Source organism: Neoarius graeffei, chromosome 19, assembly GCF_027579695.1.
Source record: "Neoarius graeffei isolate fNeoGra1 chromosome 19, fNeoGra1.pri, whole genome shotgun sequence".
Classification (NCBI taxonomy): Eukaryota; Metazoa; Chordata; class Actinopteri; order Siluriformes; family Ariidae; genus Neoarius; species Neoarius graeffei.
The window spans coordinates 62,491,620-63,068,335 of record NC_083587.1 but is presented as its reverse complement, the minus strand read 5'-3'; the positions used below and the strand labels follow the sequence as shown (position 1 = coordinate 63,068,335).

General features: G+C 42.0%; 4 protein-coding genes across 5 annotated transcripts; 2 read left to right on the top strand and 2 right to left on the bottom strand.

Moving 5' to 3' along the window:
* Window positions 1-4,968: 4,968 nt before the first annotated feature.
* mex3a (mex-3 RNA binding family member A) lies at window positions 4,969-9,794 on the bottom strand. The gene is made up of 2 exons (XM_060900983.1): window positions 9,285-9,794; window positions 4,969-6,170 (listed from the first exon to the last, which is right to left on the bottom strand). Exons 1-2 carry the CDS (start codon window positions 9,742-9,744, stop codon window positions 5,098-5,100), a joined length of 1,533 nt encoding a protein of 510 aa, XP_060756966.1. The 5' UTR covers window positions 9,745-9,794; the 3' UTR covers window positions 4,969-5,097.
* A 98,220-nt stretch (window positions 9,795-108,014) lies between these two features.
* zmp:0000000881 (uncharacterized) lies at window positions 108,015-114,271 on the bottom strand. 2 transcript variants are annotated; one of them, XM_060900391.1, is made up of 5 exons: window positions 114,191-114,271; window positions 112,679-112,824; window positions 112,348-112,486; window positions 112,145-112,252; window positions 108,015-109,838 (listed from the first exon to the last, which is right to left on the bottom strand). In XM_060900391.1, the coding sequence occupies exons 2-5, from the start codon at window positions 112,822-112,824 to the stop codon at window positions 109,077-109,079; spliced, it is 1,155 nt and encodes a 384-aa protein (XP_060756374.1). In that variant the 5' UTR covers window positions 114,191-114,271; the 3' UTR covers window positions 108,015-109,076. The 2 variants fall into 2 exon arrangements, with proteins under 2 accessions (XP_060756374.1, XP_060756375.1); XM_060900392.1 differs by having other exon boundaries at window positions 114,186-114,267.
* Window positions 114,272-141,831: 27,560 nt separating this feature from the next.
* thsd7ab (thrombospondin, type I, domain containing 7Ab) lies at window positions 141,832-529,880 on the top strand. Its single transcript, XM_060900617.1, has 29 exons — window positions 141,832-142,000; window positions 316,035-316,881; window positions 333,635-333,883; window positions 335,125-335,306; window positions 344,565-344,633; window positions 356,689-356,844; window positions 375,584-375,787; window positions 391,754-391,948; window positions 399,856-400,099; window positions 422,707-422,822; window positions 422,916-423,060; window positions 423,557-423,660; window positions 424,072-424,266; window positions 426,880-427,140; window positions 437,078-437,256; window positions 444,873-444,878; window positions 445,047-445,180; window positions 449,380-449,533; window positions 455,839-455,980; window positions 473,124-473,239; window positions 482,339-482,456; window positions 491,974-492,119; window positions 494,085-494,259; window positions 494,723-494,896; window positions 514,117-514,197; window positions 517,554-517,636; window positions 521,051-521,264; window positions 527,728-527,815; window positions 529,697-529,880. The coding sequence occupies exons 1-29, from the start codon at window positions 141,832-141,834 to the stop codon at window positions 529,782-529,784; spliced, it is 5,034 nt and encodes a 1,677-aa protein (XP_060756600.1). The 3' UTR covers window positions 529,785-529,880.
* A 22,337-nt stretch (window positions 529,881-552,217) lies between these two features.
* Window positions 552,218-567,445, top strand: LOC132867641 (neurexophilin-1). The gene is made up of 2 exons (XM_060900616.1): window positions 552,218-552,268; window positions 566,810-567,445. Exons 1-2 carry the CDS (start codon window positions 552,218-552,220, stop codon window positions 567,443-567,445), a joined length of 687 nt encoding a protein of 228 aa, XP_060756599.1.
* The last annotated feature ends 9,271 nt before the right edge of the window (window positions 567,446-576,716 follow it).

Here is a 576,716-nt window from a genome sequence, read left to right as displayed (position 1 = left end):
ATTAATTAAAAAACAAAATGTCTCGAAGTTACTTATAAATATGTTTGCTTCATTTTAAGATATTCATAAATAACATCCAGATACTGACCTCTCCCTCTTTGTATGAAATAATAACCCATGTTAGCAAAATAGAATCTTAAGAAAAAATGTTATAAGATAAGACTTTTCCCCCTTACTTGCTTTGTTTCGGGAGAATTTGAACAGATACGGCGGAGCGACGACTTTCCCAAACCATGGCATCAAAAACGTAAAGCTTTTGTCTTTGACGGTCCGAAAGGCAAATTATACACAGATGGAGTGATCTGGTTGGTTGGTTTGTTTATTTATTTATACATTCAAATGCACTGTCCTGTCTATAAAGGCATTAGAATTGCTTTAGTGCATTTAGTGTCTTCGCTGCTGTTTTCTAGATAAATGCCTGCAGTCCTGCTAACTGGATTTATGTCAGTGATTTTTTTTTTCTTCTAGTTCTATTATTAAAATTCCATAGATGTCAATATGAACGCTATGCAAAGTTTAAAAAAAAATAATGGAAATATTGTGACTGCCATGTAATTGTGCATTAGATACTATAATAGATAGATAGATAGATTGATAGATAGATAGATAAAAGTTCAGGGGGGGAAAAAAATCTTAATACATCATTATTTCAAACACTAGATGAAGTCATTACTAAAGCTCTCTGTATAACACGTAGCTCTATTATATCCACAGATCTGAACTGATAATAAAAAGGTAAATGCTCTGTAATAAATCAGCATGCATAACCAATATGGATCTAAAAAGGATTATTATTATTAAACCACGTTACCACTATGTACTTACTCCAAAACTAAAGTTTCTTAAACGTTACCTTCACAAAATACAACGCATTGGCACTGAAACAAAAAATCCTTCCTTCCTTCCTCTCTTCAGTTCCAAATAAACAGATCGACTCCGTAGCCCTGTCGCCTTTTCACATATTTAATACAATGATTCTGATTCGCTGTGGCAAGATACATCTCAATCTTATCAACATCACTTGGATTGTAATTATTATTATTATTATTATTATTAATCACTAAATCTTGTTTTTTGAACTGCCACTGTTTTCCACAGGCTTTCTCCTCTCCTTTATTTTTTAGTGCTATATTAACTTTCACTTTTTAAAATTATTATTCTTTTTTTTTTTCCTTTTCAATCTTATTTCAATTCTTTGGCTACCATAAACACTCAACTTAATCTTCATCCTTCTATCGGGATTAGAACTCGTCCCACTCTTAATAATATAAACAAACTGTCCAACAAAAAAGTTTAGAACTTTTTTTAAAATAGTTTCATAATTGGCTTAAATACTGAAATATATTCTCACGATATGCCTATGGTAGTCACATTTTTTTTTTAATTATTTTAATGATATAGCTATCTCCGAATATATTTGAGTAAATACAAATTTTTTAATAGCAAATAAATGCTACTCTGTTTAAAAATGTACCTGGCTCTTTGCAGTGATTTGCTGGGAAAAAACCGTACGGGATTGCTGAAATTCGTCCCGTTCCGAAACTTACTCTGTGAACACGCGTTTCATTCGTAAGCACTAAAATCAGCTAATGATGAGTTATTGTGGGTCAGAGAAACGACGCAGGATCAATGCTCATGTCTGGAATGGTGTGTTTCTGAATATCGGACAATGTGCAAGCTTTTAAGAAAGTGTTGTATTTGTAGTTTTTTTTTTTTTTCTTCGTACACCTAATAAGCAATGCCTATATGAAGTTCTGTACAACTTTGAAAGCTACGCATTGTTGTATTTGTCATTAAAACAAACAGTTATTGCTAGGATGTATTCCCTCACCTGAAGAATGTGAGGAGTCAGGAATACACTTTTCTCTCCCTCTCTCTCTCTCTTTTTAAAAATTTAAATATCAACACGGGTACAGTTTTCTTAAAAAAACAAAAACAAACCCAAGCCACTGAATGTGATTTGCATAATTTTATCAGTTTTGGCTTTGACAAGAAAAAGACATGTCCTGCATATATACTTTCCTCCACATAGGCCATTGTTTATCCTGTATAAGTACGATTCATTCTGATCACGAAAGAGTTAACTTTCATGCTTAGCGCTTTGTTTTAAGAGAAGCGTAGGTACTGTTTGAGGTGAAAAAAAAAAACTGCGTCAACCAGATTGCGTTCAGAGATTTGTTTAGTCCTTCATTTTCTCCCAGTGCAAAGTAAAAGAATAGTTGAAACGACAACAAAACAGAATAAAGTTGTTAGAAGTTGTGTACGATGCTTTCCAGCTGTTTGGTTTCAGAGATACACTGCTCGCTTTTGATATAAGGTGCTTCTCTCTTATCCAGACATGAGTGTGTACAGTAAAACTTCTCCCTTGTGAATCAGAATGCCCGTGCAGCACTGTAAATCAGATTAAAAACGTTCATCCTTTGCAGTTAGAGTCTAAATGCTTTAAACAAACTCAAATTTATTTGGTGAAATGATCAGACTGTACCAAGTTCCCTCTCATTTCAATAAAATATCTTTTTCAGGGATGTCTAATGGACGACTAACGCTATTGTTTAGCGGTCGTGAGCTTACCCCGACACCCAACCAGCAGTGGTGCATGAAGTCTCCAAAGGGACAAAACTGACCCATTTCAGATGGACTACATTTCTCAGTGCTTCTTTTTCTTTCTTTCTTTCTTTCTTATGCAGAAGCCCTCTTGAAGGGGGAAAAATCCAAAAAAATGGAGACTTTCCCTATCCTGCAAAACACTCTAATCCCCTCAGCCAAAATCCGCGAGGTTGATATGCAGGACTCGGGTGGGTGTGTAATTTGATTCAGCTCTAGCAGCCACTAAATGGGGCGTCTCCACCCAGCTCTCCTGTCAATTTCAATTGTCTGATTTCATTTTGGACTTGGACGTCTTGCTCCCATTGGCTGCCTGTGGCCGTTGGCTTGGGGTTTAGGGGGTGAGGAGTGGGGATGGTGGGGGTTTGGTGAATCGGGGCAGTTGGACCAGGATGGTCATGCACATGGTGAAGCACAAAAAAAAAAACCTCCATGGCAACTTCGATCGACTTGCACTCCCTCTCGGACACGTCAGATCTGCCGATTTCTTTCGGGGAGGGACTGAACTTTTGAGTCCGAGCAAAAGCACTAGCAAGAACAATTACCATCTGCCTGTAATTTTACTTTCGGGGCCAATAAAATGAGCACGTCCACGTTTTATTGTAAACAAAAACAAGTTTTGGGTTGAGTGCAACCTTCAGAAATGGAACAAATAACTGTTTGCTATATAGAAAGCCTGCCATCATGTGCACTCTTTCTCTCTCTCTCTCTCTCTCTCTGAAATAAAATCTGCACTTGGGATTTTTTTCCCTCTTCGTCAGGACAAAGGAGGCCCCATTTCCTCGGTGGGAATACTAAAGCTCCGAGGAGCAGGAGAGCAGAAGGAGGAGGAGGGAGGGAGGGAGGGAGGGAGAGTGAGTGAGTGTTGGAGGGATGAAGGGAGGGGCCCCAGCTGCACCTAGTCAAGCTTTTCTGCGAGGTTGGTAGGGGGGAGTAAGGGCAGCGTGGGGTTTTGGAGCGTCCATGGCAAAACGGACTTTCCCCAAGTTGCTTGCACCTGGTCTGTGTCACATGACTAATTCCCAGCTCCTCATTGGGTGAGAATGCGCTCTGGGGGAACATCCCACCACTGCGTTAAAACAATACGCCTGCTTTAGCTGAGCAGTTGTGGTCGTTATAGCCTAGGAAGGGGACGGTTAAGCAGCGAGTGGGATCAGGACACTCCACTCCCTTAAAAAAAAAAAAAAACTCTGGTCACAATATGAAACACCTGCTCACAAACGGCTTCGATAAAAGGACGGAGAGGCAGCAGGCACTTCGCAAACGTGGGGACCGGGGGAGCCGCATAATTTTTCTACTATAGCTCCAAGACTCTCTCTCTTCCTTTTGTGGAGGGTCTATTCAAGCTCAGATTAGCGAGCACCTTCTCTTCGTGTTTCGTTTAGCCATGATCGAAAACTGCTCGCTGAGAAGTTAAACGTGGTGGTGATGTGAGGAGGCCAATATGCTGAAGAGAAAAATGTGAATGAAATTAAAATGGAGAACACCTCCTTTTGGAAGTTCAAGAACGTTTGAGCTGATTAGTCAGTTAATAGCTCAATACTAGGACATCCTTTTCAGTTTTAAAATACGAGAGGTATAAAGCAAGAACACATTTTTCTCCTCTTATCACAAAACCTCAAATCCCTCAATCACCATCAAAACCAGTAAAGACAAAATCAAAACCATCCTTCAGTTAGTTACTGTCGAGTTGTTTAGTTTGCTATCGAAGTAAGTGTTTGAATGCACAATATCCTGTGTGTGTGTGTGTGTTCCAAATCCGCATCTTCACAAAGCAGGATTAAACAAATACATAAAACGTTGTTGGTTGTTGTTTTCAGTGACAATCAAGCGATCAGTTTTAAGGTGCAATGATGGACTTTAGATTCAGTCATTATCTGCTTTGCCTTTAAAAAGCATATTTGTCTATTTACAGACAAATGCTGGGATGTAAAACTATATTCTTTCCAATCATTATTAATCAAAATTAACATTTTTAATAATAATTATATCTATATTATAATAATCATAATAATGGTTATAACGTCCAAAATAAAACAAAATGTGTAAAACATTCACATTTCTGTTTCGACCCACATTGCAATTCATGTGGAAAAACAGCAGCAGTAAAAAAATTAAAAATAAATTAACAGCAAAAAAAAGAACATTAAGAGTTAAAATTTTCCCCATTTTAACAAAACTTTTATAAAATATATATATGCATATATGTGTGGGTATATTTATATATAGATATATATATATAAAAGAAAAAATCTGAAAATACCTCTTACTCTTTTTTTAGTAAAGCAAGCAGTGTCTTCTAAAATATCTGCTCGTTTTGATTTTTTTTCATTTTCTGAAAAAAAGCAAGACGTACATGGGGCATACTGACCAATACTGACCAAACAAATGCTAAACTAATTAAAAAAAAAAAAAAAGTAGGTCAAAATGTCTAGTTGAAACCAATGCACCAAGAAAAGGAAAAAAAAAACCCAAACAAACAAAAAAACCTTTTTAAGAGAAGATCCGGATGGCCTGGGTGACGAGCGTGTGGCAGACGGGGCATTCGGGATGGCTGAGCTCACAGATGCGGATGGCGCATTCCATGCAGAAGAGGTTGTGGCCGCAGGGCACCAGAGCGGCTGTCACTTTGCTCTCGAAGCAGGTCATGCAGTCCCGGGTCGAGGTGGGCTCGCTGTGGGCACGCCGAGCCTGGGCATGGGCTGACCCTATGCCAGCGGATCCGGCACTGCTGGTTCCAGAAGGTTCCGGAAGACCCGGAGACAGTCTGGTCAAGGGCAAGGGCAGGCCTCCGAAGCTCTTGGAGCGCTGTTGGACATAGTAGGCTACCTGTTTGGGATAATCAGGGTCACCCCAGCTCTGGGAACCTTCAGAACCGAAGTAGGAGCACGGCTTGTCTCCGTTGGTCGGGGTCGAGAAGTCGGATTTGCCGTAAATGCCCATACCAACTCCAACGCTTCCACTTCCGGTACCTCCCAGCACGGTGTCAGAGAAATTCTGGCGGTAACTGCTAGCAAGTGGCTTACGTTGACCACCTTGGAGCCCCCAGGCGTGCTGGAGGCGACTCTCCGGTCCACCGTTGGTGCTGTTCTCAGTGGCCAGGCAGTCGTTCTCGTTGTTATGGTCGTGCAGGGTGCCAGTGCGTGAAGCGATATGCGCCTCGATCTCCTCCCGCGCTCGTTCTGCATTGCCTGGCGAACCGGTGATCTCGAAGACAGGGTCACGATCGCGGCTCGGAGTCACGATATACGTGCACGTCTGCTGTTGGATGCGCTTGATAGTGGAGCCTTTAGGGCCCACCACCAGACCTACCACACGGTAAGGCACGCGCACCTGGATCGTGGTCTGGCCTGGCAAGAGGGCGGGCGGAGAACCATTAAATGACACACCCAGCTTGTTCCGGGATGCACGCAACATGGAGAAGTGCTCAGCTGCCGAGATGATCTCACGTCTAGCTAAAGCCACGTCTTCTTTACGACCAGTAATGAGAAAGACGGGCTCTTCGCCTCGCACCGGGGTCTTGATGTAGGTGTTAGTTTTGGCCCTCAAGGCTTTGATTTTACAACCTGCGAAGTGAACGGAGTAGCATGAGTGACGATCAGTGAAATGGTTAACAATAGGTCTCCATGTTGTTAATATATTTATTAAGGACTCAGTATCTCTTCATTAGCATAAATTAGGTATGTAACTACACTTATGATTGATCAAGATATTTTAAATGTTTAAGTAAGTTAAAACACAGATTTACTAATATAAGGCACAAAAATAAGTCATATTTCTTTAACATTAAAATCTTTTTTAAAAATCTCGTTTTGTTGCAATTACAGTACACAAAGCACCCGATACTAACAAACTGCCCTACGAGAAAGTGTCCTGTATCGCAATAATGTGATGACGAGGAATTGTTCAATGTCTTAAGTAAAATTCAGATACTTGAATGTTATATTAATGTTGCGTTTAAAAAAAACTACCACATTTTCACAACATAATCTGTTAATTCGAGGTTTTAAAAGGTCACCTTGAAACCAATCCACATCTGAGGAACCTTTGAGGAAACCCTCAAAGTCCTCAATGATGTCAAGCTGAACATTGAGGAAATTCATACATCAGCATGTTGTCCAATACATCCTGTAGATCTGCAATTTGGTGACCCCCCCCACCCCGCAACTGTTTCTTTCCTGGGTGTTAGTAAGATTTTATTTTGCAAAATTGTCAATAGAAATATTACTATGTCTGTAATAATTATGAGAAAATCATTTGTATAATTCTCCTGCTGTGACGAACCAAACAGGGCCTTGAAGCTACTCGATACTGTCTGAAAAATACTCAGTGTGTTTAACTATCTAATTAAACACAAAAATATGTAAATTTTAGATGATGTTTTTGCAGGAATAATAAGCAACGCTGTGGGGGGGGGACGTGATTTCAGTAATGACAGTCATACAAACACTCCAGATTTACATCAGACTAAAATACTCACCTGTCTTCTCCATGAGGGTCTACTTTATCTGTTTATGATATGCTGATTATGGCAATCATGAGAAGGTCAATTCAAGTGAGAGCACAAAACAAGGGATATGCACCGTGCATGTCAAGTAACATCTACTGAAACACGTGAGCTCAAATAGAAATTCATCATTCAATTTGTCTACAAATATACGAATATTGTGGAAGAGAATTTTATTTTATTCCAGGATAGACATAGTTTCTGATCTACCACAGCAAAGGCCGCTGTTGTTTTGCTGGCCGAGAGGCCTGGTGTGGATCTGGCTCGGTGTGTACAGCAGTCACTAAAAAAAAAAAACCCCACAACCTGGCTGGAGTGTGTATTCAGCGACAGCATGGTGCGTGAGTACAGCCCTCCTGAGCAGACTTGGCAGGCGCTGCAGGTGAATGGAGCGCGCTTACTACGACCATTCAGACTCCAAGTGCTCTGCTCAGCCTGAACAATGAATGATGGCAGAAAGGCAATCGGTGACCACGTTCCTCATCTATCCATCAATCAAGCTCAAGTCATGATATTCCACGGGTGTTCGTACTGATAATCAACGTGTATGTAAACGTGCATAGAAAAAGACGAAGAAGAAGAAGCAGCACATTCATACTGCTTGTGGTTTCTGGATTTTACACCCGCCCCCTTTCCAGTTGAAGCAGACAAGTCAGTGGTATAAATACAATAAACCATTGTTACCATTTCCTCCACTGTGGAAAAAAACAGCACAGACAAATCCCATCTCTAGCTGTGCTCTGACTGAAACGTTTTACTATTAAAGCACCGACTCAAAAGAAGCTGTTCCTAAAAAAAAAAACCCTAATCAGCACTTTAGAGTGCAGACGATACCCGGCCTGGTGCTGCACTTGGACTGGCATGGAATGGCATGGCATGGCATGGCAAGGCAAGGCCCTGCCCCATGCCACTCCTCCTGCTCTCCGTTCCAAATTCAAGGGCACACTTCATATCAAGCGTCAAAAGCAGCATGTAGGAGACGGGATGAAATCGGAGTCCACATGCACAACAGACTTCATTTCGCATTCAGCCTGAGCACCATTCATGACCCCTGGAAGCTTGGATGGATGGATGGATGGATGGATGGAATGGGATGTTGTATCGGCTGCCTGGGCGTGACCCTCCTCTTGTGAGCGATGACTCTGAGCTCACTCGTCTTCTTCATCTCTTTAGCTCCAAAGAAACACTAAGTAAACACCGAACAAAGCTGCGATACCTCACCCCAAGGAGCAAGTGTGTGTGTGTGTGTGTGTGTGTGTGTGTGTGTGTGTTTTTTTCTTCTTCTTCTTCTCCAAACCCCTGAATGATGTGAAGACACCAGACACAATAAAATAAAGCCCCACCACTCCAACAGGGCTCAGTCTCCCAGCTTCAACTTGCATGTTGTTGGCCCAACAATAGCATAACGTCATAGAGCAGGATCTCCTTTCACTTTTAACCGCCATTCAGACAGGTTTCCCTGCGTCCTGAGGTTCATGAATAGCCCGATTTCAGTTCCACACCACCACCTTGCGTTGTCGCACTGTCACTTTCGCGCCTTTTGTCTTGACAGCCGCGTCCTCCCTCTCTCTCTCCCTCTCTCTCTCTCGAGCAAGTTTGAAATCAACGACACTAAAGACGCAACTACAGACTGCATTCATATTCATTCTCAAGGTAACCCAAAAAGGACAAAAAACACTCATTGACCCGAGATGCAAATCAACCCCCAGGATCATGAAGATTTTTTTTTTTTTACCCGCCGTTTTGTAGCTATGAATTGTTTTTTTTTTCCCTTCTCGTCCCTGGCGCTCAGACGACAAAGGAAGCGCGTCTGCACACGAGCACTGATGGCGCGGAGCTGGAAACAACGCGACCACGAGGTTTAACGCCCCTTGCTGGTTATTTTTTTATTTCCCTTGCAACAAATTGTCGGAAATGTATCATTCTGCACATGATTTGTTTCCCATGCACTGTAAATTGTTGCTGAATGGCCACAATGTGAGCTGAATAACCAAACAGGAGCACCACTCCCACTCCTTCCCAAGGACTACAAAAACAAGCTCAGGATGTATAGCTTGGGATATTTTCAAAACATCAATAATAAAATAAAATAAAATAAAATAAATCACCCTGAGAGACAAGGTGTGAGTTTGTCTCAACAAGTTGAAACAGTGGTAAACAGTCTTTACCGTACCTTGCCTGCCCACTATTTCCGCCACATGTTCCGAGCTGGGCACGGGCACACACTCGGTGATGTTGCAGCCGCGCGCTTTGGTCTCGGACCCGGAGCCCTCGTACAGCGCGCACAACTTGCTCTTGCCTTGTAAGATCCCGGCTTCTCCAGCATTACCTCCACCACCTCCACCACCTCCTCCTCCGACGCTGTTGGCGTGGCCGTGGCCGTGGTGGTGGTGGTGGTTGTTGTTGTTGTTGCTGCAGCTGCTGCTGCGCTCCTGAACTCCGGCGCCCTCCTCGCTTTCCCCGAGCCCGAGCAAGGAGAGCTGGCCCAGCGCAACCCGCAGCGCCCGCGACTCCTCTTCCTCCTCATCCGGCGGCGCCAGGAGGCTCTCGGTTCCAAAGCCGGAGGCGGCTAGTTCCGAGCCGTAGCCCCCATTTTTCTCCATGATCCCTGACAGCACCAGCAGGCTAGGCATGGCTAACAAAGAGTGTGAGACAAAGACCCGGAGAGCGAGACTGGAGAAAGCAGAGCATCCGCCGCCCTCCTCCTCCTCTTCCTCCTCCTCCTCCTCCTTGCTCCCTCCTTTTGGCTGTTGGTCCCTCCCATAGACCCTCCCTCTTGCTCACACTGCTGTATCTCCTAACGCTTTGCATTGTGCACAAGGAAAACAAGGAGACGAGCAGGGTTGCCAGATCACACGTTTCCATCCAGACCAAGGACTGTACTACTGCCACGGTACACTTTATGCAGGATGAAAAGTATAAAAAGCTGCAGAATCCCAAAATCTAAGCCGTCAAACTGGTGTAAGAGTTAACAGGGAAAAGGCAAAACTAAAACCCACCCACCAACCACTGGTCATCCGTGCAGTTATCCAATCAGCCATGTGGTAGCGGAAAAATTCATAAAATGCAGGTACGGGTCAACATCTTCAGTTAATGTTCTCATCAAACATCAGAATGGTCCTCGGGCTGCTTTGAGTATTTCAGAAACTGCTGATCTCTTGGAATTTTCACACATAACAGTCTTTCGAGTCTCTGGAGATCAGATGAGAATGATCAGACCGGTTGAAACGGACTTGAAGTCCTAACGAGACTGTCAGTAATGGCGTAGCTCACTCCGGCCAGTCTAATCCAGAAGGAACGATCCAAAGTGGGTCACCTTGCGCAATACAGTGAATATAAAAAGTGTACACACCCCGTCAAAATGATGATAGGTTTTTCTGATGTAAATATATATCAGACAACGATAAATAATTTAAAAACTTTTCCCACCTTTAATGTGACCTATAACCTGTACAATTCAATTGAAAAACAAACAAATCCATTGGGGGGGGGGACATACAATAATCTGGTTGCACAAGTGTGCACACCCTTAAACTAATACTTTGCTGAATCACCTTTTGATTTAATTACAGCATTCAGTCTTTTTGGGTTCACACCTGCCATCAATTAAAATGACTCTGATTAACCCCAAATACAGTTCAGACATTTACTCAGTTGCAAAAGCCAGGGTTCACAGAGAGCTTACAAAGCATCAAAGGGATCTCATTGTTGAAAAGTATCAGTCAGGAGAAGGGTACAAAAACATTTCCACGGCATTAGATATACCATGGAGCACAGTGAAGACCGTCATCAAGAAGTGGAGAAAATATGGGCCAAGAGTGATATTACCGAGAACTGGACGTCCCTCCGAAATTGATGAAAAGACCAGACGAAAACTGGTCAGGGAGGCTGCCGAGAGGCCTACAGCAACACTGAAGGAGCTGCAGGAATTTCTGGCAAGTACTGGTTGTGTACTACATGTGACAACAATCTCCTGTATTCTCCATATGTCTGGACTATGAGGTAGGGTCAAAGAAAAACATCCAGGCCAGGCTAAATTTTGAAAAAAAAAATACATCAGCTCTCCCAAAAGCATGTGGGAAAATGTGTCTGATGAAACCAAGGTTGAACTTTTTGGCCACAATTTCAAAAGGTATGTTTGGCACAAAAACAACACTGCACATCACCAAAAGAACATCATACCCACCGTGAAGCATGGTGGTGGCAGCATCATGTTCTGGGGCTGTTTTTCTTCAGCTGGAACAGGGGCTTTAGTCAAGGTGGAGGGAATTATGAACAGTTCTAAATACCAGTCAATTTTGGCCCAAAACCTTCAGGTGTCTGCTAGAAAGCTGAAGATGAAGAGGAATTTCATCTTTCAGCATGACAATGACCCCCAAAAAGTTTTGGAACGGCCCAGCCAGAGCCCAGACATAAATCCAATTGAAAATCTGTGGGGTGACCTGAAGAGGGCTGTGCACAAGACATGCCCTCACAATCTGACAGATTTGGAGCGCTTTTGCAAGGAAGAGTGGGCAAATATTGCCAAGTCTAGATGTGGCAGGCTGATAGACTCCGACCCCAAAAAGACTGAACGCTGTAATTAAATCAAAAGGTGCTTCAACAAAGTATTAGTTTAAGGGTGTGCACACTTATGCAACCAGCTTATTGTCTGTTTTTTTTTCTCCCTACCAGATTTGTTTGTTTTTCAATTGAATTGTACAGGTTATAGGTCACATTAATGATGGGAAAAGTTTTGAAATTATTTATTGTGGTCTCATTTTTCTACATCAGAAAAACCGATCATTTTAACGGGGTGTGTACACTTTATATACAAGCTATATATAGAAGCTATATCCACCCTAGGAATACCGACCTATTTGCCAGAAAGAATCCAAAATGGCGAGGAATTGACTGAGAAGAAGCGATTTTTGTTGAACTGATCATTAAGGCTTAATTTGTCCATAACTTCATTAATAATTGTAATTAAGCACATCTGGATAGAAGTTATATGCACCCTAAGTACCCCTACCTTCATGACAGAAAGAATCACAATCAGTGAAGAATTGAGGGAGAAGAAGCGATTTGTGTGGAAAGTGCTCGTTAGGGCTTAATTACTCCATATCTTCATTATTAATTGCAATTTTGTAAATTTGGGTAGAAGTTATGCTGTATGCATCCCAGGGAGACCTATCTTCCTGCCAAAAAGAATAAAAATCAGTGACGAATTGAGAGAGAAGAAGCGATTTTCGTGAAACGTTGATGACGCTGGATGGACGACGGACAACACATGATGGCATAAACTCATCACCTGTTGGCCGGATGAACTAATAATCTCCAAGTGTCCCTCAAAACCAGGGGTGGGCAATTATTTTTTCCATGGGGCCACATGAGAAACAGAAAATTTTGTGGAGGGCTGGACCAAAAGGCTGAACTAAATTCTGCATAATATTAATTGTATTTCTTTATATAAAGCAGTAAATATCATTGTTTTTACAAGCTGCTAAGACTGGTAAGAGTATGGAAAAAACGAGGTTGCCTTACAAAAAAATGTCATTTATTCAATCAAATTTCCCAAAACAATGGTTAACAAAATACGAACGTTTGTACCATTTTTTTCAGTCACATTCACCCCAAAACACAATAAAGACATCACAATATTGTCTTTCTACTCCAAATATCAAGCAAGATACATCATATTATAATAATGATGCCCACATTTGTAGTCTAATCAGCTCATTTGGTGTTTTTCAGATCTGCTCTCCGCAAACTAAACACACGGCTTCATCTCTGACTTCAGTAAATAAATACTTAGCAGTCCATGTTTTGTTGAAAGCCCTGCATTCGGCATCTACCTTTCTTCTTTTTGTGGACATTTTGGGCGCTAAAGTCTTCTTGTGACCTGCTCGCAACAACGTCGATTCGGTGTAGGTATCAGATCTACAGATGGGCTCGGGCTCCGGCGCCTGCTGGTGACGTCACACTATGTGATTGGCTGGACCGTTTGAAGGATGACGTACAAATTTGTGGTTGGTCTGGACAAATTACAGAAGTAGTTATCGCGGGATTAGGTTTTGTGGGATTTCATGTCATGTTCATGTCGCATGCGTTGTGTTTTTGTTGAACACAACTTCAAAATAAAAGCAATGCACATTCAGTCCATGCATGAGGTAAAATTAGAAAATACGTTTATTTTATAATTTCTAATTAACCTTACGCGGGCCGGTCAGAATGAACCAAAGGGCCGGATGCGGCCCGCGGGCCGTAAAATGCCCAGGTCTGCTCAAAACCCAAGAAATCAATCTCAACTCCTGGGAGTTGCTTGCTCAGGATTGTCCAGCATGACAAGCAAAGCTCACCAGTGGCACAAGTGCAGCAGAGATGAGACGCACCACCGAGGCCCAGAAGAAACAAGCTGTGTGGAAGGCTCGAACTATCACTACCCCCACTACAGCACCTACCTCGCATGCCTGACATGTGGGCGTACCTTCAAAGCCTGGATTGACCTCATCTGTCACCTCCTGACCCACAACCACCACCCGCCAAATTGAAGTCATGGTCATCTTCGACCCTGAAGGACGAACATCATCAAGTCAAATAACCACTCTTTACAGCCGTGGTGAGCAGGAAAGCATCTCAGAACACATGACACATCAAACGGTGAGGTGACTGTGAATGGTGTACAGCAGCAGAAGACCACATCAGGTTTCACTCCTGTCAGCCATTTGATCTGGCTACTGTCCAGTTGTGGTATCTTTATGAATTTATGATTTTGTGTTTCTGCCATATGACTGGCTTCTAGGGTAATTGCATTAATGAGCAGGTCTGCAAGTGTTTCGACCGAAAATACGAGAAGGATGTATGGACTGGTGTAGTAGGATAGGTGGTGAGTTCTGTCATATACAGAAGACTACAGTAATATACTGTTTGTTCATTGTAGTACTGTATATGCAAACAGCTGAATGGTAAGTAAAGTGTGCAGTCTATAGTCTACACTACAGTATCAAGCTGCAAATAATGTGCAAGGTGCAATTCGTGTCCGGTTCATGCGGCATGTGGTTATTTAGTCATAGGGCCTGTGGGAAGCAACTATGAACACAAGAAAATTTTATATAACAAATAATGTAAGCTTCTGACCATTAGATTTATAATGCAATTAAAATACAGGGTTAATCAAAATTATGCTAACACTTAAATGGTAGAAACCAATCGGATCTGTAGTGGAAGTTCATCAGTGGCGTACTGCTGCACCATCTGTAAGTAGACTTCTGACGTCACTGTTGGGGCATCAAAAAAATAGGGCCCAATTACGCCAGCAGCAGTCATGGCGCACCACACATTCAGGAGAAAAATAATCCACTAGTATGAACATAATTTTGACTAACCCTGTAATGCAAAATGCATGCTTTAATCACGCTCCCAAAATGTCAAAATGTATAATCCCAAAGATTCCCAGAATACCCAGAACATCAGTCTGCTTGTCTATGAATCTTGGTTGAGGTGTTTTGTTTTTTATACAAATATTACAGCTGACCACCTATTAGCTTTGTATTATTTTTAAAGAGGAATAATTTCCACAATGTTCTACTTTCTTCTTCTTCTTCTTCTTCTTCTATTATTATTATTATTATTATTATTATACATAATCTAATATTGGGGCAGCATGAAGGAAGAAGGTCCTAGGTTTGAACCCAGTGGCCAATGGGGGCCTTTCTGTGTGGAGTTTGCATGTTCTCCCCGTGTCTGCGTGGGTTTCCTCCTGGTGCTCTGGTTTCCCCCACAGTCCAAAGACATGCAGGTTAGGCTAATTGGTGGCTTTAAATTGACTGTAGGTGTGTGTGTGTGTGTGTGTGTGTGTGTGTGTGTGTGAATGGTTGTTTGTCTCCATGTGTCAGCCCTGTGATAACCTGGCAACTTGTCCAGGGTGTACCCCGCCTCCCACCCATAGTCAGCTGAAATAGGCTCCAGCTTGCCCGTGACCTTGCACAGGATAAGCGGTTATGGATAATGGATGGATGGATGGATGGATGGATGGATGGATAGGTGGATATTCTAATATTGGCCTGCACTGTTGGATCAATTTGAAATAATTTCCACTGATGTATTTTATGCCATGAATGTGTGATACGGGACAGACAGACACAACTGCTTTATTCTTGTTAGGGTCATAGTTGATCCGGAGCCTTTCCCAGGAATACTGGGGATGATGTGGGACACACCCTGGATGGGGCACCAGTCTGTAGCAAGGTAAAACACAGATTTATACACTCATTTGCATACATTAAAGGGGAAATTTTAAAGTGATTAACCAGGAAATTTTGAAATTACGGGGTTATGAAATGTCATCATTATACATTAATACAAGATGTTCTAGATGAAAAAAATGAAGCGGACTTTAGCTTAAAAGACACGTTAAAGTTGTAACATCAGTCTGTTGGGCCATTTCCCTGAGTGCGGCCGTACTGGATTAGCCAGATAAATGGGTGTATTAGGAGACGAAAACAAAGGTGGTGCTGCATGACGTAGGATTCCGCACGTCTTCTTCATTCCGTCCTGGATCCAAGACGTTTGGCCAAGTGGCTTCATCAAGTAAAGCGAGAAAACTTTACTCCTGGAAAAAGCAGCAAACTGTGCAGTGAGCATTTTACAGAAGATTTTGGATTTGTGGACGACTTGGATGAAAAAATCACTGGGAAGAAGCGAGACATGAGGCAGAAACAACGACTGAAGTCAGACGCGATCCCGACTTTGTTTCACCACAAAACACCGACAGCACACCGTGTCACGCATCAAACGGATGGAAGATAAGCAGGTAAATATTTAAAAAAAAAAATAAACAGGCAATAAACTCCCCATTACTTTATTCTGATTCCTTTTCTAATCCTGCATTGCCATAGTTTTTGTGCAGAAATGCAAACAAATTGACTGAGAAGTCACGCTAGACCATAATATTATACTGTACTCTAGTTCAGCATGCACTTGTACACCTCCGCTGTGCTCACGGAAAATGACATCACGCATGATGGAGTTATGGCGGTCTCGCTGGCAAAAAATAGTCCCGCCTATTTTCATCACTTCAGTGGTTATATCGTTAAAATTCAACATGCAGCTTTTTTATAAAGGATGGACGTAAAGACTGACTTTTAGCTCAATTTGTTTATTTGTGAGATATTTTCTTTAATGTAGCCAGTCCACCTACCAGCAGGTTTTTGGGATGTGAGAAGAAAACTGGGGCGGCACGGTGGTGTAGTGGTTAGCGCTGTCGCCTCACAGCAAGAAGGTCCTGGGTTCGAGCCCCGGGGCCGGCGAGGGCCTTTCTGTGTGGAGTTTGCATGTTCTCCCCGTGTCCGCGTGGGTTTCCTCCGGGTGCTCCGGTTTCCCCCACAGTCCAAAGACATGCAGGTTAGGTTAACTGGTGACTCTAAATTGACCGTAGGTGTGAATGTGAGTGTGAATGGTTGTCTGTGTCTATGTGTCAGCCCTGTGATGACCTGGCGACTTGTCCAGGGTGTACCCCGCCTTTCGCCCATAGTCAGCTGGGATAGGCTCCAGCTTGCCTGCGACCCTGTAGAAGGATAAAGCGGCTACAGATAATGAGATGAGATGAGAAGAAAACTGGAGAAGCAGGAGAGACAAAATGTGTGAAACAGTAACACAAGCTGAGGAATGACCACCATTATTATTATTATTATTATTATTATTATTATTATTATTGGGCGGCACGGTGGTGTAGTGGTTAGCGCTGTCGCCTCACAGCAAGAAGGTCCGGGTTCGAGTCCCGTGGCCGGCGAGGGCCTTTCTGTGCGGAGTTTGCATGTTCTCCCCGTGTCCGCGTGGGTTTCCTCCGGGTGCTCCGGTTTCCCCCACAGTCCAAAGACATGCAGGTTAGGTTAACTGGTGACTCTAAATTGACCGTAGGTGTGAATGTGAGTGTGAATGGTTGTCTGTGTCTATGTGTCAGCCCTGTGATGACCTGGCGACTTGTCCAGGGTGTACCCCGCCTTTCGCCCGTAGTCAGCTGGGATAGGCTCCAGCTTGCCTGCGACCCTGTAGAAGGATAAAGCGGCTAGAGATGATGAGATGAGATGAGATTTCTGTATGATCATTTTGGCTTGTAGTCCAGGATGTTCTTGAAAGCTTTAATACAAGCACCAAACATATCTTGGTTGATTGATGGCAGTTCAGAGTACAAAACAGGAATGCACAACTTTATCCTGGTGAGCTGGAGTTCTGAGCAGTGCACACCTGCTCAAACTGGAAATCCAAACAACAAGTTTATTTAATCAGGAAAATCACAGAACTCTGTGTACTGGACTCTGACCCAACAGGACTGGAGTTTAGCCTGACACCCAGGCTGCCAAATTACCTCCTACCTGCCTGCCTGCCTGCGTGTGTGAGTGCTTGCTACATACTGAAAACCAAAATACTTTTTTTTTTTTTTTTTTTTTTACCACCAACAGAGTGAGAACATTTTGGCTGGTCTTCACTCCTTCAAAGGGCTGTTTGAGGGTAAAGATTTAGTTTTAGGGTTCAGGTTGGAATGAGGTGAAGGTTAGGGTTGTTAGGGTTAAGAAGTTAGCTGTGATGATTAGGGTTGTTAGGGTTAAGAAGTTAGCTGTGATGATTAAGGTTAGGGTTGTTAGGGTTAAGAAGTTAGCTGTGATGATTAAGGTTAGGGTTGTTAGGGTTAAGAAGTTAGCTGTGATGATTAAGGTTAGGGTAAGGGGCTAGGGGACGCATTATGTCAGTGAGTGTCCACACAAAGACACACAAGTACTCTGTGTGAGTGTGTTGTCCAGCTCAGAACAATCTGGCAACACTCGATCCTGGACCGTCTGCGCCGAGTTGGGCGTGGCTCGGTGTGGCTCCGCCCCGTCTGGTTCACAGCGTCCGCTCCCTGCGGAGCTCGAGTGAGCCGCCTTCTGCGCAGACCGCCGCGTCTGTTTCTCTTCCTAACGGCATTCCGTTACCGAGCTGCGAGCCTGAGCAGCCTGAGACACTCCACTCCACTCCACTCCACCACCAACCAAACACGTGCTTTGTTAAACACACGAGTACTCTGTCTTGCTCCTTTCTTTTCGAGCGCTTTGTAGTGAGTCTAAGTGTGAATGGTGCTATAGATAATAATAATAATAATAATAATAATAATAATAATGATGATGATGATGATGATGAAGCTATTGTTATGGTTCTCCACGGAGCACTTTGCACTCATTCATGCACTTCCAGGCGCGTGCACAGACTACACGGAGACGGAAGGAGACGCGCGTCTCGCGCACCGCGTCTCTCAGCCATTTTTATGAACCTGCGGCTTTGGATTTGAAGCGGCCACGCCTCACGCGCACCCGACACTGGAACAAATAAAGGAGCCGATATGATTTTTTTTTTTTTTTTGAGTGGGGGCTCCGCCCACCCATGGCCGTGTTGGAGGGTGACCATGACTGCGTCCCGAACCACATACAAAATACAGTAGTACAGCAAACCAGCACCGTCTCCATGGATACCTGGAGAAGTGCAGAATGATGCTGCTGCTGCTGCTGTGCCAAACCTTACGCCAAATCCTGTGTTTGTGCACCAATTCATCATGCTGGTGGATAAAGGAGGACTCATTTTGGGACGTGGACACCGTGGCGGGTTTGATTTTAGCGCTACACATCGGGGAGATGGTCTTCAGTGAAGAAGGAGGGAGGGAGGGAAGGAGGGAGGGAGGGAAAGAGGGAGGGAGGGAGGGAGGGAGTTTGTCAGACAGACGTTGCGGAACCTGCGCCGCAGAACCGACTTGTTTGTTTATTTATTTATTTATCCATCTATCTATCCATTTATTTATTTATTTATTTATTTTGAAGCGCAAACGGAGCGCACTTCATCTAAGCTCGAACAAAGACCTAGTCCATCGTCATGACCACGCCTAATAATAATAATAATAATAATAATAATAATAATAATAATGATGATGATGCTCATTACTGCTAACTTATACCTGTTTGTTTTTGCAGTACCTTTGACATGTTTTGTCAGCTTTTCTGCCTTAATATTTTCTGATTCTTTCCAGCAGACACGTGAGACAGTAATGACACAGTAATAACACTTTATAACACTGACCTTAGCAGTTCACATCTCCCCGGACTTCTGGAACAGAACAGCTACAAGTTACATGAAAGCATTTCTTTATAAAGCTGTGTGAAACTACATTGGCAGCACGGTGGTGCAGTGCAGTGGTTCTCACTGTCGCCTCATGGCAAGAAGGTTCCAGGTTCGAACCTCACGGCCTTTCTGTGTGGAGTTTGCATGTTGTCTTCATGTCTGCATGGGTTTCTTCCAGGTGCCCCGGTTCCCCCCCACAGTCTTAGGTTAAATGGCGACTCTAAATTGTCCGTTGATCAAGCTTGGAGAGGGATGATCTCCGCTGAGCTGATCTCTGCTGAGGCACACCAGTGATGGTGTTAAAATGTCATCAGTGGTGTTCTTACAGCGCTTGCTGGCTATAGGGAGAAGAAAGAAAGAAACTACATGAAATCAACCTTGTTGTTGTTATTATTCTTATTATTATCACCATAATTTGAAGCCATGGCCTTATGGTTAGAGAAGCAGCTTTGGGGACCAAAAGGTTGCTGGTTCGACTCCCTGGACCAGCAGTAATGGCTAAAGTGCCCTTGAGCAAGACACCTAACCCCCAGGCTGCTCCGAGTATGTTGTATGCTGCTTTGGATAAGAGCATCTGCTAAATGCCATTAATGTAACATAATGTAATATAACACTGAAAAATCATCACCACATTTATACACTATATGGATAAAAGTCTGTGCACCCTTGACCATCACACCAAAACTGTTGTAGTAAAGTTTTTAGAAAGCAATCATACAGAATGTCTTTCTACGCTGGAGCATTTCAGTTTCCCTTCACGAGAAATAAGACGCTCAGACCTTTTCCAGCATGGCCCAACATCAGCGCCTGACCTCACTCATGGTCTTGTGGCTGAATGAACAGAAATGTCCACAGCCACACTCCAAAATCTAGTGGAAAACCAACCTTCCCAGAAGAGTGGAGAATCTTATAACAGCAAACTCAGTATTAATGCCCATGGCTTTGGATTGGCTTGTTCACTAGTTAGGTGTCTACATACTTTTGACCATATAGTGTACCATGCTATGATTCCATCACATTATAGTACCAAAGGTTTGGGAGCATTGCACCAAATTACACCCTTTCTAAAGGGTTCTTTAACTCACTACTGATCCTGGAGTCTCACCGTCCTGGACGTCCTGGTGTTCGGTGATTAGCTGATGAGTCAAATCAGGTGATTAGGAGAAGGAAGAACACCAAAATGCAGAAGGTAGGAGAACTCCAGGACCAGGACTGAGGAAAAAGTGCTCTCAGGGAACGCTTAAATGTTCTGTTTAGAACCCTATAACCCTAAAGCTTAAAAAAACAACACAACACACACTGAGGAATCGAATAAAACTTTTTAGTGTGTGGGTAAAGTAATATGTAGGTGATATGTAACATGACGTGGCATGATGTTATTGAAAAATAATCTAATCAGCACATCCTGAAGTGCTTTTGCCACTTATCTATTGACAATTTATGTTAATTAAAGAACAGCACATCATACTATTGTATTTTTTTTATCCATTTATAGTTACACTTAATGTTGTGGAATGTCTGTGAAACAAGATGGCTCCTGTTATCACTTACATTATAGCAACGGTAAACATTAGTTACCTCACCAGCCTGTTTTTTTTCTTCTTCCTCATGAATCAAATGAGACAAAAACATGGCGAAAACCAGCAACATTTTTTTTATTTCCGTAAAGAATTTGCTGTACAAGTCCCTGTGATTGAACTGTTGCTCTCGAAAGAATAGCGTATCAGAACGAGTGCTTTAAAGCGAGATGGCCTTTCGAATTTAGTTCCCTTTGAAATGTGGTCATTGTGATAGATGTTTATTTCTGTAATATCTCACAAAATATCAGGCCATTCTGTGGCTGGGAAGTTATTTAATTTGAAGGAATTAAAGCAAATAATGTGCATGAAATCACTCGCTTCGCGCAGTCAAGCAGACAGAGGAAGTCCGTGTACACATGTGCAGGTTTACCTTCTTTTTTTGGGTTTTACGGCAGCTGGCATCCACAGTGTTGCATTACTGCCATCTACAGGTTTAACTTTGTGCACTGACAGTTCCATCATTCTGTCGCTAAATGAACAGCTGATCACACCGAGGTGCTCGCTGAGCGCCCATATTTATTATGGCCCTTTTCCACTACCCTTTTTCAGCTCACTTCAGCTCGCTTCAGCTCACTTCAGCCCGACACGGCTCGCGTTTCGACTACCAAAAACCAGCACGACTCAGCTCGTTTCAGCCCTGCTTAGCCCCTAAAACTCGCACCGTTTTGGAGTAGGGCTGAAGCGAGCCAAGCCGTGCCGAGTGAGGCTGGGGGTGTGAGCAGACACTCCCCTGTGCACTGATTGGTGAGGAGGAGTGTCCTCACATGCCCACACACGCCCCGTGAGCGCGCTGGGATCTGTAAACACCGCAAACCCGGAAGGAGAATAATTACGAATTACGAGAATTTCTGAAGCCTTATGCGCCTCGCCTCATCTATACGCTCTTGCCAGTATCTGTCCGCGTTGTCGGTGACAACAAGCCACAGCACCAAGACCAGCAACACTAACGACTCCATGTCCTCCATGTTTATTGTTTACTATTCGGGTCGTGAGACTACCGCTTAAAAGCTCACTGATGTCACTGTTTGCGCTGCTTAACGACATCACCTGACGTCCACCCACTTTCGCTAACTCCACCCAATGTGTCCACCCACTTCCAGCCAGCACAGTTCAGCGCGGTTGTAGTCGAAATGCAACTCCAACAGCCCCGCTCAGCTCGACTCAGCACGGCACGGCTCAGCCCGACTCAGCCGCGTTTGTAGTGGAAAAGCGGCATTAGTTTGGTCCTGCGTTTCCTTTCCTTCGTATATAACATAACATCTTTTCTTCTCGCTTTCCGTTACTGTAGTCGGTCTTTCACATTTCATTTGCACACTCACGTCCTCCATTTTTCTCTCCTGTTTTAAATTTGTATCCCACAATGCTTCGTGCAAACGGGGAAAGCCCACCACGTGATGCATGATGTAGTATCTTGAATTGGATCATGGTGAAGCAGGAAAAAATAGAGGAGAATTTAGGGCCATGTGGCTCTAAATGCATTAATTGATCTATAAAAAAAACTAATAAAATTAGAAGTCTGTGATTCGAATTCAGTAGCCTTTGGTCCACTAAACGAAAATAATTGGGTGTCAGGGAAAATTCTTTTTATGACCTACACTTGAAAAATCTGAAAGGCAGTATACATTTAATGTAAATCTGTGATTTGGAGCTGCACAACTGTCAGAGCTGCTATTACAGAGAATTAATCAACACCTTCTGACCAATCAGAATGCAGAACTCAGCAGCGCTGTGGAATACGGTAGTTTGATCTAACTTGATGTATTCATTTATGAACAAACAAGCAAATAAATAAATAAATAAGGAGTGGGGCGACTTTAGGTTGAAGGAATAGAAAGGATTGGGCTATTGTCTTACACTGACATACACATTTAGCTGAAGAAAAAGCCTATTTAGCATATTAATTAACTCCTTTTCCCCAAATGTCATAAAATTAATTTTGGAGATGCCCTAAAACCCATTTTGAAAACCCAAGGAGATGAAAGCTAAAATTAATCTTATCTTGACAGGCATCAAAAATCTGGCTACACCCCGAAAAAAAAAAAGAAAGAAAGAAGCGGTTAACTAGCCAGCCAGCCAGATTTATCCAGCATTCCTTTCCCCATCTCTAAATGTTATCTATAATGGATTTAATTAGTATTACAGAATGATGTCACCCTATAGAGGCCGGGAAAGAGCGATGATTTCAGTCATTTCTGTAACCTGTAGGCTTTGCATCATCTCTTCAATCGAGTCTTAGATGTAAAAATCCTGTCAGTGATCAGTCACCGAACAGCTACACTGCTCAAACACCACATCTGGAATGGGTTTTAAACTCCACGACCTGGAAGACTGCAGTAATGCATAAAAAATTACAATCATGAAGATAGCAAGTTGCATAATGTACTTCACTGTAACCTTTGCAGCTGTAGACACGCCCACTCTGCCACCTCCACGGCAAGTTCCGATCTGCAGAGCTGACACACGTATAAAATGGTTCACTCAGTAAATATTCACAGACTGGAGTGGACATTCTGCACCTTAACTTCATCATTTCATTTTAATTCCAGGATACAACCTCAACATCAAAACATGATTTCAGTGATTTCTGTGCTGTAAAACTTAAATTAAGTCCTGGATATAAAATATATGTTATATTATATAGACGCGAGTGTTTTACTGGGAAATACGCCACTCGAATTTTTCATATGAGCTCCATCCGGGACATGGAGAACCAAAACCGGGACATAAATCTCTACCTGTCACTCATGAGGAAATTGATGATAAATTTTGTTTTGATAAATTTGGGTCATTTTTGTTTGCGAATGTGTCGATATAATAAAAAGAAAATCACACGTTGGCTTGAAGATATGAAATTTATCTTCTCGTGTTGAAAAACTCGCATTTTTCATACGAAATACATCATGGCTCTGAGTGACAGAATTAAATAATATTGGCTGGCTTTGAGTGGTATATCAGATATATTCCATTCAGCTACAGTGGTGCTTGAAAGTTTGTGAACCCTTTAGACTTTTCTACAGTGCCCTCCACAATTATTGGCCCCTCTTGTAAAGTTTAGTAAAAAGGGTGAGAAAAAATCCACCTTTTGGTGAAGTCGCTTCATCTCACACTGACAAAAATGAGAAAATCCAACTTTTAATTGAAATAAATTGATTCAGAAAAAAACAAATCCCTCATCAAGAAATAATTATTTTCAACAAAAACACGTGCCACTATTATTGGCACCCTTGTAGTTAATACTTTGTGCAACTTCCCTTTGCCAGTAAAACAGCACTGAGTCTCTCCTGTAACATTTTATAAGGTTGGAGATACAGAGCAGGGCATCTGAGACCGTTCCTCTTTACACAATCCTTCCAGATCATCCAGGGTCCTCGGCCCTCTCTTGTCCACTCTCCTCTTCAGCTCATCCCACAGGTTTTCAACAGGGTTCAGGTCAGGGGACTGAGTTGGCCAGGGCAGAACCTTGATTCTGTGGTCAGCTAAGCATTTTTGTGTTGATTTGGACATATGCTTCAGATCATTGTCCTGCTGAAAGATCCAATGACGGCCCAGTTTTAGTTTCCTGGCAGACGAGCCAGATTTGATTTAAAATGTTCTGGTATTTCATGGAGTCCATGATGCCATGCACCCTAACAAGGTTTCCAGGGGCTTTGGAGGAAAAACTGCCCCAAAACATCACAGAACTTCCGCCATATTTTACAGTCGGGATTAGGTTCTTTTCATTATAGCCATCTTTCTTTTTATGCCAAACCAACTGCAAGTGTTTATTGCCAAAAAGCTCCATTTTTGTTTCATTAGACCACAGAACACAGTTCCAGCAAAAGCTGTAGTAGCATTTCACAAACGTCAGGTGCTTACATTTGTGGTTAACTGAACAAAATGGCTTTTTTTTTCTGGCAAACCTTTCAAATAATCTGTTGGCACTGGGGTTGGTATCTGATGGTGGTTTTGGAGACTTGGAAACCACAAGATTTTACTTTTTCTTGTAATTCGCCAACAGTTATCTTTGGGGATTTTTTTTTTTTTGCCTCTCTTACCCTCCTCACTGTACATGGGGGCAAAATAAACTTCAGTCCTCTTCCAGACAGGTTTCTAACAGTTCCAGTTGGTGTTCAATTTTTTATTATTGCTCTAACAGTAGAAATGGATATTTTCAGGCCAGTCATTTAAAAAAAAATCACCATTCCCTGACTTATGAAGGTTAACACACTTCTCCCTCATTTGGTTTGGTATTCTCTTATCTTTCCCATGTTGATGGATGACAAAGGGAATTTGGCCTCTGTGCCACCTCATATTTGTTCCCCAGTTTATCAGGAAGTCATGGATTGCAGCCTGAAAGTTCCGACACACTCCAATCAACTCAGAAATACTGTACAATTTAAATGGGAAACATTCTTCAGTTACATTGTGTTCACTATCATTTCCGGGGTGCCAATAATAGTGGCACATGTATTTTTGTTGAAAATTATTATTTCTTGATGAGGAATTTGTTTTTCTCGAAATAAATTTGTTTCAATTAAAGCTTGGATTTTTCTCATTTTTTTTCAGTGTGAGATGAAGCGACTTCACCAAAAGGTGGATTTTTTTCTGACCCTTTTTAGTCATCGTCAAGGGGTGCCAATAATTGTGGAGATTACTGTATATTTCTGCATAAATATGACCTAAAACATCATCAGATTTTCACACAAGTCCTAAAAGTAGATAAAGAGAACCCAGTTAAACAAATGAGACAAAAATATTATACTTGGTCATTTATTTATTGAGGAAAATGATCCAATATTACATATCTGTGAGTGGCAAAAGTATGTGAACCTCTAGGATTAGCAGTTAATTTGAAGGTGAAATTAGAGTCAGGTGTTTTCAATCAATGGGATGACAATCAGGTGTGAGTGGGCACCCTGTTTTATTTAAAGAACAGGGATCTATCAAAGTCTGATCTTCACAACACGTGTTTGTGGAAGTGTATCATGGCACGAACAAAGGAGATTTCTGAGGACCTCAGAAAAAGCATTGTTGATGTTCATCAGGCTGGAAAAGGTTACAAAACCATCTCTAAAGAGTTTGGACTCCACCAATCCTCAGTCAGACAGATTGTGTACAAATGGAGGAAATTCAAGACCATTGTTACCCTCCCCAGGAGTGGTCGACCAACAAAGATCACTCCAAGAGCAAGGTGTGTAATAGTCAGCGAGGTCACAAAGGACCCCAAGGTAACTTCTAAGCAACTGAAGGCCTCTCTCACATTGGCTAATGTTAATGTTCATGAGTCCACCATCAGGAGAACACTGAACAAGAACAGTGCGCATGGCAGGGTTGCAAGAAGAAAGCCACTGCTCTCCAAAAAGAACATTTCTGCTCATCTGCAGTTTGCTAAACATCATGTGGACAAGCCAGAAGGCTATTGGAAAAATTTTTGTGGATGGATGAGACCAAACTAGAACTTTTAGATTTAAATGAGAAGTGTTATGTTTGGAGAAAGGAAAACACTGCATTCCAGCATAAGATCCTTATCCCATCTGTGAAACATGGTGGTGGTAGTATTATGGTTTGGACCTGTTTTGCAGCATCTGGGCCAGGACAGCTTGCCATCATTGATGGAACAATGAATTCTGAATTATACCAGCAAATTCTAAAGGAAAATGTGAGGACATCTGTCAGTGAGCTGAATCTCAAGAGAAGGTGGGTCATGCAGCAAGACAATGACCCTAAGCACACAAGTCGTTCTACCAAAGAATGGTTAAAGAAGAATAAAGTGAATGTTTTGGAATGGCCAAGTCAAAGTCCTGACCTTAATCCAATGGAAATGTTGTGGAAGGACCTGAAGCGAGCAGTTCATGTGAGGAAACCCACCAACATCCCAGAGTTGAAGCTGTTCTGTACGGAGGAATGGGCTAAAATTCCTCCAAGCCGGTGTGCAGGACTGATCAACAGTTACCGGAAACGTTTAGTTGCAGTTATTGCTGCACAAGGGGGTCACACCAGATACTGAAAGCAAAGGTTCACATACTTTTGCCACTGACAGATATGTAATAGTGGATCTTTTTCCTCAGTAAATAAATGACAAAGTATAATATTTTTTGTCTCATTTATTTAACTGGGTTCTCTTTATCTACTTTTAGGAAAATTTGTTTTACTGTAGGTCATATTTATGCAGAAATATAGAAAATTCTAAAGGGTTCACAAAATTTCAAGCACCACTGTAGTATGATACTGAGTGAGTCGAAGACGAGTAGCTGAATGGAATCTATCTGATATACCACTCAACACCAGCCATTATTATTATTATTATTATTATTATTATTATTATTATCTCATCTCATCTCATCTCATCTCATCTCATCTCATCTCATCTCATCTCATCTCATCTCATTATCTGTAGCCGCTTTATCCTGTTCTACAGGGTCGCAGGCAAGCTGGAGCCTATCCCAGCTGACTACGGGCGAAAGGCGGGGTACACCCTGGACAAGTCGCCAGGTCATCACAGGGCTGACACATAGACACAGACAACCATTCACACTCACATTCACACCTACGGTCAATTTAGAGTCACCAGTTAACCTAACCTGCATGTCTTTGGACTGTGGGGGAAACCGGAGCACCCGGAGGAAACCCACGCGGACACGGGGAGAACATGCAAACTCCACACAGAAAGGCCCTCGCCGGCCACGGGGCTCGAACCCGGACCTTCTTGCTGTGAGGCGACAGCGCTAACCACTACACCACCATGCCACCCATTATTATTATTATTATTATCATTATTATTATTATTATTATTATTATTACATACACATTCCTTCCAGGTGTTCAATGCATCTTTGTCTTTCAAAATTCTCTCAAAATCTTCTGTATTTAACGAAGCAAACCTGGTGGCCATGCTTGTTTACAAATTGTCACAGTTGCTTGCTAGTGCATTAGTTTTATGTCTTTGACATGTGATGTCATGTTGTCTTGACAACCTTGCAATATCGTAAACCAACACTCATTCTCCATTGGGTAGAGTGATGTAATACACGTACAGTGGTGCTTGAAAGTTTGTGAACCCTTTAGAATTTTCTATATTTCTGCATAAATATGACCCAAAACATCATCAGATTTTCACACAAGTCCTAAAAGTAGATAAAGAGAACCCAGTTAAACAAATTAGACAAAAACATGATACTTGGTCATTTATTTATTGAGGAAAATGATCCAATATTACATATCTGTGAGTGGCAAAAGTATGTGAACCTCTAGGATTAGCAGTTAATTTGAAGGTGAAATTAGAGTCCGGTGTTTTCAATCAATTGGATGACAAATCAGGTGTGAGTGGGCACCCTGTTTTATTTAAAGAACAGGGATCTATCAAAGTCTGATCTTCACAACACATGTTTGTGCAAGTGTATCATGGCACGAACAAAGGAGATTTCTGAGGACCTCAGAAAAAGCGTTGTTGATGCTCATCAGGCTGGAAAAGGAGTTTGGACTCCACCAATCCACAGTCAGACAGATTGTGTACAAATGGAGGAAATTCAAGACCATTGTTACCCTCCCCAGGAGTGGTCAACCAACAAAGATCACTCTAAGAGCAAGGTGTGTAATAGTTGGCGAGGTCACAAAGGACCCCAGGGTAACTTCTAAGCAACTGAAGGCCACTCTCACATTGGCTAATGTTAATGTTCATGAGTCCACCATCAGGAGAACACTGAACAACAATGGTGTGCATGACAGGGTTGCAAGGAGAAAGCCACTGCTCTCCAAAAAACTTGCTGCTTGTCTGCAGTTTGCTAAAGATCACATGGACAAGCCAGAAGGCTATTGGAAAAATGTTTTGTGGACGGCTGAGGCCAAAATAGAACAATTTGGTTTAAATGAGAAGCGTTAAGTTTGGAGAAAGGAAAACACTGCATTCCAGCATAACAACCTTATCCCATCTGTGATACATGGTGGTGGTAGTATCGTGTTTTGGGCCTGTTTTGCTGCATCTGGGCCAGGACAGCTTGCCATCATTGATGGAGCAATGAATTCTGAATTATACCAGGGAATTCTAAAGGAAAATGTCAGGACATCTGTCCACGAACTGAATTTCAAGAGAAGGTGGGTCATGCAGCAAGACAATGACCCTAAGCACACAAGTTGTTCTTCCAAAGAATGGTTAAAGAAGAATAAAGTTCATGTTTTGGAATGGCCAAGTCAAAGTCCTGACCTTAATCCAATCAAAATGTTGTGGAAGGACCTGAAGCGAGCAGTTCATGTGAGGAAACCCACCAACATCCCAGAGTTAAAGCTGTTCTGTATGGAGGAACGGGCTAAAATTCCTCCAAGCCGGTGTGCAGGACTGATCAACAGATACCGGAAACATTTACTTGCAGTTATTGCTGCACAAGGGGGTCACACCAGATACTGAAAGCAAAGGTTCACATACTTTTGCCACTCACAGATATGTAATATTGGATCATTGTCCTCAATAAATAAATGACCAAGTATAATATTTTTGTCTCATTTGTTTAACTGGGTTCTGTTTATCTACTTTTAGGACTTGTGTGAAAATCTGATGATGTTTTGGGTCATATTTTTGCAGAAATATAGAAAATTCTAAAGGGTTCACAAACTTTTAAGCACCACTGTAGGATAAGTGATATGCTAACAATATTGCATGCTATCGAACCAAATGAATGAAAGCCGCTAGAAGGGAATAGAACACACTTTTTCCATGGAATAAAAACATGTCCTGTATGTATAATAATTCCTGATATTTCACTCCGATGACGTCACTCCTAGTGTTTTCCCGCTGACTAGACGCCTGTTGTCAAAATGGCGAATCGGTTCAAAATTAAAGTTAGACTGCCTTTCAGATTTTTCAAGTGTAGGTCATAAAAAGAATTTTCCCCGACACCCAATTATTTTTGTTTAGTGGACCAAAAGCTACTGAATTCGAATCACAGACTTCCAATTTTATTCAGTCTTTTTTTTTCCTAATAGAGCAATTAATGAATTTCGGGCCACGTGGCCCTAAATTCTCTGCTATTTTTTCCTGCTTCACCATCACCCAATTCAAGATACTATGTATGTCATGCATCACATCACGTGGTAGGATTTCCCCTTTCATGCAAGGCATTGTGGGATGCAAATTTGAAACAGGAGAGAAAAATGGAGGACGTGAGTGTGCGAATGAAACGTGAAAGACTGACTACAGTAACGGAAAGCAAGAAGAAAAGACATTATGCTATATACAAAGGAAAGGAAACGCAGGACCAAACTAATAAATATGGCCGCTTAGCGAGCACCTCGGTGTGATCAGCTGTTCGTTAAGCGACAGAATGATGGAACTGTCAGTGCACGCTCAAAGGAAAACCTGCGCATGCGCACACACGGACTTCCTCTGTCTGCTTGACTGCGTGAAGCGAGCGATTTCATGCACATTATTTGCTTTAATCCCCTCAAATTAAATAACTTCCCAGCCACAGAATGGCCTGATATTTTGTGAGATATTAATGAAATAAACATATATCACAATGACCACATTTCAGAGCGAACTAAATTTCACCAATTTTATGAAATCAAAAGGCTGTCTAAAATTCTTTTTATTAACTTGCATTTTTTTTGTGTCTATGTGTCCATATAATATAAAGAACATAGTGGGGCAAAGATATGAAGTTTATCTTCTGGCGTTGAAAAATATATATCCCTCATTCTTTCCACTCACTCGTGATATTTATGTTCACCACTCAAAGATAAACTTCTTCATATCTTCATGAAACTGTATAATATCTTCAATATATTATTTTATTTAAGATCTAATAAATGAAATCAGTGTTGGATGCCAGTGGTCAGATGCAAGAAAAATAATGATATTAAATAAGTGCTGTCTAACACCAGCTATCTAACACCTGCAGTCCATATTCTGTAAGACAGACTAACAGATTAGCAATCCTTCAATGCGTTACAGAAGGGAGTATGGTCATGCTGGATCAGGTGCAGCGTCTAAGTGACAGTCCAACTGTCCAAAAGGTCATCTGCCTTCACTAATGGTGTCCACTGGGAACTCAAGGCCCAAATCAATATCAGCTATATGGGTCACGGATAGTGTTTCGCCCTCTGCCCAGCCTGTGTGTGTCTGTGTGTTACGTTCTTTTGTCCAAATCCCTCTCTCTTTCTGTTTGTATTTATGTCTCTTGGTGAGACGAATCATGTTTCCTAACAGGTTAGCGGTAGGTTAGTGGGTTTCATGCAATATTGACTACCATCCGCAAGATGATTCCGTCACAGGTGATTAATCCTTGAAGCTTAGCCAGCGCTCAGTGTGCATATGCAGCGATGACCTAATATGACATCATCCATTAGACAGTGTGTATGAATACAACAGCCTCGGGATGGGAAGTCATGTGACGAGGACATCCAGTCATCTGGTGGTGCACTGCTTATTATGGTAGAAGTATTACCAATATTATTATAGCATATGGGACACATTAATTAATAAATAAATGGGACGGTTTGGTGTTTCATAATGCTTCTTGAAAGGTTGAACCAAAAATTCATTAATTGATTGCTTTGTAATTTCAGAGTCATTCACTGGAGAAGATTTCCTTCATCCATCAGCACAATCATTAAACACCGAAAACTATTGTGTTGCATCATTTAGTGCATTTTGGTCTCCGTCAAAAACATCCTCATGTGAGATCAGGATCTGAGAATACAGGATCTGTTCGAGAGCACAGGAATTTTTCTTCTTTTCAGTTCAGAACATGTGATTAATTGCAGATCTCATCTCATCTCATTATCTCTAGCCGCTTTATCCTTCTACAGGGTCGCAGGCAAGCTGGAGCCTATCCCAGCTGACTACGGGCGAAAGGCGGGGTACACCCTGGACAAGTAGCCAGGTCATCACAGGGCTGACACATAGACACAGACAACCATTCACACTCGCATTCACACCTACGCTCAATTTAGAGCCACCAGTTAACCTAACCTGCATGTCTTTGGACTGTGGGGGAAACCGGAGCACCCGGAGGAAACCCACGCGGACACGGGGAGAACATGCAAACTCCACACAGAAAGGCCCTCGCCGGCCCCGGGGCTCGAACCCAGGACCTTCTTGCTGTGAGGCGACAGCGCTAACCACTACACCACCGTGCCGCCTTTAATTGCAGATGTGTATTGAAATTTCAGCATCTCAGACTGATTTCATTCATTCATTCATTCTTTTTTTGGGGGGAGGGGGATTGTCTTTCGTAAGCTTCACATTGGCTTCTGTTCACGGCACATCCTTTATACCCTGACATAATCTCAGTAACAAGACTAAATTCACCCAGAATGCATCCGGACTGGCTCCTGACAATAAAGTATTAATGATGCAACACATTTTTATGACCCCTAGAGACTGCTGTAGTGCTTGTAAACGTGAAAACGCACAAGACTGTAAATACATGCAGCGTCGTCGGTAAATAAGTGCTGCTATTATCTTTCATTGCCTCGTATTCCAGCACACTGAATTTGATAAACGGAGCAGCGACTATAAAATTAAAGCAAAGGCTTTCCTTAGAAACAATATGTCTGTTATTTGATCTGAGACATTAGAGGTCAGTGCTGAAATCAGTGCAGCTTTAAAGACTTTACTCAAAAGTACAGCGTGGTAAATTTTACTTAAAGTTTGGAGCGAAAATTCAAGAAAGAGTCACTAAAAGAGGGGAAAAAAACCCATCACACATTTCGTTTGGTTCCTGATGATGAATTGGTCACATTTTCCCAAGGAATATGAGCAAACAGGAAATAAAGCAACGGTTAAACTAACGCCAGTTAAATCTTCCTGATAACACAAGAGCAGGCCCGTTATGCTAATTAGTCCTGATTTTAATTTGCTGGATACATTTAAAATCGAAGTACGTAGTGATTTTTATTAGATATTTAAGCTTCAGAGAGGATTCTTGAGCTCTTTTTTGTTTTGACCTATACACACAGTACCCTCCATAATTATTGGCACCCCTTGTAAAGACTAGTTAAAAGGGTTTTAAAAAATCCACCTCTTGGTGAAGTTGCTTCATCTCACACTGAAAACATGAGAGAAATCCAGTCTTTAATTGAAATTAATTTATTCACCGAAGAACAAATCCCTCATCAAGAAATAAATATTTTCAACGAAAAACACACATGCCACTATTATTGGCACCCCTGCCTTTGTCAGCAAAACAGCACGGAGTCTCTCCTGTAACATTTTATAAGGTTGGAGATACAGAGCAGGGTATCTGAGACCATTCCTCTTTACACAATCTCTCCAGATCATCCAGGGTCCTCGACCATCTCTTGTGCTCTCTTCTCTTCAGGTTTTCACTGGGGTTCAGGTCAGGGGACTTGGATAGCTTGATTCTGTGCTCAGTGAACCACTTCATTACCTCGCCTGGGACAGAGTCCACCAGGGGGCGAGGTTTTGTTTTCGGTGGGGTTTGTTTGTTTCTTTTTTTTGTTAGCAACATTACGGGGAAACAGCTGGACCAACTTTCAGGATAGATGGGCAGTGATCGCAAATAAAACCTCCAACATTTTGAGGGTCATTTGGTCAAGGTCACCAAAAAGGTCAAAATTGTATTTTTTTCGTGATATCTTCCTTCATATTCATCATATTTACTTCAAACCAATTCCAAAATGTTCATCTTTCAGTTCTGCTTCCATTGATATGCTGCATGATGGGGTATCTCTCATAGTTTTCTTAGCAGTTGGGGTCAAATGTCAGGGGGGTCAAGGTCATTGCTAAAATTTGCACATTTTCCATTATAACTCGAAAACGGTTAGAGATAGAGAGATGTTTATCATTATCAACATATAGGAAGTCATATATGGGCTTTCATTTGGCACCATGACCTTTGTTTGTTTGTTTGTTTGTTTGTTTGTTTGTTTGTGTGTCTGCCTGTTAACAATCTAGCATCTAGACGGTTGCACCAATTGCCTTAAAATCTTCAAGGTAGGTGAACAATGGTCTGTAGATTACCTGACCAAATTTGGGGGTAATCGGGTCAAGGTCATTGGAAAGGTCAACCTTTCGGTCAAAATAACATATTTTCCATTACAACTCAAAAATGGTTGCCGATAGACAGATGTTTACTATTATGAGCATATAGGAACTCCCATGTGACCTTTCATTTGGCACCATGATCTTTGACCTTGAGTGACCTTGAAAGATCAAACTCAAGGTCACGGATTTTCAGAGGACTGTAACTTGAAAACGGTTGACGGCAGACAGATATTTACCATTATCAACTTATAGGAAGTGCCATATGGGTTTTCATTTGGCACCATGATCTTTGACCTTCAGTGACCTTGAAAGGTCAAACTGAAGGTCATGGGTTTTCAAAGGGCTATAACTTTAAAATGGTTCATGATAGCCAGATGTTTACCATTATCAACATATAAGAAGTCCCATATAGGCTTTCAGTTGCTGTCATGACCTTTGACCTTGAATGACTTTGAAATATCAAACTCAAGGTCATGGATTTTCATAGGACTATAACCTGACAGCTGATGATTGAGAAATGTTACCATTATTAACATATAGGTATAAAATAAGTGCTGCCAGGCGAGTTTTGTTTTGCCTGGCAACACTTGTTTTGTGTTGATTTGGACATGTGCTTCAGCATTGCCCTGCTGGAAGATCCAATGACGAGCCAGTTTTAGTTTCCTGGCAGAGGAGCCAGAATCTGATTTAAAATGTCCTGGTGTTTCATGGAGTCCATGATGTCATGGACCCTAGCAATGTTTCCAGGGCCTTTGGAGGAAAAACAGCCCCAAAACATCACAGAACTTCCACCATATTTTACAGTTGGGATTGGGTTCTTTTCATTATAGCCATCCTTCTTTTTACACCAAACCCACCTGAGTGTTTTTTGCCAAAAAGCTCCATTTCTGTTCCATCAGACCAGAGAACACAGTTCCAGTCAAAGTTATCGTAGCGTTTCACAAACTTCAGGTGTTTATTTTTATAGTTAACTGACAGAAAAGGCTTTTTTTTCTGGAACCTTCTAAATAATCTGTTGGCATGGAGGTGGAGTCTGATGGTGGTTTTGGAGACTCGGGAACCCCAAGATTTTGCTTTTTCTTGTCATTCACCAACCAACAGTGATTCTTAAGGATTTTTTTTGCCTCTCTTACCCTCTTCCTCACTGTACGTGGAGGCAAAATAAATTGGGTCCACTTCCAGGAGAGTTTGTAACAGTTCCAGTTGGTGTCCACTTTTTTTTTTATTATTGCCCGAACACGGCATTGGAAATGGACATTTTCAGGCGAGGAGCTGACTTATGAAGGTCAACACACTTCTTCTCACTCATTTGGTTTGTGTGTTCTCTTATCTTTCCCATGTTGATGGATGTCTAAAGGAATTTGGTCTCTGTGTCACCTCATATTTGTTCCCCAGTTAATCAGGAAGTCATGGATTACAGCTTGAAAGTTCCTACACACGCCAATCAACTCAAATGTACAATTAAAATGGGAAACATGCTTCAGTTACATTGTGCTCACTATTGTTATCATTTCCAGGAGTGCCAGTAATAGTGAAAGATTTTTTTCGTTGAAAATAATTATTTCTAACAAGGGATTTGTTTTTCGCTGAATAAATTCATTTCAATTAAAGGTTGGATTTTTCTCATTTTTTCAGTGTGAGATGAAGCGACTTCACCAAAAGATGGATTTTTTCTAACCCTTTTTACTAAACTTTACCAGGGGGCAATAATCGTAGAGGTCCTTGCACATAAACAGCTAATCTCAGATAAAATACATCAAGATATTAATCACCCCATGAATAATTCGTTTCTTTGCCTGAATTTTTTTTAAACTACTTGTCTAAAAAAATTTATATTCAAAAATTATAATTTTATAAATGTAATAATTATTACTAAATGTTTGACTTGCTTTATAATTATGCTCAGGTTATTATTTGTTATGAAAGTTGTTGTACTGCACTTGGCATAATAATACTGACAGTGTGATCATGAGTTATCAACAAATTTGTTGCACATTGTGAGCATTATGAGGTCATTTTCTAGGAAAATAAAAATGCTGACCTAAGCAAAACAATTACAAGAGTTATAATGATTTTTGAATGTGGGCTGACATGACTAGAATAGTACTATTCCTCTTACTCTTGCAGTATAATTTAATCAGGATGCTTTCTATGAGTAGGCGGGTCCTATATTTCAGGGTGCCAATAATAATAATCATCTTGGTTAATGTGCATCTTGTCAATTCACGGATCAAAATAGTGTCAAACTCAGGGAGTCATCTTAAGGGAGATTACAGCAGTAGATAAAAATAGGGCCTTCCCAATACTCCAAACCCCTCCCACTCATGAATCATTACTATAGCCACGCCCATTCTGCAGGTGCCTTCCAGCCTTCCACCTTCATAACTCATTCCAGTTTTGATACAGCTGGTTCGCTCAGTTCAAAGATCACTCCTACAGTAAATACACTAATTATTATTTCATTTCATTTTAATTCCAACGCAGAACCTTAACATTAAAACACACACACACACACACACACACACACACACACACACACACACACACACACACACACACACACAAAACAGTGTTCATTAATGAGGACTGTGTTTTATATGGTTATCGGTGCAATTCTAAATTAAGTGCAGCTTTTTTTTCCACACAGACTGAGATAGGTTCATGAGCAGAGTGGAAACACAGCTCTTTTGGGAGTATGAGTCAGGTGGGTATGACCTCATTGTTTTCTCTCAGCTATTAGATCATCCTTTCTCTTTCTTCCTACTCATCAGAGATGCTTAGCAGCCTAGTGATTTGTCGTTCGTAAATGAGTAGGTTCTTTGAGTTGATTCCTTATATATAGGTCGTTTATGTGTGTGTGTATACACACACATATACACACACACAGAGTTGTGGTCAGAAGTTTACATACAGTGACATGAATGTCATCTTGGATATGAATATCATGGCAATATTTGTGCTTTCAGTAATTTCTTTGAACTGTTCTTTTTCTGTGGCAGAATGATTGTACAGCATACATCTTTAATAATAATTAAAAAAAACCCCACTAGAATTTGGTGCACAAGTTTTAATTTTCTTTGGGTTTTCTGAAATCAACACAGGGTCAAAATTATACATACAAAGTCAAAAATTTACATACGCTCACTTAGATTATTAATTCAGACGTGCTGAAACTTCCAAAATGTCTCTTATCTTGCCAAGGTCGAGGTCTCTTAACTTCCTGTTAGTGATCATGATTGACTACAGCTGGTAGCTTCTCTGTGCCTTCATAAAAAGGGTTTGCTTACAGCACTCATTGGATTGACCAACACACAGTAAAATGGGAAAGTCCAAGGAGCTCAGTGCAGATCTGAGAAAGAGGATTGCAGATATACACAACTCCAGGATGTCTCTTGGAGCAATTTCTGAACAAATGCAAATTCCAAGATCAGTTCAAACAATTGTATGCAAGTTATTATGTGTAGTAACTTTGCCAAGCCGCTTTGCTTCAAGAAAACCCAAACTGTCATCCTCAGCTGAAAGGAAATTGGTTTGGATGGTCAGGAACAACCTGGGAACCACCATGGCACAGCCCTGCCATGAACTGCAAGCTGGTGGATCACTGTCTGCAGTTCAGATCACCATGGACTAAGAGGCTGCTATCCAAGAAATAATCCCCTGTTCCAAAACTGACACCTTCAAGCTTATCTAAAGTTTGAAGCTGACCACAAGGACAAAGAAAAAGCCTTCTGGAGGAAAGCTGTATGGCCAGATGAGACAAAGATTGAGTTGTTTGGCCACAATGACCACCATGTACAGAGGGACACTGTAACAGCTGGTGGTGGTAGGATCATCATGTTCTGGGGCTGTTTTACTGCTAGTGGAACTGATTCATTGCACAAAGTGGATGGAATAATGAAGAAGGAGGACTACCTCAGAATTCTTCAGCATAAACCATCAGAAACTTGAACATGACTTGGGACTTGGGAGTTACAACAGGACAATGAACCCAAACATGCATCAGAGCTGGTTGTGGAGGATAAAGTAGGCTAACATTAAGCTTAAAACAAGTCCTGACATCAACCCAATTGAAAATATTTGGACTGTGCTTATAAGTCAAGTCCATGCCAAGAAAAAAAAAATTGAACTCTACCAATTCCACCATGAAGAGTCATGAAATATTCAACTGGAATTCTGCCAGAAGCTTGTTCATGATAAACAAAAATGTTTGCTCAAGGTGAATCTTGCGAAGAGACATTTTACCCAAATATTAGGTGTGCTGTATGTATAATTTTGACCCAATGTTGATTTCAGAAAACCCAAAGAAAATTAAAACTTGTGCACAAAATTCTAGTGTTTTTTTATTATTATTAAAGCTGTATGCTGTACAATCATTCTGCAACAGAAAAAGAACAGTTCAAAGAAATTACTGAAAGCCCAAATATTGACATGACATTCATATCCAAGATGACATTCATGTCACTGTATGTAAACTTCTGACCACAACTCTGTGTGTGTGTGCGTGTGTGTGTGTATATATATATATATATATATATATATATATATATATATATATATATATCCTTCTCACCCCCGGCGGGGGGGGGTGGGGGGTGGGGGGGGTGGTATCCATGTCATCCTCAAGCTCGGGTCCTCTACCAGAGGCCTGGGAGTTTGAGGGTTCTGCGCAGTATCTTCGATGTTCCTAGGACTGCACTCTTCTGGACTGAGGCTTCAGATGTTGTTCCTGGGATTTGCTGGAGCCACTCTCCCAGTTTGGGGGTTACTGCCCCAAGTGCCCCCACTACCACGGGGACCACGCAGCCCTTGACCTTCCACATCCGTTCCAGCTGCTCTTTCAACCCTTGATACTTCTCAAGTTTCTCATGTTCCTTCTTCCTGATGTTGGCGTCAGCTGGGATCGCTACATCTATCACCACCACCCTCTTCTGCTCTTTGTCCACCACCACTATGTCCGGTTGGTTAGCCAGGATCTGTTTGTCAGTCTGGAAGCTGAAGTCCCACAGAACCTTGGCCCTGTTGTTCTCAGCCACCTTCTGTGGTATGGCCCATTGGGACTTGGGTACTTCTATTCCATACTGGTTGCAGATGTTCCTGTATACTATCCCAGCCACTTGGTTGTGCCTCTCCATGTACGCTGATCCAGCTAGCATCTTACACCCTGCTACTATGTGCTGGACAGTTTCAGGGGCTTCTTTGCACAGTCTGCATCTTGGATCTGATCTACTCTGGTAGATCCTGGCCTCTATGGCTCTTGTGCTTATGGCCTGTTCTTGTGCTGCCATGATTAGTGCCTCTGTGCTGTCTGTCAGTCCTGCATTATCCAGCCACTGGTAGGATTTCTTGATATCAGCCACTTCCTCTATCTGACGGTGGTACATGCCATGTATATAGAGTAAGTGGCTGATATCAAGAAATCCTACCAGTGGCTGGATAATGCAGGACTGACAGACAGCACAGAGGCACTAATCATGGCAGCACAAGAACAGACTATAAGCACATTATATATATATATATATATATATATATATATATATATATATATATACATACCGGTATACACACATACGTACACACACAATATGGGTCATTCTAGATCTAGAATTTGGGGTATATTTCGCGTCTCCAAGATAAACCTTTTGTTATTTTCCACAAAATAAATCTTTATTGAATCAGTTTTGAACAATAATGCAAATTATGACAAACTTTCACCAATAGCAGTGCCTGATGTACATTTTAGACCCAATTTATCCATAAAACATTAACTAAATCACTCCCACCCCTCCCCCCACATTACTGGCCATCTTCGACTCCTGATTCATCCATTCAACTTGAATACACAGGAAGTAATTCAGTCTAACAATATGTTTTTGGGGGCTTATTCTATTCACAGTTTTAAAATTGATTGCATAGATTCATAGAAAGTCTATTTTCTGTATTATATGAAATTTCAGTGATAAAAATTTTTTTTATCCGTCCCAATATTCTTGTCAACTCTGTTAACTCTGTTATAAAACTGCATAAAATCCAGAAAGACTTTTAATAATACGCATGACATCTGCACCAAGAGACGTCACTTCCTCTGGCAGGAAACTTCAGAAAGGCAGCGAGGGATGTTATGTTTCTCCTCCTATTAATTTGAACAAAATGTTAAGGATTTTACACCAACAGTAAATTAATTATTCAGCAAAACTGTTATTGTGATATTGGAATGAATCTCACTCATTTTTAAAAAACAATAATATGATTAAAATCCATAAAATTCTGTTTTTATACATGCCATGTGGTAGCTAGTTTGAATGTGGAGTTAAGACACAAAATGGTGGAAAAATGTCAACTCTGTTATCATCAATTCTATTAATGGATTGCCTGGTTTCATGATAACAGAGTTGAGGATGATGAACAGAGTCAACACTTGAAATGTACCCACAATTACAGAATGGGCCAAATATATACATACACACTCTGGCAGTGTAATTTAATCAAAATATTTCCATAGAAATGTCTTTTCATCATCATCTGAGCTGTTCATTTTCTGAACGAGGTGTGTATTTGACTCTCAGATGTTCAGACAGGAAAGATGTGTTTGCATATTGTATAAAATATTATTTTATTAATTAATTAGAAGATAAAATTAGATTTCATGAAATGATGTCAGCCACAGTTAGGCAAAGAAGAATAATCACCAGTGATAATATCGCAATCTTTGTATGTATAGAAAAAAAGTTTCAAATGGATAGAGTCGACTTGTATCAGTGAGCTGAGTCAAATGACCTGACTCACTGAAAAGAGCTTTAATTCCCATCACTAATGCTTGGCGAGTGAAACACCATGATGTTCTCAGTTTCCTGATGGGGATGAGGATACAGCATACGTCATGGTCTCCGCCATCCAGAGATTCAACCTTCTGTACCGCACAGAATAACGTTACATTCCGAATCACTGACACAGCACTGAGGATGTATCTCTGTGTCAGGAGATGAATTAATTGACTAAGATCAGGATACAGACAGAGTGCAAAAGTTTGTATACCCATCAGAGCCATCAAAATGAAGTGAAATTGAACTGAATGTGTCCAGTTTCACATTTAGTGCTTTATTATTCAATTTAATGGTCTATGATTTAAATTTTATGGTGAAAAACATGTAAATGATATCACTTCAATGGTTTGCACCTCCATTTTGGAAGCTGATATAAATATAATTTGTACATCCAAACTTTGGCTTTAGAATTGCATCAGATTTTATTGATATCCTTCAAACAATTTTTTTCAATTGTTTCAGTTGTAATATTTATTCTATGATTCTATGATTTATTCTCTGATGTGTCTTCTTCAAATCAGGTCTGAAACAAACTCTGACTTTAATTAGTGAAGAACAATATTTTAAATTGCCATCTTGTCACAACACACATCAAGATTTCATTTTGAAAGTCTTAAAGGTACAGTGTCTTGCAAAAGTATTAATTCCCCTTGGTATTTGTCCTGTTTTGTTGCATTACAAGCTGGAATTAAAATGGATTTTTTGGAGGGTTAGCACCATTTGATTTACATAACATGCCTACCACTCTAAAGGTGAATTTTTAATTTTTATTTTTTATTGTGGCAAACAATAATTAAGATGAAACCCCCCTCCCCCCCAAACAAACAGAAATCTGGACTGTGCATAGGTATTCACGCCCCAAAGTCAATAGATCCACCTTTTGCTGCAATTACAGCTGCAAGTCTCTTGGGGTATGTCTCCATTAGCTTAGCACATCTAGCCACTGGGATTTTTGCCCATTCCTCAAGGCAAAACTGCTCCAACTCCTTCAAGTTAGATGGGTTGCGTTGGTGTACAGCAATCTTCAAGTTATGCTACACATTCTCAATTGGATTGAGGTCTGGGTTTTGATTAGTCCATTCCAAGACATTTAAATGTTTCCCTTTAAACCACTCCAGTGTAGCTTTAACAGTACGTTTAGGGTCATTGTCCTGCTGGAACATGAACCTTTCTCCCAGTCTCAAACCTCTGGCTGACTCGAACAGGTTTTCCTCCAGAATTGCCCTGTATTTAGTGCCATCCATTTTTCCTTTAGCCCTAACTAGCTTTCCTGTCGCTGCAGATGAAAAACATCCCCACAACATGATGCTGCCACCACCATGCTTCACTATAGGAATGGTGCTCTCAGGGTGTTGGGTTTGCGCCACACATGGCATTTCCTATGATGGCCAAAAAGATACATTTTAGTCTCATATGACCAGAGAATCTTCTTCCATGCGTTTGGGGAGTCTGCCACATGCTGTTGGGCAAACTCCAAATGTGTTTTCTTAATCAATGGCTTTTTTCTGGCCACTCTTCCATAAAGCCCCACTCTGTGGAGTGTACCGCTTAAAGTGGTCCTATGGACAGATACTCCCATCTCCACTGTGGATCTTTGCAGCTCCCTCAATGTTATCTTTGGTGTCTTTGTTGCATCTCTGATTAATGCCTTCCTTGCCCGGTCTGTGAGTTTTGGTGGGCAGCCTTCTCTTGTCAGGTTTGTAGTGGTGCCATATTCTTTTCATTCTGCTATAATAGATTTAATGGTGCTCTGTGGGATATTTAAAGTTTGGGATATTTTTTATTACCCAACCCTGATCTATACTTCTCCACAACTTTGTCTCTGACCTGTTTGGAGGCTCCTTGGTTCTCATGTTGCTTGTTTAGTAGTGTTGCAGAGTCAGGGTCCTTCTAGAACAGGTTGATTTATACAGACATCATGTGTCAGATCATGTGACACTTTGATTGCACACAGGTGGCTCTTAATCAACTAATTATGTGACTTATGAAGTGAATTGGTTGGACCAGCTCTTATTTAGGGGTTTCATAAGAAAGGGGGTGAATACTTACGTATGCACACTCCAGATTTCTGTTTTTTCATCTTAATTATTGTTTGTGTCACAATAAAGCAACGATTTTCATCTTTAGAGTGGTAGGCATGTTGTGTAAATCAAATGGTGCTACCCCCCCAAAAAAAAATCCATTTTAATTCCAGCTTGTAATGCAGCAAAACAGGACAAACACCAAGGGGGATGAATACTTTTGCAAGACATTGTACAGGTAAACTGCCTTTCAGATTTTTCAAGTGTCAGTCATAAAAAGAATTTTCCCCGACACCCAATTATTTTTGTTTAGTGGACTGAAAACTACTGAATTTGAATCACAGACTTCTAATTTTATTCATTTTTTTTTAAAGAACAATTAATGAATTTCGGGCCACATGGCCCTAAATTCTCTGCTATTTTTTCCTGCTTCACCGTGACCCAATTCAAGATACCCCGCTGGTCTCGCTATCTCGTCCGGAATGTTGTGCATGCGATGGAAATCGCTACAAACCGTCATTTTCTGCTGGAAACCAATGTCCAGTAAGTCCATACGGTTGTAGTGGATATTGAAGTCCGGTACAGACGAACAACACGCAAAGATACACACAAAAAACATAAACGTGCACAGGTAGGGAGAGCTTGTAGCCGCAGCCGTTGTAGTAGAATTGTATATAGTATTATATAGTACACTTTATTGTGACACAAACAATAATTAAGATGAAAAAACAGAAATCTGGAGTGTGCATACGTAAGTATTCACCCCTTTCATATGAAACCCCTAAATAAGAGCTGGTCCAACCAATTCACTTCATAAGTCACATAATTAGTTGATTAAGAGCCACCTGTGTGCAATCAAAGTGTCACATGATCTTCCAGATGATCTCAAAAATGCTCCTACTGTTGTTAGTTTTAAATCCAGGCTCAAGACAAAGCTGTTTTCAGATGCTTTCACTTGATTAATTTTTACCTAAGTAATTAATTTCCTTTAACATAATTTCTTTTAATTTTGATTTTAATGATTTTTACTTTCTTTATTTTAATTTCTTTTTAATCTTGGATTTTAATGATTTTACTTTTACTTTAATTCTTTGTTACTGTGATCCTTGTAGATTTTGTCTGCGGGATGATTTTTGGTGATCCTCGTAGATTTTGTCTGCGGGACGATTTTATTTGGTGATCCTCGTAGATTGTGTCTGCGGGACGATTTTTGGTGATCCTCGTGGAAGAGCCACGGGAAGAGCGCGCTTTATGAGTTAAACCTATAATAATAATTAATCTCGAGGCTGATTAACTTTATTTCATTTTATTAATTTAATTTCTACTATTGTTTAATTCTTATTATTTTTCTTCCCCAATTATTTTATGTGATTTTATTTTCTATTGTTTACTGTTCTGCTTTTACTTCTGTAAAGCACATTGAACTGCCACTGTGTATGAAATGTGCTATATAAATAAACTTGCCTTGCCTTGCCTTGCCTATAGTAGGGTTTTCCAGAAGAAAAGGTAGAAGTAGAACCAGAAGTAGAAGTAGAAGGCGGAAATATGGCGTTTGACCGACAAGATGGCGTCTGTCACAATCTGGATCGGCTGTGACGTCACATGCAAGTGCTCCATATACAGTCTATTACCAATACTGAATTTGTCACTGAAATAAAAATGTATTGTCCTGCCACTGAGGGGCACCGTTACCTTAAATATGAGCTGTCAGGAAGTTCCAGCATGCATCACTGTGCTATCAAATATAGAAAATACAGCAATGTTTTTAATTCAGTTTTGCACAATTACAGGATTAATGCATTGACATTCATGTCATAAAATTACAAGAGGCTCCAAAACTGGGAGTCCATGATGACCACTTAGTTACCAAAAATTAATATAATTTTTGTCATATTTCTTCAGATTACGCTCTTTACCTATCAACTTCAAACTTTGGTTTAATTCATCGAAAGTGAAGTCATTAAGGACCATCATGGCTCATCACCATTTGAGGTGTGAGTAATTAAAATTTTTCCAAAATATTAATTTAAATGAATATACAGTCAAAGAGAAAAAGAAAGTACACCCTCCTTCAATTCTCTGTCGTTATTTATCAGTGCCTAAATAACAATTGTGTGGTCCTCACCAACTTCTATAAACAAACAAATAACCTCATGTGGCAGCAACAACAACAACAACGTCCTATCAATGACGAAAGCCGGAGTTCGGAGTGGCATCCAAACATGACCGCTGTGGACTATGCTTCCCAAGTGCCACCCCGGAATTCTGAAGTCGCACCTGTTCCCCATTTACTCAGTAATTAACCACGCTACTTAAACACAGCAAATACACATGCTCACTGCGAAGTATTGTTCTGTATCTCTGTACCCAATCATACCAAGCTGCTTACTAACTTTCTGACTGCCCATGACTCTGACCTAGTTTCGTGTTTACTTCCAACTTTGAATTCTCGTCTTATCTCTGATAATCTGCTTGCACATTGACCGACCCGTGCTTGACCCTGACTATATATTTTGGCTCACACTTTGGATTTGGTTTCCAGTCTGCGATGCACCCGCTCTCCCCTGCGCCTGCATCCGTAAGTGCCTGCACCCTGACAAACAAAAACAACAGATTTCAATATGTCGTTATTTCTCCCCCCAAAATTAAACCAACATTCAGAAACCAGGTTGGAAAAAATAAGCACATCCTTCCTACTTCCACAGTCATTAAGAGAGTAATTAACAGCCAGGTGTTCTAATGAATGCACAAGATTAATCAATCATCAAGAAATCTGACTGCTTCGATAAAAGCAGAACTTATGGCAGTTTGGTGTTGTGGAGCACTCAGGTATGTGTCTATATCATGCCAAGAAGAAAGGACATCAGCCATTACCTCACAGAAGCAACTGTTGCTGCTTATCAATCTGAGAAGGGTGATAAGGTCATCTCATCTCATCTCATCTCATCTCATCTCATCTCATCTCATCTCATCTCATCTCATCTCATTATCTGTAGCCGCTTTATCCTGTCCTACAGGGTCGCAGGCAAGCTGGAGCCTATCCCAGCTGACTACGAGCGAAAGGCGGGGTACACCCTGGACAAGTCGCCAGGTCATCACAGGGCTGACACATAGACACAGACAACCATTCACACTCACATTCACACCTACGCTCAATTTAGAGTCACCAGTTAACCTAACCTGCATGTCTTTGGACTGTGGGGGAAACCGGAGCACCCGGAGGAAACCCACGCGGACACGGGGAGAACATGCAAACTCCGCACAGAAAGGCCCTCGCCGGCCACGGGGCTCGAACCCGGACCTTCTTGCTGTGAGGCGACAGCGCTAACCACTACACCACCATGCCGCCCGTGAGAAGGTCATCTCCAAACAAATTGCAATTCACTATTCTATAGTAAGAAGAATTGTTTACAAATGGAGAACCTTCAGGATAGTTGCCAATCTTCCCAGGAGTCTGTGTTCCAGCAAATTCAGTCTAAGGCTGGCTCAGAGATATAAAGAAAACCCAAGAGCTACATCATGTAACTTATACAGTAAGTGTCTTTATACAAATTGTTTGTTCATGAGAGAACAATCAGAAAAAGGCTGAACCAGTAAGGCTTCATGGACGGTTGGGGAGGAAAAAGTTCATTTTCTCTAAAAAAAGAATTTGGAGCATGATTTCGGTTCAGAAAATTGCATCTGAACAAACCACACACGTTCTTGAACAATATCCATTGAATTGATGAGACCAAGGTGGACATGCTTTGTCCTCATGAACAGTGCCATGCTTGGATAAATCTAAGCACAAGGTTTCACAACAAACACCTCATACTAAGGGTCAAGCATGGTAGTAGAGGGGGTGATGATTTGGTCCTGTTTTGCAGAATATTCCTGAAATAAATGTGACGCCATCTGTCCAGCAGCTTAAGCTGGGCCGAAATTGGGTCATGCAACAGGATAATGATCCCAAGCACATCTGCAAACTGACATCTGAATGGCTAAAGAAGACAAAAGGTGTTGAAGGTGTTGGAATGGCCAAGTCAAAGTCCACACCTCAACCTCATTGAGATGCTGTGGCAGGATCTGACTTCCTGTAGATGATTAATACAAAGAAACAACAAAACGTAAACTCCTCTGTCCTGATCAGGTTGAAATGATAAATAAATGTTTCCCAGGTTGACTCTGGGCCTGCTGAAAAATTGTATAAACCTTTTGAGGTAAGCGAAGCTAACTAGTTACCTGGTTAATGCCATCGCTATGCTGCGCCTCCGGGAAGATACCGTACATAGAGTCAATGTTATTTATTCTCGCGGAGTGTAATTTGAGTCATACATAGTATTTTCTTAATAATTTACCAACATGTCAGGAACAATATTAGTCTCCGATTCTTGATAGCTTTATCTTGTTTCTGCCATCACTGTGCCTTTACATTATTTGTTTGAAATAATTAGCTGCTTGTTAGCTACATTGCCTCAGTCATTAGCTAATTAATTTGTGCTAGCAGTGTTGGTGCAAATTGTTACTCTCACTCAGGATCTTTCTACTTTCTTCCTCTTCTTCTTCTTCTTCTTCTCATTTTTTTAGGATGCTATTTCTCCCTCAATTTTCAACCAATCATGACCAAATTTCACATGAAGAATACCTCTGGGGGGCGGCACGGTGGTGTAGTGGTTAGCGCTGTCGCCTCACAGTGAGAAGGTCTGGGTTCGAGCCCCGTGGCCGGCGAGGGCCTTTCTGTGCGGAGTTTGCATGTTCTCCCCGTGTCCGCGTGGGTTTCCTCCGGGTGCTCCGGTTTCCCCCACAGTCCAAAGACATGCAGGTTAGGTTAACTGGTGACTCTAAATTGAGCGTAGGTGTGAATGTGAGTGTGAATGGTTGTCTGTGTCTATGTGTCAGCCCTGTGATGACCTGGCGACTTGTCCAGGGTGTACCCCGCCTTTCGCCCGTAGTCAGCTGGGATAGGCTCCAGCTTGCCTGCAACCCTGTAGAACAGGATAAAGCGGCTAGAGATAATGAGATGAGATGAGAATACCTCTGGGCTGAATTACATTGCTATGACTTTTGGTGCTGATCTGGATCAATGAACCAGAATGATCCATGAAAAATGGGCTTTTTTCCTCACGAAGCGTCATTCTCGATCTCTTACCATTCCGGATCTATAGGGTATGGTGATCAGATGTCCTGGTTTGTAAGAGCTAGCGCAAATCACTGTGACTTTAGTCACAGTATCTATTTAGTTCTTCTTCTTCTTTTTCCTCCTCCTCTTCTTCTTCTCCTCCTAATGTATTTAGGATGCTATTTCTCTCTCAGTTTTTAACCAATCATCACCAAATTTCACATGAAGAATACCTCTGGGCTGAATTATGTTGCTATGACTTTTGGTGCTGATCTGGATCACTGATCCGGAATGATCCATGAAAAGCGAAATTTTTTTCAATCACTTATAACTCTCGATTTTCATGATTTTTTCGATCTTTTTATTTTTATTTTGTTCATAGAGGCAGGGCCACAACTTCTCCTCACTCAGCATCATTCTCTATCTCTTACCATTCCGGATCTATAGGGTACAGTGACCAGACATCCCGGTTTGTAGCAGCTAGTGTAAATTACTGTGACTTTAGTCACAGTCTCTGTCTAGTTTCTGCTTGCTATTTGTATTTTCCACTGATTTGGTCCTCATCAAATTTGATTCTTTGCCCTATTATTAATAGTATTATGGCTGTTCTTATTTGACTTTTTGGAGAAGGTATAATTTGTGGCAAATCTACCCAAACATCACTTGTTAGAAAATGAGAGTTGTTCCTGTAAGTCTGACCCCCCCACCCCCCCTGCAAGTTAGCCTCATAAGAAAGATGTTCTACTGTCCAAATATTAGTCATTATGGTAGTCTTCCAGTTTTCATTTTTAATCTTAATGATATTTGTGTTACTGTTAACTTTGCTTTTTATTTTTTTTTAAAAAACCAGGTTTGTGATTACAGAAATACAGTCAAACACACAAGAGAGCTCAGGCACCTCCTGGTGGAAGAAATGTGTATTGCAAGCTCTAGAAGTTAGTCAGGTAAAACTGAACTCGGTCACATTGAGGAAGCGTTTTATCCTGAACAGGGTCACAGTGGATGGAACACTGGGTGTGGAGCAGGAATACACCCTGGATGGGACACATCAGTATCAGTCCAACACACACACACACACACACACACCTAGGCGCAATATCTCTTCCATCTACTGGCATGTTTTGGGGATGTGGGAGGAAACTGGTGGGTTTTCTCGGGTCTCTGATCTACTTTGTTCATTTTTATTTAACAAAAATAACTGTAAGTGGTATAATTTCATAATTAATGTTTGTGAGGTTTACTCCCCATCAATTAAAAAAAAGACCATAAATGAAGAAGAATTTAACCCATCTGAAGCAGTGAACACACACAAGTGAGCAATGAACACACACACACATACCCAGAGCAGTGGGTGGCTATGCTACAGCACCCGGGCAGCAGCTGGGGGTTAGGTGCCTTGCAGAGGAAGGGGAAAGTTCTGCTCATTCAATCAAATCCCCTCATATTTTTCTTCCTGGTTCCAGGAATCAAACCAGCAACCCTTTGGGCCCAAGACTCCTTCTCTAACCTTCCTGTCATGACTACAGTGGTTCATGAAAGTTTGTGAACCCTTTAGAATTTTCTATATTTCTGCATAAATATGATCTAAAACATCATCAGATTTTCACACAAGTCCTAAAAGTAGATAAAGAGGCCTCTTTCACATTGGCTAATGTTAATGTTCATGAGTCCACCATCAGGAGAACACTGAGCAACAATGGTGTGCATAGCAGGGTTGAAAGCCACTGCTCTCCAAAAAGAACATTGCTGCTTGTCTGCAGTTTGCTAAAGATCATGTGGACAAGCCAGAAGGCTATTGGAAAAATGTTTTGTGGATGGATGAGACCAAAATATAACTTTTTGGTTTAAATGAGAAGCGTTATGTTTGGAGAAAGGAAAACACTGCATTCCAGCATAAGAACCTTATCCATCTGTGAAACATGGTGGTGGTAGTATCATGGTTTGGGCCTGTTTTGCTGCATCTGGGCCAGGACGGCTTGCCATCATTGATGGAACAATGAATTCTGAATTATACCAGCGAATTCTAAAGGAAAATGTCAGGACATCTGTCCATGAACTGAATCTCAAGAGAAGGTGGGTCATGCAGCAAGACAACAACCTTAAGCACACAAGTCGTTCTACCAAAGAATGGTTAAAGAAGAATAAAGTTAATGTTTTGGAATGGCCAAGTCAAAGTCCTGACCTTAATCCAGTGGAAATGTTGTGGAAGCGAGCAGTTCATGTGAGGAAACCCACCAACATCCCAGAGCTGAAGCTGTTCTGTACGGAGGAATGGGCTAAAGTTCCTCCAAGCCGGTGTGCAGGACTGATCAACAGTTACCAGAAACATTTGCAGTTATTGCTGCACAAGGGGGTCACACCAGATACTGAAAGCAAAGGTTCACATACTTTAGCCACTCACAGATATGTAATATTGGATCATTTTCCTCAATAAATAAATATCCATGTATAATATTTTCATCTCATTTGTTTAACTGGGTTCTCTTTACCTACTTTTAGGACTTGTGTGAAAATCTGATGATGTTTTAGGTCATATTTATGCAGAAATATAGAAAATTTCAAGGTTTCACAAACTTTCAAGCACAACTGTATGTCATTATTAGCTTGATAATAATAGGTGATAATGATTAGAAATGGGGTTGCTTAAAATGTTAAATGCAACAACAGGTGATTTAAAAAAGTTTAAAACCAGCTTTAAAGGACCATGGATGCCAAATATGTAAACCTTACAATGATGAGAACAAGAACAACAACAACAACAACAACAATTGTGCTGGGATCAAATTCAAATGCACACTTTATTTCCTTAAATCAGTATTTTTCTCACAATATAAACTTAACAAAAACCCTTTTTATACATTTATTTTGGACACTAATCCTAAAATAATTCTTTTAGCTCAAAAAGTAAAGAGGAAAGGAAATAAAATCATTTTTTTAAATTAATGTTTCTACCGGGTGGCACGGTGGCGAAGTGGTTTGCGCCATCGCCTCACAGCAAGAAGGTCCAGGTTCGAGCCCCGTGGCCGGCGAGGGCCTTTCTGTGCGGAGTTTGCATGTTCTCCCCGTGTCCGCGTGGGTTTCCTCCGGGTGCTCCGGTTTCCCCCACAGTCCAAAGACATGCAGGTTAGGTTAACTGGTGGCTCTAAATTGACCGTAGGTGTGAATGTGAGTGTGAATGGTTGTCTGTGTCTATGTGTCAGCCCTGTGATGACCTGGCGACTTGTCCAGGGTGTACCCCGCCTTTCGCCCGTAGTCAGCTGGGATAGGATCCAGCTTGCCTGCGACCCTGTAGAAGGATAAAGCGGCTAGAGATAATGAGATGAGATGTTTTTACCTTATGTGTATTTAAATTAAATACTGATGTCATCTATAGATACAACAACAACAATCCAAGAGCACATTTACAGGTAAAAATCATTCCAAAGCATCTGTCATCAGTGATATCATCATGACCAACATTCCACAAGACTGGTTAGTTGGAATTCAAATGGCTCCCAAGAAGCATTTTTATCAGCAGTGACTCTTTCATTAAACACTACATAAATGTGACCAGGTTGACTCTGGTCCTGCTGAAAAATCTCATTTGCCTTTCACTATAAGCTAAGCTAACTAGTTACCTGGTTATAATGAGCACTATACTGCATCTCTTGGAAGTTACATTCAGTCAGTAGTCCTATTTAGCTTTTTTTTTAAGAGTGTGATTTTATTCATGCACAGCGTTTTCTTTTTAACTGATCAGAGACAGATGCTAATATTGCTTATAAGTTTGTCGATGAAATAATTAGCTGCTAGTTTATGTTCCAGTGAATTGGTCCTAATCATCAATTACTTGTCAGAGAATGGAGAAGAAAAAACTCTTGAATTTTAGCATTGTAAGATGTTTGTATAAACATGATGATTATTATTTTTTTATCTAAATTATATTTCAGTTTATTTTTAACTTAATTTTACTGTTTTCACACTTGCTATGTTCCGGGTAAAAACAAAGAAAGAAAGAAGCAAACAAACAAAAGTGAGAATAGCACCCCTTGGTGGAAGAAATGTGCACTGCAAATTCTTGGTGTCATGACTTTGAGAAAATGATGCATGCTCCCCCCCCCACACACACTTCATTTTTCTTTTAATTTCAATTTCACTTTGATCTATTGCCTGTTCGTTTATATTCTTTACTAGAAAAAAAAAACATGGGTTGGTTTTCGCAGCAGCACTGTATTTTAATGTTACGATCACCTTTTTGTCACTTTATTCGCATCTCATCACCATCATCTACTTATGCTGTGCAACAATATTACTATTTGGTACAATATCCTTTTCCTTTGGAAGTATTTTCTTATTGGTCATCCTTCTGTTTTTACTTCTTCCTACTCCTTTTTGAACATATTTTTCATTTAAATTATTATTATTAGTTAATTAGTAGTAAAATTAGTCATTATATATATATATATATATATATATATATATATATATCATCTCATCTCATTATCTCTAGCCGCTTTATCCTTCTACAGGGTCGCAGGCAAGCTGGAGCCTATCCCAGCTGACTACGGGCGAAAGGCGGGGTACACCCTGGACAAGTCGCCAGGTCATCACAGGGCTGACACATAGACACAGACAACCATTCACACTCACATTCACACCTACGCTCAATTTAGAGTCACCAGTTAACCTAACCTGCATGTCTTTGGACTGTGGGGGAAACCGGAGCACCCGGAGGAAACCCACGCGGACACGGGGAGAACATGCAAACTCCACACAGAAAGGCCCTCGCCGGCCCCAGGGCTCGAACCCAGGACCTTCTTGCTGTGAGGCGACAGCGCTAACCACTACACCACCGTGCCGCCCATATATATATATATATATATATATAAAAGGGGCGGCACGGTGGTGTAGTGGTTAGCGCTGTCGCCTCACAGCAAGAAGGTCCTGGGTTCGAGCCCTGGGGCCGGCGAGGGCCTTTCTGTGTGGAGTTTGCATGTTCTCCCCGTGTCCGCGTGGGTTTCCTCCGGGTGCTCCGGTTTCCCCCACAGTCCAAAGACATGCAGGTTAGGTTAACTGGTGACTCTAAATTGAGCGTAGGTGTGAATGTGAGTGTGAATGGTTGTCTGTGTCTATGTGTCAGCCCTGTGATGACCTGGCGACTTGTCCAGGGTGTACCCCGCCTTTCGCCCGTAGTCAGCTGGGATAGGCTCCAGCTTGCCTGCGACCCTGTAGAAGGATAAAGCGGCTAGAGATAATGAGATGAGATGAGATGTACAATTATGTTCATAGCCTGTGTTGTTGGTTTTTTTGGTCATTTTTTGGTTACTTTACACAGATATTCCATCCTTGTTATTTATGTTATGCTGTGCAATAATATTCACTACCTGGTGCAATATTTCTATTTCAGTTGGCAGTATTTTATTCATGCAATATCGCTACTTCAGGTGAAGTACTACTCTTATTTAAAGGGGAACTGAAGTCATTTTTAAACCTGCTTTATTTCTTAATTGACATATTATTCAATTACGTTTTCGGTTTTAGTAACCTTATATCGTGACTCGTATTGGCAACTAATTGCAATTAAATATTATACTTACCGGTCTATTTAGTTTTTAGCCATGTTGAATTTAGTTCGTTTGGTCCACGGCAGGCGTCGCTTATCCGCGTGAGCTTCGTGAGACTTCGAAACATGAAGTGTCAGCCAGGTGTCAGTGCCGCCATTTTGAAAATTGTTTTCCAAACGAAATATTGCACAAAAACGAGTTTAAAAGACGATTACTGCCGACTTTTTTAAAACTTTCCTGATTTCTATCAAAACAAACAAAACTTCTGGCCTGATTACATCAGCATTCGAAAGAGGGCACGCGCATCTTTTGACAACGTTGGCAGATGTCGGTCACTTTGATTTGCGCTGTACGTTTTACTTCCGTCCTACGATGTCTCGCACAGGTGTCAGCGAATCTTGTTTACGGCCATTGCTTTGACATATGGACTGATATATTACAGAGCATATTTCAAATACTTATAACTTGCTATAGCAGCGACAAAATAGCAATCAAAAATGCATTCCGATATTTAATAAAATGAGATAAATAGAATTTTGATCATAAAAAATTGCCTTCAGTTCCCCTTTAAGTTCCATTCTTATTTTGTTATGTATATTACATATATTCCTGACTCTTTTTCTATTTGTGAGCTGCTGAAACATGTACATTTCCCCACCGATGGATGAATAAAGCTTATCTTATCTTATCTTATCTTATCTTATCTTATCTTATCTTATCTTATCTTATCTTATCTTATCTTATCTTATCAGAACATCTTTAAACACAAAGTACTTCGTTATCTTGCTTGTTGGAATGTAAGGTGTTATTCACATTTCTTATTCAGAAGTCGTTATTCAGAAGTTGTTTGTGATTTGGAGTTTGTGTGGAGTTCTACCTGAAAATCCTGAGTGTGATCCAATGCCTTCGTGTCCACCTGATTAATCAGATGGTTCATGTTATGGTGGTGCAGTGCATCACTTGGCTGCTTTAGAACATGAGCACGTTCGGTTTGAGCCTCAGTGTGAGCCACTGTCTGTAGAGTTACTCCTTGTTTTTATTATTAATTCACATGGAACCAAGCAGTTCATAAGTTGCGTGCAAGAGATAAGTTTGTGTTGAAGTAAAAATATTTCATTTGTGTGGAAGCTGATGTACACTTATGAATTAAGAAAACTGAATCAAAAATTTTTCAGTAGCTTTTGCACTCTGATTGTTTTGGGACATCTCATCTCATCTCATCTCATCTCATCTCATCTCATCTCATCTCATCTCATCTCATCTCATTATCTGTAGCCGCTTTATCCTGTTCTACAGGGTCGCAGGCAAGCTGGAGCCTATCCCAGCTGACTACGGGCGAAAGGCGGGGTACACCCTGGACAAGTCGCCAGGTCATCACAGGGCTGACACATAGACACAGACAACCATTCACACTCACATTCACACCTACGGTCAATTTAGAGCCACCAGTTAACCTTACCTGCATGTCTTTGGACTGTGGGGGAAACCGGAGCACCCGGAGGAAACCCACGCGGACACGGGGAGAACATGCAAACTCCACACAGAAAGGCCCTCGCCGGCCATGGGGCTCGAACACAGACCTTCTTGCTGTGAGGCGACAGCGCTAACCACTACACCACCATGCCGCCTGTTTTGGGACATGTTTATTAAATTTACTTTGATCATACTGCATATATTCAAAGCCCAGGAAACAAATTGAACTCCACATAGCCATCTGATCTCAGGATCAAACCCAAGATCATGAAGGTATACAGCAATAATGCTAACCAGCGCACTACCATACCATACCATCCATACCACACAAACCACAATGTATCAAATCACGCAGATACAAATCAAGAGCTTCAGTTAATGTTCACAATGTTTAAACATCAGAATGGGAAAAACTGTGATCTCACAGTGAAGTATGACTTTCTTTCACTGTGGCGTGGGTGTTGGTTTGGGCCAGATGAGTATTTTTGGTTTCAGTATTTCAGAAACTGCTGATCTCCTCCTGGGGTTTTCACACACAACAGTCTCTAGAGTTTACACAGATAGAATGGTGCGAAAAACAAAAAAACAAACATCGAGTGAGCGAGCGACAGTTCTGTGGGTGGAAACAAATGCCTTGTTCATAAGAAAGGGTCAGAGGAAAATGGACAGCTTGAGCAGTTCGAGCTTTTTGGCCAGGAAGGATATAGTAGCTCATATAATCACTCTTTACAACCGTGGTGAGCAGAAAAGCATCTCAGCATGCAACAGAAAACAGAAAAGCACATTGGGTTTCACTCCTGCAGCCAAGAACAGGGATTTAGAATCAAGAACAAGAAGTTCCTATTAAAGTGACAAATCGTATTATTCAGATATTCATCTTAATACAGTTATTCTGAAACTATGAATAGGAAAGGAGTGCAATCTGGACATCTGTCTGAATTTACCAGCACATCAAGATCACCTCTGGATTTTTTTTACTGTACAGTTTTCTCTGTATATTTGTTCTATAGTTTATTTTACTGCAGGTTACACTCTTGAAAATAAAAGTTCCAGCAAAGATTATTTTGCTGCCAAAGAAGCGATTTTTAGTTGCTTAAACACTACAGAATCAAGGTTTGATAGTTAGGCTGAGAAAAGGTTTCCATCGGTGTATATTTTAAAGCTGTAAGGACTCATACTCGAGTTGTTCATCAGGATTGTTTAATTAGAAGTTCTTAGCTTCATTAAAGAGTTTACTTGCAATCCTCTCTGAAAGGAAAACTTTGTTGTATGTTTTAAAATCGTACCTTTAAGGTTCTACTTTTTTGAAATTCTCAAATAAAAAAAGTTTTATACTGATAGATCTTTAATCTTGAACTATTTTTGTTGGCGCCACAGACAACACGAGGGGAAAAATCCTACATGTAATGGAATGACTAATACACATTAAATAGTTAGTTATGAGTTCTACTGACCATTTACTTTAGATTAGATAAGATTAGATTAGATAAAACTTTATTGATCCCTTTGGGTGGGTTCCCTCAGGGAAATTAAGATTCCAGCAGCATCATTACAGATAAACAGAGAAAAGAAATAGAGAAAAACTTCTAGATAAATTAAAATAAATTAAGTGTTTACATACAGTATACAAATATAAAAAGAATAAGATATGGGGAAGAGAGGAAGGGGAGAGGGGGGAAGGAGGGGGGTAGGGGGGAGAAGGGGGGACTGACGGCAGGAGAGATATTGCACTTTATATTGCACATTGTCCAGTATTGCTTATTGTCAGGCTAGGCTACTGCTCCTTCCTGTCCTCTGTCCTCCTGTTACCCCCCCCCCCCCCCCCCCCCCCCCCAGAGAGGAGTTGTACAGTCTGATGGTGTGAGGGACAAAGGAGTTTTTGAGTCTGTTCATCCTGCACTTGGGAAGGAGCATTCTGTCACTGAACAGGCTCCTCTGGTTGCTGATGACGGTGTGCAGAGGGCGACTGGCATCGTCCATGATCTTCAATAGTTTGTCCATAGTCCTCTTCTCTGCCACCATCACCAGAGAGTCCAGCTTCATGCCGACCACAGAGCCGGCCCGCCTGATCAGTTTGTCCAGCCTGGATGTGTCCTTCTTGGATGTGCTGCCCCCCCCCAGCACACCACGGTGTAAAACAGGACACTGGCAACCACAGACTCATAGAACATCCACAGGAGTTTCCTGCAGATGTTACAGGACCGCAGCCTCCTAAGGAAGTATAGCCTGCTCTGTCCCTTCCTGTATAAGTGATTGGTGTTGCAAGTCCAGTCCAGCTTGCTGTCCAGCCACAGCCCGAGGTACTTGTAGGAATCCACAGCCTCCACCTCGACTCCCTCGATCAGAACTGGTCGTGACCTTGGTCTGGACCTCTCAAAGTGTTAGGACTTGGACTGTTTTGGCCTCTAGAGGCCGCTGTTATTTCCTTTTCATGTCGTGTTTATTTTGGCCTCTAGAGGCCGCCACTGTTCCTGTGTTTTGTGTTTGTGTTAATTGCCTAATTATCTTCACCTGTGTCCTTAATTAGTTTGTCTATTTATACCCCTGAGTTCAGTCCTCTTGTCACGGAGTCTTTGTGCTGTTATGTTTATCTCCAGTTTCCTTTGTACTGTGTTTTTTGATCTTCTTAGCTTTTGTATTTTTGCACTTTGCTTTTCTTTTGGATTATACTCTTTGGTTTTTTTTTGTCTTTTGTTTTGCCCTGTATATAGTGTATATAGTTTAAATAAACCTTTTGATTCTTTTTCTACTTCCGCCTCACGCCTCTGCATTTGAGTCATCCCCCTGGTGGCCTAGTGGGGGTTTGCTGGATTATCACACCAACGAACCAGGTTCGAATCCCAGCAAAACCCTAACAGAAAGACTCCGTCATGACCGACTCAGCAGAGGCTGCTTCAACTGTCTACCCGGCCAACCTTCAGGGAATTATGGCAGCTTTGACACGCTTCGGAGCGACCATGGACGCTCATGGACGTACGCTCACCAGCCAACGTGAGGCCCTCGCTCGCCACGAGGAACTGCTTCAGCAAATTGGGAAAACCCTGGCACAGCTGACATCTCTGCCTGCATCTCCTGCTCCTGATCCAGTTCCTGCTCCTGATCCAGCTCCCACTCCTGCTCCAGTGCCTCCTGCAATGCTGCCTTCTTCACCTCGCGAACCCAGCCTTCCTGCACCACAGAGGTATGACGGCAAGCACAGTGAGTGCCGAGAGTTCCTTACCCAGTGTCAACTCACCTTTGAGCTTCAGCCTACCACCTACACTACGGATCGCCGCAAGATTGCCTTTGTGATCACCTTATTAGCTGGTAAGGCGCGAGCCTGGGCTACTGCTATCTGGCAAAGACAGGGACCTGAGTGCTTTGATTTCCAGCTGTTTTCTGAAGAGATGCTTCGGGTCTTCGATCAGGCAGACATCAGTACCGACGCAGCCCGAAAGCTCATGTCCATCCGGCAAGGAGGAAGCGTCGCAGATTACGCCATCTCGTTCCGAACACTCGCAGCAGTAAGTGGATGGAACGAGACTGCCCTGGTGTCAGCCTTCCACCATGGTCTGTCTGACCCCATCAAGGACGGTCTGGCCTCTATTGGATGCCCAAGTGACCTCGAAACCCTCATCTCACATGCTATTCGTCTGGACAACAGGATGAGAGAACGCCACCAAGCCTTGAGCCCCCCCAGCCTCCCTACCTCTACCTGGAGACCGTCTACCTCCTTCAGTGACTGTCCAGAACCCATGCAAGTGGGTCGTACTCGCCTCTCCGCATCTGAGAGGGAGCGCAGAAGGAGGGACAAGTGCTGCATCTACTGTGGCAAGCCTGGTCACTTCCGAGCATCATGTCCCGAACTCTTGGGAAAAGGACCGCCCCGTCCAGCCGAGGGAGGGTTGTGACGGGGCCTACCCTCTCTCCCGGACTCCCTGGCCAAGGAATCTACATCCCGGTCTCCATCTCCTGGGGTGAGTCTGTCCACTCTTGTCAAGCTTTGATAGACTCAGGGGCGGCTGGGAACTTTATGGATATTCACTTCGCCCAAAGCATCAATATACCTACTGCACCTCTTGAAGTCCCTCTGTCTGTGTCTGCCCTCGATGGCCAAGCGTTAGGTGATGGAAGAGTCACTCAAGTTACTTCTCCAGTCTTCCTCCAGTCTCAAGGTCACAAGGAAGAAATATCCCTGCACCTGATTCCTTCACCTGAGTTCCCAGTTATTCTAGGCCTTCCTTGGCTTACTCGCCACAACCCTCGCATAGACTGGGTAACAAGCCAGGTTGTGGAATGGGGCCCTGCATGCCATGCCTCTTGTCTGCTCTCTAGCTCTCCTGTGTCTCCTGCCGAGCCCCCTGATCTCACCGAGTTATCTCAAGTTCCCACCGAGTACTGGGATCTCAAGGAGGTATTCAGCAAGAGCAGGGCCGCCGTTCTTCCTCCGCACCGGGCCTACGACTGTGCCATCGACTTGCTCCCTGGGACTACCCCTCCTCGTGGCAGACTGTTTTCACTCTCTCAGCCAGAACGCAAGGCCATGGAGGAATACCTCAAAGATGCCCTGGTCTCTGGGTTTATTCGACCCTCCACTTCACCTGCTGGAGCCGGCTTCTTCTTTGTCGGCAAGAAGGATGGGGGGCTCCGACCATGTATTGATTACAGGGGCCTGAATAAGATCACTGTGCGCAACCGATATCCCCTTCCGCTGATGTCCACAGCTTTCGACCTGCTCCAAGGCGCCACCGTCTTCACCAAGTTGGACCTACGGAACGCATACCACCTCATCCGTATCCGACAGGGAGACGAGTGGAAGACTGCCTTTAACACCCCGTCTGGGCACTACGAATACCAGGTGATGCCCTTCGGACTCACCAACGCACCAGCTGTTTTTCAGGCCCTAATCAACGACGTCTTAAGGGACATGATTAACCTATACGTTTTTGTCTACCTCGACGACATCCTTATCTTTTCCAAGACCGTGCAGGAGCACCGCCACCATGTCCGCCAGGTTCTCCAGAGGCTGCTACAGAACAATCTGTTCGCCAAGGCCCAGAAATGCGAATTTCATGTTCCCGAGGTCTCCTTTCTGGGATTTATTGTACGGACAGGCCAACTCCAAATGGACCCTGCCAAGACCCTGGCCGTCCGGGATTGGCCTACTCCCAAGTCCGTTAAGGAGGTTCAGCGGTTCTTAGGATTCGCTAACTTCTACCGCAAGTTCATCAGGAACTTCAGTTCTGTGGCAGCACCCATGTCTGACCTCACCAAAGGGACAGGTGGATCTTATGGCTGGTCTCCTCAGGCAGAAAAGCCGTTCAAAGACCTCAAGGACCGCTTCTGCACGGCACCCATTCTGGTTCTCCCGGACACCTCCCAACCATTCATCGTGGAGGTGGACGCCTCGGACAGTGGTGTCGGCGCGGTGCTCTCTCAACGTTCGGAAGGAAAGCTGCACCCCTGCGCTTACTTCTCCCACCGCCTGAGTCCTGCTGAGTCCCGGTACGATGTGGGGGATCGAGAACTGCTAGCGGTCAAACTGGCCCTTGAGGAGTGGAGGCACTGGCTGGAGGGAGCACAACATCCATTCCTGGTTTGGACTGACCACAAGAACCTGGAGTACCTCCAGCAAGCCAAGAGACTGAACCCTCGACAGGCTAGGTGGGCCCTGTTTTTCAGTCGGTTTGACTTCACCCTCTCATACCGCCCCGGCTCCAAGAACACCAAACCTGACGCACTGTCCAGACTGTTCTCTGCCACTAACAGGGAGAATGAAGTCGGGCCTATTATCCCTGTGTCCCGGATTGTGGCCCCTGTCCGCTGGGGTATTGAGGAGGCTGTCCGACGAGCCCAACGCCAGGACCCCGGTCCTGGGACGGGGCCACCAGGCCTCTTGTACGTCCCACATCAAGCCCGGGCCAAGGTTCTCCAGTGGGGTCACTCTTCCCCTCTCACCGCCCACCCGGGAGCTCGGAGGACCCTGGACTTCCTGAAAAGACGCTTCTGGTGGCCTAACATGGAGAAGGAAGTAAGGTCATTTGTCCTGTCCTGTGAGGTTTGCACCAGAACCAAGAACCCACGACAGCGTCCCCAGGGTCTCCTGCATCCTCTGACCATTCCCCGGCGTCCCTGGTCCCACGTGGCAGTCGACTTTATCACGGGTCTCCCTGAGTCACAAGGTAACACGGTCATTTTGGTCTTAGTTGACAGATTCTCCAAGGCCTGCCGCTTCATACCACTGTGCAAACTCCCCTCTGCTCTTGAAACTGCGAAACTTTTGTTTAATCATGTCTTCCGAGTCTTTGGTCTTCCACAGGACATCGTCTCAGACCGAGGGCCCCAGTTCTCCTCCCGAGTGTGGCATGGGTTCTGCAAGGTCATCGGAGCCACTGCCAGCCTCTCCTCTGGGTTTCATCCACAGTCCAATGGTCAGACGGAGAGGCTCAACCAGGACCTGGAAACCACCCTGCGAGGCCTGGCTATGGATAACCCGACATCGTGGAGCACCTGGCTGCCATGGGCGGAGTACGCCCACAACACCCTGCAGTCATCGGCCACCAAGCTGTCGCCATTCCAGTGCCAATTCGGGTTCCAGCCACCTCTGTTCCCGGACCAGGAGGAGGACGCGGGGGTGCCCTCGGTCAACCAATATGTGAGACGGTGTCGCAAGACCTGGAGCAAGGTCAGGAAGACCCTCATACAGACCTCCAGAACCAACCAGACTCAGGCCAACCGCCATAGAAGACCTGCACACGCTTTCCGCCCTGGGCAGCGTGTTTGGCTGTCCACTAAGGACCTTCCACTGCGGGTGGAGAACCGCAAGCTTGCTCCTCGCTACATTGGCCCCTTCAAGGTGGTGCGCAGGGTGAACCCTGTCTCCTACCGGCTCCAGTTGCCCCGGACTCTGAGGATCAACCCCACTTTCCATGTTTCCCTGTTACAGCCCGTACTGACATCTACGTATGCCCCTGCCCCTAGGAACCCCCCACCCCCCCGCATCTTCCAGGGGCAGACTGTGTTCACTGTGAATCGCCTGCTTGACTCCCGCCGGGTCCGTGGCGGCTTGCAATATCTGGTGGACTGGGAGGGCTATGGTCCTGAGGAGCGCTGCTGGGTTCCTGCTCGGGATGTCCTAGATAAAGAACTGTGTCGGGACTTCCATTCGGCCCATCCGGATCGCCCTGGGAACGTCAGGAGACGCTCCTAGAGGAGGGGGTCCTGTTAGGACTTGGACTGTTTTGGCCTCTAGAGGCCGCTGTTATTTCCTTTTCATGTCGTGTTTATTTTGGCCTCTAGAGGCCGCCACTGTTCCTGTGTTTTGTGTTTGTGTTAATTGCCTAATTATCTTCACCTGTGTCCTTAATTAGTTTGTCTATTTATACCCCTGAGTTCAGTCCTCTTGTCACGGAGTCTTTGTGCTGTTATGTTTATCTCCAGTTTCCTTTGTACTGTGTTTTTTGATCTTCTTAGCTTTTGTATTTTTGCACTTTGCTTTTCTTTTGGATTATACTCTTTGGTTTTTTTTTGTCTTTTGTTTTGCCCTGTATATAGTGTATATAGTTTAAATAAACCTTTTGATTCTTTTTCTACTTCCGCCTCACGCCTCTGCATTTGAGTCATCCCCCTGGTGGCCTAGTGGGGGTTTGCTGGATTATCACACCAACGAACCAGGTTCGAATCCCAGCAAAACCCTAACACAAAGTCAATGACCAGCTCCTTGGTCTTCGAGGTGTTGAGCTGCAGATGGTTCCTGTTGCACCACACAGCAAAGTCCCTCACCAGGCTCCTATACTCCTCCTCTCTGTCGTCACTGATGCACCCAACGATGGCTGTGTCATCGGCAAACTTCTGAATGTGACACAGCTCCGAGTTGTAGCAGAAGTCCGTGGTGTACGGTGTACTTGTGACACCAACGAAAATGGTTAAAGATTCATCAATCAAAAGGTTCTTTAGGAAAATGAATTTTGTAAAGTTGTCATTTTAAAGTTTTATTTTTATGGCTGCTCAAATAAAAGAACACTAAATGATGCAATTATCCCTCCCCCAGGTTTGTAATTTGTAAATCCTATTATATTTATAGTTGCATACAAAATTTCATTACATAAAACCTTAAATGATTTTTCATTTCATTGGATCTGTATCATATCTCCCAGAACGACAGCCCATTAATATCCCTGTACTTACTGTTGAATTTAAAGTTTCTCGTTTCTGAAAAATCTGCTATAAAAATGAATAAATGAATACTAACAGATTACCCCCAATATAATTCGCAGTAAATAATTGTTCATGTGGGTTTGCGACTCTACAATGTCACCTTAAACACAACATGAACAGAAAAGAACGGTGGAACTGGAAAATAATAAACTGGAAAAAAGAAAGAAACATTACATATTAGCACATTTTAATTGTGATGCCTGGTTCATTAATAACGATGATGCTAATGCTTCACACAACACTTTTACAGTGACGCCATCAAAACAGCCAATCAGAGGTGAGTTGTACTAACCAGTGCCAACATATTCCATTCTCTTTCCCACGTAGCCCTTCCAAACATGATTTTTTGAAGCAAATTGTTAATGATTACTTCGTGTTATTAGCTCATCCGGCCAACAGGTGATGAGTTTATGCTATGTGTTGTCTGTCTTCCGTCCATCATTGTCCACATTTCATGAAAATCGCTTCTTCTCCCTCAATTCTTCACTGATTTTGATTCTTTCTATCATGAAGGTAGGGGTAGCTAGGGTGCATATAACTTCTACCCAGATTTGCTTAATTACAATTATTCATGAAGTTATGGACTAATTAAGCCTTAATGAGCAGTTCAACAAAAATCACTTCTTCTCAGTCAATTCCTCGCCATTTTGGATTCTTTCTGGTAAATAGGTCGGTATTCCTAGGGTGGATATCGCTTAGCTTGCAACATTTATTATGCAAAGTGGCTCACTTTAGATCATTCCTTCTGGACTAGGCGGGGCCGGAGTGAGCTACGCCGACATTGGCAGTCTCGTTTATAAATCCTGTCTATCTGCATCTGTTTCTGCTGTCTAATTTGCTGACTCACTGATTAAATTAACCCCAGACTCAGACTGTGATTGTTTGACAGGTGACTCATCTAGCTTTTCTCCAGACTTGAGGAGGCTCCAGTTCCATTTCATCCTAAAGGTGTTCACTGGGGTTGAGTTCAGTCAGGGCTCTGTGCAGGACACTTGAGTTCTTCCAGTCCAACCTGAACACACCGTGTCCTCATGGTGCTCGCTTTGTGAACAGGTGCATTCTTATTGTCATGCTGGAACAGGTTTGGGCTCCTTAGTTCCAGTGAAGGGAAATATAGACATTCTGTATGATTGTTAGCTTCAGACTTGGAAAGGAGCCACATACAGTCAGGGTGTGACAGTCAGGGGTGCACATACTTTTGACCATATAGTCTGTCATTCAGATATTAAATAGTTTCCATAAGGATTTGGTTCAGGTATCATGAACTGTATAACTGATTAAAAAAAATCTAAACACTAGAACTTCAGTATTTAATTTAAACTCATATCCTGTGAAGTAAAACTCTATAATAGAAAACGGATTTGATAAAATGGATTTTTCTATTACCTTTTCAGCTAAAAGCACTCAGTGCTCCATTTATAGCAATGACCTCATATGACATCATCTCCTGGAGAACGTGTGTGCATATAGCCGGTTATACACTCACCGGCCACTTTAATAGGAACTTGTTCTTGATTCTAAGATCCCTGTTCTTGGCTGCAGGAGTGGAACCCAATGTGTTCTTCTGTTTTCTGTTGCATGCTGATGCTTTTCTGCTCACCACGGTTGTAAGGAGTGATTATATGAGTTACTATATCCTTCCTGGCAAAAAAGCTCGAACCAATCTGTCCATTTTCTGATCTCTGACCCTCTCTTATCAACAAGGCGTTTGTTTCCACTCACAGAACTGTCGCTCCCTCACTCGATTTTTGTTTTTCGCACCAGTCTGTGTAAACTCTACAGACTGTTGCGTGTGAAATTAAAACCCCAGGAGGAGAGCAGCAGTTTCTGAAATACTGAAACCAAAAATACTCATCTGGCTCAAACCAACACCCACGCCACAGTGAAAGAAAGTCACACTTCACTGTGAGATCACAATTTTTCCCACTCTGATGTTTGAACAGGCGGCACGGTGGTGTAGTGGTTAGTGCTGTCGCCTCTCAGCAAGAAGGTCCTGGGTTCGAGCCCCGGGGCCGGCGAGGGCCTTTCTGTGTGGAGTTTGCATGTTCTCCCCGTGTCCGCGTGGGTTTCCTCCGGGTGCTCCGGTTTCCCCCACAGTCCAAAGATATGCAGGTTAGGTTAACTGGTGACTCTAAATTGAGCGTAGGTGTGAGTGTGAATGGTTGTCTGTGTCTATGTGTCAGCCCTGTGATGACCTGGCGACTTGTCCAGGGTGTACCCCGCCTTTCGCCCGTAGTCAGCTGGGATAGGCTCCAGCTTGCCTGCGACCCTGTAGAAGGATAAAGCGGCTAGAGATAATGAGATGAGATGAGATGTTTGAACATTGTGAACATTAACTGAAGCTCTTGATTTGTATCTGTGTGATTTGATGCATTGTGCTGCTGTTGAGGGATCGGCTGATTAAGGAACTGCATCAAACAGCTGCAGGTGGATGTTGGGGTGTTCCTAACCAGAGGTGGACAAAGTACCCAACTTCATTACTTAAGTCAAAGTACAGATCCCACTGGTCAAATGTGACTCCGATACAAGTGAAAGTTGTCCAGTCAAATTTTTACTTAAGTTAAACTAGTGAAGTACTTGCTTTTAAAAATACTTAAGTATTAAAAGTACATTTTCTGTCAACGCATCGTTGTATTATTGCCACAATGCTTACAAAACCTAATACCGTTACCAAAGACAGAAATGCGAATTCACAAAATGAACCCATGCTGTGCCATCATGGTGGTTTAACGTTAAAGGACATGGGACATGGATTTTTTTCTGGGTATAATTATGTATAAAGGACATAAGAAATGCCATCTAAATCACTGCAGGGCATCAAAAATGTGAAAATCATCACATTATTCAACTTTTTTATACATCAGCGTAAAACAATGATTCGTTAATTAGCTAAGCGGTCACGTGACCCGTGACGTCACAAAAACTTTTCAAGGAGCCAGCGCTTGGGTATCTAATGTAAACAGGTTACCGAAATGGACACCATCGACAGTGACATTCCTGATGTTTCACAGAGATGTGAAGTTAGACCCTATCAATTCGAACCGATAGCTGGAAATTCACATGAACATGGATCTTGTCTTTACTCTGACGGGTCAGATGATTCTGACAGTGAGAGTTCATTCAATCCCCATGAAACTGAAAGCGGTTGGCTCGATAACACTTCCTGGTAAGTTAAAAACAATTCTGCTCAAAGGCTAATGATCTGTTGAAAGAAGTATTATTTTTGTATCATACATTGAAAGTTCATTATAGATCTAGCTAAAGTCCGTTGCAAGCTAGTTTTTTTTTTGCTGATATTTTTCGAGATTGATTGAGATACAATGCTTCCAGAGTCCGAGATGAAAACATTCAAAATGGCGAAATGAGTCAGAATTATGATAATCAATAATTGATACACCCAAAATTATAATACTAATCCTTACCGCATGAGGCCCATGGTAAAACCACACTTCCAGGAGGGGCTGCCGTCTGCCTCCCAAGCCGGCCAAGAGTGCTCCTCGTCGGGCACGGCCAGGCGGGCGAATGCCCTGGTCCGTCCGCCCTGTCTAAAAAATAATGGTACAACTCTGAGTGAAGGTATCAATGCGCTGTCGAAGCACGCAGAAGGTGTTAGTACGCCTGTCATTATAGTGCGGACTTTCCATAGCATAGAAAATCACCACGTTTCAATTTGTGTAACTGAACTTTGTTTCATATCACTGGTCATATAAACCTATGTAAACAGGAAAAACGCGGAAGAGTTTGGTCGCATCTAACTACAGCCCCAAAAAATACCATTGGCCATGCTGAGCCTAGCTACATTGCTTACAGGAGTAACAGCGCATCTGACTGACTGGGAGGTCGCAATACACCATGATGTTCAATGTACGTTAAACACTCTAAAAACGAAACAATTTTCTTGTCATCCAAGACACAAAAACTATTTTGTCGCATTCGTCATCATCACGATTCACACTTCTCCATATTCATCTACCCGCTTGTGCTGTATCCGAAAGTTTTGGTGACGTATGATCGCGTGACAGCGGCTCTTCCGGTTGTAAAATATGCATATCGGAGCTCGAGCAGAAATGCCATATAATCATCACGAATATAACGATTTTGCTGAATTTAATAGATAATTTTGTATTTGTTGATGCAATTATTTCATATTTTTAATGGAAAGAAACTGATATAGTGTGCATTTATGTTTCATGTCCCATGTCCTTTAAGCTAGCTCGTCAGTGAAGCTCTACCTGACATGCTCGCAAACGCTTTTCAAACTTGAAATCATATTGGGTAGCTAATGATACTAGAAAAGAAAGATTTCTACATTGTTTATTTGGCAAGATTATGCTAAAACGTATTTCTGAAAGCACTTCAGATAAGTTAACGTTATTCATGTTAGCGTAACTCCATTTTTACATGCTAACTAACAGTGTCCAAGTTAACTAGCTACAGTGCTCAGTGTAAATGAGTACAAACCCTTTGAAAAGTAACATTTTAAACAATATCTCAATGAACACAAACAATTTCCAAAATGTTGACAAGACAAAGTTGAATATAACATCTGTTTAACTTATAACATGAAAGTAAGGTTAATAATATAACTTAGATTACACATTTTTCAGTTTTACTTCAAATTAGGGTGGTCCAAAAATGAGTACACCCCACAACAAAAACTACTACATCTAGCACTTTGTATGGCCTCCATGATTTTTAATGACAGCACCAAGTCTTCTAGGCATGGAATGAACAAGTTGGCGACATTTTGCAACATCAATCTTTTTCCATTCTTCAACAACGACCTCTTTTAGTGACTGGATGTTATTAAAATGTCATGTTGGAACACGTTCGGGCTCCTTAGTTCTAGTGAAGGGAAATATAAAGACATTCCGTATGATTGTTAGCTTCAGACTTGGAAAGGAGCCACATATGGCTGTGATGGTCAGGGGTGCATATACTTTTGACCATATAGTTGAGCATCACTCTCCATCCAGCATCCAGTCACTAAAAGAGGTCATTGTTGAAGAATGGAAAAAGATTGATGTTGCAAAATGTCGCCAACTTGTTCATTCCATGCCTAGAAGACTTGGTGCTGTCATTAAAAATCATGGAGGCCATACAAAGTACTAGATGTAGTAGTTTTTGTTGTGGGGTGTACTCATTTTTGCACCACCCTAATTTGAGTAAAACTGAAAAATGTGTAATCTAAGTTATATTATTAACCTTACTTTCACGCTATAAGTTAAACAGATGTTATATTAAACTTTGTCTTTTCAACATTTTGGAAATTGTGTTCATTGAGATATTGTTTAAAATGTTACTTTTCAAAGGGGGTGTACTCATTTACACTGAGCACTGTATGTGTTAACGTTAGCTGTGGACAAGGCAATGACAACTTGGTGGGCAAATCCATAGAAAGTCATTTGACTAACCAGACTGCATAGCTATTGCAATGTTATCGCTAGCTCTAAAAGCACAGACAACTTCATTGTAAGCTTTCTCTTGGAATAAAACGCTTACAGACTTCAATATGCTTCTGCAGGTTGGACGGCAAGATTTTGAAGGCCGTGACGTGGTTTGTTTTAGGCAAACAAAGGCAAGGCAAGGCAAGGCAAGTTTATTTATATAGCACATTTCATACACAATGGCAGTTCAATGTGCTTTACAGGAGTAAAAACAAAAACAGTAAACAATAGAGAAATAAAATTACATAAAATAATTTTATTTTTATTCTAAAACAATTAATTAAAAGAATTAAAAGAATTAAAAGAAAATAATAAGAATTAAACAATAGTAGAAATAAAATAAGAAAATAAAGTAGAAATAGGAGGAGAAAAAAAAGGAAACCAGCAGAATAGAATAAAGAATAAAATAGAATAAAGTTAAAATTAAAGTAAATTTAAAACATGCAGAGAAAGTAAAAATTATAAAAAAAAGAAGACAATATTAATTATTTAACAGAAAGCATCTGAAAACAGCTTGGTCTTTAACCTAGATTAGTAAACAAAGCAAACATTTAAAAATAAATGAATCTTTAATCCTTTCAGAAAACTGAAACATGGGTTCTAGGTAAAGCCATGAGTGCGTGCATTCCTCAGAAGAACCGTCTCCTTCCATTCTGCCATCAGCTGATCGTGTTAAATAATGCTGCGGAGAAATCATTGATCTTGATTTTATCCAGATGTAACTTGACCCTACTGATAGTCTGTCTCAATGTCACCTACGAAAAAAACAATCATGCTTTAGAAGAGAAAAAAAAATCCACTTTCAAAGCTGCTTCATAGTAACGAGTAACGAGGACCTTGACAGAAATGGAGTGGAGTGAAAAGTACGATATTTGTCTTTCAAATGGAGTGAAGTTAAAGTTCTAAGTTTAAAAAAAAAATACTCAAGTAAAGTACAGATACTCAAAAAGTGTACTTAAGCACAGTACTCAAATAAATGTACTTCATTACTGTCCACCTCTGTTCCTAATAAAGTGACCAGTGAGTGTATAATCTCATCTCATCTCATTATCTCTAGCCGCTTTATCCTTCTACAGGGTTGCAGGCAAGCTGGAGCCTATCCCAGCTGACTACGGGCGAAAGGCGGGGTACACCCTGGACACGTCGCCAGGTCATCACAGGGCTGATACATAGACACAGACAACCATTCACACTCACATTCACACCTACGCTCAATTTAGAGTCACCAGTTAACCTAACCTGCATGTCTTTGGACTGTGGGGGAAAGCACCCGGAGGAAACCCACGCGGACACGGGGAGAACATGCAAACTCCGCACAGAAAGGCCCTCGCCGGCCCCGGGGCTCGAACCCAGGACCTTCTTGCTGTGAGGTGACAGCGCTAACCACTACACCACCGTGCCGCCCTGAGTGTATAATTTGCAGTTTAAATTAAATTTTCTTGGTTGAATCTTTGAGATTTGCTTTTGAATGTTTTAAGTGCTCTTTGTCATCTGCTTGAGAAACAACAACATTCCAGTGAGGATTTGGGAATTCGTGCATTTCAGCTTCATTGCTTCTAATTTAAAGGAACCTGTGTGATGGAATGTGGTTGGTTGACATTGCAGCATGATGGTGTAAATTCTCTGGATAACTGATCATCTCAAAGCTTTTGTTGATAAGTCGCAACAGGAAATTTTTGACACGTCTCAAGGTCATCAGTCATCGTCACGAGGTCGTTTGTTGAAGTGAAAGTGTAGATCTTGTGTGTTGCCATGTCATGTCTGTTTGGATCATATCCCTTTTGTCGAACTCAGATTCTACTAAGGAAGCAATCGAACACGCTGTGCCACGCTGTTATAGGAAAATAATCAGTGACGGAGTGGTGTGATGAAGCAAAGTAACTGTTGATTATTTTTCTCTCACAGCTCATCCTGAAGAGTTTTATTCCTCTGACACTACAGCATAGCAATTTTCAATAATCCTATTTTTTTGGCTATTAAAGAATGACACATCATACTTTTTATCCTTTTATACAGTTTGTGAACCCTTTAGAATTTTCTATATTTCTGCATAAATATGACCTAAAACATCCTCATATTTTCACACAAGTCCTAAAAGTAGATAAAGAGAACCCAGTTAAACAAATGAGACGAACATATTATACTTGGTCATTTATTTATTGAGGAAAATGATCCAATATTACGTACCTGTGAGTGGCAAAAGTATGTGAACCTCTAGGATTAGCAGTTAATTTGAAGGTGAAATTAGAGTCAGGTGTTTTCAATCAATGGGATGACAATCAGGTGTGAGTGGGCACCCTGTTTTATTTAAAGAACAGGGATCTATCAAAGTCTGATCTTCACAACACATGTTTGTGGAAGTGTATCATGGCATGAACAAAGGAGATTTCTGAGGACCTCAGAAAAAGCATTGTTGATGCTCATCAAGCTGGAAAAGGTTACAAAACCATCTCTAAAGAGTTTGGACTCCACCAATCCTCAGTCAGACAGATTGTGTAGAAATGGAGGAAATTCAAGACCATTGTTACCCTCCCCAGGAGTGGTCGACCAACAAAGATCACTCCAAGAGCAAGGTGTGTAATAGTCAGCGAGGTCACAAAGGACCCCAAGGTAACTTCTAAGCAACTGAAGGCCTCTCTCACATTGGCTAATGTTAATGTTCATGAGTCCACCATCAGGAGAACACTGAACAAGAACGGTGTGCATGGCAGGGTTGCAAGAAGAAAGCCACTGCTCTCCAAAAAGAACATTTCTGCTCATCTGCAGTTTGCTAAACATCATGTGGACAAGCCAGAAGGCTATTGGAAAAATTTTTGTGGATGGATGAGACCAAACTAGAACTTTTAGATTTAAATGAGAAGCGTTATGTTTGGAGAAAGGAAAACACTGCATTCCAGCATAAGATCCTTATCCCATCTGTGAAACATGGTGGTGGTAGTATCATGGTTTGGGCCGGTTTTGCTGCATCTGAGCCAGGACGGCTTGCCATCATTGATGGAACAATGAATTCTGAATTATACCAGCAAATTCTAAAGGAAAATGTCAGGACATCTGTCAGTGAGCTGAATCTCAAGAGACAGTGGGTCATGCAGCAAGACAACGACCCTAAGCACACAAGTTGTTCTACCAAAGAATGGTTAAAGGAGAATAAAGTGAATGTTTTGGAATGGCCAAGTCAAAGTCCTGACCTTAATCCAATCGAAATGTTGTGGAAGCGAGCAGTTCAAGTGAGGAAACCCACCAACATCCCTGAGTTGAAGCTGTTCTGTACGGAGGAACGGGCTAAAATTCCTCCAAGCCGGTGTGCAGGACTGATCAACAGTTACCGGAAACGTTTAGTTGCAGTTATTGCTGCACAAGGGGGTCACACCAGATACTGAAAGCAAAGGTTCATATACTTTTGCCACTCACAGATATGTAATATTGTATCTTTTTCCACAATAAATAAATGACTAAGTATAATATTTTTGTCTCATTTGTTTAACTGGGTTCTCTTTGTCTACTTTTAGGACTTGTGTGAAAATCTGATGATGTTTTAGGTCATATTTATGCAGAAACAGAAAATTCTAAAGGGTTCACAAACTTTCAAGCACCACTGTAGTTATATTTAATGTTGTGGAATGCAAATGAAACAATTTCATCCTTGTTCTTATATCACGTTATAACAGCTATCAAGTTGTTTCCAGACTAGTCTCTCTGTTTTTTCTCTCTCTTTTGAAGTTAATAAGAAAAATGAGACCGTCAATGACGTCGTAGCTCACTCCGGCCCCGTCTAGTCCAGAAGGAACGATCTAAAGTGGGCCACCTTGCACAATAAATGTTGCAAGCAATATACACTATATACAAGCTATATATAGAAGTGATATCCACCCTAGGAATACCGACCTATTTGCCAGAAAGAATCCAAAACAGCGAGGAATTAACTGAGAAGAAGCGATTTTTGTTGAACTGCTCATTAAGGCTTAATTATTCCATAACTTTGTTAATAATTGTAATGAAGCAAATCTGGGTAGAAGTTATATGCACCCTAGGTACCCCTACCTTCATGATAGCAAGAATCAAAATCGGTGAAGAACTGAGGGAGAAGAAGCGATTTGTGTGGAAACTATTCATTAGGGATTGATTAATTACTCCATATCTTCATTATTAATTAAAATTATGCAAATTTGGGTAGAAGCTATATGCACCGCAGGCAGACCTACCTTCCTGCCAAAAAGAATAAAATCAGTGAAGACTTGAGAGAGAAGAAGTGATTTTTGTGAAATGTGGACAACGCCAGATGGATGACAGACAACACATGACGGCCGGGTGAGCTAATACTGTAAGTGCACGTTGTCGTGTCATGTTGCAGAGAAACCGCAGAGTGTAAACTGTCCTGAAGAGAGAACTGCTGAGACTGGAGACTGCAGACTCCTTCCTTAAACGTCAAATAAACATCTCCATAATCAATAATTATCTTGTTTTTAATCCACTGATGTGGAGCATCTGCTATTCAAGTCCCTATGCATGAAATGTTACTGTAGAAACAAAACCATATCAGGACAAGTGCATTAATATAAACCTGTGATTTTCAGCTCCACTACAGTCTAGAAAATTAATCAACACCTTCAATCAGAATGGAGAATTCGAGAGCGCTGTGATATAAAGGATGTTTTAAATGCTTCTTCCTGGATTTATTTTCACTGTGGACTCTTAATGGTCTGAAGTGAGCTTTAAAATGCTCTTGAATCAAAACTGCTATTGTTTGTACTGAGAGCAGAACCAGCTCATAAATTATTCAGCAGCTAAAGCAGGCAGTCATTAAACCCTTTGTTGTAAAACCAGCAGGGTTAAAGCTGCTTTCACAGATTCAGTGTGGTCTGAAATAGAGGGAAAGTTTTGTGATGGAGCGTCAGGGATATTTTTTTGCATTTATTCCTATCCTTCTTCTTCTTCTTCTTCTTTGGGTTGTTCTTGTTTGGGGTTGCTACAGCGGGTAATGTCCCTCCATCTCCTCCTGTCCAAGCTGTATCTTTTTCTGTCCCACCAACCGTCCTCGTGTCCTCCTTCACCATATCCATAAATCTCATCTTTGGTCTTCCTCTTTTCCTTCTACCTGGCAATGCTATCTTCAGTGTTCTTTTCCCAATATACCCTGGATCTCTCCTCTGTATGTGTCAGTCTTGTCGTACTTGAGTCTGACTTGTGCCCTAATTTTAAGCACTCATGACTTGGGCCCTGTCCACACGGCAACGGATTCAGGTGAATCTGATAAAATTGTTTATCGTTTCGGCCTGGCGTCCACACGGCACCGGCGTTTTGGGTGCCCCACAACGATATTTTTTGAGAACGGGTTCCAGAGTGGAAAAATCTGGCAACGGCGCCGTTGCGAAGTCATCTGGATGAGTAGAACGGATTTGTTTACGATGACGTCACAACCACATGACTAGAACAAGCAGCACTCTCGCTGTTTTGTATGAGCCACTGCATTGCATTCACTTTTGTATACAGCTTTTCTTTTAAATAAACAAGTAACTGAACCATTTCTTGAATTTCTTTTTTTTATTGGATAAGACTGCTTTTCAAAATGTTCACACACAATATAAAAAGTTATATCTCATCTCATTATCTCTAGCCGCTTTATCCTTCTACAGGGTCGCAGGCAAGCTGGAGCCTATCCCAGCTGACTACGGGTGAAAGGCGGGGTACACCCTGGACAAGTCGCCAGGTCATCACAGGGCTGACACATAGACACAGACAACCATTCACACTCACATTCACACCTACAGTCAATTTAGAGTCACCAGTTAACCTAACCTGCATGTCTTTGGACTGTGGGGGAAACCGGAGCACCCGGAGGAAACCCACGTGGACACAGGGAGAACATGCAAACTCCGCACAGAAAGGCCCTCGCCGGCCCCGGGGCTCGAACCCAGGACCTTCTTGCTGTGAGGCGACAGTGCTAACCACTACACCACCGTGCCACCCCAAAAAGTTATATAAATTATATAAAAATACTTTTCAAAATGTTCACATAAGAAAATTAAGTTATATAAAACTATGCACACTAATAAAACTAATTTGTACACACAGAAGGCACGATTTCCTCGCGTAGTCGCAGCCATCTTCTTCTTGTTGTTGTGTGTTTGTTCCTGTGAGTGCTTCACACCGGGTAGAAGAAGGGGTTTATGCGCATGCGTCCTACTTCTTCTATTGTTCTGGTGTCTCCGATGGGACCGTCAATACAGCGCACGTAGAGGTGTGGCATGTGTATTGCATCATTTTCAGCAAGCGTTACGTTGCCATATGTACCTGATATTTTACTGATCCGTTGCCCATGTGGACGCGATATTTTTTTAAATAAAATCTCATTGCCGTTGTCGTGTGGATGTAGCCTTGACTTGGACTTGAGCACTGATGACTCGTACTTGGTCTTGGACTTGTGCATTAACTGCATTCAGACTCGTAAATTGGAGACAAGGACTTGGGTTATTTCTTAATTTTTTTGTAACTTGCCATAATAATTTGGCATAAGATATTTATATCTACATTAATTTTTATACTAATTTTGTGCAAGAGAATGCACATTCACCTGTTCATACATCACGTTCAAGACAGGGGCACAGATAGGATTTTTGAACTGGAGGGGACTGAGCTGTCAGCAAATGATTCCATTTTGTGTGAATATATATATATATTGTTAGGGTTTTGCTGGGATTCGAACCTGGTTCGTTGGTGTGATGATCCAGCAAACCCCCACTAGGCCACCAGGGGAATGACTCAAATGCAGAGGCGTGAGGCGGAAGTAGAAAAAGTAACAAAAGGTTTATTTATACTATGTACACTATATACAATCCAGGGCAAAACAAAAAAACAAAAACAAAGAGTATAATTCAAAAAGAAAAAGGCAAAAATGCAAAAGCTCAGAAGATCCACAAAACACAGTACAAAGGAAACTGGAGATAAACATAACAGCACAAAGACTCCGTGACAAGAGGACTGAACTCAGGGGTATAAATACACAAACTAATTAAGGACACAGGTGAAGATAATTAGGACTAACAGGCAATTAACAAAAAAAAACACAAAACACAGGAACAGTGGCGGCCTCTAGAGGCCAAAATAAATATGACACGAAAAGGAAATAACAGCGGCCTCTAGAGGCCAAAACAGTCCAAGTCCTAACAGGACCCCCCCCTCTAGGAGCGTCTCCTGACGTTCCCAGGGCGATCCGGATGGGCCGAATGGAAGTCCCGACACAGTTCTTTATCCAGGACATCCCGAGCAGGAACCCAGCAGCGCTCCTCAGGACCATAGCCCTCCCAGTCCACCAGATATTGCAACCCGCCGCGGACCCGGCGGGAGTCAAGCAGGCGATGCACAGTGAACACAGTCTGCCCCTGGAAGATGCGGGGGGGTGGGGGGTTCCTAGGGGCAGGGGCATACGTAGACGTCAGTACAGGCCGCAACAGGGAAACATGGAAAGTGGGGTTGATCCTCAGAGTCCGGGGCAACTGGAGCCGGTAGGAGACAGGGTTCACCCTGCGCACCACCTTGAAGGGGCCAATGTAGCGAGGAGCAAGCTTGCGGTTCTCCACCCGCAGCGGAAGGTCCTTAGTGGACAGCCAAACCCGCTGCCCAGGGCGGAAAGTGTGTGCAGGTCTTCTGTGGCGGTTGGCCTGAGTCTGGTTGGTTCTGGAGGTCTGTATGAGGGTCTTCCTGACCTTGCTCCAGGTCTTGCGACACCGTCTCACATATTGGTTGACCGAGGGCACCCCCGCGTCCTCCTCCTGGTCCGGGAACAGAGGTGGCTGGAACCCGAATTGGCACTGGAATGGCGACAGCTTGGTGGCCGATGACTGCAGGGTGTTGTGGGCGTACTCTGCCCATGGCAGCCAGGTGCTCCACGATGTCGGGTTATCCATAGCCAGGCCACGCAGGGTGGTTTCCAGGTCCTGGTTGAGCCTCTCCGTCTGACCATTGGACTGTGGGTGAAACCCAGAGGAGAGGCTGGCAGTGGCTCCGATGACCTTGCAGAACCCGTGCCACACTCGGGAGGAGAACTGGGGCCCTCGGTCTGAGACGATGTCCTGTGGAAGACCAAAGACTCGGAAGACATGATTAAATATAAGTTTCGCTGTTTCAAGAGCAGAGGGGAGTTTGCACAGAGGTATGAAGCGGCAGGCCTTGGAGAATCTGTCAACAATGACCAAAATGACCATGTTACCTTGTGACTCAGGGAGACCCATGATGAAGTCGACTGCCACGTGGGACCAGGGACGCCGGGGAATGGTCAGAGGATGCAGGAGACCCTGGGGACGCTGTCGTGGGTTCTTGGTTCTGGTGCAAACCTCACAGGACAGGACAAATGACCTTACTTCCTGCTCCATGTTAGGCCACCAGAAGCGTGTTTTCAGGAAGTCCAGGGTCCTCCGAGCTCCCGGGTGGGCGGTGAGAGGGGAAGAGTGACCCCACTGGAGAACCTTGGCCCGGGCTTGATGTGGGACGTACAAGAGGCCCGGTGGCCCCGTCCCAGGACTGGGGTCCTGGCGTTGGGCTCGTCGAACAGCCTCCTCAATACCCCAGCGGACAGGGGCCACAATCCGAGACACCGGGATAATAGGCCCGACTTCATTCTCCCTGTTAGTGGCAGAGAACAGCCTGGACAGTGCGTCAGGTTTGGTGTTCTTGGAACCGGGACGGTACGAGAGGGTGAAGTCAAACCGACTGAAAAACAGGGCCCACCTAGCCTGTCGAGGGTTCAGTCTCTTGGCTTGCTGGAGGTACTCCAGGTTCTTGTGGTCAGTCCAAACCAGGAATGGATGTTGCGCTCCCTCCAGCCAGTGCCTCCACTCCTCAAGGGCCAGTTTGACCGCTAGCAGTTCTCGATCCCCCACATCGTACCGGGACTCCGCAGGACTTAGGCGGTGGGAGAAGTAAGCGCAGGGGTGCAGCTTTCCTTCCGAACGTTGAGAGAGTACCGCGCCGACACCACTGTCCGAGGCGTCCACCTCCACGATGAATGGTTGGGAGGTGTCCGGGAGGACCAGAATGGGTGCCGTGCAGAAGCGGGCCTTGAGGTCTTTGAACGCCTTTTCTGCCTGAGGAGACCAGCCATAAGATCCACCTGTCCCTTTGGTGAGGTCTGACATGGGTGCTGCCACAGAACTGAAGTTCCTGATGAACTTGCGGTAGAAGTTAGCGAATCCTAAGAACCGCTGAACCTCCTTAACGGACTTGGGAGTAGGCCAGTCCCGGACGGCCAGGGTCTTGGCAGGGTCCATTTGGAGTTGGCCTGTCCGTACAATAAATCCCAGAAAGGAGACCTCGGGAACATGAAATTCGCATTTCTGGGCCTTGGCGAACAGATTGTTCTGCAGCAGCCTCTGGAGAACCTGGCGGACATGGTGGCAGTGCTCCTGCACGGTCTTGGAAAAGATAAGGATGTCATCGAGGTAGACAAAGACGTAGAGGTTAATCATGTCCCTTAAGACGTCATTGATTAGGGCCTGAAAAACAGCTGGTGCGTTGGTGAGTCCGAAGGGCATCACCTGGTATTCGTAGTGCCCAGACGGGGTGTTAAAGGCAGTCTTCCACTCGTCTCCCTGTCGGATACGGATGAGGTGGTATGCGTTCCGTAGGTCCAACTTGGTGAAGACGGTGGCGCCTTGGAGCAGATCGAAAGCAGTGGACATCAGCGGAAGGGGATATCGGTTGCGCACAGTGATCTTGTTCAGGCCCCTGTAGTCAATACATGGTCGAAGCCCCCCATCCTTCTTGCCGACAAAGAAGAAGCCGGCACCAGCAGGTGAGGTGGAGGGTCGAATGAACCCAGAGACCAGGGCGTCTTTGAGGTATTCCTCCATGGCCTTGTGTTCTGGCTGAGAGAGGGAAAACAGTCTGCCACGAGGAGGGGTAGTCCCAGGTAGCAAGTCGATGGCACAATCGTAGGCCCGGTGCGGAGGAAGAACGGCGGCCCTGCTCTTGCTGAATACCTCCTTGAGATCCCAGTACTCTGTGGGAACTTGAGATAACTCGGTGAGATCAGGGGGCTCGGCAGGAGACACAGGAGAGCTAGAGAGCAGACAAGAGGCATGGCATGCAGGGCCCCATTCCACAACCTGGCTTGTTACCCAGTCTATGCGAGGGTTGTGGCGAGTAAGCCAAGGAAGGCCTAGAATAACTGGGAACTCAGGTGAAGGAATTAGGTGCAGGGATATTTCTTCCTTGTGACCTTGAGACTGGAGGAAGACTGGAGAAGTAACTTGAGTGACTCTACCATCACCTAACGCTTGGCCATCGAGGGCAGACACAGACAGAGGGACTTCAAGAGGTGCAGTAGGTATATTGATGCTTTGGGAGAAGTGAATATCCATAAAGTTCCCAGCCGCCCCTGAGTCTATCAAAGCTTGACAAGAGTGGACAGACTCACCCCAGGAGATGGAGACCGGGATGTAGATTCCTTGGCCAGGGAGTCCGGGAGAGAGGGTAGGCCCCGTCACAACCCTCCCTCGGCTGGACGGGGCGGTCCTTTTCCCAAGAGTTCGGGACATGATGCTCGGAAGTGACCGGGCTTGCCACAGTAGATGCAGCACTTGTCCCTCCTTCTGCGCTCCCTCTCAGATGCGGAGAGGCGAGTACGACCCACTTGCATGGGTTCTGGACAGTCACTGAAGGAGGTAGACGGTCTCCAGGTAGAGGTAGGGAGGCTGGAGGGGCTCAAGGCTTGGTGGCGTTCTCTCATCCTGTTGTCCAGACGAATAGCATGTGAGATGAGGGTTTCGAGGTCACTTGGGCATCCAATAGAGGCCAGACCGTCCTTGATGGGGTCAGACAGACCATGGTGGAAGGCTGACACCAGGGCAGTCTCGTTCCATCCACTTACTGCTGCGAGTGTTCGGAACGAGATGGCGTAATCTGTGACGCTTCCTCCTTGCCGGATGGACATGAGCTTTCGGGCTGCGTCGGTACTGATGTCTGCCTGATCGAAGACCCGAAGCATCTCTTCAGAAAACAGCTGGAAATCAAAGCACTCAGGTCCCTGTCTTTGCCAGATAGCAGTAGCCCAGGCTCACGCCTTACCAGCTAATAAGGTGATCACAAAGGCAATCTTGCGGCGATCCGTAGTGTAGGTGGTAGGCTGAAGCTCAAAGGTGAGTTGACACTGGGTAAGGAACTCTCGGCACTCACTGTGCTTGCCGTCATACCTCTGTGGTGCAGGAAGGCTGGGTTCGCGAGGTGAAGAAGGCAGCATGGCAGGAGGCACTGGAGCAGGAGTGGGAGCTGGATCAGGAGCAGGATCAGGAGATGCAGGCAGAGATGTCAGCTGTGCCAGGGTTTTCCCAATTTGCTGAAGCAGTTCCTCGTGGCGAGCAAGGGCCTCACGTTGGCTGGTGAGCGTACGTCCATGAGCGTCCATGGTCGCTCCGAAGCGTGTCAAAGCTGCCATAATTCCCTGAAGGTTGGCCGGGTAGACAGTTGAAGCAGCCTCTGCTGAGTCGGTCATGACGGAGTCTTTCTGTTAGGGTTTTGCTGGGATTCGAACCTGGTTCGTTGGTGTGATGATCCAGCAAACCCCCACTAGGCCACCAGGGGAATGACTCAAATGCAGAGGCGTGAGGCGGAAGTAGAAAAAGTAACAAAAGGTTTATTTATACTATGTACACTATATATAATCCAGGGCAAAACAAAAAAACAAAAACAAAGAGTATAATTCAAAAAGAAAAAGGCAAAAATGCAAAAGCTCAGAAGATCCACAAAACACAGTGTAGCGCGGACAATGCGTGGGTGGAGCACAGAGGACGGCAGGACAACGTTTGGAGGAAGTAACAGTGTATTTTATTAATAAACTTTTCAGTTTAAAAGAACTCGCAGCACACAGACACACTCTCAGCCTCCACTCCCGGGTCGCGCTCCCTCTGCTCTCTCTCAGCCTCTTAAAATAGGGAGTGGTTTACTGGGAAAACACACACAAAACACAGGTTAATTACCGTCAGGTGTAGCGAATCTGCCACTCACCTTCCCCGGCTCCACCCTCCCGTCACAGACCGATGCTTGACCACGCCCCCGCTGCCACATACCCCCACCGCCCGACTCAGGCCGGGCGCCCGTCCGGCCCGCAGCCGACTCCCCCCCCCCCTTGACGGGAGAGGAAGTCCGCCACGACCATCTGCGCCCCCGGCCTGTGGACCACCTTGAAGTTGAAGGGTTGGAGTGCCAGATACCAACGGGTGATCCGCGCGTTGGCATCCTTCATGCGGTGGAGCCACTGGAGGGGCGCGTGGTCCGAACAGAGGGTGAAAGAGCGCCCCAGCAGGTAGTAACGGAGGGCGAGGACCGCCCACTTGATCGCCAGGCACTCCTTCTCAATGGTGCTGTAGCGCCCCTCACGCACTGACAGCTTGCGGCTGATGTATAGGACTGGGCGGTCCTCCCCCTCCACCTGCTGGGACAAAACGGCCCCCAGCCCTCTGTCCGACGCATCCGTCTGCAACAAAAAAGGGAGAGAGAAGTCAGGGGAGTGTAAGAGTGGCCCCCCACACAGTGCAGCCTTTACCTCAGAGAAAGCCCGCTGGCACTGCTCCGTCCACTGGACCGGATCTGGTGCCCCCTTTTTAGTGAGGTCAGTCAGCGGGCTGGTGACGTCCGAATAATTAGGTATAAACCTACGATAGTAGCCAGCCAGCCCCAGGAACTGTCTCACCCCCTTTTTGGTCTTGGGCCTCGGGCAGGCCGCAATCGCTGCAGTCTTATTAATTTGGGGACGCACCTGCCTGTTGCCCAAGTGGAAGCCCAGATACCGTACTTCCACCCGCCCAATCGCACACTTCTTCGGGTTGGCAGTGAGTCCCGCCCGCCTCAGCGACCTAAGGACGGCCCTCAGGTGTTGCAGGTGCCGCTGCCAGTCATTGCTATAAATGATGATGTCGTCTAGGTACGCGGCCGCATAGGTGGCGTGCGGCCGGAGGACTCGGTCCATCAGCCGCTGAAACGTAGCGGGCGCCCCAAACAGCCCAAACGGAAGTGTGACGAACTGGTGTAAGCCGAACGGTGTGGAAAAGGCCGTTTTCTCTCGGGATAATGGAGTCAAGGGGATCTGCCAATATCCCTTCGTCAAATCCAGTGTCGAGTAAAAGCGAGCCGTGCCTAGTCGATCGAGCAGCTCATCAATACGAGGCATTGGGTATGCGTCGAATTTAGACACCGCGTTGACTTTTCTATAGTCCACACAGAACCGGACCGACCCGTCGGCCTTGGGAACCAAGACCACTGGGCTGCTCCAGTCACTGTGGGACTCCTCGACGATGCCCATTTCGAGCATGGCCTGAAGTTCTTCCCGAACCACCTTTTTTTTGTGTTCGGGTAGTCTATAAGGGTGGCTACGCACTACCACCCCCGGGGGCGTCTCTATGTGGTGTTCTATGAGGTTCGTGCGACCAGGCAGGGGCGAGAACACATCCGAAAACTCGGCCTGCAACTGGGCGACCTCCGCGAGTTGGGTCGGGGAGAGGTGGTCTCCACAAGGGACCGGAGAGGTACGTGATGCCAGTGACCCTTTGGGGACCTCCGGCCCCAGCTCCGCCTTCTCCGGAACTACCGACACCAACGCCACGGGGACCTCCTCATTCCAGAGTTTCAGCAGATTGAGGTGGTAGATCTGTAGCGCCCCCTCCCTGTCCGTTCGCCTAACCTCGTAGTCGACGTCCCCGACTCGCCGTGTGACCTCAAAGGGTCCTTGCCACTTGGCGATTAATTTGGAGCTCGACGTGGGCAACAGGACGAGTACCTTCTCTCCCGGAGTGAACTCTCTAAGGCGCGTGCCCTTGTTGTACAGGCGGACTTGCCGTTCCTGGGCCTGCCGCAAATTCTCCTGAGTTAGGTGGGTGAGCGTGTGGAGTTTTGCGCGCAGATCCATAACGTACTGAATTTCGTTTTTGCTCTGTGAAGGTCCCTCCTCCCAATTTTCCCGCAGTACATCTAAGATGCCGCGCGGCTTACGCCCGTATAATAATTCAAACGGGGAAAACCCCGTGGAGGCTTGGGGGACCTCTCGCACTGCAAACAACAAGGGTTCGAGCCACTTATCCCAGTTACGTGCGTCCTCACTTACGAATTTTTTAATAATATTCTTGAGGGTGCGATTGAACCGTTCAACTAAACCGTCCGTCTGTGGGTGATAAACGCTGGTGCGGATCGGCTTAATACCTAGTAGCCCATACAGTTCGCTCAGTGTCCGTGACATAAACGAGGTGCCTTGGTCAGTCAGAATCTCTTTCGGGATTCCAACCCGGGAGATGACGTGGAAGAGGGCCTCTGCAATACTGCGTGCTGAGATATTGCGAAGAGGCACCGCTTCCGGGTATCGCGTTGCATAGTCCACCAGGACTAATATAAAGCGGTACCCTCGTGTTGACCGATCTAATGGCCCAACGAGATCCATCCCAATTCTTTCGAACGGGGTCTCGATTAATGGTAGGGGGCGCAAGGGCGCTTTTGGAATGGCCGCTGGATTTACTAACTGGCATTCGCGGCACGCCGTACACCACTTACGGACGTCGCCGCGAATCCCTGGCCAATAGAATCGGGCCATTATCCGGGCGAGTGTCTTATCCTGCCCGAGGTGTCCAGCCATGGGATTAAAGTGGGCCGCCTGGAATACCAATTCCCCTCTAAAATATATGTGGACTGACACCAACGGGTAGCTGTGAATATCCCCGTGCACACACAACACCTTCACCCCTTGTGCTCCCCCCAATGCCTCGTCTTGCACCAGGCTTTGGCGGATCGAGGTCTGATTGCAGCCTGAATCCACCAACGCCTGATATGTAGCCCCTTGTACACTTACCGGTATGCGATACGCTCCGGCCCGATCGAGGGCAGCCTCTGGCGCGTTGGGGATCCGCACCACCGCCCCCACCTCCATCGCTGCACATTGTTGCTGCAGGTGGCCCGGTTCCCCGCAGCGCCAGCAAACCGGCCCGGGCCTCCCCTCTGCAACTGTGTTCTGGGGCTCACTCACCTGAGGGGGGGGAGAGACAGACACAGAAGGGAGAAACGGGAGGGCACCACGGGTGCGGCGGGCCGGCTGGGGTGGGGCCGGCCCCCGCCTCCGTGGTGGGGGAATGGGGCGAGGACGGGACACGGGAGGAGGGGGGGAAGACAGAGAGAGAGGGGGGGAAGACAGAGAGAGAGAAAAGGAGACAGAAGACGATGTCATCCGTTGTCCTGCCGCCGGTACAGCCGCCAGATGATCCTCCGCCAGTCCTACGGCCTGATCCAGCGACGCCGGGCGGTGGCACTGGACCCACTCCGCGGTTCCGGCTGGTAAGCGGGCAACGAACTGTTCCAGCGCCACCTGGTCGATGATTCCCTCGGCGTCGCGATCTTCGGCCCTCAGCCACCGCCAGCAGGCATCCCGGAGCTGCTGGCCAAACGCGAACGGGCTGCCGGCTTCCTCCATCCGCAGCGCGCGGAAGCGCTGGCGCTGCTGCTCCGGCGTGCGCCCCACGCGCTGGAGGACGGCCCGGCGAAGGTCAGCGTAGGCCAGCCGGCGGTCGGCGGGGAGCTGTAACGCGGCCAGCTGCGCCTCTCCAGTCAGGAGGGGGAGGAGGCGCGCCGCGCGCTGCTCCATCGGCCACCCCGAGGCTTCGGCGACCTGCTCGAACAAGGTGATGAAAGCCTCGGGGTCGTCCTGCGGGCCCATCTTGGTCACAGTGAGGGGAGACGGGCCCGCGGCCGGGGCGCTGGTGGACCCCGCCGACGCGAGGAGCCGCCGGAACGCCTCTCGATCTTCCTGTTGAGCCAGCACCAGGGCTTCGAAGCGGCGCTCCTGCTCCGTTCGGAGCGTGACGAGTGCCTGGTGCTGGCTCTGCTGAGCCGTGGCGAGGGCGTGGACCAAGTCCGCGAACGGGGAGGATTCCATGGAGCTGTAGCACTGGTGCTCCACCTTTTCCCGGGTTTCGGCACCACTGTAGCGCGGACAATGCGTGGGTGGAGCACAGAGGACGGCAGGACAACGTTTGGAGGAAGTAACAGTGTATTTTATTAATAAACTTTTCAGTTTAAAAGAACTCGCAGCACACAGACACACTCTCAGCCTCCACTCCCGGGTCGCGCTCCCTCTGCTCTCTCTCAGCCTCTTAAAATAGGGAGTGGTTTACTGGGAAAACACACACAAAACACAGGTTAATTACCGTCAGGTGTAGCGAATCTGCCACTCACCTTCCCCGGCTCCACCCTCCCGTCACAGACCGATGCTTGACCACGCCCCCGCTGCCACACACAGTACAAAGGAAACTGGAGATAAACATAACAGCACAAAGACTCCGTGACAAGAGGACTGAACTCAGGGGTATAAATACACAAACTAATTAAGGACACAGGTGAAGATAATTAGGACTAACAGGCAATTAACAAAAAAAAACACAAAACACAGGAACAGTGGCGGCCTCTAGAGGCCAAAATAAATATGACACGAAAAGGAAATAACAGCGGCCTCTAGAGGCCAAAACAGTCCAAGTCCTAACATATATATATATATATGTGTGTGTGTGTGTGTGTGTGTGTGTCTGTGTATGTGTATACACACACTACCGTTCAAAAGTTTGGGGTCACTTTGAAATGTCCTTATTTTTGAAAGAAAAGCACTGTTCTTTTCAATGAAGATCACTTTAAACTAATCAGAAATCCACTCTATACATTGCTAATGTGGTAAATGACTATTCTAGCTGCAAATGTCTGGTTTTTGGTGCAATATCTCCATAGGTGTATAGAGGCCCATTTCCAGCAACTCTCACTCCAGTGTTCTAATGGTACAATGTGTTTGCTCATTGCCTCAGAAGGCTAATGGATGATTAGAAAACCCTTGTACAATCATGTTAGCACAGCTGAAAACAGTTGAGCTCTTTAGAGAAGCTATAAAACTGACCTTCCTTTGAGCAGATTGAGTTTCTGGAGCATCACATTTGTGGGGTCGATTAAATGCTCAAAATGGCCAGAAAAATGTCTTGACTATATTTTCTATTCATTTTACAACTTATGGTGGGAAATAAAAGTGTGACTTTTCATGGAAAACACAAAATTGTCTGGGTGACCCCAAACTTTTGAACGGTAGTGTGTATACATGTTATTTCACCTCCCTCACTGCCATCACCAGGAACTACCTGCAGGCCAGGACAATGGTAACATTTTAACATAGCCTATGGAAATCCAAAGTTTACACATTATCATCACGCACAGAAATTGCAAAACTGCAAAACTAGTTTTAAAACCGCTAAGTTCCAACTGTTAAACATAGCGAGAGGCTGGGCTACGTGTGTGTGTGTAAAGTGTAAACCAGTGCATCCTGACTTTCTAACTATGCCTGTGTGTTGCGTGAGCGGCAGTCAGTCAACAACTCTTCGCAAAGTTTCCTTATGAAACACTATGCTCGCTGAAATTATGGCAGGGAACGCCAGATTAAACATTAAAACTGCCTTCTGAGCACTGTATCTACAGGCTACCACCGAAAGAAGGAGGCTACCAGAAAGGCATCTCTACTCCGTACAATTTTACTTTCACTACGACATTACTTTGAACAGACTATCAAAAAATTGCAAGGTGATATGATAAAGTAAGGCACAGTTTACTTACAGTCGTTTTTTTTTTTTGAAAAAACGATGCAATCGTTTTCTGCCTTTTGGCACCCTTCATCATGCCCTGTTGGGGTCCTGAACTAGGAGGCGCTGTCCCCGATATGCCTGTCAAACTTGTTGTGGGTAACCATAGCAACCAAGCTCGAGCTCGCAACCTGCGCAGTTGCAACTATGTATGTACTGCTGTGCACCTCAATAAACCGAATGGTAATTAGTCTTTTGATTTTTCCGTGAGGTTTGCCTTATGCAAAGAAAGACAGCATAGATGTTTTTTCCTCCCTATAAGTGGGGGGGACTGAACGAGGTGAATTTAAATCTGGGTGGGACGAATCCCCCCTCTATCTGCGCCCGTGGTTCAGGAACACATTAACATTAATGGCACTAAAATGCCTGGAAAGACGCCCCTAGGATTGTCCGCTTTGCTTATACAGACTTCTCGTGCAGTGGGAAAAAATACACTGCTATGTGTTCCATATGTAGAAGAACTATTGAGGAGACGACAGGGACAACCTCGAACTTCAATCGTCATTTGGCAAGACTCCATCCAGAGAAGGAAGTGACACGCTATGGTCATTGCTCTGTTGATAGTGGGCGGGGCTTACTGAGCGATGAACTAGCTCGTGTTAACCCTCTGTCATGTTATTTGCCCTGTTGATAGTGGGCGGGGCTTGCTGAGCAATGAACAAGCTTTTTATCTGTAGCCTATTAACTAAAATGGCGCAGTCGAGCAGGAACGTTAGTCCAACGAGTAGCAGAGACGCTTTCACATAAAGGCAGCAACAGCCACCGTCAAATGGTGCCATTGGAGTCTTGTTCTCAGCCCATGTTTACATTAGACCGTATCAGCGGATCATCAGATTAACGTTTTTAAAACGATTAGTGTGCACACAGCAACACCAATACACGATTTGCGTGCACATAGCAACGCCAATACACGGATACGCTCGGCTCCGCAGGCATCCTGCGCTCCAAATCACTCCGCCCTGAACAGCGAGTGCCCTCTGGAGGGTGCGCACTCCGGCCCTGCGCAGCTCACACAGCGCGCGAGTGAAGTGCACAAGCCACGATTCGGGACTGAGCCGCTGTGTGTGTGATCCCAGCGCATATCACTTACTACTTGCAAGTGGAAGGATGGCAAGCCTAAAGACAATCATAACTACACAATGGGCAGTATTTGCATCAGTATTTGCAGTATTTTCATACTTTTATACTCTTTAATGAAAGGTGATACAAGGCGGAAGTCCGCGCCGTTTTTCAGCAGTCGCGTCACATGACCAACGCCAGCGAATCAGGAAGGTGGATGTCACAGTGACGTTGTCCAATGAGATGCCAGCTAGAGCTCAGCACAGCGTATCCGCGTATTCTGAATGTTTACACAGCACCGGAGCTGACACGATCTGGATTGAATACATGGACGCTGGCGGATTCCCGTTTCCCGGCGTTTCCAGGCGGTTTAATGTAAACGGACAGTGCATCCGCGAAGAAAACGAGACAGATACGGTCTAATGTAAACGTAGCCTCAGACTCGACTCGAAATTTTCTTCAATAACTTGGACTTGACTCGGACTTGAACACTGGGGACTCGAGACTGGACTTGGACTTGAGGTTTAGTGACTCAGCTACAGCACTGGTACGTGTCCAAACCATCTCGATCTCAGCTCTCTCACTTTGTCTCCAAGACTTCCTATATGTCCCTCTGTCCCTGTAATATACCTACTCATTTCTAATCCTGTCCAATTTTGTAACTCCCAATGAGAATCTCAGCATCTTCAGCTTTGCTCTGTCCAGTTCAGCCTCCTGTCTTTTTGTCTCCAAACCATACAACATCGTTGCTTTTACTCCTATCTTGTACACTTTCCCTCCTGACCCTCTCCTCCATCCATTCCAACCTGCTTGCACTCTCTTCTTCACTTCTCTTCTGCACTCACCATTACTTTGTCCACTTGACCTGAGATATTTGAACTCATCTGCTTTGACCGCCTCTATTGAGGTATTTCACCTGATGTCACAGGGTCACGTGACGCCCCGGTGTCCGCCATCTTGAACGGCAAGCTACATACTAACGCTGCAGACAGAGAGGGAGAACCAGCTTGAAAAAAAACGTGTTACAGACACCTAGAATCGATTAATTTGTCAGTAAGCGCTCTATAAATAACTATGGTATTTGCTTGTTGTGCTGTGGGCTGCCACAACAGACAGGGACAGCGTGCAGGACGCTCCTTTTACCGGTTTCCTACTGACCCAGACAAGAGGGCCAAATGGATTGCAGCTGTGAAGAGATGAATGAGCCCCCTAAAATAAATCATTTAAATTTTCCTGTTTTCTCTGTTTACCCTGTTCGAACTATGCTGATATTTTTTGGGGTTCCCTTTTTTTCCCTTGGGGGGGGGTGCTTGCGCTTGTCTCAGAGCGCGGATCTTTTTTTTTTTATATTGAAAGTATCAAGTCATTACAAAACAAGTAGAAAAAGTGACATCAGACATAAAACGCAATAACAGAGGCTAGAAAGAAACGGGACAGAAATAAACAGGGAAATTACATAAAAAGAAAGAAAGAGAAAAAAAAGAAAAAAGAAAAAAAAAAGAGCGCGGATCTCCAAACACATGAGAAGCCTCTCTTACGCACATATCACGCGGACTCCACACCTCCACACACACATCGCATCTGAAGTCATAACTCATCAGGGGAAATCGTGTCCGCATTGGCATGTTAAAAAAACAACCTCACGTCAACAATGATACCACACGCAAGAAAAAAAAACAGTCAGGCTACTCAACAACCAACCTGGCAGCAGCAGTCGTTGTCAAGTAAACACAACACTTTGGATATGCAAATGCTTCCCGTTACGCACGATTGCTATGTCAATAAACATCATTTTGCCAATATTTTAGAGACCCCCCAACATTTCCCAAATCATGTTTTCAAGGGATCTCATGTCTGTTTCAGGGGATCTCGGATCCCCCGAGTAACAAGAAAGTGTTGTGAACATAGCCTACCTTGTACCACTTCAAACTGCTGGGGTCATCCTTCATCAAACTGTTGACTTCTGTCGACAACCTTGGCTCCATACCAAGGCTGGGTACAGTGTTTGTGATAAAAGACAGATCCAATTTAACACGAATCACAGCTTACTTTCTTGTTAAAATGCGTAAAGGTCTCCACCATCTCATACCGCCTTGCACTGAAGGACTTAAGCGCGCCGTCCAAAATGGTGGCATCACGTGACTTGGTCATGTGGGTGAAATACCTCAATTCCTTGTAGCTGTACCATTCCACTGTCCTCACCCTCATTCACGCACATGTCCTCCATCTCACTCCTACTGACTTTCATTCCCCTTTTCTCTAGTGCACACCTACATGTCTCTAAGTTTTCCTATCATAATAATAAAATGCGGGCGGCACGGTGGTGTAGTGGTTAGCGCTGTCGCCTCACAGCAAGAAGGTCCTGGGTTCGAGCCCCGGGGCCGGCGAGGGCCTTTCTGTGCGGAGTTTGCATGTTCTCCCCGTGTCCGCGTGGGTTTCCTCCGGGTGCTCCGGTTTCCCCCACAGTCCAAAGACATGCAGGTTAGGTTAACTGGTGATTCTAAATTGACCGTAGGTGTGAATGTGAGTGTGAATGGTTGTCTGTGTCTATGTGTCAGCCCTGTGATGACCTGGCGACTTGTCCAGGGTGTACCCCGCCTTTCGCCCGTAGTCAGCTGGGATAGGCTCCAGCTTGCCTGCGACCCTGTAGAAGGATAAAGCGGCTAGAGATAATGAGATGAGATGGGAATAATAAAATGCTCCCCATGATGTTCTCCAGCTTGAGATCCACTATGACAAATAAATGTGTGAATTAAAACAGCTGATTGGCTGCAGTTTCCAAGATATTTAAGATTTTCCATTTTATACATATAGACATTGTGTGGATAGTAGCGTTTTAATGATTAATTGTAAACCTAGGTCTTGTCATGTGTTTATGGTTGCTTTATATGATAATGCAGGTGTTTCACCTGTTTTTAAAATCTAACATTTTAGAAAATCAGCAAAAAGGTTATAGAAATACAATTTATGATGAAAAAAATGTCAAAAAACCAATTATGTATAAATATATGGCCCATTCTATAATTGCAGGCACTTTTCAAGTGTTGACTCCGTTTGTCATCGTCAACTCTGTTATCGCTAAACTGGGCAGTCCACGACCAGAACCGATGATAACAGAGTTGACATTTTCCCCACCATTTTGTGTCTTAACGCCACACGCTAACCTCAAACTAGCTACCGCATGACATGTATAAAAACAGAATCTTATGGATTTTAATCATATTATTATTTTAAAAAAATGAGTGAGAGATTCACTTGAACATCATAATAACAGTTGATGAATAATTCATCTACTGTTGGTGTATCCTCAATATTTTGTTCAAATTAATGAGAGAAGAAACATAACACACCTCACTGCCTTTCTGAAATTTCCCGCCAGAGGAAGTGACATCACTCGGTGCGGGTGTCGTGTATTATTAAAAGTCTTTGTGGATTTTATGTGGTTTTATAACAGAGTTAACAGAGTTGATAAGAACATTGGGATGGATAAAAAATATATTTTTTATGACTGAAATTTCATATAATACAGAAAATAGACTTTTGATGCAACTGATTTTATAACAGTGAATAGAATAAGCCCCCAAAACCAGATTGTTAGACTGAATCATTTCATGTTTATTCAAGTTGAATCAGGAGTCGAATACAGCCAATAATGTGAGGGGAGGGGTGGGAGTCATTTAGTTAATGTTTTATGGATAAATTGGGTCTAAAATGGACATCAAGCATCGCTATTGGTGAAAGTTTGTCATAATTTGCATTATTGTTCAAAACTGATTCAGTAAAATTTATTTTGTGGAAAATAACAAAAGGTTTATCTTGGAGATGCGAAGTGTACCCTGAATTCTAGAATAACCCACTTCTATATTTTTTTTATGTAGAGGGTTTCGACTGATCATGCAAGGTTCAGTCCAAAAGGAGAAATCTGTTAGAATATCCAATCCAATATTTAACATTTGACTTTTTTGGGGGGGAAATGTTGAATGTTTTACTTACGGTTTGCAGACCGGTCGTTGAGTCCAACAGAGTCAGCACGGCTTTATCTTCTTGATTCAGATTGCTGTGGGTGGTCATATGTTAATGAGGGGGTGGTAACATAAAAATGAGATGTGCTTCTTCTTAAGAAGCGCATCTCATAATGGGCCTGTTCTCTCAGCCTATTTTCTTTCTATGACTACGTTGCAGGTTATTTGCTTCTAAACACTACTTGCACTGGGCTGTGAAGGTTCTCAGTCATCCAGGTCATCATAAACTGTAGGTGCTAACAAATCTTGAAATCCTTGAAGATGTTTCACCTCTCATCCGAAAGGCTTCTTCAGTTCTGTCTGGCTAGTGTTCCAGGTATTTATCCTTTAGTGGACCAAAAGCAACCCTAAGGAGAGTCGTAGATGTCACATGGGTCGTTGACACTTTCAGTCATTCTATAGTTTGTTAGGGTCACTGGAGGCCGGGTGTGAATGGTGTTAGCAGCCTAGAGGGTCGTTAGGGTGATCTATGTGTCGGTGACTCTCTCTCTCTCTCTGCCATCATGTGAGTTGTTGAAGTCAGCTGAGTCTTGGTGTGGCTATGTATTCAGTTTTCTGGGAAGTGTGCCAAGGACTGCATTGTCGGTGGCTGATAAGCGGTATCTCAGGCTACATCCACACAACAACGGCAACGAGATGTTATTTAAAAATATATCACGTCCAAATGGGCAACGATCAGTAAAATATCAGGTCCATATGGCAACGCAACGCTTGCTGAAAACAATGCAATACACATGCCACACCTCTAGGGGCGCTGTAAGACAGTCCCTTTGGAGACACCAGAACAATAGAAGAAGTAAGGATGCATGCGCATAAACTATTATGCGCGAGACTTCATATTAGCCACAAAGTCAGGAAAATCTGTTCGTAAAATTACATTATAATGACCAAATACAATGAAAAGTATTTTTCCAGTCTCACCTGTGAAAGGTAATCCCATGTGATCTCGTTTGGACGGCAAACCTGTTGGTACAGTTAAACGCAGCTAATCTTTATTCTCCGCTTTGACCTATCCAATATGGCGGCGAGGATGGCGTATGATTCTACGCGGAAGGCGGCGTCTTTAATGGTCCGGAATAAATTGAATACTACACGTTGATGGATTAATTTGTTGTTTCTCACCTGTGAAAGGTAATCCCATGTGATCTCATTTGGACGGTAAACCTGTTGGTACAGTTAAAGGCAGCGCATGAATCTTTATTCTCCGCTTTGACCTATCCAATATGGCGGCGAGGATGACGTATGATTCTACGCGGAAGGCGGCGTCTTTAATGGTCCGGAATAAATTGAATGCTACACATTGATGGATTAATTTGCTCCTCTACGCCCTTTTTGAGGAATGTATTGTAGGACTAAAACCAACATCTGAAGAGGTGAGATCGCTCCTTTTTTTTCCCTATTTTTGCTGGCGGGATTGACTCTGCCCTAAGGGCAGAGTCTCTCTTTCTCTCTCTCTCTCTCTCTCTCTCTCTCTCTCACTTTGCACCATTTCACAATAAATATTCACAGTGAAAATATTTTGTAAGTGCGTTTCATGAACCAAGTTATAGGATTTGTTGACAACTCGCATCGCATCGCAATGAGAAGATCATTGGCACTACTGGTGTTAGGAATCAGACCATTTCATAAATGAATATTTTGCTGTAGAGCTGCAGTGTTTGTACAATTGCATGTTTTTGCTTCACTATTACTGTCACTATTCTGCTTCTTGCATTACTACTGTGAACTAACACTGAACATAATAATAATAATAATAATAATAATAATAATAATAATAATATCCAAGCTCGTGTTTCACTCTCACTAGTGCTCTGTAAGGCTTTTTCCTGGTGATATCCTGGTGATATTCGTTACACTTCTACCCGGCGTGAAGCTCTCACAGTTATGTGGTTGTGACGTCATCGTAAACAAATCCGTTCTACTCATCCAGACGACTTCACAATGGCAACGTTGCCAGATCTTTCCACTCTGGAACCTGTTCTCAAAAAGATTGCGTTTTGGGCACCCAAAACGCTGGTGCTGTGTGGACGCCAGGCCTAAACGATAAGCAATTGTATCGGAGTCACCTGAATCCGTTGCCGTGTGGACAGGGCCTCAGACTACCTCCTCTGTTCAGTGATGGTCATTCCGGATTCATGAACATGGCTTGCTTTACTCCTCCTTTTACAACCTACAGGACGACTGAATGGCTCAACAACCCATGTGACCTTGACGACTCTCCTTAGGGTTGCTTTTGATCCACTAGAGGATAAATACCTGGAATGCCGCACTAGTCAGACAGAACTGAAGAAGCCTTTTGGATGGGAGGTTAAACAACTTCAAGAATTTCAAGCAAGACCAGTTGCCTTCTTTAGCACCTATGGACTACTTGCACTGATAGTTCATTGATTCCATAACAGTTTTTTTTTCTGGAGCACATCTCAGAAGAGTTTGGACTCCACCAATCCACAGTCAGACAGATTGTGTACAAATGGAGGAAATTCAAGACCATTGTTACCCTCCCCAGGAGTGGTCGACCAACAAAGATCACTCCAAGAGCAAGGCGTGTAATAGTCAGCGAGGTCACAAAGGACCCCAGGGTAACTTCTAAGCAACTGAAGGCCTCTCTCACATTGGCTAATGTTAATGTTCATGAGTCCACCATCAGGAGAACACTGAGAAACAATGGTGTGCATGGCAGGGTTGCAAGGAGAAAGCCACTGATCTTCAAAAATAACCTTGCTGCTCATCTGCAGTTTGCTAAAGATCACGTGGACAAGCCAGAAGGCTATTGGAAAAATGTTTTGTGGAGGGATGAGACCAAAAAAGAACTTTTAGGTTTAAATGAGAAGCATTATGTTTGGAGAAAGGAAAACACTGCATTCCAGCATAAGAATCTTATCCCATCTGTGAAACATGGTGGTGGTAGTATCATGGTTTGGGCCTGTTTTGCTGCATCTGGGCCAGGACGGCTTGCCATCATTGATGGAACAATGAATTCTGAATTATACCAGCGAATTCTAAAGGAAAATGTCAGGACATCTGTCCATGAACTGAATCTCAAGAGAAGGTGGGTCATGCAGCAAGACAACGACCCTAAGCACACAAGTCGTTCTAGTAAAGAATGGTTAAAGAAGAATAAAGTTAATGTTTTGGAATGGTCAAGTCAAAGTCCTGACCTTAATTCAATGGAAATGCTGTGGAAGGACCTGAAGTGAGCAGTTCATGTGAGGAAACCCACCAACATCCCAGAGTTGAAGCTGTTCTGTATGGAGGAATGGGCTAAAATTCCTCCAAGCCAGTGTGCAGGACTGATCAACAGTTACCGGAAACGTTTAGTTGCAGTTATTGCTGCACAAGGGGGTCACACCAGATACTGAAAGCAAAGGTTCACATACTTTTGCCACTCACAGATATGTAATATTGCATCATTGTCCTCAATAAATAAATGACCAAGTATAATATTTTTGTCTCATTTGTTTCACTGGGTTCTCTTTATCTACTTTTAGGACTTGTGTGAAAATCTGATGATGTTTTAGATCATATTTATGCAGAAATATAGAAAATTCTAAAGGGTTCACAAACTTTCAAGCACAACTGTAGTGAATGTGTTATGCTAAATGTTTAATTTAATGTTAATATTCTTCTTATCCTATATAATAGAGTATATAGTATATAGTTTTAAACCACTGTATATGTGCACTACAAATTATGTGCTATTTCTGTACGTATTCAAGAGCATTATGTACATATACATCATCGGTGATCATGATGTAACCAAAATCATGGTTTACCTTCATTGGGTATTATGATCACTTTATTTCCATCTCCTGTAAGCTATTCTTCTTCATCTCAGTCCACTTTCCCACATCCATCCATTCATCTGTAGCCACTTATCCTGTTCTACAGGGTTGCAGGCAAGCTGGAGCCTATCCCAGCTGACTATGGGCAAGATGCGGGGTACACCCTGGACAAGTCGCCAGGTCATCACAGGACTTTCCCACACTTTAATGTATTTATGATGGCTCCAGTTATGCACAGGGGTTTCAGGAAATGTTTATTGTTCACTGAATTTTTCAAAAGCAACATTTCCTCCTACATTTACAGGTATATACAGTATTATTCTATCCACATTCACTGGATATGAGCAATCACATGCTCTGATTGGCTACTCTACTACTATCAGCTTATATACCGTGAGTAGAGAAAAACAAAATGGTGGAGCGTGTTGCTGAACCAACCGAGGATGAAATAAAAACTCTACTCGAAAACAAAACCCAAAAATTATCAAGTATTTAAAAGAAACAAATAGCTCAAAGAATAGTTTTTTTTCCTTTTAACCAATTTCTCCTGTTCCACACTCCAGCCCAGTCGGTGGCGTTAATGTACCTTTAAATTTGCCAACCACCAAAAAAAACCTAAAGAAGAAGGAACCCCCACCCCCCCAAATTACAAAGAAGGAACAAAATATGGAATGAAAGTATTTGATGGAAAGAACGTTTCTTTATTTATTTTTCAAGATTATCATTATTATTAGCCTGGCAAGCCAGACTAAATGTGAATATTTAGTCTGGCCTCGCTCGTAGACATTTCCGATGGGGGTGGGTAGGGACAACCCGCTGTCTTTCAAACTGTCTCTGTGCGTATAGGCCAACGCTCTGACCAATCAGCGCAACAGTGACTGTGACGTAGTCAGAGCGACAGAAAGCAGTGGGGGAGGCCTTGAAATAAAAAATTTTTCAAAATGCGTATTAATTAATAAACAGGTTCTAGATATTAAGAAGTTTGGAGATAATGACCACAAGTTTGGAGTCTGTAACACATACACTCGTTTTTTTTCCAAGTGTTTTTCAAGGGTTTGCTTAAACTGTTTTTGAGAGTTTTTATTTAGTGGTGTTTGGTGAAATAATTTCCCTTAAATTTAGAATAACGGGAAAATAAGAAACAATCAAAAAGTAATGTTTCAAAGCTGTTTATTAATTCTTCGTACTGCACAAACTAGCCCCATCCTTTTGGCTACGAGCGGAGCCAGCTGGTAGATCAGACTTTTGCCATAGCCGGTCGGCAAAACAGCGAAAACGTCCTTCTTGAAAAGGAATGAGCGGAGAGCCTCTTCCTGCTCATGTTTCAACGAAAACTCCAAGTCTAATTCTTCTAAAACTGATTCCAAAGCGGAGTCAAACGCGCGCTGTTCACTAGCCCGTAGGCATCTTTCCTGTTGCGCTTTCTCCAGCGTCGCGCAGCTTTGTCGTCACTCCTGCAAAAGCCCGCCCAAAGAATCCAAACAAAAACCTTGCGTTGTGATTGGCAGGCACGATTTGATGCCCGGGGTGTTTTTGTTTATATGGTGCGAGGCTAGACCCATTCGCTAGGCAAAAATATTTTTGGCCGCTAGGCGGGTGGGTCTAGTTTACTAGGCTACATTATTATAGCATTTTAAACAAATTGCTCCTGTCATTTTGCCGGTTTGTTTACATTCTAAGCGGGAATGATTTGGTTGGATGTTTTGTATACAGTTTTTATTTATTGAATTTGCAAACAATGAAAATGATCTGTTTCTCAAAATCCAGTGAATGTGGATCGAATAAAACAGTTATTCCACTCAATCTTGTCGTACATGGATTATAGACAACTCTGTGCTACGCGCCTCATCGGCTATCAGCTCATGTACAACTCGATTTCGTGGAATAACTGTTAATTATTTTCTTGCAGGAAACTAGCAAAAAATATAAAAGCACTTAAAAACTCAAACATCACAAAGCATACTGAAAAAATTATTAAATAATTTCGATATGACTTCTTCACTACGCTTGGTAATTTTCACGCATTCATTCTAAACAACTTTGCTGTTCCTTGTGACTCTGTGTTTAACCTCAAGTTCATGATGATTGACTACCATTCCATCTTATTTTATTTATTTATTTATTTATTTATTTATCTCAGACATGCAGACAATGTACAGTCCATAATATTATAAAATGTATAAAATTGCATAAAAAATATATACAATCTGTAAAATAAAAATAAAAACAGAACACATGAATTGCACCATGATAGGCCATTGACTAGCATCTGTAATAAAAAAAACCGTATAAAAATCACAGCAGAATAGTTAAGACATATGATGACCAGCATACAACAGGTTTTTCCGTTTTGTGACTAGTTTTGACTCGCGACAAATATCAGAATGAATGATGCTATAAATAAAAAAGTTCTCAGAATATTCAAGCCATTTTTAAGACTATAAATAACAGTTCTTAGTAATTCCTGATAAGACTTAATGCCATTACTAACAAACATCTGACTAGCATTGCTTCTGCGGTTATAATTCAGTAGGCCCCTAAGGACATTATTGAAGGCAACACGTGCAATATTTCTGTAATTAACACGATAATTTACCCATAGAGTACATAAGTAAATGTTGTTACAATATGATGAGAATAACTTGACCTTAACAGCATTTGAACAAAAGTAAAATTTTCTGGCAAGTAAATTACCTCGACCGTATAAAGCTCTCTGTTTACTTTTCATATCCTCTTCATCATTAAGATGACTATCAATAATATGACCAAGATATTTATATCGATTAACATAATCTAGGACTGAATTAGCTAAAGTTATGTTAGGTTTGACTTCAAGATGTTTCTGATCAAACAACATCAGCTGAGACTTGGTACAATTATATATCACATCGTGGTACTGACCATATTCAGTACAAACATTCATCAATCTCTGCAGACCTTTGGCAGAGGGTGCAAATACAACTAAATCATCAGCGTACATTAAATGGTTGATTGTGATACCAGCACAACAACAACCAACAGAAATCTTATTCAAGGCATTACTTAGATCATTCATATAAACATTAAAGAGAAGAGGGGACAAAACACCGCCTTGTCTTACACCAAAGCAAAGGGGGGTTCCATATACGATTCGTACATTGGGGGAGTGCCTGTTAGAGAGCGCACTTGTCCTGGGCCATCGGCATAGTGAGGTAGGGTGGCCAGTTCCTTTCCTCGCCGCCTTTAACTTCCCCAGTGTTTCCACCAGGTCCCCATTCACTGCTGGGTGGACAGAGAGCGAGCCCCAGATCCCCGTCGAGCCGAGGCTCGAACCAGGGACCGCTCGCTTAGCGGTCAAGCGCTCTAACCACTTGGCCACCTGCGCTCCTTGTCTTACACCATTACTTGTGTAAAAACCATCACTGATACCTGTCCCCATCTAATATGATACATTTGATGACAATACCAATAAGCAATAAGCCTGATGATATACATAGGTACACCAATCACCTTTAGTTGAGATAACAAAGTGGTGTGGTTCAAACGATCAAATGCACGAGAGGCATCCAAAAAGGACACAAACATCAGAGAGCCATGATTAGTATAGTATCTGATGAGTTCTTTGAGAACAAACACACACATTTCTGTTCCACGTTTAGATTTAAAACCGAACTGATTGTTTGTTGTAACTAAATAAGTATCCATTCGTTTCATTATTACTGATTCAATTATTTTAGTACAAATATTAGACAAACCAATAGGTCTGTAGTTATTTTTATCAGAGATCCTTTTATTTTTATTCTTTATAATTGGAACTATAACTGACTGAATCAACATTTCAGGAAGATACCCATGTACAAAAACTGATGACAACAATAGAGCCAGTACAACTGGTAGCTGGATACCTGCATACTTCAAATGCTCTGCAGTGAGCCCATCAGGGCCAGGAGCCTTACCAACTGCTAATGATTTAATAATAACAATAATTTCATTAGCTGTAACATCATTAGGAAATTGTTCTGATTCACACAAGTTAATCAAGAACTCTTTACAGTTACTGTTAGGGACACAATTAAAAATAGACTCATAGTGTTGCTTCCACATAACAGGTACTTCATCACCAGAACAGTTGTCAATGGAATTAGGCAGTTTAATTTTGGAGTTCAACTCTGATTTTATGGACCTCCAAAACTCTTTGTGATTTTTGAGCTGATATCTGTTTGCCAGCTTGTCAGCTAGAACAGTATTAGTATTATGTTTACATCTTCGTAAAGCATACTTAAATTTTGCATGAGAGCTCTTCATCAGACCATGAATAGCACCAGACCTTGGTTTGCCAGCAGAAGACCATAACTTGTATGCATCTCTGGCTGCATTATGATAAGGTGCAACAAGGTCATTCCAACCAGGAACAGAAGACTCATTTTTTGACTTATGTTTGGCTGTGGTCAATTTACTGCCACGTGTAGACAGAGCATGGACTATGCACATATAGTATTGATCAATGTCATTTTTGTCAGATGGTTCGGTACAATTAGTATTGGAACACTTCAGACCTTCAAGTACATTGATATTATTAAACATCAGACTGGTGTCACAGTGATAGTTCTCAATTAACCCAGTAGACAACTTCATCTCATCTCTCATCTCATTATCTCTAGCCGCTTTATCCTGTTCTACAGGGTCGCAGGCAAGCTGGAGCCTATCCCAGCTGACTACGGGCGAAAGGCGGGGTACACCCTGGACAAGTCGCCAGGTCATCACAGGGCTGACACATAGACACAGACAACCATTCACACTCACATTCACACCTACGGTCAATTTAGAGTCACCAGTTAACCTAACCTGCATGTCTTTGGACTGTGGGGGAAACTGGAGCACCCGGAGGAAACCCACGCGGACACGGGGAGAACATGCAAACTCCGCACAGAAGGGCCCTCGCCGGCCACGGGGCTCGAACCCAGGACCTTCTTGCTGTGAGGAAACAGCGCTAACCACTACACCACCGTGCCGCCCCAGTAGACAACTTATCCCATAATATTTTAGGATTGAAGTCATTCACAGGAGATTTTGAACATGAGGCAGGCAACACATCGATATCGATATTACATGCAAGAGGGTGATAGTCTGAGATAATACAACTATAATCAATAGCTGTATTAGTGACACAATCAGTGGCATCCTTAGTACAAACAATATGAGCAAGCCATGAGATAGTGGACCAAGCATGACTAACATAAGTATATGAGTTGGCAGGGAGTTGATCACGATCTAACATGGTTAAGCTATTATCATCACAAAAATTGAGTAAAATATCACCAAACAAGGACTTTTTTGCAATATCAGCATTGAAATCACCAGTAACCATTACACAAGAGCTGGGTGTTTCCTGAATGACAACATACAACTTTGATAGACAATCATGGTATAAATCAAGATTTGAATCAGATTCATAAGGAAGATAAACATTGATCAAATATAATTCATGGGAGGAAGCTGATATTTTAATACCACATATCCAATCAAGGTCATACTTTAACTCTGTAATAGAGAGATCAATAGTTTTCCACCATAAGATGCCAACACCACCATACGGGCGACCAGTAAGAATACCTTGGGTTGGATCTACTGGAGAGACACCAAATCCAAAATAGTCATCATGTACATTATTAAGAATGTTACATTCAGGTTTGGTTATCATAAGTTCTTGTAAACATAGAATATCACAGTCACCTAGCAAGTCTTGCAACAGAGACACTTTGCTTTTAAAGCCATTACAGTTGACGGATATAACATTTAAACCCATAGTGACATTAGACAATACTGAGTTTTTGTTTCACAAAGAATTTTCTCACAAGAACGCCAGAGGGCCAAGATTCTGGATTATATAAAATTGAAAGATTATCACAGACTACATCAATTTTGAAGGATGCATAACTGTCAAATTTTGATTTCAATTTTTCACATTTAACAGACAATTTCAGTGAATCTTTAGCATATTTAATAATGTCTTCACAGGAGGTATCAGGTGAAAGTCGTGACATGAACACTGACGAGAAACGTCCACTGGATGCCTTCAATTGTGAGTTTGCGTCACCAGACCCGATGATAGACTTTGTCTTGGTTTTCTTTCGTATGACGAGTTGAAAACCACTGGGGGAGGCCTCAATTTCTTTGCACTGGTTCAACTGTACGGCATCAGCATAGGTTTGAGATACTGTCTCAGTCGTGGAACATCCTGTGTTATCACTGGAATCAGACTGATCCTGCCTCTGAACAGGTACTGAGCAAGGTTTCACCTGAGAGCCACAGACAGGGTCAGAAGATGATTTGTCATCTTTGATATCAACATGAGGTGTAGGGTGCCACTGAGTCTAATGGCCAAAATTTTTTTTCAATGTTTTCCAGGTCCCACCCTCTCATTTTGTTCCTTTTATGAAGCATAGTAATTACTCCAAGTTTCATACAAATATATGCATATTTTTTGGTAGCTCAATGGGCTGAAATGTTTTCACAGAGTATCTATTCAGTAGCTGTTGCATGCGTGTATTAACACTCTTATTCAACACGTTTGTGATAAAGGTCTACCTAAAAGCCTGGTTCACATGCGCATGTGCATCATCTGCTCCGCAGAATGATTTGCAGCTGCTGTGTGAGCTGGAGAGCTACAAGAAACAACATGAAGCTGTTGCTAAAGCTGCAATAAAATCATTCTCTGGACACTTGTGGTACTTAAGTGAAATCCTGGTTGGTTCTTTGACTCTTCAGTGTCAGCTGAGGTGAAGTCAGCCATGGTGAAAGCCCTTGACAAGAAAACAACATATCATCCTCGATGCATTGCCTTCAACCCCACAGTACCTCAGAAGCAGTTGTTTGACTTTGTATCACAACACACCAAGCAGCTTTTCACAGCCTTTAACATACCACAGAAATACCTCATGAACAGTCCAGATACATGGAGCAGTGACAATGATTACATTGTTGGCCAACAGAAAGTGAGAAGTCTGAAAGTCGTCAACGATGCAGCTGAGCAAGGGGTGGCCTTGATTCAGGCGTTCAATGGAGTCCTGACCAATCAAGAAGAACAAAAACAGTTCTTGTTGCAAGTCGTGGAGAAACACCGCCATGACCTTCCGGACAGTAACAAATCCACCTTGACTGCAGTCACTGCAGCTGCTGTTGACAACTAAATTGCGGACAACTAATTTACATTGTGACATTTTGGTCACTGTTTGTGTTAATCTGTTTGTGTTCAAAAATCATTTGTTGACTTTTGAAGTAACTGCTAGTAACTGTTTGATTTTCATGATTTCTGCAGTATTCTGGTTTTTTATGTTAAATTTAACATTATATGATTATATCAAAATTTTTCGGAAAATTACACATATTGTATAACTTTGGAACTGTTGAGCTACCAGTAAATATTATTATAATACATCCACACTTTGTCACATTTTTTCTTTTCACATTATGAACACATTTAGGGGGTGGGACAATGAAAATTAGAAACTTCATTTTTGAGTGGCACCCTAATGAGGTGTCACCCAGTGGCGGCTGGTAGTCTTTCAAACAGGGGAGGCTGGTCGGTTACGATATTTCCAGATTTTAAAAGAAAAAAGAAAAAACATAAATTTTGCCCATACTCTTGCCTCTGATCTGGCTGATTGTTGGCAGCGTCACAAACTGTGAAATAACAGGTTCTTTTGGCCCATTAGCCTACTGTCCAATATACATGATGGTGGTGTTGGGGGGGGGGGGGTATATTTTAACATTTTATATTTTAAAATTGTGGCATGTTGTTTAAAAATTGATCATTACTGAAAGCAGCTCTTTGTCAGGAACCTCAGCAGTAACAGCAGAGTGTTCTGGAATAGGCACAAGCACTGACCTTGGGGAGCCAAACATAGAGCTGGGTGCCACACATTTCATTCAATGACACTTTCCCTGTATTTTACTTATTTTGACTGAGAAATGTTTTATTGACAATTTTGATAACCTTTCACTTTTAATCCAGGTCTGTAGTGTGAAATGTTCTCGGCTGTGTTTTTGTTTAAAAATGTTTTCCAAATTGTAGCTGTGTTTAATTCATATCCAGAAAAATATATATTCCAATATAATATACTCAGCATAAACATTTTAAATAGATTCTATATTTTTGGTCCATCCATGACATATTACTAAAGTAGCCTATTTACTGTTGTTGATGTAGATCACTTGCTGTTAGCCAATTCACTTTCTCGTACCAGGAGAGCTGAAAGGAACGAGTATTATTCCCTACCTTTTTCACCAAGTCAATTTGAGGCGTTGCTCTACCCTGCTCTTTAATTTTAATTTTTTCCTCGAAAGGAAGACTGACAAATGGCTTCGCCAAAATTAAATCAACAATGCTTGGCATCCGTGCACAGCTTTCTTGCTAGCTGACTAGCCCTCTCAAGTTCAAGTTCAGTCACTTAAATAAACGAAATTTCTGGAACTAAGATAGCAAACTTGACAACACTATATTTACACTTTATTTACAATGAAAATATATACAAACTAAAAAAGCTGGTAGAAACCGTATGTAATGAATGAAATTGAAATGTAAGCTGATCTCTTACAATACACCACAGCACTTGCGAATCTGCATGGGACTGAACTGAAATTCACCGCTGCCTGTCTATATTTGAAACGAGCTGTCAATCAAAGAAAATATCCGGCCGCTTTCACCAATCACCAGTCTCCTCGCGGAAAGCTTTGCCATGTCCCTCCCACTGTGAGGCTGGGAGTCCGTAGGCGGGCATTTTCGCAGTATTTGTCCAATAACCGTCTTGCATTTTGATATTGAAAAGCGCATAGCTCCCAAATGCCATTGAAGTCCACTGAGGCTGGGAGTCCGTGGGACTCCGTGGGCGGGCGTTTTCGCAGTATTTGTCCAATAATCGTCTTGCATTTTGAGATTGAAAGCGCATAGCTCCCAAATGCCATTGAAGTCCACTGAGGCTGGGCTGCATCGCGTCGTCACGAGGGGGAAAAACTCACGCACACATTAGGCGAACTGGGGAAAGTTATAACGGAATGATTTCGCACTGTAGTTGGGTTGAGCACATATATTTCTATGATTCTGGATCTGAAATAGCAATGTTATAAGGTCGGCTATAATATAAGCCTAGCGCAATTCATCCTACACGATGTTCGTCATTTTTAGAGGAGGCTGAGCCTCCCTTGTTGTCTTAGAGCAATCGCCCGTGGTGTCACCTGAGTTTTCGCCTGGGAACCAGAGACATGGTCAGATGAAGACTCCTGAGTGACAGCTTGAAGTCTCATATGGGAAACATTAACTTGTTGTTTCACACTAGATCTATCAGCTTGTGTATTATCAGAGGGCATTTCAGTTTGATACAATAATTTCAATTCCTTCATTTCGTCTTTCATTGAGGCAAATTCTTTGCGCATTGCTGAAAATTCTCAAAACATGGAAGACGTATCAAAGCTGTTGAGGTCCACAGGTGGTCCAGTACATTGGATAAATCATTGGCACAGAACATAGGCAGTTCATTAGGGTCACATTTGTGAAATGCTGTCACAATATCATTAACATTATTGACATCCTTTGAAGGACCTTGGCTCTTGATGAGATGGGTACCTCTCTTTTTGACAGTGCTAAAGCCAAACAACAGTTTCTTTGCATCCTCTATTTCAGATGATTTATAGAAATTGGTGGGCGGTACAGTGGTGTAGTGGGTAGCGCTGTCGCCTCACAGCAAGAAGGTCCTGGGTTCGAGCCCCGTGGCTGGCGAAGGCCTTTCTGTGCGGAGTTTGCATGTTCTCCCCGTGTCTGCGTGGGTTTCCTCCGGGTGCTCCGGTTTCCCCCACAGTCCAAAGACATGCAGGTTAGGTTAACTGGTGACTCTAAATTGACCGTAGGTGTGAATGTGAGTGTGAATGGTTGTCTGTGTCTATGTGTCAGCCCTGTGATGATGTGGCGACTTGTCCAGGGTGTACCCCGCCTTTCACCCATAGTCAGCTGGGATAGGCTCCAGCTTTCCTGCGACCCTGTAGAAGGATAAAGCGGCTAGAGATAATGAGATGAGATGAGATAGAAATTGGCAGCAGTTTTCACAAGAACATCATGAACCAGAATGTCCATTTTGTTTGAAATGAAGCAGAGAAGCTCATTGACGATAACAGACTTGGATGTGTCACAGCTATCTGTAACAGCAAACATATTCATGGACTTATCTGACATTTCTGAAGTATTCTCAGGAGACTCCCAGGGGCCACCATTGCTGCACCCGTTTCTTCTTATCCGAGAGAAATTCCCAGTAAAAGGGCTCAACCGTCTTCTCTTTTTCGGCGGAATGTTTACAAAATAGAGGGAACAATACAGATAAAATGATGACTTTTGCTGGCCATACACGTATATAAGCACTGAACCGCGGATATCACCGTTCAGGGTGGAGGAGCTGAAACCCGCTGATGGTAAAGGACAAGGAAACGATGTTGGTGTGAATATATTGGCCAATGCATTTCAAGAAACAGGATCTAAATGTGGAGGACGTGGAAATGGGCTTTAGTGGAGGTGTATAATTTCATGGTGTTTTGTTTCTGCTGGGCACCATTTTCTCCTCACCCCAAGATCAACAGGTCCCCTGGCACCTACTTGTTCACCCAAACCTGTGTTTGGTCTTCCTGCTCCTGCCTCGATTTGGCGGATCTTGGTGATCACTCCAGCCATAGTGGCTCTCTGTACTGCACTGGTCACCACCATCCTGGACACAACACTACAATAAGGATTGTCTTTCAGAGACACTTTAATGTTGGTGGGAGTCAAACCCTGGGTTGGAAGCCTGACCCATTGACAGGGTTCGGCAGTGATTTTGCCCAAATGTCTGAACGCTTGTCTCGTACTTTTCCCTGCCAGATCTCAGGAGCAGTGTAGGCCTCGTTGCTCATGTTTACAGCACAGCTTAAGTCATTTTCCAAGAATTTTGCCAGACCCATATCAATGATCACAGCGTGATGAGATCTGTGGGCCACCGTAGATTTTGATTAATTAACAGAAAATCAAATATTCACATTGTTAAAACAGTCATCTCAAATTTATACACATTCTGACCAGATTATTTAGATGTACCAAAGATGAAACTGATGAATAAGGAAAATGTCAGTGGAATTTCCGCATCAGATTTGACCATAGACCACTTTGATGGATAAGGGCCATCGTGCTTTTATTTGCGACCAATATACAAAGAACGAGACCGTCAATGATGGCGGAGCTCACTCCAGCCCTGCCTAGTCCAGAAGGAACAATCTAAAGTGAGCCACCTTGCGCAATAAATGTTGCAAGCTATATACACTATATACAATATATAGAATATATAGAAGTTATATACACCCTAGAAATACCGACCTATTTGGCAGAAAGAATCCAAAATGGCGAGGAATTGGCTGAGAAGAAGCAATTTTTGTTGAACTGCTCGTTAAGGCTTAAGTCCATAACTTCATGAAGAATTGCAATTAAGCAAATCTGGGTAGAAGTTATATGCACCCTAAGTACCCCTACCTTCATGCCAGAAAGAATCAAAATTGGTGAAGAATTGAGGGAGAAGAAGCGATTTGTGTGGAAACTGCTCATTAGGGATTGATTAATTACTCCATATCTTCATTATTAATTGCAATTACGCAAATTTCGGTAGAAGCCATATGCACCACAGGCAGACCTACTTTCCTGCCAAAAAGAATAAAAATCAGTGAAGAACTGAGAGAAAAGAAGCAATTTTTGTGAAATGTGGACGATGCCGGGTGGACGACGAATGACGCATGATGGGATAAACTCATCACCTGTTGGTTGGATGAGATAATAATGATGAAAAATCAAACTGCTAAGAATCTTAATACACCACTTGGTTCTCAAGAGTAGAGTCCATGACAACAAAACAGAAATATTACATAAACAACATGTTTATTTCATACAATCTTTGTTTATGCTTCCGCATACATACTTTTCCCTTCGTATTTAGAAGAACAAAGTTAAAAGACATTGTACATGTCAATTTAAACTGGATATCTACACTGCAAGTTTGTTAAATAACAAAACCAAAAGTGTCCAAATATTTATTTTCATCTCATCTCATTATCTCTAGCTGCTTTATCCTGTTCTACAGGGTCGCAGGCAAGCTGGAGCCTATCCCAGCTGACTACGGGTGAAAGGCGGGGTACACCCTGGACAAGTCAGCAGGTCATCGCAGGGCTGACATAGAGACAAACAACTATTCACACACCGCATGAATTACAGTATGAATTACAGTCATACACACCGACTACGGGTGAAAGGCGGGGTACACCCTGGACAAGTCGCCACATCATCACAGGGCTGACACATAGACACAGACAACCATTCACACTCACATTCACACCTACGGTCAATTTAGAGTCACCAGTTAACCTAACCTGCATGTCTTTGGACTGTGGGGGAAACCGGAGCACCCGGAGGAAGCCCACGCGGACACGGGGAGAACATGCAAACTCCGCACAGAAAGGCCCTCACCGGCCACGGGGCTCGAACCCGGACCTTCTTGCTGTGAGGTGACAGCGCTAACCACTACACCACCGTGCCGCCCGTCTAGTGATCATCTCATCTCATCTCATCTCATTATCTCTAGCCGCTTTATCCTTCTACAGGGTCGCAGGCAAGCTGGAGCCTATCCCAGCTGACTACGGGCGAAAGGCGGGGTACACCCTGGACAAGTCGCCAGGTCATCACAGGGCTGACACACAGACACAGACAACCATTCACACTCACATTCACACCTACGCTCAATTTAGAGTCACCAGTTAACCTAACCTGCATGTCTTTGGACTGTGGAGGAAACCGGAGCACCCGGAGGAAGCCCACGCGGACACGGGGAGAACATGCAAACTCCGCACAGAAAGGTCCTCGCCGGCCACGGGGCTCGAACCCAGGACCTTCTTGCTGTGAGGTGACAGCGCTAACCACTACACCACCGTGCCGCCCGTCTAGTGATCATCATTTTTGTAAATACCATGTATACCAGGTAATGATGAAAGTTTTGATATCATGATGATCTCGGTGCTATACTTTAAATAAAATAATAACTAAAAGTGTTTTTCGGTAATATTTAACAAATATTGACACAGTATGCCATTGTACAAAAGTATGTAATTTATAGAACATGAAACATTCCATATTTACAAAGTCCATATTTAGCAAAACACACTCACCATATACTGTACATTCACCACATTATAAGTTATTCCTGTAAAAATATAATTGTGAATATGGAAAACATCCACTCACTGGCCACTATATTAGGAAGACCCTAATAGAACACCTGTTGTTTTTTGCAGTTCTCCAATCAGCCAATCCCTTGACAGCATCACAATGCATCAAATCACGCAGATACAAATCAAGAGCTTCAGTTAATGTTCACAAAGTTCAAACATTTGAATGGGAAAAAGTGTGATCTCACAGTGAAGTGTGACTTTCTTTCACTGTGGCATGGGCGTTGGTTTGAGCCAGATGAGTATTTTTGGTTTCAGCATTTCAGAAACTGCTGATCTCTTGGGGTTTTCACACACAACAGAATGGTGTGGAAAACAAAAAACACTGAGTGACTGAGCCACAGTTCTGTGGGTGGAAACAAACGCCTTGTTGATAAGAGAGGTCAGAGGAAAATGGCCAGATTGTTTTGAACTTTTTTGCCAGGAAAGAGACTCTAACTCATAGCAACTCTTTACAACTGTGTTGAGCAGAAATGCATCTCAGCATGCAACAGCAGAAGAACCCATTGGGTTCCACTCCTGTAGCCAAGAACAGGAATCTTAGAATCAAGAACAAGTTCCTATTAAAGTGGCCGGTGAGTGTATACGGTACAAGACAGATGGTGCATGATGTATTTTGTGACATCATACTGTGTCGTGTGACGATAATCACACTTTTATCTCTTCTCATTACTCTCTAATGAAACCTTTCTACTCGTTCCAGTGATTTTAGTGTCACCCTTTTGTCAGGGTTTCTGTTCTGCACAGTGTTTTCAAGGGATGTTTATATTATTCACTTTACTTTACAAAAGCACCGTCTTTTCCCCCCAGATGTACCAAGTGTTCACAGGTTCAAAGTACTGTATATAGTACTTAAGAACTCAAGATCACAACCCAGTAATCTGGAGAGTGGATTAAATCATTTATATCCCACTTCCTGTATACTTCATTTGGTAAATTTCACGTCCTCGTACTTAACAATCTTGCCATTCTTCACGACTATATGTTTCATCTCCATTTGGCCAGTCTTGTCATCATAACGACGATGAACCACCGTTCCATCTGGTGGCAAAGTACAAGGAATGGATAGCTGCAAGAACTGATTGGCCAGTGCCTTTGGGTTCTGAGGAAGTAAAGCTTCAAGTTGTGGAGATGGACTCTGGTGTTTATGTTCAATAGGTACTTCGGGGTGTTTCGCTTCTGGCGGGAAAGGTGTCGGGGGACGCCATTTTTGCTTTGCCGTGAAATCAACAGCCCCTTTTCCCAAGGCACCCAATTGGGCACCCAAGCCTAGATGTGGTCTTCCTGCTCCTGCTCCTGCTCCTGCCCCATCATTGGCCCCCTGATTTGCCTCGTGACTTGCCCCAATTTGCCGGATCTCTCCAATAACTCTAAGTATGGAAGCTCTTTCTGTTGCATTGGTCACCACCATCTTGGACACCACGCTACAATAAGGACTGTCTTTCAGAGTGTCTTTAATCTTAATGGGAGTCACACTAAAGGTTGGAAGCCTGACCCTTGCGCAAAGTTCTGCAATCATTTTGCCCATGGCCCACACATCTGAACGCTTGTCTCGAATATTCCCTTGCAGGATCTCAGGAGCAGCGTAGGCCTCGTTGCCCAAGTTTACAGCAGAGCTTAAGCCATTTTTGAAGAATTTTGCCAGGCCCATGTCAATGATCACAGCGCGATGAGATCCATGCTCAATCTATTGGGATCAAAAGAACAAGATGAGCTAAAAGTGGTCGATATCAAGTTTTTCAAACGTATCAGCACTTTTTAACAATAGGTGGAATAGCTTTAACGTTAGGTTTTTCACCATGTGAAAGTCTTCGGGTCAAGAGTTGATGTTGGAATTGTTTTTGTCTTAGCATCTTTCAGAGAAAGTCAGTGAACAACTGTTTCTAGCTGTGATAATGTAAGTGATAACAATAACGAACTTATCGAGCAGAAATTCCAACATTCCAACATTCCATGTGACTATTAATGGATAAAATGTATGATGTGTTGTTCTTAAATAAAGAACCCATATAACCATCAGCAGATTGCTTCAGGACTGTGATCTTATCGGAAAATTATTCACTTTGGACTGGTAGCAGTAATTCTGCTTCATCAAACCAACCTGTGATTGATTATTTTCCTACAGTGTTTTGCAAAAGTATTCATCCCCTTTGGTGTTTGTCCTGTTTTGTTGCATTACAAGCTGGAATTAAAATGGATTTTTTGGAGGGTTAGCACCATTTCATTTACACAACATGCCTACCACTGTAAAGGTGAAAATTGTTGTTTTATTGTGACACAAACAATAATTAAGATGACCCCCCCCCCCCCCCCCCCCCCCAGAAAGCTGGAGTGTGCATAAGTATTCACCCCCTTTCTTATGAAACCCCTAAATAAGAGCTGGTCCAACCAATTCACTTCATAAGTCATAAAATTAGTTGATTAAGATTCACCTGTGTGCAATCAAAGTATTACATGATCTGTCACATGATGTCTGTATAAGTCAACCAGTTCTGGAAGGACCCTGACTCTGCAGCATGACTAAGCAAGCAACATGAGAACCAAGGAGCCTCCAAAGAGGTCAGAGACAAAGTTGTGGAGAAGTATAGATCAGGATTGGGTTATAAAAAATATCCTAAACTTTGAATATCCCATGGAGCACTATTAAATCCATTACAGCAAAATGGAAAGAATGGCACCACTACAAACCTGACAAGAAAAAGCTGCCCACCAAAACTCACAGACCAGGCAAGGAGGGCATTAATCAGAGATGCAACAAAGACACCAATGATAATGCTGAGGGATCTGCAAAGATCCACAGCGGAGATGGGAGTATCCGTCCATAGGACCACTTTAAGCCATACACTCCACAGAGAGGGGCTTTATGGAAGAGTGGCCAGAAAAAAGCCATTGCTTAAAAAAAATCATGTTTGGAGTTTGCCCAACAGCATGTGGCAGACTCCCCAAACACATGGAAGAAGATTCTCTGGTCAAATGAGATTAAAATGGATCTTTTTGGGCCATCATGGGAAATGTCTCGTGTGGCGCAAACCCAACACCCTGAGAGCACCATTCTTACAATGAAGTATGGTGGTGGCAGCATCATGCTGTGGGGATGTTTTTCATCTGCAGCGACAGGAAAGCTGGTCAGGGCTGAAGGAAAGATAGATGGCACTAAATACAGGGCAGTTCTGGAGGACAACCTGTTTGAGTCAGCCAGAGGTGTGAGACTGGGACAAAGGTTAATGTTCCAGCAGGACAATGACCCTAAACATACTGCTAAAGCTCCACTGGAGTGGTTTAAAGGGAAACATTTAAATGTCTTGGAATGGCCTAGTCAAAGCCCAGACCTCAATCCAATTGAGAATCTGTGGCATAACTTGAAGATTGCTGTACACCAACGCAACCCATCTAACTTGAAGTTAAACTGTGGGTGGTAAAAGAGAGCAACTGGACTTGCTCCAAAAATCAGCAAGTCCAGTTGCTCTGTTTTACCACCCACAGTTTACTATGACCTGGATGACTGAGAATCTTCACAGACATCTAACTTGAAGGACTTGGAGCAGTTTTGCCTTGAGGAATGGGCAAAAATCCCAGTGGCTAGATGTGCTAAGCTAATAGAGACATACCCCAAGAGACTTGCAGCTGTAATTGCAGCAAAAGGTGACTCTATAAAGTATTGACTTGAGGGGGTGAATACCTATGCACTCTCCAGATTTCTGTTTTTTCAATCTTAATTATTGTTTGTATCACATTAAAAAACAACAACAACAACAAAAACAATTTGCACCTTTAAAGTGGTTGGCATGTTGCGTAAATCAAATGGTGCTAACCCTCCAAAAATCCATTTTAATTCCAGCTTGTAATGCGACAAAACAGGACAAACACCAAGGGGGATGAATACTTTTGCAGGACACTGTATAACTGAGCAAAACAGAATGATTTCTTCCTTTCACATCATTTATTCCAATTTCCTAAATTATTGAATTTCTTGAAGCCTATGTTCACACTCACCATGATGTTGTCTGGTTTGAGGTCCTGGTGCACAATGTCTTTGGTGTGCAGGAAGTTCAGGCCTTCACACATCCCAGTGATGATGGTGGTCTTCACTGATGGAGTCAGCTGTGAAGAAGATTTCAGGAGAATTTTAACAGTAGGTATGATGAGTTTTAATCTTAAATTGATTGATGATTTGTAAATTTGTTCCCGACACGTACGTGTAGTTTAGATTTCTGGACATTAAATATGGCTGTCTCGAGATCCTCTCCAAAGACGAACTCTAGAGGAATGTGCCACTTTCCGTCTTCCAGCCATGGATTCCCAAGGAGCTTCACCACATTTTTGTGTTTTGCTTTCCTGCAGTGTCAAAATGAGAATGAGGTTTGCAATGAAAGAAGCTTTGTTTTAATGTGCAGTTGTTTTTCAGTTAATTATCCTTACATTTAAACAACATGCAACCACAAGGCAAATCATCACCCCTCATTTATCATCTGACGTCATGAACAAAATGAACAAAATATCTGTGTTAGGAATCATAACTTTACGCACTCATAAACACGGCACTCTCTGGACAGTTGGTCCCGAGTGATGATGCTCACAGGCACTTTCTTCAGCGCTGCCCAGGCGTCTCCATACTTTTGTTTATACACTTTGCCAAAGCAACCCTTTGCCAGGGTTTTTGTAGAGAAGTCCATCTAATATTCAGACAAATACGAGGGAAAAAAGTGAGCATTAATGTCTTTTGTTATTTCCGTGTTTGGCAAGTAAAAAGGATCTTATTTTTTTTTCTTTTTAGGTGTGTCAAAGAACAAGGTGTTTTCCCTTGAATAAGGGAAGTCACCAAACATGTATTTCAACAAAAGTTTCGCAAGTGGTTTCTGTGTTTTGTTTCAACTTGATACAGGACTCAGAAAAATATTTCAATCATTTTGGAGCCAGAAAAGTCTTTCATCTCAAAATCTCTGGAACAAAATTCTATTTTCCAACACTCAACAGCATGTGAGGAGTTTGGATGTGTCCAGGCTCATGCTGAGTAAGCAGTTCAGACTGATGATGATGAGTACCGATCATGAGTACCAGCCTTTGCCTCAGGCAACTACTGCCAAATCACTAGAACAAGCTGAGTCACTTTTCCAGAAACTTTAGTTTGACAGGAAAATTGGACTCGGTTACATAATGAAACGGTGAACAGGAAAATCGTTATCACATTCAGAAAGGGGGCGCAAACTTTGAAACCAGTCTGTATTTTGCTTTTATTGTTGAGAGATATTGTTGTGGTGGCACGGTGGTGTAGTGGTTAACTCTGTAGCCTCACAGCAAGAAGGTCCGGCTTCGAGCCCCGTGGCTGGCGAGGGCCTTTCTGTGCGGAGTTTGCATGTTCTCCCCGTGTCCGCGTGGGTTTCCTCCGGGTGCTCCGGTTTCCCCCACAGTCCAAAGACATGCAGGTTAGGTTAACTGGTGACTCTAAATTGACCGTGAGTGTGAATGTGAGTGTGAATGGTTGTCTGTGTCTATGTGTCAGCCCTGTGATGACCTGGCGACTTGTCCAGGGTGTACCCCGTAGTCAGCTGGGATAGGCTCCAGCTTGCCTGTGACCCTGTAGAACAGGATAAAGCGGCTAGAGATAATGAGACGAGAGATGAGATGATAACGCAAAGTTTTTTTTGTTTTTTCCCTCAAAAGAAAACCTGAATTCGTTCTGGTCATCTTCACTAGATATAGTTTGTTCCCTAAAGTGTTCACAGAAGAACGACTCAGTTAAGGAGTTCGATAATCTGTATATAATCTGTCTCAGGACAATGTCCAAATTATTCACGAAGACAAACTGCTTATGATCGTATTTACACAGTTTAAGTACAGTCTTGGGACGTTTATATCAGTGATATGAGTGAATGACAAAAACTGTACTAATAGTATTACAAGTAAATATGATTAAAACAGTTCAAACTCAAACTTACACACAGCGAAGGAAATCTTAAACACGGTTAAGAAGTGAATCAGTATCTGATCTTTAAGACACATGAAATGGGAATGTAGAGAAAAGACAGTACGGTACCTCACCTTCTGGAGCTTTGATCAGTCGGTGTCTCTGTATGAAGACGTCTCCTCACACTGAAAGCTTCTACCTGACAAACATCTATCTGTGTCATCGTTTACCACACCCTCATTCAGGAAACTCCAAAAATATCAGCACTTACTGTACATGTTAGTCATGCATTTCTCATGTGACATGACATACTACTGTGGTTTTATTTAAGGAAAAAAAACGTGTGTGATGTCATCACACACTACAACGATCATCTCTACTTGAATGAGAAAATAAAGACAGAAAACTCTATGTTGAGGACTGATGTATATTTTAGATGTCAAACATTTCAAACTTGGGGGAATCCATGGTCTAATGGTAAGTGAAGTAGCTTTGGGACCAAAAGGTCAGTGGTTCAATTCAGTTATGTCACTCTGGATAAGAGCGTCTGCTAAATGCCTGTAATGTAATAATACCGTAATCAGCAGTTAAAAAAAGAATTGATTCTTAAATAAAATGATTCATAAAGACTGGTGAGGATGGAGAGGTTCATGGAGCTGAATGAATGAATGACAAAACGCAAATTAATACTTTTTTTCTTCTTCTTGTCTTTTTTTTTTAATCAAGCTCTGAATGTTAAAAGAATAACCAGTTCATTCTTGGAAAATGAATCTGAATTGTTCAGTGGCATATAAAGAAATCAGTTTCTTTACACAATTTATTTCATCTCATCTGATTATCTGTAGCCGCTTTATCCTTCTACAGGGTCGCAGGCGAGCTGGAGCCTATTCCAGCTGACTACGGGTGAAAGGCGGGGTACACCCTGGACAAGTCGCCAGGTCATCACAGGGCTGACACATAGACACAGACAACCATTCACACTCACATTCACACCTACGGTCAATTTAGAGTCACCAGTTAACCTAACCTGCATGTCTTTGGACTGTGGGGGAAACCGGAGCACCCGGAGGAAACCCACGCGGACACGGGGAGAACATGCAAACTCCACACAGAAAGGCCCTCGCCGGCCACGGGGCACGAACCCGGACCTTCTTGCTGTGAGGCGACAGCGCTAACCACTACACCACCGTGACGCCCACAATTTATTTCATTTCATTTATTTATTTATGTATGTATGTATTTATAGAGCTCTGATTGTTCAGACAAAAGCACATCAATCCTAATTGTTCATGGCAATTTATTCTTTGCACACAAAAATGTCTATTTTAGAGATGAAAATGTTTTTTTTTTTTTTTTTGGCTGTTTGTCCAATTGGCAGCATAAAATCATAAATATATAACCTCATGAGCTCCAAACTGTAATGAACACCAACTTCCTTGCTGAATCAAATGAGACAAAACCTGGACTGATTCAGTGTTAAGATTCTTGAAATTGGTGAACGAGACCGTCAATAACGGCGTAGCTCACTTGGGCCCCGTCTAGTCCAGAAGGAATGATCTAAAGTGGGCCACCTTGTGCAATAAATATTGCAAGCTATATACACTATATACAAGCTACTGTATACTGTATATAGAAGTGATAGCCACCCTAGGAATACCAACCTATTTACCAGAAAGAATCCAAAATAGCGAGGAATTGACAGAGAAGAAACAATTTTTGTTGAACTGCTCATTAAGGCTTAATTGTATCAATAATTGTTATGAAGCAAATCTGGGTAGAAGTTCTATGCACCCTAGCTACCCTTCATGCCAGAAAGAATTAAAATCGGTGAAGAATTGAAGGAGAAGAAGTGATGTGTGGAAACTGCTCATTAGGGATCGATTAATTACTCCATATCTTCATTATTAATTGCAATTATGCAAATTTGTGTAGAAGCTACAGTGCCTTGCAAAAGTATTTATCCCTCTTGGTGTTTGTCCTGTTTTGTCGCATTACAAGCTGGAATTAAAATGGATTTTTGGAGGGTTGGCACCATTTGATTTACACAACATGCCTACCACTTTAAAGGTGCACATTGTTTTTTTTATTGTGACACAAACAATAATTAAGATGAAAAAACAGAAATCTGGAGAGTGCATAGGTATTCACCCCCTGCAAAAGTCAATATTTTATAGAGTCACCTTTTGCTGCAATTACAGCTGCAAGTCTCTTGGGGTATGTCTCTATTAGCTTAGCACATCTAGCCACTGGGATTTTTGCCCATTCCTCAACGCAAAACTGCTCCAAGTCCTTCAAGTTAGATGGGTTGCGTTGGTGTACAGCAATCTTCAAGTTATGCCACAGATTCTCAGTTGGTTTGAGGTCTGGGCTTTGATTAGTCCGTTCCAAGACATTTAAATGCTTCCCTTTAAACCACTCCAGTTTAGCTTTAGCAGTATGTTTAGGGTCATTGTCCTGCTGGAACGTGAACCTTCATTTAATTTTAATTTTTTTAAATTTATTTAGCTTTTGCCATAGGAAGATCTCTCTCTCTCTCTCTCTCTCTCTCTCTCTCTCTATATATATATATATATATATATATATATATATATATATATATATATATATATATATATAATGTATGTATGTACATACATCATGGCATGGGAAACCACAACAGCTTGCGCCAATTACAGTGGCCCCATTGTACCGAATTTGCATGTCTTTAAACCTTCATCCCAGTCTCAAACCTCTGGCTTACTCAAACAGGTTTTCTGCAAGAATTGCCCTGTATTTAGTGTCATCCATCTTTCCTTCAGTCCTGACCAGCTTTCCTGTCCCTGCAGATGAAAAACATCTCCACAGATGCTGCTGCCGCCACCATGCTTCATTGTAGGAATGGTGTTCTCAGAGTGTTGGGTTTGCGCCACACATGGCATTTCGCATGATGGCCAAAAAGATCAATTTTTGTCTCATTTGACCAGAGAATCTTCTTCCATGTGTTTGTGGAGTCTGCCACATGCTGTTGGGCAAACTCCAAACATGATTTTTTTCAGCAATGGCTTTTTTCTGGCCACTCTTCCATAAAGCCCCGCTCTGTGGAGTGTATGGCTTAAAGTGGTCCTATGGATGGATACTCCCATCTCCACTGTGGATCTTTGCAGCTCCTTCAGTGTTATCTTTGGTGTCTTTGTTGCATCTCTGATTAATGCCCTCCTTGCCCAGTCTGTGAGTTTTGGTGGGCAGCCTTTTCTTGTCAGGTTTGTAGTGGTGCCATATTCTTTCCATTTTGCTGTAATAGATTTAATGGTGCTCCCTGGGATATTTTTTATAACCCAACCCTGATCTACACTTCTCCACAACTTTGTCTCTGACCAGTTTGGAGGTTCCTTGGTTCTCATGTTGCTTGTTTAGTAGTGTTGCAGAGTCAGGGTCCTTCTAGAACAGGTTGATTTACAACCCCGATTCCAAAAAAGTTGGGACAAAGTACAAATTGTAAATAAAAACAGAATGCAATGATGTGGAAGTTTCAAAATTCCATATTTTATTCAGAATAGAACATAGATGACATATCAAATGTTTAAACTGAGAAAGTGTATCATTTAAAGAGAAAAATTAGGTGATTTTAAATTTCATGACAACAACACATCTCAAAAAAGTTGGGACAAGGCCATGTTTACCACTGTGAGACATCCCCTTTTCTCTTTACAACAGTCTGTAAACGTCTGGGGACTGAGGAGACAAGTTGCTCAAGTTTAGGGATAGGAATGTTAACCCATTCTTGTCTAATGTAGGATTCTAGTTGCTCAACTGTCTTAGGTCTTTTTTGTCATATCTTCCGTTTTATGATGCGCCAAATGTTTTCTATGGGTGAAAGATCTGGACTGCAGGCTGGCCAGTTCAGTACCTGGACCCTTCTTCTACGCAGCCATGATGCTGTAATTGATGCAGTATGTGGTTTGGCATTGTCATGTTGGAAAATGCAAGGTTTTCCCTGAAAGAGACGTCGTCTGGATGGGAGCATATGTTGCTCTAGAACCTGGATGTACCTTTCAGCATTGATGGTGTCTTTCCAGATGTGTAAGCTGCCCATGCCACACATACTAATGCAACTCCATACCATCAGAGATGCAGGCTTCTGAACTGAGCGCTGATAACAACTTGGGTCGTTCTTCTCCTCTTTAGTCCGAATGACACGGCGTCCCTGATTTCCATAAAGAACTTCAAATTTTGATTCATCTGACCACAGAACAGTTTTCCACTTTGCCACAGTCCATTTTAAATGAGCCTTGGCCCAGAGAAGACGTCTGCGCTTCTGGATCATGTTTAGATACGGCTTCTTCTTTGAACTATCGAGTTTTAGCTGGCAACGGCGGATGGCACAGTGAATTGTGTTCACAGATAATGTGCTCTGGAAATATTCCTGAGCCCATTTTGTGATTTCCAATACAGAAGCATGCCTGTATGTGATGCAGTGCCGTCTAAGGGCCCGAAGATCATAGGCACCCAGTATGGTTTTCCGGCCTTGACCCTTACGCACAGAGATTCTTCCAGATTCTCTGAATCTTTTGATGATATTATGCACTGTAGATGATGATGTGTTCAAACTCTTTGCAATGTTACACTGTCGAACTCCTTTCTGATATTGCTCCACTATTTGTCGGCGCAGAATTAGGGGGATTGGTGATACTCTTCCCATCTTTACTTCTGAGAGCCGCTGCCACTCCAAGATGCTGTTTTTATACCCAGTCATGTTAACGACCTATTGCCAATTGACCTAATGAGTTGCAATTTGGTCCTCCAGCTGTTCCTTTTTTGTACCTTTAACTTTTCCAGCCTCTTATTGCCCCTGTTCCAACTTTTTTGAGATGTGTTGCTGTCATGAAATTTCAAATGAGCCAGTATTTGGCATGAAATTTCAAAATGTCTCACTTTCGACATTTGATATGTTGTCTATGTTCTATTGTGAATACAATATCAATTTTTGAGATTTGTAAATTATTGCATTCCGTTTTTATTTACAATTTGTACTTTGTCCCAACTTTTTTGGAATCGGGGTTGTATACAGACATCATGTGACAGATCATGTGACACTTTGATTGCACACAGGTGGATCTTAATCAAGTAATTATGTGACTTATGAAGTGAATTGGTTGGACCAGCTCTTATTTAGGGGTTTCATACAAAAGGGGGTGAATACTTATGCATACTCCAGATTTCTGTTTTTTCATCTTAATTATTGTTTGTGTCACAATAAAGCAACAATTTTCACCTTTACAGTGATAGGCGTGTTGTGTAAATGAAATGGTGCTAACCCTCCAAAAATCCATTTTAATTCCAGCTTGTAATGCGACAAAACAGGACAAACACCAAGGGGGATGAATACTTTTGCCAGACACTGTACTGTATCTGCACCCCAGGCAGACCTACCTTCCTGCCAAAAAGAATAAAAATCAGTGAAGAGTTGAGAGAGAAGAAGCGTTTTTTGTAAAATGTGGATGACGCTGAATGGATGACAGACAACACATGATGGATTCAACTCATCACCTGTCGGCCAGATGAGATAATAATCAATAATCAGATTAATACAGTGATTTGTAATGGTAGTGGATTCACTGGTGCTGCAATGTGGGTGTATAATTAATTAGCTTTTAAAATTGTTTTTGGCTTACAGACTTATTGGGAAAAAAATTATTTTTTTCCACTGGGGAAAAAAAGAATCTTGTTCCACTTCCAAATCTTGGCACTATTATGGAGGGCCTGATGTTCCAGTTAATGGATAAAAATTCATGTCATCATTTATCAAGCCCTCATAAAGCGAGGTAAATGAACAGTAATAAAAATGATCCTTATTTACTTTCACCTGTGTACATTGTGTATATAATATAAGAACAAAACAGTGCATGGAAAGTGTACTTCTCCTTTCAGCCACTGGATGGCAGGATTGTCTTATTGACACCAGGCCAAACCACAAATGGCCCAAAATGAGGATCAGAGTCATAAATTCACCATGAAAACTTTACCACCTGCCAAAAAATTAGATTTGTTAAAATGACATCCATCTGATGCGTCTCAGGACCTGGCACGAGGCATGACTTGACGGGGCGGGGCGGGGACGGGAGGGGCCATGTCACAGTGCTGCCTTTTTCTGGAGATGAATCAGTGTAATTATTCTCAGTGTTTCATCTGTTCTCTTGTTTTCTACTTCCTCCAGAGGACTGGTTTGACGTACCACTTCTGAGCCGTGCTGAGCTTCCTGTAACACCTGATTCACACTGTCTTCCTGTCATTGTTTCAACGGAGTAGAATGTGAAGGATTAGTCAGGCATTTGTTAACACAGGTGAGAATTTCTCTAGTTCTGTGCAGCAGAACATCTAATTAGTCACTCGTTAGTTTGTTAGAATATGTTTGGCATGAAATGGTGAAAGACATTAGTTTCAGCAAAATACAGTGCACTACATATGTAGGGGTTAGGGAACCAGATTCAGATTCATATTAATAAAATCTGGAATAATATAACATGCGGCGGCACGGTGGTGTAGTGGTTAGCGCTGTCGGCTCACAGCAAGAAGGACCGGGTTCGAGCCCCGTGGCCGGCGAGGGCCTTTCTGTGCGGAGTTTGCATGTTCTCCCCGTGTCCGCGTGGGTTTTCCGGGTGCTCCGGTTTCCCCCACAGTCCAAAGACATGCAGGTTAGGTTAACTGGTGACTCTAAATTGAGCGTAGGTGTGAATGTGAGTGTGAATGGTTGTCTGTGTCTATGTGTCAGCCCTGTGATGACCTGGCGACTTGTCCAGGGTGTACCCCGCCTTTCGCCCGTAGTCAGCTGGGATAGGCTCCAGCTTGCCTGCGACCCTGTAGAACAGGATAAAGCGGCGAGAGATAATGAGATGAGATAATGAATATAACATGCACACACACCCATTACAATGATATACATTCATCCTCCACTTTATTTGGAACACGATGCAATTATCCAATCAGCCCCTCATGCAGCAGTCGTCATCTTCTTCTTATTCTTTTGGCTGCTCCTGTATGCTCCGGGTCGCCACAGCGGATCTGTTCCACATATTTGATTTGGCAGAGGTTTTACACTGGATGCCCTTCCTGACGCAACCTTCCCCAGTCTATCCAGGCTTGGGACCAGCACCAAGTATGCACTGTCTTGTACAAACTCCACACAGAAAGGCCCCTGTTGGCCGTGAGGTTTGAACCCAGAACCTTCTCGGTGTGCGGCGACAGTGCTAACCACCATGCAATGCAATGTTCACATCAAACATCAGAATGGTGAACAAAATCAGTGACTTTGACCTTGACACTGTTGTAGGTTGCTTTAATGATTTCAGAAATTCTCCTCAGATTTTCAGCAGTTGACAGATAGCTCAGATAACCACTCTTTACAAACACGGTGTACAGAAAAGCATCTCGCAGCACTTCAGAACTTGACAACAGCAGAAGATCACATGGGGATCCAGTCCTGTCAGCCAAGAACAGGAATCTGAGTCCATAGTGGACACCAAAACTCAACAAAACTCAGCAAAACTGGACAATTTAATGATTATCTCAAAAAGTTTCATCCAGTTGGTTGATTACTCATCTTAAAAAAAAAAGGTTCTTATTAAAGGTTCTTAAAAGGTTCTTAAAAAAAATTTCTTATACACAACTGAAGAAATTTTCACTTACTTATGGATCCGAAAGACTCTGTACGAATCCAGAAGCTGTCTTCCGGATCTATACAGCCTCATTTATCCAAATTGCTGATTTCTAGGTCACGTGCACCATCCGGCAGCGGCCAGAGACGCCAGGCGTTAGATGTGATCAAGATGTCAGCTAAGAAAGACATTGAAATGTCATAAGTAAGTGAAAATTCCTTCAGTTGTGTATAATAAGAACCATTTTAAAGAATTTAAAGATTAGAAAAACACCAGATGATTTTTGTCCTGTTTCACTGAACCTCCACAGTCCTCTTTTTTTTAAAGCAGGAATCTGATCTCTTCTTCAACACCTCCTTTATACGCCGAAGAGTAGGATGTTTCCATGTTTCCAGTTCATAAGATGATTAAAAAAAATCATTATTAGACCTCGCTTAAATTCAAAGAAAGGTGCGAAACTCAATCTTCAGAAGAAAACGATTTGCGTTGTATTGTATTGTCCGAGATGGAGGGATTTACATCTGTATTTTGAATTTTCATCTGTTTTCGATTGTCGTTTTACACTGAAGGAAGTTTCCAAATAAAGTGTCACATTAACACGGAACATGTATTTAATCCTGTCGTGTCAAATTCTAGTTTTCTAGAACACATTCTCACTCTCATTTAATACCATTTCCTCCACCTTTTTTGTATATGGCGTTTTGTCCATTTACGCAATTAGTTGCTATAAATCAAGATGAGATACAAGACGAGCGCTAAGCACATGTGTGACCTATCAGCCTCCATAAGCTAATTAGCGCTTTGTAAATCTGGGCCTGACTGTATTTCTGTAATATTCTGTCTTTCACATTTTCATTTGCGAAACACTGGATCTCATTAAAATCAATCCTTATGCACTCAGTCCCTGCGCTCGTGTCTGACGAAGGACACAATGTCCTCAAGTCTGTTTTGTTTGTCGTAAATTGTTTTTTTACTCACTGTGTTCATTTATTTTCTTCGACATGAGGCCCGAGTTTTCGAAGGCGCTGCTTCGGTGCCTTGATGTCAAAGCGAGCACACACAGGGAATAAAGGATTTAATTACACCCACCTCTTACTAATCTACAAAATAACATTTTAATTTATCAAAACTGCTTGGGCGGCATGGTGGTGTAGTGGTTAGCGCTGTCACCTCACAGCAAGAAGGTCCTGGGTTCGAGCCCCGGGGCCGGCGAGGGCCTTTCTGTGTGGAGTTTGCATGTTCTCCCCGTGTCCGCGTGGGTTTCCTCCGGGTGCTCCGGTTTCCCCCACAGTCCAAAGACATGCAGGTTAAGTTAACTGGTGACTCTAAATTGAGCGTAGGTGTGAATGTGAGTGTGAATGGTTGTCTGTGTCTATGTGTCAGCCCTGTGATGACCTGGCGACTTGTCCAGGGTGTACCCCGCCTTTCGCCCGTAGTCAGCTGGGATAGGCTCCAGCTTGCCTGCGACCCTGTAGAACAGGATAAAGCGGCTAGAGATAATGAGATGAGATGAGATGAGAAAACTGCGGCATGATTCAAGGCCAGAAAGGGATTTTTGAGAAACGAGAGATTCACCTCAGTGTTACAGGTCAGACTGCAGGAAGTGCGCTGATTTCATTTTATATATATACTTAGTCATTGCCTAAAAGTGGAGCTCCTGATGAGCAAACTAATTTGCAAGGGCACAAAATCAACCTGAATAGAATAATAATATTAAAGCACATTGAATGAACCATCGAATCGTGTCGTGTCGTGTTTTTCACCTGAATAAATCACTGCATTGTCTTGTGACATTATTGTGATACTAATAATGAGATACGCATCACAGTTATGATACAGATTTATTCCTTTCTTTGATACGCCAGAAACAACCCCATGACATTTATTATGGTGTGACTCTGCTGGGTGCCTGGTGGACAGCAGTGAACCAGCGCTTTCACTTTATATCACTACTGTAGAGTTACCATCCGATATTATCACACATAAGAACTAATCGATATCGATATTGATCTGCCATAGGTTTAGATTATCGACAAGTAAAGAAAGGTGCTCATAATTGCTATTGAACTGGACCATATTACAATTATGTTTAGACGAGCGTCCAGAGTCAGAAATCATTCAGGTAAAAACCAGACAATAGAAAGATACATTGCTCACTATGAACCCCCCCCCCCCCCCCCCCCCCCCAAAAAAAAAAAGACAGTACCATAAAATCCTCCAGGGAAAAAAAAGCCTACTGGAGGACATCCTCCTTGATCGAATGCAGTGTATGAGCTCTGAGGGTTCAAGCTGTGATCTTGATATTTCAAATTTGACGCATCAAATAGTCGTCTGGTTACAATTGCCCAACAAGTGAGTGGAATAATAAAGCTGTTTTACCCTGTTTTATATGAAACTGTCGTGAATATTTTCTGTAAAATGTCTTAGTAAATAATCCCATCTATCTTCTGTAAATAAAGACACAAATTTCGTTGTAAAGTGTTTATGAGATACGTTGCCTTACACTTACAATCAGGTTCCCTGTGGTGGTGTTGGATGTTGTTCGTATGTACGGTCGTTGTACGGTCGCAAAATCCATCAAAAATCAGGTTGACGCATTACCATATTCTCTTACATATGGAGCTCTGGTCTGCTAATAAGCAGGGAAGCTGATCATTATGGTCTCTTTTTTGACACCACCACCACCACCAGCATACAAAACATACAAGGTTTTGATTAAAGGCCCAGATTTTTAAAACATTTGATTTTGAACCCACAAGCTTCAAGTCTTTGGGACAACAGCCACGAACACAAAGTCCATAAAGATTTAAAACTTCAAAAATATTATGCTTTTGTAGAAAATTTCTGATTTAAAATACCAGGAATCCTGAGTTTTAAACTCATAACCTTCTGGTGTTGCAGTGTTCATTTTCAAAAAAGCCAAAAAAACCCCAAAAAACTCATAGCTATTTCAGTGATATATTAATTACAGTATTTTGGTTAGAATTAGTTTTATTTAATGAAAATCTCCAAGCAGTTTAGTCAGCTGTAACTGACCTCAGGACTCTGATGATGATGATGATGATGATAATAATAATAATAATAATGGGTGGCACGGTGGTGTAGTGGTTAGCGCTGTCGCCTCACAGCAAGAAGGTCCGGGTTCGAGCCCCGTGGCCGGCGAGGGCCTTTCTGTGTGGAGTTTGCATGTTCTCCCCGTGTCCGTGTGGGTTTCCTCCGGGTGCTCCGGTTTCCCCCACAGTCCAAAGACATGCAGGTTAGGTTAACTGGTGACTCTAAATTGAGCGTAGGTGTGAATGTGAGTGTGAATGGTTGTCTGTGTCTATGTGTCAGCCCTGTGATGACCTGGCGACTTGTCCAGGGTGTACCCCGCCTTTCGCCCGTAGTCAGCTGGGATAGGATCCAGCTTGCCTGCGACCCTGTAGAACAGGATAAAGCGGCTAGAGATAATGAGATGAGATGAGATAATAATAATTTTACCAGGCTTTAATAGGGTGTGTTCAAGTTTCTGAAGAGCAAATGTTTGAATTATAAAAGTATGAGCAAACTCAGGGGCGGCACGGTGGTGTAGTGGTTAGCGCTGTCGCCTCACAGCAAGAAGGTCCGGGTTCGAGCCCCGTGGCCGGCGAGGGCCTTTCTGTGCGGAGTTTGCATGTTCTCCCCGTGTCCGCGTGGGTTTCCTCCGGGTGCTCCGGTTTCCCCCACAGTCCAAAGACATGCAGGTTAGGTTAACTGGTGACTCTAAATTGAGCGTAGGTGTGAATGTGAGTGTGAATGGTTGTCTGTGTCTATGTGTCAGCCCTGTGATGACCTGGCGACTTGTCCAGGGTGTACCCCGCCTTTCGCCCGTAGTCAGCTGGGATAGGCTCCAGCTTGCCTGCGACCCTGTAGAACAGGATAAAGCGGCTAGAGATAATGAGATGAGATGAGATGAGATGAGCAAACTCAGCAGAGTTTTTTTTTTTATAAGTTTTTCTTTCTTTGCTAAAACTGACCCAGGACACTCTGAAGGAAAAAAAAAACCTTTCACACAAAACAGAAATAAAGTAGGAGCCAGAGTTTATTTAAAAAAAAAAAAAGACAGTGAGAATTTCTCCTGGTTACGTGAGCCTTGAGCATCAGAGGAACTAATTAGTAAATGTGTAATTAGTCATAAAATGACAGGACTTTCTCTGCCAACATGTTTGGGATTAAAATCATCGCATCTTTTTTTCTCATTCTCAGTATGAAATGCGATAAAACAGAGTTTTTTTTTCAAATCAGGATGGATGTGTAACCCATGTTTCAATCCGTATAATAACCCCTGACTGTGCTCGCATGCAAACACACCTTCACAGTATTTACTCCACATTTCATTGTGCTCCTTAACGCAGCAGTTTATCTGCTGAGATCTCAGACATCTGTTCTTTTTTTATCACTAATTAGCAGTCACAGCCCTGTTTTGTTATCCTGGTTTAACTCAGGAATCTTTTGAGCTCCTTGGCTGCCTGCTGTAACGGTGCTTATTATAGACTCTTTTCAAAAAGAAGGGCAGATTTCAAAAAAACCAAAACTCTGAAGTCTTCTTGGGCCGTGATTTGTGTAAAGTGAATTATAGCTTTTCTGCCAGAGTTATGTGTCGAGTTCCAGAAGACGCTCAGGCAGGATCTGGAGTGTCGCAGCGTGGGCTGATCTGTGAGGAATCAGTGAATATTCTGAATATTAGGGATAGAGATGTGCAACGTTTCTAAATGTAGAGATGTAAGCATGCTTAATATATTGCTCAATATGTACAAATTAACCTGTCATGCTGTTATAGGGAAATAATCAACAACAGGACGGTGTTACTGTTTCCACACTTCCTTATGCTTGTGTTTTATTCCTTTAACAAAAGAAAATCTTTTATTTGCATCATTTTTATCCATTAAGAGCTACAATTAATATCGTGGAATGCCCATGGAAGAAGTTCTCGCTTACGTTAAAGCTGTTTTAAAGTGACACATGTCGATGAATTAAAGCTAGGCGGCCTTTTGATTTCATAAAATCAGTGAAATTTAATTTGCTCTGAAATGTGGTCATTGTGATATGTATTTATTTCTGTAATATCTCACAAAATATCAGGCCATTCTGTGGCTGGGAAGTTATTTAATTTGAGGGGATTAAAGCAAATAATGTGCATGAAATCGCTCGCTTCGTGCAGTCGAGCAGACAGAGGAAGTCCGTGTGTGTGCGCATGCGCAGGTTTCCCTTTGAGCGTGCACTGACAGTTCCATCATTCTGTCGCTAAACGAACAGCTGATCACACCGAGGTGCTCGCTGAGCGCCGATATTTATTAGTTTGGTTTTGCGTTTCCTTTCCTTTGTATATAACATAACGTCTTTTCTTCTTGCTTTCTTTCCGTTACTGCAGTCGCTCTTTCACGTTTCATTCGCACACTCACGTCCTCCATTTTTCTCTCCTGTTTCAAATTTGTATCCCACAATGCCTTGCGCGAATGGGGAAAGCCCACCACATGATTTGATGCATGACGTAGTATCTTGTATTGGGTCATGGTGAAGCAGGAAAAAAAATAGTGGAGAATTTAGGGCCATGTGGAGATAAATTCATTAATTGTTCTATTTAAAAACAAACTCATAAAATTGGAAGTCTGTGATTCATTAGCTTTCAGTCCACTAAACAAAAATAATTAGGTGTCAGGAAAATTATTTTTATGACCTACACTTGAAAAATCTGAAAGGCAGTCTAGCTTTAAAAAGATTAATCGTACGCTGTGGAGCTAGGTTCTTGAATCACATGCTGTATTGCCCACTGCTTCATGCTTGTGAAGGAGAATGGGTATGGAAACGACTGAAGTTTATCCTCATTGTGATATTATAATGAGTGTGGTCGCAACAAATATGGCAGACACAGAAACAAGCGCTCAAGAGCCTTCACGCTCGAATATTTCAATGCTAGCTTGGAAAATAGTTGATGTAATAAGTAAATATAACAATTAGCGTTATTTTGTAAGCTGTCATTACCTGGAAGCAGTAAAAAGTGACATGTTTGAGTGGGCACCTGGTGGCGTGCGCAGTCTAGAAATGCCTGATTGTCTGTCGTGTTTTTCCGTCTCTTTTCTGGCGCGTTTTGCCTCTGACATTGTCAGATACTTCCTTAAAATCATCGTTTTTTTGTCTCGATTTAGGAGTCTTTGTTCGATCTGGGCAGTCCACCATGTTTGCTGTGTTTCCGTGGTTGTGACCTCTGACCTGCACATGACCTCATGTGACTTTTCCGAACTGGCTGCTGAGTGAGCAGTTTGTAAACAGACTAACACGTGGTTAGGACGCCTTGCATTAGGAAATAAAATGTACCGAAACAAGATGATGCGTACCAGCTATGGGGATGGGTATCAGCTCAGACCATTCAGAAAGGGGAGTGGATTAATCGATTCCTGAACAAGCACATCGACCTGTGTCACTTTAAACAGTCGTTCCTTCACCAGTCTGTCTTTTTCTCTATCCATAAAGCGTAAACTCCACTTTCCTTAAGATGTTGGAAAACTTAGTTACAGAAGCGCTGACGCTGGAGATGGACATCATCCTCCCACGGATGATAAATAAACAGCTCCTTTTAGAAAACTTCACCATATCAACCATTACACACAGGTTTTCTGCATCGAAATGAGTTCAGTGGACAAGTCCCAAAGCTGAGCCGTTACCATAGAAACGATAACATAATAACTTAATGAATGCATTAAGAAAAACAAAACTATGATTTGTCTTCCAGCTGGAACTATCAAGAGCTGCGATTTGTTATCGGAAATAACAATAATGTGGATTATTTTTTCCGCGGTCCAGTTTCCATCAAATCCTGTGCTTTGACTGGCTGGCGAGCGGGTCCGTATCCTACGGTATGGACCCCAGTTACGGACCCCGGTTATGGACCTCTGGCAACTCGCTCGTTCACAACAACAACAAACATAGGAGCAATTTTTATCAACATTTATCTTGTTTTATAAGATTTATTTATAAGATTTTTATCAACAATCTTATACATTTTTGCCAGCATTTCTCAGCATAATAGCATTACTTTTACAGCATGGATAGCGATAACGACAGTGTTCACAGTGAAAGCGAGTTTTACTACCCTGAGGAAGAAGAAATCAAATAAAACATTTCAGGAGAAAGCTAAAAACCTGTAATCGTTGCTAAAGCTGAGCAAAAACATGGCTGAATCCGGAATGACTTAATTTTGTATAAATAGGGGACTACATAGGCGGCAAAATATAGTTTTTTTCCTGCCATGGAAGTGCACTTGTATACCGAGGAGGAAGCAATTTGCATTACAGCTGTGAATGAGGATTCAAAATGGCGGCTCGCCTCGGTTTTCCCTTTCGGGCGCTCTCGTTTTCTGTTAGAATTTGGTAAAGAAAAAAATAAATATATTATTTACCAGCTTAAGGTCGGTCCGTATGGTGAAATACTGTGACCTCGACCTTGAATACTGACCTCGGCCCAGAGGACCTCGCTCAGTACTTTCAAGACCTCGGTCACGGTATTTCACGATACGGCCCTCCCAGCTGGTAAATAACATATATTTATTTTCCACCAAGTCACCACAAGTACAAATCCTAAACATAGTAAATGTCTATTTATTAAACTATTTATTACCACTGAGATTTATAACAAGAAAAAAGCAGCATTTAAAGCCCTCTCTCATTTTAACATCAACATATAAAAGTGATATAAAAGTGCATACGCTTGAAGCTGTGCCACCTGGCGACTTTTCTGAGAAGCGTGGACTTGTGCCCATAAATAATCCAGGCCCGATCGAAGGAGCCATGACCTCTATTAACCCCGTAATAGGCTACAGGCACGGCGGACTCTCTTTTATTCTCTCCCCAAGCCTGATGTGAGAGGTTACACAATTTGGTTTGATACAATTAACAGCAGAATGTTGAAAAGCTCACGAACTTCTGTAGTTTCTTCTGCACCAAAGATAGCACGATGGAGTACAACCTTACTGTAATTGCTTTGGCACAGCTGTGATTTTTCTAACACGATGGCAGTTGCATCATGAGCAGGGGCTACTGAGAGTGTTCTGAGCATGCCCAGTCATGTTTGACTTTGACTTTTCCACTGTTGGATCTTCTCTCTGAGTCACACACACAGCCGGGCAGCCTGGAGACCCGAGCTCATGCCTGAAAATAAATACGCTTATATTCTAATTTTGAGTCAAATACATCAAGGATATTATTCGATGGTGCAAAGATATGAAGTTCATCTTCGAGTGGTGAATGAATGCATATTTTTCAAACTGAGAAGACAAACTTCATATCTTCACACCACCGTTTAATGTTCTTTATATGATATGGACACATCCACAAAAAAAAAAAAGTACACAAGTTAATCAAAAGAATTTTAATTTTGAACCGGTTCGCCATTTTAAAGGAACAGTCCACCGTACTTCCATAATGAAATATGCTCTTATCTGAATTGAGACGAGCTGCTCCATACGTCTCCGAGCTTTGCGCGACCTCCCAGTCAGTCAGACGCAGTCAGATGCGCTGTCACTCCTGTTAGCAATGTAGCTAGGCTCAGTATGGCCAATGGTATTTTTTGGGGCTGTAGTTAGATGCGACCAAACTCTTCCACGTTTTTCCTGTTTACATAGGTTTATATGACCAGTGATATGAAACAAGTTCAGTTACACAAATTGAAACGTAGCGATTTTCTATGCTATGGAAAGTCCGCACTATAATGACAGGCGTACTAACACCTTCTGCACGCTTCAGCAGCGCATTGATACGGAGCTCAGATATCAATGCGCTGCCGAAGCGCGCAGAAGGTGTTAGTACACCTGTCATTATAGTGAGGACTTTCCATAGCATAGAAAATCGCTACGTTTCAATTTGTGTAACTGAACTTGTTTCATATCACTGGTCATATAAACCTATGTAAACAGGAAAAACGCGGAAGAGTTTGGTCGCATCTAACTACAGCCCCAAAAAATACCATTGGCCATACTGAGCCTAGCTACATTGCTAACAGGAGTGACAGCGCGTCTGACTGCGTCTGACTGACTGGGAGGTCGCGCAAAGCTCGGAGAGGTACGGAGCAGCTCGTCTCAATTCAGATAAGAGCATATTTCATTATGGAAGTACGGTGGACTGTTCCTTTAACAACGTGCATCTAGTCAGTGGGAAAATATCGGGAGTGATGTCATCGGAGTGAAATATCAAGAATTATTATACACACAGGACACTTTTTCGATGGAATAAAAACATGTGTTCTGTTCCCTTCTAGCAGGTTTCATTCATTTGGTTTGATAGCATGCAATATTGTGAGCATATCGCTTATCCTATGTGTATTGCGTCACTCTACCCAATGGAGAATGAGCGCTGAATATGGTTTACGATATTGCATGGTTGTCAAGACAACATGACGTCACATGTCGGAGATGTAAAACTTCTGCACTAACGAGTGACTGACAATTTGTAAATAAACAAACATGGCCACCAGGTTTGCTTCGTTAAATACGAAAGATTTTGAGAGAATTTTGGCTGCCAGGTCGCTTCGTTGTGTGTAGCTGTCGATGTTGATTTTAAAAGTAACTCAGTAAATGATACAGGGAAATGAATACTTAAGTCTGAGTGAAAAATACTGTGGCAAGCGTGCAGCGTGGAAGAAAAGTCTGGAGACAGAAATCTTAGTTTCTCGGTCATTAGCCTGTGCTCAGAGCTCTCGGTAGCACTGGCTTGACTGTGCTAGTGTTGGCCTTCACTAACACCACTGATGAACACTACACTGGCTGGAAGGTAACTGGACTGCCGCGCTAACAGCACTGAGTCTCGGGTAAGTGCGCGTTGGCCCTCAAGAATGCTGATATGAAGAGAGTGTGTATGTATAATAATAATAATAATAATAAAAATAATAATAATAATAATAATATTGGCTGGCTTTTTTTTCATGGTATATCAGATATATTCCATTCAGCTACTCATCTTCGACTCATTCAGTATTATGCTAGCTGAATGGAATACATCTGATAGACCATGAAAAAAAAGCCAATATTATTTAATTATGTCACTCAGATCCGTGATGTATTTTGTATGAAAAATGTGAGTTTTTCAACACGAAAAGATAAACTTCATATCTTCAAGCCAACACGTGATTTTCTTTTTATTATATCGACACATTCACAAACAAAAAGTCCCCAAATTTATCAAAACAAATTTATCATCAATTTCCTCATGAGTGACATATAGAGATTTATGTCCCGGTTTTGGTTCTCCATGTCCCGGATGGAGCTCGAATGAAAAATACGGGTGGTGTATTTCCCAGTAAAACACTCGTGTCTATGTAATATAAGACCTTAAAAGCATTTGATGTTGTAATATTTTAGCAAGAGATTGTTAAAGTCAGAATCTGTTCCAAAAAGGATCATTTTAGTGTGAAACATCATCAGAGGAATGATTTGGAAAAAAGCCAAATTTGTTTGCCAACTGACATTTGTGACTTTATTGTCTTTGTGACCCACAGGGTTCCCGTTTAGGCCCTGTGTTGTTCTTTAAATACCTAAAAAACTGAAATAACTCGAACAGGGGCTTTGGCAAACCAAATTCAGTCCCTTATGATTTTTTCTGTAACCTAAAGCCTTGGCATTTTGGTTTCTCCTGGTTCTTTCCGATCACTCTTGTATTTAATATTCAGTTTGTCTTCAGGATATTTCTGTGTTTGTTCCACTGAGTCTGATGCACTTGATGGATATAGTTGAGGAACTACTGGTGGCAGCTGGATGGAGAAAATGTGTCCATTGTTACAGGTGCTACTCTGGTACACTAGTCATTTAAACGTAGCTTGTTCCAGCGTGACTCCCTATCACGTTTCAAAAAATGATCACACACAATCCATCCTCATAGTTAGAACAATATCCATATTATTAATTCATAAATATTTTTTTGCATCCTCTTTGCAGCCGAGTGTGAAGCGGCTGGGATGAGGATCAGCACCTCCAAGTCCGTGGCCATGGTGCTCAGCCAGAAATGGGTGGAGTGCCTACTTTGGGTCAGGGGGAAGTTGCTACCTCAAGTGGAGGAGTTTAAGTATCTCGGGGTTTTGTTCATGAGTGAGGGTAAGGGGGAGCTGGAGTTGGACAGACGGATTGGGGCAGCATCATCAATGATGTGGACGCTAAAACAGTCTGTTGTGGTAAAGAGAAAGGTAAGCCAAAAGGCAAAGCTCTCAATTTACTGGTTCATCTACATTCACACTCTCACCTATGGTCACGAGCTGTGGGTAGTGACCAAAAGAATGAGATCGCGGATACAAGCGGTTGAAATGAGTTTCCTCTGCTGGGTGGCTGGGCTCTCCCTTAGAGGCAGAGTGAGAAGCTTGGTCATTCAGGAGAGACTCAGAGTAGAACCGCTGCTCCTCCACATCGAAAGGAGTCAGTTGAGGTGGTTCGGGCACCTTGTCAGGATGCCCCCGGACTCCTCCTAGGGGAGGTTCTCTGGGCATGCCCCACCGGGAGGAGACCCCGGAGCAGACCCAGGACACACTGGAGAGATTACATTTCTCGGCTGGCCTGGGAATGCCTTGGTATTCCCCTGGAAGAGCTGGTGGAGGTGGCCGGGGAGAGGGAAGTCTGGGCTGCTCTGCTTAGGCTGCTACCCCCTTGACCCGGACCTGGATCAGTGGCAGAAAATGGATAGATGGATGGATTAATTCATAAATAAATGAATAAAATGGAAGAAATTCAGCCTGTGTTTGAAACAGAAGGTCGCTGCCATAATGGACAGGTATCTCATCAGGCAGGACTTTCACCTGAAGGCATCTTCTCAGTTGCAACGCTTGTTTCAAATGACCTTTTAGGATAGCATTTACAGTAACATATGACGTCAGCACGCCTTAGCAAGAATTAGCTAGCTGGATAAAAATAGATGCCTCACTAATGATATCAAACAAATTTATTTGTTTGAATACAAAATCACTTTTCTGTGAAGTTCTGCTTGATGGAGCTATCGCACAGATTTATGGGTAATAGGTAGCTTTGAGGATCAAAAGGGGGAAGCCATGGCCTAATAGTTAGAGAAGCAGCATTGGGACTAAAAGGTTGCTGGTTCAATTCCCTGGACCAACAGGAATGGCTGAAGTGCCCTTGAGCAAGGCCCTTCAGCCCCAACTGCTCCCCACCCAGGCTGCTCTGGGTAAGTTATATGTCACTCTGGATAAAAGTATATGCTAAATGTCTGTAATGTAATGAGGATACATCGATGTTGCCTTCAACTGGGGCAGTTTGAAGGCATGTTCAAAAGCAGGAAATTAAAGTTTGATCAGTTTCAAATCATCCATGATACCTTGCATTTTTCACCATTTCAGACGCAGCCTCTGAGTTCAAAATCAAGCAACCCCACATAGGGTCACGACCCCGGGCTTGGGGAACCCTAAACTCGAACCCTTTTTTTAAATTGTATTTCTCCAGAGTTTGAAAGTAACAGACAGTGCTAGTTCTCTTCCTGTGACCTTTATTGTACAGTGCTCATGTAAGAATTCATAGGTCCTATGTTTTCCATGTTCCCCAAAATGTAGTGGAACCTTAAACATGTTTGTTGTTGAGTTGCATAACCAGTTTGTTAGCATTTATAGAGATTTTTCAAAAACATAAAGGTTTCAAGGTTTCAAAGTGTTTATTGTCATATGCACAGTAAGGAACATGTCCTCTTGCACAATGGAATTCTTAGTTTGCCATCCACCATGAAAGCCAAATTACAACAATAAATAGGTGGAAGAAATAATACAAAGTAAAGGCAATATAGTGCAAAATAAAAGCAAAAAACAAAACAAAAACCATAGTATAGTACAAAATAAAGGTAATGTAGTGCAAAATAGGCAGTATAATACAAAAATAAGGCAATGACAGAGCGCAGAAAAACTGCTAGTCTTACGAAAATGACATCACCCCTGGAAATTATACCTTATAAAACTAGACATGTTAAATAGTTTACTGTCTAAATTGTATTTTAATATGAGATTGGGAACATGTTCTATTTATCCGGTAAAGTTTGGCTCTTTGAGTCCACCATTACATGAATGCGTTCCTGGTAAGTTATTGTTAATTCAAAGGAAGTGACATCATATGTAAAATGCTTGAAAGTTCGCAGCATTTCTGTCTTCGTCTGCTTTGCAAAATGTAGCACATTTTCTAACAATTTTTTTATTCCAAAACAAAATTAAAACCATGTCATTCAAGGCTGTTCAAGTGTAGCCGATTAAAAAAAAGTGGAATTTTGATCCATTATAGCCCAAAGTTGGCAGGACACTTACGGAATGAATGGGTCCAATTTGTACGGACAAAGAGAGGCAACTTCAAGCCGACAGGAGGGTTTGGTGTCTGCTCCATACATTTTGGAAAAGGTAAATTTGTGAGGCAGATTCACATAGAAGGATTTGAGCAACGTCTGCTATGCGGAGACGTTCCTACCATCTGGAAACAGAAGTCAGAAGCGCCGTCCCGAAGAGCTCACCACCGCACAGGAAGTGTCCAGCTTGTGTTTAGCCTGTTGCTTGAATTGATTACTTGTCCTTAGTCAGATCAATAATGTTCTAAGGTAGTTTCTATGTGGCCAAATATAATACTTAGCTAGACGACAGACCATTACTGATCTAAAAGCAAACCGAAACATGCTGACTCTGTCACTTCTTCATCCTTGTTGTCATAAAGTTGTGTCGAGAGCTTGAGAAAAGAAGGCAGTGGCATACATGTCATCATACGTGCAGCGCTGCTGACCAATAAATCGCTGCGATCTAATGGCGGACAAGCTTTTAGTGACTTTTGGAAGAGAATTCAGATGCAAAAAATTTCTTTTTTGAACCAATTTTTTTATTTATTGGTGAACTTTACAACCTATTTGAGGAGATTACACACAGCAAACCTGGGATTTTATGATGTTGTTTTCGTAAGATGAGCACTTTAAACAAAGCAATGTGGTGACCCTCAAGGCTCCATTTTAGGCCCTGTATTGTCCTCACTATTTATTCTTTAATGATAACACAGAACATTCTGGAAAATGTCTTGGAATTGAAGAGTGCTAGTCTGATCATGTGACCTTTTATTGCTACAGTTTAATCGTGTAATGGTATGAATCAAAAGTTCGGACATCGACTGCCTTGTGTGGAACGATACCGAATTCTGCAAAGGTGCTGAAAAACACCTGTAAAGTGTTAGTGTGTTTAAACTGCAGTAAGTCACACTGTATCCAAAACCACAGTAGGAAGAACATGATGTGGTTCGAGGCACGTGTTACGGCATGCTAGTGTTTGAATTCTTTTCTTTGTTTACCAAATGTGTGCACCTGTCCTGTGTTCCTCCCTGATTAGATTGTCTGATTATCCCTTGGTGTATCTTATGGTGCTTTAGTTAACACCTTTGCCTGTTTTGTCTTTGCTGAATGAAATCCACTCTGAGTTGACACATTTCCTTCCTACTTCATCAGTGTTAGAGTGGATGTGTGAAGAGTTCGAGAAGACATTTTAGACAAGAGAGTGGAGATAAGGCTCGTAGCTGTCACATTAAAAAAAATATCGGAATTTTTAATAGAAATCTGAGCCAAATAACAGGACTGTTAGCAAATAGTAAGATAAGCAGTATGAGCTTCCACCTACAATAACAGCTCGTTAGGCTGTACGATGATAACGATGTAATAGAAACCCACACAGAGAGCTGAACAGTTTCCCTAACCCATGGTTAAAAAGGTAAACTTGATGGATTTATGTGTTTGGTGGTGTGTTAGCCTCCGTTTGCTCGATTATGTAGTGACGCTGAGATGCTGATGAGATTATTCCAGAGTCTTTGTGAACAGTACCTTTTATAAAGCTCTAATTGATGAAGCAGAAGACATCAGAAAGCTGAGCGGCAGATTAGAGGTGGATTAGAGCTGACAGGCTCGGTCTCCGTGAATGAGTGTGTTTTGATGTGTGAGAGAGTAGAGCATGGAGTTTTTGCTTTTTTAAGTGGGTGGCTGTTGTGTGACGAGCATGAAACTCTGTGTGTGTGTGTGTGTGTGCTGGCTTTCTTAATTTGACAATGTAATCGTGGAAAACGCAATCGTGTGTGACATGTTGGAGATAGACTGTGACAGACTGGAGGCTACAGAATGGAGCGCTAGCTGGGAATTTGTTCATTTTAAAGGGTTATTTTTAAAGGGTCCATTTGGAAAATATTGCAGTTCTACAAAAGAACTCTTACTAAGGGCCCTGTCACACTACGACGTTCTCACCAGCGTTCGAGTAACGTGTTGCGAAACGCAGAGGAACGTCGAGAACGTTAGAAAAAAGTTACAAGAAAGTTAGACGAGCGTCGGCAAACGTTGGGGAACGTCGAGGGACGTAGGCGAACGCTGAGGGTGAAAAATAGTTTTGGGTGTGCACAAAAATTCAGGACGTTCTATCAAAACGCTACTTACACGTTAGAGGAACGTTACACGAAAGTTTGCGGGCGTTACTCGAACGTTACTCGAAAGTCAGGACGTTCCCTGGACGCTAGGCGGACGCCGGCCCATCAGGGTCGAGTGTCCAGCGCGTGCCTAGCGCTTGGGTAACGCTTGCCTAACGCCTGTGTAACGTCCATCGAACGTCTGTCCAGCGTGTCGCCAACGTTTTTCAGCGTTCGTCAGCGTTCGCCGAGCGTTCTTAACGCTCATGTAACGCTCTTTCAACATCTTTCTAACGTCTGTCAGCGTTCTGAATTTTTCCAGCGTCTGTGTAACGTCCAGAACATTACCTGGAATCAAGGCAGACGCTACCCAAATGCTATGATAACGCTATCAAAGCGCTGTGGACGCTATGAGAACGCTAGGTTTTGCTGCTATTTTGGACCACAAACGTCGCCTGACACTGAGGGAACGTTGGCTGAGCGTTACCCAAGCGTTACAAGAACGTTACAACATCGTTGACCTAGAAACTTAATTTGAAGAACGTCGACGTTCCCCGGCGTTTCTCAAATTTTTAAAAACGCAACCAAACGTCGAACAAAACGCTATAGTGTGACAGGGCCCTAAAGCAGTTAAATGGAAACACTTAAAAAGATACTCTGACAATTTTACTTTTTTTCTGTTTTTGTCGTGGTGATGTTTTGTTTCGTAGTTACCGTTACCGTGTTAATTAGCGCCATCGCCTCTGAAGAGACGAGATGTGTTTTGAATTTGATATGTAGAAAATAAACATATGGCCCTTTTCCACTACCCTTTTTCAGCTCACTTCAGCTCGCTTCAGCTCACTTCAGCCCGACACGGCTCGCGTTTCGACTACCAAAAACCAGCACGACTCAGCTCGTTTCAGCCCTGCTTAGCCCCTAAAACTCGCACGGTTTTGGAGTGGGGCTGAAGCGAGCCAAACCGTGCCGAGTGAGGCTGGGGGCGTGAGCAGACACTCCCCTGTGCACTGATTGGTGAGGAGGAGTGTCCTCACATGCCCACACACGCCCCGCGAGCGCGCTGGGATCTGTAAACACCGCAAACCCGGAAGAAGAAGAATTACGAATTACGAGAATTTCTGAAGCCTTATGCGCCTCGCCTCATCTATACGCTCTTGCCAGTATCTGTTGGCGTTGTCGGTGACAGCAAGCCACAGCACCAAGACCAGCAACACTAACGACTCCATGTCCTCCATGTTTATTGTTTACTATTCGGGTCGTGAGACTACCGCTTAAATGATCACTGAATCAGTGACATACAGAGCATCGTGGACGAGTTCGCGGAGCGCAAGGCTCGTCGTATGCCCTTCAAATAATGCGCGCAGTAGGCTACTGATGTTTTATTATGAGCCATGTACAGTATGTCGCCTAATGTTTTTTTGTTTCTGAGTTACATGTTCGTTTGAAGGACTTAATGTACAAAATAACATAGTTGCACCCCGTAGTGTTGAAATTGGTAAACACAGTGCATTCAGTGAGGTTTGCACCGCCCTCCTTTTATTTCTGACTCTTCCTGTCACCGTTGCAACCTCTGAGCGCTCATTCGTATGCCCTTCAAATAATGTGCGCAGTATAGGCTATTGATGTTTTATTATGAGCCATGTACAGTATCCTAATGTTTTTTGTTTCTGAGTTACATGTTCGTTTGAAGGACTTGATGTACTAAATAACACAGTTGCACCCGGTAGTGTTGAAATTGGTAAACACCGCAGTTGCGGACATTTTGTAGCCTAAAATGATGTTATGATAAGCTTTAATAAAGGGCCCGGTCATTTGCCCCGCCCCCGGCCCGGCTCTGACTTGTTCCGCCACTGTCACTGATGTCACTGTTTGCGCTGCTTAACGACATCATGTGACGTCCACCCACTTTCGCTAACTTCACCCAATGTGTCCACCCACTTCCAGCCAGCACGGTTCAGCACGGTTGTAGTCGAAATGCAACTCCAACAGCCCCGCTCAGCCCGACTCAGCACGGCACGGCTCAGCCGCGTTTGTAGTGGAAAAGCGGCAATAGAATTCTCTGTCCTATCGGCTTTAAACATCCTTTATTCATTCTACATCAGTCTGTGAAAAACTTTTTTGAGTTAATGCTAGTCTTATGTTAGCTTTATGTCAATGCACACGATTGGTTGCAGCAGAGGATCTGCTCCAGAAAACATATTGGTTCATGTTTAGAAATTAGGAGTCGCCAGTTTTTTTTCATATATTTCTCAGTTCTACAACAATATTTTCTCATTATTAGTTCATCTGGCTGACAGGTGATGAGCTTGTCGTCATGTGTCATCCATCATCCGTCTGTCATCCATCCAGTGTCATCCACATTTCACAAAAATGGCTTTTTCTCTCTCAATTCTTCACCAATTTTTATTCTTTTTGGCAGGAACATGGGTCTGCCTGGGGTGCATATAGCTTCTACTCAAATTTGCATAATTACAAGTATTAATGAAGTTATAGACTAATTAATCCTTAAAGGTAGACTGCCTTTCAGATTTTTCAAGTGTAGGTCATAAAAAGAATTTTCCCCGACACCCAATTATTTTTGTTTAGTGGACCGAAAGCTACTGAATTCGAATCACAGACTTCCAATTTTATTAGATTTTTTTCTAATAGAACAATTAATGAATTTATCTCCACATCGCCCTAAATTCTCCACAATTTTTTCCTGCTTCACCATGACCCGATACAAGATACTACATCATGCATCACGTGGTGGGCTTTCCCCGTTTGCTCAAGGCATTGTGGGATACAAATTTGAAACAGGAGAGAAAAATGGAGGACGTGAGTATGTGAATGAAACATGAAAGAGCGACTACAGTAACGGAAAGAAAGTGAGAAGAAAAGACGTTATGTTATATACAAAGGAAAGGAAACACAAGACCAAACTAATAAATATCGGCGCTCAGCGAGCGCCTCGGTGTGATCAGCTGTTCGTTTAGCGACAGAATGATGGAACTGTCAGTGCACGCTCAAAGGGAAACCTGTAGATGGCAGTAATGCAACACTGTGGATGCCAGCTGCCGTAAAACCCAACAGAAGAAGAAGGTAAACCTGCGCATGCGCACACGGACTTCCTCTGTCTGCTTGACTGCACGAAGCGAGCGATTTCATGCACATGATTTGCTTTAATCCCCTCAAATTAAATAACTTCCCAGCTACAGAATGACCTGATATTTTGTGAGATATTACAGAAATAAACATATATCACAATGACTACATTTCAGACGGAACTACATTTCACCGATTTTATGAAATCGAAAGGCCGTCTAGCTTTAATGTTTTCAGGACAGTAACCCTTTCATTTCTGAAGCAAATTTGATAGAAAATGATGCCAAATTAGAATCAGAAGAGAATAATTATAATGAAATTATGAAAGAATGAAAGAAATTAAATATAACATTTGAAATGCTGATATGTTTGGGCCTTCTCTGAACGCATAGAAGGCCCTGACGGTTCCCTTCTGCTTTATTCATTCTACACAAGTCTGTGAAAACTTTTTCCTTTCTGATCTAATGCTAGTCTCAAGTCAGCTTTGTGTTAATGCGCACGATTGTTTGCAGCAGAGGATCTGCTCCAGAAAACGTCCTGGTTCAGGTTTAGAAATTAGGAGTCACCAGTTTTTTTTTTCATATATTTCTCTATGACATTTTTGTTATTATTCTCTTAATTCAGTTCAGTCTGCTGAAATACATACTTGCATCCAGACTGTCGTCTGCCAGTTGACAACTATAGCATTTACACACACACACACACACACACACACACACACACACACACACACAATTCATAATCCTCTTTTATGGCCTCTTTTGTTCCCTCATCACTACTTAAATCCACCTGTCACAGATTTACCTACTGCTTATCAAAGCCATAAAACCCGCAATCCCACGAACCTGCCAACACCGTAGCATCCGCTGACACACTGACATTTAACACACTCCTACACCACATCTTATTGTGAGTTTCTGACCTTAGGAAAGTGGATTGAATCATCAGGGTTTGGTGAGAAGATATTGCGGTGTCTGGCTTGACTGACTGTTGAGATATTGGATGAATTAATGTATGGCGTGTTTGCTTTCTGTTGTCTTTGGTGAGATTTGAATTTATGCTAAAACCCACGGATTAAGGTGCAAATTACGGATTAAAAAAAAAAAAACAGTGGGAGATTCATGGCTGTGGCACTCACAGAAAGCTTTGCTCGATTTGCTGTATGATTTATACTCCGTCTATTTTATGCATTTTATTCCGGTCCGTCTCTCACCTAGCGACAGGACGAGCTTTGCTCTGATCTTGCTTCCATTAGCGTCACCGGAGCATGGAGCGAGGGTACGTCCTCCTGCTTAGAGCTCAGAGAGAAGAGGAGGAAAAAGGGGTGGGTGAGAGAGGACGGGAGAAGCTGAGAGAAAGGGAGGGAGGCTGAGAGAGAGAGAGAGAGAGAGAGAGTGTCGCGTCAGTTAGCTGCAGTAGTCAGAGGATAGACGAGGCAGTAGCATCACTGCTCACATTCTCTAATCAATCATCTCCAGAGCACTCGTTTGGGACTACTGAGAAACGAGTGGAGAGGACGAGACAAAACTGGTGGGCAAGTGGAGCTCCGATACCCTCCATCTGTCATTCAAGGTACCAAGGATAGATCGTCTCTGTCTTCTCTCAGGACCTCCTTCCTCGTTCTCTCTCACTTGGACCGGCTGGATTTTCTGGGTCAAGAAGAGCGATGGGGTCGGGGGTCAGGGGGGCACGGGCAACCCGTAGGTCCTGCACGTGGACAGGGTGGAGTGGAGTGTACGTGTGCGTATGGAGACTTGTATTAGTGTGCTGCGGAATCCGGACCGTTCCTGCTCAAACCTCAAGAGACAGCAAGTCCGTGTACTTCTGGGAAACAGGTATGGCTGCTTCCACACTGATAATTAGGGCAGTGGGGGATGTTCTGGGGAAAAGTGTGTGTGTGTGTGTGTGAAGGATCGCAATTCAGAACTGGGTTTATTTCTTTGCAACGGTGCTATAATTATATTATAACACGGGTACTGAGTCAAATTGTGGAATTGTGAACATGTTAAACGTGCAGTGTTTCTCTCTGTTAGATTAGAGCAGATGACTAAAAGTTGCATGTTGGAACCCATTATCCAAAGCTACACTCTTAAAGGTTCTTTCCACCTTTTTGAGTCTTTTGGTTCAGCTGCTGCTTTTAATGCAGCTACAAAACTGAATAATCATTTTCCAGCATGAAGATCCATCCACATAAGGATGGGAATTTTTCACCAGAATGCCATACTGGTGCAGCCGGTAACATTCCCGTCTCACAGCTCCACGCTCCCTGGTTTGATCCCCAGCTCGGGTTTCTCTCTGTCCGGACTCGTGCATGTTCCCAGTGTTGGTTCTCCAGATTTTATGAGTTTCCTCCCACCTCGCAGAAACATGTCCGTAGGTGGATTAAATTGCTCTCTATGTGTGATTGAGTGTGTGAATGTGTGTGGTGCCTTGAGAAGAACTGGCATCCCATGGAGGCTGGATTCCCACCTTGCACACAACATTCCTGGGATAGACTCCAGATCCTCCACGACTCAGAGCAGGATAAATTAGTTACTCAAGTTTATTTTATTTTTTTTTAGCTCTCTGTGGCACCATGAAAAATAGAACAAATATGGCAACTTTATCTTGAAGAAATCAAAAATATCCAAAGACGCCTTGTTTAGAAACAGTATGTAGAGCTTTTACTGTATGTTACAGTTATAATAATCTCAGCTCAGCTCGTCAGCGACCTCAGTCGGACATCCATCACACATTTTCTCCATAATAAGGGCGGCATGGTGGTGTAGTGGTTAGCTCTGTCGCCTCACAGCAAGAAGGTCCTGGGTTCGAGCCCAGCAGCCGACGGGGGCCTTTCTGTATGGAGTTTGCACGTTCTCCCCGTGTCTGCGTGGGTTTCCTCTGGGTGCTCCGGTTTCCCCCACAGTCCAGAGACATGCAGGTTAGGTTAACTGGTGGCTCTAAATTGACCGTGGGTGTGAATGGTTGTTTGTCTCTATGTGTCAGCCCTGCGATGACTTGTCCAGGGTGTACCCCGCCTCTCGCCCACAGTCAGCTGGGATAGGCTCCAGCTTGCCTGCGACCCTGTACAGGATAAGTGGTTATGGATAACGGATGGATGGATGGATGGATGTAGAGCTTTTATTATATGTTACAGTTATAATAATCTCAACTTTTCCCACTAAGCATCATTCTCTATCTCTTACCATTCCAGATCTACAGGGTACAGTGACCAGACGTCCTGGTTTGTAGCAGCTAGCACAACTCACTGCGACTTTAGTCACACAATCTAGTTTCTGTTTGTATTCAGACCGACAGTAGGAACGCTGAAGTGATGTAAGCCAGTCAACGGTTGCTATAGTTGCTATAGCGACATCACTAGTTTGTTGTTTTGTTTTCATATGACTGTCCGTCTTGTCCACCAGTGATCTTGTGTTTTTGTGAAAACAGAAACTAGCAACATTAGGATTTAAACTTGTCCACATTCATGTTGTGTTTTGGTCGCACGGTTCTATACAAACGGATCGCTGTAGAATGGGGGAGGTGTTACCAGGAAGAGTTACGTGCTGACAGTAAATTTTTTATTGTACATTGTGATCGTGGTGATTGCTGAAAATATGTTTGGATTATTATTAGCTCATCTGGCCGACAGGTGATGAGTTCACACCATCATGTGTTGTCTGTCGTCTGTCCGGCGGCGTCCACATTTCACGAAAGTCGCTTCTTCTCTCTCAATTCTTCACCGATTTTTATTCTTTTTGGCAGGAAGGTATGTCTGCCTGGGGTGCATATAACTTCTACCCAAATTTGCATAATTGCAATTAATAATGAAGATATGGAGTAATTAATCAATCCCTAATGAACAGTTTCCACACAAATCACTTCTTCTCCCTCAATTCTTCACTGATTTTGATTCTTTCTATCATGAAGGTAGGGGTAGCTAGGGTGCATAGAACTTCTACCCAGATTTGCTTCATGACAATTATTAATGAAGTTATGGACTAATTAAGCCTTAATGAGCAGTTCAACAAAAATCGCTTCTTCTCGGTCAATTCCTCACTGTTTTGGATTCTTTCTGGTAAATTGGTCGGTATTCCTAGGGTGGATATCGCTTCTATATATAGCTTGTATATAGTGTATATAGCTTGCAACATTTATTGTGCAAGGTGGCCCACTTTAGATCGTTCCTTCTGGACTAGACGGGGCCGGAGTGAGCTACGCCGTCATTGACGGTCTCGTTTTTTTGCTTAGATGCATCATTATCACGCTGTATTTCCTCTGTCACACTCACACTCAATAAAGCCTGGACTTCCTTGTTGGTCCATTTGTCTGTTTTTTTCCTGTTTTTTTGTTTAGAACTGTTGTTTAGGGCGGCACGGTGGTGTAGTGGTTAGCGCTGTCGCCTCACAGCAAGAAGGTCCTGGGTTCGAGCCCCGGGGCCGGCGAGGGCCTTTCTGTGCGGAGTTTGCATGTTCTCCCCGTGTCCGCGTGGGTTTCCTCTGGGTGCTCCGGTTTCCCCCACAGTCCAAAGACATGCAGGTTAGGTTAACTGGTGACTCTAAATTGAGCGTAGGTGTGAATGTGAGTGTGAATGTTTGTCTGTGTCTATGTGTCAGCCCTGTGATGACCTGGCAACTTGTCCAGGGTGTACCCCGCCTTTCGCCCGTAGTCAGCTGGGATAGGCTCCAGCTTGCCTGCGACCCTGTAGAAGGATAAAGCGGCTAGAGATAATGAGATGAGATGAGATGAGCTGTTGTTTACACGGCCAACATTTTACACGGAATTTTAAAAATGGTGGTTGCTGTCGCTGCTGCATTGGCTCGTGTTCAACCAATCAGTGTACATTTCCATCACTCATGGTTCCTCCTGTGCTGGGAGAAAACCTGCCCTGAAGTAGAAAATAAAAAAGTCCCTCAAAATGGCATTCTAAAAGCTACGATCATCTTCAGTTCGTGCAGTGTGACACACAAATAGGGGGAAACTTCCTCCAACAGTTTTAAATGAAATATCTCACAAATAAACAAATTGAGCCAAAAGTCGTTTTTATGTCTGTCCTTTATAAAAAAGCTGCATGTTGAATTTTAACGATATAACTAGTAAAGTGATGAAAATAGAAGGGACTATTTTTTGTCAGCGAGGCCGCCATAACTCCATCGTGCGTGATGTCATTTTCCGCGAGCACAGCGGAGGTGTACAAGTGCACGCTGTACTAGAGTACAGTATAATATTATGGTCTAGCGTGACTTCTCAGTCAATTTGTTTGCATTTCTGCACAAAAATTATGGCAGTGCAGGATTAGAAAACAAATCAAAATAAAGTAGTGGCTAGTTTATTGCCTGTTTATTTAAAAATATATATTTGCCTGCTTATCTTCCATCTGTTTGATGCGTGACCCAGTATGCTGCTTGTGTTTTGTGGTGAAACAAAGTCGGGATCGCGTCTGGCTTCAGTTGTTATTTCTGCCTCATGTCTCGCTTCTTCCCAGTGATTTTTTCATCCAAGTCATCCACAAATCCACAATCTTCTGTAAAAGCTCACTGCACAATTTGCTGCTTTTTCCAGGAGTAAAGTTTTCTCACTTTACTTGATGAAGCCACTTGGCCAAATGTCTTGGATCCAGGACAGAATGAGGAAGACATGCGGAATCCTACGTCACGCAGCGCCGCCCTCGTTTTCGTCTCCTAATACACCCATGTATCTGGCTAATCCAGTATGTCCACGCCCAGGGAAATGGCCCAACAGACTAATGTTAGAACTTTAACATGTTTTTTAAGCTAAAGTCCGCTTAATTTTTTTCCGTCTAGAACACCTTGTATTAATGTATCATGATGACGTTTCATAATCCCGCAATTTCAAAATTTCCTGGTTAATCACTTTAAGAACTATGGAAACGTTCCTCCAATCTGAAAGCACCTTAGTTAGCTTCTACTTTCCTGTTTTTAGCAGCTATAAACAATCGTTTCCTCACCAGCTTCTTGTTTTTCTCTCTTGATGTTAACCCTTTGGGTCAAGAGCTTCTCCGGCGAAGCTCGACAGGTTTAGAATGAGTCGGTCATGCATTTAGATACATATCTTCGCACGTTTTTCATCATACAAGCATGATAAACATATTGACAGAAACTTTATACTTTACACTTTCTTATGTGCACACTGCCAAATAATATTATAGTTTTTAAATTACCTAAATTAGATGAAACATAAAACTTGTCACCTTCCTCAGTCACACCGGAGTCAGTGCGTTACATATTCATAAAAGACTGTTCACATGGTAATGGCAGGATAATCACTTTCACTCTTTTGGTTTCAATTGGTTTCTCTTTCGCGGTGGGAACGCCCACCGTAAACAGGACAAAATCTGTCGGACAAAGTTCAGGCTATTTGGAGGTAAAACTTGTTGCGAGATGGCATGCAGATTTTATGCACTTTGGATGATTCAGGACAGCGATTCAATTCAATCTTGAGAACTGTGACACTGATGATGAATGGTGCCTTTTTTTAACTTCGACTCGATTCAGCCAAAGATCAACTCGTAAGTGTAAATATTTCTTCTATTTCTGGTGAGCAGATCAGTAGTGCATACACAGGAAAAATAACTGAACAGTTTTTCCAGAGTTATTAAGTATTTTCCTTAAAAATAGTTAATTTTGCTCTATTTTGAACTTAAGGGGTGTTCACATGGCACATATTTGCATCGATGCTGCACCGATGTATTTTGTTGCGATATATCTTACACCGGTGTAAATTTTGTGGAGCGTTCACACGTCACAAACCTGCTTACTAGAGAGAAGCGTGTTAGCACCGGTGCAGCCCCACTTGTGTTCATACGGCAGTTTTTGCGACCGCGCTATACAATAGTAATAATGTGTAAATGAAATATGCGCATGCGTGAAAATGTACTTCCTTTTCCCGGTTGTCATGGCATCACCAAGCGCCGGGAAAACAACGTGGATGAAGACACCAGTGTTGCCAGTTACTGCTGACATTTTCCAGCTCAAAATATATTCAAATCCGCCAAAATGCACTTAAAACCGCCCAATCTGGCAACACTGGAAGACACACAGTTCTGTTGTTGTTGATATTCGCCATTTTGGAAGCGCAAAATACCAGGATGCAAATTATGCAATGCCCGTATGTAATCAATTCTCCTCACGCGTAGCGAGTCTACCCCTGTAGCGTTCAGACGTCCCATTTTATATCGGTGCTGCCCCGCAAACTAGCACTTACTCCGGAGAAAATTTCTTAAACCACCTCCCGAGCAGGGTTAGATTTGCACTGGTTTAAGCAGCTTTCAGGGGCTACACCGGTATAACTTTGTACCGTGTGAACGCTCTACCGGGGCAGCCCCGGTGCTACACTGGAGTAAAAGTTGCCATGTGAACACCCCTTTAGAGAGTAAAATTTGGAGTTGGAGTGGGAGCAAAATTACAGATTAATTGTGCAAGAGAGTTGGTTGTGGCCCTGAACTGAGTAAAATAGTAAAAGAGTTAATTTCAAGACACACTGAATAGAGTCAAATACCAAAATAAAGTCAAATACTAGATAAACAAAGCTGTTGTAAAAAGCAGTTTTAGAGCTGTGTTGAAACGTGTGAAAAAACATGACCTGACCCATTGGGACTTGACCTGATGGGATTAAGAGTTGGCAGTGGGAGGGTTTTTCACTCTTCTCATTGAATGGAATGGAAATTTTTACCCTTCTCATTGAATACCCCTCCCACTGCCAACCCTTTATCCCAAAACAATAGGACATAATTTTTTTTGATGGCCAGTTAATTGTCCAAATCAGTGGAACAGATTTAAGTTTTTGTGCTCGATCCATTCCTCAGACTGAACAGAATCACTTCAAGTGACCAAAATGGTTTGACACAATGGGTAAAGTCATGTTTTTTCACACATTCCAACACAGTTCTAAAACTGCTTTTTACATCATCATCATCATCTAACTGTTATTTTTTTAAAAGTACAATCATGACATATGTACTACAATATGTACATGGATATTATTGTAGCTGACCTTGTGCTGAATGCAAAAAAGTCATATGACATTGAAAATATTGCTTAGATTTGTTGAAATTGACAACAAAATCAGAGCATACCAAAATAATTAGAGTGCCAGAAAATACCTTCAGGGTTAATAATATAAAAAAAACCAAACAACAACAAAAAAAAAACATGCAGCTTGTCATCTTACTATGAAAATGTAAACTCCTCCATCCTGAAAACACTGAGCATCTTGAAGGAGAACTGAAGTCATTTTTAAACTTGCTTTATTTCTTAATTAATGTGTTATTCAATTACGTTTTCGGTTTTAGTAACCTTATATCGTGACTTGTATCGGCAACTAATTGCAATTAAATATTATACTTATCGGCCTATTCGGTTTTTAGCCATGTTGAATTGAGTTCGTTTGGTCCACGGCAGGCGTTGCTTATCTGCGCGATCTTCACGAGACTTGTGCGAGACTTTGAAATGTGAAGTGTCAGCCAGGTGTCAGTGCCGCCATTTTGAAAACTGTTTTCCAAATGAAATATTGCACAAAAACAAGTTTAAATGACAATTACGGCCTACTTTTTTCAAACTTTCCTGATTGCTATCAAAACAAACAAAACTTCCGGCTTGATTACATCAGCATTCAAAAAAAGGCACGCGTGTCTTTTGACAACATTGGCAGATATTGCCCTGTGTCCAAAATCGCTCCCTGTTGTTGTTCGTCCATCGTAGTCGATGATGACCATAATCCCTATTTGTGTGTCCTCATGTGGCTAATCAGCCCAATTTTTGCTCGAAAAGATCTGCCACATAAACTACAAGTGCAGGGATCAACTGCTAGGTTTTCCGCAGCTCTCTGCTTGCGGAGGCGCCTTCTTTCCACTGCATGTAGCTTGCAATTTGCCTCTGCAATTTGTGCTCCTTTGTGGATGGCTTCTTTCCATGATGACCTGTCTGAGGCTGCTACTTCGCATGAACTTGAATTGATGTTAAAAGCTTTAAGAGAGCATTTCAGTGTGTCTTTTTATCTCTTTCTCTGTCCTCCGCGAGAGCGTTTCCCAATGGTGAGTTCTCCATACATTAGTTGCTTAGGAATGCATTCATCAGACATTCTTGTAACATGTCCCACCCATCTAATTTGGTTCTTCTGGATGATAGTATGAACGGATGGCTGATTTGCTCGAGCTAGGACTTCTGCGTCGGGGATCTTGTCTTGCCATTTAATCTTTAGGGTCTTACGTAGGCAATTGAGATGAAAGTGATTGAGCTGTCGAGCATGTCTGGCATAAACCATCCATGACTCAGAGGCATAGAGCAGAGTGGTTAAAACTACTGCCTGATACACTTTCACCTTAGTAGAAGATTTAACACCTCTACGATCCCAACCATTAGAAAGAAGCCTTCCAAAGCATGCACAAGCTTTCGCATTACGACAGTTCACTTCTTGATCAATAACTGCATCACTAGAGAGTGTACTTCCTAGATAGGTGAACTTGGAGACAGCTGCAAGTTGATTTCCTTTGAGAAATATGGATGGCTGCTGTTGAGATTGACCAGGAGCTGGCTGATGCATTACTTCTGTCTTCTTTGTGCTTATGGTGAGACCAAAGTTGTCACAAGCAGTGGAAAATTTATCCGCCATGGTCTGCATTCCTGCTTCTGTATGATCATTTAGGGAACAGTCATCAGCAAACAGAAAGTCGTGCAGTACAGTGTCCTTAACCTTGCTAATTGCCTTAAGGCACTGAATATGCTTCCATCTGTTCTGTATCTGATCTTGATACCAGGATCATCCGCTGAGAAAGCATCTACTAACATTGCTGTACCACTATGCTGAACAAAATGGGGGCTAGAACGCATCCTTGCTTAACACCATTGGTTACAGGAAATGGATTTGAGCATTCACCATCTTCAATGACTATTGCTGTCATGCCATCATGAAATTGTCGAACCATACCAATGAATGTATCTGGACAACCAAATTTTGACATGATCTTCCCTAGGTCATCCCGGCTAATGGAATCAAACGCTTTTGTCAGATCAACAAATGTTGCGAAGAGCTGCTGGTTCTGCTCTCTGCATTTTTCTTGTAGTTGCCGTGCAGCAAATATCATATCGATGGTGCCCCTTCCTTTGTGAAATCCGCACTGACTCTCAGGGTGGTGACCTTGCTCTAAATGATTGTTGAACCAATTAAGCATCACGTGCCAGAATTTTACCAGCTATCACAAGGAGGGAGATGCCTCTGTGATTGTCACATAACCTGTGATTTCCTTTCCTTTTGAACAAGTGGATGATTAATGCATTCTTCAACTCTTGAGGAATCTGTTTCTTTTCCCAGAAGGAGCACAGCAATGCTGTAAGTTTCTTAATTAGGGTCTTGCCCCCTGCTTTATAAATTTCTATTGGGATATTATCACTGCCTGGAGCTTTTCCAGATGAAAGCTGTTCCATTGCCTTTTGGACTTCATGTTTGTTGGGTGGAAGATCTAAAGACATGTTGATTTTAACTTGATCATTGATGTCAGATGGTCTGTTTAGAACTTTCTCGAAGTGTTCCACCTATCTGTCTAATATTTCCGCCTTTTCTGTAAGGAGTTTGGTTCCATCAGCACTAAGTATAGGAGTTGTACCCAATGGCTGTGGTCTATAAACAGCCTTTAGAGCATCGTAGAACCCTTTCATATCATGTTTATCTGCATAGTGTTGTATCTCTTCAGCCTTTTGGTAGCACGGTGGTGTAGTGGTTAGCACAGTCGCCTCGCAGCAAGAATGTTCCAGGTTCAAACCCCGTGGCTGGCGAGGGCCTTTCTGTGTGGAGTTTGCATGTTCTCCCCGTGTCTGCGTGGGTTTCCTCCGGGTGCTCCGTTTTCCCCCACAATCCAAAGACATGCAGTTAGGTTGATGTGGGGCGGCCTTGGGTTGAGGTGCCCTTGAGCGAGGTACCGAACCCCTGACTGCTCCCCGGGCGCTCTGGTGTGGCTGCCCACTGCTCTGAGTGTGTGTGTGTGTGTTCACTGCTTCAGCTGGGTTAAATGCAGAGGATGAATTTCACTGTGTTTGAAGTGTGCATGTGACGAATAAAGGTTTCTTCTTCTAAAATTTTTTTCTTCTTCTTCTTTTCTGCTAGCCAAGAATCCTGCATTTGCCTAAGCTTTGTTTGAATAGTACGACATATGCAGTGGCGGCTGGTAGTCTTTCAAACAGGGGAAGCTGGTCGGTTATGATATTTCCAGATTTTCAAAGAAAAAAGAAAAAACACATCAATTTTGCCCATACTCTTGCCTCTGATCTGGCTGATTGTTGGCAGGGTCACAAACTGTGAAATAACAGGTTCTTTTGGCCCATTAGCCTACTGTCCAATATACATGATGGTGGTGTTGGGGAGGTATATTTTAACATTTCATATTTTAAAATTGTGGCATGTTGTTTAAAAATTGATCATTATTGAAAGCAGCTCTTTGTCAGGAACCTCAGCAGTAACAGCAGAGTGTTCTGGAATAGGCACAAGCACTGACCTTGGGGAGCCAAACATAGAGCTGAGTGCCACACATTTCATTCAATGACACTTTCCCTGTATTTTACTTATTTTGACTGAGAAATGTTTTATTGACAATTTTGATAACCCTTCACTTTTAATCCAGGTCTGTAGTGTGAAATGTTCTCGGCTGTGTTTTTGTTTAAAAATGTTTTCCAAATTGTAGCTGTGTTTAATTCATATCCAGAGAAATATATATTCCAATATAATATACTCAGCATAAACATTTTAAATAGATTCTATATTTTTGGTCCATCCATGACATATTACTAAAGTAGCCTATTTACTGTTGTTGATGTGGGTCACTTGCTGTTAGCCAATTCACTTTCTCGTACCAGGAGAGCTGAAAGGAACGAGTATTATTCCCTACCTTTTTCACCAAGTCAATTTGAGGCGTTGGTCTACCCTGCTCTTTAATTTAAATTTTTTCCTCGAAAGGAAGACTGGCAAATGGCTTCGCCAAAATTAAATCAGCAATGCTTGGCATCCATGCGCAGCTTTCTTGCTAGCTGACTAGCCCCCTCAAGTTCAAGTTCAGTCACTCAAATAAACGAAATTTCTGGAACTAAGATAGCAAACTTGACAACACTATATTTACACTTTATTTACAATGAAAATATATACAAACTAAAAAAGCTGGTAGAAACCGTATGTAACGAATGAAATCGAAATGTAAGCTGATCTCTTACAATACACTACAGCACTTGTGAATCCGCATGGGACTGAACTGAAATTCACTGCTGCCTGTCTATATTTGAAACGAGCTGTCAATCAAAGAAAATATCCGGCCGCTTTCACCAATCACCAGTCTCCTCGTGGAAAGCTTTGCCATGTCCCTCCCACTGTGAGGCTGGGAGTCCGGTGGGCGGGCGTTTTCGCAGTATTTGTCCAATAATCATCTTGCATTTTGAGATTGAAAGTGCATAGCTCCCAAATGCCATTGAAGTCCACTGAGGCTGGGCTGCATCGCGCTGTCACGAGGGGGAAAAACTCACGCACACATTAGGCGAACTGGGGAAAGTTATAACGGAATGATTTCGCACTGTAGTTGGGTTGAGCACATATATTTCTATGATTCTGGATCTGAAATAGCAATGTTATAAGGTCGGCTATAACATAAGCCTGGCACAATTCATCCTACACGATGTTCGTCATTTTTAGAGGAGGCTGAGCCTCCCTCGTTGTCTTAGAGCAATCGCCCGTGGACATATGTTGTTAAATGCTGCTTTCTTTGAGGCTGAACTTGGATCGTCTGTTACAACCTTGTACAAATGCTATTTTTCATTTAGGAGAACCTGAATTTCTTCATCATTTTCGTCAAACCAATCTTGGTGTTTACGGGTTTTCAGTCCAAGTGTCTCTAGTGAGGCCTCATGTACTTGTTCCAAAAATATTTGCCAGTCCTTCTCTGCGTCACCTGTCAGATTGAAGTTGGCAAGGTTGGCATTTATTTTATAAGCTAGGTGGGTTGCATTTTCTGGACTTTTCAACTTTGTGACATTCAGCCTCTTGGTGATCTTTTTTTCTTTGAGGTCTCTTCTTTGGCTTGATGAAGATGTTGATTTTGGACAAAATGAGATGGTGGTCCGTCCAGCACTCAGCACCACACATAGATTTGGTGACTCTGATGTCTTTAAGGTCACACTGTCTGGTAATGGCATAATCAGTACGGTGCCAGTTCTTTGATCTAGGATGCATCCATGATGTTTTGTTTCGCATGGGCAAACGAAACATTGTATTTGTGATTGCCAATTCATGCTGAGCACACATTCTTAATAGGAGTAGGCCATTGCTGTTACACTTGCCCACTCCTTAGTGTCCAGTGATGGTTTTCCAGGTTTCATGATCTTGACAAACTCTGGCATTAAAACAATTTTTGACAACATTGGCAGATGTTGCCCTGTGTCCAAAATTGCTCCCTACTCACTATATAGGACACTATATAGTGAGGACGCTGGGCGGCACGGTGGTGTAGTGGTTAGCGCTGTCGCCTCACAGCAAGAAGGTCCTGGGTTCGAGCCCTGGGGCCGGCGAGGGCCTTTCTGTGTGGAGTTTGCATGTTCTCCCCGTGTCCGCGTGGGTTTCCTCCGGGTGCTCCGGTTTCCCCCACAGTCCAAAGACATGCAGGTTAGGTTAACTGGTGACTCTAAATTGACCGTAGGTGTGAATGTGGGTGTGAATGGTTGTCTGTGTCTATGTGTCAGCCCTGTGATGACCTGGCGACTTGTCCAGGGTGTACCCCGCCTTTCGCCCGTAGTCAGCTGGGATAGGCTCCAGCTTGCCTGTGACCCTGTAGAAGGATAAAGCGGCTAGAGATGATGAGATGAGATGAGATAGTGAGGACGCCATTTTGTAGTGCTGTCCAAAACCTTAGTGAGGATTATTTACGACCTATATAGTGCACTCAAAGAATCCCACAACGCATCATGAAAAGTAGTGTACAACCGATGGTCACTAACCACAGCAATATATCCCATCATGCTCTGCGATCGTGCTGAAAGAAATTAAATTAAAAGTCTCAAATCTGATTTAATAAAAGGCAGCAGCAAAGAAGAAAGTATTCAGCATTGATTTAAAAAAAAAGATCTGAAAGATGCAGGCACTTTGTATTGATTAATGTGGGAAATACGCTCAGTATAATATGGATTTATCACAAAAACACATGCATGTATTTATTATTGTGAAAACCCACCAGCCGACTGATCTGGCACGTTTTAATTGTGCAACAGTAATGACGTAAATACCAGCGCGACGGACTAGTGTCCTCCATATACCGTAGTAATTCCCTATATAGTGAGTCGGGCGTAGTGAACGAGTGAGCAATTTCCGACACAGGGAACGTTGGCAGATGTTGGTCACTTTGATTTCCGCTGTACGTTTTACTTCTGTCCTATGATGTCTTGCACAGGTCTCAACGAATCTCGTTTACGGCCATTGCTTTGACATATGGATTGATATATTACAGAGCATATTTCAAATACTCATAACTTGCTATAGCAGTGACACAATAGTGATCAAAAATGCATTCCTATATTTAATAAAATGAGATGAATAGAAGGCGGCACGGTGGTGTAGTGGTTAGCGCTGTCGCCTCACAGCAAGAAGGTCCGGGTTCGAGCCCCGTGGCCGGCGAGGGCCTTTCTGTGCGGAGTTTGCATGTTCTCGCCGTGTCCGCGTGGGTTTCATCCGGGTGCTCCGGTTTCCCCCACAGTCCAAAGACATGCAGGTTAGGTTAACTGGTGACTCTAAATTGACTGTAGGTGTGAATGTGAGTGTGAATGGTTGTCTGTGTCTATGTGTCAGCCCTGTGATGACCTGGCGACTTGTCCAGGGTGTACCCCGCCTTTCGCCCGTAGTCAGCTGGGATAGGCTCCAGCTTGCCTGCGACCCTGTAGAACAGGATAAAGCGGCTAGAGATAATGAGATGAGATGAGATGAATAGAATTTTGATCATAAAAAAATTGCCTTCAGTTCTACTTTAAAGTTACTGAAGCACTGACTCTGGATACTCTGGAGATGTTAAAGAGACTCTGGAGATGTTAAAGAAACATCTTCTTACAGAAAATCTCACCATGTCGATGATTTTCAGCTCACTACAGAACCGACAAGGGGCTAGAATGAGTGCGTTAATATAAACCTGTGATTTGCAGCTGCGCTACTGTCAGAGCTGCTGTTGGAGAAACCGATCAAGACCTTCGAACCAATCAGAAACGAACATTCAAGACGGTATAAACACTTTTACTGTTATGTTAACAATACAAAAGGTAATAATATTGCTTTTATAGTCATTACTGTTTCATTGCGCCTGCTATGTGCGTCTTCTGCAAGGTGATTGGATTAGATTATATTTTATTTTTATGAGCCCGTGAAGTAAATGTGATTAAAGGTGTCGCTTGATAGGCAATAAATCTCAGAGACACTGTGCAGTCTGAGCGCTGCTCTTTTGTGTAAACATTTTCTTACTTGCTACGACTTGTTTCCTTCGACTTGCCAATTTGTGGTGCAGAGCGAGAACATGAACACCGTTTGGTTTTTCCTTCGGGCTGCTTTGCTCCTGAATCAGTGCTCTCTTGCGCCTCTGTTCATGGCTTTTTTTTTTTTATAAATAAATAAAGAAGAGGATGTAGCTGAGTAAGGAGATTAAAAAGGCCTGGATTGAAGCAGAAAAACAGTTCAAACTGAATCAGATGCTGAATCAGACAGGAGCCTCTCACCAATTTCTCACTTCAGATAGTAATTACACATCATGCTCATATCAGAGAGCTACGTTTTACTGTAAAACACACAAACAATGGGTCTCATTTCACACTAATCAACACCAGGGCGGTTTAATTGCACAGTGATTTCATCGTCCCTGCAGGCTCAGGTCCTCGTGTGAGGACAGGTGTACCAGGATCCCCGTTCCTCGGTATGGTGATGAGCTTGAGCACTCAGACGGTGTGATATGTGAGAGGCTGGGGAAATGTAATGTACTCAGTGAAAAAATCAAGACTTGGGCTCCGAAGTGAAGGAATTGGTGATTGGTTCATCTCAGTTTTATTGTCTGTGCTGAAAGACACATCTGTATATCTGCTCTGGATGTTGATGCAAGAGGTCAAGAAAAAGAATAACTCGCACGCCGTTGGAGAAAGAACAGCGTCCGAGAAAAGGAAAAGCTTTCAAAGCACATTGGAGTACACCAGGACAGAGAGATTTCCAGGCGGGATTGTTGGTAAAAATAGAAAAACCTCGAAAGAAATGAATGAACTGGAAATCAGGAGCAAGGATTACAGATTCGCTTGAAGAGGAGTTTACAGTATACAACCAAACATCTGGTTCTGTACACTCAGACATCCAGGAAGTACAGTGGTGCTTGAAAGTTTGTGCACCCTTTAGAATTTTCGAGATTTCTGCATAAATATGATCTAAAACATCATCAGATTTTCACACAAGTCCTAAAAGTAGATAAAGAGAACCCGGTTAAACAAATGAGACAAAAATATTATACTTAGTCGTTTATTTATTGAGGAAAATGATCCAGTATTACATATCTGTGAGTGGCAAAAGTATGTGAACCTCTAGGATTAGCAGTTAATTTGAAGGTGAAATTAGAGTCAGGTGTTTTCAATCAATGGGATGACAATCAGGTGTGAGTGGGCACCCTGTTTTATTTAAAGAACAGGGATCTATCAAAGTCTGATCTTCACAACACATGTTTGTGGAAGTGTATCATGGCACGAACAAAGGAGATTTCTGAGGACCTCAGAAAAAGTGTTGTTGATGCTCATCAAGCTGGAAAAGGTTACAAAACCATCTCTAAAGAGTTTGGACTCCACCAATCCACAGTCAGACAGATTGTGTACAAATGGAGGAAATTCAAGACCATTATTACCCTCCCCAGGAGTGGTCGACCAGCAAAGATCACTCCAAGAGCAAGGTGTGTAATAGTCAGCGAGGTCACAAAGGACCCCAGGGTAACTTCTAAGCAACTGAAGGCCTCTCTCACATTGGCTAATGTTAATGTTCATAAGTCCACCATCAGGAGAACACCGAAGAACGATGGTGTGCATGGCAGGGTTGCAAGGAGACAGCCACTGCTCTCCAAAAAGAACATTGCTGCTTGTCTGCGGTTTGCTGAAGATCACATGGACAAGCCAGAAGGCTATTGGAAAAATGTTTTGTGGATGGATGAGACCAAAATAGAACTTTTTGGTTTAAACGAGAAGCATTATGTTTGGATAAAGGAAAACACTGCATTCCAGCATAAGAACCTTATCCCATCTATGAAACATGGTGGTGGTAGTATCATGGTTTGGGCCTGTTTTGCTGCATCTGGGCCAGGACGGCTTTCCATCATTGATGGAACAATGGATTCTGAATTATACCAGCGAATTCTAAAGGAAAATGTCAGGACATCTGTCCATGAACTGAATCTCAGGAGAAGGTGGGTCATGCAGCAAGACAATGACCCTAAGCACACAAGTTGTTCTACCAAAGAATGGTTAAAGAAGAATAAAGTGAATGTTTTGGAATGGCCAAGTCAAAGTCCTGACCTTAATCCAATGGAAATGTTGTGGAAGGACCTGAAGCGAGCAGTTCATGTGAGGAAACCCACCAACATCCGAGAGTTGAAGCAGTTCTGTACGGAGGAATGGGCTAAAATTCCTCCAAGCCGGTGTGCAGGACTGATCAACAGTTACCGCATACGTTTAGTTGCAGTTATTGCTGCACAAGGGGGTCACAGCAGATACTGAAAGCAAAGGTTCACATACTTTTGCCACTCACAGATATATAATATTGGATCTCATCTCATTATCTCTAGCTGCTTTATCCTTCTACAGGGTCGCAGGCAAGCTGGAGCCTATCCCAGCTGACTACAGGCGAAAGGCGGGGTACACCCTGGACAAGTCGCCAGGTCATCACAGGGCTGACACATAGACACAGACAACCATTCACACTCACATTCACACCTACGGTCAATTTAGAGTCACCAGTTAACCTAACCTGCATGTCCTTGGACTGTGGGAGAAACCGGAGCACCCGGAGGAAACCCACGCGGGCACAAGGAGAACATGCAAACTCTGCACAGAAAGGCCCTCGCCGGCCACGGGGCTCGAACCCGGACCTTCTTGCTGTGAGGCGACAGCGCTAACCACTACACCACCATGCCGCCCTAATATTGGATAATTTTCCTCAATAAATAAATGACTAAGTATAATATTTTTGTCTCATTTGTTTAACTGGGTTCTCTTTATCTACTTTTAGGACTTGTGTGAAAATCTGATGATGTTTTAGGTCATATTTATGCAGAAATATAGAAAATTCTAAAGGGTTCACAAACTTTCAAGCACCACTTTAGAAAACAGTGGAGTGTGACCAGGATCACAAATGCCATGCTGGTTAACATTTCATCCGATCTTCGATCAGATCTAATTAGACTGTTCACATTTAACATAACAGTAAAAGTGTTTATACCGTCTTGAATGTTCGTTTCTGATTGGTTCGAAGGTCTTGATCGGTTTCTCCAACAGCAGCTCTGACAGTAGCGCAGCTGCAAATCACAGGTTTATATTAATGCACTCATTCTAGCCCCTTGTCGGTTCTGTAGTGAGCTGAAAATCATCGACGTGGTGAGATTTTCTGTAAGATGTTTCTTTAACATCTCCAGAGTCTCTTTAACACTTTTAATGTCTCCAGAGTCAGTACTTCAGTGACTTTAAGATGCTCAGTGTCTTCAGGACAGAGGAGTTTGCACTTTTTTTTGGTAACATGACAAGCTGCATGTGTTTTTTTTTTTTTTTTTGGGGGGGGGGTCTTATTAACATCAAGAGAGAAAAACAAGAGCCTGGTGAGGAAACGATTGTTTACAGCTGCTAAAAACAGGAAAGTAGGAACTGAATTAAGGTGCTTTCAGACTGGAAGAACCTTTCCATAGAACTGTTACAGGAAGTTCCTCTTTTTTGTGTCCCCGCACTGCACGAACTAAGGATGATCATGGCTTTTAGAACACCATTTTGAGTTACTTTTTTAGCTTCTATTTCAGGGCAGGTTCTTTCCCAGCACAAGAGGAACCATGAGTGATGGAAGTGCACACTGATTGGTTGAACATGACTGAGTGCAGCAGCGGCAACCACCATTTTTAAAAATCCATGTAAAATGTTAGCCATGTAAACAACATTAGCATAAAAAAGAAAGGAAAAAAAACAGACGAATGAACCTACCGAGAAGTCCAGGCTTTATTGAGTGTAAATGCGACGGAGGAAATACGACGTGATTTTGACGCGTCAAAGTGAAATATAAAAATGTATTTGTCCCTGATAAAATAATAATCCAAAAATATTTTCAGCGATCAGCATGATCACGATGTACAATAAAGAATTTACTGTCAGCACTGTCAGCAAGTGACCCACATCTGACTGTAATGTGAACACATCTGGCCACTGAAACGCCCCATATGGCCACATCTGCACTGATTTGAATAATTGTCCATGGTCAAGCCTGAATAGACCTCTCTCATTCATGGTTCATGGCCATTTACTGGATATAGATGGCATCTAGGACCACGTAGAAAAGTGGCTCAGGTCTGATTTGGAAAGATCTGAGTTCTGAGCCCACCCACTGCTGAAAAACAAAACAAGAAAATATGACTTGTGTCATGTTAAGGAAGAAAATAAGATTTGTGACATTTCAGCCTGGTAACATGAACATAACCCACGGGGGAAACCATGGCCTTAAGGTTACAGAAGCAGGTTTGAGACCAAAAGGTCACCGATTTGATTCCCTGAACCAGCAGGAATAGCTGAAGTGCCCTTGAGCAAGGCACCGAACCCCCAACTGCTTGTTGTATGTTGCTCTGGATAAGAGCTTCTGCAAAATGCCTGTAATATAATAACCTGTGTGTGTGTGTGTGTGTGTGTGTGGCATCCTGGGAAAACCTGTACATTTAACAGTTTTTCCACGAAATCGAGTCATGCATGAGCTGATAATCAATGAGGCGCGTAGCACCGAGTTGTCTACAAGCCATTTACAAAGAGATTGAGTGAATAACTGTTTTATTCTATCCACATTCACTAGATTTTGAGTAACAGAGCATTTTTATTGTTATTTTTTGCAAATTCGATAAATAAAAACTTTATACAAAACATCCAACCAAATCAGTCCCGCTTAGAATGTAAACAAACTGGTGAAATGACAGGAGCAATTTGTGAAAAAATGCGATAATAATTCTTGAAAAATTAAAAATAAAGATATGTTCTTACCATTAAATACTTTCATTACATATTTTTGTTGCTTTTTTGTATTTTCTGGGGTTTTGTTTTCGAGTAGAGTTTTTATTTCGTCCTCGGTTGGTTCAGCAACACACTCCGCCATTTTGTTTTTCTCTACTCACGGTATATGAGCTGATAGCCAAGTAGTAGAGTAACCAATCAGAGCGCGCGATTGCTCACATCCAGTAAATATGGAGAGAATAAGAAGAGAAATTTTGACGATCTCAAAATCGCTGCTCTCTCTGCTTGGAACCAGTTGCAGAATCACTTAAAGGTAGACTGCCTTTCAGATTTTTCAAGTGTAGGTCATAAAAAGAATTTTCCCCGACACCCAATTATTTTTGTTTAGTGGACCAAAAGCTACTGAATTTGAATCACAGACTTCCAATTTTATTAGTGTTTTTAATAGAATAATTAATGAATTTATCTCCACATGGCCCTAAATTCTCTGCTGTTTTTTCCTGCTTCACCATGACCCGATACAAGATACTACATCATGCATCACATCCCGTGGTGGGCTTTCCCCGTTCACGCAAGGCATTGTGGAATACAAATTTGAAACAGGAGAGAAAAATGGAGGACGTGAGTGTGCGAATGAAACGTGAAAGAGCGACTACAGTAACTGAGAGAAAGCGAGAAGAAAAGACGTTATGTTATATACGAAGGAAAGGAAATGCAGGACCAAACTAATAAATATCGGCGCTCAGCGAGCACCTCGGTGTGATCAACTGTTCGTTTAGTGACAGAATGATGGAACTGTCAGTGCACGCTCAAAGGGAAACCTGTAGATGGCAGTAATGCAACACTGTGGATGCCAGCTGCCGTAAAACCCAAAAGAAGAAGCAAAAGGTAAACCTGCACATGAGCACACACATGGACTTCCTCTGTCTGCTTGACTGCACGAAGCGAGCAATTTCATGCATGTTATTTGCTTTAATCCCCTCAAATTAAATAACTTCCCAGCCACAGAATGGCCTGATATTTTGTGAGATATTACAGAAATAAACATCTATCACAATGACCACATTTCAGAGGGAACTAAATTTCACCGATTTTATGAAATCAAAACGCCGTCTAGCTTTAAACCTTCGGGAGCTGGTTTCACTGAACACTTTTAAAAAGATTTTAAATGACTTGGATGGAGGTACATCTGGGTGTAGAGGTTTCAAAAATTGATGACTTTTTTATTTGTAGTTTTTATTTTGTAATGCTTTATGTTTGTGTCTGGAACTGTTATGCGTGCTGCTGTCTTGGCCAGGACACTCTTGGAAAAGAGATTTTTAATCTCAGTGAGTCTCTTACTCCTGGTCAAATAATGTTGACTAACTTTATGTAGATGGAAAACTACAGACTTTCTGAGCTGAAATTTTCTCTTTTGCTTGAGTCTAAACCAGAAGCATTTTAAAGTCTTCCAAAAGTTAAAAAAAGTATAGCTTTGAGTTTTTATAATCGTGATGATGATGACGATGATGATGTCACAGTCTCTAGTATTCTTAATTACTTCCGTCAGCTTTGTTGGAGGAGGTAATGTTTTCACATCTGTTTGTTTGTTTGTTCCCAACATAACTCAAAAAGTACTGAACAAATTTGGATGAAATTCCAAGGAAAGGTGAGCCACGGACCAAGGAACAATTGATTCGATTTTGATGCAAATCCAGATATGTATGTGAATACAGGATGATTTTATTTTCCAACGTAACTCAAAAAGTACTGAACGAATTTGGATGAAATTCCAAGGAAAGGTGAGCCATGGACCAAGGAACAATTGATTCGATTTTGATGCAAATCCAGATATGTATGCGAATACAGGATGATTTTATTTTCCAACGTAACTCAAAAAGTACTGAACGGATTTGGATGAAATTTGGTGGACAGCTTTAGTATTATCCCCCACTCAAGTGATTTGATTTTGATATTGATAACATGTGGCTTGAGGGAGATATGCTCTCCATTAGAGGTGTGATGATTAAATTTCTTCACGATTTGATTCAAACAGAGGTGGACAAAGTACCCAAATTTATTACTTAAGTCAAAGTACAGATCCCACTGGTCAAATACAAGTGAAAGTTGTCCAGTCAAATTTTTACTGAAGTTAAAGTACTGAAGTATTTGCTTTTAAAAATACTTAAGTATTAAAAGTACATTTTCTGTCAATGCATTGTATTATTGCCACAACACTTACAAAACCTAATGCCTCTGAAGCAACTGACTGGATTTACTGACTAACTTGTAGAACCTGTAGAGCTGAAGCTCCACCTGACATGCTAGCAAACTCTCTTCAAACTCAAAATCATAATGGGTAGCTAATGTTACTAGAAAAGAAAGAGTTCTACATTTTGTTTACTTGGCAAGATTATGCTAAAGCATATTTCTGAAAGCACTTCAGATAAGTTAACATTATACATCTTAGTGTAACTCCATTTTTACATGCTAACTAACAGTGTCCAAGTTAACTAGCTATGTGTTAACGTTAGCCGTGGACAAGGTGATGGCAACTTGGCGGGAAAATCTATAGAAAGTCATTTGACTAACCAGACTGCATAGCTATTGCAACATTATCACAAGCTCTAAAAGCACAGACATCTTCATTGCAAGCTTTCTCTTAGAATGAAATGTTTATATCCCTCAATATGCTTCCACAGGTTGGACGGCGAGTTTTTGTAGACCATGATGTGGTTCGTTTTAGTCAAACAAAGCAAACATTTAAAACGAAACGACTCTATTCCTTTCAGAAAACTGAAACATGGGTTCTAGGTAAAGCCATGAGTGCGTGCATTCCTCAGAAGAAACGCCTCCTTCCATTCTGCCATCAACTGATTGAGTTAAATAATGCTACTGAGAAATTAAACTTGATTTTTATCCAGTTTATGGATGTAACGTGACTCTAGTGATTACTGACAGGCTGTCTCAGTGTCACCTGCGATAAAAAAAAATAAAAATAAATAATGTTTTATAAAAGAAAACAAAAAAACATCCACTTTCAAAGCCGCTTCATAGTAATGAGGACCTTGACAGAAATGTAGTGGAGTAAAAAGTACGATATTTGTCTTTCAAATGTAGTGAAGTTAAAGTCATGTTTCCAAAAAATATATACTCAAGTAAAGTACAGATACTCAAAAAGTGTACAGTATTCAAGTAAATGAACTTCGTTACTGTCCACCTCTGAATTCGAATCACAATTTTGACCTTCGGATTCGATTTGAATCACGATTCACATTTTTTGTCCTCTATTTTATAACCAATGCAAATCATTGTCAAGATTCTGTTAACTGTCAGCCTACAAATGTAGAGCAATAAAAAACAAGTCGTGTATAGCAACCACAAACATGGCAGCCCCCATGTACAGCTTCAGATACCAAATCGAATTTTGAATATCAAAATTATGCCGTTTGTTGAAATTTTTATGCATCTAGAGTTATCGGGATGAAATTAGGTAGTCAGTGAATTGTGATTCATTAAAGTTTAATCGATTTTTGAATCGCGGATGAAATGGATCGATAGATTGGGGATCGATTAATCATCACACCTCTACACTCTACTCTCCCGAGTGCCCTTCTAATTGGATGATGTCGTAGTCATTGTGACTTCTGTAATTGAGGTTTTTCACCCACGTGACCAAGTCATGTGATGCATCGTTAGGCTGCCATTTTGGACGTCACGGCTCGAATCAGTTTGAATGCGAGGAAGGCGACAAACAAAAAACATAAAAGAAAAAGGAGCGAGATGCAGAAAACACCTTCACTATCCAGCGACGTAGGGCATTTACAGGGCGAGCAGAGGGAGAGGGATTTGCAAAAATTGAGGTTAGCAGGCTTAGAGAACGACATTTACCTGCTTCCACCAGGATTGTTCACTGACGTACGGAAGTACACGAAGCCCTCGTCTTTACCTGACTTCGGCCCACATGATCTGTATACCTATGTCGTTAAAAACCAATCGCCATACACAGGTATTGATCTGAAAGCGTATAAGAGTTTGGATGCCTACAAATATTTTGTGTCAGGCTGGGTAACATGCCTACATCAGTGGGTCGTCCCTGGAGCCGGTGGTCGCCATCTTATTACAGCTAAGGTTTGTTCACATTTTCATTTACTTTCGGTCCTCAGGATAAACAAAATGTTATTAAATGTCATTGAAATAACTTCTTAGTCTGTTGAGACATGGCCCGTTATAAATTTGTTGTTACCAGGCAATGACCAAGAACTGTATTATTAGGGTCGGTGTCTGTGTTGTAGCAGTGTACTAGCAGCTAGCTGTTAGCACTAGCTAATGTCAACAACATAGTAGCTAGTATGTTACTGTAGCAATGTTTACGTTCAGTCATTTGGATGACTGTTAAAACCTTTCAGTCTCAAGTTTTTCCTTTACTGTATTTACTAGTTTACTGTAATTATGATCCGGCAGCTATTTACACCGGATCCAGTGTAAATAGCTGCTGGAGCGCGCTCCGGCTTGCTCCCCCTCAAATTAAGCAGCGCGCTCCAGCTTGCTCCCGGAGCACTCCCGGAGCACTCCGGGAGCAAGCCGGAGCGCGCTGCTTAATTTGAGGGGGAGCAAGCCGGAGCGCACTCCGGAACCTCGGCCGGAGCACTCCGGGAGCAAGCCGGAGCGCGCTGCTTAATTTGAGGGGGAGCAAGCCGGAGCGCACTCCGGAACCTCGGCCGGAGCACTCCGGGAGCAAGCCGGAGCGCGCTGCTTAATTTGAGGGGGAGCAAGCCGGAGCGCGCTGCTTAATTTGAGGGGGAGCAAGCCGGAGCGCGCTCTGGCAGCTATTTACACTGGATCCGGTGTAAATAGCTGCCGGATCATAATTACAGTAAACTAGTAAATACAGTAAAGGAAAAACTTGAGACTGAAAGGTTTTAACAGTCATCCAAATGACTGAACGTAAACATTGCTACAGTAACATACCAGCTACTATGTTGTTGACATTAGCTAGCTTGACCTTCAAAATGGCGGACAACGGGGCGTCACGTGACCCTGTGATGTCAGGTGAAAAACCTCAATTGGCTGAAGCCACAAAGTTATTTGTTATCTATAAATTTCGACAAACATCTTCTATTGTAGCCAGGAAGCACCTCTGGCACAAATGGTAGTAATTCGCTGTCATGTTCCATCTATGACAAACTTTACTTTTCTATAGTTTGAATATTTTAGAACACACACACACACACACACACACACACACACACACACACACACACACACACAAATCCATTCTTGATGCATTCTGCTTTGTTGAATAAAACCAAAAGTTCTACTGATTCTGGAGAGTCCTTTGCTCATTACTTGGCTCATGAGGGCCATTTTGTATAACCTTAGGAAAGGACGGGATTAGTTCTGCTACTTCTCTACAATTAAAGCTCATCCCCTCGACTCTTTCTTCAATACAAAGTCTATTTGACCTTCAAGTCGGTTCGGCCTTCAGGGAAATATCCCTCCCGGCCAATATCGAACACACAGAGATCTACAGTCATGGTTAAATTCTCTCGATCCTGAGTCTACACATCAAACCAAATGAGTTCCTTGGGAGCCACTGAAGAGTTGTTAAAGTGTCAGCGTCGTTCGGTGAACGCTGTACAGACGATAGCTCCTCTGGTCAGATGAGCAATTAATCGATTGACACTAACGACTCCAGCTGCCCATTTTAAACCTCCATTGCTCTCACACACACACACACACACACACACACACCTCATTACTTTTGGGTAGAGAAATGGCACCATACGAACACAGATGAGCTTCTCAGCACCTGTGAAGTGTCTCGGCCCTTCATCCTGCCTGTCATGTTAATTACTCTGAACCCAAACAAGCGTGTCCTAAGCTTGCTGTTTTACTAACACCTGGATCGAGGCCCAGATGCTTTTCTAAGTGCCACTCTTCCTCATTTTCATTTTTAAGCTGAAAAGGTGGCTTCAGAGATGTTTAAGTCGGCAGAAACACAACTGATGTCATCTCATATTTGGATTAATTCCAAACACCAGCTTAGCTGCATCCTAATGAGTTGGTTTACACTTTTGCTATTTTTGCACTTCATTAGCATCTGGCACCTCAAAATAATCCCGTGCACATCACTTAAAAACAGGATAAAGCTGAAGCTGATGTTCTTCACTCAGAGTGTCTCTCTTTAATGCTTATGCACCATTCGTACACAGATTATCGCACTTACATGAAATCGCTTGCGTCTTTTCATCACACAGTCCCTTAGATTTGCTCTGTCACCGTGTTAGCATTGCATTAGTTCATTTATAAGCCGTTTGGGGTTAGCACACCACCTCAGGAACAGCTAGTTATCGTTCTCGCCTTATCTTGTGTTAGCATTTAGACCTAGCATGGTTTTCTCTGTGCTAACAAGTAGAATTAGCCTGTTAGCATTTAAGAAAGAAAGAAAGAAAGAAAGAAAGAAAGAACAACTTTATTCGTCACACACTTGTGAAATTTCCTCTCTGCATTTAACCCATCTGAAGCAGTGAACACACACATGCACACACACGTGAGCAATGAGCACACACACACCCAGAGCAGTGGGCAACCATGCTAACAGCGCCCGGGGAGCAGTTGGGAGTTAGGTGCCTCGCTCAAGGGCACCTCAGCCAAGGCCGTCCCATATTAACCTAACCGCATGTCTTTAGACTGTGGGGGAAACCGGAGCACCCGGAGGAAACCCACGCGGACACGGGGAGAACATGCAAACTCCGCACAGAAAGGCCCTCGCCAGCCGCTGGGTTCGAGCCCAGAACCTTCTTGCTGTGAGGCGACAGTGCTAACCGCTACACCACCGTGCCGCCCATAAAGCACACAAACTACTAGCAAGGAGAGTAAATATGTAAAACATATAATATTGTTTTATAGCTTAGCATTTCACCTAAACCTTGTATTAGCATGTAGACCTAGCATTTTATTTTGTCCAGCTTATCTTTCTCCTAGCATGTTCTCCATCTGCCTTTGACTTTCTTTTTTTTTTTTAGCATGTTCTTTTTTGTTCATGGCATATACCGAGACCCATAGACAGTGTGTTCTACTGTATTAGCACATACAGGTAGTGTGTTCTTCTCTGGTTTAGAATGAACAATACAGTTCAACTCAATTAGCATGATGATATAACAAGCTAACATGTAGAGTCAGCTAGTTCTTCTCTATTTACACAGCTATAGCCTTAGACTCTGGTCGAATATTTATCAGTTATTCCATGAAATCGAGTCGTACACGAGCTGATAGCTGATGAGGCGCGTAGCACTGAGTCCATGTACGATGAGATTGAGTGGAATAACTGTTTTATTCTATCCACATTCACTGGATTTTGAGAAACACAGCATTTTTTAATTTAATTTTTTTGCAAATTCAGTAAATAAAAACTTTATACAAAATGTCCGACAAAATCATTTCTGTTTAAAATGTGAACAAACCAGCAAAATGACAGGAGCAATTTGTTGAAAAATGCGATAATGATAATTATTTTTTTCGCAGTCCAGTTTCCATCAAATCCTGCGCTCTGATTGGCTGGTGAGCAGGTCCGTATCCTACGATACGGACCCCAGTTATGGACCCCGGATACGGACCTCTGGTGACTTGCTCGTTCACAACAACAAAAAACATAGTAGCAATTTTTGTCAACATTTATTTTCGCATTTCTCAGGAGAATGGCATTAATTTTATATCATGAATAGCGATAATGACAGTCTTCACAGCGAAAGCGAGTTTTACTACCCTGAGGAAGAAGAAATAAAAGAAAACATTTCAGGAGAAAGCTAAAAACCTCTAACTGTTGCTAATGCCGGGCAAAAACATGGCTGAATCCTGAATGACTCAATTTTGTATAAATAGGGGACTACATGGGCATCAAAATGTATTTTTTTTCCTGCCATTGAAGTGCACTTGTATACCGAGGAGGAAGCCATTTGCATTACAGCTGTGAATGAAGATTCAAAATGGCGGCTCTCCTCGGCTCGGTTTTCCCTTTCGGGCGCTCTCGTTTTCTGTTAGAATTTGGTAAAGAAAAAAAATAAATATGTTATTTACCAGCTTAAGGTCGGTCCGTATTGTGAAATAACATGACCTTGGCCTTGAATACTGACCTCGGCCCAGAGGGCCTCGCTCAGTACTTTCAAGACCTCGGTCATGGCATTTCACGATACGGACCGACCTTAAGCTGGTAAATAATATATATTTCTTGAATAAAAAAAAGATACTTCTTTCCATCAAATACTTTTATTCCATATTTTGTTGTTTTTTTTGTATTTTTTGGGGTTTTGTTTTCGAGTAGAACTTTTATTTTGTTCACGGTTGGTTCAGGAACATGTTCTGCCATTTTGTTTTCTTCTTTTTTTGGTGGTTGGCAAACCAACTTAAAGGTGCATTACTGCCATCAACTGGGCTGGAATGTGGAACAGGAGATATTTGGGGGGGTAAAAACTATTTTCTTTTATTTAGCTATTTCTGCTTTTTTTAAATATTTGATAACAAAGTGATATATCTGACTTGATGTGCACCGCCATTTTGTTTTTCTCTACTCATGGTATATGAGCTGATATCCTAGTAGTAGAGTAGCCAATCAGAGCATGCGATTGCTCATATCCAGTGAATGTGGATTAAAAAAACAAACATATATATATATATATATATATATATATATATATATATATATATATATATATACCAATCAGCCATAACATTATGACCAATGACAGCTGAAGTAAATAACATTGATTATCTCATTACAGTGGTACCTGTCGAGGGGTGGGATATATTAGGCAGCAAGAGAAATTCAGTTCTTGAAGTTGATGTGTTGGAAGCAAGAAAAATGGGCAAGCGTAAGGATCTAAGCGACTTTGACAAGGGCCAGATTGTGATGGCTTGATGTCTGGGTCTGAGCATCTCCAAAATGGCACATCTTGTGGGGTGTTCCCAGTATGCAGTGGTTAGTACCTACCAAAAGTGCTCCAAAGAAGGACAACCAATGAACTGGCGACAGGGTTATGGGTGTTGAAGGCTCATTGATTGATTGGCATGGGCCACGAAGGCTAGCCCATATGGCCCAAGCCCACAGAAGAGCTACTGTAGCACAAATGGCTGAAAAAGTTCATGCTGACCCCTTTCTGTTTTCACCAGCATTCACTTCTTTGGCCCATTTTTCCTGCTTCCAACACATCAACTTCAAGAAAAGACTGTTCTCTTGCTGCCTCACCCCTTGGGATATATGTGTATATATACAGTAGCTTTGGAAGGTTCCTAACTGACTGAAATGACCCAAGGATCTAAGTAGCAGCCATGATAAGAGCTGTTTGAATTCTCTAAATGCTAAGGAAAGATACTTCTGTGCTTCCTTTCTTATCTCCTTTAGCACAGGTTACACTGGACCATCCTTTAAGAAAGGAAAGGAGATAATGCCGTCCCACAATTCCTTGCAGCAGCAAGGAATTTAGAGACCCAAATCAATCACATAAACATAATTACGTAGCTTAGTAGAAGTGCAGTTGGATTCTCTTTGCACTGTCCTTGTCTTTGCGTAAATCCTGATGAATCCTCCTTCAGACCTTTCCTTGACCTCATGACGTTTCCATAGAAGTCAAGGAAAAGTAGTTTGGAAAGGATATTCTGACAATTCAACCATAGCCCTCATGTCGTCCTCGGGCAATTCCAGCGTTATGGACGTGACACTTGAACTCAAAATGGCAACAAATGACCCAGTGCATGTTTTATTGTCTCCCAATATTTAAACAGGTGTTGCATATTTTAAGGCTGTAGCATACTGGAGAAGTGATAGAACAAGAACAATTCCCATAGTACATCTAGGGCATGCCAGAAAACGCCAATAAAAGATGCGTTATGGATGTGACAGAAAAAGTATCACTTTTCTTGGGTGACTGTACATTTTTATCAAACTCTGTGAAATCGTAAATCTAATGTCGAAATGGAGATATCCATTTGATAGAGGGGTCCAAGGTGAATATTAAAAAATCTTTGTTTAAAATATTTTGTATTTCATGCAGAGTTTCGGAAGGAAAAGTCAGCGTTATGGATGTGACGAAATTCCGTTATGGATGTGACGCGTCTGAAATAGACATGGCTTATGTTTAGAAAATCAGCAATTTAACCACCATAGCCCTTTGAAAAACTCTCTAAATATCAGCTAAAACTATCAAAGTTCTTAAATAATATTTAGGATGGCTATTGTTTTGCTGTTTTGTGGATTTTTGCATACATTTCTGTGGCTTGTGGCAATAATATAGAATTGTACATGATCAAAGTTGATTTTAGCTTGGGGTTTACATTATAAGAAAGAAAGACTGACAGTGACACATTAGGTTGGTTACAAATTGGTTCAACTAATTCACATCTGTAAAATACAGGCCTAGGTGAGATCTCTGGGAGTGGTTTTGATGTATTACATGTTGCTTTATTTTTGCATGGTGAGGTTGACATTTACATGGAATTGCCCCCTCTCAACTTTAGCATGTAGCTATAAATAGCATAATCTCCAACTGATCTAGCTTATTGTATTCTTTCGTAGCATGTAGAGCTAGCATGTTCATCTCTTTCTTAGCATATAGCTAGATATACTGTTGTGTCTTTTTCTTCATTCTTCATGTAGGTCTAGCATGTTCTTCATGCTAGCACATAGTTAGCATGTCGACCAAGTGCCTTCTACTCTGTCTTAGCATATACATAGATGTTGTGTTTTTTTTTTCTGGTTTAGGATGTAAACCTGTTAGCTGCCTATTTGTTTTTAATATGTAGCATGTATTAGCTTCCTAGCAGGCATTTGTCAAGATTAGCATGGACATCTCCTTCATCTTACCTTGTAAGTTTTCTTTCTTAGCATGCACTTGTTCTTTTCTCATCTCATTATCTCTAGCCGCTTTATCCTGTTCTACAGGGTCGCAGGCAAGCTGGAGCCTATCCCAGCTGACTACGGGCGAAAGGCGGGGTACACCCTGGACAAGTCGCCAGGTCATCACAGGGCTGACACATAGACACAGACAACCATTCACACTCACATTCACACCTACGCTCAATTTAGAGTCACCAGTTAACCTAACCTGCATGTCTTTGGACTGTGGGGGAAACCGGAGCACCCGGAGGAAACCCACATGGACACGGGGAGAACATGCAAACTCCGCACAGAAGGGCCCTTGCCGGCCACGGGGCTCGAACCCGGACCTTCTTGCTGTGAGGCGACAGCACTAACCACTACACCACCGTGCCGCCCCCCTTGTTCTTTTCTTTCTTTGAATTTCGACTTAGCAGTAAATCCGATATGTTTTAGCATGTAGAGCTAGCATATTATTCTTTATCTTAGTCCGTAGGTCTGACTTTCTTTTCTTTCTTAGCAAGTAGACCAGACCTCATAAGTTGCCCTCGGTATAGATGTGAAGGATTTTCCTCCATTTTATCCTGTCGATCGAATTATTAGCAGGTCTGTGTTCTTTTAATTGCTTAGCATGGCGTTCTGTTTCTTAGTGTATATCCTTAAAGTTATTCTCTGCCAACTTCAGCCTTGTTCTGAGAAATATAATTATAATTTGGCATTAAATGAGCAATTTGTGGCTCGTGGGAGGAAAATAAAATAAAATCAGGCACCTTAGATGTGTGTATTTGTAGTGTCGGCCCTGACAAATCCCCAACTTATTTAGCGAGCGCATTTTAATGTGACCCTTTCCAGCCATGATTTTGATCGCACCTGCAGGTAAGTGAACTCCTGAGATAATAACACAGTGGCTCATGTTCCAGCCCTTGTATTTGAGACACGCTTACAAATGAAGTTTAATTTCTCTGAATTCATTATTCACTCAGAGAGGCAGTTAAATGCTACTTTATATAATATATTGCATTTCTCATATCTGAGTGCCTTCAAAGTGGTAGGAGTGGAATTATGAGAAAGAATGAAATAATACATTATAGTATATAGACACAAGTGTTTTACTGGGAAATACGCCACTCGTATTTTTCATCCAAGCTCCATCTGGGACATGGAGAACCAAAACCGTGACAGAAATCTCTATATGTCACTCATGAGGAAATCGATGATAAATTTGTTTTGATAAATTCGGGTACTTTTTGTTTGTGAATGCGTCGATATAATAAAAAGAAAATCACATGTTGGCTTGAAGATATGAAGTTTATCTTCTCGTGTTAAAATCCATTATGGATCTGAGTGACATATTTAAATAATATTTGTTCGTGTTGAGTGGTCTCATCTCATCTCATCTCATCTCATTATCTCTAGCCGCTTTATCCTTCTACAGGGTCGCAGGCAAGCTGGAGCCTATCCCAGCTGACTACGGGCGAAAGGCGGGGTACACCCTGGACAAGTCGCCAGGTCATCACAGGGCTGACACATAGACACAGACAACCATTCACACTCACATTCACACCTACGCTCAATTTAGAGTCACCAGTTAACCTAACCTGCATGTCTTTGGACTGTGGGGGAAACCGGAGCACCCGGAGGAAACCCACGCGGACACGGGGAGAACATGCAAACTCCACACAGAAAGGCCCTCGCCGGCCCCGGGGCTCGAACCCAGGACCTTCTTGCTGTGAGGCGACAGCGCTAACCACTACACCACCGTGCCGCCTGTTGAGTGGTCTATCAGATATATTCCATTCAGCTAGCATGATACTGAATGAGTCGAAGATGAGTAGCTGAATGGAATATATCTGATAGACCACGAAAAAAAGCCAGCTATAATTATTATTATTATTATTATTATTATTATACATTCCTTTCAGGTGTTTAACATCTTTCTCTTTCAAAATTCTCTCAAAATCTCCGATATTTTTTTAACAAAAATGTTTGTTTACAAATTGTCCCAGTCGCTCGCTAACGTGGAAGTTTTACATCTCCGACATGCGATGCCATGTTGTCTTGACAACCATGCAATATTGTAAATCATATTCAATGCTCATTCTCCATTGGGTAGAGTGACATAATACATGTAGGATAAGTGATATGCTAACAATATTGCATGCTATCAAACCAAATTAATGAAACTGACTAGACATGCGTTGTCAAAATGGTGAACCGCTTCAGAATTTAAATTCTTTTGGTTAATTTGTGCTTTTTTTGTAGATGTGTCCTCTAGCTATCATTAATTTATCTCTAATATTTAAGGAATAAAACACTTAATTAAAATAATCAATAATGGCGCCGTTACCATGACTACTGACAGTCACTATATGCCGCAATACACAATCCTCCTCTGCCTTTTTTTCCTACAAATTATGACACGGAAAATCCCCAGAGCTGAATTCATCAACGTTATCACGCATGCGGATACAATCTGTCGGTTTCCCTTTGATCACGAAACAATAAAGGTTTCCCGAATCAACATTTCAGCATCTTCAAATCAATATTAGTGGCCCCTGGTGCCGATTTTCTGAATCGAGCTGAAAAGTTTGTCTACTCCACCATGATTGAAAATCACGTGATTGCATTCCTGCATGCTGATTGGCCAAAGCTCAAAACGGTGTTCATGAACCTTACGCACCATCCTGTGTTACCCTACAGACCATGCTGTTGTCCTACTTGTTTAATTTCCAACCCTTCCATGCCATGACACGGTGTATTTTTTTAGCCTTTAGTCCTGTTTTTGTTACTCATTTTGACAGTTTACATTCAAAACATCGGTGCGTGGTGGTTTCTTGCTGACGAATTCAACGTCACTCACCTTTCAACCAATCAGCAATGCATCATGTGATTTCCAAAATGGCAGCGCCGGTGTAGACTTAAAGTTTTCTTCTTAGTTGAAAAAAATCAACCGTTTGAATCAGTATTATTGACTTGAATTGGATAACATGCTGGGCTGAGTAATCTTTATTGATTCATGATCAAAATAAGGTTGGTAGACTGGCAGTGGAGCGAGGAGTTTACGAAATACAGGACTTCTCACACGGGAACCGCCAGCTTTGGGGATTTTTCCGTGTCATAACTTGTAGGAAAAGAAGACCGAGGAGGATCATGTATTGTGACATGTAGCAACTATGTTACTACCATGAAGATCTACAAGCAGAACAGCATGACATGGAGTGTTTTATTGCTCTTATACCACAGAAATTTGCCAATGCTAAGAATTTTTTTATTCATTAAAGCGAGACGGCCTTTCAATTTCATAAAACTGGTGAAATGTAGTTCTGTCTGAAATGTGCTCATTGTGATATATGTGTATTTCTGTAATATCTCACAAAATATCAGGCCATTCTGTGGCTGGGAAGTTATTTAATTTGAGGGGATTAAAGCAAATAATGTGCATGAAATCGCTCGCTTTGTGCAGTCAAGCAGACAGAGGAAGCCCGTGTGTGCATGCGCAGGTTTACCTTCTTCTTCTTCTTCTTTTGGGTTTTACAGCAGCTGGCATCCACAGTGTTGCGTTACTGCCATCTACAGGTTTCCCTTTGAGCGTGCACTGACAGTTCCATCATTCTGTCGCTAAACGAACAGCTGATCACACCGAGGTGCTCGCTGAGCGCCCATATTTATTAGTTTGGTCCTGCATTTCCTTTCCTTCGTATATAACATAACGTCTTTTCTTCTCACTTTCCGTTACTGTAGTCGCTCTTTCACGTTTCATTCGCACACTCGTGTCCTCCATTTTTCTCTCCTGTTTCAAATTTGTATCCCACAATGCCTTGCGTGAACGGGGAAAGCCCACCACGTGATGTGATGCATGATGTAGTATCTTGAATTGGGTCATGGTGAAGCAGGAAAAAATAGCAGAGAATTTAGGGCCATGTGGAGATAAATTCATTAATTGTTCTATTTAAAAAAAAAACTCATAAAATTGGAAGTCTGTGATTCAAATTCAGTATCTTTTGGTCCACTGAACAAAAATAACTAAGTGTCGGAAAAATTGTTTTTATGATCTACACTTGAAAAATCTGAAAGGCAGTCTACCTTTAAAGAATGACACATCATACTTTTAAAAAAATCTATTTATACACATTTCATGAGCACTATAAACTATAAACAGTTCCTCCATATCCAGCTTGTCTTGTCTTTGAGAAACTTCAAAGCTTAACCGCCTCCTGAAGAAGCTTCAAAAAACATTAAAGTCACAGCTTTACGTCTGACTGACTCTGCGCTCGCACTGGAGACTCCTTCCATAAATATGCAACAAACATCTCTTTACGGAAAAACGTCACAATATTTACAATCTCACACGTTTTAAATCCATTTAAATGGAGTGTCTTCCTGTTATTAGCTGTTACTATAGAAACAATAAGGTATTCGAATGGAGAATTCGTATGACTTTGCATGGAGTAACAATCCCCAAAGGAGACGAGGATGAAGACAGTCTCCGGCAATCACATTATGTCTGAAGTTTATGAGCCTGAGTAAGAGCCTTTCCTTTTTGACACAAACGAGGTCATTATTTTATAATTTTACTTTCACGTTGTCACAAAATTCTGACACTTTTAAGTTCTCTTTGAAATCCTTGAATGCTTCTGACCCTCGGAGGGCTAATAAAATGGATGAGCCACATTTTTCAGGAAGGACAGTTTCAAAAAAAGACTTTTGCCCCTTTTTTCTTTTCTCTTCTGGCATTGTGAGTTTTCAGTTTCTCACTGCCGAGATGCTGAAGGTCAAACCTGTCCTTTTTAAAAAAAAAAAAAATCAATTACAGAATCCATTATTTTTTACCCTCTTCCGAACTCAGCCCCAGTGAAACAGTCCAAATTCACTTATTATTTAATGGTCAAGCTTTTTAAGAATATTGTCTTTCTTCCAGGCAAGGCTTTGTGAAAATCGTGTTTAGTCTGAATGTCATGACTTACGAGAAGATACTGCAGTGCTGGATCTCTACAGAGTCGAGATTTATAGTGGAGCTCCTGTGCGGGCCTTTGGCCCACGCGAGCGGAGCCCCATAGACAGAGTGTAGACATACAACCCCGATTCCAAAAAAGTTGGGACAAAGTACAAATTGTAAATAAAAACGGAATGCAATGATGTGGAAGTTTCAAAATTCCATATTTTATTCAGAATAGAACATAAATGACGTATCAAATGTTTAGACATAAAGAAACCCATCGAGTTGTTTTCTGATGGTTTCGGTCCTGTGCGTGCCTCCACCATACCATCCATTTATCCATTATCGGTAGCGACTTATGCTGTTCTACAGGATTGCAGACAAGCTGGAGCCTATCCCAGCTGACTATGGGTGAGAGGCGGGGTACACCCTGGACAAGTCACCAGGTCATCACAGGGCTGACATAGAGACAAACAACTATTCACACTCACATTCACACCTACGGTCAATTTAGAGCTCACCATACCAGTGTTATAGTAATTACCAGTCACACACACCGCCTAGTGGCCAGTGTTAGTAATTACCAATCACACACACCGCCTAGTGGCCAGTGTTAGTAATTACCAGTCACACACACCGCCTAGTGGCCAGTGTTAGTAATTACCAGTCACACACACTACCTAGTGGCCAGTATTAGTAATTACCAGTCACACACACCTGGTAATTACTGGTAATTACTAACACTGGCCACTAGGTGGTGTGTATGACTGGTAATTACTAACACTGGCCACTAGGCGGTGTGTGTGACTGGTAATTACTAACACTGACCACTTGGCGGTGTGTCTTATCTCATCTCATTATCTCGAGCCGGCGGCACGGTGGTGTAGTGGTTAGCGCTGTCGCCTCACAGCAAGAAGGTCCTGGGTTCGAGCCCCATGGCCGGCGAGGGCCTTTCTGTGCGGAGTTTGCATGTTCTCCCCGTGTCCGCGTGGGTTTCCTCCGGGTGCTCCGGTTTCCCCCACAGTCCAAAGACATGCAGGTTAGGTTAACTGGTGACTCTAAATTGACCGTAGGTGTGAATGTGAGTGTGAATGGTTGTCTGTGTCTATGTGTCAGCCCTGTGATGACCTGGCGACTTGTCCAGGGTGTACCCCGCCTTTCGCCCGTAGTCAGCTGGGATGGGCTCCAGCTTGCCTGCGACCCTGCAGAAGGATAAAGCGGCTAGAGATAATGAGATGAGATGAGATTATCTCGAGCCTTTATCCTGTTCTACAGGGTTGCAGGCAAGCTGGAGCCTATCCCAGCTGACTACAGGAGAAAGGCGGGGTACACCCTGGACAAATCAGCAGGTCATCGCAGGGCTGACATAGAGACAAACAACTATTCACACACCGCATGAATTACAGTATGAATTACAGTCATACACACCGCCTAGTGGCCAGTGTTAGTAATTACAGTCATACACACTGCCTAGGACGGCACGGTGGTGTAGTGGTTAGCGCTGTCGCCTCACAGCAAGAAGGTCCGGGTTCGAGCCCCATGGCCGGCGAGGGCCTTTCTGTGCAGAGTTTGCATGTTCTCCCCGTGTCCGCGTGGGTTTCCTCCGGGTGCCCTGGTTTCTCCCACAGTCCAAAGACATGCAGGTTAGGTTAACTGGTGACTCTAAATTGAGCGTAGGTGTGAATGTGAGTGTGAATGGTTGTCTGTGTCTATGTGTCAGCCCTGTGATGACCTGGTGACTTGTCCAGGGTGTACCCCGCCTTTCGCCCGTAGTCAGCTGGGATAGGCTCCAGCTTGCCTGCGACCCTGTAGAACAGGATAAAGCGGCTAGAGATAATGAGATGAGATGAGATGAGATGAGACACACCGCCTAGTGGCCAGTGTTAGTAATTACAGTCATACACACCGCGTAGTGGCCACTGTTAGTAATTACAGTCATACACACCGCCTAGTGGCCAGTGTTAGTAATTACAGTCATACACACCGCCTAGTGGCCAGTGTTAGTAATTACAGTCGTACACACCGCCTAGTGGCCACTGTTAGTAATTACAGTCATACACACCGCCTAGTGGCCAGTGTTAGTAATTACAGTCATACACACCGCCTAGTGGCCAGTGTTAGTAATTACCAGTCATACACACCGCCTAGGTGGCATGGTGGTGTAGTGGTTAGCGCTGTCGCCTCACAGCAAGAAGGTCCGGGTTCGAGCCCCGTGGCCGGCGAGGGCCTTTCTATGTGGAGCTTGCATGTTCTCCCCGTGTCCGCGTGGGTTTCCTCCAGGTCCTCCGGTTTCCCCCACAGTCCAAAGACATGCAGGTTTGGTTAACTGGTGACTCTAAATTGACCGTAGGTGTGAATGTGAGTGTGAATGGTTGTCTGTGTCTATGTGTCAGCCCTGTGATGACCTGGCGACTTGTCCAGGGTGTACCTCGCCTTTCGCCCGTAGTCAGCTGGGATAGGCTCCAGCTAGCCTGCGATCCTGTAGAATAGGAGCGGCTAGAGATAATGAGATGAGATAATGAGATGAGATGAGACACACCACCTAGTGGCCAGTGTTATTAATTACAGTCATACACACCGCCTAGTGGCCAGTGTTAGTAATTAGTCATACACACCACCTAGTGGCCAGTGTTAGTAATTACAGTCATACACACCACCTAGTGGCCAGTGTTATTAATTACAGTCATACACACCACCTAGTGGCCAGTGTTATTAATTACAGTCATACACACCGCCTAGTGGCCAGTGTTAGTAATTAGTCATACACACCACCTAGTGGCCAGTGTTAGTAATTACAGTCATACACACCACCTAGTGGCCAGTGTTATTAATTACAGTCATACACACCACCTAGTGGCCAGTGTTATTAATTACAGTCATACACACCGCCTAGTGGCCAGTGTTAGTAATTAGTCATAGACACCACCGAGTGGCCAGTGTTAGTAATTACAGTCATACACACCACCTAGTGGCCAGTGTCATTAATTACAGTCATACACACCGCCTAGTGGCCAGTGTTAGTAATTAGTCATAGACACCACCGAGTGGCCAGTGTTAGTAATTACAGCCATACACACCGCCTAGTGGCCAGTGTTAGTAATTACCAGTCATACACACTGCCGAGTGGCCAGTGTGAGTAATTACCAGTCATACACACTGACTAGTGGCCAGTGTGGGTAATTGCCAGTCATACACACTGCCGAGTGGCCAGTGATAGTAATTAGTCATACACACCACCTAGTGGCCAATGTTATTAATTACAGTCATACACACGGCCTAGTGGCCAGTGTTAGTAATTACCAGTCATACACACCACCTAGTGGCCAGTGTTATTAATTACAGTCATACACATGGCCTAGTGGTCAGTGTTAGTAATTACAGTCATACACACCACCTAGTGGCCAGTGTTATTAATTACAGTCATACACACGGCCTAGTGGCCAGTGTTAGTAATTACCAGTCATACATACCACCTTGTGGCATGGTGGTGTAGTGGTTAGCGCTGTCGCCTCACAGCAAGAAGGTCTGGGTTCAAGCCCCGTGGCTGGTGAGGGCTTTTCTGTGCGGAGTTTACATGCTCTCCCCGTGTCCACACGGGTTCCCTCCGGGTGCTCCAGTTTCCAGTTAACCAGTAGGTTAACTGGTGACTCTAAATTGACCGTAGGCGTGAGTGTGAATGGTTGTCTGTGTCTATGATGACCTGGCGACTTGTCCAGGGTGTACCCCGCCTTTTGCCCGTTGTCAGCTGGGATAGGCTCCAGCTTGCCTGCGACCCTGTAGAACAGGATAATGCGGCTAGAGATAATGAGATGAGATGAGAATGAATGACATACCGCCTATTGGCCAGTGTTAATAATTACAGTCATACACACCGCCTAGGGGCCAGTGTTAGTAATTAACAGTCATACATACCGCCTAGTGGCCAGTGTTAGTAATTACAGTCATACACACCACCTAGTGGCCAGTGTTAGTAGTTACCAGTCATACACACCACCTAGTGGCCAGTGTTAGTAATTACAGTCAGACACACCACCTAAGTGGTTAGCGCTGTCGCCTCACAGCAAGAAGGTTCTGGGTTCGAGCCCCGTGGCTGGCAAGGGCCTTTCTGTGCGGAGTTTGCATGTTCTCCCCGTGTCCGTGTGGGTTTCCTCTGGGTGCTCCGGTTTCCCCCACAGTCCAAAGACATGCAGGTTAGGTTAACTGGTGACTCTAAATTGACTGTAGGTGTGAATGTGAGTGTGAATGGTTGTCTGTGTCTATGTGTCAGCCCTGTGATGACCTGGCGACTTGTCCAGGGTGTACCCCGCCTTTCGCCCATAGTCAGCTGGGATAGGCTCTAGCTTGCCTGCGACCCTGTAGAACAGGATAAAGTGGCTAGAGATAATGAGATGAGACACACCACCTAGTGGCCAGTGTTAGTAATTACCAGTCATACACACCGCCTAGTGGCCAGTATTAGTAATTACCAGTCATCCATACCGCCCAGTGGCCAGTGTTATACCCAGTAAGGAAATAAAACAAAAGAGGCTGGCTATGATATAAGAAAATTCTACAACCCAGAAACAGATGGGAGCAAAACTTTTAGGCAGTGCCTAAATCTATATATTATTTGCTCTACATGATATACAGTAGGAGGGATGATCTGTCATGTCTTATTCAGGAGCCTGAGAATGGAAAGATCTTTGCCAGGACCTGATACTTCTGTTTTACTGATCCAGAAATTGTTTCTTTCTAAACTAATAATGCAGTGCTAGACCCAGTGTTGTATTTAAGTCACTAAACATCGAGTCCGAGTCCAGTCTCGAGTCCCCAGTGTTCAAATCTGAGTCAAGTCCATGTCATTAAAAATTTTTCGAGTCAAGTCCACTACTGATCCGAGTCAAGTCCGAAAACAAGACTCCAACCGCACCATGTGATGGTGTCTGTTTTAGCGCCATTAACATTAGTTTGTTCCTGAACATGATGTATGAACAGGTGAATGTGCTTCTCTTTATCAGGGAGTGTGAAGTATTCTGTCAGAGATGGTTGGGAGATGGATGTAAGTGCAGAAGGTGTTTATTAATACAAGTGAAGACGGTAAACAATCCAGAACAGCAGGCAAAATCATAAAATGGTGACACAGGCAATAGGTCGAATGAGGCACAAACAGACTATCGTAGACTCGGCAGAATCAAAGACAAGAAACAGGAAATCAGGGATCAGGCAATCAAGCAAGGAAATAAGGCTTGGTAATGTGTCAGAAACACAATTCAATACTTCGCAAAGTAAGTGCGTTTTTACAGTTTTTATACAGGTGCCCTGATTGTGCCTTAATCCTGTCCTAGTGAGAGTCGTTTACGGCACGCGAGAGTCCGCTTGGCTCATGGACTGTCCAGAACGTGCTCGAGGGTCTATCTGATGCACGCGCCAAGGCGCACAGGTGTGACACACTTGCACGAAATTAGTACAAAAATTAATGTAGATATAAATATTTTATGCCAAATAATTTGGCATGTTACAAAAAATAAAGAAAAAATCCAAGTCCTCATCTCCAATTTACGAGTCTGAATGCAGTTAATGCGTGAGTCCAAGTCCAAGTTGGAGTCATCAGTGCTCAAGTCCAAGTCAAATCATGAGTCTTTAAAATTAGGGCACGAGTCCTGGACTCAAGTCTTACAAGCCTGCCTAGGCCTGGAACAGCACTTATTACACAACACCAAGAGAGCTGGACTTCAGTCAGTGTTTTCCTCTTGCCTGGGTGGGTTTCCTCTGGGTTTTCTGGTTTCCTCCGACAGTCCAAAAACATGTGGATGAGGTCAACTGGCTCCTCTAAATTGCTCGTAGGTGTGAATGTGAGTGTGAATGGTTGTTTCTCAGTGTTGGCCCTGTGATAGATTGGGGATCTGCCCAGGTTGTGCCCTGCCTCTCACTCAGTGTTAGCTGGGATTGGCTCCAATTTCACCCATGACCCTGATGGGTAAGCGGAATAGATAAAGGATAGATGGATGGATGGATGGATGGATGGATGGATGGATGGATGATCAACATATACAGTGGTATGCAAAAGTTTGGGCACCCCAGTCAAAATTACTGTTACTGTGAACAGTTAAGCAAGTCTCGTCTCGTCTTCTTCCGCTTATCCAGGGCCGGGTTGCGGAGGCAGCAGTCTGAGCATGGAAGCCCAAACTTCCCTTTCCCCAGACACCTCGGCCAGCTCCTCGGGAAGAACACCGAGGCGTTCCCAGGCCAGCCGAGAGACATAGTCCCTCCAGCGTGTCCTGGGTCTTCCCCGGGGCCTCCTCCAGGGGGGACATGCCTGGAACACCTCCCCAGGGAGGCGTCCAGGAGGCATCCGAAAGAGATGCCCGAGCCACCTCAGCTGATTCCTCTCGATGTGGAGGAGCAGCGGCTCTACTCCGAGCTCCTCCCGAGTGACTGTGCTTCTCACCCTATCTCTAAGGGAGCGCCCAGCCACCCTGCGAAGGAAACTCATTTCGGTCGCTTGTATCTGCGATCTTGTTCTTTCGGTCATTACCCAAAGCTCATGACCATAGGTGAGAGTCAGAACGTAGATCGACCGGTAAATTGAGAGCTTCGCCTTTTGGCTCAGCTCCTTCTTCACCACGATGGACCAGTAAAGCGACCGCATCAGTGCGGAGGTCGCACCAATCCGCCTGTCGATCTCACACTCTATCCTTCCCTCACTCGTGAACAAGATCCTGAGATACTTAAACTCCTCCACTTGAGGCAGGACTTCTCCACCAACCTGGAGAGGGCAAGCCACCTTTTTCTGGTCGAGAACCATGGCCTCTGACTTGGAGGTGCTGATTCTCATCCCAGCCGCCTTACACTCGACTGCAAACCGCCCCAGTGCATGCTGAAGGTCCTGGTTTGAAGAAGCCAACAGGACAACATCATCTGCGAAAAGCAGAGATGAAATCCTGTGGTTCCCAAACAGGATTCCTTCCGGCCCCTGGCTGCGCCTAGAAATTCTGTCCATAAAGATTATGAACAGAACTGGTGACAAAGGGCAGCCCTGCCAGAGTCCAACATGCACTGGGAACAGGTCTGACTTACTGCCGGCAATGCGAACCAGACTCCTGCTCCGTTCGTACAGGGACCGGACAGCCCTTAGCAAAGATCCCCGAACCCCCCCACAGAATACCACGAGGGACACAGTCAAATGCCTTCTCCACAAAGCACATATGGACTGGTTGGGCAAACTCCCATGAACCCTCGAGCACCCTATGAAGGGTATAGAGCTGGTCCAGTGTTCCGCGACCAGGACAAAAACCGCATTGTTCCTCCTGGATCCGAGGTTTGACTATCAGCCAAATTCTTCTCTCCAGTACCCTGGAGTAAACCTTCCCTGGAGGCTGAGAAGTGTGATTCCCCTATAATTGGAGCACACTCTCTGGTCCCCTTTCTTAAAAAGAGGGACCACCACCCCAGTCTGCCACTCCAGAGGCACTGTCCCCGACCGCCATGCGATGTTGCAGAGGCGTGTCAGCCAAGACAGCCCCACAACATCCAGAGACTTGAGATACTCGGGGCGGATCTCATCCACCCCTGGTGCCTTGCCACCGAGGAGCTTGCTAACCACCTCAGTGACTTTGGCTTGGGTAATGGACGAGTCCACCTCTGAGACATCAGCCTCCGCTTCCTCAATGGAAGACGTGACAGTGGGATTGAGGAGATCCTCGAAATATTCCTTCCACCGCCCGACAATGTCCCCAGTCGAGGTCAACAGCTCCTCACCCGCACTGTAAACAGTGTAAACAGTCTGTAAACTGTAAACAGTGTAAACAGAGTACTGCTTCCCCCTCCTGAGGTGCCGGATGGTCTGCCAGAATTTCTTCGAGGCCGACCGATAGTCCTCCTCCATGGCCTCACTGAACTCCTCCCAGTTCCGAGTTTTTGCCTCCGCAACTGCCTGAGCTGCGGCACGCCTGGCCTGCTGATACCCATCAGCTGCCTCAGGAGTCCCGGAGGCCAACATGGCCCGATAGGACTCCTTCTTCAGCTTGATGGCATCCCTTACTTCCGGTGTCCACCACCGGGTTCGGGGATTGCCGCCACGACAGGCACTGGAGACCTTGCGGGCACAGCTCCGAACAGCTGCGTCGACAATGGAGGCAGAGAATATGGTCCACTCAGACTCAATGTCCCCTGCCTCCCTTGGAAGCTGGGAGAAGCTCTCCCAGAGGTGGGAGTTACAGACCCCCCCAACAGAGTGCTCAGCCAGATGTTCTCAGCAGACCCTCACCATACGTTTGGGCCTGCCAGGTCTGTCCGGCTTCTTCCTCCGCCAGCGGATCCAACTCACCACCAGGTGGTGATCAGTTGACAGCTCAGCCCCTCTCTTCACCCAAGTGTCCAAGACATAGGGCCGGAGATCCGATGAAACGACAACAAAGTCAATCATCGACCTCTGACCTAAGGTGTCCTGGTGCCATGTGCACTTATGGACACCCCTATGCTCGAACATGGTGTTCATTATGGACAAACCATGACTAGCACAGAAGTCCAATAACAAAACACCACTCGGGTTCAGATCGGGGAGGCCGTTCCTCCCAATCACGCCCCTCATGGTGTCACTGTCATCGCCCACATGAGCGTTGAAGTCCCCCAGTAAAACAATGGAGTCCCCAGTCTGATCACCTCTCAGTACCTCTCCCAGGGACTCCAAGAAGGCCGGATACTCTATACTGCTATTCGGCCCGTAGGCACAAACAACAGCAAGAGCCCTCTCCCCGATCCTAAGGCGCAGAGAGGCGACCCTCTCGTTCACTGGGGTAAACTCCAACACATGGCGGCTGAGCTGGGGAGCTATAAGCAAGCCCACACCAGCCCGCCGCCGTTCACCATTGGCGACTCCAGAGAAGTGGAGAGTCCAGCCCCTCTCGAGGAGCTGGGTTCCGGAGCCCAAGCTGTGCATGGAGGTGAGCCCGACTATCTCTAGCCGGTACCACTCAACCTCCTGCACAAGCTCAGGCTCTTCCCCCTCAGCGAAGTGACATTCCATGTCCCAACAGCTAGCCGCTGTGTTTGGGGATCAGGTCGTCGAGGCCCCTGCCTTTGACTGCCGCCCAATCCACACTGCACCAGCCCCCCACGGCTGCCTCTGTGGGTGGTGAACCCACAGGAGGTCAGGCCCATGTCACCACTTCGGGCTGAGCCCGGCCGGGCCTCGTGGGCAAAGGCCCGGCTACCAAGTGTTCGCATACGAGCCCCAACCCCGGGCCTGGCTCCAGGGTGGGGCCCCGGCTGCGCCATACCGAGCGAAGTCACGGTCCTTGATAGATTGTTATCCATAAGGGGTTTTGGTGAACTGCTCTTAGTCTGGCCTGTCACCTAGGACCTGTCTGCCTTGGGAGACCCTAACAGGGCCATAATGCCCCCGACAACATAGCTCCTAGGATCATTCAAGCACACAAACCCCTCCACCACAATAAGGTGGCAGTTCTAGAAGGGCAGTTCAGTTAAGCAAGTTGAAGATGAAATGATCTCCAAAAGGCATAAAGTTAAAGATGACTCATTCCCTTTATATTTTAAGCAAAAAAAAAATGTTTTATTTTCATGTTTTACATTTTCAAAATGACAAAAAAGGAAAAGGGCCTGAAGCAAAAGTTTGGGCACCCTGCATGGTTAGTACCTAGTAGCACCCCCTTTGGCAAGTATAACAGCTTGTAAATGCTTTTTGTTGCCAGTCAAGAGTCTTTCAATTCTTGTTTGAAGAATTTTCATCCATTCTTCCTCGCAAAAGTCTTCCAGTTCTGAGAGATTCCTGGGCTGTCTTGCATGCATTGCTCTTTTGAGGTCTATCCACAGATTTTCAATGATGTTCAGATCAGGGGACTGTAAGGGTCATGGTAAAACCTTTAGCTTGCACCTATTGAGGTAGTCTATTGTGGATTTTGAAGTGTGTTTAGGATCATTACCCCTTTGTAGAAGCCACCCTCTTTTCAACTTCAGCTTTTTTTTTTACAGATGGGGTTATGTTTGCTTCCAGAATTTGCTGGAATTTAATTGAATCCATTCTTCCTTCTACCTGTGAAATGTTCCCTGTGCCACTGGCTACAACACAATTCCAAAGCATGATTGATCCACCCCCATGCTTAACGGTTGGAGAGCTGTTCTTTGCATGAAATTCTGTGCCCTTTTTTCTCCAAATATACCTTTGCTTGTTGCTGCCAAAGAGTTCAATTTTAACCTCATCTGTCCACAGGACTTGTTTCCAAAATGCATCAGGCTTGTTTAGATGTTCTTTTGAAAACTTCTGACGCTGAATTTTGTGGTGAGGACACAGGAGAGGTTTTCTTCTGATGACTCTTCTATGAAGGCCATATTTGTGCAGGTGTTGCTGAACAGTAGAACAATGTACCACAACTCCAGAGTCTGCTAAATCTTCCTGAAGGTCTTTTTCAGTCAAGCGAGGGTTCTGATTTGCCTTTCTAGCAATCCTACGAGCAGCTCTCTCTGAAATTTGTCCTGGTCTTCCAGACCTTATCTTGACCTCCACTGTTCCTGTTAACTGCCATTTCTTAATTACATTTTAACTGAGGAAATGGCAACCTGAAAAATTTTTGCTATCTTCTTATAGCCATCTCCTGCTTTGTGGGCCTCAACCATTTTCATTTTCAGAGTGGTAGGAACCTGCTTAGAAGAACCCATGGCTGCTGATTTTTGGGACTAGGTTAGACGAGCCTGGGTATTTATAAAGCTTTGAAATTTGCATCACTTGGCCTTTCCTAACAATGAGTGTGAACAAGCCATAACCCTAACAAACTTTAAGGTCTGAGACCTTGGTCAAAGTGATCCGAGTGCTCAAATCTCCTTGGGTTCCCATACTTTTGCAAGTTACTCCTTTCCTTTTTTCACTCTAAAATTGTACAAAACCAAAATAATACATCGATATTTCTTAAAATGTTGAAAAGTGTGTTTCATCTTTAAATATATGCCTTTTGGAGTTCATTTCATCCTCAACTTGCTTAACTGTTCACAGTAACAGTAATTTTGACCAGGGTGCCCAAACTTTTGCATACCACTGTAAGTATGTGCACTGATCAACTTACAAGTGCTTATTGTATTAATGCTGGTGTTTTCATTATTATTAGCTCATCTGGCCAACAGGTGATGAGTTTATGCCATCATGTGTTGTCTGTCATCCATCCGGCGTCGTCCACATTTCATGAAAATGACTTCTTGTCTCTCAATTCTTCACTGATTTTTATTCTTTTTGGCAGGAAGGTAGGTCTGCCTGGGGTGCATAGAGCTTCTACACAAATTTGCATAATTGCTATGAATAATGAGGATATGGAGTAATTCATCGATCCCCAATGAGCAGTTTCCACACAAATTGCTTCTTCTCCTTCAATTCTTCACTGATTTTGATTCTTTCTATCAGGAAGGTAGGGGTACCTAGAGTGCATAGAAGTTCTACCTAGATTTGCTTAATTACAGTTATTAATGAAGTTATGGACTAATTAATCCTTAATGAGCAGTTCAACAAAAACACTTCTTCTCGGTCAATTCCTCGCTGTTTTGGATTCTTTCTGGCAAATATTTGAGCTGGACTGGTTGAGAGTAGAACTGCGCAAGGTGGCCCACTTTAGATCACTCCTTCTGGATTAGACAGGGCCAGAGTGAGCTACTCCGTCATTGATGGCCTCGATAGTTTTTTATCTTGACATTTTTACATGAGAAACTTGTAAAATAGCTAACTACTGCAAACAACAACATATTATGTGCTGTGCTCAGAGTCAGGAAACTGAGCTCAAAAGTTACTTTAATGTTTACACAGGGAAAGTTCCTTGTATTCAGCATCAGCTTTTGCACACACACTAATTTTCTGAGCAACTCATTCTGAGATGCCTTTGAATGTTGCCAGATCTTTTCTTGAGTTTTTCAACAGAGTCTAGACCACAACTGTACTGAACTGTACTAAACTGTAGAAAAACTCATCTCATCTCATTATCTCTAGCCGCTTTATCCTGTTCTACAGGGTCGCAGGCAAGCTGGAGCCTATCCCAGCTGACTACGGGCGAAAGGCGGGGTACACCCTGGACAAGTCGCCAGGTCATCACAGGGCTGACACATAGACACAGACAACCATTCACACTCACATTCACACCTACGGTCAATTTAGAGTCACCAGTTAACCTAACCTGCATGTCTTTGGACTGTGGGGGAAACCGGAGCACCCGGAGGAAACCCACGCGGACACGGGGAGAACATGCAAACTCCACACAGAAAGGCCCTCGTCGGCCACGGGGCTCGAACCCAGACCTTCTTGCTGTGAGGCGACAGCGCTAACCACTACACCACTGTGTCGCCTGTTGAAAAACTGTACTGTATAATCAAGTCATTTAAAAAATACTATTATATTATATAGACGCCAGTGTTTTACTGGGAAATACACCACCCGTATTTTTCATTTGAGTTCCATCCAGGACATGGAGAACCAAAACTGGGACATAAATCTCTATCTGTGACTTGTGAGGAAATCGATGATAAATTTTGTTTTGATAAATTTGGGTACTTTTTGTTTGTAAATGTGTCAATATAATAAAAAGAAAATCATGTTAGCTTGAAGATATGAAGTTTATCTTCTCGTGTTGAAAAACTCACTTTTTTCATATGAAATACATTGCGGATCTGAGTGACATATTTAAATAATATTGGTTGGCTTTTTTCCATGGTCTATCAGATATATTCCATTCAGTTAGCATGATACTGAACGAGTCGAAGATGAGTATCTGACTGGAATATATCTGATAGACCATGAAAAAAAGCCAGCCAATATTATTATTATTATTATTATTATTATACATACACACTTTCTTCATATCAGCATTTTTGAGGGCCAACGTTAGCTTCCCTGCGACTCAGTGCTGTTAGCATGGCAGTCCAGTTACCTTCCAGCTGGTGTAGCATTCATCAGTGGTATTATCAAAGGCCAACGCTAGTGCAGTCAAGCCAGTGCTACCGAGAGCTCCGAGCACAGGTTACGACTGAGAAACTAAGATTTCTGTCTCCAGACTCTTCTTCTATGCTGCACGCTCACTACACTATTTTTCACTCAGACTTAAGTATTCATTTGTAGTGGTTAGCATGGTCGCCTCATAGCAAGAAGGTTCCAGGTTCGAACCCAGTGGCCGGCGAGGGCCTTTCTGTGTGGAGTTTGCATGTTCTCCCCGTGTCTGCATGGGTTTCCTCCGGGTGCTCTGGTTTCCCCCACAGTCCAAAGACATGCAGTTAGGTTAATGTGGGGTGGCCTTGGGCTGAAGTGCCCTTGAGCAAGGTACTGAACCCCTGACTGCTTCCTGGGCGCTGTCGTGTGGCTGCCCACTGCTCTGGGTGTGTGTGTTCACTGCTTCAGATGGGTTAAATGCAGAGGATGAATTTCACTGTGCTTGAAATGTGCATGTGACGAATAAAGGTTTCTTCTTTTTCTTCTTCTTCTTCTTCTTCTTCTTCATTTCCCTGTGTCATTTACCAAGTTATTTTTAAAATCAACATTGACAGATACACAGAACGGCGCGACCTGGTAGCCAAAATTCTCTCAAAATCTTCTGTACTTAACAAAGCAAACCTGGCGGCCATGTTTGTTTACAAATTTACAAAAGACAGTCACTCGCTAGCATTGAAGTTTTATGTCTCTGGCGTGTGATGTCATGTTGTCTTGACAACCATGCAATATCGTAAACCATATTCAATGCTCATTCTCTATTGGGTAGAGTGATGTAATACATGTAGGTCAGTGGCGGCTGGTAGTCTTTCAAACAGGGGAGGCTGGTTGGTTACGATATTTCCAGATTTTAAAAGAAAAAACACATCAATTTTGCCCATACTCTTGCCTCTGATCTGGCTGATTGTTGGCAGGGTCACAAACTGTGAAATAACAGGTTCTTTTGGCCCATTAGCCTACTGTCCAATATACATGATGGTGGTGTTGGGGGGGGGTATATTTTAACATTTTATATTTTAAAATTGTGGCATGTTGTTTAAAAATTGACCTCGGCTGTGTTTTTGTTTAAAAATGTTTTCCAAATTGTAGCTGTGTTTAATTCATATCCAGAAAAACATATATTCCAATATAATATACTCAGCATAAACATTTTAAATAGATTCTATATTTTTGGTCCATCCATGACATATTACTAAAGTAGCCTATTTGCTGTTGTTGATGTGGGTCACTTGCTGTTAGCCAATTCACTTTCTCGTACCAGGAGAGCTGAAAGGAACGAGTATTATTCCCTACCTTTTTCACCAAGTCAATTTGAGGTGTTGGTCTACCCTGCTCTTTAATTTTAATTTTTTCCTCGAAAGGAAGACTGGCAAATGGCTTCGCCAAAATTAAATCAGCAATGCTTGGCATCCGTGCGCAGCTTTCTTGCTAGCTGACTAGCCCCCTCAAGTTCAAGTTCAGTCACTCAAATAAACAAAATTTCTGGAACTAAGATAGCAAACTTGACAACACTATATTTACACTTTATTTACAATGAAAATATATACAAACTAAAAAAGCTGGTAGAAACCGTATGCAATGAATGAAATCGAAATGTAAGCTGATCTCTTACAATACACCACAGCACTTGCGAATCCGCATGGGACTGAACTGTTGTTGCCAGATACTGCTGACGTTATCCAGCCCAAAATATGTTCAAAACCCGCCAAAATGCACTTAAAACCGCCCAATGGGCGGGAAACCACCCAATCTGGCAACACTGTACCGCTGCCTGTCTATAGGTGAAACGAGCTGTCAATCAAAGAAAATATCCGGCCGCTTTCACCAATCACCAGTCTCCTCGCGGAAACTGCCATGTCCCTCCCATGTGAGGCTCGGAGTCCGTAGGCGGGCATTTTCGCAGTATTTGTCCAATAATCGTCTTGCATTTTGAGATTGAAAAGCGCATAGCTCCCACATGCCATTGAAGTCCATTGAGGCTGGGAGTCCGTGAGACTCTGTGGGCGGGCGTTTTTGCAGTATTTGTCCAATCATCGTCTTGCATTTTGAGATTGACAAGCACATAGCTCCCAATCCACTGAGGCTGGGCTGCATCACGCTGTCACGAGGGGGAAAAACTCACGCACACATTAGGCGAACTGGGGAAAGTTATAACGGAATGATTTCGCACTGTAGTGGGTTGAGCACATATATTTCTATGATTCTGGATCTGAAATAGCAATGTTATAAGGTCGGCTATAACATAAGCCTAGCGCAATTCATCCTACACGATGTTCGTCATTTTTAGAGGAGGCTGAGCCTCCCTCGTTGTCTTAGAGCAATTGCCCGTGATGTAGGTGATATGCTAACAATATTGCATGCTATCGAAGCAAATGAATGAAACTTACTGGACGAGCGTTAAATGGCGAACCGATTCAAAAATTTAAATTCTTTTGATTACCTTGCGCATTTTTTGTTTTAATGGCTGTGTCCATATAATAGAAAGAACATTATATGGTGGTGCGAAGATATAAAGTTTATCTTCTCATGTTGAAAAATATATCACTCGTGAAATATATCTTCACCACTTGAAGATAAACTTCATATCTTCATGCAACCATGTAATATCCTCTAAATACAGTACTATAAAAGCTGAGGCTGGGTAGCATTTATGAAATTAAGAATTTCCGTATTAATTTGTTATGTGTAAACAGAAAGTCGTTGCTGGTTTTTTTTTCCCCTTCTGAGACATGGAACAGCTTGAGAAGTCAGAGGATTCAGTCAAAACACAACCTGTGTTGTATAACAAGCACTTTAAGGCTTCAGAGAGCTGATTAAAAGGAATGATCCATGAACCCACACTATCATTTGATTACCCTTATGTCTTATCATGACAAGTTCTCATCCCCTTTCTTTATGATTTCATAGCAGAGTCTCTTCAAAATATCTCTAAGCTCCATCCAAACAAATCTCTGTTGAGAGGCTTGTGCAATGTGGAAGTGGGAGTGAAGCATCCGTGTGCTCAGCGGGACTATATTAGCACTGCTTACTGATGGCAGACTTCAGCATCGGTGGACTCCACACACTCCAAAGACATGCACAGCCTCCAGTGAGAAAAACAACAACGTAGTAATTGCCATATTGACTGAATTGTAGACGTATCTACTGTACATGTGTAGCTGCTTGGTGAGACCCTCACTGGTGCTTCTCAACTAGCAACACTCATAGCTGAACACTGTCTGGTGTCTCAGGAGCTACACACTTAGTGTATGGAGATTATAGTGTAGGTCTTGCTAGCTATATTATATTATGAGCTAGTTGTGATTTAATGTTAAAAGTTTGGGAGGAAACAAAATACACTGAGGATAAGTCATGTCAGATCAACCCAGCGAGACAGCCTTTCGATTTCATAAAATCGGTGAAATTTAGTTCCCTCTGAAATGTGGTGATTGTGATATCTGTTTATTTCTGTAATATCTCACAAAATATCAGGCCATTCTGTGGCTGGGAAGTCATTTGATTTGAGGGGATTAAAGCAAATAATGTGCATGAAATCGCTCGCTTGGCGCAGTCAAGCAGACAGAGGAAGTCTGTGTGTGTGAGCATGCGCAGGTTTACCTTCTTCTTCTTCTTCTTTTGGGTTTTACGGCAGCTGGCATCCACAGTGTTGCATTACTGCCATCTACAGGTTTATCTTTGAGCGTGCACTGACAGTTCCATCATTCTGTCGCTAAACAAACAGCTGATCACACCGAGGTGCTCGCTGAGCACCGATATTTATTAGTTTGGTCCTGCATTTCCTTTCCTTCGTATAGAACATAACGTCTTTTCTTCTCGCTTTCCGTTACTAGTCGGTCTTTCACGTTTCATTCGCACACTCACGTCCTCCATTTTTCTCTCCTGTTTCAAATTTGTATCCCACAATGCCTTGTGCAAATGGGGAAAGCCCACCACGTGATGCATGACGTAGTATCTTGTATTGGGTCATGGTGAAGCAGGAAAAAATAACGCAGAATTTAGGGCGACATGGAGATAAATTCATTAATTGTTCTGTTAAAAAAAAAAAACTAATAAAATTGGAAGTCTGTGATTCGAATTCAGTAGCTTTCAGTCCACTAAACAAAAATAATTGGGTGTTGGGGAAAATTCTTTTTATAACCTACACTTGAAAAATCTGAAAGCCAGTCTACCTTTAAAAAGTACTTAATGAATGAAAATGATTTTTTTTTTGTTTGCTAGTGGGTTTAATTTCACGTTTCTGTGACAGAAATATGAAAATTCTAATGATGGTAAATATAAAAATATACAATCATTTTTAGTAAAAACAATAATAATAATAATAATAATAATAATAATAATAATAATAATAATAATAATATAGATATTGTGTCAATATTATATTCAATTAAAAGCAGAAGCTCATGAAGGCAAAAAAAAGATACTTTTAAATATATTCAAGTATTAATAAGGTATTTTTTTAAACTACGCCATTTTGCCTGAAAATGTCATTCAGTCTCTGTGAGTACCATGATGTAGTGTTCTACTGAATTAATCAGAAGTAAAATATCATTTAAAGTGATTAACCAGGAAATTTTGAAATTACGGGGTTGATACTAGATTACAATCTAGTATCAAAGGGGGGGATTGTTAGATTTAAAGCCATGATTTAAGTTATTTTTATAGCTACACGTGATTTAGGATTGTTAGACTTTATGATTTTAATATTTTAGAGCTTTTAAGATCCTTTATTATTTTAGACTAACCTGACCTTCCTCTTTGCTAGACATAAACATGGTGTCTTGTTTAAAATTGTTGTGAAAATATCTCGCACGCTTTGACGTGCATAAATGCTGAAATTGCTGAATTGCTGATATGAATATTATTTTGCTTATGATTGAAGGTTTCATTCACACACACATATTGTAAGGTTTTATTCCTTTGTGAGGATAAATAATTGTAAATATTTATTCTTGACCAAGAAGGCAGTAATTCTTAAAGGTCCCATGGCATGGTGGTTTGTTGATGCTTTAAACGGGCTCGTGGAGGTTTCCGGATGTTATATCCGCAGCCTTTCTCGAAATGAACCCTCGGCACGTAAATATAGCCTCCTGGGAGAAAGCCCCATTTCAGCGCTTTTCCCAGTGCGTCGTTTTGCTAATAAGAAGCAGGAGGCGGGGAAGGGTAGAGGGTGGGGGCGGGCCATGGGGGGAGGGGAGGGGCTTGACCAAGCTGCGCACACACATACTTGCTGCTATCAGCGCCTATAGCCACGCTGCTAAGACAAAACCCCGTTCTCCCTCGGACTCCTTTCGTAAACTCAACGTGACACAGAGAACAGAGAGTGAGAGTGTTCGGAGTGGTAATTTACGAACGTATAATACCCTAGGCTTGAACATGCACTCCATAACCAAAGAGGATAGAAGCAGCAACTACAGCAACATATCGCTTATCCAACAGAAGACATGCATTGCGGAGCAATAGTCAAACATAAGCTCATAAGTTAGTCAATTTCCAGACTAAACTCAGTTTAACAGAGCATGCTGCATGCTCTTTAGTTTTGTAGCGCAGATTACCTGGCTAACTGCAGGAAGCGGTTAGCTGCACAGCTAATGTAGCCATTGTTAGGCTAACACACCGATTTTAAAACACGACAAAACGACCAGTTATACACTTACTTGTTCGGTGTTTGTTGCTGATGCAGCAGGGATGCTTGGTACGGACCCAGGCTTCAGTGACAGTTGATGTGCAAAACCTGCCCTGTACTGTCCCAAGTTGTGGAAACATTCCTCAGGAAAATGCTTCCGACAAACATACACCGTCTTAGGTAGACTCGACGGCGTATTACTGAAGTAAATAAAATTAAGCCACTGCGTCTTCAGGGGCTCTCCCGTCGGCAGTAAAAACAGACTCTATTCTGTGTTGTCACATCCATGTACAGCGCAATTTCCATGTTTCGCTCGCTTAGGTGATGCCATGTTGTTGTGTCCTCTATGGTCTCCTCACTACAACTGGGCGGGCAATCCATACAGTGGGTGGGAATCCAGAGGGGGGGCGTGGGGATCATCTCCCTTGCTGACGTAGTAAAGGGAAGAGCCTATCAACGCGCCATTTTGACGCGCCATTCTCAAATGTTGGGCATAGTTTGGTTTACACATTATGAAATTTCTAGCCACTGGGGTGACTTAAGAAGGTCAGAGGAACTCATTTTATCGTTAAAAAACCTCAGAAAGTGAAAATTTCATGCCATGGGACCTTTAATACTTATTCTTAATATTGTTCTGTTCTGTTCTATTTTATTATTTCGGTTAGAAGGCATTGAATTCTGTGTAACTTGTAAGTTACTGTGTGACCTTCTGTCTAAGCTAGACACATTGCTCGAGACGTGTTTTGGAACATTCTATCAGAACATGAGGTAAATGTTGATATCTGTTAGAACATCTGAAATGTATACAGGATATATTTTCACTTACACACATACATATTAATGGAATTAAGGAATTGGAATTAAGATGTGATTTGCTGACCTAGCCATATTCACACACACGCATTCACAGACACACCCACACCCACCCACAGATCCACACAGACACACACACACACACATAGACAGATATCAAACAGTGATGTCATTTCATCCACACAGATAACACCCACATATAATAACCCTCTGTATTCTTGTCTAATTGGGGGGACTTGCGAATAAAGATGTGAACTACTTTGGGGTTCCTGTCTTTCTTCCGCGACTCACCCCCCCAGACGTCTGGGTGACACGGGGGGACTGATCTCGAGATGGTGAGGGCCGGAGATGAAAAAAAAACCTAACGGGGGTTATGAAATGTCATCATGATACATTAATACAAGATGTTCTAGATGGAAAAAATGAAGCGGACTTTAGCTTAAATGACACTTTAAAGTTGTAACATCAGTCCGTTGGGCCATTTCCCCGGGCGCAGCCATACTGGATTAGCCAGATAAACGGGTGTATTAGGAGACGAAAACGAGGGCGGCGCTGCGTGACGTAGGATTCCGCATGTCTTCTTCATTCCGTCCTGGATCCAAGATGTTTTGCTGAGTGGCTTCATCAAGTAAAGCAAGAAAACTTTACTCCTGGAAAAAGCAGCAAATTGTGCAGTAAGCATTTTACAGAAGATTTTGGATTTGTGGACGACTTGGATGAAAAAAAATCACTGGGTAGAAGCGAGACATGAGGCAGAAAAGACGACTGAAGTCAGACGCAATCCCGACTTTGTTTCATCTCAAAACACCGACAGCACACCGTGTCACGCATCAAACGGATGGAAGATAAGCAGGTAAATATATATTTTTTAAATAAACAGTCAATAAACTCCCCACTACTTTATTCTGATTCCTTTTCTAATCCTAAATTGCTGTAATTTTTGTGCAGAAATGCAAACAAATTGACTGAGAAGTCACGCTAGACCATAATATTATACTGTACTCTAGTTCAGCGTGCACTTGTACACCTCCGCTGTGCTCACGGAAAATGACATCACGCACGATGGAGTTATGGCGGCCTCGCTGACAAAAAATAGTCCCTTCTATTTTCATCACTTTACTAATTATATTGTTAAAATTTCAACATGCAGCATTTTTATAAAGGTTGGACATAAAGACCAATGTTTAGCTCAATTTGTTTATTTGCGAGATATTTTCTTTAAATAAATAACCAATATTTACCATTTGAGAGAATAAATATAAGCGGTTAATATTAATAAATAAATTAGTAAAACATATATCAACATTCTTTTTATAATTAGCAAGGGTCGAAGAAAATAAACGTACAATTTTACTGAGGTAGTGCCAGAGGGCGGTGCTTATCTATATTCGGACACACCCAGATAGCTATAGCGCTATCATGTAACCTTTGTGTAGTGAGAAAATCAGCGGCAATTTCTACATGAATGGATTTGATTAGATGCTAAATGTAGCACTTTTGATTAGTGTGAAGTGATTAGCTGAAGGTTTAAATAACAATCTTTAGAGTAAAAAGTCATTTTTTAAAAACGTACAGACAAGTAAGAGTATAATTGTTCAATTCAAATTGAGTAATACTCAAGGACAGGAAAAATGCGTCAAAATAATGCGAATAGTATCTCAGCAAAGTACAATTCCTGATGTTTTTTTTTTCTTTCCCCCCACTCCTGGTTAAATGCGAAAGTGAAAACATTTTATAATCAGTAATAGATGGAGGCTGATGATGGTTTCATGGTAAGATGTTCCAGACCTTTGCTGCATGATGATTATGGAGATGCTTGCACTAGATGAGATGACTTTATCAATCATTCTTGTAGTGTTCAAGTCACAATTAGCCAGTTAGCCAATTAGCAAGGTTGAAACTCCAGATAAAATGCGACTTGATGTGTAAATCTCTTGCATTCCTCTTCGAACAGAGCATGTTTATGAACTGCTTATTCATGTGTAAAATAATTCACAGGAAGTCAATTATTACTCTGCATCAATTTTAGCGATTCTTATCAGGATTGGATTTGGAAAAATCATTCAGAGCAGCTTTGAGTAACTATTGTGGATGTCTCTGCTCACGCTGAGGAATTTCCTGTGTGTAAACTCTCGTCTGGGCCTCCAGAGAGCATTTCAAGCACGTTTTACTCACAGCCATGCCCACAAGCTGCCACCTGATCAAACGTGGCCTGAAGAAGTTTTCAGCCATACTATTCCAACACATCTCCTATCGTTCCCCAGAGGTATCGCTTCCAGCAGCCTGAAAGAAATGAAACCTGAGAGCTGTGACGTTTATTAATTGACCAATCTATCAGGAGGTCCTTTGGGTAATTATGCTGTGGACAGAGTGAATGGGACGGAGACGGTGTCTTCTGTATGCTTTGCTAATGCAGACTCGTTTGATTGATGAACGCTGTTTTGGTTGCTGTTGGTATGATATTTGTTTTGTATGAACCAATGGCCGAGATTCGTCGCTGATTAGTCATCAGCTCCCTGTTGACTGCTTTATTGCAATGATTTCGAGAAAAATTTGATCGTTTGCTGAAACGGAGCCTAATGAGGACAGTGATTTGGAGACTTGGTGACTAAATTCATCTCTGTCAGAGCACACTGTGAACTCTGGGGACAGCCAAATGATAATTTTGCCATTTGGGCACCAAAGATTGGCGTGGCCAAGTGTTAAAGGCAATTGGGATGTTGTCCCAGGGTGCAGTTTGGATAGACAGGCTCTCTGGCAGAACAACGTCCCCAGAGGCCCTGAATGTGACCCGATGTGTAGCGACAGTGTCAGTCGTGCTCTAGCTAATCATGTATGACAGGCTTTTTTATTAGTCAGACGAAGCCAGATGGCCTCAGGACAGCCAAACCTACACAGCATGCAGGAAATGAGTTTTAACCATTGGTCTTCTTCTCTATGTCGATCTGTGATGCTTTAAGTATTGCTTTCTATCTCTGTCATATCCATGGATACCATAGATTTGTACCTATGACCTACTGTAATAATCATAAACACAACTGTTGCTCATCTCAGAACTCCTATTCACAATCTGATCTTACTGAACATCCTTTCAGTACACTCGGTACTGTTTGGACTAACTGCTGACCCAGAAGAAGACACGTGACTGGAACACCACTTTTCAGGAGACTCCCTTTTGAGTCTTGAGGTTTCTTCTTCACGTCATCCCAGGCAGGCTAAAAGTCGTATCTTGTAATCTGGTAATTCCAAAAAACTCAACCCTGAATGTAACCCTGAGTTCAACAAGTGACGTCAAATGAGCATGGAAGCTCACAGCATGATCAGTCAACAAAGTAGCACTCTTCTTTTTTTCCATGTTGACGTCAAACGGAGACCGAGTCATAACCGAGACCAGAATATATCAAGACCAGGACCAAACCAAGACTTTAAAGGGTTGAGATCAAGTCAAGACCAAGATCAAGGCAGGGCAAGATTGAGTTAAGACCAGAACCAGACCAGTGAGTGTGAATGGGGTGGGGGAGGGGTGACAGCCATTAACAGGACACAAATTTCAAATTAGCAATGAGTCACGTGATTGGTTGCATTTGAAGCAGGAAGTTTTAGATCCAATCACAGGAATGATGTTCCAAAATAAATCAGTTAATGCACAGGGAATTTAGTGAAATCCCTGCAGTTATGGGCTTGATTGGTCTTGAAAGAAAAATCCCGAGTTCTCCATGTCCAAGATCGAGTAAAAATGCGCTCGATTCCGAGACGAGACCAAGACCTTCAAAAAGTGGCCTTGAGACCAAGACCAGTCTCAAGTACTACAACACGACTATACAGTTAATTGAGGAAGAAAATAAACATCACTTATCTTTAGATTACTATTTTGACGACCATGCCTTAGTAGTGCACCTACATAGTGAGCTAGCTACAAGAAAATGCGAGCTAGTTTTCAGACAAATACTGGTTTATGGCCACGTCGTCATAGTGAGGGTGGAAGCCTAGCAAGGAGATTTGTGGGTTTTGTTTTTTTCCTGTAGTAATGGAAATCACAACTCATCATCATCAAAGTTTTATTTATTATTAGCTCATTTGGCCAACAGGTAAACAAGTTTATTCCATCATGTGTTGTCCGTCGTCCATCCAGCAGCGTCCACATTTCACAAAAATTGCTTCTTCTCTCTCAGTTCTTCACTGATTTTTATTCTTTTTGGCAGGAAGGTAGGTCTGCCTGAGGTGCATATAGCTTCTACCCAAATTTGCATAATTGCAATTAATAATGAAGATATGGAGTAATTAATTGATCCCTAACGAGAAGTTTCCACACAAATTGCTTCTTCGCCGTCAATTCTTCCCCGATTTTGATTCTTTCTGGCATGAAGGTAGGGGTAGCTAGGGTGCATACAACTTCTACCCAGATTTTCTTAATTACAATTATAAATGAAGTTATGGACGAATTAAGCCTTCATGAGCAGTTCAACAAAAATCACTTCTTCTCGGTCAATTCCTCACTGTTTTGGATTCTTTCTGGCAAATAGGTCAGTATTCCTAGGGTGGATATCACTTCTATATATAGCTTGTATACAGTGTATAGCTTGCAACACTTATTGCACAAGGTGGCCCACTTTAGATCATTTCTTCTGGACTAGACGGGGCCAGAGTGAGCTACGCCGTCATTGATAGTCTCATTGAGTTCTTCTCATCACTGGTCCCCAGAAACTCAAAAACAGGTAGGACATAATATTCGAATCTAATGACAACCTGTGAGTTGAAACATCAGGAATAAAACCTCTATGATACGTCTAACAAGCCTAATAGCTCACTAATTGGATTATTCTTGTTAAAAATAAATCTGTCCTGAGATGGTCTGTCATAGTAGCAATTAAAGTGATCGCTATCTGCAAAATGTTTGAGGTAAGAGAAGTCTCTATGAAGGGCCTCGTAAATTAGCATATCTGTTGTCTCTATAAGTGGATAATGGTATATTTTGTTCTACCCACATTGACTGGATATGAGCAATCATGCGCTCTGATTGGCTACTTACTACTAGGATATCAGCTCATATACTGTGAGTAGAGAAAAACAAAATGGCGGAGCATGTTGCTGAACCAACCGAGGACAAAATAAAAACTCTACTCGAAAACAAAACCACAAAATATAAAAAAAGCAACAAAATATGGAATGAAAGTATTTGATGGTAAGGACATATCTTTATTTTTCAAGAATTATTATTAAAGCATTTTTCGCAAATTGCTACTGTTATTTTGCCGGTTTGTTTACATTATAAGCAGAAATGATTTTGTCCGACGTTTTGTGTAAAGTTTTTATTTATCGAATTTGCAAAAAATAAAAATGCTCTATTTCTCAAAATCCAGTGAATGTGGATATAATAAAACAGTTATTCCACTCAATCTCGTTGTACACAGATTATAGACAACTCAGTGCTACGAGCCTCATTGGCTATCAGCTCATGTACGACTCGATTTCATGGAATAACTGTTAATTACTTATGTAATCTTCCTTGATTTATGGCTCATCTTTTTCTGCTCTCAATTAAACTCATGAGCAGGATGTTACAGGGATTTTGGTATTGAAATACAAAATCGAGCATTTATTTTTATTTGTGCATTTCTAAATTAATTTCTACTGTTTATTTTGTGCACTGGATAGAAGTTTCACCTGACTCTGCACTTCCTGATTTTAATAGTTTAAGATTAGCATTAGCATTACCAAATCGACTCAGAAGCTCAGCATGACCTTTCACTCCAGTTTGCTGCAAATTCAACATGTTACTACATTTTCAGTGAAACCTTAAATGAATATTTTGAGGGAAACACAAATCTACAATAACTCAATGGATGTTTGACTCTTAACTCTACCTTTGTTTCATTTCAGTTCACACTTTGTGTCAATGAACTTGATCTGAACTGCAGTAGTGCTAAAACTCCCCCAAAAAAAACCAAACCTCAACCCAACTCCATCCATCAGTCTCTCACTCGGTATCTCGTGGGTTTTCAGCTCTCGCTTCACACAGGAACAGCTGTATTGTGAAGCTCCAATGTATTCACGCCTCCAGGGCTTGTGATATTCTCCAGGGTTCGCAGGAGTTTATTTCCATAACTCTGCCAATTATAGCTCACTCCAGGCATCTGACATGAGCCCGAGTCAGAGAGGAATGATTACAGCGTTGCAGATTAGCATCTTCTACTTCCTGAATGTATAGAAAGATACAAATCTCTAATGGTAGGATGCAATTATTCAGCTGTACAAGGTGGAATACGGTGTAGCTGAGGTGAGACACCTGTAAGGTATACAATGCTTCAGGGTGTGCTGTTAGAGGAAAATAATCAACAACACAGTGGGTGTGATGAAGTGGAGATACTGTTACTAACCTGAAGTGGATTATTTCCCAATAACAACATGTACCGAAGTGTTTTATTCCTCTTACACCAGGGCAATTTGGGAACGATTATGATATGTATTCATGTTATACTTTTTATCCGTTTAGAGTTACCTTTAATGTTGGGGAAGGGATGTGAAACATCTCATCTCATTATCTCTAGCCGCTTTATCCTATTCTACAGGGTCGCAGGCAAGCTGGAGCCTATCCCAGCTGACTACGGGCGAAAGGCGGGGTACACCCTGGACAAGTCATCAGGTCATCACAGGGCTGACACACAGACACAGACAACCATTCACACTCACACCTATGGTCAATTTAGAGTCACCAGTTAATCTAACCTGCATGTCTTTGGACTGTGGGGGAAAACAGAGCACCCAGAAGAAACCCATGCGGACACGGGGAGAACATGCAAACTCCACACAGAAAGGCCCTCGCCAGCCACGGGGCTCGAACCCGGATCTTCTTGCTGTGAGGTGACAGCGCTAACCACTACACCACTGTGCCACTCGGATATGAAACTTATATTATAGAAGCTATAAGTGACTTTGTTCACAAGTCTCAACATTGTTTTTGTCTGTTTTTAAGAAAATGTCTGATGCTGGAGACTCCTCCCAGAAATCCTTCCCTTCATCTAATCATAATCTACAAGATCCTCTGTTACTATAGAAGCATGAACATATTAGATCAAGTTCATTAATAATAATAATAATAATAATAATAATAATAATAATAATAATAATTTTGTCTTGCAAAAATATTCATCCCCCTTGGGGTTTGTCCTGTTTTGTCACATTACAAGCTGGAATTAAAATGGATTTTTGGAGGGTTAGTGCCATTTGATTTACACAACTTGCCCCCGCCAAAGTCAATACTTTGTAGATCCACCTTTTGCTGCAATTAGAGCTGCAAGTTTCTTGGGGTATGTCTCGATTAGCTTAGCACATCTAGCCACTGGGATTTTTGCCCATTCCTCAAGGCAAAACTGCTCCAACTCCTTCAACTTCGATGGGTTGCGTTGGTGTCCAGCAATCTTCAAGTTATGCCACAGATTCTCAATTGGATTGAGGTCTGGGCTTTGACTAGGCCATTCCAAGACATTTGAATGTTTCCCTTTAAACCACTCCTGTGTAGCTTTAGCAGTATGTTTAGGGTCATTGTCCTGCTGGACTGTGAACCTTCATCCCAGTCTCAAACCTCTGGCTGACTCAAACAGGTTTTCCTTCAGAATTGCCCTGTATTTAGTGCCATCAATCTTTCCTTTGGTCTTGATCAGCTTTCCTGTCCCTGCAGATGAAAAATATCCCCACAGCATGATGCTGCCACCACCATGCTTCACTGTAGGAATGGTGCTCTCAGGGTGTTGGGTTTGCGCCATACACTGCATTTCTCATGATGGCCAAAAAGATCAATTTTAGTCTCATTTGACCAGAGAATATTCTTCCATGCGTTTGGGGAGTCTGCCACATGCTGTTGGGCAAACTACAAACGTGTTTTCTTAAGCAATGGCTTTTTTCTGGCCACTCTTCCATAAAGCCCCACTCTGTGGAGCGTATGGCTTAAAGTGGTCCTATGGACAGATACTCCCATCTCCGCTGTGGATCTTTGCAGCTCCTTCAGTGTTATCTTTGGTGTCTTTGTTGCATCTCTGATTATTACCCTCCTTGTCCGGTCTGTGAGTTTTGGTGGGCGGGGCCTTCTCTTGTCAAGTTTGTAGTGGTGCCATATTCTTTCCATTTTGCTATAATGGATTTAATGGGGCTCCCTGGGATATTCAAAGTTATTGGTTTTCATGTTACTTGCTTAGTCATGTTGCAGAGTCAGGGTCCTTCCAGAACAGGTTGATTTATACAGATATCATGTGACAGATCATATGATACTTTGACTGCACACAGGTGGCTCTCAATCAACTAATTATGTGACTTATGAAGTGAATTGGTTGGACCAGCTCTTATTTAGGGGTTTCATTTGAAAGGGGTGAATGCTTATGCACACTCCAGATTTCTGTTTTTTTCATCTTAATTATTTGTGTCACAATAAAAAAAAAACAAAATAATTTGCACCTTTAATGCGTTAGGCATTTTGCTTAAATCAAATGGTGCTAACTCTCCAAAAATCCATTTTAACTCCAGCTTGTAATGCGACAAAACAGGACAAACACCAAGGGGGATGAATACTTTTGCAATACACTGTATTAATGTGGTTTGTAGCTGACAATGTTACTGTCATCTGCTGTTATCAAAACTCCATCATCACCTTCTTCATCACTGGGAGAGAAGACGACAGGCTGCACGCAGCCTCTCCTGCAAGTAATGAGAAATGGTGAAAGACCAGCTCATGAAACTAATGTCGCCACCAAATCGTCACGCTGCCAGACTAGGGCGCAAGAGGTCGGGGGGACGCAAGCTCACGTCAGGGCGGGCGGCCATCCTGACCATCAAGCGTCAGGATATGTCAGTGTTTCAGCTGAATGTTGAGGGCCTCACCACCGCCAAACTGGACATCATACGCCACCTCGCTGACTCCCACGAAGTCGCAGCCGTCCTCCTTCAGGAGACACACTGTGAAAAAGCAGACTTCCTCAGGTTGCCCGGGTTCCACCTCGCCGGCTCCATCCTCAGTAGGCAGCATGGGATAGCCACCTTTGTTAGGTCTGACCTCAGCTAGACAGCCACAGGCCAATCTCCACCAGGCTCCAGCCTCGAGTGGATGTCCACGAGGATACAGACAACAATGGTTGTGAATGTGTATAAGGCCCCACCATCAGTACTGTCCACATCAGACCTCCTGATTGCCCTGGCACCTGCCATCTACGCCAGGGATTTCAACTGCCAGAACACCGATTGGGGTTACACCCATACAACACCAGATGGTGAGACACTGAGTGAGTGGGCCTCCACCACCAATGCCCGGCTCCTGTTTGACCCCAAAGAACCACCAACCTTCTACTCCTCCAGATGGAACACATTCACCAACCCAGACCTCGCCTTTGCTGGGTTCCACAGTAATGACCCGATGCCAGAGAGAAGGGTCATTGACAGGTTCCCCCGATCACACCACCTGTCATCGGAATTCCATCACTGGTGCAACCGGTCTCGGGGAAAACTGTCAGGAGGTGGAACTTCCGGAAGGCCAACTGGCATGCATTTGCTGCAGAGACTGAGAGAACATCCACCAGTCTTCCAGACCCAGACACTCCTGATGTAGATGCCGCATACGCAGCCTACTGCGAAGTGCTGATGGGGCAGCAAAAAAATCTATCCCATGAGGCTATAACAAAAACTACATCCCAGGTTGGGACGAAGAGTGTAACTACCTCCTGCGAGCCCACCAGCAGGCTGGATCAAGAGCTGAAGTGGATGCAATGGCAACAGCACTTCTTGAGAAGCTGGATGTCACCCGCAGGGCCAGCTGGATGGAGGTCGTCGAGTCGATTGACTTCACTCATTCCAGCCGTAAGGCGTGGCAGACCATTAATCAGCTCTCAGGTAGAAGCACAACACCCTCTAAGTGCCCGGTGACAGCAAACGCCATCGCAGCCCAACTCCGAAAAAATGGCTGCTTCCCAGGTGCAGATAAAGACTTTGCCCACCTAACATCTCGCGAGGTATCCGCCCTCTCCAGGGCGGCCAGTGTTAATGCCAACCTCTCAGGGAAATTTACATCAACCGAGCTCAGGGATGCCATATCCAAACTCAAACAAGGCAAGGCACCAGGCCCCGACAACATTCATCCAGAGTTTGTGATCCACCAGAGCGAAACAACATCCGCCTGGTTGTGTGCATTCTTCTTGGCGTGCCTCCAAAAGTCCAAACTCCCAAGGACATGGAGACAGGCGGCTGTCATAGCCCTGTTGAAACCCAACAAACCCCCGGATGACCCCAAGGCCTATAGGCCAATCTCGCTGCTCTGCGTTCCTTTTAAAATCTTGGAGAGGATGAGTCACAGCCATATTGAACCTGTAGTAGACCCACAGCTTCCGAGGGAACAGACTGGTTTCCGTTGGGGCAGGTCAATGGTGGACCAAGTAACCCTGCTCATGCAAGACCTTGAGGACAGCTTCCAGGCCAAAGCAAAAGCAGGGGTTGTCCTACTGGACCTGACCACCACCTATGACACTGTGTGGCACTGCGGACTCCACCTGAAGCTGCTGAGAACTATCCCGGACCGTCATATGGTCAATTTCATCATGGAGATGCTGTCGAATTGCAGCTTCATCCTCCAGGCCAATGACGGCCAGTGTAGCAGGCTCAGGAGGCTGAGAAACGGGGTCCCACAAGGGTCTGTTCTTTCACCAATGCTCTTCAATATATACATCCTTGACCTACCTGCAACAACATCCAGAAGGTACGGGTATGCAGACGACCTAGCCATTATGCTGCAACAACCAACATGGAAGGCGGTGGAAAATGGCCTAAACCAGGACATGGGCATCTTGGCTGCCTACCTTCGCAGCTGGCACCTGTAGCTCAGCATTGGGAAGACGGTGTCTGCAGCATTCCATCTCTGCAACAAGGAAGCAACAAGGGAGCTGGAGATTTCGGTGAACAGCAAACCCCTGGAGTTCCAACAGGCCCCAAAGTACCTTGGCATACGCCTGGACAGGTCTTTGTCATATAAACAACATCTTGAGGAAGTGAGGGCCAAAGTAACCTCAAGGGTCTCACTCATCCGTCGCCTCGCTGGTACGACTTGGGGTGCCTCCGCAAAGGTATTACATATCTCCACACAAGCCCTCGTCTTTTCTGCTGCCAAGTACTGTGCACCAACCTGGAGCAGAAGCCCACACACCAAGATGGTGGATGCGGCCATTAACAACGCCCTGAGGATCATAACTGGCTGCTTGAAACCCACCCCCGTGTCCTACCTGCCAGTCCTAGCAGGAATTGTGCCAGCCAGCCTACAGCGAGAGGCTGCCACCCTCGCCCTGGCAAGGAAAACCCAGGAATATGATTGGCACCTCCTCCATAACACCACAACCATGGCAACACCTCCAAGCAGACTCAAGTCCCGACACCCATACAACTTGGCGGCCCAAGAGATGCTCACTTCTATTCCAGAGGACCTGTCAACTAAAGCCTGGCTGGCGGCGGCATGGAAGCAGGAACGGGAGTCGGCAGGTCAGACATGTATACACCACTACATCCAGGATCCTGGAAATGGCGCTGAAGGAGAAGACCTACCTCGCCGGCAATGGACTCTCCTGAATCGCCTACACACCGGGGTTGGCTGCTTCAAGGCCTCTATGAAAAAGTGGGGTCTAACAGACAGTGCAGCGTGTGAGTGCAGGGATCCTGAGCAGACTGCCAACCACATCACCGCTTGTCCTCTGTATAGACCACCTTCAGAGGAGGGCCTCTTCCGAGTGGGACCTGAGACAAGGGCATGGCTACACGACACAAAGCTGGACATATGATGACAATACACGAAAGAGAGAGATCACCTTCTGACCAATCAGAATGAAGTATGAGCAAGTCATACTGTACAGGAAATGAATTTCGTAAATGACTAAAGCACTATTTTGGATTCAATTACATCACATCACAGATGGTGGTCTCGGTCTCGCTTTACGCAATAGTGTAATGTTGCCACCATGGCAACGCTGGCGTGACGACAAAACCATAATAAGATCTCCATATATTTGCATCTGTCCCTTGTTTTTAGATTAGACTGTGCTAAAAGGTTTCCATATGTGTGGGAAGCGTGGCATCATGCACAAATCTCAGGCATTTCGACGGGATCTGTGTGCCTCCGCACTTTTTCCATGACAACGAGCTCGCACGTTGGAGCTTCTGCAAAAGCTGTGTGTGTGTGTGTGTGTGTGTGTGTGTGTGTGTGTGTGTGTGTGTGTGTGTGGGCGTGTATGTAGGTCAGTCGGATTGTGCCGATGAACCACGGAGTGTGTGTGTGTGTGTGTGTGTGTGTGTGTGTGCCAACATCCAACACATTGACACACACCTTTTCTCCTCAAACGCACACTGATATGAGGATATGACAATATGAGAAACCCCCTGCTGATTCAGTTGTTCCTCTGGAAACAGGATGAAAACCAGATTAGAGCAGCGCTGTTGTGTTCTACAATCTGTTCAGAAGGTGTTGATTAATTTTCTAAAAGCTCTGACGTTAGTGTTGCTGCACATCACAGGGGTATATTAGTATTAATGCACTCGTAGGGACTCGTACAGCGAACCCTCTGGGTAAATGGTTAAACAAGAAAGAAATCAAACACTTGTGTAATCAGTGATATGGTGAGGTTTTGTGCAAGGAGACATTTCTGTGTAACATTTATGGAAAGAGTCTCCAGTGTCAGCGCTTTGTAACAGTCAGAGGCAAAGCGGTAACTTTTCTGACATCCTTATAACGTGTGTCTCTCTTTTTGGTTTAAGAAAGAAAATAAGAGCTGGAATGATAGGATTGATTATCAGTGTAAGTGAGAACAGGAAATACAAGAACTTGAGTTGTTGAGAACATTCCACAACATTGAATAAAACTATTTAAAGGTAGACTGCCTTTCAGATTTTTCAAGTGTAGGTCATAAAAAGAATTTTCCCCGACACCCAGTTATTTTTGTTCAGTGGAGTGAAAGCTAGTGAACTCGAATAACAGACTATGCATAAATATGGCAGATATGACAGTATAGACAGTATAGCAGAGAAGTCTATCAAAAGTAAAAGATGTATAAAGTGTAAACAGTGTTGTAAAAAGTTTTTATATAGTGCAATTAATTTAAAAAAAACCAGAAAAAACCTGTGTAGACAGTATTGTAAACAGTTTTTACATAGTGCAATTGAATTTCGTTACAGTTCATTAAAGTGGCTGGTGACATTTGGTTTGTGTCTTAAGGGAAGGGGGTACTGGCCTGGGAGGGAGTTCAGCATCCTGACGGCTTGGTGGATGAAGCTGTCTCTCAGTCTGCTGGTTCTCGCCCGGAGGCTTCTCATTCTCCTCCCAGAAGGCAGGAGGCTGAAGAATTGGTGGTTGGGATGGGTGGAGTTGCCCGCAATGTTGAGTGCTCTGCAGGCCAAGCATGTGTTGTAAATATCCTGATGGAAGGGTAGGGGGACACCGATAATCTTCTCAGCTGCTCTCACTATGCGCTGCAGGGTCTTCCGGCAGGATGCAGTACAGGCGCCGTACCACACAATGATGCAGCTGGTCAGGATGCTCTCGATGGTTCTGCGGTAGAAGGTCTGCATGATGGGGACTGGTGCTCTAGCTCTTTTCAGTCTGCGGAGGAAATAGAGGCGCTGCTGAGCTTTCCTGGCCAGCAATGCGGTGTTGCTGCTCCAGGAGAGATCCTCGGTGAGGTACACACCCAGGAACTTGGTGCTGCTCACTCTCTCCACAGCGGCACCGTTGATGGTCAGTGGAGGATGCTGGGTGGAGGCTCTCCAGAAGTCGACAACCATCTCCTTCATCATCTCCACATTAAGAGAGAGATTGTTGTCTCTGCACCACGCGGCCAATTAGCTCACCTCGTCCCTGTAGTATGACTCATCATTGTTGTTAATGAGTCCCACCACAGTCGTGTCATCCGCAAACTTGATGAAGAGGTTGCTGTTGTGTGTTGGTGTGCAGTCGTGCGTCAGCAGGGTGAAGAGAAGGGGGCTGAGCACACATCCTTGGGGGGGCCCTGTGTTCAGTATGATGGTGCTGGATGTGTTGCTGCCAACCCGGACTGCCTGTGGTCTTCCGGTCAGGAAGTCCAGCAACCAGTTGCAGAGGGAGGTGTTTAGTCCTTGACAGGCCAGTTTCTGTATCAGCTGCTGGGGGATGATTGTGTTAAATGCTGAACTAAAGTCTAAGAACAGCATCCGCATGTAAGAGTCCTTAGTGTCCAGGTGAGTGAGAGCTGAGTGGAGAGCGGTGGAGATTGCATCATCAGTGGACTGATTGGCCTGATATGCAAATTGGTACAGGTCCATGGAGGGAGGGAGGATGGATTTGATGTGCTGCATGACTAACCGCTCAGAGCACTTCATAATGATGGGGGTCAGTGCCACAGGGCGGTAGTCATTGAAGCAGGATGGAGAGGCCTTCTTTGGAACAGGGATGATGGTGGTGCTCTTGAAGCAGGTGGGGACAACAGCTTGCCTCAGGGAAGTGATGAAGATGTCTGTGAGCACTTCTGTGAGCTCCTCTACACAGTCCTTTAGCACACGACCTGGAATGTTGTCAGGTCCTACAGCTTTGCGGGTGTTGATCCTGGACAGGGATCCCCTCACACTGGCTGGAGACAGGGACAACACCTGGTCATCCAGAAGGGGTGGTGTCTTCTGTGCAGGCATGTTGTTGTTGGCTTCAAACCGTCTGAAGAAGTTGTTTAGACTGTTCAGCAGAGTGATGTCCTTGTCACAGGTCTGTGGTTGAGGTTTATAGTCTGTGATGGTCTGTATCCCCTGCCACAGGCTCCTTGTGTTTCTGCTGTCAATGAAATGATGGGCTATCCTGCTACTGTACTGCTTCTTTGCTAGTCTGATGCCATGGGACAAGTTGGCTCTTGCTGATCTCAGACCAGCCTCATCACCTCATACATTACATGGTGGGCTTTCCCTGTTCACACAAGGCATTGTGCGATACAAATTTGGAAAATGGAGAGAAAAATGGAGGACGTGAGTGAGCGAATAAAACATGAAAGACCGACTACAGTAATGGAAAGAAAGTGAGAAGAAAAGACGTTATGTTCTATATGAAGGAAAGGAAACGCAGGACCAAACTAATAAATATCGGCGCTCAGCGAGCACCTCGGTGTGATCAGCTGTTCGTTTAGCGACAGAATGATGGAACTGTCAGTGCACGCTCAAAGGTAAACCTGTAGATGGCAGTAATGCAACACTGTGGATGCCAGCTGCCGTAAAACCCAAAAGAAGAAGGTAAACCTGTGCATGCGCATACACACGGACTTCCTCTGTCTGCTTGACTGCGCGAAGCGAACGATTTCATGCACATTATTTGCTTTAATCCCCTCAAATTAAATAACTTCCCAGCCACAGAATGGCCTGATATTTTGTGAGATATTACAGAAATAAACATCTATCACAATCACCACATTTCAGAGGGAACTAAATTTCACCGATTTTATGAAATTGAAAGGCCGCCTAGCTTTAATCTTTTAAGCCCTTGGGTGCTGGGAGGTGTGGCTTGCCTAGACAGACACACCCAAAATTAATCAAAAATAGTGCCACAATTATCAGGTCAATATCCATTCTTTTGGTCTTTATGGATGTGTGAGAGCTCAGAGAATATATTTCTAGTGTCAGTAACTTTGGGACTGTTAGTGTACCTGAGTAAACTGTGATAAACCAAAGGATAACACCATGATAGCAACCGGCTCACGGACAGAAATGCTACTTTTTTCATTCTGCAACACCATGACCACAGCTGGACCAAAAAAAAACAAACAAAAAAACCCAAACAAACACAGAAATACCCTAAACTATGTACATACATACTACAAAATTTTAGTAAGTATTGAACTTACCAAAACAGCATTTTTAAAAACTTTTTACCAGAAGTCAATTATAGTAGGGTTCTATTGGACCCGGTACTGGGTCAGTTGGGTTTAAGAAATTAATGGATAAAAGATGATAGTGTCTTTCATTAATCATTAAAAATCACAATTTGTATAAGAGGAATTAAACAATTTATTCTGTGCACATTCACTGGATATGAGCAATCATGCACTCTGATTGGCTACTCTACGACTAGGCTATCAGCTTATATACTGTGAGTAGAGGAAAACAAAATGGCAGAGCGTGTTGCTGAATCAACCAAGGACGAAATAAAACCTCTACTTGAAAACAAAACTATAAAAAATACAAAAGAAATGGCAACAAATATGGAATGAAAGTATTATGGTCAGAATGTCTCATCTCATCTCATTATTTCTAGCCACTTTATCCTGTTCTACAGGGTCGCAGGCAAGCTGGAGCCTATCCCAGCTGACTACGGGCGAAAGGCGGGGTACACCCTGGACAAGTCGCCAGGTCATCACAGGGCTGACACATAGACAACCATTCACACCTACGGTCAATTTAGAGTCACCAGTTAACCTAGCCTGCATGTCTTTGGACTGTGGGGGAAACCGGAGCACCCGGAGGAAACCCACGCAGACAACATGCAAACTCCGCACAGAAAGGCCCTCGCCGGCCCCGGGGCTCGAACCCAGGACCTTCTTGCTGTGAGGCGACAGCGCTAACCACTACACCACTATGCCGCCCTGGTCAGAATGTATCTTTTTTAATTTAAAATGTTCAATTATTATTATTATGAAAACATTTTTCACAAATTGCTCCTGTCATGTCACTGGTTTGTTTACATTCTTCATCTTTAAGCATTAAAATTTGTTGAATTATTTTAGACTGGATCAAAAGCTCAAAGACGTTTGAAAATTACAGAACTGAAATCCCAAGGAAGAATTAAATGTCTAAAGTTGTTCTATACAGTGGTGCTTGAAAGTTTGTGAACCCTTTAGAATTTTCTATATTTCTGCATAAATATGACCTAAAACATCATCAGATTTTCACACGAGTCCTAAAAGTAGATAAAGAGAACCCAGTTAAACAAATGAGACAAAAATATTATCCTTGTTCATTTATTTATTGAGGAAAATGATCCAATATTACATATCTGTGAGTGGCAAAAGTATGTGAACCTATAGGATTAGCAGTTAATTTGAAGGTGAAATTAGAGTCAGGTGTTTTCAATCAATGGGATGACAATCAGGTGTGAGTGGGCACCCTGTTTTATTTAAAGAACAGGGATCTATCAAAGTCTGATCTTCACAACACGTTTGTGGAAGTGTATCATGGCATGAACAAAGGAGATTTCTGAGGACCTCAGAAAAATTATTGTTGATGCTCATTAGGCTGGAAAAGCTTACAAAACCATCTCTAAAGAGTTTGGACTCCACCAATCCACAGTCAGACAGATTGTGTACAAATGGAGGAAATTCAAGACCATTGTTACCCTCCCCAGGAGTGGTCGACCAACAAAGATCACTCCAAGAGCAAGGCATGTAATAGTCAGTGAGGTCACAAAAGACCCCAGGGTAACGTCTAAGCAACTGAAGGTCTTTCTCCCATTGGCTAATGCTAATGTTCATGAGTCCACCATCAGAAGAACACTAAACAACAATGGTGTGCATGGCAGGGTTGCAAGGAGAAAGCCACTGCTCTCCAAAAAGAACATTGCTGCTCATCTGCAGTTTGCTAAAGATCATGTGGACAAGTCAGAAGGCTATTGGAAAGATGTTTTGTGGACAGATGAGACCAACATGGAAATTTTGGTTTAAATGAGAAGCATTATGTTTGGAGGAAGGAAAACACTGCATTCCAGCATAAGAACCTTATCCTCTCTGTGAAACATGGTGGTGGTAGTGTCATGGTTTGGGCCTGTTTTGCTGCATCTGGGCCAGGACGGCTTGCCATCATTGATGGAACAATGAATTCTGAATGATACCAGCGAATTCTAAAGGAAAATGTCAGGACATCTGTCCATGAACTGAATCTCAAGAGAAGGTGGGTCATGCAGCAAGACAACGACCCTAAGCACACAAGTCGTTCTACCAAAGAATGGTTAAAGAAGAATAAAGTTAATGTTTTGGAATGGCCAAGTCAAAGTCCTGACCTTAATCCAATCAAAATGTTGTGGAAGGACCTGAAGCGAGCAGTTCATGTGAGGAAACCCACCAACATCCCAGAGTTGAAGCTGTTCTGTATGGAGGAATGGGCTAAAATTCCTCCAAGCCGGTGTGCAGGACTGATCAACAGCTACCGGAAACGTTTAGTTGCAGTTATTGCTGCACAGGGGGATCACATCAGATACTGAAAGCAAAGGTTCACATACTTTTGCCACTCACAGATATGTAATATTGGATCATTTTCCTCAGTAAATAAATGAACAAGGATAATATTTTTGTCTCATTTGTTTAACTGGGTTCTCTTTATCTACTTTTAGGACTTGTGTGAAAATCTGATGATGTTTTATGTCATATTTATGCAGAAATATAGAAAATTCTAAAGAGTTCACAAACTTTCAAGCACCACTGTACCTCGGCGCGACAGACGGCAAGATGGCACTTTCTACAAAAAACAACAACAACACTAAAGTCAATTCATGCAGCCATTGATAGGTTTTTAAGAAGTCCGCCTAAATGGAAATTATTTTGCCGGACGTTTTGAATAAAGTTTTTATTTCTCGAAATTGCAAAAACAAAAACATAAACATGCTCTGTTTGTCAAAATCCAGTGAATGTGGATTGAATAAAACCGTTATTCCGGTCAATCTCGTCGTACACGGATTATAGCACGATCAGCTCATGTACGACTTGATTTTGTGGAATAACTGTTAAATGGATAAAAGATGATTGTGGCAGCGGGGGCGTGGTCAAGCGCCGGTCTGTGACAGGAGGGTGGAGCCAGGGAAGGTGAGTGGCAGAATCACTACACCTGACGGTAATTAACCTGTGTTTGTGTGTCTTCCCAGTAACCGCGCCCTATTTAAGGAGGCAGAGGGAGAGCAGAGGGGAGCTCTTCCCGGGACAAGAACACAGTGTGTGTGTGTTTAGCAGAATAAAGCTGTGTTGTTATACTGAAAAGTCTGGCAATAAAAGCCTATTCGTACCTGAAGCTTTGTCCTGCTGTCCTCTGTGCTCCACCCACACCTCAGAGAGCTCTACAATGATATTGTGTCATTCATGAATAATTAGAAATTGTGATTTATATATGGTATATTAGAGGAATAAAACAATTTGTGCTGTTAAAGGAATTTCAAGGTGGTAAAAGTAACACTGTTTCATCACACCACAGTGTTTTATTCCTTACATAATAACCTCCTCCATTTTGTTTTCATAGTCCAGCACTGAGTGTGTGTGTGTGTGTGTGTACTTTTTGCATATGTGCAGCTTGATATTTATTGCACCATATGCGTTGTGCATGTGAGTATCTGTTTGTTATGTTTGCTCCGATGGCCCCCAAGACACTCGGCAGCTGGTATTTACACGTGGACAAGACGCCACATGGAGAGGTGTTAAAAAGAAAGACAGAGAGAGAAAGAGAGAGAGAGAGAGCATTCTGTATGCCTCCTAACACCCCTGTGTCTCAAATAGCCTCTCGGTATGAAAAAGACAAAAAGAAAAAGGTTCCTCTCTGTGTGTTGCACTGCAGCTTTCTACCTTTCATCCTCCCCGGAAAAGAGACGAAGGCGGCCGGCTGACGCTGTAAATCCGTTGGCAGGAAGCAAGCGAGAGGAATACATTATTTCATCAGGCGCTGCTGTCACCAGGAATTGTGATTGATTAAGTCAGAGGATGGTGCTTTATTAAATCCGGCGTGGTGCGACACTGCTCAGGGTTCGAAGCTGATTAGCGGCGCTCCGATTGAGGAGATATTTACAGTCGTTCCTGCATGCTGAGCTTTAAAAAAAAAGGAGAATGCAAGAAAAGGTCTAAGAGTGGCCTGTGACTGCACTCATCACTTTCCTGATGACTGTCTTTATAAATCTTCCTGCTCCAAAGATTCCGGTTCAAACCTGAGCTCGGAATTCTGTTTGGACACATACGTATTATCGCCGTGTCTATACGGGTTTCTTCCGGGTTCTCTGGTTTCCTCCCACCTAAATAAAAATAAAACCAAACAAAAAAAAACATGCTGGTTATGAATTAGTCATGTGAAATTGCCTCTCGATGTGAATGACTGTGTGCGTAATAATAGACTGGCATTCCATCCTGCCGAACATCCAGCATTCCCGGGATAGATCCACCACGAGCCCGACCAGGAGAAAATGCTTCCTGGTGATGATTGAACAAATGAGCGTTACAGACATTCACATTTCCTTGTGTGTTCATCTTCCATATTATAATCATTTTTATCCTAGCGGGAAAATGTTTCTGGAAAATTCTGGGAATTTTCTGAAAAGGATCATTTCCCTAACCATTTTGTTAGCTGGAATGAAAACACTGACACGTTTTCCCCCTCCCCCAATCAACCCATCCTCTGATGATGAAATTACACGTGCATACACAATGTGCATTACCTTTTAAGGAAGTGGGGCGGAGCCGAGTAGTTGCAGAAAAACCAACACTGTGCACTTTGGGTATTTAGTAATCACTAGGATCTGCTGATTATAATGTACACCACATGTTTCGTGCACTAATATCATGCAAGGAAAAATAATTAAGGAAAAGGGGCGGAGCTAAGGATGTTTCCTTGTTGGAAAAAATATCCTCAGAAGTTTGAAATAAGCAAACGAATGATGACTTCTTTCATGGGCCATGTTTATCTTTGAATCCAATAATTATTACAGGTCTTGAGTCATGTGTAAAAGTTACATATTGCCCCTTTAATCCGAATCTTAAATCTGGTCTTGTACGAAACGTGGACAGATGGAGCCGAGCCTTCATTTGGACCCATGGCTTATCCAAGTGGAATTTTACACACACACACACACACACACACACACACACACACACACACACACACACACACACACTATCTATGTGATGTGATTAAATCTAAAATAGTAACCAGATCCAGATGTTATGAGTGAGCTGTACCTCGCTTTGTTCAGATAAATCCTCATGCTTGTGATGCTGTGCTTCATCCATAACCTCATCCTCTCTCTCTCTCTCTCTCTCTCCCTCCATCATCCCTCCATCATCATTACTTGTGTATTTCTCAAAAATCACACAAGCTTCATTTCAGGATATTGAGACTCTCTGGCTCTTCAGCTGTACTTTTTGCCTGTCGAGAGAGACAGCAAGAGAGAGAGAAAGAGAGAGACAGCAAGAGAGAGAGCACGAGAAAGAGAGAGAGAGGCAGAAAATAGCTTTGCTTCCTCATTTAGCATGAAACGAGCAGATCTGTGGTAGCTGTGTGAATCTCTCTCTCTCTCTCTCTCGAAGGCAGGACGGCAGCGTCCTTTACACACATCCTTACACCCCCCCGCTGTGACCACACACACGAAGAGAGAAGCATTACAGACCGCGCTACTATGTTCTGTGCTCCAGGTGGCCAAGAGGCTGCCAGCGGATCTTTCTGGAAGCCAGAGAGACGTTTCACAAAACAGAGTGTTGTAGGTTCGCCAAACATCGAGGTGCTTGAATCAGAGCGAGGCCTCGGCCGAGTTTCCTGTTTTCTACAACTCACTGATGGAATGTGTGCCTTGAAAAAGCATCAAGTTGAATTCTGGATTCTGACTGTTGATTACTTTTCTGTAACGGCAGTTCTGACAGTAGTGCACATTTACTGCATGGATGTTATCGTTTCTATAGTAACAGCTCATTCAGAGGGACTTGTGAATTTGTGGACATGCCTCATAGATTACACAGACATATTACGAAAAACGATGCTTGTCGCTACGGTGAAGTTTTCTGTGACTAAATGTTTTTTTTTTTATGGGTGGAGTCTCCAGTGTCAATGCTGTAACTTTAACCTTTTTCCCAACTTCCTCAGGATCGATGAGTTTATACTTTCTGTAAGCTACGTTTTTTTTGTCTTGTTCAACATAATATAAACCAGAACATCAAGGACGTAGTCGCTCATCTGGCCTGCCATCAAAACAAAACAACCACAACGACCGAAACATCAAACATGCCCCTTTTCCACCAAAGCAGTTCCAGGGCTGGTTCGGGGCCAGTGCTTAGTTTGGAACCGGGTTTTCTGTTTCCACTGACAAAGAACTGGCTCTGGGGCCAGAAAAAACGGTTCCAGGCTAGCACCAACTCTTTGCTGGGCCAGAGGAAAGAACCGCTTATGTCAGCAGGGGGGCGGAGTTGTTAAGACCGACAACAATAACAAGACCGCGAAAGATCGCCATTTTTAAGCGACGAGAAGCAGCAGCTGTACAAACGTGAAGTCATCCATTATTATTATTGTTGTTGTTGTTGTTGCTGCTGCTTCTTCCGTGTTGTTTTTGCTTCGATATTAGCGCCAAGGTTTATGCAAACGTAGCGACGTAACTGACGTATACAGCGACGTAATGACGTGTCTTCTCTTAGCACCGCGAGCGATGGAAAAGCAAGCTGGTTCTCAGCTGGCTCGCAAGTTGAACGAGTTGTGAACCAGCACCAGCACTGGCTCCGAACCAGCCCTGGAACTGATTTGGTGGAAACGGGGTAACAGAACTGAAATGTGACGATGTGAGAGAGGACCAACCTCCACGACAAACTGTTTACAACAGGAGCATCGACAAAGGACTAAATTTTGTTCCCCAAGCGAAGATCGACCCAAAACATCGATCAGAACTGAATTTGCATGATAAATGAGAGACAAGATACAATTCTAGTCAGAAGAAAAGGTGTTAAGTTGAACTAATGACTAATTTTTAGCAAAAAAATTAACAGTACGATAACCAGGTGTTGTGCAGAAGGTTGTGTTCTTTCAAATAAAACAATCAGAACTGAAATCCATTGAGAACTGAAGGAGGGAGGAGACACGATTTAACTGAAAATAAACAAAGTTGTAAACAAATTGAACAAGAAAATCAACAAATAAACAACCAAGTTTTGTTCGTCAAAGGAAGATCAACCCAAAATGTTGATCAGCGGTGAGTTTCCCAAAAGCATCGTAGCACAAAGATCATCATTAAGTGGTAGAGTGAGCAGCACAATGAACACTCTCTCTCCTAGTTAAGATGCTCTTAGCGTTAAAGAAGAACTGAAGGCAAATTTTTTATTATCAAAATTCTATTTATCTCATTTTATTAAATATAGGAATGCATTTTTGATCGCTATTTTGTCTCTGCTATAGCAAGTTATGAGTGTTTGAAATATGCTCTGTAATATATATCAGTCCATATGTCAAAGCAACGGCCGTAAACGAGATTCGTTGAGACCTGTGCGAGACATCGTAGGACGGAAGTAAAACGTACAGTGGAAATCAAAGTGACCGCCATCTGCCAACGTTGTCAAAAGAAGCGCGCGCCCTCTTTCGAATGCTGATGTGATCAAGCCGGAAGTTTTGTTTGTTTTGACAGCAATCAGGAAAGTTTGAAAAAAGTAGGCAGTCATCGTCATTTAAACTCGTTTTTGTGCAATATTTTGTTTGGAAAACAGTTTTCAAAATGGCGGCACTGACACCTGGCTGACACTTCACGTTTCGAAGTCTCGCACAAGTCTCGTGAAGATCGCATGGATAAGCGACGCCTGCTGTGGACCAAACGAACTAAATTCAACATGGCTGAAAACCGAATAGGCCGATAAGTATAATATTTAATTGCAATTAGTTGCCAATACGAGTCACGATATAAGGTTACTAAAACCGAAAACGTAATTGAATAACACGTTAATTAAGAAATAAAGCAAGTTTAAAAATGACTTCAGTTCCCCTTTAAGAGGCTTTTGGGAAACCCAGCCCAGATGAGAAATCAGAGAGGAGATTCGGTTCTAGTGAGAGTCCTGGAAAATTAGTTGATTTGGCCTAATTAGTAACTCATTAGCAAAAAATTTTCTAAACAACGAGCAAGTTTTGTGCGGAGTGATGAGTTCTTTCAAACAAAACAATTGGAACGGAAATCCGTGGAGACCTCACTGAGGAGATACGATGTAACTGAATTGTAGACGATGGACGCAACGCCACGGCAACAAATCACCGGCCTTATGGATGGAGAGATGATAAGAACAGGGACGAATCACCTGTTTCACAGACGTTCCACAACATTTCAAGTCACTCCAGTATAAACCCTGTAAAATTATGACGTCATTCTTTCATGAATAAAACATTGCCATCGTTGGTAAGCTGCTGAGGTATCAGAGGAATCAAACACTTCAGGATGTGCTGTTTGAGGAAAGTTTGAACAGTAACTCATTGATTATTTCCCTTTAACAGCACACCCCACTGCGTCTCAGTCCTCACTCCTTACTGATAACTCCGACTCCATTCCATCCACCCTGAAGACATCACCCTGGGATTTGATCCTGTGGGAATATGTAGCGTGGCGAGCAGATGTGTGGCCGTCGAAGTAATTACTAAAAGATGAACAAGCCTCGCTGTGATGTAATAACCTCATTACCTCAGTCGAGGTTCCGCGCTGCTTTAATAATCAAAGCAAAAGATCAAAACAAAGTGTTTTATGAGTTTTAAAGCAGCATGCAGTAATTAATGGTCAAAAGGAACAACACAACACTGAATTACTTCTATATTTCTAATATTACAGTTTACTTCAGGTTATAAAGGGTTTTTTTTTCCCTCCATGTGTTTATTGTGACTTCATTATCACTTAAAGACTCGACTTTAAGACTTTTTTTGTTTGTGCTTTTGACTCTGAAGTCTGAAATTTCCATCAAACTTACAACTTGCGTCTTGTCTAAAAATTTAGCGCGAACTTGAAGCTGTTTATATAGAGGATATTACACGGTGGCACGAAGATATGAAGTTTGTCTTCGAGTGGTGAATGAATGAATATTTTCAACACGAGAATCTGGAATTTTCAACTCCTCTCACAATTTTTGGAGGAATTTCACCAAATTTGGCAAAAGGCTTTGTGATATGTCGGTAGTATGCATACCGGTATTGTTATTTTGTTCAGTTTGGTCACATTTTATCAGAGTTGTTGCCCTTGAAGTATGTTAATGGAGGATGATGAGGGATAAATAGAATACGGTTGATTGTTATATTAGAACTAACTTAGTATATGGTATATATGGTATATATTTATTTATGGGGATAGTTTATATATTCATATTTACAGGGATAGGTATGTAGTATATATTTATTTTTGTAATTATATATTTATATAGATATTTATGAAGTGTATATATGGTATGTAGTATATATTTATTTTTGTAATTATATATTTATATAGATATTCATGAAGTGTATATATGGTATATATTTTTATAGGTGTATTAATGTAGTTTGGATTTCGGGGTAGTTAAAAAGGGGTGGGAAATTAAAAAAAGTATTGTACAGTGGTGCTTAAAAGTTTGTGAACCCTTTAGAATTTTCTATATTTCTGCAAAAATATGACCCAAAACATCATCAGATTTTCACACAAGTCCTAAAAGTAGATAAAGAGAACCCAGTTAAACAAATGAGACAAAAATATTATACTTGGTCATTTATTTATTGAGGAAAATGATCCAATATTACATATCTGTGAGTGGCAAAAGTATGTGAACCTTTGCTTTCAGTATCTGATGTGACCCCCTTGTGCAGCAATAACTGCAAGTAAATGTTTCCGGTATCTGTTGATCAGTCCTGCACACCGGCTTGGAGGAATTTTAGCCCGTTCCTCCATACAGAACAGCTTCAACTCTGGGATGTTGGTGGGTTTCCTCACATGAACTGCTCGCTTCAGGTCCTTCCACAACATTTTGATTGGATTAAGGTCAGGACTTTGACTTGGCCATTCCAAAACATGAACTTTATTCTTCTTTAACCATTCTTTGGTAGAACGACTTGTGTGCTTAGGGTCTTTGTCTTGCTGCATGACCCACCTTCTCTTGAAATTCAGTTCGTGGACAGATGTCCTGACATTTTCCTTTAGAATTCACTGGTATAATTCAGAATTCATTGCTCCATCAATGATGGCAAGCAGTCCTGGCCCAGATGCAGCAAAACAGGCCCAAAACACGATACTACCACCACCATGTTTCATAGATGGGATAAGGTTGTTATGCTGGAATGCAGTGTTTTCCTTTCTCCAAACTTAACGCTTCTCATTTAAACCAAATTGTTCTATTTTGGCCTCAGCCGTCCACAAAACATTTTTCCAATAGCCTTCTGGCTTGTCCATGTGATCTTTAGCAAACTGCAGACAAGCAGCAAGTTTTTTGGAGAGCAGTGGCTTTCTCCTTGCAACCCTGTCATGCACACCATTGTTGTTCAGTGTTCTCCTGATGGTGGACTCATGAACATTAACATTAGCCAATGTGAGAGAGGCCTTCAGTTGCTTAGAAGTTACCCTGGGGTCCTTTGTGACCTCACCAACTATTACACGCCTTGCTCTTGGAGTGATCTTTGTTGGTTGACCACTCCTGGGGAGGGTAACAATGGTCTTGAATTTCCTCCATTTGTACACAATCTGTCTGACTGTGGATTGGTGGAGTCCAAACTCTTTAGAGATGGTTTTGTAACCTTTTCCAGCCTGATGAGCATCAACAACACTTTTTCTGAGGTCCTCAGAAATCTCCTTTGTTCATGCCATGATACACTTGCACAAACATGTGTTGTGAAGATCAGACTTTGATAGATCCCTGTTCTTTAAATAAAACAGGGTGCCCATTCACACCTGATTTGTCATCCAATTGATTGAAAACACCTGACTCGAATTTCACCTTCAAATTAACTGCTAATCCTCGAGGTTCACATACTTTTGCCACTCACAGATATGTAATACTGGATCATTTTCCTCAATAAATAAATGACCAAGTATAATATTTTTGTCTAATTTGTTTAACTGGGTTCTCTTTATCTACTTTTAGGACTTGTGTGAAAATCTGATGATGTTTTGGGTCATATTTATGCAGAAATATAGAAAATTCTAAAGGGTTCACAAACTTTCAAGCACCACTGTACTTCTTCCCACTCCTTTTTCGAACAATGTGTGGTGTTTTGTAATGGCTTAGCTCTTTGTTATTTTATTTTTTTATTTCTCATTTTCTTTCTTCTGTATGTACAAATAGTTGCATACATTTTTTTTATGCATGTTCGAAATAAATAAATTCATTCATTCATTCATTCATTCATTCATTCATTAACAACTTTGTACTTTCACACTTTCCTGAAGGTGTGCTTGCCTTCTGATATCAACTCCTCTCACAATTTTTGGATGAATTTCTCAAAGCTTGGTAAAAGGCCTTGTTATATGATGGTGATATGCAAATTGCGATTTAATTTTGTTTGTGAAAATTTCCCCAGAGTTTTGACCGTTGATTAAATAACTCGTACTTTGACAATTTCACGAGGGTGTACGTTCTTCTGAAATCAACTCCTCTCACAATTTGTGGAGGAATTTCACCAAACTTGGCAGAAGGCTTTGTTATATGACAGTTATACGCAGATTGAAATTTCGTTTAATTCGGTCAAATTTTACTAGAGTTATAGCCCTTGATTTGCAAAATTATAATTTGACAATTTCATGAAAATGTGTTTTCCTTCTGAAATCAACTCTTCTCACAATGTTTGGAGGAATTTTATGAAACTTGGCAAAAGGCATTGTTACCAGAGTTATGCCCTTGATTATTAACAAACTTGTACTTTGGCAATTTCATCAAGGTGTGCTTGCTTTCTGAAATCAACTTCCCTCACAATTTTTATTCCCCCGCTGGCCGAAAGGCCCGAAAGGAGATTATGTCGTGGCAATGTCTGTCTGTCCCGGGAAGGGTACTCACCTTCTGAAATCAACTCCTCTCACAATTTTTGGAGGAATTTCACAAAACTTGGCAGGATTCTTTGTTATATGTCAGTAATATGCATATTGCAATTTTGTTCAATTCGGTCAAATTTTACTAGAGTTATAGCCCTTGATTTGCAAAATTATAATTTGACAATTTCATGAGATTGTGTTTTCCTTCTGAAATCAACTCTTCTCACAATGTTTGGAGGAATTTTATGAAACTTGGCAAAAGGCATTGTTATATGTCAGTATTACTCATATTGTTATTTTGTTCAATTTGGTTGCATTTTACCAGAATTATGGCAGAATTGCCAGCGGGGGATACTGTGCTCTCAGAGCACTCTTGTTCTTCAGTTCTTTGGAGGCTCCAGATCAGTGGCGGCTGCTGGTTTTTAAAACAGGGGAAGCCCATTTTACGCATTCATCGTAAAACCTGTAGGCCGGATATCAAAGCATAGAAAGGTGTGCCCCATTAGCATAGTGAACTAGACAACCCTACCTAGTGGCAGAAAGTATTTTTGCTTGTACATTTCATGTTATAGTCTGGCTTGCCAGGCTAGTGCCTCATATCCTTAATCAAAAATATCAAACATCCAAAAATCACTGGCTATTCAACGAAGAGCCTTGAACATCATACCCTGATATGCAACACAGAGTCTTTAACACAACACCCAGCTGTGCAACACATCCTTGAACATCTTCTGCAACACAGTCTGGAAATTCATAACCAGGTAGGCTATGCAACACACAGAACCTTGAATATTATACCCAGGTATAACCTATAACACAGAGCCCACCATTCTCTTAACATTACTGAACAATATACACACTTCAGATTCATGAACATTATATGATGCACACTATTTATACACAAATTCTGCCCTCCGCTCCTTTTCCAGAAAATGGTCTGTGACCCTGTCATACCAGCTGGTTGTGCTTTCCAGAGACTTCACCAATTTCTGTTAGCAGCTAGCACTGCAGATCCCAATAAGGCTCAAGCTAGCCTACAACCAGATTGAACTACAAATGAAATAAACGAGTGAATTCACGAATGATCAAACTGATAGAATGGATGAAAGTTAACGGAGCACAACGAGTAATATTTACATTTATTTACAGAGTAATGTACAGAGACATCAATGAGAAGAAACGTTTATATGAAAATAAATTCGGACAGCACTTTGGCCCATGACTGCACTTTCTGATCATGCGCTTACCGTGTTCCTCGCCGACGCCGAAGTACAGAGCCCGCCCTCCTCATGTCTTTCAAACACTACCTCCAATAATCCTTCATCAGCCCGGCTTCTTGTCCCTCCCACTGTCTCGTTTAGTCCCAGAGAAGCCCGGCTTCCCTGGAAATGACGATTTTGTCGATTTTAACCAATAACAACTAGCCGAAATTGGCTGTTCAGAGCCCTCTCATAGACTGCAACGGATACCCGGCTGCCAGCGCATAGAGCCCGTTGAAATAAGAAAGGCTACAGCCAGTGTTGCCAGATTGGGCGGTTTTAAGTGCATTTTGGCGGGTTTTGAACATATTTTGGCTGGAAAACGTCAGCAGTATCTGGCAACGCTGGTTACAGCCTGGCAGCAAAGGTGATTCTCGTAGCGAACTGCAAGTTCGTCAGACATCACTCAAATAAGTTACAGGATAGTTATGAACGTAAATACAATCTTAGGCATATATTATGTTATGCAAGTTATTGTTTTAATGAGAATTCAACGTCATAGATGCTGCAGTTTGGGGAGAGAATTTTAGGGGAAGCTCGGCTTCCCTTGTTGTCTCTGAGAAATCGTCCCTGCTCCAGATGAATTATGGGAAACATCATGTGGTGCATTTGTATACTGCGTACAGATGTAGCAGATCATCCAGGTGATTACTACAGTATTAAATACCTAAGTATTCGGAAACCCTACATCCTGCTTTTTGTGTACTAATAGTGTGGAAGTACAAGCATTCAGATTGTTTTGATACGCTTTCGTTTCTATAGTAACAGCTCGTTCAGAGGAACTTCAATAACAGATCTCATCTCATTCATCTCATTATCTCTAGCCGCTTTATCCTTCTACAGGGTCGCAGGCAAGCTGGAGCCTATCCCAGCTGACTACGGGTGAAAGGCGGGGTACACCCTGGACAAGTCGCCAGGTCATCACAGGGCTGACACATAGACACAGACAACCATTCACACTCACATTCACACCTACGCTCAATTTAGAGTCACCAGTTAACCTAACCTGCATGTCTTTGGACTGTGGGGGAAACCGGAGCACCCGGAGGAAACCCACGCGGACACGGGGAGAACATGCAAACTCCGCACAGAAAGGCCCTCGCCGGCCCCGGGGCTCGAACCCAGGACCTTCTTGCTGTGAGGCGACAGCGCTAACCACTACACCACCGTGCCGCCCCTCAATAACAGATGCTTTATTAATAACAAGCAGGGTTTTTTAAATTGTATATAATCACAAATATAGTTGCGTTTCCTATAAGAAGATGTTTGTGTAACATTTCTGGAAGGAGTCTCCAATGTCAGTAACTCATAACTAATCAACTTCAGGGTCTCGTAAGAGTGACTTGGCTTCATCACACCATCCTGTTGTTGATAATTTTCCTACAGTAGCTCGATCCAGAGTTTAAACAGCTCTGGAAATGTTTCGATGTTAGATGTGTGTTTTAGCATTACGTGCTCCAAGAAAGCTGAAAGATCAGCACCCTCTCGATCTCGCCGTTCTTATCCTCATGATCATTCCCCAAAGTCTGTTTTTCATCTGTTCTGCTTATCAGGAGCTTGTATTTCTTCAATCATCTTCAACTGAATTTCTGCAGAGCTCACTTAAGATAAAGGCGCTCTAAGATCATTTAGTTTACAGTCCTGGGGTCAGATTTTTGCATAAGATTTGCTCATAAAAGTCACACTGTTTTGAAAGAAATGAAATAATGTGAGATCAAACGCTGAAAAAAAACCCCCGACGTCTTTAACTTTGATAACTTTGTTATCAAGACATACGGAGGGTGTATCGGCACCAACGATAAACTTCTTCACCCGAACCTCCGTTCCAGCAGCCTAGCTTTCTTTGGGTTGGTGAAATCACTACACATTGTGCCGTGGGTCTGCAAAGCCACAGCAAGTGAGCGTGATGAATTCAGCATGGAAAGGAAATCCAAAAGAACTGCATATCATCACGCTCCGGCGCTTAAATTCTCAAAGCGGGAGCAGGCATAGCTTTAGTGGCCGCAAGGTTGCGAGTTCAAATCCTGGATGTGAAAACATCAAATACTCAGCTCTGTGCTCGGATCTTATTCTGCCCCAGTTGTAGAAGGAACTTTGGATGAAAATGTCAGGCAAATGCAAAGCAAGGAAATGCACGCCTCCGGATAAACAGCAGCGAAACAGGATTCCACTGGGACACGTTTAAAGGGTGCAACAAAAAGGACATGGCTCCAAGTGCAGGAGGAACTGATGATAGAAAAAATAAATCAGTCCCCTATGGGTCCATGTGGCTACTGCTTATAAATAGTTTTCTGACCCAATGTCCATACAGTAAATATGGCATATATATATATATGTGTTATCAGTTACACTCGCCTCATCTCTTACAAGCATCACCAAGCTGTGAGCAGCATCAGGGCTCGGAGTATTTTGGTTACCAATTTTATTTACTGCATTTTGTTCAAAATACAGCGCTGTGAACTCGATCTATTTTCAAAATAGTAAAAAAAAAAAAAAGGCACTTGTTCATGAATTGTCTCAGAAGCATTATTTAGTACTAATGAGCACGTTTTGTTTCACAAGTGTCGTGTAAAGACTCTAAAAAATAAAATAAAAAAATTAAAGTGAATAGCAGAAGTTTGACTGATTACACTTTTAACTTTTACTCGTAGTTTTCACGGATGAGCTGATTGATTCCCACATGGGACTTTTGTAATTGCAAACCGAGCAGATCGCTCAAAAGATCCCAACGTTGTCTTCGCTGCCTTCTCGAGTTTTTGTTGAACGGCTGGAATTCTTGGTGTAAATGTCTGCCAAAAAACTTACAAAACCTTTCATTTGACCTTTCAGAAGGACCAAACAAAAGCTGTGATAATCAAAAAGTACATTTTCTTAAAATAAACACCATGTACTGGATATCGAATCAGTAGCCTTGGCGAACCACGAGGTGAATTTTGTTTATCTTTTTATCTGCTGATTATCTTCCGATACTACGAAGTTATAACGAGGTTTCTCTTATTTCATTTCTGGTTCTGATTGGTTCTGAAGTTTATCAAGAAGTAGAATGGGTAATCAAACTTGATCAGGATAAGTGCTGATTGGTTACAAAGTTTCGCTGTTGTTACCCTAGGCTGACACTTGCACGACTTTTGGCCACGATTTTGTCGTGGCAAGTCGTGCCATTTTGGGGCACGAACTGGGAGGCTCCCGCACTGTTCACGACTAGTTCACGCATAGTTCACGACGAGTTCACGAATGCGTGCCCGTCCACATTCACGAACTGGCACGACGAGTTCACGCATAGTTTGCGCATAGTTTACGCACTTCCCGCATTGGCACGACAAGTTTGCGCAATTCGGACGGTGTCGTGCCGACTTGGGCACGCCTGTGTCATGCACAACCTCATCCTCATCAGATACCCACACGCAATTTCAGAAGTGGACCGCGAAGATCCGGACACACATGATCTGATCCCTGGTGGATGGAGGACTGACCGACACCTGCAGGGGCTGCTGCCTCTAACCGGCCATCATACCCAGAAGGATGCAAAGGATCAGCGAGACTACCTGTCACATTACTACATGTCCCCTGCTGGTGCTGTCCCTTGGCAAGAAAGAATGGTAGTAGCTTCATGAGCTGCATCCACAGTTGTTCCATTTTTGAAATAAAAGAAACGAAACTCCCCCCCAAAAAAAAACTCATGAAGGAATAGAAAATAAAAGACATTAAAGAAAAAAGCAAGAAAAAAATTGCAAATGGCGAGAAGTGTCCAGGAAGCCCTATATATACCCCTGCACCGACGTGAGCGCCACTGTCGCGCAGTAGTCGTGAACTGCTCGTGAACTGCTCGTGAACTCGTCGTGAACTGCTCGTGCCATGCGCAAACTGTTCATGAAGTGCGTAAACTAGTCGTGAACTGCTCGTGCCATCAATGCGTGACCGTGTCAGTGGGAAGGCACGGCCACGCTGCGACGCGCACCAATTCGTGAACATGTCGTGAACTACTCGTGAACTCGACATGAGCTGTTCGTGAACTATTCGTGGCAGTTCGTGACAGTCGTGGCATGGCGCGCACTTCCACGCCCTGGCACGCATCCTCCCGCATCGTCCCGACAAGTTCACGACGAGATCACGAACAGTTTGCGCATAGTTCACGACCCGGTCGCGAAATTTTGTCGTGACCAAAATTATGAACATTTCAAAATTCTCGTCCCGACATGGCACGCAGTCACGACGGGTTTACGCACACTTCACGCCAGTTTATGACTAGTTTGCACACTGGCACGACTCGAGTCGTGCCAATGCGTGCCACGGAATCGTGCAAGTGTCAGCCTAGCCTTACACTCTTTCTTACCTTCTTACAACATGATGATATCATGGCTTCACCACTCGTCCTTGTGTACCTTTGATAACGTGAGATCAACTGTTCGTATCACGAGATCACGATTCACCGTTCTGGTGATTGTACAGTAATACGTATGCATATGCGCAGTGCGCTATTGTTATTTACACTCATTCTTAGGCCATCCTTTAAAAAAATCCGTTTCCTGTCCACCGGGTGAGCAAAAAAATTTTCAGTAGGGAGGGAGGGATTTTTTTTTTTTATTATGGATGGATAAGAAATCGCAATGCTGTGTTTGCTTTTTCTTTCAGTACTTTTTTATTACAAAAGCAGACACATTTAATAAAATGAATAAATGACAGTTTAATCAACTGAAACTTGTACAAAAACTTTAAGTTAGCATTTTAAATGCTGACTGCAACATTTGCAAAACTTTTACAAAGGTACTTAAAATGTCCGACACACGGACTTTTTGTAGTTCTAAATCGACCGTTAGGCCTAGTTCAGATGAAATTACACTATTAAAATGATCACTGAATGATTTGTTTTTCTGAATCTTTACTATTTTGTTGTTCGCTAGAATACCATTTTGCGATTTCATACTTAAGCAAATGTTTGAAAACTCCGGATCTCCTTCCTTCATGGTGGCTGCCATTTTTTTGTGCCGCACGGCGCATGCGCAGAGCTGATTCGATTCTATATTCTGCGCGGAATGCGTAAATGTCAAGTTCGATTTTAGATTTACGAACCCGAAAAAATGTCGAAAAACCGGCGTTAAAAAAAAAATTTCAACCGCACAAACGGCACTCACCCGGCCGGTGGACCAGAAACAGAACATTTTTTAATAATGGCCTTACATTCTTACAACACGATGACATTGTGGCTACTGCCTCGCTTCGCCTCTATGAGGCAGTAGCTGCAAAAATCCAGGCGTGATTCTGTAAATGAAGTGGATCATTCAAATGGTATCCAACATGGTATTAAGGCCCCGGTCCTATAACACTGATAACTGTAACTATAGCTATGACTCCAACTCTGACTCTCCCTCTGCCTGAATTTAGTTCCAGTCTGGAGCAGAAACACCACAACTACAATCCCGACTATAATATCGCTGGGTCCTGACACTCAGGGAAATAAACACATGCAACTTAGGAATACTCATGAAAGTTTTTTCCAAGTAGTGGCACATTATTCCGGGTCGTACTGTACAGCCTCGACTTCGAAACAACCCATGTACACACTCCAGTGGTTGATATAATACGGATACAGTAGGTCACGGACTACGGAAATATAATCAAAAAGGATACAAAATACAGAGTGGTTACGGATTTTAATACGGATGCATCACAGATGCTAATAGTTTACGGGTTGGTCACGGACGTTTCAGTATATTACAGATTGGTTACGGATTTCATACATCACGGATAAAAAATTAACAAGTTGAAAACAAATGTTTGGGCTGCTGAAGTTCATAATTAAAATATCTTACCTGCTTACTTTAGATATGTTTATTAATTTACTTCATGGAAAATAATCACATATCCATGAATAAAAGATCCGTGCTTTGCATTACATATTTTTCTTTTCCGTGAATCTGTATTCCGTGACTTCATGATGCAACAAGGATGTACAAAGATGCCCGGGGAAAACTAGCACGTGCTCAGACAACGTCACATGTAAACGATTAGCTGATTGGTCAGATGTTTTATCAGATCAGATTTTTCCAGGCCTGGAAAAATGGCTCCAGAAGCAATCTCAGTGATACGGATAAACCCGGGTCTGGGCTATAGGGATCGTTATCGGTCTGGTGTGAGCACCGACCTCATAAACTGCAGGGGAACAATTTATTTATAGTTCTCGTTATAGTTGTAGTTATAGTTATCGGTGTAATGGGACCAGAGCCTTAACAATCAGAACAAGACTCAGAGCGTAGATAAACACTAGAAATGCCAAGACTTTGCACGAGTACAAACCGAGTGCTGTTTATGGAGCGTCCAGGCTCAACAAAGAGAAACTCCAGCCGAAGATATAGTCATGTTTTTTTTTTTGCATCACCAGCCATTTTCATCAATACTCTACAGAAAATCATGAGCGAGTACTCATTATTCTATTTTCTGTCACCTGATTTTTAGTTAAAACATAGACAAAATACAGCGGCACGGTGGTGTAGTGGTTAGCGCTGTCACCTCACAGCAAGAAGGTCCGGGTTCGAGTCCCGTGGCCGGCGAGGGCCTTTCTGTGTGGAGTTTGCATGTTCTCCCCGTGTCCGCGTGGGTTTCCTCCGGGTGCTCCGGTTTCCCCCACAGTCCAAAGACATGCAGGTTAGGTTAACTGGTGACTCTAAATTGAGCGTAGGTGTGAATGTGAGTGTGAATGGTTGTCTGTGTCTATGTGTCAGCCCTGTGATGACCTGGCGACTTGTCCAGGGTGTACCCCGCCTTTCGCCCGTAGTCAGCTGGGATAGGCTCCAGTTCGCCTGCGACCCTGTAGAACAGGATAAAGCGGCTACAGATAATGAGATGAGATGAGAGAGACAAAATACACTGTTCAAGCAAAATTATTCAGTCGAGGCCCATCACCAACATCAGGAGCATATGAGCTTTATTTCAGCCCGTAGTTCTGCTCGCATGCGCCGTCTCCATCTTGTTTGTGAAAGTTCTAACGATGACTGAGCATGTGAGCGAAAATCTGAGAGAGGCCCTTCATATAATCCTTTTTTTTATTCGCCTTGTTATCCCGAGATAACGACATAATTAATTCAGGATCTCGAGAAAACAAAACCGTTATTTCGAGATCTCGAGAAAACAAAACAATTATTTCATGTTCTCAAGTAAACAGCTGAGAAATGGTTCATTCAGGTGCGCCAAGAGACATGTGATATGCTGACTTTGGGGCTATTTCTCATTCTGTATAGACGCAACTTTGGTCATTAGAATGTCTGGAATAATCAATCACCTAATAAGGCAATATTTTGATCAGGGGTTGACACAGGGAGAGATTGCATTAAGTCTTTTAATAAGGGATCATTTCAAAATTAGTCCGCGGCACCTCCGCAGAAGACTGGCCCGGCTTTGTCTCGGAATAATTGTTTTGTTTTCTCGAGATCTCGAAATAACTGTTTTGTTTTCTCGAGATCTCGAATTAGTTGTGTTGTTTTCTCGAGATCCTGAATTAATTATGTCGTTATCTCGGGATAACAAGGTGAATAAAAAAAGATTATATGAAGGGCCTCTCGCGGCTTCCGTATAAATCTCATCAGATTAACATGTTTTATTTGTGTCTGACAGTACAAAACAGACATCTATACATAAGTGACAAAAGGAAGTGAAGCAAAAACAGCCTGAAACAAATGGACGGTACTGTGAAAAAGTCTTAGCACCCCTATTTTTTTCATACAAACTTTCTATTTTTCTATGTTTTGACATTGACTTGCCTTACGAACATTCGCTTGATAATGGTGTCTGAGTGGCACCGAAACGTCACGCTCTTTTCCTTAATTTTTAGGGGTGTTTCAAAAAATTTGATATTATTTGAGATGTAAATATCCCAGAAACTACATAATCTCAGCTAATGAAACTGAACAGGCTTAATGTTGAGCAATATAAGATTTATTCCTCAAAATTTGAATGAGAAATTCAAAAGGTATGTGAATTCCATGAAAGATTTCACAAATTTTCAATATTCGTGCCGCCTGAGACACAGACACACGTCAAGTCGGTCGTCCAGCTCCTTCCAAACACGCTGCAGCACGTCTTTGGTAACAGTCTTTTCTGATAACAGTACATTTTTAGAGAATTCTCTCATAAATGCGCGCTGCAGTCTTGTTCGACTGTGTTTGAGTGTACTTTAACACACAAAAAACCTTTTCTTTTTTCAGTGAATGGCATTTCTATACCTAAAAAGATAAAACCAAAACACATTAAACATAAAATTTTGACCTGTCTCTACACATGCTGTTAAAATTTGAGGTCAGTTGAACGAGAATTGGCAAAGTTATTAGACTGAGAAATGATATCAATTTTTTTTTGTATTTTGTTTTTCTAAATCTTCTCATTCTCATCTCATTATCTGTAGCCGCTTTATCCTGTTCTACAGGGTCGCAGGCAAGCTGGAGCCTATCCCAGCTGACTACGGGCGAAAGGCGGGGTACACCCTGGACAAGTCGCCAGGTCATCACAGGGCTGACACATAGACACAGACAACCATTCACACTCACATTCACACCTACGGTCAATTTAGAGTCACCAGTTAACCTAACCTGCATGTCTGTGGACTGTGGGGGAAACCAGAGCCCCCGGAGGAAACCCACGCGGACACGGGGAGAACATGCAAACTCCACACAGAAAGGCCCTCGCCGGCCACGGGGCTCGAACCCGGACCTTCTTGCTGTGAGGCGACAGCGCTAACCACTACACCACCGTGCCGCACTTTTCTAAATCTTCACTTACAAAATTAAATGTTACAGAAAAAAAATGTTTGTAAATATCTGCGCAGCATATTCCATAAGAGACACTTTTCAGGTTAAAAAAGAAAACATAATGAAGGCTGCTGGAAAATTTTGGGTGCAAAATAAATGAAGAAGCAAATGTGACAAAGTGTCCAGAAGAACTGTGGCTGGTTCTGTAAGATGCTCAGTAAAACCTACAGATCATTTCCGCATAAAACTGCACTCACTGGACCTCAGATTATTTTTTTAAAGGGTCGTCTCACACAAAATATTGATTTGTTTCATTTATCATGGCTCACTGATTAGAGTTTATTATCCCCCGCCCAAACAAAGTTTGGCAGGGGATATAGAAACGGGTTCCGTCCATCCATCTGTCCTTCTGTATGTCCGTCCATCCGTCTGTCCATCCGTCTGTCCGTCCGTCCTTCTGTCCATCTGTTTGTCCATCCAGCTGTGCTTCTGTCCATCCATCCTTCTGTCCGTCCAGCTGTCCGTCCATCCTTCTGTCCATCTGTCTGTCTGTCCGTCCATCCCGCTGTCCATCCGTCCATCTATCTGTCTATCCGTCCTTCTGTCCATCCCACTGTCTGTCTGTCTGTTCATCCAGCTGTCCATCCGTCCATCTGTCTGTCTGTCCATCCGTTCATCCGTCTGTCTGTCTGTCCTTCTGTCCATCCCACTGTCTGTCTATCTGTTCATCCTGCTGTCCGTGCATCCATCCATCCAGCTGTCCGTCCATCCGGGCATGTTTTTGTTTATGGGCCATATCTTTAAAACTACTGAAGATATATTCATGAAACTTTGTATATGTATCAAGCAACATGTGAACTGGTGCCTTTTGCTATTTTGGATTTTTTGGAAAAAAAGTATTTTTCAAATTTTTACATAAAAATAGATTTTGACTTACCGTGAGTTGGCCTAGTGGTTAGTGTGTCCGTCTCTCGATCGGGAGATCGCGAGTTCTACTCACGGTCGGGTCACACCAAAGACCATCATAAAAATGGTACCTACTGCCATCTGGCAAGGCACGCTGCAACACAGATGTGAGTGGGGAGTCAAACTCTTGGGGTTACCAGAGGACTAGCCCCCCACTGTAACCCTAGCTATGTAATAGGCAAGAGGCCGAGGTCTACAGAAACGGAGATCGGCGCCGCCCTATGCGCAACATGGCGTGAGAAGGACTTTGTTGTTGTCATGTCAGATTTTGACTTAGTTTCTAAGAGCAATGTTCGTTTCCAGAGCATATATCCAAAACTATTCATGATACGGATTTGAACCTTGGTATACATGTTAACAAGGTGATGTAGATGTGCCTTTTCATACTAAGAAATTTGAGAAATTTTAATTTTTCATGTTTCCATGGAAACAATTTCAGACTTAGTCTCTCAAGTTAGTCTTCGGGGTAGGTTTTGTTTCCGGAGCAGAACTTGAAAACTATAAGTGGTATGGTCTTGAAAGTTGGTATATGTGTTGATTAAGTAATGTATATGTGCCTTTTGAGACTAAGAAATGTGAGAAATTTTAATTTTTAGCTCACCCGGACCAAAGGTCCAGTGGGTTTATGCCATGGGCTGCTGAGGTCAGTGTAAAGAGGTCGGGTTGGTTTCCTGCAGCAGAACTTGAAAAATGTGACAAATAATATCTTGAAACTTGGTGTATAGTTGGTATATAGGACGGGGGATATAGATGAGTCTGTCTTCTTGTAGTGTTTTTTTTAAATGTTGAAACATTTCATTTAATTATTTTAGAAGCCATTTTTGGTCTTTACACATGCCTGAGACTTTTGAAGAGTACTCTATTTACAGTGAACTATTTGCGGCCTGTTTAGTGATTCAGTGTTAATGTATTTCTCTTATTCCTGTGAGACATTAGCAGTGGTCTGTGATGCTCGTTATACAGAGGGATGTCGTTATTGCTAGAACAGTTACACTAGCATTTAATGGGACAAAAAAACGATGAGAAATCCAATGTATCTGTCAAAGCAGTGATGAGGTTGGCGCAAATGCTGGACTAAAAATCCCAGAATGCAGTGCAGCTATATGACGGGACTCGATGGAGGTGGTGTTGATGGTGTCGATGGTGATATTGTCATATAAGTTGAAGTTTTGAAAGCTGACTTGTTTGAGCAGAGTGTACAGTAGAGCCGGTGAGGCAGCCGCACAGACTATAGGACTAAAGTGCCGCCGCATTGTTGTCTTTAGGTCAAGATGAACTGAGGGTTAAATCCCACTACATCACTTTCAGGAGGGAGTCACTTCTGCATTTTGGGTTACTGTTAAATAAAGCCTGTTGTTTTTTTTTTTAAATGTGCTCTCACTAGCTAGCTTGTGGTGATATACCTTAATATAATACCAGTCAAAGGTTTGTACACCCCTACTCTCATTGGTTTTTCTGTATTTTGTATTTTCTATATTGTAGAACAATACTGAAGACATCAAAACTATTAAATAATATCTAGAACATCTATGAAATTATGTGGTAAAGTGTTAAAAAGTGTTCAAAAACAAGATTCATTTCAAACATGTTTTTATTTCCGTTTCCGGTTGAGAGTACGCTGTGCGCATTTTGGCTGTTGCTTCTCACCAGAGCTTTTTATTTTTCCTTTTTTTCTCCCTTTGTTTTTCTTTTTGTGATTGTATGATTTGATGTTTGTTCTTTGTTTGAATGTTTTGTCTGCCAGTTGTAGCGTGGCTCCGGACCCAGTTTTGGGTGTCGGTTTCCTTCAGGCCTTGGGCCGCTATGGGTGATGCCTGTGCTCCTCGATATGGACTGCAGTAAGCTTGTTGCTCCTTTAACATCGTAGTTGTCCAGCGCTTTGTGTGGCAGTGCTTCTGTGCTTGGCGAGTGATGTTGCCCAGTGGTGTCATGGCAGCTGTGGGATGTACCTTCATGCACCTTTTGGTGGGACTGTGCATAGCTACTGTACGCCACTGGAATTACATCCTGACCCTCTTTTGGTGGACTTTTTTTTTTGTAATTGTAAAGCTACCTTGGGTGTGAAAAAGGCGCTATACAAGTTGAACTTTATTATTATTATTATTAGTATTATTATATTTATATATTATTATTATTATAAATATATTTTATATTTTAGATTATTCAGCGTCTCCAGCGTTTCCCTTGATGACACTTTGCACGCTATTGGCATTATCTTAACCAGCTTCATGAGGTCGTCACCTGGAACGCTTTTCAATTAACAGCTGTGCCTCATCAAAAGTTAATTAGTGGACGAGTTTCTTACCTTCTTAATGTGAAACAGTAAATAGTCAATAATAAAAATACAAATAATAAAACAGCCCTATTCCACCCACAACTGTAGTAATCCATACTGTATTATATCAAGAACCAAACAACTCAGTAAAGAGAAACAACATCATTACTTTAAGACATGAAGTGACTTTTAATTCATAACAATAAAGAAAAACAAACATTGGGATAGAATTTGAAGGGGTGTCCAAACTTTTGACTGGTACTGCAGCTTGACAGTGTCAGTCAAATAATCCACACCCCTTGTTCATAACCACAACTTTATTGGTAAATACTGTATGTTTGTAACGAATAATTTCTTAAAGTGCCATTCCACCATTGGATGTATTCTTTGGCATAAAATACAATATATTTTATGACAACATGACTAGACAGAGAAATCTTTTAGCTTCAAAATGATATATCAAACATAATTTTTTGACAACGACAAGTATATTAATTTTGCGACCAAAGTCACCTACCCTTTTAATTTCCGCGCGGTAGTGAAACGTGATGTCATCAGCAGGTTCCCCTTCTTGTGTACCACATCACGTGTGACGTGGCACAGATTATCAGCAATGGCGGATAGAACGCAATTGTCAGCTTCGGAAAAGAAGCGAAGGAAAATTGCAAGTGACGCCCAAAGGAGACGGTCGATGGTGAATATCGGCACAGCAATCGACAACTGGAAATCGCGTTCTATCCGCCATTGCTGATAATCTGTGCCACGTCACACGTGACGTGGTACACAAGAAGGGGAACCTGCCGATGACATCACGTTTCACTACCGCGCGGAAATTAAAAGGGTAGGTGACTTTGGTCGCAAAATTAATAAACTTGTCGTTGTCAAAAAATTATGTTTGATATATCATTTTGAAGCTAAAAGATTTCTCTGTCTAGTCATGTTGTCATAAAATATATTGTATTTTATGCCAAAGAATACATCCAATGGTGGAATGGCACTTTAAGTTTAAATATTTATACATACACTCTCCGGCCACTTTAATAGGAACTTTTTGTTGTTGATTCTAAGATCCCTGTTCTTGGCTGCAGGAGTGGAACCCAATGTGTTCTTCTGTTCTGCTGTTGCATGCTGAGATGCTTTTCTGCTCACCACAGTTGTAAAGAGTGATTATATGAGTTACTATATCCTTCCTGGCAAAAAAGCTCGAATCACCTCAAATCTGTCTATTTTCCTCCAACAAGGGGTTTGTTTACTTTCCACCCACAGAACTGTCGCTCACTCATTCACTCACTCCATGGCTGTTTTTTGTTTTCTGCACCATGCTATCTGTGTAAACTCTCTAGACTGTTGGGTGTGAAAACCCCAGCAGGAGATCAGCAGTTTCTGAAACACTCAAACCAAAAATACTTATCTGGCTCAAACCAACACCCACGCCACAGTGAAAGAAAGAAAGCCACACTTCACTGTGAGATGACGGTTTTTCCCGTTCTGATGTTTGAACATTGTGAACATTAACTGAAGCTCTTGATTTGTTTCTGCGTGATTTGATGCATCGTGCTGCCGTCGAGGGATCGGCTGATTAGAGAACTGCTGAAAACAGGACAGCAGGTGGATGGGTGTTCCTAATAAAGTGGCTGGTGATCAATGAATAAGGTAAAATACAGTTTGTGACTTTATCTTTAACACAGTGTAGTTTTGTTTCGTTGAATTATTAACCTTCATTCCCCTTTACGCTGAAGCGTTATCATTTACACAGAGGGCAAATCCATCGCTCACGGGCCTGCATGAGAATCTGAGCTCTGCTCTATCACTGTTAGGAGGCTTTAAAATATCCATTAATCCCTCTGAGCCTGTGTGACGTACACCGACATTGTCTCAGCGTGAGAAAACTAGTTTGGGAAGCAGCTCCTTATCTCGGCCCAACCGAAACCGAACTCTTCAGTTCCTAATTAGTCCCAAAGGTCGTCAGGCGCTCTCGGTGATTCAGCTGGAGAGATGGAAATGAATATTGGGTGATAAGTTTAATAAGCTTTTAATAGAGCTGTTTAGGGTTTGATTGGCTGTAACTTATTTGCAGCTCTATGCAGTCAGTACTCCGTATCTCAGCGCTGGTCGTGTACCCGGACAGCTCCGTGTCGTTTGTGTTCGCTGGTTGTTTTGCGTCTGCTTTTTCTCTTATGAGATTGATGTAACGTCGTTCCACAGGTGATCTTCAGTTACAGGATAAACATCAGTCAGAGCCCAGAGAGTCAGAGATCAGTGACAAGGTGTTTTATTCATGGTAGGTTTTACTGAGAATCCGTAGCAGCCTTCATTATGGTTTTTTTTTTGGTCAGTAAAGTGGCCTCGTACATACTGTGCTGCTTTCTTTACTGACATACAAACATCTTTCTGTGCTGGAAAAAACCTAATACTTGGAATCTGAAATGTTTTTGTATGGACTTGATAATGTAGAAGACGTCAAATAAAAATGTATAGCAAAGGCTTTTTTTCTTTTTCTTTTTTTTAATGCTGCCTAAGAGTTTTTCACAGAGCTGTATATTAAATTTTACATTATAAAAAGTAAAAATAAAATGTCTGAATAAAAAATATTTTTAAATGTAGATTAAAAAATAGTATTCTATTTGTATACAAAAAATCTTAAAAAAAAAACCCTAAAAAAAATCTAAAAAAAAAAGTCTGAATAAAAACTGTTTTTTAAAACATTGATTTTTTTTAAATATCATTTTATTTATATATATTTTTTAAAATCTAAAGAATAAAAAAGTCTTAAAAAAGTCTGAATAAAATAATATTTTTACAATGTTGATTTAAAAAACTAGCATTTTTATTTGTATATATTTAAATATTTTAAATATTAAAAATCTAAACAATTAAAAAAAAATTAAAAATCTACAAAAAAAATCTAGATCATAGATTTTTATTAAAAATAGCATCTTTATTTATATATAAACAAAGAAAGAAGCATTAACATTTTTAAACTACAAAATTCCCATCAGCTGCTTGCAGTCAGTTTGTGAATATTAAAGAAAAGAAAATCATGATATCCACAATATCTCAAAAAAACATGACTTAATTTCTTAATTGATCCTATATTGATGGTTTATCGTGATATCACACAGCCCTCATGGACAAACTGGGTAAAAATAAATAAATAAATAAATAAACCATGTTTGATTTCCTGTCGAAAGCGCTTCCTCACCTTAACGATGAGCTGCAGTTAAACACAGAACTCATCTGATTTTTCTTTTCTTTTCCTTTTTTGATGTTCCTCATTACTGGAATGAACACTCCAAATTCATTTCTGACTCGTTGCTTCCTCGTGGGCGTGTGAGTCACTCGGCTGCTCTGAGGAAATAAGGAGAGGCCTCGATGACCTCAATGAAACTGAGCATCTTTCTTCTGCTCGGTCTTTTCCTGATAATTGCAGCTCAGGCTCAAAGTCTTTCTCAAGTTGAGATTCATAAATCATTATCACTGTGTTTGTACTCTTTATAAAGGGGTCGTTTTTATGATGTTAACTTTAATGATTCCTGGTAAAGCTCGAACCAACGGCTGTGAATTATACACGCACGGTTCTATCTTTCTTTCTTTCTTTCTTTCTTTCTCTCTACCATGTACATGCTGTTTAAAAGTAAGAATCTCGGAAACTCTATCTTCTCCCCACTTATGCCATTTAAAGGAGAACTGAAGGCAAATTTTTTTATTACCATAATTCTATTTATCTCATTTTATTAAATATAGGAATGCATTTTTGATCACTATTTTGTCACTGCTATAGCAAGTTCTGAGTGTTTGAAAGATACTATGTAATATATCAGTCCATATGTCGTAAACGAGATTCGTTGAGACCTGTGCGAGACATCGTAGGATGGAAGTAAAACGTACAGCGGAAATCTTATGGCCCTTTTCCACTACCCTTTTTCAGCTCACTTCAGCCCGACACGGCTCACGTTTCGACTACCTCAGAACAGCACGACTCAGCTCGCTTCAGCCCTGCTTAGCACCCAAAACTCGCACCGTTTTGGAGTGGGGCTGAAGCGAGCCAAAACGAGCCGAGTGGGGCTGGGGGCATGAGCAGACACTCCCCTGTGCACTGATTGGTGAGGAGGAGTGTCCTCACATGCCCACACACGCTCCGCGAGCACGCTGGGATCTGTAAACACCGTAAACCCGGAAGAAGAATAATTATGAATTACGAGAATTTCTGAAGCCTTATGCGCCTCGCCTCATCTATACGCTCTTGCCAGTATCTGTTGGCGTTGTCGGTGACAACAAGCCACAGCACCAAGACCAGCAACACTAACGACTCCATGTCCTACATGTTTATTGTTTACTATCCGGGTTGTGAGACTGCCGCTTAAAAGGTCACTGATGTCACTGTTTGCGCCGCCTAACGACATCATGTGACGTCCACCCACTTTCGCTAACTCCACCCAATGTGTCCACCCACTTCCAGCCAGCACGGTTCAGCGCGGTTGTAGTCGAAATGCAACTCCAACAGCCCCACTCAGCTCGACTCAGCCCAAATCAGCACGGCACGGCTCAGCCCAACTCAGCCGCGTTGGTAGTGGAAAAGCGGCAAAAGTGACCAACATCTGCTAACGTTCCCTGTGTCCGAAATCACTCACTCGTTCACTACTCCCTATATAGGGAATTACTATATAGAGGACTATATAGTGAGCTCATTGGTAAAATGAAAAAAAAAAAAAACGCTTTCGGACACTAGTCCATTGCGCTGGTATTTACATCATTACTGTCACACGATTAAAACGTGCCAGATCAGTCGGCTGGTGGGTTTCAAAATAATAAATACATGCATGTGTTTTTGTGATCAATCCATATTATACTGAGCGTATTTCACACATTAATCAATACAAAGTACCTGCATCTTTCAGTTTTTTTTAAATCAAGGCTGAATACTTTCTTCTTTGCTGCTGCCTTTTATTAAATCACATTTGAGACTTTTAATTAGATTTCTTTCAGCGCGACCGCAATGCATGATGGGATATATTGCTTTGGTTAGTGACCATCGTTGTACACTACTTTTCATGATGTATTGTGGGATACTTTGAGTGCACTATATAGGGTGTAAATAATCCTCACTAAGGTTTCAGACAGCACTACAAAATGGCGTCCTCACTATATAGTGCCCTATACAGTGAGTAGGGAGCGATTTCAGACACAGGGGTTGTCAAAAGACGCACGCGCCCTCTTTCGAATGCTGATGTAATCAAGCCGGAAGTTTTGTTTGTTTTGATAGCAATCAGGAAAGTTTGAAAAAAAGTAGGCAGTAATCGTCATTTAAACTCGTTTTTGTGCAATACTTCGTTTGGAAAACAGTTTTCAAAATGGCGGCGCTGACACCTGGCTGACACTTCACGTTTCGAAGTCTCGCAAAAGTCTCGTGAAGATCGCGCGGATAAGCGACGCCTGCTGTGGACCAAACGAACTAAATTCAACACGGCTGAAAACCGAATAGGCCGATAAGGATAATATTTAACTGCAATTATTTGCCAATACGAGTCACAATATAAGGTTACTAAAACCGGAAACGTAATTGAATAACACGTTAATTAAGAAATAAAGCAAGTTTAAAAATGACTTCGGGTCTGCTTTAAAGCATTTTTCAAGATGTTTTAGTGCTATTTGTAAATATTAGTCAGTCTTTATAACAATGATACACAGGTCTAGTGCTAATGTTACATCCTGCACTACTTTACACAGATCTTTATGTGAATTATAGTGCATAACAAATTATTATTAAGTTATAAAGGATTATAAGCACAGTCACAAAGCTTGATACTGTCGTACTGTACGAACCTGCGAGACGGTAAATTAAAACATCCGTCAGATAAACCTGAAACTCCAAACAAAATCAATAACGAAAACATGATGATGCAAAAAGTCTGAAAGTGTAAACTAAATCAATAATGATGAATGTAGATCCTGTAACATCAACAAGAGGAGCTTTATACAGCATCAGTAATAAAGAGCTGAAGTGCAGTTTGTGATTGCGCTGTAACTTTGGCACTGGAATGACGAGTCGGACAAATAATCAGCCGTGTGCAAGAAATATAAATAGAAAGATATAAATAAAATAATAAATATAAATATAATACATTGTCATTGAGGGACCATGTTTATGTATGATGATGATGATGAACTATTTCTATAAATAAATATTTAATAAATCTCATGAGTATAAATACACAGGTGATTATAGATGATAAATTAGAGATGAGAAGAAACCGTGCGTCCTGCTTGGTCAAGAAATTCAGAGAAATTAAATAACATTTTTATTATTTGGGTTTTTTTCACATCGAAAGAAGCATCAAAGAAAACATGCTTTTTTTTACGTTTCCAAAAATGTGTTTTCAAGCAACAGCACCATTTTCTTCAATTTCCTTTCGTAACAGTGGCTGCATTTTGCTCTTAAATGAATAAAAGGGTTGAATTTTTACCACTGAATTAGCAAATACAATGTGGTTAAATGTAATTATCTCACATCCATGCTAAAAGCACAAGGACGTTCTAAAAATTAATATTTTCATGAGGATAAATACGGAGGTGAATATAGAAAATTGCGCATGCTGAGAGATTCGGTTGAGACATTCTGATTATTTCTTCATAATTACCTCGAGTGACTCAGCAAAATGGCGGCCGATCGCTTGGTCACCGTAAGTGAGGAAGAATTACACATGATGAAAGAAAATCCTGTTTCTAAAAGCACTAAAGATACTCTGAAGTTTGGTCTCAAACTATTGAAAGCTAAGGTGGAATTGTGATTTATTTTATCGATTTCAAACAAAGTATTTTTAGGTGACTCGGCGTAGATACCGTAAGTGACACAAGTCTGCACCGCAAAGTTATTACATTTACAATTTGGTCATTGTGATATCTGTTTATTTCTGTAATATCTCACAAAATATCAGGCCATTCTGTGGCTGGGAAGTTATTTAATTTGAGGGGATTAAAGCAAATAATGTGCATGAAATCGCTCGCTTCGTGCAGTCAAGCAGACAGAGGAAGTCCGTGTGTGTGCACGTGCGCAGGTTTACCTTTGCGCGTGCACTGACAGTTCCATCATTCTGTCGCTAAACGAACAGCTGATCACACCAAGGTGCTCGCTGAGCGCCCATATTTATTAGTTTGGTCCTGCGTTTCCTTTCCTTCGTATAGAACATAACATCTTTTCTTCTCGCTTTCTTTCCATTACTGTAGTCGGTCTTTCACGTTTCATTTGCACACTCACGTCCTCCATTTTTCTCTCCTGTTTCAAGTTTGTATCCCACAATGCCTTGCGCGAACGGGGAAAGCCCACCATGTGATGCATGACGTAGTATCTTGTATTGGGTCATGGTGAAGCAGGAAAAGTTAAAGTTAGTTAAAGTCCTTCCCGCACCATGTGGCGCATCGGGCGGCGCCGATCTCCGTTTCCATAGCCCTCAGCGTCTCGCCTATTACATAGCTAGGGTTACAGTGGGGGGCTAGTCCTCTGGTAACCACGAGAGTTTAACTCCCCATGTGCATCTGTATTGCAGCGTGCCTTGCCAGATGGTAGTAGGTACCATTTTTATGATGGTCTTTGGTATGACCCGACCGTGAATAGAACTCCCGATCTCCCGATCAAGAGGCGGACACGCTACCACTAGGCCAGTAGTCGGGAGCAGGAAAAAAAAGCAGAGAATTTAGGGCCATGTGGCGATTAATTCATTAATTATTCTATTTTTAAAAAACTAATAAAATTGGAAGTCTGTGATTCGAATTCAGTAGCTTTCGGTCACGAAACAAAATAATTGGGTGTCGGGAAAATTCTTTTTATGACCTACACTTGAAAAATCTGAAAGGCAGTCGACCTTTAATATGATTTTTAAAAAAAAAAACTTTTTTGAAATACTCAGCTGTGTATTTATACTAAAACTATTATCCACCTCAGGCTCAGTGAATATCGACCTCAGCTTCGTCTCGATTATTATTCACTGTTATTCCCTTCACCTTCAGCGAATAATTGTTAAATATACAGTACTCTCTGAACTCCAGCACTGACATGAGTCACTTTCTATTTTAAGTTGCATTTTATTTATTATGAGGGCGGCACGGTGGTGTAGTGGTTAGCGCTGTCGCCTCACAGCAAGAAGGTCCGGGTTCGAGCCCCGTGGCTGGCGAGGGCCTTTCTGTGTGGAGTTTGCATGTTCTCCCCGTGTCCGCGTGGGTTTCCTCCGGGTGCTCCGGTTTCCCCCACAGTCCAAAGACATGCAGGTTAGGTTAACTGGTGACTCTAAATTGAGCGTAGGTGTGAATGTGAGTGTGAATGGTTGTCTGTGTCTATGTGTCAGCCCTGTGATGACCTGGCGACTTGTCCAGGGTGTACCCCGCCTTTCGCCCGTAGTCAGCTGGGATAGGCTCCAGCTTGCCTGCGACCCTGTAGAAGGATAAAGCGGCTAGAGATAATGAGATGAGATAAGATTTTATTGATTATGACCTTTGACCTGCTTGCTCTTGAGAGCATCCTTAGATCAGCAAATCAGTCAGACCCTAGCAGGAGTGTTACATGCATCAGTGATTACGGTAAATCTGTAAAGAGAACCAGATCAACCCCGATGTGTGTTCTTCTCACCACACCTCCTCATTTCCTCAACTGACTGATCCAGTCATAGAGATTTCATGATCTGGGGAAAACCCCATCCTGATGACTCCATCAGATTTGTCAGTATGTCAACATCCTGATGAAGAAGGAAGCCAGTTAGCAAAGAATGAACATTTTAAACGAAAGCAACGTTCCGAACTCGTCTTCCATGCATCATTAAAATGGAATAAATAACTCGAGTGATCGATATGCCTCGTCAGATGAGGAACTGTTTCCTCTGAACACACATTCTGAAACAGTAAAAAATGTTGGACGTGTCATTATCTTTGTAGTTCTAGTACACTACTTGGGAATTAGGTCCTAGATAAAGAATAGAACACACCGTGTCATGCTGTTAGAGGAAAATAATCAACAACGAGACAGTTTGTTGAAGCAGAGTTATTATCACTACTCTGAATGTGATTATTTTCTTTTTACATGATGTCCAGAAGTGTTTTATTCCTCTTTTAACATTTACTTATTAAAGAACAATATGGTGTACTTTTTATCCATTTATAGTTACATGTAAAGTTGTGAAATGTCCATGAAACATGTTTCTGTTCCAACTGATGTTAAAGCCACTAATAATAATAATAATAATAATAATAATAATAATAATAATAACAACTAGAAATCTGACATTGTCACTGACCATTTCGAGTTTCCATCTACAGGGGTGCTTGAAAGTTTGTGAACCCTTTAGAATTTTCTATATATCTGCATAAATATGACCTAAAACATCATCAGATTTTCACACAAGTCCTAAAAGTAGATAAAGAGAACCCAGTTAAACAAATGAGACAAAAATATTATACTCGGTCATTTATTTATCGAGGAAAATGATCCAATATTACATATCTGTGAGTGGTAAAAGTATGTGAACCTCTAGGATTAGCAGTTAATGTGAAGGTGAAATTAGAGTCAGGTGTTTTCAATCAATGGGATGACAATCAGGTGTGAGTGGGCACCCTGTTTTATTTAAAGAACAGGGATCTATCAAAGTCTGATCTTCACAACACATGTTTGTGGAAGTGTATCATGGCACGAACAAAGGAGATTTCTGAGGACCTCAAAAAAAGCATTGCTGATACTCATCAGGCTGGAAAAGGTTACAAAACCATCTCTAAAGAGTTTGGACTCCACCAATCCACAGTCAGACAGATTGTGTACAAATGGAGGAAATTCAAGACCATTGTTACCCTCCCCAGGAGTGGTCGACCAACAAAGATCACTCCAAGAGCAAGGCGTGTAATAGTCGGTGAGGTCACAAAGGACCCCAGGGTAATTTCTAAGCAACTGAAGGCCTCTCTCACATTGGCTAATGTTAATGTTCATGAGTCCACCATCAGGAGAACACTGAACAACAATGGTGTGCATGGCAGGGTTGCAAGGAGAAAGCCACTACTCTCCAAAAAAACCATTGCTGCTCATCTGCAGTTTGCTAAAGATCACGTGGACAAGCCAGAAGGCTATTGGAAAAAATGTTTTGTGGATGGATGAGACCAAAATAGAACATTTTTGGTTTAAATGAGAAGCGTTATGTTTGGAGAAAGGAAAATACTGCATTCCAGCATAAGAACCTTATCCCGTCTGTGAAACATGGTGGCGGTAGTATCATGGTTTGGGCCTGTTTTGTTGCATCTGGGCCAGGACGGAACAATGAATTTTGAATTATACCAGTAAATTCTAAAGGAAAATGTCAGGACATCTGTCCATGAACTGAATCTCAAGAGAAGGTGGGTCATGCAGCAAGACAACAACCCTAAGCACACAAGTCGTTCTATCAAAGAATGGTTAAAGAAGAATAAAGTTCATGTTTTGGAATGGCCAAGTCGAAGTCCTGACCTTAATCCAATCGAAATGTTGGGGAAGGACCTGAAGCGAGTCTCTGTGTAAGTTACCATAGAAACGATAACGTACATTAATATTAATTTGCACTTTCACTCCTGTCAGAACTGCTGTCCTGGAAAATAAATCAACACCTTCTGACCAATCAGGATCCAGAATTCATCAGCACCACTGTGCTGTAATACAGCTTCAGCTACTATTAATAAAACACACCGATCAGAAGCTATTAAAGTATTAAAGTGTGTTCTAACACAAACCTGGAGCTGGGTAATTAAAGACAACACGGTGTCCTCGAATCTTAACGACTCTAAACGATGCACTTGGAGTGAACCTGTAGATAAAAACCTCATAAACAGTTGAAGATAAATAGGCTAATACAGGCTGTAATATGGTGTGTGCCTTGAGTGTGTAATTAGTGTCAAGGTCGACACTTTTTCCACTTCAGTCTCGTTAACGATTCTCGTTTTCCAAAGAGGATCTGTTTGAAAAAGTTCAGGAAGTTCTCTGTGGAAATGTGCAGAAAAAAAAAAAACAGAAGATGCTTTCGGGCTGTAACTCATACAGTGCTGTCATGCTAGGCTTTTTAAAAAAAGGAAATATTATTGGGGTTTTTTATTGACAGAATGAACTCTGGCTGGAGATTTCCCAGAAATAGCTGCTCGTGTGACTTGACATTTTTCAGCCTGAGATAAAGTGGGACGTTACATCAGGTCCTGGTGAACATCCTAAAAATACACCCGTTCTTATTTGTAGTTACATTCACTGGCCACTTTAATAGGTACTTCTTGTTGATTCTAAGATTCCTGTTCTTGGCTGCCAGAGTGGAACCCAATGTGTTCTTCTGTTCTGCTGTTGCATGCTGAGATGCTTTTCTACTCACCACGGTTGTAAAGAGTGATTATATGAGTTGCTATATCCTTCCTGGCAAAAAACAAACAAACAAACAAACTCAAATCTGTCCATTTTCCTCTGCTCTCTCTTATCAACGAGGCGTTTGTTTCCACCCACAGAACTGTCGCTCACTCACTCACTTGATGGTTGTTTTTTGTTTTCCGCACCGTGCGATCTATGTAAACTCTACAGACTGTTGTGTGTGAAATTAAAACCTCAGGAGAACAGCAGTTTCTGAAAAATACTCATCTAGCTCAAACCAACACCCATGCTATAGTGAAAGAAAGTCACACTTCACTTTGAGATCACAATTTTTTCCATTCTGATGTTTGAACATTGTGAACATTAACTGAAGCTCTTGATTTGTATCTGCGTGATTTGATGCACCATGCTGCTGTCGAGCGATCGGCTGATTAAGGAACTGCTGAAATCAGAATGATGGGTGTTCCTAATATAGTGGCCAGTGAGTATGTCAACATTGGAAAATATTTTCAGTTCAACATGTCATATTCTCTCACCAAGAAGACTTTTTTTCTTTTCAAGTTGTCTTCAATGTTTGCCTTTCTTGCTGGGAGGTAAAAATGATCTTGGGGCTTTTTTTTTCTTTCTCCAGTCTTTTATCCTCACACTTACTCTGAAGGTCGTATGCATAATGACTTGTGAATACATTCGTAACTGATTAGAATGCATTCATAAGGCAGGTATAACTAGTTATGAAAAGGCATTTCATAACAAGTTTGCGCCATTGTTAATAATAATAATAATAATAATAATAATAATAATAATAGATGACAGAGAATATGAAAGTAAGACGATACCAAGACCTGACTGTTCATATAACGAGAGACACAATGTTGAGACAGAGGTAATACATGTTGCAGTGGAAGCACGAGGAACTGTATCAAAGAACTTGCGACAGGAAATACCCCCCAAGCATCACTACATCATCACTTGTTTATCACAGTGCATTATGGGTGTAGGTGCAATTGGTAATTGAGTGATCAATCTCATTAAAGCGGTCTCATTGGATCAGTCTCATTAATTGATGCCATTAATTTTGGTGCTTAATAATAAATTACCAAACAGCTAAATTATAGTATATTCCAAATTATTATGATCACTTACTGTATTACATAACTCATATGCACCTTGGAATTCTTTTGAGATTTGGGTGACTTCAAAAGTATTGGAACAACAAATGAAACACAGTTTCAATAATAATTGAATTTATTATAAGAAAGATAAAAATGAATAATAACAGTTGAAATCTTCAGCAAACAGTGAGATGTATGTGTTGTGGTGAAGACAAAAGATTAGCTTTGTATGCTAATTAAGATGTGTTTGTGTGTGTGAGGCCTGGTGACCACGTGTTTCTAAGTGACACAAGAGAGTTAGCTTTGGTTGCTAAGACAAAGGAATGCTAGCTATGGTGTGTTTGTGCGTGGGGGAGTTGACCATGTGTTTCTAAAGGGCTCTGCATGCTCTTGCGACAAGGCTTTCGCAAATAGCTTTTCGCAGACAGTTGCAATTTATCGTTGAGCGGGGAATATAGGCGTGTATAGGCGTGCGCGATGTTATTCACTGCCACAACGCAAGGGGGTGCGAAATTGCTAGGAGTAGTTGGTGGGTGTGGTTAGTGGAGTGTTTATCCTCCGGTTACTTATAATTATGCTTATAATGACTAGAACTGGAGTCATATAGATGTACGTACTTCCTGACTTCCTTGATCAACCGCTCTTCGTGCTGCTCCATCTTCGCTCGTGTTTTTAAAAATGGCGGTCGTGAAAACAAACCAAACCGGGAAAGTAAGGAAGCGGAAGTGCATGTACAGCGGATGTAGAGTGGACCAATCAGAGCCCTCTTGTCTGCGACGCTGTCTGCGGTGGTCACAATTTTTGGGAGGTGCACGCAGGGTGTGCGCAGAGCGTCTGCGAAGGGGGGGAGGCTTCGCAGACGCTATCTGTGACGCCATCTGCGAGGACTGGGTTGTCAGCATAAATTGGCCTTAAGTAAAACAAAGAATTAGCTTTGGTTGCTAAGACAAAGGAATGCTACCTAAGGTGTGTTTGTGTGTGGGGGAGTTGACCACGTGTTTCTAAGTAAAACAAAGAATTAGCACATATTGCTAATGAGACAAAATAATTAGCCGTATGTGGCTAGCTAAGGCCCAAGGATCCTACCTCGTGGAGTTAAGACAAAAGGTGTGTATGTGAGTGTGGAGGAGGGCTGCCACTTGTTCCCTTGAGACAATACACTTAGCCCTGGATGCTAATGGGACAAAAGAATTAGCCGTAGGCTAATTTCACTAGCTTATAACATTACTAAATCCACTGAAATCTTGATGCGGTCAAGATACGTGTAATAATGAAATTAAAGTGTTAGCCAGGAATAGAGAGAGAGCATGCAAAGCCTATCTATTAAACAATTGAGAGATTAAAACAAAATAGAACAATCAATTCAACACCAAGTGTCTACAGTGTACACAATTAAACCATTCCTGAGTTTAAATTCACACTGCTTCATAAAAGCAAATTCCTAAGACTAGCTTTTATGCCCAAATGCCAAGTCTTACTTCACTATCTCGCCCTTTTGTAGAAAGCAGAGAATTCTTGGAGAGGCTGAGTTTCACAGGAGCCCATGGAGACTTCTGTAGGAAACAGAGAATTCTTGGTCTGACGCTTCGTAGCTCGTGGGAAGAAAATCTCTTTTTAAAATAATGTGCACAGCGCTTTATTAGAAGGAGCCGGTCGCTTCTAACATTAGTTAACTGCTTAGGCTGCAGTCCGTACGTACGTATAATGAATAACTGAAAACCAGTTGTAACTCAAGCTGAGTTTAAAAATCGCGCGATCCTAGAATCAACCGTGGCCAAAGGTGAAAGAAAAGCGCAAAACTCTGATTCTTGAGGAAAAGAAAAGACATCTTTATCTGGTTTGCTGGTGCAGGGTATCTCTTTGTGTCTGGATGCTTGAAATCCAAGACGAGAGAGAGATAGATGGAAGCGTTGTTCCATTTCTTATGCCTTCAGGGAGGAAGTGACGTCATGGAGGACGTGACGTAGGTGATCCCGCCCAGGCGTGACGTAGGTCAATGGGGAAGTTGGTTGATGGGAAATGTAGTTTTTAAAGGGACTGTGTTGTAGTTCTTAGACGGACTGTGTTACCTACATGGGAGATCACCGGGGTCGGCAATATAGCGGATGTTAGATTAATTTTATGTGAGAGTTTTGTGAGAGGAGCGATTTTGCCGTGCTCTGTCGTGGAAGATGATGAAATTGGTGATTTTAAAGAGGTGGAGAACACGTCGAGAGTTTACAGCAGGAAAATTGGAATCCAAATCAAGCTCGGTGAGAAGGTAAGAGTCTAGACCGAGTCTACCACACTGTACAACAACGACATCATCAAATCTCAGAATGTCTTATCAAAACATTTATAAATGAGTGATTAGTTAAAGAAAACTTGACATCAGGAAACATTAAAAAAAATTTGGAAATCTGCTGATCTGCCACATCATGTTCAGTATAAATGCGTTTACTTCAATAAACGCTGCTAGTAAGGTACGCTGAACATTATACAGACCCGAAAGAGAACCCTTGGTGGTTTGGGAGTTTTATCGGTCCGACAGGCTCTTCAGCTGCCGAGTGCTTCGGGACGTTGAGAGGCAAAGGCCGAAGAATGCTTCTTTGTTTCCCAGGCTTTGGAATATCGCTAGTTTCAGACGATGAACAGTGTCGATTGTTATAGTCTTCTCTAACCGAAGGCCGTTCCGCAGACCATGGAAATATTGCTGGGTCACAGTTTAAGTATGTCTTTTTCCCACCAGAGGAACATAAGCTACAAACACTCGTCCATTTTGATTCAGTTTGAAGGTTTCGTTGCGGATTAAACTTATCCATTTCTTTCTTCTCTTCTTTTCGACTGGCAGCTGATAAAAGCTTGAATGAGTTGTCCTCTTTGTTCTGGAGACACAGAAAGGCACACAGCAGTTCACTTTAGGCAGCATGGTTAAAACCGGCTAGACACAACAATGCAGCATTTAACAAAGGAGAAAGTAAACAGTACGGCAGAGCTGACCCCGGGGATCGCCCATAATCATCATTAACCGCTATCTCCGCCTGTGGCAGAATGCCTACTAACATGAGATAGTTGCTTCCATAGATCTCGATCTTTGGCAAGAGCGTTCAGGGAATTTATATCAAGACCTGTCCCTGCTGTGATGTTATCTCTCCATCTCTTAGGTTGCCAACCCCTATTTCTCTTTCCATTAATCATTCCTTCTAAACAGACCTTGCTGACACCACAATCCATTTGTTTTTATGTAGGCAAACAGTTTGAGTACTTTACTTTTGAGGACAGAGGTGATTGGTGGCAATTGGGTTATTTGTCTAAGATCTTCAATTTTGACATGGTCTGAGAGTTTGGTGTTAGTCATAAGTCGCATTACGTGATTTTGAAAGACTTCCAGTTTCTGTAGTGCAGCAGAAGTCCAGTTGACACAAGTTAGTGCAATTTTGTTCTTATCAAAAGCAGCCCAACCAAGTCCAATTCTATGGTTCACAGCTATCATTCCATCATTTTTTGAAGAGAGTTTGTGTCTGAGATAGATGAATTCAGAAACTTGCTTTACTGATTTGCTGTATATTGTAACGCTGAGGTCTAGATTAGATTTGTCTGTTGTCATGCAGCCTGTTTTTGATATGTTGATAGAAAGTCCGGCTTCTGCAGCATGTTTAGCCCATAATGCATTGTGGTAAACAAGCGATGACATAGTCAGGGGTGAGGGTTATTGAAGCATTTAGAAATCAGTGACATCATCACACGTATCCAGATGACGGCATTGTTACGAACAGCAGGGAAAATACGCAGGGTGATGAATTTCTGAGCCAAGCGCCTTGGCTGAAATTCATATAAATGCTACCCAGATTTAAACTGGTGATCACAAGACAGAGATAATAATAATAATAATAATAATAATAATAATAATAATAATAATAATAATAATAATAAAGTTTAATTTACATAGCACGTTTCTCACACTCAAGGTCACTTTACAGTTACAAAATAAAAAGTACAAATCATTGCACTATAAGGAGCGCTTATGTAACAGTTATTCCACGAAATCGAGTCATACATGAGCTGATAGCCGATGAGGCGCATAGCACCGAGTTGGCTATGATGAGATTGAGTGGAATACCTGTTTTATTCATTTTGAGAAACAGAGTATTTTATTTTTTTTTTGCAAATTTGATAAATAAAAACTTTATACAAAACATCTGACAAAATCATTTCCACTTAGACTGTAAACAAACCGGTGAAATGACAGGAGCAATTTGTGAAAAATGTGATAATAATAATAATTCTTCAAGAAAAAAATATATGTTCTTACCATCAAATACTTTTATTGCTTGTTTTGTATTTTTGGGGTTTTGTTTTCAAGTAGAGTTTTTATTTCGTTCTCGGTTGGTTCAGTAACATGCTCCACCACTTTGTTTTTCTCTACTCATGGTATAGTGCTTGAAAGTTTGTGAACCCTTTAAAATTTTCTATATTTCTGCATAAATATGACCTAAAACGTCATCAGATTTTCACACAGGTCCTAAAAGTAGATAAAGAGAACCCAGTTAAACAAATGAGACAAAAATATTATACTTGGTCATTTATTTATTGAGGAAAATGATCCAATATCACATATCTGTGAGTGGCAAAAGTATGTGAACCTTTGCTTTCAGTATCTAGTGTGACCCCCTTATGCAGCAATAACTGCAACTAAACGTTTCCGGTAACTGTTGATCAGTCCTGCGCACCGGCTTGGAGGAATTTTAGCCCAGTCCTCTGTACAGAACAGCTTCAACTCTGGGATGTTGGTGGGTTTCTTCATATGAACTGCTCGCTTCAGGTCCTTCCACAACATTTCCATTGGATCAACCCTTTGATGCAAAACATATGCACACCCCTTCTAATGCACAACATGGGTCAAAAATGACCCGCATTCATTTTCCAGGTTATTTCATGCTGACTGAGTTTTTCTTTGCTCTATCTTTTGAAATCAATTTATTTTATGATTGAATATTCCAAGTATTCTTTAAATATCTTGTTTTTAATTACCACAAATCATTAATTTAATTTTTTCTTTCCTACTTTATGAACAAAAATACTTTTTATATTACTACACATGGGTCATCCAAGTGTGATTTAAAATTAAATGTCTTAATACTATAATAATAGTTTCAAGTAATTACTTTAGCAGTGAATGGGGCCAGTTATTTATTTATTAACTATGTAGTTAGCGAAGCCAACTACAATAAAATTAGCTAACTAAAGTAGAATATGTCGACAGCTCGGTAGCTAATAGTAATTACTTGTAACTTTCTGACAAGTAATCTACTCACTCTCAAGGGAACCTAAACATAATCAAATTTTTTCTAAGGTAATGTTAGAACAATTGAAAAACATTACTTCCATGTATGAGATGGGCAAAGGGCGCTGTGCTGAGCTGTGAAATGTCTGACACAAGCACAATTCACAGTTCCCACCAAACGCTGGAGTAAATGCATGCGGGTCGGTTCTGACCCATGTGTGTAAACTTGATGTAGAATTACAAAAGCTGTGCTTGTTCATAACTTAAGAAAGGAAAAATAAAAATGATGATTTGTGCTAAACAAAAACAAGATATTTACTGCATATTTGGAAAAGTAAATGACAAAATGAATTTATTTCAAAAGTATATCATGGAAACACTCAGCCATACATGAAATAACCTGGAAAATGATTGCAGGTCGTTTTTGACCCATGTTGTGCATTAGAAGGGTAGTGATAGAAAAAGGGTTTTTATTCAAAAAGTAAGAAAGGAAAAAAATAAAATAAGGATGTGTGATGATCAAAAACAAGTTAATTGAGGAATACCTTGAATACTGAATGATGGAATTAATTTATTGCAAAGGTATAGAAGATAAAAACTCAGCCGGGTCACTTTTGACCCATGTTTTGCATCAAAGGGTTAAGGTCAGCATTTTGACTTGGCCATTCCAAAACATTTACTTTATTCTTCTTTAACCATTCTTTGGTAGAACGACTTGTGTGCTTAGGGTCATTGTCTTGCTGCATGACCCACCTTTTCTTGAGATTCAGTTCATGGACAGATGTCCTGACATTTTCCTTTAGGATTCGCTGGCATAATTCAGAATTCATTGCTCCATCAATGATGGCAAGCTGTCCTGGCCCAGATGCAGAAAAACCGGCCCAAACCATGATACTACCACCACCATGTTTCACATATGGGATAAGGTTCTTATGCTGGAATGCAGGGTTTTCCTTTCTCCAAACATAACGCTTCTCATTTAAAACAAAAAGTTCTATTTGGTCTCATCCATCCACAAAACATTTTTCCAATAGCCTTCTGGCTTGTCCACGTGATCTTTAGCAAACTGCAGATGAGCAGCAATGTTCTTTTTGGAGAGCAGTGGCTTTCTCCTTGCAACCCTGCCATGCACACCATTGTTGTTCAGTGTTTTCCTGATGGTGGACTCATGAACATTAGCCAATGTGGGAGAGGCCTTCAGTTGCTTAGAAGTTACCCTGGGGTCCTTTGTGACCTCGCCGACTATTACACGCCTTGCTCTTGGCGTGATCTTTGTTGGTTGATCACTCCTGGGGAGGGTAACAATGGTCTTGCATTTCTTCCATTTGTACACAATCTGTCTGACTGTGGATTGGTGGAGTCCAAACTCTTTAGAGATGGTTTTGTAACTTTTTCCAGCCTGATGAGCATCAACAATGCTTTTTCTGAGGTCCTCAGAAATTCTCCTTTGTTCGTGCCATGATACACTTCCACAAACATGTGTTGTGAAGATCAGACTTTGATAGATCCCTGTTCTTTAAATCAAACAGGGTGCCCACTCACACCTGATTGTCATCCCATTGATTGAAAACACCTGACTTTAATTTCACCTTCAAATTAACTGCTAATCCTAGAGGTTCACATACTTTTACCACTCACAGATATGTAATATTGGATCATTTTCCTCAATAAATAAATGACCGAGTATAATATTTTTGTCTCATTTGTTTAACTGGGTTCTCTTTATCTACTTTTAGGACTTGTGTGAAAATCTGATGATGTTTTAGGTCATATTTATGCAGAAATATAGAAAATTCTGAGGGGTTCACAAACTTTCAAGCACCACTGTATGAACTGATAGCCTAGTAGTAGAGTAACCAATCAGAGCAAGCGACTGCACATATCCAGTGAATGTGGATAGAATAAAACACATTATACTGTTATTATATCTGCTCATAATGCACCATGCAAAGTGCCGTTTGATGATGTAACATGTTATGAACACTGCTTACTACTTAACATGACTATGAGCATGTTCATATCATTTAAACAATTCATAGTGCATAATAAATAGTAAACATAGCTATAAAGTTGATGCACTTTCATAAATAATTATAACATTACATGTCATAAATACATTATGAATGCATTATAATGTTTGTTGGTGTTGTTTTGGAGTCCATTATCACTGAAATCCAGTGAGATCGTTTTGTTGGCCAACAGGGACCTTTTTTTCTCATTAAACTCATTTCTTTTGCCAAAATTCAGCACATGATATTACAATCCCTGGCTTTTTCTCTTTATATTTTGTCCAGAGTTTTTAAATAATTGATTTTTTTTTCTCTGTGTTGCGAAACAAATGTGTCAGAAATTTACCCTAACTTGTTTATATGATTACAAATGTTCCACACTGTGTCCCAGTTGGAAGAGAACGAAGTTTAAAGCTCGAATGTACGTGAGCGTTGATTACAGTGTTTACTTCTGCCCAATAGGAGATCATTTCAGAAGTTAATTCCATGCCATGGGAGTCGATGTAGGTGTTAATTCAGCACTATGGATGTGTAATTTACTCCTGTAAGCCATTCATTTCACACTGAAGCTTTTAATTCCACACCAGGGATTTGAATATGAAGAAGGATTTTAAGGAAATAGACCTGGTAAAAAGGTTACGGTCGTTTTCTGTGTGGTGTCGTTGCTTTGGAGCCGTGACAAGTAAAACAGACAGCAGTGAAGTGTCATAATTTTACTGAATAAAATCTTTTTGAATATTTTGTGCACTTTCGATTTTGTGGTCCTGTCGTTGAGTTGTTTCTTAATGTGAGCACCTGTTTCATGTGTTCACTTCATTCCTCAGTGTTATGGCACCTAGTGAGATTTCAGCAATCAGAATGTTTATTTTAAGCCACACTGTGAATCATGGATCTAAAAAACTTGGGTACGACATCGAGCTTGATTTGGAGACTGTATGATGGTGGATGATGACATCTACAGAATAGTAGGCTGCGATGCAAGTCAATATACAAGAAGAAAAAGAAAAATCCTCAGTGTGCGCCATCCATCTGCAAGAATCGAGCAAGAATTGAGAGCCCTTGCTGGTTCCGCATCAGCATCAGTGCATCATCTCACGCTGCGTTCCTATTGGTTGGTCGTACCGTACATCCTAAATTTCTGACACTGTCACAGTTTTGTCCCAGGCAATCTTTGATTGCAAAACAACGACATCAGCCATCTCTGAGCCTCTCTCACAGTGTAACGTAGGACCATTTTGGGCCAAAAATATCACCAGGTTTCTTCAGTAGTAAACTGTTACTATTAGAGCTGGGTCTTGAGCTCAGCCAGACACCAAATAAGCAACAGGGCAAAGGATTTTGTAAAGGATTAGCGGCAGGCTGCCAGGTTGCTTCGTTGTGTTGATTTTAAAAGTAACTCAGTAAATTTCACAGGGAAATGAATACTTAAGTGAGTGAAAACTACTGTAGTGAGCATGCAGCGTAGAAGAAGAGTCTGGAGACAGAAATCTTAGTTTCTCGGTCGTTAGCCTGTGCTACTTGCTCTCGATAGCACTGGCTTGACCGCTTTATTAGCATATTAGTATTCACTAACACTACTGATGAACGCTACACCGGCTGGAAGGTGACATCACTGCTGCGCTGATGGCGCTGACTCGCGTTTAACCCTCTGGGGTCGAGAGCTTCTCCGGCAAAGCTCATCAGGTTAGAGAATGAGTAGGTCATGTATTTAGATAAATATCTTCACAAGTTTTTATCATGCAAGCATGATAAACATATTGACAGAAACTTTACACTTTACGCTTTTCCTATGTGCCCACTGCCAAATAATATTATAGTTTTTAAATGATATGTTGGTGACATATTCAATCTTCGATGCTTGAAATCCAAAACCAAGGCACTTATGAAATATACGGTATAAGAGAAGGTCAGTATGCTGATGATATGGCAATCTTTTGAAGTGATGCCACTTCACTTCAGCTCCTATTATCTTCTTATAACAATGTGTCACAAAAAAATTGGTCTTCAGATCAACAACAAGAAAACAGAAACCATGAGTGTAGGAAAACAAGCAGATTTTTACATCAGTAGATAAAAGTTGACAAAAGTGGATCACTTCAAATACCTTGGAAGTTACTTCAGCAGTGACTGCAAGCTAGACAAAGAAATTACTGTGCGTATCCAAGCTGCTTCACGTGTGTAGCGAGATTCAGGTGTGGGTGGAGCATAGAAGCATGGCAGGCAGCTGTTTGCGTTGAAGAGGGGTTTTTATTTTATAGTTTTTCAGCATAGGGCTCCAAAAACCTCTCTCTCACACACGCGCGTGCACGCACACACACACATACAGGCTGTCAACGAGCCCTTGGTGCCGACCTCCCCTTCTCGCTCTCCTTTTATCAGGCGCGGTCACTGAAGGAGACACAAACACACGTTAATTGATAACAGGATAACAGGTGTAGTGACATGACCACTCACCTTCCCTGACTCCACCCTCCATTCACAGACCGACGCTCGGCCACGCCCCCGCTGCCACATCTCCCCACCACCCGACTCAGGCTGGGGAGCTGTCCGGCCTGAAGCTGACCTCCCCCCCCGCCGATGGCAGAGGACGTCTGCCACCACCATCTGCGCCCCCGGCCTGTGGACCACCTTGAATTTAAATGGCTGGAGTGCAAGATACCAATGGGTGATCCGCACATTGGCATCCTTCATGCGGTGGAGCCACTGGAGGGGCACGTGGTCCGAAGAGAGGGTGAAAGGGTGCCCCAGCAGGTAGTACCGGAGAGTGAGGACCGCCTACTTGATGGCTAGGCACTCTTTTTTGATCGTGCTGTACCTCCCCTCTCACATCGACAGCTTTCAGCTAATGTACAGCATGGGATACTCCTCCCCCTCCACCTTCTGGGACAGAATGGCCCCCAGCCCTCTGTCCGACGCATCTGTCTGTAAAATAAAGGGGAGAGAAAAGTCAGGGGAGTGTAACAGTGCCCCCCCCCCACACAGTGCAACCTTTACCCTAGAGAAAGCCTGTTGGCATTGCTCCATCCACTGGACTGGATCTAGTGCTCCCTTTTTAGTGAGCTCCATCAGCAGGCTGGTGACATCTGAATAATTAGGTATGAACCTCCAATAGTAGCCAGCCAGCCCCAGGAACTGTCTCACCCCCTTTTTGGTCTTGGGCCTTGGGCAGGCCGCAATCGCTGCTGTCTTATTAATTTGGGGATGCACCTGCCCATGGCCTAAGTGGAAACCCAGATACCATACTTCCACCCGCCCAATTGCACATTTCTTTGGGCTGGCTGTGAGACCTGCCCGCCTCAGCGACTTTAGGATGGCCCTAAGGTGTTCAAGGTGCCGCGGCCAGTCATTACTGTAAATGATAATGTCATCCAGATATGTGGCTGCATAGGTGGCATGGGGGCGGAGGACCCTGTCCATAAGCCGCTGGAACGTAGCGGGTGCCCCAAACAGCCCAACAGGAAGTGTGACTAATTGGTGTAAACCAAATGGTGTGGAAAAGGCCATTTTCTCTCGGAACAGAGGAGTCAAGGGGCTCTGCCAATATCCCTTCATTTAATCCAGTGTTAAATAAAAACGAGTAGCACCTAATTGATCGAGCAACTCATCAATGCGAGGCATTGGGTATGTGCCAAATTTAGACACCGCGTTGACATTCCTATAGTCCACACAGAACCGGACCGACCCATTGGTCTTGGGGACCAGGACCACTGGGCTGCTCCAGTCACTGTGGGACTCCTTGATTATGCCCATTTAGAGCATGGCTTCAAGTTCATCCCAGACCACCTTTTTTTGTGTTCGGGCAGGTGGTAAGGGTGGCTGCGCACCGGGGGCATCTCAATGTGGTGTTCTATGAGGTGGGTGTGGCCGGGCAGGGGCAAAAACATGTCAGAAAATTCTTTCTGCAACTGGGCTACCTCCGTGAGCTGGATCGGGGAGAGGTGGTCTTCACAGGGGACCGGAGCAGTGGGCGATGTCAATTTTCTTTTTTGAACCTCTGGCCCCAGCTCTGCCTCCTCTGGAATTACCGACACCAATGTCATGGGGACCTCCTCATTCCAACATTTTGACAGATTGAGGTGGTAAATCTGTAATGCCCCACCCCTGTCCGTTCGCCTCACCTCATAGTCGACACCCCTGACTCACCGTGTGACCTCGAAGGGCCCTTGCCACTTGACAACCAATTTGGATCTCGACGTGGGCAACAATATGAGTACTTTGTCTCCCGGTGTGAACTCCCTAAGGTGCGTGCCCCTGTCGTACAGTCGGACTTGACGTTCTTGCGCCTGCTGCAAATTCTCCTGGGTTAAGTACATGAGTCTGTGGAGTTTGGCGTGCAGGTCGAGAACATATTGAATTTCATTCTTACTGGGTGAAGGTCCCTCCTCCCAATTTTCATGTAACACGTCCAAAATGCCACACGGCTTACGCCCATATAACAATTCAAACAGTGAAAACCCTGTGGAGGCTTGCGGGACCTCTTGTACTGCAAATAACAGGGGCTCGAGCCACTTATCCCAATTACGTGCATCTTCACTTACGAACTTCCAAATTATATTTTTGAGGGTTTGATTAAACCGTTCTACTAAGCCATCTGTTTGTGGGTGATGAACGCTGGTGCAGATAGACTTAATCTCCAGTAACCCATACAGTTTGCTCAGTGTGCATGACGTGAATGCAGTGCCTTGGTCTGTCAGGATTTCTTTCGAAATCCCGACCCGGGAGGTAAAGCGGAAGAATGCTTCTGCTATACTGCGTGCTGAGATATTGCGGAGAGGCATTGCTTCTGGATATCGCGTTGCATAGTCCACCAGAACTAAAATAAAGCGACATCCCCGTGCTGACCGATCTAATGGCCCAATAAGATCCATCCCAATTCTTTTGAAAGGGGTCTCGATTAAAGGAAGAGGGCACAAAGGCGCTTTTGGAGTGGCCGTGGGATTTAATAATTGGCATTCATGGCACGCCGCACACCACCGACAGACATCCCTGCGAATCCCTGGCCAATAGAACCGGGCCATTATTTGGGCTAGTGTCTTATCCTGCCCCAAGTGTCTGGTCATGGGATTAAAGTGAGCCACCTGGAATATGAATTCCTGGTGGCTCTTTGGAATTAACAGCTGTGTTATCTTTTCGCCAGTTTGAGTGTCCTGTGCCACTCAGTATAACCTATCCTTAATAATAGCAAAGTAGGGGAAGGCCAGTGTCGCATTTGGCTGGAGAATTTGATCATCGATTACTCTCACTTGGCCAAATGCATGCCGCAGAGTCCTGTCTCACGACTTCTGTAATGGTAAATCCCCAAGGGAATCCCCGAGAGAAGGAGGAGGGGCGGGGCGCTCCTCACTCCGCATATCGCCCTGACGTGGTGCTGACATAGACGGCTCTGTGACAGCTTCTCCCGCCAATGCTACTCTGGGGCTTTCCCTAGCTGGATTATGGCAGGACCCACTCTTCACTATGTGCATCATTAATTCCTTAAACCCTGGCCAATCAGTCCCCAAAATTAGCGAGTGGGTGAGATGAGGGTTAACCGCCGCCTTTACACTATGTTTTTCCCCTCAAAAAAGAATGTGGACAGACACTAAAGGGTAGTTGTGAACATTCCTGTGCACACACAACACCTTCACCATTCGTGCTCTCCCCAATGCCTCACCTTGCACCAGGCTTTGGTGGCTTGAGGTCTGGTTACAGCCGGAATCCACCAAAGCCTGATACATATCCCCTTGGACACTTACTGGTATTTGATACGCTCCGGCCCAATAGAGGACAGTTTCTGGCATGTCGGGGACCTGGACCACCATGCCCACCTCCATCGCAGAGCACTGATGTTGGAGATGTCCCGGCTCCCCTCAGTGCCAGCACACCCACCCAGGCTCTCCCTCTGCACCAGTTTTATGGATGTCACTCACCTGAGGGGGAGGAGACACAGACAAGGAAAGGGGAAATGGGAGGACACCACAGGTGCGCTGGGCCGGCTGGGGGGGAGCCGGCCCCCACCTTTGCGGTGGGGGAATGGGGCGAGGACAGGAAGCAGAGGGAGAGGGGAAGAGAGAAAAGAGAGGAGAAGAGGAGGCATGCCTTCCTGCCATCAGAACTGCTGCCATGTGGTCCTCTGCCAGCTCGATCGCCTGGTCCAGCAACACTGGGCGATGGCACTGGACCCACTCCGCTGTTCTTCCAGAAGCCATGCTACGAATTGTTCCAGTGTCACCAGGTCGATCACTCCCTTGGCGTCACGGTCGTCTGCCCTCAGCCACCGCCAGCAGGCATCCCGGAGTTGCTGCCCAAACGCGAATGGCTGGCCGACCTCCTCCAAGCGCAGCGAGTGGAAGCGCTGCCGCTGTTGCTCTGGGGAGCGGCCGACATGCTGGAGGATGGCTCTCCATAGGTCGGCATACACGAGCTGGCTGTTGTCTGGGAGCTGCAGTGCAGCCAGCTGTGCCTCGCCCGTCAGTAGGGGGAGGAGGAGCGCCACACGCTGGTCCACCGGCCAACCCTACGCCTCCGCTGCCTGCTCAAAGAGCACGAGGAAGGCTTCGGATGGGTGCGGACCCATCTTCGTGCGGACCCATCTTTGTTAGGGTGAGGTGGGGAGGTTCCGCTCCGGTGGTGGTCGTGGGCCCCGCCGACATGAGCAGGTGCCGGAATGCCTGGCAGTCTTCCTGTTGGGCCAGCACCAAGGCTTCAAACCATTGTTCTTGCTCCTTCCAGAGGGCTTGGTGCTGGTTCTGCTGGGCTGTGGCGAGGGCATGGATGAGGTCCTTGAACAGCGAGGACTCCATGGGGCTGTTCCCTTCTGCACTCACTCCGGGTTTCAGCACCACTGTAGCAAGATTCAGGTGTGGGTAGAGCACAGAAGCACGGCAGGCATCTGTTTGTGTTGAAGAGGGGTTTTTATTTTATAGCTTTTCAGCATAGGGCTTCAAAAAACTCTCACTCTCTCACACATGCACACACACATACAGGCTGTCAACTAGCCCTCAGCGCTGACCTCCCCTTCTCGCTCTCCTTTTATAAGGCGCTGTCACTGAAGGAGACAGAAACACATATTAATTGACAACAGGTGTAGTGACACAACCACTCATCTTCCCTGACTCCGCCCTCCATTCACAGACCGACACTCGGCCATGCCCCCGCTGCCACAACGTGCCTTTGGCAGACTTAGAGACAGAGTCTTCAACTGTAGAGAACTAACAATTGAAACCAAACTTAAAGTGTACAATCAATGTGTTATACCAGTAATGGTGTAAGGAAGTGAGACTTGGGCTCTTTACCGCCATCATATTAGAAATCTAAGAACTATCCAGCAACGGCATCTCAGATCTATTCTTAAAATCAAATGGGATGATTTATGTCATGAATGATGAAGTTCTGGACTATGCTAAGTCTGAAGATACTGAGATCATACTTATGAGAAATCCACTGTGATGGGTGGGGCATATTGTACGTCTACCACATGATAGGTTGGTCAAAGCACTGTTCTTTGGTGAACTGGCAGAAGGTCTTAGAAAGATTGGTCGCCCACTGCTCAGATACAAAGATACCATCAAGGACATTCTGAAGCATGGTGGAGTACTGCACAAGTGGAAGGATATTGTAACTGAGAGGCTACAGTGGCAGAGGTGCATTTATGACACAAGCAAAAAGATAGACACTGCCAGGAAGGAAGATAACAGGAGGAAAAGAGCCAAGCAACATGAAAAGAGAGCTTTTGAAAGGACATAAACAATGAATTTTGATATGAAAAGAGAGAGCCTTAAGAGGACTCAATTAATGACCTATAATGAACATAATATACATTTATTGCCATATATATGTGATTAACTATAATGTCTCCTGTAGCCGTCTTGTAATCTGTATTTACCCGTATCGGGTTTAAGGCAACCATTTTAAATGACCTAAATTAGATGAAACAAAACTTGTCACCTTACTTAGTCACACCGGAGTCGGAGCTCTGAACGCGTATTTATCCATTTATAAAAGACTATTCCCATGGTAATGGCAGGATAATCACTTTCACTTTTTTGGTTTCGATTGGTTTCTCTTTCGCATTGGGAACGCCCACCATAAACAGGATAAAAACAAAGTTCAGGCTATTTGGAGGTAAAACTTGTTGTGAGATGGCATGCAGATTTTATGTGCTTCGGATGATTCAGGACAGCAATTCAATTTCAGCACAATGAATCAATTAATGTTTCAATTCATGATTCAGGACAGCGATTAAATTCAATCTTGAGAACCGCGACACTGATGATGAGCGATGCTTTTTTTTTTAACTTCGACTCGATCCAGCCAAATATCAACTCGAGTAAGTGTAAATATTTCTTCTCTTTCTGATGACCAGATCGGTTGATATGCGCATGCTGTAGTGCATACACAGGAAAAAATAGTTAATTTTGCTTGATTTTGAGTTCAGAGAGTAAAATTTGGAGTTGGAGTGGGAGCAAAATTACAGAGTAATTGCGTAGCAGAGTAACAAAGTTGGTTGTAGCTCTGAACTGAGTAAAATAGTACAAGAGTTAATTTCAAAACACATTGAATAGAGTCAAATACCAAAATAAAGTCAAATAACAGATAAACAAAGCTGTTGTAAAAAGCAGTTTTAGAGCTGTGTTGGAATGTGTGAAAAAACATGACCTTACCCATTGGGACTTGACCTGATGGGATTAAGAGTTAATCTGATGGGATTAAGAGTTGGCAGTGGGAGGGGTTTTCACTCTTCTCATTGAATGGAATGGACTTTTTTTAAACTTCTCATTGAATACCCCTCCCACTGCCAACCCTTTATCGCAAAATAATAGGATATAATTTTTTTGATGGCCAGTTAATTGTCCAAATCAATAGAGCAGATTTAAGTTTTTGTGCTCGATCCATTCCTCAGACCGAACAGAATCACCTCAAGTGACCAAAACGGTTTGACACAATGGGTAAGGTCATGTTTTTTCACACATTCCAACACAGTTCTAAAACTGCTTTTTACAGCATCTTCATTTATCTGTTTGTTTTTTTTTTACAGTACAATCATGACATACGTACTACATGGATATTACTGTAGCTGACCTTGTGCTGAATACAGAAAAAGTCATATGACATTGAAAATGCTGCTTAGATTTGTTGAAATTAACAACAAAATCAGAGCATACTAAAATAATTAGATCGTTAAATTCTGCACCATGCACTGACAAAATGAAATGTTTGTGTTATTTGACCTTCACCATGTCTTTTTGATGAACCTCGAAACCCTCAGCTTCGTGTTCCACTTGGATTCTTCCTCTCATGGGAAGCGTCTGAGGATGAACAAATGTAAACACTACAGGTTCATCCATAACACCCTGCCAGTTTAAAGGCTTTAGTTTCTTGCAGCACACTAGGGTGAAATAAGATTAGAGAGTGAAGCATTGTGGGTCAGATGTGTGATCTAATCCCCGGGTGAATATCGGTGAGCTGGTGGTCCTGATGATGAATTCATTGAACTTTTTGCTTTATCTCAGTAATGATGCAATAAATACGATGGCACATCTCAAAATCTGCCAGTGTGTATGTTTGTACACACACACACACACACACACACACACACACACTGTTGTATGTATCTGTAAGTGTGTAGGGACTTTCAGGGGCGTCCCGATATATCAGTAAGAAGTGATACCATCATAAATAAGTGATAAACAGCTCACTGATAAAAAGGAGATGATGAAATGTGGGACAAGATTCTGAAATGGCAGTATTCATTTACCTGAGTGTAAACAGCACTGAACACACACTACAGCTGTTTACACTATTAACAACAACAACAACAATATTATTATTAATCATCAAACAAAAACAAACAACAATCCTCATCCTCATCATCAAATAAAGAAATAACAATTGAACAAATAAATAAATAAATATCAAATAAATAGGTCATTAACATATCATCATCAAATAAATAAAATTTTCATCAAGTAAATAAATATCATCAAAATAAATAAGTAAACATCAACAATCATCATCTTCATTAAACAAACATAAATAAATGAATAAATAACAGCAACAACAATCATCAAATAAATAAATGAATAAATAAATAAATAAATAAATACAAGGAACAGGAACAACAACAATAGTCATCAAATAAATGAATGCATAAATAAATAAATAACCATTTAATTAAATTAAAAATAAATATATAAATAACAACAATAATTATAAAATAAATAGGTAATTAACAAGCATCATCATCATCAAATAAATAAAGCGGCTAGAGATAATGAGATGAGATGAGATAAATAAGTAAGGCCCTCCTAGAACTGCCACCTTATTGTGGTGGAGGGGTTTGTGTGCTTGAATGATCCTAGGAGCTATGTTGTCGGGGGCATTATGCCCCTGTCAGGGTTTCCCAAGGCAGACAGGTCCGAGGTGACAGGCCAGACCAAGAGCAGTTCACCAAAAACCCCTATGGAGAAAAAAGCCAGGACCGTGACGTCGCCCGGTATGACGCAGCCGGGGCCCCACCCTGGAGCCAGGCCCGGGGTTGGGGCTCGTATGCGAGCGCTTGGTGGCCGGGCCTTTGCCCATGGGGCCTGGCCGGGCTCAGCCCGAAGAGGTGACGTGGGCCCGACCTCCTGTGGGTTCACCACCCACAGAAGTAGCAGTAGGGGATTGGTGCAGTGTGGATTGGGTGGCAGTCGAAGGCAGGGGCCTCGACGACCTGATCCCCGGACACAGCGGCTGGCTGTTGGGACATGGAATGTCACTTCGCTGGGGGGGAAAGAGCCAGAGCTTGTGCGGGAGGTTGAGAGGTACCGGCTAGAGATAGTCGGGCTCACCTCCACGCACAGCTTGGGCTCTGGAACCCAGCTCCTCGAGAGGGGCTGGACTTTCCACTTCTCTGGAGTCACCCGTGGTGAGTGGCGGCGGGCTGGTGTGGGCTTGCTTATAGCTCCCCAGCTCAGCCGCCATGTGTTGGAGTTTACCCCAGTGAATGAGAGGGTCGCCTCTCTGCACCTTCGAATTGGGGAGAGGGCTCTTGCCGTTGTTTGTGCCTATGGGCCAAATAGCAGTATAGAGTATCCGGCCTTCTTGGAATCCCTGGGAGAGGTACTGAGGGGTGCTCAGACTGGGGACTCCATTGTGCTACTGGGGGACTTCAATGCTCACGTGGGCGATGACAGTGACACCTGGAGGGGCATGGTTGGGAGGAACGGCCTCCCCGATCTGAACCCGAGTGGTGTTTTGTTATTGGACTTCTGTGCTAGTCACGGTTTGTCCATAACAAACACCATGTTCGAGCATAGGGGTGTCCATAAGTGCACGTGGCACCAGGACACCTTAGGTCGGAGGTCGATGATCAACTTTGTAGTCATTTCATCTGATCTCCGGCCCTATGTCTTGGACACTTGGGTGAAGAGAGGGGCTGAGCTGTCAACTGATCACCACCTGGTGGTGAGTTGGATCCGCTGGCGGAGGAGGAAGCTGGACAGACCTGGCAGGCCCAAACGTATGGGGAGGGTCTGCTGGGAACGTCTGGCCGAGCACTCTGTCAGGGAGGTCTTTAACTCCCACCTCCGGGAGAGCTTTTCACAGCTTCCGAGGGAGGCGGGGGACATTGAGTCTGAGTGGACCATGTTCTCTACCTCCATTGTGGATGCAGCTGTTTGGAGCTGTGGCCGCAAGGTCTCTGGTGCCTGTCGTGGCGGCAAGCCCCGAACCCGGTGGTGGACACCGGAAGTAAGGGATGCCGTCAAGCTGAAGGAGTCCTATCGGGCCATGTTGACCTCCGGGACTCCTGAGGCAGCTGGCGGGTATCGGCAGGCCAGGCGTGCTGCAGCTCGGGCAGTTGCAGAGGCAAAAACTCGGAACTGGGAGGAGTTCGGGGAGGCCATGGAGAAGGACTATTGGTCGGCCTCGAAGAAATTCTGGCAAACCATCCGGCGCCTCAGGAGGGGGAAGCAGTACTCTGCCAACACTGTTTACAGTGCGGGTGGGGAGCTGTTGACCTCAACTGGGGACATTGTCGGGTGGTGGAAGGAATACTTTGAGGATCTCCTCAATCCCACCGTCATGTCTTCCACTGAGGAGACTGAGGCTGATGACTCAGAGGTGGACTCGTCCATTACCCAAGCCGAAGTCACTGAGGCGGTTTGCAAGCTCCTTGGTGGCAAGGCACCGGGGGTGGATGAGATCCGTCCTGAGTATCTCAAGTCTCTGGATGTTGTGGGGCTGTCTTGGTTGACACGTCTCTGCAACGTCGCGTGGCGGTCGGGGACAGTGCCTCTGGAGTGGCAGACTGGGGTGGTGGTCCCTCTTTTTAAGAAAGGGGACTGGAGAGTGTGCTCCAATTATAGGGGAATCACACTTCTCAGCCTCCCAGGGAAAGTTTACTCCAGGGTACTGGAGAGGAGAATTCGACCAATAGTCGAACCTCGGATCCATGGAGGAACAATGCGGTTTTCGTCCTGGTTGCGGAACACTGGATCAGCTCTATACCCTTCATAGGGTGCTCGAGGGTTCATGGGAGTTTGCCCAACCAGTCCACATGTGCTTTGTGGATCTGGAGAAGGCATTCGACTGTGTCCCCCGTGGTATTCTGTGGGGGGTGCTTCGGGAGTATGGGGTTCGGGGCTCTTTGCTAAGGGCTGTCCGGTCCCTGTACGAATGGAGCAGGAGTCTGGTTCGCATTACTGGCAGTAAGTTAGACCTGTTCCCAGTGCATGTTGGACTCCGGCAGGGCTGCCCTTTGTCACCGGTTCTGTTCATAATTTTTATGGACAGAATTTCTAGGCGTAGCCAGGGGCCAGAAGGAATCCTGTTTGGGAACCACAGGATTTCATCTCTGCTTTTTGCGGATGATGTTGTCCTGTTGGCTTCTTCAAACCAGCACCTTCAGCATGCACTGGGGCGATTTGCAGTCGAGTGTGAAGCGGCTGGGATGAGAATTAGCACCTCCAAGTCCGAGGCCATGGTTCTCGACCGGAAAAGGGTGGCTTGCCCTCTCCAGGTTGGTGGAGAAGTCCTGCCTCAAGTGGAGGAGTTTAAGTATCTCGGGATCTTGGCAAGTGTTTTATTTTATGCTGTTGTATGCTGGGGAGGAAACATGACACTGGAGGACAGGAACAAATTAAATAAGCTTATTAAGAAAGCAGGGTCCATCACAGGCATATGTTTGAGTACAGTTGAGCAAATTCTAGAGGAGCGGGTGATGAGGAAGGTGAACAGTGTTATGTTGAAAGATGATCACCCACTGTACAGCCTATTTGTGAGAAGTGGTAGGAGTCAAAGGCTCCTTCTATCCAATTGCTCCACTGAACGGTTTAGGAGGTCTTTTATTCCTGCAGCGATAAGACTTCTTAACAAAACTGCTAAGTACTTTTAATCTTGTAAGTATTCAACTGCGCTTTTAATGGCAGTTTTAGAAAATTGCTGTGATTCTTTGGGAGTTTTATGATGAACTGTTTTTATTTTTTTATTTTTTATATTTTTATCTATTTATATTTCTCCTTTTATTTATGATGTGGTTGTCCTGTCTTACTGTTATGTGTTGTATGTATGGTCAGGTGGCGTTCAATTTCCCCCTTGGGGATTAATAAAGTTCCTCAATCAATCTCAATCTTGTTCACGAGTGAGGGAAGGATGGAGCGTGAGATCGACAGGCGGATCGGTGCAGCCTCCGCAGTGATGCAGTCGCTTTACCGGTCCGTTGTGGTGAAGAAGGAGCTGAGCCAAAAGGCGAAGCTCTCAATTTACCGGTCGATCTACGTTCCGACTCTCACCTATGGTCATGAGCTTTGGGTAATGACCGAAAGAACAAGATCGCGGATACAAGCGGCCAAAATGAGTTTCCTTCGCAGGGTGGCTGGGCGCTCCCTTAGAGATAGGGTGAGAAGCACAGTCACTCGGGAGGAGCTCGGAGTAGAGCCGCTGCTCCTCCACATCGAGAGGAATCAGCTGAGGTGGCTCGGGCATCTTTTTCGGATGCCTCCTAGACGCCTCCCTGGGGAGGTGTTCCAGGCATGTCCCCCCGGGAAGAGGCCCCGGGGAAGACCCAGGACACGCTGGAGGGACTATGTCTCTCGGCTGGCCTGGGAACGCCTCGGTGTTCTTCCCGAGGAGCTGGCCGAGGTGTCTGGGGAAAGGGAAGTTTGGGCTTCCATGCTTAGACTGCTGCCTCCGTGACCCGGTCCCGGATAAGCGGAAGAAGATGAGACGAGATAAATAAGTAAACAACAATCATCATCATCATCATCATCATCATCATCATCATCATCAAATAAATAAATAACAACAATCATCAACTAAACAAATAATTAAATAACAAGAATAATTATCAAATAGATAGATAGATAGATAGATAGATAGATAGATAGATAGATAGATAGATAGATAGATAGATGACAACAATCATCAACTAAATAAATAAGTAAACAACATCATCATCATCATCATCAAATAAATATATAAATAAATAAATAATCATCAACTGACTAACTAACTAAATAACAACAGAAACAACAACAGTAGTCATCAAATAAATGAATAAATAAGTAAATAAATAGCAATAATAATAATAAAATAAATGTATGAATAAATAAATAATCATACAAGCATACAAAAAGTGAGTAAAAATAAATCAATAGTGATTGATAAATACATAAATAATTTATAGACAACCTGACAAACAAATGTACAAATAAATATGCAATTAAAATAAATCTGTGTAAAAATATATAAAGAAAGAAAGAAAGAAAGAAAGAAAGAAAGAAAGAAAGAAAGAAAGAAATAATTTGTAATTTGTTTAGTGACCTTGAGAGTTAGAAAGACAATTTATAAATGGAACTCATTATTATTATTTTTTTTTTTTGTAAAATAAAAGTGTACACATGTAACCTAATTAGCGAAGCTAACCAGTTCCCTCTACACAGCAGTCTGCGAATGCTTATCCACCATCCCGTCTCCATCAGCAGTGACTCGAGGACGTTCTCGATCAAGCTCACTAATGCTAGGAATAAATGAATTTAAAACTAATCTCCAAGCTCATCACTACGAGTCAGCTCATCTCGAGTGAACTGATAGTCAGGTCACAAACAAATGAGCTAACGTTCAGCGAGCTATTACTGTCCGTACGTTAGAACTGATAACTCTGTATTTCCAAGAAAAAATCCATCAAGGAAAGAGAAACCTTGGAATTCTGACTCAGAAATTCAGGAACGACTTGCCGTCATATCAACATGGCTGTTCGTGGGAAATAAAACATGACGACTTCTCGATTTTAAAATTAGATCAATTCATGTATACATATTTACATATCAGTTGGTAAAATTGATAAATATTTAACAAGGTAAAGACACCATCAGTGTTAAAATTCAAAATGTAAAAGTACAGTTTCCTGGGACAAACACCGACACTGGAGACTCCTTCCGGATGTGTGAAATAAATGTCTCCGTTTCATGGCGTCTTTTATTTCTATGTCATACAATTCAATCTCGATCTTTGGCCTCAGACATATTGGACAAAGGTTTATTCTGGTGGATCTGAGGAAAACTGTGTAAAGAAAAACTCTTGCTCCGTTTTGCCGCATTATGAGCCAAAAGTGAAACGATCACAAAGCTCGTACATTATTTAAAAGCCCATCATTCTTCCTGAGCAGAGCATATGGGAACAGCGTCGCACACAGACTAATGAGGTTACGGAGATTGGAGGCAATTTCGCATGAGAAGTGGGTAATTGAGTCTCATAGCAGAGAGAGAGAGAGAGAGAGACGCTGAGAGAGAATTTATTCATGTCCATGGTCTCTTGTTCTCTTTCCTCAGTGGAAGTGACCACAATTTATTAGGGAATAAAACCTCTGGATAGATATTGAAGCGGCCGACGCCTGCCTACTCTTTCTGCTCCCATCTGATAGTATTAGAATGTTAATTTCAGATTAATTCGAGGGTCAATCTGCTCACTGAGCCACATCATTAGCTTCTTAAATCATTGTAAAATAAAACAGCATGGCAATAAGAGCTAAGGCTGGAGATTTTTTTATTTTATTTTATGTAAATTTATTTTACTAATTTGTATTCCTTCAGCGAAAAAAATTTGCAACCTTTTATTTTTACAGCTGAGCAACGATGAAAAAGTTTCTAACCTGCGTCGTTTGATTCAAGTTTTCTCCACTTTTATCCTTCTGCAGCAAGCTTTAACAAGAATCCGAATTCCACTCGAGTCAGAAATAAAACGCTTCAGGAAAACGATCTAGTCCTGACGAAACTACAGAGTTGATTGTTTTCCTGTTACAGTGCATTCTTGAAGTGTTTATTTTAAATTCCGCACATTTGAATAAACTTGAGCAGAAGGTTCTGGTTATTTGAACCCTTTTCAAACACAGTGGTGCTTGAAAGTTTGTGAACCCTTTAGAATTTTCTATATTTCTGCATAAATATGACCTAAAACATCATCAGATTTTCACACAAGTCCTAAAAGTAGATAAAGAGAACCCAGTTAAACAAATGAGACAAAAAAATTATACTTGGTCATTTATTTATTGAGAAAAATGATCCAATATTACATATCTGTGAGTGGCAAAAGTATGTGAACCTCTAGAATTAGCAGTTAATTTGAAGGTGAAATTAGAGTCAGGTGTTTTCAATCAATGGGATGACAATCAGGTGTGAGTGGGCACCCTGTTTGATTTAAAGAACAGGGATCTATCAAAGTCTGATCTTCACAACACATGTTTGTGGAAGTGCATCAAGGCACAAACAAAGGAGATTTCTGAGGACCTCAGAAAAAGCATTGTTGATGCTCATCAGTCTGGAAAAGGTTACCAAACCATCTCTAAAGAGTTTGAACTCCACCAATCCACAGTCAGACAGATTGTGTAGAAATGGAGGAAATTCAGGACCATTGTTACCCTCCCCAGGAGTGGTCGACCAACAAAGATCACTCCAAGACCAAGGTGTGTAATAGTCGGCGAGGTCACAAAGGACCCCAGGGTAACTTCTAAGCAACTGAAGGCCTCTCTCACATTGGCTAATGTTCATGAGTCCACCATCAAGAGAACACTGAACAACAATGGTATGCATGGCAGGGTTGCAAGGAGAAAGTCACTGCTCTCCAAAAATAACATTGCTGCTCATCTCCAGTTTGCTAAAGATCACATGGACAAGCCAGAAGGCTATTGGAAAAATGTTTTGTGGATGGATGAGACCAAAATAGAACTTTTTGGTTTAAATGAGAAGCGTTATGTTTGGAGAAAGGGAAACACTGCATTCCAGCATAAGAACCCTATCCCATCTGTGAAACATGGTGGTGGTAGTATCATGGTTTGGGCCTGTTTTGCTGCATCTGGGCCAGGACGGCTTGCCATCATTGATGGAACAATGAATTCTGAATTATACCAGCAAATTCTAAAGGAAAATGTCAGGACATCTGTCCATTAACTGAATCTCAAGAGAAGGTGGGTCATGCAGCAAGACAACGACCCTAAGCACACAAGTCCTTCTACCAAAGAATGGTTAAAGAAGAATAAAGTTAATGTTCTGGAATGGCCAAGTCAAAGTCCTGACCTTAATCCAATGGAAATGTTGTGGAATGACCTGAAGCGAGCAGTTCATGTGAGGAAACCCACCAACACCCCAGAGTTGAAGCTGTTCTGTACAGAGGAACGGGCTAAAATTCCTCCAAGTTACCGGAAACATTTAGTTGCAGTTATTGCTGCACAAGGGGGTCACACCAGATACTGAAAGCAAAGGTTCACATACTTTTGCCACTCACAGGTATGTAATATTGGATCGTTTTCCTCAATAAATAAATGACCAAGTATAATATTTTTGTCTCATTTGTTTAACTGGGTTCTCTTTATCTACTTTTAGGACTTGTGAGAAAATCTGATGATGTTTTAGGTCATATTTATGCAGAAATATAGAAACTTCTAAAGGGTTCACAAACTTTCAAGCACCACTGTACGCTATAAAGTGGCAGAGATTCTGTACATCAGACTCGATGCATCTAATGAAGCTTTCCTTGGAACATCCTTCAAAAAGGAAAAAAAAATTAAAGACCACATCGTATGATCAAACACCTTCGTTATGTTGCGATCGGCTGCAGAGTTTGCTTCCAAGCATCCAAAGGCACAGCGTGAGCTTCGTCAGGTTCTTTGAACTCAATGATTTAATGAAATAATGATTGAGGTTCGTATGAGATGAAATACGATGAGCAAATATTTAGGTATCCGTCAGAGCTGGAGCTGGATGAAATATTCACGATCCGGTTACCGCAGAACCCAATATCTGTGTTGTGACTTGATTGGAGGATCTTATTACGATGAACTAAAATAAACACTGAAGAAGCAATGGGAGATTGAATTGTTTCGTTTACTTGAAACTACAAGAACATTCTTTACAATGAGCTCCACCTGTTTGTGTGATATTGTGATAATCTTTACTCATGACACAACCCCAATTCCAAAAAAGTTGGGACACTATGTAAAACATAAATAAAAACAGAATGTGAAGGTTTGCAAATCGTGGAAACCCTATATTTCATTGAAAATAGTACAAAGACAACATATCAAAATGTTGAAACGGAGAAATTTTATTGTTTTTTGAAAAATATATGTTCAGTTTGAATTTCATGTCCGCAACACATTGGAACGGGACAACAAAAGACTGAAAAAGATGTGTCTTGAAAAAAACAAAAAAAAAACCAACAAAAAAACTAATTAAGTTAATTGTTAAGTTAATTGTTACAAGTTAATTAATTACAGGTCAGTACCATGATTGGGTTTAAAAAGAGCATCCCAGAGAGGCAGAGGGATGGGGAGGGGCTCACCATTCTGTGAAAGACTGCGTGGGCAAACACTACAACAATTTACGAATAACATAACATTCTCAATGTAAAATTGTAAAGAATTTATGGATCACATCATCTATGGTCCATAATATCATTAAAAGATTCAGAGAATCTGGAGAAATCTCTGTATGCGACAAGGCTGAAAACTGACATTGGATGCCTGTGATCTTCAGGCCCTCAGGAGACACTGCATTAAAAGCAGACACGTGTCTGTAGTGGAAATCACTGTATGGGCTCAGGAACACTTCAGAAAACCATCATCTGTGAAAACAGTTCATTACTGCATCCACAAATGCAAGTTAAAACCAGATATAAACAATATCCAGAAACACCACCACCTTCTCTGGGCCCGAGCTCTTTTACGATGGACTGAGGTGAAGTGGAAAATTGTCCCGAGGTCTGACGAATCAAAAGTAGAAATTCTTTTTAGAAATCATGGACCCCACGTCCTCCAGGCTAAAGAGGAGAGGGACCATCCGGCTTGTTATCAGTGCGCAGTTCAAAAGCCAGCATCTGTGATGATATGAGGGTGCATTAGTGCACATGACATGGGTAGCTTGGTCATCTGGGAAGGTGTCATTAATGTTGAATGATATATGCACATTTCAGAGCAATATGCTGCCATCCAGACAAAATCTTTTTCAGGGAAGGCCTTCCTTCTTTCAGCAAGACAAAACCACTTTTTGCACATATTAAAACTGCATGGCTCTGTAGTAAAAGAGTCTGGGTGCTAAACTGGCCTGCTGCAGTCCAGATCTGTCTCCCATTTAAAACATTTGGCGCATTATGAAATAAATTTTTCAAAAAAAATCCCATTTCTCAGTTTCAACATTTGATATGTTGTCTTTGTACTATTTTCAGTGAAATATAAGATTTCCATGATTTGCAAATTATCACATTCTGTTTTTATTTACAGTTTCCACAGCATCCCAACTTTTTTGGAATTGGGGTTGTATTTTTTAGCTGTTTATCATTACATGTAACACCATGTCCCTGTTTTCACTCACATTATAGCAGCTATGCACAATCATTATCTCACCAGATTCTCTTTTGTTCCTCTCACTTGACAAAAAACATTTTTTGTCATGTTACTGAAAAATTACACAGGGTAAAATTCCTCTGTCCTGGAGATGTGGGGAAAATTCAGGCTTACATCTTTACCTCTGATTGTTACAAAGCGCTGACACTGGAGACTGCTTCGTAAATGTTTAATGAAAGAACAATCATCTTACAGAATAAGATCATCAGAATAAGAAGAAAACTTTTGCGAGTTCGAAGTTGTCTTTGAGGCGAAAGGATAAAGATTTCATGCTTAACATGAAACAGAATTCAAACACATACAGTACTTCTCAGCTGCATCTACTAGTACGCAAAAAGCAGTGTGTATTGTGTCTGAGTATTCAGTAAGCAGTTTATAGAAGTGAAAGGGTACCTGGATGAGCTACTACAGTTGTAGTATGCAAACACAACATGACGACGCTATCCCATAGTTCAACTGGAGCCTCTGAATAACCAAAGAAGAATTCCTTTTGGAATTATACAACCCAGATTCCAAAAAAGTTGGGACAAAGTACAAATTGTAAATAAAAACGGAATGCAATCATTTACAAATCTCAAAAACTGATATTGTATTCACAATAGAACATAGACAACATATCAAATGTCGAAAGTGAGACATTTTGAAATTTCATGACAGTAACACATCTCAAAAAAGTTGGGACAGGGGCAATAAGAGGCTGGAAAAGTTAAGGCACAAAAAAGAAACAGCTGGAGGACCAAATTGCAACTCATTAGGTCAATTGGCAATAGGTCATTAACATGACTGGGTATAAAAAGAGCATCTTGGAGTGGCAGCGGCTCTCAGAAGTAAAGATGGGAAGAGGATCACCAATCCCCCTAATTCTGTGCTGACAAATAGTGGAGCAATATCAGAAAGGAGTTCGACAGTGTAAAATTGCAAAGAGTTTGAACAGATCATCATCTACAGTGCATAATATCATCAAAAGATTCAGAGAATCTGGAAGAATCTCTGTGCGTAAGGGTCAAGGCCGGAAAACCATACTGGGTGCTCGTGATCTTCGGGCCCTTAGACGGCACTGCATCACATACAGGCATGCTTCTGTATTGGAAATCACAAAATGGGCTCAGGAATATTTCCAGAGAACATTATCTGTGAACACAATTCACCATGCCATCCGCTGTTGCCAGCTAAAACTCTATAGTTCAAAGAAGAAGCCGTATCTAAACATGATCCAGAAGCACAGACGTCTTCTCTGGGCCAAGGCTCATTTAAAATGGACTGTGGCAAAGTGGAAAACTGTTCTGTGGTCAGACGAATCAAAATTTGAAGTTCTTTATGGAAATCAGGGACGCCATGTCATTCAGACTAAAGAGGAGAAGGACGACCCAAGTTGTTATCAGCGCTCAGTTCAGAAGCCTGCATCTCTGATGGTATGGGGTTGCATTAGTGTGTGTGGGATGGGCAGCTTACACATCTGGAAAGACACCATCAATGCTGAAAGGTATATCCAGGTTCTAGAGCAACATATGCTCCCATCCAGATGACGTCTCTTTCAGGGAAGACCTTGCATTTTCCAGCATGACAATGCCAAACCACATACTGCATCAATTACAGCATCATGGCTGTGTAGAAGAAGGGTCCGGGTACTGAACTGGCCAGCCTGCAGTCCAGATCTTTCACCCATAGAAAACATTTGGCGCATCATAAAACGGAAGATACAACAAAAAAGACCTAAGACAGTTGAGCAACTAGAATCCTACATTAGACAAGAATGGGTTAACATTCCTATCCCTAAACTTGAGCAACTTGTCTCCTCAGTCCCCAGACGTTTACAGACTGTTGTAAAGAGAAAAGGGGATGTCTCACAGTGGTAAACATGGCCTTGTCTCAACTTTTTTGAGATGTGTTGTTATCATGAAATTTAAAATCACCTAATTTTTCTCTTTAAATGATACATTTTCTCAGTTTAAACATTTGATATGTCATCTATGTTCTATTCTGAATAAAATATGGAATTTTGAAACTTCCACATCATTGCATTCCGTTTTTATTTACAATTTGTACTTTGTCCCAACTTTTTTGGAATCGGGGTTGTAGAAGAAAGATGGCTGTCTGAAGTGAAGCTGGTTGTTCCAGCGGGATAGAAATGTATCAGGAAATGTTTAAACAGTTCTGCTGTTGTCATCTGTGAACATCTGGGTCAGAGGACAGGCAAGATGGCAGCTGAATTTTGTCGCATACTCATTGAACCAGAGGGGAACCGTCAGGGCCTCTCGGCATTCAGAGACGGCCCAAACATCAGCATTTCAAATGCTATATTTAATTGCTTTCATTCTTTCATAATTTCATGATAATTATTCTCTTCTAATTCTAATTTGGCCTCATTTTCTATCAAATGTGCTTCAGAAATGAAAGGGTTACTGTCCTGAAAACATTAAAATCAAGTTATCCAATGAGATTGTTGTTTGTTTGTTGTCTCTAGGCTGAGAAGAGTTTAGAGCTGCTCACTCATTGGTTAGGACTTCATTGCCGGAACAGAAGGCTGGCAGTGTATGTTTATGTAGGAAGTGATAGATGAATTAACCAATCAGACTTTGATTTATAGTGGGAGGGGCCAAAAATGTATCACCCTGGACCTTCTCGAAGGCCAACGTGAGCTTAACCGTGAGTCGGCGCTGTCAGCGCAGCAGTAAAGTCACCTTCCAGTCAGCGTAGTGTTCATCAGTAGTGTTAGTGAATGCTAATAAATAAAGCAGTCAAGCAAGTGCTATCTATCGAGAGCAAGAAGCACAGGCTAACGACTGAGAAACTAAGATTTCTGTCTCCAGACTCTTCTTCCATGCTCACTACAGTATGTTTCACTCAGACTTAAGTATTCATTTCCCTGTGTAATTTACTGAGTTACTTTAAAAATCAACATCAACACACACACAACGGCACGACCTGGCAGCCTGCCGCTAATCTCTTACAAAATCCTTTGCCCTGTTGCTTTTTTGGTGTCTGGCTCAGTTTTGACTGAGCTGAAGTCCCAGCTCTAATAGTAACGCTTCACCACTGCATACAATATGTTACGGTCGGGTTGGAGGTACTTAACCGTCGTTAGTAAGTACTGAGAATTCAGATGCAGCCCTGGTGTTTTTCTGCACTGTGACATAACTGCAATCAAATTTGCATGGGTGGGTCATATCTGAATATGAAGTTTTAGTCATATTTGGATATTTGATTGGTTTGTGAAAATTGGTCGTTCCAATACAATACATGTATCGTCAGACCCAGAGCTAGCATCAGTTTGTCAGCTTGACATCTGATATCCTACTCACACTCACGTTAGATAGAGCCATCTTCGTTTTCTGTCGTCCTTACTGATGATCATTTAAATATGTTTCTAAACCTGGCTCAACCAATCAGAGGGTCTTGTTTGGAACCACGGAAATGACAGCGATTTTAAACGGCTCTAGAGAAAACCACTGAATCAAAGTGTTTAACGATTATCAATCATGCTAGGTTTCAGGTTCTCCTCTAGCACACCCAGCTATCATAGAGCGAAAATGTGGAAATGTTCACGAACTGTAGTCTCGGCATTCGAGTCAATTAGTTATACTGTATTTTTTCCAAGGTGAGAAAAAGTCGCTACACTTTTGTAGAAGAAGTATTTTGTTTCGTTTAAATGCTACATCTGATCTCACAAAGGGTCTTTTGATTTCAAGTTGTCTTTAAGCGTCTGTTTATGTATTTATTGATCTGCGTGTGTCATTTGAAACTCATATTGGATGAAATCGGATGTTTGGATGTTTTCAGTGTAACATCAGATCCCACATGTTCTTGTGTATAGTGTTTCTAGTAAGCAGATTATATTATACCTCACTCTCTGGAGATTTGCCTGAGAGCCAGGGTTGATTCAGTGCTTGATTCACGGCTTAAATCTCATGCTTAATACTGTGTGCTATTGGATTTCATACACTTCTGATAAGCTTGTATTAAATGGGAAAGGAAATTGAAAACTCACATATCAGAGAAAAGCCTTTACTTAATGATGGCCAGCTATATTGCATATGTGGAGAGCTTAAGCATCTCTTAACTCGCTTTCTGGAAATGGCAAATGATGCGCAAATATATCACCAAGTATCCCAGCTACTCAAAACACCGTATCAGGGATTTATTCTGTACGAACTGGCCGAGACGTACGCTAATCCTCCTCTTCCTCGGTTCAGTTTTTATATAGTTCACTGCTTGCTCCAGGCAAGTGGAAAGTGAGTGGGGAAAAAAAAAAATCCTGTAAAATAATTCATACCAAAAACATTTACTGCAGAATGATAACTTACAATGTCGTGTAAGTTAGTTAACCACAGTGTGTCATGCTGTTATCGGAAAATAATCAACACCAGGCTGGAATCATGAAACAGAGTTACTGAAGTTACTTTTAGAGTTACATTTAATGTTGGGAAACCTCATTTCCTGATATCACTGATACTACTTGAGATTTATAGACTCATGTAGTATCAGTGATATCATGTTTATACAGGCTTCCCCTTGCCAGGCTCTTTTATTCTTCTCTCTTCAACTTAATAATAATAATAATTTAAAAACAAAACACGCATCTTGTCATATTACTCAGAAATCACTCCTAAACTTCTCTGTTGTAAAAGTTCACCATCAGACAATTCGCTAGTGTTTATTTTTCCAGAGCGGGAGGTTAACAGGAGGCATCTGGAAGTAAACTAGCGGTCCATTATGAAGTCGTAAAGCCTACACAGGACACTTTGAGGAGAGAAAGCTCACAGCAGGTGGTTATAGGGTTCTTTAAAAGTGGGTATTAAAAAGCAATTGCTTTAAAGAGAAGAAAATCTCAGCAACAACAGGCAACTTCATCAGGGTTCAAAACAGGAAACCAAGGTTCAAAACAGGAGCTACATTTAATACAACTCGATCATTTGTGCACCTTTGATGGTGTTTAGACACTTTTAGCCTGAATACTAATTACTTTTGGGGGATCGATGAACATAGCAGACCTTTCAGTCGAGGCTGATTGCCAATTTCTCTATGGAAGAGCGTTTCAGAAGACATTCGGTGTCCTCAGATGCCTTTCATCTACCACTGCGAAACCTGAAACAGGAAGTAAAAGGAAGAAAGTTCAAGCAATCATGTCATTTGATATTGAGATCCTGAGAGTGGATCGCTTTCACATAGCGAGTTCTAGACCACTGTATCCGGTGGAGCAATGATCCAAAACCGTTCTATTAATTGGAGTGTACTAATTGGATGCCCTTCCTGCCACAACCCTCCCATTTTCCAGGATTGGGTTAATCATTACCATTACTTACTCTTATCCAGAGTGATTTACAACGTACCCAGAGTAGCCTGGGGGTGTGGTGCCTTGTTCAAGTGCTCAAGGCATTCCTGCTGGTCCAGGGAATCAAACCAGCAACCTTTTGGTCCCAAAGCTGCTTCTCTAACCATTAGGCCATGGCTTCCCTCAGCTTACGAAGAACAAAAACCACAGTTATAATGATTTGTGTACCATATATGGGCTTTGTAGAACGGATGGCATGGTGGTGGAGTGTGGTGGTTATCACTGTTGTCTCACATCAAGAAGGTTCCAGGTTTGAACCTCAAGGCCGATGGGGGCCTTTGCATGTTTTCCCTGTGTCTGGGTGGGTTTCCTCTGGGTGCTCCAGTTTCCCCCCACTGTCCAAAGACATGCAGTTAGGTAAAATACCCAGCCACTGGGGTTACACAAGCCAGTGCATACTTAGTGCCAGTCCCAAGCCCAGATAGACTGCGGAGGGTTGCGTCAGGAAGTGCATCCGGTATAAAACCTGTGCCAAATCAAACATGTGGAACAGATCTGCTATGGTGGCAGCAAGGTGGTGTAGTGGTTAGCACTGTTGCTTAGTCACAGCAAGAAGGTTCTGAGTTCAAGCCCAGTAGCTGACAGGGGCCTTTCTCTGTGGAGTTTGCATGTTCTCCCTGTGTCTGCATGAGTTTCCTCCGGGTGTTCTGGTTTCCCCCACAGTCCAAAGACATGCAGGTTAGACTAATTGGTGGTTCTAAATTGACCGTAGGTGTGAATGTGTGTGAATGGTTGTTTGTCTCTATGTGTCAGCCTTGCAGTGATCTGGTGACTTGTCCAGGGTGTACCCCGCCTCTCGCCCATCGTCAGCTGGGATAGGCTCCAGCTTGCCCACGACTCTGCACAGGATAAGCAGTTATGGATGATGGATGGATGGATGGATGGATGGATGGATGGAGATCTGCTGTGGTGACCTCTAACGGGAGCAGCTGAGAGAAGAGGAAGAAGATATGGGCTTCATAGAAAGTGTTTCCCAGATTTCTTTGCACATTGTGATGCTGTTGTTTGCATACTATTTCCCATCTCAAACAGACACTGACATACTGAACTCTTGGTGTGCACAAACTCGGGCATGAAGAAAGCAAGATAAACCCCAGATACTCTTTTTTACAGCTCCAATGTAGGGCCAAAATGAAGGCTGTGTCTTGCACTTAAAAGGTCAGCGAACAGATTCCCAAGTTTGTGATCAAGAGTCCTAAAGGGCAGAATTGGGCATGGTCTCTGGTTGGAAGGGGCATTCTCTCTCTCTCTCTCTCTCTCTCTCTCTCTCTCTCTCTCTCGTCAATCATAGCAACAGTAGCCAATCGTGAGCTTATGTATGAGGAAGAGGGCGGAGGGTGCTTTGCTCCGATTGTCCTTTGCCTTAACCATCCCCAGTCAGGAGGGATCAGGAGGTGGGAATTGGTCAAGACCAAAATTTGACAGAAAAATTTGTGAGTTAGAAATAGCCACAACTGTAGAACCACCTTAACATCTATAGCGGCCATTTTGATTATTTGTGTGTTTACATATGCAGTACTGTGTATGAAATGAGGAACCTCATTCAAACTATCTGCCAAAGACAACTGAGGTTCATTGGACATATAGTCAGAGAAAACTCAATTGAAAAATGATGCATCGAAGGAAGAGTGGAGGGAAGAAAAAGCCAAGGAAGACAAAGACAGAACCTTCTGCAGAGTCTGGCACTGGAAATGGGTATGAAAGCTGTGGACCTGTTACGGTTGGTGTGGGATAGAACTGGTTTCAAAAACATAGTCACCAATGCCAGACTCTGATTTGGCACTTGAAGAAGAAGAAGACTGTGTATGACAGAAATGCAGTTACTTTGAACTTCTACATCGCAGTCCTTCAGAGTTTCTGACAGTCAAGGATGTTCTTTGGCACTGCAATGATCATAGACTTCTAAAAAAAAAAGTCTCCTCAGCTAAGTATGCTTTTTTTCCATACAAAACAACTCTGTTTATTGACAGATACCAATTGCAGAGTTGTTTGGCCCCATGGCTGGTTTGCCCCTCTGTGTTTCTTTTTTCCTTCCCTGCACAAATTTAGCTCGTGTTCTGCTTGCTGTTTATCCGAAGGGCAGATTGGTGGACTCGTGGTTGATCTGTGTTGGTTAAAACCATGTCCTTCCTCCTCTTCTTCCTCCCCTCAGGGAGAGTTTTCATGGAAATGCTGTGTTAAATGGGCATCATGAAGTCACAGTGCACGCGTGCACTATTTATATTTCCTGCTACACCAGGGGCAAACGTACATGCTGTGATTTTCCATTTCTGATTGCACTTATCTTCTGAAACAAAAATCTAGGATATTAAAACATGCCTGAAACAATGTGCTCTATTAGCATGGCATTCATTCTCCTTTTTTTTTTTGAAAAAAGAAAAAGCTTGAAGAAGCAGATCAGAAAGACTGGGTCAAGCAGTCAAATATTTCATTCTGGTTTCTGCATGCTGATCAGCACCTTTCAGAGCAGAAGGTGCTTTGATGTTGTTTTGAAGCATCTTTTATTCAACATGTACTTCAGCTCATCAGAAACCAAATGGTTCACATGAGTCGAATCGCTGTTAGACTCAAACTCGGACCAAAGCCATGCGTGATAATGAAATTTAATCATAGATGACCCAAATGGACTCATTTGTACTTGTAGAACCTTCCACGGCCTCGAGCTCTATGTGGAGAAGTACTTCCTTCTTTTTTATCCTTTGCTCCTGCATGCCAATATTAACTCTCTGTGGAATAGACCCGCTGGGAATCTTTGGTGACTTGTTGCAGGAGGTGAGTCTTTATCTCACGCCATGTTAGTGAACATTGATGCAGTTTTCCTGGACCTCGGATTCAACTCCTCATCATCTGCTGAGTTTTCATTACAAGCAATGAAATCAGAGATTTTCATTCACTGCCTTATGTCAGGAATAAAAGTTCAGTCCAGCCCAAATTCATAATGCATTATATAATACAGACATGAGTGTTTTACTGGAAAATACAGTGTCTTGCGAAAATATTCATCCCCCTTGGTGTTTGTCCTGTTTTGCTGCATTACAAGATGAAGTTAAAATGGATTTTTGGGGGGTTAGCACCATTTGATTTACACAACATGGCTATCACTTTGCCAATGAGGGCCTTTCTGTGTGGAGTTTTCATGCTGTCCCTGTGTCTGCAAGGGTTTCCTCCGGGTGCGCCGGTTTCCCCCACAGTCCAAAGGTATGCAGGTTAGGCTAATTGGTGGCTCTAAATTGACCATAGGTGTGAATGTGAGTGTGAATGGTTGTCTGGGTCTATGTGTCAGCCCTGCGATGACCTGGCGACTTGTCCAGGGTGTACCCCGCCTCTCACCCACAGTCAGTTGGGATAGGCTCCAGCTTGCCTGCAACCCTGTAAACACATGGAAGAATATTTTCTGGTCAAATGAGACTAAAATTGATCTTTTTGGCCATCATGAGAAATGCCGTGTGTGGTGCAAACCCAACACCCTGAGAACACCATTCCTACAGTGAAGCATGGTGGTGGCAGCATCATGCTGTGGGGATATTTTCCATCTGCAGGGACAGGAAAGCTGGTCAGGACTGAAGGAAAAATGGATGGCACCAAATACAAGGCAATTCTGGAGGAAAACCTGTTGGAGTCAGCCAGAGGTTTGAGACTGGGATGAAGGTTCACGTTCCAGCAGGACAATGACCCTAAACATACTGATAAAGCTGCACTGGAGTGGGTTCAAGGGAAACTTTCAAATGTTTTGGAATGGCCTTGCCAAAGCTCAGGCCTCAATCCAATTGAGAATCTGTGGCATACCGTAACTTGAAGATTGCTGGACACCAACGCACCCCATCTAACTTGAAGGACTTGGAGCAGTTTTGCCTTGAGGAATGGGCAAAAATCCCAGTGGCTAGATGTGCTAAGCTAATAAAGACATACCCCAAGAGACTTGCAGCTGTATTTGCAGCAAAAGGTGGATCTACAAAGTATTGCCTTTTTTTGGGGGGTGGTGAATACCTATGCACACTCCAGATTTCTGTTTGTTCATCTTAATTATTGTTTGTGTTACAATAAAATAACAATTTTCACCTTTAAAGTGGTAGGCATGTTGTGTAAATCAAATGGTGCTATCCCTCCAAAAATCCATTTTAATTCCAGCTTGGGACAAAACAGGACAAACACCAAGGGGGATGAATACTTTTGCAAGACACTGTACACTTCTCAGATTTTTCACCAGACCTCCATCCAGGACATGGAGAACCAAAACCATGACATAAATCTCTATCTGTCACTCATGAGGAAATTGATGATAAATTTTGTTTTGATAAATTTGTGTAATTTTTGTTTGTGAATGTGTCGATATAATAAGAGAATTACACGTTGGCTTGAAGATGTGAAGTTTATCTTCTCGTGTTGAAATACATCGTGGATCTGAGTGACATATTTAAATAATATTGGCTGGCTTTTTTTGTGGTATATCAGATGTATTCCATTCAGCTAGCATTATACTGAACGAGTCGAAGACAAGTAGCTGAATGGGATATATCTGATATACCACGAAAAAAGCCAGCCAATATTATTATTATTATTATTATTATTATTATTATACATACACTCTTCATATCAGCATTCTCAAAGGCCAGTGCTAGCTTACCCGTGACTCAGTGCTGTTAGCGCGGCAGTCCAGTTACCTTCCAGCTGGTGTAGTTTTAGTGAAGGCCAATGCTAGTGCAGTCAAGCCGAATATTATTATTATTATTATTATTATTATTATTATTATTATTATTTTCCCTGTGTAATGTACTTAGTTAGTTTTAAAATTAACATTGACAGCAACACACAACAGAGTGACCTGGCAGCCAAAATTCTCTCAAAATCTTACATATTTAATGATGCAAACCTGGCGGCCATGTTTGTTTACAAATTCTCACAGCTTGCTAGCATGGAAGTTTTACGTCTCCAATGTGTGACGTCATGTTGTCTTGACAACCATGCAATATCGTAAACCATATTCAATGCTCATTCTCCATTGGGTAGCGTAACGCAATACACGTAGGATAAGCGATATGCTAACAATATTGCATGCTATCAAACCAAATGAATGAAACCTGCTAGAAGGGAATAGAACACATTTTTATTCCATCGAAAAAGTGTCCTGTGTGTATAATAATTCCCGATAATTCACTCTGATGATGTCACTCCCAGTGTTTTCCCACTGACTCGTTTGCTTTGCTCACTCGTGATGTATACGTTCACCACTTGAAGATCAACTTCATATCTTTATTAATCAATGTGAATAAATAGTACACTTGCTTTATAATTACAACCCCGATTCCAAAAAAGTTGGGACAAAGTACAAATTGTAAATAAAAACGGAATGCAATAATTTACAAATCTCAAAAACTGATATTGTATTCACAATAGAACATAGACAACATATCAAATGTCGAAAGTGAGACATTTTGAAATTTCATGCCAAATATTGGCTCATTTGAAATTTCATGAAAGCAACACATCTCAAAAAAGTTGGGACAGGGGCAATAAGAAGCTGGAAAAGTTAAAGGTACAAAAAAGGAACAGCTGGAGGACCAAATTGCAACTCATTAGGTCAATTGGCAATAGGTCATTAACATGACTGGGTATAAAAAGAGCATCTTGGAGTGGCAGCGGCTCTCAGAAGTAAAGATGGGAAGAGGATCACCAATCCCCCTAATTCTGCACCGACAAATAGTGGAGCAATATCAGAAAGGAGTTCGACAGTGTAAAATTGCAAAGAGTTTGAACAGATCATCATCTACAGTGCATAATATCATCAAAAGATTCAGAGAATCTGGAAGAATCTCTGTGCGTAAGGGTCAAGGCTGGAAAACCATACTGGGTGCCCGTGATCTTCGGGCCCTTAGACGGCACTGCATCACATACAGGCATGCTTCTGTATTGGAAATCACAAAATGGGCTCAGGAATATTTCCAGAGAACATTATCTGTGAACACAATTCACCGTGCCATCCGCCGTTGCCAGCTAAAACCCTATAGTTCAAAGAAGAAGCCGTATCTAAACATGATCCAGAAGCGCAGACGTCTTCTCTGGGCCAAGGCTCATTTAAAATGGACTGTGGCAAAGTGGAAAACTGTTCTGTGGTCAGACGAATCAAAATTTGAAGTTCTTTATGGAACTCAGGGACGCCGTGTCATTCAGACTAAAGAGGAGAAGGACGACCCAAGTTGTTATCAGTGCTCAGTTCAGAAGCCTGCATCTCTGATGGTATGGGGTTGCATTAGTGCGTGTGGCATGGGCAGCTTACACATCTGGAAAGACACCATCAATGCTGAAAGGTATATCCAGGTTCTAGAGCAACATATGCTCCCATCCAGACGACATCTCTTTCAGGGAAGACCTTGCATTTTCCAGCATGACAATGCCAAACCACATAAGGCATCAATTACAGCATCATGGCTGCGTAGAAGAAGGGTCCGGGTACTGAACTGGCCAGCCTGCAGTCCAGATCTTTCACCCATAGAAAACATTTGGCGCATCATAAAACGGAAGATACGACAAAAAAGACCCAAGACAGTTGAGCAACTAGAATCCTACATTAGACAAGAATGGGTTAACATTCCTATCCCTAAACTTGAGCAACTTGTCTCCTCAGTCCCCAGACGTTTACAGACTGTTGTAAAGAGAAAAGGGGATGTCTCACAGTGGTAAACATGGCCTTGTCTCAACTTTTTTGAGATGTGTTGTTGTCATGAAATTTAAAATCACCTAATTTTTCTCTTTAAATGATACATTTTCTCAGTTTAAACATTTGATATGTCATCTATGTTCTATTCTGAATAAAATATGGAATTTTGAAACTTCCACATCATTGCATTCTGTTTTTATTTACAATTTGTACTTTGTCCCAACTTTTTTGGAATCGGGGTTGTATTATACACTTGCCATGATTATAAGTTATGAAGGAATTACCTCTAGCACATGATGAGGAATTCATAAAAATGCTCATTATCAGCTTCCAAAGAATTATAAGCACATTTATAATGATTTATGAATATTGGCCTGATAGAAAGCGTGTCTCAGATTTCTTTGCACTTTGCAATGCTGTCGTTTGTGTTTCATGGTGTCTCAGGCCGACACCATGGCAGCAGTGGAAGCTCTGAATTCAGAAAAGTGGCTGAGATGTTTACAGAGGAGTTTGTTTAATCAATGACTGAGTGATCATACAACAGCTGGAATGCTTGTCAGAGTCTCTTTCACAGATATTAGTTGTGTATCATGCAATTGAGGTGGTTGGCGTGCCATGTTCACATGGCGAAGAAGTTAAGGATATATGTGGTGCTGAAGAATTGTTCATTTTCATTGAGAAATGTTATAATTTCGAAGTGTGGAGTCCATAAGGTGACATTGAACCTTCATAAGCCTTCCATAAGACAAATTTAAAATTTTACGAACAGCAAAAGAATCCTGATGTTTTTCCAAATACAGTATGTCCAAGGCTTAATTTTTGTAATGGCATTTAAAATAATGTAAAAATTCACTTAAAAGCAGTGTTCATAATGCTACATAACACCTGCATACAGTATATCCTTTTTGTCAACTAGCATAAACCTGCATAGACAATAAAATGAATGATTTGTTTGATCTTTGAAGAATTTCTCATCACTTTGTATGTTTTCAAATATTTGAAAAGGATGGTGCTTATAAGGCTTCATAAAGCCTACATAAGTCCTGACTGGTAACTGATGCGAATCTACATCAACATGTACCGGTATAAAGTCCTGTTCCAACAAAGTTAAGCTGTTTTTTTCCATTTTGATATTAAGTTGATGTAAATGACAGATTTTGTGTTGACACAAGATTGTATTACAGTATGACACAAATATTCATAACCTGGTCATTAGATTGTCATAAGGTTGCCATAAAAATATAGCATCACAAAATATCTTTATGTCATATCTATGAACTTGACATTATAGTTGATGTGAGCAGCCTATGACAGTGGAGACCTATTGGAAAAAAGGCTGACTTATTATGAATGGTTAATGTAGGGGTTTTGTAGCCCTATGAACACCATCCATACATAGTGACATAAGCAGTCTTGAAGAAAGTTGAAACCTGTTCAAATAACACCTTATAAATGTTTTTTGTGTTGTTAGTTATCATGAAGCATTTATGTAGGGTTTATGTAGCCCTATGAACACCACCCATACATAATGACATAAACAGTCTTTATGAAAGCTGAAACCTGTCTCATGCTGCAGTCATGCAGAAGTTTTGTAATTAGAAATGCTCTGGAAAAGTTGTTTATGTGAAGAAGAAAAAAAATTCCTAATGAACACCACCCATACATAGTGACATAAGCAGTCCTGTGGAAAGTTGAAACCTTTTCGAATACAGCTTTATAAATTTTTTGTGTTGTTAGTTATGATGAAGAGCTTATGTTGGGGTTGCGTAGCCCTATGAACATCATCCATATGTAGTGACATAAGCAGTCTTTACGAAAGCTGAAACCTGTTTGAGTACGACCTTATAAATGTTTTTGTGTTGTTAGCTATCATGAAGAGCTTATGTAGGGTCTGTGTAGCCCTATGAACACCACCCATACATAATGACATAAGCAGTCTTTATGAAAGCTGAAACCTGTTCGAATAAGGCCTTATACATTGTTTTTATGTTGTTAGTTATCATGAACAGCTTATGTAGGGGTTATGTAGCCTTATGAACACCACCCATACGTAGTGACATAAGCAGTCTTTACGAAAGCTGAAACCTGTTTGAGTACGACCTTATAAATGTTTTTGTGTTGTTAGCTATCATGAAGAGCTTATGTAGGGGTTATGTAGCCCTATGAACACCACCCATAATTAAAATGTTCCTAGAAGTGCTAACAAAGTCACATGCTGTAGAAGTTATATAGTATCTATAAGGAAGATGTCTCATGCTGCAGTCATGCAGAAGTTTTGTAATTAGAAATGCTCTGGAAAAGTTGTTTATGTGAAGAAGAAGAAAAAATTCCTAGCATGCTATGATTAAACTGTTCAAACGCTGAAGGCTTTGGCCTTTTCATCATCTTGGGATGCTGAGAAATATTAATATCACTCATAAATTTAATACACTCTGCCTGAGGACTGAGTTCTTCCACCACCACAATCCGAGACGATCCGTTTTCTTTCCAAACTGGAGCAAGAAGTTAATAAATGTTTATATATTTCATTATGGGCCTTTTCTATCGCTGATCATTAAGATGGGCTAATTTGTAGGAAATATAATGGCGGTCGTTGAGAACATTTTCTTCTTTTGTAATTTGATGGATGATGTCTATGCAGAGAGAGAGAGAGAGAGAGAGAGAGAGAGAGAGAGAGAGCGCATGTTAGGATCCACGCACAGAAGCACTTTAATGGAAAATCTAAATGGAATCACGATTCAGATCAAAGTCTTGAAGTTGGTAGGAGATTAATCCAAAGAACAAATCAAGAAAACAGGGAAAAGGTCAAACACTGCATAAACAATCAGGAGAATAAATTACAAGGTTCAGAACTTACACAACTGGCAAGACTTCACAATGAACGGATGTTCTTTTCCATCCTTAAGTGGAATTGCAGAGGCTGCATTGCAATTTCAGACGACTGACTACTTTCACATTACCCATAATGCTTTGCGTCTTGGGGGGGGGTTAACCAAAATATAAGCAAACTAAAACACGCCGCCGCACACTGGCCGTAATCTTTTGAATTTAAATCTCCATTAAACCTTCAAAGAAGTGTCAAAACTAACAAAACCAAAGCTTAAAGAACCCCGCAAAGCCTTTTCTGTGGACTTTGAGAAATCAATCGTTAAAAAAGCGCTTGCAAATATTGTATTGAACGCTTTGAACATCTCTACTTCGGGTGACAGTGAGTCAGCAGCCTTCTCTGTCTGTCAGCACGGGTGTTCCAGCAATTACTGACCTGCAGAAGAGCTGAGAAAGATCGACACTGATCATAGAAGACTCCACAGTGAAATGGTTTTTGCTGGCTGCTGGTTACGACAAGAAAGCCATAAGAAAATACAAAATGCTTTGTGCACGGGAACAAAGTTGATTTTGATTTCCTTCAGTCTGATTTGAGCTCATATGCTACCGGATTACGACAATCTTTGGGCTGTTAGAGGAAGCTGTTAGAGCTACAGGGTCAAATACTACATTCGATCTACTGACAGAAACACTGAAAGGAAAGACATGTAAGCTTACTGACACTGCATCATTTGCACTTTGTTTTGGGAGTTGATCCTTCAATAGGGTGACCAGATTTCCCTAGTCTGAAACCGGGACACTTTTGCACGCGACCATGCTCGTGCACGCGCACCTTTTTTTTTACATAAATGTGACACTCGGAGAGGTGCTCTTATCATTTTGTTGAAGCTCACATTTATCAACATCTCACATGAAATAAAACAAACAGGCATTTTGTTATCTAGTAGCATAGTGGTATACAGATCAGTTAAATTATGGTCAGACAACAGATTTTGTAATGGCTGAGAATAGGCCAGGCTATGTCCATAGGCCAAATTTACACTGATTTATTTCACCTGTTTGTGAGAACACCAAGAAGAATGCATACGCACATGTAGGCTATAGCTCTAAAATTGTATGCACTATAGCATGAACTTAAAAAGTAGATATGTGACCTCAACATAGCCTAGGTCAGAATTAACCTTACTAACCATTCCCCACAACTGAATGAATAAAGCAAGAAGATGTGGACAAAAGTGAACACTTTAATGGAAGGTGCAACAAGCTGTTCAACACAGCAATATGGCCAAACTGTCAGAATGGTATGTTAAACAGAAACAAAAAAGAGACAAGTGATTTGAGAATATATACTACGGAAGCCGAGAGAGGCCCTTCATATAATCCTTTTTTTTTATTCACCTTGTTATCCCGAGATAACGACATAATTAATTCAGGATCTCGAGAAAACAACACAACTAATTCGAGATCTCGAGAAAACAAAACAATTATTTCATGATCTCGAGTAAACAGCTGAGAAATGGTTCATTCAGGTGTGCCAGGAGACATGTGATATGCTGACTTTGGGGCTATTTCTCATTCTGTATAGACGCAACTTTGGTCATTAGAATGTCTGGAATAATCAATCACCTAATAAGGCAATATTTTAATCAGGGGTTGACACAGGGAGAGATCGCATTAAGTCTTTTAATAAGGGATAATTTCAAAATTAGTCCGCGGCACCTCCGCAGAAGAGTGGCCCGGCTTCGTCTCTACAGACGGAGATACAGTGATCCAGCTGAGATCATGAAATAATTGTTTTGTTTTCTCGAGATCTCGAATTAGTTGTGTTGTTTTCTCGAGATCCTGAATTAATTATGTCGTTATCTCGGGATAACAAGGTGAATAAAAAAGATTATATGAAGGGCCTCTCGCGGCTTCTGTAAATATACACTCAAACAAAACAGCAGTAAAGGAGGAGAGGGGCGACAGCCCGAGGAAAGCCCCCACAGGAGTGCACAGCATTTGTAGCATAGGCTACCCAACTCAGTACAAGAACAAAACACTTACAGTGTGTGCAGTAGGCTTCATGCGCATTGTTCTGCACCTCTCGGAGGAAGGGGTAGGTGCCCTGTAAATCTTTGGAAAAGGTACATTTTCTTTTCGGCATAATTGCTGCGGCATTACTGCTGCTAGCTGCTAGACAAAGAACATTCACGGCAGTTAATGTTTATTTTATTGTTGCATGGCAACACATTCTGTTGTCTGGAATAATGTGGCTAAATAAACACTCATGCCACAGGGCCGTAACCAGGAAAGTTTGCGATTCCTGTCAATTCATCAAAATAGTAAATGCAGACATTTCTCCGCTAATGATTCCCACGCTGCTCAGTCGCAAACATCGCAAGTGGCGAAAACCGGGACATATCCATGTCCCGACAGACTTTTGCCGGGACTCGGGACACACAACCCCAAATCGGGACTGTCCCGCTAAAACCGGGACGTCTGGTCAGCCTATCCTTCAATAAAGTTGTCTTTTTCAGTTCTTTGACTCGTCCTTGTTTTTTGGTTTTTCGCACTTTTTATGACTAAACACAAAGACAGAAGGTTTGTAGGCTTCATGACTTGGATCATCAGACTTTACTCCACCACTGAAGTGTGCAGAACACAGTCGCATATTGTCTGTCGGTGTAAAATTTTGATGGCAAATTCTGTCTAACCCACGCTTTTTGACGCTTAGCCTCTTTAGGTATTCTGTAAAACTTTAAATCAGGAAAAGTCATTTTTCCCCCTGTGAATTCGAAGAAATGACTGAGGATATCAGACTTAGTAAATAAATATAGCACCTGGTTACCCCCAAGGAGCAAGGCATTATGGGTATGTGAAAGTAGTCAATTCTAGAGTCATGACCTCTGCTGGAAGGGCAAAGTAACACCCTGGCTTTGTGTTTGACATGGCATTAACATTATTGTTAGATCATTCAGACATTCATTTACATTACAGGCATTTAGCAGATGCTCTTATCCAGAGTGACATACAATGTATCCAGAAATATCTGGGGAGCAGCTGGGGGTTAGGTGCCTTGGGCACTTCAGCCATTCCTGCTGGTACAGGGAACCAATCTGCTGACCTCTTGGTCCCAAAGCTGTTTCTCTAACCATTTGGCCATGACATAAATGCTTTTATAAAAGATCAGAGAGACATAGAAGGTTTGAGCGAAAGCCTGGGGCTGTATGAGAGAACATCCTCAGCCAAAGTGAACTGGAGTAAGAGCGAGGCTTTTCAGATGGGCCAGTAGGAAGAGGAAGTGTTGCCTGCACTGCCTGGAGGTCTTAGGGGTTAAAGGTATCTGGGCACAGAAGATTATCAACAACAGAACTTGGAGGGTGTGAGGCAGAAGGTGTGTGTGTGAAGTTGTCTAAATGGAAATGGTTGCTACCCCAGTTGGCATATAGGGGTCGAGTTCTGGTTGTCACTAACTTGGTTGCCTTGACATTGTGGCACAGACTGATTGTTCTCTCTGCCTAGAGGTTTATGAAACTAGCTCCAACATGCCTGGGTTCTATTGCTCAGGAGGAAAACCATAATTACCTCAGCCACGTACAGGAAGGGTGTACAGTATAAGCAGAATTTGGCTAAATGGAATCAGGGATCTGGCTTGAGCTGTCAGAATCTAGACCTAGAAAGAAATAAAATATTATTTATCTAACAAGCAGCATCGCCATCTCACACCTCACAATTCCAGAACCACGGTTCAATCCTTTGCAAGTTCTTTCCATGTCCTGGGCTTCCTCCACATTCTTTGGTTTCCTCCTAGCACCCGAAAACATGCGATAGGTGTGTGCATGAGTGGCATTTATCTTCAGTAACTGTTTTATCCTCATCAGGGTTGCAGTGGATCTGGAGCCTCCTGGGAATATTGGGTACAAAATTGGAAAACACCCTGGATGGGATGCCAGTGCATTGCAAGGCACTCATGCACACACCTATGGTGGTGGGAGGAAACCAGAGAACCTGGAGGAAACCTGGGACATGGAAAGAATATACAATGGATTGAACCTTGGTCCTGGAATTGTAAGGTGTGATGTGGCGATGCCGCTTGTTAGAGACCATCAATGACGGTGTAGCTTACTCCGGCCCCATCTAGTCCAGAAGGAACGATCTAAAGTGGGCCACCTTGCGCAATAAATGTTGCAAGATATATACACTATATACAAGCTATATATAGAAGCGATATCCACCCTAGGAATACCGACCTATTTACCAGAAAGAATCCAAAACCGTGAGGAATTGACCAAGAAGAAGCAATTTTTGTTGAACTGCTCATTAAGGCTTAATTAGTTCATAACTTCATTAATAATTGTAATTAAGAAAATCTGGGTAGAAGTTATATGCACCCTAGGTACCCCTGCCTTCATGCTAGAAAGAATCAAAATTGGTGAAGAATTGAGGGAGAAGAAATTATTTGTGTGGAAACTGCTTGTTAGGGATCAGTTAATTACTCCATATCTTCATTATTAATTGCAATTATGCAAATTTGGGTAGAAGCAATATGCACCCCATGCAGACCTACCTTCCTGCCAAAAAGAATAAAAATCAGTGAAGAATTGAGAGAGAAGTGATTTTCGTGAAACATGGATGATGCCGGACAGATGACAGACAACACATGATGGGATAAACTCATCACCTGTCAGCTGGATGAGCTAATAATATTTTATTTATTTCTAGGTCTAGATTCTGATGGCTCATACATCTTTCAAGCCAGATCCCTGATTCCATCATTATCCTTTAACCAAATTCTGCCTATACACCTTTCCTGTACATGGCTGAGGTAATGATGGTTTTCCTCCTGAGCAACAGAACCCTGGTGTGTTGGAGCCAGTTTCATGATGAAATAGTAAGAGAAATCTTTGGCCTGCTTTCTCGTGAAGCTCTCTAGCTGTCAAATTCCACTGTCTACAAGCCATCCAGTCCTTGCCAAAGCACTTGTCAAGCAGTGCAGCACTGTCATTCAGAATTACGTCCTCACTTGACAGGCAACAGGACAATCCAGAGCTTGATCGATAGCCAGCTATTCCGGGCCTCAACCCCAGATTCGTTAAACAAGAAGGGCAAGAACTGAGCAAACACACATTTCCTTCAAGCATCAGGTTTAGCAAAGTGCGGCCATTGCTTTTCCCAAACCCTGTTAATGATGTCATGCTGAATGAGGTGCACCAACCACGGAAAGCCGCAACCTAAAATTACTGCAAAGAATTTTCTGGTGTGGGCTCAGTATTTACAGTTCCATAAACAGTTGTCCCTCGACACCAGAAACACACTGAGTGTAACTGTTGAATAGCTTGACAGCTCCTCCGAAGCCCATTCTCAGCCGTAGGCCTGAGAGGCCCCTTGTCACGTGGCCCACTCGCTGCTTAGCAGGATCTCTAGGACGTCAATGTACTTGATATGCCAATGGGGAAGTGGCAAGCAACAAAACAGTGCTGAAAAAAAAGTAGCAGTGCTGGCTTCGGTGCAAGCTAAGGGTTTGATTTCAATCTTCAATTACAGGAGCTGCTGCATCTGTGAAGTCTGCACACTCTCAAGGCCGTGTCTCTTCTTATTTTCGTGGACCACTGGTTTCTGTTACTTTCAGTAATCACTGTCTGATACTCTTCCGGTCACACAGTGGGAAAGGCCAGAGACTTTAAAGAAAAAAAAATCTCTTTGTTGCTCATGAAACGATTCTGTGAAGCTTGGCTTGACGCTGTCTTGCTCTGGCAGAGATTAACTGCAGGAAAGCGAACAGATTTCGCAGATCCATTAAACTCCCAGTGAAGCTCCGATTGCGACAGAAAGGATGGCCGGACATCTCTTGGATCAGTGATTCTACATGGTCCAGTCCATCCTGCCAGATTTGACATTGAGGCGTGGATCTGTTGTGGATAACACAGGCTTATCAGAGTTTTTGGAGACTTTGAACAAGTCTGGTTGCACTGTTGGATAACTTTTTACTAAACACTTAATACTTCAATGTCAGAGAAATGCCCTATTTAACTCCGCTCCACTTAGACACCCAGTCTGATCAGTACTCTCATCTGTATCCTAAATGCGAGTGTTTGATAAAAGAGTTCTTGCTGTAAGAGTTGTTGGGAAAAACCTATAAAGCACTTGGGTTTCAAAGAGAATCTCATCACATAATTAAGCTATATCACACTCAAGGTTATGCTGTTGTACTTAAATATCATCACGGCTGTAATTTGGTTGCAGCTAATCCAATATTTAGTACAACAGCATGACCTTGAGTGTGATATTGCTTTTATATAACTAGAACAAGAAATTAAACTTTTTTGATGAAATAAAAATCTGTTCTATTCCCTTCTAGCGGGTTTCATTCATTTGGTTTGATAGCATGAAAAATTGTTAGCATATCACTTATCCTACATGTATTACGTCACTCTACCTGATGGAGAATGAGCGTTGGATATGGTTTATGATATTGCATGGTTGTCAAAACAACATGACATCACATGTCGGAGACGTAAAACTTCCATGCTAGTGAGTGACTGTCTTTTGTAAATTTGTAAACAAACATGGCCACCAGGTTTGCTTCGTTAAATATGGAAGATTTTGAGAGAATTTTGAAAGAGAAAGACGTGTTGAACACCTGAAAGGAATGTGGACATATAATTATAATCATATTGGCTGGGTTTTTTTCGTGGTATATCAGATATATTCCATTCAGCTAGCATGATATTGAGCTCATCTTCAACTCAGACAAAGTATTTCCACGTAGGAAGTGGAATTTTACGTGGACGAGCTGAGTGATATTGAACTTGTCTTCGACTCATTCAATATCATGCTAGGTAAATGGCATATATCTGATATACCACAAAAAAAAAACGGCAGCCAATATTATTTAAATGTTCCATTTGTTTTTGCTCTGCGAGTGGAAATAGATCCCAAAGAAGCCCCTCCCACATGTCAGCAAGCTGGCTTCTCTAGCTAGCTCATGTTGATCTGTACACTCCTGTTAAAGTTGTTTCTGGTAAAATTGGCATAAATTCTTCCTTTTGATCTTCCTCTGATGTGCTTTCATGTTTTAAATCAAAAGTTATATTCCTGAAAAATATCATTGACCACGTCTTCCGATGATGTCGCTAACACTACTGTAGTAACAGTTCCGAAGTAGGAAGTGGAATTTTACGTGGACGAGCTGAGTAATACACACAGTGAAACATCCCTGTGCTGTTATTATGAAATACCAACGTTCTTGGAACACTGCTCGACCAATGAAATTAGTGGACTAGAATTACTTGTTGTATAATTAAATTTTATTCATCGAAGGTGAAGTGAATCTCGGTGATTATTATACACTGACCAAAACTTCCAATGCAACACTCAGGTTTATTACGATACATGTCATTTTCTCATGATAGATTTAACAAAACACAATAAATATCAAGGTTTAACTCAAATACACCATTTTAGAGTCATGAATGAAAAACAAATTAGTCCCGGTCTGAAATTCATAACGTCAAATCACAGTGTGATTCTGGATCATCAAAGTCAGTATCTTGTACGGCCACCTCTGGCGTCACACATGGCCTGAATTCTCTGATGCATTGAGTCGATCAGTTGCTGCAGTTCAGTCTGTGCGATGCGTTCCCATTCCTCACGAAATGCCTGGTGCAACTGTAGGATTGTGAGGGGTTCTGGATCACGCCTTCTCGCTCGACAATCCAGAATATCCCCTAGGTGCTCTATAGGGTTTAAATCTGGGGAAAGTCCAAGCCAATCAAGACACTGAACATTGTTCTGCCTCAGGTATTCCTGACATACTCTGGCGACATGTGGTCTCGCGTTATCCTGTTGCAGCATTAGGCAGTAGTGAGTCACCAGTGGAACTATGACAGGGGCCAAAATGTCATCATGGTAATGGGCCGCATTGAGGTTTCCATCGATGAAAACAAGCTCAGTCTTGTGTCTGCTGCTTATTCCAGCCCGCACCATGACAGCTGGTCCACCCCAGTGGTCACGCTCCAGAACATTAGCGTCAGCATAACATTCCCATCGCCTACACCAAACATGCACTCTGCCATCAGCAACACTCAACTTGAACCTTGATTCATCAGAAAACAGGGCCCTGTTTCACCTGAGTGCATTTCAGCCCAAATGATCCCTTGCCCATTCCAGACGGACACGGCGACGAGCAGGAGTCAACACCAGACCACGACTGGGACATCGGTTGTGCAACCTGGCTTCACGCGAGTGATTGCGTACTGTTTGGTCACTGATCCTGTTCTGGTGATGACCTCTGGTCTGTGCAGTGGTGACTGTAGCTGGCAGGAAGCAATTGTGATGGTGCTGGAGACGAATATGATGGTACTGCTGAGGGGTGGTGACGCATGGTCTGGGAGAACGGGGTTGGTCGTTAGTGCTTTCTGTGTTATTATACCGGCTCCAGAGAAGTGAAATGGTCAACACATTGACGCCCAGAGCCCTTGCAACCCGTCTTTGTGACATTCGGCCAACAAGCATACCAATGGCTCTTTCTCACTGATGTTGACGTAGTTGTGCCATGGTCAAACGTTGCACCAGTACAATGCCAATGAGTATTTAAATTGCCCATTGCTGTTGCTATTTATTGACCAAGTTCAAGGAGGATTGGTCAGTGAGAACCTACTCAACCTGAGTGGAGTCGCAAACTTCGAAACAATGTGCATTCAAGTGGAACAAACTACCCATACAACAAAATAAAAACAATTTCATGAGCTTTGAAGGTGTAGTTTAGGTATCATTACCCAAAACCATGATCTTATTTTGCATACACAAAAATATTTCAAAATTTGAAGTGTTGCGTTGGAAGTTTTGGTCAGTATACATATAGGACACGTTTTCCATGGAATAAAACCATGTATTCTGCTCCTTTCTAGTGGGTTTATTGATGGCATGCAATATTGTTATCATATCGCTTATCCTGCATGTATTACGCCACTCTCCCCAATGGAGAATGAGCGTGCAATATTGTTATAATATTGCAAGTTGTCAAGAAAACATAACGTCACATGCGAAGATCCAATGACAAACCTTTTCTGCCGCGCATGCGCAGAATCATTTCTTTGTCGGCCGGGAAAGAGAGAAGACGAGGCTCATCCAGTGCTACTGCTAGGTTTAAACACTAAATAAATAAACTGAAAACTGAAACTAAGGACGCGCTGAACACCTGAAAGGCTACCAAAACTTCATTATATATTCACGCATATTCACAAGAGAAAAACAAACCAATGGACATTGAAAAACTGGAAAAGAGACACGTCGGAGATGTAAAACTTCCACGCTAGCGAGTGACTGTGACAGTTTGTACACAAAAATGGCTGCAAGGTTTGCGTCATTAAAAGCAGAAGATTTAATGAGACAGATGTGCTGAACATCAGAAAGGCTACCAAAACTTCACTGGATATTCTTCAGGCATATTTACAAGAGAAAAACAAACCAACGGAAATTGAAAAACTGGAAAAGGGAGCAATAGTGGAAATATTGTCAAAGTTCTACTTGGAGGTGAGGAAAAGTGATGGAGACTTTTACAAGAGGACTTCACTCCTGGACTTCACTCAGCAAAGTCCTTTTGTTTTGAACAACTGTGATGTAACAATTAACTCTGACCAAAAGTAACTGTGAATTTGAGCTGTCGACCTGTATACAGTATAGCTTGTATATAAGTTGGGTTGTTGTTCAGACTTTTTGGACTTGTACCATTTTTATTATTAGAACTTTGACTTTGTACAGGGGGCGGCACGGTGGTGTAGTGGTTAGCGCTGTTGCCTCACAGCAAGAAGGTCCTGGGTTCAAGCCCCGGGGCCGGCAAGGGCCTTTCTGTGTGGAGTTTGCATGTTCTCCCCGTGTCCGCGTGAGTTTCCTCCGGGTGCTCCGGTTTCCCCCACAGTCCAAAGACATGCAGGTTAGGTTAACTGGTGACTCTAAATTGAGCGTAGGTGTGAATGTGAGTGTGAATGGTTGTCTGTGTCTATGTGTCAGCCCTGTGATGACCTGGCGACTTGTCCAGGGTGTACCCCGCCTTTCGCCCGTAGTCAGCTGGGATAGGCTCCAGCTTGCCTGCGACCCTGTAGAAGGATAAAGCGGCTAGAGATAATGAGATGAGATGAGACTTTGTACAGTACGTTGGATTGACAGAACATTGAATTACATTCGATCAAAATGTGTTGGAAAGTTACCCCCGTTCTTAACTTTTTGTAAAATGTATAGTTGTTCCATTGAATGTGTATGTATTATAATAATAATAATAATAATATTGGCTGGCTTTTTTTCATGGTCTATCAGATATATTCCATTCAGCTACTCGTCTTTGACTCATTCAGTATTATGCTGGCTGAATGGAATATATCTGATAGACCACTCAATAACAGCCAATATTATTTAAATTATAACTGAGACGAAGTCGAGGTCGTGCTTTTAGGAACAGCATTTTTTTTTCATCATTTGTAATTCTTCCTCACTTACAGTGACGAAGCGATTGGCCGCCATTTTGTCAAGTTGCTTGAGGTGATTATCGAGAAATAGTCCAAATCTTTCAACCAATCAGCGCACACTAATTTCTATAATCACCTCTGTATTTATACTAATTTGCATTAGATAGATAGATGACATTTTTATTGAGAAATGGCACTTGATATCCTATAGATAATATACACATGGCTCTCAGTTAACAAAAAAGAAATAAATGATAATAGTAATAGGAAGAAAAAAATCTGTTAGAAAATTGAACAAAAATTATTTACAAATTGTATACATCGATGCCTAGTTTTCACAGAAAAACAGTCCTGACGGTGTTTGCGAACGCCACGAGAGATTTGCATTGTTTTACTTCCAGAGGAAGTGAGTGCCACAGTTTTGCAGCACTGAACGCGAAAGTTTTATCACTGAAAGAACGATAAAAACACAGCAGGATAACATTTGTGCTCGTATGTCGAGTGTTCCTTCCTTCCATGGACCTCCGTGAAGTTGGCAAACCATTTCCTGAGGTATTCCGGAGCAAGACCATTAAGAGCCTTGAACAACAAGGCACATTTCATGCCTTTTACTCAAGTATGGAATGGCATAATATCAAGTTCCTTAAAAAGGCTTTCGGATGGATGATTCCATGCCACGTCCATGATGATTCTCACAGCACGATTCTGGAGCATAAGCATCGCATCTGCATGTTTCTTGAAGGTCTCTCCCCAGATGGTTGCACCATAGTCCATGATGGGCTGGATTAGGGTGTCAGAAAAGGTTTTCCTGGCTCTTAATGAAAGAAATTTCTTGGAACGCTTCAAGAGACCGAGCCTTTTTTTGACTTTCTTAGTCACATACTCCACATGGCTGTCCCATGATAACGTATTATCAAAATACAAGCCAAGGGGTTTAGATGAGGAAACTGTTTTGATGGGATTTCCATCTACCCTAACTTGCCGTGCCTTGTTATCAGTTTTGATCTCCCAGAGCTTGAGGGCGCTGCAAATAATCATTGATTTTGTTTTTCTACATTTCAGCGCCATGTTGTTTTCTCTTGTCCACTTGTCAATGCATGTCATTATCCCACAGCGCGGTTGAGTTCTCTATTCTGATTGGTCAGACGGTGTTGATTAATTTACTTTTAATAAAACTCACTCAAAGTCACTGAAGTTAGCAGGTATAAAAGTTGCAAAGCGAGGTAAAAACAGAAAAATACTTGCAACATATTAAATCATTGCTTGTGTTTGGTTTTTTTAAAATGTTGATGTCCAGAAAATTTTTTAAGAATATTTTTAAATAATATATGCAGCAATGGTGCAGTTATATGAATCTCATAACAGTAATAGTTGATATTTGTTACAGTCTAACAAGAGCAACACCTAACGGAGAAATAAAAAGCAAGATAATTTTCTGTAGCACACTGGAGTGGTTTGAAGGTTATTTACATTTTATTTATTTCTTAAAATAGCCTTAAATTAAAAGTCACTTCATGTCTTAAAGGTAGACTGCCTTTCAGATTTTTCAAGTGTAGGTCATAAAAAGAATTTTCCCCGACACCCAGTTATTTTTGTTCAGTGGACTGAAAGCTACTCAATTCGGATCACAGACTTCCAATTTTATTCACTTAAAAAAAAGAATAATTAATGAATTTAGGGCCACATGGCCCAAAATTCTCTGCTATTTTTTTCCTGCTTCACCATGACTCAATTCAAGATACTAAGTCATGCATCACATGGTGGGCTTTCCCTGTTCGCGCAAGGCATTGTGGGATACACATTTGAAACAGGAGAGAAAAATGGAGGATGTGAGTGTGCGAATGAAACGTGAAAGACTGACTACAGTAACAGACAGCGAGAAGAAAAGACGTTATGTTATATATGAAGGAAAGGAAACGCAGGACCAAACTAATAAATATCGGCGCTCAGCGAGCACCTCGGTGTGATCAGCTGTTCGTTTAGCGACAGAATGATGGAACTGTCAGTGCACGCTCAAAGGGAAACCTGCGCATGCACACACACACACACACACACACACACACACACACACGGACTTCCTCTGTGTGCTTGACTGCACGAAGCGAGTGATTTCATGCACATTATTTGCTTTAATCCCCTCAAATTAAATAACTTCCCAGCCACAGAACGGCCTGATATTTTGTTAGATATTACAGAAATAAACATATATCACAATGACCACATTTCAGATCGAACTAAATTTCACCGATTTTATGAAATTGAAACGCCATCTCGCTTTAAAGTAATGATGACGTTGTTTCTCTCTACTTAGTTGAGTGGTTCTTGATATAATATGGATTACTACAGTTGTGGATAGAATAGGGTTGTTGTATTATTTGTATTTTTATTATTTACTGTTTGATGTCAAACGCATTAAGAAGACAAGAAACTCGTCCACTAATTACCTTTTGACGAGGCACCTCATCTCATCTCATCTCATCTCATCTCATCTCATCTCATCTCATCTCATCTCATTATCTGTAGCCGCTTTATCCTGTTCTACAGGGTCGCAGGCAAGCTGGAGCCTATCCCAGCTGACTACGGGCGAAAGGCGGGGTACACCCTGGACAAGTCGCCAGGTCATCACAGGGCTGACACATAGACACAGACAACCATTCACACTCACATTCACACCTACGCTCAATTTAGAGTCACCAGTTAACCTAACCTGCATGTCTTTGGACTGTGGGGGAAACCGGAGCACCCGGAGGAAACCCACGCGGACACAGGGAGAACATGCAAGCTCCGCACAGAAAGGCCCTCGCCGGCCACGGGGCTCGAACCCGGACCTTCTTGCTGTGAGGCGACAGCGCTAACCACTACACCACCGTGCCGCCCTTGACGAGGCACCTGTTAATTGAAAAGCGTTCCAGGTGACGACCTCATGAAGCTGGTTAAGATAATGCCAATAGTGTGTAAAGTGTCATCAAGGGAAACGCTGGATATGCTGAAGAATCTAAAATATCAAAAAATATTTTGTTTTTTTAACACTTTTTTTGTTTACCACGTAATTCCATATATGTTATTTCATAGTTTTGATATCTTCACTTTTGTTCTACAATGTAGAGAATAGAGAAAAAATACAGACAAACCTATGAATGAGTAGAGTCAGGGTGTACAAACTACACAAATGTAGTTTTTGCTTTGGTTTGGTTTGTGCAGGTTGAGAAATCAAACAGTATGGGTATCAAATATCTTCGAATCATTTTAGTTTAATGTTATCAGGAAAGTAATGGCGTGCTCAGCAAAATTACAGGACATAAAGATTCATTTTGCAAAAAGTAATGATTTCTACATCAAAACAACAATACAACTGACCAGAGACAATTGCGTCATACAGGACTTTTGTTGACTTTAGCGAGGTCATGTATTACTTTTTCCCCGAATAGAGAGTTTGAATAGTTAGTGTAAATAATGGCTCTCTACAACCTATTGTTGGAACAAATATTAAAATGTCTAGCTTTTGGTAAGAACATTAGCTAAACATGAATATCCCCGGGCGGCATGGTGGTGTAGTGGTTAGCGCTGTCGCCTCACAGCAAGAAGGTCTGGGTTCGAGCCCCGTGGCCGGTGAAGGCCTTTCTGTGCAGAGTTTGCATGTTCTCCCCATGTCCGCGTGGGTTTCCTCCGGGTGCTCCGGTTTCCCCCACAGTCCAAAGACATGCAGGTTAGGTTAACTGGTGACTCTAAATTGACCGTAGGTGTGAATGTGAGTGTGAATGGTTGTCTGTGTCTATGTGTCAGCCCTGTGATGACCTGGCGACTTGTCCAGGGTGTACCCCGCCTTTTGCCCATAGTCAGCTGGGATAGGCTCCAGCTTGCCTGCGACCCTGTAGAAGGATAAAGTGGCTAGAGATAATGAGATGAATATCCCCTTCGGACATAACGTGTACAAAAGAAAGCAAACACACAATGTCCTCACTATTAAAGTAGCCGTAGCTGTGTTGCTAGCACAGGCTAAGCTAATTCTTGGGTTTCACGTGACGTCACATCCAGCTCATTAGTTATTCAAAACTTTATCTGGTGGTCTACCAAAGCTCAGTTGAGAAAGCGTTTGTACGGAGAAGGTGCATTGCTCGCATGAAAAACGACTTACGCTTGCGTTGTTTTAGGTTGTTCGAATCGATCAAACCATGAAACTGATAAAAGTTTCTTCAGGGTTCCCCGTGAACTGATAAAAAAAAGTGAATGAACACAGGATTTCACAAAAAGACGTCGAGAAAGGTGGCGTTTGAACCTCTGACTGAAATTGAAGGGAGCCGAGTTGAAGCATGCTGGAGTTTGCAGTGATCACTTGGTGAAAGGTTTGTGTATCTCTCTCAGATCTGTCCTTAGTGTTTTCCAAGTACTTTTCTTGCTATGTGTCATTATTTTAAAGTACTTTTTTTTAGTCACAAAGCGCTAAAGTCCCCAGCTGTTTCTTTGTTTACTCCTCACTCGATGGCTGCCATACTGAAAACAACATGCGTCTCGTTTTCTTTAACAGGGTGTCAAGTCAAGTCAAGTTTGTTTGTATAGCGCTTTTAACAGTAGACATTGTCCCAAAGCAGCTTTACAGACTGCTAGGGTGTCCTAGCGGTCTTTTCAATGAGTCTTTCAGCAAGTGCATGCGATCAAAACAACCATGAATAATAAAGTCCACATGCATGAAGGTCGCGACAAAATTCTTCCCCAGCCGTACAGTTACAATGTGCCGTGATCACTTCTCCGTCTCGTTTAACTAAGATCCAGGTCTTTAAAGGGGTTTCTGATGATCTTTGGGAATGATTTAGCTGAGAGATAAGAGCCAACACAAGTGAGAATCAAGCCAGCTGTTGTTTGTTTACACTTCAACTTGCAGCGCTTCGTTGTAAAGACTTGAACGAAAAGCTTAAAAAAAAATACTTACACGGGCAAAAACAATACAGGATTCATTCGTCAGCGACTTGATCCCGAGGTCCTTTACCCAGCCACATACAAAAAAAAAAGTTGCAAGCCTCCATACTCTTCAACGCTTTCATCTGTTTTGCGGTGTAGAAGGACGTCTGCAACACCAGATAGTTCGAGATGTCGGGGAACTCGACTGAAGGGTAGTTTTCGAGATCGTATAACAAATCCTTCTTTCCCAGACTGTAGGGGTCGGTTCCGTTGCACATAGCGATCTTCTGAATATATCTAAAGCCAGCAGTGGCTTCTAGATTATGAGCGTGCTCTGATAAGTTATTGCTAGTTGTTTGCACTACGGCAGCCATTTTGGTTTGCGAGACCACCAGGTGTTTTACCAGAAGTGAAATCACTAAGAAAAGTCACATGACTGAAACCCAAGAACGTGCCTGAAAGACTCCATGCTAGAAAGAAAGCTAATGATTTGGGTAGCTGACCAGAAAATTATGGGGTGCCAAGTGTCACCGGGCCCATTTCGTGGACGAAATGCATTTCGTCCATCACAGAATGACGGAATGCATTTCGTGATGTACAAAAAGCATTCTGTGATTGACGAAATGCATTTCGTGATCTACCATACTGCATTCTGTGGACGAAATGCATTTTGTGATGGACGAAATGTATTTCGTCTGACGAAATGCATACTGTGATTGACGAAATTCATTTCGTGATGCCGAAATGCATTCTGTGATGGACAAAATGCATTTCGTCCACGAAATGGGCCCGGTGACACTTGGCACCCCATAGAAAACAACACAAGACTCTCTGGAACATCGACATTTTTCTCACGTGTGTTGATTAATCACTAAGAAAAGACTCAGTGTAGCTGAAATTACACTGTAATTACACTTAGCATCAACTGCTAACCATTCTGTCATATTGATAAACATCCACACAGAGCTGCAGAAAAAAATTCAAGTATTAAATACCACAAGAGCGAATAAATCTTTTTGAACAAGAGCTGATTTGAAGGCAGAACGTGTGTTTGTGTGTGTGTGTGTGTGTGTGTGTGTGTGTGTATATATATATATATATATATATATATATATATATATATATATATATATATATACACACACACACAGTGGTGCTTGAAAGTTTGTGAACCCTTTAGAATTTTCTATATTTCTGCATAAATCTGACCTAAAACATCATCAGATTTTCACACAAGTCCTAAAAGTAGATAAAGAGAACCCAGTTAAACAAATGAGACAAAAATATTATACTTGGTCATTTATTTATTGAGGAAAATGATCCAATATTACATATCTGTAAGTGGCAAAAGTATGTGAACCTTTGCTTTCAGTATCTGGTGTGACCCCCTTGTGCAGCAATAACTGCAACTAAACGTTTGCGGTAACTGTTGATCAGTCCTGCACACCGGCTTGGAGGAATTTTAGCCCGTTCCTCCGTACAGAACAGCTTCAACTCTGGGATGTTGGTGGGTTTCCTCACATGAACTGCTCGCTTCAGGTCCTTCCACAACATTTCAATTGGATTAAGGTCAGGACTTTGACTTGGCCATTCCAAAACATTAACTTTATTCTTCTTTAACCATTCTTTGGTAGAACGACTTGTGTGCTTAGGGTCGTTGTCTTGCTGCATGACCCACCTTCTCTTGAGATTCAGTTCATGGACAGATGTCCTGACATTTTCCTTTAGAATTTGCTGGTATAATTCAGAATTCATTGTTCCATCAATGATGGCAAGCTGTCCTGGCCCAGATGCAGCAAAACAGGCCCAAACCATGATACTACCACCACCATGTTTCACAGATGGGATAAGGTTCTTATGCTGGAATGCAGTGTTTTCCTTTCTCCAAACATAACACTTCTCATTTAAACCAAAAAATTCTATTTTGGTCTCATCTGTCCACAAAACATTTTTCCAATAGCCTTCGGGCTTGTCCATGTGATCTTTAGCAAACTGCAGACGAGCAGCAATGTTCTTTTTGGTGAGCAGTGGCTTTCTCCTTGCAACCCTGCCATGCACACCATTGTTGTTCAGTGTTCTCCTGATGGTGGACTCATGAACATTAACATTAGCCAATGTGAGAGAGGCCTTCGGTTGCTTAGAAGTTACCCTGGGGTCCTTTGTGACCTCGCCAACTATTACAGACCTTGCTCTTGGAGTGATCTTTGTTGGTCGACCACTCCTGGGGAGGGTAACAATGGTCTTGAATTTCTTCCATTTGTACACAATCGGTCTGACTGTGGATTGGTGGAGTCCAAACTCTTTAGAGATGGTTTTGTAACCTTTTCCAGCCTGATGAGCATCAGCAACACTTTTTCTGAAGTCTTCAGAAATCTTCTTCGTTCATGCTATGATACACTTCCACAAACATGTGTTGTGAAGATCAGACTTTGATAGATCCCTGTTCTTTAAATAAAACAGGGTGCCCACTCACACCTGATTGTCATCCCATTGATTGAAAACACCTGACTCTAATTTCACCTTCAAATTAACTGCTAATCCTAGAGGTTCACATACTTTTGCCACTCACAGATATGTAATATTGGATCGTTTTCCTCAATAAATAAATGACCAAGTATAATATTTTTGTCTCATTTGTTTAACTGGGTTCTCTTGATCTACTTTTAGGACTTGTGTGAAAATCTGATGATGTTTTAGGTCATATTTATGCAGAAATATAGAAAATTCTAAAGGGTTCACAAACTTTCAAGCACCACTGTGTGTGTGTGTATATATATATATAATTTGTTTGGTCTTTTTTGGAAGGCTATGTTTCCTTTTTTATTTTTCTCTGCTCTGTTTTCATGGTTGTATTTTTAACACTTGGGTTTTTTTTTTTTAATATTATTATTTAATTAACCTTGCTTTAACCTCGGATGATAGGCTTATGCTATAGAAATCTGATGCGCTTAAATTTCATTGTCAGTGATTATTATTATTATTGCCTCGCTAAGAGATGAGACCTCTAATGAGTTGTTCCTCTTGCCATTTTGACCTGCTAGTCGTAACATTTGTGATGCCATGTGCTTCCTCATAAAGCCAGAACTGGGGGTCGTACCCCGGCAGTAATGAGGCTTGGTATGAACAGATGAATGAAACCATAAGGAAAAAAAAAAATCAGGGGTCGGGAGGAGAGTGATGTGTTTACCAGCATGTAGAAAACATGTTGTGTAATTATTTTTCTCAGTTGTTCTTCATTATCATTGGACTGTGGATAACAAAAAGGCCAGCAATGCTTTTGGAACGCAGTGTTTTTGCAGTAAAATATATAAGATATACTTCGTATTGGTCATGCAAGTTGTCTAGATCTGGATTTTTGTCTAAGTAGCATTTGAATTTGAAAGTATTATTGATTATATGACTCCACTTTATCTTTTTGAGATCGGCTATCAAACACTTTTTTAAAAAAATTATTATTTTTTTTAAAAACAGTATTACAATGCCAGAGCTACTGTAGCACAAACTGCTGAAAAATTGAATGCTGGCTTAAACAGAGAGGTGTCAGCATTAACTTTTTCAGCAGTTTGTACTACAGGAGCTCTTCTGTGGGATTGGACCATATGGGCTAGCCTTCGTGCCCCATGCAAATCAAATAGCCTTCGACACCCATGACGCTGTCGCTGGTTCACTGATTGTCCTTCCTTGGACTATTTTTGGTCGGTACTAACCCAATCATCTAGCCATCACAATTTGACCCTTGTTAAATTCGCTCAGATCTTTACGCTCGCCCATTTTTCCTGCTTCCAACACATCAACTTCAAGAACTGACTGTTCTTTTGCTGCTTAATATATCCCATCCCTTGACAGGTGCCACTGCAATGAGATGTTTAACAGTTATTCCACAAAATCGAGTCGTACATGAGCTGATAGCCGATGAGGCACGTAGCACCGAGTTGTCTATAATCCATGTATGACGAGATTGAGTGGAATAATTGTTTTATTCTATCCACATTTCACTGGATTTTGAGAAACAGAGCATTTTTATTTTTATTTTTTGCAAATTCAATAAATAAAAACTTTATCCAAAACATCTGACAAAATCATTTCCGCTTAGAATGTAAACAAATGACAGGAGCAATTTGTGAAAAATGCAATAATTATTATTATTATTATTGAAAAATAAAAAAAGATACGTTATTACCATGGGCGGCACGGTGGTGTAGTGGTTAGCGCTGTCGCCTCACAGCAAGAAGGTCCGGGTTCGATCCCCGTGGCCGGCGAGGGCCTTTCTGTGCGGAGTTTGCATGTTCTCCCCATGTCCGCGTGGGTTTCCTCCGGGTGCTCCGGTTTCCCCCACAGTCCAAAGACATGCAGGTTAGGTTAACTGGTGACTCTAAATTGACTGTAGGTGTGAATGTGAGTGTGAATGGTTGTCTGTGTCTATGTGTCAGCCCTGTGATGACCTGGCGACTTGTCCAGGGTGTACCTCGCCTTTCGCCCGTAGTCAGCTGGGATAGGCTCCAGCTTGCCTGCGACCCTGTAGAAGGATAAAGCGGCTAGAGATAATGAGATGAGATGAGATTTCACTGGATTTTGAGAAACAGAGCATTTTTATTTTTATTTTTTGCAAATTCAATAAATAAAAACTTTATCCAAAACATCTGACAAAATCATTTCCGCTTAGAATGTAAACAAATGACAGGAGCAATTTGTGAAAAATGCAATAATTATTATTATTGTTATTATTGAAAAATAAAAAAAGATACGTTATTACCATGGGCGGCACGGTGGTGTAGTGGTTAGCGCTGTCGCCTCACAGCAAGAAGGTCCGGGTTCGATCCCCCTGGCCGGCGAGGGCCTTTCTGTGCGGAGTTTGCATGTTCTCCCCGTGTCCGCGTGGGTTTCCTCCGGGTGCTCCGGTTTCCCCCACAGTCCAAAGACATGCAGGTTAGGTTAACTGGTGACTCTAAATTGAGCGTAGGTGTGAGTGTGAATGGTTGTCTGTGTCTATGTGTCAGCCCTGTGATGACCTGGCGACTTGTCCAGGGTGTACCCCGCCTTTCGCCCGTAGTCAGCTGGGATAGGCTCCAGCTTGCCTGTGACCCTGTAAAGGATAAAGCGGCTAGAGATAATGAGATGAGATGAGACGTTATTACCATCAAATACTTTCATTCCATATTTTGTTGCTTTTTTTTATATTTTGGGGTTTTGCTTTCAAGCAGAATTTTTATTTCGTCCTCAGTTGGTTCAGCAACACACTCCGCCATTTTGTTTTTCTCTACTCATGCTACATGAGCTGATATCCTAGTAGTAGAGTAGCTAGTCAGAGCGTACAATTGCTCATATCCAGTGAATGTGGATAGAACAGAGGTGGACAGCAGGGCCGCGTTAACCCTTGCCGAGGTCCCGGGCAGACACACCCCCGAGGCCCCACCCCCACCTGTTGTCAACTGCGCTCAGCAAATTCACCCCCTCAGACGTGCCTGTCTAACTAGACACAGAAACTTAAATAATGACAGTGGCACAATTAGAAATACTATTGAACGATAAAACTTTATATCCATCAACGCCTATTTAATCGAGAAAAAGCAATGATGAAATAGGCAACTGCATGGTGAAAAAATCCATCAGACATCACGGTTAACAAATCCGGTTAACTAAAGTTTAGCCTCAAGAAGCCTTTGAATGAGTGAGTCAATGAACAACATGTCAAGAACATAACCTCGGCCTACAACAGTTTCTTTAGTATTCAGAACAAGAACATTCATTCGGTATATAAGCGTTCGTTTTCATTTTGGAATCCAGGCGACTTTTAACTTGTGAAAACAACGAAAGAAAAATATCTTGCTTCTCAGAAATAAATCTCAAAATGTTCGGCTATGTGAAACATTTCATCCTTTCACACACGTAATGTCCCAAACAGCAGTGGCACACAGCTTTGTGCATCCAGTTTGACAGCCATGGGTCAACTTACAAGGGCACTTTCCTACTTTTCTGGAAAGCGAAGTCATTAATTAAATCATTGAACTCAAGCTGGCGTAGCGTGTGAAGACATGGTGGACAGTGATCATATTGACAATGACGGGTGATTTATACGACGGGACAAGGTGGGCTTCCTTACGGGTGGCGAAATGCATCAAAAATGTTATCAATATGATCAAAACTTCTGAAAATATCGTTTCATATTTCCCGATCTCGCTACCTCCAAGGCCCCCTAGTGGCCGAGACCCTGGGCAGCTGCCCATGAAGCCCATTAGGATAACGCGTCCTTGGTGAACAGTAACAAAGTTCATTTACTTGAGTTCTGTACTTAAGTATACTTTTTGAGTATCTGTATTTTACTTGAGTATTATTACTTTTTTTTGGAAACTTATGACTTTAACTTTACATTTGAAAGACAAATATCGTACTTTTTACTCCACTACATTTCTATCAAGGTCCTCGTTACTCGTTACTATGAAGCAGCTTCGAAAGTGGATTTTTTTTTCCTTTTCTTTTCTAAAGCATGATTGTTTTTTTCACAGGTGACACTGAGACAGCCGATCAGTAATCACTAGGGTCACGTCACGTCCATAGACTGGATAAAATCAAGCTCAATGATTTCTCTGCAGCGTTATTTAACACGATCAGTTGATGGCAGAAGGGAAGGAGGCGGTTCTTCTGGGGAATGCACGCACTCATGGCCCATGTTTCAGTTTTCGGAAAGGATTAAAGATCTGTTTCGTTTTAAATGTTTGCTTTGTTTGCCTAAAACGAACCACATCACGGCCGACAAAAACTTGCCGTCCAACGTGCAGAAGCATATTGAGGTGTGTAAACGTTTTATTCCAAGAGAAAGCTTGCAATGAAGTTGTCTGTGCTTTTAGAGCTAGCGATAATGTTGCAATAGCTATGCAGTCTGGTTAGTCAAATGACTTTCTATGAATTTGCCCACCAAGTTGTCATCGCCTTGTCCACGGCTAATGCTAACACATAGCTAGTTAACTTGGACACTGTTAGTTAGCATGTAAAAACAGAGTTACGCTAACATGAATAACGTTAACTTATCTGAAGTCCTTTCAGAAATCTCATCTCATCTCATTATCTGTAGCCGCTTTATCCTTCTACAGGGTCGCAGGCAAGCTGGATCCTATCCCAGCTGACTACGGGTGAAAGGCGGGGTACACCCTGAACAAGTCGCCAGGTCATCACAGGGCTGACACATAGACACAGACAACCATTCACACTCACATTCACACCTACGCTCAATTTAGAGTCACCAGTTAACCTAACCTGCATGTCTTTGGACTGTGGGGGAAACCGGAGCACCCGGAGGAAACCCACGCGGACATGGGGAGAACATGCAAACTCCGCACAGAAAGGCCCTCGCCGGCCACGGGGCTCGAACCCGGACCTTCTTGCTGTGAGGCGACAGCGCTAACCACTACACCACCGTGCCGCCCCTTTCAGAAATGTTTTAGGATAATCTTGCCAAATAAATTATTTTAGAAATCTTTCTTTTCTAGTAGCGTTAGCTACCCAATATGATTTTGAGTTTGAAAAGAGTTTGCTAGCATGTCAGGTGGAGCCTCACTGACTAGCTAGCTTAACATTAAACCACAGCATGCGTTCATTTTGTAAATCCAGTTGGTTGCTTCAGAGGCGTTAGGTTTTGTAAGCGTTGTGGCAATAATACAACAATGCGTTGATAGAAAATGTACTTTTAATACTTCAGTATTTTTAAAAGCAAGTACTTCAGTACTTTAACTTCAGTAAAAATTTGACTGGACAACTTTCACTTGTATCGGAGTCACATTTGACCGTGGGATCTGTACTTTGACTTCAGTAATGAAGTTGGGTTCTTTGTCCACCTCTGGGATAGAATAATCAGTGTTATTCACTTCACCTGTCGGTTATAATGTTATGGCTGATCGCTATATATAAAATGTTCTAAATCTGATTTTCTGTTGGTGGGGGGGGGGGGGGTCTGTTTTTGGGGCTAGTATGCTGATTCAGTCCAGTAAAGGCCAATTTATGCTGACAACCCAGTCCTCGCAGATAGCGTTGCAGACAGTGTCTGCGTAGCCCCCCCACCTTCGCAGACGCTCTGCGCGCACCTCCCAAAAATTGTGACCACCGCAGAAGCCTCGCAGACAGCGCCGCAGACAAGAGGGCTCTGATTGGTCCACTCTACATCCGCTGTACACGCACTTCCGCTTCCCTACTTTCCCGGTTTGTTTTGTTTTCACGACCGCCATTTTTAAAAACACGAGCGAAGATGGAGCAGCACAAAGAGCGGTTGATTGGGGAAGTGAGGAAGTACGTACATCTATACGACTCCAGTTCTAGTCATTATAAGTAACCGGAGGATAAACACTCCACTAACCACACCCACCAACTACTCCTAGCGATTTCGCGACTTCGCGCCCCCTTGCGTTGTGGCGGTGAATAACATCGCGCACGCCTATTACTCCCCGCTCAACGATAAATTACAACTGTCTGCGAAAAGCTGTCTGCGAAAGCCTTGTCGCAAGAGCATGCAGAGGCCTTAAGAAGTGAAGCATGAGAAAAGAATGATCAGGTCATATTAGCTAGGTTGGTTAGGTGTATGTAAAATCAAAAGCATACTAGAAATAGCCAACCCTGTACCGTATACTCTTTAAGTCGATACCTGTTGCTGTGTTTTGCTGTCACTGTTTCATAATGCTGATTAAATTTCCATAGAAACCTATATTTATCCCTGTGCAACATGTTAAGATGAAGAAGAAAACCAAAAAAAAGAGCCTGTCATCATAAAATCTCGTTCTTTGCAATCGCACCTTCTCCCCTCCAATGGTGTCCTCTGCTCTCAGACATTCTGTTCTGCAATTTCAGGCACATTTTGGCTGTCAGTCTTCTACAGCATCAGGTAATGAGCTATAATTAAAGTATGACTAATTTCAGCCCATTACTCGCTCAGCATTCGCATTAGACGACTGCGCTGAGAATATAAAGGAGAGCTGCTAAGACACCCACATTCAACTTTGTTTTATTAACACAGCTCAAGTTTTACATCAAGGGAATGCAAGATCAGCTAAAAAAAAAAAAGATTTGAGATGTAAACTGTTTCAGTTAGCGGACACTATGATCTATGATCTATAATCACTAATTATCTGACTGTATCTGTTGGTGTATATTAGAATAAGCCCTTATACTGGTTTATACCCCGCCCACCCCTTAAATAAAAGTTGTCTTTATAAAAGAATTTAAAAAATGTTTGGAAACTGACTTATTTGTCACAAGCTTACATTACAGGCATTTAGCAGACGCTCTTATTCAAAGCGATGTACAACATACCCAGAGCAGCCTGCGGGTTAGGTGCCATGCTGAAGGGCACTTCAGCCATTCCTGCTGGCCCAGGGAATCAAACCAGCAACCTTTTGGTCCCAAAGCTGCTTCTCTAACGATTAGTCCTTAGCTTCTCCCTGAGACACGTTCAACACGAGATTCTTGTTGAAGTGTCACAGCAGAATCTTACATCAGCTAAATGTTGCTTGACTCAAGGGTTATATCAGAATGACATCAAAATGGACCAAAGCAGTCTTTATACCAGCTCATACCTGTTTAAGGTTTTATCAAGGTGTATATAGGTTTATGTTGGGTGTCGTGAAGGGCTTGTGTGGTTTTCTGAACACTACACTGAACTAGTAATTTATCCTCGCTTCCACTGGGACGGCTGAAAGCAGGAGAAGAGTTTTTCTGTGTCTGTGAACGTTGTTTATATTGCACATGGAGTAATTATAAGTGCTGTAGCGTGACATGAACAGTGTAATACGGGTTAAACTCTGACACATCTCTTTGGTTTGTTTCTCCTCAGGTCCTTGGGGAAGGTGTATGGGCAGCGAGTGTGGCCCGGGTGGCACTCAGAGCCGAGCTGTGTGGTGTGCCCATGTGGAGGGCTGGACCACGCTTCCCACCAACTGCCAGCAGTCATCACGCCCGGCCAACCAGCAGAGCTGCTTCCACGTCTGTGACTGGCATCGCGAGCTGTATGACTGGCAGCTTGGCTCCTGGAACCGGTGCTCGCCTGTAGCCCAGAACTCAGGAGGCAGCGGGCACTGTTTACATGGCGAGGCAGGAATCCAGACACGGGAGGTGAACTGCGTGCTGAGAACTGACGGTTCTCTAGCCGACAATTCCATCTGCGAGTACTTTGAACCGAGGCCACGGCTGGAGCAGGCCTGTCTGATTCCGTGTCCAAGGGACTGCGTGGTGTCACTCTTCAGCCCATGGACTTCCTGCTCCAAGACGTGTGGTTTAGGCCTGCAGAATCGCGTCCGCTCTGTCCTGGCACCGCCGCTGTTCGGAGGCATGCCATGTCCCAACCTTACCGAGTTCCGGACATGTGCACCAAGGCACTGTGAGGGCAGGGAGATGGTCTTCAACTTGCGCTTGGGATCCTGGAGCGAGTGCCGCCTCCATCCTGTAGCACCACCAGTGTCGTCTGTTTCTGTCTCGCCACCTCGTGTTACACGCCAAGCTCGACGCAGGAAAGGTAAAGAACGGCAGGGTGTGAGGGATCCAGAGACACGCGAGCTCATCAAGAGCAAACGGAACCGCAACAAGTTGAATCGGCAGGAGAGCAGCCTGTGGGGCATTGAGGTGGGATACCAGGCGCGACAGGTCGTCTGTGTACACCGCAATGGCAGCACCGTCCCTCTCAGGTAAACAAATCTCATGAACACGATCTTTCTTTCAGTCAGACAGGACATGTTTCATATCTGACACACTTTTCCTTCTTTGGTTTTTACTCAAGATAACAAGTGATGGAAGTCTGTTTAACCCACTATCATTCAGGAGCTGGCCATTTTGGACAACAGGAATATTTTTTTTCCCAAAACACTTCCGCTACATACATATACCCAAATTTTACCAGAAAGCTACAAATGATGACTGTGATCATCTGGTTTCATTGCTATTTCTCAAAATTGGGGATGAAGAGACAGAGAAAGTCACCTCATCACATCCTTAATCAGAATATTGAACCCTTTTTAAAATCGTTCCTCTCTTATTTTGTTGTTGGTACAATTCTCTACTTTTACATACCCATAATGCTTTGCACCTTGGGGGTAACCAGGTGCTATACAAGTATTTGTTTACTAAATCAGATAACCTCAGTGATTTCTTTGAATTCACATGGGGAAAAATGACTTTTCCTGATTTAAAATTTTATAGAATACCTAAAGAGGCTAAGCATCGAAAAGTACGGTGAGACAGAATTCGCCGTCAAAATTTTACACCGACAGACAACACGCGACTGTGTTCTGCACACTTCAGTGGTGGAGTAAAGTCTGATGATCCAAGTCACGAAGCTGTCTTTGTGTTTATAATAATAATAATAATAATAATAATAATAATAAGTTACATTTATATAGCGCCTTACAAGAAACCCAAGGACGCTTTACAATTATAGACAAAGAAAAAATAAATAAATAAAAATTAAAAAAAATAAAATAATAATAAATAATAATAATAAAAAAAATAAAAAGTAAAAAGTCCACCGAGTAGGGGTCAGGATGTAATTCCCGTGGTGTAGCAGCCACAGTCCCACCAAAAGGCGCACGAAAACGAGTCCCACATCTCCAGCACCGCCGCCGTGACGCCATCAACAACATTGCTCGAACACCATGCCATGGATCCACAAAGCGAGCAGAGAAGCTCCGCCACGCAGAGCGCTGGTGTGTCCCAAACCGCCTGCACAGCCGCTGCGACGCCACCGAGCAACATCGCTCGGAACATCACGCCAAGCATTAAAGCGCAGAGCGCTGGACAACCACGATGTAAAATGAGCAACGAGCTCACTGCAGTCCACAGCTGGGAGCGCAGGCATCGCTCACGGCGAACCAAGGCCTGGAGGGAACCGATGCCCAAAACTGGGTCCGGAGCTACACCACAACCGGCAGACAAAACACTCAAACAAACATCAAACTACACAAACACACAGAAAAAAAATAATAAAAAAATGAAAATAGAAAAAGAAAGAAAATAAAAAAAGCTCTGGTAAGAAGCGGCAGCCAGAATGTGCACGACGTACTCTCAACCGGAAACAGAAACGAAAAAATGTGCGAAAAAACGAAAAACAAGGACAAATTTATTGAAGGATCAACTCCCAAAACAAAGCACAAACGATGTGGTGTCAGTAAACTGACTGTCCTTCACCTTTCAGTGTTTCTGTCAGTAGATCGAATGTAATATTTGACCCTGTAGCTCTAACAGCTTCCTCTAACAGCCCAAAGATTGTCGTAATCCGGTAGCATATGAGCTCAAATCAGACTGAAGGAAATCAAAATCAACTTCAACTTCAAAATAAATCTGACAGTTCTGCTGTGTTTACAGTACTGACTCGACCGCGTGAATCCCGTGCACGAAGCGTTTTGTATTTTCTTACGGCTTTCTTGTCGTAACCAGCAGCCAGCAAAAACCATTTCACTGTGGAGTCTTCTATGATCAGTGTCGATCTTTCTCAGCTCTTCTGCAGGTCAGTAATTGCTGGAACACCCGTGCTGACAGACAGAGAAGGCTGCTGACTCACTGTCACCCGAAGTAGAGATGTTCAAAGCGTTTGATACAATATTTACAAGCACTTTTTTTAACGATTGATTTCTCAAAGTCCACAGAAAAGGCTTTGCGGGGTTCTTTAAGCTTTGGTTTCGTTAGTTTCGACACTTCTTTGAAAGTTTTATGGAGATTTAAATTCAAAAGTTTACAGTCAGTGTGCGACGCCATGTTGTTGTAATTTGTTTATATTTTGGTTATCCCCCAAGGCGCAAAGCATTATGGGTAATGTGAAGGTAGTCAATTGATCTTTGATATAAACACAATATAAGCATTATTTATTTAATAAACTTTCTTAAACGGATTTGTAAACAGGGCGGCACGGTGGTGTAGTGGTTAGCGCTGCCGCCTCACAGCAAGAAGGTCCGGGTTCGAGCCCCGTGGCCGGCGAGGGCCTTTCTGTGTGGAGTTTGCATGTTCTCCCCGTGTCCACGTGGGTTTCCTCCGGGTGCTCTGGTTTCCCCCACAGTCCAAAGACATGCAGGTTAGGTTAACTGGTGACTCTAAATTGAGCGTAGGTGTAAATGTGAGTGTGAATGGTTGTCTGTGTCTGTGTGTCAGCCCTGTGATGACCTGGCGACTTGTCCAGGGTGTACCCCGCCTTTCGCCCGTAGTCAGCTGGGATAGGCTCCAGCTTGCCTGCGACCCTGTAGAACAGGATAAAGCAGCTAGAGATAATGAGATGAGATTTGTAAACACTTGTGTTTTGTTAATCCGGAATGTACTTTTGGAATAATGTCAAAGTCAATGGAACAAGAACATGCATGTTTTGGTCAGGAAATAACTGGGAAACAAACAAACAAACAAACAAACAGTACCGGACTGTTTATTTAACATTGTTTGAATCAGAATGATGCTTCGTCCATATTCACACTAAAAATCATTGGTGGGTTTCCCAAAACCTTCTTAAGACTAAGAGCATCTTAACTAGGAGAGAGAGAGAGAGAGAGAGAGAGAGAGAGATGGGGAGGAGAGGAGAGAGAGATAGATATGGGGACGAGAGAGCGAGAGGGAGAGAGAGTTTATTGTGCTGCTCGCTCGACCATGTAATCTTATGATGCTACGATGCTTTGGGGAAACTCGGCACTGCTGTTCGGAAACCCACATTACAGGAATCGTGTTTGTGCCGAGTAAAGGTGAAATAAAGCAGTATTTTTCTTTCTCTCAGCTATTGTACAGGAAATACAGTGTATGAAGACATTTTAAAATTAATTTTTTTGCAATTGTGCTGCTTTGAAATCTTATTTAATGTCCTGTAACAAAGTAGTGAGCTGCAGAATTAATGACCATTGAATTATTATCCAGCTCCAGGTTTATTTTTCTCATCGACTGCATTATGCTGCATTGCATTATTTAATGAACTCATTTTGTCCTGTGACAGAGAAAACTCCCGAGCGAGAAATTTATTCAAATCTGGCATCCACTTTTTGGGAGTGAAGAGCAGTTTCAGCACCTGTGAGCGCCTCTGTAGCTCTTTTTCCTCCCTTTACCCCTGTCATGGGGGATGACAGGCAGAGAACGATATTCTCTCTCTCTCTCTCGTTTTCTAGCAGGTTGTCAAAGCCGTGCATCGGACGTTCTCTCTCTGATGCCTATTTTCTGCCACATTGATGACAACTCTATATACACTCGCCTCCGTGACGTGGATGAGATCGTGGGCCAGCTGTGTTGGTCGAGTCAAGCTTTGACTGTATTTGTGTGCCTTTTTGTTGTTTTTACAATGACAATGGCCGAATCTCTTTAAATCAGAAAGGGAAAAATGTATGGTCTGTGGCGTCGGTGATGTCACATTTTAATCACCTTTACACGATTTTACACAGACATGATCTCCAGGGATGGTTATGAGCAGAGAAAAATCAATATCTCACAAATCTAGTGACAACTGATTAAAGTAATCATGATAATAGTGTAGGAAATAAGGTCGGCTCGGTGGATGTTGACTGGTAATTTTCGCATTTGTACATCTGTATTTCAAAAGCATCAAACCGGATGGCCCATGAAAAATTGTAAAGATACAGGTCTAATCTACTTCTAATTTTCTTCCAAATGTTACACTGGGGGGGGCGGCACGGTGGTGTAGTGGTTAGCGCTGTCGCCTCACAGCAAGAAGGTCTGGGTTCGAGCCCTGTGGCCGGCGAGGACCTTTCTGTGCGGAGTTTGCATGTTCTCCCCGTGTCCGCGTGGGTTTCCTCCGGGTGCTCCGGTTTCCCCCACAGTCCAAAGACATGCAGGTTAGGTTAACTGGTGACTCTAAATTGAGCGTAGGTGTGAATGTGAGTGTGAATGGTTGTCTGTGTCTATGTGTCAGCCCTGTGATGACCTGGCGACTTGTCCAGGGTGTACCCCGCCTTTCGCCCGTAGTCAGCTGGGATAGGATCCAGCTTGCCTGCGACCCTGTAGAACAGGATAAAGCGGCTAGAGATAATGAGATGAGATGAGATAACACGGCTTGTGAATGGTTGATCGCAGACACTCTCGATGAATGACACGTCACCTCTCATCAGCGAGTAGGACCGCATTCTGGCCTGACATCATGAGACGCTGTTATCAGCTGGGTAGGTTTACCACTAACATTCAAAGAAAATAGACTCCTACAGGGTTTGGACCCTGACAAAGTGTTTTTTCTGTTGTATTTTAACCCTCTGGGGTTGAGAGCTTCTCCGGTGAAGCTCGGTAGGTTTAGAACGAGTAGGTCATGTAGAGCGGCGGCTATAATTATCGAAACCTTAACAATCTTTTGGCCGTTGCAAAAGTAGAAAAGACTTTCAATATGTAAATTGTGCACGAATAATTACTCAAACTTCCACTGGGAAAAATGAGTTGATTCCCGATGACTTAGCGTATCAGATCACCTGACACCGTTCCACAATTAGTGACACCTTTGTCCACAGTTATCGACACCGTTCCACAATTATCGCCTTCCAGATGATTATTTATAATAATAATAATCGGTGTGCGGTATTAAGTTAACAAAACGTAGTTTTTTATTTAAAATTTGTTTTACATAGATTTATATTTAGTCCAAAATATCTTTTATATAAATATATGGATGTCGGTGTTTACGTAAATGAGGAAGTAATTCTAATGTTTGTAAACAAATGAACTGATAATGTTTAACCTGCGTCAGAAAATCTTTTTGTTCCACTTTCGAAGTATTTTCATAGATCACATTTTGTTAATCATTCGTTGTTGTTTGTGGGCAATTCCATGTAAATGTCAACCTCACCATGCAAAAATAAAGCAACATGTAATACATCAAAACCACTCCCAGAGATCTCACCTAGGCCTGTATTTTACAGATGTGAATAAGTTGAACCAATTTGTAACCAACCTAATATGTCACTGTCAGTCTTTCTTTCTTATAATGTAAAACCCAAGCTAAAACCAACTTTGATCATGTACAATTCTATATTATTGCCACAAGCCACAGAAATGTATGCTAAAATCCACAAAACAGCAAAACAATAGCCATCCTAAATATTATTTAAGAACTTTGATAGTTTTAGCTGATATTTAGAGAGTTTTTCAAAGGGTTATGGTGGTTAAATTGCTGATTTTCTAAACATATGCCATGTCTATTTCAGACGCGTCACATCCATAACGGAATTTCGTCACATCCATAACGCTGACTTTTCCTTCTGAAACTCTGCATGAAATACAAAATATTTTAAACAAAGTTTTAATATTCACCTTGAACCCCTCTATCAAATGGATATCTCCATTTCGACATTAGGTTTACAATTTCACAGAGTTTGATAAAAATGTACAGTCACCCAAGAAAAGTGATACTTTTTCTGTCACATCCATAACGCATCTTTTATTGGCATTTTCTGGCATGCCCTAGATGTACTATGGGAATTGTTCTTGTTCTATCACTTCTCCAGTATGGTACAGCCTTAAAATATGCAACACCTGTTTAAATACTGGGAGACAATAAAACATGCACTGGGTCATTTGTTGCCATTTTGAGTTCAAGTGTCACGTCCATAACGCTGGAATTGCTCTTGTATTAATTTCTAGTTTTGTAGTTTACCAATAAATGTCAACAGGAAATTGATATTGTAACCATATGAACATCCAGGTCAAAGGTTGCATCTCATTCCTCGAACCAAAAAATAAAATATCTACTGATATTGTAATATGTGGTCGATATTTACAACAAACTGCAAAAACAAAAATATCTGAATGGAATAGAAAAACCTGAATATTTCAAGCATGTCATTTTTTATATGCTAGGAATTTAATTCTGGTCTAATTCTATTTACTGCAGTTGGATCCCAAATACTCTATAAACATTCCATTCTGTTATGAATCCGAAAAAATTTTTTTATAAATCACAGCACTTTTATTTTTTTAAAGTACTTCATCTACTTCAACGATGTTACACAAAGATCGATCCATAACAGTTGTAAATGTCCCTTAATTCCACAGCGTGTCAATAATGGTGGACACCGGTGAAAGTGATCACTATTATCGACACCTCACACACGCGTTTAGATACAAAATGGCGACTGCCTAATGAAAGAGTAAGAAACAAAGTAGGTTTCGACAAGGAGATCATGAAATATCGGTGAATTTGATCAGCAAAACCATGTCCATGATCTTTCCACCACGCTTACCTGCGATGATAATGTCCAGGTTTTCTGAAAAATTGCTGATCGTGCTAAAAAAATTCCATCTCAGGTAGCAAGCTGTGTCATCAGACGACAAGATCAAAGGGCGAGGCGGGTCTTCCGGTTGATTAATTAACCAATAATAACTGTTGGAACTGAAACTAACCTTTGTAAAATAGTTTTTTATTGGTAAATCTGAAAAGGTGTCGATAATTATGGACTGTCGGTGATTGTAGCCGCTGCTCTATTGAGATAAATATCTTTGTGAGTTTTTATCATATAAGTATGATAAACATATTGACAGAAACTTTATACTTTACACTTTTCCATGTGACCACTGCCAAATAATTTTATAGTTTTTAAAAATTACCTAAATTAGATGAAACATAAAACTTGTCCCCTTACTCAGTAACACCAGAGTCGGAGTGTTGTGCGCCCACTTACACATTCATAAAAGACTGTTCCTATGGTAACGGCATGATAATCACTTTCACTCTTTCAGTTTTGATTGGTTGCTCTTTCGCATTGTTTTCTTCTATTTTCTAAGTTCTAGTCCCGCAGGTTTTGGTCTGAATGCCAAATGATATCACCAGGTCTAGTTTTGAGTCATTTTAAAAGTCATTTTATTACAAAGTTACTTGGAATCTCGTCCTGAAAATTTTAACTCTATTATATACACTACCGTTCAAAAGTTTGGGGTCACTTTGAAATGTCCTTATTTTTGAAAGAAAAGCACTGTTCTTTTCAATGAAGGTCACTTTAAACTAATCAGAAATCCACTCTATACATTGCTAATGTGGTAAATGACTATTCTAGCTGCAAATGTGTGGTTTTTGGTGCAATATCTCCATAGGTGTATAGAGGCCCATTTCCAGCAACTCTCACTCCAGTGTTCTAATGGTACAATGTGTTTGCTCATTGCCTCAGAAGGCTAATGGATGATTAGAAAACCCTTGTACAATCATGTTAGCACAGCTGAAAACAGTTTAGCTCTTTAGAGAAGCTATAAAACTGACCTTCCTTTGAGCAGATTGAGTTCCTGGAGCATCACATTTGTGGGGTCGATTAAATGCTCAAAATGGCCAGAAAAATGTCTCGACTATATTTTCTATTCATTTTACAACTTATGGTGGTAAATAAAAGTGTGACTTTTCATGGAAAACACAAAATTGTCTGGGTGACCCCAAACTTTTGAACGGTAGTGTAAGAATAGTTGTATTGTTAATGACTAAATTTCTTATAGACTTATTATAACCATGGTATAAAAAATAGTCATTGTTGACATAATGTTAGATGGGTGTTATTATAGTACCTATATGGAACTGACTTGTGTGTGCTACTGTTTTCTTGGGTAGAAGTTTAAGCATGTTTTTCTCGAACCTTCTGACATTTTCTTGTAAATTATATTCAATTTGTAGTGTAATTAGCAACCAATGTCGAGTGTAATTTGGCCTTTGAAGATCACAAAAATGTGCCTGGAAATAGCTGAGAAGCATCCCCTTATCAAAAAGAAGTATACTTCAAGTTCATTTTATTAAGTATACTTAAGTAAAGTTAAAGTATATTTACTTAAGTATACTTTTGTGTACCAAGTATACTGATATCAATGTACTTACAGTATATGTGTAAGTAAACTAATCGAATACTTCTTGGGACTAAATTGGCCCACTTTTAGTTTATAAAAAGTATACTTTAAGTCTAAGAGAAGTAAACTCTGAGTATACAACTAGCATTTTTTTTTTTTACTTTGTACTGCAAGTATACCACAAGTAAACTTATATACTAATAGTTTACTAGTTCTATACTTGTCATCCACTCTTTAGTTTACAAAAGCATACTTCATAGTATACTGGAAATATACTATTGGTTTACTCGTTACACACTTCTAGTCCACTTTTTAGTTTATAAAAGTATACTTTATAGCATATTGGAAATATACTATTAGTTACTGGTTATATACATCTAGTCCACTTTTTAGTTTTGAAGTTTACTGCAATTACCCTTCTAGGTCTACTATTAGTTTTCTAGCCCTAACCCTTACCTCATGCACACTACCAGTAGACAACTTAAGTGTTTTGAGCTGACCACAAACTTAAAAAAATGGGATTTAAAACACGCTGCCATGTATCACAAAGAAGCCGGTAAGTGTGAAAAAAATAAATATTTTATAGGCTACTATCAAAAGGATAAGCACAACTACAGGGCAAGTCCACTTAAATATAAAGCACAAATATTTTAATACTTTATTACACTTTGGTTAAGTATATCTTGATCAAAAGTTTAAGTATACGCTTAATATACTTAGACTTTTCGATATACTTTTCAGTATAAGCCAAGTATACTTATGTATAACTTTATTAAGTATATTGCTGATAAGTAAATAAAAAGTAAACAGAAAGCATACTCTCTTATTTTTAGTTTAAAAGAAGTATACTAGAAGCACACTTGAATAAGCTTCTTTTTTGTAAGGGTCTCCAGGCATCTAAAGCCCTTCAGCTTCCGGGGCCCTAAGGTGGGCCCTGGACCCCTGGTTGCATTGTTTCAGGCTGTGACAGGCTGAAATTTGGACGGACAGACAACATTTCAGACTTGTATGTCCTGTGACAGTCTGCTTAAAATTCCTTATTTCCCTCACTGTGATACAGATTGGTGTGTGTGTGTGTGTGTGTGTGTGTGTGTGTGTGTGTGTGTGTGTGTTGTATACCATGTGATTGACCGAGATTAAAATACAAGACACCCTGATGTGCTTCTTTTCCATGCTGAGGTCTCATTATTGAGGCAAAAATCACACAATTTCACAAAAACAAATTTAAAACATTAAACAAACAGTACACTTATTATTATTATTATCTGGCCAAAACCTTTTTTTAGATTGACTCAGTGATATTCATCCATCCATTATCTGTAGCCACTTATCCTGTCCTACAGGGTCGCAGGCAAGCTGGAGCCTATCCCAGCTGAGCTGGCTATGGGCAAGAGGCGGGGTACACCCTGGACAAGTTGCCAGATCACCGCAGGGCTGACACATAGACACAGACAACCATTCACACTCACACTTGCGGTCAATTTAGAGTCACCAGTTAACCTAACCTGCATGTCTTTGGGAAACCGGAGCACCCGGAGGAAACCCACGCGGACACGGGGAGAACATGCAAACTCCGCACAGAAAGGCCCTCGCCGGCCACGGGGCTCGAACCCGGACCTTCTTGCTGTGAGGCGACAGCGCGAACCACTACACCACCGTGCCGCCCCCCAGTGATATTCAGATATCTACAAAACATGGTGTAGTCCTTTTATAAAGTGACAGGAATATGATATTTTTAAAAATGAACCACAAAAATGACTCACACACTTCCAAGATGCATAAATATTTATCTTTAACCTCCTAGGGCCTAGTGGTCACATACGTAGACAGCACTTTTTAGAAATTCAGAACAAGAATCCACATATGTGGACATACTTTTTCTCAAAAAGTACATCTTATCAAAGATGATGCTTAGTTTTTATTCTAATCAGGTTCTAATAAGCCCAAATAGCAAAAAGAAATAAAAAAATGCATGTAATAAAAACAGCTTGGGTCTTAGGAGGTTAAAGTTGTTTATTTTTGCCTCTGAAATATTGATACTTGTTTTTGGTATTTCTCAAAACTGGAACAAATGTTGCTCTGAAGAAATTGCTCGATGGCTTTTCCTAATATTCCTCCAAACGTTCAGCTCTTGATCCGAGCCTCTTTTTGCTGGACAAATTTTTTTTTTCTTCCAGAAATCGAGCTCAGTATTGAACACTTTCTTTCTCTGTGAGGCCCAAGTGACAGCGAAATACAAGAATGCTAAATGAAGCTACACTGCATTAAATGCAGGCTGTAATTAACTCTAATAGCCTGGCAGCAGCTTCACTGCTGGACAAAGGAGAGAGACAAAAAGATAAAATGCTGCAATTTTACACGAAACAACTGGCCTTGCAATCTTCAGAAGCGTAATGATTACCGGTAAATTCGACCAAACACGTCTGATTATTTCTCACTGGATTGGGATCTTGATTAACGCTACATGTGAACTGTTAACCAGCAGACAGAACAGGCGCTTGGCAGAGCAACTCAAGTAAAGAAATATTAATTAATTAAAGGTAGACTGCCTTTCAGATTTTTCAAGTGTAGGTCATAAAAAGAATTTTCCTGACACCCAATTATTTTTGTTTAGTGGACTGAAAGCTACTGAATTCAAATCACATACTTCCAATTTTATTAGTTTTTTTTAAATAGAACAATTAATGAATTTATCTCCATGTGGCCCTAAATTCTCCGCTACTTTTCCCTGCTTCACCATGACCCGATACAAGATATTACGTCATGCATCATGTGGTGGGCTTTCTTCATTCGTGCAAGGCATTGTGGGATACAATGTAAGGATCTAATCCCATTGAATGGTTTCTAGATCCACTTTTTTTGAGTGTACTTCTTGATTTTAATAACTTGCGTGTTTGCTGAACACAAACATGGCAATAAGTTCTTGTGTTAATGGACCAGACTCCACTTTTGGATCATTAATCCCTTTTGACTGAGAATGACCTGCATGCATGGGATCAGCTTCTGGCACATCCATACAGTTTTAAATACAATACCTACAAACAGAGGTGGACAGTAATGAAGTACATTTACTTGAGTTCTGTACTTAAGTACACTTTTTGAGTATCTGTACTTTACTTGAGTGGTTTTTTTTTTTTTGGAAACTTATGACTTTAACTTCACTACATTTGAAAGGCAAATATCGTACTTTTCACTCCACTACATTTCTATCAAGGTGCTCGTTACTCGTTACTATGAAGCAGGTTTGAAAGTGGATGTTTTTTTCTTTTCTTTTCTAAAACGTGATTGTTTTTTTCACAGGTGACACTGAGAGCCGATCAGTAATCACTAGGGTCACGTCACGTCCATAGACTGGATAAAATCAAGCTCAATGATTTCTCAGCAGCTTTATTTGAACACGATCAGTTGATGGCAGAACGGAAGGAGGTGGTTCTTCTGGGGAACACACACACTCATGGCTTTACCTACAACCCTGATTCCAAAAAAGTTGGGACAAAGTACAAATTGTAAATAAAAACGGAATGCAATGATGTGGAAGTTTCAAAATTCCATATTTTATTCAGAATAGAACATAAATGACATATCAAATGTTTAAACTGAGAAAATGTATCATTTAAAGAGAAAAATTAGGTAATTTTAAATTTCATGACAACAACCCTTGTCAAAATGTTTTTTAAAATTCTATAGAAACGCTATAGAAAATCCTATAGAAACCCCTCTTTCTATACAATCTCTATAGAACACTATAGAACTAATACTCTATAGAAAATAGTTTCTATAGAAGTTGTATAGAAATAGTATAAATTCTATAGAAGTTGTACTCTATAGAAAACAGCTTCTATAGAATCTCAACAGAATTCTATATAAATAGTAGTCTATAGAAAACGATTTCTATAGAATTGATACAGAGTTCTATAGAAGCTCTACTTTATTAGGGCCAACAGAATTTTATAAATTTCATAATGGTTATTTCCATAAAAACACAACTTGGTGGATTTTAAAGACCCTACAGAAATTCCAGTCTGAGACAAAAGGCCTTGCATCCAAAGAACAACTTTAGTACTTATCTCCAATAAAAATGTTCTTTATTTCATTTACTTTATCTCACATAATAACACTTCTGATCAACAACTCAATTGATCCAAATGTAAATTACAGTTTAAGACATAATTTAATAAATGTACTTCCAAAATAAACGCTGATATATGCTATACATTAATTTTCAGTCAAGCTCAATGGCATTTGGAAGAAGTGAAACAAACGTCTTTGTATTTTCATGTAAATATACTTATTTGCTATATCAGATAAATTACATGCTATCAATTCATTAGTGATTTCAACCTCTCTAATTTGATGCCCCTTAACTTTATATATACCTGTATTTAATTGAAACATTATTCGAGTAGATGTTAAACGTCGAAATATACAGTACAATTCTTTTTTACAGTTACATATATCATCTTCACATTCATTTTTACGGGCGGCACGGTGGTGTAGTGGTTAGCGCTGTCGCCTCACAGCAAGAAGGTCCTGGGTTCGAGCCCCGGGGCCGGCGAGGGCCTTTCTGTGTGGAGTTTGCATGTTCTCCCCGTGTCCGCGTGGGTTTCCTCCGGGTGCTCCGGTTTCCCCCACAGTCCAAAGACATGCAGGTTAGGTTAACTGGTGACTCTAAATTGAGCGTAGGTGTGAATGTGAGTGTGAATGGTTGTCTGTGTCTATGTGTCAGCCCTGTGATGACCTGGTGACTTGTCCAGGGTGTACCCCGCCTTTCGCCCGTAGTCAGCTGGGATAGGCTCCAGCTTGCCTGCAACCCTGTAGAAGGATAAAGCGGCTAGAGATAATGAGATGAGATTCATTTTTACACACTGCAACCACTAACTGCAGGGTCCCAATCCGACCATCTCTTAAGTGAAAGCAGGAATTATTTCTTTCTTATTTCTTATGCTTTAAATGTTCAGATACGAAATATAAACCATTCTCAAGAACCAATCGTTCTGTTGACTTTCTATAGGAATTCTATAAGATTTCTATGTATAATCTCTATAAAATTTATATTAAAATTCTATAAAATTTCTATTAAAACTCTATAAATTTTCTACAAAAAGTCTATAAAAATTCTATAAAATTTCATTTAGAAATTTTATAGAATTTTTATAGATTTTTTTTCTATAGAAATCTATAGAAAATTTTACCAAGGGAACACATCTCAAAAAAGTTGGGACAAGGCCATGTTTACCACTGTGAGACATCCCCTTTTCTCTTTACAACAGTCTGTAAACGTCTGGGGACTGAGGAGACAAGTTGCTCAAGTTTAGGGATAGGAATGTTAACCCATTCTTGTCTAATGTAGGATTCTAGTTGCTCAACTGTCTTAGGTCTTTTTTGTCATATCTTCCGTTTTATGATGCGCCAAATGTTTTCTATGGGTGAAAGATCTGGACTGCAGGCTGGCCAGTTCAGTACCCGGACCCTTCTTCTACGCAGCCATGATGCTGTAATTGATGCAGTATGTGGTTTGGCATTGTCATGCTGGAAAATGCAAGGTCTTCCCTGAAAGAGACGTCATCTGGATGGGAGCATATGTTGCTCTAGAACCTGGATATACCTTTCAGCATTGATGGTGTCTTTCCAGATGTGTAAGCTGCCCATGCCACACGCACTAATGCAACCCCATACCATCAGAGATGCAGGCTTCTGAACTGAGCGCTGATAACAACTTGGGTCGTCCTTCTCCTCTTTAGTCTGAATGACATGGCATCCCTGATCTCCATAAAGAACTTCAAATTGATTCGTCTGACCACAGAACAGTTTTCCAGTTTGCCACAGTCCATTTTAAATGAGCCTTGGCCCAGAGAAGACGTCTGCGCTTCTGGATCATGTTTAGATACGGCTTCTTCTTTGAACTATAGAGTTTTAGCTGGCAACAGTGGATGGCATGGTGAATTGTGTTCACAGATAATGTTCTCTGGAAATATTCCTGAGCCCATTTTGTGATTTCCAATACAGAAGCATGCCTGTATGTGATGCAGTGCCGTCTAAGGGCCCGAAGATCATGGGCACCCAGTATGGTTTTCCAGCCTTGACCCTTATGCACAGAGATTCTTCCAGATTCTCTGAATCTTTTGATGATATTATGCACTGTAGATGATGATATGTTCAAACTCTTTGCAATTTTACACTGTCGAACTCCTTTCTGATATTGCTCCACTATTTGTCGGTGCAGAATTAGGGGGATTGGTGATCCTCTTCCCATCTTTACTTCTGAGAGCCGCTGCCACTCCAAGATGCTCTTTTTATACCCAGTCATGTTAATGACCTATTGCCAATTGACCTAATGAGTTGCAATTTGGTCCTCCAGCTGTTCCTTTTTTGTACCTTTAACTTTTCCAGCCTCTTATTGCCCCTGTCCCAACTTTTTTGAGATGTGTTGCTGTCATGAAATTTCAAATGAGCCAATATTTGGCATGAAATTTCAAAATGTCTCACTTTCAACATTTGATATGTTGTCTATGTTCTATTGTGAATAATCAGTTTTTGAGATTTGTAAATTATTGCATTCCATTTTTATTTACAATTTGTACTTTGTCCCAACTTTTTTGGAATCGGGGTTGTAGAACCCATGTTTCAGTTTTCTGAAAGGAATAAAGATTCATTTTGTTTTAAATGTTTGCTTTGTTTGCCGAAAACGAACCACATCACAGCCTACAAAAACTTACCATCCTACCTGTGGAAGCATATTGAGGGATATAAACGTTTTATTCCAAGAGAAAGCTTGTAACGAAGTTGTCTGTGCTTTTAGAGCTAGCAATAACATTGCAAATGTAGCTGTGCAGTCTGGTTAGTCAAATGACTTTCTATGGCTTTTCCCGCCAAGTTGCCATCGCCTTATCCACGGCTAATGTTTACACATAGCTAGTTAACTTGGACACTGTTAGTTAACATGTAAAAATGGAGTTACGCTAACATGAATAATGTTAACTTATCTGAAGTCCTGTCAGAAATACATTTTAGCATAATCTTGCCCAATAAACAGAATGTAGAAATCTTTCTTTTCTAGTAACGTTAGCCACCCAATATGATTTTGAGTTTGAAAAAATTTGCTAGCATGTCAGGTGGAGCTTCACTGACTAGCTAGCTTAAAGTGCATATCTTGGACCAATTTTTTTTTTATATGAAAGTATGTCCCTTTACACACTCATCCAGAAGGGTAATTTTGCACAAGGCCATCTGTCTACAGCAGAAAAAAAATAAAATAACAAAACGCATCTGGAAAAATCCCAAGGGAGTCTGGAGCCAGATTCGTGACGTCACCTGCGGAAGCGCCAGCAGGCTGCGAGAGCTTGCACGGTTTCAGTGCACAGACTGTGCAGACCAAGTTTAGCAGCTAGCGATTTTGCATTGAAATATGGAATTGTCACCTGAACGCAATGTTACTTCACCTTTGGATGAAGAATGTAATGTTGCTACATCCTCCTACAATACATCTGTTAACCATTTTCATAATTACGTGATAATGTTGAAGAAATTTGCAGAAAACCACCAGGTCGTTTTCTCATAAACAAACCAGCGCTGACATAGGATTCAGAAGGCACGCGACGTCACGAAAATCAATGTTTCCCGGGAAATCCAAATGCCAAGTTTTTTTCAGAGGCGGACCAATTCGCCTCAAACGGCTTGATTTCAACTGAATTTTTCTGGTATTGCGCAAGGTAAAAAAAATTGCACAAAATACAAAATGTTACAGATATTTGACCGACGTTTAATATAAAATAGGAGAATTACATTGATCTTGCTCCTGAATTTACCCGTGATATGCACTTTAACGTTAAACCACCACGATACACAGCATGCGTTCATTTTGTGAATTCACATTTCTGTCTTTGGTAACAGCATTATGTTTTGTAAGCGTAGTGGCAATAATACAATGCGTTGACAGAAAATGTACTTTTAATACTTCAGTATTTTTAAAAGCAAGTACTTCAGTACTTTAACTTAAGTAAAAATTTGACTGGACAACTTTCACTTGTATCGGAGTCACATTTGACCAGTGGGATCTGTACTTTGACTTAAGTAATGAAGTTGGGTTCTTTGTCCACCTCTGCCTACAATTAAAAACAGTTTGGTTTTTTTGCATTTATTTAATTCCTGGGCTCCCATCTGTAACAGGGAGTGATGTTGCATCCTATTAATACACTTTACAGTAGATTATTAGATTCTAATATAGAATAGATGAGCCAAAATAATTGGGGATCATATTTTAATGGGCCCTGACTCGTTACAAGTATGAATAGGTGGGCCTGAAAGTAGAAAAGGTTGAGAACCCTTGTTCTAAACAACCACAGTGGCCATCTTTTCTATACATACGTATAGTTTAAAGCAAACAGAACTGAGCCTATAACATTTACCCTGCCTGACTGGTTGGTAGCTGTTGTATCTCGTATGATGGAGAGAGTTGATGGTGGGTGGGAACTGGCAGGTGACCAGATTTGGGAGAAAATGGAGGTAAAAATCTAACTGTTGTCACCATTCAGTCATGTTAATCACTTAATTTGTTGTTTGTAAGCAAGGAACTTGATATAACTGCATCTATTACATGACTGAGTGTGATGGAAGACACCGCCCTGCTTGCACCACTCTCATACCAGTTTGTGTGTGTTGATGTAGTTACTGCCCCCACTGGAGCCTCCCAGATCTTCACCGGCCGTGCCTAATGCTTAAAGATTGTGTGGTGGGCGAGTGGGCGGAGTGGGCTCCATGCTCGAAGACGTGTGCTGACCCAGACACCCCGACAGGCATCCGGACCCGCAGCAGGGACATTCAGCAGCTCCTGGTAGGTGGAGGAGCCCAGTGTCCGGTGCTGGAGGAAAGCCAGCTGTGCGAGCCAGTGGGAGACAGCGTCCCACCGTGTCCCATGTGAGCATCCACTATGACGCCCGACACTAACTGATACCAGAATATCCAAAAAGAATCCAGACGGCGTTATTAGACTCATCACTTCATAATGCTACACAAGACTTTCATAAACCCTTTATGACATACATTATAGGCATTTAGCAGACGGTCTTATCCAGAGCAGCCTGGGGAGCAGCTGGGGGTTCAGTGCCTTGCTCAAGGGCACTTCAGCCATTCCTTCTGGTCCAGGGAATTGAACCATCAACCTTTTGGTCCCAAAGCTGCTTCTCTAATTGTTAGACCATGGCTTCCACCATAAAACTGTTTATACACACACCTATGTAGGCATTTGTAAAAGCTATTCCACCAACTCATGTTAGAATATCATGGCAGCTCTTCTGGTAGGATGTCAAATAAATCAGAAGTTTGAACTGAATTTGAATGAAGTCTTGATGACTGTTTCCATGGTAATGCTCCATAAAGCATTAAGTGGATAAATAGTATACAACACAACATTCCGATATGTACAGCACATCTGAAAATCAGCTAATTAACTTGCAGACTATTTGCTACCTATGTAATTAGCTACCACAAAAAAGATCACATTCTTTTTTTTTACATAACTATTTACACCTCCATCTCTGGGTTTTTCTAAATAACTGTTGCTTGTCAGGATAAACACTTTTATTCTATCCACATTCAGTGGATATGAGCAATCACGCGCTCTGACTGGCTACTCTACTACTAGGATATCAGCTCATATACCGTGAGTAGAGAAAAACAAAATGGCGGCACGTGTTGCTGAACCAACTGAGAATGAAATAAAAACTCTACTTGAAAACAAAACCCCCAAAAATAAAAAGGCAACAAAATATGGAATAAAAAGTATTTGATGGTAAGAATGTATCTTTGTAAATTTCTATTATTATTATTATTATTATTATTATTATTATTATTATTATTATTATCGCATTTTTCACAAATTGCTCCTGTCATTTTGCCAGTTTGTTTACATTCTAAGCAGAAATTATTTTGTTGGACATTTTAGCTAAAGTTTTTATTTAACAAGTTTGCAAAAAATAAAAATGCTCCATTTCTCAAAATTCAGTGAATGTGGATAGAATAAAACAGTTATTCCACTCAATCTCGTCGTACACGGCTTAGAGCCAACTTGGCACATATCACCTCATGGACAACTCAATTTCGGGGAATAACTGTTAAATATAAATGTTAGTAACCAGTTTGTCATGTGACCTCATCAGCCACACCTGGAGGACGACGGAGTGGGCGGAGTGTCGGGTGGACGTGTTGCTCAGCCAGCAGGACCGACGTCGCTCCAACCAGACTGGTTTGTGTGGAGGAGGCATGCAGACCAGGGAGGTGTACTGCGTCCGAGCTAACGCTGATCTGATTTCTGACCTCAGCACCAGCCGAGACAAGCCAGGTACAAAGCCAACACAGGATTAAACATAACGGATGATGACGACAATCCCTAGATGACCAAAATGGAAAGGGTTTCTCTAAATTTTTATATGAAATATAAAAAATAATATATTTATAGTAAAAAAAATCTTAGAGCTAAGCATATATTCCTTGTTTCAAATGGGAAGAAATATTTTTTCAAAATTTTTTTTCATAGAAACTCACATTATACATTCTCACACAGACGGCATCAGCATTTTTAAATGCAGTTTAAAAAGATGATCCTGATTTCTCTGTCGTTTTCATCTCTCCTGCTTTCATAACGACTTCACCTCTACATTTCCTCACGTCTTTCGCTTCCCTGCCATATTTTTTCTTCTTCTCTCCTTTCTTCCTTGCTGTGCACAGACACCTATCAGCACACGCACATGCCCGAGTTGACACTTCTTTAAAGCAGAGGTGTGAATGAAAGTGCTGCAGCAGAGATTGCTCTTAAAGAAACCAGCAGTTGCTCATGCTGGGTTCAAATGGAGGTGGTGGGTCGTGTCCTAATCGGCATGGTGCAGGGGTCCTGTCCGGTTATCGGGGTGAGCTGGACAGGTATGGAGAGCAGGGGTGTTGGGAAGACAAGAAGTCAGTCTGTGCTGTTTGAACGGTTGTGTGTAATTCGTGTGTAGGTTGTGTTAGAAAATCAAGAAGAAGCACCTGAGTGGTGAAATGGAGACACGACACTGCGTGTAAACAAGATCAGCTTCGCTCAAATGAACCACAGTTCCACATTCTGAATTTGTTACACTTCATGCACAGCAAGTGTGGGCGGAGCTAGAAACTATGCAGACCGTTGATTGGTCAAGTGCTATTGTTCGTATCGGTATTCATATGTTATTTGCGACATCAACCAGTAGTTTACAGTTGGCACAGAAAATAGGACTCCTCCTGTTTTTGTTATATTTTATCATTTCCTGATAAAAACTCTCTCTTCACTTCAGTCCATTTTTAACAAATTTATTCGCATCCTTGAGCTTGTGGGTTTTTTCCCCTCAAATGTATCGGTGCTCATGGATTCATGTGGGTCACATTTACAACAATCTCGCTCGATAGTCATCATCCTGTTTAAATACCATGGCACAGATTTCACTCCCATCCCATGACAGGACACCAGATCTTCCACTTCACCTTCAGATTCTCGATGTTGGGGGGGGATGCACTGAATGTTTCATTTGTAACAAACGACCAACAGAACTACAATGTTGGAAAATCATCACCAGCTCTTACTTACTTATGGTCCCCATCATATTATGATGGTGGCAGACCCTTGGATGCCCTCAGTCACTGACGCTTGCGTCTTTCGGCTGCCTTCATCTGGAGGCGGTGTTAGGGGTGGTGGAGGTCTGGGGAGATAAGGATCCACAAGCAGAACACAGACAGTAATCCAATAAATAAGGTGATTTTAATTCAGGGAAATGGGCGTGGCAAAAAGGTAAACAACTGGACAAAAACAAATGGCAAAAATAGTCCAGGTAAAAAGAGACAAAAAACTTGACAAAAACACAAGACAGACAAGGACAAAAACGCTAGAGTGGAAGTCCGGGGCGGAGCATGACAGGCGGGCCTTGTAGAGCTCCTTTCCCGATGAGAGAGCAGCCCGCCAGGTGCTGCGGTTCAGCGCAATCTGGTACCAGACGGCATTTATGCCAAAGAGCCGCAGGTCCTCCTTGGCACAGTCTTTCCAGTGCTTACGTGGATGACCCTTATCGTGCTTGCCCTGCTTTAGTTCACCGAACAGCAGTTGCTTTGGTGTTCTGGAGTCATCCATTCGTGCCACATGGCCGAGCCAGTGTAGTTTGATGTTTCGAAGCATGGTCTCGATGGCAGTAGAATCGGCACAGTGGAGGACCTCAGCATTGGTCTTATGCTGCCACCACTTGAGGCTCATTATCTGTCAGCACGATCTCTGGTGGAAAACTTCCAGACAGCAGATGTGGTGGACTATGGTTGGCCACGTTTCAGAACCATAGAGGAGAGATGGTAGGACTATTGCCTTGTAAATGGTCAACTTAGATGACAGACTAAGGCCTTTCCTATTCCAGCACCTAGTACGCAAAGCACTGAAACTGCTGCGGTGCAAGAGACTCGAAGTTGGATCTCTGGGTCGAGAGTTGCATCATCTGACATGTTGCCACCAAGGTACAAACGTGTGTGCATGCATTAGTGGATGGTTGTCGATCGTGATGGAGGGGGAGTGATCGCACTGTACATGCACTACCTCCATCTTGGATTTGCTGATGGTCAGCCCCCAGGTGTCGCAGGCAGATTTCAGTGCGCTGACACCTTCCTGTAGGGATTCAGGAGATGTAGTTACCAGGGCGGCATCATCGGCATAGAGGAAGTCGTCAGGTTTGGTGGTTGGCATTGATTTTGCCCTTAACCTCTGGAGGCTAAAAAGTTTAACCAGCTCAGTTTAACAATTAAGCAAACCTGGTTTATGTATGAAAGGACAAAGAGGGGAGACAGAAACCTATGTATCAGTGGTGAACCATTACTATTAGAGCTGGGACGTCAGCTCAGCCAAAACTTTGCCAGACACCAAAAAAGCAACAGGGCAAAGGATTTTGCAAGGGATTGTGTGTAGCTGTCGATGTTGATTTTAAAAGTAACTCAGTAAATTTCACAGGGAAATGAATACTTAAGTCTGAGTGAAAAATACTGTAGCGAGTGTGCAACGTGGATGAAGAGTCTGGAGACAGAAATCTTAGTTTCTCAGTCATTAGCCTGTGCTACTTGCTCTCGATAGATAACGCTGGCGGGCGGCACGGTGGTGTAGTGGTTAGCACTGTCGCCTCACAACAAGAAGGTCCGGGTTCGAGCCCCGTGGCCGGCGAGGGCCTTTCTGTGCGGAGTTTGCATGTTCTCCCCGTGTCCGCGTGGGTTTCCTCCGGGTGCTCCGGTTTCCCCCACAGTCCAAAGACATGCAGGTTAGGTTAACTGGTGACTCTAAATTGACCGTAGGTGTGAATGTGAGTGTGAATGGTTGTCTGTGTCTATGAGTCAGCCCTGTGATGACCTGGCGACTTGTCCAGGGTGTACCCCGCCTTTCGCCCGTAGTCAGCTGGGATAGGCTCCAGCTTGCCTGCGACCCTGTAGGACAGGATAAAGTGGCTAGAGATAATGAGAGAGAGAGAGAGAGATAATGCTGGCTTGACCGCTTTATTAATTATCATTCACTAACACTACTGATGAATGCTACACCGTCTGGAAGGTGACTTCACTGCCACGCTGATGGTGCCAACTCGTGGTTACGCTTGCATTGGGGTTTGAGAATGCCGAGGGAGATACATTTTTGGTCCCTCCTCCAATAAATCAAAATCTGATTGGTTAATTCATCTGTCACTTCCTACATAAACATACACTGCCATGGCCTTCTGTCCCGGCAATTAAGTCCTAACCAATGAGTGAGCAGCTCTAAACTCTTCTCAGCCTAGAGACAACAAACAAACAACAATCTCATTGGATAACTTGATTTTAATGTTTTCAGGACTAGGGGTCGACCGATAATCGGCCTGGCCGATATATCGGGCCGATATTCTGCATTTTTAGGGTTATCGGTATCAGCCATAATTTCTACCAATATGCCGATAACATGCCTTTTTGCAGCCATTTCGTTCCTAACGCGACTGTCACTGCACGTCCTTTCCTGCACTCGCCTCTCTGAGTTCAAGAACACGGTCCCGCCCACCACAACATCTGATTTGTTTGGCACAAGAGATATAGCCAATCGACACGCGCAGCTAAACACTCTGAACTGTTTCAAGGCGCCCGTATCAAGGTAAGGACACGCTGCTTTTGCCGCAATAAGTCACAAACACACAAGTTGCAAAAGCACAACATCATTATATGTTTACATTCTTCATCTACTACTCGTTAAAATTGTCCATTTGCATCTGTGTAGCCAGGCAAACTTAGCTTACGGAAGGAAGCACTTGAATTAGCCTACAACCAACTAGTCTCGCTGAAACAGCATAACGTAGGCTGCAGTCATTTTTAAATCCCCGTCTGGAAACGTTGTGAATGTGTCAGTAGTTCTACTCGAACAGTAGAATGACAGCCATACAGAGAGGTGGTCAAGGCAACTTTATAAAGCGCTGTTTGAACATTTAAACAAGCCAGGCGTGACTAGTATTTATAATTCTTGTTTAAGGCCCGGTCCCACTGCACTTACGGATGCAAAGAGGATGTAAAACGTAAAAAAATCTTTGCCATCCATTGGAAAACGCTATGCATCCGTTGTGTACTCATTGCATACGTGCTTCATACGCTCTATCCATCAAGCATCCGTCCACTGTGATTTCATCCGCGCAAAAAGTTTTGAGCTGCACAAAACTTTTAGAACGGATGAACTTTCCGCCGTGTACGATGTAAATCCGTGACATATACGAGCAACAAACGTTCTATGTCCGTTATCATCCGTTAAACGTCTGCTGTATCCTCTCTGCATCCTCTGGGCATCCTCGCAACTCACATCCGCTGCAGCTGAAAACGGAAAGAGGGAGGAAAGATAAGGTACATGAAACGTCTATTCATCGTTAGTAGCACGGAAATAGAAAGGATGTAAGCGTATGCATCTCGTATATAAAGTATTCAAAACGGACAAAGTGTTTATATCTGGGATGTATCTCATATATTTAGGATGTCTGGAGTATGTCTAGAGTATGTAGAAGGACACCTAGCGGACAATCGGTCTGCATCCGATATACATCTGCGCAACATCCCCTTTGTTTCCGTTAGGCGTACATGATGCATCCCCTTCATCCGCTATGCATCCGCTCTTTCTGCTATGCGTCCGCTTCTCAGTTATCACCGGTAACCCCTTCGGAGCTGCATCCACTTCCATCCGTTTTCATCCGCTAGGCTTCCTATGAACATGCGTTTAACATCCCCGCTATATACTACCCACGTCCGTTCTTTTCCGTTCTGTTTTCGCAAATTTTCACCAATTTTGTCCATTTCTGGAGCGGATGAAAACGGATAGAGCCACCCCCGAAATTTTGCTCGTCCGCTGTGTCCTTTTTGCATACGTTTTGTGTCCATCGGCCAGTGGGACCAGGCCTTTAAGTGATTCTCCTCACTAGCGCTCCTGATTCGGAAAGCGATATACTCTTAAAGGAGCAGCCGCTCCTAATAGGGAGTGATAGCCTACTTTACTGTATGTTTGATTTTACTTTTTAAAAAATGCTGCAGGCAGCTCCCTACACTTGGTTTGTTATTTAAAAACTACTTGAAGTTGGTAAGTCTTACTTAGTTCTTAGTGTAAAAGAATCCAGAGTGTATTTTCATTTATTTTCCACTGAAAATGGTGAGCTGTAATATAGTAGGGAGTGATTTTATTTTTTTATTGGTGAATATTTATTTTATTATTTTATTTCTCATTTTATTCTAATGTTTGACTTTATTGTACAAATGCTGCTGGCATCTCCCTGCACAAAATTTCATGTTCAATTTTACAATTAAACATACATTTCATGGATATGAAGGTCTTTGTCAGTGTGTGCTATGTTTAATTTCATGTGAATTATAATGTTTACATTTATCGGTTGCACATATCGGTTATCGGCATCCCAATTCCATAATAATCGGTATCGGTATCGGCCCTGAAAAAAACATATCGGTCGATCCCTATTCAGGACAGTAACCCTTTCATTTCTGAAGCAAATTTGATAGAAAATGAGGCTGAATTAGAATTAGAAGAGAATAATTATAATGAAATTATGAAAGAATGAAAGCAATTAAATGACATTTGAAATGCTGATATGTTTGGGTCTTCTCTGAATGCCTAGAAGGCCCTGACGGTTTTCCTCTGCTATGTAAAACCCTGTCATGAATGATATGAAATGTAATAATTCAACAAAACTTTAAGAAAATGGTCAAAGAAACAGGAAACAGTGAAAAGCAAAATAATTAAAAGATATATTTTTCTCACTGTAATGATAAATTTAACAATATGCATCACAAGAATGTGAGATTCACAATGTGGAAATCATCATTCTATTAATTATGCCTCTGTTGCACTGGTTGAACATCAGAGATCCCAGTCTGTGCAAATGATAAAATATGTAGAGAACACACCTGACACAATAGCTCCAGATTGCAACACATTATACAGCTACATGTCCATGTTATAGCTCTTCGGTAGCTTTCAAACGACACTAGCTCTGAGACAATGCGATCTACAATATAGTACCCAAGAAAGCGATTGTGGAATTCTGCCATTTTAACCACCTTTGGAGCTCTATTTTTGGTTCAAATGATTTTTTGGGCAATAATTTTCCCTGCATTTGATTTATTTAGTTTTGTACAGACAAAAAAAAAAAAAGCAGATTGTTTTTGCACGGTTTATGATTCAGAAATAAAAAAATGAGCCTTTTTAATCAGATTTTTTTCATTCAAACTTTATTAATATTTTGAGAATTTAATTGAATAAAAAATCATGAAAACATGCATCGTGGATTGAATTGAATCATGACTGGAGTGTTACACCCATACTGGCCATCCAAATCAAGCAAAAAAGGTTAACATCAAATGATTATGGCTTTTGTTGTTGTTGTTGTTGTTTTGTAGCAATGAAATTCAATTTGTCCATCACTTCTAGAGAACTATGTCCACTTTCATGGGAAATGAACACAGATACTTGATTAAAATGTGGATAGTTCTGGATTTATACAACCCCGATTCCAAAAAAGTTGGGACAAAGGACAAATTGTAAATAAAAATGGAATGCAATGATGTGGAAGTTTCAAAATTCCATATTTTATTCAGAATAGAACATAGATGACATATCAAATGTTTAAACTGAGAAAATGTATCATTTAAAGAGAAAAATTAGGTGATTTTAAATTTCATGACAACAACATCTCAAAAAAGTTGGGACAAGGCCATGTTTACCACTGTGAGACATCCCCTTTTCTCTTTACAACAGTCTGTAAACGTCTGGGGACTGAGGAGACAAGTTGCTCAAGTTTAGGGATAGGAATGTTAACCCATTCTTGTCTAATGTAGGATTCTAGTTGTTCAACTGTCTTAGGTCTTTTTTGTCGTATCTTCCGTTTTATGATGCGCCAAATGTTTTCTATGGGTGAAAGATCTGGACTGCAGGCTGGCCAGTTCAGTACCCGGACCCTTCTTCTACGCAGCCATGATGCTGTAATTGATGCAGTATGTGGTTTGGCATTGTCATGTTGGAAAATGCAAGGTCTTCCCTGAAAGAGACGTCGTCTGAATGGGAGCATATGTTGCTCTAGAACCTGGATATACCTTTCAGCATTGATGGTGTCTTTCCAGATGTGTAAGCTGCCCATGCCACACGTACTAATGCAACCCCATACCACAGAACAGTTTTCCACTTTGCCACAGTCCATTTTAAATGAGCCTTGGCCCAGAGAAGACGTCTGCGCTTCTGGATCATGTTTAGATACGGCTTCTTCTTTGAACTATAGAGTTTTAGCTGGCAACGGCGGATGGCACGGTGAATTGTGTTCACAGATAATGTTCTCTGGAAATATTCCTGAGCCCATTTTGTGATTTCCAATACAGAAGCATGCCTGTATGTGATGCAGTGCCGTTTAAGGGCCCGAAGATCACAGGCACCCAGTATGGTTTTCCGGCCTTGACCCTTACACACAGAGATTCTTCCAGATTCTCTGAATCTTTTGATGATATTATGCACTGTTATGCACTGTATATGCACTGTATATGCACTATTATGCACTGTATATGTTCAAACTCTTTGCAATTTTACACTGTCGAACTCCTTTCTGATATTGCTCCACTATTTGTTGGCACAGAATTAGGGGGATTGGTGATCCTCTTCCCATCTTTACTTCTGAGAGCCGCTGCCACTCCAAGATGCTCTTTTTATACCCAGTCATGTTAATGACCTATTGCCAATTGACCTAATGAGTTGCAATTTGGTCCTCCAGCTGTTCCTTTTTTGTACCTTTAACTTTTCCAGCCTCTTATTGCCCCTCTCCCAACTTTTTTGAGATGTGTTGCTGTCATTAAATTTCAAATGAGCCAAAACAAAACTTTTCCGTTTCTGGTTGAGAGTATGTCGTGCGCGTTCTGGCTGCCGCTTCTCACCGGAGCTTTTTTGTTTTATTTTATTTCTTTTTCTATTTTTTTTTCTGTGTGTTTGTGTAGTTTGATGTTTGTTTGAGTGTTTTCTCCACCGGTTGTGGGGTAGCTCCAGACCCAGTTTTGGGCGTCAGTTCCCTCCAGGCCTTGGTTCGCCGTGGGTGATGCCTGCGCTCCCAGCTGTGGACTGCATTGAGCTCGTTGCTCATTTTACATCGTGGCTGTCCAGCGCTCTGTGCTTTAACGCTTGGTGTGATGTTCCGAGCGATGTTGCTTGGTGGCGTCGCGGCGGCTGTGCAGGCAGTTTGGGACACACCAGTGCTCTGCGTGGCGGAGCTTCTCTGCTCGCTTTGTGGATCCATGGCGTGGTGTTCGAGCGATGTTGCTGGCGGCGTCACGGCGGCGGTGCTGGAGATGTGGGACTTGTTTTCGTGTGCCTTTTGGTGGGACTGTGGTTGCTACACCACAGGAATTACATCCTGACCCCTACTCGGTGGACTTTTGACTTTTTATTTTTTATTTATTTATTTATTTATTTATTTATTTATTATTTTTTTCTTTCTTTGTCTATTATTGTCTGTGTTTGTGTGTGTGTGTGTGTGTGTATGTTTGAACGTCCTGTAAAGCGTCTTTGAGTACCATGAAAAGCGCTATATAAAACAGATGTATTATTATTATTATTATTATTATTAATATTTGGCATGAAATTTCAAAATGTCTCACTTTCGACATTTAATATGTTGTCTATGTTCTATTGTGAATACAATATCAGTTTTTGAGATTTGTAAATTATTGCATTCCGCTTTTATTTACAATTTGTACTTTGTCCCAACTTTTTTGGAATCAGGGTTGTATTTGTAACCATAGCATGCTGCACTGTATGATCCGATTATTAAAAGAATGATTATGCTATGCTAAGCAATCAACAGTCTGGCCATGTTCACAAAATAGGTTCTCACACAGAGCAGTTTCCTCAGAGGTAATGGTGCAGTGCTGTAATTCCTGAAAGCATGTGAGTTAAAATCCCACGACTGCTACAGACCTGCTGCTGGCTTTCCGAACAACAACCCTAACCAGATCAAAACAAGCCGAATCAAAAGTGACTAAATGCTATAATCTGTTTGTTGCTGATTATATTTTTTGTATTTCGTAGAAAGCCGATCTCAGAGCAGCCAGAAGCCCAGTGTCCCGCCCAGCCTTTCCACCACCATTGAAAACATGGGTAAGATGGATGGAAATCTTAATTTTCCTTTTAATATCCTCCCACTAGCCCTCCTCTCTACTCAAAACGTCACTTTTCCCTCTATTTCTGACAAACACGTCACCCTTGCTGGCACAAATGCTTCTGCAACACAGTTTGTTTGCATGTCAGCAAAATGTGTTGTGTTGGAAGCAGCATGAAATACACAGTGGCATTCAAACGTGTTGTTGTTGTCTATCAGTTATGAAAAATTAATAGAGTTTCAGCTTTTCATATTTCTAAAACAAAATGACATTATTCCTTGAAAGATTATCTCAAAAAAGGGTTGATTTGTACTTGAGAAGTAGTAGAAATGATAACACATAGAATGTAATGAGCTGTCCTAGTAGTAACAACATCAAGTAAAAATGATTAACTAACAGGTTACACTTGTTAATTCTTGTCATTTTGCATAAAGCTGGGTTTACACTGTACAATTTTGCTGTCACAGACAAAAATCACCACCCAGCGTGAAATAATTCTTTGTTCATGAGGTGAGTTTAGTGGTGTTTTGTGACATGGCAGCCATTTTATTGGACTAAAACCAATGGCAGCTAATTTAATGGCTTATAATCACTGGTGGCCATTTTAGTGGGCTGTAATCAGTAGCAGCCATTTAAATGGATTATAACCACTGGCAGCCATTTTAGTGTATTATAAACACTGATGGGGGCGGCACGGTGGTGTAGTGGTTAGCGCTGTTGCTCACAGCAAGAAGGTCCTGGTTCGAGCCCCGGGGCCGGCGAGGGCCTTTCTGTGCGGAGTTTGCATGTTCTCCCCGTGTCCGCGTGGGTTTCCTCCGGGTGCTCCGGTTTCCCCCACAGTCCAAAGACATGCAGGTTAGGTTAACTGGTGACTCTAAATTGACCGTAGGTGTGAATGTGAGTGTGAATGGTTGTCTGTGTCTATGTGTCAGCCCTGTGATGACCTGGCGACTTGTCCAGGGTGTACCCCGCCTTTCGCCCGTAGTCAGCTGGGATAGGCTCCAGCTTGCCTGCGACCCTGTAGAACAGGATAAAGCGGCTAGAGATAAGGAGATGGGAAGAGATAACCACTGATGACCATTTTAGAAGATTATAATCATTGGCGGCCAATTTTAGTGGATTATAACCATAGGTGGCCATTTTAGAGGATTATAATTATTGACTGCCATTTTAGACGATTATAATTTTTGGTGGACATTTTAGTGATAATTGTTGGTGGCCATTTTAGTGTATTATGACCACTGGTGGATATTTTAGAGGATTATAATAATTGGTGGACATTTTAGTGGATAATAACTGTTGGCAGCCATTTTGGTGGATTATAAGGTGGGGGACATTTTAATGGATTATAACTGCTGGCAGCCATTTTAGTGGATTATAACCACTGGCGGACATTTTAGTGAATTATAATCGCTGGCAGCCATTTTAGTGAATTACAACCACTGGCAGACATTTTAATGAATTATAACCGCTGGCAGCCATTTTAGTGGATTACAACCACTGGGGGTCATTTTAATGGATTATAATCACTGGTGGCCATTTTAGTGGATTATAACCACTGGTGGCCATTTTAGTGGATTATAATCATTGGCAGACATTTTAGTGGATTATAACCGCTGGCAGACATTTTAGTGGATTATAACCGCTGGTGGCTATTTTAGTGGATGATGATCATTGACAGACATTTTAGTGGATTATAATCATTGGCAGACATTTTAATGGATTATAATCATTGGTAGACATTTTAGTGGATTATAACCACTGGCGGGCATTTTAGTGGATTATAATCATTGGCAGACATTTTAGTTGATTATAATCATTGGCAGACATTTTAGTTGATTATAATCATTGGCAGACATTTTAGTGGATTATAATCCTTGGCAGACATTTTAGTGGATTATAAGCGCTGGCAGACATTTTAATGGATTATAATCATTGGTAGACATTTTAGTGGATTATAATCATTGGCAGACATTTTAGTGGATTATAACCGCTGGCAGACATTTTAATGGATTATAATCATTGGTAGACATTTTAGTGGATTATAATCATTGGTAGACATTTTAGTGGATTATAACCGCTGGCGGCCATTTTAGTGGATTATAATCATTGGAAGACATTTTAGTGGATTATAATCATTGGCAGACATTTTAGTGGATTATAACCGCTGGCGGCCATTTTAGTGGATTATAACCGCTGGCGGCCATTTAAGTGGATTATAATCATTGGAAGACATTTAGTGGATTATAACCGCTGGCAGATATTTTAGTGGATTCTAATCATTGGCAGACATTTTAGTGGATTATAACCGCTGGCAGACATTTTAGTGGATTCTAATCATTGGCAGACATTTTAGTGGATTATAATCATTGGCAGACATTTTAGTGGATTATAACCGCTGGCGGCCATTTTAGTGGATTATAATCATTGGAAGACAATTTAGTGGATTATAACCGCTGGCAGACATTTTAATGGATTCTAATCATTGGCAGACATTTTAGTGGATTATAACCGCTGGCGGCCATTTTAGTGGATTATTATCATTGGCGGACATTTTAGTGGATTATAACCACTGGTGGCTATTTTAGTGGATGATGCTCATTGGCAGACATAGTGGATTATAATCATTGGCAGACATTTTAGTGGATTATAATCATTGGCAGACATTTTAGTGGATTATAACCACTGGCGGCCATTTTAGTGGATTATAATCACTGGCAGACATTTTAGTGGATTATAATCATTGGCAGACATTTTAGTGGATTATAATCATTGGCAGACATTTTAGTGGATTATAATCATTGGTACACATTTTAGTGGATTATAACGTCTGGCGGCCATTTTAGTGGATTATAATCATTGACAGACATTTTAGTGGATTATAATCATTGGCAGCCATTTTAGTGGATTATAACCGCTGGCAGCCATTTTAGTAGATTATAATCATTGGCAGACATTTTAGTGGATTATAATCATTGGCAGACATTTTAGTGGATTATAATCATTGGTAGACATTTTAGTGGATTATAATCGTTGGTAGACATTTTAGTGGATTATAATCATTGGCAGACATTTTAGTGGATTATAATCATTGGCAGACATTTTAGTGGATTATAATCATTGGCAGCCATTTTAGTGGATTATAACCGCTGGTGGCCATTTTAGTAGATTATAATCATTGGCAGACATTTTAGTGGATTATAATCATTGGCAGACATTTTAGTGGATTATAATCATTGGTAGACATTTTAGTGGATTATAATCGTTGGCGGCCATTTTAGTGGATTATAATTATTGGCAGACATTTTAGTGGATGATGACCGCTGGCAGACATTTTAATGGATTATAATCATTGGTAGACATTTTAGTGGATTATAACCGCTGGCGGCCATTTTAGTGGATTATAACCGCTGGCGGCCATTTTAGTGGATTATAACCGCTGGCGGCCATTTTAGTGGATTATAATCATTGGCAGACATTTTAGTGGATTATAACCGCTGGCAGACATTTTAATGGATTATAATCATTGGTAGACATTTTAGTGGATTATAATCATTGGCAGACATTTTAGTGGATTATAACCGCTGGCGGCCATTTTAGTGGATTATAATCATTGGCAGACATTTTAGTGGATTATAACTGCTGGCAGACATTTTAGTGGATTATAATCATTGGTAGACATTTTAATGGATTATAAACGCTGACGGCCATTTTAGTGGATTATAATCATTGACAGACATTTTAGTGGATTATAATCATTGGCAGCCATTTTAGTGGATTATAACCGCTGATGGCCATTTTAGTGGATTATAACCACTGGCAGCCATTTTAGTGGATTATAACCGCTGATGGCCATTTAAGTGGATTATAACCGCTGACGGCCATTTTAGTGGATTATAATCATTGGCAGCCATTTTAGTGGATTATAACCGCTGGTGGCCATTTTAGTAGATTATAATCATTGGCAGACATTTTAGTGGATTATAATCTTTGGCAGACATTCTAGTGGATTATAATCATTGGTAGACATTTTAGTGGATTATAACCGTTGGCGGCCATTTTAGTGGATTATAATCATCGGCAGACATTTTAGTGGATGATGACCGCTGGCAGACATTTAAATGGATTATAACCATTGGTAGACAATTTAGTGGATTATAACTGCTGGTGGCCATTTTAGTGGATTATAATCATTGGCAGACATTTTAGTGGATTATAACCGCTGGCGGCCATTTTAGTGGATTATAATCATTGGCAGACATTTTAGTGGATTATAACCGCTGGCAGACATTTTAGTGGATTATAATCATTGGCAGACATGTTAGTGGATTATAATCATTGGCAGACATTTTAGTGGATTATAACCGCTGGCAGACATTTTAAAGGATTATAATCATTGGTAGACATTTTAGTGGATTATAATCATTGGCAGACATTTTAGTGGATTATAACCGCTGGCAGACATTTTAGTGGATTATAATCATTGGCAGACATTTTAGTGGATTATAATCATTGGCAGACATTTTAGTGGATTATAACCGCTGGCGGCCATTGTAGTGGATTATAATCATTGGCAGACATTTTAGTGGATTATAACCGCTGGCGGCCATTTTAGTGGATTATAATCATTGGCAGACATTTTAGTGGATTATAACCGCTGGCGGCCATTTTAGTGGATTATAATCATTGGCAGACATTTTAGTGGATTATAACCGCTGGCGGCCATTTTAGTGGATTATAATCATTGGCAGACATTTTTGTGGATTATAACCGCTGGCAGACATTTTAGTGGATTATAATCATTGGCAGACATTTTAGTGGATTATAATCATTGGCAGACATTTTAGTGGATTATAATCATTGGGAGACATTTTAGTGGATTATAACCGCTGGCGGCCATTGTAGTGGATTATAATCATTGGCAGACATTTTAGTGGATTATAATCATTGGCAGACATTTTAGTGGATTATAACCGCTGGCGGCCATTTTAGTGGATTATAATCATTGGCAGACATTTTAGTGGATTATAACTGCTGGCAGACATTTTAATGGATTATAATCATTGGTAGACATTTTAGTGGATTATAATCATTGGCAGACATTTTAGTGGATTATAACCGCTGGCGGCCATTTTAGTGGATTATAATCATTGGTGGACATTTTAGTGGATTATAACCGCTGGCAGCCATTTTAGTGGATTATAATCATTGGCAGACATTTTAGTGGATTATAACCACTGCCAGCCATTTTAGTGGATTATAATTATTGACAGTCATTTTAGTGGATTATAACCGCTGGCGGCCATTTTAGTGGATTATAATCATTGGCAGACATTTTAGTGGATTATAACCGCTGGCGGCCATTTTAGTGGATTATAATCATTGGCAGACATTTTTGTGGATTATAACCGCTGGCAGACATTTTAGTGGATTATAATCATTGGCAGACATTTTAGTGGATTATAATCATTGGCAGACATTTTAGTGGATTATAATCATTGGGAGACATTTTAGTGGATTATAACCGCTGGCGGCCATTGTAGTGGATTATAATCATTGGCAGACATTTTAGTGGATTATAATCATTGGCAGACATTTTAGTGGATTATAACCGCTGGCGGCCATTTTAGTGGATTATAATCATTGGCAGACATTTTAGTGGATTATAACTGCTGGCAGACATTTTAATGGATTATAATCATTGGTAGACATTTTAGTGGATTATAATCATTGGCAGACATTTTAGTGGATTATAACCGCTGGCGGCCATTTTAGTGGATTATAATCATTGGTGGACATTTTAGTGGATTATAACCGCTGGCAGCCATTTTAGTGGATTATAATCATTGGCAGACATTTTAGTGGATTATAACCACTGCCAGCCATTTTAGTGGATTATAATTATTGACAGTCATTTTAGTGGATTATAACCGCTGGCGGCCATTTTAGTGGATTATAATCATTGGCAGACATTTTAGTGGATTATAATCATTGGCAGACATTTTAGTGGATTATAATCATTGGTACACATTTTAGTGGATTATAACCTCTGGCGGCCATTTTAGTGGATTATAATCATTGACAGACATTTTAGTGGATTATAATCATTGGCAGCCATTTTAGTGGATTATAACCGCTGGTGGCCATTTTAGTGGATTATAATCATTGGCAGACATTTTAGTGGATTATAATCATTGGTAGACATTTTAGTGGATTATAATCATTGGCAGACATTTTAGTGGATTATAACCGCTGGTGGCCATTTTAGTGGATTATAACCACTGGCAGCCATTTTAGTGGATTATAACTGCTGATGGCCATTTTAGTGCATTATAACTGCTGGCAGACATTTTAGTGGATTATAATCATTGGTAGACATTTTAATGGATTATAACCGCTGACGGCCATTTTAGTGGATTATAATCATTGACAGACATTTTAGTGGATTATAACCGCTGGCAGCCATTGTAGAGGATTATAATCATTGACAAACATTTTAGTGGATTATAATCATTGGCAGACATTTTAGTGGATTATAATCATTGGGAGACATTTTAGTGGATTATAATCATTGGCAGACATTTTAGTGGATTATAATCATTGGTAGACATTTTAGTGGATTATAATCATTGGCAGCCATTTTAGTGGATTATAACCGCTGATGGCCATTTTAGTGGATTATAACCGCTGATGGCCATTTTAGTGGATTATAACCGCTGACTGCCATTTTAGTGGATTATAATCATTGGCAGACATTTTAGTGGATTATAATCATTGGCAGCCATTTTAGTGGATTATAACCGCTGGTGGCAATTTTAGTGGATTATAATCATTGGCAGACATTTTAGTGGATTATAATCATTGGCAGACATTTTAGTGGATTATAATCATTGGCAGACATTTTAGTGGATTATAACCGCTGGCAGCCATTTTAGTGGATTATAATCATTGGCAGACATTTTAGTGGATTATAATCATTGGCAGACATTTTAGTGGATTATAATCATTGGGAGACATTTTAGTGGATTATAATCATTGGCAGACATTTTAGTGGATTATAATCATTGGTAGACATTTTAGTGGATTATAATCATTGGCAGACATTTTAGTGGATTATAATCATTGGCAGACATTTTAGTGGATTATAACCGCTGGCAGCCATTTTAGTGGATTATAATCATTGGCAGACATTTTAGTGGATTATAATCATTGGCAGACATTTTAGTGGATTATAATCATTGGCAGACATTTTAGTGGATTATAATCATTGGCAGACATTTTAGTGGATTATAATCATTGGGAGACATTTTAGTGGATTATAACCGCTGGTGGCCATTGTAGTGGATTATAATCATTGGCAGACATTTTAGTGGATTATAATCATTGACAGACATTTTAGTGGATTATAACCACTGCCAGCCATTTTAGTGGATTATAATTATTGACAGACATTTTAGTGGATTATAACTGCTGACGGCCATTTTAGAGGATTATAATCATTGGCAGCCATTTTAGTGGATTATAACCACTGGTGGCCATTTTAGTGGATTATAATCATTGGTAGACATTTTAGTGGATTATAACCGCTGGCAGCCATTTTAGTGGATTATAATCATTGGCAGACATTTTAGTGGATTATAATCATTGGCAGACATTTTAGTGGATTATAACCGCTGGCGGCCATTTTAGTGGATTATAATCATTGGCAGACATTTTACTGGATTATAACCGCTGACGCCCATTTTAGTGGATTATAACCGCTGATGGCCATTTTAGTGGATTATAACCGCTGGCAGACATTTTAGTGGATTATAATCATTGACAGACATTTTTGTGGATTATAACCGCTGACGGCCATTTTAGTGGATTATAATAATTGGCATACATTTTTGTGGATTATAACCGCTGACGGCCATTTTGGTGGATTATAATAATTGGCATACATTTTAGTGGATTATAACCGCTGACGGCCATTTTAGTGGATTATAATAATTGGCATACATTTTAGTGGATTATAACCGCTGACACCCATTTTAGTGGATTATAATCATTGGCAGACATTTTAGTTGATTATAACCGCTGGCGGCCATTTTAGTGGATTATAACCAGTGGCAGCCATTTTAGTGGATTAAACCGCTGACGGCCATTTTAGTGTATTATAATCATTGGCAGACATTTTAGTGGATTATAACCGCTGACGGCCATTTTAGTGGATTATAATCATTGACAGACATTTTAGTGGATTATAATCATTGGCAGCCATTTTAGTAGATTATAACCACTGGCAGCCATTGTAGAGGATTATAATCATTGGCAAACATTTTAGTGGATTATAATCATTGGCAGCCATTTTAGTGGATTATAACCGCTGGTGGCCATTTTAGTGGATTATAATCATTGGCAGACATTTTAGTGGATTATAATCATTGGCAAACATTTTAGTGGATTATAATCTTTGGCAGCCATTTTAGTGGATTATAACCGCTGGTGGCCATTTTAGTGGATTATAACCGCTGGTGGCCATTTTAGTGGATTATAATCATTGGCAGACATTTTAGTGGATGATAATCATTGGCAGCCATTTTAGTGGATTATAATCATTTGCAGACATTTTAGTGGATTATAATCATTGGCAGCCATTTTAGTGGATTATAATCATTGGCAGACATTTTAGTGGATTATAATCATTGGTAGACATTTTAGTCGATTATAATCATTGGCAGATATTTTAGTGGATTATAATCATTGGCAGCCATTTTAGTGGATTATATCCGTTGGCGGTCATTTTAGTGGATTATAATCATTGGCAGACATTTTAGTCGATTATAACCGCTGGCACCCGTGTTAGTGGATTATAATCATTGGCAGAAATTTTAGTGGATTATAGTGGATTATAACCACTGGCAGCCATTTTTGTGGATTATAACTGCTGATGGCCATTTTAGTGGATTATAACCATTGGCGGCCATTTTAGTGGATTATAATCATTGGCAGACATTTTAGTGGATTATAATCATTGGCAGACATTTTAGTGGATTATAATCCTTGGCAGACTTTTTAGTGGTTTATAACCACTGGCAGCCTTTTTGGTGGATTATAATCATTGGCAGACATTTTAGTGGATTATAACCGCTGGCACCCGTGTTAGTGGATTATAATCATTGGCAGAAATTTTAGTTGATTATAGTGGATTATAACCACTGGCAGCCATTTTTGTGGATTATAACTGCTGATGGCCATTTTAGTGGATTATAATCATTGACAGACAGTTTAGTGGATTATAATCATTGGCAGACAGTTTAGTGTATTATAATATTTGGCAGACAGTTTAGTGGATTATAATAATTGGCAGACATTTTAGTGGATTATAATCATTGGTAGACATTTTAGTGGATTATAATAATTGGCAGACATTTTAGTGGATTATAATCATTGGTAGACATTTTAGTGGATTATAATAATTGGCAGACAGTTTAGTGGATTATAATCATTGGCAGACATTTTAGTGGATTATAATAATTGGCAGACAGTTTAGTGGATTATAATCATTGGCAGACATTTTAGTGGATTATAACCGCTGGCAGCCATTTTAGTGGCTTATAGCCGTTTGTGGTCATTTTAAGGGATTATATCTGCTGGCGGCCATTTTAGTGGATTATAAATGCTGACCGCCATTTTAGTGGATTATAATAATTGGCAGACAGTTTAGTGGATTATAATCATTGGCAGACATTTTAGTGGATTATAATCATTGGCAGACATTTTAGTGGATTATAATAATTGGCAGACAGTTTAGTGGATTATAATCATTGGCAGACATTTTAGTGGATTATAACCGCTGGCAGCCATTTTAGTGGATTATAGCCGTTTGTGGTCATTTTAAGGGATTATATCTGCTGGCGGCCATTTTAGTGGATTATAAATGCTGACCGCCATTTTAGTTGTTTATAACCGCCAGCGGCCATTTTAGTGGAAAACCCCCACAGATGTAAATTGATATAGAAATGTATTTGACTGAGCTCATTAATATACTTAAACCTGTGGTTTGCAGAAATGAATCAACACCTTCTGACCAATCAGAATTGAGAACGTTCGGACTGCACAATTTACTCTTTTAGTGAAGTCACAACAAATAGTATAATGAAATAAACTGCTCACAATCAAAGCTTTAAATAACGATTCTCCAACTGCTAAATCTGTGCTGTGACACATTTTTGAGTAAAATGGAATCGAGTCAAATTTTGGATTTGTTTGTCATAAACAGTGATATAAAACTGTTTGCGATCGTGGACTCAGACTTTTGTGCCTCACTGTAGATATAATGAGTTCTCTATGGACGGACTCTACTGTGTGTGAAATGATCAGGATGTCAGATATGACAGTGACAGACAGGGTGTGTGGTTTTTTTTTTGCACCGTTGTGAACCTCTGAAGGTAATTATCTGTGTGTATCACAAGTCCAATGTCATTCTGTAATTAATGGTTATAACAGGTTTTATAAATTGGGCCATTAACCCTCAAATGCGAAGCTCTTTGTCTGAATTGGATTCTGCTTCTGAGTTATTTTGGATGAAAGCATCTAAAAAGCAGTAGAACAATTCCTATGAATTATGCATTAATAATGCTTTATAAATGTATTCATAAGACATTACATAAATATAAATAACAGCTTACAATGCCTAACATGATGTACATATATAGAAATACTTATAAGTAGGTATGTTTACGTGCAAAACACTTTATAATGCCAGAGTACATGATAGTGTCATATGGCCTGACATTAAGTCGTATCTTCAAGCTTTACACGTAAAGTGCTATAATCTGACATTATGAGGTTATAATATACTCATGCTCTATGAAGTCCTATATAACCAGACGTTACAAAGTCACATGCTCATGCTTTATAATGTGTTCTGAAACCTGCCATTATGGCATCATATGCTCATGCTTTATAAACATTGTATAACCTGACATTATAAGGTTATATCTTCATTCTTTATAAAGTGCCATGTAACCTGGCATTGTAGTCACATGGTAGTAATTTATGACATGTAACCTGGCCTTATGAAGTATGAGGCTCATGTTTTATCTGAAAACATGAAGTTATATCCTCAAGCTTTATAGCGTTATGTAACCTGACATTATGAATTCATACATTGTACTTGTGTTTATAATGCATTATGAACGCATGATTCATAGGAATCGCTACTGAATGTAGTTTTTGGTTGCGAAACAAGTGGTTATGACCCATGGCTTTGCAAGCTGTAGCTCTCTTGTTCATACACAGATTTGAGATTGCTAGCTTTTATATCAACAGCTTGTACTTGATTTGTCTTTTGTGCATCGTCCCACACGGTCCCTGTGTGTGTGTGTGTGTGTGTGTGTGTGTGTGTGTGTGTGTGTGTGTGCATGATATAGTAGGAGTGTGTATTCTCACTGCTCAGGAGTTTTGATTACACACAAATGTTTGCTCAGGGGCTCCAGGCCATCTGGCAAAATAAACAAGTACAACCTGCGAAGCTTGGCGTTAATTTAGCCCTTGATCCGCTGATCTCGCGCTGCCGCATGCTCGTTATCATTTTTAGCCCCATTAATTTCAGGCGCACGCTGAGGGAAAGCAATTAGGCGCACCCTTTTCTCCAGAGGTGCAAAAGATTTGTCATTTTGTTATTCCAAGCCTTTGGGATCAAGCGCTGAGGAGCCGAGCGCTCCTGAAATCAGATATCTGATTCGCACACACAGCAGCGCGATGGGGTTCTGTGTGACCTCGTAAGGAGTCCTGCTGCTTTAGAAACACTTTTATTGTCATGATGTTTATATTTATAAAAAGCCTAATTATATGTGCTTTGAGTGATTTAGCTTAGAGTCAAAGTGACTTTCAAAATGTCCGAGTGTATATCACGTAGAACTGTGTAAAATATTCGCAATGTAAAAGTATTAGAATCAGGTTCTCGTGTTATAATCATGACAGACCTGCAGGTGTCATAGCAGCAACGTCTATATTCATCTCATGTGGATGTTTATAACGTGTGTGTATGTGTGTTTGCCCTGCAGCACCTCAGCCAGTGGACAGCCAGATGTGTGTGGGTCCTGTGCCAAGTACCAGCCAACTGTGCCACATCTCATGCCCAGTGGAGTGTGAGGTGTCTCCTTGGGGGGCCTGGGGACCATGCACCTTCGAAAACTGTAATGATCAAACTGTGAAGAAAGGTATGGCTTCACACACTCATCCTCACACACACACACACACACACACACACACACACACACACACACACACACTGTTAAACACATTCACATTTACACCAGAAATACGGGAAAAGGGAGTCTAGTTGTGTTACTGTTTCAGAAAAGTCACCATATTTTCTTAGTCAATGTTGTAGTCGAGTCACTAAACCTCGAGTCCGAGTCCAGTCTCGAGTCCCCAAGTCATGTCCAAGTCATTAAAGAAAATTTAGAGTCTAGTCCAAGTCGAGTCCACTATTGATCCGAGTCGAGTACGAGAACAAGACTCCAACGGCAACATTTGACGGTGGCTGTTGCTGCCTTTATGTGAACGCGTCTCTGCTACTGTGTTGGACTAATGTTCCTGCTCGACCGCCACCTTTTAGTTAACAGGCTACAGATAAAAAAGCTTGTTCATCGCTCAGCAAGCCCCGCCCACTATCAACAGGGCAAATAACATGAGAGAGGGTTAACATTAGCTAGTTCATCGCTCAGCAAGCCCTGCCCACTATCAACAGAGCAATGAACATAGCGTGTCACTTCCTTCTCTGGGTGGAGTCTTACCAAATGACAGTTGAAGTTCGAGGTTGTCCCCGTCGTCTCCTCGATAGTTTTTCTACATATGGAACACATAGCAGTGCATTTTTTCCCCACTGCATGAGAAGTCTGTATCAGCAAAGCAAACAATCCTAGGGGCATCTCTCCAGGCATTTTAGCACCATTAATGTTAGTTTGTTCCTGAACACGACGTATGAACAGGTGAATGTGCATTCTCTTGCACGAAATTAATATAAAAATGAATGTAGATGTAAATATCTTATGCCAAATTATTATGGCATGTTATAAAAAATAAAGAAAAAGCCCAAGCCCTCGTCTCCAATTTACAATTCCGAATTCAGTTAATGCGCAAGTCCAAGTTATCAGTGCTCAAGTCCAAGTCAAGTCACAAGTCCTGAAAATTAGAGTCTGAGTCCTGGACTCGAGTACTACAAGCATGATACATATATATCTCATTCTCATCTCATTATCTCTAGCCGCTTTATCCTGTTCTACAGGGTCGCAGGCAAGCTGGAGCCTATCCCAGCTGACTACGGGCGAAAGGCGGGGTACACCCTGGACAAGTCGCCAGGTCATCGCAGGGCTGACACATAGACACAGACAACCATTCACACTCACATTCACACCTACGGTCAATTTAGAGTCACCAGTTAACCTAACCTGCATGTCTTTGGACTGTGGGGGAAACCGGAGCACCCGGAGGAAACCCATGCGGACACGGGGAGAACATGCAAACTCCGCACAGAAAGGCCCTCGCTGGCCACGGGGCTCGAACCCAGACCTTCTTGCTGTGAGGTGACAGGTGACAGCGCTAACCACTACACCACCGTGCCACCCATATATATATATATATATATATATATATATATATATATATATATATATATTGTTAGGACTAGGACTGTTTTGGCCTCTAGAGGCCGCTGTTATTTCCTTTTCATGTCGTGTTTATTTTGGCCTCTAGAGGCCGCCACTGTTCCTGTGTCTTGTGTTTGTGTTAATTGCCTAATTATCTTCACCTGTGTCCTTAATTAGTTTGTCTATTTATACCCCTGAGTTCAGTCCTCTTGGCACGGAGTCTTTGTGCTGTTATGTTTATCTCCAGTTTCCTTTGTACTGTGTTTTTTGATCTTCTTAGCTTTTGAATTTTTGCACTTTGCTTTTCTTTTGGATTATACTCTTGGGTTTTTTTTGTCTTTTGTTTTGCCCTGTATATAGTGTATATAGTTTAAATAAACCTTTTGATTCTTTTTCTACTTCCGCCTCACGCCTCTGCATTTGAGTCATCCCCCTGGTGGCCTAGTGGGGGTTTGCTGGATTATCACACCAACTAACCAGGTTCGAATCCCAGCAAAACCCTAACAGAAAGACTCCGTCATGACCGACTCAGCAGAGGCTGCTTCAACTGTCTACCCGGCCAACCTTCAGGGAATTATGGCAGCTTTGACACGCTTCGGAGCGACCATGGACGCTCATGGACGTACGCTCACCAGCCAACGTGAGGCCCTCGCTCGCCACGAGGAACTGCTTCAGCAAATTGGGAAAACCCTGGCACAGCTGACATCTCTGCCTGCATCTCCTGCTCCTGATCCAGTTCCTGCTCCTGATCCAGCTCCCACTCCTGCTCCAGTGCCTCCTGCAATGCTGCCTTCTTCACCTCGCGAACCCAGCCTTCCTGCACCACAGAGGTATGACGGCAAGCACAGTGAGTGCCGAGAGTTCCTTACCCAGTGTCAACTCACCTTTGAGCTTCAGCCTACCACCTACACTACGGATCGCCGCAAGATTGCCTTTGTGATCACCTTATTAGCTGGTAAGGCGCGAGCCTGGGCTACTGCTATCTGGCAAAGACAGGGACCTGAGTGCTTTGATTTCCAGCTGTTTTCTGAAGAGATGCTTCGGGTCTTCGATCAGGCAGACATCAGTACCGACGCAGCCCGAAAGCTCATGTCCATCCGGCAAGGAGGAAGCGTCGCAGATTACGCCATCTCGTTCCGAACACTCGCAGCAGTAAGTGGATGGAACGAGACTGCCCTGGTGTCAGCCTTCCACCATGGTCTGTCTGACCCCATCAAGGACGGTCTGGCCTCTATTGGATGCCCAAGTGACCTCGAAACCCTCATCTCACATGCTATTCGTCTGGACAACAGGATGAGAGAACGCCACCAAGCCTTGAGCCCCCCCAGCCTCCCTACCTCTACCTGGAGACCGTCTACCTCCTTCAGTGACTGTCCAGAACCCATGCAAGTGGGTCGTACTCGCCTCTCCGCATCTGAGAGGGAGCGCAGAAGGAGGGACAAGTGCTGCATCTACTGTGGCAAGCCTGGTCACTTCCGAGCATCATGTCCCGAACTCTTGGGAAAAGGACCGCCCCGTCCAGCCGAGGGAGGGTTGTGACGGGGCCTACCCTCTCTCCCGGACTCCCTGGCCAAGGAATCTACATCCCGGTCTCCATCTCCTGGGGTGAGTCTGTCCACTCTTGTCAAGCTTTGATAGACTCAGGGGCGGCTGGGAACTTTATGGATATTCACTTCGCCCAAAGCATCAATATTCCGACTGCACCTCTTGAAGTCCCACTGTCTGTGTCTGCCCTCGATGGCCAAGCGTTAGGTGATGGAAGAGTCACCCAAGTTACTTCTCCAGTTTTCCTCCAGTCTCAAGGTCACAAGGAAGAAATATCCCTGCACCTGATTCCTTCACCTGAGTTCCCAGTTATTCTAGGCCTTCCTTGGCTTACTCGCCACAACCCTCGCATAGACTGGGTAACAAGCCAGGTTGTGGAATGGGGCCCTGCATGCCATGCCTCTTGTCTGCTCTCTAGCTCTCCTGTGTCTCCTGCCGAGCCCCCTGATCTCACCGAGTTATCTCAAGTTCCCACAGAGTACTGGGATCTCAAGGAGGTATTCAGCAAGAGCAGGGCCGCCGTTCTTCCTCCGCACCGGGCCTACGACTGTGCCATCGACTTGCTCCCTGGGACTACCCCTCCTCGTGGCAGACTGTTTTCACTCTCTCAGCCAGAACGCAAGGCCATGGAGGAATACCTCAAAGATGCCCTGGTCTCTGGGTTTATTCGACCCTCCACTTCACCTGCTGGAGCCGGCTTCTTCTTTGTCGGCAAGAAGGATGGGGGGCTCCGACCATGTATTGATTAGAGGGGCCTGAATAAGATCACTGTGCGCAACCGATATCCCCTTCCGCTGATGTCCACAGCTTTCGACCTGCTCCAAGGCGCCACCGTCTTCACCAAGTTGGACCTACGGAACGCATACCACCTCATCCGTATCCGACAGGGAGACGAGTGGAAGACTGCCTTTAACACCCCGTCTGGGCACTACGAATACCAGGTGATGCCTTTCGGACTCACCAACGCACCAGCTGTTTTTCAGGCCCTAATCAACGACGTCTTAAGGGACATGATTAACCTATACGTTTTTGTCTACCTCGACGACATCCTTATCTTTTCCAAGACCGTGCAGGAGCACCGCCACCATGTCCGCCAGGTTCTCCAGAGGCTGCTACAGAACAATCTGTTCGCCAAGGCCCAGAAATGCGAATTTCATGTTCCCGAGGTCTCCTTTCTGGGATTTATTGTACGGACAGGCCAACTCCAAATGGACCCTGCCAAGACCCTGGCCGTCCGGGATTGGCCTACTCCCAAGTCCGTTAAGGAGGTTCAGCGGTTCTTAGGATTCGCTAACTTCTACCGCAAGTTCATCAGGAACTTCAGTTCTGTGGCAGCACCCATGTCAGACCTCACCAAAGGGACAGGTGGATCTTATGGCTGGTCTCCTCAGGCAGAAAAGGCGTTCAAAGACCTCAAGGACCGCTTCTGCACGGCACCCATTCTGGTTCTCCCGGACACCTCCCAACCATTCATCGTGGAGGTGGACGCCTCGGACAGTGGTGTCGGCGCGGTGCTCTCTCAACGTTCGGAAGGAAAGCTGCACCCCTGCGCTTACTTCTCCCACCGCCTGAGTCCTGCTGAGTCCCGGTACGATGTGGGGGATCGAGAACTGCTAGCGGTCAAACTGGCCCTTGAGGAGTGGAGGCACTGGCTGGAGGGAGCACAACATCCATTCCTGGTTTGGACTGACCACAAGAACCTGGAGTACCTCCAGCAAGCCAAGAGACTGAACCCTCGACAGGCTAGGTGGGCCCTGTTTTTCAGTCGGTTTGACTTCACCCTCTCATACCGCCCCGGCTCCAAGAACACCAAACCTGACGCACTGTCCAGACTGTTCTCTGCCACTAACAGGGAGAATGAAGTCGGGCCTATTATCCCTGTGTCCCGGATTGTGGCCCCTGTCCGCTGGGGTATTGAGGAGGCTGTCCGACGAGCCCAACGCCAGGACCCCGGTCCTGGGACGGGGCCACCAGGCCTCTTGTACGTCCCACATCAAGCCCGGGCCAAGGTTCTCCAGTGGGGTCACTCTTCCCCTCTCACCGCCCACCCGGGAGCTCGGAGGACCCTGGACTTCCTGAAAAGACGCTTCTGGTGGCCTAACATGGAGAAGGAAGTAAGGTCATTTGTCCTGTCCTGTGAGGTTTGCACCAGAACCAAGAACCCACGACAGCGTCCCCAGGGTTTCCTGCATCCTCTGACCATTCCCCGGCGTCCCTGGTCCCACGTGGCAGTCGACTTTATCACGGGTCTCCCTGAGTCACAAGGTAACACGGTCATTTTGGTCTTAGTTGACAGATTCTCCAAGGCCTGCCGCTTCATACCACTGTGCAAACTCCCCTCTGCTCTTGAAACTGCGAAACTTTTGTTTAATCATGTCTTCCGAGTCTTTGGTCTTCCACAGGACATCGTCTCAGACCGAGGGCCCCAGTTCTCCTCCCGAGTGTGGCACGGGTTCTGCAAGGTCATCGGAGCCACTGCCAGCCTCTCCTCTGGGTTTCACCCACAGTCCAATGGTCAGACGGAGAGGCTCAACCAGGACCTGGAAACCACCCTGCGAGGCCTGGCTATGGATAACCCGACATCGTGGAGCACCTGGCTGCCATGGGCGGAGTACGCCCACAACACCCTGCAGTCATCGGCCACCAAGCTGTCGCCATTCCAGTGCCAATTCGGGTTCCAGCCACCTCTGTTCCCGGACCAGGAGGAGGACGCGGGGGTGCCCTCGGTCAACCAATATGTGAGACGGTGTCGCAAGACCTGGAGCAAGGTCAGGAAGACCCTCATACAGACCTCCAGAACCAACCAGACTCAGGCCAACCGCCATAGAAGACCTGCACACGCTTTCCGCCCTGGGCAGCGTGTTTGGCTGTCCACTAAGGACCTTCCACTGCGGGTGGAGAACCGCAAGCTTGCTCCTCGCTACATTGGCCCCTTCAAGGTGGTGCGCAGGGTGAACCCTGTCTCCTACCGGCTCCAGTTGCCCCGGACTCTGAGGATCAACCCCACTTTCCATGTTTCCCTGTTACGGCCCGTACTGACGTCTACGTATGCCCCTGCCCCTAGGAACCCCCCACCCCCCCGCATCTTCCAGGGGCAGACTGTGTTCACTGTGAATCGCCTGCTTGACTCCCGCCGGGTCCGCGGCGGGTTGCAATATCTGGTGGACTGGGAGGGCTATGGTCCTGAGGAGCGCTGCTGGGTTCCTGCTCGGGATGTCCTTGATAAAGAACTATGTCGGGACTTCCATTCGGCCCATCCGGATCGCCCTGGGAACGTCAGGAGACGCTCCTAGAGGGGGGGGTCCTGTTAGGACTAGGACTGTTTTGGCCTCTAGAGGCCGCTGTTATTTCCTTTTCATGTCGTGTTTATTTTGGCCTCTAGAGGCCGCCACTGTTCCTGTGTCTTGTGTTTGTGTTAATTGCCTAATTATCTTCACCTGTGTCCTTAATTAGTTTGTCTATTTATACCCCTGAGTTCAGTCCTCTTGTCACGGAGTCTTTGTGCTGTTATGTTTATCTCCAGTTTCCTTTGTACTGTGTTTTTTGATCATCTTAGCTTTTGAATTTTTGCACTTTGCTTTTCTTTTGGATTATACTCTTTGGTTTTTTTTGTCTTTTGTTTTGCCCTGTATATAGTGTATATAGTTTAAATAAACCTTTTGATTCTTTTTCTACTTCCGCCTCACGCCTCTGCATTTGAGTCATCCCCCTGGTGGCCTAGTGGGGGTTTGCTGGATTATCACACCAACTAACCAGGTTCGAATCCCAGCAAAACCCTAACACATATATATATATATATATATATATATGTGTGTGTGTGTGTGTGTGTGTCTTTACATGGTAGGATATACCGCAGCCACCGCACCTGGCAGGCATTAAGGCCTGCTCCTTCTGTGTGGTGGCTAGCATAGAAGTCGCTCCCCTCAGACGTCTTCAACTAAAAGCAGAGCTGTACGACGAAGACCTGTAGACTTCACAGGATATTCAAGTGGGCACCCCACCTCACCGGTGTTTCGTCAACAAGCCCACGACACCTCAGTGGGGCTTGACAGCAGAACCAGCGTCCTGGAACTGCTCCCTCTGTCATTCAGGAACCTGCCGTGCAACTCTGTCCCCCCTCTTCTCTGCCAGCCTGGCTTAGCCACCAGTCACTTCTCTTTAGCCACAGCCACCTGGATGCCTGTTCCGCCTGCTTTGGGATGCTGTTCACCAAGTTCTTATGGGTTACACCCCTAACCCCAAGCCGTCCTAGTGCTCTCCAAAGGGACTGCCCTGGGAACCCCCTGCAACCCACCTCCACTGGCAGGATCAAGGTTCTCCACCCCCTCTGCTGGCTATCTACAAGGAGGGGCTGGTACTTCCCCAGCTTGCGTTCATGTGCCTCCTCAATCCTCTCCTCCCAGGGTACCGTTAGCTCTATCAAGGCCACCTGTTTTGTTGCATGGGACCAGAGCACGATATCTGGTCGGAGGCTGGTGACAGCAATCTCTTCAGGAAACCTGAGTTGCCTACCCAGGTCAGCTCTCATTTCCCAGTCCTCTGCCATGCCAAGAATACCTGCACACCTGTCCTCCCTGCCTGCCTTCTCCCCAGGCCTGAGAAAGCTCACTCTAAAAAATGACACCATGTCTGAACTTAAACAATTGAGATAAAATTTGCATCGGTCTTTTTAAGTATTCCCAACAAAGCAATTATTCAGTTCCGCTGACTCTTTTTTTAAAGTATGCTAAACTTAATTTCAGTTGACTTCTAAAAGCTTAGGCAGGTTGCACGAACTTAATTTTCCAAGTGCCAACTCAATTTGTTAACAAATTACTTAACAAATTTGAAAAAACTTAAATTGAGTTGGCACTTGGAAAATTAAGTTTGTGCAACCTACCTAAGCTTTTAGAAGTCAACTGAAATTAAGTTTAGCATACTTTAAAAAAAAGTGTCAGCGGAACTGAATAATTGCTTTGTTGGGAATACTTAAAAAGACCGATGCAAATTGTTACCTCAATTGTTTAAAGGGCCCATGGCATGGTGGTTTGTTGATGCTTTAAACGGGCTCGTGGAGGCTTCCGGATGTTATATCCGCAGCCTTTCTCGAAATGAACCCTCGGTACGTAGATATAGCCTCCTGGGAAAAAGCCCCATTTCAGCGCTTTTCCCAGTGCGTCGTTTTGCTAATGAGAAGCAGGAGGCGGGGAAGGGTAGACGGTGGGGGCGTGCCATGGGGGGAGGGGGAGGGGCTGCCATCTGCCTCCCAAGCTGGCCGAGAGCGCTCCTCATCGGGCACGGCCAGGCGGGCGAATGCCCTGGTCCGTCCGCCCTGTCTAAAAAAATGGTACAACTCGAGCCCATGGTAAAACTGAGCAGTGGGACTTTGTCATTTTTTTCCGCATGAGGCCCATGGTAAAACTGCACTTCCAGGAGGGGCTGCCGTCTGCCTCCCAAGCCGGCCGAGACCGCTCCTCGTCGGGCACGGCCAGGCGGGCAAATGCCCTGGTCCGTCCGCCCTGTCTAAAAAAATGGTACAACTCGAGCCCATGGTAAAACTCGGACTTTGTCGTTTTTTTTTTTCAGCCTGAGGCCCATGGTAAAACTGGGCAGTTTTACCATGGAGGAGTGGGGACTTTGCTGTTTCCCCCCAACTCGCCCCTGGGAGAACCGCTGCCTCCACGGGCGGCCGGTGCCGCTGGAGGGCCACCTGCGTGACCTCGCCAGACCAACCGAAGATCCGCGGCGCTGCGGTATCATCATGTCTAGGCGGGATTCTGACTTAGAGGTGTTCAGTCATAATCCCACAGATGGTAGCTTGAACACGCACTCCATAACTAAAGAGGATAGAAGCAGCAACTACAGCAACATATCGCTTATCCAACAGAAGACATGCATTGCGGAGCAATAGTCAAACATAAGCTCATAAGTTACAGTCAATTTCCAGACTAAACTCAGTTTAACAGAGCATGCTGCATGCTCTTTAGTTTTGTAGCGCAGAGTACCTGGCTAACTGCAGGAAGCGGTTAGCTGCACAGCTAATGTAGCCATTGCTAGGCTAACGCACCAATTTTAAAATGGCAAAACGACCAGTTATACACTTACTTGTTTGGTGTTTGTTGCTGATGCGGCAGGGATGTTTGGCACAGACCCAGGCTTCAGTGACAGTTGATGTGCAAAACCTGCCCTACTGTCCCAAGTTGTGGAAACATTCCTCAGGAAAATGCTTCTGACAAACATACACCGTCTTAGGTAGACTCGACGGCGTATTATTGAAGTAAATAAAATTAAGCCACTGCGTCTTCAGGGGCTCTCCCGTCGGCAGTAAAAACAGACTCCTTTCTGTGTTGTCACATCCATGTACAGCGCAATTTCCATGTTGTGTCTTCTATGGGCTCCTCACTACAAAATGTAGTCATGTGTTCTGTGCATGCGCAGTAGGCTTCGCGCATGCGCAGTAGGCTTGGTAGGACAAACAGCAACTTTTGAGTTGGGCGGGTAATCCATAGAGTGGGTGGGAATCCAGAGGGGGGGCATGGGGATCATCTCCCTTGCTGACGTAGTAAAGGGAAGAGCTTATCAACGCGCCGTTTTGACGCGCCATTCTCAAATGTTGGGCATAGTTTGGTTTACACATTATGAAATTTCTAAGAAGGTCAGAGGACTTAAGAAGGTGACTTAAGAAGGTCAGAGGAACTCATTTTAACGTTAAAAAACCTCAGAAAGTGAAAATTTCATGCCATGGGACCTTTAAGTTCAGACATGGTGTCATTTTTTAGAGTGCTGATGAAGCAGGGCCCTTTGTTGTGGGCCTTGGTTCTTTTCCACTTCCTCTCCTTCTCCAGGCCATCGGCCACTTGCGCCAGCACTTTATCATGGTGCCACCTAAACCTTCCCTCGGTTAGGCTTGCTTTGCAGGATGACTAGATGTGCTCCAGGTTTGCTGGTCTCTTACACTGTGCGCAGAAGGGATCCTCTGTTAGCCTCCACCTTTGCAGGTTAGTTGATGTTGGCAGCACATCATACACAGAACTCAGAAGGAACTTCAACGGATGCCCCTCCATGTTCCAGATGTCCTTCCAACTGAGGTATCTTCCCCAGACACTGTCCCACCGGGTCCAGCTGCCTTGCTGCTTCATCGCCACTGCCCTAGCTTGCCTGTTCTCTTCCTCCACAGCCCGGATCTCTTCTTGTACCATTCCCCTATGGTCCTTTGCCTTCGCCTTCTTCCAGCTTGCTCGGGTGATGACTCCAAGGCCCAACCTCCCCTGGGTCACAGTACCCAAGATGTCAGCATGTTGCAGTCGCTCCTCCGCTTCCCTCAGCGCTCCACTAGCTCTCCACTTCCGACCTGTCTTCACAGTGATGTCTGCCTGTCGCACTGCCTAATCATCACTGTCGCGCGACATCATGACCAACCGGACCTTGGCTGCCTTAAATTCCTCCATGACAGATGTGATTGGTAGTTGTAGTTTACTCCCAGAACCATATAGCCCTAAGGAGCAAAAACTCTTGGGGGCTGCCAACCATCTCCAAAGGAAGTTATTGATCTTCCTTTCCAAAGTTTCCACTGTTGTCAAAGGAACCTCATACACAAGCAGTGGCCACAAAAGCCTTGGTAGGATGCCATGTTGGTAACCCCATACCTTATACTTCCCCAGTAGGCCACTCCTCTCCAGGGCTTGCAGCCACTCTTCTGCCTGGCTGAGCATCTCCTTTACACTTGCCTTGTCATTCAGGTCAGCTCTGTACCAACTCCCTAAACTCTTAACAGGCTTCTCTGTTACTGTGGGGATGGTGTCTTCACCTGTCTTGAACCTGAGGAGATCTTGGACATGACCCCACTTCAGGACCAAACTCCTTGATTTTGACGACTTGAACTCCATCCTGGCTGCAGCAGTGAGCTCCAGCAAGTCCTCCAAGATCCACCTGCACTCCGGGACTGACCTTGCCATGATTCTCAAGTCGTCCATATAGGCCCTAACTGGGACCTGTTGGACCCCACTTGACAGTACAGCTCCCCGTCTCGGCTTCTCCACCGACTTAACCAGGAGGTTCACCATGCCACTCATATATATATATATATATATATATATATATATATATATATATGCACACACACAGTGGTGCATGAAAGTTTGTGAACCCTTTAGAATTTTCGATATTTCTGCATAAATATGACCTAAAACATCATATTTTCACACAAGCCCTAAAAGTAGCTAAAGAGAACCCAGTTAAATAAATGAGACAAAAATATTATACTTGGTCATTTATTTATTGAGGAAAATGATCCAATATTACATATCTGTGAGTGTCAAAAGTATGTGAGCCTTTGCTTTTAGTATCTGGTGTGACCCCCTTGTGCAGCAATAACTGCAACTAAACATTTGCGGTAATGGTTGATCAGTCCTGCACACCGGCTTGGAGGAATTTTAGCCCATTCTTCCGTACAGAACAGCTTCACCTCTGGGACGTTGGTGGGTTTCCTCACATGAACTGCTCGCTTCAGGTCCTTCCACAGCATTTCGATTGGATTAAGGTCAGGACTTTGACTTGGCCATTCCAAAACATTTACTTTATTCTTCTTTAACCATTCTTTGGTAGAACGACTTGTGTGCTTCGGGTCATTGTCTTGCTGCATGACCCACCTTCTCTTGAGATTCAGTTCATGGACAGATGTCCTGACATTTTCCTTTAGAAGTCACTGGTATAATTCAGAATTCATTGCTCCATCAGTGATGGCAAGCCGTCCTGGCCCAGCTGCAGCAAAACAGGCACAAACCATGATACTGCCACCACCATGTTTCACAGATGGGATAAGGTTCTTGTGCTGGAATGCAGGGTTTTCCTTTCTCCAAACATAACACTTCTCATTTAAACCAAAATGTTCTATTTTGGTCTCATCCATCCACAAAAGATTTTTCCAATAGCCTTCTGGCTTGTCCACGTGATCTTTAGCAAACTGCAGACGAGCAGCAATGTTCTTTTTGGAGAGCAGTGGCTTTCTCCTTGCAACCCTGCCATGCACACCATTGTTGTTCATTGTTCTCCTGATGTGGACTCATGAACATTAACATTAGCCAATGTGAGAGAGGCCTTCAGTTGCTTAGAAGTTACCCTGGGGTCCTTTGTGACCTCGCCGACTATTACACACCTTGCTCTTGGAGTGATCTTTATTTGTCGACCACTCTTGGGGATGGTAACAATGGTCTTGAATTTCCTCCATTTGTACACAATCTGTCTGACTGTGGATTGGTGGAGTCCAAACTCTTTAGAAATGGTTTGGTAACCTTTTCCAGCCTAATGAGCATCAACAATGCTTTTTCTGAGGTCCTCAGAAATCGCCTTTGTTCATGCCATGATACACTTCCACAAATGTGTTGTGAAGATCAGACTCTGATAGATCCCTGTTCTTTAAATAAAACAGGGTGCCCACTCACACCTGATTGCCATCCCATTGATTGAAAACACCTGACTCTAATTTCACCTTCAAATTAACTGCTAATCCTAGAGGTTCACATACTTTTGCCACTCAAAGATATGTAATCTTGGATCATTTTCCTCAATAAATAAATGACCAAGTATAATATTTTGTCTCATTTGTTTAACTGGGTTCTCTTATCTACTTTTAGGACTTGTGTGAAAATCTGATATTTTTAGGTCATATTTATGTAGAAATATAGAAAATTCTAAAGGGTTCACAAACTTTCAAGCACCACTGTATATGACTTTTTTAAAATGAAAAAAGAAGCCATTCACTACAGAAAACTGTTCAAATGAAAAAAATTCATCAACTTTTTATACTTTAATTTCTTCATGTTTATGATTTGTAATATGTTTTTTCCAGTTGATCAAAATTTTAAAACATTAGCTACAAGATGATATTTCACTCTTTTCAAAGTTTCTCAAATAGTTAATGTTCATAAAAGAAATTGTCTTAAGAAATGTCTGGTTTTTTAATTGAAACACATTCATGTGCATATAAAAGATAAACAGCTAAGATAAAATTTGTATAAAACAACCAAACAAAAAAACCCACTAAGCTTCAGACTTTGTCACGGTGGTGCAGCGATTTAAAATCCGACAGAAATAAAAAAAAAAAAGTTTCATTGAAAGTCTCTTCAAGGTGCTTCTCGGCGCTGAGGTCAGAATTATTAGTGCAGAATTATTCCAGTCCAGGAACCATAACGATTCTTCTTCAATTTCACACCGTATCATTGCTCAAGGCTTCAAAACAACAGCTTTCCTGAAAATTAATGAAATTCACCCATGAATTTTTTTTTTCAGTGAACACGAATGGAGGACGATCTAATTCACATTCAGGATGATCTCATTCACATTCACACCATCGATTGTTCTAACAGATCTGTTTTCATGTGCTGTTTCTATCATAATTCTTCATTAAATGAGTTATGAAATGGATGAACAGCCTGAAAGGAGACCAGAAAATAGAAAGAAATGACAATGAATTAAAAAAAACAAACAAACCCTTTCTGAACATTCCTGTGAAAGCCGTTCTCGATACTCCACTCTAAGTCACTATATCAGACTTTATAGAATATTGTATCAGTCTTTAGGATTATTTTGTGGAAAACATTTATTTTCCTGAAGTGTTTGGTTTTTAAGGATTACTCCTGTTACAAAAAAATGACTCAAGACACTCATTTGCATCTCATTTGCATACTCGTCTCTGATTGGTCCAAAGTTGTAATCAACATGCAGTACAAGTTAAACATGACAGTGTAATGATATTCTGCTCGCTAGTACTCGAAACCACCCAGATCATGATTTCTTACATGAATAAACTCATAATAATATGTTAAAATTATTTTTAAAGCATATGTTTCACATCGAGACACTGCGATCTGCAAGTTTAGTTTTCAAAGCAGTTTTTTGCATTTTTCAGATGTTTGATAGCCTCAGAAAACCCATATCCATTTATTTATTTATTTATTTATTAGCTCATGTGTCCATAAGGCCGATGAGCTGTTGCTGTGGCATGGCGTCCATCATCTGTCTGTCGTCCATAATTCAGTTAAATCTTATCTCCTCCGTCAGGTCTACACAGAATTCTGTTCCGATTGTTTTGTTTGAAAGAACTCATCATTCCGCGCAAAGCTTGGTCGTTGTTTTGTCTTTTTTTTTGCTAACAAGTTACTAATTAGGTCAAATTAATGAATTTTCCAGGCCTCTCACTAGAATTGTACAGTGGTGCTTGAAAGTTTGTGAACCCTTCAGAATTTTCTATATTTCTGCATAAATATGACAAAAACATCATCAGATTTTCACACAAGTCCTAAAAGTAGATAAAGAGAACCCAGTTAAACAAATGAGACAAAAATATTATACTTGGTCATTTATTTATTGAGGAAAATGATCCAATATTACAAAAGTATGTGAACCTTTGCTTTCAGTATCTGGTGTGACCCCCTTGTGCAGCAATAACTGCAACTAAACGTTTGCGGTAACTGTTGATCAGTCCTGCACACCGGCTTGGAGGAATTTTAGCCCGTTCCTCCGTACAGAACAGCTTCAACTCTGGGATCTGGGTGGGTTTCCTCACATGAACTGCTCGCTTCAGGTCCTTCCACAACATTTCCATTGGATTAAGGTCAGGACTTTGACTTGGCCATTCCAAAACATGAACTTTATTCTTCTTTAACTATTCTTTGGTAGAACGACTTGTGTGCTTAGGGTCATTGTCTTGCTGCATGACCCACCTTCTCTTGAGGTTCAGTTCATGGACAGATGTCCTGACATTTTCCTTTAGAATTCGCTGGTATAATTCAGAATTCATTGTTCCATCAATGATGGCAAGCTGTCCTGGCTCAGACGCAGCAAAACAGGCCCAAACCATGATACTACCACCACCATGTTTCACAGATGGGATAAGGTTCTTATGCTGGAATGCAGTGTTTTCCTTTCTCCAAACATAACGCTTCTCATTTAAACGAAAAAGTTCTATTTTGGTCTCATCCATCCACAAAACATTTTTCCAATAGCCTTCTGGCTTTTCCACATGATCTTTAGCAAACTGCAGATGAACAGCAATGTTCTTTTTGGAGAGCAGTGGCTTTCTCCTTGCAACCCTGCCATGCACACCATTGTTGTTCAGTGTTCTCCTGATGGTGGACTCATGAACATTAACATTAGTCAATGTGAGAGAGGCCTTCAGGTGCTTAGAAGTTCCCCTGGGGTCCGTTGTGACCTCGCCGACTATTACACACCTTGCTCTTGGAGTGATCTTTGTTGGTCGACCACTCCTGGGGAGGGTAACAATGGTCTTGAATTTCCTCCATTTGTACACAATCTGTCTGACTGTGGATTGGTGGAGTCCAAACTCTTTAGAGATGGTTTTGTAACCTTTTCCAGCCTGATGAGCATCAACAACGCTTTTTCTGAGGTCCTCAGAAATCTCCTTTGTTCGTGCCATGATACACTTCCACAAACATGTGTTGTGAAGATCAGACTTTGATAGATCCCTGTTCTTTAAATAAAACAGGGTGCCCACTCACACCTGATTGCCATCCCATTGATTGAAAACACCTGACTCTAATTTCACCTTCAAATTAACTGCTAATCCTAGAGGTTCACATACTTTTGCCACTCACAGATATGTAATATTGGATCATTTTCCTCAATAAATAAATGACCAAGTATAATATTTTTGTCTCATTTGTTTAACTGGGTTCTCTTTATCTACTTTTAGGACTTGTGTGAAAATCTGATGATGTTTTAGGTCATATTTATGCAGACATATAGATAATTCTGAAGGGTTCACAAACTTTCAAGCACCACTGGATCTCCTCTGTGATTTCACATCTGATTTCAGTTCTGATCGATGTTGTGTGTCGATCTTCCCTTGAGGAACAAAACTTGGTCATTTGTTTGTTGATTTTCCTGTTGTAAACAGTTTACAACTTTATTTTCAGTTAAATCGTGTCTCCTCCCTCCTTCAGTTCTCAATGGATTTCAGTTCTGATTGTTTTATTTGAAAGAACTCGGCCTTCTGCACAACACTTGGTCATTGTACTGTCCATTTTTTGTGAACAAATTAGTCATTAGGCCAACTTAACACATTTTCTTCTGACTAGAATTGTATCTCCTTTCTCATTTATCATTCGATTTTAGTTCTGATTGATGTTTCGGGTCGATCTTCCCTCGGGGAACTAAATTTAGTCCTTTGTTGATTTTCCTTTTGTAAACAGTTTGTTCTGGAGGTTGGTCCGCTCTCACATCGTCACATTTCAGTTCTGTTTGATCTTTTGATTGTTACAAAGCACTAACACTAGAGATGCCTTCATTAATGTTAAAGAAACATCTGCTTACAGAAAACCTCACCTCACGATATCAACGTTTCTTTTAATTCCTTATAACATGTCCCGATGTACACTGGTGCTTGAAAGTTTGTGAACCCTTTAGAATTTTCTATATTTCTGCATAAATATGAACTAAAACATCATCAGATTTTCACACAAGTCCTAAAAGTAGATAAAGAGAACCCAGTTAAACAAATGAGACAAAATATTATACTTGGTCATTTATTTATTGAGGAAAATGATCCAATATTACATATCTGTGAGTGGCAAAAGTATGTGAACCTCTAGGATTAGCCGTTAATTTGAAGGTGAAATTAGAGTCAGGTGTTTTCAATCAATGGGATGACAATCAGGTGTGAGTGGGCACCCTGTTTTATTTAAAGAACAGGGATCTATCAAAGTCTGATCTTCACAACACATGTTTGTGGAAGTGTATCATGGCACAAACGAAAGAGATTTCTGAGGACCTCAGAAAAAGCATTGTTGATGCTCATCAGGCTGGAAAAGGTTACAAAACCATCTCTAAAGAGTTTGGACTCCACCAATCCACAGTCAGACAGATTGTGTACAAATGGAGGAAATTCAAGACCATTGTTACCCTCCCCAGGAGTGGTCGACAACAAAGATCACTCCAAGAGTAAGGTGTATAATAGTCAGCGAGGTCACAAAGGACCCCAGGGTAACTTCTAAGCAACTGAAGGCCTCTCTCACATTGGCTAATGTTAATGTTTATGAGTCCACCATCACGAGGACACTGAACAACAATGGTGTGCATGGCAGGGTTGCAAGGAGAAAGTCACTGCTCTCCAAAAAGAACATTGCTGTTCATCTGTAGTTTGCTAAAGATCACGTGGACAAGCCAGAAGGCTATTGGAAAAATGTTCTGTGGACAGATGAGACCAAAAAAGAACTTTTTGGTTTCAATGAGAAGTATTATGTTTGGAGAAAGGAAAACACTGCATTCCAGCACAAGAACCTTATCCCATCTGTGAAACCTGGTGGTGGTAGTATCATGGTTTGGGCTTGTTTTGCTGCATCTGGGCCAGGATGGCCTGCCATCATTGATGGAGCAATGAATTCTGAATTATACCAGCCAATTCTAAAGGAAAACGTCAGGCCATCTGTCCATGAACTGAATCTCAAGAGAAGGTGGGTCATGCAGCAAGACAATGACCCGAAGCACACAAGTTGTTCTACCAAAGAATGGTTAAAGAAGAATAAAGTGAATGTTTTGGAATGGCCAAGTCAAAGTCCTGACCTTAATCCAATGGAAATGTTGTGGAAGGACCTGAAGCGAGCAGTTCATGTGAGGAAACCCACCAACATCCCAGAGCTGAAGCTGTTCTGTATGGAGGAACGGGCTAAAATTCCTCCAAGCCGGTGTGCAGGACTGATCAACAGTTTCTGGAAATGTTTAGTTGCAGTTATTGCTGCACAAGGGGGTCACACCAGATACTGAAAGCAAAGGTTCACATACTTTTGCCACTCACAGATATGTAATATTGGATCATTTTCCTCAATAAATTAATGACCAAGTATAATATTTTTGTCTCATTTGTTTAACTGGGTTCTCTTTATCTACTTTTAGGACTTGTGTGAAAATCTGATGATGTTTTAGGTCATATTTATGCAGAAATATAGAAAATTCTAAAGGGTTCACAAACTTTCAAACACCACTGTAAGTTGTTCGTGTAGAAATGATAGCAGAGCTGCTCATCTCATCATCTGTAGCTGCTTTATCCTGTTCTACAGGGTCGCAGGCAAGCTGGAGCCTATCCCAGCTGACTACAGGTGAAAGGCGGGGTACACCCTGGACAAGTCGCCAGGTCATCACAGGGCTGACACATAGACAACCATTCACACCTACGGTCAATTTAGAGTCACCAGTTAACCTAACCTGCATGTCTTTGGGCTGTGGGGGAAACCAGAGCACCCAGAGGAAACCCACGCGGACACGGGGAGAACATGCAAACTCCACACAGAAAGGCCTTTGTCGGCCACGGGGCTTGAACCCGGACCTTCTTGCTGTGAGGTGACAGCGCTAACCACTACACCACCGTGCCGCCAGCAGAGCTGCTGTTATAGAAAATGAATCAACACCTTCTGACCAATCAGAATCGAGAACGTAATGCTGCTGTGTATAAAGAAGCGAGAAGCGCGATATTGTTAGCACCTGAGGTGAAAAATGAAATGTGAGCATTTGCATGGGGGGTGTAAACTTTCGCACTCAACTCTAGGCATGATTTTTAGAGTAAAGATCAATTCAGATGTCAGAAATATCACAAAAAAAATGCATCAGATTTATCAGTCTGTACTGTGTTTTATAGTGCTATTCTAACCCTTGTGTATGTTTTATTCCTCTCTGGTCACTTGTCTCGGCTCACTTTATGCTCGAGTTGCTTCCCATGTAAGTCGTCTCGGATCAAAGCCACTGCTGAGTGAATAAATGTAAACGTCTGTTCCAGGTTTTAAATTCCGCCGGCGAAAGATCACAAACTTCCCGACAGGTGGCGAGGGCAGCTGTGCTCACCTGGTGGAGGCCACGCCCTGCGACGAGCCCAGCTGTTTCAGCTGGCAGCTGCTCGGGCTGGAGGAGTGCGTTCCTGCCGAGGACACGGACTGTGGGCCAGGAAGTCAGCTTCCGCAGATCCGCTGTGTCGACACTGATGGTGAGACACACAAAGCTTCAGCTGCATAAAAAACGCACGTGTATACACTCACAGGCCATTTTATAAGTAACACCCCAACATCCACCTGCTATTTTCAGCAGTTCCTTAATCAGCCGATCCCTCAACAGCAGCACGATGCATCAAATCACGCAGATACAAATCAAGAGCTTCAGTTAATGTTCACAATGTTCAAACATCAGAATGGGACAAAATTGTGATCTCACAGTGAAGTGTGACTTTCTTTCACTGTGGCGTGGGTGTTGGTTTGAGTCAGATGAGTATTTTTGGTTTCAGTATTTCAGAAACTGCTGATCTCCTCCTGGGGTTCTCACACACAACAGTCTCTAGAGTTTACACAGATAGGATGGTGCGAAAAACAAAAAAACACCCATCGAGTGAGTGAGTGAGTGAGTGAGTGAGTGAGTGAGTGAGTGAGTGACAGTTCTGTGGGTGGAAACAAACGCCTCGTTGATAAGAGAGGTCAGAGGAAAATAGACAGATTGGTTTGAACTTTTTTGCCAGGAAGGAACTCATAGTAACTCATATAATCACTCTTTACAACCGTGGTGAGCAGAAAAGCATCTCAGCATGCAACAGCAGAACAGAAGAACACATTGGGTTCCACTCCTGCAGCCAAGAACAGGGATCTTAGAATCAACAACAAGTTCCTATTAAAGTGGCCGTTGAGTGGATGTGTGTATTTCATAGTTATTCCACAAAATTGAGTCGTACATCAGCTGATAGCCGATGAGGCGCGTAGCACCGAGTTGTCTATAATCCATGTACGACGAGATTGAGTGGAATATCTGTTTTATTCTATCCACATTCACTGGATTTTGAGAAACAGAACATTTTTATTCTTTTTTTTTTCAAATGTGATAAATAAAAACTTTATACAAAAGTCTGACCAAATAATTTCCGCTTAGAACGTGAACAAACCGGTGAAATGACAGGAGCAATTTGTGAAAAATGTGATAATAATAATAATTCTTGAAAAATTAAAAAAGATACGTTCTTAGCATCAAATACTTTTATTCCATATTTTGTTTTTTGTATTATTGAGGTTTTGTTTTCGAGTAGAGTTTTTATTTCGTCCTCGGTTGGTTTAGCAACATGCTCCGCCATTCTGTTTTTCTCTATTCACGGTATATGAGCTGATATCCTAGTAGTAGAGTAGCCAATCAGAGCGCAGAATTGCTCACATCCAGTGAATGTGGATATATTCACTGCAAAAAAAAAAGATATTTTATATAACTAAAACAGCTTGAATTCAGGAAATTTTGGTGAATATTTCAACACTTTATTAATAGTTTTTGAACATATCAGATTACTAAGCCTATAGTTTGAAACTGTCTTTTTCTTTTGGCTATGACAGTGTATTAGGGATATTGGAGGTTTAAAAAAAAATCTGGAGCTGATGGAGGGGGTAATGTTTCAAGAAAAAAAACTCAAAATTTCTGAGATTAAAGTTGTAAATTTACAAGAAAAAAACTCAGATATTGTCTGCGATTGCAAAGTTAGAACTTTCTGAGAAAAGTCGCAAATTTCCAAAAAACAAAGTAACATTTTTACAAGAAACAAAACTCAGAAAATTTGTGGTTTTTTTGTCAAGGAACCATATCACGTCAGTTTGTGAATCAATATTGGATCAACGTCGTCACACCACAGATGCCACGGCTGAGCCGAGAGTTACAGCGAATGCAGTCATTTCCTCGGCAGTCTGTTTTTTTTTTCTTTCGACGCAGCTTATCACCTTACCGAGAAACTACAAAGTGTGAACTCCTCTGTCCCGAAGATGTCGAAAAAGCTGTTTACAGATTGTTGACGCTGGAGACTCCTTCCAGAAATGTTAAATAAACATCTCGAAAACTTCCCTCTATCAACCATTACACCTTTGTTGATGTACTGTAGATTGTTCTCCATAAACGTCCCTGTCATGAGAGAAATTATAACATATTTGAGTTATTGCTTTAATAATAGTATAGTACATGCTGTTACAGAGAATTAATCACCACCTTCGGAAAGTCGGATATGGTATCGACGTTAGATTTAAAGTTGCGGTTTATGAGCCAGCCTTCACGCATTAACACTTTTCCCAGAGAGAGAATAAGCTGCAGATTTTCCAGACGTGGTCTGTGTTTGTCATGTCTGCTGTCAAAGCTGCAAACTCGCTCAAAAGATCCTATAAAAGTCTAATAAATAAATCATGTGAATTTGTGCTGTTTGTTTCCAAAGATGCTGAAAATCGGTAGGAAGAAACCAGACGACATGAACTGGAGTGTTCAGTTGAGAGCCAGGGCTTTACTGCACCATCTGTGACAAGCATTATTTTGAAGAATAGGTTTCTTTTTTCCCACTAAAATAAGACACTTTTTTTTTAGAAGGTTTTCAAGGGGTGTGTGTGTGAGAGAGAGAGAGAGAGAGAGAGAGAGAGAGAGAAAGTGTTTCAGATGCTCTCAGACACCTTTCTTTCATTTTGTGTGTGGCACCAGACAAACAAAATAGAACTTTTCGTTGGCTTTGCTCTTTTGTAAGTTAGTCTTTTTGTTGTTGTTTTTATTGAGGTTTTTTTTTTATTTTAAGTACCAAGCTGACTTTTCCAAAACTCAAAAGTCTTCGTCAAAACTCTCAGTGCAAAAGAGCTCAATGTGACACAAAGTGTTAATGTTTTGTTGTTGTTGTTTTTATGGATTTGACACCTTTTGTCACTGATTTGGAAAATTCTTTTTTTTTTTTCACTTATTAGAAAAACTCTAAAGTATGACAGTGTATTAGCGTCACTGTAGGTAAAAAAAAAAAACGACAGAGCTGAAGGAAGGAGTAATATTCAAAGAAAGAGCTCAGAAATTCTGATATTAGAGCCCTGCACTCCCGCGGGAGTCCCGCGGGACCCGACGCAAAGCAGTGCGGCGCGGGACAAATTTTGAAAGCTCATTGCGGGTGCGGGCGGGAGGGGGAGTGCACAATGCGGGAGCGGGCGGGAGAGGTGATAAGCTGCAGTCCTGCTAACTAAAAAGTGTTTAAAATAAAATTTATAAATTATTAATTTATGTCTATCATATATAATTTGTGCTGGATATTTAATTTGGCATTAATAAAAACATTTTAAGATGCCTAAATTTGTGGATGTGGTCTAATCTCACGTACGTTTCCGAATGGGTATCTCTGTAAAGCCTCAGCTGCGCATGCCGCCTGGCAACGCGCACCCTCGCTACGTGCGCTAGGTGAAGGATCGGTCAGTGGAGAGCTCAGCTAAGCTCAGCATGTTTAATTCCCCAAGCCAATGACAAGAACTTTCGTGAGAAATAACGCGAACGTCTGCATCATGCGGGATTTGCGGGCAGGAGTGGGACAAAATATGGCAGGCGCGGGCGGGAGCGGGACTGAAAATCATAATTCTTTGCGGGAGCGGGCGGAAGCGGGACTGCACAATGCGGGAGCGGGCCTGAAAATTCTGTCCCGCGCAGACCTCTATCTGATATTTAAGTCGCAAATTTATGAGTAAAAAGTCAGATATTCTCAGAGATTATAAGGTTATAAATTTGGGAGAGAAAAAAAACTTTGGAAAAAAGTGGGTTTTTTGTTTGTTTGTTTTTGTCAAGGAACCAGATCGCTTCACTTTGCAGGTTTGATCGACATCATCACACCACAGACGCCATGGCTGAGCCAAGAGTTACAGGAAATGCAGTCTTTCCTTCTCAGTTGTGTAATATATAGAGGATATTACACGGTTACGTGAAGATATGAAGTTTATCTTTGAGTGGTGAATGTATACATCACGAGTTAGCATCACCAACTAGTGATATATTTTTCAACACGAAAAGATAAACTTCATATCTTTACACCACCGTGTAACATTCTTTATATTATAAAAGAAAAAAAATGCAAGTTAATCAAAAGAATTTTAATTTTGAACCGGTTCGCCATTTTGACAATACGCATCCAGTCAGCGGGAAAACACTACAAGTGACGTCATTGGAGTGAAATATTAGGAATTATTATCCATGCAGGATGCTTTTTCGATGGAATAAAAATGTGTTCTTTTCCCTTCTAGTGGGTTTCATTCATTTGGTTCGATAGCATGCAATATTGTTAGCATATCGCTTATCCTACGTGTATTACGTCACTCTACCCAATGGAGAATGAGTGTTGAATATGGTTTACAATATTGCATGGTTGTCAAGGCAACATGACGTCACATGTTGGAGATTTAAAACTTTCACACTAGTGAGTGACTGGGACAATTTGTAAATAAACATGGCTGCCAGCTTTGCTTTGCTAAATACAGAAGATTTTGAGAGAATTTTGAAAGAGAAAGATGTGTTGAACATCGGAAAGGAATGTGTATAATAATAATAATAATAATAATAGGGTGGTGTAGTGGTTAGCGCTGTCGCCTCACAGCAAGAAGGTCCGGGTTCGAGCCCCGTGGCCAGCGAGGGCCTTTCTGTGCGGAGTTTGCATGTTGTCCCCGTGTCCGTGTGGGTTTCCTCCGGGTGCCCCGGTTTCCCCCACAGTCCAAAGACATGCAGGTTAGGTTAACTGGTGACTCTAAATTGACCGTAGGTGTGAATGTGAGTGTGAATGGTTGTCTGTGTCTATGTGTCAGCCCTGTGATGACCTGGCGACTTGTCCAGGGTGTACCCCGCCTTTCGCCCGTAGTCAGCTGGGATAGGCTCCAGCTTGCCTGCGACCCTGTAGAACAGGATAAAGCGGCTAGAGATAATGAGATGAGATAATAATAATAATAATATTGGCTGGGTTTTTTCATGGTCTATCAGATTTATTCCATTCAGCTACTCGTCTTCGATTCATTCAGTATCATGCTAGCTTAATGGAATATATCTGATAGACCACGAAAAAAAAGAAGCCAATATTATTTAAATATGTCACTCAGATCCACAATGTTTTTCAACACGAGAAGATAAACTTCATATCTTCAAGCCAGCGTGTGATATTCTTTTTATTATAATCGACACATTCACAAACAAAAAGTACCCAAATTTATCAAAACAAAGTTTATCATCAATTTCCTCACGAGTGACAGATAGAGATTTATGTCATGGTTTTGGTTCTCCATGTCCCGGATGGAGCTCGGATGAAAAATACGGGTGGCGTATTTCCCAGTAAAATACTCGTGTCTATGTAATATAGAAGAAAAAAACGAGATTTTCTATTACATTTCTCAGAATGCACTGAAGCCGGGAAGCATGAGAGGCTTGTGTGTTCGTTTGTTTGTTTTTCTTGTAAATTTGTGACTTCTTAATCTTGGAACTTCTAATAAAAAAAAAAAATCTTGGTTTTTTTCCTGAGATTTTTCCTATAAATCCGCGGCGTCTGCAGTGCGATGTTGCTGATCCAACCTTGCAAAGTGACATGGTCTGGTTCTTTGACCAAAAAAAAAAGTTTTTCTGAGTTTTGTTTCTCATTTAATTGTGATTTTTTTTCTCGCAAATGTATGACTTTATAATCTCTGAGAATATCCGAGGTTTTTTTTTTTTTTCTCATAAACATATGACTTTAATCTCAGAAATTCGGAGGGTTTTTTTTTTCCTCAGAATATTACCCCATCGCCTCCGCTCCATATATTTCTCCTTTTTTTTAAGCTAAAATGGCCCGGATACGCTGTCTTACAAAGTTAAAAATTGCAAATGTTTTTTTATTTTTCTTTTCTAAAAATACTTCTTGTTTCACAGCCGATTACATTCAAGTTTAAACACAGCTATTCAGTTCTGTTGAATAAACAGCAAAGTAACTAATGATAAACAGCGTTTTCAAGAAAGTCGTTAAATGTTATTATGTATTTGACCCCATTTATCGACTGTTAATTCACTTAATCATGAACAACACTAATGCCGCTTTTCCATTACAAACACGGCTGAGTCGGGCTGAGCTGTGCCGAGCTGAGTCGGGCTGAGTGGGGCTGTTGGAGTTGTATTTCGACTACAACCGCGCTGAACCGTGCTGGCTGGAAGTGGGTGGACACATTGGGTGGAGTTAGCGAAAGTGGGTGGACGTCACGTGATGTCGTTAAGCAGCGCAAACAGTGACATCAGTGAGCTTTTAAGCGGTAGTCTCACGACCCGAATAGTAAACAATAAACACGGAGGACATGGAGTCGTTAGTGTTGCTGGTCTTGGTGCTGTGGCTTGTTGTCACCGACAACGCCAACAGATACTGGCAAGAGCGTATAGATGAGGCGAGGCGCATAAGGCTTCAGAAATTCTCGTAATTCTCCTTCTTCCGGGTTTACGGTGTTTACAGATCCCAGCGTGCTCGCGGGGCGTGTGTGGGCATGTGAGGACACTCCTCCTCACCAATCAGTGCACAGGGGAGTGTCTGCTCACGCCCCTAGCCTCACTCGGCACGGTTTGGCTCGCTTCAGCCCCACTCCAAAACCGTGCGAGTTTTAGGGGCTAAGCAGGGCTGAAGCGAGCTGAGTCGTGCTGTTTTTTGGTAGTCGAAACGCGAGCCGTGTCGGGCTGAAGTGAGCTGAAGCGAGCTGAAGTGAGCTGAAAAAGGGTAGTGGAAAAGGGCCATATCAGTTAATATTGTAAGGGAGCTTCGCCGATCTTTTTGTTTTTGTTTTATTTTGTCACCTTGTACATTGTTTATTGTAAATCGTGAAAAGTGAATATTCTGGTCTAGGGGAAAGTTAACAGCTTCTTGTATTTGTACTCGTACTTGTGCTTGTGTACTTCTCAGCTTCTCAGTTTCCCCTTGAGATATTTGGCCTTAATGGAAAATGTAAGAAGGTTCACACACACACACACACACACACACTGCACGCATTACCTGAAGTCGAACACATCTCGAAGGAGTTGCCCGAAAACCTTGTACACTCTGAAAACCTTGAAAAGTCTGACACTAAAAGGTATTTTAAACCCTACACAGGCGCTGCACACTTTCCATCCACCATTTCATCGTAATATAGGTCATGCTTTTCAGTGATGAGTAAAGTAGAAAGCCGCCGTTATTACAACCTCCAGGCGGCTGACATTTGCTCTGTCTGACAGGGTTTCGTGTTTTCCTGCATCATAATGGTGGATAATTCAGCAGATCAGAAGACGTCTCTCTCTCTCTCTCTCTCTCTCTCTCTCTCACACATTAAACAGGAGCTACAGCAGACTGACTTTTATACTTTTACACCACACGTTGATGGAAATTGATTTGTTCGTTGTTTTTATTTCGCTGTATCGGAGAAAATGTGTTGTGATGTTTATGAAGTGCGTCTACAAACCAACCTCCTGAATTGCACAATCGATGTCGTATCAACAACACCGATGTCAATAAGAGAACTTGTTTTGATGATAGTTATTTGGCTTTTCTTTTCTTTGTGTAGTATTATGCATTTTTTTCTTCTCATCTTGATTCTCTGTGAAAGTTAGATAATAATTTTAGTTTACATTTGACTGAAATGTCACAGTGAGAAATCATTCTTTCTTTCATCATTATTCCAGAACACGGGGACACTTCAGAAGTGCTGTAACTGTTGCTTTAATCCCTTCCAACACACTCTGTAGACGATCCTGGATCAAGGATTAAAACACTCCTTATCATGCTGTTATAGGAAAATAATCCACAACAAAGTGGTGGGCATAAAGGCCGATTTATACTTCTGTGCTGAAGTATTTAATTTGTGCTAGCAGCGCTGGCGCAAATTGTTACTCTCACTCAGGATCTTTCTACTTTATTATTATTATTATTATTATTATTATTATTATTATTATTATAACATTTTTAGGATGATATTTCTCCATCAGTTTTCCACCAATCATCACCAGATTTCACATTAAGAATACCTCTGGGCTGAATTAATTTGCTATGACTTTTGGTGCTGATCTGGATCACTGATCTGGGATGATCCATGAAAAATGGGCTTTTTTCCTCACGAAGCGTCATTCTCTATCTCTTACCATTCTGGATCTATAGGGTACAGTGCCCAGACGTCCCGGTTCGTAAGAGCTAGCATAAATCACTATGACTTTAGTCACAGTATCTATCTAGTTATTATTATTATTATTATTATTATTCATTTCATCTCATCTCATTATCTGTAGCCGCTTTATCCTGTTCTACAGGGTCGCAGGCAAGCTGGAGCCTATCCCAGCTGACTACGGGCGAAAGGCGGGGTACACCCTGGACAAGTCGCCAGGTCATCACAGGGCTGACACATAGACACAGACAACCATTCACACTCACATTCACACCTACGGTCAATTTAGAGTCACCAGTTAACCTAACCTGCATGTCTTTGGACTGTGGGGGAAACCGGAGCACCCGGAGGAAACCCACGTGGACACGGGGAGAACATGCAAACTCCGCACAGAAAGGCCCTCGCCGGCCCCGGGGCTCGAACCCGGACCTTTTTGCTGTGAGGCGACAGCGCTAACCACTACACCACCGTGCCGCCCATTATTATTATTATTATTATTATTATTATTATTAATGATTTATTTTATTTTAAAAAATTATTATTATTATCCTATACGGCTTTAGGGCACTATTTCTCCATCAGTTTTCAACCAATCATCACCAGATTTCACATGAAGAATACCTCTGGGCTGATCTGGATCACTGATCTGGAATGATCCATGAAAAATGGGATTTTTTTTTCCTCACTAACCGTCATTCTCTATTTCTTACCATTCTGGATCTATAGGGTACGGTGCCCAGAAGTCCTGGTTTGTAACAGCTAGCACAAGTCACAGTATCTATCTATTTCTTAATCTCTTATTATTATTATTATTATCCTAATATTTTTAGGACACTATTTCTCCCTCAGTTTTCAACCAGTCATCACCAAATTTCACATGAAGAATACCTCTGGGCTGATTTACATTGCTATGACTTTTGGTGCTGATCTGGATCACTGATCTGGAATGATCCATGAGAAAAGGGATTTTTTTCAATCACTTATAACTGTCAATTTTCATGATTTTTTCAATCAGGTGTTTTTTTTTTTTTTTGTTCAGGGCAGCAGGGCACACCTTTTCCTCACTAAGCATCATTCTCTATCTCTTACCATTGCGGATCTATAGGTTACGGTGACTAGACGTCCCGGTTTGTAACAGTTAGTGCAAATCACTGTGACTTTAGTCACAGCCTCTATCTAGGTATACTTGCACTTGCATGTCAGCTGTGCATCTCCTCTAGGAGGCGCTATTGCATGACACACACCAGAATTCACTACTTTTAGACATCGAGGAAGAGTGGAATATGAGCTCCATGTTTCACTGCAGAAATAATAAACAGAAAATAATAAACGTGGACAAACTTGTGTTGAAACAAATTTACTGTGGAAAAGTAAGTTTATGTGATTAATTATAAACCGAGTGAATCTTCACAGAAAGCATTCCTGAAGTATTTGAACTCCTCCGTATTCAGCAGGATGAGTGTCTCGGAGTGAAATTCCCAACAATCTGGAATGAGGCACAAAAATAACACCATAGTGTTTAAATCCACAAATTTAGGTGCGGGATTAAACTGGCTGTTAGAACGATCTACAGCCACTACAGAGCCTCACACTTTATATATTTACATTTACACAATATCGTGATAGTAGATTTCAGCTTGGCGGTACGGTGGTGTAGTGGTTAGCACTGTCGCCTCATCGTAAGAAGGTTCTGGGTTCAAACCTCATAGCTGATGGGGGTTGTTCTGTGTGGAGTTTGTATGTTCTCCCCGTGGGTTTTGGTCCCAAAGCTGATTCTCTAACCATGAGGCCGTGGCATTTTTTTCATCATTATTTTCGAATGCAGGGACACTTCAGCGGTGCTATAAGCGTTGCTTTAATCCCTTCCAGCACACTCTGTACACCATCCTGAAGTCAGGTTTAAAACACTCCTTGTTTTAAAAATCACGCTCTTATTGGAAAATAATCCACAACATCTCTCCAGAAATGTAACTCTGTTGTGACACGGCGTAGATTTGACACAGAATTGCAGTCAACAAAACACCATTGTGAATGGTCTGTGCTTCCATTGAATGATGATGTGTGGTTAAAGCTGGGTCTTCTCTTCTCGTGATAGTCATTCAGATCTCCAATCGAATTCAAATGATCTCCAGTCATTCAGAACGGGATTTCTCAGGTAGTGTTTAACTGAATTATGGAAAACTTTTCCATTTCTTTTTAAGAAGCTTTTATTTGTCACATACACATTAGAGTACAGTGAAATTCTTTCTCTGGTGATGCTGGTGATGATGGCGGTGATGATGGTGGCAGTGGTGGTGATGGTGATGCTGGTGGCAGTGGTGGTGATAGTGATGGTGGCAATGATGGTGGCAGCGATGGTGGTGGTGGTGGTGATGATGGTGGTGATAGTGACAGTGATGGTGGTGGTAGCAGTGGTGATGGTGGTGGTGATGCTGGTAATGGTGGTGGTGGTGGTGATAGTGATGATGCAGTGATGGTGGTGATGGTGCTGGTGGTTTCATGGATGAGAATGAGGAGGAGACCGAGGTTCATCATCTATATGATGAGATAAAGACAAATGACTGAGGTAATGAAATAATAAAATGTCTAGAAGAGCAAAAGGCATATTGCTGCCATAGGCTACATTTAACATTGAGTTCAGGTCTGAAATCCATCTTTTCTTTCTTTCTTTTTTTATGTGGTGCTTCCAGGAGGCTCAGGCAAAGCAGACGGTTAATGAAAATGAAATTCAGATTTTTACACTGATGTCAGGAAACATGCAGAGTACGTTACTGTTATTTTTTTGCCAGCGGCTTGAAACAGAAACACATGTTTGGATGCATATGGATGTGGTATTATAATAAAGAATAATAAATCATGAAAATTCATAACACTTCTCATGACTTCTTTTAAAAACCACATCAGCTTTGTTTGTTCCCATTTCTGCTTTTTTTTCTTTAAAATTGGGTCAATCTAAAAGGCTGTAAATGTGTAATGGTGTATTTTAAAACCATCAAAATCAGGTCTCAAGCTTCATCCTGTACATACCATGAATAATAGATGTGTTTTCAGAGGCTCATGGGAGCTTTGAATCTATGCCTTCATCTATTTCAGGCCCTGATTAACACTTCACTCTTTTGCACTCTGCTTGTTTTTTTTTGTTTTTTTTTAATGCAGCATTGTGTATTATGTACAGTGTGTACCTGGACTTGTTTGAGGTCCTCATTCGATTCTGTGCAGTTTTATAATGCTGTTTCTTCAGAAGCACTTCACTGAGCATGTCGGACCTTTATTTCACTTCATAAAGGGATTTATTATATAGACACGAGTGTTTTACTGGGAAATATGGCACTCGATTTTTTCATCCGAGCGCCATCCGGGACATGGAGAACCAAAACCGTGATATAAATCTCTATATGTCACTTGTGAGGAAATCAATGATAAATTTTCTTTTGATAAATTTGGGTCCTTTTTGTTTGTGAATGTGTCAATATAATAAAAAGAAAATCACATGTTGGCTTGAAGATATGAAGTTTATTTTCTCATGTTGAAAAACTTGTATTTTTTAGCTAGCATGATACTGAACGAGTCGAAGACGAGTAGCTGAATGGAATATATCTGATATACCATGAAAAAAAGCCAGCCAATGTTATTATTATTATTATTATTATTATTATTATACATTCCTTTCGAGTGTTCAACATGCCTTTCTCTTTCAAAATTCTTTCAAAATCTTCCATATTTAATGAAGCAAACCTGGCGGCCATGTTTGTTTACAAATTCTCACAGTCGCTCGCTAGCACAGAAGTTTTACGTCTCTGACGTGTGATGTCATGTTGTCTTGACAACCATGCAATATCATAAACCATATTCAATGCTCATTCTCCATTGGGTAGAGTGATGTAATACACATACTGTAGGATAAGCGATATGCTAACAATATTGCATGCTATCAAATAGAGCCCTGCACTCCCGCGGGTGTCCCGCGGGACCCGCCGCAAAGCAGTGCGGCGCGGGACAAATTTTGAAAGCTCATTGCGGGCGCGGGCGGGACCGGAAGTGCACATATGCACGTGGGCGGTGATAAGCTGCAGTCCTGCTAACTAAAAACGTGTTTGAAATAAAATTTATAAATTATTAATTTATGTCTATCATATATAATTTGTGTTGGATATTTTATTTGGCATTAATAAAAACATTTTAAGATGCCTAAATTTGCAGAGAGAGTCAGATTGCCAGATTGAGTGAGGAATGGCATCTTAAATTTGCCATTGATCATCCTAACAGGAAATCCTTTGATCATTCTAATGACTCGCAGTTCACACCCAGCTAGCAAGAAAACCATGAGTGAAGTGATTTACTGCTTGCATTAGTCTACAACTCTAATCAGAGAGACAGGTTACACAGTGATGGTAGGCTTGACTCAATGCTATCCCAGAAATCCTTCCTGTAATATGCAAATTTGGCTGTCCAATCAGAGGCGGCCAAATTTGCATATTACAGGAAGGATTTCTGGGATAGCATTGAGTCAAGCCTACCGTCACTGTGTAACCTGTCTCTCTGATTAGAGTTGTAGACTAACTCAAGCAGTAAATCAATTCACTTCTCTTACTAGCTCTGCTTTGCAATAAATAAATAACTAAATAAAACACACACCATTGGTACAAAGCAAGCCCATTCACTTTTTTATGCTGATCAGAGAATTACAATGGTTTCTAATGTAATAAAAATGTGTGATTTGTGATTAAATATTTTAATCGCTTGACAGCACTAATTGTTATCATTATTATTAGAGACACTACATGCTGAATTCAGAAACAAGGTAAATAATAACAAGCGTGAGCTGTAGATATTTATGCTCAAATCCACTCAAAGTAGGGGGCGGGGCACCATCACGCTGTGTCAAGACAAGAACCTTCCTGAGAAATAACGCGAACGTCTGCATCATGCGGGATTTGCGGGCGGGAGCGGGAGCTGGACAAAATATGGCAGGCGCGGGCGGGAGCGGGACTGAAAATCATAATTTTTTTGTGGGCGCGGGCGGGACTGAAAATCATAATTCTTTGCGGGCGCGGGCGGGAGCGGGACTGCACAATGCTGGCGTGGGCGGGAGCGGGACTGAAAAATCCGACCCGCGCAGACCTCTACTATCAAACCAAATGAATGAAACTTGTGAGAAGGGAATAGAACACGTTTTTATTCCATCGAAAAAGTGTCCTGTGTGTATAATAATTCCCGATATTTCACTCTGATGATGTCATTCCCACTGTTTTCCCGCTGACTGGATGCGTGTTGACAAAATGGCGAACCGGTTCAAAATTAAAATTCTTTTGATTAACTCGCATATTTTTTGTGGATGTGTCCATGTAATATAAAGAACATTACATGGTTGCGTGAAGATATTTTCACTCGTTCACTTCATTCACTTGTGAATATGTTCGGCACTCGAAGATAAACCTCATATCTTCTCGCAACCACGTAATATCCTATTTATCACGCTTATTGAGCTAGCTACTCAAAAATCACATTCAACACTCCGTTCCGTGTCATCATACAATGTAACATGACACCAAATGAACAAGAATTCTCAATTCTGACTGGACGGAAAATGCTGATTCATTTTCAGCTTCAGAGCGTAGGTTTATTTTAATAATAATATTAATGTGCTCATTCTAATACATTATTGTTTCTACAGGAACAGCTCATGCACAGGGACTTGTACCACAGACGATCCTCATAAACAGATTAAATATGTGTGTAATCATTTATATGGTGATGTATTGGGGAAGAAAACGTTTAACATTTAGTCTCCAGTGCCAGTGACTTTGTCACAGTCAGAGATAAAGCTGTAACCATAGGTTTTCTGACATCTTCAGGAGAGAGGAGTTCATGCTTTCTGGTTTCTTGGTAACTAGACAAGCTGCCTTTTTTTGTTGTATTACTTCAAGAGAAAAAAGAAAGAGAGGCTGGTGAGGGAAAGACTGTTTACAGCTGCTACGTATAACATAAGTGAAAACCAGATCTAACGTGTTTTGCAGATGTTCTACGTTGATGCTCAAATTGATGTTCAAGCTAGATATACATACTGACTGTCAGAATGTGCTACTGTAGTTTACTAAAGTAAACTGTGACAAATGTGCACTAGAAGTTCCCTAGCTAACTAGTTTAGTATGTTAGTGACCATGGGCTATTTAGCCATGTTGTTTTATATGGAGAGCTGTTATATTTCATATTCATGCACACTACTAGTACAAAATGTAAATATATTATTAATAAAATTATATATTTATGGTTCATTTGTCCTAAATTATAGTTCTTGCTTATCTTATTATAATTTGGTTTGCTTTTAAGACTGGACTCCACCCCCAAATTCCAAAAGTATTTAATTACCACCAACAATTTGTTGGAGGAGGTAATGTTTTTGGCTCCATTTGTTTGTTTGTTCCCAACGTAATTCAAAAAGTAGTGAACGGATTTTGATAAATTTTGGTGGAAAGGTGGGCCATGAGCCAAGGAACAACTGGTGAGATTTTGATGCAAATTCATGTATGTGGCTTGATGGAGGTAGACACTCTACCAAGTGCCCTTCTAATTATACAAATGCTTTCAAACAAAAACTAGAAGGGCACTTGATAAAGTGCATACCTCCACCAAGTCACATATCCGGATTTGCATCAAAATGTAATCACTTGTTCCTTGGCTCATGGCCCACCTTTGCACCAAATTTCATTAAAATCCATTCACTGTTATGTTGTGTTGGGAACAAACAAACAAACAAGGCGGAGGCAATACATGGTTTTCACTGATGTCATGGCATTCCGGGGAAAGCCCTCCAGCCGCCATCTTGTGGGTCAAACAAAACAGACCATCGCCATTACCGGCTACGTTATCTCGGACGAATTTATATAGTCAGTTTTCTAAAATAAAGATCAATGTCAGCAAAATCAAGCAAACAGAAGTATATAGATATATTAGACGACATCTCACGACAACGGTATGCAGCCAAACTGGCACGAAGTGGACAAAGATGCATTTTCAAGTGACTATGCAGGGCTACCATCCATATCGTACCCTGATATTGTGAACTATTTTGTGAATAGTAAAAGTGCCTACACACTTGACAACCTCAAAGCATACAAGTCGCTGGAGTCATACAATTATTTTGTCTGTGGCTGGGTCCGTGAAGTCCACCATATAAAAACAAGTGAGAGCCGTGTCCTAATTACAGCCAAGGTATGTAAACATTGGAATTTTAGAGCTCTCAACACTGCATATAAATATATGTGTGTGTATAATATCGAGTTGATTTAAGACAAATTTTACATCCATTAGTGGTATTACAGTACCATGTCAGTGTACAATGTAAACGTACACTCAGCGGTTCCAGTTAGGCATTCTCCAGAGATTGTTTACACGATGTTTTGGTTTCCAAAAACAAACTTAAACACAATTGATTGTTTATTTAAACAACTTACCACTTATAAAATGATCAGAGCAGACTTTTCTGTGTTTGGAAGGCTGATAATCCTTGCGGTTGATTCTCGCAAGCCATAGATTTCTCCTTTGTATGCTGAGTTTCTTTGTTTGCTCGCCTTCGTGCTCCCGTACAGTGGGAATTCCATAAAAGCTCCGCTTGACGTCATCATCTGACCTATTACGACAGCGTGAATACAACAGGTGTGCACCATTGCTAGCTTTAAATAGCCTGCTTGGGTTCTTTTGAAGACTTTGTACTCGCGCGTTACAATGTGTGCTCAGTGACCCATACGGTAAGCTTGCCCCACAAGATGGCCGCCACTAGGGAATCCTCGACTCTGTGACGTCATGTGCAAACTTTGTATACATGTGCTTGACTTATCGTATCTGATTGCTAAAAACAAAATAAACAATAGTTCACTATTTGTAAATGTGTTCCACACTCAAAATAGTTCCTCCAATCTTCAAGTTTTTGTCATGAGAACAGAATTATGGGATTTCTCTGAAAGATTTATAGAATGTTGCCTTCGAATAAGAGCTAAAATAAAATCACTCCAATGTTCCTGTGTGTGCAGGTAATGAGGTGAATAAGGAGCTGTGTGATGAAGCGTCACTCCCCGGCCCTGTTTCTTGTGTTGTCCCATGTCCTAATGACTGCGTCCTCAGCCCCTGGACATCTTGGTCCACCTGCTCACAGACATGCTCGAGCAAAACAGCCGAGGGCAAGCAGACGAGAACGAGAGCCATTCTGGCTTACAGCGCTCGAGAAGGTAACAGGGAGGATTTCCTCACACATCTCTCCATGTCCTAGGGCAGTTTTATTTCTAGAAGTTTCCAAACTAATTACAGTGACCTGTACTCAGCACCACTGCTCTTTTGTCAAATTAGCTTGTATTCATTTATTCATACAGTATGACTTAAAAGTCCTCTCTTATAGCCAGATAGCTGTGAAGGCCTTTACGTGCTCTTAGGTCAAATAATTCTGTCAGGTTAGCTTAGCTCATACTAGCAAGCAGTAATAAAAGGCATGAACATTTATACATTTGGTTTAAGTAACCTTGTTACTATGTTATTTTTTTTTCTTTTTAGCATGCTGACTAGCATTAGCACTGAAAGTAAAACATTTATGAATGTGACCTAAAAATCATTTTGCTAACCTTGCCATGTTAGCTCATATTAGCTCTCATACTAGCATTGCTACTGAAGATTATGAACATTTCTGAATGTGACTTAAAAATCCTCTCAGAAATCTTACCAGGTTCCCTCATATTAGCCACCTAGCAACTAACAGTGAACGTTAATTACATTTTTTTGAAAATGACCTGAAAATCCTTTCGTCAGATTAGCTTATCTTAGCTAGTTAGCAGCAAAGGTCATGACCAGATATGAATTTGGTTGAAGTAATATTGTCAGCGATTATGTTTAGCTACTTTTATGACTATTTTAGTAATGCTAAAAACACTTGCTGAAAAGCTTTGTGAAGGTTATAAATGTTTATGAATATTAATAAACCTCTCAGAAATCCTGTCAGGTTAGCTCATGCTAGCCAGCTAGCTGGTATTAGCGGTGCAGAGTTTCAGATTTGGTCATACAAATTTGTAGGACTAATGCTATCTTTTTGTTATCAATCAGATTCGGTTTGATATAAAGTTGTAATATTTATTTTAAGTTCTTACAAGGCCAAGGGCCACACATTTTTCTGAGAAAACTTCCAGAAACTTCTGTGGTATTTTATGGCCTTTGATTCTTATTCTCAACGACACATTCAGAGTTTTGTGGATGATATGAACATTGAAGTGGAAAGTCTAGCTAGAAAGTTGTTATAGATACTTTAGAAATCCCTGAGAACTCATTACAAAGGCAAAAAAAGCACAATATTAGCATGGCGCAACATTGACAACGAACACAACTCGTTTCGGGTCATTTGCTCGAATGGGTTTGTTTGGAGAAATCATTTTCACAAAAGTGCTCTTGAATTACTTGCTATTCAGGAGACAAGTCTTACTTTCATCTTCATCATAAGTATGTGCTCTCTGCCTGCTGCGTTCTGCAGACATCTTGCCCTGCTTCCTAATGGAAGACACGCACACTAAACACACCAAATCATGCAGAAATCCTTTTATGCATTATGGATATATTTGAGAGTGGATTTGAGCAAGACGGCAGAAAGGCTGAAATTCATCCAACAAACACAGATTAAAAAAAAAAAGGTGATGCACTGACTCTGGACCTTTTCAAACTGAACTGCTTTTGTTAAGATCTGTTGTGTTTGTCTGGAGGTTGAGCTTTTTTCCAGAGGAACGACATTGCAGTACAGCAAAGCTGCTTGAAAAGCCAAAAATACAATAATTTCCCATGTTTTTATACTGAAAGATGGTGTCAGTTCTCGCAGCCTTGAAGACACAAAGGTGTGAATTCCAACACAGCAAACAGAAACAGGTTCAGCAGAAGGTGTAAAAAAATCATAAAAATTCATCATTTAATGCCTTATGGTGAAGACCTTCACCGCATCACAGTGATATGTCGTTCCCCAACGAGTCGAGGCTTTGAGTCAGCTTTTTCAGCTGAACTATGGGAGCTGTCTCGTATTTCTGAAAAGGGATCCCCCCCCCCCCAAAAAAAAGTGAAGACATGACCTACAGAGCCTGAAGTACTATCACTGAAAATTCTCATCTCATTATCTGTAGCCGCTTTATCCTGTTCTACAGGGTCGCAGGCAAGCTGGAGCCTATCCCAGCTGACTATGGGTGAAAGGCGGGGTTCACCCTGGACAAGTCGCCAGGTCATCACAGGGCTGACACATAGACACAGACAACCATTCACACCTACGGTCAATTTAGAGTCACCAGTTAACCTAACCTGCATGTCTTTGGACTGTGGGGGAAACCGGAGCACCCGGAGGAAACCCATGGGGAGAACATGCAAACTCCACACAGAAAGGCCCTTGTCGACCACAGGGCTCGAACCCGGACCTTCTTGCTGTGAGGCGACAGCGCTAACCACTACACCACCGTGCCGCCACTGAAAATTCTCATCTCATCTCATTATCTCTAGCCGCTTTATCCTGTTCTACAGGGTCGCAGGCAAGCTGGAGCCTATCCCAGCTGACTACGGGCGAAAGGCGGGGTACACCCTGGACAAGTCGCCAGGTCATCGCAGGGCTGACACATAGACACAGACAACCATTCACACTCACATTCACACCTACGGTCAATTTAGAGTCACCAGTTAACCTAACCTGCATGTCTTTGGACTGTGGGGGAAACCGGAGCACCCGGAGGAAACCCACGCGGACACGGGGAGAACATGCAAACTCCACACAGAAAGGCCCTTGTCGGCCACAGGGCTCGAACCTGGACCTTCTTGCTGTGAGGCGACAGCGCTAACCACTACACCACCGTGCCGCCACTGAAAATTCTGAATTCTGAAAATTCAGTCTGAAAGAGTCGACTTTTATTGGTGAGCCGATTCAAATGATCTGATTCACTGAAAATTATTGGCATTTCAATCCCTATCTCCTGGGCTCTAGAGGGCGATCTACTTCGGAGAATGTAATCCTGTCTGTCATTATACACTCACTGGCCACTTTATTAGGAACACCCATCCACCTGCTGTTTTATGCAGTTATCTAATCGGCCAATCCCAATGCATAAAATCATGCAGATACAAATCAAGAGCTTCAGTAAATGTTGACAATGTTCAAACATCAGAATGGGAAAAATTATGATCTCACAGTGAAGTGTGACTGACTTTCACTGTGGCATGGGTGTTAGTTTGAGCCAGATGAGTATTTTTGGTTTGTGTATTTCAGAAACTGTTAATCACCTTGGTTTTTCACACAAAACAGTCTCTAGAGTTTACACAGAATGGTGCAAAAATCAAAAATCACTGAGTGAGTGAGTGACAGTTCTGTGGGTGAAAACAAACGCCTTGTTGATAAGAGAGGGAGGTCAGAGGAAAATGGACAGATTGGTTCGAGCTTTTTTGCCAGGAAGGATATAATAACTCATATAATCACTCTTTGTAACCATGGTGAGCAGAAAAGCATCTCAGCATGCAACAGCAGAACAGAAGACCACATTGGGTTCCACTCTGGCAGCCAAGAACAGGGATCTTAGAATCAAGAACAAGTTCATATTAAAGTGGCCAGTGAGTGGATGTGAATATAAAATATGGTGGAAACTCTAAACCTCCAAATCTAGTAAGCAAAAAACGTGTTAATTATGATTTTTTTTTTTTACGTACGTATGCAACACAGAGCCATGATTTCTCAGACAAAGTGAGATTTGATCTAAGATTTTTCTGAATTCAATGTAAATTCGGTGTGACAATGAAACGCAACAAACTTAAACGACTGACTCCTTTTGACAGTCCAATGACACATCAGATGTGTTACGTTCATTATGTCTTCCTATTAAATCAAGTCATTAGTTTTCTTTTGTTTCAGACATCTCATCTCATTATCTCTAGACGCTTTATCCTTCTACAGGGTCGCAGGCAAGCCGGAGCCTATCCCAGCTGACTACGGGCGAAAGGCGGGGTACACCCTGGACAAGTCGCCAGGTCATCACAGGGCTGACACATAGACACAGACAACCATTCACACTCACGGTCAATTTAGAGTCACCAGTTAACCTAACCTGCATGTCTTTGGACTGTGGGGGAAACCGGAGCACCCGGAGGAAACCCACGCGGACACGGGGAGAACATGCAAACTCCGCACAGAAAGGCCCTCGCCAGCCCCGGGGCTCGAACCCAGGACCTTCTTGCTGTGAGGCGACAGCGCTAACCACCACACCACCGTGCCGCCCCTGTTTCAGACATGTAAAAGTTTTTTCCTTTACCTGACATGTTTCGACGGTGTAACTTCCGTCTTCATCAGAGGGTCCCTCTGATGAAGACGGAAGTTACACCGTCGAAACATGTCAGGTAAAGGAAAAAACTTTTACATGTCTGAAACAAAAGAAAACTAATGACTTGACCAATGACACATCATCTGATGAATTATTATTATCCTGTTTAAGGAACTGTCTCACACCAATTGCCAAAGAATCATAAAATAGCAGAAGAGCTGAAAAAAATGCCTGTGTTTCACAGACGGTGATCTCTTTAAAATGTTTTTCCCTTGCTTTGAAAGATAGCACTAGAGAATCAGGTCTCTCAAGGCTAAAGTTCTTCAAAGTCATATTTTTTCCAATCGTAACGAGGGTGTGCTTTCTCCTCGTTATGGAGCTGCTTTGCTCTTCCAGATGGACAGGTCTCGATGCTCCTTTAGGCTGCTCTGTTATCCAGAGAGCTGAGAATGTCAGCAATTATGTCAGACACATTCTCATTTCACTGCTGAAGAGCGAGACAGAGGCTTGGGGTATTGTTGGGCATTTTGTCTCCTTCAGTGTAGACAGGAGAGAAGAGTAGGACTGGTGTTGTTGAAAACGAGGAAATGATTTTGGGCTAGTAAAAATATTAAAGGAATAAAATATTGTACATGTTTCTACTTACGGTATTTGGTTGTTAGCCCAACAAAATCAAATAAATGTGGTTCAGTTAAAGTCCACAAATTAGTGTGGCTTTAAGCTCCGTAAGTAAAAGACATGAATTAAAAAAAAAAAAAAACAGCCTTCAATAATTCATTATTGCATTGAAAAAGGAAAAGTTTAGCAAAAAGTTTGCTTAAAAAGCAGCATCAGTAAACAAACCACCTCTGTTAAAATGTTTGACGATTATAGTATGTGTATGACTTGATAAATTATATTACCTCATGCTAGTTACCTGAAGTATTTATGAATATAATTTATATGAATATAACTCTCAGAAATTGTCAGGTTAGCTCATGTTAGCCAACTAGAAAACAATTAACGGTGAAAGTTATTTATATTTCTGAAAACAATTTGAAAATCCTCTCAGAAATTCAGTCAGGTTAGCTCATGTTAGCTTACTAGCTAGCAGTGAACAGTAAAAGTTATTTCTATTTATGAAAACGATTTGAAAATCCTCTCAGAAATTTAGTCAGGTTAGCTTATGTTAGCTTACTAGCTAGCAGTGAACAGTAAAAGTTATTTCTATTTATGAAAACGATTTGAAAATCCTCTCAGAAATTCAGTCAGGTTAGCTTATGTTAGCTTACTAGCTAGCAGTTAACAGTGAAAATTATTTATAATTCTAAAAATGAGTTGAACATCCTCTCAGAAATTCAGTCAGGTTAGCTCATGATACTCACTTAACAATTAGCAATAAAGCTCATGAGGGTTTATGATAGGGTGACCAGATTTTCCGAGTCTAAAACCGGGACACTTTGCGCGTGACCGTGATACTCGTGCACGCACACGCGTTTTGATGTAAACATGCGCCGGCTCAAACCATGGCTCAGACAGGTGCTTTTATCATTTTGTAGAAGCTCACTTTTATCAACATTTCAGAGAATAATCAAGTATTTTCTTGTTATCTACATGTACTTCTATCACAATTCAGTTAAAGTAAGAAAATCAGACAACAGATGTGATGATAGGGAATAGGCCAATAGCCTAAATTTCAACTGATTTATTTCACCTTTGTGAAAATGCCAAGAAAATGCATTGCTTCTATATTAACATCAATATTTTATGCGATGAACTTTTTTTTTTAAACAATAGGCTATGCATTGTAACAGGAATGAGCGCATGAGCCTAATCATTGTAACCTCCGAACCTTTACCCAAAATGCTTCTGTTTAATCTTAACCAGTGTCGGCTATTAACTATTTTGAAAACGTGAACCCTGAGTTGACAATAGCATCAAACAAGTCAAGACAATCTGTGATACAGATTAAAGACAGATGAAACCGATGAAAGACAACAGAAAATGTTTCAGAAACACAGCCTCCCACCCTAAAGAAGATGCAATTTTATTGCATATATTTACGAGTGAATTTGCTCCAGTAGCACTTTATTGCCTGAGAGCCTGCTGGGAAACTGCGAGCAAGTATCGTCGAAATTGGCCCGGGTAATGAGCAAGGCTTCGAGAGTAGGCACGGCCATGCGATTCCTCTCGTCAGTCCAGGTGTTGCTCATGAGTGAAAATATTTGCTCAGCTGGAGCATTGGTAAACTGGCAAATGGCACATGGCAAACTGGCAAAGCTGGCTGACATTGCTATAAGGAATCTCCCTACTCTTGAAGTGCGCGAACATCTCCGCCCAGCGCTCATCCGTTTGGCATTGTTGCGTAGTAGTTGACAGCCGCTAGCGAAAAAAAACATTATAACGCAGCCTCTATATTGCAACATTGTACAAATAGATATATTGTAAGGTTGACTCTGCACACACACACATTGATGCTGAATTGCTAGAAGCTTTATTGACATCTCGTTGGCTATATATGATCGCTGTGACCGGGACAGTTTGTTAGTGTTTGGTGTAAACCGGGACATTTCAGCGTCCCGATGGACCTTTGTCGGGACTGGGGACACGCAACTCAAAATCGGGACTGTCCCGGTCAAACCGGGACGTCTGGTCACGTTAGTTTATGAACTATTTAAATATCCTCTCAGAAACAGAAATCCTGTCAGGTTAGCCAGCTAGCAGTTAGGTAGCAGTAAGGTTCACAAACCTTCATGAATTAGGTTTAAGTAATCATTTCAGGCATTGATTACATTAAGCTATTTTTTCTATGTTAACATGCTAACTAGCATTAGCAGTGGATGTTATGAGCATTTGTGAATATGATCTAAAAATCCTCTTGCTAAAATGTCAAGTTAACTCTTATCTAGCTTGCTAATTTTAGTAATGAATATTATAAGCATTTATGAATATGACAAAAATCCTTTCCGAATTCCTGTCAGGTTAGCACGTCTACCTGCTAGCTAGCAGTTATCAGTATGAATATTTAATGAATTTGATTTAAATATCATCTTGTCAGGGATTATTTTTAAAAATCCTCCTGCTAATCATGTTGAGCTTCCCCATGTTAGCTTTCAGGTTAGCAGTAGCAGTGAAGGCCGTAAACATAATATGACTTAAAAATCCTGTCAGGTTAGCATGTGCTATTTAGCTGGATAGCACGTCCAGTGATATTATAAGCATTAAAAACAAATTTGACTTGAAAATTGTTTAAGAAATCCTGTCATGTTAGCCTGGTTAGTGAAAGCTAGTTAAGCAGTATTAGCTGTGAAGGTTATGAACATTTACTGTATGAATATGAGTTATAGAATTCTGTGAGGTTATGATGTTAGCGTGCTGTAGGTTATAAAAATGTGATATCCTCACAGAAATAACTTTAGGTTTGTTTGTGTTAGTTAGCTGGCTAATAAAATATGTGTAAACACACACACACACACAGTATGACTTCCTGCTTCCTATTCAAAGGTGTCCATATGCGGAATCAAATACACATTTCCTGTATGTGGTTTATATTTTTCTGAATTAAATGTTAGCTATTAGCAGGTTTTTGAGGGTCCTAACATCCAGGGCAGCTAATTGTAATAGGCTGGATATCAAAATGTCTACAGTAGTGCACTACGGTACATAGTGTGTAGAAAACATTCATTTGGAGTAAGGAGTATTTCTGGATGTCTGATGGCTCCTTATTGGAAATGTAATGCAGTTTGTAAAGGGTATAAATCATTATTTTAAAGAGGACTGTAGTGCACTGATGTGTGGTTTATGGAGCAATTTAGGATTCAGCCGTGTTGTATGTGCACTTCCAGGAGGCTCCAGCTGTCCAAATGCCAGCGCACTACAGGAAATGAGGAGCTGTAACGAGCATTCCTGCATTGTTTACCACTGGCAGACTGGACCATGGGGGCCTTGCACTGAAGACACTTCAGTCACCATGCTCAACTCTACCCGGACCACGCCCTCCGGACAGGGCAAGACATCCTGCACCATGGGCATGCAGACCCGTAAGGTCATCTGCATCAAGGTCAACGTTGGGCAGGTCCCACCCAAAAAGTAAGAGGTTATATTTGATATCAAAATGTCAAAGTCCCTTCTGTGTCAGGACCTGAGCTTCCCAGACAGTCTCCTGTCCCAGTACTAACCAGGCACTTTGTGCATTGGGCAGTGCCGATTTCCGTTTCCATAGCCCTCAGCCTCTCACATAGCTGTTATTACAGTAGGGGGCTGGTCCTCTGGTAACCACGAGAGCTTGGGTCCCTACTTGCATCTGTATTGCGCCGTGCTTCGCCAATGGATTTTGGTATGACCTGACCGCATGTAAAACTCATGATCTCTCAGTCTCTCGAGGCAGACACGCTAACCACTAGGCCAACTCGCGGTATATATTTGGTATAGGATCTGAAAAATATTTGGCAAAAATACATTTTGAAGATAAAGGGCTCATTCATTACATTACAGGCATTTAGCAGACACTCTTATCCAGAGCCATGTACAACATACCCAGAGCACCCTGGGGAGTGGGTGCCTTGCTCAAGGGCACTTTAGCCATTCCTACTGGTCCAGGGAATTGAGCCAGCAACCTTTTGTTCCCAAAGCTGCCTCTCTAACCATTAGGCCATGGCTTCCCCCATTCAAGGTTGTTTAGGACAGTTTAGCTTCTTATGTAACACTCTCAGAAAAAAATAAATGTTATTTGCCAGCTGGGAGGTCCGTATGGTGAAATACCGTGATCTCGGCCTTGAATACTGACCTTGGCCCAGAGGGCCTCGGTCAATACTTTCAAGACCTTTTCAAGACCACGACCTTAAGCTGGTAAATAATATATATATATTTTCTTTATCAAATTCTAACAGAAAATGAGAGTGCCTGAAAGGGTAAACCGAGCCGCCATTTTGAATCCTCATTCACGGCTGTAATGCAAATGGCTTCCTCCTCGGTATACAAGTGCACTTCCATGGCAGGGAAAAAACTACATTTTGCCGCCTATATAGTCCCCTATTTATACAAAATTGAGTCATTCAGGATTCAGCCATGTTTTTGCTCGGTGCTAGCAACAGTTACAGGTTTTTAGCTTTCTCCTGAAATGTTTTCTTTTATTTCTTCTTCCTCAGGGTAGGAAAACTCACTTTTGCTGTGAACACTGTCATTATCGCTATCCATGCTGTAAAATTAATGCTATTCTCCTGAGAAATGCTGGCAAAAATTTATGAGATTTTTGATAATCTTATAAATAAATCTTATTAAAAAAAAGATAAATGTTGACAAAAAATGCTACTATGTTTGTTGTTGTTGTGAACAAGCAAGTCACCAGAGGTCCATAACCGGGGTCCGTATCTTAGGATACGGACCTGCTCGCCAGCCAATCAGAGTGCAGGATTTGATGGAAACTGGGCCGCGAAAAAAATAAATTACACTATTGTACCTTTAGAGGTACAATGGCTTGTCACTGGGGCAGGACCCTCTAAGGTACTCATTTGTACCCTTTCTATACTGTTTGGGAACATATACAGTATGTACCTTTTTGGCTCTAAAAAGGTACACATAGTTATCTTGAGGTCTAATAGGGGGTACATTAGAAGAAATATATGTTATTTACCAGCTGGGAGGTCCGTATCGTGAAATACTGTTACCGAGGTCTTGAAAGTACTGACCAAGGCCCTCTCGGCCGAGGTCACTATTCAAGGCTGAGGTCACGGTATTTCACCATACAGACCGACCTTAAGCTGGTAAATAATATATTTATTTTTTTCTTTACCAAATTCTAACAGAAAACGAGAGTGCCCGAAAGGGAAAACCAAGCCGAGCCGAGGCAAGCCGCCATTTTGAATCCTCATTCATGGCTGTAATGCAAATTGCTTCCTCCTCAGTATACAAGTGCATTTCCATGGCAGGAAAAAAACTACATTTTGCCGCCTATGTAGTCCCCTATTTATACAAAATTGAGTCATTCAGGATTCAGCCATGTTTTTGCTCGGCGTTAGCAACAGTTAGAGGTTTTTAGCTTTCTCCTGAAATGTTTTATTTTATTTCTTCTTCCTCAGGGTAGTAAAACTCGCTTTCACTGTGAACACTGTCGTTATCACTATCCATGCTGTAAAATTAATGCTATTCTCCTGAGAAATGCTCACAAAAATTTATAAGATTTTTTTATAATCTTATAAATAAATCTTATAAAAATAGATAAATGTTGACAAAAAATGCTACTATGTTTGTTGTTGTTGTTGTTGTTGTGAACGAGCGAGTCGCCAGAGGTCTGTAACCAGGGTCTGTAACTGGGGTCCGTATCGTAGGATACGGACCTGCTCACCAGCCAATCAGACCGCAGGATATGGACTGCGAAAAAAATAAGAAGGCTTTATTTATCACACGTACACTCAAGCATAGCGAAATTCCTCCTCTGCATTTAACCCATCTGAAGCAGTGAACACACAAGTAAGCACACACATGCAGTGCCTTGAAAAAGTATTCATACCCCTTGAACTTTTTCACATTTTTCCACCTTACAACCTCGAACTTAAAAGTTTTTTATCAAGATTTTATGTGAAAAACCAACACAGAGTAGCAGCGGCGCGGGAAGACATTGTCGGCAGGGGGTGCTGTGACGTGACCTGGGACATTTTTTTGAAGGGGGGTCTGGGGGTCCTCCCCCAGAAAATTTTGTATTTCTTAGATGCAATTTCCTGCATTTTAACCAATCAGGCGTCCGAAATCCTTTTAAGCTTGCAATTGCAATATTTCGTTAAACTGCCTACTACTTATAGGCCTAATCCGTAAAAACGACTTTTTTTTTTTTTTTTTGAGTGATGACGGAAGAATCTGAAGCCTGTCTGTCAATGACAATTCTCAGTTAACACGATTACGAAGGACAGGTTATTTTAGAAGCAGAAGTGCACAGCTGTGGTTTAACAGTCGCAGGTTTTACATCTGCGCTAGATAAACTGAAGGAGACGCGGATTCCACCCGATTACAGCCTTACATACCCAGATCCAGTCAAGCGAGTGTGCATTTCAAATACAGTAGTTAGTCGCACGCACGCACACACACACACACACACACACATGAAACAGAACAACACTCTCGCTGGAACAACACAAACACCATGGTTCTCTCAATCAACAGACTGAAATCCATGAACCCACTCATCCTACTACTATGGGTTAGTGACACTAACTTAGTGTTCTATTGCAAAAATCACTCATAAAAGTGATGCAGCGGTATTTCACACTCTCCATTAAGAAAAGTAAAAGTAAAACATGATGAGCATGGACACACCGTTTTAAAAGAACATTTTTTAAGACTGTAGTTACATCTGAGTCAACTTCAAAGCACGATGCTAGCAACACCTGCACTTGTTCAAGGCATACCAAATAGGCTCAAGTGAACACGACACAGCGGGCAAAATTAATAACCAAATGGCCTTACCTTAAAATGCTGTCTTGATCATATGACTTCTCGCAATTATTCCACTTAAATCCACACGGTTCTCTTCTGAGACATAGTAACTATTAAGTATCAACTAACTAACTAACTAACTAACTAACTAACTAACTAACTAACTAACTAACTCTTACTCTTCTCTACAGACGGTTGACTCGTACTCGCTTCCTGTTGTAATTTCGTGCGCTGAAAAGCTGAACGTCAACGTCACGACAAAAAAAATTCTGATGGTCCACTAGGCTACATATTAAGTTATAAGTTTTAATTAAATCCTTTTTTAAATAACTAAAATGTAGCCCTCATCATCCTACATCTAAAACATGACATATAAAATCAGCAGAGCCAAATGAAAACAAATAAATAAACAAATATATTTTCACGTAAGTTTTGTTTTATGTTCATGTCAGTTTTGAGGGTCCACCACCAGGGGGTGCTGCCGCACCCCCCGCACCCCCGGTTCCCGCGCCGGTGCAGAGTAGCACATAATTGTGAAGTGAAACGAAAATGATAAAAGGTCTTCAAAATTTTAAACAAATAAAAATCTGAAAACTGTGATGCGCATTAGTATTCAGCCCCCCTGCATCAATACTTTGTAGAGCCACCTTTTTCTGCAATTACAGCTGTAAGTTTTTTGTGGTATGTCTCTACTAGGGATGTTAACCGATGACCGTTTGACCGGTGGTTGACCGAATCAGCGTCAACCGGTTAATTTTTTTTTGGTTGTCGGTTAAAAAAAAAAATCAATCATTTTGAAGCTGCCGATTTTGGAGCGGAGGACTTGGAATTCCATGTTGTAAACGCTTGGGGCATGCCATGCGGTGTAAGGACGACAGCTGACAAATCAGAAACACCCATTCAGTCATGTCCTGCCCCAGTTAAAGACAGCTGACAAATCAGAAACACCCATTCAGTCATGTCCCGCCCTCCCGCTGCCACTCTGCGAAAGTGTAGACACAGGCTTTTTAGCTCACAAATTACTATTCTGTTTTTTTTTTTTTTAATTATTATTAGAAGGCACATCGAGTTTAGTCCTGCCTTGGCCAGTGCATTCTGAAAGTATGTTTCGGTCTGTAGCCAACAATGCATGTTATTGCAGATCATATCTCTCCACACAAACTAAAGGCGCAGATGCCGACTTTTTTTTTTTTTTGAATCGCGCAGATCCGTTTTTTTTTTTGGGGGGGGGGGGGGGGGCGTTGGAGTGTCTGAATGTAATTTCAAGGTGGATTCTGTATTAAAATTACTAAATAGGCGGGTGCCGTTGCAGTCCATGAGGCGTGGGGGGTGTGGGAGGAAGGCAGTGGATCGGGGGGGCTGCGCGCGTTTGCGTGGAAGCTGCGCACATTAAATTTTGCGTGGCTTCGGCTCGGCTTTCTGATTTGCTGTTTTCTTCTCGTGCTTGTACTTCCTGTGTTTTGTGGACTGTGGCGGCATTTGCTTATATGCAGAATTTGCTTTGATGAAGTTGTGGTCGGACGCTCCAACGCCCCCCCCTTGGGAAAGGAAGGTCGGATCTGCGCGATTCAGCCGTGGAGAGGGTGGCATCCGCCAAAAGGCGCGCCGTTTACATCCCTGTAATAATTCCAATTCTAGAATTTTAAACTCATAGGTTAACCGACTTTAACCGGCTAATGAGGCTCGGTGGTTGGTCAAGATTTTTTTTTAGTTTTCGCCATCCCTAGTCTCTACCAGCTTTGCACATCTAGACACTGAAATTTTTGCCCATTCTTCTTTGCAAAATAGCTCAAGCTCAGCCAGATTGGATGGAGAGCGTCTGTGAACAGCAATTTTCAAGTCTTGCCACAGATGCTCAATGGGATTTAGGTCTGGACTTTGACTGGGCCATTCTAACCCATGAATATTCTTTGATCTAAACCATTCCATTGTAGCTCTGGCTGTATGTTTAGGGTCATTGTCTTGCTGGAAGGTGAATCTCCTTCCCAGTCTCAAGTCTTTTGCAGCCTCCAACAGGTTTTCTTCCAGGATTGCCCTGTATTTAGCTCCATCCATCTTCCCATCAACTCTGACCAGCTTCCCTGTCCCTGCTGAAGAAAAGCATCCCCATAGCATGATGCTGCACCACCATGTTTCACAGTGGGGATGGTGTGTGCAGGGTGATGAGCAGTGTTAGTTTTCCGCCACACATAGCGCTTTGCATTTAGGCCAAAAAGTTCAGCTTTGGTCTCATCTGACCAAAGCACCTTCTTCCACATGTTTGCTGTGTCCCCTACATGGCTTCTGGCAAACTGCAAACGGGGCTTCTTATGCCTGTCTTTCAACAATGGCTTTCTTCTTGCCACTCTTCCAAAAAGGCCAGATTTGTGGAGTGTACGACTTATAGTTGTCCTGTGCACAGATTCTCCCACCTGAGCTGTGGATTTCTGCAGCTCCTCCAGAGTGATCATGGGCCTCTTGGCTGCTTCTCTGACCAGTGCTCTCCTTGCTCGCTCTGTCAGTTTCGGTGGACGGCCATGTCTTGGCAGGTTTGCAGTTGTGCCGTACTTTTTCCATTTTTGAATGATGGATTGAACAGTGCTTCTTGAGATGTTCAGCACTTGGGATATTTTTTTATAACCTAACCCTGCTTTAAACTTCTCCAGAACTTTATCCCTGACCTGTCTGGTGAGTTCTTTGGTCTTCATGATGATGCTTTTTGTTCTTCACTGTTCTCTAACAAACCACTGAGGCCTCCACAGAACAAGTGTATTTATGCTGAGAGTAAATTACACACAGTAGGACTCTATTAACTAATTAGATGACTTCTGAAGGCAATTGATTGCACTGGATTGTATTTAGAGGTATCAGAGTACAGGGGGCTGAATACTAATGCACACCACATTTTTCAGATTTTTATTTGTTTAAAATTTTGAAGACCACTTATCATTTTCGTTTCACTTCACAATTATGTGCTACTCTGTGTTGGTCTATCACATAAAATCTCAATAAAAAACTTTTAAGTTCGTGGCTGTAAGGTGGAAAAATTCAAGGGGTATGAATACTTTTTCAAGGCACTGTATACCCAGAGCAATGGGCAGCTACGCTACAGTGCTCGGGGAGCAGTTGGGGGTTAGGTGCCTTGCTCAAGGGCACTTCAGCCATGATACAGAGGGAGGGGAATTTTTCCTCACATTTTTCCTGCCAGTCAGTCCCAGGAATCGAACCAATGACCCTTTGGGCCCAAGGCTGCTTCTCTAACCTTCAGGCTGCCCCATAAGTATAGCTTGTACTGTACCTTGGGGGACAGAAATAGACTTCTACTATACCCTTATTTCTAATACTGTAGCTTCCCATAAGTGTTTACTCAAAGAAATAAATCGAAATATTTGTGCAGCACTTAGAAACATTGTGCCAAAGCAACTTTGCAGAAATCTGCAAACATGAATGACAAGCAACTTTGTAAGGCAAGGCTGGTTTTAAACTTGGTGGGTTGTTTTTTTTTGTAAAAATTACTGGCTGGAACACTTTGTCGACTGATTCAGGGGGAAAATGTGGCTCACACGACTTACCCAGAGTAACCATAGCAGTAATCTGCCGTTGTTGACCCTTCCTCATCAAGGTTAAATATGTTGTGTGTTCTGGGCTGTGTGATTTGAGTGGACCAATCTGGGGCTCACCAAGGACCACTTTGAGGGAAAAAAACTGATTTAGCATACATGATTAGCATATAGGCTAAAAGTTTAATGTCATTCACCGCTTAGTGGTACTTCATTACTCCATTAGAAGGACAGAGAGCACATCACGGTACTCCACCCTGTTCAGGAGTGATCCTGGAGTTAAGAGTCTCCGAGTGGGCTAATGAGGGCTGTGCATTTGTTTGGCTGTATCGCATTAGTGTGTGTGTGTGTGTGTGTGTGTGAGAATATCTGAGTGGAATAGATTGCTTCAGGGAAAATGCAGTCTGCACTCAAAGTCTGTCTCTCCACTCCAGGCAAAACCAGACCGGGAGAAAAAATGTGACACACATGCAAGAGCAAACATGCTAATTAGCTCCGTCATTTTCAAACGGCTTAATTTCCCAGAAACACTAATGGTAGTAATTAAGTGTGCTGGATTCTTGCAATTTAATTACTACAAGATGAGAAACATGCACCCTGCTTAAGTCAAAAACTTCCACTGATCCAATGAGGAATGAAGAGAGTTAGCATGTAGCACAGCAGCGGCGTGGTGGTGAAGACTCAGCGCCTGGGACTGGAACAATGTCAGCTCGAATCTCTTCATTTTACTCACAGGTTCTTGAGAATTATTGTTAAATCTGAATGATGGTGATTGGGAAAGTTAAGGTTAATGACACAGATAAGAGTATTAAATGCCAGTTCATGTTCATTTATATCATCGAATCATTTATAGTCTTTTTTTTAATTACTCCTGTTTACATACAGTATAAATCAAATATATGTAATATACTGTAATATGGGACTTCAGTCAATCACTCATGTTCCACGGAGATTCATTTGTACTTCATTTAATTTTGTAAGACTTAAAACACTTTAATCGACATTTACAGTGGTGCTTGAAAATTTGTGAGCCCTTTAGAATTTTCTATATTTCTGCATAAATATGACCTAAAGCGTCATCAGATTTTCACACAAGTCCTAAAAGTAGATAAAGAGAACCCAGTTAAACAAATGAGACAAAAATATTATACTTGGTCATTTATTTATTGAGGAAAATGATCCAATATTATATATCTTTGAGTGGCAAAAGTATTAGAACCTCTAGGATTAACAGTTAATTTGAAGGTGAAATTCGAGTCAGGTGTTTTCAATCAATGGGATGACAATCAGGTGTGAGTGGGCACCCTGTTTTATTTAAAGAACAGGGATCTATCAAAGTCTGATCTTCACAACACGTGTTTGTGGAAGTGTATCATGGCACGAACAAAGGAGATTTCTGAGGACCTCAGAAAAAGCGTTGTTGATGCTCATCAGGCTGGAAAAGGTTACAAAACCATCTCTAAAGAGTTTGGACTCCACCAATCCACAGTCAGACAGATTGTGTACAAATGGAGGAAATTCAAGACCACTGTTACCCTCCCCAGGAGTGGTCGACCAACAAAGATCACTCCAAGATCAAGGTGTGTAATAGTCCCTAATAGTTGGCTTCCCTTACGGAAGTAGGAGGGGCCATCGGCGCCGACAAGTGTGGCTGCCTTTCCCGAGCTCTGTCTGACTAGTTTGTTTTTAGTGTTTTTATCGCTTTTTTCGTCTAAAGTTTGTACTGTTGAACGTCGAACTTCTGTGGATATTTATTCTATCCTATGGATACCAGTCTTCACACAGCTCGTAAGGGCTGTAACAAACTTGTTTACACACGGGAGCGGCTGCTGGCACTACGATCAATTGGATGTAATGTTACAGATATCTACGTCATACCCAGGGAGTTAAGGAAAACTTACTGCGGTTGCAGAGCGGGCAAGAAGCTGAAGGCCAAACGACTGGAGAAACGATGATGGTATAAACCCTCTGTTCCTTCGGTTGTGATGAGGAATGTCAACTCGCTTGCCAGTAAGACTGATGAGCTGGCAGCTCTGGTGAGGAATGTCAAGCTATACCGGGAGTGCAGCTTACTGTGCTTCACAGAGATATGGCTAAACAGCAACACTACTGACACTAACATGGAGCTACCCGGCTTTTCCACAGTGAGATTGGATAGAAGTCCGGAGTTAAGCGGAAAATGCAAATGTGGGGGCCTTGCACTTTTTATCAACATCAAGTGGTGTAATCCAGGACATGTCACTGTGAATGAAACAGTCTGCTGTCCAGACATTGAGCTTTTAGCTGTCAGCCTCAGACCATATTACTTGCCTAGAGAGTTCAGCCATACGATCGCTGTCTGTGTATACATCTCGCCGCGTGCACTACCGGATAAGGCATGTGACGTCATCCACTCCACTGTTGCTAAGCTCCAGACTCAACATCCTAATGCCTTCATTTTTATCTCTTGGGACTTTAATCATGTTGCATTGCAGTCAACTCTGCCTGCATTCCATCAGTTTGTTAACTGCCCCACAAGGAAAAATTGTACAATTGACCTCATGTATGCCAATGTGAGGGAAGCTTACAAGGACATTCCACTGCCTCCGCTGGGTAAATCAGACCATAACTTGGTTTTTCTGCAGCCACAGTACATTCCATGTGTGCGCAGACAGCCAATCACCACACGTTCATTCAGGGTATGGTCCCCTGAGGTAGAGGATGCTCTGAAGGACTGTTTTGAGTGAACTGACTGGAGGATACTGCAGGAATCACATGGGGAGGATATTGACAGGGCTACTTACTGCATAACTGATTATCTGAACTTCTGTATGGACATTGTTGTTCCCATCAGAACTGTACGCTGCTTTCCCAACAATAAGCCTTGGATAACCAGTGATGTCAAGGACCTCCTTAATAAGAAGAAGAGGGCGTTCAAGGATGGTGACCAGATACAGCTGAGGCACATACAAAGGGAGCTCAAGGTCAGGCTGAGAGAGGCAAAGGAGAAGTATAGCAGAAAGGTGGAGGAAAAGTTGCAGAATAACAGCATGAGGGAGGTTTGGAATGGGTTGAGAACCATCACAGGCTGCAAAAAGACCAGCAGTGTAGTGGAGGGTAATGTGGAGAGGGCAAATCAGCTCAATCATTTTTATAATTGTTTTGATGCAGCTGTCTGCCCCAGCACCACCCCCCAACCTCCTCCATCGGCTGGGGCCCACCCGTATATCACCCCACACTGCTTTCCTCTACCATTGATGCCCCCTCCTCCCTGGCAGCTACCTCACTCAGTGTTCCACGCACACCAATCAACAACCTCCAGCCTGTTCACCGGAAGCTTCCTCCCCTGCTGTCTCCATAACATCAGAGATGGTGACACGTAAGCTCAGGAGACTGCAGCCTAGGAAGACCGCTGGACCGGACAGTGTGTGTCCCAGACTCCTGAAAGTATGTGCGGCTGAACTAGGTAAGCCTTCACAACGTGTCTTCAACCTCAGCCTACATTTTGGGAGGGTGTCAACATTGTGGAAGGCATCATGCCTCATCCCAGTTCCTAAGAAGCCACATCCTAGTGAACTGAATGATTTTAGGCCTGTTGCCTTAACCTCCCACATAATGAAGACAATGGAGCGGCTACTACTGCACCTCCTCAGACCCCAAGTCAGTCATGCACTCAATCAGCTACAGTTCGCATACCAGAATAAAGTAGGAGTGGATGATGCCATCATCTACCTGCTGCACAGAGCTTACTCTCACCTAGACAGAGGAAATGGTGCTGTCAGAATCATGTTTTTCTACTTCTCCAGTGCCTTTAACACCATTCAGCCCCCCTGTTGAGAGATAAGCTACTGCAGATGAGGGTAGACCCACACCTAGTCTCCTGGATAATAGACTACCTTACCATGAGACCACAGTTTATGAGGCTGAAGGACTGTGTCTCTGGGACTGTGATCAGTAGTATGGGTGCCCCACAAGGAACTGTCCTCTCTCCTGTTTTGTTCACCCTCTACACGTCAGATTTTAGTGACAACTCTGAGCTATGCCATATGCAGAAGTTCTCTGATGACACAGCTATTGTGGCATGTATCAGGGATGGACAAGAAAGGGAGTACAGGAACCTGGTGAAGGACTTTGTGGAATGGTGCAGGGCAAACCATCTGATGCTGAATACCTCCAAGACCAAGGAGATGGTGGTGGATTATAGGAGGTCCAGCTCACCTCCACCCCCAGTCTCCATTGAGGGGGTCAATGTGGAAGTAGTTAAGTCCTACAAGTACCTGGGGCTGCACCTGGATAATAAACTGGACTGGACAGCTAACACAGATGCACTTTACAAGAAGGGGCAAAGTTGACTCTATTTCCTGAGAAGGCTGGGGTCTTTTAACATCTGCAGTAAACTCCTGCTGATGTTTTACCAGTCTGTCATCGCCAGCATTCTCTTCTATGCTGTGGTATGCTGGGGCAGCAGTGCCAAGAGGAGGGACACTGGACGTATAGACAGACTGGTGAGAAAAGCTGGCTCTGTGGTTGCCGCTGAGCTAGAGCCCATAGCATCGATAGTTGAGAAAAGGACCCTCACCAAACTCCTGCTAATTATGGACAATGAGCACCATCCCCTATACAGCACATTGAACAGGCAGAAAAGCCTGTTCAGTGGCAGACTGCACTATCTGTCATACTCAACCGACAGGCTGAGAAAATCTTTTGTTCCCCGGGCCATTCAACTTTTTAACTCTTCCCTGAAGGGGTAGGGAAAAATGGACTACTGGGTTTGAGTTCCGTTTTTTGGGAATTCACCTGTTTTTATGCCTGAATTTAAGCAAATATTCCTTATGTTCAGCCAGTGCAGTAATCAGTACTTTCCTGTTCTGACTTTTTTTTTTCACTATAAATACAGACTGTGATTTTTATGCCTCATCCCTATAGACTTATGGACACTTTGACCCACCCTTTGCACTATCCCCCTATTGGTGCACTCACAGTGACTGAATGTGGAATATGCATTTACCATGAATGTCCATTCCATTGGTGTTGTGTTTTTCTTTGTTCTTGTGTGTGTTGAATGTACAGTATAAGTATGTGTCTTAAGAGCTATGGGATGTCTAAATTTACTTTTGGATCATTAACGTATCTATCTATCTATCTATCTATCTATCTATCTATCTATCTATCTATCTATCTATCTATCTATCTAGTCGGCGAGGTCACAAAGGATCCCAGGGTAACTTCTAAGCAACTGAAGGCCTCTCTCACATTGGCTAATGTTAATGTTCATGAGTCCACCATCAGGAGAACACTGAACAACAATGGTGTGTATGGTAGGGTTGCAAGGAGAAAGCCACTGCTGTCCAAAAAGAATGTTGCTGCTCGTCTGCAGTTTGATAACGATCACATGGCTAAGCCAGAAGGCTATTGGAAAAATGTTTTGTGGATGGATGAGACCAAAATAGAACTTTTTGGTTTAAATGAGAAGCATTATGTTTGGAGAAAGGAAAACCCTGCATTCCAGCATAAGAACCTTGTCCCATCTGTGAAACATGGTGGTGGTAGTATCATGGTTTGGGCCTGTTTTGCTGCATCTGAGCCAGGACAGCTTTCCATCATTGATGGAACAATGAATTCTGAATTATACCAGCAAATTCTAAAGGAAAATGTCAGGACATCTGTCCATGAACTGAATCTCAAGAGAACGTGGATCATGCAGCAAGACAATGACCCTAAGCACACAAGTCATTCTACCAAAGAATGGTTAAAGAAGAATAAAGTGAATGTTTTGGAATGGCCAAGTCAAAGTCCTGACCTTAATCCAATGGAAATGTTGTGGAAGGACCTGAAGTGAGCAGTTCATGTGAGGAAACCCACCAACATCCCAGAGTTGAAGCTGTTCTGTACGGAGGAACGGGCTAAAATTCCTCCAAGCCGGTGTGCAGGACTGATCAACAGTTACCGCAAACGTTTAGTTGCAGTTATTGCTGCACAAGGGGGTCACACCAGATACTGAAAGCAAAGGTTCACATACTTTTGCCACTCACAGATATGTAATATTGGATCATTTTCCTCAATAAATAAATGAGCAAGTATAATATTTTTGTCTCATTTGTTTAACTGGGTTCTCTTTATCTACTTTTAGGACTTGTGTGAAAATCTGATGATGTTTTAGGTCATATTTATGCAGAAATATAGAAAATTCTAAAGGGTTCACAAACTTTCAAGCACCACTGTAATAAACATTGTTTTCTTTTAAATATTAGCATTATAAGGCATTATAATCAGGTTCTAATATCAAAGGTATGTCAGTAATCTACAGAGACACTGAGCTGACCGAAGCACCACTGTATATTTTATAATGCACTAAATATTTAATTGTTTACTTAAAATGTTGCATATAACATTAAAATGAATATAAGTGTAATAAAAAATAAAAATAATAAAATTGTTTGTAATTATAATTATTAAATTATGTAATTAATTAAAATAAAGCAGTTTAAACAAATACACTTATGAAAATTTAATCACAGGCCCAGGCTGAGCTTTTTATTTGATTTAATTTTTTTTAGATTGTTGTCTCCCACTGTAGAGCTCTCATCTCATCTCATCTCATCTCATCCGTCACTTGCACTGTCGATCTGAAGTACAGACAGACATACAGACAAATAGAAAGAGCTTTTGGCAGGCAGACAGACAGACAGACAGAACTCCTGGCAGAGAGAAAGACAGAAATTCTAACTTACAGACAGACAGAACTACAGACAGACAGACAGAGGTCTTGGGAGACAGACAGACAGAGCTTGTGGTAGACAGACAGACAGAACTCCTGGCTGGCAGGCAGACAGACAGACAGACAGACAAAACTTCTGGACACACAGACAGGCAGACAGAAATTCAGGCATACACACAGACAGAAATCCAAACAGATGGATGGACGGACGGACGGACAGACAGACACACATTTTCTTGCAGGCAGACATACAGAAATTCTGACAGACAGACAGATGGACAGACAGACAGAACTCTAGACAGACAGACAGAAATCCAGGCATACAGATAGAACTCCTGGCAGACAGCCAGAAATTCTGACAGACAGACAGACAGACAGACAGACAGACAGACAGACAGACAGACAGAAATTCAGGCATACAGATAGAACTCCTGGCAGACAGACAGACAGACAGAACTCCTGAAAGCCAGCCTTTGTAGGCAGATCATCTGATGCTCCACACAAGTGTGCTCGCGCACACACACACACACACACACACACACAGTGAAGATAAACTCTTTCTATTCCACACTGAGTCACTTCTGAACGTCTGCCGTACTTTTACTCTCCAGCCCTGAGAAAGTTCTGAGTAAATGGTATTAATAAGTGATTAACAGAGATTAACGAAGCTCTGCTGGTGTAATTTTTTTCTTTCCTGAACGTTGTTAATGATCTGGTTTGGTGTAGGCTGCAGATAAACAAGACACTTCTCCTTGTTTCAGCAGTGACGAAAGTTTGGTCCTAATTGAAAAATAATGACAGCTTGCAGAAGGCAGGGAAGTGATATTTTTGTCGTTCCTGATGGATAAATGTGTGAGCTGTTTTTAATGATGCCAGTGGAGTAACAGCTGAGCCGTGGAGACGATTTAAAATTCTGTTCCATTCGACTGATTTCTGCTTGAGATTTCGTGGTGTTGTTCGTCAGAGGAAACAGAGTTCAGTGTGTGATGATGATGAGGGTGAAAATGCACTGCAGTGGCTTTTCAAATCACAGCCAGTGTTTGCTTTAAACTGGACAAAGTTTCAGCAGTAATTGGGAAAAGCATTTTCTGCACATCGTTATCAAAAATTCCACACAGAACTCATGATCATGGTGGTGATGAGATTTTCTGATGTGTTCATTGCATTAGTCTCACAGCTCCAGAACAGCACAAACACGGGACACGGGATGGGACAGGTTCGAATCAGCTGAGTCCATCTGAGTTACCGGGGCGTTTATTGTTTCAGTTTGACTGTACTTTTACTGTAAACAGATGCGGTCTCTTCCCAGAACTGTGACACGGTTCATCACAGAACTGCTTTTTATACGGCTGTTTATTGGTTTATTGGTTTAGGATAATAAAGGGTTTTCTATCTATCTATCTATCTATCTATCTATCTATCTATCTATCTATCTATCTATCTATCTATCTATCTATCTATCTATCCTTCCTTCCTTTTGTCTATCCTTCCTTCTATCTATCTATCTATCTATCTATCTATCTATCTATCTATCTATCTATCTATCTATCTATCCTTCCTTCCTTTTGTCTATCTATCTATCTATCTATCTATCTATCTATCTATCTATCTATCTATCTATCTATCCTTTTAGCTATCCATCCATCAATCTAGCTATCCTTCCTTCTATCTATCTATCTATCTATCTATCTATCTATCTATCTATCTATCTATCTATCTATCTGTCTGTCTGTCTGTCTGTCTGTCTGTCTGTCTGCCCTTCCTTTTGTCTATCCTTCCTTCCTTTTGTCTATCTATCTATCTATCTATCTATCTATCTATCTATCTATCTATCTATCTATCTATCTATCTATCCTTTTAATCTATCTATCTATCTATCTATCTATCTATCTATCTATCTATCTATCTATCTATCTATCTATCTATCTATCTATCTATCCTTTTAGCTATCCATCCATCCATCCATCCATCCATCCATCTAGCTATCCTTCCTTCCTTTTGTCTATCTATCTATCTATCTATCTATCTATCTATCTATCTATCTATCTATCTATCTATCTATCTGTCTGTCTGTCTGTCTGTCTGTCCTTCCTTTTGTCTATCCTTCCTTCCTTTTGTCTATCTATCTATCTATCTATCTATCTATCTATCTATCTATCTATCTATCTATCTATCTATCTATCTATCCTTTTAGCTATCCATCCATCCATCTATCTATCCTTCCTTCTATCTATCTATCTATCTATCTATCTATCTATCTATCTATCTATCTATCTATCTATCTATCCTTTTAGCTATCCATCCATCCATCCATCTAGCTATCCTTCCTTCCTTTTGTCTATCTATCTATCTATCTATCTATCTATCTATCTATCTATCTATCTATCTATCTATCTGTCTGTCTGTCTGTCTGTCCTTCCTTTTGTCTATCCTTCCTTCCTTTTGTCTATCTATCTATCTATCTATCTATCTATCTATCTATCTATCTATCTATCTATCTATCCTTCCTTCCTTTTGTCTATCTATCTATCTATCTATCTATCTATCTATCTATCTGTCTGTCTGTCTGTCTGTCCTTCCTTTTGTCTATCCTTCCTTCCTTTTGTCTATCTATCTATCTATCTATCTATCTATCTATCTATCTATCTATCTATCTATCCTTTTAGCTATCCATCCATCCATCTATCTATCCTTCCTTCTATCTATCTATCTATCTATCTATCTATCTATCTATCTATCTATCTATCTATCTATCTATCTGTCTGTCTGTCTGTCTGTCCTTCCTTTTGTCTATCCTTCCTTCCTTTTGTCTATCTATCTATCTATCTATCTATCTATCTATCTATCTATCTATCTATCTATCTATCTATCTATCCTTTTAGCTATCCATCCATCCATCTAGCTATCCTTCCTTCTATCTATCTATCTATCTATCTATCTATCTATCTATCTGTCTGTCTGTCTGTCTGTCTGTCTGTCTGTCTGTCTGCCCTTCCTTTTGTCTATCCTTCCTTCCTTTTGTCTATCTATCTATCTATCTATCTATCTATCTATCTATCTATCTATCTATCTATCTATCTATCCTTTTAATCTATCTATCTATCTATCTATCTATCTATCTATCTATCTATCTATCTATCCTTTTAGCTATCCATCCATCCATCCATCCATCTAGCTATCCTTCCTTCCTTTTGTCTATCTATCTATCTATCTATCTATCTATCTATCTATCTATCTATCTATCTGTCTGTCTGTCTGTCTGTCCTTCCTTTTGTCTATCCTTCCTTCCTTTTGTCTATCTATCTATCTATCTATCTATCTATCTATCTATCTATCTATCTATCTATCTATCTATCTATCCTTTTAGCTATCCATCCATCCATCTATCTATCCTTCCTTCTATCTATCTATCTATCTATCTATCTATCTATCTATCTATCTATCTATCTATCTATCCTTTTAGCTATCCATCCATCCATCCATCTAGCTATCCTTCCTTCCTTTTGTCTATCTATCTATCTATCTATCTATCTATCTATCTATCTATCTATCTGTCTGTCTGTCTGTCTGTCTGTCCTTCCTTTTGTCTATCCTTCCTTCCTTTTGTCTATCTATCTATCTATCTATCTATCTATCTATCTACCTATCTATCTATCTATCTATCTATCTATCTATCTATCTATCCTTCCTTCCTTTTGTCTATCTATCTATCTATCTATCTATCTATCTATCTATCTATCTATCTATCTGTCTGTCTGTCTGTCTGTCCTTCCTTTTGTCTATCCTTCCTTCCTTTTGTCTATCTATCTATCTATCTATCTATCTATCTATCTATCCTTTTAGCTATCCATCCATCCATCTATCTATCCTTCCTTCTATCTATCTATCTATCTATCTATCTATCTATCTATCTATCTATCTATCTATCTATCTATCTATCTATCTATCTGTCTGTCTGTCTGTCTGTCCTTCCTTTTGTCTATCCTTCCTTCCTTTTGTCTATCTATCTATCTATCTATCTATCTATCTATCTATCTATCTATCTATCTATCTATCTATCTATCTATCTATCCTTTTAGCTATCCATCCATCCATCTAGCTATCCTTCCTTCTATCTATCTATCTATCTATCTATCTATCTATCTATCTATCTATCTATCTGTCTGTCTGTCTGTCTGTCTGTCTGTCTGTCTGTCTGTCTGCCCTTCCTTTTGTCTATCCTTCCTTCCTTTTGTCTATCTATCTATCTATCTATCTATCTATCTATCTATCTATCTATCTATCTATCCTTTTAATCTATCTATCTATCTATCTATCTATCTATCTATCTATCTATCTATCTATCCTTTTAGCTATCCATCCATCCATCCATCCATCTAGCTATCCTTCCTTCCTTTTGTCTATCTATCTATCTATCTATCTATCTATCTATCTATCTATCTATCTATCTATCTATCTGTCTGTCTGTCTGTCTGTCTGTCCTTCCTTTTGTCTATCCTTCCTTCCTTTTGTCTATCTATCTATCTATCTATCTATCTATCTATCTATCTATCTATCTATCTATCTATCTATCTATCCTTTTAGCTATCTATCTATCTATCTATCTATCTATCTATCTATCTATCTGTCTGTCTGTCTGTCTGTCTGTCTGTCCTTCCTTTTGTCTATCCTTCCTTCCTTTTGTCTATCTATCTATCTATCTATCTATCTATCTATCTATCTATCTATCTATCTATCTATCTATCCTTTTAGCTATCCATCCATCCATCTATCTATCTATCTATCTATCTATCTATCTATCTATCTGTCTGTCTGTCTGTCTGTCCTTCCTTTTGTCTATCCTTCCTTCCTTTTGTCTATCTATCTATCTATCTATCTATCTATCTATCTATCTATCTATCTATCTATCTATCTATCCTTTTAGCTATCCATCCATCCATCCATCTAGCTATCCTTCCTTCCTTTTATCTATCTATCTATCTATCTATCTATCTATCTATCTATCTATCTATCTATCTATCTGTCTGTCTGTCTGTCTGTCTGTCTGTCTGTCCTTCCTTTTGTCTATCCTTCCTTCCTTTTATCTATCTATCTATCTATCTATCTATCTATCTATCTATCTATCTATCTATCTATCCTTTTATCTATCTATCTATCTATCTATCTATCTATCTATCTATCTATCTATCTATCTATCTATCCTTCCTTTTGTCCATCCTTTTGTCTATCTATCTATCTATCTATCTATCTATCTATCTATCTATCTATCTATCTATCTATCCTTTTAGCTATCCATCCATCTATCTATCCTTCCTTCCTTTTGTCTATCTATCTATCTACGGTATCTATCTATCTATCTGTCCTTTTAGCTATCCATCCATCCATCTATCTATCCTTCCTTCCTTTTGTCTATCTATCTATCTATCTATCTATCTATCTATCTATCTATCTATCTATCTATCTATCTATCTATCTGTCTGTCTGTCTGTCTGTCCTTCCTTTTGTCTATCCTTCCTTCCTTTTATCTATCTATCTATCTATCTATCTATCTATCTATCTATCTATCTATCTATCTATCCTTTTAGCTATCCATCCATCCATCCATCTAGCTATCCTTCCTTCCTTTTGTCTATCTATCTATCTATCTATCTATCTATCTATCTATCCTTCCTTCTTTTTGTCTATCCTTCCTTCTATCTATCTATCTATCTATCTATCTATCTATCTATCTATCTATCTATGCTTTTAGCTATCCATCCATCCTCCCTTCTATCTATCTATCTATCTATCTATCTATCTATCTATCTATCTATCTATCTATCTATCTATCTGTTTTTAATTATTTAAAAACTCATCATACTTTTTACAGGGTGTCTGAACATTCAGCAACCAATGATTGTTAAATTACATTTATTTATTTATTTATTTATAAAACCTGGGGGGGGGGGACCATGCAGCTTGTCACGTTACTGAGAAACCATAAAGTGTAAACACGCCTCTGTCCTGAAAGCCTCCTGACTGTTCCAAAGTGCTGAAACTGGAGACTCCTTCCATAAATGTTCCATAAACATCATCTTCCCTTTTTTAAAATCAGTTTATGTAAACCATCTCCTGTACAGCTCCCTGTGAATGAGCCGTTACTATAGAAACCATGGCGTGCGAGACGGAGCGCATGAATAGAGTATGGACCTGTGACTTCTGTGCAGGTGTGTGTGCTCTCAGGTAAACCTCAGCGCCGCTGAACTGTGGATTGTGATTGACAGGAGGTGGTGCACACGGACATCTCCGGCTTTTCATCTTCCTGAGGAGTGTGATGACTGACATCCTGCTGTCTGACACACACCGGTCCTCATCCTACACAGCGCAGTGTGCAGTCCAAGCCCAAACACATCCTCACAGGATTAATCTCTGTGCTCTCGTCCAGATCGATGTTTCACAGCTGTCTCGTCTCGGATTCCCTCACAAACCTCATAGTCATGAAACTTCTGTCTCTGTGCAGCAACAGCAGACGTTTTTTACGCTCAATTATTCCCCAGTCAGCTGTTAGGAAAAGCTCAGGCATAAACTTTCAGAGATGGTTTGTAGTCATCGTTGTCGTTGTCCGTGTGCCTCGTATTTATCCAGATTACAGCTAACCATCGCTCAAAAACGAGACGCCGACGAAAGCCGATTATGGTCGGATGATAGAATCAGGAGGACATTATGCTAAAGGAAGCGATCTGTCTTCGAGCACTTATCCCCCCGCAATATATAGCCTTAAGTCATGAGCTGGCAGGGAATAAGGAGAATTTATTGTTGAGGAAGATTATAGTATTATTGGTGCTCTGGTGGCTTCGATTTAATGCAGCTGAGGGACGAGTCGCCGTCGTGTTTTCAGGTCGGATTATCATTACATCCGATTTGCAAGGCCTCGAGATGTTGCGTCACGGCCGAGATTTGCATTAATCCTCATCCTCAGCAGCACAGATGGACAATTTTCATTGTTTGTCTTGTATTTATCTTCATTTCCCCCTTGTGCTTCTGCTTCATTCCCTGCACACGAAGCGAAGCAGGTGGTGTGTGAGGTGACAGGAAGTCACACCTGGTTATAAACGCCATTCCAGATCCAGAACAAACATACTAAATGTTAACGCGTGAAAAAGGGAGTGGCCTAATCATTTTTTTTTCCAGACACGTATTCATATCCTGCATGCAGATGTTTTTCATTGCTGTGTTCTGATTGGTCAGAAGGTGTGGCTTGTGCAGGTTTACTCTACGTCAGCGCTCTCGTTTCTATAGTAACGGCTCATTCACAGCGACATCTTCGACAACTAATAATAACCAGGTTGTTGAAAGTGTAGTCGTTGCTATGGTGATGTTTCTGTAAGGAGACGTCTGGAGCGTTGATGGGCGGAGTCTCCAGGGGCCGCACTCTGTGACCCTCAGAGCTGAAGCTGTAACTGCGGGTTGAGCAGAGGAGGCCTGGTTTCTGTGGTATAAATGTGAGAAGAGAGTAGAGAGTGTGGGGAGGAGCAGAACGTCTGGAGCTGCGAGAACAGGAACGGATTTGTTTCATGGATGTTCAGCAACATGAACCGTAGCTATAAAGGGATAAAAAGTACGTCATATTACTGTCGGGGCGATTACTTTCACCCCAGTGTTTATGGTATCAAATCATATTTCCATGTTTCCTTCCTCTCTCTCTCTCTCTCTCTCTCAATCTCTCTATTTTTGTCTCCCACAGTGGTGAATGTCCCAAAAATACACTTTCTTTCTTTCTTTCTTTCTTTCTTTCTTTCTTTCTTTCTTTCTTTCTTTCTTTCTTTCTTTCTTTCTTTCTTTCTTTCACTATGTTCTTTCTTTCTTTCACACCAGATCTTTCTTTCTTTCTCTCACTACATCTTTCTTTCTTTCACTACATATTTATTTATTTATTTCTCTCACTACATGTTCTTTCTTTCACACCACATCTTTCTTTCTTTCTTTCTTTCTTTCTTTCTTTCTTTCTTTCTTTCTTTCTTTCTTTCACTACACATTCTTTCTTTCACATCACATCTTTCTTTCTTTCTCATCACATTCTCTTTCTTTCTTTCTTTCTTTCTCTCACTACGTGTTCTTTCTTTCACACCACATCTTTCTTTCTTTCTTTCTTTCTTTCTTTCTTTCTTTCTCTCACTACATGTTCTTTCTTTCACACCACATCTTTCTTTCTTTCTTTCTTTCTTTCTTTCTTTCTTTCACTACACATTCTTTCTTTCACATCACATCTTTCTTTCTTTCTTTCTTTCTTTCTTTCTTTCTTTCTCATCACATTCTCTTTCTTTCTTTCTCTCACTACGTGTTCTTCCTTTCACACCACATCTTTCTTTCTTTCTTTCTTTCTTTCTTTCTCTCACTACATGTTCTTTCTTTCACACCACATCTTTCTTTCTTTCTTTCTTTCTTTCTTTCTTTCTTTCTTTCTTTCTTTCACTACACTTTCTTTCACTACACTTTCTTTCACAACACATCTTTCTTTCTTTCTTTCTTTCTTTCTTTCACACCACATCTTTTTTCCTTTCTTTCTTTTTGTTTGTTTCTTTCTCATCACATTTTCTTTCTTTCTTTCTTTCTTTCTTTCTTTCTTTCTTTCTTTCTTTCTTTCACTACACATTCTTTCTTTCACACCACATCTTTCTTTCTTTCTTTCTTTCTTTCTTTCTTTCTTTCTTTCTTTCTTTCTTTCTCATCACATTCTCTTTCTTTCTCTCACTACGTGTTCTTTCTTTCTTTCTTTCTTTCTTTCTTTCTTTCTTTCTTTCTTTCTTTCTTTCTTTCCTTCCTTCCTTCCTTCCTTTCTTTCTTTCTTTCTTTCTTTCTTTCTTTGAGAAAGAAACAATCGACAAACCAGAAACTGAAAGCATGTGGAGAAATAATGACTGTAACACAGGAATATTCTCTCTTGCTTTCTGACATTGTAATTCCTCGTGCTGTAATATTTAGTGTAACATTCTCTCTCTCTCTCTCTCTCTCTCTCTCTCTCTCTCTCTCTCTCTGTGTGTGTGTGTGTTTAGATGTCCAGAAGCTCCTCGTCCCCCGTCAGTGAGACAGTGTGTGCTGCCCTGTAAGAAGGACTGTGCAGTAACAGCCTTCAGTGACTGGACACTGTGCCCTTCAGCCTGTGGAGCAGGTACACGCTGAAGAGCTCCAACCCCACTGAGTGCACATCACACTGCTCTATCACTTTACTTCTGTAACTCCAACACTGCTCTGCTCTCTTCAGGACCCAGTGACCCCAAGTACAACCAGTCCCGTTTCCGTGTGATCGTCCAGAAGCCGGCAAACGGAGGCGTGGACTGTCCTGAGGTGCTGTCTGAGGAGAGAGAGTGTGAGGTTCCTCGTCCAGCCCCTGTGTGTCCCGGGTACAGGTACAGTGACAGGGTGGATGTACACATTCTATCCGCTCTCTCACAACACATGATGCAAACGTGTGCAACGGTGAGCTTGGAGGAAGGGAACTAACCACAGCGTCAGCGGATACTCGGAGTCGGTGCAGAAACAGAACAGATTGACTGTATTTCTGCTGAAGTTGATGATTTTCCAGTTACAGCACATCTCGAAGTGTTTTATTCCTCTTATACTGCACTGATTTCCCAATGAGATCATTTTATTATTTATTAAAGAATAACGGGTTTTTTTAGTCCATTTATAGTTTTATACACACAGTTGTGGAGCATCCATAAAACAGGCTAGAAAATGAATCAACACCTTTTCTCTATTCTGACCAATCAGAACAGAGAACTCAGCAGCACTGGGATAGAAACAGTAGCTCATGCAGGTGTTAGATTTAACATTAATGTTTATTTCATATAAAATGTGTTAATTAAATATAAAGCATCGCTAGTGTGTGTTACTTGTTTGCAGGTGGAAAATGCACAAGTGGCGCCGGTGTCAGCTCGTCCCATGGAGCATTCGGCAGGACACCAGAGGTGCTCAGGAGGGATGCGGGACGGGGCTACAGACCAGAGGTACATTTCAGATGCTCTTATCCAGAGTGACGTACCGTACAACACACCCAGAGCAGCCTGGGGAACGGGTGGAGGTTCAGTGCCTTGCTCAAGGGCACTTCAGCCATTCCTGCCGGTTCAGGGAATCAAACCAGTAACCTTCTGGCCCCAAAGCTGCTTCTCTAACCATTAGGCCATGGCTTCCCCGTATAAAGAATGAAGTCAGATTTTAAAATAATGTCACTATCAGAAGTGTTTCTCACGACCGTCCTTGTATTTATCCTCACACAGCGTCCTGCTGCTACTGAACCCTTTCATCTGCATCCCTGTCTCAGCGTCACCGTGTGTCTCTCTGTAATCCACTCGATTGTTGAGTCTCTCTGCTGCAGCACGTGTGTGTGTGTGTGCGCGTGTGTGTTTGTGATCCTGCAGCGGTCTCATGTCGGCACCTGGACGGTTCTGTAGCAGACGTAGCCCAGTGTCTGAAGTTTACGAGCTCCATGCCAGCTGTAAGCCAGCTGTGCCAGCTGCCATGCCGAGACGACTGCCAGCTCACCAACTGGTCCAAATTCTCCCCGTGTACTGCCGACTGCGTGGGCGTGCGCACGAGGAAAAGGAGCTTAGTGGGTAAGTGCTGTGTTCTCACTCATATACGGCCATTAAAACAGATCTTTAGTTCGACATATAGTGACTTGGAGTCCACTGAGCTAATGATGTGACTTTAATAGTGACGAGTTGCACCAGAATTAATTCAGGAGTTTCACAAGTATAAGTCTCATCTCATCTCATTGTCTGTAGCCGCTTTATCCTGTTCTACAGGGTCGCAGGCAAGCTGGAGCCTATCCCAGCTGACTACGGGCGAAAGGCGGGGTACACCCTGGACAAGTCGCCAGGTCATCACAGGGCTGACACATAGACACAGACAACCATTCACACTCACATTCACACCTACGCTCAATTTAGAGTCACCAGTTAACCTAACCTGCATGTCTTTGGACTGTGGGGGAAACCGGAGCACCCGGAGGAAACCCACGCGGACACGGGGAGAACATGCAAACTCCACACAGAAAGGCCCTCGCCGGCCCCGGGGCTCGAACCCGGACCTTCTTGCTGTGAGGCGACAGCGCTAACCACTACACCACCGTGCCACCCCACAAGTATAAGTGTGAATATTTATTTATTTCTCACCACTCTTTCTTACCACATTTTCTTTCTTTCTTTCTTTCTTTCTTTCTTTCTTTCTTTCTTTCTTTCTTTCACCACATTTTCTTTCTTTTTCACTACATTTTCTTTCTTTCTTTCTTTCTTTCTTTCTTTCTTTCTTTCTTTCTTTCTTTCTCACCACATTTTCTTTCTTTCTTTTTCACTACATTTTCTTTCTTTCTTTCTTTCTTTCTTTCTTTCTTTCTTTCTTTCTCACCACATTTTCTTTCTTTCTTTCTTTCTTTCTTTCTTTCTTTCTTTCTTTCTTTCTTTCTTTCTTTCTTTCTTACTATATTTTCTTTCTTTCTTTCTTTCTTTCTTTCTTTCTTTCTTAAAATATTTTAATTATATTTTAATGTTTTATAGTATTACAGTAAGCCATAATAAATGAAACAAAGTCAGTATTTTGTGAGAGACGACCCTTTGTTAAAAAAATAGTCTCAGTTCTTTCTTTCTTTCTTTCTTTCTTTCTTTCTTTCTTTCTTTCTTTCTTTCTTTCTCACCACAAAAAAAAATAGTAGTCTGAGGTCCAGTGAGTGCAGTTTTATGCGGAAATGAGCTGTAGGTTTTACTGAGCGTCTTCCAGAACCAGCCACAGTTCTTCTGGACACTTTGACTGTCACACTCACTTCTTCATTTTGCACCAAACATTTTCCAGCAGCCTTCATTATGTTTTCTTTTTTCATCTGAAAAGTGCTCTCCAGGGCTTTGAACCAGAATTTTTTTCCTATTGGTTCGTTCTGAACAGAAACGGAATTTTAACGTTTCCGGTTTTGGGTTCCACCATTAAATAGACGTTCCCGAACTGGTTAGAACAAAAAAAAATTTGTTCCCGGAACGGTTAATTACGTTCCCTGTCAGCTGTTTAACAAATGGCTATAAAATTATGTCTCTGTCTCATCCAGCTTAAGCCAAATGTAGGCTAATTCTATTACAACCTTCATTAAATAAGACAAGAAATAATTCAAAACAATTATTATTTCAAATGTTGGCGATTTGGATTCTCAGTATGTCTTCCCATCTACACAAACAGAAAAAGTGCCAAAAATGAAAGATAATTCGTTTAGTGTGTTACCAAAGGCTAGTCAGGCCCTATGCATTGATAGGCTAACAGAGGTTAACGTCATTTAATGTTCGTGAGCCTCTCATTAACGTGGACAAATATATTGATATCGTGTTTGAAATTGATGTTTTTGAATAACGATAGACTGCAATATTTACCTCTTATTTAAGATGTGGAGACGTGATAGTAGTCCACCCTCCCGCTCTCTCCATTCAGTCAGCGAACGTCACACAGGAAGTGAACCCCAGCGGGTCATAGAAACCTGCGCAGGAGAAGAATGACTTTTTTATTTGTAGGCTACGGAAACTTTGAGGAACGAAATAAAAACCGGTATTAACTGGTTACCATTATTTTTAATAAGCGTTTCTGTTCCGGGGCATAAAAAATAATAAAGTTTCTGTTTTCGTTTCTGTTCCATGTGAAATAGAAAAAGTTCCCGGTTTTTGTTTTCGTTCCTTGAACCGGTTCAAAGCCCTGGTGCTCTCTTATGGAATACGCTGCTCAGATACAAACTTTTTTTTATTTTTATTTTTCTGTAACATTTAATTTTGTGCTGAAAAAAACCCCCAAACATTTGGAACTCTAAAATGTTTTTTGTAATGTTTTGACTCGATAATGTAGAAGTCATAAAATAGAAATCTATGACAAAGTTTGTATGAAAAAAAATATATAGGATGCCTAAGACTTTTGCACAGGACTGTATAACTCAAATTAAGTGCATTTCAGTGCCAGGTTGTACCACTGCAAAATGTGGAGGGGCAAATACTTATGTAATGCACTAACTAACCGAACAAATAAATAAATAAATAAATAAATAAATAAAATATTTACGGCTCTTAAGTAAGACCCTGAATGATTTGCGTTCAACGTTAAATATATTTCTGATGTTTCATCTTTCTCTCTTTTTGATTCCATTTTTTCTGAGGTTTAATGAAATAAAATGACCTGCAGTGTCTCTGTCCATTGTCTTCCAGGAAAGAGCAAAAAGAAAGACAAGTGCAAGAACAGTCAGGTGTACCCTCTGAGCGAGACGCAGTACTGCCCCTGTAATAAGTACAACGCCCAGCCGGTGGGTAACTGGTCTGACTGCATCCTACCTGAGGGCTCCGTGGCCGCTCCGGGGACTCGAGTGCAGGGGGACAGCCGGGAGTGTGGACAGGGCTACCGCTACCAGGCCATGGTGTGCTACGACCAGGACAACAGGCTGGTGGAGACGTCACGCTGCAACAGTCACGGTGAGATCATCCTCAAGTCAGATTCGCATCCGACACCTGTTGTGTTCACGTGCTCTCAAATCAAAACATACGAATATTCCTTTTCTTTATGAATCAGGCTTCACTCAGCACTGCGCTGCTTGGACCCCTAAATGAGGCCCACTTTTTATATACTCCATTAATAATTTATTTATATTAAAATGCGTACAATTATAGTTTTCAATGTTCATATCCTACAGCACAGAACTCTTATCAAACTGGATACAAACTAACTTATTTGTAAATCTTATCATACAAAAAATAAGACATCCACGGAAATCCAAATGGCTCTGAAAACCTTCACTGTCCACGTTTGTATAAATTTGCAGATTAATAGATTCTCTTCTCCTTTGTGAACCTCAAATGATCGACTTTGAATTGTATAATGAGTTACTGTGATAAGTTTTTGTGATGAGTTTTTTTTCTGATGAGTAACTGTGATTAGTTTTTATGAGTTGCTGTGATGAGTTACTGTGATGAGTTGCTATAAAGAGATTCTGTTGTAAATAGTTTTTGTGATGAGTTAATATGATGAGTTACTGCGGTCAGCTGATGTAACTGGTTGATGTGATTAGCGATGTGATTAGTTTTTGTGATGAGTTACTGTAACGAGTTACTGTCATTCATTACTGTGATGTGCCACTGTAATTAATTACTGTGGTGAGTTTTAGTGATGAGTAATGGTGATGAGTTACTGTGGTTCGTTTGTATGAGTTACTGTGATGAGTTATTGTGAGGACTTGCTGTGATGAATTATTGTGATGGGTTTTAGTGATTTTTGTGATTAGTTGATGTGATTAGTTACTATGATGAGTTGCTGTGATCAGCTGCTGTAATAAGTTACTATGATTAGTTACTGTGAATATTTGCTGTGATCAGTTTTTGTGATTAGTTACTTTAAATGATTTATGTGATGAGTTACTGTAATGGATTACTGTAATGATTTGATGTGATGAGTTTTTTATTAGTTTTTGTGATGAATTGATGTGATGAGTTACTATGATTAGTTGCTGTGATCAGCTGCTGTAATGAGTTACTATGATTAGTTACTGTGATGAGCTACTGTAAGTAATTACTGTGATGAGTTACTGTGATGTGTTACTGTGATGAGCTACTGTAATTAGTTAATGTAATTTGTTTTTTTGATGAGTTACTGTAATGAGCTCCTGTAATTAATTACTGCAATGACTTACTGTGATGAGCTACTGTAATTAATTACTGTGATGACTTATTTTAATATGTTACTCTAATGATTGGATATGATGAGTTTTTGTGATGAGTTATTATGATGAGTTGCTGTGATCAGCTGCTGTAATGATTTACTGTGATTAGTTACTGTGATGATTCACTGTGATTTTTGTGATGAGTTGCTGTAATTCATTTCTGTGATTAGTTACTGCTGTGTGTTACTGTGATGAGCAACTGCAATGAGTTTCTGTGATGTATTACTGTGATTGTTACTGTAATGGGTTACTGTGATGAGTTGTCTTAATGAGTTACTGTAGTGAGTTACTGTGATGTGTTGCTGTAATGCATTACTGTGATGAGTTACTGTAATCATTTACTGTGATTAATTAGTGTGATTAGTTAATGTGGTGAGTCACATTGATGAGTTGCTGTGATATGTTGTTGTAATGCATTACTGTGATGAGTTACTGTAATTAGTCACTGCGATGAGTTACTGTAACAAGCCTCTGTGATGAGTTAACATAATTAGTTACTGTGATGAGTTACTGTAACGAGCCTCTGTGATGAGTTACCATAATTAGTTACTATGCTGAGTTATTGTAATTCGTTACTGTGATGAGTCACTTCGATGAATTGCTGTGATGAGTTGCTGTCTCATCTCATCTCATTATCTCTAGCCGCTTTATCCTGTTCTACAGGGTCGCAGGCAAGTGATGAGTTGCTGTGATTTTATAAAAGCATTACGCTGTCAAGATTAAATCATGTAACTCAGTTACACACACCAGTGTAGCGACGGCACCTTTTGGTAAAACTAGTAATTTTATGTCATTTAAATTAATCCATAAATTCAGCAGTTAAAATAAATAAGGCTAGCCGGTCAGTGAGGACAAAATTAATGGCACCCTGTAAAAACAGGATGCATTATTGTAGCTGTCTGTGCTGCTGAGGCACTGGCATGGCTGAGCTGCATTACTGGAAGATTGCTGGAGCGCACACTGCATTTGAGGCACTCGTTCACTATTTAGTCACCTTTTTTTTTCCTTTTCAGGTCTTTTATGGAATTTTGTGGGTGTGGCTAAATGTACAATTGTCATAGATTTGATGAAATAAAAAATTACTCACAACTCTAGTACTTTACTAAACAATTCAAAGTAATAAAATGTCCGTGCTCTGTTTTAATTTAAAAAGTAATAAAAAGAGTTACGTTTGGTTTAATACAGTCGAATACAGAATTATTGGCACCCTTTGGGTAAAAACAGGTAAAAAATTATACTATGAAATAAATAAATATTCCGTTACACAGGTGGAAAAACTGCTTTACATTTCCTCTAACAAAAAACTATTTTGTAATTCCTTGTATTTTTTCAGTACTATTTTCTATACAAAATACATGTCAAAGTTATTTTCACCCCTTATGTAACATGTAGTAATTGCAAAATAAATACAAACAATCCATATAATTATAACTATAAGACCTTACTAAAATTTATAGACTTTTTTTAGTATTAACTGTGGAAAAATTAATTGTGTAACCACAATTTTGCATATAAATTGCATTCCAAAACAGTGCATTAAATTAAAACCCATAACAATCTCCTTATGTTTAAGATCAAAGCATCAATCATTGCATATGTTATATTACTTTATATATTTGTTTTAATGAAGGGTGCCAATATTTCTGAGGCATTACTGTAGCTGTATAAACACATCCAGGTTGAAATATTTTAATATAAATATTGGTTAATGAGGCATGTGATCAACTGTGTCATGAGTCCATGAAGTTTAGCTTCAGTCGGAAACTTCACCACCGAGTAAAAGAAGAAAAACGAAAAAACCAACAACATAAAAAAACAAAAAACATTTTTAGTAGCTTTGTTCCCTGATATTTTTATAAGCACATGCAGCTTATGAAAAGGTATTGCATTAACAAATGTTTTGGAACGTGAAATCATACTTTATTTTTATTTAATTTCTATATATCACATTCATCACTTATTCTGTTTCTTTTTTTCTTTTTCTTTCATTTAACACCCTCAGAGAGCAGCGCTGTCTGCCCTCTTCCACATACATGAGTCTCACAGACACCTACGATTGGCTAGTGATTGACAGTTGCTTTGTTTCTAAAGTTCTTTCTCTCATCCTGGTCCATCCAGAACCCCATCCTTTTCCTAAAGCCTTGGTTTTCAGGTCGGGATCAGACACTAAGGGTGTATTCAGACCAGGATAGTTCGATAGTTCACTTGCTTTGGTCCGAACCAAATGTTTTTTTTATTTTTTCATTTTGGTGCGGTTTGCTTTCACACTGTACATTTTAGTAAGCGGACCAAAATCTGTCAACAAAGCCGCGCGCCCTGAGGTCGTTCAGCTATTGGTCAGAGACGACACGCGCACAAAGCGTTAAGTTCAAAAGTAGTCATGGAGGCTTTCCGTGCTGTTATTCTTTTTAATGTCATCAAAGCTATACTGTATGTTTTTTCCAGTTTTTACTGTTTTCACAATTGTGCGATTACTATGCTGTTGTACAAGTAATTTATCAATGACGACGACAAAGGGCAAGGCGGCTACGGAGGATAGCGCTGATGAGCGCACATCATGTTGTGACAGTTCTGGCTCTTCACGCAAGACGGAGGAGGTATGTGTCGGGATATTCACCTTATCCATCGTAATAGATGAATTTCTTTTTTGCGTCGCTAGTACTGCCACTTTTTGAAAGAATGTCCCTGATTTTAATGTAGGTCTGACGGAGTTTCTTCACTTTTAGCCGACATTGTTCTGGGGAGCGCGTGAACCCCTTCTCCTTCATTTTCTCACTGAATACAGCAAACACGTCGGCATTTTTGTGTGTTCTCTCCAAAAGCTCAGATATGTGGACATCTGCCCATATATCCACAAGGGTACACGTGTCTTCCTCGGCCCACGTTTGCCCCCTACTCATTTTTTGTACTCTGTAGTCTAGCCTACCACTGGTCTGAATGACTGAACGACTGTTGTAAGGTTCCCTTGACAACCGAAACAGTGTTTGCACTTTGCAGTGGAGTGTCAAGACTCTGTTTCCCATAATGCTCGACAAACGATGGAAGCTCCCGAGGTACAAAAAAGCAAAACTGTCGGATTAGGTCCGGTCTGCTTTCACACCTCCAAAAGGTCCGCACCAGGGTTCCTTTGGTCCGGACCGAGTCCAGCCTTGCAGCTCGGTCTCGGTCCGCTTGTTTGGTCCGGACCAGAGTTCGGTGGTTTGTATTCAGACCAACCCAAAAGGTCCGGACCAAGGGAAATTTGGTTCGTTTGGTCGTTTGGTCCGGACCAAACAACGTAGGTGTGAATACGCCCTAAGGGTCTGTTGGAGTCTGTCTGACTCAGTGTGACCTCTGACCTCTGTTAAGTCCTCTTTTATTTGAAGCTTAGTGCACTCTGCAGGGTTCAGGCCAAACCAGAAGCCTTCAGAGACCCTCACACACTGCAGATGAACATTATACAACTGACCTCAGTGTGTGTGTGTGTGTGTGTGTGTGTGTGTGTGTGCGTGTGTGTGTCCCCGAATCCAGCTGCCAAGAGCCATTATCATTTCATCATGTATCAAAAGTTAATCCAAATTTTTACTCGCACTAATCCATTATTTAAATGCGAAAGTCCTGCGCGAAGCTTTTCTGTTCAGCAGAAACCCTGTCGGACGGAGTGTGTATTAAAGACACTCAGATCCGGATGAGAATTGATATTTAGTTAAAACTCAAAGTGGCATGTTTTTACTCGGCTTTTCTCTTATTGCATTTACTCTCTCTCTCTCTGTGGTTAATTGAATACGCCGTCAGTTTGTGCTGTGCAATTTTCCACCATTTATTGCTGAGGGAATTGAAGTTTGCTGGTTTTTTTCCGTCTTTCTCAGTGCTGAAACAGGCCGCGTTAATTAGATTCCTGTCACACCTCTATCCTGCACATGGGGGCAAACACATACAGAGTCAAACTGTGCGTGTGTGAGAGAGAGAGAGAGAGAGGCTGTCACAGCAGGTTTGGAACACAGTAATCTCTCCGTCTTTTTCTCTCAGCATCTCTGTCTGTCTCTCTTTATTTCTCTCCCTCTTTGTGTCTCTCTGTTTCTGTCTGTCTGTCTGTCTCTCTGTCTGACTCTCTCTGTCTCTCTTTGTCTCTCTCCCTTTCTCTTTCTTTGTCTCTCTGTTTCTGTCTCTGTCTGTCTGTCTCTCAGTCTGTCTCCCAGTATCTCTGTCTCTCTTTCTTTCTCTCTGTCTCTCTTTCTGTCTCTCTCCCTTTCTCCTTCTTTATGTCTCTCTGTTTCTGTCTGTCTGTCTCTCTGTCTGACTCTCTCTGTCTCTCTCCCTTTCTCTTTCTTTGTCTCTCTGTTTCTGTCTCTGTCTGTCTGTCTCTCAGTCTGTCTCCCAGTATCTCTGTCTGTCTCTTTCTTTCTCTCTGTCTCTCTTTCTGTCTCTCTCCCTTTCTCCTTCTTTATGTCTCTCTGTTTCTGTCTGTCTGTCTGTCTGACTCCTAGTATCTCTGTTTGTCTGTCTTTCTTTCTGTCTGTCCCTTTCTCTCTGTTTCTGTCTGTCTGTTTCCCAGTATCTCTGTCTGTCTGTCTCTCTTTCTGTCTGTCTTTCTTTCTATCGCTCTGTTTGTCTATCTTTCAGTATCTCTGTCTGTCTCTTAGTATCTCTGTCTGTCTGTCTGTTTTTCTCCCTCTTTGTGTGTCTGTTTCTGTCTGTCTATCTTTCAGTATCTCTGTCTGTCTGTCTTTCTTTCTGTCTCTTTCCCTTTCTGCTTCTTTGTCTCTGTTTGTCTATCTGTCTTCCAGTATCTGTCTTACTGTCTGTCCCTTTCTCCCTTTTTGTTTCTGTCTGTCTGTTTCCCAGTATCTCTTTCTTTCTGTATCTGTCTGTCTCTCTGTTTGTCTGTCTCTTTCAGTATCTCTGTCTGTCTGTCTGTCTGGCTCTCTTTCTGCCTCTCTCTCCTTTTTATGTCTCTCTATTTCTGTCTGTCTATCTTTCAGTATCTGTCTGTCTCTCTCTTTCTGCCTCTCTCCCTTTCTCCTTTTATGTCTCTCTATTTCTGCCTTTCTTTCCCTCTCTCTCTCTTTCCGTTCTGTTTTTCTCTTTCTGCTTCTTTCAGTGTTTGCCTCTTTCTGTCTGTCTCTCTTTCTCCCTCTTTGTGTCTCATTGTTTCTGTCTGTCATCCTGTCTCTTTCTGGCTCCCTTTCTCATTTGCATCTCTATTTCTGTTTGTCTCTCTTTCTCTCTATCTTTCTGACTCTTTCTCTGTCTCTTTCTTTTTGTTCCTCTCTGTCTTTGTCTCGCTCGTTCTGTCTCTTTCACTGTCTCCCTTTCTTGCTGTACGGTATATATATCTCTGTTTATCTCTTTCCCTCCTTTTTTTCGCTCCTCTTTCTAAACTGTAACCATGACAACGCTCTGACCAGTCCTAGTTAGTATCAGCTAACTAACCAGTCTAACTAACTCGCTCTTGAGATGAGATTTATTACTGACTGTAATGTCGATGAAATGACGATTGTCTCATTGTGTCCCAGCGAATGTTCCAAACAGAGACGTGCTTTTAATTACACTGAAATTACTATTTTCATTTTTTGTCAGTCTCCTCACATTCACCCTGTTCCTTCAGCTCTGTCGCTCATGCTGTCTCTGTGTCTGTCTCACTCTCATTCCTGTCTCACTGCACTGTGCTCTCGTCTTCAGTCTTCACCTCTCAGTGTCTCCGTGCGTTAGCGATGATAGTTTTATATATTAATACTGTGTGCTGTCTGACACACTGCCTGAGGCGTTCCCATCTTTTATCTCCTTTCCTGCCAACATCATTAATCCATCAACTGACACCATCTTACCTCCTGATTGTCTAATCTCTTGATCTTCTCGTCCCCTGACCATCTCGATTCCTGATCATCTCAGCTTCTCATCATCTCACCTCCTGCTCATCTCATCTTCTGTGCCAAGCATGCTAATATTAGTGTGTGAAATGTTTCCGAGCTGAAGAAACACTGACCCTGATTCATGTGAAAAGTGTTTGAGGACGTGTTTGATGTTTGCGAACCCGAGCTTCTCCAGCATGCACTCTATAATCGTATGCTTGTGTGTGGTTCCTTCTGGTCCGAGTGAGAGTGAGGATTCGGCTCTGACAGGAGACGATATCTACGAGGCTGACAGAATGAGGTCACCATGAGGTCATCGTCTGACAGAAAGTACAGCATGGTGCAGTGGAGATGTTTGTAAAGAGCAAGGAGCTGGGAGCTGCTCCTCGTTCTGTGCGTGCCTGCAGGCGGATGGAGCGGTGCGTCGTGAGGAGGAAGTCACAGCTCTCAGTGTCGGTCCAGATGCAAAACACTGAATGATGTCACACACATACAACTCAAAATCAGAAAGAGTTGGGACGGTATAGAAAATGGAAGTAAAAAAAAAAAAGCAGTGATTTCTAAACTGAGCTTGACTTGGATTTCATTTGTTAACACGATATTACAGGCGTTTAGCAGAAGCTCTTATCCAGCGTGAGGTACAACACACTCAGAGCGGGGGGTGTCAGGCTCCAGGGCACTTCAGCTATTCCTGCTGGTCCAGGGACTCAAACCAGCAACCTTTCGGTCTCAAAGCTGCTTCTCTAACCCTTAGGCCATGGCTTCCCTGTACGCAGATCTCCATCTCCATCCATTCCTGTGTTTCAGTCCTGCAGCACTTTCCAAAATCAGTAGGGATGGGAGTGATTTCGGGTGAGGGATGAGCTCAAATAATTCAGTGATGATGTGATTTGAAACAAGTGGCAACAGGTGACTAATGATTTAGTACAAAATCAGTATCCAGGAAAAACCTCGTCACTGAGGAGCAAGGATTTCTTTCTTTCTTTCTAATGATACTTTTATATAAGTGTTTTTTCCTCTAGTTTCTTTTTCCTTTTTCTTTCACTTCTTATTTTAATTTTCTTTCCTTTTGCTTTATTTTCTCTTATTTATACTCATATTCATTCTCTTTCTTTCTTTTTGTATTATATAAAATATTATTTTTCTCTCTGGTTTCTTTTTCTTTCACTTATTTTATTTTTCTTTTTTTACTCATATGTTCTTTCTTTCTTATTATACTTATATAATTTTTCTCTAGTTTCTTTTTTCCTTTTTCTTTCACTTCTTATTTTAATTTTCTTTCCTTTTGCTTTTTCTCTTTTTTACTCATGTTCTTGTTTTTTTTCTTTCTTTCCTTCTTTCGAAAAATGTATTTCTTTCTTTTGCCCTTTATTTTAATTTTCTTTCCTTTTTCTTTATTGTTCTCTCTTTTACTTTTGTTCTTTCTTTCTTGCTTATTATACTTATACTTAAAAAGTATTTATTTTCTCTCTAATTTTCTTTTTCTTTCACTTCTTATTTTGATTTTCTTTCCTTTTTCTTTATTTTCTCTTTTTTACTCATATGTTCTTGTCTTCTCTTTCTTTTTAAATATTTATTTCATCCTTTTGCCCTTTCTTATTTGAATTTCTTTCCTTCTTCTTTCTTGTTTTCTTTTCCTCATATGTTCTCTTATTACACCTACATAAAAATATTTATTTTCTCTAGTTTTCTTTTTACTTTAAATTTCTTTCCTTTTTCTTTCTTGTTCTCTTTTTACTCACATTTTCTCTAAACTAGAGAAAATAAATATTTCATTTCTTATTTTGATTCATTTTTCTTTATGTATGTTCGTCTTCTTTCTTTCGAAATATCTCTCTTTTGCCCTTTCTTATTTAAATTTCTTTCCTTTTTCTTTCTTGTTCTCTTTTTTACTCACATGTTCTTTCTATACTTGTATCTAAGAAAGTATTTATTGCCTGTCTAGTTTTCTCTTCTTACTTTAATTTTCTTTCCTTATTCATCATTCTTTCTTCTACTCATATTTTATTCATGTTCTTGTTTCTTTCTTTTTCGATTTCTTTCTTGTTTTCAATCCTAAATTGCGCAGTACCTTCGAGATCTTGTCCTCATATCATTTGAAACTCCTTCTCCGCTCCTCCCTCACTCCCAGCTGTTTATCAGCTGTGTGTTTTCCTCAGGAAGTGGAGTGTGTCCAGTTCCCCGCTCTCCTGCTCCCCAGGCTGCTCTGAACACAGTCACAGTCTTTGTCTGCTTTTTGCTTAAATTCTGTCTGCGCTCACAAACTCAGACGTCTGAACACAGGAGAGACGGTGTGTGGGTGTGTGTGTCCTGGTCATGAGTGTGTTCCTGTGTTTACACCAATCCCACACACCTCATTAACAACATGTACACTGTGTGTGTGTGTGTGTGTGTGTGTGTGTGTGTGTGTGTGTGTGTGTGTGTGTGTTAGCCAGTAGAGTTTTTCGAAGTTAAACATTAACAACTGTAAATATAAATGGATAAAACATAAGACATGTTGTTAAATAAATAAAAGATCATAGTGTTTGCAGATTGCTTTGGTACGAGAAGCATAAAACACTTCACCTTGTGCTGTTATTGGAAAATAATAACATTGTGATGACAACAGCGATGCAGCTTCATCACACCATCCTATCATTGATTATTTTCCGAAAACAGCATGACAGAGTGCTTTATTTCTTACATATCATTTGTTCAGCATAGTGCTGTATACAGAAAGGTCCAACGGTCTGAGTCTAATCAACTCAGTGGAGCTCAGACAATCCCAAGGTCAGTCATCCTGCCACATCCAAATCCCGTCCTGACGCTGATATTCAGTCCTGGGCTGGAAATAAAACTTTCCTGAACCTCTCTGTTCATATTCAGGGTACATCGAGGAAGCATGCATCATCCCGTGCCCCTCAGACTGCAAGCTCAGCGAGTGGTCCAACTGGTCACGCTGCAGCAAATCCTGCGGCAGCGGGGTCAAAGTTCGCTCGAAATGGCTTCGGGAGAAACCGTACAATGGTGGGAGGCCCTGCCCCAAGCTTGACCATGTCAATCAGGTAATGCCGAGAATGTAGATGTGTGCAGTATGAATATGAAGAATCTAGCACAAGTTACAATTGCATTATATTGCATTACATTGCATGGCATTTAGCAGACGCTCTTATTCAGAGTGACATACAACGAGTGCAAAAATCAGGTACATGCAGTGCTGAATTTCTAGATGAGAAAGTTCTAGTGCCAACTGGACAAGTAAACAGCAATACCTCATGTAATATGCTGTTGAAATACCAATACTCAAACAGCCAAGGAAACAAACCAACCATATAAAGTATAACTACTGTAAATAGAACTTAAAACAGCTAATCCCAGGCTAGACCACACACAGCCTGGGTTGGTCTAGACCGAAACGCAGTTACACAGTGGGCAGGGAAGAAGGGGAGTGGTGCAGCCTGAATGAAGAGGTGAGTTTTCAGTCTATGCTTGAAGGTGGTCAGGGAGTCGGCAGTTCTGACCTCAATAGAAAGGTCATTCAACCAATGGGTAGTCAGGACAGACAGCAGTCTTGAGTGGGCTGGGCAGGAGCGGAGAGGAGGAGGTGACCAGTAGTAGCATAGCATAGGGATCTGGCTGGCATGTAGGGGCAGAACAGACTCTGGAGGTATGCCGACCCTAATCCCTTGAGAGCCTGGTAAGCTTGCACCAATGCCTTAAATTTGATGCAAGTTGTGATAGGTAGCCAGTGCAGTTCAGCAAGCAGAGTGGTGACATGGGAAGAATGAGGGAGGTTGTAGACCAGGCAAGCTTCAGTGTTCTGGATGAGCTATAGGGATCTGATGGCAGAAGCTGTAAGGCCAGCAAGGAGAGAGTTGCAGTAGTCCAAGCGGGAGAGGATCAGCTCTTGGACCAGGACCTGAGTAGAGTAGGTGGTAAGAAAAGGACGGATCCTTTGGATGTTGTAGAGGAGGAATCTACACATCCAGGTCACTGCAGCAGTGCAGCAGAGGAGAATTTGTCATCAAACATGACCCCTAGGTTCTTTGCGATGGGTCCCCATGGAAAGGACAATGTTGAGGGGTGGACAGGGTGGAGCAGGAATGTAGATTACCTCCATCTTGCCTGGGTTGAGCTTCAGGTAATGGCTGTCCATCCAGCTCTGTATGTCACGCAGGCAAGCAGAGATGTGAGCGGAGATCTGTGTGTCAGAAGGAGGAAAAGAGAGAAACAGTTGGGTGCAATCAGCATAGCAGTGGCAGGATAGACCATGAGCAGGGATAATTGGGCCAAGAGACTGGGTGTAGAGGGAGAAGAGAAGTGAACCAAGTACTGAACCTTGAGGGACACCAGTGGTAAGTGGTCATGGTGCTGATACAGTACCAGACCAGGTAACCTGGAAGGTGCGACCAGAGAGCTAGGACATGAACCAGTCTAGGGATGTCCCACAGATCCCTAGAGCTGATAAGGATGACAGGAGGATGGAATGATCAACAGTGTCAAATGAGGCAGAAAGATCAAGGGGAAATCAGGGCCAAGGAGAGGGAGGCAGCACATGCTGCATGAAGTGCCTCACTGACTGAGAGAAGTGCAGTCTTGGTTGAGTGTCCGGTGCAGAAGCCAGACTGGTGAGGATCCAGGAGGTTGTTCCATGAGAGGAAAAAAGGAGAGTTGGTTAGCAACAGCACATTCGAGCGTCTTTGACAGGAAGGGGAGGAGAGAAATGGGGCAGTAGTTCTGGATGACAGAGGGGTCCAAGGTGTTTTTTTTCAGCAGAGAGATGATATGGGCCCATTTGAAGTTGGAAGGAAAGTATCCAGAGGACAAGGAGTTGATGAGGGAGGTGATAAATGGGAGGATGTCAGGAGTGGTGGTTTGGAGGAGAGACAAGGGGATAGGGTCAAGGGTGCAGGTGGTCAGATGGTGAGAGAGCAGGAGCTGGGAGACATCAGAAGTGGAAAGGGGGGGAAGCAGAGAGCAAGGGGGAAGAGACAGGGAAGGTGGGGAGGGGATAGGAAGGTGAGGCAGGCATGGTGAAGGAGTTGTGGATGGCTATGATCTTCTCCTCAAAAAGAGACTGCAAAGTCCTCTGCAGTGATGGAGGACTGAGGTGCAGGTGGTGGAGAGTCAAGGAGAGAAGAGAAAACAGTTGATGAGGGTTAGAGATGGAGGTGTGAATTTTGGAGTGATAAAACTTCATCTTGGCTGATTTGAGTGAGGCTGAGAACTCAACAAGGAGGGACTGGTAGCAGTAAAGGTCAGCAGTAGACCCATAAAGCATTATTTACACCATTGGTTCTCAAACGGGGTCAGAAGACTGCTAAGGCTCTGCGAATTGATTTGTTTCCCGAATAGAATGTTTTGTGGCTCCAAAAAATAAATTTGAACTAGAAGGGCACTCAGAGAGCACAGACCCCCGACAAGGACAATCATCGGCTCTTCTAATATGCAAATCTGCAACTTCAACCACTTTATAATTAACCGTTATTCCACGAAATCGAGTCGTACATGAGCTGATAGTCGATGAGGCACGTAGCACCAAGTTGGCTATAAGCCATGTACGATGAGATTGAGTGGAATAACTTATTCTATCCATATTCACTGGATTTTGAGAAACAGAGCATTTTTATTTTTAGCAAAGTTGATAAATAAAAATGTAAGTGATTTTTTTAAATACTTTGTACTGCATAAAAAGCTTGCTTACCCAAGCTTTCAACTCTATCCAGAGTCTTTGTCAGGGGGAAATGATGTCACTTTGAGCATGCATTGCGCATGCCTGGAAGAATGCTGTCCCAAATCTCCGGAAGCTGGTACCGGCCCCCGTCTCAGTTCAGGGAGGGCTTGAGGGTTCTGATGTGGATGGCTTCTCGTACACCTCATTTAAACCAGTCCAGCTCCTGGTCTAGAATTTTCACATTGTCTAGCTGTATCCTGTGTCCCCTGTGGTGTTTGTGAATTTGTTGCGATACCGCCGATGATATCGAACTTGGGCATCTATCGCTGCTTTTCCACTACAAACGCGGCTGAGCCGTGCGGTGCTGAGTTGAGCTGAGTCGAGCTGAGTGGGGCTGTTGGAGTTGCATTTCGACTACAACCACGCTGAACCATGCTGGCTGGAAGTGGGTGGACACATTGGGTGGAGTTAGCGAAAGTGGGTGGACGTCACGTGATGTCGTTAAGCAGCGCAAACAGTGACATCAGTGAGCTTTTAAGCGGTAGTCTCACGACCCGAATAGTAAACAATAAACATAGAGGACATGGAGTCGTTAGTGTTGCTGGTCTTGGTGCTGTGGCTTGTTGTCACCGACAACGCCAACAGATACTGGCAAGAGCGCATAGATGAGGCGAGGCGCATAAGGCTTCAGAAATTCTTGTAATTCGTAATTCTTCTTCTTCCGGGTTTACGGTGTTTACAGATCCCAGCGTGCTCGCGGGGCGTGTGTGGGCATGTGAGGACACTCTTCCTCACCAATCAGTGCACAGGGGAGTGTCTGCTCACGCCCCCAGCCTCACTCGGCTCGCTTTGGCTCGCTTCAGCCCCACTCCAAAACGGTGCGAGTTTTAGGGGCTAAGCAGGGCTGAAGCGAGCCGAGTCGTGCTGTTTTTTGGTAGTCGAAACGCGAGCCGTGTCGGGCTGAAGTGAGCTGAAGCGAGCTGAAGTGAGCTGAAAAAGGGTAGTGGAAAAGGGCCATTAGTTCCATGTATCTGGTTCGAAGAGATCATTCGGTTTCACCAATATAAGAAGCATTACACTTGGGTTAGGGTTAGGGTTAGGCCGGTACCAACTTCCGGAGATTTGGGACAACATTCTTTCAGGCATGCGCAATGCATGCTCGAAGTGACATCATTTCCCTTACTTACTTGCTTACTTACTCATTAATTTACTTAGTTATTTACTTACTTGCTTGCTTACTCATTTACTTACTCACTTAGTTATTTACTCACTCATTTACTTGCTTGCTTATTTAGTTACTTACTCACTCACTGATTTATTTACTCATTTGCTTGCTTGTTTACTTACTTATTCATTTACATACCCATTTACTTAGTTATTTACTTGCTTACTTACTGATTTCCTTATTTACATTCTCATTTACTTGTTTGCTTACTTACTCACTCATTTGCTTGCTTGCTTGCTTGCGCACTCACTCATTTGCATTCTCATTTACTTGCTTACTCACTCATTTATTTACTCACTCATTTGCTTGCTTACTCACTCACATTCTCAATTACTTGCATACTTACTCATTTACTTACTTACTGATTTATTTACTCATTTCCTTACTTGCTTACTGATTTACTTACTTACTCGCTCGCTTACTGATTTATTTACTCATTTACTTACTTGCGCATTTACTTGCTTTAGTAGGTACCAAAAGACAGGTTCTGAACTTCTCCAGTTTCACTATTGATATTGATGGTGTGTATTAGTCCTTCCCAAGTTATAAAAAACCTTGACGTTCTCTTTGATTCCACCCTTATGTTTGAAGCCCATTTTAAACTAATTACTAAGAATGCTTTCTTTCACCTCAATATTGCACGTCTCTGCCCTCTTCTCTTGGGAACTGATGCCAAAATGTTGGTCAATGCATTTATTTTTTTCTCGTCTTGACTATTGCAATTCTCTCTTTTATGGTCTCCCTGCCACATTGCTCAATCGCCTGCAGTACATCCAAAACTCAGCAGCTAGAGTCCTCACACTCACCAAGCACACTGCTCACATCGCTCCTGTTCTACAGCAACTGCATTGGTTGCCAGTTATTTCTCAGATTAAATACAAAATCTTGCTTTTAACCTATAAAAGCTCTTCATGGTTTCGCCACTTCCTATCTCTGTGAGCTAATTCATTTGTACTGTCCCTCCCGCTCCCTCAGATCTTCTGTCTGTGGACTTTTGACCGTCCCACGTTTTAAACTGGCATCTATGGGTGGCAAATCATTCAGTGTTGCTGCTCCTAAACTTTGGAACTCGTTACCACAATCGCTTTGTGACTGTTCCACTCTCTCTTCCTTCAAAGCTAACTTGAAAACTTCTCTTTACCTCACACTATTCTTCCGAGTGCAGGAGGGTTTTTTTTTGGTAACTCCTATGTAAAGCGTCCTTGGGTTTGCGAAAGGCGCTATATACATTGAAATTATTATTATTGCTTGCTTGCTTACTCACTGACTCACTCGCTCGCTCATTTAGTCATTTATTTACTTACTTGCTCCTCACTTACATAGTTATTTACTTACTGATTTACTTGCTTACTTACTCACTCATTTATTTGCTTGCTTACTCATTTACATACTCACTTACTCATTTTGTTATGGGTGGTGAGTAGGATCCAAAAGCAGAACACAGACCAGGAACTCCAATAATAAAAAAAAGACTTAATAGGAAAAAATAAACCAAAAATAATCCAAAAAACTAGGGACAAAAAAAACAAGGCAGGCAAGGACAAAAAAAGTTAGCATAAAAAATAGTCCAGACAAAAAACTTGACACAAACATAGTGCAACAAACATGGAAAAAAGACAAAAACGTCGTGCAAAAAACTGTGACAAGAAACAGGCAAAAACAGAGAGCAAAAATCCAAGAAACAATAATGGCACAGAGCCGCCATGAAAAAACAACAAGACATGCTGGCAAAGTCCTAGCCTGGGCCCGCCCATCCTAAGCGTGACGCAACACGAGGGCCTGTTCCGAGCTTAGTCTGGCCAGGCAGGCTATCTACAGCATTTCCAAGCTCCCGAAAAATCGGGACCCAATCAACTTTGAGCATCTCCAACGGCCCTGGGTAGAGGCGTGTTCAAGGCAGTGACGTAGTAGAACTGCGACCGGAAGCCATAGATTGTTTACAGAATCTATGCCGGAAGCGCTTCATTCACATCACGAACATGGAGCAGCGGCAAGCCTTTAACACAGCGGTAGATGCTGTATTGAAAGCATTCAACGGGAAGTTCTCATTGAAAACGGAGCAAAGAGCAGCCCTGGAGGTATTTATTGAAAGGAAGGACGTTTTCGCCTTGCTCCCGACCGGCTTCGGTAAGAGTTTAATCTACCAGTTAGCCCCGTCGCGTCGCATACGTCAGAGGAAAGAGTGATGTGATTGGTTTAAGCTTCGTCACAGCCTTTTCTGGCTTCGACCAGTAGCAAACTGAGGCATTTCAGGGAGGCGGGTCAACCACGGGCTCTGGGAAACGGTTTGGCTTAATAGCTTGGCCAGACCAAATGCTCGGAGAGCTTTGAAGTCGCATTAGCCAGGCTAGCAAAGTCCCCCTCTGAGAACGGCCCTTTTATGCACAGCAGAGCAACCAGGAAGTGAATGCCGGCAAGATGAAAGTCCCATCCCGGATCAGGATTGGCGCTGAACTGGGAGATAATAAATCTCTGGAGTGGAAGTCCAGGGCAGAGCATGACACATTTGCTTGCTTGCTTACGCATTTATTTACTCATTTACTTATTTGCTTACTTATTTACCGTATTTTCTGGACTATAGAGCGCACCTGTATATAAGCCGCATCCGCTCTATTTTTTTTTTTTAATTTAAAAAAAGATATACAAGCCGCACCGGGCTATAAGCCGCAGATATCTATGTTGATATTTACTGCATGTACAGAATGATTTTGTACTGTAAATGTACATGTATGTACCTGAACAGATTCTTTCCGAACAGTGCCTTTTAACACGGCAGCAACTTTGTTGATTAAAACGGAACAGAACCAAGAGAAAATAACCGGTATTTATTTACCTTCATTTCTCCTGTGTTTGAAACCACAAGTCACTTTAATCATCTTCGCTGGATTTGAAAATAATTACCAGTTAGTAATTTGTCGTGCGTGTTCTATCTGCTAAAGATCTGCTAATTCTTCTTTGCATTGATTTTCCGTCTATCTTATTTTTGATTCTACTTCTGGTTAGAGCGCCCCTAGCGGTGGAAGAAAAATCCACAGAATAGCCGCACCTTTGTATAAGCCGCATGGTTCAAAACCTAGGAAAAAAGTAGCGGCTTATAGTCCAGAAAATACGGTACTTACTTACTTATTCATTTATTTATTTGCTTATTTACTTACTTACTCATTTACTTCCTTCCTTATTTATTTACAAACAAATGATGACGTAAAACCTCTTGATTATGACCTCACAACATAATTTCACCTTCCACATATCTGATGACCATCAAATCCACGAGATCTGGCTAATAAGTCCCCAGTGAAAAAGAACTTGTGTTTGTAGTTTGGAAAATGAGTGCAGCAGAAAGAAATATGAGAAACGTATCAGCATTTTAATGCCGTCTCTATTTTTATATGTTCCTGGAACACTTCTCATCAGAACTGAAGCTCCCCGAGGCGCCGAGCCACTGAAGATTTCGGGATGATTTAATTTGCTAAATGATACATTTCTCTCTCTCTCTCTCTCTCTCTCTCTCTCTCTCTCTATATATATATATATATATATATATATATATATATATATATATATATATATAATTTCTGAGCTGATTATTGGAGCTGTATTTATATTTGTGATTTAATTTTCTGTCTGAAGCCTCATCTGCGGTTCTTATTTGCACTAATGATTATGCAATACTGTATCGTTTTTAATATTTTCTGAATATTCTTTTCTCATATTATTAATTTCATGTCTCATGTCTAATTATTTTTTTTCTGGATTTCTCCCAATATGCTGCTCGAGCACAGGCACAGGTAAGCTCAAAATATCCTTACTTTTGAAAAATGTATTTCCTGTTATCAGAGAAAGCAGGTGTGTTTTAAATGCATCGTTTCCTAACACAGACACATTAATTAGTTTTGAGTCTTTGTATTTGGCATGACTCAGCCTTCATGGTGTGTGTGTGTGTGTGTGTGTTGCAGGTGTATGAGGTGGTGCCGTGTGTGAGCGACTGCTCTCAGTATGTGTGGGTGGCCGAGCCATGGAGTACGTGGAAAGTCAGCAATGTGGACCTGAAGGAGAACTGCGGTGATGGGGTGCAGACCAGGAAGGTCAGGTACGGCTCCTTTAACTGACCATTACATTGTAAATCAAAATTCAAAATGCCCTTTTTAACCACTTTGGCTAAATATTTTCTCTCACATCCCTAATAAAGATAATAATGTTCACTATACACTTGTCTGATGTTAGCTCAGTCTGAAGGTGATGATACATAGGGCAACTTTTTGGGCAATGTTGCCAGCAACGGGCAACCAAGTGAGACACAGGGCAACTAATTAGGGCGACAGACAACTGGCAACAACCAATCAGATAAGAGCAAATCTATTGCCAGGGAAACAGACACCGCAAAGATGGGCACTGAAACATTTGCAGCTGTCACTTTTGTCTTGGTTTCAGCCTTTATTTATTTCACTCAAGTAAGTCTCACTTCTGGAACAAAACTGAATAGATCCTCTGGTTAGAAGATAACTTGCCATTATGTTAGCATCTCATCTCATCTCATCTCATTATCTGTAGCCGCTTTATCCTGTTCTACAGGGTCGCAGGCAAGCTGGAGCCTATCCCAGCTGACTACGGGCGAAAGGCGGGGTACACCCTGGACAAGTCGCCAGGTCATCACAGGGCTGACACATAGACACAGACAACCATTCACACTCACATTCACACCTACGCTCAATTTAGAGTCACCAGTTAACCTAACCTGCATGTCTTTGGACTGTGGGGGAAACCGGAGCACCCGGAGGAAACCCACGCGGACACGGGGAGAACATGCAAACTCCGCACAGAAAGGCCCTCGCCGGCCCCGGGGCTCGAACCCGGACCTTCTTGCTGTGAGGTGACAGCGCTAACCACTACACCACCGTGCCCCCCCCCCCTTTATGTTAGCATTTATAAGTCAAAATAACCACATTATTCTGTGGATAATAAACACTTTATAAATCTCTTTAAAAATCCTACTAGCCTCAATCACATATGCTATAACTAATAACTGACACATACATGACCAAAACAATCATTTAATTCTCATCTCAGTAAAAGAGAAAAAAAAGGACATGGAACAGGAGATGGCTGCTGAAGAGGAAAAGGGCGTGGCAGAGCTCCCGAAAGGCTTTCTTTCATTTTACATCCTGAAGTTTGTGCTGTTTCGTCCTCGGGTTCTACAAGTAGTCATGCTCTGGATGTGAATTAGATCAGACGATAAGTTCAACAATCTCTATTACAACTCACAAAAAAAAAAAAATCATGAGCTGCCCGTCACTTTTAATTTGACGCCTGAGAGCTAACGTTATCCCTACACAGCTAGCAGTAACTTTCAGCTAACTATGAGGTGTGTCAGAAAAGAAACAGGACTGGGGTCACAAAAAATTTATGTCAAATCCAAACTACAAACTACAAGTTTTCCCCTTTGAAATAATCCCCCTCGAGTCTAACACACTTTCCCATCCTTTTCCGCCACACCTCCGTGCACTCCTGGAAGGATTCTTCTGGGATTCTCTGCAGCTCTGTCATCACGGCCCTCTTGATGGCTTCCACATCCGGAAAATGGGTCCCCTTGAGCTTGGGGAAAAGGAAAAAATCACACGGTGCAAGGTCGGGTGAGTAGGGAGGTTGCTCCAGCATGGCAATGCTCTTCTCAGTAAGGAACTCCCAGATGCTCAGGGCGTTGTGAGCTGGTGCGTTGTCGTGGTGAAGCAGCCATGAGTTGTCCTGCCACAACTCTCGCTTCTTCTCGCGCACTGAATGAAGCAAACGCCGCAGGATCTCTTTGTAGATATGCTGGTTGATCGTCTGGCCCTGTGGCAAGAACTCTATGTGGATGATGCACCTCACATCAAAGAAGCACACTAAGTCCTGTTACTTTTCTGACACACCTTGTATGTTAGCAAAAACCACCACTAGTTAGCTAAATCCCATTCAATCTCTATGGACCGGTGGTTAGCTAATGGTACTTTACACTTAGCTGAAAAAAATAAATAAATCAATGTCTTATTTACAACCTGAGCACATGAAAATTGATATCTGTTGGTTAAGCATTTGATGAGGTAAATTCACCACTTTGGGTTTACACATAACAACTTACCGGCATAAAAAGATACATGTCTACTGCAAACTGCAGATGAGCAGCAATGTTCTTTTTGGAGAGTAATGGCTTTCTCCTTGCAACCCTGCCATGCACACCATTGTTGTTCACTGTTCCCCTGATTAGATTAGATTAGATTAGATTAGATTAGATTAGATTAGATTAGATTAGATTAGATTAGATAAAACTTTATTGATCCCTTTGGGAGGGTTCCCTCAGGGAAATTAAGATTCCAGCAGCATCATTACAGATAAATAGAGAAAAGAAATAGAGAAAACTTCTAGATAAATTAAAATAAATTAAGTATTTACATATACAAATATAAAAAGAATAAGATATGGAGAAGAGAGGAAGGGGGAGGGGGGAGAAGTGGGGTTAGGGTAAGTGTGTGTGGTGGGGGGAAGCAGGAAAGATATTGCACTTTATATTGCAATTGTGATGGTGGACTCATGAACATTAGCCAATGTGAGCGAGGCCTTCAGTTGCTTAGCAGTTACCCTGGGGTCCTTTGTGGCCTCGCCGACTATTACATGCCTTGCTCTTGGAGTCATCTTTGTTGGTCGACCACTCCTGGGGAGGGTAACAATGGTCTTGAATTTCCTCCATTTGTACACAATCTGTCTGACTGTGGATTGGTGGAGTCCAAACTCTTTAGAGATGGTTTTGTAACCTTTTCCAGCCTGATGAGCATCAACAACGCTTTTTCTGAGGTCCTCAGAAATCTCCTTTGTTCGTGCCATGATACACTTCCACAAACATGTGTTGTGAAGAATAGACTTTGATAGATCCCTGTTCTTTAAATAAAACAGGGTGCCCACTCACACCTGATTGTCATCCCACTGATTGAAAACACCTGACTCGAATTTCACCTTCAAATTAACTGCTAATCCTAGAGGTTCACATACTTTTGCCCCTCACAGATATGTAATATTGGATCATTTTCCTCAGTAAATAAATGACCAAGTATAATATTTTTGTCTCATTTGTTTAACTGGGTTCTCTTTATCTACTTTTAGGACTTGTGTGAAAATCTGATGATGTTTTAGGTCATATTTATGCAGAAATGTAGAAAATTCTAAAGGGTTCACAAACTTTCAAGCACCACTATCTATCTATCTATATAGCTGTCTGTCGCTCTATCTGTCTATCTATCTAGCTGTCTGTCTATCTGTCTGTCACTCTATCTATCTATCTATCTATTGAAAGTAATTACAAAGAAATGTCAATTTATTGTCTGTATATTTATTTGAAACTCGAAAAGAAGCATTTCTCATGTAATTTTTGTTTAATTAAATGTATTTGTCATAAAGTGCAACACTGAATGACAAACACCCCCTGAGGAAAAAAAGTACATTAACTACAAGTCTGTGTGAATCCTAACAGTTCGGTGGAAAATTAAAACAAAATAAAGTCACAATTCCAACAAACACATATGAATTGCAAATTATTCTATCCACATTCACTGGATATGAGCAATCACATGCTCTGATTGGTTACTCTACTACTAGGATATCAGCTCATATACCATGAGTAGAGAAAAACAAAATGGCAAAGCGTGTTACTGAACCAACCGAGGACGAAATAAAAACTCCACTTGTAAACAAAACCCCCCAAACAAAAAACTAAGTATGGAGTGAAAGTATTTGATGGTAAGAATGCATCTTTTTTTAATTTATCAAGAATTATTATTATTGCATTTTTCACAAATTGCTCTTGTTATTTCACTGGTTTGTTTACATTCAAAGTGGAAATGATTTTGTCGGACGTTTTGTATAAAAGTTTTTATTTATTGAATTTATTCTGGGGTGTCGTGGCTCAGGTGGATAAGGCGCCATACTATAAATCTGGGGACCTGGGTTCAATTCCGATGGATGGTTCATCTATCTATCCCACTCATTTCCTGTCTCTACACTGTCCTATCCAATAAAGGTGAAAAAAGCCCCAAAAAAATCTTTAAAAAAAAAAGAACAGTTATTCCACTCAATCTCGTCGTACATGGATTATAGACACCTCGATGCTACGCACCTCGTCAGCTATCAGCTCATGTACGTCTTGAGTTCATGGAATAACTGTTAAATATTTGTGGACTGAATTGATATAAGTCTCTGCTAATCATCAGGCAGGCTATTGGTTTTGTGTATGACTGTACAAACTCTGAGAGTGTATGCTTACAGGTGCATGCTGAACACCATCGACGGCCCCACTGACGTGGTGGAGGATTACCTGTGTGACCCAGAGGAGATTCCCGCAGGTACACGGGAGAGCAGGCTGCCGTGTCCGGATCACTGCGTGCTGTCCGAGTGGAGCTCCTGGACAAACTGCCAGCTGGTGAGAGAGAAAAATCCTCTGACCTCCTTCTGTAACACTTCTACTGTTTCTGTTCACGCAGAGTCTCACATAGGGATGAGTACAAATGAGTACTGTATGGGGTGCCAAAACATTTGAAAGTGGCATGGTAGCAAACTATTTATATTTCTATTTCATGTGATTGCATGTAATTATTATAAAGAAATGCTGTAGACCAAATACGGCTTAAATGATGTTTCAACATTAAAAAATACTATAAACAGTAAGCAGTAAGCCATAATAAATGAAACAAAGTCAGTATTCTGTGTGAGACGACCCTTTACTTTAGTCTCAGGTCCAGTGAGTGCAGTTTTATAAGGAAATGAGCTGTAAGTTTTACTGAGCATCTTCCAGAACCAGCCACAGTTCTTCTGGACACTTTGACTGTCATATTCGCTTTTTCATTTTGCACCAAAACCCAGTAACCTTCATTATGTTTTCTTTTTTAATCTGAAAAATGCTCATGATACAAATCTCTTGGCAGCCTCCCTTGCCAGTTTTCCTCTTGTCTTTTCATCAATTTTGGAGGGACATCCAGTTCTCGGTAATGTCCCTCTTGTCCCATATTTTCTCCACTTCTTGATGACTGTCTTCACTGTGCTCCATGGTATATCTAATGCCATGGAAATGTTTTTGTATCCTTCTCCTGACTGATACCTTTCAACATTGAGATCCCTTTGACACTTTGTAAGCTCTCTGTGAACCATGGCTTTTGCTGGAGGATGCAACTGAGTAAATGTCCATCCATCCATCCATCCATCCATCCATCCATCCATCTTCTACCATTTATCCAGATCTGGGTCATGGGGGTAGCAGCCTAAGCAGAGCAGCCCAGATTTCCCTCTCCCCGGCCACCTCCACCAGCTCTTCCGGGGGAATACTGAGGCATTCCCAGGCCAGACAAATGATGTAATCTCTCCAGCATGTCCTGGGTCTGCCCTGGGGTCATGCCCAGAAAACCTCTCTTGGGAGGCATCCAGGGGGCATCCTAACAAGGTGCCCGAACCACCTCAACTGACTTCTTTCGATGTGGAGGAGCAGCGGTTCTACTCCGAGTCTCTCTCAAATGACCAAGCTTCTCACCCTGTCTCTAAGGGAGAGCCCAGCCACCCTGCAGAGAAAACTCATTTCTACCACTTGTATCCGCGATCTCATTCTTTCGGTCACTACCCATAGCTCATGACCATAGGTGAGAGTGGGAACGTAGATGGACCAGTAAATTGAGAGCTTTGCCTTTTGGCTCAGCTCTCTCTTTACCACAACAGACCAGTTTAGCGTCTGCATCACTGCTGATGCTGCCCCGATCCTTCTGTCCAACTCCCGCTCCCCCTTACCCTCACTCGTGAACAAAACCCCAAGATACTTAAACTCCTCCACTTGAGGTAGCAATTACCCCCTGACCTGGAGTAGGCACTCCACCCATTTCCAGCTGAGCACCATGGCCATGGACTTGGAGATGCTGATCCTCATCCCAGCCGCTTTGCACTCGGCTGCAAACTGTCCCAGCACATGCTGTAAGTCACAGATTGATGAAGCCAACAGGACCACATCATCCACAAAAAGCAGAGACGTGATCCTGATGCCACCAAACTAGACACCCTCCGCCCCTTGGCTGTGCCTAGAAATTCTGTCCATAAAAGTTATGAACAGAACCGATGACAAAGGACAGCCCTGGTGGAGTCCAACATGCACCGGGACTGAGTCCGACTTACTGCTGGCAATGCAAACCAAACTCCTGCTCTGGTCATACAGGGACCGAATGGCCTGCATTAGTGGGCCCTGAACCCCATACTCCCAAAGCACCCCCCACAGGGCACCATGAGGGACATGGTCATAAGCCTTCTCCAGGTCCACAAAATACATGTAGACCGATTGGGCAAACTCCCATGCACCCTCCAGTACTCTTGCAAGGGTAAAGAGCTGGTCCAGTGTTCCACGACCAGGATGAAAACCACATTGTTCCTTCTGAATCCGAGGTTTGACTATCGACCGGACTCTCCTCTCCAGCACCCCAGCATAGGCTTTCCCAGGGAGGCTGAGAAGTGTGATCCCCCTATAGTTGGAACACACTCTCCGGTCCCCCTTTTTAAAAAGGGGGACCACCACCCCAGTCTGCCAATCCAGAGGCACTGTCCCCAACCTCCAAGCAATGTTGCAGAGGCGTGTCAGCCAAGACAGCCCAACAACATCCAGTTCCTTCAGGAACTCAGGACAATTCTCATCCACCCCCGGAGCCCGGTCACCGAGGAGCTTTTTAACCATCTCGGCAACCTCAGCCCCTGTGATGGGCGAGTCCTCCCAAGCACCCTCAGACTCTGCGTCCTCCTTGGACAACATGAAGGTGGGATTGAGGAGATCCTCAAAGTATTCCTTCCACCATTAGATGATGTCCCCAGTTGAGGTCAACAGCACTCCATCCCAGCTGTAAACAGTAGGGACAGAGCACTGTTTTCCTTTCCTGAGCAGCCGGACGGCTTGCCAGAATCTCTTTGAGGCTGACCGAAAGTCACTTTCCATGGCCTCACCAAACTCCTCCCACACCTGAGTTTTTGCTTCAGTGACTGCCAGAGCCGCATTCCGCTTGGCCCGTCAGTATCTGTCAGCTGACTCTAGAGACCCACAGGCTAACCAAGCCCAATAGGACTCCTTCTTCAGCTTGATGGCTCCCCTCACCACAGGTGTCCACCAGCTTGTTCAGGGATTACTGCCACGACAGGCACCAACAACCTTGCAGCTGCAGCTCTGCATGGCCGCCTCAGCAATGGAGGTGCGGAACATGGTCCACTCAGACTCAATGTCCCCATCCTCCCCCGGTATGCAGTTGAAGCTCTGAAGTTCCGACGGACGGGAGCCTCTGCCAGACGTTCCCAGCATACCCTCACTACTCATTTGGGCCTGCCCAGTCTGTCCGGCCCCCACCATCTGATCCAACTCGCCACCAGGTAGTGATCAGTTGACAGCTCTGCTCCTCTCTTCACCTGAGTGTCCAAGACATATGGTCGTAGATCAGATGAAATGACTACAAAGTCAATCATCGATCTGTGGCCAAGGGTGTCCTCATGCCACGTGCACTTATGGACACCCTTATGCTCGAACATGGTGTTCGTTATGGCCAAACCATGCATGGCACAAAGTTCCAACAACTGAACACCACTCGGGTTCATATCAGGCAGGCCATTCCTCCCAATCACACCCCTCCAGGTCTCACTGTCATTGCCCATGTGAGCATTGAAGTCCCCCAGTAAAACAATGGAGTCCCCTCATGGTGCACTGTCTAGCACCCCACTCAAGGACTCCAAGAAGGCTGGGTACTCTGAACTACCATTTGGCGCATAAGCGCAAATGATAGTCAGAGATCGTTCCTCGACCCGAAGGCGCAGGGAAATGACCCTCTCATTCACTGGGGAGAACTCCGATGTTAGTGTACCAAACTGGGGGGCTACCAATAGCCCCACGCCTGCCTGGTGCCGCTCACCCTTGGCAACTCCAGCATAGAAGAGAGTCCAACCCCTCTCCAGGAAATTGGTTCCAGAGCCCAAGCTATGCATTGAGGTGAGCCCAACTATATCTAGTCGGTACCGCTCAACCTCACGCACAAGCTCAGGCTCCTTTTCCACCAGAGAGGTGACATTCCATGTCCCAAAAGCCAGTTTTGTCAGCCGGGAATCAGTACGCCAGGGCCTCTGCCTTTGGCTGCCACCCGATCCACAGTGCACCGGACCCTTACAGCACCTCCTGCAGGTGGTGGGTCCACAGGAGAGTGGTTCCATGTTGCTCAGTCAGGCTGGACCTGGCCGGGCCCCACAGATATAGGCCCGACCACCAGGCATTCGCCGACGAGCCCCTTCCCCAGGCCTGGCTCCAGGATGGGGTCTCGGTATCCCTGGTCCAGGTGAGGGTACTCGGGGCAATTGTCCCAACAACATAGCTCCTAGAATCCCTGAGGCACTCAAACCCCTCCACCATGTTAAGGTGGCGATTCAAGGAGGGGTAGTTATAATTTAGTCACTCATTATTTAGTATTATAATTTTATTTTTAAGAGAATTAATGAAGTGTAGCTCTGTAAAAGGTTTCTGAAATCTTATAAAGATCTTGAATCAGTTCATGCACTGAAACTAAAGTCGATGATTATTGAGGATTTCAATTCTCCAGTCTCACCTTCATGACTTTTTTAAACACTTTTTTTTCTCAGCAGCTCCATGCAGAAGCCACTTTTTTTTAAAACACATCCTGAGTGTTTTGTTGGCTGCTAAATTAAAAAAAATCATTTTTAATTCATTAAAATTAGTTACCCTTCTCGTTAATGCTCGCTCTGATGATTACTTGGCCCCGGTCATTACTGATGCTCTTTAATAAGCCTTTTTTATTCCTGTTCCTGCTTTCTTTTATTTTGTCTTTCTGTCCGTGTCCATTGCTTTCAAACTGTATACATGCAATCTGTCTGTCTGTCTGTGTTACTAACCTTCACTATCGAGTCCAGTGACACTGCAGATTTAACATCGCTTTCAAACTGTATACATTCAATCTGTCTGTCTGTCTGTCTGTATACTGTGTCTGTCTGTCTGTCCGTCTGTCTGTGTTACTAGTCTTCACTATTGAGTCCAGTGACACTGCAGATTTAACATCGCTTTCAAACTGTATACATGCAATCTGTCTGTCTGTCTGCATGCAGTACCTGTCTGTCTGTCTGTCTGTCTGCATACAGTACCTGTCTGACTGCATACAATACCTGTCTGTCTGTCTGTCTGTCTGTCTGCATTCAGTACCTGTCTGTCTGTCTGTCTGTCTGTCTGCATACAGTACCTGTCTGTCTGTCTGTGTCTGTTAAACTGCATCTGTCTGTCTGTCTGTCTGTCTGTCTGTCTGTCTGTCTGTCTGCCTGCATACTGTACCTGTCTGTCTGTCTGTCTGTCTGTCTGTCTGTTAAACTGCATCTGTCTGTCTGTCTGTCTGTCTGCATACAGTATCTACCTACCTGTCTGTCTGCATACAGTTCGTACCTCTGTCTGTGTCTGTTAAACTGCATCTGTCTGTCTGTCTGTCTGTCTGTCTGTGTACCTATCTTTATCTGTTTGCCCCTTTGTATATGTGTCACTCTGTCTCTCTCTCTCTGTCTATCCACTCATCCCTTCACGAACCCCACACATTAACTGTCTCTCTGCATACCTGTCTATCTTTATTCATCTATTTCTCCACCCATCCTGTCATCTAACCAACCCATTCACCTGTCTGTCTGTTGTTAGCATTGACCTTGAGTAACTCTACAGTACATCTCCTGTTCTTTCTTTCTTTCTTTCTTTCTTTCTTTCTTTCTTTCTTTCTTTCTTTCTTTAACAGCAGCAGTGAATTGTCCAATAAAATGTTAGTAAACTTCAAGTCCAGATCTGGTCTTTTAATCTTTTCTTCTTTCTTATCTTCTAATCCCTTGACAGTGAACTTGTCTGGATTAAAAAAAAAACCTCTTTACAGTTCATTAAAAGTTTCTGAATCAGACACCGAGTAATCTTTTCTCACAATTTACTAAATCACAGTGTAGAAGAAGTGAAGTTCATTTACCAAAACAAAGAAACACTCTGTGACTGAAGAGAACTTGTCAGCTATTGTCAGTTATTTTATGTGCTTATGCAAATGAAGCTGTGTAAATGTAAACACCTAATTGGTGGTTTTCGAGTCGTCGCTAATTTCGTGTATCGGTTTTCATGCCTTTGCCTCAGGATCGTTCTGATGTCGGCTTCCTTTTCTTTTTCTTCTTCTCCTTCTCCTTTTTCCCCACCGGCCCTGACGAGTCGTTAATCACACGCTATTCAGTTTGACGGCCTGACATCACAGCTTTTAGTGTGGAGTCGTGCCCCTTATGTGTTATTCATGATGCCGGGCAGTTATCCCAGCACTCTCTCTTTTTAAACCAAAAAAAAAAAAAACAAAAGCAAACACACTCTTATACTGCCTCATGATGCTGTGTCTCTCTCTCTCTCTCTCCCTCTCTCTCTCTTTCAGTGTATCTGATGTCAGATATCTCATTATTTTCAGCTCTCTGAAAGACTCCTGTGATGATCATCATTCAATAAAAGGCTGGAAAAATCTTTTGATGAACGTCCTCAAACATTTGACGCCGATTAAACTGAACTCAGCTGCCTTTAGACATTCCTTATTGAGTGGCCATCTGCTGTGGTATGTGTACACATGGCTTTGGGCTGCATAATAAGCTCTAGGCATGTTGTGTGTGTGTGTGTGTGTGTGTGTGTGTGTGTGTGTGTGTGTGTGTGTGTGTGTGTGTGTGTAAAAGCCTTGTAGTGACCAAGAGGATCGACAGAGAACAGCTCATGCACTTCGCATGCCCAAAGAAGGGGAGGAATGTCCCAAAAGCATGGAGGCGGAGCCATGTGTGTTCAACAGGAACTGCTTCCATTACACCTACAATATCACAGGTAACGTAACTGAAAGTGTTGATTAATTTTCTATTCCAGTAGACCATAGTGCAGCTCCAGATCACAGATTTATATTAATTTGCTCATTCGTTGTAATTTGGTGTTAGCGTTTCTCAGAGGTGGACAAAGAACCCAACTTCATTACTGAAGTCAAAGTACAGACCCCACTGGTCAAATGTGACTCCGATACAAGTGAAAGTTGTCCAGTCAAATTTTTACTTAAGTTAAAGTACTGAAGTACTTGCTTTTAAAAATACTTAAGTATTAAAAGTACATTTTCTGTCAACGCATTGTTGTATCATTGCCACAACGCTTACAAAACCTAACGCCTCTGAAGAAACCTACTGGATTTACAAAATGAACGCGTGCTGTGCCATCATGGTGGTTTCACGTTAAGCTAGCTAGTCAGTGAAGCTCCACCTGACATGCTAGCAAACTCTTTTCAAACCTAAAATCATATTGGGTAGCTAACGCTACTAGAGAAAAAAGATTTCTAAATTTTTTATTTAGCAAGATTATGCTAAAACATTTCTGAAATGACTTCAGATAAGTTAACGTTATTCATGTTAGCGTAACTCCGTTTTTACATGCTAACTAACAGTGTCCACGTTAACTAGCTATGTGTTATCGTTAGCTGTGGACAAGGCTACGGCAACTTGGTGGGCAAATCCATAGAAAGTCATTTGACTAACCAGACTGCATAGCTATTGCAACGTTATCGCTAGCTCTAAAAGCACAGACAACTTTATTGCAAGCTTTCTCTTGGAATAAAACATTTATATCCCTCAATATGCTTCCGAAGGTTGTGCAGCAAGATTTTGTAGGCTGTGATGTGGTTCGTTTTAGGCAAACAAAGCAAACATTTAAAATTAAATGCAGACATGAGAATTTTCCGCGGATCCGCGGAATTCCGAGTTTTTCCCGCTGAAAATGTCATTTTTGTGAAACGTGTAAATCCGTTGAGAAAATTTCGGGGGGGGTAGGGGTCAGCGCGAGGCGAGGCTTGTGGTGGCACAAGCAGGCAGGACTGACCGCCCGCCCGCCAGCATCTTTCGCAGGGATGAGAATTTTCCGCCAATTGGCGGATTTCCGAATTTTTCAGACCAAAATGATCGTTTCTGAGATCGATGTAAATCCGTTGAGAAATTTTCAGGGTGTGTGTGTATGGTTAACGATCTGTGGTCACCTTATAACGCAGACATCCCGAGTCTCCCAGAAGTTCCGGGAGTCTCCCGCATATTGATAGTGGCTCCCTGATGCCCGCAAATTGGAGAATATCTCCCGGAATCTAGAGCAAGAGCGTGCACGCGAAACATTAATGTCTGCATCGCGCATCTTAGAATGTGCACATATGACGGAGCGCGCGAGAGAGACTGCGTGTGTGCCTGTTCTTGTAGCTCATGCTAGACAAAGAGCATCCTGAGTGGGTTACTCAGCAAAATAAGCCAATCAGCTTTCAGTATCGGCGGGCTTTTATCCCTTTTCTTGAGGACCGAAGTTTTCAGTTGAGTCAGTGCAGCCTACAGGATTGGCATGGCAGAGAGCAAGCGCGCGCGCGCCCCAAAAAAATGAAAGTACAAAACCCACTTCACCTCAGATTACACAAAAGAATCTCCCTGTCTAATAAGGGTCAACAATAATGACAGTTTCGCACGATGTGTCATGGTCCTACCTGTGGGCTTCTCTCTTCAGGTAACATCTCCACTCAGCATTACTGGCCACGCCCGCTCTCACTTCCTCTTATTAACTTTCAGTGACTGTCATTGGCTGTTGCTGATCACCTGCTTCCCCCCTGTGTGTATTTAAGCTGCAGTTCTCCCAAGCCTCAGTGTCAGATCGTCTGCAACTTCCAGCGTGATAACCTGCTCTGTGTTCCTACTACTCTGACTCCTGACGATATTCTGTTCCATCTGACTCTGTCTGCTCTCCAGCCCCGGTAACCTGATCTGCCTTCTGTCCTGTCGACTCTGCCTCTTTCCTGCCTCTCCTGTACCTTCGCCTGATCTCCAGCTTGCCCAGCCCTGCTGCTCGCCTGCCTCTCCATCAGCCCGGTGTGAGCAGCCCTGCCTGGAGCCCTACTCTTCAGCCCCGGTAACCTGACCCTGCATTTCTGTCCCCTATCTTGCTATCTGATCTGTGACTCTGTGTTCCAGCCTGCTCACTAACTCCAGCCTGCTGAGGGACTACTGCTGGGATACTGCCTGAAACCCAAGTGCTGTCAGCCTACAGCCACACCTCTCTGACAACGCCTGATCCCGTCTGATCTCAGAAGCTAAGCAGGGCCAGGCCAATACTTGGATGGGAGACCTCAGACATCACCACCGCGCTCCCACCAGCCATCCCTGCCTCTCGGTCCTCCTGCCACTGAACTTCACATTCTCCCAACTCCCTTTTCCCCTGCTATTATTAAACTGTGGTTTGAGTGCATTTGATCTCCTCTCCTGTCTGGTCCTTGACAGAACGATCTGACCAAGATATGGAGTCAGCGCCCGAACCCTCTGCCCTAGACCGGCTGCAGCACACCGAAGGAGATGTCAGTCGGATGTCTGCCGACATTGCAGCCCTGATCCAGCTTGGTCATCAGCAACAGCTCCAGCAACAACAACTGGACCAAGCACTCCAGCTGCTCCTCCGAGTCAACCATCGCCGCCCCTCGTTGCATCAGCCCCTGTCATACCCGCCGCTGACTGGCCAGCTCCGGAAGGTGCTCCTGCTGCACTCGATGCCCTGGAACCCAAGGTCGGCAGTCCGGAGCGTTTTGACAGTGACCCCTCCCAAGTCCGTGCTTTCCTGACCAGCTGCCGGTTGCTGTTCGACCTGCAGCCCAGAACCTTCGCGAAGGTGGCCTTCATCATCACTCGTCTGACTGGCCGCGCCCGCCTGTAGGGGACTGCTGAGTATGAACGCCGGACACTGGCGTGTGCCTCCTTCTCCCTGTTTGCAGTGGAGATGATTAAGGTCTTCGACCTGGGCTCGTCGGCGGTAGAGGCATCTGGAGGACTGATGAGTATTCGCCAAGGCAAACGAACAGTGGCTGACTACTCGATCGATTTCTGGACCTTGGCCCAGCGCAGCAAGTGGAACATGCAGGCGCTGGTGGACGCCTTTCTGCACAGCCTGGGCAACTACATGAAGGACGAATTGATCTTGTACGAACAACTGTCAACACTCAATGAGGCCATCACCCTGGCCGTCCGCATTGACCACCGGGTCCAGACCCGTCGACGAGAGTGGGCCCGCCAGACTCAGTCAGTCATCAGCGCATGGAGAAGCCCGAGCTCACCGGACATAGGAGGGGCCCGGCTGAGCTCAATGATCATCCAATCCTCCACCAGCCAGAAACCTATGCTCCAAGTTTGCCTTCGTCTGTCGGATTTCACCCACACCCTGGCCGCCCTGGTTGACTCTGGCGCCGAGGCTAACATCATGGACACCGAGCTTGCGCGCCAGTTGGGTCTGCAAAGCCATCGATTATCCTCTCCTGTTCCAGCCAGGGTGCTGGATGGCCATCTCCTTGGCACCGTCACCCACCTCACTGCCCCTGTCCCGATGACTCTGTCAGGCAACCACCACGAAACCATCCAGTTTCACCTGCTCCGTTCCCCCGGCCAACTGCTCATCCTGGGCTATCCATGGCTCCGCCAGCACAGTCCTCACCTCGACTGGGCCACTGGAGCGATAAGAGAATGGGGCAAGGACTGCCACCGGACCTGCTTACGAGCCTCCACTCTAACCCCTCATACTCCACCTGCCAGCTCTGCCCCCAACCTCACTAATGTCCCAGTGTGTTATCACAGCCTTCGGGAGGTATTCAGCAAAGCCAAGGCCACTTCCTTGCCTCCTCACCGGCCCTACGACTGCGCCATTGATCTCCTCCCAGGCACTGCACCACCCAAGGGCCGTCTCTACTCTCTGTACGCCCAGGAAAGGAAGGCGATGGAGGCCTACATCAGTGACTCTCTGGCTGCCGGCCTCATCCATCCATCCTCTTCTCCTGCCGGCGCTGGGTTCTTCTTCGTGGGAAAGAAGGATGGATCCCTGCGCCCCTGCATCAATTACAGGGGTCTTAACAACATCACTGTCAAGAACCGATACCCTCTCCCACTGCTTACCTCCGCCTTCGAGCTGCTCCAGGGAGCCACGATCTTCACCAAACTCGATCTCTGGAATGCCTACCACCTGGTTCGGATAAGGGAGGGAGACGAGTGGAAGACCACGTTCAACACCCCCACCGGTCACTATGAATACCGGGTGATGCCGTTTGGCCTTACCAACGCGCCAGCGGTATTCCAGGCTCTGGTGAATGATGTCCTGCGAGATATGTTGAACAAGTTCATGTTCGTTTTCCTCGATGACATCCTGATCTTCTCAAAAACCCTGTCCGAACACACCCAGCATGTCCAGCAAGTGCTCCATCGTCTCCTTGAAAACTCCCTCTTCGTCAAGGCAGAGAAGTGTGAGTTTCACGCCAAGTCTGTGGTGTTCCTGGGGTACATCGTGGCAGAGGGGAGCATCCAGATGGACCCTGCCAAAGTCTCAGCAGTGACTTCATGGCCAGTACCAGAGAGCAGGAAGAAGTTTCAGCAGTTCCTGGGCTTCGCTAATTTCTACAGGAAATTCATTCGTAATTACAGCACCATTGCGTCACCCCTCACCGCCTTGACCAGCACCAAACAGCCCTTCACCTGGACTCCAGCTGCCAACGAAGCCTTTGCCACCCTCAAGGCTCGGTCACCACTGCTCCCGTCCTCCAGATGCCAGATGCGGAGCGGCAATTCATCGTTGAGGTGGATGCCTCGGATGTGGGAGTTGGGGCAGTGCTCTCACAGAGGTCAGCGGATGACAACAAACTCCACCCCTGTGTGTTCTTCTCCCGCCGCCCGAACGCAATTACGACATGGGCAACCGGGAACTGCTGGCGGTCAAGCTCACCCTGGAGGAATGGCGTCACTGGCTGGAGGGGTGCGTAGTCCCATTCCTGGTCTGGACAGACCATTAGAATCTGGAATACATCCACACCGCCAAATGACTCAACCCCAGACAGGCCCGCTGGGCTCTCTTTTTCACCAGATTCAATTTCACCCTTTCATACCAGCCCGGATCTCGCAACACCAAGCCTGACTCACTCGCCCGCCAGTTCCAGAAGGATGATGCCTCCTCCAAGGATCCGGCTCCCATCCTACCTGACCCCTGTATCATTGCTGCTCTGACCTGGGACATCGAAGAACGAGTGCGGGAAGCCCTCCGTGACCAACCCAGCCCCAGTGCATGCCCTGCAAGTCGCCTCTTTGTTCCTGAAGACCTGCGATCCCAGGTTATACAATGGGGACACAACTCCCGTCTAGCCTGCCACCCTGGTTCCACTCGCACCTACCACCTGCTTGCCCAATGGTTCTGTTGGCCGTCTATGAGCAGGGATGTGTGAGACTTCATCCGAGCCTGCCCTACCTGTAATCAGAATAAATCCTCCAGCCAGCCTCCTGCTGGTTTGCTCCAGCCTCTGCCCGTGCCTATGCGACCCTGGTCCCACATTTCCCTGGATTTTGTTACGGGTCTGCCCCCTTCTAACAGGATGACTGTCATACTCACCATCATGGACCGTTTTAGCAAGATGGCACACTTCATTCCCCTCCCAAAACTACCGTCGGCCAAAGAGACCGCCCAGATCGTCCTGCAGCAGGTCTTCTGCATCCATGGGCTGCCCAGGGACATCGTTTCGGACCGGGGGCCGCAATTCACCTCCTCTTTCTGGAAGGAATTCTGTCACCTGCTCGGGGCCACCGCCAGCCTCACCTCCAAATTCCGACCCCAGTCCAACGGCCAGTCTGAGTGGACTAACCAGGAGTTGGAGAAGGCACTTCGGTGCATGGTGTCACGCAACCCTAGGGCCTGGTGTGAGCACCTGCTGTGGGTGGAATACTCTCACAACTCCCTCACCAGCTCAGCCACTGGACTTTCCCCATTCCACTGCATGTATGGCTACCAACCACCCCTGTTCCCCAGCCAGGAGGGAGAGGTCACCTGCCCGTCTGCCCTCACTTATGCATGCCGATGCCGCTGCACCTGGTCTCAAGCCTGCGCTGCACTCCTCAAGTCAGTCACCAGCTACTCCATTGGAGCCAACCGGCAGAGGACGCCTGCACCCACCTACCGGGTGGGCCAGAAGGTGTGGTTGTCAGCCAAGGACCTGCCCCTCCAGGTGGAGTCTCGTAAGCTGGCACCTCGGTTCGTCGGACCATTTCTGATCCAGAGGATAATCAGCAAGTCTGCTGTCCGGCTCCGACTGCCCAAGTCTATGAGAGTGCACCCCACCTTCCACGTTTCAAAGATTAAGCCAGTGCATGAGAGCCCGCTGGTCCCAGCTGCACCTTCTCCTCCTCCTCCTCGTCTCATCGATGGTGGCCCGGTCTACTCTGTCCGGCGACTGCTGAAGTCACGGCGCAGGGGCAGGGGCCTCCAATACCTGGTGGATTGGGAAGGCTATGGCCCTGAGGAGAGGATGTGGGTTCCTGCTGGGAGAATTTTAGACCGTACCCTCATCAGCACCTTTCATCGCCTGCATCTGGACCAGCCGGCCAACCGGAGGGGTCGACCAAGGGGTCCTTGTCGGAATGACGATGCGCCAACCGCTACTGTCCCCGAGTCCGATTCTGAACCAGATCCTGAGGCCTTGGACACTGACCGGTCAGAGGAGTTCTGACCCTCCACGGGTATTCCCCCTCCTCCCGCCCGTCTTGGTGGATCTGTGGCTAGGGACTTCTGGAGCCGTCCCTTGAGGGTGGGTTCTGTCATGGTCCTACCTGTGGGCTTCTCTCTTCAGGTAACATCTCCACTCAGCATTACCGGCCACGCCCGCTTTCACTTCCTCTTATTAACTTTCAGTGACTGTCATTGGCTGTTGCCGATCACCTACTTCCCCCATGTGTATTTAAGCTGCAGTTCTCCCAAGCCTCAGTGTCAGATCGTCTGCAACTTCCAGCGTGATAACCTGCTCTGTGTTCCTACTACTCTGACTCCTGACGATATTCTGTTCCATCTGACTCTGTCTGCTCTCCAGCCCCGGTAACCTGATCTGCCTTCTGTCCTGTCGACTCTGCCTCTTTCCTGCCTCTCCTGTACCTTCGCCTGATCTCCAGCTTGCCCAGCCCTGCTGCTTGCCTGCCTCTCCATCAGCCCGGTGTGAGCAGCCCTGCCTGGAGCCCTACTCTTCAGCCCCGGTAACCTGACCCTGCATTTCTGTCCCCTATCTTGCTATCTGATCTGTGACTCTGTGTTCCAGCCTGCTCACTAACTCCAGCCTGCTGAGGGACTACTGCTGGGAGACTGCCTGAAACCCAAGTGCTGTCAGCCTACAGCTACACCTCTCTGACAATGCCTGATCCTGTCTGATCTCAGAAGTTAAGCAGGGTTGGGCCTAGTCAGTACTTGGATGGGAGCCCTCAGATGCTCCCACCTGCCTCTCAGTCCTCCTGCCACTGAACTTCACATTCTCCCAACTCCCTTTTCCCCTGTTATTATTAAACTGTGGTTTGAGTGCATTTGATCTCCTCTCCTGTCTGGTCCTTGACAGCGATGTACTGTTTGCAACAGTGATTTCAGCATTGCCCATGGTGGCTTAAATGATTGTAAAGGACATGTTGAGGTGAGGAGTGTCATTTCACATGCATTATATTTAGGTCTACAACAGGCTGTCATGAAAAGACCAAACTTACTGAAGATTTCCGTAAAGTAACAATGTATGAATATACATCATATATATCACATATATATCAAATACACGTCATATATAAGTGTGTATCTTTTATAAATAGGGTTAGCTTATCTAATGTAGCATGTTGGGGAGAATCATAGTATCGTATCTATATTTCTGATAAAATTTTAGGTATGATACCGTGTATAACTCTCCTACTTATTGCTCATTTCATAGGGGGACGGGGGGAATTGCTGGCATGTGCCGCGCGGGAGCGTCTGCCCAAATTTTTTAGGCCGAGATGAACTTAGTTTTTGTTTTAAAAAAAATTTCCAATATGTAATGCCCATTGTACATGCCTGTTCTTTAATTCAGAATCACCATCTTGATCTTCAAATTGACCATATGGTATCTGTATTACATTACACAACATGCTGTCCAGATAAAACCGTTAGTACACACAACAGTTGAAAGGGAAGTGATAAGTGATGTTGAATGTTGCCTGCTTAATATGCAAGACCTCCTGCTACCATGATAACATCAGAAGAAAGCTTAAGAGAATTATATGATATAACGTTTTTCTGGTTTGCACTTCATTTTAAAGGATTAGAGTATTTAAAGACATGAATAGCTAAAATGCAGAAATATAATACTGTAGAGCTCGTTTATATTAAAAGGTGCATTCATTTTTTTTTTTAAATCATCAAATGTGAATTGATTAAAAACAAGTCTCTTGACCCATATTAATCATTTTCACCTGGTAGTCCACCAAGAAGGGGAATTTATTTCCAAATAAATTGCAACTTTTTGCTGATAAAATTAATGGTTTTGGGGTAAAAAAAAAAAAAAAGCCAAAAATCATTAGCTCCCGCCCCCTGGGCCCCCACTGGGGGTCTGCCCCTGGGCCCCGCTGGGTGCTTGTGGCCCCCAAACCTCTGGCTTTTTTCAGACTTTTTAAATATTTTTCATTCTCATCCCTGCTTTCGGCAACGCTCATCGCAAAATTAGTTGCAGCTGTGATAACGGAAATTGTCATTGCTTTCTTCAATATTTATGCTAACGACAACTCACGACGATTTCCGGCAACGTTTTGGCGCTAGTTTCATCTCACTTCTACAATTCACGGAGAAACAAGCTATACGTACATGGTTTTGATCACTTCTTAAGTTCTAGTTATTTTGGTTAGTTTTCAAAGTTACTTCGCCAATATGGCGAAAGTTTTGGACCGCAAAAATGAGGATCGTGCCAGGGAAATCGATAAATCGAACGGGATAAAGAACTGTTTCCGATGGGCATGGCTCAATAGTAGCGTTACCATGCAGATAGGGACACAAACTGTGACGACGTGCCTGACGGAACATATCCGAAAAGTGGACGTGCCGGGAAAGGTTCTGTGTATTCTGTGCTCAGATATGATCAATTATGGAAACAGAGGAGCTAGAAACATCCAGGAGCACATCAAAACAAAAAAGCACAAAGGTACGTTTTACTTAAATTGTCAAAGATAGAGTCAGGAGGAATCTAATATATCGTTACGGTTACCTCCATTATCGCTCACAATATATATTTGTTATCTTAAAGTTTATAAACATTTTAAACCATCATTGAATTTGAAAACATTCATATATATATATATATATATATATATATATATATATATATATATATATATATATATATGAGTGATTCCACGCTTATGGGTACTGAAATGGGGACATGAACTTATTCACCTAAAACCATTTCTTTTTTTACCATCAGGTCACAAAACATGTAATCTTTAATGAATGATATGTTAAAAGATAACTTTAATTTTCTGAGATGTAATAAAAACATTTATATGCCAAAGTCAAGCCTATGAGTTCCAAAATGATGTCTGTTACATTACTTCTGTTACGATTGTCCATCTCGCGTCTGTTATAAATTAATTACAATCTAGCTATATACCATGTTAATCTTATTGAAAGAATGTGTATGTTTATTCTACTACACATGTTTATTAATTATATTTGCTAAAACATCACCTTCCTATGTTTCAAAAAGTAATTCTACATTGTTAAAATTGAGAATATATATGTCCACAACACTTCTGTTACGTTCTGACTTTGGCATATAAATATGTTTTTATTACATCTCAGAAAATTAAAGTTCTCTTTTAACATATCATTCATTAAAGATTACATGTTTTGTGACCTGATGGTAAAAAAAAAGAAATGGTTTTAGGTGAATTTTTAAAAATAAGTTCATGTCCCCATTTCAGTACCCATAAGCGTGGAATCACACACACACACACACATATATATATATATATATATATATATATATATATATATATATATATATATAAGGCGCACCCCCCTTTGAAACCCCCCCATGCACGCTTTGCGTGCATTATGTCTGCCCTTGGCAGACATTTCAGTTTTTTTAAATGTGCCATTCTCATCCCTGTAAATGAATCTTTAATCCTTTCAGAAAACTGAAATATGGGTTCATGGGCCATGAGTGTGTTCATTCCCCAGAATTACCGCCTCCTTCCGTTCCCTTCAATTAACGCTGCTGAGAAATCACTGAGCTTGATTTTATACAGTCTGTGGACGTGATGTGACCCTCGTGATTACTGATTGGCTGTCTCAGTGTCACCTGCGAAAAAAACAATCACGTTTTAGAAAAGAAAAAAACATCCACTTTCAAAGCCGCTTCATAGTAACAAGGACCTTGATAGAAATGTAGTGGAGTAAAAAGTATGATATTTGTCTTTCAAATGTAGTGAAGTCATACATTTCCCCAAAAAAATTATACTCAAGTAAAGTACAGACACTCAAAAAGTGTACTTAAGTGCAGTACTCAAGTAAATGTACTTCATTACTGTCCACCTCTGGCGTTTCTATAGTAACGGCTCATTCAAAGGAACTTGCATGACAAACATAATAAGCCTAATAATAAAAAATGGTGGTGTTTAACAAAGAAAGACGTAAAATTGTTGTCTTGTTCTTTGGAGGACTCCTCGAACGATCAGCACAGTGGTGCTTTTTGTCTTTCGTTCCCCAGAGTCACACAGCTGTTTCAGGTCACGCTTTATGAGCATTATGCCTGAGAAAAGCTTTTTAGTGCTCTCTATCTGGATTTCTTTTTTCTTTCTTTTTTTTATGACTCCGTAGAGATATACCCCCCACCCCCACCCCCATCCTCCACCCACTTCAATCACTGTGACTATTGCCAATCATGGGCATCTCTGAGGTCAAGTATGCAGAAGAGGGTGGTTAGCACTTTCCTCGGAGTGTGTTACCCTGTCCTGTGATGCAGCATGAGCAGCAGTTGGCTGGCTTCATGTATCTTGGAGGAAGCACATGTTAGTCTTTGTCACATCATGTCATGTGATAGGAGAGACATGATTGTGTGCAAATTGGCAATTTAACAAAAATTCCAGAGACTGGAACGGCTTTTTGGTAATTGGTGGGTTTCATGTGACGTCACATCCACCTCATTAGTTATTCAGAACTTTATCTGGTGGTCTACCAAATCTCAGTTGACAGAGCATTTGTACGGAGAAGGTGCATTGCTCCCATGAAAAATGCCTTACGCTTGCGTTGTTTTAGGTTGTTCGAATCAATCAAACCATGAAACTGATAAAAGTTTCTTCAGGGTTCCCTGTGAACTAATGAAAAAAGGTGAATGAACACAGGATTTCACAAAAAGACGTCGAGAAAGGTGACTTTTGAACCTCTCAGTGAAATCGAAGGGAGTCGAGTCGAAGCATGCTGGAGTTTGCAGTAATCACTTGGTGAAAGGTTTGTATTTCCCTCTCAGCTCTGTCCTTAGTGTTTTCCAAGTACTTTTCTTGCTATGCGTCGTTATTTTACGGTACTTTTTTTAGTCCCGAAGCGCTAAAGTCCCCAGCTGTTTCTTTGTTTCCTCCTCACTCCTCACAAAGTCCATATGCATGAAGGTCGTGACAAAATTCTTCCCCAGCCGTACAGTTACAATGCACCGTGATCACTTCTCCATCTTGTTTAACTAAGATCCAGGTCTTTAAAGAGGTTTCTGATGATCTTTGTGAATGATTTACCTGAGAGATAAGAGCCAACACAAGTGAGAATCAAGCCAAATGTTGTTTGTTTACATTTCAACTTCCAGCGCTTCATTGTAAAGACGTGAACAAAAAGCTTAAAAAAATACTTACACCGGCAAAAACAATACAGGATTCATTCGGCAGTGACTTGATAGCGAGGTCCTTTACATAGCCACATACAAAAAATTTGTAAGCCTCCATACTCTTCGACGCTTTCATCTGTTTTGCGGTGTAGAAGGACGTCTGCAACACCAGATAGTTTGAGATGTCGGGGAACTCGACTGAAGGGTAGTTTTTGAGATCGTATGACAAATCCTTCTTTCCCAGACTGTAGCGGTCGATTCCATTGCACATAGCGATCTTCTGAATATATCTAAAGTGAGCAGTGGCTTCTAGATTACGAGCGTACTCTGATAAGTTATCGCTAGTTGTTTGTGCTATGGCAGCCGTTTAGACCACCAGCTATTTCACTTCTGGTAAAACCGCGAAGAAAAGTCACATGACTGAAACCCAGCAATAATTGGTATAAATATATTTAGGCATATCAGGTGAAAATTCAGATTCAATCCAAATCGCTTAAAATTGCTTTCACTGAATTCAGAATTGAATGCAGAACAACATACTTTTTAGAGAATTAAAATATGTTTATCTGTTCTTGAGATATTACAAAGGAAAGGTTGAAAAAAACAGCTTAATTTTTAGAAAACTGCTGTAATATTCTGTATGAGGATCACATGGGCCTCATTAACCAATGAGATCAAATGTTTTTCCCTAATAACTTTTCTATTTTTCAAGATATTTACATGGAAATTGGCAGCATATAGATGGTTGTATACTGAATACAAAGTTTGAAAAATTTGTAAAAACAAATGATGCAAATTAGTATTTAATTAGTATTAATTATGCTAATTAGGTAAAAATGTTAAATCTCCCTTCTTTGAAGTTTCACCAAATTGATTTATTTCTGCAATATAAAGCTGATCTTAACTCTCATTTATACATCACAAAGAAGGAGAAATCAATGTTAATTATAAAATATGTATCAATAAGCACTGAATGTCATTCACATCTACCATTCTCTATCAAAATAAAGTAATAAAAGATTATTTCTAATCCACTCTTTGTGCTCTGTACCGTGGTGCTTGAAAGTTTGTGAACCCTTTAGAGTTTTCTATATTTCTGCATAAATATGACCTAAAGCATCATCAGATTTTCACACGAGTCCTAAAAGTAGATAAAGAGAACCCAGTTAAACAAATGAGACAAAAATATTATAATTGATCATTTATTTATTGAGGAAAATGATCCAATATTACATATTTGTGAGTGGCAAAAGTATGTGAACCTCTAGGATTAGCAGTTAATTTGAAGGTGAAATTAGAGTCAGGTGTTTTCAATCAACAGGCTCACAATCAGGTGTGAGTGGGCACCCTGTTTTATTTAAAGAACAGGGATCTATCAAAGTCTGATCTTCACAACACATGTTTGTGGAAGTGTATCATGGCACGAACAAAGGAGATTTCTAAGGACTTCAGAAAAAGCGTTGTTGATGCTCATCAGGCTGGAAAAGGTTACAAAACCATCTCTGAAGAGTTTGGACTCCACCAATCCACAGTCAGACAGATTGTGTACAAATGGAGGAAATTCAAGACCATTGTTACCCTCCCCAGGAGTGGTCGACCAACAAAGATCACTCCAAGAGCAAGGCATGTAATAGTTGGCAAGGTCACAAAGGACCCCAGGGTAACTTCTAAGGCTACATCCACACGACAACGGCAACGAGATTTTTTTTTAGCGGGTAAAAAAAATATCGCGTCCACATGAGCAACGGATCAGTAAAATATCAGGTACATATGGCAACGCAACGCTTGCTGAAAACGATGCAATACACATGCCACACCTCTACGTGCACTGTAAGACGGTCCCATCGGAGACACCAGAACAATAGAAGAAGTAGGACGCATGCGCATAAACCCCTTCTTCTACCTGGCGTGAAACACTCACAGGAACAAACACACAAGAAGAAGAAGAAGATGGCTGCGACTACACGAGGAAATCGTGCCTTCTGTGTGTACAAATTAGTTTTATTAGTGTGCGTAGTTTTATATAACTTAATTTTCTTATTGTGTGTGAACATTTTGAAAAGCATTTTTATATAATTTATATAACTTTTTATATTGTGTGTGAACATTTTGAAAAGCAGTCTTATCCAATAAAAAAAAGAAATTCAAGAAATGGTTCAGTTACTTGTTTATTTAAAAGAAAAGCTGTATACAAAAGTGAATGCAATGCAGTGGTTCATACAAAACAGTCTGTTGAAGGATCTTCTGACCCTTTTCCCCTCTGCCTCCATTATAGTCAGGTAACTGTTGCTTTGTGTGGAAGGCTGTACTTTCTGTTCATCAAAGCGGGTGTAAATTGTCTGTCTGGCAGGTCAGTCAGGTTAATGTGTAAACAATTTCAAAAGATTCTTATCCAATAGAAAGCAGGCAAGAAATGGTTTGAGTCACTTGTCTGTGTACAACACCCACACAGTTTACTAAATCCACACTAAAGAATACTATATACAAAAGTGATTGGTACATTAAAAAAGCAGTGAACAGAAGTGACAGATGATGCGTGAATGATGCACGTGAGAGTGCTGCTTGTTCTAGTCATGTGGTTGTGACGTCGTCGTAAACAAATCCGTTCTACTCATCCAGACGACTTCGCAACGGCGCCGTTGCCAGATTTTTCCACTCTGGAACCCGTTCTCAAAAAATATTGTTTTGGGGCACCCAAAACGCCGGTGCCGTGTGGACGCCAGGCCGAAACGATAAAAAATTTTATCAGATTCACCTGAATCCATTGCCGTGTGGACAGGGCCTAAGCACCTGAAGGGCTCTCTCACATTGGCTAATGTTAATGTTCATGAGTCCACCATCAGGAGAGCACTGAATAACAATGGTGTGCATGGCAGGGTTGCAAGGAGAAAACCACTGTTCTCCAAAAAGAACATTGCTGCTTGTCTGCAGTTTGCTAAAGATCACGTGGACAAGCCAGAAGGCTATTGGAAAAATGTTTTGTGGATGGATGAGACCAAAATAGAACTTTTTGGTTAAAATGAGAAGCGTTATGTTTGGAGAAAGGAAAACACTGCATTCCAGCATAAGAACCCTATCCCATCTGTGAAACATGGTGGTGGTAGTATCATGGTTTGGGCCTGTTTTGCTGCATCTGGGCCAGGACGGCTTGCCATCATTGATGGAACAATGAATTCTGAATTATACCAGTGAATTCTAAAGGAAAATGTCAGGACATCTGTCCATGAACTGAATCTCAAGAGAAGGTGGGTCATGCAGCAAGACAATGACCCTAAGCACACAAGTCGTTCTACCAAAGAATGGTTAAAGAAGAATAAAGTTAATGTTTTCTAATGGCCAAGTCAAAGTCCTGACCTTAATCCAATCAAAATGTTGTGGAAGGACCTGAAGTGAGCAGTTCATGTGAGGAAACCCACCAACATCCCAGAGTTGAAGCTGTGAATGGGCTAAAATTCCTCCAAGCCGGTGTGCAGGACTGATCAACAGTTACCGCAAATGTTTAGTTGCAGTTATTGCTGCACAAGGGCGTCACACCAGATACTGAAAGCAAAGGTTCACATACTTTTGCCACTCACAGATATGTAATATTGGATGATTTTCCTCAATAAATAAATGACCAAGTATAATATTTCTGTCACATTTGTTTTACTGGGTTCTCTTTATCTACTTTTAGGACTTGTGTGAAAATCAGATGATGTTTTAGGTCATATTTATGCAGAAATGTAGAAAATTCTAAAGGGTTCACAAACTTTCAAGCACCACTGTAGGCCTTTGTATTTCTCAGTAGGGCCGACTAATGTTTATAGGAAAGAATATAAGTGATTATTTCAATTAATATTCACAGCTTTCAAGGCAAACCTCGAAAAAACTGTCTGATCCACATCCAATAAACAATTCACATTAACTGAACTGAAATTGATGCTCACGTTTCTGACTCCTGTTTTTTTTTTTTTAATCTCATTCCTACCACAAAGATTTTAATATTTTTCATCAAAACAGCTACAGTTATATTCTAATATATAGATTTAGGCACTGCCTAAAAGCGGAGCTCCCATCTGTTTCTGGGTTGTAGAATCTTCTTATATCATAGCCAGTCTCTTTTGCTTTATTTCTTTACTGGCTAGCACTGGCCACTAGGCGGTGTGTATGACTGGTAATTACTAGCACTTGCCACTAGGCGGTGTGTATGACTGGTAATTACTAACACTGGCCACCAGGCGGTGTGTATGACTGGTAATTACTAACACTGGCCACTAGGCGGTGTGTATGACTGGTAATTACTAACACTGGCCAGTAGGCGGTGTGTATGACTGGTAATTACTAACACTGGCCACTAGGCAGTGTGTATGACTGTAATTACTAACACTGGCCACGAGGCGGTGTGTATGACTGTAATTACTAACACTGGCCACTAGGCGGTGTGTATGGCTGGTGGTACACGTACATGGACAAACCACAAAAAATCGACTCACTGGGTTTACCATTTTTTCTTAGGTATGGTGCTTCGCTGGAGCTCCGCTAAAATAGTTATTTATTTATAGGAATCAGTTTGATTTGAAAAAATAAGTAGGTAAAGCTATGAAAACTCACTTCAAAATCTCCCATGAATCATAGCATTAAAACTAGCAGACAGAAAATTTTGCTGAATCAGAAACATCAGAAACAGTGAGAGCGAGAGAACATCCCTATAAATAAAAGTTATCTGATTGATATTGACGAGCAATCCAGTGGGAAACCGATCAGAAGAGAGAAAGAAAGAGAGAGAGAGAAAGAGACTGACCGCTTTCCCATGACTCAAAAAGAAAAGCACCGGCAGTTTCCCGACGTCCCACAAGCAGAGTTTTTACTCTGTTGTACCGACTTCAACCTGCCGTTACTCCCAAAGTCCTGAACAGATTTTAACCAGATGCATTTCTTTGGAAAGCAGAGATTATACGATTTTTAATGATCGTATTCACAATAGAAAATATTCAAGAGTTAAGTAATGACAGATTTGGAAACTTAAATGAGCGTCTGCATGGACAATTTTCACAGCACGGCCAGCGAGCGTCTGATACGCCTAATATAATATATTGAGTAGGCTAATGATCATTTGTACAGCTGTAAAATCACAAAACATAACTTGCTGATCACCACTCCCTTCCTTTCCTTCTGATTGAAGTCCTATAAACCTCTATAAATGTTTATGTTCAGGTTAGATCAATCATCACACACTCACGTAGGAGTCACGCAGTTTTATTAAACATTGTTTTTGTTGAGTGTTCAGTGTGTGTGTGTGTGTGTGTGTGTGTGTAAAACCTCCAGACTGGAGCACGTGTCAGTTAAGTGCCAGCGCTGTGTGTGGTAGAGGGCTGAAGACCCGCATGCTGGACTGTGTGAGAAGTGACGGAAAGTCAGTGGACCTCAGGTTTTGCCAGAAGGTTTGTTTTTAGAGAACACCACACCACACCACATCACACCACACCACACCACACCACACCACACCACACCTCACCTCATGGCTTAAATGTTGGTCAGTGACTTGATGAGATGTTTTTGAGGTCGCAAACATGATCTGCAACATTAGAAACATTTTCTGTGAAGGATATATAATCTATGAGGACGTTCATTATCTGTAATAATGTGTTCATAAGGTATCATACACAAGGTTGTAATTATTTATGAAAAGACATTACAGTGTAATAGGAAAAGTCTGTAAAGTGTTTATGAATTGTTTAAAAATAATTATAAGTCATGTTTATAATGGTACTTATAGTCTGCTTAGTGCAATTTGTTTACTGATACTATCTGGTATTAGATAGATAGATAGATAGATAGATAGATAGATAGATAGATAGATAGATAGATAGATAGATAGATAGATAGATAGATAGATAGAAGGAAGGATGGCTGGGTGGATAGATAGTAACACATACATTACTGTATTGTGTTAGCTACCATTTATTAGCTGAGTCAGTTTCTGGGCAGCCTAAAACCACTGAGCTCTATATAAAAATCCGGAGAGCTCATCGGCTTGTCAGACTGAAGCCATCTGGCCACCATCTTACCACTCGCATCGCCAAGCGGAACGGTCATTTCGGCTACTGGAAGCTAAACAAAACTGGACAAGTTATCGATGTAGTTGGTGAGAAAAATTACAAGAAAAATGCCTACATGTGCAGCAGTGAACAGTACAAACCGTCAAGTCAAAGGTTGTGGACGGACATTTCACCTGTGAGTATTGATAGCATGTGATTATTTTTACACGTGTGTGCACAATGGTGTTTGCGTGGACCCCCGATAGCATTTTATGATGGTTTGCAAGAGCAAAAGAAAAATAAATAACAGAAAATCTGTTTCATCGTCTTGTCAGTTTTTGTTGAAAATCTGACATTGATATCTGGGATGAACACTGTCCCTGTGTCCAAAATCACTCACTCGTTCACTACTCCCTACTCCCTACATAGGGAATTACTATATAGAGGACTATATAGTGAGCTCATTGGTAAAATGAAAAAAACGCTTTCAGACACTAGTCCGTCGCGCTGGTATTTACGTCATTACTGTTGCACAGTTAAAACGTGCCAGATCAGTCAGCTGGTGGGTTTTCAAAATAATAAATACATGCATGTGTTTTTTGTGATAAATCCATATTATACTGAGTGTATTTCCCACATTAATCAATACAAAGTCCCTGCATCTTTCAGTGTTTTTAAATCAAGGCTGAATACTTTCTTCTTTGCCGCTGCCTTTTATTAGATTAGATTAGATTAGATTAGATTAGATTAGATTAGATTAGATTAGATTAGATTAGATTAGATTAGATTAGATTAGATTAGATTAGATAAAACTTTATTGATCCCTTTGGGAGGGTTCCCTCAGGGAAATTAAGATTCCAGCAGCATCATTACAGATAAACAGAGAAAAGAAATAGAGGAAAACTTATAGATAAAATAAATTAAGTATCTACATATACAAATATAAAAAGAATAAGATATGGGGAAGAGAGGAAGGGGGAGGAGGGAAAAAAAGGGGGGGCGCAGAAGAGATATTGCACTTTATATTGCACATTATATTGCACATTTTCCAGTATTGCTTATTGTTAGGCTAGGCTACTGCTCCTTCCCGTCCTCTGTTCTCCTGTTACCCCCCCCCCCCCCCCCCCCCCCAGAAAGGAGTTGTACAGTCTGATGGCGTGAGAGACAAAGGGGTTTTTGAGTCTGTTCGTCCTGCACTTGGGAAGGAGCATTCTGTCACTGAACAGGCTCCTCTGGTTGCTGATGACGGTGTGCAGAGGATGACTGGCATCATCCATGATGTTCAATAGTTTGTCCATAGACCTCTTCTCTGCCACCGTCACCAGAGAATCCAGCTTCATGCCGACCACAGACCCGGCCTGCCTGATCAGTTTGTCCAGCCTGGATGTGTCCTTCTTGGATGTGCTGCCCCCCCAGCACACCACGGTGTAAAACAGGACACTGGCAACCACAGACTGATAGAACATCCACAGGAGTTTCCTGCAGATGTTAAAGGACCGCAGCCTCCTAAGGAAGTATAGCCTGCTCTGTCCCTTCCTGTATAAGTGTTTGGTGTTGCAAGTCCAGTCCAGCTTACTGTCCAGCCACAGCCCGAGGTACTTGTAGGAATCCACAGCCTCCACCTCGACTCCCTTGATCAGAACTGGTCGTGACCTTGGTCTGGACCTCCCAAAGTCAATGACCAGCTCCTTGGTCTTTGAGGTGTTGAGCTGCAGATGGTTCCTGTTGCACCACACAGCAAAGTCCCTCACCAGGCTCCTATACTCCTCCTCTCTGTCATCACTGATGACACTGATGGCTGTGTCATTGGCAAACTTCTGAATGTGACACAGCTCCGAGTTGTAGCAGAAGTCCGTGGCGTACAGGGTGAAGAGAAGAGGGGCCAGCACCGTGCCCTGGGGTGCTCCGGTGCTGCTAATCACAGTGTCAGACGTGATGTCCTTCAGCCTGACATACTGTGGCCTGTCAGTGAGGTAGCTGGAGATCCAGGTGACCAGGCAGGGGTCCACTCGCATCCTGTTCAGTTTATTCTGAAGCAATAGGGGCTGGATGGTGTTGAAGGCACTCGAGAAGTCCAAGAAGAGGATCCTCACTGTGCCATTACCCTTATCCAGATGCGTGTGGGCTCGGTGTAGCAGGTAGAGGATGGCGTCTTCCACACCAACACCTGCCCGGTACGCAAACTGCAGACAGTCCTGGGCATGTTGTACCTGGGTTCTGAGGAGGCTGAGGAAGAGCCGCTCAAATATCTTCATCAGATGTGAAGTGAGTGCCACCGGTCGGAAGTCGTTCAGCTCGCTGGGCCAATTCTTTTTGGGAACTGGAACGATACATGATGTCTTCCAGAGGGTGGGCACTCTCCCCAGCTGCAGGCTGAGGTTGAAGATGCATTGGAGTGGTTCACCCAGTTCGGCAGCGTAGGTCTTCAGTAGTCGGGGACACACCTTGTCCGGGCCTGCTGCTTTCCTGGGGTGAAGCTTCCTCAGTTGACCTCTGACCTGGTCTGCAGTAATGCATGGAGGAGTCTGTGTTGAGGTGGGGGAGGAAGGGGAGGAGGGGGCTGCTGTGATGACTGGGGGGAGGTGTGTTGAGGGAAGAAGGAGAGATGGCTGCAGTGAGGGAGAGGGTGGGGGGGACATGGGCTGGTTGAACCGATTGAAGAAGTCATTCAACTCATTCGTCCTCTCCACTGTCCCCTCAACAACTCTGGTCTTTGTATTGTGGCCTGTGATGGTTTTCACACCTTCCCAGACCTCCCTCATGCTGTTCTCCTTCAGCTTCTGCTCCACCTTTCTCCTTTAGCTGTCCTTAGCTTCCCTCATGCAGCGTTTTACCTCCTGCTGTGCTGCTTTCATTGCCTCCCTATCCCTGCTCTTGAAGGCGGCCTTCTTCCTGTTGAGGACAGCTTTGACTTCCTGTGTTGTCCATGGCTTGTTATTAGGGTAACACCGTACAGTCTTAGCGGGGGAGACCACGTCTGCACAGAAGTTGAGGTAATCAGTCAGACAGTGTGTCAGCCCCTCTATGTCCTCACAGTGTGGGCTAAGCAGCACATCCCAGTCCGTGATGTCATAGCAGTCCCTGAGGGCATCTTCCATTTCAGGGGACCACCTCCTGATGGAGCTAGTTGTTGCAGGCTGCCTTTGAACCAGGGGGGTGTACTTTGGCTGTAGAAGAACCAGGTTGTGGTCAGACTTCCCTAGTGGGGGGAGGGGTGTGGCTCTGTATGCATCCCTCACATTAGCATACAGCAAGTCAATTGTCCTGTTGTTCCTTGTTGGACAATCCACAGCCTGGTAAAAAGCAGCCAAAGTAGAGTCCAAAGTAGTGTGATTAAAGTCCCCAGAAATGATCATAAATGCCTCAAGGTGCTGTGTCTGCAGCCTTGCTGTGACAGAGTGAATCCTCTCACATGCAGTGGCTGCATCTGCCTTCGGAGGGATGTAAACACAGATGGTGATCACGTGACTGAACTCCCTCAGCAGATAATATGGCCACAGGCTAACGGCTAGCAGCTCCAAGTCCAGGCAACATAAAACTGTCTTTATGGAGATATGTCCTGGGCTACACCAGCGGTTGTTTACATAAATGATGAGTCCCCCACCTTTGCTTTTCCCGCATGTGTTAGTGTCTCTGTCGGCTCTCGCAGCAGTGAATCCCCGCAGGTCCACATTAGCATCCAGTACGAGGTGTGTTAGCCATGTCTCCGTAAAGATAAATAAGCTGCTCTCCTGGTAAATCTGCTGGTTGTTCAGAGCGGAAAGATCATCGACTTTATTCGGCAGCGAGTTCACATTCCCCACGATAACAGAGGGAATGGATGGTTTGCAGCACCGCTGGTTGTCCTCTAGCCTAGCCTTTAGCTTAGCTCCAGCTTTGCAGCCCCTGGGTTTCCTCCTCAGCTCCGCTGGGATGGGGTGTCATATCCCGGCTCATCCCGTTGTTTTCAGGGCCAGCAGCTCCTCTCTCAAATAAGTGAGAAAACTGGCTCCTGGTTGCGTGTTAAAGTTAAAAATATCCATGTTATATAGAAAAACACACTATGTCTTCGTAAGAAGAGCAGAAAAGTAAAAAAAGGTGGAAAAAAGAGGTTTAAAGAGATAAAAACTACAGAGCTACTGGAGAGGCAGCCATCTCACACAGCGCCCATATACAAATCAGATTTGAGATTTTTAATTAGATATCTTTTAGCGCAACCGCAATGCATGATGGGATATCCTGCTTTGGCTAGTGACCATCGGTTGTACACTACTTTTCGTGATCCATTGTGGGATACTTTGAGTGCACTATATAGGGTGTAATAATCCTCACTATCATTTCGGACAGCACTACAAAATGGCGTCCTCAGTATATAGTGCCCTATATAGTGAGTAGGGAGCGATTTTGGACACAGGGTGTGACTGGGTCAGATTTTCAATGGAAATATCCCAGACTAGACCAAAGCCAAAGTCGAGACGTGTTTGATATTGAATGTGAGAGCTCAAGCGCAATGGTACAAATTCAAAAAGAAAAATGAGCTGAGTAAATTAACCTCAGGAGCCTAAATAAAAGAAGGACCAGAGCCTGAGGCAGAAATAGCAGTGAAGAATGCAAATAAAAAGAGAGATGTTATTGTTCTAGTTTGGTCAGGAGTTATTTCCACTGACCTCAGGCTACAATTGTAGATCAATGCAGATCATCTCGACATGTCACACCCACTTGCACAAATTGACAAAATGGCCACGATTGTCTGTTTTAGTTTAAATTGAGTGCAAGTATATTGATACATACTCTTTAATTAGGGTTGGTCATATTTCCCAGTCAATGGCTTATTTCTTCGATGGCGTCTGATATATGATTTCCTGTACAAAGAAAAACTGAAATACTCTCATTCTCTCATCTCTCATTATCTCTAGCCGCTTTATCCTTCTACAGGGTCACAGGCAAGCTGGAGCCTATCCCAGCTGACTATGGGCGAGAGGCGGGGTACACCCTGGACAAGTCGCCAGGTCATCACAGGGCTGACACATAGACACAGACAACCATTCACACTCACATTCACACCTACGGTCAATTTAGAGTCACCAGTTAACCTAACCTGCATGTCTTTGGGGGAAACCGGAGCACCCAGAGGAAACCCACGCGGACACGGGGAGAACATGCAAACTCCGCACAGAAAGGCCCTCGCCGGCCACGGGGCTCGAACCCGGACCTTCTTGCTGTGAGGCGACAGCGCTAACCACTACACCACCATGCCGCCATCTGAAATACTCTTTGTAAAATAATTATAGTGATAAAAGAGCCATTCAGAAAATTATCAGAAAGTGAACTGGAAAAGGGAAAAAAAACAATAGTGAAGGGGAGTGCTATAAAGATATATAAGGAATGTGGGTAAAGTTAAGAAAATAAGAAGAGGAAATGAAAGGAAAAAAGTCAGGAAATACTTTTCTTGGGGCAAACTTGATTGGATACAATGGTTTAGCACATAAACCAAATGTGAGTAGTAAGATAGCGGTCAGACGGCTTCACTCGTCTCTACAGTGGCGAATAGACTCTGAGCTCTCCTGATTTTATATAGAGCTCAGTGCCTAAAACACAGGTCCCATAAATACAGGATGTTTTACTTGTTTACTTGTTAACACATTTAGCAAGTAAAATGTATCCACCACTGGACACTCTACTAGCCGAAAAAGGATAACAGGGATCCTAAATCTCCCACAGTGCACTTTAACGATCCTCTCCCTCACACAGTCTCCTACGTTCTTAGTATTATCCTCATTAAGTGTGTGTTGCTAACTCCATCAGGACACTAAACTCTGACACTTTTGTACTAAAAGCGTAAAGATGTAACTTTGAGAGCACTGTGTGAATGACTGGCATTTGTACCGCTGTGTAGAATTGGATTTAGTTTTTCAGACCCCACTGGGTTAAAAGAAGCTCATTGAAAGTCCCTGGATTTAATTGGATCCTGTGAGTTTTGTTTGACGGAGTGTTAGCCTTGTACAGCAGTTACTCCAACCATCTATGCGGCAGAACTCGTAACAGAAAACAAGGGCCTTCAGGCTTATGATGTAAAGTCTACTTTCTGTGTATAATGACCTATGAATACATACGTAACATGTTACAATGCATTCATTAAGCATCATACACACTGTTACAACTATTTATGAAAAGGGCATCATAGTTTATAACCATGTTTATAATGCATTTATTAATTGTTAATAAAGTTTGTTTTATATGGTGTTTATTACACTTACAATCATCAATTCTAAAGTGTGTGCAGTCTACTGAGTGTAGAGTATTAAATGACATACTGTATTATTATAAAGATTAACGAGTTGTATTAGTCAACTCTGACAACACTGATATATTTTAAACAGAAAGCTTTACATAAATCAGCAGCATTTCTGATCTATATTTAGATTTAGAGCATTACATTTCCCAATGTTGCAGTAAGGTTTTGTTATAAATCTGTACAATGTAAAATTTTGTAGTGTGTTGTAAAGTTTTGAAGTAAGTTGAAAAGTCATAAAGCTGTGTAGTAACCTATAAAGCTTTCAGTATGTTGTAAAGTCATAAAGTTTTGTAGTATATTGTACAATTTTGTTTTTGTAGGTATTGTAGTATTTTGTACTTTTATAGTACAAAACATTACAACTTTACAAAATACTATAAAACTTTACACCATACTGCAAAACAACATACTGCAATATTACAGTATATCATAGAAAAAGTATACTATGCTGTAAAGGGTTAAGGTAAAGGCTTTTTATTATTATATTTAAGTTTTGTAGTATGTTGTAAAGTTTTGTACTAAGTTGTATTTTGTATAGTATGTTGTAAAATTATATTTTTAGTCATAGGATTTCATGATAATCTCTCTGGCATGCTTAATAACCAAATTAAAGAATGATCTGTTTTAAGTTTTAATTTATTAAAGAAACAAAACTGCAGCATATTGTAAAGTTTTCTACTATGTTGTAATTTATATAGTATGTTTTAAAGTTGTAAAGTTTTGTAGTAAGTTGTGATTTTATAGTATTGTAAAGTTTTGTATTATGTTGTAAAGTGTTCTAGCATGTTGAAAAATTGTAAAGTATAGTTGTAGGATTCCATGATAATCTGATAATAACTGTATTAAAAATATATTTTTAAGATTTAGTGTATTAAATAAACAAAAATACACTGTTGTAAAGTTATGAAGTTTTGGCGTATGCTGTAAAGTTACACTGAAAAACTGTCCATTGTAAAATTCTGTAATGTGTTGTAAAGTTTTTAAGTAAGTTGAGAATTCATAAAGCTATGTAGTAAGCGATAAAGCTTTTAATATATTGTCAAGTACTAAAGATTTGTAGTATATTATACAATTTTGTATTTGTAGGTTTTGTAGTATTTTGTAGTTTTATAGTGCAAAACATTACAGCATTACAAAATACTATAAAACGTTACAGCTTACTGCAAAACAACATACTACAATACTACAGTATATTGTAGAAGATTTATACTATATTGTAAAGTTTTGAAGTTTTGTAGTATGTTGTAAAGTTTTGTTGTAAGTTATAATTTTTATACTATCTTGTAAAGTTTTGTGCTAAATTGTATTTCTTTATAGTACATTTAAAATTATAAGTTAAGTCACAGGATTTCATGATGACCTCTATGACATGCTCAATTACCAAATTAAAGAATTATCTTTTTAAAATTTTAATTTATTAAAGAAACAAAACTGTACTATATTGTAAAGTTTTCTAGTATGTTGTAATTTTTATAGTATATTTTAAAGCTGTAAAGTTTTGTAGTATGTTGTAAACTTTGTAGCAAGTTGTAATTTTTTATAGTGTTGTAAAGGTTTGTATTATGTTGTAAAGCTTTATAGCATGTTGTACAATTGTAAAGTTTAGTTGTAGGATTTCATGATGATCTTTTTGGCATATGTAATTACTGTATTAAAATGTATTTTTAAGATTTAATTAATTAAAGGAACAAAAATGCAGTATATTGTAAAGTTTTGTAGTATGTTGTAATTTTTCATAGTATGTTGAAAATGTATAAAATTTTGTATTATGTTGTAAAGTTTTGGAGAAAATTTTAATGTTTTATAGTAGGTTGAAAAGTTTATAATGTTTTGTAGTTATGTTGTAAAATTGTAAACCTATGTATTATGGTATAATGTTATTAGTTTAATTTTATGTAAATTACTCTGGTATAATTCATACATTTTTTGAGTAGATATAATCAGCCTCATACTGTTATATTGCATGAAAGGTATTGTTGAGATAGCATGTTATGAACATTACATATAATGAAACATAATGCATTCATAGTGTATAATGAAGATAGCTATAAAATGTAAGGCATTTTCATAAATAATTATAACAATGTGTGTGATTCTTATGAATGAATAAAAATATGACAATGTATTCATAGTTCTTTATAAATATGACCTTTATAGAAAGTGTAACTAAAGCGAATGAGTAGTGATGTGGTGTGTGTGTGTGTGTGTGTGTGTGTGTGTCGGTATAGCTGGGTTTGGAGAAGACATGGCAGATGAACGCTTCCTGTATGGTCGAGTGCCCGGTAAACTGCCAGCTCTCTGAGTGGTCAGCATGGACAGAGTGTTCTCAGACCTGCGGCCTGGAGGGTGAGCACAAAAAATTATTACACTTTCACATAAAACAGTCCATAAATCTGAGATACTTATTGTATTGTTATTTGTAGAATATAATGCAAAAGAGACAAGTGGTTGTTGAACTGCATGTCAGATAATGGATAAAATAAAATAATAAGGATTCTGGAAAAGTCTGGAACAGCTACAAATTTGCCATGTTAGACCTTCATTCACTGAAAGTGGAGGTGCCAATAGTTTTGAAACCAGCATTTAGCAGTGGTTTGGACTCCACTGTACAGGAGAGTCACTGAGGTTTAAGTCGGTAAAAACACAAAACTCTGTCTAAACAATCCATCCATCCAACCATTAATCTGTTTTTACATCTATCCTCACATTCTTGTATCCATCCATTCACTTTTTTCAAAATCCCATCCACCCAAAACAAACATTAACACAATTCACCCATCCATCCATTCATCCATCCATCTGTCTATCCATGCATGCATCCATCCTCCTTTATAATCACTAACCCATCCCTCCATCTAACCCATCCACCCATTCATACATTTGTGTCCATTCATTCATTCATTCATTCATTCATTCATTCATTCATCCAACCTTCCATCCAATCATCCGTCTATCCATGCATGCATCCATTCTCCTATATAATCACTCACCCATCTCTCCATCTTACTCATTCACCCATTCATACATTTGTGTCCATCCATACATACATACATACATCCTTCCAACCATCCATCCTTCCATTCCACCATCCTTCCATCCAACCATCCATCTACCCATGCATGTATCCATCCTCCTATATAATCACTAACCCAACCATTCATACATTTTGTCCATCCATCCATTCATTCATCCATCTGTCTATCCATGCATGCATCCACCCTCCTATATAATCACTTACCCATCCCTCCATCTAACCCATTCACCCATTCATACAATTTGTCCATCCAACAAAACATCCATCGATTCATCCATTTATCCATCCATTCATTCATCCATCTCTCTATCCATGCATGCATCCATCCTCCTATATAATCACTAACCCATCCCTCCATCTAACCCATCCATACATTCATGCATTTTGTCCACCCATTCATACATCCATTCATTCATCCATCCATCAATCTATCCATGCATGCATCCATCCTCCTATATAATCTCTAACCCATCCCTCTATCTAACCCATCCAACCATTCATACATTTTGTCTATCCTTTCATCCATCCATCCAATCATCCATCCATCCATTAATCCATCCATTCATTCATCCATCTATCCATGCATGCATCCATCCTCCTATATAATCACTAACCTGTCCCTCTATCTAACCCATCCATCCATTCATACAATTGGTCCATCCATCCATCCATTCATTCATTCATTCATTCATTCATTCATCTGTCTATCCATGCATCCATCCATCCTCCTATATAATCACTAACCCATCCATCCATTCATGCATTTTGTCCACCCATTCATACATCCATTCATTCATCCATCTATCTATCCATGCATGTATCTATCCTCCTATATAATCACTAACCCATCCCTCCATCTAACCCATCCATCCATTTATACATTTTGTCCATCCATCTATTCATTCATCCATCTGTCTATCCATGCATGTATCTATCCTCCTATATAATCACTAACCCATCCCTCAATCTAACCCATCCATCCATTCATCCATCCATTCATTCATCCATCTGTCTATCCATGCATGCATCCATCCTCCTATATAATCTCTAACCCATCCTTCTATCTAACCCATCCACCCATTCATACATTTGTGTTCATTCATTCATTCATTCATTCATTCATTCATTCATCCAACCTTCCATCCAATCATCCATCTATCCATGCATGCATCCATTCTCCTATATAATCACTCACCCATCCCTCCATCTTACTCATTCACCCATTCATACATTTGTGTCCATCCATACATACATACATACAGCCTTCCAACCATCCATCCTTCCATTCAACCATCCTTCCATCCAACCATCCATCTACCCATGCATGTATCCATCCTCCTATATAATCACTAACCCAACCATTCATACATTTTGTCCATCCATCCATTCATTCATCCATCTGTCTATCCATGCATGCATCCACCCTCCTATATAATCACTTACCCATCCCTCCATCTAACCCATCCACCCATTCATACAATTTGTCCATCCAACAAAACATCCATCGATTCATCCATTTATCCATCCATTCATTCATCCATCTCTCTATCCATGCATGCATCCATCCTCCTATATAATTACTAACCCATCCCTCCATCTAACCCATCCATACATTCATGCATTTTGTCCACCCATTCATACATCCATTCATTCATCCATCCATCGATCTATCCATGCATGCATCCATCCTCCTATATAATCTCTAACCCATCCCTCTATCTAACCCATCCAACCATTCATACATTTTGTCTATCTGTTCATCCATCCATCCAACCATCCATCCATCCATTCATCCATCCATTCATTCATCCATCTATCCATGCATGCATCCATCCTCCTATATAATCACTAACCTGTCCCTCTATCTAACCCATCCATCCATTCATACAATTGGTTCATTCATTCATTCATTCATTCATTCATCTGTCTATCCATGCATGCATCCATCCTCCTATATAATCACTAACCCATCCATCCATTCATGCATTTTGTCCACCCATTCATTCATCCATCTATCTATCCATGCATGTATCTATCCTCCTATATAATCACTAACCCATCCCTCCATTTAACCCATCCATCCATTTATACATTTTGTCCATCCATCCATCCATCCATCCATCCATCCATCCATCCATCCATCTGTCTATCCATGCATGTATCTATCCTCCTATATAATCACTAACCCATCCCTCCATCTAACCCATCCATCCATTCATCCATCCATTCATTCATCCATCTGTCTATCCATGCATGCATCCATCCTCCTATATAATCTCTAACCCATCCTTCTATCTAACCCATCCACCCATTCATACATTTTGTCTATCTGTTCATCCATCCATCCATCCATCCATCCATCCATCCATCCATCCATTCATTCATCCATCAATCCATGCATGCATCCATCCTCCTATATAATCACTAACCCGTCCCTCTATCTAACCCATCCATCCATTCCTACATTTGGCCCATCCATCCATCCATCCATCCATCCATCCATCCATCCATCCATCTGTCTATCCATGCATGCATCCATCCTCCTATGGGTTAGGGATCTCTAACCCATCCCTCTATCTAACCCATCCACCCATTCATACATTTTGTCCATCCATCCATTCATCCATCTGTCTATCCATGCATGCATCCATCTTCCTATGTAATCACTAACCCATCCCTCCATCTAACCCATCCACCCATTCATATATTTGTGTCCGCCCAGCCAACCATCCAGCCATCCTTCCGTTCACTGATAGAACATGAAATATGCTACCTGTACAAATGCTGATAGATAGATAGATAGATAGATAGATAGATAGATAGATAGATAGATAGATAGATAGATAGATAGATAGATAGATAGATAGATGAGTGTTTTATAATGTATATATCAAATAGTATTTTTTATAACTTAAGAAAAGCGTAAAGGATCTGTTCAAGGTTTCCTCCAGGGACAGCAGTAAACGTAACTCCACACACACCTTCACTGTGGCATTTTTACATCGCAAATGTATTTATTTTTTCTTTGTAAAGGAGATGAGACGAAGCTGTCTGACTATCAATGCGATTATATCTCTAATCCAAAGGAAAACAAATATTTAAAAAAGTGCCACATGACATCAGGGATGTACAGAGGGCAGGTGTGTGTGTGTGTGTGTGTTTTAAGGAGGTGTGTTAATCCTGTGTGGCCAAAGCACCAGAAAGCAGAATGAATATAAATGCAGGCAGTCAGAGGCGGAGAGTGACAGCTCGCAGCGAGACTGGAAGACACAGGAACAGATAAAGCGACAGAGTCAGACAGAAAATGTGGCAGAATCTATTGTGCAGAGTGCAGACGCTACATTATCTCCCTCCGCCTGCTCTGTCATGGAGGCGGGAGAAATGTGTTTATCAAAAAAAAAAAAACATCACAAAGAGCTGGTTTTATTTAATCATTTGATAAGCTGATGCAATTTTGCCAAATTACTGTACAAGTCGTGAACCAGACTGTTCTTGTTCTTATAGTGACTAGAAAACAATTTTGAAAAAAGAATTGCAAATCAACAGGATGTTCAGATAGATTTTACTTCCATGAGGACGACTTTAAAGTTCAATTTAATTACTCTGTTTTAAATAATGCAGGCCTGAATAATGAGTATAAACTGGATCAAATTGTGGATGAATTATTGATTAAATTAAACCTGGTCTTACTAAAGGACTCAGACTTTTAGACTCCACTGTACAGTAGTGTGGGATGTCTTCAGGTTTAAGTCTCCCATGTTGCCCATCCATTCTTCCATACAACTAACCATCCATCCATTCATATCTCAGACAATCCATCAGTCCATCCATATAGCAACCTTCTGTCCATCCCAACTCATTCACCCACATATGTACTCATCCATCCAACCAACCAACCAACCAACCAACCAACCATCCATTCATACCTCAAACAATGCATCAGCACATCCATATGGCATCCACTTTTGCAACCTTCTATCCATCCTAACTCATTCACCCACATACTCACTGATCATTCATCCATTCATCCATCCATCCAGTCTTCTATTCACCCAATAATTCATCTCTCCAACCAACCCATCCCACCCTCCATCCAGCCTTCCATTCATTTATTCAACAAAACAACTATTCATCCACCCAACCAACCACATATCCAACCATCCATCCATCCACCCATCTATCCATCAATCCACCCATCATTTCACCTATCCATCAAAACAACTATCCATTCATCCAACCATCTATATACATCTATCCAACCACGCACTCATTCATCCATCTATCCATCCATTCAACCTTTTCAACCTTATAGCCATCCAAACTCATTCACTCACACGCCAATCCATCCATCCATCCATCCATCCATCCCTAACTCATCCCTCCAACCAAATCATTCAACCAACCATCATCCATCCATTCACATATCATCCATCCACTCACCTGTCCAGCCAACCAACTATTCATCCATCTCTCCATCTAGCCAGCCTTCAATCCACCCACTAACCCATCCATCCATTTGTCCAAACATCCATCCATTCATCTACCAGTCCACTCACAAACCCACTAATCCCTCCATCTATTGACTCAACCATTCTTTCATCCATCCTGTCACCCTTCCTTTTAGCCAACTCATGCAACCCACCATCCATCCATCCATCCATCCATCCATCCACCCATGCACCCATCCATCCAAACACCCACCCATGCACCCATCCATCCACCTATGCACCCATCCATCCATGCTTCCATCCATCCATCCATCCATCCATCCATCCACCTTATAGCCATCCAAACTCATTCACTCACATGCCAATCCATCCATCCATCCATCCATCCATCCATCCATTCCTAACTCATCCTTCCAACCAAATCATTCAACCAACCATCATCCATCCATTCATATATCATCCATCCACTCACCTGTCCAGCCAACCAACTATTCATCCATCTCTCCATCTAGCCAGCCTTCAATCTACCCACTAACCCATCCATCCATCCATCCATCCATCATCCATCCATCCATTTGTCCAAACATCCATCCATTCATCTATCAATCCACTCACAAACCCACTAATCCCTCCATCTATTGACTCAGCCATTCTTTCATCCATCCTGTCACCCTTTCTTTTAGCCAACTCATGCAACCCACCATCCATCCATCCACCCATGAACCCATCCATCCATCCCTCCGTCTACCTCTCATCCACATACATACTTCCTAATCCATCCATCCATCCATCCATCCATCCATCCATCCATCCATCCATTCATCCAGTCAGCCAGCCACCCATGCATCCATCCATGCACCCATCCATGCATCCATCCATGCACCCATCCATGCATCCATCCATACACCCATGCATCCATCCACCTATCCATCCATCCATCCATCCATCCATCCATCCATCCATCCATGCACCCACCCATAAATCCCTCCATCTACCTCTCATCCATATACATACTTCCTAATCCATTCAACCACCCATCCATCCAGCCAGCCAGCCAGCCACCCATTCACACATCCATCCAGCCAGCCATCCACCCATGCATCCATCCATGCACCCATGCATCCATCCACCTATGCACCCATCCATCCATCCATCCATCCATCCATCCATCCATCCATCCATCCATCCATCCATCCATCCATCCATGCACCCACCCATAAATCCCTCCATCTACCTCTCATCCACATACATACTTCCTAATTCATTCAACCACCCAGCCAGCCAGCCAGCCACCCATTCACACATCCATCCAGCCAGCCATCCACCCATGCATCCATCCATGCACCCATGCATCCATCCACCTAAGCACCCATCCATCCAACCATCCATCCACCCACCCATGCACCCATCCATAAATCCCTCCATCTACCTCTCATCCACATATAGTACATACTTCCTAATTCATCCATCCACCCATCTTGTCATCCATATCTTCACCCTTCCTTTAACTCAATTCACCCATTCACATACATCAAACCTTCAACCCCCCATACACACATGCATCCTTCCATCCATCCTTCTATCCACCCATACAAAAAGATAGATAAATTTGTGATATTCAGAGCAGATCTGGAGCTGCAGTGTGAAGTGAAGCTGCTGCTGCAAGTTCCTTGTTTGTGCCCAGAGGGGTTCAGTATTTTTTTTCTTCACTTCCTGATTTATATTTCTGCAAGAATACAGTTTAGCCAAAGCAAGACAGACTATGGTGTAAATCAGAAATCCTGTGTTCATATATCAGTCCACCTGTCCAACATAACACAGAATAAACATGATGAAATTTACACTGATGGAAAATAAACTTTTGACTTTTTTTTTCATCTTGTCTTTCTTACTTCCTTTAATTATGTATGGAACTGACACATTTTTAGCTGTAAGACACACCATCTTATCATGCAGCTGGTTTCTGAGGTCCCTGTTCTCTATCATTCTTTTTCTCTCTCTCTCACACACACACACACACACACACACACACACACACACACACCTAAAACTGAATCCTGATGTGGCAAAGAGATAAAAATAGAGAACGACACCCTCTCAGGTGTTTCGGGCTTCCTTTAATCTTCACTCCATTCTGAATGTTTTAATATACTGTAAATTTCAATAATGTGTCCTACATTTTATAAAATATATATTTGACGGATTAGTGATTGGAGCTTGGTATATCAATTTTACATGTAAAGAAAGCTTTAAAGTCGGATTTGATTAAAAATATGATCTTCCTTCTTAAAATCTGTGATAAAATTACCAAATACTGTACACCTAATGCACTATTCAGTAGGGATTAGTGTTTTGGACATGTAATGTTACCGAAGGACATCTGTAGTAATTATGATAGGGATAAATGATATCAATCACACAGGTGGGCGTGTCTTCTGTTATGACCCACCAAAATCAAAATGAAAACTGAGTTATAAAATGGAGAACGATAAAATATAGACAATGATTAAAAGAAGCCTTTTAGACAAGTGGCAATTTGATGTTTTTTTTATGTTGTGGAGTTCCTAGCACAGACTATATAGTGTACATGTTATGGTCATGTGACCCAGTAATGATCAAGTGTGAGGCCACGCCCCCTACAACATGCATTAATACAACCCCGAGTCCAAAAAAGTTGGGACAAAGTACAAATTGTAAATAAAAACGGAATGCAATGATGTGGAAGTTTCTAAATTCCATATTTTATTCAGAATAGAACATAGATGACATATCAAATGTTTAAACTGAGAAAATGTATCATTTAAAGAGAAAAATTAGGTGATTTTAAATTTCATGACAACAACACATCTCAAAAAAGTTGGGACAAGGCCATGTTTACCACTGTGAGACATCCCCTTTTCTCTTTACAACAGTCTGTAAACGTCTGGGGACTGAGGAGACAAGTTGCTCAAGTTTAGGGATAGGAATGTTAACCCATTCTTGTCTAATGTAGGATTCTAGTTGCTCAACTGTCTTAGGTCTTTTTTGTCGTAGCTTCCGTTTTATGATGCGCCAAATGTTTTCTATGGGTGAAAGATCTGGACTGCAGCCTGGCCAGTTCAGTACCCGGACCCTTCTTCTACGCAGCCATGATGCTGTAATTGATGCAGTATGTGGTTTGGCATTGTCATGTTGGAAAATGCAAGGTCTTCCCTGAAAGAGACGTCGTCTGGACGGGAGCATATGTTGCTCTAGAACCTGGATATACCTTTCAGCATTGATGGTGTCTTTCCAGATGTGTAAGCTGCCCATGCCACACGCACTAATGCAACCCCATACCATCAGAGATGCAGGCTTCTGAACTGAGCACTGATAACAACTTGGGTCGTCCTTCTCCTCTTTGGTCCGAATGGCACGGCATCCCTGATTTCCATAAAGAACTTCAAATTTTGATTCGTCTGACCACAGAACAGTTTTCCACTTTGCCACAGTCCATTTTAAATGAGCCTTGGCCCAGAGAAGACGTCTGCGCTTCTGGATCATGTTTAGATATGGCTTCTTCTTTGAACTATAGAGTTTTAGCTGGCGACGGCGGATGGCACGGTGAATTGTGTTCACAGATAATGTTCTCTGGAAATATTCCTGAGCCCATTTTGTGATTTCCAATACAGAAGCATGCCTGTATGTGATGCAGTGCCATCTAAGGGCCCGAAGATCACGGGCACCCAGTATGGTTTTCCGGCCTTGACCCTTACGCACAGAGATTCTTCCAGATTCTCTGAATCTTTTGATGATATTATGCACTGTAGATGATGATATGTTCAAACTCTTTGCAATTTTACACTGTCGAACTTCTTTCTGATATTGCTCCACTATTTGTCGGCGCAGAATTAGGGGGATTGGTGATCCTCTTCCCATCTTTACTTCTGAGAGCCGCTGCCACTCCAAGATGCTCTTTTTATACCCGGTCATGTTAATGACCTATTGCCGATTGACCTAATGAGTTGCAATTTGGTCCTCCAGCTGTTCCTTTTTTGTACCTTTAACTTTTCCAGCCTCTTATTGCCCCTGTCCCAACTTTTGTGAGATGTGTTGCTGTCATGAAAATTCAAATGAGCCAATATTTGGCATGAAATTTCAAAATGTCTCACTTTCGACATTTGATATGTTGTCTATGTTCTATTGTGAATACAATATCAGTTTCTGAGATTTGTAAATTATTGCTTTCCGTTTTTATTCACAATTTGTACTTTGTCCCAACTTTTTTGGAATCGGGATTGTAATAAGTGTTAATATAATCAGTTTGGATTAAAATAGCGTGTTTTGTACGCATGGAATGATTAGTGTGATGTTGATGTATATGGGTCTAAGTATCATATGTGTGTGTGTGTGTGTGTTCCAGGGAGAATGTTGCGTAGGAGGACAGTGGTCCAGGTGTCTCAGGGTGATGGCAGACCTTGTCCCTCTCTGATGGAGCAGTGGAAGCCGTGTCCTGTTCGACCGTGTTATCACTGGCAGTACAGTGCATGGTCTGAGTGCCGTGTTGAGGTACACACACACACACACACGCTCAAAAGTGCACTCAGGGTTGTGTGTTTCAGGATCTCTCATGCACACATCAATATTCTGATCTCAGTATTACGTATCTCTAATACAATTATGCACTACTTGTGGGCGGAGTTTGAGCAAAAGAGGCGTGTCTTATTTTATCATATTATATTAAAACCCTAACAATCATGTTTTGGGATTTAATTCTACACAAAACAATATGAAAAAGCAATATTAAATATAGACAGTGCCTGATTGCACAAGTATTCATCCCCCGTTTTACATTTTGCCTCTTGGTTTGCTTCTCTGACTGATCCCCTCTTTTAATTAACTAATCCCCTCTGTGACTTTTAATGGACGATCTCCTCTAGTTGAAGTGCAGTTGTGCAATTTATTTTTGATATTTTTTCCAGAACTTTCTCCCAGATTCGTGTTGAGATCATCTCGGTCTTCACGATGCCATGTGTTCTGGAACAGATGTATTTCTACCGAGGTCACGTGACACTTTAATTACACACAGCTTGACTCCATTCAGCTAATGATGTCTCTCCTGATGGCTAATTTAGGAGTTTCACAACAACAGGACTTAGCTGTACTTACTTTTTTGCTTTTATTTGTAAGCAATTTTGCAAATGGTCTATTTTGCGTAGATTCATGACATATAATCCCAATTAAATTCATTTCAGTTGTAACACGACAAAATGTGGAGCAGTCGGGGGGGTGTGAATACTTATGCAACTCCCTGTAAATATGACATTATAATATAATTAATTTGAAAAGCTGAAAGGTTTCTTTGCTCCTTTCATTTAATACAGCTCTGATTTTTGTAACCAAATTGCTCTCTCTCTCTCTCTCTGTCTCGATCTTTCCATCTCCTCCCCGTCACTCTCTTTCCATCTCCTGCCCCTCTCTGTCACTCTCCCTCCATCTCTCTCTCTCGCCATCTCCTCCCATCTCTATCATCTCTCGCTCTCTCCATCTCCTCCCCCCCTCCATCTCTTCCCCCTCTCTGTCACTCTCCCTTCATCTTTCTCTCTCTCCCTCTCTCTCTCTCTCTCTCTCTCTCCATCTCCTCCCCATCTCTGTCGCTCTCTCTCTCTCCTGCCATCTCCCCCTCCATCTCCTCCCCTCTCTGTCGCTCTCCCTCCCTCTCTGTCTCTCTCTTTCTCAATCTCTCCATCACCTTCGCTCTCTCTCACTTCAGTTCTCTGTCTCAATCTCTCTGTCTCTCTCTCCCTCTCTCTCTCTCTCTCTCTCTCTCTCCTCCTGTCTCTCTCTCTGATGATTGTCTGCATTTTGATGAAAACATTTCGATGATAAATTCTTCACTTCCTCTGCTGATGGTGCACAGCTCTAACAAATCTAACAGCTTATTCTGAGGTCTCAGAGCATGAGGGAGCAAAAGACGAAAAAAGAGAGAGAGAGAGAGAGAGAGAGAGAGAGAGAATAAACAGAAAGCGAAGTTGTTTGACTCTGGCAGACCGGAGTGCTTGTGCAGATGCCAAATTCAGAGATTTTCCATTCATCTCCTTTCTCTCTGTTAATGAGTCTGTTTCCTCTCTGATCTCTCGTCTCCTCTGTGTGAGCTGGAGCTCATTTCTACTGTAGTTCTGTAGTTACTGTGTGTGTGTGTGTGTGTGTGTGTGTGTGTGTGTGTGTGTGTGTGTGTGTGTGTGTGTGTGTTTAAAGGTGTTTCTCTACTCCTAATGATTATATAATGCCAGTCGTGCTGTAAGAAAGTGATTTCTGCAAGAAATCTCAAAAAGATATTTGCATCACATTTTCTGGCCCTGAAATCAGCTCCGTCATTCAGCTCTGTTCCGTTTCCTTCAAATCCGGAAAACTGAAGAAAAAAATTTTAATAAAATTTCATTGGTGCGTTGTTCTTGTAATTCACCTGTCAGACACTAGAGGGCTTTAAAATTACAACCTGCTCTTTAAATATTTTGCGCGTGTGTGTTGTAGGAAGTGGTGTGTGGAGAAGGCCGTCGCTTTCGGAACTTGTCCTGTTTCGTGTCCGACGGTTCCCGGGACGGCCAGGTCAGCGTGGTGGAGGATGAGCTGTGTTCCGGCCTGGAGCTGGCTGTTGATGGGGACAAAAAGATCTTTCTGGAAGAACCATGCACTTTACCTTGCCCAGGTAATTCCATCCGAACATTGCACTTAACTGTGTGTGTGTGTGTGGGGGGGGATATCACTTTTTGTTCTATCAGGATAGAATTTCCATGCTTTCTGGGTGGGAGGGGCATACTCTCGCACTCTCTCTCTCTCTCTCGCTCTCTCTCCCCTGTCAATCATGAGCATCTGTGAGCTCATGTATGAGGAAGAGGGCAGATAGTGCTTTCCTCCAAAGTGTGTGCTCTGTGGCGCAGCAGTTGGAACCGATATGGTTTGCTGTCTTGACATGTATTCATTTGTAACACCACTCCAGGTGTTTCATCAACACTCCAGGTGTTAATTGTTTTCTTAATGACTGACCCCCTGATAATTACTGACTCATGACTTCCTCCAGCAGTCTGTGTGTTCTGCCTTCTTTTTCATTTTTTGCTTGAAATGAGTAAATCTTGTTGAAAAGCTTTCCCCTCCCACGTGCTCATGCTCAGGTGACTGTTACCTGATGGAGTGGTCGGACTGGAGCCCGTGTCAGAGTGTGTGTGTGAAAGATCAGCGTGTGGACCTGAGTGCTGTGCAGGTGCGATCGCGAGCCGTCGTCGCCCAGGAGCCTGAAAATATTTGGCAGTGCCCTGAGCAGGAGTGGCAGTCCCGTCCCTGCACCGGTCAGACACACACACACACACACACACACACACACACACACACTGCAGAATCACATTACATTATTGGTTCTCATCTAACTACATTTAAACATGTTTGGAATTATCAGCTCTTATAACAGGTTATAGAGCCTCATCCCACTATAAATCCTCATTTATATATATATATTTATAACAGTTTATAAATGTAACTCTTTATCTCCATTCATAACAGGTTACTGTACAACTATTCTTACATCTACATTTATAGCAAGTTATGATTCTCCATCTATCTACATTCATAGCAAGTTATAACTTCTAATATATCTATGTTTATAACAGGCTAGACCACTTCATCTGCCTACACTGCTAACAAGTTATGACCCATATACTTACATTTACATGTTACAACTCCTCATATGCCTACCGTACATTTGTAACATTATAACTCACATACTTACATTTATAACATGTTATAACCCCTCATATACTTACATTTATATCAAGAAATAACTAATCATACAAATTTATAGCTCCTCATATGCCTACATTCATAACATGTTATAGCTCCTCATTTGCCTACATTCATAATATGTTATAGCTCCCCATTTGCCTACATGTATAACATGTTATAACTCCTCACATACTTACATTAATACAAGTAATAATTCCTCTTACCTGTATTTCTAACAAGTTATAGCTCCTCATAAGCTAATTTAATAATGTTATATCTCCTCATATGCTTACATTATTACATGTTTTAACCCCTCATACCTACATTTATAACATGTTACAACTCTTCATATGCCTACATTAATAACAAGTTATAATTCCTCATCCACCCTCATTTAGAACATATTATAACTCCTCACATACTTACATTTATAACAAGTTATAACTCCTTGTATGCCTACATTTACAATAAGTTATAACTCCTCATATACTTAAATTTATAATGTTATAACTCCTCATATACCTACATTTATAACAAGGTATAGCTCCTCATACCTACTGTACATTTGTAACATTATAACTTTTCATATACTTACATTTATAACACATTATAACTCCTTATATACTTATATTTATAACATGTTATAACTCCTCATATACCTACATTTGTAGCATGCTATAACTCTTCGTATACCTACAGTTATAACAAGTTATAACCCCTCATACCTACATTTGTAATGTTACAACTCTTCATATGCTTACATTTTGAACATGTTATAACTCCTCATATACTTGTATTTATAATGTTATAACTCCTCATATACCTACATTTGTAGCATGCTATAACTCTTCATATGCTTACATTTATAACGCTATAGCCCCTCATACCTACATTTGTAATGTTATAACTCTTCATATACCTACATTTATAACAAAGGTATAACTCCACATACCTGCATTTGTAACATGTTATAACTCTTCATATACTTACATTTATAACATGTTATAACTCCTCATATACTTAAATTAATATCATGTTATAACTCCTCATATGCCTACATTTGTAACATGTTATAACTATTCAAATACTTACATTTATAACATGTTATAACCCCATACCAGCATTTGTAACATGTTATAACTCTTTATATACTTACATTTATAAAAAATTAATAATTCCTCATACCTGTATTTCTAACATGTTACAGCTCCTCATATGCTTACATTTATTATGTTTTAACCCCTCATGCCTACATTTATAACAAGTTATAACTTCTCATCCACCCTCATTTATACCATGTTATAACCTCTCATATACTTACATTTATAACAAGTAATAATTCCTCATGCCTGCATTTCTAACAAGTTATAACTCCTCATACACTTAAATTTATAACCTGTTATAACTCCTCATACAGTACACTTACAGCAAGTTATAAATGTTTATATCTACAATCAAAACAGTTTTCAGTTTCCAATTCCCCATTTTATTGTACATTTATAACACATTATAACACAAATATATCTGTATTTATAACAGATTTATAACAGTTAATAAATCCTTATGCACACATTTATAGCAAATTATAGATTTTTCTTCCCACTATGTTTATAACAGTTTATAACATACTGCCTATAGTTCATAGATTGAAAGCTCAATACATTTCTAACATTTTATAACTCTCCCATTATTTACATTTACAACTCTTTATACCTCATCATCATCAACATTTATAACAGTTTTCTGTCCACATCTATCTACAGCCATAACGAGTTATAGATGCTCATATAGGCTATCTAGTATGGTTTATTTTTTAATAATCTTCCTTCTAGATTTGTAACTGTTTATAAATCATCTATGTATGTTCATAGTGCATTTATTACTGTTTATAAACTACTCTGAGTTGGTGTGGCTGTGTGGGTGTGTATTGAAAGACAGGTTCACCAGTTCTTCAGAAAACCTACAGATATGTTTATAACTGCATTTCACCTCCACATTATTGAGCATAGTAACTGGTTTTGGTGTAATGGGATTGATGGGATGTAACGTAAGGAGTGGTTTGGCCAAAAATAACATCCTGAACTTCAGGGCATTTACCTCAGAAATGCTGAAAATAGCTCTTCACCATCTGGTAATTAATTCCAGGGCAAGTGAAGGCATGTAACATTTGGCAGATTGGTGCACCATTTCTTCCAGCAGTGGAATTACTTGTCATGGATTGGTTATTGATTAAAGTATTTTAGTTATATTATCTGAATATACAGTGCTGTGCAAAAGTCTTTCGGCATCCTGTTGTTTTTTTCCATACAAACTTTGTTAAACCCTGTGTCCGAAATCACTCACTCGTTCACTACTCCCTACTCCCTATATAGGGAATTACTATATAGAGGACTATATAGTGAGCTCATTGGTAAAATGTAAAAACCGCTTTCGGACACTAGTCTGTCACGCTAGTATTTACATCATTACTGTTGCACAGTTTAAACGTGCCAGATCAGTCGGCTGGTGGGTTTCAAAATAATAAATACATGCATGCGTTTGTGTGATAAATCCATATTATACTGAGCGTATTTCCCACATTAATCAATAAAAAGTCCCTGCAGCTTTCAGTTCTTTTTGTTAAATCAAGGCTGAATACTTTCTTTCTTCTTTGCCCTGCCTTTTATTAAATCAAATTTGAGACTTTTAATTTGATTTCTTTCATCGCGATCGCAATGCATGATGGGATATATTGCTTTGGTTAGTGACCATCGGTTGTATGCTACTTTTCGTGATGCATTGTGGGATATTTTGAGTGCACTATATAGGGTGCAAATAATCCTCACTATCATTTCAGACAGCACTACAAAATGGCGTCCTCAGTATATAGTGAGTAGGGAGCGATTTTGGACACAGGGGTTGTCAAAAGACGCGCGCCCTCTTTCGAATGCTGATGTAATCAAGCCAGAAGTTTTGTTTGTTTTGATAGCAATCAGGAAAGTTTGAAAAAAGTAGGCAGTAATCGTCATTTAAACTCATTTTTGTGCAATATTTCATTTGGAAAACAGTTTTCAAAATGGCGGCACTGACACCTGGCTGACGCTTCATGTTTCGAAGTCTTGCACAAGTCTCGTGAAGATCGCGCGGATAAGCGACGCCTGCCGTGGACCAAACAAACTAAATTCAACACGGCTAAAAACCAAATAGGCCGATAGGTATAATATTTAATAGCAATTAGTTGCCAATACAAGTCACGATAGAAGGTTAGTAAAACCGAAAACGTAATTGAATAACACATTAATTAGTGGCCATTGATTGTACACTACTTTGCGTGATGCATTGTGGGACATTTTGAGTGCACTATACAGGGTGGAAATAATCCTCACTAAGGTTTTGGACAGCACTACAAAATGGTGTCCTCACTATATAGTGAGTAGGGAGTGTTTTCGGACACTGGGTTAGAGTTCTATTTTATGACTTCTACATTATTGAGTCAAAACATGACAAAAACATTTTAGAGTTCCAAATGTTCAGTTGTTTTGTTCCAACACAAAATTTTATGTTACAGGGGGGTTGTAGCCTATCTGAGCAGCGTATTCCATAAGACCACTTTTCAGATTAAAAAAGAAAACATCATGAAGGCTACTGGAAAATTTTGGGTGCAAAATGAAGAAGTGAGTGTGACAAGGTGTCCAGAAGAACTGTGGCTGGGTCTGAAAGATGCTCAGTAAAACCTACAGCTCATTTCCTTATAAAACTGCACTCACTGGACCTCAGACTAATATATATATATATATATATATATATATATATATATATATATATATATATATATATGTATATATATATATTAGTGCTGTCAAAAATGTCGCGTTATTAACGCGTTAACTTGACTCAATTTTAACGGCGATAATTTTTTTATCGCGAGATTAACGCTCTGTGACATGATGTAGGTTTTTCATAAGCTTTTGAAACTGCCAGGAACTTGGAACAAAGACTTTGCAAAAAAAACGATAGCAGCTAGACTGTAATGCCACGCCCCGCACAGCCAGAGTCCTCTGCCCTCCTCCCAAAGAACCAGCACAGGCAGGGCGCGCTAGTAGAGATGGGATTTATGGCTCTTTGATGGGATCCGCATCTTTGTGATCCGTTCTTTGAAAAGAGCCGTTCAAAAGACTGGCTCATTTGGCTCTTTTTAAATATTCATTCAGTTTTAAGAAGACAGCATCTAAAGAAGCCAGATCCCTCTGAACTGTAAACTCAATGCTGTCCCAGAAATCCTTCCTGTAATATGCAAATTTAGCCGCCTCTGATTGGACAGCGCGACACATCAACAGGCAGAAAGTGTAAAAGTACAAAATGTGTTAAGTGAGCTGAAACAGTAAAGATCAGATTCAATGCAATATTTATCAACGAACAACTTAAAGTTAATATAATAGTGTACTTTATATTATAATCAAGCATGTCAAGCCTACCGTTACTGTGTAACCTGTCTCTCTGATTAGAGACTAACTCAAACAGTAGATCATTTCACTCATGGTTCTCTTGCTAGTCCCGCTCCGGTGTTCGGCTTAGGTTTCACTTTGCAGTGGCTGTGTCAAGACGTGTTATGCTTTGCAATAAAAAAAAATAATAATTGGTACAAAGCAAGCCCGTTCACTTTTTTATGCTGATAAGAGAATTACAATGTTTTTTAATGTGACAAAAATGTGCGATTAAATTGCGATTAATCGCGAGTTAACTATGACTGTCGTGACATTAATCGCGATTAAATATTTTAATCGCTTGACAGCACTAATATATATATATGTGTGTGTGTGTGTGTGTCAGAAAACAGAATCCAGGGACACATGTCTGCCCGGGGGCATTTTGAGTTATTGACAGATTCAGAAAGTAAAGTTTCTAAGCTTTCCAATGATGCCTTCCATGTGGAGATCTGACAATATTTGAAGAATGTGTGGCCTTTTGAAAGTGTATACTTCTTAAAACAGAAAAGGGAGAAAATCGCCCTCAAAGTTTTCCATCTCAGCTACTCTGGGTGCAGGGCGGGCACATAATGGTGCTCATCTGCATGACATTAAGGAAAGCCCCACCCCCTACGAGCTAGCACGATGCTGCTTTCATGTAAACAAAGATCACCACGTCAATTTTCCTTCCATGCAAAGTATGCCCAAAACAATTATGAAGTACAAAAATAAGTCCTAAAGTATACTTTAACGTTTTGTGGTTGAAAAATTACACTGTAAGAAAGAAAGATAGCACAATGATGACACAACTAACACAACACTAGTTTCATGTAAAGCCTCGGTCACAACTGGCCGTACGCGCTCCTACGGCCGGTCTATATGCAAAAAATGCAAGAAACGCACGAGAGCGCGCGTGAAACGCACGAGAGCGCGCGTGTGACGTGCTGATTTCCGAGCCGCAGACCGGCCGCAGAGGTTCTTTGTCATGTCAAACAAACTCTACAGGCGCTTACGTTTTTTTCAGGTTGCAAGACAAACTTACGGCCAACGCGCGTCTTTCTCCATGAACAAAAAAAAAAAAAACGCAGCGATTTGGGAAACGCCAAAAATCACACGGCCAAAAAATCATACATCCGGTTGTGACCTAGGCTTAACCAAACCACAACACTCTCCGTTACATGCAAAAATAACCACACAGCCTTAGATTAATAAACTTACCCCATCAGAAAGAGAAACGGTGCCTTGCACACATCAATGCCTCCGATGGAATGTAATCCTAGAACGGTCCGTGTATCATCCGATCATTCAAGTATTCCATTCAATCTGGAAAACGAGGTTGCGTTTTTTTTGCTAGAAATGGTTATCGCCGATGTAAATACCGAGTGTCTGTTTGCTTCGCGGTGTTTCAGCTCCTCTGTGCTCTGTTTAACTTCCTCATTCCATAGTGAAATTATGGCCCTTTTCCACTACCCTTTTTCAGCTCACTTCAGCTCGCTTCAGCTCACTTCAGCCTGACACGGCTCGCGTTTCGACTACCTTAGAGCCAGGGGCGCAGATAGGATTTTTGAACTGGGGGGGACTGAGCTGTCAGCAAATGATTCCATTGTGTGTATGCATGTATGTGTGCGTGTATATATATATATATATATATATACACACTACCGTTCAAAAGTTTGGGGTCACTTTGAAATGTCCTTATTTTTGAAAGAAAAGCACTGTTCTTTTCAATGAAGATCACTTTAAACTAATCAGAAATCCACTCTATACATTGCTAATGTGGTAAATGACTATTCTAGCTGCAAATGTCTGGTTTTTGGTGCAATATCTCCATAGGTGTATAGAGGCCCATTTCCAGCAACTATCACTCCAGTGTTCTAATGGTACAATGTGTTTGCTCATTGCCTCAGAAGGCTAATGGATGATTAGAAAACCCTTGTACAATCATGTTAGCACAGCTGAAAACAGTTGAGCTCTTTAGAGAAGCTATAAAACTGACCTTCCTTTGAGCAGATTGAGTTTCTGGAGCATCACATTTGTGGGGTCGATTAAATGCTCAAAATGGCCAGAAAAATGTCTTGACTATATTTTCTATTCATTTTACAACTTATGGTGGTAAATAAAAGTGTGACTTTTCATGGAAAACACAAAATTGTCTGGGTGACCCCGAACTTTTGAACGGTAGTGTGTATACATGTTATTTCACCTCCCTCACTGCCATCACCAGGAACTACCTGCAGGCCAGGACAATGATAACATTTTAACATAGCCTATGGAAATCCAAAGTTTACACATTATCATCACGCACAGAAATTGCAAAACTGCAAAACTAGTTTTAAAACCACTAAATTCCAACTGTTAAACATAGCGAGAGGCTGGGCTACGTGTGTGTGTGTAAAGTGTAAACCAGTGCATCCTGACTTTCTAACTATGCCTGTGTGTTGCGTGAGCGGCAGTCAGTCAACAACTCTTCGCAAAGTTTCCTTATGAAACAATATGCTCACTGAAATTATGGCAGGGAACGCCAGATTAAACATTAAAACTGCCTTCTGAGCACTGTATCTACAGGCTACCACCGAAAGAAGGAGGCTACCAGAAAGGCTTCTCTACTCCGTACGATTTTACTTTCACTACGACATTACTTTGAACAGACTATCAAAAAATTGCAAGGTGATATGATAAAGTAAGGCACAGTTTACTTACAGTCGTTTTTTTTTTTTTTTTAAACGATGCAGTCGTTTTCTGCCTTTTGGCACCCTTCATCATGCCGTGTTGGGGTCCTGAACTAGGAGGCGCTGTCCCTGATATGCCTGTCAAACTCGTTGTGGGTAACCATAGCAACCAAGCTCGAGCTCGCAACCTGTGCAGTCTGCGCAGTTGCAACTATGTATGTACTGCTGTGCACCTCAATAAACCGAATGGTAATTAGTCTTTTGATTTTTCCGTGAGGTTTGCCTTATGCAAAGAAAGACAGCATAGACATTTTTTCCTCCCTATAAGTGGGGGGGACCGAACGAGGTGAATTTAAATCTGGGTGGGATGAATCCCCCCCGTCCCCCCCTCTATCTGCGCCCGTGCTTAGAGCAGCACAACTCAGCTCGCTTCAGCCCTGCTTAGCACCCAAAACTCGCACGGTTTTGGAGTAGGGCTGAAGCAAGCCAAACCGAGCCAAGTGGGGCTAGGGGCGTGAGGAGACACTCCCCTGTGCACTGATTGGTGAGGAGGAGTGTCCTCACATGCCCACACACGCCCCGCGAGCACGCTGGGATCTGTAAACACCGTAAACCCGGAAGAAGAAGAATTATGAATTACGAGAATTTCTGAAGCCTTATGCTCCTCACCTCATCTATACGCTCTTGCCAGTATCTGTTGGCGTTGTCGGTGACAACAAGCCACAGCACCAAGACCAGCAACACTAACGACTCCATGTTTATTGTTTACTCTCTGGGTCCTGAGACTACCGCTTAAAAGATCACTGATGTCACTGTTTGCGCTGCCTAACGATGTCACATGACATCCACCCACTTTCGCTAACTCCGCCCAATGTGTCCACCCACTTCCAGCCAGCACGGTTCAGCACGGTTGTAGTCGAAATGCAACTCCAACAGCCCCGCTCAGCTCGACTCAGCACGGCACGGCTCAGCCCAACTCAGCCGCGTTGGTAGTGGAAAAGCGGCATTACATGCCTGTATGCAGCTAAGTAGCCATGCGCTCAGCTCAGATCATACAGCTGATTCGCGAAAAAAAAAAAAAGACTTAAATCATCATGTGAATGGCCCATATGGTAATTTACCCACACCCCCCAGCAGGCTACAGTCCTGACAAAAACGAGACAATTTGCAACAAAAAATGTATGCTTTTCCAACAAAACAATCTATTATCTGAAATACTGATTGCATTCTTCAAGATCTCAACTTGCACATGATGGAAAAAAACAAAAATCACAAATTTCGAAAAAAAAAATGCTTCTTTTGCGATTATCTCGGATTCGTTTCGGCCGACATGTGTCCCTGGATTCGGTGAGGGGTCACATATATATATATTATTTTTTTAAAGCAAAGGGTCGTCTCACACTAAATATTGACTTAGTATTTATTCATTTATTATGGCTTACTGCTTACTGTTTATAGTATTTTTTTTAATGTGGAAACATTTCATTGCATTATATTTTAAGCCATTTTTTGGTCTACAGCATTTCTTTACATGTGCCTAAGACTTTTGCACAGCACTGTATATATAACAGTTATTCCATGAAATCAAGTTGTACATGAGCTGATGTCTATCCCTTTATATCAGGAGTGGGGATCCAGCCCACAAGATGACTTCATAATTACTCACAGACACCAAAAAAAAAATATATATATATAATATCTCCTTCTCACCCCCGGCGGGGGGGTGGTATCCATGTCATCCTCAAGCTCGGGTCCTCTACCAGAGGCCTGGGAGTTTGAGGGTTCTGCGCAGTATCTTCGATGTTCCTAGGACTGTGCTCTTCTGGACTGAGGCTTCAGATGTTGTTCCTGGGATTTGCTGGAGCCACTCTCCCAGTTTGGGGGTTACTGCCCCAAGTGCCCCCACTACCATGGGGACCACGCAACCCTTGACCTTCCACATCCGTTCCAGCTGCTCTTTCAACCCTTGATACTTCTCAAGTTTCTCATGTTCCTTCTTCCTGATGTTGGCGTCAGCTGGGATCGCCACATCTATCACCACCACCCTCTTCTGCTCTTTGTCCACCACCACTATGTCCGGTTGGTTAGCCAGGATCTGTTTGTCAGTCTGGAAGCTGAAGTCCCACAGAATCTTGGCCCTGTTGTTCTCAGCCACCTTCTGTGGTATGGCCCATTGGGACTTGGGTATTTCTATTCCATACTGGTTGCAGATGTTCCTGTATACTATCCCAGCTACTTGGTTGTGCCTCTCCATGTACGCTGATCCAGCTAGCATCTTACACCCTGCTACTATGTGCTGGACTGTTTCAGGGGCTTCTTTGCACAGTCTGCATCTTGGGTCTGATCTACTCTGGTAGATCCTGGCCTCTATGGCTCTTGTGCTTATGGCCTGTTCTTGTGCTGCCATGATTAGTGCCTCTGTGCTGTCTGTCAGTCCTGCATTATCCAGCCACTGGTAGGATTTCTTGATATCAGCCACTTCCTCTATCTGACGGTGGTACATGCCATGTAGGGGTTTGTCTCTCCAGGTTGTCTGTTCCTCCTCCTCCTCTGCACTCTCATCAGGGTTCTGCTGCCTGAGACATTCACTTAGCAGTTCATCCTTTGGGGCCATCTTTCTGATGTATTCTCGGATTTTCGATGTTTCATCCTGGACCGTGGTCTTGACGCTCACTAGCCCTCGGCCTCCCTCTTTCCGCTTAGTGTATAGTCTCAGGGCGCTGGACTTGGGGTGGAACCCTCCATGCATGGTGAGGAGCTTTCTAGTCTTGATATCTGTGGCTTCTATCTCCTCCTTTGGCCAGTTTATGATACCAGCGGGGTATCTGATGACTGGTAGTGCGTACATGTTGATGGCTCGGACCTTGTTTTTACCATTCAGCTGACTTTTCAGGACCTGCCTTACTCTCTGGAGGTATTTGGCTGTGGTTGACTTCCTTGTGGCCTCTTCATGGTTTCCATTAGCCTGTGGGATGCCAAGGTACTTGTAGCTGTCTTGGATATCACCTATGTTGCCCTCTGGTAGGTCAATCCCTTCAGTCCGGATCATCTTGCCTCTCTTTGAGACCATCCGGCCACACTTGTCCAATCCGAATGACATCCCTATGTCATCGCTGTAGATCCGGGTGGTGTGGATCAGCGAGTCTATTTCTCGCTCATTCCTGGCATACAGCTTGATGTCATCCATGTAGAGCAGGTGGCTGATTGTTGCCCCACTACGGAATCGGTACCCGTAGCCGCTCTTCGTGATGATCTGACTGAGGGGGTTCAGGCCTATGCAGAACAGCAGTGGTGATAGCGCATCTCCTTGGTATATGCCGCACTTGATGTTGACTTGGGCAATGGGTTTTGAGTTGGCCTCTAGGGTTGTCTTCCACATTTCCATTGAGTTCTGTATGAAGGTCCTTAGGTTCCTGTTGATCTTATACAGTTCCAGACATTCCAGTATCCATGTGTGTGGCATTGAGTCGTAGGCTTTCTTGTAGTCAATCCAGGCAGTGCACAGGTTGGTCTGTCTCTTCTTACAGTCTCGGGCGACTGTTCTATCGGCCAGTAGCTGGTGCTTGGCTCCTCTGGTGTTACTGCCAATTCCTTTCTGTGCCTCGCTCATGTATTGAGCCACATGCTTACTCATTTTTGCCGCAATGATGCCTGACAGGGCCTTCCATGTTGTGCAGAGACAGGTAATTGGCCGGTAGTTGGATGGGATGGGTCCCTTCTGGGGGTCCTTCATGATTAGGACTGTCCTGCCTTGGGTTAGCCATTCTGGGTGGGTTCCATCCCTCAGCAGCTGGTTCATCTGTGCTGCTAGGCGTTCATGGAGTGCAGTTAGCTTCTTCAGCCAGTACGTATGGAATATATATATATATATATATATATATATATATATATATATATATATATATATATTTTATATATATATATATTTTATATATATATATATATATAAAATCAGAAAAAATGAGACTGCAATTAATAAAATAGGCGAGTGGTTGTCTTTCTGGGCCAAAGTCAGGGTCCTGAACCCCACACGAGCAGAGCGTGATCATGCACGGTCATGTCACGTCATTTAGCAGGAATAGACAGACTGTTTAACGATTTCACCAAAACACACCATGGCAAGTATAAAGAAGAGAAAGGTAGATGTGGAATGTCATGCTTTTCAGGAAAAATGGACAAATGATTATTTTTTCTTAGAAGTAAAAGGCAAGCCAGTTTGCTTAGTTTGTGGGGAAGCACTTGCAGTGATGAAAAAGGGTAATCTGGAGTGTCATTACAGCACCAAACACCCCAAGCTGGATGAGCTGAAAGGACAAGTGCGTGTGGATAAAATTAATGTTCTTCGGCGGAGTTTGGGCACCCAACAAGCAACATTCACAAGACCTCAAGGTAACCAAGAAAACGTTACACAGGCTAGTTTTGTGGTAAGTGTGCTAATCGCTAAGAAACTGAAACCACATTCAGGAGGGGAGTTTGTGAAGGAGTGCCTTGTCGCTGCCGCGGAACTGCTCGCACCAGACAAAGTGAAACTTTTCCAAAGTGTCAGTTTGTCTCGCAGAACCGTCTCCGATCAGATTACTGACATGGCACAAGACATTGAGAAAACACTGAAGGATACAACGAGAAATAGACATCACAAATACTGCCCAACTCTCCATTTTTGTGCATGGGATTACAGCTGAGTTTGATACGCTAGAGGAAATGCTGTCTTTGCAAGCCATGCATGGCACTACCAAAGGTGAGGATTTGTTTGAGCAAGTTGTTTTGGCTATGAACAAATTCGACCTACAGTTTGACAAGCTAAGTGGACTGGCTACAGACGGAGCCCCGGCCATGGTTGGCATGCAGAAAGGATTGACTGTGTTGGTTAAAAAAGAAATGAATCGTCTCAGTCTGGATCCAAATGAGTTGGTTGTGTGCCACTGTATCATACACCAAAAGAGCCTGTGTGCACATTCCCTGAAGCTCAATAATGTGATGACTACTGTTGTTTCCACCATCAACTTCATTAAAAGCAGAGGACTTAACAGCCGCCAGTTTAAAGAGCTACTGAGTCAGCTTGAGTCAGAGTATGGAGACCTGGTTTACCATTGTGAGGTGCGGTGGCTGAGTTGTGCAGATATGCTTGCATGCTTCTACAGCTTGAGGGAAGAAGTAAAGCAGTTAATGGAGATGAAGTGCAAACCAGTCGCTGAACTCAGTGATAGCAAGTGGCTGTGTGATTTGGCCTCCATGGTGGACATTACCAAGTACCTCTCAGAACTGAATGTTAAGCTCCAAGGTCCCAACCAACTTTTCAGCTCACTGTTTTCAAATCTAAAATCATCTGAAGCTAAACTGAAGCTGTGGCTAGTGCAACTGGAAAGGGGAAACACTGTGCACTTTCCTACTTTGCAAGAACAAAAGCCTGCTGTGACATTGGAATATGCTGGGGAGTGTGCAAAACTACTCCAGGCCTTTGGAGAGAGGTTCCAGCTGATGAGAAGTTACGAGAAGGACCTGAACATATTTGCAACACCATTCAATGTGGAACCAGCTGATGTGCCTGACAACCTACAGCACGAAATCATTGAGCTGCAAAGCAACAATGAGCTCAAAGCTAGGTACAACAACCATCCTCTGCTTGAGTTCTTCAAACTGTATGTGCGTCCTGAGGATTTTCCCACTCTGAGGAGACATGCACTGAAGTTTGCATCACTGTTTGGAACAACCTACTGCTGTGAGCAGTTCTTCTCAAAACTGACCCTTGCAAAGAATCGGTTCCTCTCAAGACTGACTGACCCAAACCTGGAAAACCAGGTCTGATGTCATCTGTACCAGCTGACATCAGATGCCTCACCAAGGAGAAGCAGTTTCAGCCTTCACATTAGGTCGGCCAGATATAATAAAAATAATAATTGGTAAAATATTATTATATTGTTGTTAGACGTTGTGACTTTCTCGGCCTCTAGAGGCCGCTATTGTATCTGTGTCATTTGTGTTTGTTTTGACAGCCATGTGCTTCTTTGTTTTTCATGTGCCTTGTGCCCCACCTGTTCATTGTTAACTGTCCCGCCTATTTTCTTAATTGCCTAGTTTAACCTGGTCATGTGTTCTATTACTTTGGGTATTTCTACTACCCCAGTTTGTGTCTCTAGTTACTGAGTCTTTGTGCTGTTCATGACTAGTCACCTTTGTTCTGAGTACCTTTGCCTGTTTTCTTGTGTTTTTTGGATTCTGCTCTATTGGGACATTTGGACTGTTTTTGTTTACTTGGAGCCTTGCCTTTTGTATCTTCTGAGTGTTTGGATTTTTGCCTTCTCTCCCTTGGTTTGGATTTTTGGACTTTTGAACTTTTGGATGTTTTCTCTTGTATCTTCTGTGTGTTGGAATTTTACTTTTGTGGATTTTTTTTTATCAGGAGCTGTGGATATTACTGGACTGCTGAGCTTGGGCTAATAAACCTTTTGAACATTGGCTTTGATCTCATTCCTCTGCACTTGAGTCATTCCTCTGCTTAGCCTAGTGGGTGTTGGCTGGGTTACTACACCAGCGACCTGGGTTCAATTCCCAGCCCAACCTAACAGAAAGACTCAGTCATGACTGACTCAGCAGAGGCTTCTTCAGCTTGTCTACCTGGCTAAACTTCAGAAATTTATGGCTGCTTTAACAAGCTTTGGAGCTACCATGGACACTCATGGATGAACACTTGCAAGCCAACATGAGGCCCTTGCTCGCCACGATGCACTGCTTCAGCAAATTGGGAATGCCCTGGCACAGCTGACTCCTCTGCCCCCTCCTCCTGATCCTCCATCTGCTCCTGCTCCAGTGCCTCCTGCCACGCTGCCTCCTTCACCTCATGAACCCCGCCTTCCTGCACTTCAGAGGTATGACGGCAAGCACGGTGAGTGCTGGGAGTTCCTTACCCAGTGCCAACTCACCTTTGAGCTCCAGCCTACCACCTACACTACGGACCGCCGCATATGACCGATTGCATATGTAATAACTTTGTTAGCTGATAGGGCACGAGCTTGGGCAACAGCCATCTGGCAGAGACAGGGACCCAAGTGTTCCGATTTCAAGATGTTTATGGAGGAGATGCTTTGTGTTTTCAGACATCAGAAAAGATGCAGCCAGGAAGCTCATGTCCATCCCGCAGGGAGGAAGTGTCGCAGACTACGCCATCTTGTTCTGGACGCTCGCAGCAGTCTGTGGATGGAATGAGACTGCCCTGGTTTCAGCCTTCCACCATGGTCTGTCTGACCCCATCAAAGACGGTCTGGCCTCTATAGGATGCCCAAGTGACCTTGAAACTCTGATCTCACATGCCATTTGTCTTGATAACAGGATTAGAGAGCGTCGCCAAGTCCTGAGCTTCCCTTGCCTCACTGCCTCAGCCTGGAGTCTGTCCACCTCCTCCAGTGACTGTCCGGAGCCCATGCAAGTTGGCCGTACTCGTCTCTCTGCATCTGAGAGGGAGCGCAGAAGGAGGGACAAGTGCTGCATCTACTGTGGCAAGCCTGGCCATTTCTGAGCATCATGTCCCTAGCTCTTGGGAAAAGGACCGCCCCGTCCAGCCGAGGGAGGGTTGTGATGGGGATTACCCTCTCTCCCGAACTTCCTGGCCAAGGAGTCTACATCCCTGTCTCCATCTCCTGGGGTGAGTCCATCCACTCTTGCCAAGCCTTGTTAGACTCCGGGGCTGCTGGAAACTTTATGGATGTTCACTTCGCCCGAAGAATCAATGTCCCTACTGCACCTCTTGAAGTTCCGTTGTCTGTGTCTGCTCTGGATGGCCAAGCTTTAGGTGATGGAAGAGTCACCCAGGTAACTTCTCCAGTCCTTCTCCAGTCCCAAGGTCACAAAGAAGAAATATCCCTGCACCTGATTCAGTAACCAGAGTTCCCAGTGATTCTAGGCCTTCCTTGGCTTACCCGCCACAACCCTCGCATAGACTGGGTAACAAGCCAGGTTGTGGAATGGGGCCCTACATGCCATGCCTCTTGTCTGCTCTCTAGTTCTCCTGTGTCTCCTGCCGAGCCCCCTGATCTCACCAAGTTATCTCAAGTTCCCACAGAGCACTGGGATCTGAAGGAGGTTTTTAGCAAGAGTAGGGCCGCCATTCCTCCTCCGCACCATGCCTATGACTGTGCCATAGACTTGCTCCCCGGGGCTACCCCTCCTCGGGGCAGGCTGTTCTCCCTCTCTCAGCCAGAACGCAAGGCCATGGATGAATACATCAAGGATTCCCTGGCCTCTGGATTCATCCGACCATCCACCTCACCTGCTGGTGCAGGCTTCTTCTTTGTCTGCAAGAAGGATGGGGGGCTGCGACCGTGTATTGACTACAGGGGCCTGAACAAGATCACAGTGCGCGACCGTTATCCCCTTCCGCTGATATCCACAGCGTTCAACCTGCTCCAAGGTGCTACAGTCTTCACCAAGTTGGATTTATGGAATGCATACCACCTCATTTGTATCCGACAGGGAGACGAATGGAAGACTGCCTTTAACACCCCTTCAGGACACTATGAGTACCAAGTGATGCCCTTTGGACTTACCAATGCACCAGCAGTCTTTCAGGCCCTTATCAATGACGTCCTGAGGGATATGATCAACAAATATGCTTTCGTTTACCTCGACGACATTCTGATATTCTCCAAGACCTTGCATGAGCACCGCCACCATGTCCGTCAGGTTCTTCAGAGACTGCTAAAGAACAACCTGTTTGCAAAGGCCCAGAAATGTGAGTTTCATGTCCCCGAGGTCTCCTTTCTGGGCTTTATTGTACGGACGGGACAACTCCAGATGGATCCAGCCAAGACCCTGGCCGTCCAGGACTGGCCCACTCCCAAGTCCGTGAAAGAAGTTCGGCAGTTCTTAGGATTTGCTAACTTCTACCGCAAGTTTGTCAGAAACTTCAGTTCTGTAGCAGCGCCCATATCTGACCTCACCAAAAGGACAGGTGGGTCTTATGTCTGGTCTCCTCAGGCAGAGAAGGCTTTCAAGGACCTCAAGCACCGCTTCTGTACGGCACCCATTCTGGTCCTCGCTGACACATCGCAACCCTTCATTGTTGAGGTGGACGCTTCGGACAGTGGTGTCGGCACGGTCCTCTCTCAATGCTCGGATGGAAGGTTGCACCCCTGTGCATACTTCTCCCACCGTCTGAGTCCTGCGGAGTCCCGTTATGATGAGGGGGATCGAGAACTGCTTGCGGTCAAACTGGCCCTTGAGGAGTGGAGGCACTGGCTGGAGGGAGCTCAACATCCATTCCTGGTTTGGATGGACCACAAAAACCTGGAGTACCTCCAGCAAGCCAAGAGACTTAATCCACGACAGGCTAGGTGGGCCTTATATTACTGGACTGCTGAGCTTGGGCTAATAAACCTTTTGAACATTGGCTTTGATCTCATTCCTCTGCACTTGAGTCATTCCTCTGCTTAGCCTAGTGGGTGTTGGCTGGGTTCAATTCCCAGCCCAACCTAACAGAAAGACTCAGTCATGACTGACTCAGCAGAGGCTTCTTCAGCTGTCTACCTGGCTAAACTTCAGAAAATTATGGCTGCTTTAACAAGCTTTGGAGCTACCATGGACACTCATGGATGAACACTTGCAAGCCAACATGAGGCCCTTGCTCGCCACGATGCACTGCTTCAGCAAATTGGGAATGCCCTGGCACAGCTGACTCCTCTGCCCCCTCCTCCTGATCCTCCATCTGCTCCTGCCACGCTGCCTCCTTCACCTCATGAACCCCGCCTTCCTGCACCTCAGAGGTATGACGGCAAGCACGGTGAGTGCCGGGAGTTCCTTACCCAGTGCCAACTCACCTTTGAGCTCCAGCCTACCACCTACACTATGGACCGCCGCAAGATTGCATATGTAATAACTTTGTTAGCTGATAGACGACCCTGTAGAACAGGATAAAGCGGCTAGAGATAATGAGATGAATGAAAGCTTTATACAAAATGTCCAACAAAATCATTTCCACTCAGAACATGAACAAACCGGCGAAATGACAGGAGCAATTTGTGAAAAATGCGATAATAATAATAATTCTTGGAAAATAAAAAGTTGCGTTCTTTTCCTCTCAAATACTTTTATTCCATATTTTGTTGCTTTATTTTGTGTTTTGGGGTTTTCTTCTTCTTTAGGGTTTTTTGGCGGTTGGCAAACCAACTTAAAGTTGCATTACTGCCACCAACTGAGCTGGAGTGTGGAACAGGAGCTATTGGGGGAAAACAAACAAACAAAAAAAAACTATATTATTTTAGCTATTTCTGTTTCTTTTAAATACTTAATAACAAATTTGGGGGGGTTGTTTTCAAGTAGAGTTTTTATTTCGTCCTCAGTTGGTTCAGCAACATGCTCCACCATTTTGTTTTTCTCTACTCACTCTATAGCTGACTTGCAACCACGTGATCAAAATGTGCTACGTCATGAGCGTCCGCCATGATGGTGGACATACAAAGCAACTAGGATGGCAGCTGCTGAAAGCGTGTCTGTAAACAATGCTGAATTTTCTCAGTATCACCATGATTTGAACTGTCAAGCGAAGATTCGATACAAAGAGAAGATAGATATGTGTAGTTTTGACCCATATTATTTAAAAAAGTCCAACTTTTCTGAAGATAAGGCACTTCTACCAACCATCACATTCTATCTGGTTTGGCTGCTGAAGAATCAAGTCCGACCTTGGACGAAATGTAACCCATTTTCTGAGTGGGTGCCCAGTCTGGATTGTTTCTATCATATAATTTTGCTGGCGCTCCTGGAAGCAAAATGGTAATACACGTGTTAAAATTATAACAACGGCCGAGTGAACCATGACAAGAGAGAATGCTCATTTTATAGCAAAATTCTAGCAACATGAAATAAAATTCTTCCATGACATTATCGAGAAAGCTTTTAAATCTCACCTGAGATAAAATGATTACTGCAAACACAAGCTGTTTTGATTTTAGTCTCTGTTAGATCACCCCTGCCGATGTTGTTCAGCCGTGCTCGTCTCCTCTCCGTACTAAGCCTCAGAGTTTCCTCGCCGTCCTCCTCAGAATACTAAAAAATCGGAACGTGCCACGGTCATGAGTACTGTTGTGACCACAACCATATACAGCACAGAGATATGGCAGAGCTAAAAGAACGCTTAAAGCAGTGGAAAAACAAAGAGAGTTGCGCACGCATGACTATGTTTTGTATGGAATGTTGCTTGACCCCGCATTTGTATCTCCACCAACATGGCCGACATCCGGGTTTCTATTTTGCTTTGACGTCATTTGCAAGTCAAGGATATGAGTTGATATCCTAGTAGTAGAGTAGCCAATCAGAGCACACGATTGCTCATATCCAGTGAATGTGGAGAGAATAATTAAAAATATGATTTATAAGTGCAAAAATAAATGCAAAAGAAAAAAAATATTTTATTATCAGTACTTCTTCAATACACTGAAGGGGATCTGTGGCCAAAATGCACAATTATCATAAGTGACATTTTTGATAAATGTCCGGTTGATTCTGTGTGAGTATCTGTTCAGTAGAATATGACTCGCATTATAGATCCTGTTCATAAATATGTATGGGAATTCGCTTTTATGGCCATCTATGATGGATTAGATCACTTACGCCTTGTTGATTTACTGTGCTGCATCACTGCATCATGGTGTGTGTATGTGTGTCTCCTTGGCTTCTCACTTGCAGGCGGTGAGTGTTTTGACTATAACTGGGTGAGCGCTTCTCATTCAGTCTGGTGTGAGCGCTCAGACGGAGTAAACGTCACAGGTAGGGTGATGTTCTGTTATTAAGGTCATTAAGGTCACATTCGAAAGAATTTATGAAGAATGATGTCACAAAGGCAAGGCGGATGGTAATATTATATAACTATAGATTTTATTAAATGGGCCAAATGTTGTCAGTGACCGTGGAGAGTTTGGATCTTAAAGAAACTTCCAGAACAGCAAAACTGAAACTGAACTTCAAGTTTACACTGAGTGAAAAAGATCAAGCTAAAATTTATTGATATAACATAAAACGTTCAATCTTTCATTCACATCAACTGGCTCTGGCTTCTGCAAATTTAAAGCTAGACTGCCTTTCAGATTTTTCAAGTGTAGATCATAAAAGGAATTTTCCCCAACACCCAATTATTTTTGTTTAGTGGACCGAAAGCTACTGAACCTGAATCATATGCCTCCAATTTTATTACCTTTTTGTTTTTAATAACAATTAATTAATTTAGGGGCACATGCCTTTAAATTCTCCGCCATTCCTGTTTGTTTCGACATGACCCATTTAAAAAAAAATACGTCATGCATGACATGGTGGGCTTTTCCTGTTCGTGCAAGGCATTGTGGGATACAAATTTGAAACAGGAGAGAAAAATGGAGGAGGTGAGTGTGCGAATGAAACGTGAAAGACCGACTACAGTAACGGAAAGCAAGAAGAAAAGACGTTATGTTATATACGAAGGAAAGGAAACGCAGGACCAAACTAATAAATATCGGCGCTCAGCGAGCACCTGTAATTCGTATCACAGGTTCACATTAATGCACTTGTTCAAATTATCGTTAGGCATCTACAATCTACATCTTTATTAAGTTGGTAAAAGTCATTCAATATCACACCAACTATATATATATATATATATATATATATATATATATATATATATATATATATATTTCACACACAAACATTTTAGAACTACAAGCTAAACAAACACCACAAAAAAAGCCCCAGAACTATCATAACAAATTAATCAATTAAGTGTTGAAGAGCCTTAACTTTAAATGTCTCAAAAGAACGATTTTTAACTATGTTTCTAGGCAAACAATCCATAATTAATTAATTGATAAACATAATTCACTACGTGATTCCATTCACAAATCAATTCTCATGATATTTTTGAAAAAAAAATTAAATGAAAATTTTAGTACCAAAAAAAAATTATTTTCCTATTCTTTACCAACTTAAAGCTAGACTGCCCTTCAAATTTTTCATGTGTAGGTCATAAAAAGAATTTTCCCGCAACACTCAATTATTTTTGTTTAGTGGAATGAATTTGAATCACAGACTTCCAATTTTATTATTATTTTTGAAAATAGAACAATTTATGAATTTATCTCCACGTGGCCCTAAATTCGCCGCTATTTTTTCCTGCTTCACCATGACCCAATTCAAGATACTACATCATGCATCACATGGTGGACTTTCCCTGTTCGCACAAGGCATTGTGGGATACAAATTTGAAACAGGAGAGAAAAATGGAGGACGTGAGTGTGCGAATGAAACGTGAAAAAGCGACTACAGTAACGGAAAGCGAGAAGAAAAGACGTTATGTTCTATACGAAGGAAAGGAAACGCAGGACCAAACTAATAAATATGGGCGCTCAGCGAGCACCTCGGTGTGATCAGCTGTTCGTTTAGCGACAGAATGATGGAACTGTCAGTGCACGCTCAAAGGTAAACCTGCGCATGCGCACACACACGGACTTCCTCTGTCTGCTTGACTGCACGAAGCGAGCGATTTCATGCACATTATTTGCTTTAATCCCCTCAAATTAAATAACTTCCCAGCCACAGAATGGCCTGATATTTTGTGAGATATTACAGAAATAATAATAAGAAACCTTTATTTGTCACATGCACACTTCAAGCACAGTGAAATTCATCCTCTGCATTTAACCCATCTGAAGCAGTGAACACACCCAGAGCAATGGGCAACTACACTAGAGCGCCCGGGGAGCAGCCAGGGGTTCAGTACCTCATTCAAGGGCATTTCAGCCCAAGGCCGCCCTACATTAGCCTAACTGCATGTCTTTGGGGGAAACCGGAGCACCCAGAGGAAACCCACGCAGACACGGGGAGAACATGCAAACTCCACACAGAAAGGCCCTCGCCAGCTGCTGGGTTCAAACCCGGAACCTTCTTGCTGTGAGGCAACAGCGCTAACCACTTACACCACCGTGCCGCCCTTAATAAAAAAAATATATATCACAATGACCACATTTCAAACGGAACTAAATTTCACCGATTTTATGAAATCAGAAGGCAGTCTAGCTTTAATGCCTGCTCTTCAGTTGTAATAATTTGCACATGTAATCTCCAAGCCTGAAGACTGCACTGAATCACACGGCTGGGACAAAAAATATATATCTATTTGCATGTTTGGATCTTAAAGAAACTTCCAGTAGATCTAAATTGAAACCTAACCTCAGGTATAAACTGAGTGTGAAGCATGATCATCATTTTGGGGAATGTTCTGTTATTTTATTAAGCCATAATTCACTGTCAAAAAAAAAAATTCCAATCTTCAGACTTGTATTACTTTTGTCTGAAAAACAGGCGTCTGCAATTTTAACACCTACCTTCGGTTGTATTAATTTGCATATGCATTCTCCATGTCTGTTATAAATCACACTGCTTAATTAATTTGTATTGAGAAGTTTATAATTTGCACCGTCAGTTAGAAATGCTCAAAATAAATAGAAATGTTGTTCTGCTCATTAAAATCAAAACAAAAAAAACCTTATGTTCATTTTGGATTTTTTTTTTAAATTGGTGGTGGTTCATTTTATTATTATTATTATTATTATTATTATTATTATTATTATTATTATGTTATAAAATTGATGTTAATTAATTATTGGTTGTTAATAAATTAATAATAATAATAATAATTATTATTATTTTAGATAATTTTGTTTATTTGTTTGTTTATTTGTTTCTTTTTTTTGCATATTTTATCAAGCTTGCACAGGTTTTTAATCTTACACAAACCATTAAATCAGGTTCTTCCTGTAAAAATCAGGTCAATGAGTGAAAAATTACAGTGACTCACACTTCAGTACCAGTAATTATACAGGATTAAAAGGAGCGAAATAATTAGCTTCTAACATTTTATTAAAACTTCAGACGTAATAATTTAAGGTGTTAGTATTCAAGCTTCGCATTTACGTCTGGTTGCCTTGAGCACAAAATCCAGCACAGGGTTACAGGATTAAGGCTCACCTCAACCCTCGCAGCGATCACACACAAATCAATACATGATCTCACTTCAGTGTTCTTTAGTCCTGCATTTCAGACTTATCTCCGCACTGTTCATTTTTAAGTTTCATGGTTGACTTTTTGACCTCTAGGTGGCTGCCCCCCAACAGTGGCACCAGGGGTTGAGCAACCATGTGTCCCATCATGTGACAAGCCACGTTCCTTCTGCTCCAAGGTAAGATACATGAGGAATTTGTTTTTAGGATTATTACTCTGGAATAATTTTGTTAACGAGCTGAAATTAAGGGAGATAGTCACTTAATATAATGCCTTAAAACTTGTGACGTGGCTCTAAAGGGCTTAAAGAGGTTTAAATTTAATACCTGCCCTTCAATCGTCATAATTTGCAAACAAAATCAACAACGTATTTCATTTCATTGATATTTGGGGCTGCTGCTGATTTTGCAGTGGGATTTAGCTTCGAACTTTGCTTCATCTCTACCTAAAGAGAGTGATGCGGCAGTGCTTTAGTCTGTCCAGATGTCTCACCTCTGTCCAGCTCTGTGCGCAGCTCAAACCTATCAAAGCTTCAACTTTAATGCTAATACCACCATGAAAGCCATCATGTAGCACATCATGTCGTAGATCGCTAACTAGTCGAGCCGAGTCTCATCATATACTGGTTCCGAAATAGCATTTGCGCCAGTGTTCCCAGTGTTTATCCCCCCATGACATCAGAGAGGCAAGAGGCATACAACTGCTAACATCTCATACACTGTAAAAAATGTAACTTGCAAAATTGTTGAGTGAAAAAAGGATTCTAATTTGAATGAACAAATTTTCCTTCTAATTGGTCAAGTAACTAAAAAAAAAATAGTTGAGACACCTTTCCTTCGCCACAAGTTCATAGGAATTGGAAAATTAAGTTAAGTGAACTTATAGGGCGGCACGGTGGTGTAGTGGTTAGCGGTGTCGCCTCACAGCAAGAAGGTCCTGGGTTCGAGCCCCGGGGCCAGCGAGGGCCTTTCTGTGCGGAGTTTGCATGTTCTCCCCGTGTCCGCGTGGGTTTCCTCCGGGTGCTCCGGTTTCCCCCACAGTCCAAAGACATGCAGGTTAGGTTAACTGGTGACTCTAAAATTGACCGTAGGTGTAAATGTGAGTGTGAATGGTTGTCTGTGTCTATGTGTCAGCCCTGTGATGACCTGGCGACTTGTCCAGGGTGTACCCCGCCTTTCGCCCATAGTCAGCTGGGATAGGCTCCAGCTTGCCTGTGACCCTGTAGAAGGATAAAGCGGCTAGAGATAATGAGATGAGATATATTCAAGTGCTGATTGACGCCCCTTAACCAATGCCACTGCGCATGCGCACTTCACAAGTTCGAAAGTTTCAGTGGTCGGGTGGAGTGAGAAGTCCGTGGAAACTGACACGAGATGTTGTATAGGAGTCTAGACTAAGCTTTCCTCAACAGAGGCCAGGGAATTCCCTCCTTGTATGTCGGTATTTGTTTCTGTTTGTGTAATAATAGGCAAAGTGAAGTAGAGCTTAAGTGTTGAGAGGTTTGTGTTAACTAAAAAATGTAATGCACACTAAATCATTGTAAAAAAAAAAAGTCAAGTCAACTTAAGAATGTAACGCAACCTGCTGCCAAAGGATTTTGAGTAAACTCAACTTAGAACCATGATGTGCCAACTTGCTCTTCTAAGTTAATTGGTATTATTATTTCAATTTATTTCAACTAAACAATTTGAATGCACTGAACTTCTAAAGTCAAGTCAACATAAAATATTCTTCTATGTGAACTTAAAAGGGTAATCTGGGGTGTCGTGGCTCAGGTGGATAAGGCCCCATACTATAAATCCGGGGACCTGGGTCCAATTCTGATCTGAGGTCATGTCCCCATCCCTCCCCACCTCTCTTTCCCGCTCACTTCTTGTCTCTACACTGTCCTATCCAATAAAGGTGGAAAAAGCCCCAAAAAGTATCTTTAAAAAAAAGAATAATTTAGGATAACTTAATGTTTTTTGTGCCAACTTGCTTTTCCAAGTTAATTGGAATGATTATTTCAATTTATTTCAACATCACAATTTGAATGCACTGAACTTGCTAAGGGGCGGCACGGTGGTGTAGTGGTTAGCGCTGTCGCCTCACAGCAAGAAGGTCCGGGTTCGAGCCCCGGGGCTGGCGAGGGCCTTTCTGTGCAGAGTTTGCATGTTCTCCCCGTGTCCACGTGGGTTTCCTCCGGGTGCTCCGGTTTCCCCCACAGTCCAAAGACATGCAGGTTAGGTTAACTGGTGACTCTAAATTGACCGTAGGTGTGAATGTGAGTGTGAATGGTTGTCTGTGTCTATGTGTCAGCCCTGTGATGACCTGGCGACTTGTCCAGGGTGTACCCCGCCTTTCGCCTGTAGTCGGCTGGGATGGGCTCCAGCTTGCCTGCGACCCTGTAGAACAGGATGAAGCGGCTAGAGATAATGAGATGAGATGAACTTGCTAAATAAAGTAAGGTCAACATAAAATACTCATCTGTGTCGACTTAAAAGAGCAAGTCAGCACAACTATTTGGCCCGGAGTTGAGTTTACTCAAAATCCTTTAGCAGCAGGTTGCGTTACATTTTTAAGTTGGCTTGACTATTTTTTTTTTTTTTACAGTGTACGAACAACAAAAAATCAGCAAATTAGCACCACAGTCACCAAGCACATCATTTAGGACGTTGGTTTAAAAAAATAAATAAATAAAGACACTCCAGTTTTTGATAAATGTTGAAAGTTGAACATTTGTGACATGTACTTTAAAAAAGGACCGAGAGTTGGCCTAGTGGTTAGTGTCTGCCTCTTGATTGGGAGATTGGGAGTTCTATTCACGGTTGGGTCATACCAAAGACGGAGCGCAGGTGGCCACGTGGTTAGAGCGCTTGACCGCTAAGCGAACGGTCCCTGGTTCGAGCCTCGGCTCGACGGGGATCTGGGGCTCGCTCCCTGTCCACCCAGCAGTGAATGGGGACCTGGTGGAAACACTGGGGAAGTTAAAGGCGGCGAGGAAAGGAACTGGCCACCCTACCTCACTATGCCGATGGCCCAGGACAAGTGCGCTCTCTAACAGGCACTCCCCCAATGTACGAATCGTATATGGGACTCCCCTTTGCTTTGCATACCAAAGACTATCATAAAAATGGTACCTACTGCCGTCTGGCAAGGCATGCTGCAATACAGATGTGAGTGGGGAGTCAAACTCTTGCAGTTACCAGAGGACATGCCCCCCACTGTAACCCTAGCTATGTAATAGGCGAGAGGCCGAGGGCTGCAGAGATCAGCGCCGCCTCATGGGAAGGGACTTTGACTTTAAAAAAACAAAAGTTTTTCAGTGACAGGGTCTTAAAAAGCTGTTCATCTTACCCTCAATTTCAACTTCTGCTAATTAGGAATTGGAAATTTAACCATGAAATTCACAAGGAAATGTTGACACACTAGTGACATATCCTTTTTTCATTTAATAATAATATTTTTTAATTTGATTGTTAGTGGGTTTTGTAAAACAAATTGGCTTTATTTACTCAGATTATATTCATGTTTTTTGGTTTTTCCATCAGCCTTCAGTGCTGTGAGTCATCTAGGCGAGTTTGTTAGCGTGTGTCTCTGCTGCCCTCTGCAGGAAGCTGTGTGTGAGTGCGAGGAAGGCTACACTGAAGTGCTGTCTCCTGAAGGTCTCCTGCAGCAGTGTGCTCAGATCCCAGTGCTGGAGATCCCCACAGCAGGGATCAAAAACGAAGACATGAAGACTAGCCGAGCCATCAATCCTACTGCCTCCACCACAGATGGGCCGGGCTCGACGGGGCGCACGTGGTACCTCAAACCCTTCGGACCTGGTAAAGCAGGCATTTTAAATGGACGTGTCTGTTACCAGTGTTTTATAGTAGTGCAGTCAAAGAAATAAACAAACAAAAAAACAGAAATCTCTAAATAGCCTGTTTTCACTACTGTAAAGCATCACAAAAGTGACACTGCATCATAGTGGTGTTAAGTTTTATACCGCACTAAAGTGTCATAGTGCATTAAAGTATAATAGCATGGTAAATTACAGGAGTGTAATAGTGGTATTTTAAATTGTTATAATACGTTATAATCATAGTGCAGTAAAATGTCATAGTGTGGTAAAGTCATGGTGTAATTAAGCATCATAGTGGAGTACAATGTCATGATGTAATAAAGCATCATTGTGAAGTAAAACATAGTGTAGTAAAGTCGTGGTGTAATGAGGCGTCATAATGGAGTAAAACATCATAGTGTGGTACTGTCATGATGTAATAAAGCATCATAGTGCAGTAAAATGTCATAGTGTGAGAAAGTCATGGTGTAATAAAGCATCATTGGGAAGTAAAACATAGTGTGGAAAGTCTTGGTGTAATGAAGCATCATAGTGGAGTAAAACATAGTGTGGTAATGTCATGATGTACGGTAATAAAGCATGATAGTGCAGTAAAATGTCATAATGTGGGAAAGTCATGGTGTAATGAGGCATCATAGTGGAGTACGATGTCATGGTGTAACAAGTGTTGCCAGGCAAAACAAACCTCGTCCGGTAGCACTTATGATGAATATGAAGGAAGATATCGCGGAAAAATGATTTTGACCTTTTTGATGACCTTGACCTTGATTTTGACCTTGTGTGTGAACCTACTTGGCCAATAAACATGGTTCTGATTCTTATTCTCTGCTGCTGTCAGCCAATCAGAACACACCGTACTGCTCTCAGCCAATCAAAGCACACTGTACTGCTCTCAGCCAATCAGAACACAGCGTACTGCTTTCACACCGTACTGCACGATCGTTACGCTCTTACATTCTTACAGCACGATGACATAGTGGCTACCACCTCTACATGAAGCAGTAGCTACAAAAACCTTGACCTTGACTGGATGGCCCCCAAAATGTTGGAGGTTCTATTTGAGACCAATGCCCATCTATCCTGAAAGTTTCATGAAGACTGGTCCAGCCGTTTTCCTGTAATATAATTAACAAACAAACAAACCCCACCGAAAACAATACCTCGCCCCCTGGTGGACTCCATCCCAGGCGAGGTAATAAAGCATCATTGTGAAGTAAAAAATGAGGCATCATATGGCCCTTTTCCACTACCCTTTTTCAGCTCACTTCAGCCCGACACGGCTCGCGTTTCGACTACCAAAAACCAGCACGACTCAGCTCGCTTCAGCCCTGCTTAGCCCCTAAAACTCGCACCGTTTTGGGGTAGGGCTGAAGCGAGCCAAAGCGAGCCGAGTGAGGTTGGGGGCATGAGCAGACACTCCCCTGTGCACTGATTGGTGAGGAGGAGTGTCCTTACATGCCCACACGCCCCGCGAGCGCGCTGGGATCTGTAAACACCGCAAACCCGGAAGAAGGAGAATTACGAATTACGAGAATTTCTGAAGCCTTATGCGCCTCGCCTCATCTATACGCTCTTGCCAGTATCTGTCCGCGTTGTCGGTGACAACAAGCCACAGCACCAAGACCAGCAACACTAACGACTCCATGTCCTCCATGTTTATTGTTTACTATTCGGGTCGTGAGACTACCGCTTAAAAGATCACTGATGTCACTGTTTGCGCTGCTTAACGACATCACCTGACGTCCACCCACTTTCACTAACTCCACCCAATGTGTCCACCCACTTCCAGCCAGCACGGTTCAGCGCGGTTGTAGTCGAAATGCAACTCCAACAGCCCCGCTCAGCTCGACTCAGCACGGCACGGCTCAGCCCAACTCAGCCGCGTTTGTAGTGGAAAAGCGGCAATAGTGGAGTACAATGTCATGGTGTAACTAGAAATGTGTTCAAGGAACATGAGGCCCCTCCCAACAGCATTTTTGTCAGCGGTCACGCAGCCGTCATGAATGGTCAGTTACCTAGATTTTTCTAGGATTTTTTTCTGGAAGTTTAATCACAGTTTCTGTCAAAAAGCTTATTATGGCATTCAAAGAAAAAAAAAAGCAGATCAGTCTGCTGACCCGTCATAGCTCTTTGTCATTTTCACTGTAGAAAGCATGGAAGCAACAGAGGAGGCCAAAGACAGGCCAATCTATACTGTCGATTTATTGGACAGCATACACCATTAGCCTTACAATTACACAGAGTGTCAATGAGATCCAGAGCATTACATTACGATGGAAGAGGAATATCAAGTGTTTCATATTTCAAGTTTTTTCAAGGCATTTTTGGCATTTCAGCAGAAATAATCCCAACATGTTAAATGAGAACACGAATGGAATTCATTCTCAGAGAAATCCAGCCCATTCAGCCACTGCCATGGCGTTTGGATAGCTGCCCGGTTCATGAAATAAAAGTCACTTTTCTTGTATGAAATGTTGACAGATTGTATCCAAACTGTAGCCAGGTCGAGAAATATATTTCATCCCCAATATATTTCTGCCCATTAATGCTCGCCCCATGCCTTAGTATTTCCTGGAGTTTGGTGACAAGAATGGTCACAAATCTGCACAAGTGAGTCTCTATATAAATGTGTGGTGACGAAGACCGGTTGATGGAATTAAAGTCAGTTTTCTGATCTTAGATGTTGACAGTTTGTTGCCAAACTGTTGCCAGGTTGAGAAAAGGGCATTCTGAATATATCTGGACCCGTTAATGTGCGTCCCACACCTTAGTATTTCCTGGAGTTTAAGAAGAAGAAACCTTTATTTGTCACATGCACACTTCAAGCACAGTGAAATTCATCCTCTGCATTTAACCCATCTGAAGCAGTGCACACACACACACACCCACCCAGAGCAGTGGGCAGCCACACCAGAGCGCCCGGGGAGCAGTCAGGGGTCAGGTACCTTGCTCAAGGGCACTTCAGCCCAAGGCCGCCCCACGTTAACCTAACCTGCATGTCTTTGAACTGTGGGGGAAACTGGAGCACCCGGAGGAAACCCACGCAGACACGGGGAGAACATGCAAACTCCACACAGAAAGGCCCTCGCTGGCCGCTGGGTTCGAGCCCGGAACCTTCTTGCTGTGAGGTGACAGTGCTAACCACTACACCACCGTGCCACGGTGACAAGCATTTTTGAAAGTGAATATATAGAGAGAGAGAATCCCCATGGGGGCCTCTAAATACAGCATCATTGTGAAGTAAAACATCATAGTGTGGTAATGTCATGTTGTAATAAAGCATCATAGTGCAAGAAAATGTCAGCATGTGTTAAAGACATGGTACAGGTAGTCATCGACTTACAACCTATGCGACTTACGACCGATCGACTTTACAACTGTCTGGTTATGACTGGCAAGTGTTTCCCAGCTGAGCTAGCTGAGCGTACGACAGTTTCCGCCCCAGCTCCCGGCAGCACCTCTCGCCGTGTACAACAGTTTCCGCCCCAGCTCCAGGCACATGCGCAGTCTCGCTCGCGCTCCCTCGCGCGCTCCGTCATACAGTTTCCGCCCCAGCTCCTGGTTTATGAAACGAGCAAATGCTCCCGCCAGCCCGAGCGCTGCAACAGCTAATGATGACGCAGACGACCCACAGCCAAGCACCAGTGATGCCAGCGGTCACTTAATTTTGTATTTTGCTATGTTTTACATTTGTATTTTGGTATGTTTCAAACTAAAATGTTTTCTATTTTTCACACCTGTATTTCGTATTTTTTGTTTTGCACATATTAAACGAATTGTACTGTATGCAGTGTAGTATGCAGTGTTTGACTTAAACCAAATAATGAGCCAAGGTAATGAAGTAAGAAAATGTTGATAAAATAAGACTTTAAGATGATTACAATATCATTACACATCACAATATACTTACGTTCATTTGACATAGGCCGACTTACGACCAGATCGGTTTACGACCGGTCAGTCGTAACCAAATGCAGTCATAAGTCGACGACTACCTGTATAATAAAGCATCATAGTGTGATAGAATGTTAGTGTGATAAAGTCATGGTGTAATAAAGCATCATAGTGGAGTAAAATGTCATAGTGTGGTAAAGTCTTGGTGTAACGAAGCATCATAGTGCAATAAATAGTCATAGTGTGGTAAAGTCATGGTGTAATGAAGCATCACAGTGTAGTAAAATGTCATAGTGTGGTAAAGTCTTAGTGTAATGAAGCATCATAGGGAGTAAAATGTCATAGTGTGGTAAAATCATGGTGTAATGAAGCATCATCATGCAGTAAAACATCATACTGTGGTAATGTCATGGTGTAATAAAGCATCACAGTGTAGTAAAATGTCATAGTGTGGTAAAGTCTTGGTGTAATGAAGCATCATAGTGCAATAAATAGTCATAGTGTGGTAAAGTCTTGGTTTAATGAAGCATTATAGTGCAATAAATAGTCATAGTGCGGTAAAGTCATGGTGTAATGAAGCATCACCGTGTAGTAAAATGTCATAGTGTGGTAAAGTCTTGGTGTAATGAAGCATCATAGGGAGTAAAATGTCATAGTGTGGTAAAATCATGGTGTAATGAAGCAACACAGTGCGATAAAAAGTCATAGTGTGTTAAAGTCATGGTGTAATAAAGCATCGCAGTGTAGTAAAAGTTAATAATGTGGTAAAGTCACAGTGAAATGAAGCATGACAGTGCAATAAAATGTCATTGTGGTAAAGTCATAGTGTAATAAAGCATCACAGTGTGATAAAATGTCATGTAAAGTCATGGTGTAATGAAGCATCGCAGGGTGATAAATAGTCATAGTATGGTAAAGTCATGGTGTAATGAAGCATCACGGTGTGATAAATAGTCATAGTGTGGTAAAGTCTTGGTGTAATGAGCATTATAGTGCAGTAAAACATCATACTGTGATAATGCCATGGTGTAATCAAGCATCATAGTGTGATAAATGGTCATATTGTGGTAAAGTCATGGTGTAATGAAGCATCAGTGTGCAGTAAAACATCACACTGCGGTAATGTCATGGTGTAATCAAGCATCATAGCGTGATAAATAGTTATAGTGTGGTAAAGTCATGGTGGAATGCAGCATCACAGTGTGATAAAATGCCATAATGTGGTAAAGTCATGGTGTAATGCAACATCACAGTGCGATAAAAAGTCATAGTGTGTTAAAGTCATGGTGTAATAAAGCATCGCAGTGTAGTAAAAGTTAATAATGTGGTAAAGTCACAGTGAAATGAAGCATGACAGTGCAATAAAATGTCATTGTGGTAAAGTCATAGTGTAATAAAGCATCACAGTGTGATAAAATGTCATGTAAAGTCATGGTGTAATGAAGCATCGCAGGGTGATAAATAGTCATAGTATGGTAAAGTCATGGTGTAATGAAGCATCACGGTGTGATAAATAGTCATAGTGTGGTAAAGTCTTGGTGTAATGAGCATTATAGTGCAGTAAAACATCATACTGTGATAATGCCATGGTGTAATCAAGCATCATAGTGTGATAAATGGTCATATTGTGGTAAAGTCATGGTGTAATGAAGCATCAGTGTGCAGTAAAACATCACACTGCGGTAATGTCATGGTGTAATCAAGCATCATAGCGTGATAAATAGTTATAGTGTGGTAAAGTCATGGTGGAATGCAGCATCACAGTGTGATAAAATGCCATAATGTGGTAAAGTCATGGTGTAATGCAACATCACAGTGCGATAAAAAGTCATAGTGTGGAAAAGTCATGGTGTAATGAAGCTTCACAGTGTAGTAAAAGTTAATAGTGTGGTAAAGTCATGGTGTAATGAGGCATCATAGTACAGTAAAATGTCAGTGTGGTAAAGTCATGGTGTAATAAAGCATCATAGTGCAATAAATAATGGTGTGGTAAAGTCATGGTGTAATGAAGCATCACAGTATGATAAAGTCATAGTGTGGTAAAGCCATGGTGTAATAAAACATTGTAGTGTGATAAATAGTCATAGTGTGGTATAGTCATGGTGGAATAAAGCATCACAGTGTGATAAAATGTCAATGTTGTAAAGTCTTGGTGTAATAAAGCATCATAGTGTGATAAAATGTCATAGTTTGGTAATGTTGCAGTGTAATGAAGCATCATAGTGCAATAAAATGTCAGTGCAATAAAGCATCATAATAGGGAAAGGTTTCACAGTGTGGTAAAGTGTCATAGTGCAATAAAGAATTATAACACATCATGTGACCTGACTAAGTCACAGCAATGTAAAGAGTTACAGTGTAATAAAGTGTCACAGTAAAGCAGTGAAGTCAGTGACGTTGTTATGCAAAGTGTCATCGTAATAAAGTGTCATGGTACAGTAACATGCTGTATTGAATATGTCAGAGTGCAATACTATGTTATAACACTGTAAAGTGACTTTCAGCAGTAATGTGTGATGTCATAACCGCCCGTGTTTGTCTCGTCACAGACGGCAGACTGAAGACGTGGGTTTACGGCGTGGCGGCCGGTGTGTTCGTGCTCCTGGTGTTTATAGTGTCCATGGCTTACTTAGCGTGGTAAGTGACAGTAAGATGACAGTATCTGCCCAAATACATCCTCATCATCCTCACCATCATCATTATCCTCGTCATTCTTCAGTTCTCACACATTTTGTTTTTATTTTCCCACCCTTTTGATTTTTTTCGCTTCCCCGAGCAGCAGTTACTGCGCCATGCGCCGCTCTCGGGCCACGTTCGACTCTGCCAGCTGTGCAGCGGTGTGGATGGGCCGGGACGCTCACGAGCTCACCTTCACCTACCCTGAATGCCAGCAGCCTGAGTCCAGCGATGGTTAGGGTTCACACCCCTGACCTCCTGACCTTCTGGCCTTTTGACTTCCTGACCCTTTGACCCCAGTGCCTGTGTGTATGCGGCTCTGCTTTCCTCCCAGCCTGCAGAGGTACATTACAGCTGTGCTGTAAACATTTTAACTATAAATATAACCCTAAACATTGCAAAAAATGACAACATTTGCCTCAGGTGAATAATTCGGCATCCTGAAGCAGGATATTTCTCCTCGTGCAAATCTTCACACAGCAGTACTTTATTTAATATTGTTTTTTGGAAATCGAATCAAAATCTGAAGCTAGCATCGCAAATAATTTTCATTCATTATCCTGTGATCCAGTTGAGCAGATTTGCAGGACATGTTCGGCCGTAATGCTGGGATACGCTTAATTTATTTTAGTTACCTACATATCCTCTACATAACACATTCATACACGTTGCATAAATCATTTATAAAGCAATCTTAGTCAATCTATAAAAGCTTCTGTCAAAGCTTTATTGCAGGTTTTTATGTCATAATTATTATTATCACTGCACTTGTTTACTTATATCCTGCAAATTCGTATTTTTTTTTTTTTTAAATTAAAATCCATGACATAAAGCATTCATAGTGCTTCATAACCATATTCAAGCTACAAATATGATCCACTGTTTAGATTTCCTTCCTAAGCCTTTCATAACTTCTTCAGCATTGAGGTATCATTTTCTATGAAGGTCATATCCATAATAATGTTATGAACATGCTAATAGCATGTTATAATGCATTCATAAGTTTATTCACAATTCACACTGTTCTAATGATTTATGCAAACGCATTACACCTTATAGCTGTCTTTATAATGCGTTGTAAATTGTCAATATGATGCATTATAAGTAGCATTCGTCACACAAAGCGCCACTTTGCATAGTGCATTATAGTGTGTTATAAGCACTACTTTATCAATGCATAAATATATTATAAACATTGTTACAAACTGTAATATCGGCTCATAGATCATGATCACGATGCCTTATGAACGCATTATAACATGTATAGCATGAAACAAGTCAGTGTACATATGGCCTTCATAGAATGTCTTTATGAAGCTAATATGCATAATAAGCTATGAATCCAGTTAAAATGCGCTCCTAATTAAAGTAAAGGAATTACATTTACTTATAATGCATTTATAAATAAACAGAATGCATTATAAGCTGTGCTTATAACATATAAGTAAAGTGATGTGGTGTTATAATGCGTCATAAATAATAACGAATCATAACGCATAACGCTTTTCAGAAATAATTATAATGTTGTGTATAATGCCTTATAAACACATTATAACATGATATGAATGAGTTACAACCCTCATACAGTAGAAAGCGTGAATGTTTTTTGTTTTGAGCATCTAGTTTCTTTTTTAGTTCCTTTATGAAACTCACTTGTGATTTTATTGCACGTGATTTTATCGCACCTGCAACACGATCCATGATCCATCCATCTTTATTTATTTTATCTCCTCGCTCATGCCATTTCCCATAATCCCCTGCTGCACGCAGCTTCCTGTTTGCTCTGTTATAAATTCTGTGTGCTGTGAGTTCACGAGTTCACGTTTCTGATTTTATCTGCAGCAAAAAGCCAAAGAAACCACAACGACGACAAAATAACAACAGGCTGAAGCCTCTGACTTTGGCGTACGATGGCGATGCTGACATGTAGCCCTGCTGACTGACACACACACACACACACACACACACACACACAGCAAGAAGACAAGAAGATACCATTTTATTTTATTTTAAAAACACACACAGACACTTGGATAATCAGCACAGCGATGTTGTGTCTTCATGTGTCTCTTCCCTGGACATCGTGGAAGTTTTTTTCGTCAGATACACGAAATCAAAACCTGACAAAAAAAAAAAGATCCGTAAAATGATTCACGAGTGAATTTTCTGTTTTATGGACTTTTAACCAAACTGCTCATTGTGAATTATTTCAGCCTTTCTGTGGATGGAGGAGACGTCCTGCGTCCTGCGTCCTCTCGTCTCCTCAGTTCCACGTTATTGCACTATATTAGTGCAGCATGATATGCATTCGAGTCAGGGTTTATTGGATTCGGGGATAAAAAAGAGGTGTGAAGGAGAAGAAGAACGAGCGTGACGACGACAATGACGATGATGATGACAAATTCTCTGACTTTTCAAACCTGAACACTTGATTTGCTTCTTCTTCTTCTATTTTTTTCTTTTCCAATCACTTGTGCATTGATGGATCGTCCATTTTTTCTTCTCATCGTGAATTTTTTACTATTTGAATTTTTTCTAAGCTCATCTGTCGAACTTATTCATGAGCGTATGATGGTTTTGTTCAAGCCCTGCGGTTTCTGCCTTATTGTGCAAAGAAATATATAAAATGTTGAAATAATTATTAATCATAAGAAATGTATTATATATTTGGGTTATATACAGAGCTATTATATATATATATATATATATATATATATATATATATATATATATATATATATATACAGTGGGGCAAAAAAGTATTTAGTCAGTCACAAATTGTGCAAGTTCTCCCATTTAAAAAGATGAGAGAGGCCTGTAATTTTCATCATAGGTACACTTCAACTATGAGAGACAAAATGAGAAAAAAAAATCCAGAAAATCACATTGTCTGATTTTTAAAGAATTTATTTGCAAATTATGGTGGAAAATAAGTATTTGGTCAATAACAAAAGTTCATCTCAATACTTTGTTATATACCCTTTGTTGGCAATGACAGAGGTCAAACGTTTTCTGTAAGTCTTCACAAGGTTTTCACACACTGTTGCTGGTATTTTGGCCCATTCCTCCATGCAGATCTCCTCTAGAGCAGTGATGTTTTGGGGCTGTCGCTGGGCAACACGGACTTTCAACTCCCTCCAAAGATTTTCTATGGGGTTGAGATCTGGAGACTGGCTAGGCCACTCCAGGACCTTGAAATGCTTCTTATGAAGCCACTCCTTCGTTGCCCGGGCGGTGTGTTTGGGATCATTGTCATGCTGAAAGACCCCGCCACGTTTCATCTTCAATGCCCTTGCTGATGGAAGGAGGTTTTCACTCAAAATCTCATGATACATGGCCCCATTCATTCTTTCCTTTACACGGATCAGTCGTCCTGGTCCCTTTGCAGAAAAACAGCCCCAAAGCATGATGTTTCCACCCCCATGCTTCACAGTAGGTATGGTGTTCTTTGGATGCAACTCAGCATTCTTTCTCCTCCAAACACGACAAGTTGAGTTTTTACCAAAAAGTTCTATTTTGGTTTCATCTGACCATATGACATTCTCCCAATCCTCTTCTGGATCATCCAAATGCTCTCTAGCAAACTTCAGATGGACCTGGACATGTACTGGCTTAAGCAGGGGGACACGTCTGGCACTGCAGGATCTGAGTCCCTGGCGGCGTAGTGTGTTACTGATGGTAGCCTTTGTTACTTTGGTCCCAGCTCTCTGCAGGTCATTCACTAGGTCCCCCCATGTGGTTCTGGGATTTTTGCTCACCGTTCTTGTGATTATTTTGACCCCACGGGGTGAGATCTTGCGTGGAGCCCCAGATCGAGGGAGATTATCAGTGGTCTTGTATGTCTTCCATTTTCTAATAATTGCTCCCACAGTTGATTTCTTCACACCAAGCTGCTTACCTATTGCAGATTCAGTCTTCCCAGCCTGGTGCAGGTCTACAATTTTGTTTCTGGTGTCCTTTGACAGCTCTTTGGTCTTGGCCATAGTGGAGTTTGGAGTGTGACTGTTTGAGGTTGTGGACAGGTGTCTTTTATACTGATAATGAGTTCAAACAGGTGCCATTAATACAGGTAACGAGTGGAGGACAGAGGAGCCTCTTAAAGAAGAAGTTACAGGTCTGTGAGAGCCAGAAATCTTGCTTGTTTGTAGGTGACCAAATACTTATTTTACCGAGGAATTTACCAATTAATTCATTAAAAATCCTACAATGTGATTTCCTGGATTCTTTCCCCCCGTTCTGTCTCTCATAGTTGAAGTGTACCTATGATGAAAATTACAGGCCTCTCTCATCTTTTGAAGTGCGAGAACTTGCACAATTGGTGGCTGACTAAATACTTTTTTGCCCCACTGTATATATATATACTACCGTTCAAGAGTTTGGGGTCACTCTGAAATGTGCTTATTTTTGAAAGAAAAGCACTGTTCTTTTCAATGAAGATCACTTTAAACTAATCAGAAATCCACTCTATACATTGCTAATGTGGTAAATGACTATTCTAGCTGCAAATGTCTGGTTTTTGGTGCAATATCTCCATAGGTGTATAGAGGCCCATTTCCAGCAACTCTCACTCCAGTGTTCTAATGGTACAATGTGTTTGCTCATTGCCTCAGAAGGCTAATGGATGATTAGAAAACCCTTGTACAATCATGTTAGCACAGCTGAAAACAGTTGAGCTCTTTAGAGAAGCTATAAAACTGACCTTCCTTTGAGCAGATTGAGTTTCTGGAGCATCACATTTGTGGGGTCGATTAAATGCTCAAAATGGCCAGAAAAATGTCTCGACTATATTTTCTATTCATTTTACAACTTATGGTGGTAAATAAAAGTGTGACTTTTCATGGAAAACACAAAATTGTCTGGGTGACCCCAAACTTTTGAACGGTAGTGTATATATATAAAACAATAATATGTCGTAAAACTTTCCACGAAGGTCATATGAACATGTTCATATCATGCGATCACACATTTATAATGCATTATAATGCGTTGTTGTAATGACCGTGTAATGAAAATACACTTCGTTATGCATTAGGAATCGTTTATAACTGAACACTGAAGCTCAGCGTTTTATCTCACTGGATTACATAAAAAAATTACAACTTCTAGAATACCTTTTTTTATTTATTTTATTTTATTTTTTTGGAAATTTCATGCAAAGATTGGCAAAAAAAAATCCAACAGGTGTCATTGTGTCTACAATGCTGAACCTTGGCCTTATAGCATGTTATATAACACCTTTTCAAAAATAATTAGCACTGTCTTATGAATATATTGACCTGACTTCAGTTGGTGCACTATAATATGTTATGAACATGTTCATATCCCAGTATGGCCTATTATAGAAAGTGTTACTGAATATCTCTCCCCAAAGATGACTTATGATCAGTGGCTGTAGTTGTTTAACAAAAAAGCGGGTATTATTAGAATTTTAAACGATGTTTTATGTAAATTATATATACATCACATTACAAATTGCTGCTTTAAATCTGTAATATTTTAAAAAAAAAGAACAAAAAGCAAAACTTCTATATTATATTAAAGGTAACTCACGATATACTTCTAGAAATATTTATTGTCTGATGGTTAAATGACATTATAAACAGTTTTATGCGTTCGTAAAGCCCAGGTCATGAAGAATCATATAAAAGGATAGACATACAGTATTAATACATGTACGTGTGATACATCTTTTTGTTTCTTTATTTTATTTTCTTCATTTATTATCTCGAAAGCTGAAGCCACTCGACGCTCGGACATCCAGCGGCTGATGAAGCATGAATTTTTACTTTCTCCTTTGTGTAATGTGTAAATAATAATAATAAAAATAATAATAATAATAATAATAATAATAATAATTTTTTTCATATTAATGAAGTGTGTATATTTTTTTTTCTAATGGCAGAAATGATCATGTATATAAATGAAGTGAAAAGCAGTGGTATCTGAAGTGTGCTGAAATTTATGTTGTAAGAAATTCAAACACGGTTTAGTGCTTTTTTTTTGTACTGTTTCTGTATCTGAGGAATTGCCGGTGAATAAAGGAAAGCGGATGGTTGTGTGTTCAAGCTGCTGGCTGTGGTTTGGTTTGGTGAAGTGAATGTGTGAATTTAGAGGCAGTCAGATATTTAAAAAATAAATAAAAAAATAACTGTCTTTATTATGTCTTCTGGGTTTATTCGTGACTCACTGATTTTTTTTTTTTAAAGACACTGGTATTTAAGCATTTGGGAATTATTTATTATTATTATTATTATTATTATTATTATAGTAGTAAGACCCTGATGTGGGTGGAGCACAGAAGCACGGCAGGTGAGAGATGATGTTTCCACAAAAACTTTATTTTTACTTTTCAGCTTGCTTTTTCAGCTTGCTTTTGCTCACTTTCTCTTCCTTTCACTCATTCACTCACACATGTGTTGTGGTTGGGGAGAGAGCCCCTTTTTTCTGCTCTCTCTCTCCTTTTATGCTCCCTCCCTGTAACAACCAAACACACACACACACACACACACACACACACACACACACACACACACACACACATTAATTAATAGCAGGTAGAGTGACTTAGCCACTTACCTTCCCCGACCCCGCTCTCCATTCACAGACTGCTGCTTGGCCACGCCCCTGCTGCCACATACCCCCACCGCCCGACTCAGGCCGGGGAGCCGTCCGGCCTGCAGCTGGCTCTCCCCCAATGGGACAGGAAGTCCGCCACCACCATCTGTGCCCCTGGCCTGTGGATCACCTAGAACTTAAATGGCTGGAGGGCAAGATACCAACAGGTGATCCACGCATTGGCATCCTTCATGCGGTGGAGCCACTGGAGAGGCACGTGGTCTGAACAGAGGGTGAAAGAGCATCCCAGTAGGTAGTACCAGAGGGCAAGGAGTGCCCACTTGATGGCTAGGCACCCTATATCATACTGTACCTGCCTTCCTGCATTGACAGCTTCCAGCTAATGTACAGTACAGGACGCTCATCCCCCTCCACCTTCTGGGACAGAACGGCCCCCAGCCCTCTGTCCGACACATCTGTCTGTAAAATAAAGGGGAGAGAAAAGTCAGGGGAGTGTAACAGTGGCCCCCCACACAGTGCAGCCTTTACCCTAGAGAAAGTCTGTTGGCATTGCTCCATCCACTGGACCAGATCTGGCGCTCCCTTTTTAGTGAGATCAGTCAGCAGGCTGGTGAAATCTGAATAATTAGATATGAACCTACGATAGCAGCCAGCCCCAGGAACTGTCTCACCCCCTTTTTGGTCTTGGGCCTTGGGCAGGCCTTAATCGCTGCCATCTTATTAATTTGGGGATGCACCTGCCCATGGCCTAAGTGGAAACCCAGATACCATACTTCCACCTGCCCAGTTGCACACTTCTTTGGGTTAGCTGTGAGACCCGCATGCCTCAGCGACTTTAGGATGGCCCTAAGGTGTTCAAGGTGCCATGGCCAGTCATTGCTATCGATGATAATATCATCAAGATACACAGCTGCATAGGTGGTGTGGGGGTGGAGAACCCTGTCCATGAGCCACTGGAATGTCGCAGGAGCCCCAAACAACCCAAAAGGAAGTGTGACGAATTGGTGTAAGCCAAATGGTGTGGAAAAGGCTGTTTTCTCTTGGGACAGAGGAGTCAAGGGGATCTGCCAATATCCCTTCGTTAAATCCAGTGTCGAATAAAAGTAAGCAGTGCCTAATCGATCGAGCAGCTCGTCAATGCAAGGCATTGGGTACATGTCAAATTTAGACACCGCGTTGACTTTTCTATAGTCCACACAGAACCGGATCGACCCATCGGTCTTGGGGACCAGGACCACTGGGCTGCTCCAGTCACTGTGGGACTCCTCGATTATGCCCATTTCGAGCATGGCCTCGAGTTCATCCCAAACCACCTTTTTTTGTGTTCAGGCAGGCGGTAAGGGCGGCTGCGTACTACCACCCCCAGGGGCGTATCAATGTGGTGTTCTATGAGGTGGGTGCGGCCGGGCAGGGGCAAAAACACATTGGAAAATTCTTTCTGCAACTTGGCTGCCTCCGTGAGTTGGGCCAGGGAGAGGTGGTCTCCACAAGGGACCGGAGTGGTTGGCGATGTCAACTTACTTTTCTGAACCTCCGGCCCCAGCTCCACCTTCTGCAGGATTACTGACACCAATGCCACGGGGACCTCCTCATTCCAATGTTTTAATAGATTGAGGTGGTAAATTTGCAATGCCCTGCCCCTGTCCGTTCGCCTCACCTCATAGTCGACGTCCCCGACTCGCCGTGTGACCTCGAAGGGCCCTTGCCACTTGGCGATCAATTTGGAGCTCAACGTGGGCAATAATATGAGTACTTTGTCTCCTTGTGTGAACTCTCTAAGGTGCGTGCCCCTGTCATATAGCCGGATTTGAAGTTCTTGCGCCTGCCGCAAATTCTCCTGAGTTAATTGTGTGAGTGTGTGGAGTTTGGCATGCAGGTCAAGAACGTATTGAATTTCGTTCTTACTAGATGAAGGTCCCTCCTCCCAATTTTCACGTAGCACGTCCAAAATGCCACATGGCTTATGCTCGTATAATAATTCAAATGGTGAAAACCCTGTGGAGGCTTGCGGGACCTCTCGTACAGCAATTAACAGGGGTTCGAGCCACTTATCCCAATTACGTGCATCTTTGCTTACGAACTTCCGAATTATGTTTTTGAGTGTTCGATTAAAACGTTCCACTAAGCCACCAGTTTGTGGGTGATAGATGCTGGTGCAGATAGACTTAATCCACCAGTACACCCATACAGCTCGCGCAGTGTGCATGACATAAATATAGTGCCTTGGTCTGTCAGGATTTCTTTCAGAATTCCGACCCGGGAAATAAAGTGGAAGAGCGCTTCTGCAATACTGCATGCTGAGATATTGCAGAGAGGCACTGCTTCCGGATATCGCGTTGCATAGTCCACCAGAACTAAAATAAAGTGGTATCCCCATGCTGACCGATCTAATGGCCCAACAAGATCCATCCCAATTCTTTCAAAAGGGGTCTCGATTAAAGGGAGAGGGCGCAAAGGCGCTTTTGGAGTGGCCGCGGGATTTACTAATTGGCATTCGCGGCATGCCGCACACCACCGACGGACATCCCCACGAATCCCTGGCCAATAGAACCGGGCCATTATTCGGGCTAGTGTTTTATCCTGCCCTAAGTGTCCGGCCATGGGATTAAAGTGAGCTGCCTGGAGTATGAGTTCCCGACGGCTCTTTGGGATTAATAACTGTGTTATCTTTTCACCAGTTTGAGTGTCCTGCATCACTCAGTACAACCTATCCTTAATAATAGCAAAGTAGAGGAAGGCCGGCATCGCATTTGGCTGGAGAATTTGACCATCGATTACTCTCACTTGGTCAAATGCATGCCACAGAGTCCCATCTTGCGACTGCTCTAATGGGAAATCCCCAAGGGAATCCCAGAGAGAGGGAGGAGAGGCAGGGTGCTCCTCACTCCGCGTATCGCCCTGACGCAGTGCTGACGTAGACGGCTCTGTGACAGCTTCTCCTGCCAATGCTAGCCCAGGGTCTTCCCCAGACAGATTACTGCAGGACCCACTCCTTACTATGTGTGTCATTAACTCCTTAAAACCCGGCCAATCAGTCCCCAAAACAGAGAGTGGGTGAGACGAGGGTTAACTGCCACCTTTACACTATGCTTTTCACCCTGAAATTGAATGTGGATGGACACTAAAGGGTAGTTGTGAACATCCCCGTGCACACACAACACCTTCACTGCTCGTGCTCTCTCCAATGCCTCACCTTGCACCAGGCTTTGGTGGATTGAGGTCTGGTTACAACTGGACTCCACAAAAGCCTGGTACATATCCCCTTGGACACTTACTGGTATACGATACGCTCCGGCCTGATCGAGGGCGGTTTCTGGCATGTCGGGGACCCAGACCACCATACCCACCTCCATCGCAGAGCACTGATTTTGGAGATGTCCCGGCTCCCCACAGCGCCAGCACACCAGCCCAGGCTCTCCCTCTGCACCGGTATTATGGACATCACTCACTTGGGGGGGAGAAGACACAGACAAGGAAGGGGAAAATGGGAGGACACCACGGGTGCACCGGGCAGGCTGGGGGGGATCCGGCCCCCGCCTCCGCGATGGGGGAATGGGGCAAGGATGGGAAGCAGAGGGAGAGGAAGAGAGAGTGGAAAGAGGAGAAGTGGAAACACATCTTCCTGCCATCAGAGCTGCTGCCATGTGGTCCTCTGCCAGCTCGATAGCTTGATCCAGCGACACCGGGCGATGACATTGGACCCACTCTGCTGTTCCTTCTGGAAGTCGCATGATGAATTGCTCCAGTGTAACCAGGTTGATAACTCCCTTGGCATCGCGGTCATCTGCCCTCAGCCACCGCCGGCAGGCGTCCCGGAGTTGTTGCCCAAACGCGAACGGCTGGCCGACCTCCTCCAAGCACAGCAAGTGGAAGCGCTGCTGCTGTTGCTCTGGGGAGTGGCCAACATGCTGGAGGATGGCTTTTTGGAGGTCCGCGTACACGAGCCAGCTGTCGGTGGGGAGCTGCAGCACAGCAAGCTGCACCTCGCCCATCAGCAGGGGGAGGAGGCGCGCTGCGTGCTGTTTGACCGGCCAACCCCATGCCTCCACTGCTTGCTCAAAGAGTGCGAGGAAGGCTTCTGGATCGTCGTGCGGACCCATCTTTGTTAGGGTGAGGTGGGGAGGGTCTGCTCCGGTGGCAGTCATGGACCCCGCCAACACGAGCAGGTGCCAGAACACCTGGCGGTCTTCTTGTTGAGCCAGCACCAAGGCTTCGAACCATTGTTCTTGCTCCTTTCGGAGGGTGATCAGCGCTTGATGCTGGTTCTGCTGTGCTGTGGCGAGGGCTTGGATGAGGTCTTTGAACGGTGAGGACTCCATGGGGCTGTTCCCTTCTGCGTACCGGGTTTCAGCATCACTGTAGTGGGTAGTGGGCTGTTCCCTTCTGCGTCCCGGGTTTCAGCACCTTGATGTGGGTGGAGCACAGAAGCACGGCAGGCGAGAGATGATGTTTCCATAAACACTTTATTTTTACTTTTCAGCTTGCTTTTTCAGCTTTCTTTCACCCACTTTCTCTTCTTTTCACTCATTCACTCACACATGCATTGTGGTTGGGGAGAGAGCCCCTTTTCTCTGCTCTCTCTCTCTCCTTTTATGCTCCCTCCCTGTAACAAATAAACACACACACACACACACACACACACACACACACACACACACACATTAATTAACAGCAGGTGGAGTGACAGCCACTTACCTTCCCCGACCCCGCCCTCCATTCACAGACTGCTGCTTGGTCATGCCCCCGCTGCCACAATTATTATTAAGATTTATTAAGATTGCCTTCACTTGTCAGCTCAGTGATATTCCTAAAGTCTAAAATCCAAGGCAGTATGTGCTGAAAACCACATTTAAAAATCATCACCCCAATTATAGCAACGTAACTTCAGAGAAATCTTGGTTTGAATTTTAAAGCTAGACTGCCTTTCAGATTTTTCAAATGTGGGTCATAAAAAGAATTTTCCCGACACCCAGTTATTTTTGTTGAGTGACCGAAAGCTACTGAATTCAAATCACAGACTTCCAATTTTATTAGTTTTTTTTAATAGAACAATTAATGAATTTATCTCCACATGGCCCAAATTCTCCGCTATTTTTTCCTGCTTCACCATGACCCAATTCAAGATACTACGTCATGCATCACATCACGTGGTGGGCTTTCCCCGTTTGCGCAAGGCATTGTGGGATACAAATTTGAAACAGGAGACAAAAATGGAGGATGTGAGTGTGCGAATGAAATGTGAAAGACTGTCTACAGTAACGGAAAGCAAGAAGAAAAGAAGGAAAGGAAACGCAGGACCAAACTAATAAATATGGGCGCTCAGCGAGCACCTCGGTGTGATCAGCTGTTTGTTTAGCGACAGAATGATGGAACTGTCAGTGCACGCTCAAAGGTAAATCTGTAGATGGCAGTAATGCAACACTGTGGATGCCAGCTGCCATAAAACCCAAAAGAAGAAGAAGAAGGTAAACCTGTGCATTCTGCTTGACTGCACAAAGTGAGTGATTTCATGCACATTATTTGCTTTAATCCCTTCAAATTAAATAACTTCCCAGCCATAGAATGGCCTGATATTTTGTGAGATATTACAGAAATAAACATATCACAATGACCACATTTCAGACGGAACTACATTTCACCAATTTTATGAAATCGAAAGGCTGTCTAGCTTTAAAAAATGAAAGTTCAGGGTTTTTTTCTGACGTAATTCCATTACTGACTTTTATTTCCTCATCAAAGATTTTGTATTCAGAGTTAAACATATCCAATTTTTCTATGCTTTTTTAGACTCAAAAGACACCCCATACAGTGTGGAATATTTATTTAATACCATTATCTTGAATACTGCAACTAAAAAAGTGACCACATTTTGCTGTGAATGTAATTCCGTTACCGAAGAACTACCCTAGAGTTGTTCTTAAACAGACTCAAACCTTTACTCTTTGACCTCCACTTTCCAGTGTTCTGAGAACTCGCACCTCAACCAACAACAAACTGTCATCCCTGTAACATACAGTAGGAGGAAATAATAATCTCTTTCCCATGTCAATCACAGTGACACTTGTCAATTGTGGGCGTGTGTATTCCTTATGTACGTACAGTGGTGCTTGAAAGTTTGTGAACCCTTTAGAATTTTTTATATTTCTGCATAAATATGACCTAAAACATCATCAGATTTTCACACAAGTCCTAAAAGTAGATAAAGAGAACCCAGTTAAACAAATGAGACAAAAATATTATACTTGGTCATTTATTTATTGAGGAAAATGATCCAATATTACATATTTGTGAGTGGCAAAAGTATGTGAACCTTTGCTTTCAGTATCTGGTGTGACCCCCTTGTGCAGCAATAACTGCAACTAAACGTTTGCGGTAACTGTTGATCAGTCCTGCACACCGGCTTGGAGGAATTTTAGCCCGTTCCTCTGTACAGAACAGCTTCAACTCTGGGATGTTGATGGGTTTCCTCACATGAACTGCTCACTTCAGGTCCTTCCACAACATTTCGATTGGATTAAGGTCAGAACTTTAACTTGGCCATTCCAAAACATTAACTTTATTCTTCTTTAACTATTCTTTGGTAGAACGACTTGTGTGCTTAGGGTCGTTGTCTAGCCGCATGACCCACCTTCTCTTGAGATTCAGTTCATGGACAGATGTCCTGACATTTCCCTTTAGAATTTGCTGGTATAATTCAGAATTCATTGTTCCATCAATGATGGCAAGCCGTCCTGGCCCAGATGCAGTAAAACAGGCCCAAACCATGATACTACCACCACCATGTTTCACAGATGGGATAAGGTTCTTGTGCTGGAATGCAGGGTTTTCCTTTCTCCAAACATAACGCTTCTCATTTAAACCAAAAAGTTCTATTTTGGTCTCATTTGTCCACAAAACATTTTTCCAATAGCCTTCTGGATTGTCCACGTGATCTTTAGCAAACTGCAGACGAGCAGCAACGTTCTTTTTGGAGAGCAGTGGCTTTCTCCTTGCAACCCTGCCATGCACACCATTGTTGTTCAGTGTTCTCCTGATGGTGGACTCATGAACATTAACATTAGCCAATGTGAGAGAGGCCTTCAGTTGCTTAGAAGTTACCCTGGGGTCCTTTATGACCTCGCCGATTATTACACACCTTGCTCTTGGAGTGATCTTTGTTGGTTGACCACTCCTGGGGAGGGTAACAGTGGTCTTGAATTTCCTCCATTTGCACACAATCTGTCTGACTGTGGATTGGTGGAGTCCAAACTCTTTAGAGATGGTTTTGTCACCTTTTCCAGCCTGATGAACATCAACAACTTTTTTTCTGAGGTCCTCAGAAATCTCCTTTGTTCGTGCCATGATACACTTCCACAAACATGAGTTGTAAAGATCAGACTTTGATAGATCTCTGTTCTTTAAATAAAACAGGGTGCCCACTCACACCTGATTGTCATCCAATTGATTGAAAACACCTGACTCTAATTTCACCTTCAAATTAACTGCTAATCCTAGAGGTTCACATACTTTTGCCTTTCACAGATATGTAATATTGGATCATTTTCCTCCATAAATAAATGAGCAAGTATAATATTTTTGTCTCATTTGTTTAACTGGGTTCTCTTTATCTACTTTTAGGACTTGTGTGAAAATCTGATGATGTTTTAGGTCATATTTATGCAGAAATATAGAAAATTCTAAAGGGTTCACAAACTTTCAAGCACCACTGTATGTGGAAGAGGGTGGATAGTGCTTTCCTCTGAGTATAGAAGAAGAAGCCTTTATTTGTCACATGTACACTCAAGCACAGACTTGAGCACACAGTGAAATGTTTCCTCTACATTTAACCCATCTGAAGCATTGAACACACACATGCACACACAAGTGAGCAATGAGCACACACACACATACTCAGAGCAGTGGGCAGCTATACTACAGCGCCCAGGGAGCAGCTGGGGGGTTCGGTGCCTTGCTCAAGCCAACCCATGTTAACCTGCATGCCTTTGGACTGTGGGGGAAACCGGAGCACCTGGAGGAAACCCACGCAGACATGGGGAGAACATGCAAACTCCACACAGAAAGGCCCCTGTCAGCCACTGGGCTTGAACCCAGAACCTTCTTGCTGTGAGGCGACAGTGTTAACCACTACACCACCGTGCCACCCCATGACATGGATAGTATGGTACACTGTCCTGCACAGGAAATACAGTGGATATAAAAAGTGTGCACACCCCGTTAAAATGATCTGTTTTTCTGAAGTAAAAAAATGAAACCATGATAAATAATTTCAAAACTTTTCCCACCTTTAATGTGACCTATAACCTGTACAATTAAATTGAAAGATAAACAAATCTGTTACGGGGGAAAACATAAAAAATAAAAAGCATACAATAAGCTGGTTGCATAAGTGTGCACATCCTTAAACTAATAGTTTGTTGAAGCACCTTTCGATTTAATTACAGCATTCAGTCTTTTTGGGTCGGAGTCTATCAGCCTGCCACATCTAGACTTGGCAATATTTGTCCACTCTTCCTTGCAAAAGCGCTCCAAATCTGTCAGATTGCGAGGGCGTCTCTTGTGCACAGCCCTCTTCAGGTCACCCCACAGATTTTCAATTGGATTTAGGTCTGGGCTCTGGCTGGGCCGTTCCAAAACTTTTTTGGGGTCATTGTCGTGCTGAAAGATGAAATTCCTCTTCATCTTCAGCTTTCTAGCAGACACCTGAAGGTTTTGGGCCAAAACTGACTGGTATTTAGAACTGTTCATAATTCCCTCCACCTTGACTAAAGCCCCTGTTCCAGCTGAAGAAAAACAACCCCAAAACATGATGCTGCCACCACCATGCTTCACCGTGGGTATGGTGTTCTTTTGGTGATGTGCAGTGTTGTTTTTGCAGCAAACATACCTTTTGGAATTGCGGCCAAAAAGTTCAACCTTGGTTTCATCAGACCGTAACCCATTTCCCCACATGCTTTTGGGAGAGTTGATGTATTTTTATTTTTTTATTTTTTTGCAAAATTTATCTGGGCCTGGATGTTTTTCTTTGATCCTACCTCATAGTCCAGACATATGGAGAATACAGGAGATTGTTGTCACATGTAGTACACAACCAGTACTTGCCAGAAATTCCTGCAGCTCCTTCAGTGTTGCTGTAGGCCTCTCGGCAGCCTCCCTGAACAGTTTTCATCCTGTCTTTTCATCAATTTCAGAGGGACGTCCAGTTCTCAGTAATGTCACTCTTGTCCCATATTTTCTCCACTTCTTGATGACTGTCTTCACTGTGCTCCATGGTATATCTAATGCCGTGGAAATGTTTTTGTCCCCTTCTCCTGACTGATACCTTTCAACAATGAGATCCCTTTGACGCTTTGTAAGCTCTGTGAACCCTGGCTTTTGCTGGAGGATGAAACTGAGTAAATGTCAGAACTTTATTTGGGGTTAATCAGAGTCATTTTAATTGATGGCAGGTGTGAACCCAAAAAGACTGAATGCTGTAATTAAATCAAAAGGTGCTTCAACAAAATATTAGTTTAAGGGTGTGCACACTTATGTAACCAGCTTATTGTACATTTTATTTATTTTTTATGTTTTTCCCCCCTAACAGATTTGTTTGTTTTTCAATTGAATTGTACAGGTTATTGGTCACATTAAAGATGGGAAAAGTTTTGAAATTATTTATAGTGGTCTCATTTTTTTACATCAGAAAAACCGATCATTTTAACGGGGTGTGTACACTTTTTATATCTACTGTATGTGCTTCCTCCACCTTTGCCCATTTGGTAGCTGTTGTATAATGGGGTGAGGATAGGAACTGGAAAGACCAAACTGGGGAGAAAATGGAGGGAAAATCCCGCACCCCAAAACCCCAACACCAAAAAATCTCCACTGGCTCAGAACTTATTCGGCTGAACTAGTATGGACAAGTAAACAGCAAGACTTCTAAATCACGATGAGTATGAACTGGGAGAAAGGGGTGGGGCTTCCTGAGACTGTCAGTTTATATCTACAAGTTCAAAACACACAAGGACACAAATCTCGATTGGCTCATTACCAAAATATGCACTTGTGGTGTGTTTTAGTGTACATTCCTGCATTCTTTAATTTTACAATGCAGAGCCCATTCACAAATTACACATCCCCCTTTTCAACCAACAGGGAATGGGTTCTTGGTTCTTGAACTGGTTCCATTCTTTGAATCTTGGTGCCTGCTAGTGAACTGGACCACATTTTCACCATTTTTGAGCTGAACCGCTGTAATCAAGGATGTGTCATGAATGGAGAATGTTGCACGATGCACAACGGGGGTATATACTGATTACCTCCGAGTTTTTACTTTGTTGTTGCAGATGTTTGTTTTCGGTCCATGTTTTCTGTTGTGTTCTCCATTGCTGCTCTCTGCTTCCTCTCCAAACTAATGACATGCCCACTGATGTCTTCACAATTCATGCTAGAAAAAACAGCTATATTTCAGTTCCAGCTGTTAACCAACTTTTCAGGTTCTGAAGCAATTTATTTTTGGTGAAAAATGCTCTGGTCTGAGTTTCCCAAAAGTATTGCAGCACAAAGATCATCGTTAAATGGTAGAGTGAGCAGCACAATGAACACACTCTCTCTCTCTCTCTCTCTCTCTCTCTCTCTCTCTCTTTCCTAGTTAAGATGCTCTTAGCGTTAAGAGGCTCTTGGGAAACACAACCCTGAACGGTTCAAAATTTGGTGCCAGAAGGCAAGGCAAGGCAAGTTTATTTATATAGCACATTTCATACACAGTGGCAGTTCAATGTGCTTTATAGAAGTAAAAGCAAAACAGTAAACAATAGAGAATAAAATTACATAAAATAAATGGGAAGAAATATAATAAGAATTAAACAATAGTAGAAATAAGATAATAAAATGAAGTAGAAGTTCAAATAGGGGGAAAAAACCCAGCAGAATAAAATAGAATAAAAGTTAAGTAAAATTTGAAACATGCAGAGACTGTAAAAGTAAAGATTATAAAACATGTAAAGAAGACAATATTAATTATTTAACAGAAAGCATCTGAGAACAGCTTGGTCTTTAACCTAGATTTGAAGCTGCCAACAGCAGGAGCATTTTTAATGTCCTCTGGCAGTTGGTTCCATAGCTGTACTGCATAGTAGCTAAAAGCTGCTTCACCACACTTTGTTTTAACAACTGGTTTTAATAGTAAATTTTTCTGTTTTGATCTGGTAGATCTGATTGGGTTAGGCCGCTGCAACATATCAGAGAGGTAATTGGGCCCTGTACCATTTAGAGATTTGTACACCAGCAGCAATGCTTTAAAGTCAATTCTGTAGCTTACTGGAAGCCAGTGAAGGGACCTTAGAATTGGAGTAATGTGCTCTGTTCTTTTTGTTCGTGTGAGAACCCTAGCCGCTGCATTTTGAACCAGCTGAAGTCGTTTGATGGTCTTTTTTGGCAGGCCTGTGAAAAGGCCATTGCAGTAATCAACCCTACTAGAAATGAAGGCATGTATCAGTTTTTCCAGATCATTTTTTGACATAAGTCCTCTTAGTTTGGAAATGTTTTTTAGATGATAAAATGCCATTTTAGTGATTGCTTTCATGTGACTGTCAAAGTTTAGCTCACTGTCAATGAAAACACCAAGATTTTTAACCATTTCTTTAGTTTTAATCCCTTTTGTGTCAAGAATAGTGGTAATCCTGAGTCTTTCATCTTTTTTTCCAAATAGAATTACTTCTGTTTTATCTGTGTTCAGCTGAAGAAAATTTTGTGACATCCAGTTGTTGATTTGGTCGATACACTGGTAGAGACATTCAAGGGGGGCATAATCATTAGGTGATAAAGCAAAATAAATTTGGGTGTCATCTGCATAGCAGTGATACAAAATTGAATTGTTATTGATAATTTGCCCAAGTGGGAGCATATAAAGGTTGAATAGTAATGGTCCAAGAATCGACCCCTGGGGGACACCACAGGTCAAGGACATTGACGTTTAGGAACAATTTCCCATGGTAACAAAGAAGCTTCTATCTTTTAAGTATGAATTTAACCAATTGATAACTTTACCAGTCAATCCAACCCAGTGTTCAAGTCGATATAGCAGTATGTTGTGAGCAACAGTTTGATATCAAGAAGGCAGTTAATTGATTGAAGACAATTTTTTCAAGGATTTTCCCGATGAATGGTAAATTTGATATTGGCCTGTAGTTATTTAATACTGAAGGATCCAGATTATTTTTTTTAAGTAGGGGCTTTACAACGGCTTTTTTCAGGGACACAGGAACAACGCCAGTCTCTAGGGATGTATTTATAATTTGAAGCACATCTGTAATTATAAGATGAAGAACAGACTTAAAAAAGTTGGTGGGCAGAATGTCCAATTCAGATGTTGAGGAACTGAGATTTTGTACAGTTTTTTCAAGAGTCTCATAATCAATTAAACAAAATTCTGACATTGTGTTGAAGTTATCTATCTGTGTCATTGGTGATTGCAATTTTTCAATTTTTTGCAACTGAGATATATTATGAGCAATATTCTGCCGTATTTTATCAATTTTACCTTTGAAGAAGGATGCAAACTCATTGCATTTGTTAACTGAGAGAAGTTCAGGTGCTAATTGTGGTGGGGGATTAGTTAGCTTCTCTACTGTTGAAAATAGCACACGGGCATGGTTCATATTCCTGTTGATGATGTTGGAGAAGAAAGACTGTCTTGCTTTACGAATTTCATAATTATAATTACAAAGCATCTCTTTATGGTTTTTGATAATGGATGTGAAGTTTAGATTTGCGCCATTTTCTTTCAGTCTTTCTACATTCTCTCTTTGGCAGTTTAACAGCCGGGTACTGCTTCCATGGTGCTTTCTGCTTATCATTGACTCTTTTGATTTTGAATGGAGCAATATCATCCATAATTTGGGTCATATTTAAATTAAAAATTTCCAGTAAATCATCTACAGAGTCTGACATTTTGGTTGAGTTCTGAGAGAGAGCTTGCTCAAAGAGAACATGTGTTGTCGTTTATGACTCTCCTACCCATAGTCGTTGAGCTGTTCTGAATGTGAGGAGACATAGAAAGATCAGAGAAAACACAAAAATGATCAGATAAGGCCAGGTCAACAACAGTAGTAGAAACAGTAAGACCCTTTGTGATGACGAGGTCAAGGGTATGACCACGAGAGTGGGTCGGCCCCTGTACATGTTGTACTAGGTTGAAGTTGTCAATAAGTGCAAGTAGTTCTTTGGCATAAGTGTTTTCAGTATTATCTACATTCAAGTTAAAATCCCCAGATATAATAAGGCAATCAAACTCTAAGCAAATGACTGACAACAGTTCACCAAACTCTTCAAGAAAGACTTTGGCTGAATGTCTCGGAGGCCTATAAATAGTTAATAATAATATGTTAGGAGAGCATGTAACAAGTGCACATAAGTGTTCAAAGGATGTAAAATCACCAAGTGAGGATTGTTTACATTGAAAAGAGACTTTGAATATATTTGTGATCCTTCCACCTTTCTCTTGTCGGGTAACATTCAAAAAATTAAAATTTGGGGGAGCTGCTTCAATAAGCGTGGTAGCACTATTTGCTTGATCCAGCCAAGTTTCAGTTAGAAGCAAAAAATCAAGATTATGTTTGCAGATAAGATCATTAATTAAAAATGACTTGTTTGAAAGTGATCTAACGTTCAGAAGAGCTAGCTTTACAGAAAGTCTAGAAGTAATGTCTGCTTGTGCACTCTGATGTTGTTTTAAAACAGGAAGGAGATTAGATTGGTTTACCCCCTGGGTTAAATGTGCTCTATGTTTTCTATTTCTTATCAACACAGGAATAGAGAATGGCATAGGCATATTGGGTCCCAGCTGGTTTTCAAAACTACACCCATTTGCAGGGACCCAGAGTACATCAAACAAGACTTTCTAAATGTTCCATTTGGTTTGAGGGTGAAAGGATTGGAGATGGCATGTATCTTTTAGATGGTGAAAAAGATTTGTAGCCAGCTGAAAGTCCTGGGCGAACACAGTTTTGATGAACTGGGTACACTGCTTGTCGCGACAGATTTGGGCTGGAAAAAGAAAGTGTAGCCATTGGGAGCAATCTTTGCATACTATTAGGGAAATCCATGCGGGTGGGAGACGGAGATGGTGCAGTGAAGTCAGAAGAGCGAGAAATTGGTGAGTTCTTTGTATGGCAGTTTGTCTCTGATTTTTGGCAGTCTGTCTTTGAATCTTGGCAGTCTGGCAGGTCAGATGTCTGTGTGTCCTTGATGACGACTTGCAAAGATGATTGTTTTGGCTTTGCAGAGGTATTGTTTTTTGTAACTATGTCAGTCTGCGACATCTTATCAACTGTTTTCCTCAATGCTGGCTGAGAAAAGATTGCAAGTCTGTAATGGTCTACTAAGACTTTGGCTCCAATCCAGCTGAGTTCAGTGCTATTTGGCTTGAAGAATTCTCTGCGATTCCAGAAAAGGTTAAAATTGTCTATGAAGTTCATACCAAAAGTTTTTTCCAAGCCAGGTGTTAAGACTGAAGAGTCGAGAAAATGCAAAACTTCCTCTCGCTGGGAGTGGGCTACTAATAAAAGATTGTATTCCAGTCTTATAGAGATCAGAAAAAAGTTTTCTGAAATCATCTTGGACAAACAGCTGTTCTCTGAAAACATCATTTGCTCCCACATGCACAACAATACGTTTGATAGTTTTATGCTCGGACATGAGTTTCAAAATGCTGCCTTTGGTGTCAGAGATGGATGCATTTGGAAGACAGCAAATAATCATCCCATGACCTTTTAAATGTCTTACAGTGGAATCACCAAGAACAAGGGTTGTGGGATCAGGTGGTGTTACGAGCTGCTTTTTGCCTCTTCCCACAGCTCTTCGATCTTGGTGCGATCTCTTTTTACGATGTGTTTGTCCACTTGAAAAATCCTCTTCCACATCCCTGAGGCATTCAAATTTGTTCTGAAGCCTTATGGGCTGTGGATTTTCCATAGGATTGTAAATCCTATTGTAATTTGTAGAACGAGCTGGTGTTGAGGTAATTACTCTTCTGATTTTATTTTTGGGCTTGCAACCCATCATTTGCCAGTTTTCTGTACTCACATTTTACCCAGCTTGATCGATGAATTCATCCACTCGATCTGCAATGCCATCGGTCTGTCGGAGTGCAATCTCTGCATTCTCAGCCACAGTTTCTGTACTCCTTTCCTGAGATATCGCTTTTAATTCGTCCGTCTTTGGCAGAGCATCAATCTTTGATTCCAGGATAGAAATCCTCTGTTCTAGTTCCATGCATTTTCTGCAGGATTTTTTGCCCCCTGGCATTTTGTTTTAAAAGCTAACTTATCTTATAAAGATGAAAAATAAAATGAAAAAATAATGGAAATTAAATTAAAATTAAAAGCTTATAAAGATGAAAAATAAAATGAAAAAATAGTGGAAATTAAATGAGAAAGTAAAGTATAGAAATAAAGATCAAGAAAGCAAGAGCAAAGCAAAGAAGCGTCCTACTCACTTGAGTAGGAGGAGCAAAAAAAAAAAAAAACAAGAACAGAACTCCATTTCCTGTTGGTTGAAAAGGGGTAAGAGAGTTTAGCAGGACTGATACAGTCTTTAAGACTTTATTTATTTTTTGAATTATTATTTATTACAAGAGAGCATTATCTCCAAAGAATAAAATACTCTGTTTTGTGCCGTTTCAGGAAAATAGTCAACAATGGGGTGGGGTCATGCAGCATGATGAAGAGTTACCAAAGTTTAAATTAAATAAAAAAAAAAAACTTACTGTGAAATAAAATGAGAAACTGGAACTTTGCTAAATGAATGTTGGGAAATTAAAATGTATAAATATTCAGTAAAGTACCCTGAACTAAAAGCATCTCATAGTTTGCTCGTTATAATATCAGTACACGGAGATAAACCGAGCAGAACAAGACGTGGTTTTGCTCCAGACCTGTTAAGAGCTTCGGGTTAAAAATAATATGTGGAGCTTAAGAGGAACTTAAAAGGGAACTGAAGTCATTTTTAAACTTGCTTTATTTCTTCATTAACATGTTATTCAATTACGTTTCCAGTTTTAGTAACCTTATATTGTGACTCATATTGGCAACTAATTGCAATTAAATATTATACTTATCGGCCTATTCGGTTTTTAGCCGTGTTGAATTTAGTTCGTTTGGTCCACGGCAGGCGTCGCTTATCCGCGCGATCTTCACGAGACTTGTGCGAGACTTTGAAACGTGAAGTGTCAGCCAGGTGTCAGTGCCGTCATTTTGAAAACTGTTTTCCAAACGAAATATTGCACAAAAACGAGTTTAAATGACGATTACTGCCTACTTTTTTCAAACTTTCCTGATTGCTTTCAAAACAAACAAAATTTCTGGCTCAATTACATCAGCATTCAAAAGAGGGCGCGCGCATCTTTTGACAACCCCGTGTCTGAAATCACTCTGTACTCACTGTATAGGGCACTATATAGTGAGGACACCATTGTGTAGTGCTGTCTGAAACCTTAGTGAGGATTATTTACACCCTGTATAGTGCACTCAAAGTATCCCACAGTGCATCACAAAAAGTAGTGTATAACCGATGGTCACTAACCAAAGCAATATATCCCATCATGCATTGCGGTCGCGCTGAAAGAAATCAAATTAAAAGTCTCAAATTTGATTTAATAAAAGGCAGCAGCAAAGAAGAAAGAAAGTATTCAGCCTTGATTTAACAAAAAGACCTGAAAGCTGCAGGGACTTTGTATTGATTAATGTGTGAAATACGCTCAGTATAATATGGATTTATCACAAAAACACATGTATTTATTATTTTGAAACCCACCAGCTGACTGATCTGGCACGTTTTAATTGTGCAACAGTGATGATGTAAATACCAGCGCGACGGACTAGTGTCCGAAAGCATTTTTTTTTTTCATTTTACCAATGAGCTCATGATATAGTCCTCTATATAGTAATTCCCTATATAGGGAGTAGTGAACGAGTGAGTGATTTCAGACACAGGGAACGTTGGCAGATGTTGGTCACTTTCATTTCCACTGTACGTTTTACTTCCGTCCTACGATGTCTCGCACAGGTCTCAATGAATCTCGTTTACAGCCATTGCTTTGACATATGGACTGATATATTACAGAGCATATTTCAAACACTCATAACTTGCTACAGCAGCGACAAAATAGCGATCAAAAATGCATTCCGATATTTAATAAAATGAGATAAATAGAATTTTGATCATAAAAAATTTGCCCTCAGTTCTCCTTTAACAGGAAGTTTGGCTCATTTCCCATTCACTAACTTGAAAATGGGGCAGGGTTAAAAAATTGTACTGCAGCCAACCACTCGAGGGCATCAGAGACAGTTTGGCTTCGCTTTTAAACCCTATCAATGGCACTTTTTAAGTTCGATCGATTTCCCACCTGGAAACTGGAACTGTGTTAATGCAACTTTCAGAATAAAATAGCTATAAAATTATCAACAGAATGATATAAAACACTCATTTTTTTTTTCAAATCCACTCAATCCATTTTTTATATAATACGAATAATATTTCTGGGTGGGAAATTGATGGTTGTGGCAACCCTTAATGAGCCATTAGTGTCTCTTTATTGCATACCTATACTCCAGCTGTGATGTGATTCCTCTCACACATCTGGAGCACTGTAAGTGAACACTCCCCCTTCACACACATACACACACAATGTGTGTGTGTGTGTGTGTGTGTGTGTGTGTGTGTGTGTGTGTGTGTGTGTGTGTGTGTGTCAGTCTGTCTCTGTGTGCATGTGAAGAAGGTGAGAGATAAAGTTGGTGTGTGTGTTTCAGGATGTTCTCCGCCTGCGTCCTGGTGTGGATCTCTGTTCCCGCTCTATATGGGGTGAGAATTTTATACCCTTTTAGCTTTTGTTTGTTTGTTTGCTTTTTAGTGTTTTCTGATTGGCATTGTTTCAGGTTCAGCACCACCGACAGCTCTGCTTCAATCTCATAAACTGTCATGATGTCAGACAGATTTTACCGAAAGCCCTGAAGCGTAACTTGTGGGAAATAGTTGGTGTTTTCTCCTTGTGTCTTTGTCACTTAATAACTTGTTATTTCACAACATTATGTTGCTGTTTCAACTTATAAACTTCTTCCTTTCAATGAGGATTTAGAGATGATTTTGTGTCAGTTTGAGCTCTATGCATCATGATTCATTTAAAAAAACAACAACAAAAGGAACAATATTCAGCATAACAACAATAACAACAATCATGAAATATTCAGCATAAGTTCAGTAGGAAATATTCAAATAAAAAGTAGCTTGAGGAATAAGGACCAGGACTGTGTTGTGTTTGTATGTTTGTTTGCATGTTTGTGCTTAACAGCAGTATTCTTTGATTTTTTCACACCAGGAAATAAGAATTTTTGAGATTATTATTAATGTAAAATAGTATAAAATAAAATAATTTTGGTGTGATATCATCAGAGAATAATGTTGATGCTGAACCGTAAAGACTCTCAATGATCCATCTTTAATCTTCATCTACACGCTTGGATTATATCCTGTTTACTTATTTATATAAAATCTGTTGTAATTGTTTAAAAACTTATGATTCACTCTGGGATACTGTTGGATTTAATTATATATATATATATATATATATATATATATATATATATATATATATATATATATATATATATATATATATATATATAAGGCATGATCTTTATACATTTATATATATATATATATATATTCTTTTTTTTTTTAAACATTTGCGTAATTAAATTAAACATTATATATAATTATATACAACAGGCTTGTAGTACTCGAGTCCAGGACTCGTGCCCTAATTTTAAGGACTCGTGACTCAACTTGGACTTGAGCACTGATGACTCGGACTTGGACTCAGACTCGGGTATTAACTGCAACCCTTTTTGAAAAGAATTTTGAAATACAGTCTTAAGGGAAAAAGGTTATGGGTTCTTCAGTTGTTTTACAGTTGAAATCTTTGACGGAACCCTGGAACACAGTGTTTCTCTGTTGGAAAGGATTCCAAGTACAACACTTTTAAAAATTGAGAACCCCTAATTTACATGAAGTACCCCTTTTGAATTTGGTTCTATGTTCAGGAAATGATGTTGTACTGTAGTATTAGGCTACATCTATTAGAACTTTTAAAGGTTCCGTGTAGAACCCTACAACAATGAGTTTCTCAATAGGAAAGATTTCCAAGTATGACACTTTTAAAGAGCTTGGAAACACAGTGCTCGACATTAACTTTTAAACCCACTTGTACTGGGGGGAAAGTGGGGGTTAATCCACCCCCCACCCCCCCATTATCACTTGCCCCCTATTTTGCGAGTACTACTTTTTTTTTCTTTTCTTTTTTTAGGAAAACCATAGAATAGTTGTGAATTGCAACATAAAATGAAGATCACACGTAGAGTTGAAGTTTGGCTATTGAATAAGTTTATTATTAAGTTTGGTATTGGTTACTTTTTACTTTTACTTGTAACAGACAATAACAATTTTATCCAAAATAGTTTTTCCTGCCTTAGTCGATTTATTTCCATTTCACATGCATGCAGCTGTTGTAAAGTTCAGTGTGTTTGTGTAGAACTAGCTCAGACTGTAGATTCATTACTCGATAATGTACTCATAAAATAGAAATCTATAACAAAGTTTGTATGAAGAAAACAAAAGTGTGCCAAGATTTTTAAACAGTACTATGTTAGAGAATATTTATATAGTTTACGTTTTTGTTGTTGTTGTTGTATCATCCACCTCTCAGTTTAAAAAAAACCCTGCGCTGTGTCATGACAGACAGGATAATGTTTGAGTTTAAAATTATTGTTTAGTGTGTAGATTGTGGGTGTTTTATACAGACCTGGCAACCTGTAACTGAATCAGTGCAGCCAGTCTGTCAGGATGCAGTGCAGTTTTTTTTTTGTTTGTTTGTTTGTTTGTTTGTTTTTGTTTGTTTGTTTGTTTTTTAACCTAGAGGTGGATGATATAAAAAAAAAAGATATATAAATATTTTGCACAGGACTGGTTGGTTCATCTGTAAGAAAATCAAACACTTTCATGAAGGCGCTGACTCGAATGCGAACAGAAGAAAATAAAACAAGATTCTTAAGCAAACTCTTCCATACTCACTTCCTACTTTCTGTTTTTGTAAAATACATTTTAAATACAATCGTGAATTTTTCTGGAGTTTTCAGGCTGAGCTCCTCTCTTCATATTCTTTAACCACTCACTTCCTCGTTGTTCTTGAAGCATTTGCTTCTATTTATTAACATTTTTTTCTTGATAGCGGGGAGACGGTAATGCCTTTTATCTATTTCTCTGTTTGAACAAGCAAAAACAGCACAAAAATTAACCATATTGAAGACAGATTAAGTCTTGCTTGCATGAAAGACAGTGTCTGTCTGACCCTAGCTGTAATTATCACGTGATGCGTGACGTCATTCACAAGGGGTCTATAAACAGTACGCATCCCATACTACAACAGCGGGGGGATATAAAATAACTTGCAAAGCAGTAAATGAAACCAAGACTAGGAAAACAGCCAAGACATATTGGCGGATACATAGTGAAGGACACTTTTAGGAACTGAAATAAAAGATCAACAAGCCTAATTTTTGTGGTGCTAGTTCGTAATACATGATCATTCCAACTTGCCTGGTCGGGCATGTTGGGGACATATCATGCTCGCCCGACTGCATGTTTCACTTGCCCCAGGCAATCGGGCAGTCCTTAATACCGAGCCCTGAAACATTCACTTACCAAAGGTCACTTGAAGAACCCTTTTTATGTGGTTCTGGTTATAAAATATACACACACACACACACACACACATATATATATATATATATATATATATATATATATATATATATATATATATACACTACATTATATGGTTAAATCTTGGAGATCCTTAAAATGTTCTAGGTAGAACTGTGTTAGTGAAACACCATGTTTCACTCACAGAATGGATTCCAATTTGGACACTTTTGAAAAAGCATAGAACCCAAAACTTAATCTATGTCCCTTGAAGAACCATCACGTTGAATGTGGTTCTTAGTACATACAGTACAATGATGCGATAGTACACTATGGTTAACTCTAGAACCAACATAAGTTTATTGGTTTGCATCCTGTTGTATATGAAACCTTGAAGTACCTTTAATGGTTCTAGATTTGACCTTTGGTCTAGCAGTGTACTCTTTACTCTTTAACACACACCACACTGAAATGAGAGAGAACATTTTTTCTCGACTTCATGAAACATTAAAGGCAAATATTCAAAGTATCAGGTTCTTCAGTTATCACACTGAGAACATTTTTTTCTATACTTTTCTTCTTCTTTTTTTACATCATCAGGAAGTCAGAGTGAGACTAAATTAAGCCCGACTCCATCACAAGTGTGAGAACCGGTCGTCATCTTCAGTGCTGACAATCACATGTCACACTCTAACATCCTCCCGGCTGAGCGTGTGTGTGTGTGTGTGTGATGAGCGAGAGGTCTTATAGTACAAATATATATCAACCTTGCAGAACTTTTGAACTGATTTTAATCCTTTCTGATTCAGCAGTACATTTTTTCGAACCCTTGATGATTCTTCAGTTGTCTTGCTTTACCAAAGTTCTACGTAGAACCCGACAACAAATATACCCCTTTACAAAATAGGGTTCTTTAGAAAGGGAAGAGATTTTAGATGTCTAAAGAGGTTCTTCACTGAAAGGGAAAGTTTCTTTCGCATGTTTCTACAAAGAACTTTTGAGAACCTTTTCAGGGAAGCAAACTTAAGAACCCTTAAGGGTATTTTTTTTAAATACAGTCTTAACAAAAAAAAAAGTCAATAGTCAAGGGTTCTTTGGCTGTCTCACTGAGGAATCCTTTAGGTTTGGGTTTTATGTAGAACCCAATAATGCAATGTTTTTCTATCAGACGAGGGTCCAAGTAGGATGTTTTTAGAAAGCTTAGAACCTTTAAAAAACCAAAGAACTCATGAAGAACCTTCTCCTTTTTTTGACTAATTAACAATGATGCTATGCTACACCAAAAAGTTCAATCTAGAGCTAGTATGGGTTTGTCTTTTTGGGAGAACCTTTCTTTAAAATGGTTGTCTCTCTGGGGGAACCTTTAAAAGTTCTATGTATGAACTGAAAATGGTTCCTTTTTGGAAGCAAAGAACACTTAGATGTGTCCTTGAAACCTAGGTTTTGTTGTACTAAGCTTCATTGTAATCTGGAACCCTTTGTGATAAGGATAGGGAGCAATCTGGTGTAAGGTTCTGCACAGAATATTTTAGAAAGAAAATTGAAAAAAGTGGAACAAACCAAAGATTGCTTTATATCTCCACAAAGGAGGTTATGTTTCCGGTGCGGTTTCTTTGCCAGTTTGTCCAACTCTAAGCAGGATTGTGCAAAACCTACTGACTTGATTTCCATAAAACTTGGTGGAAGGGTGCAGCATGGGCCAAAGAAGAACCTGTTAAATTTTGGAGTGGATCTGATTCACAAGGTGGATCCACAAATGTATGATGTTTGTCCTTCGGGGTCGAAAATGACCATGATTTCAGTTTGGTGGAAAATGGTTGTGGGTCTGGAGGTGACTGATGAGGGCAATCCGGGCTTTGAAGGTACACCCACATGTCAACATTCCATGTGTTAAGGTTGAGTACCTTCACTATCTTTTTGTTGTATTTCGACCACTGAGTGGGATCCCCACCAGCCACGGTGTGCTGGCCAGGGTGAGGTGAAGCAGGCTATGTTTGGGGCACCTTTTCTATCCCCTTCCTCTATGGAGGTGAGCAGAGTGAATCCTAAACAGGGCTGCACAGACACTCAGGGGGCTGCTGAACTCCACTGCTGCTTTGTTCCAGCAGAGGGCGACCCTATGCCCTGGGCCACCTGTGTGCAGGTTCATTACTACAGATTCCAGTGTTTCCGCACCTGCTGCTTCACCACTTGCCCATTGCCACAGGACTTGAATTTGAATTTGAAGTCATGACTTGCACATGAGGGTGGCACGGTGATGTAGTGGTTAGCACTGTTGCCTCACAACAAGAAGGTTCTGGGTTTGAGCCCAGCAGCCAATGGGGACCTTTCTGTGTGGAGTTTGCATGTTCTCCCCGTGTCTGCATGGGTTTCCTCCGGGTGCTCTGGTTTCCCCAACAGTCCAAAGACATGCAGGTTAGGTTAATTGGTGGCTCTAAATTGACTGTAGGTGTGAATGTGAGTGTGAATGGTTGTCTGTGTCTATGTGTCAGCCCTGTGATGATTTGGTGACTTGTCCAGGGTGTACCCCACCTCTCGCCCATAGTCAGCTAGGATAGGCTCCAGCTCGCCTGCAACCCTGCACAGGATAAGGGGTTACAGATAATGGATGGATGGATGGATGGATGGATGGATGGATGGATGGATGGATGGATGGATGGACTTGCATGTGACTTGGATTAGAGTGAGGGAGAGTTGCACAGCCATCACTTTCACTCTCTCCGATCTAACTGGGTCCAGGGGCAAGACAGAATGAAGATGGCTGGAGCTAGGTCAGGATGCTAATTTAGTTTCCACAAATTTAGTTTCACTTTCAGTAAAGTTTTGAGTTACAGCATTTAGCCTTGGTGGAAGTCTGGGCTCGATAATGCCATCATCTTAAAATCCAGTAGATGGCAGTAAAGTTCAGTAGTGACAAAACATAGCCAATGTAGAAATATGATGAATCCATATCACAATCCAGATTCATGGGCTCTAGGAATCCTCTAGGATACACATGTAGCCAAGGTGCTCAAACGGAATACAGGAAACAGTTGTCATGGAGCACTCGGGAAAAATGGATTCAAAATATGTCTTAATGCGAAACAAACAAACAGGTTTTTGCAGTTGTAGATCTCCATCTTGTAGAAGAGTCGATTGTTGTCCTTGGCAGAGTTCTGCACTCTCCAAGTGCCTTCTAGAATAAGAGTGGAACTGTATGTTCTAGAAAATCTCAAATACACTCTTAGAGGGAAAAAGGGTTAAGGGTTCTAAGCAGGATTGTGCAAAACCTACTGACTCAATTTCCATAAAACTTGGTGGAAGCATGGGCCAAGGAAGAACCTGTTAAATTTTGGAGCAGATCTGATTCATGGGGTGGATCCACAAATTTAGTGTCATTTTCAGTTACAGTTCATTTTCAAGTTACAGCCTTTGGCCTTGGTGGAAGTCTGGGCTCGATAATGCTATCATCTTAAAATCCAGTTCGACTGTTGAAAGTTTTTTTATCGAACCCTACAACACAGAGTTTTCCAAAACAGAAAAGGTTCCAAGTCGGACGCTTTTCAAATGCTTAGACCTCAAACAAAGCAAAGATCCCATGGAGAAGCCTTTGGAGTGTTTTTTTAATCTTTATTTTAATAAATCAGTTCTACTGTAGTTCTGTCTTGATCCAGGATGGATTTATGAGCATGTGTCACTGGGAGAACCTAAAGGTACTATGTAGAACTGATTCCTGTGTATAACTCTTCAAAAAAAAAAGTTTACCCAACAGAAATTATCCTGAATAATCCTAGAAATAATATAAAGGGACGATGATTTGTGAGGACAGTTCTCAGATAGGTTCCAGTGAAAGGACTTTAAAAATGTGAAATCCAGCTCAAGGGGAAACTTAATTATGTGTCACAGCAGTAGAGAGAGAGAGAGAGAGAGAGAGAGAGCGGAGCGTCTTACAACATCGAGACAAACACGTAATACACAGTGAAAGAGGGAAAAAAGAGAGCATGAGGAAAAAGTGACAGTCTGTGATATTTTTGTTAATTGTGTGTAAATTATCTCATTAAAGGGAATCCACAGGGGACTGAAACACTGCACCGTTTCTCTCGATGCCGTCCTGAGGGTTTTATTTTACATGAGTTTATTCAAATTGGAAGGAAGGAAGGAAGTACTTTTGGTAATTCAGGCTCAATGCACTGGAAATATTTATCATCTACAATAATAATAATAATAATACCACATACAGTACTGGGCAGCACAGTGGTGTAGTGGTTAGCGCTGTCGCCTCACAGCAAGAAGGTCTGGGTTCGAGCCCCGTGGCCGGCGAGGGCCTTTCTGTGTGGAGTTTGCATGTTCTCCCAGTGTCCGCGTGGGTTTCCTCCGGGTGCTCCGGTTTCCCCCACAGTCCAAAGACATGCAGGTTAGGTTAACTGGTGACTCTAAATTGACCGTAGGTGTGAATGTGAGTGTGAATGGTTGTCTGTGTCTATGTGTCAGCCCTGTGATGACCTGGCGACTTGTCCAGGGTGTACCCCACCTCTCGCCCATAGTCAGCTGGGATAGGCTCCAGCTCGCCTGTGACCCTGTAGAACAGGATAAAGCGGCTAGAGATAATGAGATGAGATGAGACTTCTACATTATCGAGTCAAAACATTACAGAAACATTTTAGAGTTCCAAACATTCCGGGGTTTTTTCCAGCATAAAATTAAATGCTACAGAAAAAAAAAAAGTTTGTGTCTGAGCAGCATATTCCATAAGAGAGCACTTTTCAGATTAAAAAAGAAAACCTAATGAAGGCTGCTGGAAAATGTTTGGTGCAAAATGAAGAAGCGAGTGTGACAAAGTGTCCAGAAGAACTGGGGCTGGTTCTGTAAGATGCTCAGTAAAACCTACAGCTCTTTTCCGCATAAAACTGAACTCACTGGACCTCAGACTACTATTTTTTTTTTTTTTTTTAAGCAAAGGGTCGTCTCACACCGAATATCGACTTTGCGTTTATTCATTTATTATGGCTGACTGATTACTGTTTATAGTATTTTTATTTTTTTTTTATGTTGGAACATTTCATTTCATTATTTTTAAGCTATTTTTGATCAACAGCATTATTGAGACTTTTGCACAGGACTATATATCTGTAATAAGTAGGAATAAAACACTCCATATCATGTTGCTGTTGGGAAAATGATCAACAACAGTGTGGTGAGATGAAGCAAAGTTACTGTTTCCACCTTGAAGTGGATTGCTATCCTCTAACAGCACAGTGTGAGGTGTTTTATTTCTCTTATACCAGGACAGTTTGCCAAGGATTACAATTAAAATTTTATAAAACAATCATACTTTTTATCTGTTTATAGTTACACTTAATGATCCGTGAAGCAAGGTAGTTCCAGTTCTCAATTACAGTGGTGCTTGAAAGTTTGTGAACCCTTTAGAATTTTCTATATTTCTGCAAAAATATGACCTAAAACATCATCAGATTTTCACACAAGTCCTAAAAGTAGATAAAGAGAACCCAGTTAAACAAATGAGACAAAAATATTATACTTGGTCATTTATTTATTGAGGAAAATGATCCAGTATTACATATCTGTGAGTGGCAAAAGTATGTGAACCTCTAGGATTAGCAGTTAATTTGAAGGTGAAATTAGAGTCAGGTGTTTTCAATCAATGGGATGGCAATCAGGTGTGAGTGGGCACCCTGTTTTATTTAAAGAACAGGGATCTATCAAAGTCTGATCCTCACAACACATGTTTGTGGAAGTGTATCATGGCACGAACAAAGGAGATTTCTGAGGACCTCAGAAAAAGCGTTGTTGATGCTCATCAGGCTGGAAAAGGTTACAAAACCATCTCTAAAGAGTTTAGACTCCACCAATCCACAGTCAGACAGATTGTGTACAAATGGAGGAAATTCAAGACCATTGTTACCCTCCCCAGGAGTGGTCGACCAACAAAGATCACTCCAAGAGCAAGGTGTGTAATAGTCAGCGAGGTCACAAAGGACCTCAGGATAACTTCTAAGCAACTGAAGGCCTCTCTCACATTGGCTAATGTTAATGTTCATGAGTCCACCATCAGGAGAACACTGAACAACAATGGTGTGCATGGCAGGGTTGCAAGGAGAAAGCCACTGCTCTCCAAAAAGAACATTGCTGCTCATCTGCAGTTTGCTAAAGATCATGTGGACAAGCCAGAAGGCTATTGGAAAAATGTTTTGTGGATGGATGAGACCAAAATAGAACTTTTTGGTTTAAATGAGAAGCGTTATGTTTGAAGAAAGGAAAACCCTGCATTTCAGCATAAGATCCTTATCCCATCTGTGAAACATGGTGGTGGTAGTATCATGGTTCGGGCCTGTTTTGCTGCATCTGGGCCAGGATGGCTTGCTATCGTTGATGGAACAATGAATTCTGAATTATACCAGCGAATTCTAAAGGAAAATGTCAGGATGTCTGTCCATGAACTGAATCTCAAGAGAAGGTGGGTCATGCAGCAAGACAACGACCCTAAGCACATGAGTCATTCTACCAAAGAATGGTTAAAGAAGAATAAAGTTAATGTTTTGGAATGGCCAAGTCAAAGTCCTGACCTTAATCCAATGGAAATGTTGTGGAAGGACCTGAAGCGAGCAGTTCATGTGAGGAAACCCACCAACATCCCAGAGTTGAAGCTGTTCTGTACGGAGGAACGGGCTAAAATTCCTCCAAGCCGGTGTGCAGGACTGATCAACAGACACCAACGTTTAGTTACAGTTATTGCTGCACAAGGGGGTCACACCAGATACTGAAAGCAAAGGTTCACATACTTTTGCCACTAACAGATATGTAATATTGGATCAGTTTCCTCAATAAATAAATTACCAAGTACAATATTTCTGTCTCATTTGTTTAACTGGGTTCTCTTTATCTACTTTTAGGACTTGTGTGAAAATCTGATGATGTTTTAGGTCATATTTATGCAGAAATATAGAAAATTCTAAAGGGTTCACAAACTTTCAAGCACCACTGTACATTAAACAGACTTTGTGGTTACTTGGTAACATGACAAGCGGTTGTTTTTTCTTTTTTCTTTTGTCTTGTTAACTTCAAGAGAGAGAAAGAAAGTGAGGTCGGTGCTTGAATGACAGTTTGTAGCTGATTTAACGTAAGTGAGAACTGGACATTCTTCAACAATATTGAGTGCAGTTATAAAGCTTTATGGATAGCAAGTGTCACACTGACGCTCTCTTGATTTGTCTTCTTGAGGAGAATTTAATGAAAGCATTTGCCTCCAGGTTGAAAGGTCTGACTGTGATATATCACTGAAAGCTCATTGTTATATATATTTATTTCTGTAATATTTCATAAAATATCAGGCCATTCTGTGGCTGGGAAGTTATTTAATTTGAGGGGATTAAAGCAAATAATGTGCATGAAATCGCTCGCTTGGCGCAGTCAAGCAGACAGAGGAAGTGCATGTGCGCATGCGCAGGTTTTCCTTCTTCTTTTTCTTTTGGGTTTTACGGCAGCTGGCATCCACAGTGTTGCATTACTGCCATCTGCAGGTTTACCTTTGCGCGTGCACTGACAGTTCCATCATTCTGTCGCTAAACGAACAGCTGATCACACCGAGGTGCTCACTGAGCGCCGATATTTATTAGTTTGGTCCTGCGTTTCCTTTCCTTCGTATATAACATAACGTCTTTTCTTCTCGCTTTCCGTTACTGTAGTCGGTCTTTCACGTTTCATTCGCACACTCACGTCCTCCATTTTTCTCTCCTGTTTCAAATTTGTATCCCACAATGCCTTGCGCGAACGGGGAAAGCCCACCACGGGATGCATGACGTAGTATCTTGAATTGGGTCATGGTGAAGCAGGAAAAAGTAGCGTAGAATTTAAGGCCATGTGGCCTGAAATTCCATAATTGTTCTATTTTAAAGAAAACTAATAAAATTGGAAGTCTGTGATTTGAATTCAGTCCACTAACCAGAAATAATTGGGTGTTGGGAAAAATATTTTTATGACCTACACTTGAAAAATCTGAAAGGCAGGCTACCTTCAATTCTAGAAAGAAGCAAAGTTATCTGCCAATAGAATAAGACAAGTTAAAGCCTGAAATGAGTAAAAGCATCTAAAAGTAAGCGAAATAAACTTCTATTTGAGTTTGAATAACCTTCTAATCAGAAATATTAGATAAATTCACCTATATTAAAGATATTTTCTCTTAACAAGATTTTTTTTTTTGGCAGTGCAGTGTCCCGTTAAATGAACACACACACACACACACACGTGACAGTGTTCAGGGCATGTGACGACCTCCTGGTTTTGTCCTCTAGCCGAATCCTATCTGTCCTCAATCTGGCGTTTTTGTGCCATTGCCAAAGATGAGTGACAAACTGTAATATTTGGATTATTGATCCATGGGATAAGTAATAAATCATCTCGCTTGCTTGAGGCACACACGCTGTCAGAGCATCCTCATCCGAGCCCGTCAGAGTCAATATTCTGAGACGCTCAGTCCACCTCTGAGTTATAGTTCTCCCAGTGGGCGGGTCAGTTTTTCTGGTCAAGCTTCAAGAAAATGTTTGAATCCATCTTCATTAGGAACAAATGTGTCAGGTTTTGATGTCAACAACAACAAAAAAAATGTAACGGAGTGTCAGTGTGAGCTCAAGGATTTGTAGAAAATGTGAATTGACTGTATAAGAGTGAAGAAGAGACCATAAAATGAAGTCTATAGATCATTATTAGCTCGTCCGGCCAACAGGTGATGAGTTTATGCCATCATGTGTTGTCCGTCGTCTGTCCGGCATCGTCAACATTTCACAAAAATCGCTTCTTCTCTCTCAATTCTTCACAGATTTTTATTCTTTTTGGCAGGAAGGTAGGTCTGCCTGGGGTGCATATGGCTTCTACCCAAATTTGCATAATTGCAATTAATAATGAAGATATGGAGTAATTAATCAATCCCTAACGAGCAGTTTCCACACAAATCACTCCTTCTCCCTCAATTCTTCACCGATTTTGATTCTTTCTGGCATGAAGGTAGGGTTACCTAGGGTGCATATAACTTCTACCCAGATTTGCTTCATTACAATTATTAATAAGGTTATGGAATAATTAAGCCTTAATGAGCAGTTCAACAAAAATCACTTCTTCTCGGTCAATTCCTTGCCGTTTTGGATTCTTTCTGGCAAATAGGTCAGTATTGCTTGGGTGAATATAGCTTCTACAGTGGGGCAAAAAAGTATTTAGTCAGTCACCAATTGTGCAAGTTCTCCCACTTAAAAAGATGACAGAGGCCTGTAATTTTCATCATAGGTACACTTCAACTATGAGAGACAGAATAAGAAAAAAAAATCCAGAAAATCACATTGTCTGATTTTTAAAGAATTTATTTGCAAATTATGGTGGAAAATAAGTATTTGGTCAATAACAAAAGTTCATCTCAATACTTTGTTATATACCCTTTGTTGGCAATGACGGAGGTCAAACGTTTTCTGTAAGTCTTCACAAGGTTTTCACACACTGTTGCTGGTATTTTGGCCCATTCCTCCATGCAGATCTCCTCTAGAGCAGTGATGTTTTGGGGCTGTCACTGGGCAACATGGACTTTCAACTCCCTCCAAAGATTTTCTATGGGGTTGAGATCTGGAAACTGGCTAGGCCACTCCAGGACCTTGAAATGCTTCTTACAAAACCACTCCTTCGTTGCCCGGGCGATGTGTTTGGGATCATTGTCATGCTGAAAGACCCAGCCATGTTTCATCTTCAATGCCCTTGCTGATGGAAGGAGGTTTTCACTCAAAATCTCACAATAAATGGCCCCATTCATTCTTTCCTTTACACGGATCAGTCGTCCTGGTCCCTTTGCAGAAAAACAGCCCCAAAGCATGATGTTTCCACCCCCATGCTTCACAGTAGGTATGGTGTTCTTTGGATGCAACTCAGCATTCTTTCTCCTCCAAACACGACAAGTTGAGTTTTTACCAAAAAGTTCTATTTTGGTTTCATCTGACCATATGACATTCTCCCAATCCTCTTCTGGATCATCCAAATGCTCTCTAGCAAACTTCAGACGGGCCTGGACATGTACTGGCTTAAGCAGGGGGACACGTCTGGCACTGCAGGATTTGAGTCCCTGGCGGCGTAGTGTGTTACTGATACCTTTGTTACTTTGGTCCCAGCTCTCTGCAGGTCATTCACTAGGTCCCCCCGTGTGGTTCTGGGATTTTTGCTCACCGTTCTTGTGATCATTTTGACCCCACGGGGTGAGATCTTGCATGGAGCCCCAGATCAAGGGAGATTATCAGTGGTCTTGTATGTCTTCCATTTTCTAATAATTGCTCCCACAGTTGAGTTCTTCACACCAAGCTGCTTACCTATTGCAGATTCAGTCTTCCCAGCCTGGTGCAGGTCTACAATTTTGTTTCTGGTGTCCTTTGACAGCTCTTTGGTCTTGGCCATAGTGGAGTTTGGAGTGTGACTGTTTGAGGTTGTGGACAGGTGTCTTTTATACTGATGACGAGTTCAAACAGATGCCATTAATACAGGTAATGAGTGGAGGACAGAGGAGCCTCTTAAAAAAGAAGTTACAGGTCTGTGAGAGCCAGAAATCTTGCTTGTTTGTAGGTGACCAAATACTTATTTTACCGAGGAATTTACCAATTAATTCATTAAAAATCCTACAATGTGATTTCCTGGATTCTTTCCCCCCATTCTGTCTCTCATAGTTGAAGTGTACCTATGATGAAAATTACAGGCCTCTCTCATCTTTTTAAGTGGGAGAACTTGCACAATTGGTGGCTGACTAAATACTTTTTTGCCCCACTGTATATATAGCTTGTATATAGTGTTTATAGCTTGCAACATTTATTGTGCAAGGTGGCCCACTTTAGATTCTTCCTTCTGGACTAGACGAGGCCGGAGTGAGCATTGATGGTTTCGTTTCTGTGTAACATGAAAAAGCAGAGACATAGAGGCATTCGGATGCATCAGCACCTTTTAAGTTTTAGTTTTATTCCTGTTACAGCTGCTTTAGAGAATCTGTTTTCAACACCTGACCAATCAGAACCCAGAATTCAACAGCACTGTGCAATATTTATATAATATTGACTGGCTTTTTATCATAGTATATCAGATATATTCTATTCAGCTAGCATGATATTGAACTAGTCGAAGACAAGTAGCTGAATGGAATATATCTGATAGACCACAAAATAGCCAGCAATATTATTATTATTATTATTATTATTATTATTATTATTATTATTATACATTCCTTTCAGGTGTTCAACGTGTCTTTCTCTTTCAAAATTCTCTCAACATCTTCCGTATTTTTTTAACAAAGCAAACCTGGCAGCCATGTTTGTTTACAAATTGTCCCAGTCACTCGCTAGCGTGGAAGTTTTACTGTATGTCTCCGACGTGTGACATCATGTTGTCTTGACAATCATGCAATATCTTAAACCATATTCAATGCTCATTCTCCATTGGGTAGAGTGACATAATACATGTAGGATAAGCAATATGCTAACAATATTGCATGCTATCAAACCAAATGAATGAAACATGCTAGAAGGGAATAGAACACATGTTTTTATTCCATTGCAAAAGTGTCCTGTATGTATAATAAAACACTTTATAATACAATACTCTAACACTATACTGTATATTTTAATGTACTCTTGACAGAATGTCCAGGTTGAAGGACACACTGAAAGCGTCGCTGCTCATCCTGCTTTTCTTGAGAAGGTCAGAAGTGAGCAGGAGCTTGAGGACTGGTTCATTGACGACGCGAGCCTCCAGCCATCAAACCAGCAGGCTAAAAGACATCTGGGTTTTAAAACCGGAAAACTGAGGAAGATGTTCGGCTGGGGAGACTTCCACTGCAGCATCAAGTCTGCATCCTTGGACCTTCTCATCAAAGGGAAGATCGTGGACCACGGAAATGGAACCTTCAGCATCCACTTCCTGTGTAACAGCACCGGCGTCGGGAACGTCACCATCGGATTAGCGCCATCCACCAAGATGGTGGAGTTCGGATTGATGCAGCAAGAGGTGAAGGAATCTGTGGAGTCGAAGCTGTTCAACTGCAGGGTGGAGTCGGAGAGGGTGGAGCAGAGCAAGAGGGGCATGCGGTGCAACTATGACACGTCAAAGAGCTGCATGCATGAGCAGATCCACAGTCACATCTCATGGCTGTGCGCCAAGCCCTTCAAGGTCATCTGCGTGTACGTGTCCTTCCTCAGCGTTGACTACAAACTGCTGCAGAAAGTCTGTCCGGATTATAACTACCACAGCGATGCTCCGTATTTCCGTTCTGGATGATCGATAGATAGCGGACGTGTTACAGGAGTGGGTTCTACAGACACAAATACACTCCTGTAGGCAGTTACTTCAAACTCATCTTGAAACTAATGACATGTTTAGATTGAAATGTCTGTGATGTGTTTAGTGATTCTCGTGCTAATTTGTTGGCTGGTGCTGTATCGCATCTGCTCGAGATCAAAGATAACAATGTGGTTAATTTCAAATATACTAATGTACAGAAAAGGACCACATTTTGACTCACAGCACAACTTTGTAGTAGATTCTCTGATCTTTCTTTAAGGTACCTGAAGTATATCTGATCAAATGAATGTTGGATCCCTGATATGGAAAAGACATTCTTTCCTTCTTCTGAGACATCATTCCCCAATTTACTCCATCACACTGTAGGCAGCTTTCCAGAATGTTCCACAGAGCATCTGTCTGAACTCCATTATGAACTCGAGTGAAATAACTCAGGCTGAGGAAGCATACAAGTTCAGGAGTTGAATAAATTCTGCAAATTGATTTTTTAGCTCATTTGTCCATGAGGCCGATGAGCTGTTGCCGTGGTGAGGCGTCTGTTCTCCATCCGTCATCCACAATTCAGTTAAAGGAGAACTGAAGTCATTTATAAACTTGCTTTATTTCTTAATTAACGTGTTATTCAATTACGTTTTCAGTTTTAGTAACCTTATTTCGTGACTCGTATTGGCAACTAATTGCAATTAAATACTATACTTATCGGCCTATTCGGTTTTTAGCCACGGTGAATTTAGTTCATTTGATCCACGGCAGGGCGGCACGGTGGTGTAGTGGTTAGCGCTGTCGCCTCACAGCAAGAAGGTCCGGGTTCAAGCCCCGTGGCCGGCGAGGGCCTTTCTGTGTGGAGTTTGCATGTTCTCCCCGTGTCCGCGTGGGTTTCCTCCGGGTGCTCCGGTTTCCCCCACAGTCCAAAGACATGCAGGTTAGGTTAACTGGTGACTCTAAATTGAGCGTAGGTGTGAATGTGAGTGTGAATGGTTGTCTGTGTCTATGTGTCAGCCCTGTGATGACCTGGCGACTTGTCCAGGGTGTACCCCGCCTTTCACCCGTAGTCAGCTGGGATAGGCTCCAGCTTGCCTGCGACCCTGTAGAACAGGATAAAGCGGCTAGAGATAATGAGATGAGATGAGATGAGATGATCCACGGCAGGCGTCGCTTATCTGCGCGATCTTCACGAGACTTGTGCGAGACTTCGAAACGTGACGTGTCAGCCAGGTGTCAGTGCCGCCATTTTGAAAACTGTTTTCCAAATGAAATATTGCACAAAAACGAGTTTAAATGACGATTACTGCCGACTTTTTTCAAACTTTCCTGATTGCTATCAAAACAAAACAAAACTTCCGGCTTGATCACATCAGCATTCGAAAGAGGGTGCGCGTCTTTTGACAACGTTGGCAGATGTCGGTCACTTTGATTTGCGCTGTACGTTTTACTTCCGTCCTACAATGTCTCGCACAGGTCTCAGCGAATCTCGTTTACGGCCATCGCTTTGACATATGGACTGATATATTACAGAGCATATTTCAAACACTCATAACTTGCTATAGCAGCAACAAAATAGCGATCAAAAATGCGTTCCGATATTTAATAAAATGAGATAAATAGAATTTTGATAATAAAAAATTTGCCTTCAGTTCTCCTTTAAATCATGTCTCCTCCGTCAGTTCTCCACAGATTTCTGTGCCGAATGTTTTTTGTTTGAAAGAACTCATCACTGCACACAAAACTTGGTTGTTGTTTTGTAAATTTTTTGCTAACGAGTTAGTAATTAGGCCAAATTAACGAATTTTCCAGGCCTCTCACTAGAATTGTATCTCCTCTCTGATTTCTCATCCGATTTCAGTTCTGATCGATGTTGTGGGTCGATCTTCCCTTGAGGAACAAAACTTGATCATTTATTTATTGATTTTCCTGCTGTAAACAATTTGTTTGCAACTTTTTATTTTCAGTTAAATTGTGTCTCCGTCTTCCTTCAGTTCTCAATGGATTTCAGTTCTGATTGTTTTATTCCAAAGAACTTGACCTTCTACACAGCACTTGGTCGTTGTATTGCCAATTTTTTTGCGAACAAATTAGTAATCAGGTCAACTTAACATATTTTCTTCTGAATAGAATTGTATCTCCTCTAAGTTATCATGCGAATTCAGTTCTGGTCGATGTTTCGGGTCGATCTTCCCTCGGTGAACAAAATTTAGTCTTTTGTTGATGCTCCTGTTGTAAACAGTTTGTCGTGGAAGTTGGCCCTCTCTCACATCATCACATTTCAGTTCTGTTTGATGGTTTGGTCGTCAGGGTTGTTTTGTTTTGATGGCAGGCCAGATGAGCGACTACGTCAAGGATGTACTGGTTGTTTGTTGTTATAATTTGTGAATGAAGACACATTACCTTTCCTTGTAACTTTAGGTTGATCCTTTTCCATGTTTTCTAGTCTAGACTTCTGTTCCCGACTATGCCCATTTCTGGTCTAAGGGCCTCTGCATGCTCTTGCAACAAGGCTTTCGCAGATAGCTTTTCGCAGACAGTTGTAATTTATCGTTGAGCGGGAGTAATAGGCGTGCGCGATGTTATTCACCGGCACAACGCAAGGGGGCGCGAAGTCGCTAGGAGTAGTTGGTGGGTGTGGTTAGTGGAGTGTTTATCCTCCGGTTACTTATAATGACTAGAACTTTTTTTTTTTATAATGACTAGAACTGGAGTCGTATAGATGTACGTACTTCCTCGATCAACCGCTCTTCATGCTGCTCCATCTTCGCTCGCGTTTTTAAAAATGGCGGTCGTGAAAACAAAACAAACCGGGAAAGTAGGGAAGCGGAAGTGCGTGTACAGCAGATGTAGAGTGGACCAATCAGAGCCCTCTTGTCTGCGGCGCTGTCTGCGAGGCTTCTGCGGTGGTCACAATTTTTGGGAGGCGCGCGCAGAGAGTCTGCGAAGGTGGGGGGGCTACGCAGACACTGTCTGCGATGCTATCTGCGAGGACTGGGTTGTCAGCATAAATTGGCCTTTAGGCCTGTTACATACTCTATGCAAGTACACAAACATGCATGAGTTCTTTTGCATGCACATGTTCTGGTGGGGCGGCACAATGGTAGTAGTGTTCAGCACTGTCGCCTCACAGGAAGAAGGTTCTGGGTTCGAGCCCAGTGGCTGACGGGGACCTTTCTGTGTGGAGTTTGCATGTTCTACCCGTGTCTGCATGGGTTTCCTCCGGGTGCTCCGGTTTCCCCCGCAGTCCAAAGACATACAGGTTAGGATAACTGGTGGCTTTAAATTGACCGTAGGTGTGAATGTATAAACAGCTGTTTGTCTCAGAGTATCAACCCTGTGATGGCTTGTCCAGGGTGTACCTCACCTCTCGCCCATAGTCAGCTGGGATAGGCTCCAGCTTGCCTGCGACCCTGCAGAGGATAAGCGGCTACAGATAACGGATAGATGGATGGATGGATGTTCTGATGGTAAACAGCTAATCCACAAGGGGGCAGCATAGTAAACATGTCAGCAGAACAGAGATTTGAAACAGCTACTGTTATTGAAAATGCGTACGCAAACATAATTGAATTTATACCGCCTCTTTCAGCTACACATGGATTGATTCAAATTTTGACCTCACCTGTGCTCATAGGCCCGGGAACACCCCTTACGGAGCCCCTTGCATCATTTCAATTACATGTGATGTCCACTAGATGGCACATAAGAGCCCAAAACATCCATGTCCATCTGGATTCTATGTTATGGGCCTTTTCCACTACCCTTTTCAGCTCACTTCAGCCCAACACGGCTCGCGTTTCGACTACCTCAGAGCAGCACGACTGAGCTCACTTCAGCCTTACTCAGCACCCAAAACTTGCACGGTTTTGGAGTGGGGCTGAAGTGAGCCAAACCGAGCCGAGTGGGGCTAGGGGCGTGAGGAGACACTCCCCTGTGCACTGACTGGTGAGGAGGAGTGTCCTCACATGCCCACACATGCCCCGCGAGCACGCTGGGATCTGTAAACACCGTAAACCCGGAAGAAGAAGAATTACAACAAAGAAGAAGAAGATCAGAAAACTAGAAGATGGAAGACCAACCCAAGCGAGGACAACAAGCCACAGCACCAAGACCAGCAACACTAACGACTCCATGTCCTCCATGTTTATTGTTTACTACCCGGGTCGTGAGATTACCGCTTAAAAGGTCACTGATGTCACTGTTTGCGCCGCCTAACGACATCACGTGACATCCACCCACTTTCGCTAACTCCACCCAATGTGTCCACCCACTTCCAGCCAGCACGGTTCAGCGCGGTTGTAGTCGAAATGCAACTCCAACAGCCCCGCTCAGCTCGACTCAGCCCAACTCAGCACGGCACGGCTCAGCCCAACTCAGCACCACATGGCTCAGCCCAACTCAGCCGCGTTGGTAGTGGAAAAGCCCCATTAAATGACTTCATGCACAGTGATGTTAACACGCTGACAAACTTCGTTTCTCTTTAAAAGTTTACGTCAACGTCGTGATTATCATGAGCTGTATCTCAAAAGTGTTTCATATTCAAGTAATATGCCGAAATATTCATTTATGAAAAGAATCTGCTGTTAAGAAGCGTTATATTTAAGCTTCATATGTCACTTATTTGAAATTATTTTAGAAGAAAAGACATCGTCATAAACCGTAGTAGAGGAATGGAGATATTCAGTAGGGACTACAAAAATGTTTACACGATCTGATTTTGGATTTTCATGTAACTGAGGAACAGCTGAAACTGTTGTCGACTTCAGAAGTGAATAAAAATGTTTAAATGGTTTCTTTGTGATATGAGTGGTCTGTTTCTTAATCATTTTAACGATTTAACATGAGCTGTTTTGCCAATAAGAAGAAAAAAAAAAACTTCGACATAATCGTCTGTAATGTTGTTAGACCTTCTGAGGAAATATCCAGAGGAACCATCAGGGCCTTCTAGGTGTTTAGAGAAGGCTCAACCATATCAGCATTTCAAAAGTTATATTTAATTTCTTTCATTCTTTCATAATTTCATTATAATTATTCTGTTCTAATTCTAATTTGGCCTCATTTTCTATCAAATGTGCTTCAGAAATGAAAGGGTTACTGTCCTGAAAACATTAAAATCGAGTTATCCAATGACATTGTTTTGTTTGGCGTCTCTAGGCTGAGAAGAGTTTAGAGCTGCTCACTCATTGGTTAGGACTTGACTGCCAGGACAGAAGGCCAAGGCAGTGTGTGTTTATGGAGGAAGTGATGGATGAATTAACCAATCAGATTTTGATTTATAGTGGGCGGGACCAAAAATGTATCACCCTTGACCTGCTCGAACCCCAACACGAGCTTAACCGCGAGTCGGCACCATCAGTGCGGCAGTGAAGTCACCTTCCAGCCGGTGTAGCGTTCATCAGTAGTGTTAGCGAATGCTAATTAATAAACCAGTCAAGCCAGTGCTATCTATCGAGAGCAAGTAGCATGGGCTAACGACCGAGAAACTAAGATTTCTGTCTCCAGACTCTTCATCCACGCTGCACGCTCACTACAGTAGTTTTCACTCAGACTTAAGTATTCATTTCCCTGTGAAATTTACTGAGTTAAAATTTTAAAATCAACACAACAGAGCGACCTGGCAGCCTGCCGCTAATCCATTGCAAAATCCTTTGCCCTGTTGCTTTTTTGGCTAAGTTTTGGCTGAGCTCAAGTCCCAGCTCTAATTGAGGTATTTCACCCACATGACCAAGTAATGTGATGCTGCCATTTTGGACGTCACGGCTCGAATCAGTTTGAATGCGAGGAAGGCGACAAACGAAAAACATAAAAGAAAAAGGAGCGAGATGCAGAAAACACCTTCACTATCCAGCGATGTAGGGCATTTACAGGGCGAGCAGAGGGAGAGGTATTTGCAAAAATTGAGGTTAGCAGGCTTAGAGAACGACGTTTACCTGCTTCCACCAGGATTGTTCACTGATGTACGGAAGTACACGAAGCCCTCGTCTTTACCTGACTTCGGCCCACATGATCTGTATATCTATGTCGTTAAAAACCCACAGCCATACACAGGTATTGATCTGAAAGCGTATAAGAGTTTGGATACCTACAAATATTTTGTGTCAGGCTGGGTAACATGCCTACATCAGCGGGTCGTCCCTGGAGCCGGTGGTCGCCATCTTATTACAGCTAAGGTTTGTTCACATTTTCATTTACTTTCGGTCCTCAGGATAAACAAAATGTTATTAAATGTCATTGAAATAACTTCTTAGTCTGTTGAGACATGGCCCGTTATAAATTTGCTGTTACCAGGCAATGACCAAGAACTGTATTATTAGGGTCGGTGTAGTTGTAGCAGTGTATTAGCAACTAGCTGTTAGCACTAGCTAATGTCAACAACATCATAGCTGGTATGTTACTGTAGCAATGTTTACATTCAGTCATTTGGATGACTGTGAAAACCTTTCAGTCTCAAGTTTTTCCTTTACCGGATTTACTAGTTTACTGAGCTAGCGCGCTCGGGCAAGCTGGGAGCTAGCGCATGCTAGCCTGCCAGCGGCTGGCGCGCTAGCTCAGTAAACTAGTAAATCCAGTAAAGGAAAAACTTGAGACTGAAAGGTTTTAACAGTCATCCAAATGACTGAACGTAAACATTACTACAGTAACATACCAGCTACTGTTGTTGACATTAGCTAGCTTGACGTTCAAAATGGCGGACACCGGGGCGTCACGTGACCCTGTGATGTCAGGTGAAATACCTCAATAGTAACGGTTCACCAGTGGGAATAAACTGATCCTCAAGTCTGCAGTCATGTTCTCTCCGAGGGTTCACTGAAAGTCTCGACCTACATCCAAAATACAGCATGTGATCAGAAAACATAAATGTTCATCACATCTGAGAATAAACCTGTCTGTTTTCTGTAGCTCTCTTTCGATGTGCCGTTTTTCTGTTGTTTTTTTCTGTTTCTCTGAATTAACTTCTGACACTGTCGCGAGCAATTAACAATGAAGAAAAAGAGAGAAAGACTCAAACCCCAAAAAAGATCTTCAACTCGTTAAAGCTGATGTCTCTCACCCTGTTCTAATGATGGACAGATTCAGTTTAATACTTTTTGATGTCTTTTGCAGTGGACACTTTTTGCACCTCAGACACTCCAGCATGAAGCTGTTCTTTATCACACCATGTCAGCAACCTCATCAGAAAATTCTCTCTGTGTTTTTCTCCCCCGATGCACTGTCTGCACATCTGTCTCCACTGACGTTGATGAAATGTTAAAAATATTTCAGAAGGCAAATCTCCCTCGCCGGATGAAGTGAAGGTGGTGAAAACGCCCATGAATATGGCATTTTGAATGTGGCAGCTGGTTTAACACCCGAGTCAACATGATGTCAGGGTTTCGTGTCTCTAAACTTTTGCAGTGGTTCCCAAACTTTTTTACATCACGTACCCCTTGAAGCATTTCATCTCCAACCGCGTAACCCCCCCTCAAATTAAATACAACTACAGATGAACGGGCATGAGAAATAAGAAACAAGAACTAAGACTAAGAACTAATTAGCCTGTTAAGAACATAACCAAACCTGTGGAGCTCTGCGTCGAGTTTGAGAGGGGGCGTGACCGGCGCGAGTTCATTAAACATGACTGAAATCCAGGTTAATGTGAAGGGTGTGCTTGAGAGGATGCACATAGCCCCCTTATGTCTGGTCGAATCGGAGAAAGTTTCAGGCTTAAATCGTCTTCTACACACAGCCTGTGCCGGTATTTAGTTTTCAGGCTCATCAGAGATGCGAACCCTCTCTCACATAAATATGTAGTTGCGAAGGGCATTAATTTTTTGACAGCGCGTGTTGCCAATTCAGGGTACTCTGTGCACAATCCTATCCAGAAATCTGTAAGAGGCTTGTGGTTGAAATCAATTTTCATGAATCCTGTTGATGCTATGTCACTCAGTGCGTTTACATGCACATAGAGAAAATCAAATTTCTGCCGTAGCTCGACTGAAATCGAAGTTCTAAATGCCATGGAAACACCTTAGCTCAGCTGAAATCGAACCGAACTGGATTTCTCGTAATCGAGCTACGCGACCTAGATTATGCGATTGTAGCCGAGCTACTTAGACTACGTTCAGACTGCACCCTGAAACGACCCATATCCGATTTTTTTGCCCATATGCGACCTGTATCCGATTTGTTATTGACAATCTGAACGACACAGATCCGATTTTTTCACATGCGACCCAGGCCGCTTGGATATGTGGTCCTAATTCCGATGCATATCCGATATTTTCACATGCGACTGCAGTCTGACCGGACAGGTCACATTCATGCGACCTACACGTCATCAACAAGAGACAAACGTCACTATTCTGCGTTGGCTAATCCTGCCTCTTTGGTGGAAAACAACAACATTTGTACAGCTTTCAGAATTTAAATAGACTTTTATAGAATTGATCAAGCTAATGGTGGATTTGGTAGGGACCTGGATGTTGATCTGTTAGCCTGATTAAATAAAACAGTTTCTATAACTGATTTATAACTTAAACCATCCTGTATTACAAGATTATAAGATTGTTCTGGAAATTTCCAGTAATTTGACACCTTCGGTCTCATTAGTCTGCTGCCCACATTAATCAGATTATTGTGTGAGTTCCGCCGCCGCCACAAAAACCACATCGCCAGGTCTCGCCTCATCTCCATCGCAAACTGCACTGGTGTTTCTGCACCTTGAGCCAGCGCTGAGAGAAGTTGCAGAATTCAGCTGGCTATAAACAATCTAAATAAATATTTATAAAAATGTAGAAAAAGTTTATTAATATGACGAAATAAATATGTGCAAATTATTAAGCCTGAATTAAGAGTTTGGTAATACAGCGACCGTATCCCAAATGACTGCCTACTGAAGCTCGAGTGCACTATATAGAGTTTAAAAATCCATTACTTCCTAGTAACATGTAGTGCACTTATATAGAAATTAGAGAGACATTTAGGAGTCAACCCTCGTTACCAGGCTACACATTTTCATTTCAGTTCAGAAACAAAAACACACACGAGACCTCACACTTTAACACTTTAACAAAAAAATCATTAAACTTGAAGAGTGCGCTTTTTTTTTTGTTTATGTATTACGTAGATGTGCTTATTACGTGTCAATTTGCGTATGCGGGACACTTTTGGGTCGTTTTCCGTTCATATTGGAGATCGCATACAAGTCTCATATAATTGGTAATGTGAACGGCCTAACAAAAAAATCGGATTTCACAACAAATCGGATATGGGTCGTTTCAGG

Coding starts and splice junctions, on each gene's coding strand:
- mex3a (XM_060900983.1), bottom strand. CDS start 9,744: ATGCCTAGCCTGCTGGTGCTGTCAGGGATCATGGAGAAAAATGGGGGC. Junction 6,171..9,284: donor GGAAATAGTGGGCAGGCAAG/GTACGGTAAAGA, acceptor TTCACTTCGCAG/GTTGTAAAATCAAAGCCTTG.
- zmp:0000000881 (XM_060900391.1), bottom strand. CDS start 112,824: ATGGACTTCTCTACAAAAACCCTGGCAAAGGGTTGCTTTGGCAAAGTG. Junction 112,487..112,678: donor AGAGAGTGCCGTGTTTATGA/GTGCGTAAAGTT, acceptor TTGACACTGCAG/GAAAGCAAAACACAAAAATG. Junction 109,839..112,144: donor TCAAACCAGACAACATCATG/GTGAGTGTGAAC, acceptor TGATCCCAATAG/ATTGAGCATGGATCTCATCG.
- thsd7ab (XM_060900617.1), top strand. CDS start 141,832: ATGGGGTCGGGGGTCAGGGGGGCACGGGCAACCCGTAGGTCCTGCACG. Junction 142,001..316,034: donor CGTGTACTTCTGGGAAACAG/GTATGGCTGCTT, acceptor GTTTCTCCTCAG/GTCCTTGGGGAAGGTGTATG. Junction 473,240..482,338: donor ACCTCAGGTTTTGCCAGAAG/GTTTGTTTTTAG, acceptor GTGTCGGTATAG/CTGGGTTTGGAGAAGACATG.
- LOC132867641 (XM_060900616.1), top strand. CDS start 552,218: ATGTTCTCCGCCTGCGTCCTGGTGTGGATCTCTGTTCCCGCTCTATAT. Junction 552,269..566,809: donor CTGTTCCCGCTCTATATGGG/GTGAGAATTTTA, acceptor TACTCTTGACAG/AATGTCCAGGTTGAAGGACA.